Source organism: Scyliorhinus canicula, chromosome 18, assembly GCF_902713615.1.
Source record: "Scyliorhinus canicula chromosome 18, sScyCan1.1, whole genome shotgun sequence".
NCBI lineage: Eukaryota > Metazoa > Chordata > Chondrichthyes > Carcharhiniformes > Scyliorhinidae > Scyliorhinus > Scyliorhinus canicula.
In genome coordinates, this window is record NC_052163.1 from 42,630,988 (window position 1) to 43,157,733 (window position 526,746).

Genomic DNA, 526,746 nt, shown 5'->3' on the forward strand with positions numbered 1-526,746 from the left:
TATAAATATTTTCAGGTAAAGTGTTATTACTTAGCAAGGATTTCTACTGCACAGGGTGTGGGGCATTGCATGGCATGAATAGAAGAGCTGAAACAATGAATAATTACACCATTCACTTTCATGTGAATATAAATGAATCCATATTTGTAAAAAGCAGAAAATAAAGAGTATGATCAATGGTATGATCTAATTTTAGGACCACAAAGAGAGCTCTTGCAGTGTACAAAATCATCTGTAAACTTGGATTAGGTTACAGGTTTGTAATTACTCCCAGCCACTATTGTTCTCTGTATAAATCCTGCAAATGGCTAATTTAGTCATTCTTACTGGGATGGCATTTGCACAGATGCCATCAGATACCAATCAGTAATTAAATAGGATTACAGCTTCCAAATTGAAGTTTGAGCATTTCAAATAGATGGAAGATGACGAGTCCAATAGCAGTTACCATGAATGCCGGTCTGGTTTTGCAGTAGCAGATGCCTCCATCTCCTCCTCCTGATCCACAAACTGCATTGACTGCTAATTAGGTAATGATGTAAATTCTGAATTGGGGATGTTCCAGGTTAACAACCATTCAGCAATAGTGTAAATTGAAATGCAAACCTCCCTTCTCTACCCATCCATTATTGCTGTCAACAGTTTTAAATTGCAATTTAGCTAAAGATCGATACAAATTCATGTCATCAGTGTCAATAATGCCCTTGTTGATCTGTCTCCTATTATTACCTTGCCAGCCGCAAACTAAAAGGTTTAAGTGTAAAATGGGGGAGAAGTTTATTAAGCCCTGTTTACAGGCGAGCTGGCCACGATTCACAATCTGCTTTGTGCCCATCCCCCATTAAGGCAGCATCACACAAACTTAATGCCGCCCCTTCCTTGCCATGATTTCTGCGTGCAGACCACAGTGACCTGTGCTGCTGGCTGGCTGCAAGCTCAACAGGGTGCGAGATTGGTACATGTTATAATTAACCTCCAGCTCTTAAGTACAGTCTGTCGGTCTTAAAAGTAAACTGCACTGAATCAAAATAGGCTGGTGCTAACTGTAACTGCTGCAAATGGAGAAAATAGAAATGGAATACCAGAGTAGAGAGTAGGCACCACGATTCTGCAATCAGCACGAGAAAACTTAGTCATGGAGGTGAACAGGAAGAGACAGGCCATGTTTCCAAGGCACTCCAAGTGGCCCTCAAGGCCTGCCCGAGAGATGAGCTTGAACAGTCTGATTTAAAGGACCTGCCAGCATGCCGAAAGAAGTTCAATGATCTCACAACGCCGATCAAGGTCAATGAATGCAAGTTCATGAAACATGTCATACTCAAACACACCACCAACTTTTCATGCTGTTCAACGAACCATAGCCCACATCACTCACAAATTCAGTACTCCCTCACAATCAAGGCTCAGGCCTAACATTCAGATACTCCACTCACCCTCACATTTCTTCCAGTGTTGCCCACCCACACCAACCTCTCGCTGTCTCCAAATGCCTCCAGCTATTCAGCTACGGCAGGCACATCAGCAAAACGCAGTGCAACACACATTCCCTGTCATTTTGCTCTCTCTCTCTCTCGCGGAAAAAGAGCACAAAATACAACCAAGGAACAGAGAAGTAGCAGCGACCATGCAAGACTTTGTCCCCTGAGCTCAATGGAGGAGATGGTGTTCTGCATCATGAAGCTGGCTATGATAGAGCCTGTAGTATCCAGCATCACTGAGATCATTCGGGATGATGATATGTTCTCCCTATTATTCCTTTCTTCCTTGTGTTATTATGTAGCTTCTACTCAGCATCTGTGATACTTGCCTCAACTCCTGGTGTTAGTCAGTTCCACATTCTAACCACTCCCAATGCAAACAGGTTTCTCCTGAATTCCCTGTTGAATGTAATAGTGGCTGCCCTATTTGTGGCTTGTATTTCTCTCCAGTAGAGACATCTTCTTTACATCTACCCTAGAAAATCCTTTTGTAATCCTAAAGATCTCTATTAGGTCACATTTCAGTCATATATTTTCTGAAGAAGAATGCTGCAACCTGTTCAATCTGTCCTGACGTTGCCTGATGGAGCGTTTCAGCTATCAAGAGAGACTGGATAGGCTGGGGTTGTTTTCATTGGAACAGAGAAAGCTGAATAGGGACCAGATTGAGGTATACAAAATTATGAAGGGCCTAGATAGGGTGGATAAGAAGGAACTTTTCCCCTTAGCAGAGGGGTCAATAACCAGGGGGCATAGATTTAAGGTAAGAGGCAGGAGATTTAGAGGGGATTTGAGGAAACCTCTTTTCACCCAGAGGGTGGCACGAATCTTGTTTTACTTGTTCATGAGACTGGGCCAGCATTTATTGGCCATCCCTAATTGCCATTGCTGTGGGTCTGGAGTCACATGTAGGCCAGACCAGTTTAAGGACAGCAGATTTCCTTCCCTAAAGAACATTAGTGAACCAGGTGGGTTTTTACGACAACCGACAATGGTCGTCATTGGACTATTAATTCCAGATATTTTATTGAATTCAAATTCCACCATCTGCAGTGGTGGGATTTGAACCTGGTGCCGAGAGCATTATTCTGGGTCTCTAGATTACTAGTCCAGTGACAATACCATCGCCTCCCTGGAACCCACTGACTGAAAGGCTGGTCGAGGCGGGAACCCACACAACATTTAAGAAGCATTTAAATGAACAATTGAAATGCCGAAGCATACAAGGCCACGAGCCACAGTGCTAGAAAATGAGATTGGGATAAATAGCTTCATGATAGCTGGCAAAGACACGATGGGCCGAAGGGCCTCTTTCCTTGCTGTAAAAACTCTATGACTCTTTATGATAGGTATAACCTCCCAGATGTTTTGCAGCTTTTTCAGTGCTGGTATATTAATTTTAGGAAATGAAGAGCAGAACTGTTCACAACATTCCACGTGGTTTCTAACCAAAGTTTAATACAAGTTTAACACAATGGGAAGGGTTTCTGTCTTTCTCGACTTCCCGTTGATTCCACCCCCACCGCCAATATCTCTGCTTTCCTATTGTACCCCGCTTAAAATGTACTGTGTGTTTTGTTGCTTTTTAATGACCTTATTAACCTATATCACTTCCTTAAGTGATTTATGAATCTGTAACCCCAGATAGCTCTCTTTGTCTATCCCATTTGGGCACATGGGGTTGAATTTAACCAGCTCTCTGCAGACAGGCCAGGGAGGAGAGGCCTCATAAATGGTGGCAGACAGGGGTCAGATGGGAGTCTTCCTGCTGCCGAGGACTATTCTCATTTGTGGCAACATCAGTGGCATGGCTGCCCGTCGACCGAAGGCGGGCCAACAATTAAACCAATGAATTGGCCAATTAACGGCCGCTTCCTGACCCTGCCAGTCTGCAACGCTGCAAACCTGAAACGTCAACCATGACCCTCCCGCTGGCGGCACCTTCAGGTCCTCTCGAAGTTGACCGACGTGGTGGGTTCCCCAGCGGCAGATTGGGCGAGCCATACAGAAGCTGCGATGGGACTGGCACATCCAACCAGTGGCCAATGACTCACCATATCCACCTGTTACAGTCACACCACATAGTCTGTATTTGGTTTCTATTTTTAAATTATTTTTAGTATATATCTAGTTTTAGACTTAATACAATTACTTAAGGTCTAGATTTTATTTAATAGATGAATTTAGCTTGATTGCAGATTAATTTGCCCAGATAATTTAACTTCTAAACATACTTGTTTTATTATTTCCTGAAGTATAATTTAACAAAATTTGAAATCCTTAATGGGTATCTCCTATTTAGTTCACTTTAATTTCATCCCCTTAGATCTCATCCCTTAATTAGACACTTAACTTGATTATGTAATCAGTTAAACACTTGGCTTTCATTGCTCAACTTTCACTGTTCGTCTGATACTGCTTCTTCAGATTCAGATTTTGTCACAGAGAGGTTTGTGCTCACTGTTTCTCCCACACTTCATCACCTCGTGTCACAGCCTCTTCACCTCTGGTTTATAGCTGCTCCTCTCAGCTGTTACCCTTACATTTCATGGCCTCCTCTGCTGTTGATTGAGGGATAAATATTAAGCAGGGCATTGGGAAGAATTTCTCTGCCTTCTTCAGATAGTAAATTAGATCATTTAGCTTCACTGAGGAGGACAGATGTTGATCTTAGCTTAATAGGTCGTCTGAAAGAGGACACCTCTAACAATGCTGCACTCCCTCAGCTCTGCACTGGGTTTGTCAGCCTAGACTCTGTACTCAAATCGAACGAAAGAAAGGTTATGGTGCAGGAAGAAGCCAGTCAGCCCATCAGGCCTGAGTTGGCCAAAATAGAGAAAAAATAAACTAGCTGTCCATTTTAATCCCACTTTCCAGCACCTGGTCTGTAGCCTTGTAGGTTCCAGCACTTCAGATTCAGATCCAGATACCTTTGAAATGAGTTGAGTGTTTCAGCCTCAACCACCAACTTAGGCAGTGAATTCCAGATGCCCATCACCCTCTGGGTGAAAAAGATTTTTCTCATGTCCCCTCTAATCCTTCTACCAATCACCTTAAATTGGTGGCCCTTGGCAATTGATCCCTCAGCGAGGGGAAACAAGTCTTTCCTGTCTAGCCTGCCAATCTGTTTATTGGACGAAACCCACAACTTTCTGATTCAGAGGTTGGAGTCTTCATGTACTTAACGTGCTTTAGAACGTCCGGAGATCATGAAAGGCGTTATATAAATGGAAGTCTTTTTATTTCTCTTTCAAAATATGGCCTGCAATAAAATTTGTCAATATCTAGACTACCTACGCCTCTGCCAATTTTAGTGTAAATGTTAAATATTAGACAACAGAAGATTTAAGCAACCCACTATTATTACAGAATACAGAAGTGATACTGGACATGCCTTTGTGCCCATCTGACTCTATTAAGCTTCATATTCAACAGAGTTGAAGCCACTTAATGTATCTTTGCAGCTGGACCACAACGTGTTCCTTATCGCAAAATATACTGGACACGATACGTCCGGCTCTGGAAGCAATGCGGCTGGTAAACCTTGTGAGAGGCCTCTCACGAGATTTACCTGGCATGCTATGCCTCATGAGATTTAATGAGATCTCACGAGACGTCGCCTTCTGGATCCTGCCCACAATGGGCAGGACCTAAATCTCCATATTAAAGCATGCAGTAAAGCACACTTTAATATGCCTTTCCAGAGTCACCCAAGGCGTGGGATCTACCCCAGCGCCTTGGAAACCTCGAGCCAGCGCCGGTTAGCACTCTACCAATGTGGATGAGGTGTACTGACACTTGGGCTTCTCCCAGGCGGTCAGGGGCCCCTGGATGGTCGGGCTCTGAACAGGGTGGTAGGTACCCTGGCACCCTGGCAGTGCCACCTGATTGCCACTGTCAGGGTGCCCAGACATTACCAGGGTGCAGGCTGGCGTGCCTGGGTTGCATTTTACCCATGCCAGGAATTGGGCCCGGGGATGCTCTGTCCTTATGAGATGGGATCCGGGGGGCATAATGACCTCCTTATAGGGCAGCACGGTAGCATTGTGGATAGCACAAATGCTTCACAGCTCCAGGGTCCCAGGTTCGATTCCGGCTTCGGTCACTGTCTGTGCGGAGTCTGCACATCCTCCCCGTGTGTGCGTGGGTTTCCTCCGGCTGCTCCAGTTTCCTCCCACAGTCCAAAGATGTGCAGGTTAGGTGGATTGGCCATGATAAATTGCCCTCAGTGTGCAAAATTGCCCTTTGTGTTGGGTGGGGTTACTGGGTTATGGGCATAGGGTGGAGGTGTTGACCTTGGGTAGGGTGCTCTTTCCAAGAGCTGGTGCAGACTCGATGGGCCAAATGGCCTCCTTCTGCACTGTAAATTCTATGATCTATGAGTTGGGGTGTTGGGGAATCCAGAGGCCACCGTCGGAGGGTCTCGAGATCAGGGCCCCATTTTTAAATGGTGCCCTGATCTCTTCCTGCACTGGCAAACGGAGCTTGTTAGTGCAGGAAATGGGACTGAGTGCTTCCTCAGCCGGACATTCCTTGCCGAGGCCCCGAAATTGTCCTGTTTGATAGAAGGGCTGTTGGAAACATCCGGCTAAATGCACTCGACACAGGACTCTGTTTCATTTCCATTAAATCATGCCCATAGTACACAGTTGTGAGTTGCAGAGCTGCATAAATAAATCTGTTCATGGTGAAAATGATTAATTTTATGAGTGACAGTCAACGATTACCATTAACTGCATCTCCGTATACATTCTTCTTCTGTATGTCTACTTCTTGTTACTCGTCCCTGTCCTGCAATTGCACTTTCAGATCCAGGGAATATTGATCCCGCAAACCACAAAATACATTGCATCTTTCCATTCTAATTGCTTGCCTTAGTTATGTTCTGCCTCTATCATCAAATCAATCATGTTATTTTTCCGTCAGACTAGCGAATTTCCTGTGATGTCGTACACAAAGAGTCAAGAACAAATGAAATGAAATCGCCATGCTAAATTGCTAACTGGCTTATAAAGGGGCTCGTTTAGCACAGTGGGCTAAATAGCTGGCTTGTAATACAGAACAATGCCCGCAGAGCGGGTTCCATTCCCGTATCAGCCTCCACGAACAGGCTCTGGAATATGGCTACTGTGGGCTTTTCAGAATAACTTAATTGAAGCCTACTCGTGACAATAAGTGATTATTATTATTATAAATGTGATCAGAAGGCAGGGCATAAAAATATCAGCTAGGTATTGAAATGAAATGAAAATCGCTTATTGTCACGAGTAGGCTTCAATGAAGTTACTGTGAAAAACCCCTAGTCTCCACATTCCGGCGCCTGTCCGGGGAGGCTGGTACGGGAATCGAACCGTGCTGCTTGCCTGCTTGGTCTGCTTTAAAAGCCAGCGATTTAGCCCAGTGTGCTAAACCACCCCCTTTAGTGGAGGCAAGGAACTCCAGTGGGTATAAATGTACCTGTGCAGTTGAAACTTAAGGCCCAAATTTAATTTAATGCATCCTGTCCCAATTTTTTCTTTTTTCATGACAGCAGCATCTCCACTGGCAGCTACAGCATGATAAGTTCACATGTCAATTAATTATAAATATGGGCAAAGTTGACAGAATATGCGTACAGGTATATAATGTTGAATATTTTAGTGACATACTATCATTAGGGCCTCTAGGGTTTAAAAGAAAATCTATACTGTACCAAAACCAAAGTGCTGTGTGTGCTTTGCAGCTGGATTCAATGGGTTTCTAAGCTTTATAATGGTGAAGTGCCAATTTGACTGCTTTCAGAGTGTGAGATTAGGTTACTACAGATACATCATGAATAACCACTTCCCAGATACTCTTACTGATGAAATTGAGCATCACAAAGTAGCCTGCAGTTAATGCATCTCAGCTCTCACATCTGTTTGAGTTTAGGAAAAGGGTATCAACTCACTCTGCACACGACATCCACCTCCATTCATACCTTAAGTTTAAAAAAAATAATGGCATTCTGTCGTGTTACTTCATCATTTGTTAAGACACAACAGTGAAGTAGTGGTATTATTACTGGACTAGCAATCGAACAATCCAGGGAGCCAGGTTTGTATCCCACCAAAGGAAGATGGTGAAATTTGAATTCCATACAAATCTGGAATTTAGAAAGTCTGATTACGATGAAACCATTGTTGATTGTCATAAAAACCCACCTGGTCTACAAATGTCCTTTGGAGAAGGAAATCCGCCATCCTTACCTGGTCTAGCTTAGATGTGTCTCCAGACCCCACAGCAATGTGGCTGACTCTTAACTGCCCTCTGAAATGGCACTCATTTCAAGGGTAATTAGGGATGGGTAATAGATACTGGCCCAGCCAGAGATGTCCACATCTCATGAATGAATAAAACAACAAACTTGTTTTGTCATGTTTAATGTCAGGGAAAATTCTGGAATTTGCAGTTGCATTCCCAGTTTGATATCTCTCATGGTCTCTTGTAGGATTAGTCGAAGCCCCTGTTTATTATCAAGCCACTTTCAACTTTTTCAAGGCTGAAGTCATCTTTAATATTAGTGGCTGAATTCTCCGCTTCAGGACGCCGGGTAATCCAATAATTGAGGTTTGTGCACGGTGCCGATTCCGATGCCATGTTCCTGTTCCTGTGCAGCACTTGCATGCAGAATTGTCATTTGTTTGGATTTCAATATCATTCGCAGCCTGGACACAGTATGCTCCATCCTTCTGCGATGTTCCACCCCTCTTAGGCAGTTGTCTTGCCGCCGCATATTAGTGCAAGTATTGACAAGCGAGGCCTGGGTGCCATAGAATTTACAGTGCAGAAGGAGGCCATTTGGCCCATCGAGTCTGCACCGGCCCTTGGAAAGAACACCCTTCTTAAGCCCACACTTCCTCCTTATCCACGTAACCCAGTAACCCCACCTAACCTTTTTAGGCACTAAGGGCAATTTAGCATAGCCAATCCACCTAACCTGCACATCTTTGGACTGTGGGAGGAAACCGGAGCACCCGGAGAAAACCCGCGCAGACATGGGGAGAAAGTGCAGACTCCGCACAGACAGTGACCCAAGCTGGGAATCGAACCTGGACTCTGGAGCTGTGAAGAAACTGTGCTAGCCACTGTGATACCGTGCCGCCCTGACTGTGGAGGGGGAATGGGAGGCTTAAAAAGCACTGCAAAAGCCTCAGAAAACGCCGGACTTACTGGGGGGTTGGCTACCTGGGTTGGGACAGTAGTGAGGAGTGACTTGGTGCCAACTCCATAGACCCAGAGTGTCCCCTTGGGATCGGGGTAGCATGGCTCAGACCGCCTTTGCTGCAGTCTGTCTTTTAAACGCACCCCTTTGGTGCTCCTTACAGGCCCCTGGCTGTTCACGCTGCTGAGTGCTGCCTGCGTCCTTTGAATGGTCAGGGAGTCTCTGGTCATCTGGGAGCATGCCTTGGCCGCCCCTCTGGACACCCTCATACCCCACTTGTTTCCTCAAGGGGATGGGCATGGCCAATCTCAATCAGTGGCCACCAGGTTTTGGCACCTTTCAGAAGTGCTGCCCAACTGCACAGGAAGCAGGAGTTTAGCGAAGCTCACCCCAACCAAAGGACACCTGCACTGTGGTCTTTGGAATCCTTCCTGGTTCTCTGCCCCTCTCATGGCAGAGGCCTCATCAGTGACCCCCAGGAGTACCAGCTTTCTCCTCCTGGTGAGGTTGGCAGCACAGACTGTGTGTGCCACTACCTCCCAGGCAGTGTTCAGGAGGGCAGGCTTGTGTCTACGGCCCAGCCTGCGGAAGAGGGTATCCCTCCTCCACTCACTGGCATGGAGCTGTGGGTCCACCCAGGACCCCTGACCTTGGGGCGAAGGTCCTCTGTGAGCCATCTTCGCGGCTGCAGTGAGTGTGTGGTAAGTGGGGCACTTAAAAACGGTTCCAGGAGCCAGGCTCTTTAGCGCTAACATTGGCCCCAGCGGTTAGAACACCCGCTGGGCCGGAGCTTGCTCTCAGTTTACACCAGCAGAGTGCTGGCCCATTTTCATGTCCTGATTTGCTTTCCAAATAGCATCCCCAATGGGAACGCGAATCGTACGCAATTCAGTCCCAGTGGGAACAGTTAGGACGTGATCTTCCCAAAAGGGAACAAAGTCCCCTAGCGAGTGCTTTTAGCTGTGTGTTTCCCGGCACTCACAGTGGCACGAAACACAAGACTATTCAACTTGACTTATGTTAAATAAGGAGCCTGAACAGTGAACGCACGGCTAAGGCCGCATACAGCCCCGTTTTTTACAATGGGTGCTCCACTCGCCGGAACTCTACATCGTAGCGAGAGATCAGGATGCCAATCTCCAAGACCCCAAAAGAATCCCCAACCTCACCCCAGCCCGAACATAATATGGAAGGCCACCGCCCGCAACCCCCCAATGCCCACACCGAGCAACCCTGGCCCAATCACATATGCAGTAAAAATGCCAGCTCAGCACCTTGAAAATGCCAACCTAGCACCCTGGCAGTGCTCATGCCAGTGCCACCTGGGCACCTTGGCAGTGCCAATCTGGCACTTCCAGGGTACCCAGGTGGCACCAGCAGTGCCAGGGCACCAACCTGCTCAAAGGGCGTGCAGCTGGGAGCCTGCTATCGCCTTGGAGGTCCCCACGAGTGCCGTTCCATCTGGTCCCCGTTTGTGGGGACCAGTTTTTTTTTCAAAAAATATACTTTATTCATAAAATTTATAATAAACATTAAAGAACATTTCAAATTGTCTTGAATGTACATTTCCAAAGTTACACATTCACTTGTCTTTCTTCAATTCAATTGGGATGACATTACACAGCTATCCTACTTTAAGTTACAATTCGTTCTTAAATATTTACATTGTCATGCTTCTTTTTTACATTGGAGTATTGAAGACTCGGACCAGTACCAAACAGCTCTCGCCCGAGGTCTCTGTGGCGAAGGGGTTGAATCCCCTCGAGAATACCTCGGGAATCTGCACATTAGAGTGAGGCTTACTGCGTCACTCTAATATGCAGATTTGCCAAAAGGTGCCCATTGTGGGTGGGATTTACCTTGCAAATTCTTGTGAGATTGCGTTGAATCTCGTGAGGCGTTGCGAGCCGGGTAGATCGTGGGAGCAGGGTACCCCGCCTTTCACCGGCCACGCTGTGCTGTGGCGAGCTGCTTTTCCGATGCAGGGTGGCCGTAAGATCATGCTCTTAGGCTCCCAAACAGAGAATTCAGCCCAAGATTGGAAATAATCTTTAAAGAAGTGCACAAGATCTTTATCATTGAAACTTTAAGCATGCTGGGCAAGTTCTGTCTTGGCATTTTCCTACATTATTCATAACATATGCCATATCTCTTCTTCTCAGACTAAGGATCTGAATGGCAGTTCGTAGTGGAATTCAACTCCCTGAATCATAGCCTGGCCTCCATCAAATCCTGCTGTATTACTGAATAAAATTCTTCAATAAAAGTTTGCTGACATAGATTGTAAATAGCTGAGGTCCCAACCTCAATGCCTGTCAACTTGAAAATGCCTCATTAATTAATCCCTACTTTCTGCCTCCAAGATGACATGATGTGGTCCAGTTTGACCAAGATGAAATGCTGTGATTCATTCTGTCCCATTTATTTAACCCCCTGAAGGAAAACTGTTGCATAATTACTGTTCCTTAAAGGTGATCAGTAATACTCTAGATAAAAAGTCATTGTCATTATTAAACATCGGTTTGCTGCTCTTCAGACAAGAATCACTCTTTCTGACCCATTGCATTGAATAAAAGTATTTAATCTCAAGCTTGTTGCCAATAATTCCAATCCTATTCAGACATTAATTAGTTTCTTTTGGAAGAAATGAATCTTCTCAGTCTCCATGGCATTGCTTGGAGTCTACTCCAAATGGGATCTATTCTTTTGAAAGAGGTTTTCTTTCCAATTTCCTGTCAAGATTTGTCCTCCTGAAATCAGGCCATGAAGAGTTGGCAAGATTTGTGGGGAACTTGCAATCCAGCCATTTGTCATTGAGACAATCCAGGTTTGGTGCAGCAGGATAGACATGCACCAGCCTGATCTACTGCCTACTAATCCGAGCAAAGGTTTTAGGTATCAAATGCCCTTATCAAAAGGCAGTGATTAATTAGTGTTGCCAGAGCACAGTTAACTAGCATGTACGAGTCTGGATCTTGTTCCATATGACTGTCTGTAATACCTAAACAACTGCTGATAGAAAAGTGATAATTTCCAAATTTAAAAAGCAAATGTATTTTGAAATGTATTAAAAGATACAAAGGAGTAGGTGTAAGCAGCTACTTTAATAACTAGTTTGTAAATGAACTTGAATAATGCTAAAAAGAGAGACGTATTGCTGAAGCCTTTCATCTTGCACTGTTCAGGACAAACACAAGAATGCTAAATTTCAAACTTCACAACAATTTACACTGCAGGAGAAAACCCATCAACACCTTTTTCTCCAGTAGTATAACTTGTTGTAATAAAAGCAAAATGACTGTGGATGCTGGAATCTGAAACCAAAGAGAAAATGCTGAAAACTCTCAGCAGGTCTGGCAGCATCTGTAGGGAGAGAAATGAGCTTTGACAAAGGGTCATCTGGTCTTGAAACGTTAGCTCTTTTCTCTCCCTGCAGATGCTGCCAGACCTGCTGAGATTTTCCAGCATTTTCTCTTTGGTATAAATTGCTGTGTTTGTTTGAAATGTAGAATTCGAGATGAGTACAAGATGAAGAAATTCATCGACACCTCTCGCTTCAGCAGGATTCAAGTTGTGTATTGCTAAGCGGCTTTAGAAAATTCCGCAATATCAACAAAACGTTTCCGTACATCCCCATGTCTCAGCTTAGATAAAATAGAACATTGATTTGTTTCACGAGAGATGGGATGCAGAAACTGGTTAGAAAAGTAAAATAGTGCAGATGCTGAAAACTTGAAACAGAAACAGAGAATGTTGGAAATACTCAACATGCCAGGCAGCGTCTGTGCAGAGTAGGAGAGTAAATGTTTCACGTCAGTGATTCTTCATAGAAAGCCCCCACTCCCACCATCCACACTTACCATGGCAGTGAAGGCAGTGTTCCCTGCATGATTAACCCAGGCAGCTGTGGTCTTTTTCAAATTCATTTTTTTCACTTGCTCTTCAGAGGGCATCTCCATTGAGCGTCTCTCTCTCTGTCTCTCTCACTCTCTCTCTCACACAAAGTCAGCAAGAAATTTCAGATGCTCCCTCATACCTTACAGCCACCAACAGACAATGTACTGGGAACCAAAAACCACTAAAACACATCACTAAGGTCACATGTATTTGTCTAAACATATGGGCGTTACATTCTTATTAATGATTTTCAGACTAATCTGAGACTTCTACTGATTATCTTATCTGCAAACCATGATTAAGTCGGAATGAGATTTAATAATAATAATAACAATCACTTATTGTCACAAGTAGGCTTCAGTGAAGTTACTGTGAAAAGCCCCTAGTCGCCACATTCCGGCGCCTGTTCGGGGAGGCCGGTACGGGAATTGAACCCGCGCTGCTGGCATTGTCCTGCATTGCAAGCCAGCCCCTGAGAAACAAGCATATTAATAGATAAAAAGTAAAGTCACCATAGTCTCCGATGACCATAGGCTGCTTTCTCCATTGAGGGGGAGAGATGACTGGTGGTGATTTAACCTGAGCTTCACCACACCTCAGGCACAAGGCTGACAAGGCGGGGCCTTCATGAATAACCTCAGCTGTATGGGAATTGAACCCACGCTGTCAGCCTTGCATCACAAACCAGCTGTCCTGCCAACTGAGCTAAACTGGCCTGTGAGGTACTGTAAAAAGGAAGGGTTCAAAGAAAGAATCAATGTTGAATGCAACCCAGGGCAGCATGGTAGCGCAGCGGTAGCACTGCAGTCTCACGGCACCGAGGTCCCAGGTTCGATCCCGGCTCTGGGTCACTGTCCGTGTGGAGTTTGCACATTCTCCCCGTGTTTGTGTGGGTTTTGCTCCAACAACCCAAAGATGTTGGGTAGGTGGATTGAACACGCTAAATTGCCCCTTAATTGGAAAAAATGAATTGGGTACTCCAAATTTATATTTTAAAAAATCTTGAATGCATCCCATTGTTTCCTTGGGAACATGTTGCTGGTATGACTGATGGAAATTTAAAACGAGCCACAGCTTCTTGCACCTATTTGTAAATGGATGGGCTCCTATATAAGTGACATGTCAGGATCTTTCACTTCTCTGTACTTACAACATGACAACCCATAATTTACAGAATTTCTCACTACTACAATTCTCTTGATGGGTCTGACATGGTGCAGACAGTTCCAGTCAAATGCTTTTGAATATATATTTGATCTGTGAACTCCTCGGATGTAATAATCCATATTAAAATAATTCATTTGTGATGTTGAACTAAATATAATCTGATCTTTGCAATCAAATAAGACTAATTATATTGCTTAAAAATAGTTCTGTTACTTGACTAAGCACCCACACAACGATCCTGAGAATATTTACTGTTTTCAGCAAGTGTTTTGAGTTAACCCTGTTACATAAGCGCCATAATTTGCTATCAAAATAACAGTGAGGTTAATAGCGTCGCTGTTATTTATGTGAGAATGTGACAGGGACTTTAGACAAGGCCAGATACGTGGTTGAATCCAAGGCCTGAATTTTTGATCCGTTGGCCTCGCGCACTCGATTGGCCCTGGTACGTGATTTCACACTGGCTGGCCAATTAATGGGCAGCCAGCTTGAAGCCCACGCTGGGAAAGGCTCAGCTCGGCTGGGGAAGGCGGGAAGAGGGCAGACACCAGGAAAAGGGAGGGTGTGGGCTGGCGCTCGTACTGTGCGCGCTCAGCGGGCCAGCCGCTGCTAACCTCCATACCTGTGAAAAATAAATTGCGATGAATAAAATATGCAAAGCATGTCTAGGCACCTCATTTGTAAGGATCCTCCTGTTTAAACCATGTTTGTTCCTTGTTTTGCCCTTTCTTTTATTTTTTTTGCTATTACAATTTTGTCCATGGACTATAAATGGACCCGTGCCCTTAATGTGAGCCTGACCTTTAATTCAGGCAGGAGAGATCAGTGATGACTCAGTCTGATTGACTTGGTTGGCGGCCAATGGACAGGCTGGAAATGCTGAGCTTTGCTGATAGCCAGTGATGATTGGTTCCCGAATTTCACTGGGATAGCTCTCTCCCTAGTAAGGCTGGGTTGTTTAGTTTTACTTTTGATTCAAAAGCTGGAAGAAGCATTTTTGATTTTCTCTCCCAAAGATCTGTTGAATTATCTCAAAATAATCCAGTGTAAGAACTCCTTCCTTTCCCCAGTAAGGCTGGATGTCACTTAAATGATTTAGATTAAAATTTGGGCTGGAAGCAGGGTTTGATGCGAGATAAAGAGTCTTATGAGAGAAGTACTTTCAAAGGTGGACGTTTGATTTGAAGGCCCAATTTAATAAAGGCTAAAGTGTCTCTCCAGGAGAAACCCTAGTGCCTGTGAGTACTGAATGAATGTTATGCCGGAAGATCATCACCAATTGTACACTGGTGGCTTCAATAAATCAGCATGCTGGGAGGGCAGCCCTCTGCAAGGAATTCAACATCGAAAGCAAAGACTCATCCACTTTTACTTTAGTCCTTATTATATTTACCCCTTTTCCACCTCTCTGTGTTTGACTTTTGTATGTGTGGGTAGAGGGTGGGACAGTAAAAGGGGCATAGTAGGTTAGCTTGCTGTTATTATGTTCTAAACACTGCATATTTAAACTTTACTTCTGTTATAAATAAATAGTAATTGTGTTTCAACTTACAAACCTGGTGACCGTAAATTATTGGGCAGCCAAAGGCTTTGGGTATTTTGTACAAATTATTGGTTAATTCACTTGTGTTCGGATTCCGGGGCCTATAGGCGGGAATCGACCGCGCACTGGCCCAGGATTCATAACACATTCAAACACAAACCTCAGTCCCCAGACGCCTTTCTAATTTTCCTTTCAGCCCAGACAATTCATCCCAACCTGGATCGAGTTTGGTGCGAAAATGTAAAAGCCGCCTGGCCACTTGACCCACCCACTCACAGCGCGGCCGGATGGGCGCCGCCTCTCTCTATAAACGCACACAATGTTCATGGGGAACCTGGTGCTAAAATATTCGTAGACGACCTGATCAAAGTGTTGTTGCAATAGTAATCCTGCTCAGTATGAGAGGAACCGCAGGTTCAGACACTTGGTGTACCAACTCTAAAAGCAGGCAGGCCACGTAAAAGTGCATTCAAGTCACCCCTTAATGGTCTAAATTGCCTGCTTGATTGTCTGCGGGTATGCTACCAACTCATACCCGCCCGCCAACCGAAATATTGCGTGTGCGCACAACGACGTCAGCCAATGTTTTTCCGCGTGATTTCACGTGCTTCCATGTCGGATGCATTCCCGCCCAAGCAACGTAAAATTCTGCCCCCAAATGTTGCTGCCTGAGATCACTGCTTTGCTGTCGGCTTCTGATAGTCTGAACGTTAGGCTCACCATGAAAGTCATTGTAATTGTCAGGGCTGTGGTGATGCAAGATGTATATTTAATAAACCCTGGATTAGTTTTCAGACATTCTTTTAATAATGCACTAATTGTTATTTACTTCAAATTAACCTCTGCTGCATTGATGAATTAACTTTTGTGAAGGTTGATATTTGTTCCTTTAGCTTTAATTATTAGATATTTTTCAAATATGACATTTTCATTTTTAATTTATTTTTCCCAGTTGCCTCAATCCAATATTTTTTTCTTGCCATTATTACTATCTCTGTGGACGAGATGGTATTAAAAGGAGAGGGAGCCATTCACATCAGCTCACCTGAGGGTTAGGGAAGGAATTTGGGTCGGGGCTCGTAATCCAGAGGGCTCCTGTTGCCAGCCTGCCTAGAAAAGAAAGTACAATTCAGCTGGGTGAGGTATCTTCATCTAGAAGGCATAGCTGACAGGGAGAAGGAAGGTGAGGCAATCCTGTGCAGGGCGGTGACTGATGTGAGAAATGTATCAGTAATTAACAGATGAGTGAAGGGTGTGCTGTTTTTGAATGCTGACTGATTTTTGTGCTTGCTGTGAAGGTATAATCTGAACGTATGTGTGCGCAAATGAAAGATGGTGTAGTGGCAAGCTAAGATTGGAGGAGAAATTAGGCGGCACGGTGGCGCAGTGGCTAGCATTGCTGCCTCACGGTGCCGAGGACCCGTGTTCGATCTCGACTCTGGGTCACTGCCCGTGTGGAGTTTGCACATTCTCCCCGTGTCTGCCCCTTAATTGGAAAAAAATTCTAATTGGGAACTCTAAATGTTTAAAAAAAGATTGGAGGAGATGGCACGTGAAGTGGAGGAGAAGAGAGTTTGGCCCAACGAGACCCCCCACTGTCCTGGCCAAATCATCTAACCTCCTGTGGCATCGATCCCATGTCATAGAACATAGAACATAGAACAGTACAGCACAGAACAGGCCCTTCGGCCCTCAATGTTGTGCCAAGCAATGATCACCCTACTCAAACCCACGTATACACCCTATTCCCGTAACCCAACAACCCCCCCCTTAACCTTACTTTTTTAGGACACTACGGGCAATTTAGCATGGCCAATCCACCTAACCCGCACATCTTTGGACTGTGGGAGGAAACCGGAGCACCCGGAGGAAACCCACGCACACACGATGAGGACGTGCAGACTCCACACAGACAGTGACCCAGCCGGGAATCGAACCTGGGACCCTGGAGCTGTGAAGCATTTATGCTAACCACCATGCTACCGTGCTGCCCATGTCATTGGGATAATGACCTGGCCTTTTACTATTTCAACCACCTCCCCTCTCTGACTGCTGATTCTATTTGAAGGTCCTTGTGCCACCTGAGATGAACTAAGATCTGCCTGTTCCTCTAGAACTACCACCACTGTGGGTCTTTGTCACCCGCATCTACTGTCAATAAATCCCAACAAAAATCCCTGGTCTACTGCCCATGTAATCAGGCAAGCGGGCTACAGGCACCCCAAACCCGACACAAGTCAAAATGTACACCTTTCACATTGCAAGACTGTTTTATGATATATTCTCTATCAATATCCCCTTGATTTTTAGCTGTTGAAAGATCAATATCTTCTGTAATACAATAATTTTATACTTTTGGCTCTTATCTCATGATTTTTTAACCTAACTTTTGTTGTGCTTTATCGCCTTTAGCCATCCAGTTCACTTGTCATAGTGCAAATTCAAGAAGGTGTGTCGAAACAAATGAAGAAACAAGGATTGTGAAAGATGATGGTGGTTACCATTTGTGAACACCCAGTGTGAAAGTTGAACATCTCAATGTTCAACTCTTGTCTTCGTTAGTGATCACACGCTAACGAGTATGATTGTCCACCTAAGAAGCTGTGTTACAGGTCATGGGTTCACTGGGTCATTGCGTGGCTGATGAGCCCGATCCTTTGGCAGCATTTTCAACTGTGTACTTGGCAGGTGTTTCCAGGAGGTGGGATCAATCCTTGGACTCTAGATCGCTGGTATTCCTTTCTCAGGCTCCTTTTCTCAGCCTCCTCTTGCCATTGGGTATCCTCGAAGAATTGTGTCCCTTCAATCAGGTGTCAGGAGTGGGTTTCTCTGAGCAACAATCCCCCAAGCGTTGATTTCTATTTTACATTTCTTGAGGTAAGCCTTCAGGGTGTCTTTGAAACATTTCCTTTGTCCTCCCCTTGTTCAGGAGGCTTCCTTGAGCTGGACAAAGAAGATTTGCTTTGGCAGTTGGGACACTGACACCCTAAGTTCATGGCTGGCCCAGTGGAGTTGGTTTCAGATGATCTGGGCCTCAATGCTGGTGCTCTTGGCTCCTTTAAGGACTCAGATGTTAGTATGTCTGTCCTCCTAGCTGATGCAGAGAATCCATCTCAGAGAGCATTGATGGTACCATTCCAGGATCTTGAGGTGGTGTCTGTATATAGTGCAAGTTTCTGAGCCATATAGAAGAGTTGGGAGGCCGGCTGCCTTGTACACGAGGGTATTGGTGTCAGCATGGATGTCGCAGTCATCAAAGACTCTCATCCTTAGAAGTTCAAAGGAGGCGTCATGGATTGAATATGATGTTGCATCTATGCATCAATGTCAGCCTCAGATGAGAGGTGGCTCCCCAGGTAGGGTTTCTCTGTTGATTTCGATGGAGAGAGACCGGATCTTGCCCTGGGGAGGGTTGGTAAATGACTAGAGTCCTCTAGAGGTTGAGGCTATGACTGGTTCTTTGGTATGTTTTTGCGAAGGTGTCAAGCATGACTTGGAGATTCTCTTCCGAGACTGTGGAGATGGCAACGTCATCTGCACACTGAAGTTCCACAGGAGATGACAGTGCTGTTTTCTTCTTGAAAAGGTTTTCCATCCATTCTGTAAAGGGTGTCCACTCCATTGGGAAGCTTGTTCATGATAAGGTGAAGGATGATGGTGATGAAGATGGAGAAAAGGGTGGGGGTGATGACACATTCCTGCTTGACGCCAGTCTTGATCTTGAAGGTAAATCTTATATCCGCTGGTGAGGACTGTCGGCAACATCTTATGGAGGAGATGGAGGATGTTGATGAATTTCCCTACAGCTGGCCTTTGACAGAGCCTTCCATAGCACTTCCCGATTGACTGAGTCAAAAGCCTTGGTCAGATTGATGAAGGCCATGTAGAGAGGGAGATGTTGCTCCTGACATTCCTCTTGAAGTTGCCACACTGGATTTCTGGAAAAATTGTTTCAGAGACTGGGAGAAGCTGGCTAGCAATGATTAAGACACAGATCTTCCTGGGGATGGAGAGCAGGAAGATTCCTTGGTAGTTCTCAGAGTCCACTTTGTCGCCTTTCTTGAAGATGGTGCCGATGACCGTATCCCTGAGGTTGGCAGGAATTTCTTCTCTGTTCCAGATTTTCGGAAACAGCTGATGGAGATGATAGGTGATCTTTTCACCTCCAAGTTTGAACATCTCCGCTGGAATCCCGTCCACTCCTGCGGTTTTTCCATTCTTCATGAGTTTAACGGAAGCTTCAATATTGTCCACGCTTGATCGGAGTCCAAGATCTCGTTGATAAGGATGTGTTGGCGGAAATGCCCTAACTCCCCATCTATGATTGTATCATGGTTTAGGAGCTCTTTGAAGTGCTTTCTCCATCGAAGGCCGATGTTTTCTCAGTCTCTCAAGAGGGTTCTGTCCTTACTCCACACTGGTTTGAGGCCTAAGGTGTTGGTGGCACTAAAGAAGCCCCAGATGTCATGCTTGTCAGCAAGCAGTTGCAGTTTGCAGATCCTTAGCTTTCTCAGTCCACCATTTATTCATGATCTCCCTAGTTCTTCTTTGTACTGTGCCATGGCTGATTGATGAGCTTTACTCTTTCTTTGCCTTGTTAGTTATGTTGTTTTGCCAGCATAGAGAGCTTTCCTCTTCGTTTCAATGAGGTCTTGGATGATGTGATCATTCTCATTGAACCAGTCTTGGTGTTTCCTGGTCTTGTAGCTGGTCTTGTAGCTGGTGGTTTCTTCACAGCTTGAGATGATGGATACCTTCATTTCTTTCCAGTTTTCCTTCACTCTATTAGAATGGACACTTTGAAGAGGAAGCTCACTCAGCATGCCTGGCTCTTGAAGCCGCTCAACATTGTTCTTTTTTCTGAGCGGTTTCTTCATCTTCCACTGCTTCTGGTGGAGTTTGATGGACATAGAAGAGCGTATGAGCTGGTGGTCTGTCCAGCAGTCATCTTCAATGATCATCTCTTTAGTGATGAGGGCATCCTTTTGGACTTGGGATCAGACGATGATGAAGTCGACCATGTGCCAGTTCTTTGATCGTGATGTCTCCAAGAAGTCTTCAACTTGTCTTTTTGCAGACAGTGTATTAGTGATGACAAGCTTGTGTTCTGTACATTTGGTGAGCAGGAAAACCCCATTGGAGTTGCAAATGCCAACTCTTTCCTTTCTGATGGTTCCTTTCCAGAGTTGGGAATCCTTTCCAACCCTGGCATTGAAGCTCTCAAGGAAGGTGACCTTATCTTCCTTAGGAATGCTGGAGATTATGATGTCAAGGGTGGAGTAGAAGCCTTCTTTAGACTCATCATTGGTATCAAGGGGTGGGGTGTGGGCACTCACAACCGTTGCCTGCTGGGCCTTGGCAAGTTGTAGACAGCTCTGTGAGTCGGTTCACAAGTTTGTTCTTGATGGTGAATCCAATTCCATGTGACTTGGGCTGATCCTCGGGTTTTCCTCTCCAGAAGAAGATCTAACCACCCTCAGCTGCCCTTTGTTTGCTCTTCGGGTCTCATGTCGGGCAGCAATGTCAATGGTGAAGTGCCTGAGTTGACGGGTAACAAGGGCAGTTCTCTGTTCCAGTCGATTGTTTTTCTCATTATCCATTAGGGTTCCAGGTTCCAGGAACCTATTCCAGGTTCCGAGATTGAGTTTAACTTTGATCTTCTGACCGCAGGTAGGTGAGCTCGCTGGATGTGGTTATCCAACCAGGTTGGAGACGGGACAGACTATTTTTAGGATACCTTTTCTTGCCCTTTCGCAATGCACGATGAGCAGAGTGGATCCTGAAGTGGGCTCTTAGTCATGCAGAAAGCTGCTGAAACGCTCTCCTGTTCCTATTCCAAGAGTGAGACGACTGCATCAAACTCCACCACATATGTACCGGTCCGAAGCTGGGGATACCGTGGGTGGCACGGTAGCACAGTGGTTAGCACTGTCGCTTCACAGCTCCAGAGTCCAAGGTTTGATTCCCGGCTTGGGTCACTGTCTGTGTGGAGTCGGCACATTTTTCCCGTGTGTGCGTGGGTTTCCCCTGGGTCTCCGGTTTCCTCCCACAGCCCGAAGATGTGCAGGTCAGGTGGATTGGCCATGATAAATTGCCCAGAAGTGTCCAAAACTATTGGGTGGGGTAACTGGGTTGCGGGGGTGGGGTGGAGGTGTGGGCTTGGGTGGGGTTCTCTTTCTAAGGGCCGGTGCAGACTTGATGGGCCAAATGGCCTCCTTCTGCACTGTAAATTCTATGATTCTATGATTTCCTGATCTCATGGTCCTGCCCCCATCACTTCCTGCCAATCGCAGCAGGGCTTGTCTGTTTGTGTGTGTGTGTAGGGGGGGGGGGGGGGGGGGGGGGGGGGGGGTGTATTGGTTTCCTCTGTGTGGGAAACCTTTTAACGTGGATATGCCATAGCACATCAGTAGACACGGTCCTTGACAGAGGGTAGGTCCAGCTCCAATAGCAAGGGAACCTCGATAACTGGGGATCTCTTTACTGCTGCAGCCATCATCTGCCATCGTAGCTGTTGATACCATACAAGCATCTTCCATCTGATCCACCGTTGAGGACTTCATTTTGGATTGCGCATTATCTGGTTCCTCCCCTCCAGCCTTACTGTCATGGGAGACCCTGCCAGGAGTTTAAAACTCTCCAATGGCATTACTCTTGGGATAAATGGAACTTTCAAATCTCTTCGCCACATTAAGGTGGCAATCCACATAAAGGTCAACTCCTGTATTAATACACCCAATGCAAAGAATGTCATAGCTTTTCTCCCCAAATCCTTATTCCTAGTTTTTTCACACTTTGGCAACTCAAGTGTAGTTATTTATCTATCTTTGTGGCTTGAGTAAGTTTATTTCTGGAAGCAGGGGTAGATTGGACTGAAAATGCAACTTCAGAGCCCCTTTCCATATTGACGGCTGAAGAAAGTTTGCTGTGTGTGGCAGGCACGATCAAAAGAAGGACATTTATTATATTATAGCTCCATTGTTAGTGAACCTTTGCTGTTAAGCTGCAATGAATTCATAAAATGTCTTTAATATTTCTCCAATGAAACACTGGCATTGTTTCCACTGCATACAATTTCCCAACTGTGACTGTACACTTCTGCAATCATTTACCATACATTAGTTGAATAAGTATTCCAGTGGAATCCAAGTGAATTATTTTTGAATGGACAGCAATTTCTACCATATTTCTGTCACTTTCTGTCAATCTGACAAGGATGATGTTGTATCTCTATTCATTATTTGTCCCTCCTCCATAGCCAGATGATTTTCTTCCAGATTTTATGATTCCCCAGGACACATCATTCCCTTACTGAGATAAAATGCAAGCATGCAGATCTCCATGAATGTACCGTGACTTCATCCCAAGAGCAATGATCATTTCCATAGCCTCTGTTTACCATTGTGAGGTTTTCTCTCACACTTTATATAAAGAGGCACGATAATTAAAACAAAATATATTTATTAAGGCTTTTATATAAACAACAAACACACAAATAAGAGCAAGAACAAACTGGTACAAACGTAAATAATAAGCAACATCCAAGCCCCCTTGCCCTTCCCCTCCTCCTGTCCTGCTTCCCCATTTTAACCCCCTATTTCCCACCCCACCCCCCTACACCCCCCCCCCCCCCCCCCCCCCCCCCCCCCCCCCCCCCCCCCCCCCCCCCCCCCCACCACTCTGCTGACACCTCAACCCTCCTTAAAGAAGTCGGTGAATGACTTCCACCTCTCGGCAAGTCCATCAACCGACCCTCTCAATTTTAAAAATAATTTAGTGTACCCAATTCATTTTTTTCAATTACGGGGCAATTTAGCGTGGCCAATCCACCTATCCTGCAAATATTTGGGTTGTGGGCGCGAAACCCATGCAAACACGGGAGAATGTGCAAACTCCACACGGGCAATAACCCAGAGCTGGGATCGAACCTGGGACCTCGGTGCCGCGAGGCAGCAGTGCTAACCACTGCTCCACTGTGCTGTCCTGACCGACCCTCTGAAGATGAACTTAATCTTTTCCAACCTCAGGAATTCCGCCAGGTCGCTCACAACACCGGCGGTTTTGGTGTTTCCGAGCCACTTCACCCAAAGAAAATCCGTTTCAGGGAGGCAAAGGCCAAAACATCAGCCTCTCTCACCCCCTGGACTCCCGGGTCTTCCGATATCCCAAATTTTCCAACCCTGGGCTCGGGACCACCTTCATCCTCAGCACTTCAAACATTACGTCTGCAAATCCCTGCCAGAGCCCCTTTAGTTTCAGACATGCCCAGAACATGTGGGCATGGTTTGCAGGCCTAACTGTGCACCGCCCATACCTGTCCTCTACTACCTCAAAGAACCTACTCATCCTAGCCACCGTCATATGTGCCCTGTGAACTACTCCTCAGGGGCAGCACGGTAGCATTGTGGATAGCACAATTGCTTCACAGCCCCAGGGTCCCAGGTTCGATTCCCGGCTGGGTCACTGTCTGTGCGGAGTCTGCACATCCTCCCCATGTGTGCGTGGGTTTCCTCCGGGTGCTCCGGTTTCCTCCCACAGTCCAAAGCTGTGCAGGTTAGGTGGATTGGCCATGCTAAATTGCCCGTAGTGTCCAAAATTGCCCTTAGTGTTGGGTGGGGTTACTGGGTTATGGGGATAGGGTGGAGGTGTTGACCTCGGGTAGGGTGCTCTTTCCAAGAGCCGGTGCAGACTCGATGGGCCGAGTGGCCTCCTTCTGCACTGTAAATTCTATGATAATCTATGCTGGCCTTTGGAAGAGCTAACCAATTAATCTCCCTCCTCTATTCGGTCCCCATAGTGCAGTAAGTTTCCTCATTCAAGTTTTTAATCCAGTTCCTTTTTGAAAGTTATTATTGAATCTGCTTCCGCCATATGGAGGAAGTTGAAGGAAATCCCAGCAGGAATTTGTGTTATTTAATTTGTGCTAGACCATTATTTTGGGTCATTCAAGTTGAAAGGGATATCCGTGTGATCAGAGGACACCACAATCTGGGGTTTATTCTGGAAAATGTCACAGAATTCCGGGAAGTTTGTTATAAAAATAACTCCAGACATCTGAAATGGCAGCTTGCATTATTTATGCTTTGACTGCTGGCTTTAAAAAGAAGTGACGATTAATAAAGAGTTAAGTCAAAGAGATATAGGGCTGACTGTCAAAATGCTGAGTGTAGAGGGTCTCTAACATGAGATTGACAGGATGGCTGCATATTATTACTATTCAGCAGCAGGTATCTGACTGTGAGCTCAGTAGCATTGACACAATGACCCTGAGATCGAGTAATCTCCCAAACAGGAACCAGAAAATATTCTGACATTTAATAAAAGGTCGGAGAGGCCGATTGGTGCCTTTCCAATCTATCTTTGTCTATCCTTTTCATATGAGACAATTTAAATGCGGTAAGCACCCCATCCTCTCAATCAGGAATGAACATGCGATAATGGCACTCGATACAAATGTTTTGTTGTGTAATGGAATTGGTAGGGCAACAGACTGCAATTCCCAATACAAAAAAAATGCTGAAGTCCGAGAGGTTAATGAATCATGAACCCTATTCTGAAAGGCCTTTGTGTACTCATTGCCAATCAGTTCAAAAGTTATTGGCTGCAGGTCATACCCTACTCTCATTGATATAGGGATGGGTGATTATAATAAATGAAGCATTTTTTGAATGGAAGAAAGGAATGGTAACTTTGCTGTGGTTGAATTGGAAGAAAATATAATCATCATAACAACTATTGACGAGCAAGCCCTTGGATTTATTCATTAAAAATTTTTTTTTTTTTAAATTCTCCTCCTTTGTCACATTTCCTCCCAAATTTACACCCAACAATAAACAATAATCAGTAACAAATATAATGTCAATCCCCATATCAATAACAATGAACCCATCCTCCCACCAAACCCCAAACATTGGCCCGCATGTTAACATAAACAAATGACAAAAAGGAATCAGGAATCACCCATAATCACCATTAAAACATACAGTCCCCCTCCCCCCAACCCCCCCAGCCCCAACCCCCCCCCCCCCCCCCCCCCCCCCCCCCAATGGTCGATAGGGCTGTTTAGCACAGGGCTAAATCGCTGGCTTTGAAAGCTGACCAAGGCAGGCCAGCAGCACGGTTCGATTCCCGTACCAGCCTCCCCGAACAAACGCCGGAATGTGGCAACTAGGGGCTTTTCACAGTAACTTCATTTGAAGCATACTCGTGACAATAAGCGATTTTCATTTTCAAATGGCAATGCTCTGCAATCTTCTTGAGCTTTAGCATGAAGGCAGCAATGGTTTCTCCTGGGGATCTCCCAGTCAAATTAAACTTGCTGCACTATACAATTACGGGGGGTTTGGGGTGGTAATGCCCTTTTGAGTAACTCTACCATCTCTGCGAATGTTTTGGTATCGGGGACATCTGGGGACATTGAGCTGCAAATCAGATTGTATGCCTGTGCTCCACAGGCAGTTAACATAAATTATTCCCTGCTTCTCCTGCCCCTCTGTTTCATTCACACGGAAAATTAATTTGAAGTGTTTGTCATACTATATCCAATCGTCTGTCGCAGGATCGAACGGTTCTAGTTTTCCAAAAAGAGGCATTCCGATCGTTTTCTGCCCCGCAGGTTGGACGTGTTCTGTAACTCTTTGAAATCAACTTTTTTCCACAAATTCTTGCAATCTGAGTCGCTGGCCTGTACCTCATCGCCAATGTAATAACTTTAAAAATTGGCTCCCCAGTTAACTTATAAAACACAACGATTTATCATAACTCAAAACAACTATTAAAGCAGTCTTTACATACTCAGCTCGAAGGTCTAACTGCTGGGAAAAGTCTCAACACGTCCCAGTGAAATCCCAACTCTGCCCCTGATTGGACTCGCGGGTCATATGTCTCCTCCCTCAGAAACTATCCAATAAATGGGCTAGCCCCTTTCTACTACAGAAGGAAATAGGCAGATTTCTAGACTCTAAAGTCGTCAAAGGGTATGGGGAGAGTTCAAAGTATGGAATTGAGATAGAGGATCAGCCATGATCATACTGAATGGTTGTGGTAAACCACTGTTAGTATATTATAGGTATTGTGGTAAACTGTTACTGTATTACATGTATTGCGGTAAACCATTGCCTGATGGCTCCGCCTCCCCTCAGGCTCGCTATAAAGGTGGCCAACCTCTGGCCCTGCCCCAGTTCAGGACCAGAGGCCTGTTTAGCTTATTAAAGCCCCAGATTCGTTCACTATTCGTCTTGTGTTGATTGATGGCACATCAATGGTAGAGCAGGTTTGAAGGGTCGAATACCTACTCCTGCTCCTATGTTCTATGTTTCTATAATTTTTGATTTGTGCTGTTGCCTTCGTCCTTCTTGAGTGTCTTAAAGATTGAGTGATCTGGTGAATAAGCTACAGGCGAAAATGAAATGGCATCATGAAAGCATTTTGATGTTTGAGAATTGGTTAAAGAGGCGGTTCTTGTACAACAGAATCATCGGAAAGTTTTCAGAATCCATCATCTTAACAATAATAAGTGGGGCTGTTTAGAATTAAATTGCATCTTTATATGTGAAGTACTTATTGTTAAATGACACAATTTGTCACTCAGTTATATTGGCGTCTACTTTACACTAGAGTAGAGGCACTCGGAGAGGACAAATGTGTTTGTTTGTGTTGAAAACTATTGAGGGGCTGAGAGACGACAGAGGAAATAATTCTCCATCGTGTGGTCAATGTTGTGTCCTGGACTAGTTTTGATAGTGTTTCCCTTCTTTTATCTCCCCAAGAGCTTATATCAAACATGTCCCTTATCATTTCATAAAATATTTCTGCCATTCCTGTTGTGTAACAATCCATTAATGGTGCAAGATTATTAATGCTGCGATTATCTTCTCTATGATTTTGTTCCTCCCAGCATTCAGCTTTTGCTTCGTATCTCATAGCACAAGCAGAATTAAGGATTTACGTGACAAACTCAGCTTGCAATCCTGATTCTTACCAGTCTGTGGCCCAGAATATTGATCGGTCATCGTGCTGCCGAACAATGCCACCATTCAGAAAGCTCCTCCATGGTGAACTCTCTCAGCGTCTCACTGCTTTGAAAACTGCTGCATGTTTTTGCATGCATCAGTTCGCACGCGCGCACAGTTGTTTTTGAGCCATGGTTTACAACTTTGTTTTCTGACTGCCCTACTTTGTTCAAATTCTGTAGAGGTTCTCCGCAGCCAGACAGCAACTGACTGCTTTTCTGGCTGTCGGGATTGGATTAGTCACTCAGAACATAGGACTGTCTCCATCTCCGAAGCGACCTCTGAAGGTGTCCACAGAAGGCACACAGCCATCCACATGTGGAGATTGCTTTGTTTATTTTCTTAGTCTATCATTGAATGAAGGGCGGCATGGTGGCACAGTAGTTAGCACTGTTGCCTCACAACACCCGGGACCCGAGTTTGATTCCAGCCATGGATGACTGCGCAGAGTCTGCACGTTCTCCCCGTGTCTACATGTGTTTCATCCGCTTGCTCTGGTTTCTTCCTACTGTCCAAAGATATGCAGGTTAGGCAGATTGGCCGTGCTACATTACCCCTTAGTGCCCTAAGAAGTGCAGGTTAGGTGGGGTTACTGGGATAGGGTGAGATGTGGGCCTCGGTAGGGTCCTCTCTCAGAGGGTCGGTGCAAACTCGATGGGCTGAATGGCCTCCTCCTGCTTTGTAAGAATTCTATCCTATAAAGTTGGAGTAGTGCACAGTAGCCAGTGACAACCTGGGAAAGTAACAGTAGTTTCTTTAAAAATTAATTAATAGGTTTAAGGTCCATGGGACAAAGTTTAGAGGGGATGTGCGAGGCAGGTTTTTTACGCAGAGGGTGGTGAGTGCCTGGAACACGTTGCCAGGGGAGGTTGTGGAAGCAGATACATTAACAGTGTTCAAAAGGGATCTTGACAAACACATGGATAGAATGGGTATAGAGGACTTCCGGTGGCGGTCATGGAGGAGTAGGTCGCACAATTGATAGCTCCCGCCTGTGATGGACTTTTTGACCTTTTTCTCCTGATTTCTTCCGGATTTTGTTGGATCAATTGGTGAAGAGTGAGACAATGAGGAGAAATGCCCCTCCAGTGTATGGAGAATTGGACTAGAAGTGGCCGTGTGAGAAGACAAAGTCCTACAAGGAAGACGTGAGCAGAGCTGGCAACGCGGGAAAGCATGGCGGAGAAGCAGGGCCGCGGGGAGACGACGCGGCGGTCAACGGAACAGCTGGTGAAGTTTTTTGAGGATTGCTTCACCAAGCTTAAGAAGGACACACTGGACCCGATCAAGGCTGCGATTGATCAGGTGGTGCAAAATCAAGAAACCCATGGACGTGCAATCCAGGAGGTGTAGAAAAAGGTGTCCGAGCACGAGGAATACCTAACCGTGCTGGAGACCAAGGTGGAGATGATGAATGACCATCAGAAAAGAATGCAGGAGAAGCTGGAGGATCTGGAGAACAGGCCCAGGAGGCAGAATCTGAGAATCGTCGGCCTCCCTGAAGGCAGTGATCGGATGCGAGGGCCTATATGACGAACATGCTGGTGAAGTTGATGGGGGCTGAGAAATTCCCTCAGCCCCTGGAAGTGGATAGAGCGCACAGAGCCCTCGCGAAGAAGCTCCGAGCAAACAAGCCGTCGAGGGCGATGGTGGCACATTTGCACCGATTCCTGGACAAGGAACACGTTCTGTGGTGGGCCAAGAAAGAACGGAGCAGCAAGTGTGAGAATTGTGAGCTGTGCATTGATCAAGACCTGGGCACGAATTTAGGCAAGAGACGAGCTGGATTTAATCGGGCAGAAACGGCCCTCTTTAAGAAGGGGGTGAAGTTCGGGATGTTGTACCCAGCCCATCTTTGGGTCACATATGAGGAACGGGATTTTTACTTTGAAACCTAGACGATATATGGACTTTCATCAAGGAAAAAAAACTGGAGGTGAATTAAAGACACTGAATCCTTGGGGAGAGTATTGTAGTGGCGATTTGTTGAAAATCACTTTTGTGCTGGTTTAAATAAGCAGTGTTATGTGCAATAAGGGGCTGTTTCGATGGCTAAAGTTCACTTTGTTTTCATGGGAGCCGGTTCGAAGGGGGGTGGTTTCTGTGGCTGTTTTTTCACTGTTTTTTCTGATGTTTGTTTACTTGGGAATGTGACGCTTTGAATATGTTTGTCCAAGTGGGGGAGAGGGGAGAGAACAATGGGGAAACAGACTGCTTGGTGCCATGAGTGGGAGCTATCTAGTCAGCTTAGTCAGCTGACTCACGGAAGCACAGTGGGGACGAGCAGGTGTTAAGCTCAGTTTGAGATGGGGGGTTGGATTTCTAGTGCTGTTACTGGGGGGGGGGGGGGGGGGGAGAGGACAGGCTGGAGGGTGGGGGTGGGGAGCTGCTTTGCTGACAGGGGAGGTACTGTTACTAGGGGACAAATGGGAGGTCAGGGACATCCCCCGACCAGGCTGATTTAATGGAACGTCAGAGGGTTGAATGGGTCGGTCAAGAGGGCTCGCATGTTTGCATATTTGAGGGGGCTGAAGGCAGACGTGGCAATGTTATAAGAGACACACCTAAAGGCTATAGACCAGACTAGATTGAGAAAGGGATGGGTTGGCCAAGTATTCCACTCAGGGCTGGACTCAAAGACCAGGGGTGTAGCAATCTTGATGAATAAAAGAATGGCATTCGAGGCAGGGAGAATAGTGTCAGACAAGGGGGGGTAGTGAGTGGGAAGCTGGAGGGGGTGCGGTTTGTACTCGTGAACATAACTTGATCATTGGGGGAGATTTTAATACAGTCATTGATCCGGAATTAGACCGGTCAAAATCCAGGACAGGGAGGGTGCCAGCCGCGGCAAAGGAATTGAAGGGGTTTATGGAACAGATGAGGGGAGTAGACCCATGGAGGTTTCCACGGCCAAAGGCGAAGGAGTTTTCTTTTTTCTCCCATGTTCACAAGGTATACTCTCGCATCAATTTTTTTGTTCTGAGCAGGGCGTTAATACCGGGGGTGATGGATACTGTGTACTCGGCAATCGCAGTGTCAGATCATGCCCCACATTAGGACGATCTACAGGTTAGTTTGGAGAGAGGATAACGGCCACTTTGGAGGCTGGATGTGGGGTTGTTAGCGGACGAAGCGATCTGTGGGTGGGTGGAAAAGTCCATCCAGAACTACCTGGAAACAAATGATACGGGGGAGGTCTCTGCAGCGACGGTTTGGAAACTTTGAAGGCAGTGGTCAGAGGGGAATTAATCTCGATACGGGCCCACAGATTAAAGGCGGAATGGGCTGAGAGGGATAGGTTAGTCAAGGAAATACTCCTGGTGGACAGGAGATACTCGGAGACCCCGGACGCAGGGCTACTGAGAGAATGGCAGAGGTTCCAGGCGAAGTTTGGGCTTTTGACTACAGGGAAAGCGGTGGAACAGCTGAGGAAGGCAAGGGGGGCGATTTATGAGTACAGGGGAAAGGGCTAGCAGAATATTAGTGCACCAGCTCAGAAAAAGGGAGGCGGGCAGGGAGATAGGGAGAGTAAAGAGGAGAGGTGGGAATACGGTCCTGGACCCAGTGGGGGTGAATGAGATGTTTAAGGACTTTTACAGCAAATGATATGAGTCGGAACCCCCGGCGGGGGTGGAGGGGATGAGGCAGTTTTTGGGTCAGTTGAGGGTGGATGAGAATCTGGTAGAAGGGCTGGGAACTCCAATTGAAATTGAAGAAATAATTGAGGGGCTGGAGGGCATGCAGTTGGGCAAGGCCCCGGGGCCAGATGGCTACCCAGTGGAATTCTATAAAACATTTCAGAGTTATTGAGCCCACTGCTGGTGAGGACATTTAATGAAGCAAGAGAGAAGGGAGTCCTCGCCCAACAATGTTGCAGGCCTCGATTTCATTGATCCTGAAATGGGAGAAGGATCCGGAGCAATGTGGGTCGTACAGGCCAATTTCTCTACTGAATGTGGACGCCAAACTGCTGGCTAAGATACTGGCCACAAGGATAGAGGACTGTGTCTCGGGGGTATAGGGGAAGACCAGACGGGATTTGTAAAGGGCAGGCAACTTAAGGCCAATGTTAAAAGGCATTTAAATGTTATTATGATGCCCTCAGAAGGCGGGGAGATGGAGGTGGTGGTAGCAATGAAGCGAAGAAGGCTTTTGATCGGGTGGAGTGGGATTACCTGTGGTAAGCGCTGGGAAGGTTTGGGTTTGGTGAGGGCTTCGTTGACTGGGTGCGGGTGCTCCAACAGGCACCAGTAGCAAGTGTGCATACAAACCGGCTGCAGTCGGGGTATTTTAAACTACACCGAGGGACGAGGCAAAGGTGCCCCCTCTCCCTGTTACTGTTTGATCCGGCCATAGAGCCATTGGCCATGGCGTTAAGAGCCTCTAGGAACTGGCAAGGGCTGGTTTGCCGGGGTTGGGGGGGATGCTGGAGCACCAGGTCTCACTTTACGGAGATGACCTGTTCTTGTATATTTCAGTCCCGTTGGAAGGGATGGGGGAAGTTGTGCAGATCCTCGGGGAATTTGGTAATTTTTCGGGGTATAAATTGAACATAGGGAAAAGCGAGATGTTCGCGATCCAGGCAAGGGGGCAGGAGAGACTGGGAGAGCTGCTGGTTAGAATGGTAGGAAAGAGCTTTCGGTATCTGGGAATCCAGGTGGCCCAGGAATGTGAGGCACTGCACAAGTTAAACCTATCCCGGCTGGTAGAACAAATGAAAGAGGGCTTTAAGAGATGGGACATGCTCCCGCTGTCACTGGCGGGGAGGGTACAGACCGTGAAAATGACGTTCCTCCCCAGATTTCCGTTTGTCTTTCAGTGCCTCCCCATCTTCATCCCAAGGGCCTTTTTCAAGCGGGTGAATAAGGCTATTGCGGGCTTTGTGTGGGCAGGTAAAACCCCGCGAGTGAAGAAGGTGTTGCTGGAGTGCAGTCGGGGGAAGGGTGGATTAGCGCTGCCGAACTTCTGCAATTACTACTGGGCGGCTAATATAGCCAAAATTAGGAAGTGGGTAGTAGGGAAGGGTCGGTGTGGGAGCGGATGGAGGCGGCACCATGTAAAAACACAAGTTTGGGAGCACTGATATCGGCACCTTTTCCATTCTCGCCGGCCCGATACTCCACAAGTCCAGTGGTGGTGGTGGCTCTGAGGATCTGGGGGCAGTGGAGGAGATATAAGAGAGTGGAGGGAGCATCGATTTGGACCACGATTATAATAATCGTCGGTTAGTACCGGGTAGGCTGGATGGTGGGTTCCGGAGATGGAAAAGGGTAGGAATTAGGAGGATGGGGATCTATTTATAGATGGGAGCTTCCGCAGCTTGAAAGCCTTGGAGGATAAATTTGAATTGCCAGCAGGGAATGGGTTTAGGTATCTGCAGGTGCGAGACTTCTTGAGAAGGCAGGTTCCGGCCTTCCCGCGGCTGCCGACATGGGGGATACAGGCCAGAGTTGTCTCCAGTACATGGGTGGGAGAGGGGAAGGTATCAGATATCTACCAGGAACTTTTGGAATCGGAGGAAACCCCGGTGGAGGAGCTTAAAGGCAAGTGGACGAGCTAGGAGGAGAAATAGAGGCGCTCTGTGGGCAGAGGCCCTAAGCAGGGTTAACACATCCTCATCATGTGCCAGGCTTAGCCTGATACAATTCAAGGTAGTCCACTGGGCACACATGACGGTGGCCCGGATGAGCAAGTTTTTTTGGGTAGAGGACAGGTGTGAAAGGTGCGCGGGAAGCCCAGCAAATCATGTCCACAGATTTTGGGCATGCCCGAAGCTGAGAGGGTTTTGGCAGAGTTTCGCTAAGGCAATGTCCACGGAACTCAAAACATGGTTGGTGCCGAGTCCCGCGTGGCGATCTTTGGAGTGTTGGAAGAGCCGGGAGTGCAGGGGGTGAAAGAGGGCGGCGTCTTGGCCTTTGCCTCCCTGGTAGCCTGGAGACGGATCTTATTAATGTGGAGGGATGCGAGGCCCCCGAATGTAGAGACCTGGGTAAGTGATATGGCTGGGTTTCTCAGTCTTGAGAAAATAAAGTTCGCCTTAAGAGGGTCAATGTTAGGGTTCACCCGGAGGTGGCAGCTGTTCGACGACTTTCTTGGGGAAAATTAAAATGTCAGCAGAAGCAGAATTCCAAAAGTGGGGAGGGGTGGGGTGGGGGGTAAGGCTGGACTGTTGTTTTATGGTTGGGATGTGTGAAGATTGTGGAAATGTTTATTGTACCATGTTTATGTCGCTGTTACTGTTATTATTATAAAAACTTGCAAATACACTAATAAAAATATTTTTTTAAAAAAGAATGAGTATAGAGGGATATGGCACAAGGAAGTGCTGAGGGTTTTGGCAAGGGTTGGTATCATGACAGGTAAAGGCTTGGCGGGCCTAAGGGCCTGTTCCTGTGCTGTATTGTTCTTTGTTCTTGAGACATGAGCATTGCTGTTGTCCCGTTATTGCTGTTGAGAAGATGGTGGTGGGCCTTCTTTCTGAGCAACTGCAGTCTACAAGCTGAAGCTGCAAGGTGGAGAATGTGCTCTACAATAATTCCGTTCGATATTTTTTTTTCATTACCAAGTTTATTTGAGTTTAATTTTAAATGTGAAACGTTTGCTTATGATCAAAGAAATGAAACAAAATCTAATATTTTGCTTCCAGTTTTCGAAATGGAATACACCAGCTTAATAGATCCTGATTTATTATAGCTTTTCCTGCATCATCGGAAACTATCAGATATGAAGCTTTAGTTGGCACTTGCTCTGCTGCAGGCTCAGCATAAACTGCTTCAAGTAACATTTCTCTGCAGCAACCTTTAAGTCGAAATGTCATACAGTTAATGAATTTGTAAATTAAAGCGTTCTCTGAAGTAAACCGCATGAGACAAGTTTCATTTAACATGCCAGATACTTGTCTGTTAAACAAGTTATGCGTGAGCGAAACAGTCCAGAAATGGAGGTTACTAACGTGCAAATAAATTAACATCAAGAATGTTACAATATTCCCCACATTGCTTTCTGTGACTCTTTAGATTTTAATAAAGGAATCCCTGATTGCTGCAAAATTTCAGAATCAGTTCCTGTTGATGGGCTTTGAATGTAACAGCAGCATAATTCTATCAAAAAGCATAATTGCTAAAAGTCACACAATCAATTTTTTAAAGCATATCTACACACACACACACACACATAAACACATACACACACTGATTTTCCCTTTGGGGAAATTGTGGAAGGATTCCTGAGCTGATTATCAGCCTGTTGAACTGCACTGAACGCTCCTTCCATGGCCAAACAGTCTTGGCACTGAACTTGAACTCAGCGATTCTGCTCCAGAGATAAGGGGTGATGCCACTGCGCTAAAGGCCTTCTTACACAATCAATTAATTTGTACAAGCTGGTCTGGGGCTATTGGCAACTGCCTACTAAGTTTATCGAGATGTTTCCAAATTCCAGCATATGCCTTTCATTCTTCCAATTTGTCCTCCTTTCCATCCTTCTCTATATCTTCAGTAGCAGAGCCTTCACCTGTTAATTGCCTTTCATGTTGCAAATCCTTCCCTCTTGCTATCTTTCACTCCAGTGTTATCTTCTAAAACCTCCGTGCCATTTGCCAAGTGAGTCATTTTCGGCAGCTTTTTTACTGCTCAGTATAGTTTTCACTTCTGTGAAACACCTTGACGTGTTTTACTGTGTGCGATTTGAATAATAGTTATTGTTTTATTTACCATATCTAGTTAGATGGGAACTCAAATTTGCTCATCACGTTTGTGAGCAAAGCCTTTTTGTATCAATTCAGATCCATTTGATTCACTTCATGTAACTGCACTATGACAGCTTTTCTTTAATGCCTGGCTTCATCTAGTTGATGTCAAGGGAAAGAACGTTTATTAAAACATTTCCTTTGATTTCACAGAGATAACCTCTCACCTTCTCTTTCATCTCGTCTGCAGAACTGCTCTCTGTCATAATATACACCAGTATATCATGGTGCAGACACACACTGATAGACACAGACAGGGACCAATCAACATGTACAAACACCGCAGCCAATCACCAGTTAGAATACACACACTATAAAGACAGAGGGCACCACGGTTCCTGCTGCCTCTGAGTGTCACAAGAACTCATCCAGCCCATCACAGACTTACAACATGTGCTGAGAGAATCAACTGGTTCGGAAAAGGCTTAGGTCTCTAGTTTAAGTTAGCATTATTTAGACCCACAGTCATCGTGTGTTAGTTAGTTAGAAGTAGTTAATAAAATTGAGGTGAACCTTCATCAGTGTTGGAAGTGTCTGTTCATTTCTCAAGTCTACACTAGCCAACACTTCACAGATACTGAAGGCATGGACTCGAGACCCAAGTTTGTTATAGGTGAAAATTTAATAATTGCTCTACCCAGTAAATTTCACTATATGCCTGTTGAATAAGAGGCTGTTAAGGCGAAGGATGAAATTGATTCTTATTAGTGACAAAGATTTTATAAAATCTTTTGGAAAAGTTAATTTGAAACATAGAGTTTGTACAATGGTAGTCAATTGCAATGATATGAACTCAAATCACACCAGCCTCAGTCATTGAGTTTCAGTATGCAATGATCCTTGTGTGTGCTGAGCTCCAGTCACTGTCAACTCCATCTCTGAAGCACTCCTTCACCAAACACACTGAAGACAAAGGCTCGCTTCCAACCAGCTCCCACATACCTCCCCCCATTGATTCAGGACAATGGTGAAATCCTGGAAAATGTGAACCATTTTCTGTATCTTGGGAGCCTCCTCTCGACGAAGGCAGACATAGAACATAGAACAGTACAGCACAGAACAGGCCCTTCGGCCCTCGATGTTGTGCCGAGCAATGATCACCCTACTCAAACCCACGTATCCACCCTATACCCGTAACCCAACAACCCCCCACCCCTTAACCTTACTTTTTTTTAGGACACTACGGGCAATTTAGCATGGCCAATCCACCTAACCCGCACATCTTTGGACTGTAGAAGGAAACCGGAGCACCCGGAGGAAACCCACACACACACGGGGAGGACGTGCAGACTCCGCACAGACAGTGACCCAGCCGGGAATCGAACCTGGGACCCTGGAGCTGTGAAGCATTTATGCTAACCACCATGCTACCGTGCTGCCCCATAGCTGACAAAATTCATCATGATCAGTTGGCTCCTGTCTGCTTTATCCTGGGCAGTGTTGCTCACGAGTGCTTTTGGTGCTGCACCGATCTGGTCATGTTTTGGCTATTGATTAATGTGGCAGAGAGGCTTCAGGAAGACAAGAAGAGCTCCACTTGCCACAGAATAATCCATTTCCGACCTGTTCCATGTGCCATGGTTTTTATGTGGCTGATCAAGCTGAGAGTCTGGCCAATGGCGATCCTGCCCCCACAGCCAACCCCCCCCCCCCCCCCCCCCCCCCCCCCCCGCTCCCCCGCCCACCACCACCACCAACAACAACAACAGCAACAACCACTCTCAACCCAGCAAGCCGATGTTGGTGATTATCTGACACTTACATCATGTAAATTTAACCTGCTGCTCATCAGCCCAAAATAATAATAATAATAATCTTTATTAGTGTCAAAGTGGGCTTATATTAACACTGCAATGAAGTTAATGTGAAAAGCCCCTAGTCGCCACATTCCGGCACCTGTCTGGGTACATGGAGGGAGAATTCAGAATGGCCAAATCACCTAATAGCATGTCGTTCGAGACTTGTCGGAGGAAACCGGAGCACTCGGAGGAAACCCACACAGACACGGGGAGAATGTACAGACTCTGCACAGACAGTGACACAAGCAGGGAATCTAACCTGGGGTCCTGGCGCAGTGAAGCAACCGTTCTAACCACTGTGCTACTGTGACGCCCAAAGAGCCCAAACCTGGATGTTTCGCGGTATGAGTATTTACTGCTTCATTATCTGTGGAATTTCAACGTGAACCATAGGAAAGTTACAGCATAGAAAGAGACCATTAAGCCCATTGATCTGAACTCACTGAAAAAACTAGCCACCCATTCTAAACCCACCTTCCTGCTCCTAGCCGGTAGTCTTGTGGGTTACAACACATTAGGTGCAGATCCAGGTATCTATTAAATGTGTTGAGGGTTTCTGTCTCAACCATCAAACGAGGCTGTGAATTCCTGACACCCGCCACCCTCTGGGGTGAGCAAGCTTTTTCAAATATCTCCTCTAATCCTTTTACCAATACCTTAAATCTATGTCCCTTGGTAATTGCCATCTCTGCTCGAGGAAACAGGGGGGCGATTCTCCAAAATGGAGACTAAGTGTCCACATTTCCTGACGGCGCAAAACGGGCATGGGGACAGCCTCCCCTCCCGGTGCCAAATTGGCGCTGCACCAACCCGCACATGTGCAGTTGGGCCGCGCCAACCTTCAGTGTGCCGGTGGGTCCTGATCGCGGGTCAGACCCCATCGGAGCCACCCCCCCACCCCGGTGAAGGAGCGCTTTTCCCCACCCCACAGGCCCTTTGCGCAGCGTTCCCGCCAGCAGCGACCAGGGGTGAACAGTGCCGGTGGGATTCTGCTTTTCTGCGCGGTCGCTCGGCCCATCTAGGCTGGAGAATCGGCGGCCCCGCCGATTCCAGTGGCCCACGGCCGGCGCCGAGTCAAACGCGCGGTCAAACTGGAGTGTTGTGGCGTGGTTGCGGTGATTCTCCGGCCCGGCGCAGGGCTCGGAGAATCACACGCCAGGTCTTTCCTGCTGACTCTATTTAGGCCCCTCACAACACTGAACACCTCATAAGAACTAGGAGCAGGAGTAGGCCATATGGTCCCTTGAGCCTGCTCCGCCATTCAGTGAGATCATGGCTGATCTTTTGTGGACTCAGCTCCACTTTCTGGCCCGGACACCATAACCTTTTATTTCTTTATTCTTCAAAAAACTATCTATCTTTATCTTGAAAATATTTAATGAAGGAGTCTCAACTGCTTCACTGGACAGTGAATTCCATAGATTCACGACCCTTTGGGTGAAGAAGTTCCTCCTAAACTCAGTCCTAAATCTACTTTCCCTTATTTTGAGGCTATGCCCCCTAGTTCTGCTTTCACCCGCCAGTGGAAACAACCTGCCCGCATCTATCCTATCTATTCCCTTCATAATTTTATATGTTTCTATAAGATCCCCCCTCATCCTTCTAAATTCCAATGAGTACAGTCCCAGTCTACTCAACCTCTCCTCGTAATCCAACCCCTTCAACTCTGGGATTAACCTAGTGAATTTCCTCTGCACACCCTCCAGCACCAGTACGTCCTTTCTCAGGTAAGGAGATCAAAACTGAACATAATACTCCAGGTGTGGCCTCACTAACACCTTATACAGTTGCAGCACAAGTCCCTAGACTTAAACTCCATCCCTCTAGCAATGAAGGACAAAACTCCATTTGCCTTCTTAATCACCTGTTGCACCTGTAAACCAACTTTCTGTGACTCATTGGCTAGCACACCCAGGTCTCTCTGCACAGCAGCATGTTTTAATATTTTATCATTTAAATAATACTCCCTTTTGCTGTTATTCCTACCAAAATGGATAACCTCACATTTGTCAACATTGTATTCCATCTGCCAGACCCTAGCCCATTTACTTAACCTATCCAAATCCCTCTGCAGACTTCCAGTACCCTCTGCACTTTTTGCTTTACCACTCATCTTAGTGTCATCTGCAAACTTGGACACATTGCCCTTGGTCCCCAACTCCAAATCATCTATGTAAATTGTGAACAATTGTGGGCCCAACACTGCTCCCTGAGGGACACCATTAGCTACTGATTGCCAACCAGAGAAACACCCATTAATCCCTACTCTTTGCTTTCTATTAATTAACCAATCCTCTATCCATGCTACTACTTTACCCTTAACGCCATGCCTCTTCATCTTATGCAGCAACCTTTTGTGTGGCACCTTGTCAAAGGCTTTCTGGAAATCCAGATATACCACATCTATTGGCTCCCCATGTCTACCACACTGGTAATGTCCTCAAAAAATTCCACTAAATTAGTTAGGCACGACCTTCCCTTTATGAACCCATGCTGCATCTGTCCAATGGGACAATTTCCATCCAGATGCCTCGCTATTTCTTCCTTGATGATAGATTCCAGCATCTTCCCTACTACCAAAGTTAGGCTAACTGGCCTGTAATTACCCGCTTTCTGCCTACCTCCTTTTTTAAACAGTGGTGTCACGTTTGCTAATTTCCAATCCGCCGGGACCACCCCAGAGTCGAGTGAATTTTGGTAAATTATCACGAGTGAATTTGCATCCTTTAAAGGACCAATATTAGCCTTAGCCACTCTTTTTTGTTTTATATATTTGTAGAAACTTTTACTATTTGTTTTTGTATTCTGAGCAAGTTTACTCTCATAATCCATTTTACTCTTCTTTATAGCTTTTTTAGTAGCTTTCTGTTGCCCCGTAAAGGTTTCCCAATCCTCTAGTCTCCCACTAATCTTTGCCACTTTGTATGCTTTTTCCTTCAATTTGATACTCTCCCTTATTTCCTTAGATATCAACGGTCGATTTTCCATCTTTCTACAGTCCTTCCTTTCTGTCGGTATAAACATTTGCTGAGCACTGTGAAAAATCGTTTGGAAGGTTCTCCACTGTTCCTCAACTGTTTCACCATAAAGTCTTTGCTGCCAGTCTACTTTAGCCAGCTCTTCTCTCGTCCCATTGTAATCTCCTTTGTTTAAGCACAATCAAGTCACCCCTCAGCCTCCTCTGGTTGTCAGGAAAAGAACCCTAGCCTACCTAATCTTTCCTCATAGCTGCAGTTTTCAAGCCCTGGCAATATTCTTATAAATCTCCTCTGTACTCTCTCCAGAGCAATTATGTCCTTCCTGTAATGTGGTGACCAGAACTGTACACGAAATGGAGTTGCCCAAGCTTTGTTAAACAGATCCATTTATGACTTGCATGACGCTCTTTGATAATTTAATTAATTGAGCATTGGCTGTAATTTTAACCCTGACCTGCGCAGATAAACCATTGAGGCTTTCACCATAGATGGAAGCCAATTCAAAACCAGAAGGAGCTGCTTAAGGATGTACCTACACCTCAGGGACTACAACGGTTCAAGATGGCAACTCACCACCACCTTCTGAAGGGAAACTATGAATGGGCAATAAACACCAGCCTAGCCAGCGATGTCCACATCTCCTAAATTAATTTTAAAAAGTCAAGTGTTTATTGTCAGGCCAGGAGGAGCATTTGTGACATCATCTTTATTCCTGCTTCTTCCTGGGATTGAACCACAGTGTTATAACCTGCCTGCTTACCACTGCTGGGGACTAATGGCAATCCCACAATCCTTTGGGAGTATGAGCTTCCCCAATGAGGGGGGCGGAGACATCATTAGCACATTCCCTGCATAAATAAAGCTGACCGGTTTGGAACCGGCTAGAGGAGAGTGAGCAGCAAGGGCATATATATATATATATTATTGTAAATAAATGTTATTTCTTTCTATATCTCAACTCGTTCTGGATTCTTCGTGGCCCTCACAAAACACAGCAAAACAACACTTTCACTGAACTGCTTTATGATTTTTTAATGTTTGGAAGACAGCCGACATTCTCCAGACATTCCAAAATGATACAACAATATTTTTAGCTGGCTTTGGGGAAAAAATATGTTCCTTGACATTTTTCCAGCTTATTGTTAATTATTCTGATTATTTGAAGTAGAGAAAGCTGAAAGGGCGACACTACGTGCCTTATCCTTGAGTAAACAGACTGAATATTACAGCTGTTACCAACCTTTTCTTAAATAGTATTATTTAACATTTGCTGGTACTGGGCACATGTAATTCTGCTGTGGGTGGATTCTTCTTGCAGCTTAATAGATTCTAATGAAAAAAAAAACAAAATACCGCTGATGCTGGAAATCTGAAATATAAGCAGAAAATATCAGAAATACTCCAGAGGACTGGTTGCAGCCAGAGAGAAGTGTGTGGTTGACTCTTAAAGCTGGTGGTTTCGTAGGTGGCACTCAAGCTAGGAAGCAGCTGCTGTGAGGTAAGAGAGAGGGGGGAGGGGTGGTGGGGGGATGGGTAGGCAGAAGTGTGGGGGAGGCGGAGAACTCGCTCCAATTTGTTTAACAATTAAATGAAAAATGCATTTAGAAGCCAGGCCACCACTCTGGAGAGGGTTTCTGTAATATCCCGCAGGGGACGTACGGGGTGGGAGTGATTATCTTCACCGTGAATCTCAGGGATTGCGAGCTCTCCCGCTGAGAGGTGGGAGAACTACATTCGGCAATGTATAAGGTCGGTCAGTAAGGCACCACCGAGAAGAGACCCGGCAGGGATCTACCGGGGATTGTATATCATATAACTGTAAACAAACCAAAGTTTGTTGTTCTTACTCCCTGTGTCCTTATTAAAGTTTCCTTCCACCAGACAGTCTGTAGCTCCAGCTGTAGCCATGCAGACAAGGAAGGTGCAAATCCGGCCTGGAGTGTTGGTTCTCCGGCCTACTGTGAGGAGCCCACCTCCAGGCAGTAGGCTGCTAGCTCGCGACGCCATTAAGAGGTCAACCCCTTTAAATGGTTGCCTGGACCCCATTCCACCTCCAGGAAAATGGCGCAGGGACATGATGGTGCCAGCAAGCCAGCAGACACACTGCTGGCACAAATATCTGCACTCGTCTGTCTTCTTCAGACGTCGGGGGTTAAAAATCCGTCTCAGTCTTGAATCTCCGTCTTGAGGGCAGCACAGTAGCATTGTGGATAGCACAATTGCTTCACAGCTCCAGGGTCCCAGGTTCGATTCCGGCTTGGGTCACTGTCTGTGCGGAGTCTGTACATCCTCCCCGTGTGTGCGTGGGTTTCCTCCGGGTGCTCCCGTTTCCTCCCACAGTCCAAAGATGTGCAGGTTAGGTGGATTGGCCATGATAAATTGCCCTTAGTGTCCAAAATTGCCCTGAGTATTGGGTGGGGTTACTGGGTTATGGGGATAGGGTGGAGGTGTTGACCTTGGGTAGGGTGCTCTTCCCAGGAGCCGGTGCAGACTCGATGGGCCGAATGGCCTCCTTCTAAACTGTAAATTCTATGATAATCTATGATAATCAGTGTCTCAGGCCGATGACCTTTCATCAGATTCCAATGTCTTCAAGCTATTTATTGCTGTAAATGTGTACATTTCCCTTTTCCAATTTAACATGAAGTGCAAATGATAGCTGCTGGTGGCTTTTGCGATTGTTTGAACAAACATATGAATGATGAGCATTTAGAAATAAAATGGAAGGATTCTTAAGGCTGAATTATGCCACTTTCCCGCAAATCCCACCATCCGAGCTGAAAATGGGAAGTAATCTTGTTTTGTTGGGACCCTGGGTGAATATTACCTGCGGCCATCAGTTAAGCACAGCAACCCACCGCCACAAGAACTACTGGCCCAATCAAGAAGGCTGGTAGCTCAGAAACATCAACACAACCACCTCGAGTGTGACTATTGTTGAGGCTGCAGCTTTAGACAGAGGAGGCTTCAATGATGGGGCTGCACACAAAGTGATAAGGTTAGAGGTTGGTGATCAGAGGGTATGGGGGGATTTTGTGGAGCATTAGCATGTCCGTTCCTCTGAAGATAGCTGTCGTTGCTACGACATAATGGACCATTCAGAAGGAAGGACACCCTCATCGGAATCCACTGGGAGGCCATCTGCTCACCGGCCAGTCACCCCACACAGAGGCCAGGCTTCTTGACATGGAGAAAATACCCTCAGAGGCAGAAGGCGGCTCTTAATTGGCTGCCCAATGGGTGGCTGGGCCACCATGTTTCCCAACGCTGGCAATCTGGCATGGTGGCAGCAAGATGGCTGACTCCACTTCTGACACCTCCCCACTGCCAGGCTTCCTGCTTCCCAGCTCATCACCAATGATCTGTGAAAATCCAGCTCTTCCTTTCTACAGACTTTAGTATTTAATTAAATATGAATGAAATGAAAATCACTTATTGTCATAAGTAGGCTTCAATGAAGTTACTGTGAAAAGCCCCTAGTCGCCACATTCCGGCGCCTGTCCGGGGAGGCTGGTACGGGAATCGAACCGTGCTGCTGGCCTGCTTGGTCTGCCTTAAAAGCCAGCGATTTAGCTGAGTGAGCTATTACAGAAAGCTCTAAAATAAATTTAAATCGAAATATTATTACATTTTGTTTGCCATGTACAAGTACCAAAAATAACTGCATATACTAATGATAATTCAGTCTTAACAAAAAGGATGATATTTGGGATTTCCAAGATCAGATAGTTCCAGCTGATTAAATCCCCCAGGTTATTGTGTTCACCCATTCAGGAGCATTTGGATCTAGTGATTCTCTAATTTGGAGGGAACTACATACGAAAAAAACAGGCAGGGTAAAACCTAAGAAACCTATTTCCCAACCTAAACCCATCTCCAGCCCGCCCCTTTCTAGTATTAAGTGTGGCAGGAAGGTGAGAGAGTGACCAACACACTCTAGAGTCCTCCCTTTGGGATTCAGCATTTGGATCCACAGTGGCAAAACCGAAACAACACAAATGATGCTTGAACCAAAAATGAAGTGCAAAGTGTACTCATGTTTAAGAGCTTCTTTTGAATTTTTTTCTCTGGGTTTTGAAGTTATAAAATCCAATGCTAGTGCAAAAGCTGGAATATATTTTAACAACTGTGTCTGCATTCTGGAGCCTTAATGAATAGATGGTATGAAATATGCACCTATGTGGACAATTGATTGACACATTTACATCTGTATAAACTGTGTCTCTGTGGCTTCCTTTATTTAATGTCCTAACGTACAGCTGAGCGGGTGACTGTAGAATTTTTTATTTTTTATAAATTTAGATTACCCAATTATTTTTTCCAATTAAGGAGCAATTTAGTGTGACCAATCCACCTACTCTGCCCATTTTTGGGTTGTGGGGGCGAAACCCACGCAGACACGGAGAGAATGTGCAAACTCCACACGGACAGTGACCCAGAGCCGGGATCGAACCTGGGACCTCAGCGCCGTGAGGCAGCTGTGCTAACCACTAGGCCACCGTGCTGCCCTGGGTGACTGCAGAAATGATGGATTCTTTAGTTCAAATCCTCCAAGGCAAAGTACAGCCATGGTTCATACTAATATATTTTTAATTTAATTGTTTAATTAAACTGTTTTTAACAGTCCAGTAACGAATTAAGTAATGTTATTTGGCATAAACAGTCATTTTTTATTTTTATGGTTCTCAAAGACGGTTGCAGGTGCCTTATTAATATTCTGTATGGCTTAACATAGATGATTTGTAGTTTGTACAGCCATTAAACTTTAACAGCTTCTGAAATCCAATCAATTAGTTCTGATTCTTCAACTGTACATAAAACCAGAAAGCTGAATGAAGCAATAGCTTTTTAGAGCAACTTTCTTTGATACAAAATAATGAAACACTGTCATAGGTGGTACCCCAAATCCCCTAGGATATTATAAAGTGAATTTTATTATTCTTAATTACCGGTGCTATCCATAAAGATCATTTCAAAATCCTATCCCTTTTTTACTTAAAAAGTACTGTACCATTTTATTGAACACCCTATTTATGGGATTTTATTTCTTCCAATTTGTAGTTAACTTCTAGAACGTAAACGATTTGCTGTAACCTGCCTTCACATTAAAGCTAAATTTGAGATTTTTTTTTAATGCTTCAATGCTGATTTTCCCGAGGGCTACGGAAATAGATGAAGCATGTGGCACAAAGATAACACTTTGTCTGACATCATTGCTATGTGCATAGATTTTATTTTGGGCCTAATTAGCATTTTTTGCAGGCTACATGTATGGGTGCTAAGGCCTCCTCGTGGATGGAGTGATGATGATCCAGGATATAAAAGGTTTTAAGGATTGTGCATGTTTAAAGGGGCTGGGGGAACACCGGTGGACCAAACATTTAGATATTTTGCAAATTGGGTGGTAGGCCCTGGCACAGTGGTATTGTCACTGGACAAGTAATTCAGACACTCAGGTTAATGCTGTGGGGATCGTGGGTTCAAATCCCACCATGGCAGATCGTGCAATTTGAATTAAGTAAATACCTGGAATGATGACCATTGTTCAATTGTCATAAAAACCCATCTGGTTCACTCACATCCTTTGGAGAAGGAAATCCACCATTCTTACCTGGTCTGGCCTACTTGTGATCCAGATCCATAGCACTGTGATTGACTCTTAAATGCCCTTTGAAATGGCCTAGCAGGCCACTCAGCTCAAGGACAATCAGGGATGGGCAATAAATACTGGTCCAGCGATGTGAAGATCCCATTAACGAGTTAAAAATATATAATTTAAGCTAGAAAATTGTAAGACGACATTTTTGAGACCTTGAGTGAATGTATTTGTGTCAGCAGATAAGGATAGAGTGGGCAGTGCCAAGAAGCTAATTATGTGACACCAATGAAAACAAGAACTTCAAATCCTTCAGAATTTCAGTAATGTAGGTACGTTACAAAGGGATATTCTGCCTGGATGATGAGGCCATTTGAACAACAACGGGCATTTATAAAACCCTTCAGTAAAACTTCCCAACGCACAGCACAGAAGCATTATCAAACAAAATTTGATACGGAGCCACATAAGAGATATTAGAACTGATAACCAAAGCGTGGTCAAAGAGGTAGCTTTTAAAGTGCATCTTATAGCTGGAGGATGAGGTAAAGAGGTTGACAGTTTTAAGAATGGAATAGAGCTTTGGGATTATAGGCAGCCAAACGTATAGCACGAGGTGGATTGAGGAAAATTAGCAATGTTCAGAAGGCTAGAGCTGAGGATTGTGGGGCTGGAGGTGGTTACAGAGACAGGGAGGGCAAAGGCCAGGGAGGGATTTGAAAATAAGGACAGGCACCTTCTACCCAACATGGATCAAATTATATCTTTCGCCACACTGGAAGCAAAATCCTGAAGCCAGTAGCAAATTTGGATTTGGTACCCTTTTCTAAGGAAAGACATTCTGGCATTGGAGGCATCCCAGAGAAGGTTCACTCGGTTGATCCTGGGTATGGAGGGATTTTTATATGAGGAGGTGTCAGTAGGTATGTGGTAGTCACCACCGATGTATATATTGTAGATTGTGCGCTGGCACATGTACCTCGGGATAGGGCATCGGGGGGGCTCGTTGAGCTTACCGGCCAGACCTCAAACGATGCCTGGGGTTCTTCTCTTATTACGTCCGCCCACAGATCGGTGGGCCCCGATTGCGGGCCAGGCCACCGTGGGGACCCCACCGGGGACAGATCCCCCCACAATCCCCGAGGACCCCCCCCCCCCCCCCCCCCCCCCCACCGACTTACCTGCCAGGTCCCGTCGGTACGTGGGTTGAGTGATTCACGCCGGCAGGATTGGCCAAAAATGGATGGCCGCTCGGCCCATCGGGGCCCAGTGAATCGCCGAGGGGGCCGCTGTCAACGGCCTCCGACCGGTGTGGCAGCAATCCCCCACCCGAAAAACGGCACCGGAGAATATGGCAGCCGGCATCGGGCGGCAGGGCGGGATTCGCGCCTACCCCCGGGGGATTCTCCGACCCGGATCCATCCAGGATCTCCGAGATCTAACACAATCTTTCTTTTGTAAAATATTTTATTAAGGCATTTGTGATTTTGTAACAGTAACAGTAAACCATATATAAACAACTATAAACAACTATAAACATGCAAAGATGCCATTGACCCAGGGCTCTGATTTCGGGGGCTTCGAGTCCCTCCATGCTAACAGTATCCATCTCTGGACTACCAAGGAAGCAAAGGCCAAGACGTCAGCCTCTCTCACCCCCTGGACTCCCAGGTCCTCCGACACTCCGAAAATCGCCACCTCTGGACTCGGTGTCACCCTTGTTTTTAACACCGTGGATATGACATCTGCAAACCACTGCCAGAATCCCCTAAGCTTCGAACATTCCCAAAACATGTGGACATGGTTCACTGCCATGGGTCAACGTCCTCTGACCGGCGTGGCAGCGATCCTGCCCCCACCTGAAAAATGGCACTCCTGCGCACCTTGAACACCTGTCTTCTATCCCAAAAAACTTGCTCATCCGGGCCACCGTCATGTGTGCCCGGTGAATGATCTTAAATTGTATCAGGCTGAGCCTGGCGCATGATGTGGATATGTTGACCCTGCTTAGCGCCTCCGCCTAGAGACTTCCCTCTATCTCTCCCCCTAACACATTCTCCCATTTGTGTTTTAGCTCCTCTGTCTGCGTTTCCTCTGACTCCGTGAGTTATTTCTAGATATCTGAGACCTTCCCCTCACCCACTCATACTCTAGAAATTACCCTATCTTGTATCCCCCCGTGGGGGTAAGAGAGGAAGGTTGGAACCTGCCTTCGCAAGAAGCCCCGAATCTGCAGATACCTAAACCCATTCCCTCCCGTCAACTCAAACTTCTCCTCTAAGTCCCTCAAACCGGGGAAGCTCCCATCTATAAACAAATCTCCCATCCTCCGATCCCTGCTCTCTCTCGAAACCCTCCATCTAGTCTCCCTGGGGCAAACCGATGGTTGCTACAGATTGGAGCCCAAACCGATGCTGCCTCCGCTCTCATGTGTTTCCTCCACTGCCCCCAGACTCTCAGGGCTGCCACTACCACCGGGCTTGTGGAGTACCGGGCCAGCGAGAACGGCAGAGGTTCCATGATCAATGCCCTTAAACTTGTGTCCTTACAAGATGCTGCCTCTACCCGCTCCCCCACTACCCACTTCCTAATCATGGCTATATTTGCCGCCCGTAATAGTTGCTAAAGTTCGGCAGCGCCAGCACCCCCCCCCCCCCCCCCCCCCCCCCCCCCCCGACCATGCTTCAGCATCACTTTCTTCACTCGCGGGGTTTTACCCGTCCAAACAAAACCGGCGATCACTTTATTTACCCGCTTGAAAAAGGCCTTTGGGATAAAGATGGGGAGGCATGGAAAAACAAACAGGAATCTCGGGAGGACCGTAATTTTCACTGCCTGTGATAACGGGAGCATATCCCACCTTCGGAAGCCCTCTTTCATTTATTCCCCTAATCGGGTCAAGTTTAGTTTATATAACAGCCCCCAGTCTTGCGCCACCTGGATCCCTAAATAACGGAAGCTACTTCCCACCACTCTGAATGGCAGCTCTCCCAGTCTCCTCTCGATCGCAAACATCTCGCTTTTCCCCATGTTCAATATGTACCCCAAAAAATGGACAAATGTTCCTAAAATCCTCATGATCTCTCCCATCCCCTGTAACGGGTCGGAAACATACAGGAGCAGGTCATCGCTGTATAACGAGGCCTTGTGTTCCACCCTACCACGGACCAACCCCTTCCAGCCCCTGGATAGCCAGTGGCTCAATGGTCGTAGCGAACAGCAATGGAGAGAGTGGCCATCCCTGCCTAGTCTCCTGGTGCAGTCTAAAATAGCCCAACGTCAGACGGATCATTCGAACATTCGCTTCTGATGCCTGGTACAGCAGCCTGACCCAGTCGATGAAACCCCGACCAAAGCCAAACCGCCCCAACACCCCCCGCAGGTAGTTCCATTCCACCTGGTCAATGGCCTTCTCTGCGTCCATTGCGACCACTACCTCCACCTCTTTACCCTCTGGGGGCATCATGATTACATTCAAGATCCTTCTAACGTTGGCCGTTAGCTGCCTACCCTTAACAAACCCCGTCTGGTCTTCCCCTATCACCTACGTGACACAGTCTTCTATCCTTGAGGACAAGATTTTAGCTAACAGCTTGGCATCAACATTCAACAGGGAGATCGGCCTGTAAGACCAGCATAGCTCAGGGCCCTTCTCCCGCTTCAAGATCAGTGAGATCGAGGCCTGTGACATTGTCGAGGAAAGAACACCGCGCTCCCTTGCCTCGTTAAACATCCTCACCAACAGTGGGCCCAGTACAGATCATAGAATTTACAGTGCAGAAGGAGGCCATTCAGCCCATCGAGTCTGCACCGGCTCTTGGAAAGAGCACCCTACCCAAGGTCAACACCTCCACCCTATCCCCATAACCCAGTAACCCCACCCAACACTAAGGGCAATTTTGGACACTAAGGGCAATTTATCATGGCCAATCCATCTAACCTGCACATCTTTGGACTGTGGGAGGAAACCGGAGCACCCGGAGGAAACCCACGCACACACGGGGAGAATGTGCAGACTCCACACAGACAGTGACCCAAGCCGGAATCGAACCTGGGATCCTGGAGCTGTGAAGCATTTGTGCTATCCACAATGTTACCGTGCTGCATCTCAGAGAACTTTTTATAAAACTCCACTGGGTAACCATCTGGCCCCGGAGCTTTGCCTGACTGCATGGCCTCCAGCTCTCTGCTATTTCTTCAATCCCAGCCCTTCTACCAACCCTTCGTCCACGTTTGGGAACTCCAGCCCTCCCAGAAATTGCCTCATTCTTCCCACTCCAGCTGGGAGTTCTTACTCGTATAGGCTGCTGTAAAACTCATTAAACACCCCGTAGACTCCGGCTGGGTCCAAGATTGTGTTCCCTCCTCTGTCCTTCATTCTCCCTATCTACCTTGCTGCCTCCCTTTTCCTGAGCTAGTGCATTCTACTGGCCTTCTCTCCATACTCATATATCGCCTCCTCAACTGCTCCACCGCCTTCCCCGTAGATAACAAGCCAAATTCCAGCTGTAGCCTCTGTCATTCCTTCAGTAATCCCACCTCCGGGGCCTCCGTCTACCAGTCTACCTGAAGTATTTCCCCGACCAACCTATCCGCCTCTGCCCTCTCTTCCTTCTCCCTATGGGCCTGAATCAAGATCAGCTCCCCTCTGACCACTGCCTTCAGTGCATCCCACACCATTGCTGCTGAGACCTCTCTCGTATCGTTAATCTCCAGGTAGCTCTGGATGGATTCCCTCACCCGCCCGTACACCCCCTCATCCGCTAACAGTCCTACATCTAATCTACATTGTGGGTGCTGACCACCATCCTTGCTCACCTGTAGGTCCACCCAATTTGGGGCATGGTCCGAGACAGCAATCGCCGACTCCTCGGTGTCAACCACCCCCGCCAGTAAAGCATTGTTCAAAATAAAAAAGTCGATGCGGGAGTATCTTTATGTAGATGTGAGAAGAAGAACTCCTTCGATCTTGGCCTTCCAAACGTCCATGGGTCTGCCCCACCCATCTGCTCCATGAACCCCTTTAGTTCCTCCACCATTGCCGGCACCCTGCCTGTCCTTGAACTCGACCGGTCCAACCTTGGGTCAATGACCGTATTAAAGTCCGCCCTCCATGATCAGAATGCAGATCCAGGATCTTCCCTAACATTCGCCTTACATACTCGACATCATCCCAGTTTGGTCGTAGACATTCACAACCCTTCCAGCTTCCCGCTAACCATGATATATCTACCCCACACAACTGCAACTAATCTCTCCACCTCAAATAACACTCGCTTATTAATCAGGATCGCCACCCCTCTAGTCTTAGAGTCCAGCCCCGAGTGAAATACCTGCCCCACCCATCCCTTCCTCAGTCTGGTCTGATCAATTACCCTCACGTGTGTCTCCTGTAGCATTACCACGTCCGCCTTCAATCCCCTCAAGTGTGCGAACATGCGAGCCCTCTTAACCGGCCCATTCTGCCCTCTGACGTTCCACGTGATCAGCCTGGTCAGGAGGCTTCTCACCACCCCACACTGCCAATCAACCATCCTCCTACTTATGCCAGCCTCCACCTCGTACCCTGTGCTCCCTCGGCCCGCCCCCAGGTAGCCTCCGTCCCTGACCTCCCATTTATCTCCAAGCAACATTCCCTCCCCTGTCAGCAGAGCAATGCCCCCCCCCCCACCCCCAGTTACCAGCACACTAAATGCAACCCCCTTCAACAAACATAACATCTGCTCATCCCCCACTGCGTTTCCTCGAGCCAACCCGCCTAGCTGGCTTGGTGACTCCCCCGCCATGGCTCTAGACATCTTACATCCTATTGTTCCCTCTCCCTCCCCCTGCTCGGACATACCTATTCAAAAGACACATTTCCACCCAAACCTGCCCAAAGATAAACATCAATGATTCACCCAACCATCCCCCCACCCATATGAAGTTAACTCACAAAACTTTGCAACAGCCCAAAAAACGTTACAAAGGATTTCTCATGTAGTGCAAGAGTAATAACAATTTTGGCAGAGTCCCTACAGCAAAGATCAGTAACCTCAGTCTCTATCTAGACCTTTGCTTTTCACAAAGTCCATCCCTTCATCCGGCGACTCGAAATAAAATTGCCCCTCTTCATAGGTGACCCACAAAAAAGCTGAATAAAATAGACCAAACTTCACCTTCCTCTTGAAAAGGGTCGATTTCACTGGGTTGAATCCCGATCTTCTCTTGGGCAGGTCCGCACCCACACCCAGATCTTGGTAGATGCGCAGAATGGTATTCTCCCACTTACAGCTCCGTGTCCCCTTGGCCCAACGCAAATCTGATCCGTATCCAGGAATCTGTGCATTCGTACCACCATCGCTCTCAGTGGCTCATTCGCCCGTGGCAACCTCGTACACGCTCTGTGCGTTCTGTCCACTTCCAGGGGTCTAGAAAACGACCCATCGCCCATTTACTTCTCGAGCATATTCACCACATAAGCCCTTGCATCCGTTCCCTCACATCCCTCAGGGAGGCCAATGATCCTCAAGTTCTGCCGGCGGGACCTATTCTCTAGGTCCTCCACCTTGTCTTGCAGTCTTTTCTGTTGCTCTTTCATCAGCCCCACCTACGCCTCCAGCACAGTTAGGTGTTCCTCATGCTCAGCCACCGTTTCCTCCACCTTCTGGACCACCCAATCTTTGGCTTCCAGTCTCTGCTCCACCTGAGTGATTAACTCCTTGATCCGGTCCAGGCATTCCTTTTTTTGCTTGGCAAAGCCCTCCTGAATAAACCCCGTCAGCTGGTCCGGTGTCCACTGGTCCGCCGAGCCTGTACTCTATAGATCCGCCATGCATTCCTTTACTGCACAATCTACATGTGCCTGCTCGATTCGGTTCTTCCTTCCCATACGTCCACTTCTGTACTGTGTCTCCATATATTGGGTGGGATTCCTCCACACAGTCTCATCCACCACAGACCCCTCAAACAAATTCCAAAGAAAGTTGGCGGAAACAGGTCCAAAAAGTCCGTCACGAGCGGGAGCCACCATATGTTCGACCTACTCCCTCATGGCCGTCACCGGAACTCGATCTAACACGATCTTGCGAGACGTTCCAATCTGAATCCCGCCCATTGTGGATGGGATCACTATTTTGCAAATCTGCATATTAGAGCCAGACAGCTCAGTTTCACTCTAATGTGCTCTCACCTTCGGGGAGATTTCAGACCTCGGGTGAGCGCTGTTCAGTGATGGTCTCCACAAACGGAGGCCAGATGAAAGAGCACTCATGGCGATCTCCCAGGGAATCGGAGACACTCATAGGCTTGCCCCCTGGGCAGGGTGACACCCTGGCACTGCTGGTGCCAGTCCGACAGTGCTAAGGTGCCATAGTGCCAGGTTGCCAGTGGCAGGGATTGGGCCTGGGGAGCCTTGCCCTTAAGGTAGGCCTTGAAGACCCCATATAATAATAATAATCTTTGTCACAAATAGGCTTACATTAACACTGCAATGAAGTTACTGTGAAAAGCCCCTAGTCGCCACATTCCGGCGCCTGTTCGGGTACACTGAGGGAGAATTCAGAATGTCCAAATTACCTCATAGTACGTCTTTTGGGACTTGTGGGAGGAAACCGGAGCGCCCGGAGGTAAACCACACAGACACAGGGAGAACATGCAGACTCTACACAGACAGTGATCCAAGCCGGGAATCGAACCTGGGACCCTGGCGCTGTGAAGCCATAGTGCTAACCAGTGTGCTACCGTGCTGCCCAGTAAGTTTGGGTGCAGTGGGGATCTCCAGGGGCTAGGGTGTGGTGGCTGAAGGGGCTTTTCCTGTCAGTGCATGAAATTATGTAAATGCTGTCTCGGCGAGGCATTCTTTGCGGAGGCCAAAAGAGACGGCAAAATGCCAATACATAGCAGCGTCATAGCTGGCACTGCAGGTGCAGAGAAACACCCTACTCAACATGCCCAAAACAGGACTCTGTTTCCGTCCGTTAGATCACCCCCATTGGATTCTCAGAAAGCTGACAGGGTAGATATTGAGAAATTGTGGGAGAGTCTCAGAGTCAGGCATTGCTCATTTGAAAACAGAGATGAAGAGGAATTTCAGGGGATAGTGAATCTGTGGAATTCTTTACAGCAGAGAGAGCTGTACAGGCTGGGTCGTTAAGTATGCTCAAAGTTCAGACAGACAGATTTTTAATCAGTAAGGGAATCAAGGATTATGGGAATGAAGCACTATCAATTACGACGAGACGAGAGTAGAGAGTAATCGAGGCTTTATTGAGCAGAGATGTGTTGCCTCCTGCAGCTGCTACTAGAAATAGTAGCAGCTCGGTGTGCACACACATTTATACTCCGCCTACTGGGCGGAACCAGCAGGCAGGGATCTATCCCCGTACCTATAGTACAGGAGCCTTACCGTATTACCTCTAATCACGTATTATACAAACAGTGGTGACTACCACGGGGAATAAGGCGGGTAAGTGGAATTGAGGATTATATCAGATCAGATCAGTCACGATCTCATTGAATCGAGCAGACTCGATGGTCCGAATGGCCTGCATTTGCTCCGACATGGTTTGGTCTTATGGTCTAACAGAGCATGGAGGCTGAGGCCTTCGACAGCATCACCACTATGCAAAGGACATTGAAATAATGCCAGAAAATGTATAATTGCTCACCAGGAGGGAAAAAAGGTAAACATTACACAAAAGAAAAATTGTTTGCTTGTACCCTGTTTCCTGTCATTCGCGGTTCTTCAGTTAACGCGTTGTATGCGTGGTGCAGGTACTACTTCATACTGCCTTGAATAAAAGGAGCTACACCAGCTTTCTCCTCCTATTCTGGCACCATCGTTCTTCATAACCACACCTGTTTTCTTAATTCCTCCACTTGCTGCTTGGCACCGTGTTACCCACTCGTTTCCATGCTTGGCACAGTGTTACCCACTCGTTTCCATGCTTGGCACCGTGTTACCCACTCGTTTCCATGCTTGGCACCATGGTGCCATGCGTCACCAGTTCCTTCCAAGGCTGACTGAATGAAAACCCTGACCCCTGTTTGCCATGTTGCTGCCATCACTGACATGGCACAGCAACATGAGCTCAGTCACATGAAATCAAACTTTGAAAGAAAACAAAAAGACTGCATAGTCAAAGCTTCCAGGAGGCAGAAAGAAATTTAAACGCTCACTAGGGTTCATCAGAGGCTGTTGCAATTACAATCCTGCCTTGTTACCTACAAAATTCAAAGTGATCCTGATTTTTCCATGAGACTGGATTTTATTTGTCCCTTTAATAGCACTGCTGCATTTATGACTCAGGCAGCACCCACACAGCCTTTTCTTTCTATCCCGCATCTGACAGAAAGCTTCAACGTACCTAAAATCCTTCCCTTTCATGCTCATTAGGTTCCACAGGGAGATCATGCGCAGCAGAGAACACGCACTGAAATTAGTAACAGGGGAACAGGCCATTCGGTCCAACTGGTCTATGCTGCTTTTGATGCTCCACACGTATCTACTCCATCCAGTGTCGTTGGGTAGTGGCAGCAGAGGAATATTAACCCTCTGTTGCTTTCATTATTCAACAATGTTCCAATTGAAAGACTGATTGTGCCGCCGTGAAAAACTTTTCAAAAGCTTTCAGAGCCAAACTGAGTAGTCTCGGTGAGAATGAGAAACCGAGTGGTCTCGGTGAGAATGAGAAACTGAGTAGTCTCGGTGAGAATGAGAAACTGAGTAGTCTCGGTGAGAATGGGAAACTGAGTAGTCTCGGTGAGAATGAGAAACTGAGTAGTCTCGGTGAGAATGAGAAACTGAGTAGTCTCGGTGAGAATGAGAAACCGAGTAGTCTCGGTGAGAATGAGAAACCGAGTAGTCTCGGTGAGAATGAGAAACCGAGTAGTCTCGGTGAGAATGAGAAACCGAGTAGTCTCGGTGAGAATGAGAAACCGAGTAGTCTCGGTGAGAATGAGAAACCGAGTAGTCTCGGTGAGAATGAGAAACCGAGTAGTCTCGGTGAGAATGAGAAACCGAGTAGTCTCGGTGAGAATGAGAAATTGAGTAGTCTCGGTGAGAATGAGAAACCGAGTAGTCTCGGTGAGAATGAGAAACCGAGTAGTCTCGGTGAGAATGAGAAACCGAGTAGTCTCGGTGAGAATGAGAAACCGAGTAGTCTCGGTGAGAATGAGAAACCGAGTAGTCTCGGTGAGAATGAGAAACTGAGTAGTCTCGGTGAGAATGAGAAACTGAGTAGTCTCGGTGAGAATGAGAAACTGAGTAGTCTCGGTGAGAATGAGAAACCGAGTAGTCTCGGTGAGAATGAGAAACTGAGTAGTCTCGGTGAGAATGAGAAACTGAGTAGTCTCGGTGAGAATGAGAAACTGAGTAGTCTCGGTGAGAATGAGAAACCGAGTAGTCTCGGTGAGAATGAGAAAATGAGTAGTCTCGGTGAGAATGAGAAACCGAGTAGTCTCGGTGAGAATGAGAAACCGAGTAGTCTCGGTGAGAATGAGAAACTGAGTAGTCTCGGTGAGAATGAGAAACCGAGTAGTCTCGGTGAGAATGAGAAAATGAGTAGTCTCGGTGAGAATGAGAAACTGAGTAGTCTCGGTGAGAATGAGAAACCGAGTAGTCTCGGTGAGAATGAGAAACTGAGTAGTCTCGGTGAGAATGAGAAACCGAGTAGTCTCGGTGAGAATGAGAAACCGAGTAGTCTCGGTGAGAATGAGAAACTGAGTAGTCTCGGTGAGAATGAGAAACCGAGTAGTCTCGGTGAGAATGAGAAACCGAGTAGTCTCGGTGAGAATGAGAAACCGAGTAGTCTCGGTGAGAATGAGAAACCGAGTAGTCTCGGTGAGAATGAGAAACCGAGTAGTCTCGGTGAGAATGAGAAACTGAGTCGTCTCGGTGAGAATGAGAAACCGAGTAGTCTCGGTGAGAATGAGAAACTGAGTAGTCTCGGTGAGAATGAGAAACTGAGTAGTCTCGGTGAGAATGAGAAACTGAGTAGTCTCGGTGAGAATGAGAAACCGAGTAGTCTCGGTGAGAATGAGAAACCGAGTAGTCTCGGTGAGATGAGAACAAAGTCTCAGTGACTTCCTTAGAGGATTTTCCAAAAATGTCACTTCAGTTCCTTACAGTGTTTCTAATGGCTGAAGGGGAAGGAATAACGGAGCAACATAAATTGAGAGGTTTTGACTAAGTCTGTTTATCTGACTGGAATAATCCAAATTTGATATTGGTCTTGGGCAGGAGCTTCAACATTTTGCCACACGAAAATCATCAAAATCTGACATTTGACATCCATGACATCCATGGGACAGGCACTGAGGTAGGATTATTTTATAAACCTCCTCTGTGGGATAGTTTGAACCCCTGTGGATGCAGACATCAAAAATAATCCTTTATCCTGTCATAACAAAGGTAAACACACATACTTCATTGTGTCAAGTTATTTAATTTACATAAGAGCAGTTATACAGGCATAACTGCCTGTAAGAAATGAAAGATGATTTAAATAATTTTATACACAATAAAAACAAGGGGCGAAATTCTCCCAATGGGAGACAAAGTGCCGACGCCGGAGTGAAAACCAGAGTGTTTCACTCCGGCGTCAGAGACCGCTCCTCGCTCCCTATTCTCCCACCCCCAGGGGCTAGGAGTGGCGCCGCTTCAATTTCGCACGCCGGGCCTTGGCGCCGCATAAATGACGCGGCCGGCAGCACTTAAATGACGTCACTCGCGCATGCGCAGGTTGGCCGGCACCAACCCGTGCATTCACGGTTGCTGTCTGTGGTGAATGTATAATATAAATTCACACTGTGTATCACTGTGTCCCTGTGGGCTCCATCTGTGAGCCGTTGCGCGGCTCTGCCACAGGGGGAGGTGAGGAGCATGTACAGGGCTCCACCCTTGGCTCCGCCCATGGCTCCTCCCACAACCGGAAGTATAAAGTGCTGCGGTCTTGCGAGCCTGCCTTCAGTTCAGCTAGTCGCGGGCAGGTTCAGTTGTAAGTCGATTAAAGCCACAGTTTACTTCTACTCGTGTCCTTGAGTGAATTGATGGTCGCATCACCGTCCTCCCCGCGAGCGCCCCACAAGACATGTTGGAGTGATCTTGCGGGGCGGCGGAGGAAAAAGAGTGTGTCTTTTAGAGACGCCGGCCCGCCGATCGGTGGGCACCGATCGCGGACCAGACCCCTACTGAGCACTCCCCTGGTGCTCGATCCTCCCTCCCCCCCCCCACAGGCCGCACACGCAGCGTTCGCGCGCTGTTCACGCCAGCAGCGACCAGGTGTGGTTGGCGCCGGCGTGAACACGTCGGATTGGGCAGGCCGCTCGGCCCATCCGGGCCGGAGAATCGCCGCTTGACCATTAGAAACGGCAAGTGGCGATTCTCCGAGCGGCCTGTTGTAAAGCTCAGCACGCCGTTTTGGGAGGGGGGGGAGAATCGCGTGCGGGTGCCAGGGCGGCGTGGCGGGAATCGCCCGGCACTCCCGCGATTCTCCCACCCGGCGTGGGGGTCGGAGAATCGCGCCCAAGGTGTGTCTCTGGAATAATTAGCTCACGGTAAGAAGAATAGTACCTGCGGGATTAACTCTCAACTTGATTCCAACACCAATAACATCTTATAGTACCTTTAACACAATGAAATGTTCCAAAGTATTTCATAGGAGTGTTATAAAATAAAGGTTGGCCCTAAGCCAGTTGAGGAGAAATTAGATCAAATGACCAAAGATTTTAAGGAACCTCTGAAAATGGGAAAGAGAGGCGGAAAGATTTCGGGAGGGAATTCCAGAGCTTGGGAACTAGGCTACTGAAGGCACTGCTGCCACCATCTTCTGAAGGGCATCTAGGGATGCCGCAAGAACGCCACGGGCGAGCCGCGTACAATGGAGACCTCCATTGACCTCGGGTGGGATTCTCCTGTTGCGGGCGAACGCGGCCGGAGAATCCTGCCCAGTGTAAATCAGCGAACACAGGGGTGAAAGCGGATTGGGGCTTGCTGCAAGTTAAGACACGGGCAGCAGAGTTTTGGACGACACCAAATTTCCAGAGGATGGATCGTGGGAGACCAGCCAGCAGTGTGGTGGAATAATCGAGTCTGCAAAGAGATTCGCATAATCTCAGATTGTTGCCTCAGACATGGAGAGGGGGTGGAGTCGGTAGCTAGGGAATGACGTTTTGGAGCCAGGACCAAAAACAATGGTTTCAGCCTTCCTAATATTTAATTGGAAGAAACTTCTCATCCAGTACCAGATGTCAGATTAGCAGTGTGATCATTTAGCAAAAGTGGAGGTATCAAGAGATGTGGGTGCCATTGGGGTACACGTGAAAGCTAAAGTCGGGTTTTTGGACAATGTTGCCAAGGGGCAGCATGCAGCATTTATACATGTGATGTTGCGTTTGCTGCTAAATGAATGAAATACTTCATTCTACTTACTGGATATCCAGTGTAGTATTGAACTGTACAGAATTGAAAAGTCTGACGTTTGGATATATTTATGCTGATCTTAGCCAAGGCAGCAGATGGGGTGTTAAATCTGCCTTCAGCACTTCAGAGATGCAATCATCGCCCAACTAACACTACCAGGATTCAAACTAAATGTTTGTTTATCCCATTTATTGTTTTGAAATTGGTTACTAAGTGCGCATATGTGATAACACCTTCGCTGGGTCAGACCTATCCTCTTTTGGCAGAATAACTCAGAGGCTGTGGAACGTGCTAATGCTCTCAGCAGACACTCAATGCTGAGCCGGTGATGTCTGCGCTGGCTCGGTTTGGCCACCTTCACCAGTGATATACCATCAATTAGACACGATGAAGGTCCAAACTTAGGCTTTAATCAGCTAGACGTTAGCCCGGTGGTCGACTACAGTGAAAGGCCGACCGCCGGGAACTCTGGGTACCTATACCCCGCCTTGGAGGTGGGGTCTACTTGCCTCTCGACCAATTGGTGAGCAGTCACATAACTAGTCCCAGCCAATCAGACGAGAGGCACATGACCAGCTAGAGCCAATGGGAAACCAGTGCTCTGCACCAATGGCAGTGCTCCTATTCATACCACCACAACCAGTTGATTGACGGCCATGTACCTAAAGACCTTCTATGCGGTGAACTGGCCACTGGGCATCCATGCATTTCCTCTACAAGGACATCTGCAAGCGAGATATGAAGATGGCGGACATTGACTGACAGCTGGCAGATAGTTTCTGGCACTGTGACCTCTGTAGGCCGACTGTTTGGAGGGAAGAGGCGAGCAGAAATGAAAAGCACAGCTGGCCAAGAAGAGAGCCCAAAGAAAGCAGAGGACTGTCAATCGTGCACCTTCAGGGCACACTGTCTGAGGTAAAGACTGCCATGGCAGAGTGGGGCTCCTGAGACACAGCAGGTGATGCTCAGCACAGAGTCGGTCATCACAGCATAAACCATGGTCTGACAAGGCAAGCCACTGCCACCAATAACAATAACCGCATTTCAAACAATAATTCATTGGATGTGAAGCATTTTGGGTGAAGTAAATGTGATGAGACTCGCTATAGTTACACGATTCTTCCTGATTGTTATTCATGAGCCAGCAGTCAGATTGGTCTTGGCAGTGATGTTCCCCATGACTGAAAAATCGATCAACACTCACGAGACTCAGAACTAAATAATGGGCACTTGTCTGACAAATACTACATTGGGAATTCAGTAATAGCAAGAATAAAAATGTTCATTCTCCGATCCAGCAAACTGTGGTTTAAAAGCTGTACCAATAGCAAATTAAAATCTGTCATATTCTGCCAGCTGGATTCGGGCGGGATTTCCCAGCCTTTCCCACCAGTGTGATCGTCCGGTCCTCCCAAAGGTAACCTGCTCCCCCCCTCCTCCCCCACCCCCCAGTGGCAGGACGCCGATCCATGCAAAACCCCGTGGACATCGGCGGGGCTGGAAGACCCTGCCGGCCGGAAATCCTGCCCTTTGTTTAAACTGCGCTGCATATTTCCTTTGTGCATTAATCACATTTTGACCATTCATTGGACAACAGAATGAATAATATGAAAGCTTCGCAGGCTTACAGGGTGTGTGAGGCAGGTGTGAATCCCTGACACATGTAATCAGTGGTATCAAAATGGAACAAAACAGTTCCGGAAGTGACGCCATTACTGCCGATTCAATTCACCGCTTTCTCAGCTTGGCTTTATCTGAGGTGAATCAGATATTCCTGGAACCTGATCGGCAGTGGAATGCGTGTTGTTCGATTTTGTGTTTGGAGGTCTGCAACCTCATAGTTCCAAAACAATAAATACCCAAATTAATTTTGTAATTTGTTCGTACAAAGACAGGGAAGAAGTGTATAGCATGAGTAAAGCTTTCAATTAACTTATTTTATCTTCAGAAGTATGTAAGAATACAAGTCCTAATTGGTTCAATGCATAACATTAACATCAGAAGAGTCATGGACAAGATGAAGCTATTTGGTTTATTGAAGATTTAGCATCATAATCCTCCCCCATATCAGGGCAATTATGATACGGGTTAACCGTTTAGGTACGGTTTCAGCTATTTCTTTCTTTGCTCGATGTTAAACCACACCTGGTTAGTCTGTCTGGCTTGGCAGTGTATGGTTGTTGTTCCTCTTGATCATTCCTTGCGGCTTGTACGGATTTGTCGACTTGCCGGTGTTTTTTCTTCTTCCTTCTTCAGTTAAGCCATCTGAAAGCTCTGTGAGGTTGAGGAAGAGCGTCACCGTGTCAAAAAGTAGATTGAGTAGCATGCTCACTCCTGTTTTATGTTGCCATCTGGTTCCAGCATCCCTTGTGGTTCTGGCTGGAACTTGCAGCGTGTGCAGTGTGGTTGGTGTGTTTCTTTTATAAATGTTTTTTATTGGGTTTTTGAACAACGTATATTTACCGTTATGTACACGGAATAAGGTATATATATATATACACAGAAGAGACGGGCACACACAAACATAACAAAAACAAAAGCAATAATAAAAAATAAATAAAAAATAAAATATAGTCACTTGTAAGGTGTTATGCACCAGCTCAACAGCAGCAACTCTGTACAATTGGCAACATTATTTACAACACATAAGTAGATATCTGTTTGTGGGGGGTGGGAGGGGGGGCAGACTGGGGAGGTAGATATACACTTGGGTGCCGGAGAAACAATTACAGAGGGCAATACTAGAATGCGTCTGCTTCTCCCGGACGGGTTTCGCTGCCGTTGACATCTCGCGCTCACCTCCGCTTCAGCCGTTCATCGCCTGGATTCTCCTTGCTCTCTGTTCCAGTAGATGCCAAATTTGTTATCGTTTCCCGTGCCCTTCTTCCTGCTATCATTTCCCTACCTCCCCCCCACCTCCCTGGTTCTCCTCTATTGTTCCCTGTCTCTTCACTCTTCCCCCCTTCCCCCCCCCCCCCTCCCCCCACTTCTGCCCCTCCCCCCCTCCTGTGGTTCGCCTTTCTTTCCTCTTAGGTTTAGCAATCCCCCTCCCCCCTCTCCCGGTCTATCTCTCCCTCTCATGCCTTGGCTACTTTCCCCTGACTCTTGGCTACCTGGCTATTCTTCTGCTTGTCGGTTGGCCACAAACAGGTCCCGGAACAATTGGGTGAATGGCTCCCACGTTCTGTGGAAACCGTCGTCTGACCCTAGGATGGCGAATTTGATTTTCTCCATTTGGAGAGATTCCGAGAGGTTGGACAGCCAGTCTGCAGCTCTGGGTGGTGCTGCTGACCGCCAGCCAAACAGGATTCTATGGCGGGCGGTCAGGGAGTCAAAGGCAAGGGCGTCCACCCTCCTCCCCAGGAATAGATCTGGCTGGTCCGAGACCCTGAAAACCGCCACTTTTGTTCACCCTTATCCCCACCACTTTGGACATTGCCTCGAAGAAGGCTGTCCAGTACCCCGCAAGTCTGGGGCAAGACCAGAACATGTGGGCGTGTTTGGCCGGGGATCCTTGACACCGTTCACATCTATCCTCCACCTCCGGGAAGAACCTACTCATACGGGTTCTTGTCAAGTGGGCTCTATGTACCACTTTTAGCTGCGTCAGGCTGAGCCTTGTGCACGTGGAGGTGGAGTTGACCCTATGCAGTGCTTCGCTCCAGAGTCCCCACCCTATCTCAATCACCAGGTATTCCTCCCATTTCTTTCTTGTTGCGTCCAGTATGGTGTCGGCCCCTTCTACCAGTTGGTCATACATGTCACTACAGTTTCCTTTGTCTAGTATGCTTGCGTCCAGTAACTCTTCCAGTAATGTCTGTCGTGGCGTTTGTGGGTACGTCCTTGTCTCCTTTCGTAGGAAGTTTTTGAGTTGCAGGTACCTTAGCTCCCTCCCACTGACTAGCTGGAATTTCTCTGTCAGTTCGTCCAGTGTTGAGATCCTGCCGTCCGTGTACAGGTCCCTGACTGTCAGTGTCCCCTCATCCTGTCTCCACCTTTTGAAGGTGGTATCGGTCAGCGCAGGTGTGAACCTATGGTTGTTGTAGATGGGAGCCTTGTCCGACATTTTGGTCAGGCCAAATTGCTGCCGTAGTTGGTTCCAGGACTGGAGGGTGGCTATCACCACTGGGCTACTGGAGTGTTTTTTGGGCGGGGATGGGAGTGCCACCGGCCCGGAGGGAGGTCCCCATGCAGGAAGCCTCTTCTGTGCGCACCCACTCGGCTTCTGGCTCCTTGATCCATCCCCTTATTCGCTCGGCCGTCGCCACCCAGTGGCAGATTTGTAGGTTTGGGAGGGCTAGGCCCCCCCACTCCGGATTTTGTTTTTCGTAGGACCTTCTTTGGGATCCTAGCATTCTTCCCCCCTATACGAACGCCATGATTAGTTTGTCCAGTGCTTTGAAAAAGGCCTTGGGGATGTAGATCGGGATGGATTGAAACAGGAAGAGGTACCTGGGCAGTACGTTCATTTTGATCGTCTGGACTCTCCCCGCGAGGGAGAGTGGGAATGTGTTCCATCTTTGCAGGTCCTTTTTTACTTCCTCCGTCAGACTGGTGAGGTTCCATTTGTGGATCCCTTTCCAGTCATGGGCTATTTGGATCCCCAGGTAGTGGAATTTGTGTTGGGCTCGTTTAAATGGCAGACCCATTAGTGCTGCCCCCCCCCGCCTCCCTATTACTTGTGGGAGTACCGGGAAGATCTCGCTTTTGCTCATGTTGAGTTTGTAGCCCGAGAAGGCGCCAAACTCTTTCAGGAGCGCGATGATTCCGTCCATGCTGGGTTGGTGTGTTGACCTATTATACCACCATCGTAATTAGAGGTGGAGGTTCCTCAGACTGCTGGTGTGTCTCTGTCACCGATTCAATGGTGATCTTGTGTGCTGTAGGCTGGTCTGGCCATTGGGGACTTTCCAGGACTTGGAATGGTGATGGGTAAGGCTGCTCCCCCCCAAAAAAAAGAAAGATCACAAGTAAAGTCAGACTCTGAATGCTGTTTAGGGTTGAGGACTCAGGACCGTGCTGTTCTGTCCAGCTAACAACTCTGATGGCCTTGATATCTCCCGCTGGCTGGATAGGATCGCGGGCTACAAGGCATCTCTGCTCAGAAGAGAGAAGAGCTGATTGGGGATGACATAGATAAGCTCAAAGATTTGTTTGGCACCTTATCTCAGTGGTTCAAAGGCCATGCTGAGGACCATGAGTCAACTTCCTGTGATGGATGTAGGAATTTCAGATATTTTGTATTATATGTATTTGGCATAGTAAGGGTTAAAAGCCTGGGTTAGCGTGTGTATGGCTGCTGTAGTCATGTATTAAAATAGTCTTGGTTTGAAAGGTTGGGAGCCAAGGGGTGCAATTAAAGCATCATAAAAAGCTTAGGCTAATGGACTGTTGTTTGGAATAAGGAAATTCCCAGTGGAGTTAATGAGATTTCAACTCAACTTGGTAAGATGATGTGATTACAGGGTGGAGCTAATTAATCAGGCATTTTACAGCAAAAGCAGGTCAGTGAACTTCGAGCTGAAGCTGTGACCACAAGTCAATGAGTTTTCTCTCTGCAGTTCAGTTAAAAGATACGTCTGCAGACAGAAGAGCAGTGTTGTTGGAAAGATGAACAAACCAGCTGAAACAACTTCTGAAGAAATACAGCCAGAGTTTCTGCATGGATCTGACAGGAGTCAGATCTTTTCTTTAAAGCTGTGTCAGGAGTGTCAATGGTACTTTAGAGTGGATTGAGAACTGAGTTTTTTTTTCTTGTTGTTTGAATGGGAATAACGAATTAATATTCACTGTATTGAGTAGTATTGTTTAAGGGGAATTGTAAGTTATTTTTTGGTATGATGTTAAAGATATTTTAATACTGTTTTAGTAATAAAGTTTGTTACAATAATCTTTATTGTCACAAGTAGGCCTACATTAACACTGCAATGTAGTTACAGTGAAAAGGCCCTAGTCACCACGTTCCGGAGCCTGTTAGAGTACACAGAGGGAGAATTCAGAATGTCCAAATTACCTATTATACGTCTTTCGGGACTTTGTGGGAGGAAATCAGAACACCTGGAGGAAACCTACTCAGATACAGGGAGAATGTGCAGACTGCACAGACAGTGACCCAAGCCAGGAATCGAACCTGGGACCCTGGCGCTGTGAAGCAACAGTGCTACCACTATGCTACCATGCCGCCTAATATATCATATTCCTATTTCTTTGTGTAATCACTCCTGGAGCAAGGCATTTTGGGGTTTCTGTTCAGTCGGGGTCTGGTCTGGTATTGTAATACTCCCATTGCTCCATACTGTGAAGGGTCCACCATTTAAATCGAACAACCTTGGAGATATGAAAAATGAAAATGAAAATTGCTTATTGTCACGAGTAGGCTTCAATGAAGTTACTGTGAAAAGCCCCTAGTCGCCACATTATGGCGCCTGTCCGGGGAGGCTGGTACGGGAATCGAACCGTGCTGCTGGCCTGCTTATTCTGCTTTTAAAGCCAGCGATTTAGCCCAGTGAGCTAAACCAGCCCCGTGCTAAACCAGATATGGTTCCTCATTTGATAGCACTGTACTTCTGGCACCTGAATATAACTTAAAATGGGTAAGGTGACATTCACCAGGATATCAGCATTCCAAAATGAAGAACCAGGGGCAAGATTCTCCGATTGCCGACGCAAAATCGCGTTCGGTGATCAGCCGCAGTATCTGTTTTTATGCCGTAATCGGGGACAGCCGTTCCGCTAGCAGGGCGCGCGCTTCGCCTGGGCTGCGGGGACTGGTGGAGGCTGGTCTGGTGGTGGTGAAGGGGGTTACAAGGAAGCACTATCTGGTTGGTCGGGTCCGCAGGCGGCCGCCGCCATGTTGTACGGCGTGGCCACCACAGGCTGCCGCTGTGCGCATGCGCAGCCCTGGACCCAGACATTCTGCATCCATATCAGCAGGTAAAGCCAGGGGTTTACGTAGCGTGGCTGCTAGCCCCCCACCGGGAAGAACATCGGTGCGGGGGCGCCGCAGACTTTTTGACTTTTTGGTCGTAAGACCAGATGCTTCCTCCATACATAGCTGCAAAATCGGAGAATCCAACCCCACATTCCGTCATGTCCCCCAAGAAAATGGCTATGCATCTTCTGGGTCTTTGGTCTTGACCTCATGGGTGATCTTTGGGATGTCAGTGTTTGATGCTGGGGTTTCAACTCAGACAGTTTATCAAGGTGCCCCTGTCTGTCGCTGTGAAAGCTCTGCGCAGTACTTGTAGCACACTGATCTTTCCTGTGTGGACATTTTGAACTGCAATACTGGCAAGGTCGCTCTGCTGGATGGTTCAGGGGTTGCTTTCCCTGACTTGGGTGATCCCTGCATTTTGTATAACCTGACGTGGTGGACTGAAGATTGGTTTCTGCTCACAAAGTGTTCTCTATCCTTAGGATAGTCCTCTGTCGTTCACAAAAATCATTCAGTTCAACCAGCTAGATTGCCTTTTCAAGGGTAAAGTCATCTTCAGCTTCTGGAAGTCAGAAAGTGAATCGCCTGCAGTTTCCATCACCATTCTGTTTCAAATTAGCTCAGATTTAAACCGCCATAGTTTAAAAAAAATAATTTATGGGATTTGGGCGTTGCTGGTTAGGCCATCATTTATTGCCCATCCTTAGTTGCCCTTCAGAGGGTGCTGGTGACCTGCCTTCTTGGTACAGAGGTGTTGGTACAGCCACAGTGCTGTTAGGGAGGGAGTTCCAGGATTTTGCCCCAGTGACACTGAAGGAACGGCCGATATATTTCCAAGTCGAGGTGGTGACTGATTTGGGGAGGAACCTCCAGTTGTTGGGTTCTCATCCTCTGCCCTCTATAGCAATTGTTAATAAAGAAATCAACAAGTTCCCCAAGGACCCGGACTCTCTTATTAAATAGAGCTCTTTCCAGTATTTCAGTGTTCCAGTATATGGATCTCAAGTTGAAATAGACGTTGAAAGATTTCAAAATATCATCAGATTTGGCAGATACGTCAATGGCTTGACGTGCAATGAAGACATCTGCTATTGGCCCAATTGAGTGAAGAATGTATTGCCTTTTTCTGCCTCGGATTTTTTTATTGAAACCTGAAGCAATGCTGTATCTTTAAAATCTTCACCTCCAAAGACTCTAATTGTGTGTCTTGTCTGGACCATGGGTGGATCCCAGTGGAGCTGCAAAGTTGGATTAGCAATCCAGTTTTGAAGATGGCATTGCCAGTTACTGCAACAAAAGACCTTCGCACACTTACAGGTTTTTGGTGGGCTTTTCAAAACGTGATGGTATGCTTCTGCTTAAAGAGGAAGGCACCACAATTGTGATGGATGCCGACTGGCTACCGACTTAATTGATTCAACAATGTCATATTTCGAGTCGGGGCTCTTGGCAAAGATCCACGGGCTTGCTGTTTCCAAACCTGGATAGTTCATAGCATTTACAGTGCAGAAGGAGGCCATTCAGCCCATCGAGTCTGCACCATCCCTTGGAAAGAGCACCCTGCACCTCCAACTTATCCCCTTAACCCAGTAACCCCCAACTTACCTTTTTGGAAACTAAGGGGCAATTTATCATGGCCAATCCACCTAACCTGTATATCTCTGGACTGTGGGAGGAAACCAGAGCACCAGGAGGAAACCCACACAGACACGGGGAGAAAGTGCAAACTCCACACAGTCACCCGAGGCCGAATTGAACCTGGGACCCTGGAGCTGTGGGGCAACAGTGCTAACCACTCTGCCACCGTAACACCTAAAATTAATTATTAATCCTGACTTATTTTTCTCACTGTACGCGGGAACCATGCTGAAACTGGAGTCTGGAATCGGGTCGAGCGAAGAGTTGCTTTCAAATGGGGTTTCTGACTGACCAGCTTAAAGTGATCTTTTCAGGATCAGCTGGCCCGGAATTGTAAAAATGTGATCTCACCCATGCTGGTTGCGAGTGCTGCTTGCTGAAGCTGGGCTTCCAAGGGAGAGGAAATGGAGTCTTCTGCTTGAGTAAAATGTCTACCTTTTTTGTCTGCTTCCGGGGCTCTTGTGCCTCTGGGGTTTTTTCTTTCTGATGAGTTTTTCAGTGTGTGTAGCTTGAGTTAGGAGTTAGATTCAGTGTAGAATCTATTGACTGTATCATTTTTCTTAAGTTTCTCAGCATTTCTGTGAGGATCCTGGTTTCAATGCCGATGCTGACACCATGAAGAATCCTGCTTCGGACACCGTGAAGTCAGATTCCAGTCTGGGGTATGTGAACAGCAAGTCTTTACAGACAACTCATAGCTACGTAGATATTTACAGTAGAGGGTACAGGTATGGAGCTGACCCCATTCTAACCCCAACTGGGTCCATCTCCAGACCGACCCTGGCTCTGGGTCAGGTGTCTTCTTACTTCACTGTGTGGGTGGCACTGCATTAACCCTTTATGCACCAGGCTCTCCTACGACAGCTATGTGCCATAGTTTTGCCCATTAACTAATCTGTCGACGTCTCTGTAATATCCTGCTCTCTTCTATGCAGATTGCTGCACCTTCTAATTGCGGGGAAAGGAAGAAAGAAAAATATTTTAAAACTTTCTCGAACCTATAGCTCTGACACATCATGCCTTCTGCAACTGGGTTATTGTTTTGATTTGGTGACAGTTCGAATTTACCAAGTATTCTCCCCCCTTCATCAAAGAAGCTCAAAGTCTTCTCACTGTGATGTTTATATGTGAAGTGTCACATTTGTTGTAGATAGAATAATAAAAGACTCTCTTCAAATTACTGAGAGTTATGTCATCTTCAACAAAACGTTAATCAAATGCAGAAATCCCTCAGTTGAATGATATTATATATTTGGATGTTTGACACTGTTTTGAGTGCAAAGTGTTCTTTCCATGATTTAAATTCTGTGTAATACTTCCCAGAGAAATTATTCATCTTGTAAAATGAGGTGACGTTGTTTAAGGTACTTTTAACACCCAAGATTTGTATTTGTTCCCTTACTACAGTTTTTTGTTGTTGATAACGGTTAGAATAATCTGTATTCTGCCTGATATTTTGCAAGCTTGATCCGTGTGGGTATAATCACTCAATGCTCTCCAGCAGCATGACGCAAATCTATCGAGAATGAATAAAGCTGAGAAAATGTCTCAGCCCAGGGGGATTTGGTGATTCATTGACATCCTGCGTCATTTATTCTTGAACTGAATGAGCTGCTCCATTCCAAACAGCACAATGACAGGCTGAAATGTTCTCATGCCTTTGGAGTGCTTGATGAAATAAATTTCTGTGGAGTTATTGATGAGATAGCAGGGTACCATGTTCATGCTCCTGTTACTCAGTTCGGTCAATTTATTTTTCTGTAACATTTTGTCAGCATGACGGTTATGAAAAAAACATCTGCGGAAGCCGGAGATTTTCAGTTATACACGGATGGCAATCATAATTTACCTGACAGAATTTCGACAATGCAAACATGTCCAGATGATCTTTAGTAAAACACTGCCCCCTGTCATGACAGGGAGATATTAGGATCTTGGGTCTAGAAATAGGGTCTAAAATGTAGCAGGCAATTTAGGGGTTGAACAGACTGAGGGGAAAAGACTGCGAGCAGCAGACTCAGAGGAATACGCCTATAGCATGAGTTACCTATTCCCATTCAGAATTAACATAATTAGTGGAATACACAAGATGTCCCGGTTCAGACAGGATAACCCACTCAAGAGCCATTGTCATTTGGGACAACTGCTTTGACCAGCCACCAGCCCATCACAGAGTGTGTCTATTTGTCCATCAATGGAAGGTTAGTTGCATTTAAATGGCATGGCTCTGTTCTTTTGTATAAACAGGAGTGGGCAATCAGCCAAGATAATGATAAGAATGCACCGTTGGGAACTCGGCCCATCGTGAGCAGATCATCGCGGGTGGGCTGGCCGATGAGGCACCAATGGCATTGCGACTGCGTGCTGCATGCTGCGCGCGTCACGATGATGTTATTTCAGAGGGGGCGGCGCATGGCTGACTGGCGTCAAACTGGTGCCGGCCCTGATTCAATGTCAGCGCCCATTCTCCACCCGACCGCTGAATACGATTTCGGTGTCGGGCAATGGAGAACCCCGCCCGCAGTGTTGACGCCTGGACTTGATCAGTTGACTTCTCTGACATCTAAATTGGTGCTGGTCCCGGAGCAATTCATGATCCATTAATGGGCGAGCACAGTCGCCGCATGGAACTCGAGTAAATTCAATGAAAAACGGTGCCCAATTCAATGGGGTCAGGATTGCCACTCGAGAGGCTGATGAGCTCCAACCGCATATTAGCATTCCACTCCCCACACACACTCATCCCAACCAACAAGATGGCAGAATGAAGAGGATCACTCCGGTTCACGGACACAGAGCTCGATACCCTGCTGGACACTGTGGAGGAGAGTCGGTCCACCCTGTTCCCCGGGCTGGGAAGGAGGATGCTACCTGCCGCCGTATACTGGGCCTGGCCGCTGGGGCAGAGGCCATGATCGCTATGGGCAGTACCACCTGGACCGGACAGCAGTGCCGGAAGATGTTACACAACCTCCTCAGTATGGCAGGGTGAGTAGGCCGCACCATGTCACTGGCACCAACACCCATCCCACACATCCGTAAACTGCCCCCCCCACTCCACCTGGAGGGCGACCAAACCCCACCCGCCGGCAATGTGCACGCACCCCACCTGCGAGGCAGGTTTTTTTGCACAGAAGGTGGTGAGTGCCTGGAATGCGTTGCCAGGGGAGATTTTGGAATCAGATACATTAACGACGTTCAAAAGGCATCTTGACAAATACATGGATAGGATGGGTATAGAGGGATATGGCACAAGGAAGTGCTGAGGGTTTTGGCCAAACTTGGTATCATGACCGGTACAGGTTTGGAGGGCCGAAGGGCCTGTTCCAGTGCAGTATTGTTCTTTGTACTTTGTACCGCCTGCCATGGCTGGATGCCTTGGCCCCAAAGGCCATCAGCTTCCCTGATTCAGGCTTGAGATGGGTTTCCTATTTGTCCCAAGGTAAAAGCAAATTACTGTGGATGCTGGAATCTGAAACAAAAACAGAAAATGCCGGAATCTCAGCAGGTCTGACAGGGAAGGGAGCTAATGGGCAGGATCTACCGGTCGCATTTCTTCCGAAAAGCATGGCGCGGCACAATGCAATCGGTAGATGCCGTGAGATCCCACTTCCGGGATCCATCCGGCTTGCCATGCCTCACAAGATCTAATGTGATCGCGCGAAAAGTCGCAATGTGAACCCTGCAATGTGGACGGGATCACCTTCTGGCAAATCTGCATATTAGAGTTGAGACAGTTGATCTCACTCGAACGTGCATTCGCGAGATCTACCCAAAGCGTGGAATAGAACTCCCTCGCTTTGGAAACCTCGAGCGAATGCTATTCAGTGCTGGTCTCCACAAATGGAGATCAGATGGCCACTCATGGAGGTCTCCCAGGGGATTGGAAGCCCCAGGTGCTTACCCTCTGGGCAGGATTGCACCCTGGTAGTGCTGGTGTCACCTGGGCACCCTGGTACTGCTGCACTGGCACCTTGACAGTGCCACCTGGATGCCAGCTGGTGGGGCACTGCCAAGATGGCATTTTATACATGATTGGGCCCAGGTGTGCCCTGCAGGAGGGTGCGGAGAGCCTGAGGACCTCCTTATAGAGAGTTGGGGTTTGGCGGGGAGAATCGCGCCAGGGGATTGGGATGCCATTTAAAAATGGTGTCCCGAACGCTCGCTGCATTGAGGTGTTCTGGCGAACAGAGCGCCTCAGTGTGGAAAACAGGGCTAGTGCGGCCTCATTGGGGAGTTCCTCGCTGAGGCCCCCGATTGACCCGGATGGGCGATAGATAGTGGGGTATTTCTCGGCGTTCCGAGCGCTGAGAAACACCTGGCTAATCCCGCTCGCTAATGGTCATGTGACAAAGCAATTAGATATAAATCAGGGCAGATCCGGTGATCCTCAGAAGGTTGTAAGACGTACATGAGGACAGTCGTGCACAGGGTCGTTCCAGGGGAGTCTAAAGAAACTCCATGGATTGGTGTATGATCGTTACCATACCACCAGTGTGCTTTCATAAAGATCCTGGTTTGGACAAGTCACCAGCAGTTTGGTGGATTCCTTGTTAGATAACAAACACCAAACACAGCATGATACCAGAGTGCTGAAGATTTGAAGTTAGCAACGACAGTGCCAAAGTTGCAATTCAGCAGCAGGACTGACCTGGTGAGCTGTGACCATTGGTGACTCGGTGCAATAGAAGGATGAAGTTAGAGGTTCGGTTTAAAGGGACCTCACCAGCTTCAATTTGCGGGTAACGTAGAAAAAAATTGGCGTGCTTTTAAGCAGCAATCCGGATTCTATGTATCGGACCTAAGCCTGCAGGCACTGCCTGACGAAAGGCAAGTATCATTGCTGCTAACGGTGGCAGGTCCATCAGTATTTGAACTGTATAATACTTTTGGTTTTGACAATGAGGAGGATAGCAAGATATACAATGAAGTCATTGGGTATTTTGGACGATATTGCTCCCCCAAAAAGAATGAGACCTTCCTGCGATCTATGTTCCGTATGCGTAGCCAGAAACCTGGCTACTTGATCGACATTTTCATCGCTGACTTGAGGCCGAAGGCCCAGTCATGGAACTTCAGTAGCCTGAAATCTTCTCTGATCCGCGACCAAATTGTCTTTGGTGTATCAAATGATAAGCTAAGTGAGAGGTTGCTGCGGGAAGAAGATTTGGCATTGGAACAAGCAATAAAGATTTGTCAGGCGAGCGATGCAGCTGCACAGCAAATCAGCACACTCTGCTCGAGACAACACAGAGGAAGATGCCAGCGCCATTAGTGCTGTGAAGAAACATCATGAAGAAACGCGGTCTCAGTGCGGGCAGCCATTTTAAGCGGCCGACAGGAGCCTCCATCTTGTGCCAAAAGTGTGGCAATCGACATGGCCCATGACAATGTCCAGGAGCCTTTGGAAAAGTCTGTTACAGGTGTGGCCGTGTTGGGCATTTTGCAAAACACTGTTTTACGTGCCCTTCAATGGACCATATAAGATCTGTAAATGTGGGTGATGAGATACATACACACTAATAGTTCTTCATCGATCTCATTGCAACCAAGGACTAGAAGAGTCCGACCAAAAAAGATGAACACACAATTTCAAACAAGAACAAAGATCGTAAGAACTTGCTGGAAACCATCAAATCCAGATGGAAAGCGGTGATGTTCTTAAATCACTCATTATTACGATGTGACTTTGACATTAAAACGAGGGTCAACCACCCAGTCGGTCAGCCTTGCACAAGCTGAACACACAGCTGAAAGTTACTGACCGGCTGGGGCTCCCGCTATATTACGGTACAAATAAGGTGGAGACTTTTGGTGAATGTGAACTTGAGCTCTCTGTGGTTGAGATGACGTACATGTCACTGTTTATATTGTGGGCATGAAAATTGAGTCCACCATAGGAGCGGATGTATGTGAATCCCTGAACTTAGTTGAGCGACTGTATGTCCCAGAAGACGGGTGGCCAGCTGACTACCACAGATCCCTACAAGATATCACAATGTGCACATTTGATGAAGATTCAGAAGAAATCCAGGTGAAGGACGACAAATCAGACAAAGAGGCAGAAGGGTCAAAGAGCATTCTGCAATTAACAGTCTTCAAGAAGGTGTATGTGCTCAGTGGCATGATACAGAAGCATGACGAGTCCGTATTAATGCACCTACAAGATGTGAATGTTAAAAGTTCAGAGCAAGGGCAGCACGGTGGCCTAGTGGTTAGCACAACCGCCTCACGGCGCTGAGGTCCCAGGTTCGATCCCGGCTCTGGGTCACTGTCCGTGTGGAGTTTGCACATTCTTCCCGTGTCTGCGTGGGTTTCGCCCCCACAACCCAAAAATATGCAGAGTAGGTGGATTGGCCATGCTAAATTGCCCCTTAATTGGAAAAAATAATTGGGTAATCTAAATTTATAAAAAAAAAAGTTCAGAGCAAGAGAAGCCGAGGAGCTTCAATTTGGAGTTTAAGTTTGAGCCCAATAAGTATTTCACAAATGAGGTGATTATGAAAACATACCAGATGGATTCACGGCCTGACAAGCTTGAATCTTCATTCTTTGATGAACCAGAATTCATCGGATGCACAGGCTGTAAGATTGACTGGAGGGAGGGCAAAAATGTCACGTTGAAAACAATTAAAACTAAACCGAAGCACAAAGGTCAAAGCGCTCGCAGAACAGTTACGAAAGCTGTACCAAATTAATCATTCTTTCATTTCTTCAGTCCTCCTGCAGTTCCACAGCTTGGAATGTTAAGCAAAAATTCGGCAGCAAAACTGGATGTTGACTTTGAACTTGGCTGCCTCCTGCACGAACACATAATTCCGTGTGCAATGTTGTACTTTACAGGAGAAATTATTGCAAACGATGCTGCATCCGACGATGAGTACTACGAAGATATATCATAGATTATCATAGAATTTACAGTGCAGAAGGAAGCCATTCGGCCCATCGAGTCTGCACCGGCTCTTGGAAAGAGCACCCTACTCAAGGTCAACACCTCTACCTATCCCCATAACCCAGTAACCCCACCCAACACTAAGGGCAATTTTGGACACTAAGGGCAATTTATCATGGCCAATCCACCTAACCTGCACATCTTTGGAATGTGGGAGGAAACCGGAGCACCCGGAGGAAACCCACGCACACACGGGGAGGATGTGCAGACTCCGCACAGACAGTGACCCAGCCGGGAATCAAACCTGGAACCCTGGAGCTGTGAAGCAATTGTGCTATCCACAATATATATGATGACTTCATAGATGATACAGAGAGTAATAGCGTGGAAGGTGAGCCAGATGAAGATAAATATGAAATGCTCGTAAATCTCTTTCACAGGAGCAATGCCGGGCTTAATGAAAAGGCCCAGGAAGTGCTGCTCCAGTGGTTTGGAAAGAATGATGAAGTGGTCACAAGGGACACCCAGACTGCACTGGATACCGAGAAGGACGAGACATCTGAGATGGCGCACTCTAAAATAAAAAGTGAGATTGCAATGGCTGATAACTCGGAGGATCAGTTCCTGGACAAGCTAGTGACAGGCATCACCATACCAATCTTAGAGAAGCTTGCTCCAGAAGCACTTAGTGAATTGTTCCAGGTCTCTGAAGTGGCTCCGGTACCCGACTCCCTGATCCTTGAGGATATTGATGATGAGTGGGAAGATATTGATGAGTACAATGATATTAACTCTGATATTGAGGAAAATGACAACTGAGAGTGAAACAGCGCAGGAGCTGATGATCACACATATATTCTTGAAAAACAGCAGGATGACCCAAATCCTGGATCATCAGACACAGAGACTGCTTGCATCGTCATTTCTAGTGATGAGGAGCCATTGAGCGATGCTCCAGAGAGCCAAGAAGGGGCAGCACCTGTTGTCGTAGATCTAACCTCCACCTGGGTACCAGAAAGCGAGATGCTCCAACATTCAGTTGAGGTTGCAGAATTGGGCTTGGTCACAAAACCCAGTGATGATGCACCGGCGCCTCAGGCTCCACCTGAGCATCCGCAGACCTCCGAGTACAGGGTGCAGACCAGCACCGATCCAGGAGCTGCCTAGCCCAAACATAAAATGAAAAGAATTTGCAAACTAATTGTTGAAACAAGGAGGAAGAGGAAAAGACTGGGAGAGCTAGTTCATCCCACTGACAAAAGTAAAAATGAAGAGGGTGAAGTCATGATTGGCAAGCCAGAGAAAGAAAACATATAGAAAAGCAGCCAACCGCGTTGTGGCAGGAAATGGGAACAAAATAAGCTGGTGACGCACGGGTGGCAATCATGGGTGCATGCCTTCCAAAGGCACAGAGCAAAGAGGACACGAGGCAAGAGACCAGCACGTAACCAGTCTTCGATAAGGCTGGCAACAGCTCAAGTGATCACAGGGGTGATCCCATGAGGGAGGCACATTTGACCTGTGCAAAAGGGACAGATGCTACCAAGCATATCATGTTTATGGACACCCTAGTTAAACCTGTGAGAACGTTTATGCTTATTACTAATGTATGGAGTAATGGTAGTAATCATATTTGTAAACAAACATCAGTATCTCCTAAGGAAGGGGGATGTGATGATATGTCTGTAGACGGTGTTGTATACAGTTGGTGGTGAGACCTCCAACCAGCAGGTGGCAATACAGATCTACCATGCGGTCTTGAGACAGTGGTCATGTGACAAGGCACTCAGCTACAAGTCAGGGCAGATCAGGTGATCTTCAGAAGGTTGTAAGACGTACATGAGGACAGTCGTGCATCGTGGTAGTTCCAGGGGAGTATAAAGAAACTCCATGATAACTTGCTCTGTGTCTGATTGTTATCTTACCACCTGTGAGCTTGAACAAGGATTCTGGTTTGGACAAGTCACCAGCAGTTCTGTGGAGTTCATGCTCGACAACGAACACCGAACACAACATAGGCAAGGACCATACTCTGAGAGACGATGAGAGGAAGAAAATAAGATGGAAAAATAGATACCAACAAGATAAAAAAAATATCTCAATTGTCTCCTTTTTTACCCTCTCTCTTTATATATTGAAATCTGAGTGAAAGATATTTCATCTGGTATCTGAAATCAGTTAATCTTTGTAACCTCAGTTTATACTAATTTTAAGCATATAAATGAATTTAGCTGTGCAGCATTTGCCGACACTGTGTGGGATGTTAAAAAGTCAAACGACTGAAGGGCTATGACTCATACTTTTCTTGTGGGGTTTGTAATACAAAGTCTTAATGTATATTTAACTTCTTGTTCGTATATCAAAAGTTTAATTTTTTGCTTGGAATTGATTCCGGAGGAAAGAAAGACTTCAACAATTACAATGCCAGGGAGATTAATTATGGATTGAAATAATTCTCTCACTGTACCATTTAGTAACGCGTGAATGAAAATGTCGAAGGAAACAGTAAAATTCTGCATGATCAGAATTAGATTTCGGGTAGATCTATTCTTGTTTCAATTTAATGGAAAGAAGCATGCTGATTTTAATTTTAATTTGTAAGCTTCATTATCTATTCCTCCGCAGTGTGTACCTATAATTAATCATTCACCATTTGAACTCCTATCTTGGACAAGTTCCACCAATATCTGTCACTATCAGGCGGACAGCAAGTGCACTAATAAACCTCTTGCTGGGTGGAATTTTCCCATATCTGTTCAGAATGTCAGGCTCCGATTGAAAACGGTGTCTATCTCTCCAGAAGCACAGCAGAGTTTTCAGACCAGGGGTGGGATTCTCCGACCCCCGGCCGGGTCGGAGAATTGGCCGGGGCCGGCGTCAATCCCGCCCCGCCGTGTCCCGAGTCTCCGCCACCGGAGATTTGGCGGGGGCTGGGAATCGCGTTGCGCCGGTCGACGGGCCCCCCCGCGGCGACTCTCCGGCCGCGGATGGCCCGAAGTCCTGCCGCTCTCAAGACTCTCCCGCCAGCGGGAATCAAAACACCTACCTGACTGGTGGGATTGGCGCCGCGGGCGGGGGCCAGGGTCCTAGGGGGGGGGGGGCAGGGCGATCTGACCCCCGGGGGGTCGGGGCCCACCGATCGGCCGGCGGGCCTGTGCCGTGGGGGCCATTCTTTTCTTCCACCTTCGCCAAGGTCTTCACCATGCAGAGGCGGAAGAGACCCCCATCCCCTGCGGGCTGCGCCAGGTATGACGTCAGCAGGCCGGCTGACGCTCTGGCGACATGCACAGACTTACGCCGGCCGCGAAGTCCTTTTGGCCCCGGCTGGTCGTGGCGCCAAAGGCCGTTCAAATCAGCCAGCGGAGCGCCAACCACGCACTCCGGCGCGGGCCTAGCCCCTCAATGTGAGAGCTTGGCGCTTAAAGGGGCGGAGACATCTGTGACCCACCCCACCACCACCCCCCCCACCCCCCCCCCCCCCCAAGACCCGCCGGGTAGGGGAGAATCCCGGCCCAGATCTTGAACTACTCTGACAGAAACAAACCTGGCAGGCGTGGTAGTCACCACGTATATATTGTATATGGAGGATGTTGTTCTAGGTGCCTTACAGTAAGGCCCCTGTACTACAGGTACGGGGGTAGATCCCTGCCTGCTGACTCCGCCCAGTAGCCAGAGTATAAATATGTGTGCTCCCCATATAGCAGCCATTTCGCCAGCTGCTGTAGGAGGCCACACATCTCAGTGTAATAAAGCCTCGATTACATCCTACTCTCGCCTTTGCGTAATTGATAGTGCATCAATTTATTACATTGAGTTTTCAGAGATGGACCTCCGCATCAAGCTGGATTGCCTGCAGCTGCATCCTCAAGCAGACAACGCCAAAAAGGACTTTGTACATTGGCTAGCCTGTTTCGAAGCGTACATCGAGTCTGCGCCAGACGCAATTCCAGAAGCACAGAAGCTCCAGATCATTTACACGCGGCTGAGCTCCAACGTCTTTCCACTCGTCCAGGACGCGCTGACCTACGCAGAGGCCATGGCGCTACTGAAGGAAAACTATGCTCAGCGGACTAACAAAATCTACGCCAGCCACCTCCTCTCCATGCATGCCAGCTTCCCAGTGAGTCAATGGAAGATTTCTTGCGCGCCCTTCTCGCCCTAGTTAGAGACTGTGACTGTGAGGCCATTTCCGGCACGGAACACTCGAATTTGCTGATGAGAGACACATTTGTTACGGGCATAGGGTCTGACTACATCCGCCAGCGCCTCTTAGAAGGGGGTCACGCTCGACCTCGCGGCAACCAAAAAGCTAGCGTTCTCACTTACGGTCGCATCACGCAACATTCAGGCCTATGCCCCCGACCGCTCGCCCCACCCCTCCTGTGCATCGTGGACTCCGCAGACGGTCGCCCCATCGTGGACTCCATCAGCGACTGCCCTTAGCTATCCCCACACCTGTGCTGCGCGGCAGCCAACCAATCCCGGGGGGCCCAAATGCTACTTCTGTGGGCAATCAAAAAACCCTGACAGCGCTGCCCAGCGTGGAGCGCCCTCTGCAAGGCCTGTGGCAAGAAGGGACATTTCGCTGCAGTGTGCCAGGCCCTCTCAATCGCCGCTATTGTCCCAGCACCCCCCAGGCGCGGCCAGTGGGCGCCGCCATCTTCCCCTCCTCGGACCACGTGCGGCCAGTGGACACCGCCACCTTGCTCGACTCGCAACACGTGCGGCCCGTGGGTGCCGCCATCTTGTTCCTCCCAAGATCACCGGGCGGCGCCATCTTGTCTTCCTCACGACACGTGCAACCCCAGGGCGCCGCCATTTTGCCTTCCCCACGGCACGTGCGGCTCATGGGCGCCGCCATCTTGCCCGACTCGGGACCCCTGCTCGTTGGGCACCTCATCAGGCCGCTCATCACCTGCAACCACTGACGACCAGCCGCGTCTCGCCTTGGTCACGATTGACCAGTCTCGACCAGACAACCTCGCGACTGCTTCAACTAAAGTGAAGGTCAACGGACATGAGATCTCTTGCCTGCTGGACTCCGGGAGCACTGAAAGCTTCATTCACCCCGATACGGTAAGGCGCTGCTCCCTCGCAGTACACCCTGCCAATCAGAGAATCTCCCTGGCCTCCGGATCCCACACCCTGGCAATCCGGGGGTACTGCATCGCCACTCTCAACTGTTCAGGGCGTGGAGTTCAGCGGCTTCCGCCTCTACGTCCTCCCCAACCTCTGCGCTGCCTTGCTACTCGGCCTGCACTTCCAGTGCAAACTCCAGAGCCTAACTCTGAAATTCAGCGGGCCCCTACCACCCCTTACTGTGTGCGACCTCGCGACCCTCAAGGTTGACCCACCTTCCCGTTTTGCAAACCTAACCCCGGATTGCAAACCCGTCGCCACCAGGAGCAGACGGTACAGTGCCCAGGACGGGACCTTCATCAGGTCTGAAGCCCAGCGGTTGCTTCGGGAAGGCATCATCAATTCCAGCAACAGCCCCTGGAGAGCTCAAGTGGTAGTAGTCAAAACTGGGGAGAAAAATAGGATGGTCGTTGACTACAGTCAGACCATCAATCAGTACAGGCAGCTCGACGCGTACCCCCTCCCATGCATATCTGATATGGTCAATCAGATTGCACAGTACCGGGTCTTCTTGACCTGAAATCTGCCTACCACCAGCTCCCCATCCATAAGGCGGACCGCCCGTACACTGCGTTCAAAGCAGACGGCCGCCTTTACCACTTTCTTAGGGTCCCCTTCGGCGTCACCAATGGGGTATCGGTCTTCCAATGGGGGATGGACTGAATGGTTGACCAGTACGGACTGTGGGCCACCTACCCGTAACTGGACAACGTCACCATCTGCAGCCACGACCAGCAGGACCATGATGCCAAACTTGCCAAATTTCTCCACTCTCCTCAACCTCACGTATAACAAGGAGAAGTGTGTGTTCAGCACGAACAGCTTAGCCATCCTCGGCTATGTGGTCCAGAACGGAGTTCTGGGGCCCGACCCGGATCGCATGCGCCCCCTAATGGAACTCCCCCTCCCCCACTGCCCCAAGGCCCACAAACGGTGCCTGGGGTTCTTTTCGTATTATGCCCTGTGGGTCCCAAACTATGCGGACAAGGCCCGCCCACTCATCCAATCCTCCGTTTTCCCACTGACGGCCGAGGCTCACCAGGCCTTCAACCGTATCAAGGTCGACATTGCCAAGCACGCGGTCGTCGAGACATTACCATTCCAAGTGGAGAGCGATGCATCAGACGTCGCTCTGGCTGCCACCCTCAACCGTGGCCTTCTTTTCCTGCACCCTACATGCCTCCGAAATTCGGCACTCCTCTGTCGAAAAGGAGGCCCAAGCCATCATTGAAGCTGTGTGGCATTGGAGGCATTACCTGGCCGGCAGGAGATTCACTCTCCTCACTGACCAACGGTTGGTTGTCTTCATGTTTAACAACACACAGCGGGGCAAGATCAAAAATGATAAAATCCTGAGGTGGAGGATCGAGCTCTCCACCTGCAACTACGAGATTTTGTATTGCCCCGGTAAGCTCAATGAGCCCCCCAATGCCCTATCCCGAGGTACATCTGCCAACGCACAAGTGGACTGACTCCGCACCCTGCACGACAAACTCTGTCACCCAGGAGTCACCCATTTTTACCATTTCATCAAGGCCCGTAACCTGCCCTACTCCATCGAGGAAGTTAGGGCGATCACAAGAGACTGCCAGGTCTGTGCGGAGTGTAAACCGCACTTCTGCCGACAGACCGTGCGTGCCTGGTGAAGGCCTCCCGCCCCTTTGAACACCTCAGCGTGGACTTCAAAGGGCCCCTCCCCTCCTCCGACCGCAACACGTACTTTCTCAGTGTGGTCGATGAATATTTCCGATTCCCCTTTGCTGTCCCATGCCCCGACATAACGTCTGGCACTGTCATCAAAGCCCTCAACACCATCTTCGCTCTGTTTGGTTTCCCCGCCTACCTCCACAGCGACTGGGGATCTTCATTCATGAGCGATGAGCTGCGCCAGTACCTGCTCAACAGGGGCATTGCCTCGAGCAGGACTACCAGCTACAGCCCCAGGGGAAACGGGCAGGTAGAGAGGGAGAACGGGACGGTCTGGAGGGCCGTCCAGCTGGCCCTATGGTCCTGAAATCTCCCGGCCTCACGCTGGCAGGAGGTCCTCCCCGACGCACTTCACTCCATTCGGTCGCTCCTGTGCACCGCGACTAATGAAACCCCACATGAACATCTCTTTGCCTTCCCCAGGACGTCCACCTCCGGGGTATCGCTCCCAACATGGCTGGCAGCTCCAGGACCCATTCTCCTCCGTAGACACGTTCGACTCCACAAGGCGGACCCGTTGGTTGAGAGGGTACAGCTACTTCACGCCAACCCGCAGTACGCTTATGTAGCGTACCCCAATGGCTGCCAAGACACAATCTCCCTCAGGGACCTGGCACCAGCTGGTTCCCCACACAACCTCCCCCTCCGACCCGGCGCCACCCTCCCTTCCCCTGGTGCACCCCACCGCAGCCCCCGCTCCGGAACACTCCGCCCTCCCCTTGCCCACACTCGGGGATGAAGAGGATTTCGACACGCTCCCGGAGTCTCCGAAGACCAAGCCGCTGCCGGAGTCGCCAACAGCACTACGGTGCACTCCACACATGATCAAGGCACCAGACCGCCTGAATTTATAATTTTAACTGTACTTTTAAAACACAATTTCCTGTATATAGTTCTCCACCACCCCCGCCGGACTCATTTTTAACAGGGGGTGAATGTAGTAGTCACCACTGATGTATATATATTGTGTATAGAGGATGTTGTTCTAGGTGCTTTACGGTAAGGCCCCTGTACTACAGGTACGGGGCGTAGATCCCTGCCTGCTGGCTCCGCCCAGTAGGCGGAGTATAAATGTGTGTGCTCCCCGTACAGCAGCCATTTTGTCAGCTGCTGTAGGAGGCCACACATTTCAGTGTAATAAAGCCTCGATTACATCCTACTATTGTCTTTGCGTAATTGATAGTGCATCACCGGGGACATTTCCCTCTCCCCCCTGGGGGTTATACTTGGCACTCCAGGGGGGAAGTCTTCGACAGAGTCCTGCCTTTGTATACCTGTTGTACACCTCGCTGACGTGACATCACATTAGCAAGGCATGAATATTTAGCGAGGGGGATCGTGTGGCAGGGGGGCTCTTTAATCATATTAAAATGTATTTAAATGTTTTACAATGAGGTGCTTGCCCCTTGCAGGTGGGAACATCATTAAGTCAATGGCTAGGGGTTGAAAAACTGGGAAACACAATCTCGCCGGCGACAATCACGTTTCCTGACTCTGGCGATATTTTGCGGCCATGCCGCCGTTCTTGCTGAAGGCTGACACAGGTGCAAAATCACCACGATTGGACCATGAAAGGGAATTAGGCCACAAAATGGAGGATTTCTGTAAAAGAAGGTTATGGATGTCACTCACCCTGGTCTGCTGCAACTCTCCTCCAATATCATTGAAACAACACAACAATTCCTCTTCTGTACCACTAATTGCTGAACAAACTATGGTCATCATTCTCGTTCCTGATCACAATTCATCGAATCCTGCATGAGGAGTGGATGTGTTGACATTAGGTTTTTTTAAAATTTAGAGCACCCAATTTTCTTTCCCCAGTCAAGGGCCAATTTAGCCTGGCCAATCCACATACCCTGTACATCTTTGGGTTGAGGGAGTGAGACCCGCGCAGACACGGGGAGAATGTGCAAATTCCACACGGACAGTGACCCAGAGTCGGGATTGAACCTGGGACCTCGGCGCCGTGAGGTTGCAGTGCTAACCACTGCGTCCAAGTGATGACATTAGATGATGACAGATTCAGGTTTGGCTGCAAAAGGCCTGGAAGGTGAGTGTTCTATCGAAATATACTGTCTGGAGGTGTTCAACAGGAGCTTTTGGGTAAAGCCACATCACTGCCTTGAAGAGGAAAGAAAAATGAAGAAGGAAAATGCAAATATTTTAAGCACACTCTGCCTCGTTGCTATGGTGCTGCTGTGGCTCATGTTTTCACTTGTGAAAAATAGACGGGAAATCCACGAGATCTCTGATGTATAAGCTTCTCGATTCCCAGGCTAGCTGTGCAAATCTATAAGACTGTAAAACCCTCTCTTCAACTGTTTAGTTGGACTGTGTGGACAAATCATGTTGGGTAGTTGGGACTTTGGAAAAAAGGAAATGATGGAGGGAATCGAAATGAAAGAAACTAAAAATTGGTGAGAAAAAAAACCTTACAAAGGGAGCAAAGTAACATGCAGAAAGAGTGGAGCGAAGAGTTCTGTCAAAGCTAAATGTTAATTACAAATATAATGGCAAAACCTTAAATCAGAATTATTCCATTACTTCCGCTGAGTGGAGGGAAATTTGACCTTTGACCCCCACAGCGAGCGGCTCATTAGCAAGTTGTGGCGAACCCAAGATTTGCGATTCCCCAAACTCTATCGAGTTTTAATTCCACACTGTGCCAGTAACATGACTAATTGGTTTCCCCGCCCAAAGGTCCAGCCTGATTGGATCACGTCCCTGATGGTGACAGCTGCAAGTAGTCTGAACCAGGGAGGGTGTGGGTCAATCAGGTGTGGGGGGGGGGGGGGGGGGGGGGAGATGAGGAATGGAGAGGGTTTAATCTGAGTGGGAGAGACAGGGATCATTGAGAGGGGTTGTTGATCTGGCGGTGGTGTAGTTGGGGGGTGGGGGCAGATGTCGGGGACCTGAAAAGTGTTGTGGGGCAGCAGGTGGAGGGAGGGAGAATTGCAGGCCCGATGATGGGGGAGGGGGAGGAGGGGGGGGGGGGGGGGGGGGGGGGGGGAATTGGAGGTCTCCTGCTGGGAGCAATCGCAGGCCTGAGGGTAATCACAGGCCTGATGGGAGTAAATCAGAGGCAGTGTGATCATAATAATAGCTTATTGTCACAAGTAGGCTTCAATGAAGCTACTGTGAAAAGCCCCTAATCGCCACTTTCCGGCGCCTGTTCGGGGAGGCCGGTACAGGAATTGAACCCGCGCTGCTGGTCTTGTTCTGCATTACAAGCCAGCTGTTTAGCCCACTGTGCTAAACCAGCAGTGTGCAAAAACATTCATCTTCTGTATCCATCTAGCCCTTGCCGTGATCAATAACAATTTAATTTGCAAACCTGAATGGCAGTGAGGTACAGAACATCAATGTCATATTTAAAATACCAACTCACCCACCTCCCAGTCTCAGTTAGAGCTGGATTAGGAGGATTTGGAGATGAATTTGGTTCATCAAACTGATTTCTAAACTCCCACCTGATCCAGCCTTGCGGATGTTTCGAGGTTAAAATTCTCCCCCATTGTCCTGATGCATTTTCCACTTTGCAACCATTGGATCAGCAGTTAAACAGTGTTAAGAAAATGGTGGGAAAAACATAGAGCACGGTCTAACAGCCGTGTAACATCGGGTGTGAATATGCCCGAGTGGGTTACATCGAGGGAGGGGCTAAAATTGCCTACCGTGCCTGACGTCGATTGGTTTCTGATCTAACCGGCCCACCCCTGTTGGAGAGATCCAAATCCCGCCGTAATGTGGCAAGAAATCAATAATCACCGATTAAGGCCAATCTCCATCCCATTAACAGGAAGGGCCCCCTATCGAACAGCCTCCCTTGAACTAACTGGCTCCCTAATAAGTGGTCATGTGAGCACCCTTTAACACACTGCCATCGGTGGGGTGTCACCCCTGGGTTGGGGCGAGGGGCTCAACGCTTACGGCACCAACATGCCATTCCCCGGATCGTGTACACCAATGCCAGAGGCAGCTTCAGCCTGTCTGTCCTACTGAACACTAGGGCAGAGCCATGGCTGTGGTAATATGGGGCAGTTCAATTTAGCTCACACTGACCATGGCAGCCCAGTTAGGTCCTGGGATACAGCAGACCTCTGATTGCTGTCTCCTCTCGATCTTCTTGCCTCCACCTGATATGCAACAGCAACTGTGTGGTGCTCACCAGATTGTGCCCTAGAAGCCTGTCCACTACTTTTGCCCACGGCGATGTGTGTCTCTGCACTGGTGGAGGACGTGGATGACAGCTGTGGCGCCTCAATGATGGCATCCTCTGAGCTCGCCTCTGAGGTGTTCGCTTGGAAGACGGGGGGGTGGTCACCCCCCCCCCCCCCCCCCCCCCCCCCCGGTCACCCCCGGTCACCCCCGGTCACCCTGGATGGGCCAGCATCATGAGATGGCGATCCTGCAGGAGAATGGACATGTGGGCATGGAGAGGAAAGGATCATTATGTCTGGCATGAACACGACTCACGTGTGACAAGTAATTTGGGTGGAGGCCGGTGGATACTCACCTCTTCAGTGCAGACCAAGTTCAACGTCGGTGACCGCTCTGTCCTCGGCCATCCCCGTGACCGCCAGGGCCCATTCCTTGTAGGGTGTGAGGACTGTCCGGCATCCCGCCAGGCCCCTTTCCCGTCAGGAATGGGTCAACTTCAGCAGCGACAAAGAGGGGGCATTGTGAGCCGCACGCCTCATGCATCGTGCGAGGGGAGAATGGCAGGGTCTGGCATGGGCACCACTGCTGGGAATGGGTGGGGCGTGCTGGTGGGCGCCAGGGTGTGATGGGGCACAGGTGCGGTATTGTGCTAGGGAGGTGCAGCATCAACCTCAGGGTCATCGGGGCGGGGGGGGGGGGGGGGGGGCTGGGGGCAGCAGGTGGGATTGATGCCTGGGGGCCAATGCCAACTCACCTATGCAGCCTGGTGGAGGTCGTTTATCTTCTTGCGGCACTGGGTGCCGATCCTCCTTGTGACACTCCCCACGCTAATGGTCACTGCCATTGCCTCCCCGGCAGCCCTAATTGCCTTTCTCGCCGGGTCGGCCATCGGGGAGCACCCGGCAATTCTCGCTCGCTACCGCACTTCGAAACATTTTAGACCGCACCCATCCTATGGGAAATATGATCAAGGCATAATGTTAACGAGTATAATTTGAAATCAAAATCAATCTAGGTCTAAGAAAGTATAAAAAAGTTTATGTCAATTAGATTCCGTTGAAGCATCATTTGTTCAAGTTTTCTCTTGAACTGTGAGATAATTATATTGTTCTTAACATCAAGAAATGAATACTGCCACCTTCTGACTATAATGTGCAACTGGTAAACACAATTGGTAAAAATTTGGTAAGATTATGACATTCAATATTTATTGCTGGGAGTGCTGATAAAATGCAGTTTAGTGCAGTACCATCTGAAAAAGAAGGATTTTCCCTTTCCGATAAGTTTAACAGTTCCAGTTTATTATACCTTTAATGCTAGTTTGTTCTTAAGTTTTAATTCGAAAGAAAAGAGGGGAATCTGTCAATGTCTTATCCATTACATTGTTACGGTTAATGGCAATTACATTGTAAGAATGGGCATTTATATGGCCATAAACAGGGATAGCTGGGACATTGGTGGGTTGGAGTGGTGTTGACTGTAAACTAAGTCAATATCGTATCATTCTATTATGGAAAAATTGAACAAAGAAAAGTACAGCACAGGAACAGGCCCTTCCGCCTTCCAAGCCTGCGCTGACCATGCTGCCCGTCTGAACTAAAATCTTCTATACTTCCGGGTTCCGTATCCCTCTATTCCCATCCTATTCATGTACTTGTCAAGATGCCCCTTAAACGTCACTATCGTCCCTGCTTCCACCACCTCCTCCGGCAGCGAGTTCCAGGCACCCACTACCCTCTGAGTAAAAAACGTGCCTCGGCCATTTCCTCTAAACCTTGCCCCTCGCACCTTAAACCTATGCCCCCGAGTAATTGACCCCTCTACCCTGGGAAAAAGTCTCGGATAATCCACTCTGTCGATGCCCCTCGTAATTTTGTAGACCTCTATCAGGTCGACCCTCAACCTCCTTTGTTCCAGTGAGAACAAACCAATTGATTTCAAATGATTGAGGAAGTATTAAGGGTCCACTTCTATACTGGTTACAAAGTCATCAGAAAAGTAGGCATGATCTGCAGATTTTGCAATTTGAGGAAATTTCGGGCCAAGCAAGAAAATGGAGCAACTCCTTGAAGGGAACGTTAGATAATACACCAAAAGAGTTTTAAAAAAGTTAGCTTATTTGTTTTCTAATATCTTGATGTTGCTCCAAGAGAGTAAGAGTGTGTCTTCTGGCTTCACACCAAAACTGTGGGCAGTTGTTGACCAGTATATGCCCCCTCCCTCCCTCCCGCCTGCCCGCCCACCATGTTTGCTTCACCCGCTATTACTGGACTTACCCATATCCATGCCAGCCGGAATTGGGAAGGTCTGGATCAGTGAACTGCTTGGGAGGACCTTTATTATAAAGAGGTTACTGACCTAATTCATACTCTTTTTGGCTTCGGGGATCATTTATTGTTCAAAACCAGCCCAAAACCCACTTTTACCCAAGTGAATTTTACCAAAACGAATACTTTATTACGTTAACCACATTTAACTTTGTTTTTAACAATAGCTTTAAAATTTATGAACACACACAACAGCTTCTACATTTTGAACTTGAGATATCAACAAGTCCAGCAGAGGTCTCCATTGAACTATTATATTATATTTTACTGTTACTTTTTTTATAGTTCCTAGCTTTCATCATTGCTATCTTTCTCACCTTTGTTAATTATTACAAGGCATTCACTGACAGGTCTTCTCTCTCCAGAAAAATCTGAATATTTATTATGATCCCAATAGAGACGAATAACTTAAAGAAAAAGAGATATGTGCTTCCCGGCGATCAACAGGATGAAATGTACAACAAGATTTCACAAACAAACAAAAATTCATATCAACGAAACACTACTTGGTAGGCTACTAACACTATGTAGTCTAACTATGTGCGCCAGCGACTACTTGAGAAAGGGGCCCAGAACTTGGAGGACACGGTAGAGCTATCAACTACTATGGAGGTCGCGTTCCGCAGTCTAAACTCATTCCCCGCTGACCAAGCGACCGCATCGTGGACCCCCGACCAGCGACTGCCCCAGGCCTGCGCCACGCAGCCACCCACTCACTCTGGAGCGCCAGCGTGCCATTTTTGTGGCCAGCCCCAACACCCACAGCAGCACTGCCCGGCCCGCAACGCGACCTGCAGCAGCTGCAGTCGCAAAGGACATTATGCCAGAGTATGCCTGGCGAAATCGAAACCCTCTAACTCCCCCGCAGTCCAGAACAATCGCTCCCCCAATTCGCAGGCCCACAGACCCCATAATGTTGCAGCGTGTCTGCCGACTCCGCCTCCGCCCGACATGTGCGACTCATGGGGGCCGCTATTTTGGCAATCCTCCCCCACGCGGCTGGCCATGTGCGAGTCATGGGGGCCGCCATCTTAGACGCCATCTTCCTCGCCGCCCGCCACGTGTGATCAACGGGGGCAATCACCCAATGTTCACCTCGACGACTACGACCTCCGCGGACAGTCATCACGGGGCCACTCCAGCACTGCTGATCAAGCCGCCGACTACCCGCAACTCAACGCAGTCACGTTGGGCCTGTCACGTCCGAAGCACCTCCAGAGCTCAATGATGTCCGTTCAAGTCAACGGATCTTCGACTCCGGGAGCACCGAGAGCTTCGTACTTCCTGACCTGGTAAGATGCTGTTCGCTCCCTATCTTCCCTACACGGCAAACTATCTCCCTCGCCTCGGGCTCGCACTCGGTCCAAATACAAGGGCGCACTGTCGCGACCCTAACGATTCAGGGCGCCAGCTACTCTAATTTCCAGCTGTACATACTCCCCGACCTCTACGCTCCACTCTTACTCGGGCTCGATTTCCAATGTAACCTCAAGAGCCTCACATTCAGCTTTGGCGGACCCCTACCTCCTCTCACTATATGCAGCTTAGCGACTCTAAAAATCGACCCCCCTCCACTCTTTGCTAACCTAACAGCTAACTGTAAACCAATAGCCACCCGCAGCAGGTGGTACAGCCTGCAGGACAGAGTATTCATCCGAGCCGAAGTCCAGCGGCTCCTACGTGAGGAAGTCATAGAGGCCAGTAACAGCCCTTGGAGAGCTCAGGTGGTGGTCGTCAAGACCGGGGAAAAGTTCCGGATATTGGTTGATTACAGCCAGACCATTAACCGGTTCACGCACTTTGATACGTACCTACTTCCCAGAATTGCAGACATGGTCAATCAGATCGCCCAGTACCGCATATTCTCCACGGTGGATCTGAAGTCTGCTTACCACCAGCTCCCAATCCGCCCGGAGGACCGCCACTATACGGCGTTCGAGGCAGATGGCCGCCTCTTCCATTTCCTCCGGGTCTCCTTTGGCGTCACGAATGGGGTCTCGGTGTTCCAACGAGCAATAGACCGAATGGTGGACCAGTACGGGCTGCGGGCCATGTTTCCGTACTTGGACAATGTCACCATCTGCGGCCATGATCAGCAGGACCACGACGCCAACCTCCATCTATTTCTCCAAACCACCCAGAAACTCAATCTCACCTACAATAAGGAGAAATGCGTTTTCCGCACTACCAGACTAGCCATCCTCGGCTATGTCCTGGAAAACGGAGTCCTGGGCCCCAACCCGGACCGGACCTTACAACTCCCTCTCCCTCATTGTCCCAGGGCCCTCAAGAGGTGCCTGGGATTCTTCTCTTATTACGCCCGGTGGGTCCCTCAATATGCGGACAAAGCCCGCCCACTATTTAAGACCACACTCGTCCCACTGTCAGCAGAGGCCAGCCAGGCCTTCAACTGCATCAAGGAGGACATCGCCAAAGCCGCCATGCGGGCGGTGGATGAATCTGTCCCCTTTCAGGTGGAAAGCGACGCCTCAGAGGTCGCTCTCGCCGCCACCCTGAACCAGCCAGTGAGGCTAGTTGCCTTCTTCTCCCGAACCCTCTCCGCTTCGGAACTTCGACACGCCTCAGTCGAAAAGGAAGCTCAAGCCATTGTGGAAGCCGTACAGCACTGGAGGCACTACCTCGCAGGTAGGAGGTTTACCCTCATCACCGACCAAAGATCGACAACTCGCAAAGGGGCAAAATAAAAAACGATAAAATCTTGAGGTGGAGGATCGAACTCTCCACCTATAATTATGACATCATATATCGACTGGGGAAGCTCAACGAGCCCCCAGATGCCCTGTCCCGCGGCACATGCGCCAGCGCGCAAGACGACCGCCTAAAGGCTATTCACAATGACCTCTGCCACCCGAGGGTCACCCGGCTCGCCCACTATGTCAAAACCCGAAATCTGCCTTTCTCCACCGAGGAGGTAAAAGCCATCACCAGGGATTGCCCGATCTGCGTGGAGTGCAAACCGCACTTCTATAGACCAGACAAGGCCCACCTGGTAAAGGCTTCCCGGCCCTTTGAATGCCTGAGCATCGATTTCAAAGGGCCACTCCCCTCACCAATCGAAATGTGTTTTCGAAACAATTCCTCAACGTCATAGACGTATTCTCCCGCTTCCCCTTTGCCATCCCGTGCCCCGATATGACCTCCCACACAGTCATCAGAGCCCTGCACAGTGTCTTCACCCTGTTCGGTTTCCCCAGCTACGAACACAGCGACAGGGGTTCGTCCTTCATGAGCGATGAGCTGCGTCAGTACCTGCTCGACAAGGGCATCGCCTCGAGCAGGACTACCAGCTATAACCCCAGGGGTAACGGGCAGGTGGAGAGGGAGAACTCGACGGTCTGGAAGATTGTCCTACTGACCCTCCGGTCCAGGAAGATTGTCCTACTGACCCTCCGGTCCCAATCTCCCACTGGCAGGAGCTCCATGCAATTAGGTCCCTCCTGTGCACTGCCACTAACCAGACCCCTTACGAGCGACTATTTGTTTTCCCGAGGGGCACTACCACGGGGGCTTCTTGGTTGAGGACATCGGGCCTGGTTCTCCTCCGGAAGCACGTCTGTACACACAAAATGGACCCACTAGTAGAGAGGGTACTACTGCTTCACTCGAACCCCCACTATGCCTTTATTGAATACCCCGACGGCTGTCAGGACACCGTTTCCCTCCGGGACCTGGCGCCTGCAGGATCCACCACCACCACCACCACCGCCGAGGTACCCCTCACACTGCACCCCACCCAACCCTCCACGCCCTGCGCCCCCACGCCTATAGTTTTCCTGCGACCCCCTGCCCCCGTCACACCGGTCAGGAACGGAGCTCGGACCGAAACACCCCCAGAGTCCACCCCCATATCCACACCGACCGTCACCACCCAGCCACCCGAAGAGGCTGCAACCCCGGTGCTCCACCGATCCCAAAGGATGACTCGGCCACCGGACCGGCTCAACCTGTAGACCCGTCACCCCCGCCGGACTTGATTTTTTTACAGGGGGTGAATGTGGTGAATGTAATTAACACTGTGTTGGATTGTGTCCTTGTGGGCTCTGTATTCACACTGTATTGTCTTGTGTCCTTGTGGGCTCTGTCTGTGAGCCGTTGCGCGGCACTGCCTACAGGGGGAGATGAGGAGCTTGTACAGGGCTCCACCCTCGGCTCCGCCCATGGCTCCACCCATGGCCCCTCCCACTACCAGAAGTATAAAGTGCTGCAGCCGTGTGAGCCTGTCCTCAGTTCTTCTGGTCGCAGGCAGGCTCAGTTGTAAGTCTATTAAAACCACAGTTTACTTCCAATCGTGTTCCGAGTGAATTTATGGTCACATCACACTAAAAAGCAGAAAAGGTACTTAACCCATTAACCAATTAACACAGCCAAAAGTCCTATACCCTGTTTATGGGGCCAGTTTAGCTCAGTTGGTTGGGTGGCTGGTTTGTAATGCAGAGCAAGGCTAACAATATGAGTTCAATTTCCGTACTGGCTGAGGTAATTCTTGAAGCCCCCACATTCTCAACGTTGGTCCTTGCCTGAGGTGTGGTGGTCCTCTGGTTAAATCACCACCAGTCAGCTCTCCTCCTCTAAGGGGAAATCAGCCGATGGTCATCTGGGACTATGGCAACTTTAACCCTGTTTATACATTATGATGCACTCTCAGCAGGTATGTAACCTTGGACGAGTGTTCCAGAGACTTTTCAAATGTTCCTTCGCTCAACCTTTGAGTATATTCCAACTGACTTCCAGCATCAGGGCCCACTCTGGCAATTCCATCCATGGATTGTGAAGCACACAAGTGCAATGGTTATTGTAGTCAAGACAACATGGAGTCACAGATGTTTACAGCATGGAAACAGGCCCTTTGGCTCAGCTTGTCCATGCCGCCCAGTTCCTATCACTAAGCTAGTCCCACTTGCCCCCATTTGGCCCATATCCCTCTATGCTCACCCTGCCTCTGTAAGTGTCTAACTGTTTTTTCAAGGAAAAAATAGTACCCACCTCTACCACTGCCTCTGGCAGCTCATTCCAGATGCTCACCACTCTCTGTGTGAAGAAATTTCCCCTCTGGTCTCATTTGTATCTCTCCCCTCTCACCCTAAACCTATGCCCTCTAGTTCTAGACTCCTCGACCTTTGGGAAAAGATGTTGACTATCTACCTTATCTATGCCCCTCATTATTTTGTAGTAAGAAGTCTTACAACACCAGGTTAAAGTCCAACAGGTTTGATTCAAACACGAGCTTTCGGAGTGCAGCTCCTTCCTCAGGTGAATGGCTTGAGACAATTTACACCTCTTTAACTTGTGATTATCCCTCTCCCTGGATCTGTAATGATTTGATTACCTGCAAATGCCTGCATTCCAAGCATTGTCCAGCATCTCTGACTTTGTCTATATAAATGTTTCTGGAACATACCTCGCCGTCCAACGCCGGCATCTCCACATCATTATTTTATAGACCTCTATAAGATCACCCCTAACCCTCCTACGCTCCAGGGAAAACGTCCCAGCCTTTCCTTATAACTCAGACCATCAAGTCCTGGTAGTATCCTCGTAAATCTCTTCTGCACTCTTTCTAGTTTGACAATATCCTTCCTATAATAGGTTGACCAGAATTGAACACAGTGTTCCATGTGTGGTCTTACTAATGTCTTGCACAACTTCAACAAGACGTCCCAACTCCTGTATTAAATAGTCTGACCAATAAAACCTAGCATGCTGAATGCCTTCTTCACCACCCTGTCCATCTGTGATTCCACTCTCAAGGAGCTATGAACCTGTACCCCTAGATCTCTTTGTTCTGTAACTCTCCCCAACTCCCTACCATTAATTGAGTAAGTCCTGCCCTGATTTGATCTATCAAAATACTTCACCTCACATTTATCCAAATTAAACTCCATCTGCCATTCATTGGCCCACTGGCCCAATTGGTCAAGATCCTGTTGCAATCTTATATAACCTTCTTCACTATCCATAGGGGTAGCACAGTAGCACAAGTGGTTAGCACTGTGGCTTCACAGCGCCAGGGTCCCAGGTTCGATTCCCAGCTTGGGTCACTGTCTGTGCAGAATCTGCACGTTCTCCCCATGTCTGGGTGGGTTTCCTCCGGGTGCTCCGGTTTGCTCCCACAGTCCAAAGATGTCCAGGATAGGTGGATTGGCCATGCTAAATTGTCCTTAGTGTCCAAAAAGCTTAGGTGGGATTACTGGGTTATGGAGATAGGCTTAGGTAGGGTGCTCTATCCAAGGGCCAAAATGGCCTCCTTGTGTAAATTCTATAGTTCTATGATAAGAGTGGAGCCAGCACCAATCCCTGAGGCAGACCGCTGGTCACAGGCCTCCAGTTTGAAACACTACCCTCCACAACCACCCTTTGGCTTTGGTCGCCAAGTCAATTTTGTATCCAATTGGCTTACCTCACCCTGGATTCCGTGAGATTTAACCTTTTGCAACAACCTACCATGCAGTACCTTGTCAAAGGTGTTGCTAAAGTCCATGTAGACAACGTCAACTGCATTGCCCTCATCTACCTTCTTGGTTACCCTATCAAAAAACTCAATCAAATTGGTGAGACATGACTTCCCCCTTACAAAGCCATGTTGACTTTCCCTAATTAGCCCTTGCCTGTCTAAATGCTTGTAGATCCTGTCCCTCAGAATACCTTCGAACAATTTACCCACTACAGAAGTACGGCTAACCAGTCTGTTGTTCCCAGGCTTATCCCAACAGCCCTTCTTAAACAAGGACACAGCATTTGCTACCCTCCAATCTTCAGGAACCTCTCCTGTGGCTGTCGATGATTCAAATATCTCAGCTACGGGTCCAGCAATTTCCTCCCTAACCTCCCACAACGTCCTGGGATACATTTCATCAGGTCCCAGGGATTTATCTATCTTGATGCGCTTTAATACCTCCAGCACCTCCTTCACTGTAATATGTACACTCCTCAAGACATGACTTTTTATTTCCCCAATTTCCCTAACATTCTTTCTCAATAGTAAATGCTGACGAGAAATATTCATTTAGGACCTCTCCCATCCCTTGTGGATCCGTACATAGATGACCTTGTTTATCCTTAAGTGGCCCTACCCTCTCCCTAGTCACCATTTTACCCTTTATGTATCTGTAAAAGCTCTTTGGATTTTCCTTTGCCTTACCTGTCAAGACAATCTCATGTCACATTTTTGCCCTCCTGATTTCTCTCGTACCTCTACACCGACAAGCCCTATACTTTTCAAGGGATACATTTAATCCCAGTTGCCTATGCATGTCAACGTTATAGGCCTCCTTCTTCCTTTTGGCCATGGCCTCAATATCCGGAGTCATCCCGGGTTCCCTCATTCTACCAGCCTTACCTTCACTCTGAGAGGAATCTGTTCACCCTGAACCCTAGTTAACAGCCTTTTGAAAGTTCCCACTTACCAGCTGTCCCGTTGCCTGTAAACAGGCTCCCCCAATCAACTTTTGAAAGTTCCCGCCTTGAAATTACCCTTGAAATTGGCCTGGCCCTAATTTAAAATTTTAACTTTTGGGCCAGAACTATCATTCTCCGTCGCTATCTTAAAACTAATGGAATTATGGTCACTGGTCCCAAAGTGATCGCTCACTAACACTTCCGTCACCTGCCCTTCCTTATTCCCCAAGAGGAGGCCAAGTTTTGCCCCCTCTCTGGTCGAGCCATCCAGATATTGAATGAGGAATTCTTCCTGAATACACTCAACAGATTTCTCTCCATCCAAACCCTTAGAGCTATGACTGTCCCAGTTAATGTTGGGAAAGTTAAAGTCCCCAACTATTACCACCCTATTTTTCCGACAGCTATCTGTAATCTCTTTACATATTTTCTGCTCAATATCCTGCTGACTATTTGGGGGCCTATAGTACAGTCCTTTCAAAGTGATCTCACCCTTCTTATTTTTCAGTTCTACCCATGCCGACTCAGTGGGCGAACCCTCGGATTTATCCTCTCTCTGTACTGCCGTGATACTGTCCCCAATCAAAAACGCAACTCCCCTTCCTCTCTTACCTCCTGTTCTATCTTTCCTACAGCATCTATACCCCAGAACATTGAGTTGCCAGTCCTGCCCCTCCTATAGCCAAGTTTCAGTCATAGCTATAATATCCCAGTCCCATGTACCTATCAATGCCCTGAGTTTATCTCCCTTGCCCATGAGGCCTCGTGCATTGAAATAAACGCAGTTCAATCCGTTTCTCTGTCTTCCACTTTTCTCCTTGCTGACTTTTGTTTCTATCCTCTCTTTACTATCCTCCAACTTCCTGCATGGGTTCCCATCCCCCTGCCACTTAAGTTTAAACCCTCCCCAACAACGCTAACAAACACCCCCCTAGGACATTGGTTCCAGTTCTGCCCAGGTATAGACAGTCCGATTTGTAATGGTCCCACCTCCTCCAGAAGCGGTTCCAATGTCCCAAAAATCTGAATCCCTCCCTCCTGCACCATCTCTTAAGCCACCCATTCATCCTGTCTATCCTGTCATTCCTACTCTGACTAGCACGTGGCGCTGGTAGAACTCCCAAGATTACTACCTTTGAGGTCCTACTTTTTAGTTTATCTCCTAACTCCCAAAATTCAGCATGTAAGACCTCATCCTGTTTTTTACCTATATTGTTGGTGCCTATATGCACCATGACAGCTGGCTGTTCACCCTCCCCCTTTTAGAATATCCGGCAGCCGCTCTGAGACATCCAGGAACCTTGCACCTGGGAGGCCACGTACCTTCCATGAGTCTCGTTTGCGTCCGCAGAAATGCCTGTCTACTCCCCTTACAATTGAATCCCCTATCACTATAGCTCTAACACTCTTTTTCCTGCCCTCCTGTGCTGCAGTGCCAGCCACGGTGCCATGAATCTGGCTACTGCTGGCTTCCCCTGGTGAGCCATCTCCCTCAACAGTATCCAAAGCGGTATACCTGTTTTGGAAGGATATTACTGCAGGGAACCCCTGCACTGCTTTCCTACTCTTCTTCTGTTTCCTATCTCCCTCAGTATTCTTTATCTGCGGTGTGACCAATTCACTAAAAGTGTATCCACGAATTCCTCAGCATCATAGATGCTCCAAAGTGAGTCTATCCACAGCTCTAGCGCCGTCCAGCGGTCTAACAGGAGCTGGAGCTGGACACATTTTGTGCACGTGAAGGAGCCAGGTCAGTGGACGTGTCCCTGAACTCCCACATCGCACACGAGGAGCATGACACAGGTCTGGGATCTCCTGCCATGTCTTAAACTTTAGGTTAACTTATACAACGACAATAGCAACAATTACGATTGGAAGGGGTTGTGCTGCCTATGTAAATAAATGCTGTCTAAAAATAATTGTCTTTTATTATGAAAGTGTCCTAGTTATTGAACTCTGCCTTTCCTCTCTCATTCTCATTTGCTTATAAAAGCTTATATATTTGCTGACTTGCATCCTGGACGATAAAATTGCTTGATTCATGATTTGAAACTTGGGGCTGGATTTTACATGCCTCCAAAAGGCGTGCTTTCAGTGGCGGTGGGGAAGTTAAAATAGGGCGGATGCCAACCCTGTTTACTGGATCCACACTGGTTGGTGATGTTAAAAGTAAGGCACAGCAACTTTATTTGCTGGAGAAACTTTATTGACTTCGTTCATAGTCAACACCGCTCCTACCCACGAGTATCCCAGCTATCTCCATTTATAGATGTACAAATAACATCACCTGTTTAACAATGTAATTGCCATGAAACCTTAACATGTAATTATAAGACATTAACAGATCACTTATTTTCTTTAGAATTAAATCTTTTGAAAATTCAAGCACAAACTTTCAAACTAATCGGAAAGAAACACAATTATACGTATATTTTCAACTTCTATGTCTCACACTATGGGCGTGATCTTGAGGTCACACTTGCTATCCGTGGGATCGGCGGCGCCAGCGGACAATCTCGTGGGAATCGGGGCACGCGTTTCTTCCCTGACCCTCACCAGCGACGCTCCACAAAGGTGTAAATCTCATTTTAATACATTTGAATGGATTTAAATGTGATTTAAATCCCCCTCACTAAATATTCAAACCTCGCCCACGTGATGTAACATTGGTGAGGTTTAAAACAGGTTTGGCCGGATGTGAGACAGTCAAGGTGTCCCTCCAGGGGTGCAGAGGTAAGTATAGACCGCAGGGGGGAAGGGAGGGTAGAGGGGCATGCCCAAACAATGCCGTGGGACTGCCCTAGGCACAGGCTGGCAATGCCAGATTGGCACAGTGCTAGCCTGACAGTACCAAACTGACAGTGCCAGAGGTGGGGCTTAGTAGGTGCCCCATCGCTGGGCATTTATGTATGGTGCAGGGGGAGTATATATCTCCACGGTGTTGCCAGGGGAGATCAATACCGACGGTGGAGGTTGGGGGTGAAGCAGGGATTGGAGCGCAATCCAGGATTGTCGTGTGGGGTAGAAAGGGGGGAGCGAACAGAACGTCGTTGGTGATTATCGGGGGAGCCCCCAATACCTCCATGAGGGGGGCCATTAGGCTGCAGTGCTGATTGGGGCGCCATTTAAAGAGGACGCCCTGATATTTGTGGAGCAACCAATGAAATTGGTTATTGGTTCTGTGAGGCTCCGTCAGAGTGACGGCGTAAGCTATGCCCACTCATTTCTGTTCTGCTTAAGAGTCTCAAGATGTGGCAAGAAAACTAACCTGTGCAACTGGAGAGTTACTCGCCAGTATTCAGTGTGAGCCGGGCACTTTGCCAAATTCTATTAAGATTCCACCCAGTATTATAACCAATCCACATTCCCTTTACTTTAAACATTTTTTCTTCTTTATCATTTATAGATAATTACAAAGCAATCAAAGAAAATATTGGTGTTCCATATTCTTGTTATAACACAAGACAACCATGTTATAACACAAGACAACCAAGGGCAGCATGGTAGCATGGTGGTTAGCATCAATGCTTCACAGCTCCAGGGTCCCAGGTTTGATTCCCGGCTGGGTCACTGTCTGTGTGGAGTCTGCACGTCCTCCCCGTGTGTGCGTGGGTTTCCTCCGGGTGCTCCGGTTTCCTCCCACAGTCCAAAGATGTGCGGGTTAGGTGGATTGGCCATGCTAAATTGCCCGTAGTGTCCTAATAGTAAGGTTAAGGGGGGGGGGAGTTGTTGGGTTACGGGTATAGGGTGGATATGTGGATTTGAGTAGGGTGATCATTGTTCGGCACAACATCGAGGGCCGAAGGGCCTGTTCTGTGCTGTACTGTTCTATGTTCTAACCCTCTTCCAGTGCACCCAATAATTTCTTGGAGCAAACACCTGTCTTTGTCAAAGAGTCTGACAATTGGTGACTTGCTGCGTAGTTCTTTAAAATACAAAAATCTCAATAAATATACTTTAAAAGCAAAGAATACAATATACCCTGTTATACAAGTGTGGTGATCCACTGTGTAATTGTGTGTGTGCCTGTATTAGGGGATGTACAGCAGTACCTGTACTACAGGTTCGCCGGTAGTCCCTGCCGGCTAGCTCCGCCCACAAGGAGCCGTATAAATATGTATGAGTTCTCCTGAGCAGCCATTCTACCAGCTGCAGTCGGAGGATAAACATCTAACTGTAATAAAGCCTCTCTTGTACCCATTCGTGTCTTTAGTACAATTGATAGCGCATCAATTTATTACAGTTAGATTTTCCGCATCATGGACATCGGGATCAAACCAGATCGCTTGCAGCTGGATCCGCAATCGGCGAACACCAGAAAGGACTTTAATCACTGGCTGGCTTGCTTCGAGGCCTATATCAACTCAGCGACTCCCGAGCCAATGGAAGCTCAGAAAATCCAGGTTCTCTACTCAAGTTTGAGCTCCAGCGTGTTCCCGCTGATACAGGATGTGCCAATTTACGCAGGCGCCATGGAACTCCTTAAAGAAAACTACGTCTAGAAGACGAACACTCGAAACACTCTCCTCACTGTTACGTCGCTCCCAGCGAACCGTCAGACCATCGGACAGACTTAACCTCTGACAGGCACCGGGTTACAAGATGGACACATAATTTTTTTTTCTCCCCTCTGTAAATAATTCACAATTTTGTATATAGTTCCACACCACCCCCGCCGTACTCATTTTTAACAGGGAGTAAATGTGGGGATCCACTGTCTAATTGTGTGTGTGCCTGTATTTTTTTTAAAAATAATTTTTATTGAAAAATTTTGAATTTATACAACAACGAACCATAATAAAATACCAAAAGTAACAATAATATTAGCAACCATAAACATTCGGCCCACCTCCATGAACAACACAGCATTTTAACAACAACGCAAATTAACACAATATTAAGTTACATAACAGAAACTACAATAAGGAACACCCCCCCTTACCACCCCCCCCCCCTCCCCCCCCCCCCCCCCCCCCCCCGGGTTGCTGCTGCTATTGACCCAGTTACCTATCTTTGAGCCAGGAAGTCCAGAAAAGGCTGCCATCGTTTATAGAACCCTTCTATTGATCCTCTCAGGGCAAATTTGACCCTTTCCAATTTTATAAATCCCGCCATGTCACTGATCCAGGTCTCCACACTTGGGGGCCTCGCATCCTTCCACTGCAGCAAGATCCTTTGTCTACTAGGGACGCAAAGGCCAGGACACCGGCCTCTTTCACCTCCTGCACTCCCAGCTCTACCGCAACTCCAAAAATCGCGAGTCCCCACCCTGGTTTGACCCTGGATCCAACTACCCTCAACACCGACCCCGCCACCCCCTTCCAGAATTCTTCTAGTGCTGGGCATGCCCAGAACATATGGGCGTGGTTCGCTGGACCCCCTGAACATCTGGTGCACCTGTCCTCACCCCCAAAGAACCTACTCATCCTAGTCCCGGACATGTGGGCCCGGTGCAGCACCTTAAATTGGATGAGACTAAGCCTCGCACATGAGGAGGAAAAGTTGACTCTCTCCAAGGCATCCGCCCGAGTCCCGTCCTCTATCCGCTCCCCGAGTTCCTCCTCCCATTTAGCCTTCAGCTCCTCCACTGACAACTCCTCCACCTCCCGCATTACCTTATAAATGTCAGACACCTTCCCCTCTCCGACCCACACCCCGAAAGCACTCTGTCCATCGTCCCCCGCGAGGGCAGCAAAGGGAATCCCTCTACCTGTCGCCTAGCAAACGCCTTTACCTGCAAGTATCTGAACATGTTCCCTGGGGGAAGCCCAAATTTATCTTCCGGTTCCCCCAGGCCCGCAAACCTCCCGCCAATAAACAGGTCCCTCAATTTGCTGATGCCCGCCCTTTGCCACCCCCTGAATCCCCATCCGTGTTCCCCGGGATGAACCGATGGTTGCCACCCAGTGGAGCCTCCATCGAGCCCCCTGTTTCCCCCTGATGCCGTCTCCACTGTCCCCAGATTCTTAGGGTTGCCGCCACCACCGGGCTCATGGTAAACCTCTTACGGGAGAGCGGCAACGGCGCCGTTACCATGGCACCCAGGCTCGTACCTCTACATGACGCCATCTCCATTCTTTTCCACGCTGCTCCTCCCCCCTCCATCACCCATTTACGCACCATTGACACATTGGCCGCCCAATAGTACCCCAAAAGGTTGGGCAGCGCCAGCCTGCCTCCATCCCTCCCTCGCTCCAGGAACACCCTCTTCACTCTCGGAGTCCCATGTGCCCACACAAAGCTCAAAATACTGCTAGTCACTCTCCTAAAGAAGGCCCTGGGGATAAAGATGGGCAGGCACTGAAAGAGGAACAAGAACCTCGGAAGCACTGTCATTTTGACGGACTGCACCCTCCCCGCCAACGACAATGGCAGCATGTCCCACCTCTTGAACTCCTCCTCCATCTGATCTACAAGTCTGGTGAAACTATGTTTGTGAAGAGTCCCCCAGTCCCTGGCCACCTGCACCCCCAGGTACCTAAAGCTCTCCCCTGCCCGCCTAAGCGGGAGCCTACCAATTCCTTCCTCCTGGTCTCCAGGGTGCACCACAAACACCTCACTCTTGCCTAAGTTTATAACCTGAAAAGGTCCCAAACTCAGCTAACAGCTCCATCACCCCCGGCATCCCTCCCACCGGGTCCGCCACATACAGTAACAGGTCATCGGCATACAACGACACCCTGTGTTTCTCCCCACCTCGCACCAAACCTCTCCACCTCTCTGAATCCCTCAACGCCATCGCCAGCGGCTCGATTGCCAGTGCAAACAAAAAGGGGGACAGTTGGCAACCCTGCCTGGTCCCTCGGTAAAGCCAGAAGTACTCCGACCTCCTCTCATTCATGGCCACGCACGCCATCGGGGCCTCATATAGCAGCCTTACCCATCTAATAAACCCTTCACCAAATCCAAACCTCCCCAACACCTCCCATAAGTATCCCCACTCCACTCTATCGAAGGCCTTCTCCGCATCCAGCGCCACCACTATCTCTGCCTCCCCCTCAATCGCCGGCATCATGATGACATTCAACAATCTCCGCACATTCGTGTTCAGCTGCCTTCCCTTCACAAACCCTGTCTCGTCCTCGTGTACAACCCCTGGCACACAGTCCTCTATCCTGGTGGCCAGGATTTTTGCCAGCACCTTGGCATCCACGTTGAGGAGAGATATGGGCCTATATGAACCACAGTGCTGGGGGTCCTTGTCCCTCTTTAAAATTAACGAGATCAGCGCCCGTAACATCGTTGGGGGCAAAGTCCTCCCTTCCCACGCTTCATTGAGTGTCCGCACCAGCAAGGGGCCCACTAGGTCCACAAACCTTTTATAAAATTCCACCGGGAACCCATCCGGCCCCGGACCCTTCCCTGACTGCATCTGCCCGATCCCCTTAACTAGCTCCTCCAGCTCAATCGACGCACCCAACCCCTCCACCTTCTCCTCCTGCACCTTCGGGAAAGAAAGCCCATCGAGGAACCTCTCCATTCCCCTCCTTTCCCCCGTTGGCTCCGACTGGTACAGTTCCCCGTAAAAGTCCTTGAAGACCTCATTCACCTCTACCCCGTTCCGCACCACATTCCCACTCTTGTCTCTCACTCCAGCAATTTCCTTAGCCGCATCCCACTTGCGGAGCTGATGAGCCAGCATCCTACTCGCCTTTTCACCATGTTCGTACACTGCCCCTTGTGCCTTCCTCCACTGTGACTCCGCCTTTCTAGTGGTCAGCAAATCAAATTTAGCCTGCAGGCTGTGCCTCTCCCCCAACAGTCCCTCCTCTGGTGCCTCTGCATACCTCCTGTCTACCTCCAGCATCTTTCCCACCAGTCTATCCCTCTCACTCCTCTCGCTCCTCTCCCTATGTGCCCGGATGGATATCAGCTCCCCACGAATCACTGCCTTCAGGGCCTCCCAGACCATCCCCACCTGAACCTCCCCCGTATCATTCACCTCAAGGTACCCCTCAATACTTGCCCGGACCCTCCTACACACCTCCTCCTCCGCCAACAACCCCACATCCAACCGCCACAACGGGCGCTGGTCCCGCACCTCCCCCATCTCCAACTCCAACTCCCCCATCCAATGCGGAGCATGGTCGGAGATTGCAATGGCCGAATACTCGGCCTCCTCCACTCTCGGAATCAGTCCCCTACTCACCACAAAGAAGTCTATCCGAGAGTAGACCCTATGTACGTGGGAGAAGAAAGAGTACTCCCGTGTCCTCGGCCTCACAAACCTCCATGGATCCACCCCACCCATCTGGTCCATAAACCCTCTCAGTACCTTGGCTGCCGCCGGCCTCCTACCCGTCCTAGAGCTGGACCGATCCAGTGAAGGATCCAACACCGTATTGAAGTCCCCCCCCCCCCCCCCCATGATCAGACCTCCCGCCTCCAGATCCGGGACCCGTCCCAACATACGCCTCATAAAGCCCGCATTGTCCCAATTTGAGGCGTACACACTAGCAAGTACCACCTTCTCTCCTTGTAGCCTGCCCCTAACCATAACATACCTACCCCCCTTATCCGCCACCACCTCCGATGCCTCAAACAACACATTTTTCCCCACCAGAACCGCCACTCCCCGGTTCTTCACATCCAACCCAGAGTGGAAAACCTGCCCCACCCATCCCTTCCTCAGGCGGACCTGGTCCGCCACCTTCAGGTGGGTCTCCTGAAGCATTGCCACATCTGCCTTTAGCCCCTTCAGATGAGCAAGTACCCTCGACCGCTTCACCGGCCCATTCAATCCTCTCGCATTCCAGGTGACCAACCGAATCAGAGGGCGTCCCGCCCCCCTCCCCTGTCGACTAGCCATAGCCTGTCGACTGCCCGCCCCAGGCCAGCACCCCCGCCCGACCCAGTCCCCACAGCGACAACACCTCACCTCTCTCCCCCCCGGCCCCCACTAGCTCCTTCCTGACCCTTCCAGCAGCAACCCTTTCCCCCCCTCCCTTCCCCCTCAGGCTAGGAACCCTCCTCCATTGTACTTCCGTGGGTCAGCTAACTTCTGCTGACCCCGGAAACTCCCGCCAATAACCCGACCGCTCCCAAAGTGGGATCATCCCCCAATCTATCCCTCCTCCAGGCACCGCTCCAGCGCGGGGAAGAACCAGTTAAGGCCCCACCCGCCCCATCATCGTCTCCACCCCCCAACCCCGCAGCGCCGGAAACCAGAGGAAAGCCCGCGCTTTCGCAATGCCCCACCACACCCTTCTGACACAGCTCCCAAATACCAGCCCCACTCCATACCCCCAACCCGACATAGAATACAACAAACCCCTCCAACCCTCCCCGCAGGATACAAAACTCAAACAATGCCCCACAGCAAAAAAAACATAACAGAACAACACCCCCATAAATAACCATATCAAAATTGCAAAAGTACAAAAAAAGAGAACACAGCAACAGCAGAATCCAGCAATAAAGTATTACAACCGACCCCGCAACCCCTATCCCCTAGTTCAAGTCCAGTTTCTCCGTCCGCACGAAGGCCCACACCTCCTCCGGGGAATCGAAATAATAATGCCGGTCCGAATAAGTAAGGCTGCAACATTCCGAACTTTATCTTTTTCCTGTAAAGCACCTCTTTCATCCGATTAAACCCGGACCGCCGCTTAGCTACCTCTGCACTCCAATCCTGGTAGATCCGTACTACCCCATTCTCCCAATTGCTGCTCTTCACCTTCTTGGCCCAGCGCAGCACACACTCCCGATCACTGAACCGGTGGAACCTCACCAGAACCACACGCGGGGGTTCATTCTCCTTAGGCCTACTGGCCAGTACTCTGTGTGCTCCCTCCAGCTCCAAGGGTAGATGGAAAGACCCGGCCCCCACTAGTGAGTTCAGCATCGTAGCCACGTAGTTTGTCAGGTCCGACCCCTCCAGCCCCTCCGCAAGGCCCAAGATCCTTAGATTTTTCCGCCTCATGCGGTGATCAAGCTCCTCGAAGCGTTCCTGCCACTTCTTGTGGAGTGCCTCGTGTCCCTCCACCTTACTCACGAGGATCCCGGCCTCCTCCTCTCGTTCAGTGGCCTGCGTCTGCAACTCCTTGATGGCAGCACCCTGGGTCGTCTGAATCTCCGAGAGCCTTCTGTTTGTTTCCTGCAGAGAGCTCAGTACCTCAGCCTTGAAGTCTGCAAAACAGCGCAGGAGAGCAGCTTGTTGCTCCAGGGCCCACTGCTTCCACTCCTCTGGACCTCCGCCGGCCGCCATCTTGGATTCCTTCCCCCATTTTTTCTGGGGAGCTGCTGCCGTTTTTCCCCCCTTTCCACTCCGAGTTCGAGTCATGGACTGCGGGGAAAGTCGATCAGCACACCGTCTCCCACCGGGAGACATTGAAAAATTTCCGTTTTGGGCTCAAAAAAGAGCCGAAAAGTCCGTTTAAAACAGGAGCTCCCAAATGTGCGGCTTCCTACGTCATCGCCGCCACCGGAGGTCGTGTGTGTGCCTGTATTAGGGGATGTACAGCAGTACCTGTACTACAGGTTCGTCGGTATTCCCTGCCGCCTAGCTCCGCCCACAAGGAGCCGTATAAATATGTATGAGTTCTCCTGAGCAGCCATTCTACCAGCTGCAGTCGGAGGATAAACATCTAACTGTAATAAAGCCTCTCTTGTACCCATTCGTGTCTTTAGTACAATTGATAGCGCATCAACAAGAATATCACTCTGGAAGTGACATGTGAAGCATCGCGAAAAGTAACTAACCTCATATCATCTGGATAACCTCCGGCTGAAATTGAGTTTCTTCATAATAATAAACTTTATTGCCACCATGGGCTGACATTAACACTGCAACAAAGTGACTGTGAAAAGCCCCAAGTCGCCACATTCCAGCACCTGTTCGGGTACACAGATGGAGAATTCAGAATGTCCAAATTACCTAACAGCACGTCTTTCGGGACTTGTGGGAGGAAACCGGAGCACCCGGAGGAAACCCACGCAGTCACGGGGACAACGTGCAGACTCTGCACAGACAGTGACCCAAGCCGGGAATCGAACCTGGGACCCTGGCGCTGTGAAGCAAGAGTGCTAACAACTGTGCTACTGTGCCCATTTCTCCAAATTAAATTTCTCCAAATGTTTAATTTCTCTCAGAACTTCCTCAAGTGTAGCTTGTTTCATCACAGTATTCAGATCCAACATGTCATAACTGGCATCAGGTCTAGTCTGAGTGTACAACTATTTCAACTGTCCAGTCAAACTTCTCAATTGGCCTGTTTCTTACTTGGATGCAGGATTCTCCTTTTGTGACGATCTGGCCTGATTTATTGGGATATAATTAGGGCGCGATTCTCCGCTCCCCACGCCGGGTGAGAATCGTGGGAGGGCCCCCCGACTAATTTCACGACCCCCCTGGCGCCCGCCGCGATTCTCCCACCTGCTGCTCGGAAGAATCGCCGCTCGCCGTTCTTTACGGCGGCCGGCTATTCTCCGACCTGGATGGGCCCAGCGGCCTGCCGTTCGCAACTGTTTCACGACGGCAGCAACCACACCTGGTCGCTGCCGTCGTGAAATCGCTGTGAGATGCCCGTTTTGGGGCTTGTAGGGGGCCTGGTAGGGAATGAGCACCACGATTGTGCTCGGGAGGAGATAGGCCCGCGATCGGTGCCCACCGATCGTCGGGCCGGCGTCTCAATCGGACGCACTATTTCCCCTCCGCCGCCCCGCAAGATCAAGCCGCCATGCCTTGCGGGGCGGCTGAGGGGAAAGACAGCCACCGCGCATGCGTGTGTTCGAGCTTTCAGCCGGATTGGAGCTGGCCAACCTGTGCATGCGCGGCTGACATCACATAGGCGCCGCCATCGCGTCACTCTCGGCGCGCCACCCGGCGGCCAAGAGTTACGGAGCGCCGCTCCTAGCCCCGCCAGGAGGGGAGAATGGGGGTGAGGAGCGGCCTCCGAGGCCGTCGTGAAACTCGGCCGAGTTCACGACTTCCCTCCCGATTTTTCCCGGGAGCGGAGAATTCCGCCCTTAATGTTTTCTAAATAAGACTGTTGATTCAAGGTCGCTCCCAGCGTATTCTGCTTAATGGCTAACTCTATGGGCGTGAGTCTCTGGAAAGGTTTCTAAGCGTGGTAGCGAGCGTGAACTGCCGCAAGCTTCCCGGCACTCAGCCCAGCAAGGCCGGCAACGCTAATCAATATTAATTTGTCCACTTAACGAGACCCCACGGGCTTCTTGCCACAAATGAAGGCCCGCCAGCCGAATCGCCAGCACCACGCTCACCAACACCCTCAACAAGGTCGAGGAGCGCTTCCTCAGCCAGCCCCAGCCAGCTCGCAACAATGGAGTCCAGGCGACCGGCCCCAAGATTCGGGAATGCCGGTCTGGAGAGGCTCCTAGATGCAGCAGAGGCCATGAGAGTTGACCTGTTCCTCCGAGGGTCTTGGTGGGTCAGCCACAGGGCAGCCAGAGCTGCCTGTGATGACGTGACGGCAGCTGTGAGCTCCGGACGTGTGACCAGGGGTTCTGGACTCCAGTGTCAGAAAAGGTCAATGGCCTACACTGGGCAGCACGAGTAAGTAGACACCAACACCACCCACTGCCCCCCCCCACCCGCCCCCCACCGAGACCTTTCTGCCCCCACACGAGCATCCACCCTCTCAACTCTCCATGCAACCCCAACCCTCCCTTTACCAGGGTAAGGTAGTGACGATGGACCAGGCCACGTCCTAAGTGAATCGGGTGAGCATGAGGGCATCCCTGGCCTTTCGGGCTTGCTACCCACCAACTTCATCCCTTTCCTTACCAGCTGTCAAAGACTGAATAAAGCCGTTTACAATTTGGTTCCTATATGATACCTTGCTGAGTTTCCACCACCAGCTCTTACCCAGCAACAAGATCTCCCATTTCCACCTCGGTAATTTTTCATTTCCCAACCCCACCTCAGATCATCTAATGCTGAAGCCCTCATCCATCCTTTGTTCATCTTGACTCAGCTATTCCAACATGAATCCAGGCAGCCTCCAACTTCGCACTCTCATCCAAAACTCTGATGCCCACATCCCAACCCGCAATAAATCCCATTCATACACCACCCCAATGCTTGCTGACCTACATTGGATCCTAGTCTAGCAATGCCTCAATTTTAAAATTCTCATCTTTGTTTTCTAATCCTTCTTGTCCATTCTTAACTCTGTAATCTTCTCCAACCTGCCAACCCTCCGAGAGCTCAGCACTCCTGTGGTGCATCTTGGGACATTTTACTATATTAATGCAAGTTGTTGTTGCTTTCCTAACTGATCTCCCTGCCTGCACTTTCTATAAACTTCAGCTCATCCAAAACTCTGCTACCTGTATCCAAGTTCCAATCACCTATCAGTCGTATCCTTGCTAACCTACATTGGCTTCTGTTCCTTCAACGGCTCTGATTTAAAATTCCATTCTTCCTGTCCTCACCCATTGCAATCTCTGTAATCTTCTGTAACCCTGTAACCCTGGTGTAAAGATGCGCTATCACAGACTTCATTCGTGAACACAAAAGGTATTTATTGATATTAATTGTACATGTCTCATGGGTGTAGCTGGCTGCCAAAATATCCGTTTACCAAAGGGCCTCACGCACCATGGGGTCATTTCCCATTCTGATTCCTGATTGGTCTCCCAAGCCAGTTGACTCTTAATCTGCCATGTTACCCTTAAAGGGACAATCACCACCCCATGGCCATGTACAGGCGTAGCGGCTTAAAGGCATCGCAGCTTCCAGCTTCTTCCAAACTGTTCAGGTCCAGGATTCTCAATGGTGCCTCATCCACAGTGAGGCCTGTGCTATGAAGGAGCTCACTTATCTGGGTCATTGCAAGTTGTTCTATGTTTTCCTCATGTTTTTTTCCAATTCACTGGTGGCTTACTGCTGAACGTTTTGGCATGGCTAGACTCAGAGGGCGGAATTCTCCGCTCCCGTGGAAAATCGAGAAGGCCGTTCACCTTATTCACCCCCACCCCCACTAGGAGCGGCGCTCCGTTATTCTCGGCCGCCGGGCCTTGTCGCTGGCGTCAAGGCCCGATGCGCCGAGAATGACGAGGCCGGCGCGCCTAATGACGTCAGCCGTGCATGCGCAGGTTGGCCAGCGCCAACCCGCGCATGCGCGGTTGCCGTCTTCCCTTCCGCCGCCCCGCAAGACGTGGCGGCTTGATCTGGCGGGGCGGCGGAGGGGAAAGAGTGCATCCCTTTGAGACGCCGGCCCGACGATCGGTGGGCAGTCCCCTCCCGAACACGACCGTGGTGCTCACTCCCCTCTTCGCCCCCACAAGCGTCAAACCAGCGTTTGGCGCCATGTTCACGATGGCAGCGACCAGGTGTGGTTGCCGCCGTCGCGAACGGCAGGCCGCTCGGCCCATCCGGGTCGGAGAATCGCCGGTCGCCGTGAAAAACAGCGAGCGGCGATTCTTCCGAGCGGGGGGTGGGAGAATCGCGGGGGGCACCAGGGGGGCGTGTTGTGAGCCGTCTGGCCCTCCCACGATTCTCCCACCCGGCGTGGGGAGTGGAGAATCGCGCCCAGAGTGTTGTAAAGTTGTACAAGAGAAGATGTAAATGATTAACTAGCCAGGGTCAATGGTGTTTGATTTATCAGGTTGTGTACTCTCTTATTTTAGATTCTGTCCTGAGCTTTAGTGTTAGGCAGTCTAAAATCAAATCCATTGATTTGTCTGTTCACTACTTTGACGCGTACCCTTGTCTCTGAGCTATATTTAAACGCAGCCATTTCTATTTCAGAGTGTGCTTTTCAGGTTGTGATTTATGTTTCAGCTCCATCCATGGGATGAAGAGTGAATTGTGGAGCTCCGCACGGGCTATGATTTATTCTGAAGGTCGTGTGCCTTCATGGTCGGACTTGTGCTTCTCTCTATCATTTAGAGTTAGATGGAAAAATGTCTACTGCCAAAACATATGCGGCTTCTACTTGTTTGCTTATTTGCAACTCTTTTAACAAATTTGCTTGATGTTTGATTTGAAATTGTAAAGTTCCAGGCAGACGACCACACAGAAGCGATGGCTGTTGGAAAAACTCAATATTTATTTAACCTACTAGATACAATTTTGACTCCCCGAAGGGTCGCCCGCACTTGGGACGGGGTATTTATGTCCCGTTAAATCCTTGTTTAAGGGTGCAGTTCCGTCCCCTCACTTGGGAGATCATATTTAGGTGAGGACTCAGGGACTCTGATGTTGCAGACCCCGTGGACTCCAATCGGGGTTATTACAGAAATAACTTGGTCAGGGATGGCACGGTGGCACAGTGGTTAGCACTGCTGCCTTGCGGTGCTGAGGACCTGGGTTCGATCCCGGCTCTGGGTCACTGTCTGTGTGGAGTTGCACATTCTCCCCGTGTGTGCGTGGGTCTCACCCCCACAACCCAAACATGTGCAGAGTAGATGGATTGGCTACACTAAATTGCCCCTTTATTGTACAAAAAGAATTAACTTGGTCAAATAGTTTTCCAGCACTCACTGTCTAGACTAACAAATAAAGAATGGCTCCTTTGGTGATACATAACAGACATCAGTGAGATGGGAGGGTCATTGCTTTCAGCAGAGGTTGGAGAGAAAATTTGGGAAATATAAAAAAGGATATTTAATTCATCTGAATTGCCACACCACATCTCCAGGCATTGGTGCTCCCTGATTGCTCTCTTATCTCTGTGCTTAATGCACTGTGGGCTGGAAGCAGTCAGTCAGTGGGCACAGACCACTGGAAATATTTCTAATTTCACCGGCGAACAATTTCATGTCACAGTAGTGGAAGTTGTACATTAATATCTGCTCCAGTCTCTGACAAATCTGCTTCTGACAAAAGGCGGCAGAGAAATACGTGGAAGGACAGATGTTCCCCTTTCCGATTTACTGTGGATTTAGACCACGTGAACTACATTTGCGCTCACATATGTACATTTAGAGATTTAAAAAAATACGTGAAGCACTTAGGGAATGGATGGTTTTAAGCGGAAGAAACAAGGACTAGGGCTAAGGAATCAATCACCTTGTACAAGTAATTAAGCCATAAACCTATTGCCTGTTTGAACTACATCTGCTTTATGCCATTGTCAATTTAGAATGAATAATCCAAGCATTTGATAATGGCAAGGTCACAGTTTAATTATCTTTGGAAACAGTCCTTGTCCTGTTGCAATCATAAGGTCAGTTTCAGTCTGCCTGAAAACTCCAAAACGGAGAAATTCTGCTCCTCCAGCAAAACAAGAAAAATAAAATGGGATGTTTTGCTGCATTACTTTTAAGTTTCCATTTGGACATCGGCGCTCCTCAAATTCTGGCCTCTTGCGCAGCCCCAGTTTTAATTGCTCCACCATTGACAGCCATGCCTTCAGCCGCTGAGGCCCCAAGCTTTGGAATTCCAGCCTTAAACATCTTGGCCTCTCTACCTTGCTTTTAAGAGCTTACTTCTTTGACGAAGTAACATGTGCTGCGGATAAAGGGGGACCAGTGGATGTTTTGCACTTCAATTTTCAGAAGGCATTCAATGAGGTGCCACATGATAGGGTATTGTGGAAAATAAAAGCTCCTGGTGTAGGAGGAATATACTGACATGAATAGTAGATAGGCTAGCTCACAGGAAACAGAGATTAAGCATAAATGGGTAATTTTCTGGTTGGCAGGATGTGATGCGTGGTGTGCTACAGGGATCAGTGATGGGGCCTCAACTTTTTACAATTTATATAAATGACTTGGATGAAAAGACCGATGGTATGGTTGATAAATTTGCTGATGATACAAAGATAGGTAGGAACGTCAGTTATGAAGAGGGCATAAGGAGGATACAGAAGGATATAGATAGGCTAGGCGAGCGGGAAACAATCTGGCAAATGGAGTATAATGTGGGAGAATGTGAGGTTGTCCATTTTGACAGGACGGATGCAAAAGAAGCTTGTTATCTAAGCAGTGAGAGATTGCACGTGCTAATATGCAGAGGGATCTGCATGTCCTTGCGCATGAATTGCAAAAGGTTAGTAAGCAGGTACAGCAAGTAATTAGCAAAGCTAATTGATGCACAATCAATGGACACGAAACGTAGATAAAGTCCAAACGATAGGCTTTAATGCACAAGAAGTGTACCCCGGCAGTAGACGTACAGAAGAAAGGCCGACTGCCAGGAAGCACGGGTTCTTATAGGCGTAGGTGGAGCTACCTACCTCTCAGCCAATCGGCTGAGAGGCACATGACTTACCCGGGCCAATGGGCAGCGAGTCCTCTGCACCAATAGCAGCTCACTTCCAGGTACCTTAATACCCCTAGTCATTCTACCACACTAATACAACGTTATAGATTATTCCAAGGGGAATTGAATGAAAGAGGGAGGTTATGCTTAAGTTATACAGGGCAATGGTGAGATCACATCTAGAGTACAGTATACAATACGGATCTCCTCATTAAAGGAGAAATGCAAATTCATCAGAAGCAGTTCAGAGAAGGTTTACTAAATTAGTATCTGGACTAGGCAGGTTGTTTTACGAGGAAAGGTCAGACAGGACAGGTTTGTATGTACTGGAATTTAGAGAATAACTTGTAACTTGATTGAAACAGATAAGATCCTGAGAGGTCTTAACAGGGTGAATGTGGAGAGGATGCTTCCACTTGTGGGAGAATGTAGAGCTAGGGGTTATTGTTTAACAATAAAGGGTTTTCCAGAGACAGAGAAGAGGAAAACAATTTCATCTCAGAGGGTTGGCTTCCTCATAAGGTGGTTGAGTCAGATATTAAATGTCTTTAAGGCAGAGGTGGATGGATTCTTGATAAGCAAGGGAATCAAAATGCTATTGGAGGGTAGTCAGGAAGGTGAGATTTCTGGTCACCCATTTTGAGTTATGTAGGCCTCAGATGGAACAGTGTTCATTTGCTTCCACTCTGTGTTATGGAAGAAATGCAGAAGGTGTGAAAAATGGCCCTGGCATATCTTGCATGTCACCTTTTTTCTCCCAAACCCAGAACTCCTTTTAAAATACTTAGTGCCTCTGAGAAAGAATCTGACGAGCACATTCCAGTCTACAAATTTCCTGAGCGAAACAATGATAATTAATGACTTTTGTCTTTTTATGGTCTTAAGGGAATATGGCACCAGCTTACTGATGCACTATCAATTACGACGAGACGAAAGTAGAAAGTAATTGAAGCTTTATTACGCAGAGATGTGGAGCCTCCCGCAGCTGCTGCTGAAATGGCTGCAGCTCGGAGAGCCCACACATTTATACTCCACCTACTGGGCGGAGCCAGCAGGCAGGGATCTGCCCTCGTACCTGTAGTACAGGGGCCTTACCGTAATACCCTCGTATGCAGTATACACAATACAACAGTGGTGATTACCACATTCACCCCCTGTTAAAAAAGATGCCAGCAGAGGTGGTGGAAACTATTTACATACAGGTTGTTTAAAATTTAAGAAACAGGTTACAAATTTAGACGGTCGGGCGCCTTGATCCGTCGTGTGAGCGCCGCAGTTGTGGTGGCGATTCAGGCGTCGGTTCGGAGACTCCGGGAGCGTGTCGACCTCATCTTCATCCACGGGTGGGACCAAAGGGAGGGCGGATCATCCTCGAGCGGGGGCTGTGGTGGGGTGCGCTGGGGGAGGGAGGGTGGCGCCGGGGCAGAGGGGGGGTGTGTGGGGACCCAGCTGGTGCCAAGTCCCTGAGGGAGACTGTGTCTTGGCGGCCGTTGGGCTACGCCACGTAGGCGTACTGCGGGTTCCCGTAGAGTAGCTGTACCCTCTCAAACAATGGGTCCGCTTTATGGAACCGGACGTTCTTGCAGAGGAGAATGGGTCCTGTAGCTGCCAGCCATGTTGGGAGCGAAACCCGGAGGTGGACTTCCTGGGGAAGGCAAAGAGACGTTCATGACGTTCGTTAGTCGCAGTGCACAGGAGCGACCGAATAGATTGAAGGCCGTTGGGGAGGACACCCTGCCAGCGGGAGGCCAGGAGATTTCTGGACCATAGGGCCAGCTGGACGGTCTTCCAGACCGTCTCATTCTCCCGCTCCATTGCAGCTGGTCGTCCTGCTCGAGGCAATGCCCCTATTGAGCAGGTACTGGCACAGCTTATCGCTCATAAATGAGGATCCCCGGTCGCTGTGGACGTAGGCGGGGAAACCGAACAGAGCGAAGATGGTGTTAAGGTCTTTGATGATGGTGGCAGCTGTCATGTCGGGGCATGGGATGGCGAAGGGGAATCTCGAGTACTCGTCGACCATATTGAGAAAGTACGTGTTGCAGTCGGCGGAGGGGAGGGGCCCTTTGAAGTCCATGCTGAGGCATTCAAAGTGGCGGGAGGCCTTCACCAGACGCGCACAGTCTGGCCGGTAGAAGTGCGGTTTGCACTCCGCGCAGACCTGACAGTCTCTGGTGATAGCCCTGACTTCCTCGATGGAGTAGGGTAGATTGAAGGCCTTTCTGAAGTAATAAAAGCGGGTGACTCCTGAGTGACAGAGATCGTCATGCAGGGTGCGGAGTCAGTCCATTTGTGCGTTGGCACATGTACCTCGGGATAGGTTATCGGGGGGCTCGTTGAGCTTACCGGGGCAATACTTCGTAATTGTGATTGCCCCTTGTAATTGTAGGTGGAGAGCTCGATCCTCCACCTCAAGATTTTATCATTTTTGATCTTACCCCGCTGTGTGTTGTTAAACATGAAGGCAACCGATGCTGGTCAGTGAGGAGAGTGAATCTCCTGCCGGCCAGGTAATGCCTCCAATGCCGCACAGCTTCAACGATGGCTTGCGCCTCCTTTTCGACAGAGGAGTGCCGAGTTTCAGAGGCATGGAGGGTGCAGGAAAAGAATGCAACGTGCCTGCCTGCCTGGTTGAGGGTGGCAGCCAGGGGCAGGGGAAGTAGAGCAGGGGACAGAGGAGAATAGAGGGGCAGGGGGAGTAGAGGAGGGGCAGAAGAGGGTACAGGAGGTGCAGGGCAGAGTACAGGAGGGGCAGAGGGAGTAACTTGGAACATAGAAAAGGCAAATATTTACTATGGACAAAATGTACTGCATCAATCAAAATATTGAATTACAATGAATGACTATAATAGTTATGAATTGAAGTGATCTTTCATTTTTAGTTGCTGTTCACTTGGAAATGTTGTAAAATTAGGTAGTGCATAAAGGAGACATTCCTCCTGCCAGCAAATCCCGAAAGTATTGTGTGGATCGTTTTGTGGTCTGTTCAGTTCAAAAGTCATTGCGTTCAGTAGCAATTTTAATCACAGAAAATCAGTAAAGCATGGAGGAAAGAAAACACCTAGAGCTCTTGTGCACCCTGCTGTCAATTGAAGGAAATTATGGTGAAAGTAAACCCAAACTTGAACTGATTGGGTGGAATTTTCCCTAAATTTGGCAAAGGCTGACAGGGGGAGCAGGAAAAGTGGCATTGAAGCTACCGGTACCGTTCCTGACACAGAAAAAAAAAACCCTGCAAGGAGTGGGGGTCACACAATGTCCCGTTGGCAGGGCAGACTCTAATAGAGCCCGCGATTCAGGCATAGAGGTTTGATAATCATAGATCATAGAATTTACAGTGCAGAAGGAGGCCATTCGGCCCATCGAGTCTGCACCGGCTCCTGAAAAGAGCACCCTACCCAAGGTAAACACCTCCACCCTATCCCCATAACCCAGTAACCCCACCCAACACTAAGGGCAATTTTGGACACTAAGGGCAATTTAGCATGGCCAATCCACCTAACCTGCACATCTTTGGACTGTGGGAGGAAACCGGAGCATCCGGAGGAAACCCGCGCACACACGGGGAGAATGTGCAGACTCCACACAGACAGTGACCCAAGCCGGAATGGAGCCTGGGACCCTGGAGCTGTGAAGCAATTGTGCTATCCACAATGCTACCGTGCTGCCAATTATATGCTAACGTATGGAAAAAATAATGCCAAAGTTGAATTGTGGGGAAAGTGCTACATTACCGGCAGGGACAATTCGCGTTGCATGTTTATGTTGGCGCGAAACGCAATTTTCAACTCCCGTCGTTGAACCCACCCGAAAAAAACGGGAGCGGAAAATCCCGCCATTGTGCACGATGGTTGGAATAAAAACATGACATTACTGTGCTCAACCTTCCTCTCTTTTGTTCTTAAATTGTCAAAATATCTCACCAGAAAAACAGAAATGTATCACATTTGTTTTCATGAAGCAGAGTAAAGGAGAGGTTTCTGGGTGAAACACCTGTGACAGGTATCAGCTGTAGCTCATTTGGTCGCACTCTTGCTTCAGAGGTTTAATTCCCCATTCCGTGCTTCGGTAGATTGGTAGCATCTGTGTGAAGGGCGCAACACAGCACAAACGCACGGAAGGCCTTTGTCAATGTAGAGACATTCAAACTTGTACAGTTTGGGAAGAAGTATCACAGTTGTATCGAAGCACTTCAAAGTGCAACTTGATCGATGTAGACAACTTAAGTGCACTTTTTGTAATGACCATTTTAACATGTCTGCAATGTTGTTTTGAATGGATTGAAGTACCTCAGTGTGCAACATGATCTATCTAAAAAACATTTTTATAATTTTTCCAATTAAGGGGCAATTTAGCATGGTGCATGGCTCACTCGTGCCTGACACTGTGTCGTCCCTCTGGGGGACCCCTGGAATCTGGCACATCATAATTGAGGGTTCTTTTGTTTTTCTGCCTCCGTAGATAGTTCAGGTAATGTCCTATTGCCCCCCACTCCACCAACACCCGTCTTCCTCCCTCCCTCCCCACCACCCTCCTTTCCCCTCTCTCCCCACCACCCCCTTCCTTTCCCTTCTGTTGGTACAGAGGCGAAGGGTATCTGGTCTCTCCAGCGCAAAGTTTACTGCTTGCACCATTTATTTTTTTGTACAACTGTGTTGTGAACTGTTTAAATAATCAGAGTATCCGACCCCCACTCCCCGTATGTTGGTACTGAGGGGAGGGTATCCTGTTTCTCCAACACAAGATTAGTGTTTGTAACATTTGGCCTTGTATATATTTTTTACTGTTTTAATAAAAAGATATGGCCAATCTACCTAATGCGGAGGACCTCCACGTGAACCTGCTCCTGGGCCTGGCAAAGTGTGCCATTTATAGGAAGCGGGCGACCGAGGGGGTCATCCGGCCAGACTGTCTGCTTCTCTTCCGCGGCATTCGCGGCCGGGTATCCCTGGAAAGGGAGCATGCGGTGTCCACTGGCACTATCAAGGCCTTCCGTGCCCGGTGGGCACCGCAGGGGTTGGGGTGCTTTATTGAGCCCTTTAATTGCACTCTTATTTGATGTTTTTAAGTTTCCGTTGATCTTTGATATGTTCTGGCAGTGCCCTAACAGGAGCGGCCCTTTTTTGCTTTGTCCCTCAGTTTTTTTCCTTTCTTCTGTTTTTGTTGGTGGACCTCAAAAGAGTGGCCAATCTCCCTATCTGGCACGTCTTTCGGCTGAGACCCATGCAGCCATGGAACAAATGTGCAAACTCCACACAGACAGTGGCCCGGGGCCGGGATTGAACTCGGGTCCTTGGCGCTGTGAGGCAGCAGTGGTAACCACTGCCCCACCATGCCACCCATCTATCTGGAAAACGTGAATATCATTGCACTTTCTGTGCTGGCTACTTTGAAATATTTGCACTGTTCTTTCAGATATTTTACAAATAAAGTATTTTCCCAACACCCTGGGCTAGTGTGCGGTCAATTCCAGCCCCTCTTGACCCGGGGTCACAACACAAATGAAATTAGATGTTATTTTTAAAATCCTGAGGTCCTTGGCTGAGCCCAGTAAACTGCAGTCACCAGGGGCGGCATTCTCCCCTACCCGGCCAACCACTCAGGGGTTGGGCCTCCCCAAAGGTGGGAAATTCTCCCCACCTTTGGGGGCCAGCACCGCGCTGGAGCGGTTTGCACCAGAAGACTGGCGCAAAAAACCGGCGCCCCCAGCAGCGGGGCTGGCCAAAAGGCTTTCGCCGGTCGGCGCATGCGCCGACAGTGACGTCAGTGGCAGCTGGCTTCCGCTTCCGCCATGGCGGAGGCCGTGGTGGACGCGGAGGAAAATAGTGCACCCAGGGCACTGGCCCGGAGTCTGAGCGGGGAGCCCCGATCGCGGGCCAGGCCACCGTGGGGGCACCCCCCCCGGGGTTCGATCGCCCCCCACCTCCCCCCAGGACCCCGGGGCCCACTCGCACCGCTGATCCCGCCATTCCAGAGGTGGTTTAAACCTCGGCGGCGGGAGAGGCCTCCCAGCGGCAGGACTTCGGCCCATCCGGGCCGGAGAATCACCGCAGGGGCCTCTCCGATCGGAGTGGCGAGATTCCTGCCGCCGCCACTTCCCGGGTGGCGGAGAATCTCTGCCACGGCGGGGGTGGGATTTTCGGCGGCCCCAGGCAATTCTCCGACCCCGCTGGGGGTCGGAGAATTTGGCCCCAGGTTTGTCAATTTAACACACAAATAACCATTTAACAGTAATACTGTATAATTAAGCTGACAAAACTGTAACTGTACTTAATACCCTTTCCCATCCCCACTTTTGATCTACCCCCACTCCCTACACACACATACAAATGACACTGAGGGAAAATGGTGGTTCAGAGATAAAGAAAATATCAATATAAAATAGAAGGATATAGGATCTTTGATGCACTGGGGTGGCTTCCAGTTAATGTCTGCCTGAGGTTCAAGCTCTTGTTTCGGTACTTCTTTCTTCTAGGCTTGAGATGGTTTTAACAGGCATGGATGTTTACATTCTCTGTAGATTCAAGATCATTTCAAATTTATAGTGAAGATGTGCCAGGCACTCACTTGTTTTAAAAGAATGAAGCAGTTTTTTTTCAGAGAGAGTGTGCGCCTTCTCCTTCCAAGATCTAATCACTTCTGCCCAGCTCTCTCAAAAGCATCACACAGGGACCAATCACTGACTGTTGTCAGGCAGAACACTGTCCCTGGTCAACCCACAGATTGCTTGCCAGCCAATTGAACCAACTTCCTCCAAAGCTGGATCTTAAGATTCGCTCAGTGCCGACAAGTTTGTTTTCTCCCCACCGAAATACAAAACCTGCAACTTACTGTCCCAATAAGTAGGCTGCTTCCGCGTAAGTCCTCTGCTTGAAGGCATATTTCAATTATGGGGCCATAGACCAAAAATAATAAAAGAAAAGAAAATGGGAACAAAGGAAATAAATGGGAACAATTCTTACCGTATACCTTTGCAAAAAAAAAAAAGACCCATGCTTGAGAGCCTTGGCTGACAATACTGAGGGAGTGTTGTACATTGAACATGCTGTCTTTCAGACGAGACATTAAACTGAAGCTCCACTTACCTGCTTGTGTGGATGTAAAAGATTCCATCGGTGCTATTTCAAAGAAAAGCAAGACAGTTATCCCTGGAGGCCTGTTCAAACGTTTATTCCTCCATCAACATCACAAAAAATAGATTATTTAGTTCTTATCATATTGCTGTTTGTGGGAGTTGCTGTGTACATATTGGCTGCAATGTTTCTTACAGTACAATAGTGATTACACTTCAAAAAGTACTTCATTGGCGGTAAAGGCCAGCATAAACATCATATAAATGAACATTTTTTTTGACGGTGCATTTATAACTTCATATCCCAAATAGGATCTCAGTGACTTTTCTATGTAGCGTATCTTCACATCTACTCTGTTTTTTAACCCTTTGGGTAACAGTGTGTGTGTGTTTCAGGGGAGTGGGGGGGGGGGGGGGGGGGGTTCAGCCCGTGCAGCCCCACTTAACCCAAAGTCGCAACACAATTGAATTAGCCAATAATTCTTCGAAGAATACAAATCTTTGGCCCTTGGCTGCCCAATAATTACAGTCACCAGGCTGTAAATTTAAACATAATTACTTTTTACTTATAACAAGAACTATAATGAAATATGCAGCAAATACAACTGGTTAACTATTATTTAATTCCTAATTCCCCTCTGATGTATTGGGTAAGCTGGGTCTGCGAGGACTGCGTTTACTGTAGCAGTGAGAGAGACAGGCTTCCAACACTTGAAGAAATGCAACTCGATTTTATTGAACTCTTAACTATCATACATACTTTAACTGTGTGTTGACACTATGCTGAGTTGACTGGAGAGCCGAGGCTAACCTGACCAGACTATCTTACTGGCACATGGTGTAAGTTCTAGTTGTTTCTCATGGGCTCTGACTGTCTCAGAGGCTGGATCCCAAGAGAGCGGGAAAACTAGTGCCCTCTGGCTTTATAGTGTTCGTGTCCTGTCTGGTGATTGGCTGCTGTGTTTACTGGTCATCATGTGTGTCAATCACTGCCTGTCTGTGCACCATCATATACCTGTGTGTATATTATGACATCTCCCCCTTTTTAAAAAAACTTTTTTAAAAAAATGTTTGTAGGTCAATAAATAGTGAGTGTGTGTGTGTAGGAGCCTGACTATATACAAAGTATGTGAACGTATTTACATGGGAAGGTGTCTAGTGCAGATAGAGGGCAGATACCAAATTAGGAAGAAACAATATGTACAGATGTGTAAAAGGATCACAAGGTAAAGCAACATTCAGTCTATAAATTCAGGGCGAAATTCTCCGCCCCCCACGACGGGTGGGAGAATAGCGGGAGGGCCTTCCCGACATTTTTGCCGCCCTCCCGCTATTCTCCCACCCCCCCGCCGAAGTCCCGACCCGAATCGCTGCCGCCGTTTTTTTACGGCCGGCAGCGATTCTCAGCTGTTAGATGGGCCGAAGTCCCAGCCCTTTCCGCCGTTTTTACGAACGGCAAACACACCTGGTCTTGCCGTTCGTAAAAACGGCGTCACAAACTCGCTATTAATAACCATGGCACCGATTGGCACGGCCGTACCACGGCCGTGCCAAGGGTGCCATGGGCCCGCGATCGGTGGGCACCGATCGCGGGCAGCGGGCCCAATGCCCGCGCACTACTTGTCCTTCCGCCGCCCCGCAGTATCCATTCGCGGGGCGGCTGAGGGGCAACCCGGCCCGCGCATGCGCGGGTTTCGCGCAAAAACGCGATGACGTCACCCGCGCATGCGCGGGTTGGAGTCTTCCAAACTGCGCATGCGCGGCTGACGTCATATGACGCGTCAGCCGGCGCTAACTCCGGCAAGCGGGCTTAACGATTTTCGTTAAGCCCGTCTTGCCGGAGCCTACGGCGTCGGGCTGCTAGCCCCGACCCGGACCAGAATCGGTCCCCGGTCGGGAAGGGGCGCGCTGCCGTAAAACCCGCCCGGGTTTTACGGCAGCTTTACGATTTCTCCCGTTTTGGGAGAATCTCGCCCCCTGTCTCTGTGGTGGCCGACGAATTCTGGTTGACCGCCTCAAGGGTAGGTCAGGGGCCGCCTTCAGTGGAACGGGCGGAAGAACTGGCAGATCGGTGGCCTTGTGGAAGAGAGCGGGAAAACTAGTGCCCTCGGGCTTTATAGTGTTCGTGTCTTGTCTGGTGATTGGCTGATGTGTTCATTCGTCATCCTGTGTGTCAATCACTGCCTGTCTGTGCACCATCATGTACCTGTGTGTATATTATGACACCCTCCCCTCCCCATTTTAACTTGCCCCCATCCTCTGCGCACACACAGACACACACACAAGACAAACAGAGGGAAAGAGATGGGTGAATAAAAATATGTAAAAGGAAAATAAAAAGTCTGTATTTCAAATGGTTGTACTAAGCACACTGTCCTTCAAACCAGGCTTTCAGGTCGAGATTTTTGCTTTCCGGTCTGTAATGGTTTTCACTGTAGATTAATTCATTTCTCTGCAGTTTCAGAAATGGAATGGCTCACAGCATTTCTGCATAAAGCATGACGGAGGGAGAGCAGGTCCTTCCCCATGAGTGTCCAGGATTCAAACTGAGCACCATGGGTGTCTAAAAATCATTCCACTCGAATAGGATCCGATCACCGCCTGTTACCAGGCAGAATATAACCTTTTGGCCAATACATTGGCCACCAGCCAATAAATCAAACCAAATCCCACCCCATCTATCTGGTGCCGAGAAGTCCGGTTCTTGGTGTCCTAAGCTAGCAGTACCCTATACTATGTTCTTAAATTCCTCATTCTCTCTGCTGCTTGACTTCAAGATACATTTCCAGTAAGCATCCTTGGATCAAAATGCTGACAGCAAAAATAAAGAAAGGGGAAATAAGGGAATCAATAGGAAGGACCCTTACACAACTTTACGATGTGCCAAAAGCACTTTACGTCTAATTAAGTACCTTTTGAAGTGTATTCACTGTTGTGATGTGGAAGTCAATGTACACACAAGCAAAACTCTCACATACAGCATTGTGATGGTGATCAGATAATCTATTTTTGTGACGTTGATTCAAGGATAAATATTGATCAAGACACTGGGGAATAACTCCCCTGTTATTGGATCTTTTACATTAACCAGAAAGAGCAGACGGGATCTTGGTTAAATGCCTGATCTGAAATATGGCACCTCCAACACTGCAGCGCTCCCACAGCACTGCACTGGAGTGACAGTCTGGGACAGGGTAATGAGCTTAGGCCCAGGAGTGGCAGTTGAACCCACAACCTCTGCCCGAGGGATATTTACCCCCGAGCTTTCACAGGATAACTGAAGTATCAAGCCAGGCATCACCTTTCACTTCCTGAAGCCTCAAATAATGTGAGAAATTCTATTTTCCAAACAACACTGCCATTAATCTTTGTGTTAAGGAAAATGGCATATCTTAGTAAAAAATTTCACATAAATCAGCAACAACTTTTGGAGTTAGTCAGAGTGTGAAGCCAAGCAGCAGAAGAAAAATAAATAAATAAATGACCTCCGTGACATTTTAATGCAGACTGTCATTGTTCAATTCATAAAACACAGGGCAGAGAAAATCAAAGACGTTATATAAACATTCTGTGCATTTATAAGTAAAGTGTAATATGCAGATGAAGTCTGAAAGTGTGAAAGGTTTACAACTATACCATCACTGAAGAAATCTACTAAACAGGAGGGGCTCAGCAACTAGTTCAAACCTTCACCATTCATTGTGTCAATTTAGTAAATTAATAGGTGACAATATAACAAGCTAAAGATAAGATCCATTTTATGTGAATGAACAAATTGATTTTTTTGTACAGGATCTTAATAGAATTACATTTTTTCGATGAGAAAAGTTGTTAGAAGAACATTGTCACAGCTGGAGACACAGGAAGCCAAGATAGAAACTTGTTTGAACAATTAATGGCTAAACTATTTAGCAGGAAGACGAAAGCAAACAGTAAGACTTCTCACATGGAATATGCAGTGAATGTGGACATCCTTATGCTAAGGAGAAATATTTAACACATGAAAAAGCTGAGGATACTCCAGAACTGTACAAAATTAGAAGGTGCCTTCTCTTGTGGTTAGTGGTTAATTACATAATCTGGGACTGTGTCCTGACAGATTTCAGGTTTAATCCTTAGCTTGTACTGAGCCAACTGATTTGTTAAATTGATGGTGAGAGTGCTACAATTTACCTTAGCACTTCCAGGTTAAGGAAAGGGAAAAAAATAAACCATGGTTTCCAATCCTGCTCACTATTCAGTGTTACAGGTGGAAAATGTGTGCCTGTATGCGAGCTGACGTTGAGTGAGGACAGGACTGGGCGAAGTGATGCCCTCATGTTGAACAGAATGCTGATTTGTTTTGTTGCACGTCACAGATATTATTTCAGTAGAATAAATTAGACTGCTTCTAATCCATATAATTTCTACAGTGCAGGAGGAGGCCATTTGGCCCATCAAGTCTGCACCGAACCCCAAAAGAGCACTCTACCTAGGTCCCTGCCCCTGCCTTATCCCTGAAACCATACGCACATCGTGCAATCCACCTAACCTGCATATCTTTGGACACTAAAGGGCAATTTAGCATGGCCAATCCATCTGACCACCTGTGGGAGGAAACCGCAGCAGCCAGAGGAAACCCATGCAGACACGAGGAAAGGGTAAAAACTTCACATAGAGTTACCGAAGACCAGAATCAAACCGGGTCCCTGGCGCTGTGAGGCAGTAGTGTGAACCATTGTGTCACTGTGTGGCCTCTTGCACATGTGTAAGTGGGTGAGAGAGGATAGGGCAGAGTCTTAGTTGTGATGTTCCATGTTGGTAATACACGCAGTCCAGTTTCACACATGAAAGAACATTATGAATTACAGGAGACTGATTCATCTGCAGACTAGATTTTCCACCTTTTAAGGCATAAAATAATCTACCTCTTTACATATAAATTACAAAGTCATTGATATAATGATATTTGTGTTGCAAGTTATTTCGTGTTTTTTTCAATATAACAGATACAATGCTATAAACTTTTTACATCTAGCTGCATGAATGGGTTACTGAACTCTTTGCAAAATGTTGTAATTTGAGAAATATCTGGCTGGTCATAACATTAAAATATAAACAGCAATGCTAAACAGCAAGCTCATCAAAGTGTCCTGGTAAATATTCTGTGCTTTAAAGATTCAGCAGCACATAGGGAATTGACAAAAATGATTATCCAAAGTTCAAGAAGTGTTCAATACCAGCTTTGCTATCACTCCAACACCATCATTGATAAGCTACTCGAGTATATTAGTTGGGATATTTAAACCACTATAATTTCCATTCCATTTTGCCTCACATTTAGAAATACCATATATCACCAAGCATGTTGAATTATGGCAATTTTACAATCAATAATGTTATTTTGACCCTAAAATTGACCACGTGGTGGGAAGAATAAATGAATGGTTGACCTTGAATTGTTATAAAAGTTACGATATAATATTTATGGTAATTGGCAAAAGGTGAGAAGAAACGTTTACAAACAGCCGGTGGTTCAGATCTGGAATGCAGTGCCTGAGAGTGTGGTGCAGGCAGCTGGTTCAATGGTAGACTTCAAAAAGGAATTGGATTGTCATCTGAAAAAGAAGAATGTGCAGCAAGGGTTGTGGGGAGCAAGTGAGGATTGGTATTAGGGGCTGGTTTAGCACAGGGCTAAATCGCTGCCTTTGAAAGCAAATCAAGGAAGGCCAGCAGCACTGTTCAATTCCCGTACAGCCTCCCTGAACAGGTGGCGGAATGTGGCAACTAGGGGCTTTTAACTTCATTTTCAATTTTTCATATTAGGTGAATTCCCCAATTGGAGAGCCAGCCACCCTTCTGTCCTGTAACAATTCTGTGAATAGAATTTTTTTTTAACCACACCAGTACTTCAGCGAGCTTTTGTTTTAATACTGATCTTGGGTTTAACAATCTGACGCAATATTTCGTCTACTGGCCCTATGTGATATATGACTGTGAAAATGGAACTGCAGATCCCTCCAGAGGCTGATGTAATGGCCTGCGTGCGGTTTGAACCATGTCTCCACACACCTCATTTTGCCTTATATGGCCAATGAATGGCCTCTCACAACCTCCCAGTCCAAGTCAATGAAACCAGATGTTGGAAGTTAGTGATAAGGTGGAGGAGCGCCAATTAAAATAGCAGGACATTACTGGTGCATACAGCGAAATAACTTGATGAATGAGTCGGGAAGTTCTATTTTTGTCTGAAAACAAAAGTAAGAAAGCACGCCACACACAAATCCCCCACTTTATTCTGGTTTAAAAATTGGCCCTCGGATGCATTCGCTATATTAGAAAGACAGAATTATTCATACTTAATTAGTTGAAGATAATTCATTAAACAGTTGGGATATTTAGATGCAATGTTAATTTAATTGCCAATAAATCTTACAACGTGCTGGTATTTAGATTATGCCCATTGTTGCAAATTCCCACGGTGCAACTTGCACAGTAGGCGCCCATTCATTGAGTGACACAGGTTAGATGGTTTTTATTCCCCACACAACAGGAGTTGGGTTTCCTTCCCTGGTATTTCGCAGGTTTCGATGTGAAGCAGTCGTTTGAAGGATACAATAGCAGCTCAGAGCTGGTTTGTTTTGCAGCTTTCGACACTGGACGGCTCTGCAAATCCCGGCCTCGTTGCAAGTATCCCAACATGATGTCATCCCAAAGCTGGATATTGTTTCACAAATCCCCTTTCTCCCCAATCACAGGGACAACTGCTGCTGCTACTGCCTTGGATTGCTGGATTAGGAAATGGGCATTTTCCAAATTGTTTGAAGCAGAACACACAAAAAAGGATGGGGTATTCCTGATGTAGCCTAATAAACCACTAGTGTATATATCCTGGCATATCCTCAATCCCCCTCCTCTCCCTGTCTGGGGGTGTCTGAGCCTGGCCCATTCTCAATCCCCCTCCTCCCCCTGTCTGGGGGTGTCTGAGCCTGGCCCATTCTCAATCCCCCTCTCGGTCTGTCTGGGGGTGTCTGAGCCTGGCCTATCCTCAATCTCCCTCTCTGTCTGGGGGTGTCTGAGCCTGGCCCATTCTCAATCCCCCTCCTCCCCCTATCTGGGGGTGTCTGAGCCTGGCCCATTCTCAATCCCCCTCTCGGTCTGTCTGGGGGTGTCTGAGCCTGGCCCATTCTCAATCCCCCTCCTCCCCCTGTCTGGGGGTGTCTGAGCCTGGCCCATTCTCAATCCCCCTCTCGGTCTGTCTGGGGGTGCCTGAGCCCATCCTCAATCTCCTTTTCTATCTGGGGGTGTCTGAGCCTGGTCCATCCTCAATCTCCCTCTCTGTCTGGGGGTGCCTGAGCCTGGCCCATTCTCAATCCCCCTCCCCTCTCTCTTTCTTTCTTTCTGCCAGGCCCATCCTCCATACCCCTCCTCTTTCTCTCGGCCTGGTTTATTCTCAATCCCCTCCCTCCGCCTGGTCCAGCGGCGGAAATGTCTGGGAAGCTGCGGTGCACCAGGGAACGAGCCAATCTGAATTTCGACAGCGTCTTAAATCTCCCTGGAGATCGGATGATGGACAGCTCGGGGGGACCAATGGGAATTGGAGGCCGCCTCTGCGCGGAAGACCGCCCCCTCTCTCCCGCTGCTGATTGGCAGGCGGGTAGACCAATGGAAGACGGGGAAAGCTGGCGGGAGGCAGAGCCCTGATGAAGGAGGCTCCAATCAGCGCGGGGAAGGGGCGGGATAGGCGGCGGAGAGGTTGAGGTGGCTGCTCCTCCCCGCTTCATTAGAGAGTTTGTGCGTTCACAGCGAAGGTGGTGGGGGCAGAGAAGGGAAAAAAGGGGCATTGTTTGGACGGTGCTGAAGGTCGGAATTTTTCCTCCCCTCTCGCCCTCGGGAAGCTGCTCCCGCTTGCAGAGAGACACTTTGTTTCCAGCGAGAGGTAAGGGTGTTTTTTTGTGTGGGGGGCTCTTGCACACATTGTATCCGGGGCTGTCCCTTCCCAATGTCTCCAGCCGAAACGTGTAACATTGTTCCCGTTATCTGAGGAATTCCTGGCTTGGCTCAACCCGCCTCGGTGAGGTCGTTGAACTGTTTAGTTACTCCGCCGACCCGCTTATTTCTAGCAGTTTAGATGTAACTGATTTAATTTTTTGTCTGTGGGGGCGGCGAAGGGGGTAAAAAATACCCCTTTTATTTTGTCACATTCACAAATTTCATTCTTTTTCAGGGCTGGTTTGAGTACGCCGGGGATTGTTTTCTGTATTTTCAAACTTCGACTAATTTTTCAAAAATATTTTTCGCAACCTGTGTCGTTTTCTAAAAAAAAACTGCCAACTTGCACACATTAAGTTTTGTGCAGTGAGGTGGTGGATGGGTGGGAATGCCTCTCCTCCGGCCACAGTGAATGGTGACTGCAGCAGATCAGCCGCGTTTTTTTGGGGAGTGGGTGGGTCGGTGGTGGGAGTGGGTCGCTATCCGTCTGGTAGCAGCCCTGTGTCCAATTAGTCGCAATGACAGCATGCGGATTTTTAAAAATTATGGAACTATGTGCTTTGGAATCCAAGAGCGTCAGCTCTGAAGGTGCGGTGGTCATCCTTCCCATTTTAAACTCTGCCCAACTGTGGTTGAATGCGACTGCAAGGCCACGTTTTGCATAAGTCATTGTCCAATATATGTACATGACTTAACAGCTTGCCGTGTCCCTCTTTCTTCCCCGTCCTCTGCCATATAAAGGTGTCACACCAGATATGGTCACCGTTGACTTTGTGCACTTGGTCATTTTGTGCTCTTAGTCAAAATACCTTGTTGATCACTGTCAATTTATAATGGGTGCGTGGTATCAATCTGACTGACAAACAAACTGATCTGTACTTGTACGAATGAAGTGATCATCATAGCTATCATCTCTTCTCTCCCCCCCCGCCGAGCTTATGTATTTGTGAGCAGGCTGTAAAGAGCGTTGCACATCGCCGCTCCAAGCAGAGCTTTGAATTTTTGCATATATGATGCAAGTCTGCAAGTGTTGAGCACCACAGGAGTCCTTCATAAAGACCATTGTAATAGATCCTCCGTTTATAAAGATTATGTTCACATTTTTGCATATTTTGTTGGACTGATTTTGGTGAGTGTGTTGAATGGATGTTCCCACATGGTTTATGCTGTCTGGTTCGTGTACGCCCACAGTCTGGGGGTCAGGGGAGGATAAAAATGAATAATTCAGTTTCTAAGAAATTTTAAGGAGTTGTCTTAAAGGGGCCAAACCATGGGTTTATATTTTTTTCCTTTAAAAAAATATTAATCTGATTAAACGAGAGACATAAGTTAATTGTTTTTTTTTTGCTAATTAAAATGTATTGCTTGCCACTTCAGAGATGCAGAGAGATTTGGAATACTTTACAGCTTTCTTTACCCCTGCTTCTCCTTTGCTCGCATTCTGTTGTTTTCTCTTCACTCTTCAGCCTGGAATCACAAATCAAAATGTACAAAATCATCTATTATCTCTAGAGATTTAGAGGCATAAACTTCCCAGTGATCAAGGATCAAGCATGACAAATGTGATTTATGACACTTGCTGTAACAAATAAACTAAAATCAGCATTAACTAAACATTGCCTGGGCAACTACAGTAATACGCTAAACTATAGAAAAAGGAGTTTCCCATTAACCTCTTAACACAACAGAAACCTCTCTCATCACCTTTTATTCATTACATTTCTGCTGCGAGTGTGATGTATTATGTTTAAAGTCCAAACCCCTTCCAGCTTCAACAGGATCTCCTCTCCTGCCCCACCCAGGTGATTCTTCCAGTGACCTTTTTCACAAAGTCCCCTTCACTCAGTCTTTTGAACATAATCAAATGGTGTTTCAGTATGAAGGCACCTTCTGGCCACTCCTTGATCTTAACTCTCCAAGCTTCGTTTTTTCGAACTGAGAATCCATCCTCACCAACATTTAGTGGTTAACCCCAAAACAGTCCTTTTCTTCAGCTTGACATAGAAGCAGCTGTTGTGGATTGTATTCCTAAATCTCTCCGTCTAACTGATCTCTGGGCACAGCAAAACCAGTTTTAAAATAATTTCATGGGGTGCAGGCATTATTGGCTCAGGCAGCATTTATTACCCATCTTTAATTTCCCTTAAGACGCTGTGAGTCAGATGTTAAAACTTGCACCTTACTTTCAGTGAATATTTTTGATTTGAGCTTTTATCTCCATAACAACATGGGCTTGTCTCCTGCCAACTAGATTTCCTAGGAAGTCTCATCTCCTTACCAAGCTATTCCATTTTCTTTTGAATTAGAAGAGACAGTTTAAAACATAGCCACCTAAATATAAAGTCCAGCATTCGTAACGCCTCTCAATTTCGTTTCATTGATCCTGGATGCGATGGGACTTGAGCTTTATGGCCTTTTCTATCAAGTAAATGTTGTCGCATCTGTTCTGTGAAACTGGCTTCATATCCATCTTAGTTTATAGAGTTCTAATTTTTAGAGTTTATATTGAGCTCCCAATTCATTTATAAAGTCATTTAATAAAACGATTTCCCTGGTGTTTTTGTTCTTGTGTTAATTGGGCAGCACAAGTATTTGTGATAATTGAACGCTCTAGAAACTTGAATTGACTTTTTTGCTGTATTTTCCAAGTCTGAAATTTCAAACAGCCACATAACCATACCCAAGTATGCAACTTTGGGGTTGATGTTGAACTCTGCAACAACATCTGGGTGCATTAATGGACATCATTCAAAAACAGAGGACACTCTTTCTTTCTTAAGTGCAATAGCAACAAAGCAAAAATGCTTTGAAATGCTGAAATTTTAGGGAGAAAATATTTAAAGCTAGCACGACCATTAGACCCAAGTATAACGTTATATAGAAGTGAATCAATTAATAGATTGGAGATGCAAAGAGAACTGGAGGGTAACAGAATATATGAAACATAATGACAGATATTCTTTCAGTACTGTAACAATAATTGGAGTGGAAACTAAGGCCCTACTTAATTTTTTTATCCACACCAGGGAGGGCACAGTAATGCTTAGTTTTTTGTGTGCATACTTTAGGATATCAACAAATAAAACAAATGTTCTCGTTAATTTCACAAGAATGATCCCTGGAATGAAGAGCTTGTCATATGAGGAACGGTTGGACTCTGGGTCTATATTCGTTGGAGTTTAGAAGGATTATTATAATAATTTTTTATTATTATTCTCGTTGGAGTTTAGAAGGATGAGGGGGCATCTTATTGAAACTTACAGGATACTGCGAGGCCTGGGTAGAGTGGATGTGGAGAGGATGTTTCTACTAGTAGGAAAAACTAGAACCAGAGGGCACAATCTCAGACTAAAGGGACGATCCTTTAAATAAAACAGATGAGGAGGAATTTCTTCAGCCTGAGAGTGGTGAATCTGTGGAGGCCAAATCATTGAGTGTCTTTAAGACAGAGATAGATAGGTTCTTGATTAACAAGGGAATCAGGGGTTATGGGGAGAAGGCAGGAGATTGGGGATGAGAAAAATATCAGCCATGATTGAATGGCGGAGCAGATTCAATGGACTGAGTGGCCTAATTCTGCTCCTATGTCTTATGGTCTTAATTTGATGATGAGGGAGATTCGTAAGTACTATAACAAGTTGTCCTTAGTAATATTGTAATATTGTTTGATCAGTGGCTATTAAATATAACCTGTAGACATATATTAGTAGCTTGGTTAAGGGAAGGAAAGAGTTGGGTTGAAGCATTGGTCATGTGAAGTTGCCATGTGGTTTTGGCTAGTCGCTTCCCTATTCCCATTGATGATAATGTCCTCCATTTGCAACTTCACAAAAAGGTGAGAGTAGATGCCCTTGACATCAAAACAGCATTCACTTTAATTTTGTTGCAATTTCTTGGTGTCATGCTGAACTCATTGCAGGAAGGTCTGGAGTTCTGGTGAGCCATGTTGGTGGAGGAATGTGTCAAGGGGAAACTATCCAGCAATGTGTCTCATCACAAAGGCAAAGTGTGGCTGTTCACTGGCCGTTGCAGTGCTCAATGTCATTCACAGTTAATTTGACATCTGGATTAGGAGCAAGATAGGCCATTTGGTCCCTTGAGCCTGTTCTGCCATTCAGTAAGATTGTGGCTGATCTGATTATGGCATCAATGCCACTATCCTGCCTACCACCCTTATGCCTTTTAGCCAAGAATCTAGCTACCTCAGCTGTAAAAAGATTCAATGACCCTGTCTCTACCACTCTCTTGGGGAACAGTGTTCCACAGACTCATGGCCCTCCGAGAAATTATTCTCCTAATCTGTCTTAAATGAGACACTATGTCCTCAAACCCTAGTATCTTTCACAAGGAGAATGTTCCTTTCAGCACCTCCTCTGTCAAGTCCCCTCAGGATCTTGTATGTTTCAAAATGATTGCCCCTCATTATTCTAAACTCCAAAAGATACAGGTCCCACCTTTCCTTGTAAGATTTTCCCCCATTAATTTAGAGTATCCAAAGGGGCAATTTAGCTTGGCCAATCCACCTATCCTGCAAATGTTTGTGTTGTGGGGGTGAGACTCACACTGGGAGAATGCAGGTGGAGTTCGCAAGTGTCCCGGGGCCGAATCTACCTTCTACCTTGCTCGAGAGGAACTTATCCTACTCTGGTTTGTAGGTGGCCAGCACATCGGGTATATTCCAGCGGATGATGGGGGAGGGCACAGGCTCTGTTGAGGGGGTGAGAGCAAAGTGGATAGAGGAATTGGGTCTGTTGTTGGAGGAGGAGGTTTGGAGTGAGGCATTGAGGAGGGTGAACTCTACCTCATCCTTTGCAAGGCTGAGTCTCATCCAGCTGAAAGTAGTGTTCCGAGCACACCTTATGAAGGCTAGAATGAGTCATTTTTCTCTCGAAGCAGTGGATGATATACGAGCGGTGTCTCTCATGGGCCTGCCGCTGTTCTGGTTGTGCTGGTGGATTTCTGGAGTTCCTTTTTTCAGACTGTCGGCAATCCTAAACATTGGGTTGGAGCCTTGCTGATTGTTGGTAATTTTTTGGTTGTGTCGGAACTCCGGGTGGAGGCGTGTGGGAACAAGGGGGCGGGTAGGGGTAAGGGGAGGGAGGCGTGTGGGAACAAGGGTGGGGGAACCTAGTAACTAAGTTTAACTTTTGTAAGGGGTGGAGATGATTCTTACTGTAGTTTTAATCAAAATATTTTATATAAAATAGCCCCTTTTACCTCGGTGCTGAGTGAACCTTCTTGATTACATCTAATGTAATTGTGACCTTTTAGGTAAGCAGATCAAAACATAGTACTCTAGATGTGGTTTCATTAATGCCGTGTACAACAGTTGGTGAGCAGCACATAACTTGTACCACATGCCAGGTACACAAGGAAATCCAGCCATTTGTCCTTGATGTAAAATGCACCACCATCAATCAGTCTTTAGCCACAAGCACCTTGGTGACCACCATTGACTTGAAGTTTTACTTGATTAGCCAAAACAAACATCCTGTCTACAAGAATTTGGACAGAAGCTGGATATTCTGCAATGAGCTGCTCACCTCCTGATTCCTCAAAACAACTTCTCCATCTACAGGCTTAAAATCAGTTCTATAACGTAATACATGTTTGAGGCATACTATCAAACGTTCACCCAGATGCACCATAGAAAGCATCCTACCTGGCTGCGTCACAGCCTGGCATGGCAATTGTTTGGCCCACGACTGTAAGAAACTACAGAGTCGAACGCCACTCAGTCAATCATGCAAATCCATCTCTCATCCATTGACTCAAACTACACCTCCTGGTGCCTTAGGAAAGCGGGCAGCATAATCCAAGACTCCTCCCACCCGGCTTATTCACTCTTCCAACTTCTACCATCGGGCAGAAGATACAAAAGCTTGAGAACATGCACTAACAGATTCAAAAACAGCTTCTTCCCCACTGTTACCAGACTCCTGAATGACCCTCTTATGGACTGAACTGATTGATCTCTTCACACCTTCTCTACTGAGTAGTACTACACTGCTGTATGCTTCACCCGCTGCCTGTGTATTTTATATATTTTCTTTTCATGTATGGAAAGATCTGTCTGAAATGTATGCGGAGCGATACCTTTCACTGTACCTTGGTACATGTGACAAACAAATCCAAATCTAAACCAAGCCATATACTTGATTGGCCTCACAGTCACACTGCCCAGTATATAATTGGAATGGAGAGATTGCAAAACTCGGAGATACAGAGGAATCTGGGTGTCCTGGTATATAAATCACAGGTACAAGTGCTTAGGAAGGCAAATTAAACATTGCTCATTAATACGTACCCAGCGAAGGCTGGGTAATGTAGATTCTTGATTTGCAAGGGAATCTAAGGGGAGAGGGTGTGGACAGGAAAGTAGAGTTGAGGCCACCTTCAGATCAGCCATGTTCTTATCATATGGCTCAAGGGGCCAAACTCCTTGGAACAAAGTTAAGGTCATAGATGACACCAATCTGAAAAGATGCGTCCGCAAAGAGAACATGCTGAAGATGAATATGGGCAGTGCAAGATTAAAAATAGGAAGACCGTTATCTTCTGTGTATAACTGATGTTGTCAAAATGGACATTGAAAGAGACCCAGGAGGAGTGTTGAATGACTCATTGCACAATATCACAACAATGTGATATGTTTTTTAAAAGCTGCAGGATATTGCCACAAGTTATTAAATTAAAATTCTTGGAATTTTAGCTGAAGCTCCAGACAGGTTGTACCTTTAGTGGTGTAGTGTTAACATAATTGGCTGTTCCTCTGGAGCGCGGTGGTGTAGGAAGCCAGTTGAGCTCTTGGGGTAATGAAAAGGCAGTTCATTGAAAGGAATGAACACTTTAATTTTCTGAAAATAGCTGGAAACATGAAATTCATGTAACGGAATTGTGACATCAATTTAGCAAACATTGTACGCACTTGTATACTGAAGGCTTGTGCATGTAAAAATGGCTTATGTTAGCTATGCTTTGGTAGTAAATTGTGCTTGATCGTCCCAAGTAAAGACAACTGCAGATGCTATACAGAAATGTTTAACTCTATTTGTATTCAAGACCTCATTGAGACCCTGAGATGTAAAAAATCTTGAATTCAAATAGCATATTGCCATTGTCTATTCATTGACCTTTGTTAAGCTTTTGGTTATTAACATGTAATTAGCGCAGACCTAAAAATAATAGCAAACAACTCTCCTGAACTGAAGTACTTGCTTTGATTTTATGAAATGGCATGGATGTGTTAGTGAGAGAGCTATATGAACATCAGGATTTCACTTCTGCAGAAGTTCTGCCTCTATTCTACTTTGTTGTATTTCATAGCTGCTGAAAGCTTATAATACATTAAACTCTATTAATATTTTGTTTGCACATTACAGGAAACCTTGTGCTTAAAACTAATTCTGTTGGGTCGTCAGATTCTCAGACAATACTGACTCCAAAGTGCAGCTTTGTCAACTGACATTTTCTCTGGTTTCCTCTGAATATTTGCTTAATTAATGACTTCTAACTGCTTTTGAAATGTCCAAAGTAAACATTGAAATTCCTCTGAGATGTTTTCAAAAAGCGAAAACGTGGCATTCCTATTGTATTAATTCATTATGGCCACTTGGGGATTTGTAGATTTTCACAAGATGTGCAGAATACTGAGTCTTGCCAAGTTTCAAATGGAGAGTGACTCAAAGAAGATTCTCAAACTTTAAAAGGTGATTGCCTATGAAGTACCAGTGCATTAATTTGTAACTTGATACACATTTTGGAGCATTTAGTTCTTATTTTGATTTCCATGTCCATGTTTTTAATGGAAATTGTCTATTTAAATTTCTCATGCTTTAAACGCCCTTCTGATGCTATGATAGCACCTCCTCTGAGATGGGAGGGTGGATTTACAGTCTGACAAATATTGTATTGACACTTTCCTCTTGCGTCGGCATGGGAATTTGTAATTGAACAGTTTACAGGGAGTACTTAGATTTTTAATAGATTATCTGTAGCATCCCTTATTTGGTGATAATTGGTTAAGGAAGGAAGAAATGAAAATCGCTTATTGTCACAAGTAGGCTTCAAATGAAAAGCCTCTAGTCGCCACATTCCGGCGCCTGTTCGGGGAGGCTGGTACGGGAATTGAACTGTGCTGCTGGCCTGCCTTGGTCTGCTTTCAAAGTCAGCAATTTAGCCCTGTGCTAAACCAGCCGCAGCCCCAATGAAGCTTGGGGGTGGGGCAGGAAGGTGCGGACAGGGATGGAAGGTATAACTTGACATTGGGTGTCTTGTAAATGACTCGGCAGCTGAATTGGGGGTGCGCCATTGATGCATCCGAATTTGAAAAAATCAAGGTAATGCTCTGCCTCAGTCACGAGATTACTTCAGGGTGTCATGAGTAGGAGGATATTGTGGGGTGAACCTAGCAAGCAGATAATGATTTTTAGAAATCAATACAAAGAGTAAATTCTAAATTTGAGCCGGGTGAATTATACTATTTGAGGGAGCATTGAAATGGAGTCACCTATTCAAAACAATTGAAACCGCAAGATCGTGGGCGAGAGTAGATGTGGATAAGTGAGACAAGATTTATTTGTGGTGACAAGTAGTATAAGTATTGTAAAAATAATACTGCTATTGCCATCTTAATAAACTGTGGAGTACTGAAAAAGTGGTTAGTGCTGTTGCTTCACAGTGCCAGGGACCTGGGGTCGATTCCCGGCTTGGATCATGTCTATCCGGAGTCTCCCTGTGTCTGCGTGGGTTTCCTCCGTGCGCTCCAGTTTCCTCCCACAAGCCCTGAAAGACATGCTTGTTGGGTGAATTGGAAATTCTGAATTCTCCCTCAGTGTACCCAAACAGTTGCTGGAGTGTGATGACCTGGGGATTTTCACAGTAACTTCATTGCAGTGTTAATGTAAGCCTACTTGTGACAGCATTATAGTATAGAGTAATAAGTGGTCAGAAGTATGTGATCCGGAAGGATTGAGATTCAACTTCTCAGCATTTATTTTGCTGCACTAATAAGATGCAACTAATTTTGACATGGGTCACACTTAAATAAATAATCAAAATACAGTATAATTACACAGTACTTTAGTTTTTCAGCCCTTGTGCGCAGAGGAGGGAAAGATAAATGTCACAACTCAAGGATTTTTTTGGACATAATTATGGTTTACTATCAATTGATTTAGCATGTCAGCAGGATAACTAATTAATTGGTTTAAACATTGATGCTCTAATGAAGTAATACATTATGTGCCTCTCTGCATCATCTTTTTGTTTGGTCATCAAAACTTGTGATCAAGATATTAACGTGAGCTCCCCGTGTCTGCGTGGGTTTCGCCCCCACAACCCAAAAATGTGCAGAGTAGGTGGATTGGCCATGCTAAATTGCCCCTTAATTGGAAAACATAATCGGGTAATCTAAATTTATTTAAAAAAAGATATTACCTTGAGATGGGATAAAATTGCCAATTGCCTTTATCTTGAATGCTTCCTCTAGAAAGGTAGGTTTTTGGAACTAGGAATAAATCAGAGAATGTTTTGCTTAATAACTTGATGATTAGTGGGAGAGCAGCTTTGTGGAATTTTGTTCTGATGTCATCCTAATAATTTTAAACTCTCTAACATCTGTTGGATTCATTGCTGTGCATGTCAGTAGACACACTCTGAAATGAGCAGAGTCATTATGTATTTTGCTATTGAGAAAACATTAGGTGTTAAAAGATGGTACATTTTTTGACAATAAATCACTTTTTTTTTTAAAGTTAATTGAAGCTTTTAACACCAGCAGTTGGTTGAAACACTTCATGAAGGGTTATGGTTTTCAAGTAGATTAATGAAGGACAGGCCTGTGGGAGTTTAGACAATGTTAATATGTATTTATCACTTGAATAAAGAAAGCAGAGTCATCCTGGGAGTGGATTGTGGGATTGCAAGTGACCCAATTCTGGAACTGTTGGCATGCAGGGAAAATCAATAAATGTAGTTTGACCTGTATGGACAGGTCGGTGAACCAGCTGAGGCATTTAAGGGGGGGGGGGGTGTGTGTATGAATATGGGGTATAGGGAAAAGGCCAGTTGTCTTTGGCTCATCAACTAAGGTGACAGGAGGCCGTTCAGTGGTTCTCATCCCAGTGGCTGAGCCAGAACCTGAGATAATCGTGTCGCTGGATGCAGAAAAAGCATTGCTAGGGAGTGGAGGTACCTCTTTGTGGTCATGGAGAGGTTTGACTGGGCCCTGTGTTTGTCATGGGTGCAGTTATTGTACGAGGCTCCTTCCGCCAGCGTGCATACCAACACCGTGAGTTTGGGTCATATTGGCTGCACAGGACACCCCTGCCTCATCCCCCTATGTTCCCCTCTTGTTTGTGCTGGTGTTTGTGCCATTGGCTATTGCCCTGAGGCCCTCCTAATAAGTGGAGAGGAATTGTTAGTGATTGAACACTGTGTCCTTGACCATCTGCTATGCGTGAGGGACCTGGGGGCAGTTATGGGAGACACAATGCGTATATTGAAGAGCCTTGACTTGTTCATCACGGGATACAAGTTAAATTTAGGGATGAGTATTATTTTGGCCAACACTTTTGGGAGGGGAGCCAGTTTGGGTGAGGGTTGCTGCCTTTCACCTGGAGTGCACTAGCTCTCGGTCTTTGAGAGTTTAGCTGGCTCAGGATTGAGCGTGGCTCTGTAAATTGAATTATACCGGCCTAACGCGTGGGAACAAGGTGGACCTTCAAACGCCTTCCATTGTCCTTGGCGGGCCAGGTTCAATCCATCAAGATGAACATCTTGTTTTTATCTCCGTGTCTTCCGGTATTCCTTCCCAAGTCCGGGGATTGAATGCTTGTATCGGGTTTAGTATGGGCAGGGAAAACCTTCAGGATTCTGAGGGGGAGGTCCTGGTAAGGGGTAGACAATTGGGAGCGGGGGGGGGGGGGGGGGGGGGGGTGCTTAGGCTGCCAAATTTGATGTTTTACTACTGGGCTACCAATGCGGAGAAGGTGTTGTGGTGCTGTGGAGACCTGGGGCCTACCTAGGTGTGGATAGAGCCTAGGTCGTGCAGTTTGGGGGACGCTTGTGATGGAGTCTCTGCTTTTTGCTCTGGCAAGGTACTCTTTAAATGCAGTGGTTGTCTCCACTTTAAAAGCACGGAGACAATTCTGGCAGCATTTCAAGCTGGGGGTCAGCGTCAAGGTGCATTTGTATGCACCACTTGTTCGAACCGGCAAAGTTGGATGGCACATTTGGGGGGGGGGGGGGAGAATGAGTGAATTATTCCTGGAAGGGTGGTTTGTCTGCCTGGAGGAGCTGAACGGGAACGTTGGGCTCTTGAGCTCCGACACATTTAGCTACCTCTGGTATGAAATTTTGTTTGGATGTTCCCGACTTATCTGGTGGCACTGCCATCAACCTTTACTGGAGATTCTTTCCTGCTCTGTGTCAGAGGTAGATACTGTATCCATCATAAATGGGTGTATTTTGGGGGAGGATCTGGTCTCTGTGCAAGGGGTGAAGGCCAAATGGGAGGAGGTTGACTCCACCATCTGGGTGAACGCCACGTCATTCTGTGCGAGGCTGAGCCTGATCCAACTTGAGGTAGTGTTTAGGTCACACCTCCCAAGTCCAGAATGAGTCTTTTCTTAGGGTAGGGTTGAAGATGGTGCGAGTGCTGCACGCTACACACGCATGCTCTGGTCCTGTCCCAAGCTTGTGGATTTCTGGATTTTAAAAAACAATTGGGGCCATAGTGGCTATGTTTGGGTATCAGACCTGCCGGAGCTGTGGATGGGTGTGGGGGCAGATTTCTGGCATTCTCCTCGCTGGTTGTTGTTGGGAGGCAAATCCTCCTGAGTTGGAGACTAGTGACGCCACCTAGTGCCTCAGCGTGTCTAGGTGACTTAATGGAGTTTTTGCATCTCTAAGTCAAATATACAGTGAAGGGGTCAATTGAAGTGTTCTACTGTAGATAGCAACCGTTCATACTGTATTTTAAGGAATTGGTCGCTGTTAGGGGGGGGGGGCGGGGAGGCTGTTTTACTTGAGTATTGTTGTTATTTGGTTTAGTGCTTGTAATTTTTATGCTTTCTGTATTTTTTGGTATAAAACCCTAAGTTTAATAAATATTGAAAAAGAGCAGTGTGGAGCATTGAGGCGGCATCAGTGACTAACCCAGGTTTTCAATTTTTATTTCTTGACAAAGGGGTTAAAGAATCTATTAGCGATTACAAAATGATGTAGGTTGGGGAACATGAGCTAAGAATTTTCTGATGGTGCATTAACAGACTCATTTCAGAAGCGTTTTCTGCATTAGGATGCTAAACGTGGAAGTGTGAATGCACTGTAACTTGAATGCAAATGTGGGTTTGAGCAGTGCTCTGCCTTTTTGCTGGTATAATAAAAAATGTTAATGATTTTAAAAGGGAAGACTGGTTATTCTTTCTTGCATTATGCACTTGGGAGATAGGAAAATCAAGGCATGAATAACTTTCTAAATCTAACCTACAACGTACCCTTGAATAAAAATCAGATACATGAAATTAAAATTGCTTATTGTCACAAGTAGGCTTCAATGAAGTTACTGTGAAAAGCCCCCAGTCGCCACATTCCGGCGCCTGTTTGGGAAAGCTGGTACGGGAATTGAACCGTGCTGCTGGCCTGCCTTGGTCTGCTTTCAAAGCCAGCGATTTAGCCCTGTGCTAAACAAGAGTGTAATCACCTCAACATTTAAAAAGGATTAAAGTGCCGTAACTGTATTTTACAAATGGTTCCTCAGTTGCCTTCAAAAGCAATGTAGAAAATATTTATTAATTATTGGCATATTCATTCTGCTGTACACCATTTTGGAGCACCGGGTGAAAAGCTCATGGGTTCCTAATTGTTTTGATTATTGGCCCATATGTTTAATCTTTAATACAAGTTTGATATTGTTAACCATGCAGTATAATTGAGGATCTTTGATATAAAGGTACTCTTGGCCAAGTGAGAAATTCACATGGGATGCTGCAGGTGAAGCGTACCCCAGGGTAAAACAGAAATCGGTTCAATAAATTCCAGTTCTGAAGAAGAGTTTTAGTGGACTCCAATTGTTAACTGTTTCTCCCTCCACAGATGCTGCTAGACCTGTGAGTTTTTCCAGCACTGTTTTTATTTCGGGGCTCCAAGATTTGCCTCGAAATAAATTGCGGCTGAAATTCCTCGACAGCGAGACCAGTTTTAGTGAGCGTTTATTATAGCTCCATTTCACCTTGATATGCATTTTGTAAATGGATATTAATCAGGTTATTGATGTGAAGCTATCATGAAATCTAGAGGTGCATGCTTCAAATTAGATTTCAGATTCACGTTAGTCTATTAAGAGGAGGAAAACCATTGAAACAGTGTGATGGGAAAGTAGAGAGTGGCTTGAGGTCGAACAATCTTGCATGACACCGGTGGAATTCTGGGAAGCTGGCCATTTGTCCATTGGTGGTACCCAGTCTGAAGGAGATGGTGGTGGAGTTGGATGGTGACGGGGCCACTACTTTGTTTTAGGCAATAAAGTGGCACAAAACTGATATTCTAAAGGAAAAATCAACGCAACACCAATTTGTATCCTGCTATATTTTTAGTACCAGTTCAAAGTACCTACAAAGCATGTTGGAGGCCTGGAGCAGTGAGCAATTCTTGTGACAATTCTGTTCACTTGCCTAAATAGCAGAAATGGGAGGCCGTGATCACATTGTGACTCGTGTCTGCCATTATTGATCTGACCTAATTGTCTTTTTGTGTCGCATATGTTGCATATCAATTTCTGTGTGTTGAATTAATACATGAGTAGTCATCTAAATTATTCATCTATTTAATCAATTTCCCAGTTTTGGTGTGGGGGGGGGGGGGGGGGGGGAGGAAAGGAAAGAAAGCTGTCCTATGACATGGTATTAGTCACCTGAAAGTATTTGCCATTAACTTAATCTGTTGGCTGCTCTCGTCCTAAATAGTGGACTCATAGTGGAGTATGGTTTATAACTGTAATTTTAAGTTGAGTGATGCATTCTTTGGATTTAAATTAAAAACAGCATGTGACATATCATTAATTTGAGATTTCCAAAACAGTATCCCTGGTCCTTCTAATTTTAATCCAGAATGACTAAATCATAATTCAAAGGGACTGACTGGCAGTGTTTTTGTTTTATCTAGACCAGTTCCTCATTCCTTCTTTTTAAAAATAAAAATTCCAGGTTCAATAATCACTGGGTACTTCACTCCATTGTTTCGAAGTCGGAAAATATTTTGGCTTTTTCCATTTTCTGTTCATACAACCTTTCCACTTGAAAATCCTAATGCAAAGTATGCATTTAGCAGCCCAAATGCATTATAGAGTGGGCTGTTATCTACATTGTCAGAAAAATGTTTTCTTAATTTGCAATATTCTTGAGCTTGATAGTTTTGTGTCCAAAGTTAACATTTTTTCTCTCCCATTTTTCTTTCATTTTAATCCAGAAGAAAATAGTATGCAGATGTTTCAAATGAACTTATTCTCCCAAATTCCACCATGAAATCAAGGCATTTATGGTCCTTGTCTGTGTTTATTCTCTCTCTCTTTCCCCCCCCCCCCAAAAAAAAAACCTTGACTATTACAAAAGAATATTGCTGTGGGATTTATGGAAGCTAACTTTCATGTGTTTTCTATTTACTGCAGATAAAGTTGTGTACTTATACTTATGGCTCAGCGGAGTGGCCAAGAAGATCCGGAGAGATATCTCTTTGTGGACAGGGCTCTGGTTTACAACCCTGCTACTCAAGCTGACTGGACAGCTAAGAAACTGGTTTGGGTGCCATCGGATCGCCATGGCTTTGAGGCTGCCAGCATCCGAGAGGAGCGAGGTGACGAGGTTGTGGTGGAGCTGATGGAGAACGGCAAGAAGGCTCTAGTCAACAAGGATGACATTCAAAAGATGAATCCCCCCAAGTTCTCAAAGGTGGAAGACATGGCTGAGTTAACGTGCTTGAATGAGGCTTCGGTCTTACACAATTTGAAGGACAGATACTACTCTGGTTTGATTTATGTAAGTTTCAAATACTTAACATATTTGCACAAATTAAGTTTTAAAAGCTGTTTGGTGCTCCATAGACTAAGACTTGTGATCCTCCTGTTCCTTTTCTGAGGGAAGTTGTGGGAGGCAGATGTGCAATCTTCAAATTAAGAGAAGCCAGTTTCCCACCCCCCTCAAAAGTCCAATGTCAACCACTTGGCATCCCCCCTCATAGAACATAGAGTGCAGAAGAAGGCCATTCGGCCCATCGAGTCTGCACTGACCTACTTAAGCCCTCACTTCCACCCTATCCCCATAACCCAATAATCCCTCCTAATCTTTTTGGACACTTAATGGCAATTTATCATGGCCAATCCACCTAACCTGCACGTCTTTGGACTGTGGGAGGATACCGGAGCACCCGGAGGAAACCCACGCAGACAGGGGGAGAACGTGCAGACTCTGCACAGACAGTGACCCAGCGGGGAATTGAACCTGGGACCCTGGCGCTGTGAAGCCACAGTGCTATCCACTTATGCTACCGTGCTGCCCTCGAGTAGTGTATATTTGATGCATCATGCCTGTATGATTGGGAGGAATCAATTCATTAAGTTTATATTGTAAAATTATCATTAAAATTATTTACAATTCATCAGAAAGTATGGGTATACTTTATAAAAAAAAAAATAAAAAAAAATCTGTGTGTGTAATTTATCTTTGTGCACATGCTGTCAATTATTAAATTAAAGCAAAATACTGTGGATGCTGGAAACCTGAAACAAAAACAAACTCAGCAGGCCCGGCAGCATCTGTGAAGAGAGAAAACACCGTTAACGTTTCTGGTCTGAATCCTACAAACTCGATGAGAAACTCCGATGCTACCGGGGCAGCGTGGTGATGCAGTGGTTAGTACTGCTGCCTCATGGCATCGAGAACCAGGGTTCTATCCCTGTGTCCGGGTCGCTGTATGTGTGGAGTTTGCACATTCTCCCCCAAAAAGATATGCAGGGAAGGTGAATTGGCCACGTTAAATTGCCCCTTAATTGGGGGGAAAAAAGAAATGGGTACATTAAATTTAAAAAAAATTCAGATGCTGCCAGGCCTGCTGCCTTTTTCAAGCTGTCAATTATATTAAAGTAAATAAAAACAAAGACTGGATAAACTCAGGCAGACCTGACAGTATCTGTAGGCGATCAAGTTATATTTAACTTGATAGATGAGCTGAATTGTGCATTTCTGGCCTTTATTTAAGGCTTTCGATTTGGCAACACGCATTTATTGGTTCTCTAATTTGCATTCTTGTCAGTTACCCGTCCGATCACTGCTAGTGAAGTTGTGATTCATCTAGCAATTACTAGATCTGTTAAAGCGTTGCAGTACAAAGGTGTATTAGGAATTGTCTTTCTGCTGCTGATATATGGATTTGAGTTTAGTTCAGGTTAATGGGATAAAGTTCCCCTTGGGTGTAGGGTTTCACCTGAATTTTGGTGACTTAAACATTTGTCACTGTGAACCAAAATTGCCAGTCTTGTTTGAGCAAAAAGTTTGGAGATGGGAGAATAAGTGACGTCACGTGGGTGTATAGTAGTCTTAGTATTCTTATGCTAGAATAAGCATGTTTAGGACCGAGACCTGGAAGTTCATGACACTAGCTGAGAAAAGTAGCAATCCGGTTCCACTGTCTAGCACAGGGGTGGGCAAACTACGGCCCGCGGGCCGCATGCGGCCCGCCAAAGGTATTTCTGCGGCCCACCAAGTCATTAAAAAAAAAATGTTTTTTTTTTTAAATTTTTTTTTTTTTTTAATTTTTTTTTTTAAAGGTTAATGGGTGGGGGGGGGCTGTTGGGTTACTTACTGGTATAGGGTGGATACGTTGACTTGAGTAGGGTGATCATTGCTTGGCACAAAGTCGAGGGCCGAAGGGCCTGTTCTGTGCTGTACTGTTCTATGTTCTATATGAGGCGCCCAGAATCATAACCGGGTGAAGTAATTATTTTACTTAATATACTATGCGGCCCTTTGTGAATTGTGAATTTCTGAATGCGGCCCTTGCACGGAAAAGTTTGCCCACCCCTGGTCTAGCACTAGCATTGAGTGTAGAGAGAGCATAGAGACAAAATGCAGTGATGAATAAAGGAGGTTCAGTTGCATGTCTGGAGGTATGTGGGGTACATTTTAATCTTTTTTTGTTCTGTAATAAGTGATTTCTGACACAAATTGTGACCATTTTGAATTTTCCCCCCTGCTCATTTACATATTGACCATGATAGCGAGCACAAAGTTTGGCTGAAAAATTGATCTACACTAATTTTAAGTAGTTTTAAATTGGTGTCAATCCATCGCCTGTTGAGTGACCAATTTTTATATGACTGGGTATTACTTTAAAAAAAAAAAATATGTTTCTACTTTGTGATTGGGGAACAGTCACTTTAGTAAATTTTAAAGAAAACACTCAAAGCTTTTAATTACGAAACGGAAAATGCTGGAAAATCTCAGCAAGTCTGGCAGCATCTGTAAGGAGAGAAAAGAGCTAACGTTTCGAGTCCGATGACTCTTTGTCAAAGCTTTTGTTTCTACGTTTCAGCTTTGACAAAAAGTCATCGGACTCGAAACGTTAGCTCTTTTCTCTCCCTACAGATGCTGCCAGACTTGCTGAGATTTTCCAGCATTTTCCCTTTCGTTTCAGATTCCAGCAGCCGCAGTAATTTGCTTTTATCCAAAGCTTTTAATTGTTGGGGACCCTATGCCCAAAATATCCAGTTTAATTCTTGGAGCTTCATTGAAGGCTTGCAAATGAGCCCAATTATTGGAAACTAATTGAAGGAATCTCTGCACCTTCACTGTCACTGATGCTGAAATCCTATGAACTAATGAATGTGGAAAAAAGCACCCGCTGGTGGTTAATCCATGCTGGGGACATGTGGGTGGAGCCTGCTTCTATTCATGTCAAATGGGTGCAATGGATTGCAGAAACCAAAAATGTGCCGAATGCAATCTGCACTGGGAATCCTTTGCTCTACTTGCGCCAAAGAAAATGGTGCAAGTGAGTGGAAGCTCGTGGTCCTTGTGTTTTAACATCTTTTAGGAAAACAGCAATCACTTTTAAATGACTCTAATAAACTTAGGCATCCAAGATTGTGCTTGAATTGCACGGCATATCAATTTGAAGAGGACTCATTTGTGAATTTCTGAAAATAACATTGCCTGCGCCTCCTCAAAAGTCATGCAATGAATGTGATATGCTTGTGAACATACTCTGATCGTCAAAGGTATAATATAAATAACTAGTTAATTCTTGTTTGCTCTAGATGAGGAACAGGTTTGCAAATGTTTGGAATTGTTTACTTTGGTTTGACAAGTTTTTGTTCTGCCTCTGAAGTGTATTCCTTTTTAACAGCAAGCTGGTATAAAATATTAGTTGGAAATCCTTGTGCAAGATTCCGAGTTAGGAAGCGGTTAACTTTTATTTCTACATTTCAAAGGAACAATAAAAAAAGCTTTTAAATTACTATAAATCTCTCTGCTATCAAACAGATCAAAATAAATTAATAACTGAACAGTAGCAATGATTCATTTGGCAATAATAGTGCAGGAACCCTGACTGACTCTTATTGGGTTTTTTCCTCCTCACTTCACCATTCTTCTCCTCTTTTCTATTTCCTCCCCCCACCCCCAAACACCTAAATGTTTCTGAAGCACATCATGTGATAGCAATAACAGCAAATTAATGGCTTAAGTTTGAGTTTTCTGGCATTTGGGAATTGTAGGCCGTTTGTTACTCTGCCTTAAAATTAATTCATGGGTCAGTTATGAATGAAGGACTGTTGGGTCTAACGAAGGTTGGCCGTTTGCCATATTTAAACTGGCGGCACACAGCAGCTGAACTAGTGGAAACACTTGCTGAGTCATTCAGTACCACTTGTCACTATTTAGTGTAAGGATCGCAACTGATTTATGCATATAAATCGTAGTCTTAGTGTATCACAGTCTTCCAACATTTCAGTTTTCCTTCATCTTGCTGTAGGGTGTCTCCCACAATTTGGCACGTAAAATTGACTGTTTTCACCTGACGCAGATTATGGAAGGTTAGGAGTTTGATTGGCCGAAGTAATTTGGATAATGATTTGATTAGATGAGTGGAAATGCATTTTACTTGCCAAGGAGGTACCACTGCAAAAGACAGTTCAGCAAACTCAGTTTATGAATGGATTATTACACCGGAAAATTAATGATAAACTTGAACCCGTTTGGGAAATTTATTTCTAGTCATTCTCCCCTTATTGCTGGAGTCTTGTACCTTTCCCAAGTGGTAATTTCTCTGCATTTAGTTCAAAATGTTTTCCTGTAAACTGTTTGATTTGGGAGTGGGGGGGATCGGCATGTCCAATTGTATTCATGCCATAGACCATTGTCAGCTGAAGAACAATAGGTATTATGAATAGGAAGCCTGACATTTCACCACCTTCCAGCTGAGTGGTTTTAAGGTCAAATCTAGTGCCCTTGTTGCCATGTAAATTACCATGTGACTGATGGGAGAGCTGTAAATTAACCTGACCTCCTCAGGATAACAACAAAATAATTATCATAATCCTTGTTTGAGTTCCTTCATTAACTCCCTAGTCTAAAGTTTCTAACAGGGCCAGAAACAGAGTTCTGTTGTTACTTTCTCTATAAATACGGGGCCTCACGGTAGCATGGTGGTTAGCATCAATGCTTCACAGCTCCAGGGTCCCAGGTTCGATTCCCGGCTGGGTCACTGTCTGTGTGGAGTCTGCACGTCCTCCCCGTGTGTGCGTGGGTTTCCTCCGGGTGCTCCGGTTTCCTCCCACAGTCCAAAGATGTGCGGGTTAGGTGGATTGGCCATGCTAAATTGCCCGTAGTGTAAGGTTAATGGGGGGATTGTTGGGTTACGGGTATACCGGTTACGTGGGTTAAGTAGGGTGATCATTGCTCGGCACAACATCGAGGGCCGAAGGGCCTGTTCTGTGCTGTACTGTTCTATGTCTAAATGTAAATGTTTTTCAGGACGTCACTAAACTTAAACAAAATTTCCTTTGGGAAGCAACCTGGTAGCACTAGCTTGTTCGCTACTGAATATTCTTTATTGTCTAATCCTCTTTCTATCCTTCTCTTTACTCCTCCCCTCGCTTTTTTTTATAACTTGCCACAAGAAGGATCTTTCACGTTTGTCCGGATGGGTGTGGTACCATGGGCATTCACAGCTTGCTGATTCTTAACAATTGATGCAAGGCACCAAATATCAAGCCATTTGTGCCAGGTGATGTCAGCTTGCTCGTTGAGTAGCCTCCTGGGAAATCTTTGGTGCAGGCCAGGAATTGCACCTGGCCTCTGGCTTGCTGATGAATTGCTAATGGTGCTGTTGTTGCTTTCTACAAAACCCAAAAAGAATTGTAACTAAAACTATTGTTAGTCACGCTTGCTCTTGGAGGGATAAATATGAAACTGATATCTTGGAGGTACTGTGAGCTTATGCATCTCATTCAAAACGTTAATGATTTGTTTGATCGGACTTGAAGGAAAGAATGGGGATTGTCAGTCGGGTGTTTGTCGAAGTAATGTGGCCTTCCTTGCTTCAGATAATTAAACACAAGTTACTAATGAATCCAGTAAAGAATCTTACAGTCAGGAAGCTTTACTGGATTACCTACTGGACTGAAAAGGCTTGTTTCCTGACTGTAAGATTCTTGTACTTCCTTTAAAATTGTTTTTAATTGCAGGTGTTGAGGGGCCCTTGACAAGAGAATGCAGATTGGTGATACTGTCTGTAGAACTAGTTACTTATCACCAGTATTTCTAAGCAGTTTCCCATGGGAGTGGTTCAACAGTAGTTGATTGTTGCAGATTTGTGACTTCCCTGCAATATGAGAACATACTGTGCAGTTAATGTAAAATAATTGTGGTTCTTGCTGTGAGTTTAGGCCTGAGGGGAGGTCTTCTAAGGTCAGCCACCATACCTGCAGCTATATACAGAGCTGCAATTGGAAGATGGTATTTAAAAGGGAAAAAAAAAGATCACCCGCACTTGGCTTCCAGTTGGTGGTTATGACAGAACCTTGACTACAGGAAGGTTTCTGCACCTGCAAAATTCAGCATTTGATGGGTTGTACCAAAACCCCAATGCTGGCTCTTGCCATCTCAATTGGAGGGTAACCCACTGTCTGACTCCACCATCTCCAAGTCAGGAGTGAGATGGAATTCTTTCCACTTGCCTTGATGTCTGCAGCTCCAACAACACTTAAGCTTGACACCATCCAGGACAAAGCAACCCATGTGATTTGGTATCTTGAGCATTCACTATCTCCACCATAGGTGCACCATCTAAAACGGGCGCTATAGTAACTCTCAAAGGCTCCTTCGACACACAACCTCTACCACCCAAGAGGAATTAGGGCAGCAGGCAAATGCAAATACCACACACACTGAACATAAACTATCCTGATTTAGAACCATATCACTGTCCCTTTTCTGTGGCTGGACCAAAATCCTGGGGCACTCTCCCTAACAACACTACGGATGTAACAACAGCTTGTGGATCGCAACAGTTTAAAATGGCAGCTCACCACCACCCAATTAGGGATGGATGACCCAGCCAGTGATGTGTGCTTCCATAAATGCAAATCCTTTGAAAGTCTGTTGCAAGATGCGTGTCAAAGTTAAGACGAAAGATGTTTCTTCTATCAGTGAAAAATAAAAATTTTAATCACGCAATTGATTGGCAAACGTCACTTAAAGCCCAAGATCTCCAGTTATCCCATTTTAAAAACCAATAGTTGTTCATTGTGGTGCTCCTTGTAGCAGGTGAATTAATTCTTGGGTAGCTGCTTTTGTATGTTTTAACTGGGAAGGCAACTTCTACAAGTCGCACTTTGTGGAAATGATTGGCAAGTTTCCTTTTTTTAACTGAATTATTAATGAGCTAAGTTAGTTTTTGAATTCCTGTTAATAAAGACAAAAGCAGCCTGCTGATCAGCTGATTAGCCGGTTATACATTGTCCCTTGTAAACAGCAAGATTGTGACTGTCTGTGCTTTAGATAACAAAATGTAAATTGAATAAGATTAAAAATTATCTGCCAAACCTGACTCCCCTCTGGTTGTAGGAGCCTGATATCTGAGTTTAGTTTTAAGGTCCCTATATTCAATCTCTTTCTCTGATGATTTTTGTTCTGACCTGTGAATGCCTTTTTCGGCTTCCACTGTGGCAGTACTGTAACAGAATTCCTTTCATTTTTGTTGTTTGCTGATTGTATATTTTCGGAGTTATAACCGACGGCTGATGATGTCTTAGGTTTCCTTTAGTTTTCAGACCTAACTGTGTCCTGATGAGCAATCTGTCCTTTTTTTTTAAAATTTAGGAGTACCCAATTTTCTTTTCCAATTAAGGGGCAATTTAGCGTGGTCAATTTACCTACCCTGCATGTCTTTTTTGGGTTGTGGGGGTGAGACCCATCAGACAAGGGGAGAATATGCAAACTCCACATGGACAGTGACCGGTGGCTGGGATCGAACCTGGGTCCTCGGCGCCCTGAGGCAGCAGTGCTAACCACTGCGCCACCATGCTGCCCATGAGCAACCTGTCCTGACATACAAAGGACTTCCTTCCAACGCAGTAGGTTCAATTCTGGATTTGAATGGAGATCAGTAAAGTGACAAAATATACATTAAATCTAAACTCTTTCACGATTTGGAAGTTTTTCGATTTCACACTTGGTGCATTCTGCACATCTGCGTCATTGATGGTGAATGAGTCATTGCTGAAAAGATGGATTCAATGGTTGCAGGCTCTTTTAAATCATTTATTCTCTACATGTACTGACCCAAATAAAGGCCATAACTGGGTATAGCAAAACAGTGGTCAGGTACTGGCAACAATTACCTAAACTGTTTAATATAGGGAAGATCAATTGAATATTTATGCCGTGCTGCCATCTGTGCTTACATTAACATAAACTCCTTTATGCTATGTTAATGGTTTGATCGTAAGATAGTTATGCAATTCTTTTATAAACAGCATTATCATTGTTTAGTTTAACTTGAGTAATTAATCTCAATAGACTTGAAATTTCAAGTCTCTGGAGATGGCGTTTAATCTGAGCATCCAAATTGGCTGCAAACCAGAAACTGGCTGCATTCTGATAAGTGAGTGAGTAGCATATTAAAAACCTTTATACACAAATCTCAAGCATAGATGTCCACTAGTATTTTTGGTGTTTTATTTTCCTGCCTGACTGCCAATATTAATCTCTGGATGTCCAGTCCCCTCTAGTTTAAGGTACATGGTATACACTGAAAAATATTTTTGGGTGATGCTGTAGTGTAAACTTATTTAGCCATGGATGATGCACATGGACCTTCCCCACCAAGTTCCAGCAACATTGTTCACCAACTGCCCAGCAAAAGAAAAGGCAGTCCCCAATCAAATGTTGAAATCTGTAATGTACAGTTGTGTGTATTTAGTACGGATGTTAACTCTGGGTAGATGTTATATTTATGATCCAGTGGACCAGAGTGACCAGACGTCTTGCATTTTATGGGGCTGTCCCACATCCCGGGCTGCTTAATGTCAGATGCTGGTTTTTTGTTTCCAATCATCGTTTTGGTGATCAGCCTCCTGGTTTCTGGGCTTCGGTTTTCACCCATGTGCAATGTGCACCTATATCCTCACCTGTAACCCCCTCCGCAACTCTACTCTGCACAGCATCGCAACCACACTTTGGACTGCACCCCCAACACACTCTGAACTGCACTGTCCCCACCCTCTCACTCTGAACTGCACCGCCCCAGCTTGCTATAAAAACTGGAAACAAGCTAACATTTCAATCCATTATTCCTAAATCAAGATGTTGTAATTCGGCTGTTTCACTATAAAAGGAGACTTTGAGCTTTCCAAGGCTACCTGCAGAATGTGGACATAATATGGCATGAAGTATACAGTAACCTTGTAATGAGGCTTGGAGCATGAGTGGTGGTGGTAATTCCTAAAAGAGATTGAAAAAGCATTGTACATTGAGACGGAGGGGAAAAAGGTTATTTCTCTGCCTTAAGGCTGAGATCGGGTGTCATGCCAGTCTGGTTAGCTTGGATCTGATACGTCCCTTGTCTGGGGATCACACAGAATCACAGAATAATCCAGTGCAGAAGAGGCCCATCGAATTGGCCCTTGAATGTTATCAAGTGCTCATCCAGGTAGTTTTTAATGGGTATGGGGCAACCTGCCTCCCCTCCCAGGCAGTGCAATCCAAACTGAGCCACCCTGTGGGTAAAAACGATTTTCCTCCGATCCATCCCTAAACCACCTGCCCCTCACTTTGAAGTTGTTTCCCCATCAAAGCTGACCCTTCAACTAAGGGGAACAGCTGCTCCCTACCCAGCCTGACCATACCCCTCATAATCTTGTACATCTTGATCAGGTCGCCCCTCCGTCTTCTCTGCTCCAGCAAAAACAACCCAAGCCTATCCAACCTCCCTTCATAACTTAAATGTTCCATCCCAGGCAACATCCTGGTGAATCGCCTCTATATCCCCTTCAGTGCAAATTACATCCTTCCAATAATATGGCGACCAAAATTGAGCACAGTACTCCAGCTGTGGCTTCATCAAAATTCTATACAACTCCCAACATGTACAACTCCAACATGACCTCCTGCTTTTGTAATCTATGCCTCGAATGGTAAAGCAAGTGTTCCATGTGCCCTTTTCACCGCCCTTTAACCTGCACTTCTGCCTTCAGAGATCTATTGCCAAGGTCCCTTTATTCCAGACCATTGATTGAATACTACCTTGTCAGGGATAAATGCCAGCTGCCACTTTTCTGCCCATTTGACCATCCCATCTATATCCTGTTTTAACCCAAGGTACTCTGCTAATCACACGGCAAATTTTGTGTCATCTGCAAACGTACTGATCCTATTTCCCCCCCCCCCCCCCCCCCCCCCCCAGTCATCTGTTATTAAATATAAACGACAAAACAATAGGGGACCCAGCACAGATCCCTGGGGTACGCCACTGGACACTAGCTTCCAGTCACTAAAGCAGCCTTCTCACTATTTCCTACAGCTAAGCCAATTTTGAATCCACCATATCAAGTTGCCCTGTATCCCATGTGCATTTGCTGCCTTTATATGTCCTATGTGGGACCTTGTCAAAGGCTTTGCTGAAATCCATGGAAATGACATCAACTGCATGACCCTCATCTACATACCAGGTCACATGCTCAAAACTCAAATTTATTAAGCATGAGCTCCCTCTCCTCTGACAAAGCCAAGTGGACTATTCCTGATCAAACCTTGCCTCTCTAACTGGAGATGGATTCTCTCCTTCAGAATTTTCTCTGCTACTAACATGAGACTCTAGTCTGTAGTTCCCTAGCTTATCTCTACTTCCTAAATAGTGGGACCACATTAGCTGTTCTCCAGCCCTCTGACACTAAAACTTTGTGTAGGAACCCCTGCAATCTCCTCCCTCTCCTGCCACATTATCCCGGGACACAATTCATCCGGACCTAGAGATAAACCTGCCAACACTTCCAATGCCTTGTCACTCCCTTACGCCCTCTGACAATTGCTCAAGAACCTCGCAGTCTCTCTTCCTGAGTTCCATAAATACCACCTCATTCTTTTGGGTGAAGACAGATATGAAGTATTCGTTCAACACCCTATCAATGTCCTCTAGCTCCACCCCACAGATTTCACCTTGGCCCCTGATAAAAATCTTGATTCTCTTCCCTCTCTCCCCCCCCCCCCCCCCCCCCCCCCCCCCCCCCAGGAATCTGCCTCCAAAATAGAATATAGATTTGCAAGCAGGACCCCAGTGAACTCCTTAACCGACTGCCTGGTGGTCACCCATTCCCATCCTTCAAAGTCCCTACAGCTGTGGTGTGACCACCTCCCTAAACGTGCTATCCACAGGCTCTGACTCGTGGATGCTTCAGCCACCATTCCAGCTCTGAAACCTGAGCTTCCAGGAGCTGCAGCTGGGTGTGCTCCTGCACACGTGCTGGTCCCAGGCACTGGAAATGTTCCTGGTTTCCCAGATGGAACAAGAGGAGCTTTGAGCTCTTGCCATGACTAAGCCCTTTAAATTTAAAACTTTAGAAGATATATATGCTAGACCAGAAAAATACCCACGAGGACTTGCACACCAGTCATCTGCGCTCTTTGTACACTTGTGGCTCCCCTCGTGTTCTTTTGAGGGCAGGTAGTGTTGCTAGGTGTGCTTTTACTTAATTGCTCTGTTTTAATAACCTTTGCTCTAGAGTCGCCAGGTATTTTTCTGATACCACCACGAGGTTCAAAGCCAAGTGTTGATCAATAACTCAATACACCAGTTAGTAAGTTTCAAATCAAAACACATTTATTATACATGCAGTCAATCACTACTCATGCATAAAACTCTACTTACTAGACTATCACTACAACTAAAAGCCTATACTTAGCTTTCAAATGGCCCACCAGGTCAGAGTAACAATGGCCTTTGTCCGGTTCTGAATCTGCTGGCTTCAAGCTGGTACAGAATAGTAGCTCGGAGCGTCTATCTCGTAGTGTGCGTTGACTGGAGACCTACTTGGTTGGTGCAGCTGCTAGGCAGGTCTTTCCTCGCTGAGAGAAACGGTCAACAGTTATACATAGAATTTACAGTGCAGAAGTAGGCCATTTGGCCCATCGAGTCTGCACGGGCTCTTGGAAAGAGCATCCTTCCCAAGGTCAACACCTCCACCCTATCCCCGTAACCCAGTAACCCACCCAACACTAAGGGCAATTTTGGACACTAAGGGCAATTTAGCATGGCCAATCCACCTAACCTGCACATCTTTGGACTGTGGGAGGAAACCAGAGTACCCGGAGGAAACCCGTGCACACACTGGGAGGATGTGCAGACTCCGCACAGACAGTGACCCAAGCCGGAATCGAACCTGGAGCTGTGAAGCGATTGTGCTATCCACAATGCTACCGTGCTGCCTCACTCTCTTGGCAGTTCTTCGAGAGCTGCCAAGATGGTGAACTGAACTTGGGGACTCTACTGTATAGTCCCCAGGGGTTTCGTGCCCTTTGGGCGGACCCGGACTTGGTCCCAATCAATTGGACCATGTCCCAATCTTTTTTATCGATTTCCTCCAATACTGGAGTTGTTCCCTGATCGTTGGGCGGGCCCTATGTGTCTGTTGGCCTGCCTTTGTCCGAGCTCCCGCTGGCACCGGGGAGTCTGTCTTGGTCCCGATTGATTCAATGTTTCTAATTGTTCCTGGGGATTGCTCATTAGTATGTACATGGCTATTGGTTTCGGTTCTGTCTGGGTTCTGCAAGTCTTGATACACAGGGAACCTTGCACCTGCTTGTTTTTCCTGTGGCTGGCCAATTTTCCCTGTATTCTTTGCGGGCATCCATTTTGGAATCGAGAAGTGGCCACCCCAGGTGGCTACAGTAGGAAATGAAAGGAGCACCTCGTTCCCTCCTTGTCGAACTCTCTCTGTCAGAAAACCCGCACTTTAGCACTCCAATGCAGCGTGAAGTCAGCACTCCAGTGCAAACGAACCATAAACTTGGCGCAAGTAAGGAGATGAATTAAGGGCTTGCCCTATCTCCTGCAACTGCCTTTGTAATTCTGAGCAAGTATAAATTTTAAAATGCCACTTTAAAGTTGCTCATTTCCAGCAATCGAGTTTCACAATTCAGTGGCAATAAAGTTGGCTTGTGATGCATCAGCTTGCATTTCCTACAAATCAGATGGGGATTTATTTTTTGAATGGAAGGCAAAGTTGAATAAGGTGCATTACTATGGCAGTTAGCACAACCAGTTTGTTCACTGACTCAGAAGGATCACAAAATTCAAAGCTCGAGATGGGCTGGAATAAGCAAATAATTTGTTATGGCTGGCTTTTGGAAAGGCAGAGCAGGCAGGACTACTCTACAAGTTTAATAAAAGTTGCAAGGACATATGTCCTTATTCCATCTGTATCCAAAATCCCTATGCAGTTCCCAATTAAGGGATATACCAGATATTCAAAGACCTGCAATCATGAACAAATCCTGGTAGTTACTGTCAAGTTATGTATAATTATCCATTTTTATTGAGACATTTGGGTTCCAGAAATTGAAAGTAGTTTGGTACAAACGATTCTAAAACACAGGGGTTTAACCAGCACGGTAGCGCAAGTGGATAGCGCTGTGACTTCACAGCACCAGGGTCCCAGGTTCGATTCCCCGCTGGGTCACTGCCTGTGAGGAGTCTGCACGTTCTCCCCGTGTCTGCGTGGATTTCCTCCGGGTGCTCCGGTTTCCTCCCACAGTCCAAAGACGTGCAGGTTAGGTGGATTGGCCATGGTAAATAACCCTTAGTGTCCAAAAAAAAAGGTAAGGAGGGATTACTGGGTTACAGGGATAGGGTGGAAGTGAGGGCTTAATGTGGGTCAGTGCAGACTCCATGAGCCAAATGGCTGCCTCCTGCACTGTGTGTTTCATAGATTTCATAGAATTTACAGTGCAGAAGGAGGCCATTCGGCCCATCGAGCCCATGTTCTATGTTTTGATGTGGGGAAGGCTTCCTCAGTAATTGATTTTAAAAAAAAAGAAGCACTTTTTAGTTTTAAGAAAAAAAACTAGCCTTTTAAATATTTGTTTGACATTCCGACTGTAGAATTCTCTGGCTTTGCTGCAAACAGACTTGTCGCTGTAAAAATATAATTTGTTTCCCCCCCTCCCTCCCACATTCTTTCATGCTGTCTATTTCTCTTGTTTTAGACCTATTCTGGACTCTTCTGTGTGGTCATAAATCCATACAAGAATCTCCCCATTTATGCGGAACAAATTATTGAAATGTACAGGGGGAAAAAGCGACACGAGATGCCACCACACATCTACGCCATCTCTGAAAGTGCCTACAGGAGCATGTTGCAAGGTAAGATGCAAAATTGTTGTTTGAGGGGGGTGAAATCTGCATTTTCCAATTTATCTTGAGCATGTGGGGAACTTTTTTTCCCCCTCGTGTCCCCCTTCGATATTTTTTGATACATGCAGCAAACATTTTGTCTTCTAGTCGTTTGTGCTTTCAGACTGTATGAAAACTGGTCTCGAGTAGGAATATTAGTTATTAGAAGTTGAAACTGGGAAGAGGGATCTGTTGATTGTGGTGTTTATTTTTTTAAATTAATACCCCATTTGTACACTGGTCCTGTCGGGCATTTTGAAAAGGCTTGAGACATGGGTTAGGTGGAGTTACAGGGATAGGGCCGGGGAGTGGTGCCGGGTAGGGTGATCTTTCAAAGGGTTGGTGCAGACTCAATAGGCCAAATGGCCTCCTTCTGCATTGTACAGATTTGATGGATTAAAGACTGCAGATTAAAGGATTTTCGGGCCTCACGGTAGCATGGTGGTTAGCATCAATGCTTCACAGCTCCAGGGTCCCAGGTTCGATTCCCGGCTGGGTCACTGTCTGTCTGGAGTCTGCACGTCCTCCCCGTGTGTGCGTGGGTTTCCTCCGGGTGCTCCGGTTTCCTCCCACAGTCCAAAGATGTGCGGGTTAGGTGGATTGGCCATGCTAAATTGCCCGTAGTGTAAGGTTAATGGGGGGATTGTTGGGTTACGGGTATACGGGTTACGTGGGTTTAAGTGGGGTGATCATTGCTCGGCACAACATCGAGGGCTGAAGGGCCTGTTCTGTGCTGTACTGTTCTATGTTCTATGTTCTAAAGACAGCAAGAAGCTTCGACCTTGCTTAAAATAAGAAAAGATTTTTAAACTTTTAGAACGGAAAGGAAAGCAAATCGTTTGACTAAATTAACTTCCCTGTTTGGCTGTGTTGCTAGTTCAAGTGAGGGAAATTAATTATCTGTTGCAAATCCTGATTTGATTTGGTTATGGATCAATTCTGACTCAATTGTGTAGTGCCTTTTTATGGTGTAACTGCAGGTATTGAGATCCAGTTTTCCAGTGCATGCTGCATTTACAACCAATTTAGTGCTGAGTTTGTCAGATGTTCATTCAATTATCTAGAACAAGATGTAATTTTGTGTGTGCATTCCATTAGCATTGAATCCTGATGGATAGGAGAACAAACAACCAGAGTAAGAAGATATGCTTATACAAGAGTATTATTTGCTGTGGTAGTTAATAACTCAGCATTTTTGTTTTGGATTGAGAACAATTTTATTCATGGTTATTGATTCTGCTGCTTCATTTGCACCACTTCCAGACACATTCTGGTTCCTTACCTGGCACATTATCCTATCCTGCCTTGCATCATTGCCCTTTTGCTTCCACCCAAAATTAATTCTTTCTCCCTTTCTCTGGTTGTTGTCATTTGGACTAGCAGCTCCAGTGGATATGGAACTACTTGAAGCGAAGCAGTGGTGTATCCTGAACCACTAACAGCAGATTCTCTGGCTATCTGTTTCTGTGGCCTTGCACTGTGCTGGTTAACTGCTGCATTCAACTATTTGCAATGTAAACACCCAATTGTGGTGGTTAGGAAGCGTTACGTAGATTCAGGATTCATTCATTCTTTGGGATGGTGGCATAGTAGTAATATTACTGGATTAGTAATTCAGAGGCCCAGGCTAATACTCTTGAGAACACTCATGAGGACACTGGTTCAAATCCCTCATGGCAGCTGCTGGAATTTGCATTTAATTAATTACCAAGTGCAATTAATTTTAAAAATGACACAGGGTGGCAAGGCATCTTAGCACTGCTGCCTCAGTGCCAGGGCCCCGGGTTCAATTCCGGTGACTATCTGTGGAGTTTGTGCATTCTCCCCATGTCTGCATGTGTTTCCTCCCACAGTCCAAAGCGATGCAGGTTGGGTAGATTGGCCATGCTAAAAAATGCCCCTTTGTTCCCAAAGATGTGCAAGTTACGGTGATAGGGCGGGGCAGTGGGCCTAGGTAGGGTGCTGTTTCAGAGGGTTGGTGCAGACTCGATGGACTGGATGGGCTTCTGCACTGTGTTCTATGGTTCATGCACCCCTTTTTTCTTTCTAGCTCTCCACTTCTGCAAACCAAAAAAAAACATAAGCGGGTCTTGACTGTGCTTCTGTGAGCTATCTAGCCTGGTAACCCCTGCCAATGGCGCCAAGCATCCTAATCCCCCACACTGATCTCCTCTCCTCTCTCTCTTCTTCCCCCACGCCCTCCCCAAACATACATATGCAAAACATCACAATCCCCAACAAACACAAAGAAGACATCACAATGCTGAACAAACGAAGAAGAAAATTCCACCCTCCATCCCCCCATTAAGAACAAAGTTAGCCCTCAAACAAAACATAGCAACAGCCCCAAATGTTTGCACAATGCAAAACAATACATACAAAACCAAAGAAATTTAGCAGCATATAAAGAACACAATTACTCACTCCTAAGTTCAATGTGCTCCTCACCTGCCAGTCCCCTGTCCTTAACAAAGTTCATCACCTGATCTGGCGGTCCAAAATAACGTTCCTGGCCCTCATAAGTGACCCACAATTGCGTTGGGTACAGCATGCCAAACTTCACCCCCTTCTTAAAAAGAGCTGATTTCACCTTATTGAAACTCTCCCTTTTGGCCAGTTCCACACCTAAGTCCTGGTAAATACGCAGCTCAGAGCCTTCCCATATGCAGCTCCTCATCTTGCCTGGCCCATCTCAAGACCTGTTCCTTGTCCAGGAACCGGTGCATTCATACCGCCATCGTCCTCGGTGGTTCATTTCTCAGCGGCTTCCTCGTCAGCGCGCTGTCTGCCCTGTCCACCTCCAAGGGTCGAGTAAACACACCTACCCCCAGCAGTTTCTTGAACATGCAAACATATGCTCCTGAGCCCGATCATTCGCTGCCCTCCGGGAGGACAACAATCCTCAGGTTCTGCCTGCGTGATATGTTCTCCAAATCCTCCACTTTCTCTTACAACCTCTTCCCTGGTGGTCCTTTATCAGCCCCATCTCTGTTGCCATCGTGACTAGCTGGTCATCGTGCTCAGCCACCACCTCTTCCACCTTCTGGATCGCCTGGCACTGGGCTTCCAATCTCTGCTCCGTACGATCAATCCCCGTCTTAATCGGATCCAGGTATTCTTTTCTTTGCTGAGCAAAGCTCTTCTGGAGAAAGTCCACCAGCTGCTCCGTTGACCACTGACTGGCAATTTTAGTCCCTGACCCTCTGCCATATTCGCCTGTACTGCAGACTCCACTCCCTCCTTCGACCAACGATCTCTCCTTTTCAGACCACTTCTGGTCCGCAAATCACTCTCCTCTTCTTCACCAGTCTCTTGTTTTGTCGATCAAATCCACCATAAATCGGGAACAAGGGTCCCAATGGTCCACGACGAGCAGGAGGTACCAAATAAGCGACCACTCACTCCATGGCCGCACCGGAAGTCGAGCGGCTCCAGTATTTTGTTACCACCAGTGAAATCAGGGGGAGGAGAAGATGAGCAATCGGTCATTTTGTTAATGGTTTGCAGGCCCCAGACCTACAACTTCATTAGGAATTTATCACGCCCTGACACAGTTGGTGATGCTTGTGAAATAGCCCTTCAATCCCAGACCCCCTATGCTACAGCACCACATGTTTAACTCTGCTGTCTGGGTCGCAGGGGAGACCGTTTTGGTTTTTGTTGCCAAACTGTCAGTTGGCTAAACTCTGCAAATTCAGCACAGCATTGAGCAACTGTCTGGCATTGAGCAACCGTCTGGCCTGTAATCAACAACATTGATGTGCAATGGAAATTGTCTCCCGAAACGAAGATATCTCTGTACAAAGTGTGCATGAGGGCGAGGTAAACCAACTGTGGAGTGGAATGGCTCCAAGGTATGCACCCAGGTTGACTGACATCGAGGAGGTTCATACACAATTCCCGGAGCAGGATTGCAATCGGCGATCAGAAAGAAAAATGGGCTGTCAACCCAGGAATTATGACAATGTTACAGATGTGGGGGAAATGGCTTCCAAGAAATGTCACTGCAGAAATTTCATCTCTCTAGGTGCAACAGGGTGGGCCACATCGCAACACGTTGCCCATGCCAGGCAGCGCACAGCAAGTTTTTGAAAAGGACTCCGGTGAACACAGAAGAACTCTGAAGAGGAATCAGAAATTTACAGACTGAATATGATAAATGGCCCAAATAGAAATTGTTCTCGAGACCAAGGGTGAGCATTAAGCATGGGGGTCAACCATGGTGGTGGACGAACAAACTTTCAAATACCTTGGAATAGGAAGAGTCCCAAGTAGCACAACCGCCAAGTTGGTGATGTATACAAGGGAAACCGTGAAGATTTTGGATACAACAATGGCACTAGTATCAGCAACATGATGCCCATTTACCTATGATTGTTGTGTAAAGGACAGCAACCAAGCCTTGTCGGTTGAGATTGGTTAAATAAATCCAGGATATCAGATGGTGCTTCTCATTTGTGCAAGTATAAAGATTTGTTTTTCAGAACAAACTAGGCTCACTTATACAACAGTCTATTTAAGTCATGCTTATTTCCAATTGGAACTGGACGAGGATTCCCAGAAGTGTGCGACTATCAATACCCAAGGGTCTTTTCAATACACTAGGTTACTTTTGGTATCTCTTCTGTATGCAACATTTCCACGCGCAAGGGAAAATCTTCTCCAAGGCATCCCTACGGTTGTGGTGTACCTCAATGAAGTTAGTCACAGGAAGGTCTCATAAGGAGTATTTGGTCACGTTAGAATTTTTAAGAGGATTCCGAGACACTGGCATCAAATTGAAAAGGGAAATGTACATTCAAAGCCAGTGCGGTCACATATTTAGGATTTAAACTGGAATCAAAAGGCCTGCACCACCTTGAGGACAAGGTGAGGCCCATCAAAGAAGTCACAAAACTAATTCATTTTAGAGAGGTAAACTACTGCGGTGGATTCATCCCCAATCTGGCAACTATGTTGGTGCCACTGTGCCAGTGGCTGGATGTCCAGGAAATGTGCATCACCACCTTGGCTGCCACCATTGAGACACTGTTGCATCTTTGCCATCCATAGCCTTCCCCGAGTATTGGTATCCAACAGTGGCATGTCTTTCGTGGGGAAGGAACTTCAGCACTTCATCAAATGAATGGCATTCACTGCATCCTTGTCACCTGGTATCAAATGGATTAGCCCCCCCCCCCCCAAAACATCACCACTAGAGTAGCAGAGCCTAATGGGTTAATGCCTTTGTATTTCCCTAGACCTAGTTTTCCCCAATTTGGTGGAGAAGGTTGAGGTGTGGCAAGCCTTCCAAAAGAAACACCATGATTCAGTGAAAGGAAACCTAGTTTGAAACTGGTGACCTAGTCTTTGAATTCTGGATATATCGGATCAGGTCACTTAACCGGTCGGCTTGCAGAGTACACAAGTACGGAAACCATGTAAGGAGCAGAGAGGCCACAACCCCAATGTCTGAACAGGTACGACCAGCAGACGTCGCCAACTCCCCCACTGCAGAACCTGATCTGGGAGAAACTGGAAAGTTCCATAGAGGCCCCACTTAGAACCCCTGAGAGCTGGAGAGGGGGATGCCACCGAAGTACTGGCCGAGTCCTCCATGCAACCTCCTGCAAATGACGCTGCCTCACTGGTGGAGGAACCGGTCAGGGGGACGTGGGCAGTCTACTAGATCTAAGAAGTACCCTGACAGATTAACCCATATGTAGGACTGTTATGAACTTCCCTTTTTTCATGTCTCGACCTATGCTGCACATAGTTAACTAAATGACCTAAGATGCATGCATGTTATTGAAGGATTTAAAGGGGGAGGGATGTGGTAGTGTGGCCCAAGAGCTGATCCTGCATAGGCCACGTGACCAGATCTGGTCTATTATGTATAACCCTGAGCAATGGGGGAAAAAGCGCAAGGTACTGTGAGCAGGGGACTGGTCAATGTGGACCCATGATTCATAAGATGAGGACCTGTTTGAGAGACCTCTTGAGTGCCTGTATATGGTTAACTTTTCTGCTATTCTCAATAAACTCCTTTTTGTTGCACAAGAAGCCACCACAGTTGGCATTGCTAGCTAGATCAACATTTATTGCCACTCACGATTTGCCCTGAGAAGGTAATGGTGAGCTGCTACCTTGAACAATCAGTTTGTGCAGTGAAGGTGCATCCAAGGGAGTTCCAGGATATTGGTACAGCGATGGTTAAGGAATTGAGATCGACTTCCAAGTCAGGATGGTGTAGGATTTGATAGGGATTTTGCAGATGGTGCTGATCCCAGATACATGATTCCCTAACCCGTGTGGGAATTTTGTCAAAGACAAATTTGGCAAATTGCTGCCATTTCTTCCAAATGGTACATCACTGGTAGAATGGATACCATTGAGCTTGAGTGTTGGAATGGCACTCCTCTAGGCTAATGGTAGTATTACCTCACACCTTTTGAGTTGCACCTCATAGATGGTGAGGAATATGAGGAATGATTATGGAGAGTCGGGAGGTGAGCCACTGTCTGCAGAGTACCCAGCTCCTGCAGCCACAGTATTTGTCCAGTTAGGTTTCCAATCCGGCATCCTTAGGAAGGTTAAACCTCCTAGATAAAGAGGGTTATTGTATGGTATGAAAGATATTTGCCAATTATTAGCCAAAGCTTCGATGTTGCCCAGGTTCTGTTGCATGACGTGGACTGCTTCAGTATCTGAGGAATTCCCAATGAACGGAACACTGAAATCATCAACCACCATCACTTCTGACTTTCTGATGAGAGAAAATGAAAATCACTTTATTGTCACGAGTAGGCTTCAATGAAGTTACTGTGAAAAGCCCCTAGTCGCCACATTCCGGCGCCTGTCCGGGGAGGCTAGTACGGGAATCGAACCGTGCTGCTGGCCTGCTTGGTCTGCTTTAAAAGCCAGCGATTTAGCTGAGTGAGCTAAACCAGCCCCATGAACATTGAAGCAGCTGATGATGGTTGTGCCCAGGGCACAACTCTACGGAACTTTTGGGGTTGGAATGATTAGCCTCCAGCCACCTTTGATTTGTGCTATATATGACTCCTCCCTGACTCGCCCCCACAATCCCATCCACTTAGACATTTGCCTCAGTGGGACATTTTAAACTCACCTGCTTTACGACAGTTCTTTCCGTAAGAAAGGGAGAGTGTCCTCCTTTGCTTCCTCTGCTCCTTTTACACTTGCTGCTGGAGCTGGGGGTGCACTTCATTGCTCGAGTCTCACCTGAGCCAGGAAGATTGGGTGTGAATTTTAGCGGAGGTAAGTGGGTACAGAGTGCCAATCTGCCGCTGAGTGCCACTTCAAGGCAAATTATGGCCCAAGATACTTTGTGGGAACAAGAAAGAAAAGTTAAACCCCTTCAAAGGTATGTAGAGGACACATTGAAAAATTCTTTCTAAAATTCAATGAAGGGGTAAATGCGTGAATGCAAATTGGTTCAAAAGCAAAAGAAGCTGTGTTAGGAATGTTGTAAAGATTAAAATGTTGCATTTTTAGACATGAGCATTAAGAATTTTATACTTTGTTTGAAACTAGAGTTAGATTTTAAAAAAATTTTAAGTTGTCTTTTTCTGCCTGATCCCAAAGATTCCATAAGCATTGCTGCTCTGATCAAATTCCCACTGTCTGAAATCCATTTTAGTCCAGGGAAACGAGGGGGAAATGTAGAATCATTTTGAAATTTCAAGACCAGCATTGATAGATTTTTGATAGCGTTACCTATGTGGATAAATGGGGTTGACATAAAAATCAGCCATGATCTAATTAAATGGGATGATCTAACCGGAGGGTTGGAATGGCCAGCACTGGATCCTATCTTCTGAAAAATAGGTATACGAATAAAACTGAGCATGTTTTCCTGGACTATCGGTGAATTGGAATTGGAGCAGGAGGTATGGCTGCTTGGCCAAGCCCCACCAGCTGGGACTGACCAACATAAGTGGAGTTCTTAAACTGCTGGCTTAGGAATGACTGACCAACAAAAAACAGGCCATCGCTCTCTGATCAGTAATAATCTTTTCTTTCATAATGGTCTGCTGATTTTTGACCCGAGTGAATATGATGCAATCGGTAAATATTTGTCAACTGAAAGTGCATGTTCCAAAAGAAAGTTGCTGATAAAAACTGCACTTAAAATAGTACAAATCAACTGTAGGATTTGCAATGCTTGAATGTTCATACATCAGATGTTTGTAATTGCAGCTGCAATGCATCATATTGGGTCATCTTGGACAGGTTCCATATTAATGGCTGTTCATGTAGGTTTGAATTGAACTCTATATAATGACTGTTTTGTTTGGGGGTTATATCAGAGTGACTGAGAGCTGACATGATTACTGGAGTTCCTTTGTTCCCATATGTTTCTAGACACATTGTGCAGAGATAAGCCAGGTGGTCTGGTCAGTTACACTGGCATGAGCTAGGCAAAATGGACTTTTAACAGACAGCGACATAGTGGTTGCATTGTTCTTGTTTTATTGCAAGAGGCTAGCTGTTAAGTTTAGTTTGATCCGTTGTATGCAGTTGGGTGATTTTTTTTTTCTTTGCTGTCCTCTTTTATTGGTATGCAGCTGTGAAGTTATCTGCTTCAGAATGCGAGTAGTTGGTATGCTGCTGAATTACTGAGCAGTGTGTGCTCTTGCCCTTGTGCTCCCAATAAGGCCAGGGTTTAAGCAAAAGGTTGTTTATCTTTGGCACCTCCCAGATGTTTGGAAGATATGGGGAAGGAGCGGACAAATATCACTTCAGTTAAAAGCTTCCTGTTCACCACTTTTATGTAACCTCGTTTATGTAACCTCACTGATTTTAAATGGGAGAGTTTGTGTCTTATGGAATTCTCTCTCCACAAATTAAGACCATCAGAAACAGGAACAGGAGTAAGTCCGACAAGAGGCTACAAGAGCAGGTCAGGCTAGGAATCCTGCAGTGAGTAACTTGCGCCTCTATGATCTACAAGGCAGAAGCCAGGAGTGTGATGACATGCTCTTCAATTTGCTGGATGAGCGCAGCTACAACACTCTTGACAGCATCCAGGACAAAGCGTCCCACTTGATTGGTACCCCTTCCGCAACGACGACTCCTTCCAAGTCACTCCCCGTCCTCGTGTTGAAATATTTCACCATTCCTTCACTCAGTGTCAAAGGTCCTGGAATTAAGGGCGGCACAGTGGAGCAGTGATTTAGCACTGCTGCGTCACGGCGCCGAGGACCTGGGTTTGATCCTGGCCATGGGTCACTCTCCGCGTGGCGTTTGCACATCTCCCCATGTGTGTGTGGGTCTCGCCCCCGCAATACAAAGATGTGCAGGGTAGGTAGATTGGTCACACTAAATTGCCTCTTCATTGGAAAAAAAACCATCTGGCATTTTCTCCGTAACGGCATCTTGACTTTTTTTCTTGTTTGTATCCTAAATAAGGTATTAGCTAATGAACTCTGAAACTCACTGCCATTATAGGAGGTCAGAATTGTCATACTTGTCAACTGAAGTAAAATACATCTATAAGTTGTCCTATTTTTAAAAGGTGTTGGCTATTTGAATAGATTTTTAAAAATGGATTATTTCTTTGAATGCCAGGAGAAAGTGAGCATTGATCATAGCATTTTGTTTCCTTGCGGTTAACTTTTTTTTTCTTGAGGTCCAATAATAAGAATTACAAATTTGTGATGTGGCTGTTTTCCTATGCTTAAGATTGGTTGTGGACGGTATATTTGAGGTTCTTTATAAAAGAAAATCCTACTGGTGTGCCAGAAAATTGGCTTTGTGTTTCCTGTAATAAGTGGTGATAAATTATTAGGTTCTTTCCTGCTTGTCACAGAAAATACAGAAATACTTGTCACAGGGAACGGCCTGTTCTGTAAAAGAATGTAGGGTGTGTGCTTTATGCTCATGTCGAAGACATTTAATATGCATCGGTGGTGTGTTCATCCTAATCTTCATCCCAGAGTACTTAAGGAAATGGTCCTAGAAATAGAACCATTGGTGATAATTTTCCAAAATCTTGAGGAAATCCTCTGGAATGGTTCCTACTGATTGAGGATAGCTAATATAACCCCACATTCAAAAAGAGGGGTAGAGAAAAAACTGGGAACTATAGACCAGTGAATCTAACGTTGGTAGTGGGGAAGTTGCTAGAGTCCCATTATCAAGGATTTCCTAGCACAGCATTTGGAAAGTAATTGTGTAATCGGATAAAGTCAACATGGATTTATGAAAGGAAAATCCATACTTGGCAAATCCACTACAATTCTTTGAAGATGTAACCAGTAGAGTTCACCAGGGAGAAGTGGTGGATGTGGTTTATTTAGACTTCAGAAGGCGTTCGATAAGGTCTCGCGGCAGATTACTATGTAAAGTTGAAGCGCATGGGATTGTAGGTAGTGTCTTGAAATGGATAGAAAGCTGGTTTGCAAATAAAAAGCAAAATCGCTGGAATAAATGGGTCTTTTTCTGATTGGCAGGCTGTGACTAGTGGGGTACTGCAAAGATCTGTGCTAGTATCCTAACTGTTCACAATATATGTTAATGATTTGGATGAAGGAACTAAATGTATTGTCTCCAAATTTGCAGATGATACAAAGTTGGATGGGAGGGTGAGTTGTGAGGAGGATGCAGAGATGCTTCAGGATTTGGACAGGCTGAGTGAGTGGGTGTATGCATGGCAGATGGAGTATAATGTGGATAAATGTGAGGTTATTTGCTTCGGTAGCAAAAATAGGAAGGAGGATTATTGTTTGGGTGTAAATTGAAAGGGGTGGATACTCAGCAAGACCTTGGTGTCATTATCAGTCGCTGAAAGTAAGAGCACGGGTACAGCAGGCACTAAAGAAAGCAAATTCATAGCTAGTAGATTTGAGTATAGGAATAGAGATGTTTTATTGCAATTGTATAGGGCATTGCTGAGGCCACACATGGAGTATAATATGCAATTTTGGTGTCCTTATCTGAGGAAGGATGTTCTTGCTATGGAGGGAGTGCAGCAAAGGTTTACCAGGCTGATTCCTGGGATGGCAGGACTGTCGTATGAAGAGAGACAAAGTCAGGTAAGACTATATTCATTGGAGTTTAGAAGAGTGAGAGGGCATCTCCTAGAAACTTACAAAATTCTAACAGGATTAGACAGAGTAGATTCCGAAAGAATGTTCCTGATGGTGGGGGAGTCCAGAACTAGGTTAAAAGGTAAATCTTTCCTCATCTGAGGTGAGGAGAAATTTCTTCACTCGGAGAGTGGTGAATCTGTGGCATTTAATACCACCAAGTAGTTGAGACCAAAACGTTGTGTAATTTCAAGAAGGAATTGGATACAACTCTTGCGGCTAAAGGGATCAAGGGATTTTTTTTTTTTGTTTTGGGGCGGGGGGTGGGGGTGGGTGGTTGTGGCGGGGGAGGTAGGATCAGCCATAATCATAAATGGCTGAGCAGGCTCGCAGGGCCGAATGGCCTCCTATTTTCTATGCAAAATGTGGTTTAATTATGTGAATACAATTTGAACATTAGTCATTGAGATATTTAGCAATGTCACAACAGGCCAAACAGCTTTTATTGACCATTCAAATTGGCCAAACTAGTCAGTTGTGAATCCCTCTTTGGACATCAATGGTTGAATGACCTTTTATTTTGGTCTCTTTTCCAAAAAGTTTGTACTGAGTTGGCTTTCTCCATGAGCAGAGTTTCCGGGCTATTTGGACTCTGGAAGCATTTTATCAATAAAGTAAGATTTCTTGTGTCTCCAGACAACGTTACTTGGTTAAAAAACTCTGGTTTGTGTAGAACATGATGTTTTCCTGGCAAGTGGCAATATCCAAAACCCCCAAAATTAGAACCTGGGCTAAAGTGAAGCATTTCTTATCTTCCACATTTTAAAATTGTTGGGCAATAAGTGCAATAAATCCAGATCCAAAAGAGATGCAAAATACTGCAGCAACTGGAAATCTGAAAAAGAAAGGGAATTATCCAGGTCTGGCAGCATCTGTGGGAAGGGAGAAACCAGGTCATGTTTCAGGCCAGTGACCTATTATCAAAACTGTAACACGTTTGAGATGTAACTGGTTTTAAGCAAGAACTGAGGCAATCAAGGAGAAGGAAAGGTATGTGATGGGTTGAAAGTAGGATAGAAAAATGATGACAAATCCCAGCGTCTTTTGTCATTGTGACGAGATCAAACTGACGTAAATTTTCCATATTCCAGTTTGCCCAGTTGTGTAAAGAGTATGTAAGAAAATGAATGTACCCAGTGGCTGATTTGACGACGAGCCATTTGATTTTTTGGCTGTATCAGCTTACTGCCATCTGTACTATGCTTTAAAATAAGAATTACCAATGGAAATCGGAGGTATTTTTAAAAAGCTGCACTACTTGACTCTTGTCAGAAACAGTGCAGTGGGGTGAGAAATTAGAAGCCATGAGCTGAAGTAGTACTGGGGGCTGCATGGATATAATGTCATACGCTAATAAAATAATTCAAATTTATTTGGCTACCATTAAAAAAAAAAAGTCTATACTTATTTGTGGGATGTGAGCACCGCTGGCTAAGCCAACATTTTATTGTCCATCTGTAATTCTCTTGGAGAAGATGGTGATAAGCTGCCTTGAACCACTGCAGTCCATGTGTAGGTGCATGCACATGCGGTTAGAGTGGGAGTTCCAGGATTTTTTAATGGATATTTTTATTGAAGGTTTTCCGTTTATGTTTTAATCACAAGATGCAACAAATCCCCCAAAATTTAGTGAAGTACAGAGTGATCGTTATTCCACATTTAGCACAGTGGGCTAAACAGCTGGCTTGTAATGCAGAACAAGGCCAGCAACGCAGGTTCAATTCCCGTACCAGCCTCCCCGAACAGGCGTCGGAATGTGACGACTAGGGGCTTTTCACAGTAACTTCATTGAAGCCTACTTGTGACAGTAAATGATTATTATGTACATCCAAAGAAGACCAGCAAATGTTCATACAATTGGTTCTGATTATCAGTACTTGTGTCGATGTCTTCTTTTGTGCGGCTAAAGAAAGGATAGCGAAGGGGGTGGTATCTCAGAATTTCAGGATAAAGCCATGAGCACATGGCACTGTGGTGCATACCTTTTTCCACAGGGCAGCAAAGACAGAGCAACCAATATATGGGATTACTTATGGGGGGGTAAAATTAAACACATTGGGACCTAATTCAGCATCCCAAGACCTCCGAGCAATAAAAGGATATCCCATAAAAAAGGGAACAACAGGATACCACCATTGATACAAAGATGTGGCTTGGCAGTGTATACCCTCCTATACAGGAGCCAGTAAATCAAGGATTCGTCTCGCAACAGAACAGACCTCCCACCTCTCCAGCCAAACCAGAGGCACCATTCTGAACCCTCCTCCTCCTGACATGAGGGAAATCCTCAATGTAACAAATCAGAGCCTGTAGCAGCACTGCACCTGGCCAGATAAAGAAAGGAAACCCCAGAGGCACGTCAGGATTAGCTTACAGACATCAGACATGTACACTTTTCCTTTTGCAAATAGGACAGCAGGAACTGAGTGGCACAATCTCCTAAGCAGAATACTGCTTGACCATTCGGAGGCGGCTACCCTACTCCATCTAGCCTTATGGGGATCCCTTGGGGAGGATGGCCTACTCCACTGCCCAACGCACTTTGCACCTGACTTGGATAAAGAGTTGCTACTGCCCTAACCCCCTCAATCAAACTAAAATAGGACCAACAACACTCCTGGAATAGGGACTAACGGGCCAAGGATACTCCCATTACTCTTGTACATTGTCCAAAGCAAACAACCCCTAACTAGTACCCCAGTAGTGCCATCGACGGGATTGCACCCATTTCCCCTCCGCACCAGGTTAATATGCCCACCATACATTTCATGAGCCAAGTAATCAAATACCCACTATCCCTATCCATAGCCAAGTAAACATAGAAGAATAACCCAAGAAAGGCTAGATATCCAAGGATTAACTGATCACACCCAGGCATGCGCCAGTACATATTTCCCCAATACCTACAACACCAGAGGTGTCAACTACATGAAAAAGAACCCAGTCTTTTCTAGGATACATGATCTGTCTGTATCTTCATAGAGACTAGCAAGGATTCCTTAATCCCAAAATAACAAGTGCCAAAGAAAAACACAACACCAATATTTTCAATGGGGGAGGAAGAGACTAGTAAAACCATACCATCCATCCACCACTTTTGTAGTAAATGAAGGGCACCAAAAATATACGGTGTGGAAGCAAGGATTACAGCACATAAAAACCCAGGTAAATACGCACAACCCTTGTCATACAACCAACTCAGCACGATTTTCATAGGATAGCAAGTGGCAGATGCCTCTGTGCTATCATTGTACACCCATGTCAGGAGTAAAGGCAATAACATGAAATCAAAAGTATAATTACAAGGGAGTAAAGTTCAGGATTCATGATGAACTGCAGGATAATATAACCATCCACAGAGGTTGTGAAGGCCAAAGCCATGACAATCATCAAGCAACTTCCCGGATCCATCCAGCGTTCCACTGAAGCCTCTTGTCCCTCCGCTATGTCATTGTCTCAAAACCCTGTAAAGAGAAACCTAGGCCCTGGCAGGTGGAAGGCGGGTCTCATTGGACCGCCTCCAGCCCTTGTCCGCTGTGTTAGTCAAGACCAGTGGTCAGAGTCTTCAACCGGCCCAGCCCTCGAGTCCGGATACAATTTACGACATCCATCCTGAAACACCCAGCCTTCAAATTGAAATTGTAAAAGCATGGCAGGCGATTACATTCGACTGGGAATTCATCCCCATCTTCCCTTGGGAGACCAGACACACGCACGCCCCTATCTCCCCAGATCACTAGGATGTATGCCATACCATGCCACAGGATTTCCAAGGTCTGTAAGGTGAGCACCCACTGAGGAAATGGCCCTATTGACTGACTGGATTCTTTTCTCTGCTTCATCCATTCTTATCACGCAGCTCATCAATGTGAGCACCAATAATCTCTGTTGGTGAGCCAAGAACGTTGTCCACAACTTCACTCACCATGGCAACCATTACCTCTATGCCAATAGCATCACCAAAGTGCTTGCCTGCTTACCAGTGACTACAAACTGGGCCCTGCCCAGACCATCTCCGACTGTCTCAATCATCAAGGCTTTTCTTGATTTATGCTTCCCATCGCCAAAGTTTAGCCAGGATCTTCCAGGAACATAGCACGATTTATGCACGTCAGGATCAAATAATTGTGTTGTGTATCAAGATAAAAAAGGATTGCGAGTACTCCAAGTGCTCACAAACTTAGTAGTTGACCCAGCAACATTGAAGGAAGTCTGGATGGTGAGTGGGGAATGAAGAATCAAGCATCTCTTTCATTAAAACTTAATTTTCACATTAAACTGGGTGGGAGTTGTCAAGAGATTCAATTTCCAATATTTGCTGAGCTGCAGATTAATTTTATATGAAAGGGCATGCAATTCAGTGTACAAATTTAACACTCTTCTCTGATCTTGGGTAGTGTCCTATGCCCAATTGCCTTTAACTACTTCATCAATGACCGTCCCTCCATCATAAGATCAGAAATTGAGTTGTTGGGGGATGTTCAACAGCACAATGAAATGGTTACTGAAGCAGTCTGTGCCCATATGCAGCGAAGCCAGGGCAACATCCAGACTTGGGCTGATGAGTGGCAAGTAACATTCATGCCACAAGTGCCACACAAATACCAGATAATCTAACCATCTCTGCTTCACATTCTGTGGACTATCGTTGAATCTCCTATCAACATCCTGGGAGTTACAATGACCAGCAACTGTACCAAATAAATACTGTGGCTGCACTGAGAAGCTCGACACCATCCAGGACAAAGCAGCTCCCTTGCTAAGCAGAGATTTTCTTCCTCTGGCACACTGTGGCAGCAGTGTACCATATACAAGACTCACTGCTGCATCTCACCAAGGCTCCTCCAATGGTACCTTCCAAACCTCTGACCTTCCAAACCTCCGACCACTATCGCCTAATATAAGGGTGGCAGAGGCGAGCACCCCTCCCAAGCTACATGCCACCTTGACTTGGAACTATACAGTCTTGGGATCAAAGTCCTGGAAACCTCTTCCTAACAGCACTGGGGGTGTACCTACATCAGATGGACTGCAGCAGTTTAAGATGGTGACCCACCACCTTGAGGGCAGTTGGGAATGGACAACAAATGTTGGCTTTGCCAGCACTGCAGGTTTGAATTTTAAGTAGAACTAGATTTTGTGGAATAATATCAAATAATTGTCTACATCAGTGGGTTGGGTTGCTGGACTTGAAACCTCGTCACTTTATGGATTATGCTCTTGTGTCTGTCTTGTTTGAGAAACATTGCCGAAGTGCCCATAAAGTATTACACACCCGGTACTGGCAAACACACAAGATAATGGCTATGCAGTTCACATTTATTGCTGAGAGGTTCACTAATTTCCTCTTGCTCATGGAGAAAATAAACATTTTATCGATTGTGTTTTTGCAACTTGTATGAATGCACTTTATTTGGAACCCAATCCTTGAATCTCAGCTAGTCCCTGATCTGTAGCATGTTAGTTGATCTTGTATGGTGTCCTATTGGTAGAGAAGTGGAAATGTTTTTTCATAGTTGAATTTCCTACTATTGGTAGGTACCCCTGTATTGGGGAAGGAGGAAATAAATCAGCCTGATGACTCTTTCTCCTCTTTTATCTCTTTTCCCCCCACACATCATACTTGTCTGTCTCGTGGTCAAACTTTCTTTTTTTTTATAAATTTAGATTAGCCAATTATTTTTTCTAATTAAGGGGCAATTTAGCGTGGCCAATCCACCTACTCTGCACATTTTTGGGTTGTGGGGGCGAAACCCACGCAGACACGGGGAGAATGTGCAAACTCCACACGGACAGTGACCCAGAGCCGGGATCGAACCTGGGACCTCAGGGCCGTGAGGCGGTTGTGCTAACCACTAGGCCACCGTGCTGCCCTTCGTGGTCAAACTTGACTGTGACATGAGTACTATTCAATAGTCTATCAAATAGATTCACAGAAAATATAGTTGTGTGGATGAGGCACAAGAAATGTTCTCGGTCACGAATCATCATTCAACAAATTCCATGCCTTCTAACAAGGGAGAAAAAAACTAACATGAAAAATTGCAGTGGTAACAAATGTTGGTGAAACTTGTCAATGTATTAATCACTGTCCATTACCTGATGAAGGAGCTGTGCTCTGAAACCTAGTGACCCGTTGGACTTTAACCTGGTGTTGTAAGACTTCTTACAATTACCTTCAGAGAATTGCTAGCCAAACATGTGACATTGTCCTAGGAATGCAGACAGCTGGAACACTTTGAGATATTTTTGTGGGTTAGTAGCTATGAGGAAGTGTCTTGCAATAAACCAGCTTGAACCTAAAAGACCAGACTGGGTTGATTCTTCCACCATGGCCCTTGGTTATAAGTAACAAACTAAAGATGTAGTTTTTAACAGAATGGATTAAGACCATTTTTGCATGGAAGTTTGTGATAAATGCGTATCTATTCCTGGAGAATGATGTGGGAAGCATCCATTTGGAAGACTGTTCCACGCCACGTTACTCTGTAAATTAAACTATCTTGAGCTATAAAAGTTCAGTTTTCATTGTGCTCAGTGATGCAGCTGCTGCAAATCTATATCTAAATGTTTTCCATAGCATTATTCTACCGCTTTGTATTGGGTCAGCATTTGGAAGCATTTTCATCAGGAAATGCTAGTGCTGTTTCTAAATGGATCCAGCTGTCTTAAAACTTGGCTCAAAGTGGGTGAAACTTGTATAATAGTGCATATAAATTTGCAATTAAATGTTTTACTAACTGAGCTGGAAGGCAATGTTCCAAATAATAATGGCACAAAGATGAATGCGCTATAGCCCTGTCCTTGACCAATGACTTGTCCTTTTGGTTCCGGTGGTCATTAGCTGAAAGATCAGGCTGGTAAGTGCTGAAATTTGGGTGTTTTATATTGCGACAGTGCAATCTGATCCCACCTGAACCAAAATTGTTCAAGTTGTTTGTTCTTTGCAAACTGACCTTTTGAATTGATAAGAGAGATGCTGCTATTCACCAGATGTGGATGTCTCTAACTAGACCAGCATTTATTGTCCATCTCTAATTACCCTTGAGGGTTATGGTGAGCTGCCTACTTGAAACACTGCAGTCTACATGGTGTAGGTATGTTCACAAAGTTGTTAGGGGGGGATTAGTTCCAAGTTAGCATGGTATGTGACTTGGAAAGAATTTGCAGATGGTGGTGTTCGCATTTATCTACTGCCCTTGTCCTTTTAAATGGTGATGGTCATGGGTTTGGAAGATGCTGTCAAAGGAGCCTTGCTGAGTTGCTGCAGTGCATCTTGTAGATCAGTGTTTGTCAAACTTTTTCTTTTGTTCAGGGACCCATTTTTATCAACCGGCCCACCTTTGGGACCTGACCCGTGCCGTCCGACCTGCACGACCCACCTTTTCTCATGGAACATAGAAAATACAGCACAGAACAGTCCCTTCGGCCCACGATGTTGTGCTGAACTTTTGTCCTGGAATCCCAGGATTGGCTGATTTCCCACCACCCACACTGTGCCTTACAGAATCGCAGAATTGCCTTGATTTTGCACAAATGATGGCATGGTGCTGTTCTGGTATGTTTTATTCCATTAAAAGTCATAAACATCTGTAACTTGGCACCGGTGAAAGCTGTTCCATTGTCCAAAGCGGTATGGTATCCTGTGGATTGTGAAACACTGCTGCAGCTTCTCAACTGTGGCATAAGCAGCTGTGGATCTCATGTCAAATGCCTCCATCCACTTAGAATGGGCGTCCACTGACAACAAAATTATTGTGCCCAGAAAGAGTCCCACTAAGTCAATATGAGATCTAACCATCATCTGCCGGCCTTCCAATGGAGGTAATGTAGCTGCGGCAGGTAACGTTTGAAGTTTGGATATGAACTTGGCTGGGATTATGGTGTTGAAGGCAGAGTTGTAGTCAATGAACAGAAGTCCTTGTTGTGAAGTTGCCGCAGGGATAAATCATAGATTTATAGAATTTACAGTGCAGAAGGAGCCTATTCGGTCCACTGAGTCCGCACCGGCTCCTTGAAGGAGCACCCCACCCCAAGTCCACACCTCCACCCCATCCCCACAACCCAGTAACCTGACCTAACCTTTTGGACACTAAGGGGCAATCCAGCACGGCCAATCCACCCAACCTGCACAACCCTGGACAATGGGAGGAAACCGGAGCACCCAGGAGAAACCACAGACACGGGGAGAATGTGCAGACTCCACGCAGGCAGTCACCCGAGGCCGGAATTGAACCCTGGAGCTGTGAGGCAGCAATGCTAACCACTGTGCCACCATGCCACCCCGGTGTAGGGCCAGAGGGATAATGTCTGCCATGGACCGTGTTGTGGCGTTATGTGAATTGCAGTGGATCAAGGTAACCTGGAAGTTTGGACTGATGTGTCTCATGACTAACCTCTCGAAGTACTTCACAATGATGGATGTCAGGGTAACTGGACAGTAGTCATTGACACGCGTTGCATGGTTCTTCTTTGGCATTGGTATGATGGTGGTCTTCTAGAAGCCGGTGGGAACTTCCCAATGGAGTAAGGGGAGTTTGAGGATGTCTGCAAGCACACCTGTCAGTTGACCGCGCAGGATCTGAGTGCATGACCAGGGACTCTTGTCAGGAGCCATTGCTTTCCATGTGTTCATTTTCAAAAAGGCCAATCTGACTTCTGAGGTATTGACAGTGGGCGTGTCCGAGGCTGTTGGGGCAGTTGGCAATAGTTTGTTGTCTTTCTTCTCGAAACAGGTGCTGAATGCATTGCGTTCATCAGGGAATGGTGCTCTGTTGCCAGAGATCCTATTCAGCTTTGCTTTGTAGCCCGTTATATTGTTAAAGCCTTGCCATAACTGACTAGTCCATGTCATTAGTCTGTGATTCTAGTTTAGTCTGTCTGTATGGAGCTTGCATGTTCTTTTTGTGGCTGCGTGGGTTTCCTCGGAGTGCTCCGATTTCCTACAACCGCCCAAAGATGGACAGGCCGGGTGGACCGGCCACGCCGAACCGCCCCCCATTGTTCAAAGGTGTACAAGTTAGGTGGGGTTATAGGGATAGGGTGGGGGAGTGGCTTTAGGTAGGGCGCTCTGTGAGATGGTCGATGCAGACTCGATGGGCCGAACGGCCTCCCTCTGCACTCCAGGGATTCTGTAGATTCTATGAATTATAATTGAAATACACGTAGACTGGGTGGTTATGTGGAGGCTGTGATGACATGGCTGCTTAAGGGGTCACTTGTCATTAGTGCAGGAGGTCTCCCGGAGCGTGGGCTGAGATACGGCGTGTAAGAGTTGCTCATACATATGGCTTAACAATAAATTCCCTACCTCTGTATTCAATTGCCCTCACAATACACAATAACATTCTATTAACTTTCCTACTTGCTGTACTGACGTGCTAACCCTTTGCAGTTCATGCACTCAGATACCCAAGTCCCTCTGCATGACAGAGCTCTATTTTCTCATCATTTAGAAAGTAAGCTTCTTTTCTTTTTTTGTTCTGCCAAAATGGGCAATCTCACATTCTCCCACATTATACTCCATTTCCAGATTTGCCCACTCACCTGATCTATCTATATCCCTTTGCAGTTTCCTCATGTCCTCTTCACAACTTACTTTTCTATCTTGGCAGCAAATTTAGCAAGTATACCTTCTGTTCCTTCATCCAAGTCATTCATATAAAATGTAAAAGGTTGAGGCCCCAGCAACGATCCCTATGGCAGACTACTCATTATACCTTGCCAATAAAAAATAACAGTTTATTCCAACTCTCTTTCTCGCTGACTAGTCAATTGTAAAGGTTCTTCCTGTTTAGTCCTTTATTTCCCCTTTTATTTTGCTGTTTCTCATTTTTGATTCATTGAGGATTAATGAACTTGCATCTTAAATCAAACAGGATTAATGGATTTGTATCTTTAAGACAAGCATTCTGAGATTACCAGAGAGTATATTAGTTCCTGCTGCTTTCAACAGGAGGCTTCAGATTTGTTGGCACCAAAGAGAGAGAGATGGGGTGGGACTCAGTTTGATTGATTGGCTGGTGACCAATGAATGGGCCAAAACTGCTGTACCCTGCCCGGTAATAAGTTGTGATTGGATCTTATCCCAGTGGAATGATTTTCAGAGTCCCAAAGGATTTCTGTTTTAGTCCTAGCAACGTAGACAGAAGATTCTACTCTCCCATCCGTGTCACTCTCCAGAAAGCCTGAGAGTGCGGTGATTCTGAACCTGCAAAGTACCTGAATGAATCCATCCATGTAAAACCAGCAGAGACTGTAAACAAAGACCAGAAGCTACTAGCTTTCACTGGAAAGGCTGCGACTGCTGTACTTCTGAAGTTGCAGAGAACCTGGATGAATGAATCCACAGAGAAGACCATTGCAGGCTCTGAACAGAGACTTTTAATTTGCAAGCTTGCTGTGAAGGAAGATGTGCTAAAAACCATCATCCGAAACAAGGGTTCTTTCTGATTTTGCTTATTATTTTTACACCTCTGCACCCATCTGTATTTATCTGTCTTCTGTGTGTGTGCGCGCTTGTAGAGGGGGAGGGCAAGTTAAAGTGGGTAGTTAGGAATTAGTTAATAGTTACCCAGTTGAATTTGATGCATACTTCATGATGGTTCTTGTTATAAATAAACAGTAATTGAGTTTAAACTTACAAACCCGGTGACTCTAATTATTGGACAACTGTTATAACCTGCTCACTGCCTGCAGCCCGTATACGTTTGGAGTGATAAGGAGCCTTGCGTACCCAGCTGCGCCGGACACCAAGACGTTTGATGAACTTGTGACCTTAGTGGGGCAACAGTTTAACCCAACCCCGACCACGATAGTCCAGCGTTACTGGTTTAATACTGCGGAGAGGACCCCAGGAGAATCCCTTGCAGAGTTTCTATCCTGTCATTTGCTCGACCACCCTGCCCAGATTTAACTTATGGAGCTGACCCCAGTCCCTAGTCACCTGGATCCCATGGTATCTAAAACACTTTCCCACCACTTTAAACGGTAACTTCCTCAGTCTCCTCTCCTGTCCCCGTGTCTGGATCGCGAACACCTCGCTCTTACCCATCTTTATCTTGTAGCCTGAGAACCGACCAAATTCTTCCAATATCTCCATAATTCCCAGCATCCTCCCCTATGGGTCTGTTATGTAAAGGAGCAAATCGTCTGCGTAGAATGAGATCCTATGCTCCACCTCCCTCTCACTATCCCCCACCAGACATTCAATGACCTTATCCCCCTCCAGACATTCGATGACCTAAGGGCCATTGCCAAGGGCTCTATGGCCAAGGCAAACAGTAGTGGGGGGAGCGGACACCGCTGTCTTGTCCCCCTACACAAACTAAAATATTCTGACCGGACCCGGTTGGTCCTTTCATTCGCTACCGGTGCCTGGTATAGAAACCGGACCCATCCACAAATCCCTGCCCGAACCCAAATCTTCCCAAGATATCCCACAAGTACTTCCATTCTACCCGATCAAAGGCCTTTTCTGCATCCATGGTTACCACCACCTCTACCTCGCACCCCTCCGATGGCATCATTATAACATTTAGGAGCCGTCTAATGTTGGATGTCAAGTGCCGTCCCTTCACAAATCCCATCTGGTGGTCCTCTATTACCCCTGGGACACAGTCCTCTATACGTATGGCCAAGATCTTTGCCAGCAACTTCATATCTACATTCAAAAGGGAGATCGACCTATATGATCCTCAGCTCTCTGGATCCTTATCCCGCTTCAAAATAAGGGAAATCAAAGCCTATGATAGTGTGGGGGGGAGCACCTTCAGCTCCTCGGACTCGTTAAAAATCTTTACCAGGAGCGGCTCCAGCAACCCGGAGAACTTTTTTAAAAACTTGACCGGGTAACCATCAGGTCCCAGAGCCTTACCCGATTGCATCACTCCCAATCTGTCTATCACCTCCCCAAGCCCGATTGGGCTCCCAAGCCTTCCACCAGCTCCTCGTCTACCCTTGGGAACTCCAGCCCCACCTGGGAATCGCTTCATACCCTCCTCCCCGGATGCAGGTTCCAACTATAAAGTCGGCTATAAAATTCCCGAAACACATCATTCACCCCCTCCGGGTCCACAACCACCTTCCCCCTTATATCCTTTACTTAGCGAATTTCTCTCGCCACCTCCTGTTTAGCTGGACCTCCTTGATGGCACACTGTAAAGTGCTGCTATCAAGGGCAGTCACTCGCCCCCATCTTGTGAATTCCGCTCTTTTGGTCATGTTTGGACTAAGGCTATAAGATAGAGCTGAGCGGTCCTGACTGAATCCAAACTGAGCGTCCGTGAACACGTTATTATTGTGTAACTGCTACTTGATAACACTGTTGACTACACCTTCCATTGCTTTGCTGATGGGAGTGTAGACCAATAAGGTGGTAATTTGGCCAGGTTCAATTTATCTTTGTTTTGAGTGCAGGAGATTACAAGTGTGGAACATCATTCCTTCAATATTGGAGATTTTAAATGTTTCTATTTTGTCTTTCTCTTTATGTCTCGCTCTACCTTTTTTCTTCCCCTCTCTTTCTTTTATTTCCTTTTCTAGGTATGATTTGGTATTAAATCCACCCACTTTATTAACCTGTGTGCTGTTAATTTCACAATCTGGTCAGTTAAGGAGTTGGCTGATTTCCCTCGCTGCAATGTTATGCAATTTGTGAAATTTCCATACTAAATTAATTCGAACCTAGTAGTGCAAGGTGAAATCAAACTAACTGCAGATGCTGTTAGATGACCTGCTACAGCTCTCAAGCACAAACAAGAATTCACTTTTTGGAAAGAAATGCATTATTCAGGATTTTGGAAAAGATGTTAACTTGTAAACAATGTGATTGTGGGTGCTACGCCCCTAAACTGTTTTTGCAAACCTCCGGGTGTAAGAAATGAACACTGGAATTTGAAGCATTTACAGTATGAGCCAAGAATAATCATTTGCACTTGGAATGTATCCCTCCTGATACCGCTGCAATTGTCATGTATTTGGTCCTGGGTCTGACTGACCTCTCTCTCTTGGTTATCTTCTCTTCAGCTTGGAATGCTGCCTTAGTGCGCAGCCTTTTGCTTTCAAAGAGGTCATCGCTCTGAGGGCTATTCTCCAAAGGAATGTTTATCAGCGTGCACATTTTGCTCACAACGGTAATGGCGGCCCTCCCAGTTTCTGCATTCATTTACCGCAATGCAAAAGAGTAATAGTACTTTTTTGAGTGGCTCGGTGGTACAAACTTATTTTTGCAATGTTATTTCCTGAATATTACTCAAGGATGTGCTATCACACATTGCAGGGCTCTTCTCTGCAGTTAACTTGCATTTTACTGCCATGATATTCCGCCATCTGGTGTCTGTCAACAGCACATTTCACTGTTGTGACTGTTGAAGGCTGTGCTTTTTGTAGCATGGTATTTTATTTTGACTCATCATTGCAAGCTGAACTTTTAAGTGCACAAGGTACCCTGGAGTTGTGCCCTGTAGCTAATCTGGCCCTCATTTCCCTGTCAAAATAACAGTTTAGGGGCGTAGCACCCACAATCACATTGTTTATAAGTTAATATCTTTTCCAAAATCCTGAATAATGCATTTCTTTCCAAAAGTGAATTCTTGTTTGTACTTGAGAGCTGTAACTGGATATCTCAAGGGGTGCTGAATTAATTGCACACTGTACGATGCTCTTGAACCAAATTGCCTTTAAGTTACTAGATCCTAGTTTATTTTAAATTTAGTATTGGGGCAGGCAGTCTTGACAAGATTCAGCTGTATAGTTGGGCCGAAACCTTATTTGACTTGGAAAGTGAGTTGGGAAAGTCAACACTGTTTAGGTTTTGCTGTAGCTCTTCAACCTCGCACAAACCTACTGATTTAGGAGTAGAACATTCGGCCCCTCAATCCTCCGCCATTTGATAAGATCAAGGTACGTCTGATTGTAGCCTCAACGCCTCATCGCTGTCCATCCCCTTTCTAACCTTAGATCCTAATGAGCATGCCCCACATTGCTCTCTGGGAAGAGATCCACAGAAAAACTACCTCTGAGAAAATAATTCTCCTCCATCGCCATCTTAAATGGAAGACTCTTTTGTATATTAAAAAAAAATCTGTCCACTTGTTCTACTCTCTCCTACAAGAAGACTCATCCTTTCTGCATTCACCCTATCTGACCCCTTAGGATGCCTTGTGCTTCAACAAGATCACCCCTTCATCTTCTAAACTACAATGGATATAGACCCAACTAGCTCAGCTTTTCCTTTTAAGATGAGCTCTTCATCTGATCAGTTGAGTGAATCTTCTCTGAACTGCTTTTAGTGCAGTTATATTCTTTCTTAAATCACTGTACACCGGATGCCAGATGTGGGCTCATCTAAGCATTGTTTCACTGTCGCAAAACTTCCCTACTTGTATATTCCATTCCATTTGCCCTCCTAATTACTTGCTGTACCTGCATACTAACTTGATCCATGTACCAGGACACCAAGATCCCTCTGCATCATAATAGTGCTGCTATTAGTCTTTCTCTTAAAGTAATATATTGCCTTTCTTGTCTTCCTGTGGAGAAGTTGCATTTTCTCCCACAATGTTTCATCTGTCAATTTTTTGTCCGCTCACTTAACCATTCTATATGCCTTTGCAGACCCCTTTTATGTCCTCTTCACAACTTCCTCTCCGGTCTAGCGTGTCATCAGTAAAGTGAGCAAGCATGAATTCCATCCCTTTATCCAAGTCATTGAATTCCATCCCATCATCCAAGTCATTGATATACAAAGAACAAAGAAAAGTACAGCATAGGAATGGGCCCTTCGGCCCTCCAAGCCTGCGCCGACCACTAAAATTGTCTACACTTCTGGGGTCCGTATCCCTCTGTTCCCATCCTATTCATGTATTTGCTAAGATGCCCCTTAAACGTCACTATCATCCCTGCTTCCACTTCCAGCAGCCAGTTCCAGGCACCCACTACCCTCTGTGTTTAAAAAAAAAAAAAAACTTGCCTCGTACATCTCCTCTAAACCTTGCCCCTCACACCTTAGACCTGTGCCCCCTAGTAATTGACCCCTCTACCCTGGGGAAAAGCCTCTGACTATCCACTCTGTCTATGCCCCTCATAATTTTGGAGACCTCTATCAGGTCGCCCCTCAACCTCCGTCATTCCAGTGAGAACAAACCGAGTTTATTCGACCGCTCCTCGTAGCTAATGCCCTGCATACCAGGCAACATCCTGGTAAATCTCTTCTGCACTCTCTCTAAAGCCTCCACATCCTTCTGGTAGGGTGGCGACCAGAATTGAACACTATACTCCCAAGTGTGGCCTAACTAATGTTCTATACAGCTGCAACGTGACTTGCCAATTCTTATACTCTCTGCCCCGGCCAATGAAGGCAAGCATGCCGTATGCCTTCTTGACTACCTTCTCCACCTGTGTTGCCCGTTCAGTAACCTGTACACCTAGATATCTCTGACTTTCAATACTCTTGAGTGTTCTACCATTCACTGTATATTCCCTACCTGCATTAGACCTTCCAAAGACTCATGAGGGACCTTGTCAAAGACCTTACTGAAGTCCATATTGACAACATCCACTGCCCTACCTGCATCAATCATCTTTGTGACCTCCTCGAAAAACTCTTATCAAGTTAGTGAGACAAGACCTCCCCTTCACAAAACCGTGCTGCCTCTCGCTAATACGTCCACTTGCTTCCAAAATGGGAGTAGATCCTGTCTTGAAGAAGTCTCTCCAGTAATTTCCCTAACACTGACTTAAAGCTCACCGGCCTGTAGTTCCTTGGATATAGATTGTAAATAATTGGGGCCCAAGCACTAACCTCTGTAGCACTCCAGTGGTTACAGTTTGCCAATCTGAAAATTACCTATTTATTTCTACTCTAGTTTCCTGTTAACTACCCAATCCTCTATCTTGGGGGTTTTCCCTACACCATGAGCCCTTATTTTGTGTACTAGTCTTTGATGTGGCACTTTATCAGATGCTTTTTGGAAATCCAAGTGCACCACATCTACAGGTTCCTCTTTATCTACTTTGCTTAATACTTCCTCAGAAGTCTAATCAAACACTATTTCCCTTTCACAAAACCATGAGGACACTGCCTGATTTCAAGTGCTCTGCTAGAACCGTGATAACACAGCCATATAATTTTCCTAATGACTGATGTTAGGCTAATTGGCCTACAGCTTCCTGTTCTTGCATTGCAGCTTTAGCATCATTATAATGCCTCCAGGCACTTGCAAGATCTTTATCGGACAATATTTGACACCATGTAATGTAAGACATAGGACAGGTGACTAAAAACTTTCAAGGTATTATGTTTTAAAGAATAAGGTAGAGGTTTCAGGAGGAATTCCCAGAGCTTAGGACCTGCTGTAGTAAAATGCTAGAGACAAGGTGAGTAGAAGGTTGATAGCTGTGCTCTTTTATGTGATTTCCTGACTGAAGGCAAGTATGAGCCTGATCGAAGTTGCTTGGCACCAACAGTTCCTGTTGAGCTTAAGACTTGTTCATAACTATCACATTGTATTGAGTTGCTGCTCAAAACCAGGTTCATGGAATTTTAAATCTGGAACATTAAATAAAACGTGAAGTTTCTCACACTAGGGATGTAGCCACCAAGTTGGTTCTAGTATATAGAACACTACATTGCCTCTGGAACAAGAACATGTGGAGGAGCTATGTTCATATTGTGTTTGGTGAGAGGTCTCCGTGCAAGTGTTGCTGTGACTTTGTGTATTTCCAATTGCTAGTGAGCCAACCATAATGCATATATTGAGAGAAGAATCTTGGGGTTACTAACTAATTCAATTTTCAGTATGTGGAGGGTGATTATCATACCCATTTAATTGGTGCACGTTTGCAGTTCGGACATATTTTGAATCCAGATGCAATTTGATTTACTGGTGTTTACATGCTTGTACATGACCTTTTTTCTGTGTACAAATTGATTTCTTTAGTTAACGTTTGAATTATTTAATGTACCAAACACTTGCCCAAAAGAGCAAAACTGTTTTACCTCCATTGAACATGAATGTAATTTGTGTCTTGCAGTTTAATAGTTGTGCTGGTAATATTTTTAAGCACAAGACAAGATACGTTTTCCTTGAAATGTGGTTTCTGGAGTTTAATATGATGGATGGATAACTGGAGAAAATAAAAGTTGGCTCAAACAAAAGTCGCTAAATGCAAAATAAAGCTTTCCTCGTGGTCCAGCCACATCTCTTTGCTTCTAGCCTCGAGGAAGATCCTGCCATGCTGCTTGGAAACTTTCTCCATCTCTATAATTGCATTTGTATATGTGGAGGTGCATGGATTGTGAAAAGTTGTTTGCCTCCATGAAACCATAAATCAAGGTCACTAGTATGTGGAATTCTCTTCCTCAGAAAACCAGAGGCTGGGGCATTAAATTTATACACGGCAGATTTTTGACAGGCAAGGGAATGGGAGTGATGGGAGGCAAAATGGTGCTCGAGACTGAAAACACAACAACCATGATGGAGCAGGTTCGAAGGGCTGAATGGCCTACTCGGAAGTCCCATGATCCTATTTAAATTGGAAGGAAGAAATTGTAAAAGGAATGCTGCTTGAAAACATTTTTGCGATCCAATGTGATATGTTATTGGGTAGATATATAGCAGAAGAGGCTAGTGGGCGCAATAAGTCTATTTCTGCCATACTCCATGATGCACTGTAATAATTGAATGCAGTTGAACAAAGCTCCACGATATATATTTATCCACCCCAATTTTTGCCATGGGATAAGCCATCATATTAGTCTAGCTGTGTGAATGCTGGGGCATTTACTGTATTTTTCCACACCAGTCATAGAACTGCCACTTCTTGTGGCATTTACAAGATTGGTCATCAGTTTGAAACTTAAACCTGAGACCGAAGTACTGTTTCATACGCTCTTCATAGTAAATTCGTATTTAATGAAGCAGCATTCTCCAGATTTGAATTCGAGAAAGTCAAAAAAGGTTTGTATTGATTTGAGATTATTTTGTGCTATATTTTACAAGATTTTGGAAACTGAACTGCCACTGAATGACTAAATAAAACAATTGACAGTGATTTTCTAATGCTAAACAATTCACCTGTGGGCTTTCTTGATGTACAGACTGCAATCTTGAAATAGTACAACTTCATTTTTAAAAATATTTTTATTCTCCTTTTTCACATTTTCTCCCAAATTTACACCCAAAAATAAACAATAATCAGTAGCGAATGCAATGTCAATCCCCATATCAATAACAACAATCCCATTCTCTCTCCAAACCCCCAAACATTAACCTGTCTGTTAACATAAACAAATAGGAATCAGGAATCGCCCATAGTCACCATTAACACATACAGAAACCCCCCCCCCCCCCAATGATCGATGTAATCCAATTCTCGAAAGTGCATAATGAATAACACCCATGAATTGTAGAACCCCTCCATCCTTCCTCAGTTCAAATTTGACCATCTCAAGAGTCAAGAATTCCAGCAGGTCCCCACGCCAGGGCACAGGGTGGAGAGGTTGATCTCCAACCCAGCAGGATCCATCTCCCCCCCCCCCCCCCCCCCCCCCCCCCGGCAACGTTTACACACAACTTCGACCCCCTCATGTTTTTAATGTAGAAAGGAAGATCAGTTTCCTGAGTAGATTTCCTGTATAGTTTATACGCGAGTGCATCTTGAGAAAATTGAATGGAAGAGGTACGTGCACCAACCAAGTAAGTTTGGAATCCGTGTAAAACAACAAGAGGGACATATTTGTTTTAGGTTTGTCATGGAGAGCTATTCGAGTATTTAAAAAAAAATTAAACCCAAATTATTTTCACGCTTTTTAAATAGTGATCAAATGAAGTAGAATAACTAAATCTACATGGTGGGCAAGAATCTTAAATTTAATGTTTCAAACTTCTTTTGAAGTCCCAGTAGCTGAGGGTGTACGTTTTGCACCAATTGATTTAACTTGTTCACATCTCCATTCTTTTTACCCTCAACCTCAAAAGATCAGCATCAGCTACATTTACTGGTATCCAAATAATCAATAAAATAAACTTCCTTTGTTACTGAGGAGAACACGATTTGCTAATGTGATGAGGACATAGTTCAGGCAGCCCATTTTTCGATTGGCTTTCAGTCATTATGTCAGAGAAAGTGACAATTCTGCCCTAGTCTGTGCCGCATTTTGTCATTCTTTTGTCCGACCCAATGGCTGAAGAAAATCTGGAATCTGACTGCTTTGAACAGCCTGTTTTACTTTAATATATAATGGGGTGTTCAAAATGTCTCCAGTAAATTTACAACTAGCAAGTAGCAGTGTTTTGCTTTCAAAAAAAAACTAATGCGGCAGTTTGAGATTGAAGATCTCAATGTTCAAAAATTCTTGCCAAGAGTCTGGAATATTATTCTTGCTTGAATGAGGTCAATCATTTGTGTTGCTTAAAAGTACAAAAAGTTGTTTGTCGTTTCCTTTAGTTGATTCTCTCTCCTCCTCCCCCCCCCCCCCCCCCCCCCCCCCCCCCCCTTCCTTCCCCTGGTAACCCCTAGGCAGAGGCTATCATTGCTTTCCTGAATAGTTTTGTACGTGCAGAGCCCAGGGAAGAAGCATCAATTCAATAATGCTGTGATCTCATTTCTACACTTTATCGACCGATGCACCAAGTAAATGCCTAAATCTTCGGATTGGGTCTTGATTGTTTTTCAGGAGGCTCCTTACCTTTTTTGGGCAGGGTGCCATAAAATCATAGAATTCCTACAGTGAAGAAGGAGGCCATTGGGCCAACTTAAGTTTGCGCCGACCCTCTGAAGGAGTACCCTACCTAGGCCCATTACCTAGCCCTATATCCCATGACCCCACCTAACCATATCTTTGGACTGTGGGAGGAAAACGAGAACCTGGAAGAAACCAGTGTAAACTCTATAAACAGACAGGCCGGAATTGAACCCGGGTCCCAGGTGCTGTGAGGCAGCAGTGCTAATGACTGCTGTACTATAAAGGTACTTTGTATCTTTGAATCTTTTCTGGGAGGCACTATTCTGCTGCTTTCCTCTAATTCTCAGTTCATTAGATTAAGTCTTTGCTCCAGTATTTCATAGCTATTGTATTCTTGACATTCCAATGTCCTGCTCTGAATTATGCATTTTTTTTTTTGTATTTGCTTTGAAGACCAAGGTTCTGGAATTTTGAGTTTGTGTTGAACATTTTTGAGTTTTCTGCCGTTGTCCTAAATATTCAGACTCTGCACTTAATCCAAAGCAAAATCTGCCAACAGTTACTTTTGAAAGATGCCACACGAGTTGTAATAACGGACGTGAGATTTTCTGTAGAAAGTAGCCAATTTTATGTCCCCCTTTTTATGTCCCTTGGGTTTTTAAACCTATAACATTCCTTTGACAAGTAACTATACATAATACTATACTATGGCTTTTCCATGGGTACAGCTTCTGATCTAGCTTATTAAACAAAGCAAATATCGAACTGTTCTGCGATCCACCTCTGAGCCTGCAAAACCTGTTGTTTGCTTTGCTTTATTTGTGAAATTGGTAGATTGTGTTTTTTTTTTAGTATAGAATTGTAGTGAATCAATTTTTGTGAATGGGAATTGATGACATCCCAAGTGTCAAACAGAAAAATATCTTGATTGAAGAAGCACCCAAAAGAACTCTGGCAATCTTACGTTTTGCAAGTTGAACAGAATTTTTAAAGAGAACGTCCATCTCCTTACAGCATTCCAAAACCTTAAGTGGGAACTGAGCAATAGAATGTAGACTTGTGCAAAAATTTCTTTGATTTTATGATCATGTCAGTTGGGCTCATTTGGCCTGGCGGCAACTTTATAAGCCTAATTAACTGAATAAATATGATGTTTTTTTAACTGCATTAGTTGAAATCAAATTCTCTGTTCGTTTTATTGTGTTTCTGAGAACGTCAACCGTGATGTTGCTCCTTGGGAGATGGCATCAAATGCTTGGAGGCAGCTTTTACTAGAACCTCCAACGACAAATGGGAGTATTGCTGCTGAAGAGCAACCTTTGAACATTCCTATCAGCAGGTTCAGTCTGGTCAGCAATGCACGTGATCGCTTATTACTCTGAAATAATATTCTTTTTTAAAAAAATAATTTTTATTGAGATTTTCACAATATCAAAACCAGAAAATATCAACAAGAAAACAGTAACAACAAAAACGGGAAACCCCTGCTGCTGCCGGCCTATTTTCCTACCGTTCTGCCAGGAAGTCAAGGAAAGGCTGCCACCGTCTTTAAAAAACAACCCTGTACTGATCCCCTCAGGGCAAATTTCACCCTCTCCAATTTGATGAACCCCGCCATATCATTGATCCAGGCCTCCACGCTTGGGAGGGCCTCGCATCCTTCCACTGAAGCAAAATCCTCCGCCGGAAAGGCCAGAACACCTGCCTCTTTCGCCTCCTGCACTCCCGGCTCCACTGCTATCCCAAATATCGCGAGCCCCCAGCCTGGCTCGACTGAAATAATATTCTTGACCATTATGGGTCTGACCAGCAAAGAAATATTCACTTTCAAGCAACTGCATTTGGATAACTCGTGAATGTACATGTAGTTTACTCTGGATGATGAGACTGGCCCAAAAATTTAGATATTTTAATCTCTAATCACTGGCAGTCTTTGATTGGGAGGCAGATTCCTCTGTTTTTAGAATTACTTCACAAAAAGACATTATTTTCACTTGTGCCAATTCAGATGGTTTATACGTCCATGATTAAGGAAAATTAGGAAACTTTTCATGTGTTGGGATGTTTTATGTTGAAGGCACTCAGTAAATTCAAATTGTTCTGTTGTACTTTAGTTAATAGCATTTTCGATCATGTAATCGAAGTATTTTCTGGCAAGCAGTTTCAAGAATATGCATTTTTAGTCAGTTACTGTATGGGCACTCGTCTTTTCCTGTGTGTCTATGCTGCATGCAGCATCACTGGGTTTACTAGTTTGCAAAATGTTATTTGGGGCATGTGTACATTGCAGAGAATATTCACAAGTGGTCAACGCAATAATGTAACTGCTTTTGTGCCAGAATTTGGCCACATGCACTTGGTGTTGATTTTGGCGCATGCCACTTGACATTTTGACCTTTTGGTTAGACATACCTCACTGGCACTAGATATACTAGCCATATCTCCTCCTCCAATCAAAAAAATCTATCTTCAAAATTCGTGGTCTAATTTCTGGAACATGCACTCATTTTTTTATTCAATGCGCCCTTCAGAATATTGTCCACTTGAGTACAGTAAAGGCTATGCATTCTGTGGCGACACTGGATAATCTACTTAACAAACGCTACTTACGTATTTTAGAGTAAAAGCAGCAAGGAAGTGTAAGTTCAGCACCACTTCTTTTAAACTTCCTGTGGCTTTGCCAACTATTCTTCGATTGAAGATCTGCATTGCACGCCTTGGCTCTCATTTGAATGCCACCTTTATTAGTGAAGTAAGGATGCCATTCAACTTCATGTTCAGTATCTTGTGCTGGGTAATGGAAAATCAGAATCATTATTTTTCATTAAATATATCTACTCAATATGCACGTATAGAACTGCCCTACTGAGTGAATAGATGCTTATAACCTGCTTTCCTTTCTCGCTCTTACCTCGGTCATTCACTCCTCACCATGAATGAAATGCGTAATTAAATTCAATTCTACAGATTTTCAGGCACTATCTAGATTGGAATAACGATCTACAGTTGATTCTTTCCCAGTTTAACCATTTGAAAAAATCTAATCATCTTCTGGAAAGTTCTCCTTTTTAAAACAAAAAATTTGAAACAGCAAGAGCAACCGGGCCGTAATTTAATATCTATAGACAGATGACCCCACACTCTTGTCTCAGTGGACTTGTCACTTGAAGCCTTTATGCAGACAGCTGATTGGGAATCCGCACCCACTTGTCTTAATATCTTGTATGTAATCCAACAAAGTGGTGAGTGACAAAGCTGACAATCAAAATGAGGAAGGCTGAATCCGCAGCAAGTTAAATGGAAAGTACAACAAAAGGAAACTCTGAACTCTCCACAACACTATATAAAGAGGCTGAATTAATGTTTTGTGAACAGCCAAACCAGCTTTACATCTTTAGATTCCAAGATGAGAGATTTTGCAACACTGGAACAGGAATAGATCATTCAGCCTTTTGAATCTGCTTCATGCAATTAAATCCTGGCTGGTACCTACCTCGGGTGGCATTTCCTCCTCTATGAATCACTTTCTGACGTATTCCGTTAAAGATGCTTGCTTCATCCGTGAATGCCTTAAGTGGCTACAATTTTAAAAAATGTTAGGAGGGGTTACGGGGATAGGGTGGAAGTGAGGGTTTAAGTGGATCGGTGCAGACTCGATGGGCCGAATGACCTCCTTCTGCACTGTATGTTCTATGATCTATGGCTTAACCAGTGTTTTATACAGTTCCAGCATCACATTTATGCTTTTGTATTCAATATCTCACCCAATAAAGAAAAGTATTCCATATGCTCCCTTTACCACCTTGTCCACTTGTCCTGCCATCTTCAAGGGACTGTGGATATGCACTCCAAGGCGTCTAATTTCCTCTACCCCTCTCAGTAACCTCCCATTTATTACGTTTTCCATGGCTTTGTTTGCCTTCCCCAAATGCATTATGACACACAAAAATGGAAAATACTGGACGAAATCAGCAGGTCCGTTAGCAACTGTGGAGAGAGAAGGGAGCTAACGTTTTGAGTCTGGACTCAAAACATCAGCTTCCTTCTCTCTCCACAGATGTTGTCAGACCTGCTGAGATTGTCCAGTATTTCCTGTTTTGTCTCAGATTCCAGCATCCGCAGTAAATTTGCTTTTACTTAATCTGCACTGTCTCACACTTTTCCACTTTTCTGCTACTCAAACCCAACCATTAATATCATTCTGCAGTCCAGAGATATCCTCTTTGCTATCATCGACACGATCAATTATTGCGTTATCTGCAAATTTCCCAATCATGCCTCCTATATCAGGAGGATGCCATGTTTGAGACCTCGGCTAAATGGTATATATTCTGATTCGGGAAGGGAAAGAAGTGAAGTGATATCCGGTTTTATCACAGCATTGATCCATATTAGAAAGTATGAATTTTACACTTGTTCTGTTAAACCTCCCACAGTTCAACATTTTTACTGTTTCTCCTTAATAGCTATTTTGTCGGTTGGGTGAGGTTGCCATGGAATCACCAATGCCAGGTGATGGTAAGGGATTGAAAATTGCAACATGAATTTCCTTCCTTTTAAATGCTTGCATAGCTTTTTTTTGTATACTGTTGTGTTTAAATATCAGGATTGAAATAGTTACGGTCAGGAAGAGGAGGTAGTTGTAAGTAATCTATGTTTGGATGTTAAAAATAAGGTACAGATTCAAGTGAGTTTAATTTGTTTTCTGTTTTAAAAAAAGGATAACTTTTTAATTTGGAAACAAAGGTGTTTGCATGTATAGGGGGTATTTTTGGCTTAATTTCAAACTGTCTATTATGCTTTAGTGTTTACGACATTAAAGGTAAACTAGGTTATAGAAAGAATAAGATGAGCTGTTGCTTAGCAACCAGGGGTCACCTTTAGGGGATAAAACACCTTTGGCATTTAGTGTAACTGAACCCAATATAAAAGGAGCTTAACAGCTAGAGGAAACCGCTTTCCCAGCTCTGCCAGAAGCAGAAAAGCAATAGAATGGAGTAATGGGCAAGAAAGCAAGCTCCATCAACTAAAGCTAGTAATGGAACCTAGAGAATAAAAAGATGTTTCCAGGAAGATTGAAGAAAGAAGGGGAAACAGGAATTTGAGCATGGTACTGTTCACCTGAAGTACAGAACTGGAAAGTGCAGACTGGATGAAATTGGCTAGGGAAAAACCAAATATCTGAAGCAATGTTAAGGCTGGTGTCCTTGCTGCAGCCTCTGAAACAATAGCTGTCTATTGGGGGCTGAGTACGAGAGACTGTGAAAGCTTGAACCCCTGTGGCAATTCAGTACAAAGGAATACTGAAAGGAGAGTTGGAAATCCTGGCTGTGGATCCTTCTGGGAAACGGAGGAGAGGATTCTAAGTGGGAAAACTTGTGCGGAAGCTGAAGTCCAGCGATGTCAGTTGGCTCAGTATAATCATCTATGGGGATTTGTGGAGAATTCCAGACATTCAATTCGGTGGCATCTGTCACTTGGTTTCAGATTGGGGTGCATTTGAGCACAGTTAGCCTCTTGGATTGCAGGGACTGTGTTTTCACTGAACATTATAACATACACTTTGTGACCTGTGTTCTTAAAATCTGTGTACATTTGTGAAAATCTGTGTGAAGATAAGTGGAAGTGAAGGAGCCTTGTATTATAGTCAAACTTTTCATGTTTGAATAATTTGTGTTGTTAAAAGTTAATCGGTTGTACCGTGACTATTCAGCCACGTTTATGGTCTTTGAGCCAGGATTCCATTCTGCCCTTTCCATCCATTAGTAGCATCATTTGTACTGAAGGAGGAATGGCCTGGTTAAGTTACTCAATTTGCTGCAAGAGTGAATTTTGAAGTATGGTGCAGGTGGAGTCTGTTGTTTTCAACTTTACATTTTGGCAGGATTTTAAGAAAGCATTTCAAAACCAACTGTTGTTGCAGTCACCAGGAGCTCTCTATTTATGACCATTAAGCTATAATTAACAGAACGGTATGCCATTGTTTACTATGGTTGGTTTTCATGTGGAAGGAAGAGCTAATGATGGAACAGAATCCCACTGGCAGAATGGTGGGTCATTTGGTGTCCATGATGCAACATGTCCCTGATGCAAAATGAATAGTGAATGTAAGAGGACAACCTTGATAGTCTTGCGAGCAAGACCATTTGGATAGATGTCAGATCTTTGTACTTTTTGTCAAGAACTTAAAATCTGGTTTGTATGCTTACTGAAGAAAATCCGTGTTTGCTGCTACTTCAGCAGAGTACCTTTTTTATAACATTTTTTGGGAATGTTCAAGCACTAGTACAGAAAAATGAACCCAGTAAATAAGGAGGTTTTTACTGCTTAATCAAATGAATGTATTACTGGTGGTTCTCTTGGATATCAATATCTGTCCATCATACAGATTGGTTTGTTTCTGGTTTTAATAAATTGAACAATTTATCACCAATTTTGTCCTCCCTCTTTTGAATTGGCAAGAAAATACTGGAAGCACATTAATTAAAATTACTTTTTAAAATAAATATTGTCAGTAAAGCTGGCCTGGTAGATTTGCACTAAAATTTAGGGTGAATTAGGAAACATTCTTTGGTACAGAGGTCAGCAGAATACTGCAATAACATTTATAGCATCTTTTTAATGTGTACCATGGCAACTTTTGACATGTCCCTTCACGACAACTGCCAAACAATTTGACACTAAATCATAAAATGGGATCTTGCGGCAATTGACCAAAAGCTTGTCCATCAGCCAGGATTGGAGGAGCACCAATATCTTGAGGTTGCAGGGCTGCAGGAGATTAGAGGGGAGGGGGGGGGGGGGGTGCGCTATGATGCGCTTTTAAAACCATGGTGGCCATTTTAGAATTGAGGTATTGCACTGTCAGGAGTTTAGCGAGTACAGAAATGGTGGTGGAAGTTGGGACACGGGCAACATATTTGTGGATAAAACAAGTTTGGAAAATGTGAGGTCAGCCAGAAATGCATTGGCATAATCCAGCCTAAGGGTTGGGGATGGATGAGAGTTTTAACAGCAAAAGATTGAGGCAGGAGTGGAGTTGGGCGTGATGTTCAGAAGTGGATTTACTGATTGGTGGTTATATTGTCAAAATGACACTGATAAAGTAAGATTTAAATGGGACTTCCTGAGAGCTTGATCTCAAACTGGTACCAATACTCTTCCAAAGAAGTTCTGTCTGGTTTAATTTAAGAATTAATGTTCAGTAGGTATTTTTGATTAGTTAAAAATGTCAGCTGATGGCCAAATAAGCACCGTATTCATTCTAGCATGAACTTCTGTTCCAAGTTAATGATTTTCTTTTGAGTTTCACTTCTGGCGAGTAGGTGTAACTAACTAAAAGTGGATAAGTTAATGTTAATGTGGCTAAGTTAATGGCTAACTAAAAGTGGATAAGAGCTTTTCAATTCTAGTATTTGATGTAGGACTTAGTTACAAATCCTTTTTGAGCTTATTGAATAAATATTAGAAGATGCCAGAAATAATAATATCCAATAGATGTGCCCTGAACCGCAAAGTTTGAAAATAGCATTCTTTTAAAAATGCTGAAATGAATTAATGCCAGCTAAACATCAGTAACCTGCTTGAGCAAGAATTAGCATTTACACTGGACATCTGACGTACAACTGGGGACAAGATGTTTGTTTGGTTAGACCAGTTCCCTTAGTAACAGCACCCACCTGACAAGCGTGCCTGAATGGCACTGCCACTAAATCACACTTCCATTCCTTTTACTGACATTCCTGACTGATAAATAAAGCTCCTACCAGTTTCCCTTTATATGGCAAAGAAATTTCAGGATAATGTTGGGAATTGTTCAAAGGTTTGTCTGCTAGAGAGAAAAGACTTTAGTAATGGTCTGCATGACTGCCAGCTTCCGACCAGGTGGGTTAACGTTCGGGTCAATCTGCTGGAGTGTGAAGATTTAATCACTTACCATCATGGAATTGGGAGCTGTTGGGAAGTGATTTATTTTGATTTACAACTGGCAGCATTCCACATGGCAGGAATCCATCGAGGGAATGTATTCTATTTATTGTGATTTTAAAAAGCCGAGTTGTAAAACTTGGAAACGGGCAATCCTAGATTGACCTGGAAAGCTGACTTTAAATTTAAAAATAAATTAAATAATATGAAGTGCGCAAATCTAGTTTTGCACAATACAACAATACAGTACTTTGGTCTAAAGCAGCACTTGTTGTAGGGACTTGGGAGCAGGAGTAGGCCATTCTGCCCTTCAGACCTGCTCACCTCATTCCATAAGAACATTTATGAACTAGTCATTTCTCTCTGGAAATGTATTTAATTGCTTACTTGGTAGAATTATTCATCTGCAGTAACGCTTTATATAAAGTGAGTGATTAGCAATCTGACAGGTTATATTCATTTCCTATAGTAAGGTTGAATTCTGGACTTAGTTGCTCGCTGGGTGTATTTTTAGTTTGGTGCTAATTATTTACTGATTAAATATACTATAAAGCTTGGCAGGTGTCTCACAACTGCACCACTTTATTATTTCAAGTTAAGTGCTGCTAGTGGGTTACCAAAACAGTCTATACTCCATTATTCATAACTTGCTTTTTTGAGTTCCTTATGAAATGGAAACATCAACGCCTGAAAACATTTAATGCCCATCAGAGCCTTTGGTTGTAAACTTCCGTTCCCGCTAGTGGTGTGTTTTGGAGGCGGAGAGGGCCTTTAATTGTGTTGACTGGTGGAGAACTAGATCCTCTGTTCCCTTCCTGCCTCTGGTCTTCTATCTCCAGGACAAATGTTCCATGTCCTGTGACCAGGCCACAGGTGGGTAATGTGGGAGTTATTTGGGGGGGGGGGGGGGGGGGGGGGGGGGGGGGGGGGGGAGCTCACCTGTGGCCTGGGTTGCGGTGAGACTTCTGCCCAAGGGTCTTTGATTGGGTAAGTTCAGTCCCTGGCCCTACCACTACTGAGCAGATGTGGTTCAGTAAAGGCAGTAGTGCAGGTCTCTCGCTGCTTCTCCAGTTGGCAGGTTGAGACCTCCTGGCTCCCAACCTTGGGGTTGGATTAAAATGCTATCGAAAGTCTCTAATGTGGCAATCTAGCATTTGTGTTATATTGTGTCAACTGAGATCGTTTCTAAGCCAGTTTCTCTCCAAAGAGGATAGACACAAACTGCAGTAATCTGAGAAGCTCGGTAACTGTATACCAACAGACTCTCAGCATGGGGTAGTGGGGGTTGGAAAGAGGAGAAAAAAAGTGAAACTCTGAAGAATTTTGGTGAATGTACATTTCAAGATTTGCTATCAAGTTAAATTGAACACTAGGAACATTTGGGGAATGTGCTTCAGATACAGCCAAACCAACTGGAGAAGTGTCAGTTTCCTGCACCACATCAGCCTGAGATGCCATTCAGCCCATCGAGTCTTCACCAACCCATTTAAGACCTCACTTCCACCGTAACCCCAAATAACCCCTCCTAACCTTTTTGGACACTAAGGGCAATTTAGCATGGCCAATCCACCTAACCTGCATGTCTTTGGACTGGGGGAGGAAACCGGAGCACCTGGAGGAAACCCATGCAGACACGGGAAGAATGTGCAGACGCCACACAGACAGTGACCCAGCGGGGAATCCAACATGGGACTCTGGGCACCTGGACAGTGCTAGCCACTTGTGCTAGCATGCTGCCTTGTCTCGGTGAGTGCCAGAGTTAACATTTCAGGTTATGACAATTGTTAAAAAGGTAATTGACTTGAGGCACACTTTTCTCACCACCCCTGCCTGACCTGTGATTTAATTGAGTTAGACGGAAGGAAGCCTCCCTTAAGTTTACTGTCAGTTGGTTTCCGAATATGGATTCTGAAGTATCACCAATTTTTATGCCAGTTTCTCGAACAGCATTCATTAACATTTGATACAGCTTTAATAATGTGCCATTGGAATGAATACAGTTCTATTGGAAGGAGCATTATGAGGAAACGTTCTTGACTTCCAGCCGTTTACGTTGTTATGATCCCAGTGGAGATGCACCTTTTAGAGATTTTAGTTCCAAGGGACTGACCTGTCAAATCACATGACCAGATTACGAGCTTTTACTGTAACTAACAAAACTAAAAGCAGCATGGAATAATCATAATAATCTTATTATTGTCAAAAGTAGGCTTACATTAACACTGCAGTGAAGTTACTGTGAAAGCCCCTAGTCGCCATATTCCGGCGCCTGTTCGGGTACACAGGGAGAATTGAGAATTCTCAGCTGGTACAGGAATTAAACCCGCGCTGCTGGCCTTGTTTTGCATCACAAACCAACTGTAGTTCATTTAGACCTTGTCCACCGACTACACTAAACTACAGAAAGGACATTCATTATTGGTGTTTTAACATACTCTAGGAAGTCCCATGCTGAAATTATACATCGCAGCACATGTTTGCAGAAATGCACTTTTTTCCCCCTCTAAAACCAGTACCAAGTTATCCCCATGGCACTGCTCTGTCCTCGTTTTCAGGTAGAAGTCTTACAACACCAGGTTAAAGTCCAACAGGTTTATTTCAAATCACTAGCTTTCGGAGCACTGCTCCTTCCTCAGGTGAAGGAAGAGGTAGGTTCCAGAAACGGATATATAGACAAAGTCAAAGAAGCAAGACGATACTTTGAATGGCAGGTAATTAAGTCTTTACAGATCCAGAGATGGGGGTAATCCTAGGTTAAAGAGGTGTGAATTGTCTCAAACCAGAACAGTTGGTAGGATTTCACAAGCCCAGGCCAGATGGTGGTGGTGGGGAGAGGAGAAGAGAGAATGTAATGTGATATGAATCCAAGGTCCTGGTTGAGGCCTTACTCATGTCTGCAGAACTTGGCTGTAAGTTTCTGCTCGGCGATTCTGCGTTGATGTGCGTCCTGAAGGCTGCCTTGGAGAATGGTTACCCGAAGATCAGAGGCTGAATGCCCTTGACTGCTGAAGTGTTCCCCGACTGGAAGGGAACATTCCTGCCTGGTGATTGTCACGCAATGTCTGTTCATTTGTTGTCGCAGCATCTGCATGGTTTCGCCAATGTACCAGGCTTTGGGACATCCTTTCCTGCAGCGTATGAGATAGACAGCGTTGGCAGAGTCGCACGAGTATGTACCGCGTACCTGAAACATCATCCAAACACAGTGCAACACCATCCGAGCTCTAAAGACCAACTGCAACATCGTCATCAAACCAGCAGACCAAGGAGGGGTCACCATCATTCTGAACAGAACGGACTACTGCAAAGAGGTGTACCAGGAACACTACGGACAGTTACCTGCAGATCTGACCAAGGAACACACCCGCCAACTCAACAGACTGATCAAGACCTTGGATCCAGACCTTCAGAGCACCCGACGTGCTCGCATCCCACGTACTCTCCACATGGGAGATCTCTACTGCATCCCAAAAATACCGTCCTATTGTATCAAGCAATGGGATCCTGTGTGAGAACCTCTCTGGCTACATCGAGGGCATCTTGAAACCCATCGTACAAGGAACGCCCAGCTTCTGTCGTGATACGACTGACTTCTTGCAGAAACCCAGCACCCATGGACCAGTTGAACCAAGAACATTCCTCGTCACGATGGATGTCTCGGCACTCTACACCAGCATCCCCCATGACGACGGCATTGCTACAACAGCCTCAGTACTCGACACGGTACTGTCAATATCCAGACCCAATTCTGCAACTCACCTGTTTCATTCTGGGCCACTTCATTCTGGAAATGCAGTGTCTTCACCTTCGATCCAGACACACTGAACAGTCATGGGGACCAAATTTGCACCTCAATATGCCAACATCTACATCCATAAGTTTGAACAAGACCTCTTCCTGGACCTTCAACCGATGTTATACACCAGATACACCGAGGCATTTTTTTTCCTTTGGACCCATGGTGAAGAATGACTGAAACGACTGCATGATGACATTGGTAAGTTCCATCGGACTCGCCATGGACTACTCTCAAATTGGTTGCATTCTTGGACACACTCCTCTCCATCAATGACAGTCACCTCAGCACTTTGCTTTACCGCAAGCCCACAGATAACCTCACAATGCTCCACTTCTCCAGCTTCCACCCTAATCACATTAAAGAAGCCATTCCCTATGGACAAGCCCTCCGTATACACAGGATCTGCTCAGGCGAGGAGCAGCGTAAGAGACATCTGCAGATGCTGAAAGATGCCCTCGAACGAACGGGCTATGGCGCTCAACTCATCGATCACGCCACAGCAAAAAAACCACACCAGCCTCCTCAGAAGGCAAACGCGAGACACAACCAACAAGTACCCTTTGTCGTCCAGTACTTCCCCGGAGTGGAGAAACTACGGCATCTTCTTTGCAGCCTTCAACACGTCATCAATGAAGACTAACATCTTGCCAAGGTCAGCCCACACCCCCACTACTTACCTTCAAACAACTGTGCAACCTCAAACAAACCATTGTTCGTAGCAAACTACCCAGCCTTCAGAACAGTGACCACAACCACACAACCCTGCCATGGCAATCTCTGCAAGACGTGCCAGATCATCGACATGGGTATCACCATTACACGTGAGAACACCACCCACCAGGTACGCGGTACATACTCGTGCGACTCTGCCAATGTTGTCTACCTCATACGCTGCAGGGAAGGATGTCCCAAAGACTGGTACATTGGTGAGACCGTGCAAACGCTGCAACAAAGAATGAACGGACATCGCGTGGCAATCACCAGGCAGGAATGTTCCCTTCCAGTCGGGGAACACTTCAGCAGTCAAGGGCATTCAGCCTCTGATCTCCGGTTAAGCGTTCTCCAAGGCGGCCTTCAGGACGCGCGACAACGCAGAATCGCCGAGCAGAAACTTATAGCCAAGTTCCGCACACATGAGTGCGGCCTCAACTGGGACCTTGGATTCATGTCGCATTACATTCACCCCCCACCATCTGGCCTGGGCTTGCAAAATCCTACCAACTGTCCTGGCTTGAGACAATTCACACCTCTTTAACCTGGGGTTACCCCTATCTCTGGATCTATAAAGACTTAATTACCTGCAAATGCTCCCATTCTAAGCATTGTCTGGCATCTTTGAATTTGTGTGTGTATATATGTTTCTGGAAAATTCTTCTTCATTCACCTGAGGAAGGATCAGTGCTCCGAAAGCTAGTGTTTGAAACAAACCTGTTGGACTTTAACCTGGTGTTGTAAGACTTCTTACTGTGCTCACCCCAGTCCAACGCCGGCATCTCCACATCTTGTTTTCAGGTGTCAAACCATACACATTAACACTTGCCCCAAGACCCCATTTCTCGTGATAACCAGGTCACATCACCCTGAAGTCTAGTCAGAACTAGCAGAAGGTTATTTGCTCTCTGTTTCAACCTTGAATGATTTTTTGATGGTTTACAGTTGCTCTTGCCTCACGATGCCTTCCAGGGGAATGGGTTTGGTGGTTCGTATGATTCTGATACTGTAACTTCACAGGGATTTAATTATAAAACCACCAGTTAGGGACCAGTAGCAATGTTGTTAACGTAAGCAAAATTAGAAATCCCAATTACTTGAAGAGTAATGTCACAAGATTCCACAATTTAAATGAACAGAATTTTGGTGTAACTAGTGGGGTGCCACAGGGTTCGGCCCTTGGGGCCCCAGCTATTTACAGTCTATATACAAACTACCTGGATACAGGGATAAAAAGTTCTATAGCCAAATTTGCAGACGACAATATTTTAAGTTGCAATGGGGAACTAAGAACCTTACAAATGGACGTAGATAGATTAAGAGAGTGGGCCAAAATATGGCAGATGGAGTTTGGAGTTTAATGTGGATAAGTGTGAAGTCATGCATTTTGGTTGGAAGGCAACTTGTTATCTAAATGCGGAGAGTCTTTGGGGTGCCCTGTTGCAGAGGAATCTGGTGGTCGTCGTTAATGTGTCACAGAAAACTAGCATGCAGGTATAGCATGTAGTCAAGAAAGTGAAAGGAATGTTGACCTTTATGTTTAAAGGAATAGAGTATAACGATAAGGAAGTTTTGCTGCAACTATACATGGTATTGGTGAGACCACACCTGGAGTATTGTGTTTTGGTTCCCTTATTTGAGGAAAGATGTATTGGCATTTGAGGCGGTTAAGAGAAGGTTCACCTAGGTTGATTCAGAGATTGGGGGGAGGGGCACATTATGAAGAGAGATTGAACAGTTTAGGATTTCACTTGTGGAGCATTCCAGAACGAGAGGTCATATTCTTGAAATAAGAAGTAGCAAATTTAAAACCGAGTTGAGGAGAAGATACTTCTCCCAAAGGGTTGTGATTCCATGGAATTCGCTACCCCAGAGAGCAATGGACTCTGGGACAGAGTAAGTTTGAGGAGTTAGACAGATTTTTCATTTGGTAATGGGTTGAATGGTTATGGAGCACAGGCAGGATGGGGAGTTCATGGCAGAATTAGATCAGCAATGATTGAATGGTGGTGCAGATTCGATTGGCCGAATGGCCCAATTCCGTTCCTGTATCTTATGAACTTGTGTATCCTGCAGTCTAACATCTAAAATTAGCATTAGTTAAGCATGAATTAACTGGCAATTTGGGGTCAAATGTAAATTATAAACTGCTCCTTAAATGGCAAACCACTAGGACAAATCTTACAAATTGGTCAACAATCTACTCCGATTTTACTGATCCTTCAAACCCCGTCTTCCTCTCATTTGAGGATTTAGCCTCTGATTTTCCTTCAACAACAGCCTCAACTCGGGCTGGAGGCCCTTTCACTTTGGCGCCTGCAGTGAGTTGTCAGGTCCGTTCAGATTGTCCCAGTGGCTGCTAACATCCCAGCTGTTCATATCTCCTGGATGGTGTCCCATGGTATTTTCCAGGCTGCGGTCCAGAATCTATACTTGGGCACAGTCCCAGCTTGGCTGCTGCCAATGACTGCTGCTAACCACCACCTGCTTGGACTAATCCCCTCGGCTAGCTGCTCTTGCCCCCACCCGCCATCAGGTTTCATGGCTGGGTTTTCAATGTTGCACAATTGTTGCCGATCGGAATACTATCCCACTAGCGTCACCAATAATATTGCTCTTTAGAGTCACCAATATGATACTGATGTTCTTTTTATGATATGATGTTATGTCCCAACAACGTCGCCAATACTGTGGGTGTTTCTATTTCTCACTGAACCACGAGGCTTTCCTGTATATCGGTCAAATGACCACACAACCAGTTAGTCAGTTCAAGTTCAAAGATGGTTTATTTACACACGAGGGTTACTTCGACATGCAAACACAACATACTACAAGTTAAACTACACCTATCAACTACAATAACTTATACTTAACTTCAGGTGACCGGCGCAGTGCAAATGGATAAGGCCCTTATCTTGATCTCACGTGGCCGATTTGAAGTGGCGGCTCTGCCCCTGCTGGGCTCATCCGTCAGGTAGTGATCGTTGGTCTTGAACTTGGCTATCTGGTCGTTATGCTGCAGTTGAGCTGGCACAGGCCGGGTCCAAAAGAGACCGAACACATGGCTGTCATTTTATCCCTCTAGGGTTTCACGTTCTTTGGGGTGGTCCTTAATCTTGGACCCAATAATTCGACAGGCTTCGATCACTGCCTTGGATTTTGGCCAATAAAGGGGCGGGTGCCTTGGTGGCTGGATGGGTCCTTAGCGATCATTGACCTTGGCAGTTGGGCTCTCTGAGTAAAGGGAGTGGCGCCGATCAGTCTGTGGCTGTACCAGTTTCTTGATTGGAGTCCTATTGTTCTGGGGAACGGGCCATTAAAATGCAAACTAGCAGGGGTTTCAATCAGGTCAGGCTATCTGTGTTTCAAATACACAGAAGCTCTGCATATGTCTGAGTCCTGAGTTGGCCATAATTCCTATGGTCCTTGCAGGTGGCCATCTCAGATGGCTACACTATGGGCTCATTGCTGATCTGTGTCCCTTCACCTTCAATGATTCAGCCCTATCTTCAGTTGGGGTCTATCCTAAAACATGCATTTTCTATTTATCAATAAACATTTCCTCACTAGCTACAGGTAAGCTTTGATTGTAAGGTACATGGAGTACACTTGTGGGATCAGTAGTGCTGGATTGGGGAGATTACCCAGTGTAGGCCTAACATTGATAGCCACCAAGGGCGGTATTCCAATTCAGCTCAACATTGACAGTCCATGGTGTTGTATTAGGAATGCATCTTTGCCACTTCATTTGTAATCGGGGCCGGTCATGTTTTGGTGCACTTTAGTTCTATCTTATGCTTGTATAAAAGTTTCCAATTGGCAGCAACAATTGAGACTTGTATGAAGACTAATGGCCAAGATCAATTTTTGACGCTTAAATTAAATTGAACATGTTTGTACGAATCAAGCATTTTTGTAACACTGTGCCTACTCCAATCATTCAGTCTGTTTTTTGTTGACCATATTCAGGAAACAATCTTGAAATTCCTGAGCCGTATTTGGAATGTGTTGTGAGGATCAAGTATTTCACTCTGCAGCAAATTTAGAGCATTTCTTTTTGTGGGCACTTACTGAAATGCTATAGGAGCACATCCATTTTCTCTTTATTGAAGCCATGCACCTGTGCAGAAAGATGGGCATGTTTTGACTTGGTCAAGGGCTCTTGGGAGGGAGTGTGGGATACCAATAAAAAGATGTAGAACATTTCAACAATTGATTATCTCAATTCAGAGAACACAAAATCTGAGCACGAGTTAAGTTGAGCAGGGTATTTGCCCCTTTTATTTTTTTACCAAATGTTCCTGAATGGAGATGATAATTTAGTTTGTTCAGCTATGTGATGTTGATTGATGTGTCCAGAGCAGAAGTGATTAGAGACCGAACCAAGTGAGGTTTAAAAAATAAATAAATAAATTCCTGTGGTTTTTAATGAGGAGGATGCAGTATCATAAGATTCGGCTGCACAGAATTAATGTGGCAACCAGTCCAGAGTTTCACCGAAGCGAGGCATTGATTGTTGCAGTGATGTCATTCCAAGAGCTGGCTGCTGGTATCCCTGTGCTGATTGGTCCCCCTCCCCAATACAACCATTCTGGGGGTGGGGGGAGCTGTTGACTAATACTTTTCAATGTCTGGTAAATGCCAAATTGCAAAAGCAACAACTCTACATTGGGAAAATCATAAAATTGAGAAAATAAATAAAAATTGGTCCGTGTAGCCAATATAATGGCAATTAAAATGTAAATTAAACACCATTAAAGTTGTTGCTGAAGGTTTGGTAGCATGGGTACTGGGTATCTTGCTGTTAAAAGAATTGACCATTATTCATGACTGCACTTTGAAGGTATGACAGAATATGGCACCTCTGGGGGCGTCACCGCAAAACACCAGTCCTGTTCTTCACCAGCTTCCATGGATATACACTCTCTGGTACAGAATGACATCTTTCCAAAACAAGTTTAGTTTCCCCTCCTTTTTTTCCCCTATTCTGAGACCAATTGTCATATCACTATCATTACCTGGATTAACTGGTTTTGAATCTGGCTAATACAGAACAATTTAATTTCCTGGTGAATCAATGGCTATTTGGTGTTGTATTCCTTATGTACACCGACATTTTATTTCCCATTTGCAGTTCCTTTACAATTGTATGCAGCTACGCATTTCTGGCAACTGGTCGCTAGGCAAGATCTTTCTCGAGTGTTGCTCTGTAATCTTTTATCTGGACTATTTTTCATTTTCCTATTCTCATTAATTTACATTTGCTGATATTAAATTGTTTGCCACTCATATACTATCTTCTCAACTCCTCCAAATCCAATTATGTTTAGTTTAGCTATATCCAAATTGAAAACCTTCACCAATTCATTGCTATCTGCAAAAAAACAAAGCTTTTTGGTTGGGAATTTCTGGCCTTTCCTGCCAACGGGATCTTGTCCCGCCGAAGTTGAGGCCCGCCCCCCCCCCCCCCCCCCCACAGGTTCCCTGGTGGTGTGACGGGTGAGCCAGGGTCTTCAGGACCAGAGGAACCTACGGGCAACCAAGAGTGAGCTGCCTCGACTGGGGGGGGGGGGGGGGGGGGGGGGGGGGGGGGGTGCTGGAGATGGAAAATTACAAGTTTTATTTGCTCCTAGGTACAAATCACTTTATTGTAAGTAGCAACAATCCATTGCCACCTTAACCCAACTCCATTCACACTACTCTCTTCCTGACCTAGCTCGTTTTCAGCCCATTCCAAAAATTTGACCTAGTCCTTCCTTCCTTAATTAATACCTTTATGGATAAATAGAAAAATAGTTAGAAATCTGACTCGTGTCCAAATGCCCCTATTGCATTTGCTTCAGTCTCGCACTGTGTACGTAGTTGCCAGACTGCCTATTGGTGCGCTGGACTAATTTGTGTTTCTTTCATGTGGCCTTTTTCAAAATTTGATAGGAAATATATTCAAAGAAAGAAAAATGCGATGACCTCTTTGAAGCATGAGGGAGGGGGGAGGGGGGGGGGGGGGGGGGGGGAAGAGTTTATTGGGACCATTCAAGTGCTTTCCCAGTTCCCTCCATGCGGTTTTCTTTGTGCTGTCATAATCTTGCATGGAATTTACAGTTTGCATTTTGTTGTGTAAATGCACTATATTACAATTTCTTATAGAGCCCACCCATGTGGATACCTTTTTAAAAACAGCCAGGTCCTCGTGTTTTAGTTGTGAATTTGAATCCCAAATTAAAATTTTAATGTTGCCGTTTTCACACTTTATCGTTTGGTTAAAATGTTAATATTTCAGTCTTGTCTTGTGTGGATTTCCTGTCGTGGAAGAAAATGTTGTTGATTGCAGCATTAGTGTCCTGGTATTGTATAAATTTTTTTTTTTGGTGATCCAAATGTTTAATTACTTGAATTTCAGTTGCTGATCAGTCGAGTGAATCCTAAATAATCAGACCATTCGGTTGAGAATTGGCAGCAACTGTGGCAGTCAGCTTCTGATCTATTTGAGCCCTGATTGCAATTTGTGTCACCAATATGTGTCATCAGTACGTGCTTCATCTTGCCGTAGTTTCTATGGGGAATCATGCCTTTAATTCTGATCACGTTGTGTCAAAATAGGATTTCTGCCCCTTGTTCAAGGCTGTTTGAATAGTTGGACTGACTCAGCCAATATTTTGTAAAGGACTGAATCTCATTATAATTCAGATCACAGTATCATTAGTCTGCTCTTCAACGCACATTTTTAAACTTTGTTTGGAAGCTGTCTGATTTTGAAGTATGTGATAGGCAATTAGAAAGAAATTGACATAAAGTCATGAACTATGTGCCATCTTCAACTCTGAAAAACGGACAGAAACTTCAAATGGATTAATGTTTATTAAGCTTTTTGCGAGAAATTTACGAGCATAAAATGGTTTTGGCATGTACCCCTGCCCAATGATACAAAAGCAAAATATTGCGGATGCTGGAAATCTGAAATCAAAACAGGAAATGCTGGAAATAATCAACAGGTCAGATAGCATTGATGGAGAGAGGAAGAGTTGATGTTTCGGGTTGCGTACCATAGAAAACGTTAATTCTATTTCTCTCGCCACAGGTGCCGATTTGCCAAATGATTAGTTTCCAGAATTTTCTGTTTTTTTTTGGAGCAGAACAGTGCACATGAGCATAGAACAGCACAGTACAGGCCCTTCAGCCCATGATGTTGTGCCGACCATTTATCCTAATCTAAGATCGACCAGCATCTCCCACGGTGTTTCAAAATGACTTAAGATACAGGTTATCTATCCTGACCCAGCTTCCCCCCCTAATATCTATGAAAGTTGATGAATAACTGGGGGGGGGTGCATTGATTACTGAGTAACTTTATGGCTTTCCTTAGACTTTTTTATTTCTCCAAATCTTTTGTGAGAACCTGATGTGTAAAGCAAAAGGCTGCATCTACAACTGATCCGTTGCTTAACGGTGTAACACTCCTTGCATGCTGTTTTATTATCTTTTGCTTTAAACATTTGAAAAACCATATACTCTATAGTAACATCTTTTATGAACGCGAGAATATGGTTACGATTTTAGAATGAAAGCCTCAATATATATATAAAGTATTAATAATATAAAAGCACCAAGTGCACTCAAAAGGAATGGGTAAACAAGTTTTATGGGTTAATTTGTGAAGTGTAAACACATGTGAAAGTTTATGGATTGGAGACATCTGAGCTCTGTGCTCGGCTGAAAGCGAAACTAGACTGGTTTGCATGACAAACATTCTAGTGATATCATTCCTATCCCTTAAAGACATATTGCAACATCCCTCTTTCTTTTTTTTTGATACTTGGCCTTCCAAAGCAATAAAACTATTTACAATGCATGTTGTGTTTCTTTACCATTACACCAGTATATCAAACAGAGGCATCTGAATTCTCTGAAGAGTTCTGTAATCTGTTAATACACTCAGATTTTGTAATGGTAAACTTGTCGAGACATTTCTTTAATTGCTCAGTAATCTGTGGGATTGTTCAGAGTTGCATTTGGGATCTAGTCCTCTGCGCAACAGGACTGCACTGTAGTTGTGCTGGAATGGATCTGATTTGTCCTCTCTTACACCTCACCTCGTGTCTTTTATTTGTAATGAGTTCATAACACATTAATTTCGAACAATCCTGGTTACCTCGGCTGGTTGTCACATACCTTCTGTGGTATCTACTTTTTTTACATCCTGAAATGGCTTACCAATAAATTGCAGACCATTATCTGAAATGATCTCTACGTGCACCAAATAAACTTGGATGTACGCAACAGCTGTGTTTAATGTATTGTGCAATTGATGAAAAGGGGGCACTTGATAAAGTAGTGGTGGTGGTGACGAAATTAGTGCCATGGAGATGAGGTTGGATGTCATTTTGGACCAAGGCTGAGTAGGAACCTCATGTAGCATCAATATTTTCTTTTTGTGCAGCAGTCCTGGCATATGCTCTTGACTTGCCTCACTTGATTATGACTTCAATGTTATTGTTTATAACCAGCCAATAGACTCTGTCCTGTGAGACTTCTCATCTGATCCATGCACAAGTGTGAGTGATGAGATTGAATAATATCTGGTTGCACAGAAATGACTTCCTGGATGATGCCTAGCTCACCTTTGTAAATCCAAAATGGTCTTGCATGTTTGTGAATGTGCTGACTTGACTCTGTATCCTTCATTGATTTTCCACAGTTTATAGATTAGAATTTTTTGCTGTTTCTTGTTTAGCTGCTGGCATTTGCATTACGCAAAATGTACCAGATCAATTTATGAACTTGCATTGTCCTGCAAGTGTAATGATGTAGCTACGTTAATTGTCAATTTTTTGTAGCAACATTCTGGATATTTCGATGTTCAGTTGTGACCCGAGGGTATATAATAGTTTGAGGTTGATCTGCCATGAGGTAAGAACATAAGAACTAGGAGCAGGATTAGGCCATCTGGCCCCTCGAGCCTGCTCCGCCATTCAATGAGATCATGGCTGATCTTTTGTGGACTCGGCTCCACTTTCCGGCCCGAACACCATAACCCTTAATCCCTTTTTTCTTCAAAAAACTATCTATCTTTATCTTGAAAACATTTAATGAAGGAGTGTCAACTGCTTCACTGGACAGTGAATTCCATAGATTCACAACCCTTTGGGTGAAGAAGTTCCTCCTAAACTCAGTCCTAAATCTACTTCCCCTTATTTTGAGGCTATGTCCCCTAGTTCTGCTTTCACCCGCCAGTGGAAAAACCTGCCCGCATCTATCCTATTTATTCCCTTCATAATTTTAAATGTTTCTATAAGATCCCCCCCCCATCCTTCTAAATTCCAAAGAGTACAGTCCCAGTCTACTCAACCTCTCCTCATAATCCAACTCCTTCAGCTCTGGAATTAACCTAGTGAATCTCCTCTGCACACCCTCCAGTGCCAGTATGTCCTTTCTCAAGTAAGGAGACCAAAACTGAACACAATACTCCAGGTGTGGACTCACTAACACCGTATACAATTGCAACATAACCTCCCTAGTCTTAAACTCCATCCCTCTAGCAATGAAGGACAAAATTCCATTTGCCTTCTTAATCACCTGTAAACCAACTTCTGTGACTCATGCACTAGCACACCCAGGTCTCTCTGCACAGCGGCATGCTTTAATTAAAAAGATTAAATTATCGTGAGGTCACAACATGCTGGTAGACTTTAACCTCTGGGCCTCCGTTGTCATCATTTGGAATTTGCGTGACACCTAAGAGAAGAGAATTGGTTGTACTTGAATCTAGTACTATGGATCCTGCACATGGAATTAGTAAACTGCTGTATGCTGAAAGTTTTCAGAGCAGTAGGTTTCACCATGATCTTTCACGTCAGTAAATACATGAAGGTTTCATAGAATGTACAGTGCAGAAGGAGGCCACTCGGCCCATCGAGTCTGCACCGGCTCTTGGAAAGAGCACCCTACCCGAGGTCAACACCTCCTGCCTATCCCCATAACCCAGTAACCCCACCCAACACTAAGGGCAATTTAGCCTGACCAATCCACCTAACCTGCACATCTTTGGACTGTGGGAGAAAACCGGAGCACCCGGAGGAAACCCACGCACACACGGGGAGGATGTGCAGACTCCGCACAGACAGTGACCCAAGCCGGGAATCGAACCTGGGACCCTGGAGCTGTGAAGCAATTGTGCTATCCACAATGCTACCGTGCTGCCAATTATCCCTGTGATTCATCTCCTCTGCAATAATGCTACATCCCGAGAATGATATTTTGAGCAATGAAATGAAATGAAATGAAAATCGCTTATTGTCACGAGTAGGCTTCAAATGAAGTTACTGTGAAAAGCCCCGAGTCGCCACATTCCGGCGCCTGTCCGGGGAGGCTGGTACGGGAATCGAACCGTGCTGCTAGCCTGCTTGGTCTGTTTTCAAAGCCAGCGATTTAGCCCTGTGCTAAACAGCCCCAATGGAGGCTTTACCAGTAACCGCGTCACTGTAAATGTTGTGGTTCAGGCGTGACACACCAACTGAGCATTACTAAAGCAGTCTGCTAGGGTGAATGATATCAAGGGCTCAAATTTTACAGAGCTCGAGTGGGCGAGCATCGTAACACACAATATGTCTGTCGGCGGGCACGCGCAAGAGTCAGAAGCTCGCGTGTTGACAATTGACAGGATAATAAGGCTCTAATTGTACGTGGCCTGTGCTCTTTTACGTTCGGCACACGAGCCAATCGGCCGGACCGCATTCCCGTTTTTTCACTGTTCCCGATCCAGGGCTCGATAAAACGTCCGGGATGGAACAAAATAAAAGAAAACCTTTGCGGGTTAGGGAGTTGCGTGTTCTGCTGCCAGATGCCCGATTCCACACGGTAGAGAGAGATGGAGGCATTTTTTTTTTTTTTGTTGGCAAATGTCACTGGAGCTGCCAGCCGCCCAGGGAGTTTGCTGGAAACGCCTGCCTGCACCCATCGCTCCTCTCGGCGACCGCCCTCTTGCTGGTCTCCCCGGCAGCGCTCAGTCTTTCACTGCACGCATTTGCACCACAGCTGGCCGTTAGCTGGCCAGCCAGCGTGAAATTGCGTTCCAGGGCCAGTCGGGACCAAAAGCATGTTTTGCGCCCACCGAGTGCACACGCCTGACCGGAAAAGGCCATGGTCAGAAGGATGATGCGCGCCTGTAACCAAACAGCTTGATTGAAGCCACTGAGATTTGGGATCTCTGCAGTATTTTGAATGTCTCATTTGCTGGATAAGCTGGATATTTTTGCACATCAAAGCAAATTCGGGAAGATTTGCGGAGCTCCCAACTTCACGTTTCTGTATCAGAAAGTCTCGAAGTTTTCTCTTTAATTCATTCAGGAGAACGTGGGCGTCAGCATTTATTGCCCATCCCTAACTGCCCTTGAACTGGGTGCTGGGCCATTTCAGAGAGGGCATTTAAGACTCTACCACGCTGCTTTGGGTCTAGAGTCACATGTAGGCCAGACCATGTGAAAGAAAAGACCTTTTCTTTCCCGAAAGGACATTATGATGGGTTTTGTACCACAATCGACAATGACTTGTTTGCAGATTTTTTTGAAAATTGAATTCACGTGCCGTGGTGGGATTCGAACCCGGGTTCCCAGAGCATTACCCTGGTCTCTGGATTACCAGTGACAATACCACTACACCACCACTTCCCTCCTCCTTTTGGGCACTGAGCTGGTAATCTGATTGCAAGGAGGGAAATTAAGGTCAGTTCTATAACAGACAGGGCAATCCATTCTGCTTGATTACTATCAATGCGGCGAAGACAAAAATCCTCTCTGCTGTTTCGTACACTGGAATCTCTATCTCAACGCTTATCACCACGAAATGTGGGCTGCCGAATGACTTGATGTGAAGATGATATATCCAGACCAAAAGGACCCAGGTTCAATAACTTATCTGTGTCCTTACCTACACTCAGAAGAGCCAGGGGAAAGGCATTCCGGTTCTGGGAGGGAAAAACGTGACCAGAGTCCTTGCTGCTCATCATTACGCTGCAACTCTGTCTGAAATGAGCAGTTCTGCTAGATGAGGGCACGATCCAACACAGCCCAGACACCACCACAGCGGAACCACTGGGCAACACCAGCTGTTGTATGTTGGCACTTGGCCAATAACGAGTTACAATGTTCTTGGGCAAGATAATTTATTTTTGCACATAGATGGCATCTATGTTTTCCACATGATTGATGTTATGAAACATATGTTCACCGCTCTTCGTCTTGAGCACTGCATCAATTTTCTGGTTTGTCAATCCCCTCATATATATGTTTCTGACAGGGCGCAGGATGGCCATTCTTATTGCTTGAAGATACCCATTGTGTGCGGTCTGTTTGAATCAGTGCATGGCTCTTTGTAGCTGCATCAACCGTTGTTCCAGTCCACTGCCAATGGCCCTTTTTTGCCACATGCCTGGCAGAATTGATGGAAAGCCAGGCATGTCCTTGGTGCTTACAGAAGACCATACCTTCCACATGTCTTGTTGGGACTGGGAACTCTAGTGTGTGTCAACAGTTGGGTTTGTGCTGCAAGCTTTATCGACCAGTGTGGATCGCTTTGTACTTGAAGAATAGTTTTGCGACTCTATACATTTTGGATCTGTAGTAGGTCTTTATGAAATTCTTCTATCGGAACGGATGCGATTAACAACTCTCAATTCAGTCTGTTAGTTCTGCATCCAAAAAATCTGTATGTACCCTTTGCTGACCAAAGTATAAATTCTGTAGGGTGTTGTCAAACTGACATGAACAAACTTGGACAATGCTTTTTGTGGTTTACTCGTCTGGTTCAGATATATCTAAATCAAGAACCCAAAGCTCTTAATACTGTTGAAACATTTTGAATTCAGGTCAGCTGCACCCAATTCAAACGTGGGCATTTTGACAATGTCCCTATGAGCTTTGTTCTCCTGGAGAACTTGGGCTGAGTGTTGCTCTAGCCAGCCTTGCACACTTTTCTGAAGCTCTGCCCCTTAAATGCAACCTTCCCTGGCCCAGTTTGTTGTGATTATTAAACACTTATTTTATTTGACTCTCTCTCACTTTCTATTGATCCAGCCCACACTCTCTCTGATCACTCAACTTTCCCAATTGAGCTGGTGTGCACAACATGCTGTCCCACTAACTGAACTGCCAGGCTATGCCCTGCAATCTCACTGTGTGGGATTCATCTATTTCCCAGCTCTTTCTTTGGGCACTATCTGTGTGCAGTCACCATGCTGCAATTTGAATACTCTGAAATTGTGACTCCACTCTGGTCTACCAGAATGTCGAGCTCATGCCATGGTCAACATATCATACCTGTACTTAATATCGCTGCCAGGCTGAGCACCATATTGTTTAGAAGGAACCACTGCTGCACATGTTGTATTTGTTATATAAAAGCACCAATTGGGCAGAACATGTGGATTCATTCATTGAAGGAACATGTGAACAGATATGTCTGGATAGAAAGCTTGAAGACATTACAGCCGTGCGCTCTGGATCACATGAGACACATCCTTTCTAGTGATGTCATGCTCCTATCTCTTAAAGGCATATTACAACAAATATCCCCAAAGGGTCTGGTGACGTTCCCTTGGTGCTACTTCAACATTTAAGGGTGCTTTCCATCTCCGCGTTTATTCTGCACTAAATATATATTTTTTAAACCTGATTAACTTGCCACTCAGCTAATTGCCGTTTGGTAAACCCTGCAGTAAGTAAATGAACTACAAAATAGGCTTCTCAAAAAATAATGCATTGCTGGGAAGACATAAAAAAACACAGCAGGAGTATCTTTCTCACTGTCTAAGAATGTGACTAATGGTAATGCAATAATCCATCCAGTATAGAATGTTAACCCAGCAGACAAAAGAATCAAATTGCATTTTTGCAATAGTTTAGCCGATTGAACATACCATTCACCAGAGTAAAATGACTGACTTCCAACGTAATAGAAAACATGTCGAAACATTTTGCAAAGTCGGTCATCTGCTTTCAATGGGGGTTAAGTGTTGTGGCCGCTTTGATGGCTCACAAAAGGTATTGACAAATGTTACTATCTTGTACCTGTGGGCACAATGGTTTCAGCAAAACACAGAATTGTTTTTGAGGGAGATATTGATGGTGTACGGTGAAGCTGAGGCTTGTGTGGCGCACAGGCCTGGTGTGTTAAATGGACTAATTCAGAGCTGTAAAATCTTAAATAAATGTTAGTGTGAATGACTGACTTCTGGTGACGGGGATGTGGTGAGTGGACGCGCGAATGGTGGTCGTCCTCCTGGAAACTTGAAATTAGGCACTTTCAGCCCCAAAATAGGCTGCTCACCCCGGAGGGAAAAAACCCCACCCTCCTCCAACACCACAATGAACAAGACAGGCCAGGCTACAATTTGAGGAGTTGAAAGGATGGCAGAATCAGTAAAAGCCTAGAGAGGAAGAATGAGGTGATGACTAACACACTGGGCTACCGCACCTGAACGGGATGGGCTGCTAGAGCATATGTCGGGTTTACCCATCCGCTCAGTAAACAAATAGATGGATTTCTCAACTCCTGGAGCTCCAATACACTGATGCCATCAAATTAGAAATGATGGTGACGGTGAAGGTGTTGGAGGCACTGTTTTCCTTCCATGCAACACTGGAAAATGTGGAGTGGCAACTGGAGATGCCGGAGGTGACATTCGGGGAATTGGAGAAGGCTACGACCAACCACGACCAGATTACCTCACTGGAGACAGAGACAGCAAGGTTGGTCGTGACACAAGGGATGTTGAAGGGGAGGGTATTGTGGGCCTACCGGTGGGTACTGGGGACAGGAACCCTGGAATACTTGGCCCAGATGCTGGGCAAGCTGGTTGGAGGGGAAAGCCCCAAAAGTGAACAGAGCCCACAGGTCACTCTGGCCAAATCTGAGGAGCAGCCGCGGGTCATCACTGTGAAACTGCACAGGTACCAAGACCGGGAAAAGATCCTGAATTTGGCTAGACACAGGGCCCTGTAGGTGGGAGGGACACTTGACCCGTGTGTACCAGGTCATTGGGGCAGATCTGGCCATGTGCTGGGGTGAATTCAACGCAGCCAAGGCGGATCTATACAAAAGCCAGGTGCTGTTTGGAATGCTTTACCCTGCCAAACTTTAGGTAACTTTCCTGGGTAAGGAGTTCTACTTCACCACACTGGCAGAAGCAGACAACTTTGTGCACAAACAAAGGCTGGGAAGGCAGTGACACCAGCAGTGAACTCAAACTCTGGTTTCCTCTGCTTCACAAGAAGAGACTAATTTGGAAGAAATAGAATTCGCCATGTATGGGTTGGAAGAAGGCTTCCACAGGACGTGATAGTGGTTCACCAGCTTGTTTCACGACTTGTTCGTAGTCAGCAACCAGAAGGAGGAGGGAAGACACGACAAGCAGCGAGGCAGAGAAGAAAGGCACGCAACAAGAGAGTGAGAGACAAAGCCGCAGGGGAATGGTCAGAGGACAAGCGAAGGCCCAAACCAAACTGTAAATAGACAATTGTAAATGCGCACTTTGGCCATACTGGGGATTGCAAAATATGCATGCTAACTAGAGGGAGGGGGGAGGGTGGCAGGCAGGTCACAGGCACAGATGCAATGAAGACACTTGATTGTAAGTATGTGTTGGTTTTTTGGCCCAGTTTTGTAAATTGTAATTTCTGTATTGTTGGAGATAAAATATGAAAATTCCATTAAAAACATCTTCAAAAAAGTGTGAATGACTTAAAGTTTCACTGAAGTTATTTTATTGCCCATATCATAAAATGCACTTGTTTTTCCAATGTGCAAATTTGGTTTGATTGTCCTAATCTCTGACTTTGGATACATGCTGCAAATCAGCATTAAAGGATTGAGACTTTTTAAACCGAAGACATGTAAACACTGGATAAATATAACAGCTGCCTGTGGTGTTGAGTCATAAGGACTAGAATGTCCAAGATTTTTCCTTGTCGCCTGTGCTGAATTATCTGAGGGCGCACAAGTTTATGATTATTCTTGAGTTTTATCTTTTTTTTTAAGCTGTTAGTCAGCTCTAGCTAGATATTTAGGTTAGCGAAATAGTATGGTGTTTCAAACTGCTCCTCTTGGGGCATATATTTGTAAAGTGTAAATCTTGAAGCAATCCAGATTTGTTCTGAAACAGAATAACATTTCTCGCTATTTTCTGCTTAAATGCAGTGCTTTCAATTTTAATTGCTTTTACTTTCCATTTTGAACATCCATTACTATGCACCAGTGTTATGCAGCTGAAAATGTGGGTATTTAGTTGAAGTGTTTTTTTTGTGTTTTCAATGAATTCTAACTGCTACTAAATTCTAGTCATGAGCATTTGGTATCCGCAGCTATAATAGAAGAAAACACATGATATTATTGTGTATTTAGCAGCTGAAGACTACTAAAGGTGTCATGCTTCCTTGGAAATCTATTTAAAAATCACAATTTTGAAAGAGTATGCTTGAGAATAACGAGCAGCAAATCAAGACAGTTAATGTAACACAACACGCCAAATTGTGCCGAATGTTGGCTTATTCACTTTATTATTTTCTTTATCTCTTTCCAGATCGTGAGGATCAATCAATCCTTTGCACGTAAGTACATTTTTTATTTGGTTTATGAATTTATTTACTGGTGAGGAGAGGGGGAAATGAAATTAATTTTGAATGCTTATGTTTGCAATGGTGAATACTGTGGTAATCATGAAGTTCGTATTGTTCGGTATTCGCCTAGTTTCTTTTAATTGAAATAATATGCAGATTAGAATTTGTTTTTTAGATTTAAGCTTTCTGTTAGCTGTTTACGACAGTCTTTAATTGTCTCGGTGACCTATTAGGTATACTAAAGAAGGTAACTATTGTCTATTTCTGAAGTGTGTAATTGTGCAACGAGGTCTGCTTACCAACTCCAAATGGGAAAGGATGCGAATCATTGGTAGAACTGTGCTACACACTTTACAAAGCAGGAAGCTGGCAGTGACCAGAATCTTTACTAACTATACATCTTACTGTGTATCTTATTCTCCTGAATAGGCTCAACGTAACTGTCCATGTAGAGAAGAAATCTTTCAGTCCACATGAGTTTATTTTCTGGTAGCCTCTGAAATCATCCCTCCTCCTCAATAATCTTTCTCTGCACCTAGAATGAGCAAAGTTGAGGCTTGATATATTTTAAATGATTGCTTCCTCATTCTGTTACTAGAGCTCTCCACTACCTGATATAAACTGGGGGAAAAAAAAGCAATGTCTTTGTCTCAAGTCATCAGGTTGAGCTGACTAGCTTGCACTTATTGTCCTTTTGTGAAAATGCTGTTTATTAGGAAGATTCTCACTGATCATTCTAACAATGTGTATATGATCGTACATGTGATTCAAGGACTTAAAATTAGGCCTGCACATTGTTATTAATCTAATTCCCAATGATTAGTTATTTCTTTGTCCTATTTTAAACACACAATATTGCTGTAAAGCTAAGCTAAATTATTCATGTAACATTGTGCAAATGGTAAACCCTGTTTCTTGTGAACAAAGTTCATCGTCTTGGAAAAGCAAGAATACACTTGGACAAGTCGGCAGAATTTTGCAAACTCAACTAGATTTCACAGACAACTCCTGTTTGATTTAGTATGTTTCAAGTTTAGTTTTACCTGATTAGATTTGTTAATTCTGTTCCTCATAAATTAAATAACTGAATTCATTAACTGCAAAATATTTACACTTGTATAAAACAAACTCGCAACCAGCTAAACAGCACTAGGCTGCAATGGTTGTCCAGTCAACGCAACAGCAATTAAAATCCTTCCGCTGTCACTAATCTGTTCGCTGTTGCTCACGGACCATATACTTTGCATCTTGTGGCTTCCATGCCTGATTGTGGTTTGATGCTTTTAAAATCAGTGTTCATATTTTATCAAAATATCTCTAACCTTAGCATTGCATAAATGTTGCGTGTCTTCGTAATTGTATGAAGCGTATAGTGTTTTATTTGTGCTAATAGCTCATGTCGGCATGCTGCATAAAGCTTTTAAGGTTTGTTCTGTAGCCCAGTTGTAAATTGATGACAAATCATCCAGCATTCAAACTTCAACCGTTTTGGCCAGATTATAAAGGTATGCATGTTGCATTTTTAAAATTTATTAATTTCCAAACTTCAAGTGAGCAAAGTACTACAGCGCTCCTGCCAAAGAATGCCAATGCAATTTGTAAATGGTCTTAGTTTTGATTTGGGAGAAGAGGGCTATTTAAAAATTTATTACCTTACAAGGACATGATGACCTAAACTAACTTCAGTAAATTGAAATCCGAAGTTGTGGTTTTGAATACCAACCACAATGGATAGCATACACTTTTGTAACCTTAATTCTGATCAGATGCCAGGCTCATGCAATGTAGATATCTGCAGGAAATTATTGCTTTCCAAATCACCTTAATGAAAATAATGTGACATGGAGTTCAGTCATATGCCTAACAGCAAAACTGAAAGGCAACTTAGGTAACTAGTTATCTGTTAATTGGCTCGACCAAGCTGATGAATAAATGACAATTCATGACAACTGACATGGTTATCTATTAGTCATGGCTTCTTCCTACCTCCTACCAAACCTTAGCAACCTGACCAAGTCTTTCTTTCAAATTGCAATGCAGAATGGCCATAACTGGTGGCCTGTATCTTGTACCCTCAATGACTTTTTCCTATTGGCAGTTGGTGAGTTATAGTGAGTGGAAACATATCAATTATATTATTCACTAACGTTTCTGGAATTTATCATGAGTTAAAATAGTGATGAGATATTTGAAGTTGACCCGTATTCTAATGGAGCATCTGCTTTACTTCAGCCTGGTTTATAATGTATAGCTTGAAATTCATCTGTCAGTTAATTTTCTGTTTGTAGGGGAAAAGAATGCCAGGAGCTTGTTCAGCCACTGGCTCTTATGCCAATGTTTGATTCCAACTCGCTCGACAAAGATGCATTCTTATCCCAGCGAAGTTGGCTTTCTTGCAATTAATTATCCCTACTTTGGATTTTTTGTCCTTTTCCATAGCCAATTTAAACCTTATGATACAATGGTCTTTATCCCATAAATACTCTCCCCATTGATGCTTGGTCCACTTGGGCCAACTCATTCCCCAGATCCTAATTCCAACTGTGCCTGCCCTCTTGTTGGACCGGGAACATACTGCTGCAGAAAGTTATCTTGAAAGAACTCTTCCCCCACTTGCCTCTTTGTCCTATTCCCATCCCAGTCTATATTTGGATACTTTAAGTCCCTGGTTATAATCACTCTATAATTCTTGCACCTCTTTGTTTCTCTACATCCCTTCCATTAGTTGCTGATCTACATGCCATACTGATAAATGTTCTTGCACCTTTTTCATTCCTTACCTCGAGCCAGAGCGATTCTGTCCTTGATTCCACTGGATCATCTCTCTCCAGACTGTTAATGTCATTATTAATCAATATTGCCACTCCCTGCTCTTCCCCCACACCGCTTTCTTCCTTTTACTGTCTCTTCTCAATGTCTTGTTCCTGGGAATATTTAAAACCTAATCCTGCCCTTCTTTGAGCCAAGTATTTGTTATAGCAACAATATTAGTATTCTATTTGTCAATGTGTCCAGTTTTATTACCCATACTGTGTAGTCACATACATGCACATTAACCCTGATTTAGGCATTTTTACTTCCCTCCTTATCTGACCCTTCTAATACCTGTTACTATATCATAGTGTAGGGCAACACAGTGGCACAACTGTTAGCATTACTGACTCTCAGCGCCTGGAACCCAGGTTCAATTCCGGCCTTGGCTAACTGACTGTGTGTGGAGTTTGCATTTTCTCCCCATGTCAGCGTGGGTTTCCTCCGGTGTTCCTGTTTCCATCACGGTCCAAAGATGTGCAGGTTCGGTGGGGATAGGGCAGGGGAGTGGGTCTAGGTAGAGTGCTCTTTCGGGGGGTTGGTGCAGACTCGATGGGCTGAATGGCTTACTTCTGCACTATGGATTCTGTGGACCTCTAATTTAATCAAACTCTTCCAAGTATTCTATTTACCTTGATTCTACTCTTTTTGGGATATCCTCCATATCACTTAATACTTCTCTACTTCCCACAGCTGCTTTTCTTCTTCTACTTCATTCTGCATAGCGCCTCTGGTTCGCATCCTTCTCAACAGCACAGTCTTTTTGTACAGGCCCCAGCTGACCCAGAACTGGCAAAGCTAAAGCCATCCTCACTCTATTTCTCCAGCCATGTGTTCAATGGTTCAATCTTCCGATTCTTATGGCACTAGCACGAGAAGTAATCCTAAGATTACTGTTCTTTAGGTTCTGCTTTTAATTCGCTTCGCTCCCTAAATTTTGCTTCCAGGGTCTCGTCTCTTTTCCTACCCATGTCATTGATCCCAATGTGGGCAACAGCCTAATGGGTATTCACGCCCCCCCCCCCCAAATGATCAGCTGTTCTGTGACATTCTTGACCCTGGCAACATGCCATCCTAGAGTTACATCTCGAGCTGTACTAATACCTCTAATTATGGAATTCCCTCCCCTACAGCACTGCCACTCATCCTCCTCTGCAGCTGAGCCACCCATGGTGCCATAGACCTGGCTCTTGCCCTCTGAGGAACTATCCAGTATCCAGAATGGAAAAGCCGAGGGTGGCTGGGCTATCAGTCTGTTTCTGTTAGATACTCAGGCTGTCACCCATTCCCCCTCTGCCTTAGCTGTGGTGTGACCATCTCTCTAAATGTGCTAAATCCACAAAATACTCAGCCTTGTGGGTGCACCACAGTGATTCGAGCCGCTCACTTAAGTTCTGAATCCGGACCACAGTTTCTGCAGCTGTTAACAGTTCCTGCAGACAGATGATCTGAGGGTATTTTGTGCCTGCGGTGAATTCCCACATCCCACAGGATGCACATTTCCATGTGGTTAAGCTACACTTACATACTTTAAACTTTTAAAACATAAAAGTGCTTACTATGTATGGTATAACTCGCCTGTTACTCGCCCATCATCTCCTCTGTCTGAGTCCAGAAAGAGAAAAGGAGCTACTGGGAACTTGAATTGTAATAGGCCTGCTGAAATGCTCACTGCTCAATGATGGTTCATTGTCCAGTGTGCTGAGCTGCTGCTGTTAGTCATTGCCCATTAGGACTAAACTGCAATTGAGTGTTGGTGGGAAGGGTAGCAATCTGTCATCTTCCCAGCTCTCAAGCATCAATAATGAATAGTGTACTAAATGCTGAGGTGACCAATTCGATACAAGACTCTTTATTTCAAGCACACGCCAGTATTAATATATTTCAGTACTTATCAGAAATTTTCAGATGATACAATATTACTCTGCTCTTCTAGGTGGCGCACATAATCCAGCTGCCCCTCTTGATAGATTCTTTATCTATGATATACACTCGAACCATCCAATCTCTTTTGTCTCCCCCTTATCATTGTGTGCGCGTGGTTGTCTGTTTAATTTCTTCATCAAGTTAACCCTGCTTTTTCTAAATAAACAGAAGAAAAACAATGACCATCTCGCTCCCAGCTGAGATGTTTACTGTGATTAGGGGTTGTCTGTGGGTAATGCCAAATATTGATTACTTGATGTGAAAGCTCCAGTGTTCTTTGCTGTCTGTTAATGCTTTGTGATTGGCATTTGGTTTTCAACTCTGTTTATTTGACCATGCAAACCATGATGGTTAAAGTAGACTGCAAAAGTCAATTTCTATTTCCTTGCACTAAAGCAGGAGCTGGTGAAAACTTTAGGCGAGGCGGCGATTTGAAATTTTGTGGTTAGTACCTGTCGTAGAAGAAGCCAAAAGAAACAAATTGTGTTCACCCATAATTAACCTCTTCCCTGAATCTTTTTCCAATACAGAGGAGAATCTGGTGCTGGCAAAACCGAAAACACTAAGAAAGTTATTCAATATTTGGCCCATGTTGCTTCCTCTCACAAAGGCCGAAAGGACCATAATATTCCAGTAAGTTACTTATTGCGGCATTCATCCCAGTTTATTGTATAATACAGGTACATTTGTTTTAAAATTTCTTGATGCAATACATTTAATGCTGATGTGTGGCTTATGAAATGTGCATAATACAACTAATTCATTGCTGTAAGGCGCTACCGTATAGTCAATGCAGACATCTTGGTCTTTGTAGCATGGCATATGAATACCTATCATGCTTACAGCTGAAAAATAGACGTAATGTAACTTGCCATTAACTTTATGATGGAATAAGCTGTACTGTGAAATAATTTAGTGTGCTATGCTGAAATGAGTATGTTTTGCCTCATGGAATTTAATTAGATTTTTTCAGATACTCAACATATTCTTTGTATTGAGATAACCAGTATGAAAATATTTTAAATCCAGGAATCTACTGTAACCATTTTCTGCACCAAAAACTCTTGTCGCTTAAATGGCTCTAGCGAAACTGCTCTACCGTTCTGAAGTGGAAAACCATTTATAGTTGTGAAAACTGAAAGAGGAGCTCTGTGACCAACCTTTGTGTTTGTATTCCATCTCTCAAGTACCAGGACTGTTATGGTGACCCCCCCCCCCCCCCCCCCCCCCCCCCCCTCCCGTACATTTCAATCGCTGCATGTGTCCCAGCAGACATTCCAAGGATAATGGCAGCAAATGTTTGAAATTACTGTTGTAACAAAAAAAAACCTCATAAAGCTGCCCCAGAGAATTCCAATGATTTAAGACATTCTTTGCTGCCTTTGCCAGGCTTCTGCAGACCATCTATCTGTAATATATTAAATCGGCATGTGCCTTATGGTAACTCATTTTTTCTATTCTAAATTTCTGTCCACTTTTTTCATAATGCAAATACCTCATTGTGCGTTACACCTTCTGATAAAACGGTGGATCAAACCCCTCCCAGCTCGCTGACCTGTTCTGCAGAGAAACCACCTGTGTTCCAACCGGCTGTGTTTTTCTGCTTCTCGAATTGGAATGACCGTTGCTATTTAACTATAATGAAAGGATTTTATCCTGCCCTATCGTTGGAATATTAAATACACAAACTGCCTACAAATTTTGGTGCTCTACCAAAAAAATCCCTTTCCTAACTTAGTATCTGGGGTGAATACAACTTTAAACTCAAACATTTTTGAGACTGCTTTCACTGCAGCATGTAAAACTGTTGAGGTAAAATGTATCCCACTTTTTAGCTTGCAAGATGGTTTTTCGCTGTTCTTCACTGACCCACAGGACTGGTTATTTACATCACATCTATCCAGTTAACACTCCCAAAACTTCAACTACATTAAATATTTTTGGAACATTTCTGAGACATGACAACCTGTCATAAATGCAGTCTATTTTTTGTTCAAGGGCTAATGTTATTTGAGAATCAGTAGGGATTTGTCCTTCTACGTTCTTCGTGCTTTTGCAGTGCAAAGTCAGACAGTTGTGTTCGGGTGGTATGGTCTCTTGCTGTGTCAACTCTGGCTAGCAATACATGAAGAGAACACCAGTGTTGTAACTAGTAATTCAGCCCTTGAAACAGTACAGTTTTAAAAAGGCATGATTAAAAGCAGTATTTCACCGTGGGTAAATACTTCAGTTCACCAAAATCTTTGTTTAATTCCATGAGCAAAAACTAATACTTTTGTGCTTCAGTGGAATGCATGGCTCTGCAAAACTTGGGGAAATGTGCCTCGCTGTGTTTATGCATATTTGAAATGAATGTGTATTTCCTAACGGTGCTATTTATTTGTTTGCAAAAAGCAGCCCATATCGCCTAAACCAGTGAAACATCAGGCAAGTGTTGATGCTGTTCAGTTTAACTCTTTGCAGCATGTGATGACACCACTCTTCCAGTTTATTGATTACTTTAGTTATTTTTGAATTTTCTTTTCACCTGTCCCCTCCTTTTATAATTGCTTTGTGAGATCTTAAAGGAATCGTTAGGTGACTTTTCACAATAGCGTACGAACACCTTCCTTTTCTGGTCTTTTTTTCTATAATGTACATTTCTAAAGGAAAATTAGCACTTCCACACTCACTTTGCTTAATTGAACACTAGCTTTTCCGATGCACTATATTTTCAAAAGCGGCACTTTGAAGCGTATTCATTCTAAACATTGCGACTTTTGAGCACTTGCCCTAAACTGAATTGGCGTATCTTTTAACCTGATGTTTCCTTATTTGATGTAGTGATTTTTGAATCCGATTTCCTGCAGGAAACGGCACAAGATAATAATTGATCTCTCTGGCCATATAATTTCGAGGCTGTTGCTTGAATTTTGGCCGTTGTGTCATTGCACCAAAAGCAAATGGTACATAAGAAATTAACTACTATCCTTTTTTAAAAAAGGATGCCTTTAAAATGGAAGCTATTGGCTGGAATGCATATGTGAAATCATTCTTGAATATATTGCCTTTTCTCTAGCCTTTTATATCTTGTTTCTCTAGGCATCACCGTTTCCTGTTGGAACTTAGCCTGTATTAAGCTCTGCAATCCATTTCCTATATTAAAAAATAAATATGACGGGGTGGCACACTTAATCAATTTCCCTTCCCCACCTAAACTTGCCTACATAATTTAATTTGCAATAACTCCAACCTCTTCAGTGGGGAAAAATGGTTAACATGACGCTCCTATTTCCACTGTGGGTAGTCATAAGTTACTAATTAGCGTATTTTATGTTCCTTGGTGCGTCACCTCATCAGGATAATTCGGATTCAGACCACTGACTTTATTTTGGAGTGTAAGAGCTGCTGAATCTCTCATCCATATTTTTGTTATCTTCTGACTCTGTCTTCACTGGACAGACCAGTGACCTACCACACCATACCACCCCACCCCGTTCATCCAAAACTTGTCTGCTGCCTTATTTCCAACCAGCATGGAGTTCTGTTCACCAATCGCCCTCTTCCTGCTGATTTAACTTGGCTCCTGGCCCACCCAACATCTTGATATTAAAACTCTCATACTAACATTCAAATCCCTGCTCATCTGCCCTATCTCTAACTTCCTCTATTCCCATAGCCCTCAGACACGCTGCATTCCCCCAACTCTGGCCCCTTGCCTTCATTCCCCACCCACCCAAATTCCTTTCAATCCACCTTTGACCCATGTTTCAGCCATATGGACCCTAAATTCCCCAAGACCGTCCATATCTCTTTTTTTTAAAGAATGTCCTTAAAACCTCTCTCTGTTCAAGCTTTTGGTCTACTTTGGATCAGCAATGATTTTTCTCGGCTTGCAACTTTGGATGCCAATTGCGTTATTTAAATTCAAGTTGTTGCTCTTGGGAATGTAGGGACCCAAATTCTGTGTTTAAACATTAGACCCATTATAAAGGAATAAGACCAGCAAGTTAGTTGGAGGAGGGGAGGATTCTTAAAGAAAAAAAAGCTATAGTTCGGACCAAACCTTTTGTTTTTTTTCTTCTGGGAGGGGGATGAGGGGGAGTGGAGATTTAATTAGTCTAATGAAGAGATGATTACAAATGGTTTATGCATATAATTTTGGAATTGTGGGACATTGCTCCATTTGTCTAAAGCTCGTTATTATCCATAACCCATCAGTGATATGTTTCAGTTTTTAACTTCGCAATGTGTTAAATATTGACCTCCCTGAAGGTTGGTCAGATTCATTTTTGGACTTGTTTTAATCTCTGTCCAATTGAATTGTAGAAAGCAAAGTTATTTTTTTTAAAAAGAAATGAAAAGCTTTTGTCAAGATATTGAAATTATATCTAACTTTTCATTTTTATTAAATCCTGTGAACATCTCATCTTTTCACCTCCAATGTTAATGGACTTCCAATTTCTCATGCAGATTGGAAGTAATTTAAGTAAACTGTGTGTTGCTGTGTCACTAACATTTTATTTTGGTATGCTGTTTGTTTCTGTCCATTGACTACAGAGTGGAACTTCACTTTTATATGTGAGTAGCATGTTGTTTTAAGTCCCTGCTGTTCGAGCTCTGGTAACAATTTCATGGTGTATCTCACATTGGGCACATGGAACAGGATGCTATTGTTCTTGTATGCAACAGGCAGGAAATTTTCTCGCACTAAGTTAAACTTGCAGCAAACAATAGCATCAATTCTTAATTATGCCTTTCCTGTTTTGCATTGCGTTGCATGATTTAATCGCTTATCTGCTAAAACCAAAGCAATCTTTTGTTACAGAATTGCTGGTCTGTACGCCAGAAGGCATTTTCAACATATTTGCATCAAGTGAATCTTGTACTCTTTCCCCAATCATTACAGTTTATCCTGTTTATGTAATGTCAAATTATTGGAAGAGATGTAGACGTAGATGGTTGTAAAACTGTCCTTTTTAGATTTGAGGCACAGCACTTGAGACTTTAACATTTCTAAGCGATGGTACTCTTCCTAATCAAGTTTACTTAGGGTTGATCAGCACCAGCTGCCATTCTTTGAATCTGCACCAGTGTGCTCGATGACTGAACCATGGTGCATTACATTGTCCGAGCAATTGCTTTTGCTTGATGGAAAACTGCGCAATTATTTTGAAAATGGGTTTTTTTTTTTCATTTATTGTACCAAATCTAAGCAGCTTCATTGGAAAAGAAAATTCTTAATCTGAAGAGTTTTATTGAAGGATTCGGTGAAAGTCTGAGACTATAATTGTAAAATAACTTGAACCTTTCCCACAGTGCATCTTTCCATTGCTGTTGTGGGGTGGGTGGGTGGGTGGTTGCAGGCCCATTCGGTTGGGGGAAGTTTTGCAGGAGCCACTGGTGCAATATGTCAGGAATTTGCTGGTTCTATCTAATTTTTGTAACATACTTCTCTATATTCTCCAATCTTGTATGTTTGTTGCAGGAGCCTCTCTGCAGAGTGAGTACTGGACTATTTTATCTGTCATTCAGAAATGCAAATCTGGAATGTGTTAAAAGTGCGAAAGCAGGCTGAAATTTTACAGTGAATTATGTATTTATTTTTCTGCAATTTGTTCTAAATATTTATTTGGAAATTCCTCATCTACATTTCAGAAACTGATTTTAAGTTTCAGATATCATGTCCATAATCTGCTTCTGTACAACTCGAGATAGAGTCTTGTTCTAAAAGCAACAGTAAAATAGAAGAGAAAGTTGCTGCGCTCTGCCTCATCTATTTGATCTAAGACTAATTTGTAATGTAATTTTTTTCCCTCTTCCCAGCTTAGTAAATAACTCTCTCTATCTGCCCATTGAGAATGAGGAATATGCACAGTTTATGCTTGGATATTGTCCAATTCACATTGTTGATCTATTGGCTCCAGTGCTAGGAAAGCAACAACCTGGACATATTTGTCCAATAAATATAACATCACAGCCCAAGTATCCAGTCTGCAATAATGGGTTTTGTTTTTCATCACCTTATTTGAAATGTATAAATTTCCTTGATATTTTGGATGTACATCTCAGCATGCAAATTACTAAAATCTGTACATTTAGAAGTTTAAAAAAAAACTTCCAAAAATGTTATGAACTTTTATATTTGCTTCAATATATGATAGCACAGTGAAGATAAATCATCATATGCAACATTGCAAACAAAGCAAAAATAGGATTTGCATGCAGCAGTATGCTCCAAATCTAGATAGAAGTTGATAGTGGGTCAACAATTGTAGATGAAGGTTTTTGTTCACCAACTCCAATGATGGGACTCCCAAATATTGGAGTTGGACTTTTTTCTCCCTTTTCAGACCCGCAGATGAGTGAGAACTGTCATGAACATGAAGTATTATCAATTAAGCCGATTGCAACTTGACTGCAACTAAAATCTGAGGAGATCAACCACCATGACAGATGAATATAAAGGTGCACATCCCTGAAGCCTGTGGTGTGACACTAATGTAGACAAATGTAGGTGGCCTGTCTCAAACACTGAAGACATCTGTTGGCCACTGCTTAAATACTCCAAAAGGGTGTAATCTAGCCTGATTCAAATGGGGAAAAATATGTGCTTTGAGCTGTTTTCAGAAGCGCACATTTAAACCAGCTGTGTATATCAGGCAGCTTATTAGTGTGTAACTGATTGTAGTTGACTTGATAGCAATCAGGAGTGCAAATAATAGTGAGCCTTCCCTTATCCAGCAGATCCTGAGACCAGTTGTGATGTGGATCTATCACTGCCTTGGTTGGGATCAGCAAACGCTGCACAGGTCTGGGAATCCACCCACGAGAGCCTCCTAGTTTATACACTCTGCCACACTGCACTAATAGCCCAAACCACTGGGAAACACTTACACTTCAGAAAACTTTTAACACAGGCATTTGTAGCACTGTGCTTGTGTTCATGTAAAAAGAAAATGCTGATATAATTCTGTGCGTAATTTTACCTAGTTGCATTAAACTTGCTCCATGGCGTTGGATTGAATTGAAATCTGAAATGATCCTTACAAATGTACAGGAGTTGCTAATTTTTCGCCATAAAATAGCCCCCCTGAGCAAACTTGGCTGGAGGTAACCTCTTGAGCACAGATTTTTCAGAACAAACCAAACTCTGCTACTCTGTGGAAAAATTTAACCTGAAAGTTGCTAGATTGATAGAAAAAAATAAGTCAAAGCGTACATTAAATTGGTAAGAAGTGAATTGCTTCAACATTTTTAGACGTTGCATAGGTTTCATGTCATTTCTTGTTCCTGTTTGAACTCTTCATCTCCGTTGGTTAGAGTTTTGACCCATTCTTTTAAACTGGATAGCGAATATCATGTGGTATGACAGAGCGACATAGCTTGGGCCACTTGAACAAATGGCTTGTTGACCAGCTGTAGTGTGAAATTATTGACTGTGCAGAAGCCCATGACTTTTACTATTCCTTTATTTTAGTTGATAAGATTTGGCAGACGTCATGTTTGAGAACCAAATGTTGAGGTTTGCTTTTTTTGTGCGAAACGTTAAGTCCTATACTCCACCTCAGACTAACCAATGGATTTAAATTGCTTTTGTAAATGACCTGACCGTGTCAAGCTAATTGCCCCAACTGCTAACTGTCCATAAACACAAACAATTTCTCACATTGGCGCTCATACTTATCTGCTGTATATACTAAATGCATAAATATCTGCTATGCATGTAGTAAAAGCTGTGGAAATTAAGCGCATTTGTGCAACATACTTGAACCTACTAGACTTTTTGTGTTGCCCTAAACAAGTCCTGAACTGTGCATCTTCGCTGTTCCTTCATTGGCGGCATTCCCTTAAATGATATACTGGATACTGCACACTACAATTAACCTTTTTGAATGTTTTAACTTTAGCCCTTTAGAAATGCCTTTGAACTCTAATGATGATTATATGAAAAATCGGTAAATTTCTGTCTCTTTAGAAGAGTGGGTACAACAAATTAATTTTGGAAAACCCCTTGTAATTCTAAAGTAATGTCCAATTTTAAATAAAATATCTGACTTCAGTTTTAAATTTTTAAATGACATGATGAGTTTATCTGCTTAATTTTGGAATTGTCAAATGACGGCATGAATGTGGCAGAACAGGCTGTGGTCAGTTGGAGATAATGACTCTAAACGTGAGTACAGGACTGGTTCTGAAGGTAAACTATCGTTATTTCCATGATGGAAGTTATTTTTTCAGTCTGATGTGCTGGAAATGGAATTCCACCTGGGAAATGCCACAGGGCAGAAAAGAATATCAGGGAAAATATGATCAAAAATATCCCCCCCTTTTTTGTGCTTGCGTTATCGCTTGTAACTGACCTTTAACTTTCATGTAAATGCTGTTCAAATATTATTTGCTAAAGACTTTCAATTCTGGTTTGTATCATGTGTATATATTGGTGTACATTCATGAGCTTGTCTAAGAATATCTTTGCAACAAGTCAAAGATCAAGTGATTCACATCATTTCCACTCTTTTTTTTAGGTGGGGGTAGATAGGGTATTATTACGGAGATCTGTTCATGTAAAGTCTTTGACAGCTATGAGTATATTTCAAGTGTTTGGTTATGGAATGAACTTTCTCTCAACCGATTAGCCCTGGAAGCCAAAAATACAATTGGAGAAGGGTTTTTGAGGGGGGGGGGGGGGGGGGAGGGGGGGGGGGGGGGGAGAAGAGACCAAGGGTTTAGGGGGGGGGGAGGAGAAGAGAAGGGTGGGGGGGAAGAAAGTTAATTTGGTCCTCCCATTAATCTGTCCTATAAAATATTGCGTAGTTGTTAAGAGAATACACAACAGACATTAATGAAGATGTTGTGGAATCAAATGAGGGACGACAAAGGCAACAAAACCTACTGATAGAAAATATAGCCATGGCAAGTGTCCAAATCAATGTGGGAGTCTTAAAAAATACTTTCCTAGAATTATCCTCATTAGCTTATATTCAAAAACCAGTTTCTTGATTTTTGCATTACCTGCAACAATGGTCAATTTGGGATCCATTCTAAAAATTTAAATTCTGACAGATCAATATTACGGCTCATTTGTTTCTAGGTAACACTGGAGTCTTCTCCTTTGCCCTTGCAGTTTGGACATATGTCACACTGGTGTAGCTTGGTCAGAGGTAAATCCAAAAAGGTTGGATCTATTTTGGTACATGGCAGTAAATCTGCCATCTTTTGCCTTTAGTCTTACCAGCTATTTGAAGAAGAAAAATTTCCACCAATTGGGACCAGTGGCAACACTTGCTGTGTGAATTCACAAGGATTAAATGATTCTGACCCAATGCAAGCTGCAGGTTGTGGTCATTGCATGGTTTGCCGTAATTGTGCAACGAGTGCAAAGTATAATATTTGAAGAGTTAACTTAATCTAGCTTGTCTTCCTCTTGGCATTCAAATATGACTGGAATTTGGATGTTGGCAAACAGACATGGTCCGAATGTAACTTTCCATGGTCAGACAGCAGTTGGCACACATAGCATAACTCGTGTTCCATGTTTCCATTAGGTGCAGGTTTCAAAACTTCTTGTACAACCTCACTAATCAAAAGCTCTGCAAATTTTACAAAACACCCAAAGCACTCAGTTGGCATTCGTCCAGTGTAGATGGGCAGTAATTTGGGGTGACAGTGGTTAACACTGCTACCTTGGTGCCAGGGACCCGGGTTCGATCCCCGGGTTAAATTGTGACCTTGGGTGACTCTGTGGAATTTGCATGTTCTCCCTGTGTCTACAGGAGTTTCCTCCCACAGTCCAAAGATGTGCAAGTTAGGTGGATTGGCCAGGTCAAATTGCCCCTGGGTGTCCAAAGATGTGCAAGTTAGAGGGCATAGGGTGGGAGAGTGGGCCTAAATAGGATGCTCTTTCAGAGGGCAGTGCAGTCTAAATGAGCCAAATGGCGTCCTGCATTGTCGTGATTGGGTTTAAAAAACTTTTTTCTTCATTAATCTAATGAGTTCTTTCTTCATTTTTTAAGGGTGAACTGGAACGGCAACTTCTGCAGGCAAACCCTATATTGGAATCATTTGGCAATGCCAAAACTGTGAAAAATGACAACTCTTCACGTTTTGTAAGTGAACCACAATACATTTTGAAGGTGACAAACTTGTCAGTTCTTTCTAATATTTTGAACTTGCATTTTATTGGATTGAGTCCTATTCCATTAGATAATAATTGCTACGTAAACGAAGTGGAAAATGAGTACTTTCCTGGCTTGGCTGGAATGGCTATTTAAATCTTGAACCTTCACTGCTCTCTTTCCAACACTGAGCTGTACCCCAGGAGGCCTCCCATAGCCACCCTTGCACACCTCCTTTAAATATCTTTGATCTCTTGCATCTTCTATTCAGTTGTCCTGGGCACTTCTGGGAACTTAACATTTCCAAAATATAATCTATCTTGTTCACCTTAATGCCTCCACTCTTGGGTCAAATAAAATGTAATAACCTTTACAAAGTTGTAAAATCTCTTGCTCCCCCATTAAAATTTAACAGCTGAAAATTTAAACCCTTATTTATCCCCTAATGCACATTTCTACCTACTGTTCGTTTACCTATTGAAACATCATCTGACCATACCTACTTCAACTGCATGTCTTTAACACCAGTACTCCTTTCATGTCTCAAACCCTACCAGACAATCAGTCCCCAGTTTAATTAACTTACTTCCTCATGCACATCCACAAGCCTACCTCACAGAATAAGATCTGGAAGCATGTTGTGGGAGCGAGCTGTCATTACATTCATTTATCAATCAATGTCATGAAAGAAGATGATCTGATCATTCATTGTTCTCGTGTACGCCCTTGCGCACACATGGCTGCCATGTTCACCTGCAAAGTATAAAGCACTTGGGTCATGAAACACTTTGAAATGTTTTGAAAATGTGGATGATATAAAAACACAAGTCTGTCTGGTTGTGACAGGAGATGGAAGACTTTGGGAAGATTTTATTTGCCCAATACTCAACTATCAAATTAAGCATGAAGGCTAATTGTTGTGTATTGTGGCTGAGCATGATTAATCTGTGAATTTCCAACAAAATGTTTGGCCAACATTCAGAGCGTGTATTGGGTTAATGGCCGTATGTACTTAACACCTCTCACAGTCAAATATGGTCCTTGTTTATACCTTTTGGGCTATCCTGCTGTGATATCAAATGGGCGTCCAATTACCTTTGGGGGCTACAATCTTTCTTGGTGTTTTGAGGGAAAACTAAAACTATAATTGAGCAAATTATCACATGGCTAATCTCAAATTTATGTTCCTTGGAATAATTAAAGCTGCACTTTTTGGAAATACTCGGGCTTTACTTACCCACTTAGCTTTTCACAGGCTACATGACCCGGAGAACAGTTTGATTTACTGTACGTAAGCTAACGTTTCTGGCACAATCTGTTAAATTATCACTACAGCTGGTCACCCACATTTTACCCGCCATAAACTTGAGGTCATCCAATACTCATTGCCCATGTTTTAACTCACTGCAAGTCCTGTTCAAAAATCACACTGCTCGCTAACCTACATTGGCCCCTGGTCAGGTTCTCATTCTTGTTTTCAAATCCTCCGTAGCTTCCCATCTGTGAACTCCGCCAATCCCTCGGAGATATCTGCACTCCTGTAATTCTAGCCTCTTTACCATTCTCTGTTCAAATCACTCCACCATTGGTGGCCAGGCCTTCGGTTGCCTAGTTCCCAAGTGATTAGTTTAGAGCAGCATGTTGGGAACCTTGGAGCAGGTGGCCTACCCTGTTGGGCAGGTTGCCTGCCCGGTTAGGAGTTTGAGTGCCTCTTTCTGAAGGATTCCTGCACTGCCCAACTCTTTCCTTAATAGTATGCCACATAACAGTACCTGGACTATGAGTATCAAAATAGTTATGTAAACTATTTTGGATGACATCCTGCTACTAATGATGTGTTGCTAATTGTGTTCTCTCTTTAATTGGCTCTGTTTATGGCGGTTAATATGGTAGCCTTCCTTAATTCTAATTACGTTTGCTCAAGAGTCGCCAGGTATCTTTCGATATCGCCACAAGGTTCAAAACCGAATACTGATCAAAGACCCGATACACCAGTTAGTAAGTTCGAAATCAATGCTCATTTATTTACACAGTCAAATATACTCATGCACAAAACTCTACCAACTAAACTATCACTACTACTAAAGCCTATACTTAGCTTTGGACGCCCACTCAATCAGAGGAACAATGGCCGCTGTCCGGTTCTGAGGCTTCTGGGGTTGAGCTGGTACGGAATAGCAACTAAGAGCGTCTGTCTCGTAATGTGCATTGACTTTGGACTTGCCTGTTCTGGTGCAGCTGCTAGGCAGGTCTCTCCTCGCTGAGAGCCAAGGCCAAGAGAGCGATTCTCTCTTGGGGATCCTTCTTATACCCAAAAGGGGCTTCGCGCGCTTTTGGGCGGGCCTTGAACTTGCTTCCAATTAATTGGACCGTTTCTCGATCGTTCCTAACGATTTCCTCCAATAAAGGGGTGGGTGCCCTGATTGCTGGGCGTGTTCTAGGTGGCCATTGGCATGCTTTGTTTTAGTCTCCTCTGGCGCCGGGGTGTCTGCCTTGGTATTGTTTACTTAAATGTTACCCTTTTGTTCCCGGAAATGGCTCATTAGTAATGGCTTTGCAGTATCGGTCTTGTCTGGGAGCTACAGCTCCAATCTACAGGCAAACCGTGCACCTGCTTGCTTTCTCAGTATTGTCCATATTCCCTGCATTCTTTGCAAAGTGTCCATTTTGTAATCGGGACGTGGCCATCTCAGATGGCTACAGATGCCAGTCGAGTCCTTTGTAAACTAAGGCCTTGCAACCCCCATGTAGGGGAGATCCAAAGAAACTCTGCAGGATGCACTATTTAACCTTGTTGCGGGCAGCAATTTTTTAAGTAACTTCCCTGTTTTCTATGAGTTTGCATGCTTCTACCCTTATTTAGTCTCGAGCAGAAAAACCGTTCTGACCTGGGTACCTCCCTGGGCCTAACTAAAAGACCCAAACCTTTGCTTGGGAATGAGTTGATCCCAAATCAATTTGACTGCATTCCCCTTGAGGTCCACTTGCCAGTGGCAGCAGCAGCTCTACTTTGGTTTGGTACCATGTACCATTTGCATCCTAACTTCTGGATCAATTTTGACAGGAAAAAAAAAATACATATTTTATTTGGAACATTATAATCTGGATTGCAGGGGGCAAATTTTAATATATTCTATCTTTGCCATATTTGGAGTTTTGGCTTACAGAAGGATTTTTGTTTGCTAAAAAAATAGTTTGAGGCTAAGATGGTTCCAAAATAATTGAAGGAATAGTTTTAGAAGTGTGAAATGTTGAGGGAAAGTTGTAGCCAACTCTTTTTTTTTTAAAGTTCTTGGTCTGAAGCAGTACATCTGCAAGTTAATGTTTTCAAACTGTTGTGGTCTAATCCCCATGGCATTTTTATTCTGTAACCTGATATAAATTGTAGAAGCTTTAAAAGTGGAAGTGTCTACTGTGCCAGCTACAATTCCTTAGATTTTAACTTTTCTATCATCCTATAAATCAAACATTTGAACATTGTGCAGAGTTTGTGAGATGAACTGGTACATAAATTTTCACAAAGCAAATTATGGTGTTGAGGAGGAGAAGCTGGGGAAAGATGGAATGAGCAGTAAAGCTCATTTATTGATAGGTACACACTTAAAAATACAGAATTTAAATGCTAACACCACTGCAGCTTTTGGATGAATGTAAAACATTTTAAATATCGATGGGATGAGCAGAATGTTAAATGTTACACAGTAGTTGTGGCTGTCCTCTTCTCTTGTCCCCATCCTGTCATTCCTATTCCAGACCTCTAACGCACTCAATTTTCATGGAATTGTTAATGCTTTTCCAAATTCTGTTTCTTTCAATGTTAACTGCCTTCTGTTCTGCCCCTGCGTGTCAATTTCTTGGCAAAATTGTCCTCACTAGACTGTAGACTCTTGTTGCAATCAGTTTACACAAATGGAAAAATTGAATCCAAATCTTTCTCTAGCTGAGTCCGTTCAGTGATGCGGAGCTGCATGTGATAGGAATCTGTATATTTGGGAAGAGGGTACGGGTTGGAGGAGCAGCACCCGTAAAACTGTGCTCCAACTTTCTTTCTCCAGATGACATCGTATATTCTCCTAGTAACTTTTTATGAGAAGATTTCAAATATTTTGGGGGGTATGATCATCACTCCATGAATGTTTCACTCTTCCATTCTTGCCTTTTGCAATGTCCCACATCCTTATCTATTTCTGTTCATGATAGGTTGATGCAAAACGCTTGCTGCAGTTTACTTTACTGTGAGTATCTGCCATGAAACAGATCATGGAAATGCCCCACTGCGCTTGGAGCCAGGTTCGATTCCGGCCTCGGGTGACTGGAGTTTTCGCGTTCTCCCTGTGTCAGCGTGGGATTCCTCCCACTGACCATGCTAAAATTTTTCCTTCGTGTCCAAAAGTTAGGTGGGGTTAAAGGGATAGGACGGGTAAATGCGACTAGTTAGGGTGCTCTTTCAGGGGGTCAGTGCAGACTTCTTGGGCTGAATGGCTCCTTCTGCACTGTAGTTATTCTATTTTTGAAGTTCCAGAATAAGTTGATTGCAGTGAATGGCAGATATAGTTTTCCGTGGCTTAAGACACTTCAGCAAAATAGTTTTTCACCAGCTGAGCTTCACTCTCCAATGGTACAACTGTTTACCAATTTTGATATGGAACTTTGTTTTAAAACATGAAAGATAACCTGAACAGACAATGCCAGAAACACTTCGGGTCATATGTAGAGAAATGTCAAATCTCTTCAAATCAATATCTCTGGTACTTGATCCTTGGGAACTGTTGACAATATAGCCGAAGATTGCATTTAGTGCGAAGGCAGGGAATAAATTCAAGTGCTGGGAATGAACGTCTGTAAAATCAGCTGAGATGTTCCACAGTGAAATGATTCTTGGTTTAACCACAGTCATGGCAAACTCTTGAATTCAATAAGACAGACTGGGTTCTGTGGTTTGTCACCTAGAAGATCACAGTTGGCCCACATATGGCTTTTAAGAATGAAACACAGATTGCTTCCATTGTCATTTAACTAAAACATCCCTGAAATTTCCCCTTGCTGGCATTTATTCTACAGCTGAGACAGTCTCCATCTCACTGACATTTGAATAAACATATTCTCATAGTTTAACTATTTGCAAGAAGCAACTTGAGCTGTATGGATTCTCAAAGTGGTTTCTGACTCGATCATGGTTATGGTTAAAATTGTGACTCCTTGAAGCCTGCCCACCATCTGTAAGGCACAAGTCGGGAGTGTGACTAAATGCTCTCGTCTGGATGAGTGTGGGTCCAACAACTCAAAAACTGGCCACCATCCCAGGACACGAGCAGACATGGTTTGGCACCCCATTTACCACTTTAAAACGTTCATTCCTTTTGCTGGTGGTAAACATTGTACCAACTAGAAGATGCACAGCAGGAACCTGCTGAGCTACCTCCAGCACCTTCCAAACCCATAACCCTTTACTGCCTACAAGGACAGCAGACACATGGGAAAACCACCACCTGAAAGCTCTCCTTCAGTCGCACATCATCTTAGCTTGGAAACATATCCGTGTTCCATCACTGTCGCTGGGTCAAAATGTACCTTACAGCACTGTGGGTGCACATGCAGTTGGCTTGTCAATCCCATTCTTGACCAGTATATGAGCATCGTCAGTTGAAATTTCAGCACTACTTTGGTCTTGAGGGCAAAACAAAATACATAGGCCTGTAACATCCAAGCTGTGGAACGCCGTAACTGGGACTGGGCAACCAAAAAGGGTTGGGGAGCCCCTTCCCAGAAATCCCCAGGTAAGAATTGCAGGGCTCTGGCTGGGAAGTGTAAACATCTGCTGGGCAATTGACCTACGACAGGAACCTGCAAGTAGATTTTAAATGTCAAACTGGCAATGGTTCTGACTGTCTTCCAGCAATAGTTACCCAGAAAAAGTTAGACTACAGACCCCTTCATGAGACTCTGGCCTCACGTGACCCCCCCCCCCCCCCCACCCCGGGTTCAAAGGAACAGGAGTGGAGTGGCAGTCCGACATTGATTGCCACTCCATGGAGGTTACCAGCCGTATTCTTCCACAAATCCTCCATCTACTCCTCCATGGTAACAACCAATGCAGTAGAAAAGAGAGTTGGGCTTGTGAAAGAGTTCAACTTCAAAGATCACTGTGCACTTTATATTAAATTTAATTGTGCTGCTGTTGTCATAAATTTTAAATTATGTACTGAAACCATCCCTAATCTTTATTCAGCCAAATAATGAGATGGTGTATGGATTGCACAGAACACTTAGTTTGTGGGTAGGCTATTATAGATTAACTGCCTTAGCTTTCCTCAACCTCTGATATTTAATTGTGAAAAGGAAAGTTTAGATACTTGAGCAGCACAGTATAATTCATTGCCACAATGTACTGTAATAACTTGCTGAAGTGGGTATTGGCCAGGAGTGGGACTCCCATGAATAGACGGCTCTGCTTGTTTACTATGATACATTTGTATCTACACCGCCAATCTTGTGTGATCTAGAACAGGAATAGGATTGAATTGGAAACCTCTGTGTGCACTCCTAGGCATATGTCGTTGCTCCTACTGCTGTTCAGAAGGTACCCTTCGTGAAAGAATGAGTTCAGATGTGCCTTGCATGGCTAATCTTTTTTATATTGTGTATATTTGAGACTGGTCTATACTACTGAGTCTGTTTGCAAAATCAATGATGCTAGGAAGAGGGGTTGTCTGTTTATCTCCTGTCTGTGGAATGGAACAAAATGTTTCCAACATTTTGTGACAAATTGCATTCCAAATAACTTGAAGAAATGTTTTCCCAGTGAGCAAATTTCATTCTTTGTAGAATTATTATTTAGTGCTTATAAGCAATTAAAATAAAAATGTGTGCTCAATCAAAACTTGCTGAAAATGGCATTGAAATTATCAGGAGGGTTTTGTGCCATGTTGGAGCCTCATTCTGTCTTTACTCTCCTTCAGCTTTTGCATTGGTTCAGTTTTGCATTGGTTCTCATTGTTTTTCCCTCTCTCTTTGTTATCTGGTTTCCTTTCTCTCTCTTTAAGCACTCCTCCCTCCCTCTTTAAGTTGAGTATTTTTTTTATATGTTCAGCAAAGTGTATTGCTTCAGCCAGAAGTCCTCTGGGAGCTTGACAGAATTGCTTTTGATTTATGTTGTTTCAAATAAAAACAATCCATTTACAGTGCAGAAATACGATTGCAATCCTCCAAAGATTTGAAGTTGGTAACAGATAAGAGGTTGTTCATATGTTGTACTGACATAGTGTTGGCAATATTTTGTGGAAGGTTTTTGCAATGATTTGGTTCTCGATGGGGAATTTAAACTAGTAGAGGGCCACATTTGAGCATTTTTAAAGAAAATAAATAAATCACAGGGCCAAGTCAATAGTGAGTTTTGGCGGCCTGTGATTTCGATGATAAGAATCTGCATCTCATAACTTCAGTTACTTGAGCTTACAGAATACCTTCAGTGCAGAAAGAAATTGTGATCATGATAATGTGGTAAGCTTAAACAATTCCTCCAATTTGAAAATCAGCGTCAAATGTTAAACACAAGTTTGATGGGTATAGAATCATTTAGTTCTCTCTATCTTCCCTCTTCCTCTGAAGGATATAACGATGAAATTGTCTGTATAATTATAGGCAGGATTTGTTCCTCTTTGGTGACTTCACCTGGGAATCCTATTTAGATGTCTAGAGGCCATTTAATTTTGAAATATTTGGAGATGTTAAACATTACGAAGAGTGTCATGTGATAACTAAAATATAATACAAGTTCTGTACATTTAACTTTATGACGATTGGAAGGTTTTGGGAAAATTGGGTTACCAACGCATTGGGCAATTTGAGGGTTGAAAGCCTGGGGTTGGAATGGTCATCATCTTCTTCTTTAAAAAGGCGAGTCCTGTTCTGCAGGGCTTGGGTAGTTTGAGCATCCAGCACGTGAAATTGACCGAGGAATGTGTTTTTCCGTCTGGGCTAATGCTTTATGGTTTGCCTGCGGTCTACAGGGAGAGGTTTTGTTTCGCTTGGAGATGAGGCTGTTGCTCGGTGGAGCCAAGGAATGCAGAGAGACATTTTAGGAAGCTGTGGAGGGAGGCAATGTTGGAGAAAGCTGTGGAATGAGAGGGCTTTTGAGGAAAGGCATTTTAGAAGTAAAAAGTCTGATCTGGCAACCTTTTTTTTTAGACCACAGATAAAGGCTAATTTCTTTCCCAATAGGAGAGGGGGAAAATAAATAATAGTTTAAAAGCAGAGCATTCTTGTCTGAAGACAAGGAGGAGGCTGAAACAACAGTTGAAGTAGGGGCTGGTTTAGCACAGTGGGCTAAACAGCTGACTTGTAATGCAAGAGCAAGGCCAGCAGCGCGGATTCAATTCCCGTACCGGCCTCCCTGAACAGGCGCTGGAATGTGGAAACTAGGGGCTTTTCACAGTAACTTCATTGAAGCCTACTTGTGACTATAAGTGATTGTTATTATGAAGCAGCTATTTGAAGATATTCAGCCAGAGTCTGAAGGGGTTCTGACAAGATCCAGAATCTTTCTGTACTGCAAGTATTACTCTATGCCCTGCTAATTTTAAGATGGATTAAGAGCTGTATGTTTATTGTTGTTAAGGATAATTAGAAGTTCTTTTTCAGGTTTGAAGCTAAAAGTTTACCATTGCATGTCTTTTTGTTTTTAAAATAACCACGCCCTATTTCTTCACGCCCAATCATTCTTTAATACGGTCTTTCAAATAAACTAAAATATTGGGGTGTCGGTCCAGTATCCTAGCTACTGTTGGATAAGTCTGTTCTGGGATCGTTTCGACTGCAGATGATGATGCTGAGCAAGCCGGCTCTCAGATTGAAATTCATCTCGTTCGGTTGTAATTTTTTTTGGATTGCCGAAACAAGAAGGACTCCAGTGATGACTAAAAATTTGAATTAAAATATTTATTGAGAGGAAAAAAGATAAAACCTAAATGCACCACATATAAGTAGTCAGACCGTACAAAACAATCCCCAAAATGCCTAATCAAAGGTAAATAAAACTATATATTTTTGGCAACAGTCCTTGTAGATCCTTAACCATCCAGGGGATATTATCGAAGCAGAGAAGTTGCTTTAAAATTAACGCCTTCCCAGAACAACTCCATGCTGATATGGTTTTTCCAGAGGGAGATAGAAAGTGAACTGTTTCGCAGAACACCAAAACATCTGCTGGTCCAAAACAGTTGTCGTTCCAATTAAGCGATTTTCACAGCTTCCTCAACACACTCCAAATACACTGGAGGTAGCTTTCAGCGGGACTCTGTCCCCCATTCACGACAGCTGAAATCTGTTTACATAAATACTTTTCAGCCCTTTCACCTTTGCTCTCAATTTGTCTTCAAATATCCCTTTGAAAACTCTGGTTCCCAAATATTGAAACCCATGCTCCTATTTTACCTCTGTTTTGGGTCAATAAAGAAGTCCCTGGTCATGTTTAGTCACCAGTCTCCTGTAAATGCAAATTTCAAGACTTGTTTGAAATGAACCAGCTGCACATCAATGCCAACCCGTATCCCCAAATGCAAATTTTAAATCTACTCTTTACATACGACCCACCATAAGGCCTCATTGCAAAATGCAGATAACCTTTCATCTTTCATCCCTTAGATAACACAAACAATCTGGCTCCAGAACCCCCCTCCTTTGATTAACCCTGGACGCACGCAGACACAGATGTATCCTTACCTGCACAGAATATATACTAAACAGAAGCATAAGATGTACATGTCATCACATTTATATTTACAGATGTACAATGTCTGAACTAGTGCTTTAACAGTTTTTTTTTCCTTCCTCATGCAGGGAAAATTCATCCGAATCAACTTTGATGTCACCGGCTACATTGTGGGAGCCAACATTGAAACCTGTATCCTGATCACTTTTGCCTTTGAGCGGGAGGGGTGTGGGTACAGAATGCAGGCTATAAAAATTACCTGGGTAGTTTGTTGATGTAGGTTATATGCAATTTTTACTTTTTTTGATTGATTTTGGTGAAAAACACTCTATGCTTGTGAAGGTGATTGGGAATAGTACAAGAAGGATGGGGTGGAAGGTCAACCAATTTTTAATAATTTTTTTCCAATTAAGGGGTAATTTAGCGTGGCCTATCTACCTACCCTGTACATCTTTGGGTTGTGGGGGTGAGGCCCACGTAGACAGGGGTGTAAAGCCGCACACTGACCGGGGGCCGGGATCGAACCTGGATCCTCGCTGACGGTGGGTGCTGTGATGCAGCAGTGCTAACCACTGTGCCACGTGCTGCCCTGTGGAAGGTCAACTGTGACCCTATTGGCTGCAGCAGATTCGAATGGCCGACACTGCCTCCCATTTCTTGTGTTCTGGAACCAGGTCCAGACAGCTGGATTCTGTTATTAATCTAGTGCTTTCAGTCAGCCCAGTTTTATTTGAAAACGAAACAACTTGAAATGCGAAAGAAGATGGAAAGAGATGTGCCACAAGTTGAGAAATCTGTTTAAAAAGGCAGTGTGGGTTCTTCATTTTAAGTATAGAAGCAAGGGAGTTATGCTGAACCTTTATTAAACACTGGTAAGGGCCCAGATGGAGTACTGTGGTCAGTTCTCGGCAGCCCACTTCGTGAAGGATGTCGATGCTGTCGAGAATGTATTCACTGGGTTGGCACCAGGGATGAGAGACTTCAGTTACCCGGGGAGGTTAAAAATTGGCATTTTTCTTGAAACCGATATGGTTAAGAAGAGATTTTGGTAAAGGTGTGCAAAATTGAATGATTATGATTAGATTAGGAGAAACAATTTATGGTGGCAGACGGGTGGGCTACTGGGAATCATAGATTTACGGTGATTGACAAAAGAACATGAGGTGACAAGTGGAAAGAAAAAAAGTTCTGATGAGAGTGCTGTCTGAAAGGATGGTTGAGGTAGACTCACTGATGAGGTTAAGAAAGTGAAATGCAAAGTTAAAATTAGCTGTCTAGTATCCCGTTCTATCTCGAGGTGCTCTTTTTTTTTTCAAGATTGGGAGGAATAGGCTATTTTGCTCTTTTTTTTTTTTTAGTTTAATTGGTGTTTTTACCGAAGCTTTTTTAAGATGGTTTTCAGTGGTATTTAACTGAGATGGTTTGTGTTCTGTGACGATCTGTACAAACCACTGTTTTGTGTTGTTTGGCAGTTCACAGTTTGTAATGGAGAAATAATTCGGGTAGAAATACGGTGACTAGAAACCATTTGGGCTCAGGAGACAGAGTAGCCTAATCTCATTTACTAGGTAAAGTGAGCAGTAAATCTGGCACTGTTTGTGTGAGCATTACGCATGCTGTGATATTTACACCAGTCTGTTATCGTCAGGTGATGAAATTTGCAATTGCAGAAAGTTTTTTTTCACATGGTACGAGAATATTTATAATAATTTCAGCTGGGCACAGCTTGCATTATTTTTTTTGTTAATATTTCTGAAATTGTGATGTCATGCTATTCCCCTTCTCCCTCTCCCGAGTTACCCAAATCTTACTGAACCCACAAACCCGATCCTTTGAGTTTGGTTTCGCAACTGCTTTTTTTTTTGATAAATTTTCAAAACGCCTCTGGTACACAGCACTATGCAAGACAAAGTTTTTATAGAAGCAATCAGGCAGCACGGTAGCATTGTGGATAGCACAATTGCTCCACAGCTCCAGGGTCCTAGGTTTGATTCCGGCTTGGGTCACTGTCTGTGCGGAGTCTGCTCATCCTCCCCGTGTGTGTGTGGGTTTCCTCCCACAGTCCAAAGATGTGCAAGTTAGGTGGATTGACCATGATAAATTGCCCTTAGTGTTGGGTGGGGTTACTGGGTTATGGGGATAGGGTGGAGGTGTTGACCTTGGGTAGGGTGCTCTTTCCAAGAGCCGGTGCAGACTCGATGGGCCGAATGGCCTCCTTCTGCACTGTAAATTCTATGACCTGTGTTAATTGCAACAAAAGTCTATGCATTTGACAGTACTGTAGGCCATTAAATGATGAAATGTTTCAAAAAGATTAACCTTGACTTTGAAAAGATCTCCTGGAAAAATCGCGAGCGATCCGCCAGGCCAAGGAAGAAAGAACATTCCACATTTTCTATCAGATGCTTTGTGGAGCAGGCGAACATCTTAAATGTAAATCAGTTCTGGAATGAATGAAGTTGAGAGAAGTATTCTTGTGCTCCCAGTCCCGTAGCAAAACTAGTCAAATATTAAAAGAAACTAGGCTGGGTACAACAGTGTGGTGAATGCTATCTTTCCTCCCCCTGTATGATGTTGGACTGGAAAGTTCAGGCATGGTTCAGGAAGTGTATAAGGCAGCATTTCTTTCCAAACTTCATTGGAAATGAGACATCTGGGATTGATTTTGACTTCAGTTAAGGTTCAAGTCTCTGAAGTGGTTGCAAAATACGCAAGTTGGAATTTTTAAAATTTATGTTAAAATCAAGTTGATATTATCCATTGTTGACTTGCACATAATTTGCTCAAATAATATGGAAAACATCAACACTGCTTAATTTTTAGATTGCATGTATTTTGGCATTCAGACGAGAACTGGAACAGTTTAGTTTTGATCCATTGTTTAATTTCCAACTGAGTTCATAGTTTTGGCAAAGCTTTCTTCGTATTTCTATAATCATATTCTATCAGAATTCATGGGTGGGACAGAATGACTTTTGCATTATGTTTGATTTAGTAAACTATTTTGGCTAATTGGTTATCGGATAGAAGCATTGGCCAATACTCCAGCAGGTTATACAGGCCAGAAGAGAGGGGTTTTAATTCCACCAATTAATCTCTGCAATCTAGAACTAGAAAAGAAGAAACAGTAGCCAAAGTTCCTTCTCCTGATCACAATCTAGTGATCTTTGGAAAGTATTTGAGAACACCACAGGATTGAGATATGATGGCCTCTGTGGCCAAATAAGTTGTTAATGCTCACTTCGATGGGAAGCTGCTTGATTAAGGTATTGTCGAGTTTGGCTGCATTTGTGCAATCAGTCAGCAAGACGACCCAGCAGGAATCATCAGCTTGGATCTAGTATGTTTCTTTTTTGGGGACCATGAATTGGATTCCGTTTGAATTGGGTTTTGGAGCAAGGAGATGGATCAAGGGCTTTCACTGTCCACTGTGCATTGGCTTTGTAACTCCTGAGAAAGGAATGTGTTTTAAAATTTCTGGAGTGGAGGTTGAAAAAAGAGGGGCCGAGGAGAGCTGGGCGAATTTGTTTGTGGGGGTTGGAATGGAAGATACAATTTTGAGATTGCCCTTCATTATCAAACTTTGAGTCCATTTTGCGCAACTCATTCATTTTTTGGAATCTTTGTTTTGATGCTTCTAACCCTCCCTTGGTATACCAGTGGATTTCACTAGCGCATTTTATTTAGTAGGATCCTGGACGTTGCTTTCTATGGTGTAATTTTGTTGTCTGTAAGAAAATCTGTTTCCAGTATGAAAACAATGATGGAACCTCGTAAATAAATTAATTTCTTTTTAAACATGCAGCTGATTTGTTGCTCGAAGGATTTAATAATTACCGTTTCCTGTCCAATGGCTACGTCCCTATCCCTGGACAGCAGGAAAAAGATAACTTTCAAGAAACCATGGAGGCAATGCACATCATGGGTTTCTCCCATGAGGAAATTTTGTGTAAGTTGTTATGTTTGCTGCATTATATATAACCAACTCATAAGGTTTCTGGTGAGATTTTATTCTCTGAAAGGTGAGAAAACCTAAACCGTGAGTTATTAACTGCAATTATGAAAGTGGGAAGGTGAAAAAAAAAAGGGTCAGTATTGCAGGGTGAATAGTTCACAAATGCAGAAAGCATCCAAAGAAAACATGCTCATTTTCAGCCCGTTTCAGAAATGACTGGGGCTCTGATTTGGCAATAGTAATGGTGAAAATATCAGCATTCATAGTTTCAGAAATAAGCACGCGTGCAGTTAAGTGCAGAATTTGCTGCCAATGATTCATTGCTTCCACACAGAATGCAGAGTGCAATCAAACAGAAATCACTGAGCTGACCAGAATTCCATTTTTGGTCTATGCAAGGGTTGAAAAAGGTGGATCTTGCTGAACAAAGTATAACTGGCTTTTAAGGGATGTTGGTAGTTTAATGCTGAGAGGTAGCTGGCCCTCCAATTAATTTGAGTGTCCAATTTCCCCACTATGGTAACTCCACATTTTTAATTTCAAGTTTAATATTTATGCTCATAGTTGAATAGCCCCCTCCAATCTGACCTTTTTGCTCTCTGTAAAAATGATATTTAAAAAGGTGAGAATAGTTGGTACATTTTACTTCCTGGCCTGAGAATTCTTCAATCTGATTTACTGCGCTCTGATAACATTACTGCTCCTGACACCTGGGGATCCCCTTAACTTGGCACCAGATTCAAACTAATATCAGGAGACTGGAAAGCCACACCATAGAGAAATCACGTTCTTTGTAGTCGGCCTTCTTCAAGGTCTAACACTGGCTGTGAAACCTGAGCCAGATGTGGCAGCATCTTGCTGCTGAAACCTCATAAATAAGATGATGTCGATTGACGTTTGTGATTTGTAATTTTTTGTTTCAATGTAATGCATTGTTGATTTTATTCAGTTTTTCTTTAAACTTATTTTTTAAGTCTTTCCCAGTTTGATGTAAATTTACCCAACCAATGAAAAATGCAGTGCCAATTTTTAACACCATATACTGTTCCTGTCAATCTTTCCATTTTCTAAGATCAAACTTGATTAAATTAAACAAGTAAACCAAAGTATGAATGTGAGACCGTACGAGCGGATTCTCTGCCCACGTTCGCCCGGAGACCAGAGAATCCCACTCTAGGTCAATGGAGTTCTCCATTGTCCGCCTCTCGCCCGTGGCGGTCATGCGGCGGGCAGGGCGGGAAAATCCAGCCCTACATCTTCCTTGTTCAGAAACTCATCCAGAAAAGTTTTGGAAGAAAAAAACACTATCAAAATCAGAATTAATTTCTACCATTTCTGCGCCTGATTCTCACCATATATTGACCATCACTAATGCTTGTTGAATTAGATGGATTTTGAGAAGCAATTAACATGTAAACATATTTCTGGTGGTCATAACCACTTCTGAGCACACTTGAAATGAAAATGAAATGAAAATCACTTGTCATGAGTAGGCTTCAATGAAGTTACTGTGAAAAGCCCCTAGTTGCCACATTCCGGCGCCTGTTCGGGGAGGCTGTTACAGGAATCGAAACGTGCTGCTGGTCTGCTTTCAAAGCCAGCGATTTAGCCCAGTGTGCTAAACAGCCCCTACTGGAGAATTTGCCTCCACCTACACTGTCTAAATCGCAGAACCTGAAAATTGACCGTCAGAAGGTCCATTGTTGTAGGAAAATAATGTCAATTTTTCATTAGCAAAGCTTACGTTGTACTGTAGCACAATGGTTAGCACGTTTGCTTCGCAGCTCCAGGGTCCCAGGTTCGATTCCCGACTTGGGTCACTGTGCGGAGTTTGCACTTTCTCCCCGTGTCTGCGTGGATTTCCTTCGGGTACTCCGGTTTCCTCCCACAGACCAAAGATGGGCAGGTTAGGTGGATTGGCCACGCTAAATTTCCCTGTAGTGTCCAAATGTTAGGTAGGTGGGGTTACTGGGTTTCGAGGATATGGTGGCGGTGTGGGCTTAAGTAGGGTGCTCTTTCCAAGGGCCGGTGCAGACTAGACGGGCCGAATGGCCTCCTTCCATACCGTAAATTCTATGAAAAACCTCATCCAACTGAAAATGACATTCTGTACCTTAATCTTAAAATTAAAAGGACTCAGATTAAAGGCATCATCAGCACGCCGAAACAGTGCTTCCACTTGAATCTGATTTTGACTAAGAATGAACCCATGACATGATTAAATTCATCCAGAAGCTATTTTTCACATTACAGTTTAATGTTCTGCTGATTTCACTTTATAAACGCCAAACCTACAATGAAATATTGCTGTCACATAAAATGTGCAAGAAGTGTTGCATTATCTTTGCAAATGATTAACAATTTGTCTGTAGCTGTTGAGGATTGAAATGTTGAGTGGCACTGCAATAGTTGCTTCTGCTAAGTTGTGCCCCAATGCAGACGTTGTGATGGTCTGAAATATTGTCAACTTTTGAGGGGGTTTAGAAAGGGCTTTTTATTTCTAAATTGCATCGTTTCTTTCCAGTTTTGTCCTGTTCAGTTAAAGGTGTCTTCATAGTATAACTATGGCATCAATGTAACATTGTTTTGTATCATTGCAATTAGTGTAACTGTAATCTGACTTGACTTCCAAGCAAGGAGCAGGCAGTCTTGCTCCACTTCATTTCAGAGAAAGGTTTGGCCTTGGGCACCCAATTTGCACACTCTAGTCTCTGTGCAAATAGGATACTGCTCTGCCCAAGTTGTCATCTTGCACTGCAAGCTTCAGTTATGTCACAACTAGTTTATTGGTCAAAGCAGACATAATTGGTTTGTGAAGATAGATCCAAGAAATTTAGGGGAAAGATTTTAAGACCAAATAATGGCACTCCATTCCATCTTTACCACAAAAAACTAGCGTGATATTTTGATAGATATTAGAGAAATTCTTTCCTCTGTTAATGTTCTGATTCTGTTAATCTCTAGCAATGCTGAAAGTGGCTTCATCAGTACTACAGTTTGGTAATATAATCTTTAAGAAGGAGAGAAATACAGACCAAGCATCTATGCCAGACAACACGGGTAAGGTGTTTAATTAATTTATCGTTTATTTTTAAGTCATTATGCCAAAAGTCAGCATTATGTCATTTTCCATTGTGTTTAATGGTCAAAATTTCTCATTCAGGTGGGTCTAAGTAATACATTAGCAGGAAGCATAAAATTATTGTGGCTAGCCTGTGCACTGTTGAAGGTGGACACTATTTAATAGAAATTATACCGTCCGCATCGAGCGCATAAAACCGGTTGTTTCCTGGCTCCAGCTGCACCGAGAATGACCCCACTATCAAACAGGACTCTGCTTGATTTCCTGCACTGACGGGCTCTGCTTGCCAGTGCAGGAAGAGATTGGCCCCCCGTTCTTGAGGACCCTCTCCCCACACACAGCACGGCTGTTCGTCCAATTATTTAATCTCTTCACACATCAATCTAAGCTAACTTCTGGCCTAGCTGCTGAGGTTAATTGCAGTTCTCAATGTTGTTCTGGCTGAATTAAATAAACCAAATAAACTATCCCAGTTTAGGGATTAAACCAGTGAACTAGCTTCTTCGTCTTATAAGGGAACTTTAGAATATAAAAGTTTATTGGCTTTTACTTGAAATCTGAATAGCGATGCAGTCAATTTGTGGGGGGGTGGAAATCTCTCTCAGAACTTCCTAGGTCAGGCACGCTAACTTGCCCATGACAATTGTGCTGGACTGGGAACCATCTTACAAACGATTTGAATTGCTAATGTCAGATGGTTCTGCCAGTTTTGCACTCGCCCGTGAACTCTGAAAAGAGTTTTTAACCCAGAACCATCCCTGCACGATTTCCCCCACCCCAATATGCCATTCACTTACCTTCAAAACTTCTTGTCTTCCTTTTAATGGAACCTTCAAACTCAGTTGGTTTACAGTTGTTAGTACAGTAAAAGGAGGCGTGACCTCCTTCACTTCACCCCGCTCCTTTTGCAGCTGGCTGCTGAAACCGGGGGCGCCTTCTGCTTCTTTGGTCTCACTCGGCCTAAGTCAGGACGGTCCGGCGAGGAGAGCGCTTTACAATTCAAGCGCAGGTAAGTCGCTACATGTGACAATTTACCACTGCCACTGAGGATGTTGTGGGCCACAGATTTATTCATCCAGTGATCAATTGCAAAACCATGCAGCACAGTAGGGTATGTGAATTCTGTATAAAACTGTGGGTGGCATATTTTTACTGCATGTCTGTTTGAAAAGGGAGTTATATTTTGAACTTACATGAAATGTAATGCAGCCACTTGTTAAAATTCATTAATCTATAATGTTCTCTAAAGCGGCTCAGAAACTCTGTCACCTGCTGGGAATGAATGTAATGGAGTTTACTCGTGCTATACTCACACCACGCATCAAAGTTGGTCGAGACTATGTTCAAAAAGCACAGACCAAAGAGCAGGTATGTGGCTGACAGAAATCTAAATGAATTGAAGCTGCTTCTTCACTGCCATATTATAAAATTAATGTTTTTGTCCCCAGGCTGACTTTGCAATCGAAGCCTTAGCGAAGGCTACTTATGAACGTCTCTTCCGTTGGCTTGTTCACCGTATCAACAAAGCTTTGGATAGGACAAAACGACAGGGAGCTTCTTTCATTGGCATTTTGGATATTGCTGGTTTTGAAATATTTGAAGTAAGTCCATCATTATCTCGTAAAATCCTGTCTGCGTTACCTTGCATGCTTCACAGTGGAGGCACCATATGGTCACCAGGGGCAGAAAACCTATTTTTCGGATGGGGTCGTAGATGGAGATCTGTTTGACCTAACTGAGCTCAAATGGGACTTGTAGCAATGGTTATTTGGGCCTAGGCCGGCTGAGAGCAATGTTTCCTGTAAGCTGTGTACACCCATGGCCATCGCAACTCTGAAAGTATAGTGCTGGCAGCTCCTAATTTGTCCCGTTTAACATTACCACATGTGCAAAGCTAGGCAAATAGTCCACAGAGAAAAGTATTTGAAAGGGACATTGTATGAGATTAAGATTGATGTCCAGCGCCCAGGAGAAAGCAGACTAAAAACAATCAATAGAATAAACTTACGTGGCCAAAACTCAATAGGTTTTGTGGAATCCACATAATTTAGCTTCTGCTTGCCAGCGTGCAAAGCTATATGAATAACATGGTCCAGTAAGTCTAATCTGTGATATTTCTGTCTATGTTCTTTTTAGTACAACTCTTTTTCCCATTTTAACAACAAGTTTGTTTTTAAGCACTGCTTCTGATTACATGCGCGAGAACATTTCATGTTATTGTGTGGGTCCCACAGTCTGTTCAAGTAATGACTTGTGTTTCTGCCATTGCAGCTAAACTCATTTGAGCAGCTGTGCATCAACTACACCAATGAAAAGTTGCAGCAACTCTTTAACCACACCATGTTTATCCTGGAGCAAGAGGAATACCAGCGAGAAGGCATTGAGTGGAATTTCATTGACTTTGGCCTGGATCTGCAGCCTTGCATTGACCTCATTGAGAGACCTGTAAGAACAAAAAGGGTTCTGTGTTTTGATTGGGTGGTCAAAGTATAAGCAACATGCTGGATACAGCGACTTGCATTTAAACTAGCCTTCAATAAAACACGGCAGTTTGCTTCACATGAAAATAACCGGGCCGAACAATTTCAGACCTGGGAGAGAGGTCTAAAAACTTGGGTAGAAGGAGATTATGAAGAGCATTTTAACAGCTGGGAGAAAAATAGTAAAATAAGGAGGTATAGGGAAGGGTTTCCAAACAATAAGACCCAGGCAGGCGATGGGCAAGAAGCCCGAGTCAGAGGTGCATAATTTGGGAGCCCCCCATTTTGAAAACTAGCATGTGAATAATGCTTCCATATGGCATTCCTTGTTCCGAACTGATTTCTAGCTATTACATCTCTCTCTCTCTAGCTAAACAAGACTTGTCCTGAATTTCCTTTCATTTATTGAGGTGCAATTCATTTATTGAAATTGAAAGCTCAGGTTTTGACATTGCATCTATCCTAGAATGTTCCCAGGATGTCGCACTGCATTTTCTAAAAAGCAATAGCTGTGAGTTTGTTTCCAATTCTACAGTAAATTTTGGAGAAATATACAGACTAGAAAGTTCAAAGTACTTAAAAAATGTAAGCATCCACCAAGTCTATGGAAAGCCGTGTTTGGCATACGTTGAAGTATTAACACTAATCAATTGAGGCATTTGGACATAAAACGCACTTCAATCCATGAACTTCTTGTTGTGCCAGGCAAACCCTCCAGGCGTGCTAGCTTTGTTGGATGAAGAATGTTGGTTTCCTAAGGCTACTGACAAGACTTTTGTGGAGAAACTGAGCCAAGAACAGGGTACGCACTCGAAATTCCAAAAACCAAGGCAGCTCAAAGATAAGGCCGACTTCTGTATTATTCACTATGCTGGCAAGGTACGTCTAAGTATTTGGAACAGACTGCATAACTTGTCTTTGTTTCACCACTTTTCAAAACTTTTAAACCATATTGGTTTACATGGGCAGCTTTAAGCCACTTTATAGGGCACTTTTTAAGGGCAGCATTGTGGATAGCACAATTGCTTCACAGCCCCAGGGTCCCAGGTTCAATTCCGGCTTGGGTCACTGTCTGTGCGGAGTCTGCACATCCTCCCCGTGTGTGCGTGGGTTTCCTCCGGGTGTTCCGGTTTCCTCCCACAGTCCAAAGATATGCAGGTTAGGTGGATTGGCCATGATAAATTGCCCTTGGTGTCCAAAATTGCCCGTAGTGTTGGGTGGGGTTACTGAGTTATGGGGATACGGTGGAGGTGTTGACCTTGGGTAAGGTGCTCTTTACAGGAGCCGGTGCAGACTCGATGGGCCAAATGGCCTCCTTCTGCACTGTAAATTCTATGATGATCTATGATTATGTAATTATATATTTAAGTTGATGGCTTCTTCCAATTGTCGAAGGTTCTTTGACTTGACAGCAACTCGGTCGCAAATAATCTTAAGTTCAACTGAGTTTTGGTACATTCTGTCTTGAACAATTGTTATACAGAGAAATAAACAGTATTATTCACTTTTGCTCGGGGTCGAAAATATTAATTTTTATCTATTATTTGGTTCTCGTCTGCCTCTGTCTGGTAGTGAAGGAAATTTTAAGTTCTTCGTAGGGCTCTAGTCAGACGGTCATTGTTTGCCAGGAGCTGCTTTATAATTTCCTCACTGATCTGTAGATCATTGTTTTGTTTATCATACGCCAAGTATCAAGAGCCTTGGCTTTTCACAATCTGCATGAGTGACTGGAATGAATCGGCTAACTGTATCAAAGATTGATGACGACACAAAGCTGGTGTGAAAGTAAAGCTGTGAGGAAGGGGGCACTAAATGGATATACACTGGTTAAATGAATGGACAAGAACATGGCTGAATAAATTCTGTAGCCTGCTGATGCTTGTTGAATATGTTCGAGACCGAGACCAATACATATTTGGAAACTTGAGGAATCTCGGGGAAAGCGGAGTTTAAATAGATGTTCTTTGCTTTAAATGAATGGGGACTAAGCTCGCAGGTGTGAATAGCCACCCCTGCTCCTGTTTCCTATGGTCTGTACGGTACAGTTTTACCGTGGAAACCTTGACCCATTTAATCAGCAATCCTTCCGCAAAGAAGACGTTTTTGGCAAAATTTACCCTGAACACTTTTGGGTAGAAGGTAGCAACACGGTAGCACAGTGGTTAGCATAGTTGCTTCACAGCTCCAGGGTCCCAGGTTCGATTCCGGCTTGGGTCACTGTCTGTGCGGAGTTTGCACGTTCTCCCGGTGCCTGCGTGAGTTTCCTCCGGGTGCTCCGGTTTCATCCCTCAGACCAAAGATGTGCAGGTTAGGTGGATTGGCCGTGATAAATTGTCCTTGGTGTGCAAAAAAGGTTAGGTGAGGTTACTCTGTTACGGGGATGGGTTGCAGGTGTGGGCTTGGATGGTGTGCTCTTTCCAAAGGCCGGTGCAAACTTGATGGGCTGAATGGCCTCCTTCTGCACTGTAAATTCTGATTCCGTGAAGCCTTATTACGCAATGTTAGAAACAATTGACGGGGCTGTGGCAGAGCCACTGGAAATCTGCTATTAAGTCGCCTATTTGCATGCAGTTGGATTTGGCCATGTTGAATGGGATACACATTATTAAATTTCATTGTTTCAATCTGTCAAATTACGCAAGATGTATCCATTATGTGTCTGTGGAGTTCCACATTGCTACTTTGTGAACACCTCTTGGTAATGGAGGTCTCGGAATACAATTTCCATTTAATATCTGTTGCCTTAATCGGTCCAACTGTGAACACTGTAAAACAAGTGGGATACTTGCTTTATGAACCATTGATGTGCAGCTTGCTATCGTTAGTTTGAGGACAAACGGTCAAAGGATTTTGTGTTCAGAATGGAAACATGATTTGGAAGTTAATGGTCCACTTAACCTAACCTTTTCATATGGAGTGTGTAGTAAAATATTGCTGAGCATTATGGAATCCTTTATGTGTACCTGAGAAGGCAGGCAGGGCCTCAACATTTAACCTGAAAGAAGGCACTCTGACAATGCGGCACGCCCTTCCGTGCTGCACTGAAAATTCTGTGCAAATTCTGGATTGGTACTTGGACCCACAGTCTTTCTGATGAGTGCCACAAACTGAGCTGTGGCCGACACCATGCAAACCTTTCAAAGTCTCGGATTGGCAGAATGTTTCAAATGAGAAGTGTTCCTCCAGTAGATTCCTTTCTAATGAATTACGTAAAAGTTGTGGGAAAGACCGGCCGATTCGGTTCCGCTGTCTGCTTTCCCAAGGCAGTGAGAGGTGTAGACAGTTAATGGATGGGAGGTGGTTTGTGTGATGAATTGGGCTGTGTTCACGACTCTCTGTAATTTCTTACGGTCTTGGGCCGAGCAGTTGCCATACCAGGCTGTGACAGAGCCCAACAGGATGCTTTCTATGGTTCACCTGTGAAAGTTGGTAAGAGTCAATGTGGACATGTTGAATTTCCTTAGTTTCCTGAGGAAGTATAGGTGCTGTTGTGCTTTCTTGGTGGGAGCGTCAACGTGGTGGACCAGGACAGATGCTTGGTGATGTGCACATCTATTTGAAGCTGTCAACTACCTAAACTCGGCCCTGTTGATGCAGACAGTGGGCGTGTCCAATACTTTGCTTCCTGAAGTCAATGACGAGCTGTTTTGTTGACATTGAGAGAGAGATAATTGCCGTTTCACCACTCCACTAGATTCTCCTCTCCCTCCTATATTCTGACTCACCGTTGTTCAAGATCTGACCCACAACTGACATGTCATCGGCAAACATGTAGATGGAGTTGGAGCCAAATTTTGCCCCACAGTTGTGTGTAGATAAGGAGTAGAGTAGGGGCTAAGTACGCAGCATTGAGGGGCCCCGGTATTGAGGACTATCATGGAGGAGGTGTTGTTTATCCTTACTAATTGTAGTCTATGGGCCAGAAAGTCGAGGATCAGGTGTCACTGGTTAGCATTGCTACCTACAGCGTTGAGGATCTGGTTTTGATCCAGGCTCCGGGTCACTGTCTGTGTGGAGTTTGCACATTCTCCCCGTGTCTGCATGGGTTTCGCCCCCACAACCCAAAGATGTGCAGGTTAGGTGAATTGGCCACACTAAATTGCCCCTTAATTGGGAAAAAAAAATAATTGGGTACTCTTATTTTTAAAAAGTCGAAGATCTACTTGCAGAGTGAGGAGCCATGGCCTAGATTTGACATGAGCTTGGCTGGGATTATAATGTTGAAGGCTGAGCTGTAGTCAATAAATCGGAGCCTGATTTAGGAGTTCTTGTTGCCCAGATGCTCTAGGGATGAGCGTAGGATCAGGGAGATGATGTCTGCTGTGGACTGGCTGTGTTGGTATGCGAATTGCAGTGGATCTAGGCATTCTGGGAGTATGGAGTTGATGTGCCTCATGACCAGCCGCTCGAAGCACTTCATTGCGATTGATGTCCAGGATGCTTCTGATCGGGGCACCCTGATCACACTGGCGATGGGCTTGCTGGCTTTATCAGGCCCTGCCCTGCCAGGCTGACTGCGTAGACCATGACCAAACTCTCAGATTTGTGTTTCAGTGGCTCCAAATCTGGGCTGAAAACTTGGGCAGTGCATCTGGAGATCAGAGCCTGACACTCAAATTATCGAAAAATTCTGCCCAAATTCTTAGTTAATCAGGCTACTCAGTTATTTCCACCTGTGGTTCCTGAGCAGAATGGTTGATGTAGTTCATGAATAGAATAAAATTGAATTACAGATGAAAGTGAGTACTTTCTGATGTATGGTTGCATTATGCATTGCTGCAGAAATGTACGTTTTTTTGTGTTTGTAAACATGCTGCAAGGACTTCTAGGTAACTTTTTAAACCTCTATGATATTAGGTGGATTACAAGGCTGATGAATGGCTTCTGAAAAACATGGACCCGCTCAATGACAATGTTGCAACGCTTCTGCATCAATCATTGGACAAATTTGTGGCAGAGTTGTGGAAAGATGGTTTGTAAATTGCATTTATTGATACTGCATTTCACTTGCTCAGTGGCAGTGAAGAGCTGTTGAAACATTCACCCACTGTGTCTTTATTTTCAGCAGTATTGATATCGATAGTTTCAGGGCCCCAAGTTTGAAATCACTTTGCATAACTTTTAGAAAGACGTTTTGAAAGTTCCTTTCACATTATCCCCTAATTTCCAGTTGCGCTCTTTAGATTTTAGCAATATTTTTATTGAGAGCATTTTTCATATATGCAAAAATATGAGTCAAACCTTGGCAACAGGTGACAAAACTAACAGCCGCTCACATCTCCCTCCAACCCTCTGCCACCCCAAACCCTAACTTTTTTCCAGGTGCAAAAATTCTGCCAGGTTGCTCACCAGGTTTGGCAGGCCCGAGTACCGCCAACTTAAAATCCACCTCTGCACTTTCGGGGAGGCAAAGGCCAAGAGATTGCCACCTCTCCCCACCTTGAATCCTGGATTTTCCTACACTCTGAATATCGCCAACCCTACACTCAAAATATCGGACATTATGCCCGAAAACCCTCAATCCCTCAGATATGCCCAGAACATATGCACATGGTCCGCTGGCCGCCCTGCACACCAGCCGCACCTATTCTCCACCCCCGAAAAGAACCGGCTCATCTCGAGACCGTCATACGGGCTCTGTGTGAACCACTTTAAATTGGATGAGGCTTAACCTCACACACGACAAGGAAGTATTGACCCTCCAAGGGCTTCCATCCACATCCCCAACTCCTCCCCAAATCTTCCTCCCACTTGCTCCTGACCTCCTATTGGGAGCGCCCTCCCTATCCATGCGCTCTCGTGCAAATCTGCCACACATGTCTCCTTCCCACTCCCCTCCCCAATGTCATCCTCTGACAACTTGTTTTGTAGCACCGGAGATGGCAGCTCCGGAAAGGACAGTACCTCTTTCCTAACGAGATCCCTCATCTGCAGGTACCTGAACCTGTTTCCCATGAGCAGCTGATGCGACTTCTCAAGCTCTCCCAGGCCTGCAAACATTCTGCCCATAAACAAGTCACTAAAGTACTCTATCTCACCTGCCGCCACCCTGGAACCTCATGTCCAGCCCGACTGGCACAAGCCAATGGTTGTCTAACGTTGCCGCCCACAGAGACGTCCCTTCCAATCTGAAATGTTGCCTCCTGGTTCTAAACCTTCAATGCTGATACCATCACTGGCTCACGGAAAATCGGATTGGCGAGAAGGGGCGCCTAAAACAGTACCCTCAAACTTGTCCCCCAACAAGATGGCGCCTCCACCTGCCCATATTCCGACCCCTCCTCCACCATCCATTTCCTAACCATTGCGATGTTTGCTGCCCAGTAGTAATTCAATAGGTTTGGCAAAGCCAAACACCCCCCCCCCCCAGTATTTCCAGAAATACTGTCCTCACCCGTGTGGTGTGGCCTTCCTCGCCCACGTAAACCTCAACCATCCCATTCACCTGTCTAAAAAAGGACTTGGGAACAAAGTTGGGGAGATTTTGAAATACGAACAGTAACTTGCGCAGCACCATCATTTTCACCATCTGTACACATTCTGCAAAAAACAGGGCAACACATCCCACCTCTTGAAGTCCCACCAACTGCTCCAAGTTCAACTTATGCAGCTGGGTCCAACTCGGTGCCACCTGAATCCCAAGGTAGTGGAAACTCAACCCTACCACCCGGAACGGCAACTTCCCCAGCCTCCTCTCCTGTCCCTTGGTATTTATCGGGAACATCTCGCTTTTTCCCACATTCAATTTATATCTTGAGAACTGGCCAAATTCCTTCAGCAGATCATCTGCACACAGAGACCCTGTGCTGGATACCCTAAGCGTCATTGTCAAGGGCTCGATCACCAGAGCAAAAAGCAGCAGGGGGAGTGGGCACCCCTGCCTTGTCCAGCGGTGTAGCTCAAAATACTTCGAACTAATCCTATTTGTCTGGCCTTGTACGGTGCCTTGTACCTGAACCCAAATTGACCCAACACCACCTCCAAAAATGCCCATTCAACTCTGTCAAATGCCTTCTGTGTCCATTGCCACCACCACTTCCTGCCCCTCCAAGGCATCATAATGACATTGTGCAGCCTGTGTAGATTTGCTGACATTTATCACCCCTTCACTAATCCCGTCTGGTCCTCTGCTATCACACCTGTCATACATCCCTCTATTGTGGTGCCAACAACTTTGCATACATTCAACAGTAAAATGGGCCGGTATGATCCACACTGCTCCAGGTCTTTGTCCTTATTTAAAATCTGTGATATGGCGCCTGCGATAACGTCTGGGAGTGGGGGGAGATCTCTCTCACTTGCGCGCTCTCTCTCTCACTTGCGCGCGCTCTCTCTCACTTGCGCTCTCTCTCTCTCACTTGCGCTCTCTCTCTCTCACTTGCGCGCTCTCTCTCACTTGCGCGCTCTCTCTCACTTGCGCGCTCTCTCTCACTTGCGCGCTCTCTTTCTCTCCCCCCCCCCCCCCCCCCCCCCCCCAAATCGAATCATTATACATCCCAACAAGCAGAGGCTCCAATTTAGACTCGAACTTGACTGGAACCCATCTGGACCCGGTGCTTTCGCCACCTCAAACCTGCACTGTCCATAACCTCACTCAGCCCAATCAGGGCCCCCAATCCCTGCACCTTCTCCTCCACTTGCACCTGTCCAAGAACCACCTGATACCCTGGTCCGAGGCTCTGATTTATGCAGCCTTTGACAGAAGGCCTCAAAGACCCCATTCACTCCCTCTGGCTCCGACACCACCATGCCTCTCTCATCCCTCTCCCTTCCAACATCTTTCCTGCCTCCTCAACTGATGTGCCAACATCCTGCCTGCTTTTCCCCCCATACTCAGGCTGCCCCTCCGCAGCTGCCTTCCCCAGCCCAAACTCCATTTGAAGCCTCTGTCTCGCCTTTAGCAACGCCTCCTCTGGTACCACCGAATATCCTTCAGGATGTCCTCAACTAACCTCTGCTTCTCCTCCCATTCCACACACTCCCTATGTTCCCGAATAGAAATAAATTCTTCCCTTACCACTGCCTTCAATTCCCCCCACAGCGTGGAGGCCACGACCTCCCCTGTATTATTCAGCTCCACATAATTTCGAATGGCTGCCCTCACCCTCTCACAGATTCCCTTGACCACCAGAAATCCCACATTCAGCCTCCACTGCAGCTGCAGAACCTCCCCCTGCACCACCCGCAGATCCACCCAGTGCAGCATGTGTTCAGAAATCATGATTGCCGAATACTCCGAACCAACCACCCCTGGAACAGCACCTTGTCCAAGAGTTAACTCGGTCCACATGTGAAAAATATGAAACCCTCTTTGCCCTCGGCCTCACAAACTGCCATAGGTCTGACCCTCCCATACCTTCCATAAATGCCATCAACTCTTTCGCCACAGCTGAAACCTTCAGGGATCAAGGGCGTGACCGGTCTAACCTAGAATCCAGGATCGTATTGAAATCTCTCCCCATAATCAACCGTGCGTGCCAGGTCTGGAATCTTCCCTAAAACCTGACCCACGTCAGCCGGGTGGCACAATGGTGCATTGGTTAGCGCTGCTGCATACGGCGCTGAGGACCCGGGTTCAATCCTGGCCCTGGGTCACTGTCTGTGTGGAGTTTGCACATTTTCCCCATGTCTGCGTGGGTTTCACCCCCACAACCCAAAGATGTGCAGGCTAGGTGGATTGGCCATGCTTAATTGCCCCTTTGGAAAAAAATCAGAATTGGGGACTCTAAATTTAAAAAAAGAAAATCCACATCAGCCCAGTTTGGGGCATAAACATTCGCTAGCACCACAGGCATTCTCTTCAACTTCCTGCTAACCCCATCCACGCCTTCCTCCGCCTCGTCTGAACCCCAGCTTCAGATATGTCTCCTTAAGAAGCACTACGACTGCCTTCAAACTCATTGTGTGTGGAAAATATGTGACCATTGGCCCGTTCAGCCCCCACATATTCCATGTAATCAACCAGATCGGGGAGCTCCCCTGCCTACCCCCCCACTCCCCCTTGCCAGTCAGCTAATCCTTTCTTTACCCAGCTCCTTTGCCATGTATGTCCATGCCCCACTCCTCTGGGCCCTTCCCAAGATGTCTGCCAACGTCCCTCGTTACCCAACTGTGCCACACCAATATTTCCCATGTCAACATCCACCCCCCCCCCCACAAAAGAAACGCTCCCGTTGACCCTTCTTCTCTTCTTCCCCCCCCCCCCCCCCCCCTCACACACACACACACACACACACCAATCCCGCTAATTGGCCAGCCAGCTAGCATAATGGCCCCCATCCAGGGCATCCACCTTTTTTTGGTTGCTACCCCAATCGCCGCACCCCCCCCCCCCCCCCCCCCCCCGGTGCACACCCCAAAGCCCCAACATATAAAAGACAGGCAACTCCACTCCCATGCTCGTTAAATTCACCAATCCACCCCTCATTCCCCACCTTTAACATCTCCGCAGTTCAGGGTCCTCGCACTCCTCCCAGTCCGTGGTCTCTCTTAATCTCCTTCCTCGGCTGCTGGAACTTTGTCAAAAGGTTCGCAAGTTGCTCTTTGCACCACTGGGTGAGCAATGATGCCACAGAGCCTTCCACCATCTTTTTTGGTATTGCACCTCTATTTTTCTTGCTGTCAAGCTGCTGTCTCTTCTTTATTACACTCTTGTCCAATAAGCCACGGACCAGCCCCGCCAGAAGAATATTGCAATCCTTCAGTGCTTGTACACCATTCACCAGCAAACAGCTCTCAAATCCGGTGGGAAAGGACCCGAAAATTCCACCTCCAGCAGGAGTCACTAAATGTGTGACCACTCGCTCCATGGCTGCCACCAGAAGTCACCCTTTAGATTTTAAATGCTGAGCATGTTTAAGAAACTACCTCTACCTCATTCATGTGTGCACCAAGTGTATCTGTTACTTATTTTGTATCTTTGGACAGACCCTTTTTTGAGATTACAGCAGCTTTGTTTCATGATGTGGCAGAGCTGTCTTGTGTGCGTCAAAATATGACAAGTTGCTACATTTTACTTTAGGTTAGCGCTGCAGCTTGTTTAACTTTGATTGCAAAATCAATATCTTTGTTTCTGCAATTCACGCATCTGAATTACACAAGTTAAGGTGCTTTTCAAATGTAACATTACTTTTTTGGTCGCTACCACAGAAAGCAGTTGAGGCCAAAATGTTGTGATTTCAAAAAGGAATTAGCTGTTGGAGCTGATGGGATCAAGGGATATGGGGAGACGGCTGGATCAGAGTATTGATCTTGATGATCAGCCATGATAATGAATGGTGGAGCAGGCTCGAAGGGCCGAATGGCCACCTTCTGCTTCTATTTTCTATGAATGTATATTTCGATATCGTATTGTGGGTGCTTTTCAAATGTAATGTTTTTTGTTTGCAGTTGATCGTATTGTGGGATTGGACCAAGTTGCTGGCATGAATGAGACTGCCTTTGGCTCCTCTTACAAAACAAAGAAGGGCATGTTCCGGACAGTAGGGCAACTGTACAAAGAGTCTTTGGCCAAATTAATGGCAACCCTCCGCAACACCAACCCAAATTTTGTCCGGTGCATTATTCCGAACCACGAGAAAAGGGTAAGTATGTTTCCACAAAATGGAAATGACCGCTTTTACTGTACTGCTAATGCAAGATTGAGTAAAAGTTCATTATGGGGTTACGTAGCTTTTGTGACTTTAAATGTTTGCACATTCTTCAGAAATAAATTATCACCTTGTAATACTGTACTAATATGTTCAATCTTCAGCTGGATGTTCAAGTCTGTTGTTTATACTAAACCACAAAATGGCAATTTTACAAGGATTTTGCATAGCTCCCTTCCGAACTAAAGAAGGCAGCTATGTATATGACTTAATTGAATTTCAGGAGTGGGTGGAGCAGGAGCTGTTTGGGTATGCTTAATTTTGTCTTGTTTTGCATGAAATTGCACTGGGTATATGACGCTAGATCACAAGGATGACAGTAAGCATGAATAATTTGGCTTAAAATATTTGTAGCATCAGGTTGTGGGGCGTTTTTGAAGCCTACAAATTACATCTCTTCTATCTCATTTCACTGCCTTTGACTTCACTGGCAAAGATAAATTATTCATTTGTGGTACTATTTTGACCTTGGTGCTACTTTCATGAGTGAGTCTTTGAGGTCATCATTGTAGGGAGTTGAGCCTTTAATACGTTAGTAAAGTTGCTGAAAGATTCCATACAAAGATGCCACGTTGTTTGGCCATGGTGTGGAAATAAAATGTGGCATTTTAGTTCAGTTCAAAGACTTGGAAACGTAGACGGTTCATTGCAATAATTAGCAGGAACATTCGAGGCTCGACTGAGAATTTTCATTTTGTTAAGTATGATGAATCATGTCTAATTTTGAGATGCGAAGAATAGTTTTGAAATTAGTAACATATCAAAGAAATCAGCTTGGCAGCTGCTAAGGTACCTGAATTTGCTTTCTTTTTAAATCTTGGAACTGCCAGCAAATCTAAAGGACCCTGATCCAAGTTTTTAAAGCTTTGAGCTCCCATACTGAATTTGAAGCAAACCTTGTTAAGGTTACGCAGATTTTTAATTTTTTGCAGTTTTCATTTTAGTGCGATTTAAGTTGGTCAAAGATTTATTTTAACTTAAAAAATGCTTGCCCTGACCAATATTTTTAATTCATCACTTTATCTGTTTAAAAAAAAATCTAATGTTTGTACACTGTTTTTCCTTTTTTTTTATAAAGGTAAAGAATAATCTTGAACATTACCAGGGTTCTGTCGCCGCCCAGTGCAGAAAAAATGACTTGCATTTGGAATTAACTCATTCCAAAATAGCAGTTAAGGTTAACATGATCATGTCCCTAGATTTTGTCATTGACTGTTTATGCAATACTTTGGCATCAAATACATCAGTAATATCTGATAACTGTGCAGGTGTCAGGATTAAAAGTGCAAGTTTCTGTGGCTGGCGCAGTAAAACATAGAAACACAGAAAATAGTTGCAGGAGTAGGCCATTCGGCCCTTCGGGGCTGCACCACCATTCAATATGATCACGGCTGATCATGCATATTCAGTATCCTACTCCCGCTTTATCTCCATACTCCTTGATCCCTTTAGCTGCAAGGGCCACGTCCAGCTCCCTCCTTGAATATATCCAGCTATGTCAGGTGAAAAGACTGAATTTTGGAGGCTGATTGCATTACATGGCTCCAAACATAAGCACACGCTGTGTTTACTCACTTAACCTAGCTTAAATGATGGGGGGCAGGTTGAAAGGTAATTCGACCAAAGTCATTTCAAATGATCAGTTGCCTATTTACTGAAATGATGTGTCCTCATTTTGCAGGCTGGAAAACTTGATCCTCACTTGGTACTTGACCAGTTGCGTTGTAATGGGGTATTGGAGGGTATTCGAATTTGTCGTCAAGGTTTTCCCAATAGGATTGTCTTCCAGGAGTTCAGACAGAGGTAGTGTAAAAGCTTTTGTTGACATGAAGATATTTGGGTGGCATGGTGACGCAGTGGTTAGCGCCTTTGCTTCATGGCGTCGAGGACCTGGTTTCATTTCTGGCCCCGGGTCACTGTAAAGGTATGAGAAAATGATTGGTAAAGGTATATTGTTGTACCTGCTGGTTGAAGTATGAATGGGGTTCTTCAGCTTGGCATAAATTTGGAATCTGATGCATCCTGTTCTTCTTAAATCGGTCGAAGACCAATACTATGTAAATTAGAAAAAGCCCATTTCTAGCTCCTGTAGGGATCATGGAATTTATTTACTGTCTTTATGCAGTAGAAAGTATTTATACAAAATAAGATGTGAAATACAGCAGCCCCTAGTTTGTTTTTCATGAGAAATGTAATTCTTCTGAAAGTCTAAATTTTGCATAAATCCTTCTGAGCTTTAGAAGTTCATTGCAGCCAACATGTATAAATTAGTTGTGAATGCAAAGGTTATTCTGATTAAACACGAGTTGTTCAGGTTAAAGCAACAGCCTGAGTTCTACAAATGGCATGTTGGAAGGGTTCTGTACCCAGGCTCTATGGCAATTGATGAGGCTGGATCAGGCTGTGTGCAACCTTGGTGACATTTTTGATTGCAGATGAGTCACCAATCGCAAATGTGTGCCATCATTAGACTGCCTACTTTCAGTTTGTCTGCTGCTGAAACCCTCACCTGGTTCTTTGTTACCTCTGAACTTACCTATTCCAACATGTACTGAACTTGCCCATCCATCTCCCCCCCCCCCCCCCCCCCCCCCCCCCCCCAACGCCCATTCTCTTACACGCGCATAAAAGATCACACTGAACTTTCCTATTCCCACGCACACATTCTCGCTGTACCGGCTTCCCGTGCTCTAGCCTCTGAACCCAAGGTCATTGAAAACTGTACATGGCCCTAACTCGTACCGTGTCTCATTCATCCATCAACCCTGTGCTCACTGACTTACCGGTTGAACAGCGCCTCAGTTTAAACTACTTTTGTCCTTGTTTTCAGTCCCTCCATGGACTTTCCTGTCCTTATCTCTGTCATCTCTGCCCTCACATCCTCCAGGATTTCTGCGCACCACTGTTTCTGGCCTCCTGAACATCCCGATTTTAATAACTGCCCTACTGTTGGCAGTGTCTTCAGTTGCTATGGCCCAAATGGCTGGAAATCCTGCCCTTGACTTCCCTGCCTCCTTTGTAAGAAGCTTCTTAAAATCTAGCCGAGCAAGTTTTTCCCTGATGTCCCCTTGCGTGACTTTGGTATCAAGGGAAATTTTAATTATGTTTAAGGTGCAAAACAAAATGTCGCTGAAGTGAAGAAAATAGTTTGAAATGGTTATTAAATATGAACGTATTGAAAGGTATCCAAAGGCCTATTCTGGAAGTTAAATGTAATTTTGTAAATTAATAGATGCCTGAACGTGTACTGTTTCCACACCTCTAGGTACGAGATCCTAACCCCTAATTCAATTCCAAAAGGTTTCATGGACGGCAAGCAAGCCTGTGAACGAATGGTGACTCTTATTTTTCTCTTTTAAAAATTGTCTTATTTGTATATGCTTTTAGTGCAAGTGTATATTTTTAAAATTTCAACACCAAAAGCATTAGAAATTGCAACACCTGTATCTGCATTTTTTTTGTTGAATCAATTTTTGAAAAATAAACTATGCCTGACCAGAATGAATTGCAATTTAGTTTAAATTCCACTTTATGGAGCAACTTTTGAGAACCCCTGGGCGGGATTCTCCGGTTGCCAACGGCGAAATCGCTTTCGGTGATCGGCCGGAGAATCCCCATTTGCGACAAAATCGGCGGTGGTGCCGCTTTCGCGATGCTCCGTCCTCTCCAAAGCAGCGTACTCTAGGAGTACGTCGCACGCCATATCAATGGCCTCGGCACGTTATGAGGCTGTCTCTGTCCAGCACCGCCACAGTTGGGCGGGGAGTGGGGAGAGCCGATCCGCGGGCCGGGGCGGGACTTTGGCAGGGACTGGGAGCACTGTTTTGGGGGGGGGGGGGGGAGCACTATTTGGCATGCCAGTTCCGGACTGCCAGCACCATGTTGCACAGCGCGACCGCGGACCCGGCAAATCGCCGGGCGTCAGCAGCTAGAGCCGAGTGCTCTACCCTGCCTGTCTGCTAGCGCCCCACCAAATGAAGAATCGGTGGCCATAATGCGGTGAATTTTTCGATCGTAAAATGCCACCGTTCCCACACCGGCCTGAAAATCGGTAAATCCAGCTCCCTGTGTTTGCAGATATTTGGGTATGAGCAGACATGTCCAGATAACACTCTTTGAAAATGGACATTCATTTTCCTCATGCCTTTCTTCTCTCCCCTCTTGCAATCAGATTCATGCTTTGGAACTGGACCCTAATTTATTCCGTATTGGCCAGAGCAAAATCTTCTTTCGTGCTGGGGTTTTAGCCCACTTGGAGGAAGAACGGGACCTGAAGATCACGGATATCATCATCCTCTTCCAAGCTATCTGTCGTGGATACCTGGCTAGGAAGTAAGTACAAAAGTTGTATAGTTTTCCTTGCAGTTTTTCAGATGCAATACAATGGAATTTCTAAATAATAGGTGGACTTTACATAAGCTGCTTCCTCAGCATTGCCAGGAATTTACCTTTTCAAAAATGTAGAACTTTTTAGTACCTAATAAAGAATATTTATTTGACTATCACTCACACTACGCCCTTTTAACCATGCTGTCATGAATCAATCTTCCCTTTCAGTTAGGGAAAACCCTAAGCATAGTAAAACTTCTACTTGCGTAAAATGATCTGCTCATTTTCCCTGATGAATAACTTATTAGTGCGTCTAGCCCACTAAAACTTGATTGATGGTATTGGCTACAAGGCAAAGTGTACAAGGTCACAGAAGAAGAGTAAGGTTTGTTGCTAAAAATAACTTGGCCCTTGTGCAATTCAATACTACGGCTGAGCTCAGAGTGGGAGATTCTTTAAACTGTGAATTATATTCACTGCTATTTAAATTGAGCTACAGTCCACTGCAATAATGTCAGTTGTTTTCATCATGAGCAATGGCGTGCAGGTTTTATGAACTGATTGTTCGGCATCGTGCTTTGTTTTTCAAAATCTAGGTGCAAACTGATTTGAAACTTAGATCAGTCCCATTCTGCAGCTTTCTTAGGAAATAGAGGCTGGCCATTCGGCCCATCGAGCTTGCTACACTATTCAAACCAATCTTGACTGATCATCTACTCTTCGTGTGGTATGCATGTGGAATAGGTTTTATGGTAGTAGGACATGGATGGGGGATAGTAAATCTGAAAAATATATTGCCTTTAAGCTACTTTAAATTGCTCTAGGAATACAACCTTTTATTTCCATAAACACACAGCTAAAAGATATTGGCTCAGAGTTTGCAGGGAAAAATAACAACCCATTCATTGTGCATGGCATCAGTAAGGATTTTTTTAAATTGTGAAGAGCAGATATGCAATGAATTGAAAACTTTTGCATGATTTGTGTTTATCACTCTACCATCAGCTTTCCAAACTGAGCTCACCAATTTTCTCCTTAAACAAGCATTAAACTCCTCTGTTCACTCTGATCTTTTCTCTCTGCTTCCTGTTTGTTTCTTTATCCTTTAATTAAAGAGGATAGATTCCAGCAACGTGTGACACAAACTTTTCAAACTGATGGGTTGAAGTTTCATGATGTAACACTAGGTATACTGCCAGCTGTCTCACGCTTGGAAAATCTGGCCCATGCAGATCTTTATTCCTGAAGAATATATCTCCTCTTCCTGCCCCCGCTCCCGAAACATAGGTTCAACTCTATTGAGCACTCTAATATTTTATTAACTTTCATTCTTCTCTTTCTTTCCCTCCTGAAACATTGGTGTTCAGGTATAAGCAAACCTCAAGTTCGCGCTTCATCACATTCATTTGTGTACGTAGCTGTCTCTAGCAATGTCAACATTTATTACTCAACTCTAATTACCCTTGAGGAGGTGGTGAACTGTCGTCTTGCATCACTGCTCTCTATGTGGTGAAGGTACTGTTAAGGAGGGGAGAAGTTCCTGAATTCTGACCCATTTCTTGACCTACATTTCCTCCACACTAGTAGAGTGTGTTCCATCAAGCTTATGGGTTGTAGTCAATTAGAAGACTGACCAGGGCAAAGGTAAGTCACTTATCACAGAATTCCCAACTTCCTGACCTACTTTTGTAGCCACAGTGTTTATGTGGCTTGTTAAATTTAAGTTTGAAGTTAATTGAGGGAAGTTGGTGGTGGGTGCGGGCTTTGGTGATGGTCAGTCATCCCATTGAATGTTGAGGCTCGGTAAGTAGACTCTTGGTTTGGAGATGGGCATTGACCGGCACTTGTGTGGTACAAATTATCTGCCACTTAGATCAAGCTTGAAAGCTTGTCCAGGTTTTGCTGCATATGGGCATGAACTGCTTCGCTATTTGAAGAATTTGGAGTGAAAATTAACATGCAATCATCAATAAGTATCCTGCTTCTGACCTTTTGATGGTGGTCATGGAAGCAGCTGAAGATGGTTGCATCCAAGGACGCTACCCTGAGGAACTCTATCTATAATGCCCGTGGGCTGGGATAAGTGGCCTTTAACAACCACACCCATACACGTGTGTGTGCTGGGGTATGTCGCCAACCAGTGGATAGATTTCCCTGATTCCAAATGACTTCCAGTTTACTCGGACTGCTTGATGCTGCATTTGGTCGAATACTGCCTTATCAAGAACAGTCACTGTCGCTTCATATCTGGAGATCAGATCATTTTGTCCATGTTTGGACCAAGGCTGTAATAAGATCTGGGGCCAAATGCCCCTGACTGAACCCAAATTGAGAGTCGGTGAGTAGGTTATTGGTATGTTGGGTGTCTGATAGCACTGTCAACAAACACCCTCCATTGCTTTAATTCAAAGAACCTGGTAGAGCAGAAATTTGACGGATTGGGTTTGTGCTGCATTTTGTAGACAGGGCATACCTGAACAAATTTTAATTTTGTTTGGTAGATGCCCATGTTGCAATGTGCTGCATTAGCTTGACTAGAGATGTAGCTGGTTCTGGCGCATATACATATTCAGCACGAGTTGTCCGGATCCCTATGCGTTGCAGAATGCAGGTGCTTAACTGCTTCTGGAACTGATTTAGCTGAAAGCTGACTTTGTTGATAATGGGACTTCAAAAGGAGGCTGCAATGGATCGCTTTTGGCTGGAGATGGTTGCAAACACTTGAGCCTTTTCTTTGCAATAGCGATGGAGCCCAATCATCATTGAAGATGGGGATGCTCATGGAACCTCCTGTTCTCCCTGCGACTTCTGTGTTCTCCATCATTTAAACTGGGTGTGGCAGAACTGCAGAGCTTTGACCTGATCCCTTGATGGCTTGTGGAATCACTTGGCTTAGTCTAGCAAGTTGCTTCCTCTGTTCAGCATGCAGGTAATCCTTTCACCAGTTTGAGTATACCTGGCACTGCTTCTGACATATTGAGTCTGTACGCTTGCAATTAACCCTCAAAAGTAACTCGGTGAACTGTAGAATGATTGGGATACAAATGTTTTAAGACCCAGTAATAATATATATAACGTGGTATAAAAGAACATTCTTGGCTAAATGATTTCTAAATTGATGTCTCTATTTTGTTTCTCAGAGCTTTTTCGAGAAAACAACAGCAGTTGAGTGCTCTGAAGGTTCTGCAGAGGAACTGTGCTGCTTACCTGAAGCTCCGACATTGGCAGTGGTGGCGGCTCTTCACCAAGGTTGGACTTGTTTCCTTCCCATTGCATTTTCACTGAAAAGACCCAAAACCGAGTCGAAATTGGGAGGGTTTATTTTTACAAGATTGTTATGCAGATGTGTGGATGTTTGCAGTTCGCTAGACTTTTTTTCTGATTTTGTATTTCTTGACTACCATTTTTAAATCCATTCTGAATATCTGGCAAAGATAGTTTTTCCATTTTAAATGATGATTTTTGTTTTCCTTTGAAAAATAATAGAACCGTGGGCAGCACGGTAGCCTTGTGGATAGCACAATTGCTTCACAGCTCCAGGGTCCCAGGTTCAATTCCGGCTTGGGTCACTGTGTCGAGTCTGCACATCCTCCCCGTGTGTGCGTGGGTTTCCTCCGGGTGCTCCGGTTTCCTCCCACAGTCCAAAGATGTGCAGGTTAGGTGGATTGGCCATGATAAATTGCCCTTAGTGTCCAAAATTGCCCTTAGTGTTGGGTGGGGTTACTGGGTTATGGGGATACGGTGGAGGTGTTGACCTTGGGTAGGGTGCTCGTTCCAAGAGCTGGTGCAGACTCGATGGGCCGAATGGCCTCCTTCTGCACTGTAAATTCTATGATATCTATAACATTGGCAATGATTCTATGAAAGGAGATGCACGTGAGTGAGCCACCTTTTGCCATTTTTTCAAAATTCCCTTGCCTTTTTAGGTTAAACCATTGCTGCAGGTGACCCGTCAGGAGGAGGAGTTGCTATCTAAAGAGGATGAGCTGACTAAAGTGAAAGAGAAGCATGTAAAGGTAGAGGCGGACCTAACAGCTATGGCGAGAAAACATCAGCAGGTTCGTGGAGCCTTGAACTTTGATCTCTAATTTTCATGGCTAATGTTCGTAAGATGGAATATGATAGTTAGTTGCACATGAGTTTGTAACTCGATAGGTTCCGTAGGGAGATATTGAGGAAATGATTATGAAGTGGGAGGTGAAATGAAGTGTGTACATTAATGGGGATCAAAATGAATGATTGTACATGCTCATTTTCCCTTTTGTTTGGATTTAGACGAGCCACAGTGGCTTTATTTACATTCTCCCAATTCACGGCCAGTATAAAGCTGTTTGAGCACCTAGTTTTAGCCCCAATAATAATTAATGCTGATTAAGCATTAATGTTTTAAGAGCCATTTTGTTACAAATGCTGCCTGCAGCTGTGCCACATTTTCAATTTAAGTTGCCATTTTGGGTGGCACAGTGGTTGGCACTGATGTCTCACAGCGCCAGGAACCCAGGTTTGATTCCAACCTCGGGTGGCTGCATGGAGTTTACACTTTCTCCCCATGTCTGCGTGGGTTTCCTCCAGATGCTCTAGTTTCCTCCCAGAGTCCAAAGATGTGCAGGTTAGGTGGATTGGCCATTCTAGATTGCCCCTTAGTGTAACTGTTAGGTGGGGTTACGGGATAGGGCAGGGTGCTGGATAGTGTGCTCTTTCAGAGGGCCAGTGCAGGCTTGATGCGGCAAATGGCCTCCTACACTGTGAATTCCATGATTTTGTGACGCGATACGGGTTTTATTTTTTAACATATAATGGAGTGTGATGGAATGCCCTTGTGCAGATAGTTGAAGAGAAGAATATTCTGGCTGAGCAGCTCCAAGCTGAGACTGAGCTCTTCGCAGAAGCTGAGGAAATGCGAGCGCGCTTGGCCAATAAGAAGCAAGAGCTAGAAGAAATCTTGCACGATTTGGAAGCAAGAGTGGAGGAAGAGGAGGAAAGGAACCAGCAGATGCAGAATGAAAAGAAGAAAATGCAACAACACGTTCAGGTGCATGCATTGACGTGATAAAATGACAATTTGGGGACCGCGAGGTGCAGTGTTGGATGTTTCAGTGCTGGAATCTAGGTTCCTCTTGTCTGTGAGGCTGTATGTAATAATTATTCCAGTCCAACATGGAGACGTCTAATTATGACAGTAAAATGGTCATTGCCATGTAACCCATTGCCATGTTTCTAAGCTTTGAGGGGAAAGTTACTGAATTTTTATTCCCACTGAGTTTTCAAAATTAGATTAGCATGATTCAAATGGGAATTAACATTGTACCTTGAAGCTGTTTCGAGGTTGTCCTTGCTTGCTTTTCCCCCTTCGGATTCCCACCATCCAGTTTGTTTCTTCCTCCCTCCCCAGCCCCTACTTCTAATCTATCCATTAGAAATGTTTTCTAATGCCAAAATTCTTCATGAATATGTTCCTTCAGGGTAATTTTCAAACACATCCAATTCTGGAGGAATATCGATGAATGTAAAGACTTTAGACTGGGAATCCTAAACCAACATAGTGTTTGTTGCTAGCCTGTGGTCGAGGTTGAGTTACCAATTCTAATCTAGAACTCAAGTCAAGGACATGAACCTGTAATCATTAGTTGACTGGTGTTTCTACATTATTACCAGGATCTAGAAGAACAGCTTGATGAAGAGGAAGGAGCTCGACAGAAACTCCAACTTGAGAAAGTAACGGCTGAAGCTAAAATTAAGAAAATGGAAGAGGATGTCTTGCTGCTAGAGGACCAGAATTCAAAGTTGTCCAAAGTGAGTTGCAGTATATGATGTAGAGTTGCAAAATTGGGTGATGCAGTGGTTAGCACTGTTGCCTACGGCGCTGAGGACCTGGGTTCGATCCCAGCTCTGGGTCACTGTCTGTGTGGAGTTCTCCCAGTGTCTGCGTGGGTGTCACCCACACAACCCAAAGATGTGCAGATTAGGTGGATTAGCCACACTAAATTGCACCTTAATTTGAAAAAAAATAATTGGGTACTCTAAATTTTACAAAAAAGTATTGCAAAATTTTGTTTTCCAAAATTTGTAGCAGCTTCTAACAATCCATTGTAAGATTAACTGAAGAAAATGGTTCAAGATGATTCAATTCATGGACAATTAGGGATGGGCAAGAAACGCTGGCCTTGTGGTGACACCATGTCCCATGAATTTTTTTTTTAAAAGAAGAAAAAAGTTTTTTTTTTATTCATTCAGGAATATGGAAATCGCACTTGCAGAATTCGCTTCATTCAAAATATTGTTTTTCTAAAATAGGAAAAAAAACTGTTTGAAGACCGGATTTCTGAATTTACCTCTCATCTGGCGGAGGAGGAGGAAAAGGCAAAGAATTTGAGTAAAGTCAAAAACAAGCAGGAAATGATGATTACAGATTTAGAAGGTGAGGGGGCCTCGGTGGAAAATTGTCCCAGCGTGATGATAGAAGAAGCAAAATTTCACCGTTTTGAGTGGAACAGAATCGGTGCAGCTATGAACTTGAACAATTCATCCTAGGAATGTGCTAGACTTGAATTAGCTGCAGCTGATGATGTAGTACTTAAAAAGTAAACTTTTGAACTGTGATAACCAGAAATATAAACAGAAAATGCAGCCAAGTTAAATGCCTCACAAAGGAAAGGTATTAATATTTTCACTAAATCATCAGGACTGATTTTCAGCAATGTCGGTTTCCTCAAATGCAATTGGCAGTAGTGATTGAGCTGGGACTCGGAATATTAAATCAATCCTCCATGAGTTTCAGATGGAATTGGCTTGTAGGGCATAATGGTCTTCTGTTACTGTGAGCTATGTCTTTTATCCTTCAGTGATGCCTTTTAAATTTTCTCTCTTGTATTCCCGTTCTGTTGTAACGTTGTTGGATTATACTTGGCAATACAGTCCCTGGGATGATATTGAACCTTTTTTGCTTTGTGCAAATGGCCATATCTTCTGTGTGAATGTAGTTGGTTTATTTGACTGGGGCACCTTTCTCAAATATATATTTTTGTCCTCATGCAAGCGTTCAAACATGCCCCTTTCATCAAAGCTCATCATATAGTAGTCGGGATGAAAATTCTGCTTTCTTGTTTAGAATTTATTTTTCCCCCCTTGTTTCCCCCCCCCCCCCCCCCATATTAGATCATATTTGCGGAGACATGCCCTCTTATTTCTTGCGTCATTAAAGCAGCTTGTTATTTAGAAAGCTTAAGTTGCCCATCTTAAATGGGTCTTGTTTATAGCTTGCGCTTTGTCGATAGCAAGCGAGGTTTAAACTTAAATTATATATAGCTCACATTCTAGCAAGCGCAGGAGAATAGAATGGAAAATGTATGGATATTTTTTCCAGTCACTTATATTATTATCTCGCGCAGAACGTTTGAAGAAGGAAGAAAAAACTCGACAAGAGCTGGAAAAGTCGAAGAGGAAGTTGGATGGTGAGACAACTGATCTGCAAGATCAAATTGCTGAGCTCCAGCAGCAGATTGAAGAACTAAAGATTCAACTGGCAAAGAAGGAAGAGGAACTGCAAGCTGCACTTGCCAGGTCTGAGACCTTAAAGTCAATCTCCTACTGACAGGCCCCAGAATTGGACCACGAGTGAAGTGTAGCATAGATTTATCATACAAGCTGGCGACATGGTGACTCGGTGGTTAGCACTGCTGCATCACGGCTCTAAGGACCCAGGTTCAATCCCGTCTCCGGGTCACTGTCCGTGTGAAGTTGCATTCGAATTGTTGATTGTCACGTGTACCGAGGTACGGTGAAAACTTTTTCTGCCAGCAGCTCAAACAGACCATTAATTACAGGAAAAGAAAAAGAAAATGCATAATAGGGCAACACAAGGTATACAATGTAAATACATAGACACCGGTATCGGGTGAAACATACAGGAGTGTAGTATTAATCATGTCAGTCCATAAGCGGGTTGTTTAGGAGTCTGGTAACAGCGGGGAAGAAGCTGTTTTTGAATCTGAGAAACTGTTTTTGAATGAGTTTATAATGAAATGAATGAAAATCGCTTATTGTCACAAGTAGGCTTCAAATTAAGTTACTGTGAAAAGCCCCTAGTCACCACATTCCGGCGCCTGTTCAGGGAGGCTGTTACAGGAATCGAACCGTGCTGCTGGCCTGACTTGGTCTGCTTTCAAAGCCAGAGATTTAGCCCTGTGCTAAACAGCCCCAATTCTCCCAGTGTTTGCGTGGGGCTCACCTCCACAACCCAAAGATGTGCACGCTAGGTGAATTGGCCCCTCTAAAGTCCCCTTAATTGGAAAATATAATTGGGTACTCTAAATTTATATTTAAAAAAAAAAAAAGATTTACCAGAATGAAAGCTGGACCTTGAGCGTTAAATTAGGAGCAAAATGATACACAAGCTAGGCTACGGTCATATCTCCTGGGATTTAGAAGGCGAAGGGATAACTTGCAAGATATTAAATGAAACTGATGAAGTAGCTTAGTAGCTGAACTTACTTTGATGGTTGGAAAATCCTGGAAAAGGGGACATGGTCTAAAAGTTTGGCCTTTCAAGAGTGAAGTTAGGGAATACTTATTGCTACTTTCACGCAAAGTGATAGATGTTTGGAGCTCTCTTCCACAAGCAGCAGTTAGTGATCTAAGATGGGTGGATTTTTGTTAGCCAGATATATTAGAACATAGAACATACAATGCAGAAGGAGGCCATTCGGCCCATTGAGTCTGCACTGACCCACTTAAGCCCTTACTTCCACCCTATTCCCGTAAGCCAATAACCCCTCCTAACCTTTTTTGGACACTTGAGGACAATTTAGCATGGCCAATCCACTTGACCTGCATGTCTTTAGACTGTGGGAGGAAACCGGAGCACCCAGAGGAAACCCCCACAGACACTGGGAGAACGTGCAGACTCCGCACAGACAGTGACCCAGCAGGAATCCAACCTAGGATCCTGGCGTTGTGAAGCCACAGTGCTAAGCACTTGTGCTATCATGCTGCCCTATTGCAGGATATGCAGAAAAAAATAAGTCACCGGTCAGTTCTGTATAGGTTGAAGGGGCTGGCCATCTCCTGATTTGGTGTTCCTATAAAGGCACCACCAGATGTCTTTTTCAAGTTTCCATTGCAGTGTTTTTAAATAATGCTTTTTATTTTTAACTGCAAATGAGGATATAATCCATAGATTGAAAATGTCCTGCTCAACTTTGCCTCTCATGTCTAATGACTGAGTTCGTATGATAGTTGTGGCTGGGAATTAAACTCTGCCAATTTGTGTATCTTTGGTGTGTGGACAGTTCAAGAACTAATGAAGTTGTGATTGGAGAACTTTGGGTGGCATGGAGGGGGAAAGGGAAGGTAAAGCTGGCAACACAACTGCCAAGATCAATATCCTCCCACAAATGTTTACCATATAGCCAATTGCTTTCCCAAAGATCAAGTTTGTTTGTAGCATCTTAGAGACATACAATACTAAAGAGGCCCTTTGTCCCATTGTGTCTGCGCTCGAGCACCATCTATTTTGATCCAGTTTTCAAGCACTTGATCCATAGCCTTGTGTGCTGTGGCGTTCCAAGTGCTCATCTAAATGTTTCTTCAATGTTAAGTGTTCCTGCCTCTACCACCCTTTCAGGCAGTGGATTTCTGATTCTGACCACCCTCTGTGGAAAAAGCTTTTCCTCAAATCCCCTCTAAATCTCTTGCTCCTTATAAATCCATCTCCCCCCCCCCCCCCCGTTATTGACTTCTCTACTAAGGGAAAAAGCTCCTACCCATCTACCCTATCTGTCCTTCAAAACTTTGTACACCTTGATCAGGTCCACTCTCTGCCTTCTTTGCTGTCAGGAAAACAATCTCGGCCTCTCTTCATAGCTGTAAATCCATAATTCCAAATGCTGTAATAAAATGAAATCATCCCGAACGTTACAACACTGAATTTACAACTTCAAAATTGATGTGTTTTCTTTGTGTGGAGCGGTATTGCAAAAATTCTCTGAACGATAGTTGTGCTTGTTGCTTTAATAAATTCTTATTCACTTCTGCATTTTAGAGAGGTAGCAAAGAGTCTGTGCAGACTATTTCATCTAATGTTAGAATTTACTAGTCTTTAAAATAATGTTCACTCAACGTTTTCATATTTTGGTCAGTTTTGCCAGAATCCGGTTTGTCCAGTGAATCATTTTGTTTTTAAACTGTGATCCTCCGCTACATGATTATCAAGCCTCCAATACAATATTGTCAATTCTGTTGAAATGGTGGCTTGCAAATGGCAGTACTTGAGCTTGACCTGGAATATTTACTCTTGTGAACTCTGGTGTAATCATGGGCTCACAAATCAATGCTGTGTTTGGTGCTTACTTACAGAGGAGATGATGAAGGTGTTCAGAAGAATAATGCTCTAAAGCTAATCCGTGAGCTGCAGGTCCAGATTTCTGAGTTGCAGGAAGATCTGGAATCCGAGAAGGGCGCCCGCAACAAAGCTGACAAGCAGAAGAGAGATCTGAGTGAAGAGCTGGAGGCTTTGAAAACCGAACTAGAGGATACTTTGGATACCACAGCAGCCCAACAGGAACTGAGGTGAAGACTTTTATTTAACTTGAAAGTGGCTGACTTGAAGCTTGGTTAGTTGTGCAAAATTTGATTTATGCCATGTCTTGTGAAATGGCTTATTTTTACTATCAGACTTGTTCCAGTCTCAGCAGTTACTTAAAAATACTTGTAAACTTCGAACAGACTGTTTTACAGATGGACCTTTAAACAATAGTTTACTTTAGAATTGAAATTTGTGAATGAAATGCATGCAAGATGTCAAGAACTCAAATGCATTTAGCAAAATGTAACCGGTATATTACACTAGAAAACAATTTCCTCTTGGAACATGCCATCAGCTGTTCAATAATATACGCAGTGCAAAGAGAGATGAAATTTAAACATGCATGTATTTAAAAACTCCTAAATTTAAGTACAGTGCAGGAACGGGAAAGTTACAGAAGTTAATAGGTAAGTTCTTCTAATCGCTGTTACTTGTGCTGTACATGAGGATAGATTTTTTGAATACTGACCAGTCAGTGACACTGAATCCTGACTTAATACTAAAGTGTTTTAGAAAGTATTAGACAATCTGCACTGGTGACAGGAAGGACCTTGAATCATACTCCTTGTTTTTGCATAAAACCATTAATTATTTAGTGTGATATTCAAAAAATATTAACCTCATACCTTTTATTGACTGAATTGGAATAGCTGTCAGCCGAGTCTTGCATATGGGCGGCACGGTGGCACAGCGGTTAGCTCTGCTGCCTCACAGCTCCAGTGCCCCAGGTTCGATTCCTGGCTTGGGTCATTGTGCAAACTACATTCTCCCTGTGTCTGCGTGGGTTTCCTCAGGGTGCTCCGGTTTCCTTCCACTGTTCAAAGATGTGCAGTTAAGGTGGATTGGCCATGCTAAATTGCCCCTTAGTGTCCAAAATATTAGGTGGTGTTACTGGGTTACGGGATAGGGTGGAGGCATGGGCTTCAGTGGGGTGCTCTTTCCAAGGGCTGGTGTATACACGATGGGCTGAATGGCTTCCTTCTGCACTGTAAATTCTATGACTTCTATGAAATGCTGTTATGCCATAACATTTTGTAATTATGTGATGTGATCAAGCAGATTTTTCTTTATTTTGACTAATTATTTTGGCTAATTAAGTCTGGCCAAATGGAAATCGCTGTATTATTATAATTATTATTATGCAATGACATGGGAATTATCACAGCTAATTCTGATAACCTTTAAACCTGGAACCTTCACTTTTATGCGAGCCCAGCTTAACATTAGATTTTGACTTGGGGAGTGATGAAATTAAAATGAAATGAGATTAAATGAAAATTGCTTATTATCACAAGTAGGCTTCAAATGAAGTCACTGTGAAAAGCCCCTAGTCGCCACATTCCGGCGCCTGTCCAGGGAGGCTGGTACGGGAACTGAACCGCGCTGCTGGCCTGCCTTGGTCTGCTTTAAAAGCCAGCTATTTAGCCCTGTGCTAAACCAGCCCCTGATGGTTATGTGCTTTGAAATAGCTAACTTTGAGTAAAGGCAGTCGATATGTCAGGATGTGGAGATGCTGGGGTGGGCACAGTAAGAAGCCCTACAACACCAGGTTAAAGTCCAACAGGTTTGTTTGGAATCACTAGCTTTCGGAGCACAGCTCCTTCATCAGGTGAGTAATATTTCAGGAATAATGGAATCACTGAAATGCCCTCCTTGAAATTCATTACAGGAACAAACGCGAGCAGGAGGTAGCTGAGCTGAAGAAGGCTATTGAAGAAGAGAGCAAGGCCCATGAGGTTCAGATCCAGGATATCCGCCAGAGACATAGCACTGCCCTGGAGGAGGTCGCCGAGCAACTCGAACAAGCCAAGAGGGTCAGTAGCAGGAGACTTTTTCGTTCAAAAAATTGCTTTTTGAATTTGAATCCTGCAGCATTGAAACAAGCCAGTTGACCCATTTAAACAAAGATGATTTTTGCACAGTCCGTGCATGCAACTAAACATTTGGCTTGCATTAAAACTGGCAGCAGTTCGAGATGAGAGAAAAACAGCGATTATTAAATTTGCAAAGTGTTTCCATATCAGTCACTAATTGTGCCAATAATTTTAAAACCACTTCAGGCTGAGGAAAAGTATGGCATAAAATGGTTTTGGGAGGTGCCCAGTATTACTTCTGCATAAACCTATTCTTTCCTGCAGTGAGTTGCATCATTTAACCTTAGCCATTAATAGTTCCTGTAAACACTTAAAAACCTGAGTGCATATTCACACGAGTAGTCAAGTATGATTTTTTAAAAAATATATAATATACCCATTCTGCACCTTGTAAACAGCACAAAGCCAACCTGGAGAAGAGCAAACAGAGTTTGGAAAATGATAACAAAGAATTGGCCAGTGAGGTGAAGAGCTTGCAGCACACTAAGTCTGAATCTGAGCATAAAAGGAAGAAGCTTGAATCTCACCTACAGGAGTTTCAGGTCAAGTTTGCAGAAAGTGAAAAGGCAAAGTCTGAGCTTGCTGATAAAACTCACAAGCTTCAGGTAAGAGAAAAGTAGCTTTTTTAAACGTTACTCGTTTGTCCTTGTTCATCTACAACGATGAGAGATTATTTTCTGCACTTGGAGCATGTTAGGTTCATGTTATCTAGAACCACAAGTAGTTATCTGTACATTCAATAGAAGCCCTTGTGAAAGGGTTTGCTTGCGATTTTTACTTTTGATTAACTCTGGTACTTGAATATTAATAGTTTTGGGAGGCGTTGGTGCAGTGGTATTGTCACCTGGGCTAGTAATCCAGAGACTCTGGTAATGCACTGGGGCCCCAGATTCGAATATGCAGTTCTATATCGGTAAATATCTGGGATTAAAAGCCTAATGATCACCACAAAACTGATGCTGATTGTTGAAAAAGCCGACCTGATGTCCTTTAGAGAATGAAGTCTGGCCTACATGTGACTCCAGATCCACTGCAATGTGGTTGACTCTTCAATGCTGCCTTGGAAAGGCCACTTAGTTCAAGGGTAAATAGGGATGGGCAATAAATGCTGGCCCAGCCAGTGATCTCCACTCCCCGTGAATGAATAAAAAAAAATTAATGACTGCAAAACTGAATTTTCAGTTGGCCGTTTTGCATCAAGTTGCGAGACCTTTTTTACTGGTGCTCTAGCACATGGGCGCTATGCTAAAAATGATAGGCATATTTGACCGACAGAAGGACGTTCAACAAAGAAAAACAATCCAAAGCATTTATGAATTTTGGAGAATGACTGATCATTTATTAATTTTAGTTCATCTCTGACAATCTTGATTAGTTATAGAAGATACTAAAGAAATGCAATTGCTCTTGGAAATAGAAAACTTCCATCTGTTTTACTGTTTTGGGGTGGGGGGAGGGACATTGAAACTCAAGATAGCAGTAATAAGTACCTATTGACTATTCATCAGTATTGACATGCCTTTAACCTTGTTTAAAATATAGAAGGATTGAATAGATTTACATCTTAAAGATCTGGAGCGGGATTCTCCCCTACCCGGCGGGGCGGGGAGTCCCGGCGTAGCGGAGTGGCGCCAACCACTCGGGCGTCGGGCCTCCCCGAAGGTGCGGAATTCTCCGCACCTTTAGGGGCCAAGCCCTCACATTGAGGGGCTAGGCCCGCGCCGGAGCAGTTGGCACCACGCCGACTGTCGCCAAAACCGGCAACAATGGCCTTTGACGCCCGGCGCTGGGGCTGGCCGAAAGGGCTTCGCCGGTTTGCGCATGCGCCGGTGCGTCAGCTGTCGCTGATGTCACCACTGGCGCATGCGCGCTGGGGAATTCTCTTCCGCCTCCACCATGGTGGAGGCCATGGCAGCGGCGGAAGCAAAAGAGTACCTCCACGGCACTGGCCCGCCGGCCGATTGGTGGGCCCCGATCGCGGGCCTGGCCATCATGGGGGCACCCCCCCCCCCCCCCCCCGGGGGTTCGATCGGCCCGCGCTCCCCCCAGGACCCTGGGGGCCCGCTCGCGCCGCCGATCCCGGCGCCATCAGAGGTGGTTCAAACCACGGTGGTGGGAGAGGCCTCTCAACGGCGGGACTTCGGCCCATCGCGGGCCGGAGAATCGGCGCAGGGGCCTCGCCAATTGGCGGGGCGTGATTCCCGCCCCCGCCAATTCCCGGGTGGTGGAGAATTCTGGCCATGGCTGGGGCGGGATTTACTCCGGCCCCGGGCAATTCTCCGACCCTGCGGGGGGTCGGAGAATTTCGCCTCTGATGTGAGATTTGTTTTGCAAAGAGGTGCACAGTGTGAATTTAACTCTTTCCATTCTTAGAATGAATTGGACAATGTCTCTGGGCTTCTAGAAGAAGCTGAGAAGAAAGCAATTAAACTAACCAAAGATACAGCCAGTTTGGAATCTGCACTCCAAGATACACAGGTATGTGAATGATCGCCATTTAATGTGAAGATTTTTAACAAAGCTCAGTATTTTTATTCTCCGGTTCAATTAATAATCTGAGTGGGGACTAAATGGATCAATTCATTTAGGAAATTGCTAATGTCTGAGGGGAGGGATGCTTGAGCTAAATGTTCAAATGTTTCCCTTTTTCTTTGCAAAAGAGTGGGTGAGTTTCACTTGAGCACTATAATCACAAAGCCCAATTCTGAATGTCATATCCTGCATAAAGTAAAATTTTGAATTTTATTGGTGCGCGATCGTGTCTTGGCTAGTTTTGGGCTGAGAAAATTACAGACTTGCCCCACTGTCGGAATAAACTTCATTTATTTTCCTATTAAAGCTGCTGCTTGCAGCCTTGGGGATGTCTACATGCTAACTTAAAAAATTGATAGCTTTATGAAGTATAGGTGGGGTGGGATTGCGAAGAGACAAGGAGGGAGATGTTATGAAACAGTATATGAACTTCACTGATGTTTTGACATGTTAACTGAACTAGACCACTTAACAAGGCCACTTTATGGCAGTGGTTTCTTTGCGGTAAACAAATGCCTCGATTGTGATTTATTAGTCCCTGAAGATCACTCTTTAGTTTAGCAATGCAAAGCCCAAGTATATTTAAATATATATCTATTTGTCTATAGGAACTGCTCCAGGAGGAGACACGGCAGAAATTGAATCTCAGCAGTCGTATCCGACAGTTGGAAGAAGAAAAGAACAATCTCCAAGAACAACAAGAGGAAGAGGAAGAAGCAAAGAAGAACCTTGAGAAACAGCTAGCCGCACTCCATATACAGGTTTGTGGTTAGACCACGCAAACTGCTCGGCTGTAGTTATTGGGCCTGAATATTACTTTTCATGTGGAATGACCAAATGTCTGTTGTGGAATTACACTGGAACACAAAAATTAGGAGCAAAGATTGGGCCATTCGGCCCCTCCAGCGTCCCCTGCCATTCAATAAGATCATGGTTGATCGGAGTGTGACCTGTCTGTCCCCCATTAACCTGGACTCCCTTGACTTTTTAAGGCCCATTACATGGCAAGTTCAGGTCAATATATTAAAAATACTTTAATGCCAAATTAGAGTAGATTGCCACAGAAAGGCATGGTATTGGTCAACTTTCTTTTTGCCATGTATACTGACTGTACATAGCAACAGACTGGTTTCTGCCAAGCAAATTAGTCCAAAAACCATTATTGTGACAGTTTAATATTATTTAATAATGCATCACATTAGGAAAATGTACTAGATTCACCAAGAAGTAGCAAAAATATAATATACAATTTGCCGGTGTTATGACCACAGCAGTTGTTTATTACAACCCAAATCCCAGAGGGAAATATGGTTTATGGGCCAGACCCTTTTTTTGTATTCTGAAAATGAGAAAAGTACTAAAAGTAAAAGGTTTATGAACTGGAAGAAAAGACCACTTCAGCACAGAAGATTACAGTTACACAGTTAAAATTAGTCTTACAAACATTCCCCTAGATGACTCCCTACTTGGTCAGACCCACAAATAAAAATACAGTAATATTACCCAAGGCCAAAACTGCTGTTGCTTTAGTGTACCACACAACCCCTCAAACTCTCTGCCACTCTGCTGTGGAAATCCAAGAACATCATAGCAAGACTTCTCTTTGCAACCAAAGACTTTACTGGCTTGACTAGATGGTTGAATCAAACTATACCTCTCATCTCTTTGAAACTCAAATCCTTCCAAGCATAAAATCTTTCATGTTTCTATTTTGCCTCTGCTTTTGGGTAAATAAAATGTAAAATACCCCCTCTGTTTGCCCGTGGAACTTCTGTAAGATGCAGAATATCTCTTGTCACCACTGACTTCCCGTTGATATTTAAGCAAACTCTCCACTTTCCTAAAAATACGAATGTCGATCCAACCTGTTGAGGGCTGGTTTAGCTCAGTGGGCTAGATAGCTGGTTTGTGATGCAGACCAAGGCCAGCAGGGCGGGTTCAATTCCTGTACCAGCTTACCTGAACAGGCGCCGGAATGTTGCGACTCGGGGCTTTTCACAGTAACTTCATACTTGTGACAATAAAAGGTTGTTATTATTATTATTATTTAGTTACCTGTATCTTTTTATGACTTAACTCTACCATACCATTTCCCAGCTTCATTAAATCATTTAGCATGTGCGCACACTATTTTCCCAAAATATTGAAAATAATAGCATACGTTTCTCACACCTGGTTAACTATTTCATATTTAGAATTTTATTCATATGCTGGTGTAAGCCAATGGCGTAACAAGTTTGTGTAGAATTCTGAAATGAAAGTGAAGTGCAAAACATAATCTGATATTGTAATTTAGTTGGTTGATGCAAAGAAGAAAGTGGATGAGGATGTGGGGACCATCGATGGTTTGGAAGAGGCTAAAAGAAAACTTCAGAAGGACGTAGAGGCTCTCAATCAGCGCTTTGAAGAGAAGGCAGTGGCTTACGATAAAATGGAGAAAACCAAGAACCGTCTTCAACAGGAGCTGGATGATCTCCTGGTAGATCTTGACCATCAGCGCCAAATAGTTTCCAACCTTGAGAAAAAACAGAAGAAATTTGATCAGGTACATGCCTTTTTTAACATGGCTTACTCGGGTGAATTGCCACCAAATTAGTTTTTAAAAACTGCAAAATTATTGCAGATATCAACAGCTTAATGGATTCTGCAGACTGCTTCTTAAGATTTGTTTATGTTAAATGTGCACCTCCATTGGTACATGAGGGGACTGTCATTTGGCGGCTTTCCATTGTTTGAGAAGAGGTTACTAAATTGGATTATTTTAATGCCTTTTTGATTGTCAAATTGAAATATTGCTCAAGGGATTTTGAATTGACTTTTAACTAGCTTTCGTATATTGATGTGGATATGGTGTAGATGGATATTGTTCTGCAATTTGGGAATTTGTATGATGTTTACGGTACAGGAGGTGGCCATCGGTCCTGCCCTGCCTGGGCCAGCTTGTTCTCCACTAGAAATTAACTCTGCCATGTTTGTCAGATGCTGGCTGAGGAAAAGAACATTTCTGCTCGATATGCCGAGGAGAGGGACCGGGCCGAGGCTGAAGCCAGAGAAAAGGAGACAAAGACTCTGTCATTAACCCGAGCTCTGGATGAAGCTCTTGAAGCTAAAGAAGAGCTGGAAAGGCAAAACAAGCAACTCCGAGCTGAAATGGAGGACCTAATGAGCTCCAAGGATGATGTAGGCAAGAATGTAAGTTGATTTTAAAATACTGTATTCAATAATGCACAATGCTCAGCTTATCTTTACATCCTTGTTTCACCCTTTTGTATTTCTTGACCGTTTGCAATTCTCCGGCTCTCCGGCGCCACCTCTGAGCCTTGTGAAGTCTGAAAGATTATGGCCAGTGCCTCCACACAATTTTCACTCTTTCTTTCTCTCTCTCTCGCCTCAGTATCTTGGATGTATCTCATCCAGTCCCGATAAAGACAGCCTATCCAATACTTGCTCCTTTTAAATTTTAAACCCATCTAGTGTCTGAATTACCTTTTTTCACCATTCCCCCCGCCCCCAAATGTTCTTTATCCAGCCTGGTTCTCAGTTGTATTTTCTACCCAACATCTGCCATACGCAGACCTTTTCTTTGTCTTAACTTCTATCTTTTCGTCATCCAGGGAGCTCTGTATTTGTTTGCCTTACCTTTCCCTAGCGAGGGAATATTCTTTGGCTATGCCTGATTTATTTCTTCCTAAACATTAGCCCATTGTTCAGCTAGTTTTTCTTGCCACCCATCAACTCCCAATTTATTCAGCCCAGATCCGTTCCAGCCCCATTGCAGTTGGCTTTCCCCAGTTAATTATTCTTACTGTGGTTCATTGTCCATTTCCATAGCCATCCTAAACCATAAGATGCAATGTACACTACCTCCTAAATTAATTCCCTGAGCACTGTGTCCAGAAATATTTAGCACCCTGCCCTTTGAGCCAGGTCTGTTATAATCACATCATATTTTCACGTGGCAATCTGTGCCAGCAACTCTCTAATCTTGTTTACCACACTTCGTGCATTCACCTAATACACCCCGATTTAGATTTCACCACTTTCCCCCTAGCTCTGCCCCACCTATTAACTTACTGTTCCCTGTCCTAGTGCTATTTATTTCTTCCAGTATTCTGAATACCTTGGAACATCGGCACAGGAGCTCATTAAGCTTGCTCTGCCATTTAATTTGATCATGGCCGGTTGTCTATCTCAATGCCACTTCCCACATTCACCACCCTCAGTGAAGAAATACCTTTTCATCTCGGTCTCAAATTGCCTACCTTTTGTCCCCTGGTTTTGACTCATCAGCCAGGGGAAAATCTTGGGCTGGATTCTCCGCTATCGGGATTCTCTGTTGCACCGGCAGCCCGGGGATTTCCCCAACAGCGTGGGGCTGCCCTCAATGGGAAACCCCATTGGCCAGCTGGCGCGATGGAGAATCCTGGGGGTGCGCTGCAATAGAAATTTGGTGTGGCGGGACTGAGAATCCCGCCCAATATCTTTCATGGTGGCACAGTTGTAGACACAGTTGCTTCACAACACCATGGATCCAAGTTCGATTTGCAGCTTGGGTATTTGCCTGTGTGGAGTCTGCGTGTCTCCCCGTGTCTGCATGGGTTTCCTCCTGGCACTCCAGTTTCCTCCCGCAAGTGCCGAAAGACATGCTTGTTAGATGAATTGGACATTCTGAATTTTCACTCCATGTACCCGAGCAGACAACGAGGGGATTTTCACAGTAACTTCATTGCAGTGTTCAATGTCAGCCTACTTGTGACACTAATAAAGATTATTATCTCCCCAGTCACGCCCTGTAACAATTTTGTTCATCATTCTTTCAAGCTCTACTAAATACAGACTCAATCTCCTTGATCTATCTTTATCAGACATTCTTGCCATCCCAGGGATGAAACTGTGGAACCTCCATTTCACTCCTTCCACGGTAAGTGTAGCCCACTTGGGAAAGGGGGTCAAAACTGTGCCACATAGTTCAGGTGAGGTCTCACCAAGGCTCTATATAACTGCAGCAAGACATCTTCACTGCTGGACTCAAATCCCCTCATGTTGAAGGTCGACATATAATTTGCCTTCCTAATTGCTTGCTACACCAGTATACTCGCTTTTAGTGACTCCTGAGCAAGGATATCCAGGTCCCTTTGGACACCTACAATTCCTGCCACACACACACGCACACGCACACACACGCAAAATTTTAAAAATATTTTCCTACCAAAAAAAGCAACTTTACATTTTTTTGCATTGTATCCCATTGCCATTCGCTTAGCCTCTTTGCATCCTCCTCACAATTTGTTTTTCCACCCAGTCGGAGTATCATCAGCAAATTTAGAAATATTACAATTCGTCCCTACACCAAATCATTTAAATAGATTTTGAACAGGCATGGGCCAAGCACTGATCCTTGCTGTACCCTGTCAGCAACAGCCTGCCACCCTGAGAATGACCTGTTTACTTCTGCTCTCTCTTTTCTGTTAATCAGTTCTCAATCCAAACTAATATATTTCCCCTCCCCAATGCCTTGTGCACTAAGTTTAATTGCTCACCTGGTATTCCTCTCTGTCTCCTGGTTCCCACATCTCTGCCAGGTTATTTAAACACTTTGCCCCAACAGCAAAACCCTCCACTAGGAAATCAGCCCTGGCTCTGTTTTGGTGCAACCTGTCCGGCCTGTACAGCTCCATCCCTCCCAGAACCCAATATCCCAATAATCTGAAGTCATTGCTCTAGCACCACCTGCTTTATCCTGCTATTCTGTGCTCGGTATTGGATTGGATTTGTTTATTGTCACGTATACCGAGGTACAGTGAAAAGTATTTTTCTACGAGCAGCTCAACAGATCATTAAGTACATGGGAAGAAAAGAAAATGCATAATAGGGCAACACAAGGTATGCAATGTAACTACGTAAGCACCAGCATCGGATGAAGAATATAGGGGTGTAGTGTTAATGAGGTCAGTCCATAAGAGGGTCATTTAGGAGGAAGAAGTTGTTTTTGAGTCTGTTCGTATGTGTTCTCAGACTTCTGTATCTCCTGCCCGATGGAAGAAGTTGGCAGAATGAGTACTGGGAGTAATCCAGTGATTACTACTTTGAGGTGGTACTCCTGGCTAATTTCTTACCTGACTGCCTAAATACTGACAGCAGGACAACATCCTCTTTCTACTTATGTAATTTGTACGAAAGTGGGCCCGTAATGCTGGGTGTTTATACCCCTCAGCCCTCTGCAGTTACTCAGTGACATAAACTTGTAGGTGTTTGCATTAATGTGGGAGATCTTTATTTTGATGGGCAAGTCTTGCCTCTTCTGTTTTTGGTGAAAGTGACCATCCAAGCTGTGATTATTGCAATGTCAGCAATAGCAGTATCTGATTGCTGTTGTCTCTCATGGTAGGTGCACGAACTGGAAAAGTCAAAGCGAGCCCTGGAGCAGCAGGTGGAGGAGATGAGGACTCAGCTGGAGGAACTGGAGGATGAGCTGCAGGCCACTGAAGATGCTAAGCTTCGTTTGGAAGTCAACATGCAGGCCATGAAGGCCCAGTTTGAGCGAGACCTACAGGCCAGGGATGAGCAGAATGAAGAAAAGAAGAGAATGTTGGTTAAACAGGTAAATAGTTGCACCCTATTTTTTTTTTCTTGGAATGAAAGGTGCCTAATTCTTTAAGGACAATTTAGCATGGCCAATCCACCCTGCACATCTTTGGGGTCTGAGGGTGAGACTCACTGTTGCTCTTTTACCTGAACCACAAGACAAGAGTACGTTGCTTGCATTGGACAAATGGCCACACAACCAATATGTTAGTTATACTATAATTTATTAAACACGGGCTTGGTTCTATGCATAATAATCTACACGTGGCTACTAATTAAACTACACCTAACAACTAACTTCCAAGTGACCGGCTCTGCGCAGGTCAGATAAGGCCTTTATCTGGATCCTCATGTATGTTGGCTGGAAGTCTTCAGGTTTGTCTCTGCTGCGGCTCGTCCTTCAGGTAGCTATCGCAGGTCCTTGAACATGGCTGGTGGATATGCTGCAGTTGGTCGGAGCAGAGGCCGGTCCCAAAAGAGACCGAATACTGGTTCTTATTCACCGATCTTTCTTGCTCTTTTGGGTGGTCCCAACTCTGGATCCAATAGATCGAGAGAGTTTTGATTACCCTAATTGATTCTGGCCAATTAGGGGCGGGTACCTCGATGGCTTGGGCGGGTCCTAGCTGCCATTGTCCAAGGCATGTATGCCCTCCCATCCAAGGTAAATAGGCGCTCCCGAGTCTGCTACTGTTGCTACGTTTCGATCTGTGTCCCATTGTCCTGGGGAAATCAGTGATTGACCTTTCAGCAGGTGTGAGTTTCAGTTAGGTCTGGTTTCCCTTTGCACAATACACGGGCTGTGAACCGTCCGTGTCCCAACCTGACCATAATTCCCATTATCCTTCGGGTGGCCATTTTAGATGGCCACACCCCGCAGACACTGGGAGAATGTGCAAACTCCACACGGTCAGTGACCCGGGGTCGGGATTGAACCTGGGACCTCAGCTCCGTGAGGCAGCAGTGCCAACCACTGTACTGTCCCCTGAAGATTATTTGCATGTTTTTAAACTTAATCATTTTGTGAACATCCCCACGCAATGAACCTTGTCCAGAGATAAAATCCTGGAACCAGCTGTAGAATATTTCTGTGAACTTGACTACCGATGAGCCACAAGCCCAACTGCCCTCTTCTAGCTTGACATTTCAAATATTGTTTGGGATATTACTGCAAGGTAGCTTGGATTAATAGCTGTCATAACCACTTCAAAATTCAAGACCAGAGTTGTAGACCATCTACAGCGTTTCTGATCGATTCCCATCACCAATTCAACAAGAGTTAACTAGAAAGGCTGCAAGCAAACTTAACTGTAGATCATGCACCAGGTTCCAGGCTTGCCCTCCTGTTTCCTGAACTGGCTAATTTCTACGAGGCTACTGCACAAAGTCACAATCATCGTCGGATTCAGGATAGTGCAGATTGACGGATTCAGGATAGCGCACATTGACGGTAAATGTGGGACTTGCCTCTTGGCCTGGACTTCCATTGGTCCATAGATCAAATGTTGAGTAGACTGGGACTGTACTCGTTGGAATTTAGAAGGATGAGGGGGGATCTTATAGAAACATTTAAAATTATGAAGGGAATAGATAGGATAGATGCGGGCAGGTTGTTTCCACTGGCGGGTGACAGCAGAACTAGGGGGCATAGCCTCAAAATAAGGGGAAGTAGATTTAGGACTGAGTTTAGGAGGAACTTCTTCACCCAAAGGATTGTGAATCTATGGAATTCCTTGCCCAGTGAAGCAGTTGAGGCTCCTTCATTACATGTTTTTAAGGTAAAGATAGATAGTTTTTTGAAGAATAAAGGGATTAAGGGTTATGGTGTTCGGGCCGGAAAGTGGAGCTGAGTCCTCAAAAGATCAGCCATGATCTAATTGAATGGCGGAGCAGGCTCGAGGGGCCAGATGGCCTACTCCTGCTCCTAGTTCTTATGTTCTTATGTTAAATCATCTTGTTTTACGCAAGTAACTCCTATGGGTGGCACTGATTTCTTCCTGCTGCATCGTTGGGGGAGTGGGGAAGCAGTGAGGGAGACAGCATGTCATTTCCATCAATCTTTGGGCACTCTCAATTTCCTAGAGGCCCTCTTCGATCCTGAAAACATCAGAAGGTCAGCAGCAGAAGCTGCGGGTGGACAATCTTTGGCTGCAGCATCGAGATCTGCTGCCCTTCCTCAACCCCCACCTCCCAAGAGATTTTTTCTGATCATCTTCACTGCGTTTCAGTTCTTAACCAAATCAGTTAGATCGATAATCAAACGTCATTTGAGATTAAGACTTGGGAATCGAGCCCGATTATTTTGTTGACTCCAAATATGGGGCGCAATTGATAGTGTCTCTCCTGACCTCAGGATGTCCCAAAACACTTTACCTCTTGGAAGTACTTTTGAACTGTGGTCACTGTTGTAATATAGGGAATTCTGACTGTGTTAATTCACTCCATAGGTTCGTGAACTCGAGGCAGAGCTAGAAGATGAACGGAAACAGCGAGCACAAGCAATTGCTGCAAGGAAGAAACTAGAGATGGACCTGAAAGATTTGGAGGCCCAGATTGAAGCAGCTAACAAGAGCCGGGATGAGGCAATCAAGCAGCTTCGCAGACTTCAGGTAACTCATTGTTTTTAGAAGATTTTACTATTATTTAATTTGCCTCTACAAACAAAAATATCTTGGCTTCTAACAAAGGTAAGCATTTCATTACTATATTAATAAACTGCATGTTGCAGTAATTTACTTACCTTGCGAAGTAGAGTCACCATTGTGTAGCTAGAAGCAACTGTAAGATCCCCCAAGACAATTAGCCACAGATCTTTACAGCACAAAAAGAGGCCCTTTGGCCCATTGTGTCTGCGCTGGCCATCAAGCACCTATCCTTGTGTGGCACTTGGTCTGTAGCCTTGTATGCTATGGCGTTTCAAGTGCTTCTCTAAATGCTGCTTAGATGATGTAAGGATTCCCATCTCTACGATCCTTTCAGGCAGTGAGTTCCAGATTCCCACAACCCTCTGGGTGAAACCTTTTTTCCTCAAATCCTCTTTAAATCTCCTGCTCCCTGCCTTAAATCTATGTGCCCTAGTTATTGACCCCCCTCGCTAAGGGACAATATTCCTTCCTCCCTGCGTCCCTCAAAGTGAACAAATAATTGTGATGCTTGAGAGGAGCATTACGCAGGTCACCAGGAAAACTTCCTTCCCCTCTCCAAGTAGTGAATGGGCTTTTATAATGCTTCATGTGAAAGGAAGCATTTTCTGAATGCAGCAGCCCTATGGAACTGTACAGAATTGTCAGTCTAGCTTGCATCTCCAGTCCATAAAGACAACCAATTGCTCCCTTCTGCACTTGCACTAACTTGTACATGAGTGGGATGTAGTTTTATCATTGTGTATTTTATTTTAGTGACTCTAAAAGCACAGATGGATTTGGTGGAATCTTAATTTCCCCTGTAATGTCACTGGAAAAAAATAACAAAACCACAGACTGACTTGTAGGGAAGATTCAAGGCACGTTTTGAAGGGTAGTGCCAAAAAATGTTAGTAATTGATAGTTATTCTCTTCAGCTATGATGGCTGTTCAAGATATGCACTCTCTGGATAACGCGCTCCCTTAAATCCTTTTCAGGCGCAGATGAAAGATTATCAACGTGAGCTGGAAGAGGCTCGGGTTTCAAGAGATGAGATCTTCACTCAATCAAAAGAAAATGAAAAGAAACTGAAAAGTCTGGAGGCAGAAATTCTCCAACTTCATGAGGTTCGTCATATTGGAAATAAACCTCTCATTCATTGATGGTATTGGGATGTTGTCCAAACAGATGGTGTTTCTAGGAGCATTAATGCAGATGTAAAGCTCTAATGTTAACCTGAACCATTCCAATTAAATTATGAGCATCAAATTGTGCGTAGAAATTAGATAGCTCTACAAAATGAGCTTGGGTCCTGATAATCCAGGTCACAGGCAAGCTTTTAATTCGCTCTAATCAACAGAAATATTTGGGACTGACGTGCAACATTTCTGCGAGGCCAGTGTTGGGGCAGGTTTCGTTGATTTGGGGGGTGGGGGGGGGGGTGTAAATGCAAAGAATGGGAACAAAACTCTGCCTGTGTCAGGTCGAGCTTCCAAATATAACAAACTATTGTGAGCTCCCTTGGCTGCTGAAGTAATACTTTTATGGACAGAAATTTCCTGTCTGCATCTAATACACCAGCATAGTTGGCAATCCTCTCCCTTCAGAGGATTTTTGAGTGTTTAAAAATTCACTGTTAATGAGCAGTGTATCCAAGCTTGCCGAAAACAAAATAATAGCATTGTAGATGGGGCCATAACAGGTCAAAGACGTTGAGTAAATGAAACTCTGACAGATGGATTTCAAGGCAGATAAGTGTGAGGTCGCCTGTTTTGAACTTAAAAATGGTTATATCAATGGTTATAGCCAAGAATTAAATTGGTGAAAAACCAAGAATAATTGAAGGTCCAGGGATTTGGGGCTGAAAGTAAATGTACAAAAAATAATCAGAAAGGTAATGCAGTGTCAGCCTTTGTAACTAGAAGCTAAAATGGAATGATGAGAATATTTTGCCGCACCCGGAGCACTGTGTCGGCCAGGATGTTGAACCTTAAAGTGCCCTGCACACTTAACATATTAGCAGAGCTGAGGTTAGATTACAGGAAGTGATTACATAAAACTAGTCTTGTATTCCCTGCCTAGAATATATTGTTTAAGGAGTGAATTGTTTGCAGTTTTTAGGACTTTGTGTGGTATTAATAAGCTTGGTAGCAAGACATTTTTGCTGCTGATTGAGGAATCTAGGATAAGAGGTGATAACCTTAAAATCAGAGCCAGGCCATTTAGGGGAGAAGTTTTCAGGCGTCGTGACACTTTAAGGATCGATTGGGAAATAAATTTGGGAGTGATTAAAATATCTGTTCAATAAGGTATTTAGGATGATGAAGCCCAGGTGGTTGGTTTTGTATAGCGATCATTAATCTTTTTGAATGATGGAACACACACAAGAGGTGAATAGTCGTCTCCGATTACTATGACCCTATGTTTCTAAATCAAAAATAAGAAGGATAAAACTTGGAGCACTACTTGTCATTAGTAGTGGATTGACCAAAGCATTATATTGCTCTCTTTATGAGGAACTGTTGGCCATCTTTTTAGGAATGTAGAATTCGGGAGGAGGCCATTCAGCCCTTCGAACCTGCTGTGCTATTTGTTAAGATCATGTCTGATCTGATGGTGTATCAACTCACTTTTGTGCCTGCCCCTCCCCTATAGCCTCAACACCCTTGTTCACCAAGCAGTTGTCCGACTCTGCCTTGAACTAATACAATGACCCAAACTCCCCTATCTTCCACACTCGCAGCCCTTTCGAGAGAAAAAGATTCTCCTCTTTCCCTCTTAAAGAAAGTTAGACCTTTATTTTTAAACTGTGTCCTCTAGTTTGAGTCTTCCCCACAAGAGGAAACATCCTCCCAGTATCCACCCTGCCAAGTCGCCTCAGAACCTTCTATGTTTGAATAAGGTCACCACTCATCCTTCTAAACTTCAATGAGTAAAGGTCCAACCTGTTCAAAATTTCCTCAGAAGATAAACCTCTCGTTCCTGGAAAGAATTGAGTGAACCTTCTGTGAACTGCTTTAATAGATCATGTGACTAATAAATTCGGAACTAAGGGATAGCTGGTTTGCACCAATAAGTTTTGCGTTATAGTGAACCTCTTTAATTTTGAAGGAACTAGCTGCTTCGGAGCGAGCACGTCGACATGCAGAGCAGGAACGGGATGAGCTGGCAGATGAAATCGCAAACAGCACATCTGGAAAGTAAGGAAACATGACACGGGCCCATAGCTCTACTACTTTATACCGAGATGTTTATTTAAAGCTCTTATCAAATTAAATCCCAAGTTTAAATCTAAATGAAATCAGTGTTTTGCCAGAAGCAATACAGACTGGATTTGATTCTTATCTTGAGAGTTCACAACTGGCTGAACTTATCAGCCACCTGTAAGATGTTTATAAAGTACTAAGCATTTTGAGGTTTGTAATTTTCTTAAGCACATGCATGTTTGTATCTAATATTTAGTTTCAAGTTTATTTTTAAATGTAAAAGATTTCTGCTTCACCAATTTGACATCTGAAATGGTCTGATGTTCCCTGTGTGGACTGTCACCTCGATACAAAGGTGGCAGCACGGTAGCACAGTGGTTAGCACAGTTGCTTCACAGCTCCAGGTTCGATTCCGGGCTTGGGTCACTGTCTGTGTGGAGTCTGCACATTCTCCCTGTGTCTACAGTCCAAAGATGTGCGGGTTAGGTGGATTGGCCATGCTAAATTGCCCTTGGTGTCCAAAAAGATTAGGTGGGGTTACAGGGATAGGGTGGAGAGTGCTCTTTCCAAGGGCCGGTGCAGACTCGATGGGCTGAATGGCCTCTTGCACTGTATTCTATGATATGTAACAGTACCTTCCAAGTAACTTTCAGTTACTGCCTGAAATTTATCCATCATCACATTTCGCTCCCAAGATCAATCTTTCCTGTTCTGCGATGCTTTTCCCACCAGTACCAGTACTGCTCCTGCCCCAAGTGGACATAACCTTTTTGTTTTTGTCCTCCCCTGGTTTAGCTCACAAGGCTAAATCGCTGGCTTATCAAGCAGGCCAGCAGCACGGTTCGATTCCCGTACCAGCCTCCCCAGACAGGCGCCGGAATGTGGCGACTAGGGGCTTTTCACAGTAACTTCATTGAAGCCTACTCGTGACAATAAGCGATTTTCATTTCATTTCATTGTGTAGGTAAAGTCTGAGTTCCAGCAGCCTATTTGACTTTGCGTTGCTGCAAAGTTTGATTTGTTTCTTGATCCATGTTTATACACAAGCAAAGTCAAGGTCATGAAACTTTTAATCAGCAATAAAAATCCAGTACACAGAAATCTATTGTATAAATCGCACGCAAATGTAACTCTTGGGAGAGAGGGAAACATTCTCCACACAACGTTGGCATGTGCCTGAGTTTAATGGTTCTGGCAAAACAATGTGCTTGGGAATGACCTAAGCAGTGGTGCAGAGTTTCCTACTCTCCAGCTGTATAAGCTTTGCACCCTGCTTTGCTGTCACTTTGTTCTTTGGAGATGCTGGAGGCTAGTTTCACTGAAGTTGTATAATAGCACCAGCAACCAATGCTATGCTAAACGGTAAAATAAGCAGGCAGGAACCAACAGGTGAAAGGCACAAACTGAAAGTGGAATGACTTGGCTACTTAGGGTGGCTTTTTCTCTGCAGGTTGGCAGCAGAGAAAGTGGGTCAAAGGAGCTTTCCACCTATTTCAAAGTTACCTCCTGTGCATTTCTCAATCAGACTGCACAATGGCTAATGTAGGGCTCCCACAAGGGCAAGTGTTTACATATAAAATATTTCTATCAGGAGTTAGCTGTACCTCACACACCAGTTCTATGATTGGTCGTGACATTTTCGTCGATAGTGAAAGCGGTACACAAGTACAAGATGTTAGGTTGCAATTTGTGGAGTAAGCTCTAGTGTCATGCCGTTCATGGAATACCTCCTTGTCAAATTACTCCATCCAAAGTGTGTCACCACACACTTTTCTAATTTTTATTTGCTTTGGTGAACTCTGAAATTGGAAGAACGCAGAATGAATAAGATTGATAACCTGCCATTGAATCCTTATTCCTGTTCAATATATCACACTCGGGGAACAGAAGCAGTGCTGTCCAAATATTGCTATAAAGGCCTTGGGTAGGTGATGGGTCAATGTGATGGGTAGCTAAGGCAGGAGTAACATGGGTAAGCTGCTAAATAGTTGATTGGCTTAAAATCCGAATAAACTGGCACCTGCCGCTGTGGCTCTGAAGGAGAGAATCCATCTCCACTTGGAGAAGTAAGATTTGATCAGGAATAGTCAGCGCTGCTTTGTCAGAGGGAGTTCATGCCTAACAAATGTTGATTTAAAAAAAAAAAAAAAATTTGTGACGGTGACCAGATGTGTAGATGAGGGTAGTGCAGTTGATGTAATTTAAATGTATTTCAGCAAAACCTTTGACAAGGTCTCACATGGGAGACGTATAAAGAAAGTAAATGCACAAGGCACACCGGGTAATTTGATAAGGTGGATTGTAGGAGACCGAGGGTGATGACAGAAGGCTGCTTTAATGACTGGAAGCCAGTGTCCACTGGCGTGCCAGAATCTGTGCTGGGTACCCCATTATTCATCATTTATATAAATTATATAGACAACTATGGTGGGGGGGGGGGGGGGGGGTTTATGATCAGTAAATTCTTGGGTGACACAAAGATTGGCCGGGTGGTTAACATTGAGGTTGAATGTCTGGTTACAGGAAGATATAGATGGTATGGTCAAATAGGCAGGTAAATGCAGCTGGAATTTAACCCTGAAAAGTGTGTGGTGATGCACTTTGGATGGAGTAATTTGACAAGGAGGTATTCAATGAATGGCATGACACTAGGCGGGCCTGAGGGACAAAGGGACCCTGGTGTGTTTGTCCATAGATCTCTGAAGGCAGATGGGGAGGTTAATAGACTGGCAAAGGTGTATGGGGCATGGATTATAAAAGCAGGGAGGTCATGTTGGAGTTGTATCGAACATTGGTGATGCCGCAGTACTGTGTGCAATTCTGGTCGTCCCATTATAGGAAGCATATGTTTGCACTGGAGCGGGTGCAGAGGAGATTCACCAGGATGTTGCCTGAGATTAAGTTATGAAGAGAGGATTGATAGACTTGAGTTGTTTTCACTGGAGCAGAGAAGACTGAGGGGCGCCCTGATTGAGGTGTACAAGATTATGGGGAGCATAGACTAGATGGATAGGCATGATGTGGAGATGCCGGCGTTGGACTAGGGTGAGCACAGTAAGAAGTCTTACAACACCAGGTTAAAGTCCAACAGGTTTGTTTCAAACACGAGCTTTCAGAGCGCAGCTCCTTCTTCAGGTGGGGGCAGCTGTTCCTCTTAGTTGAAGAGTCAGTTACGGGGCGACACAAGTTCAAGGTGAGGGGCAGGAGGTTTCATGGTGGGGCGGGGGGGGGGGGAAATGTGAGGGGAAACATTTTTTACCCAGAGGGTGGTGACCGTCTGGAATGCACTGCCTTGGAGGGTGGCAGAGGCAGGTTGCCTCGCATCCTATAAAAAGTATGTGGATGAGCACGTGGCACGTCCATGGAATTCAAGGCTGTGGGCCAAGTGCTGGTGAATGGAATTACATAGGTTGGCCAGGTGTGTTACATGTGTCAGTGCAGACTCAATGGGCCGAAGGGCCTCTTATGCACTGCGATTTGGATGTCAGTAGAACATCATGTTGTACCAAACAATTTTTTAAAGCACGTTTTGGAACATGTACTAACTCGCCTTCCAAACAATGCCTCCTCCCCCCCCCCCCCCCAAAATAGTTTTTCTTGTGCATGGCCTGTTCATTCCAACGCACAGTACCTATAAATCTTTTCATTCGCATGTGTTAAAGGGACAACTTGAGAGTGGCTTGCATGGTACTTTCTAGGCTGCAGATCCACCCAGGCACAGGTTAGAAGGAACATTTGAGTTTGAGACTAGAATTTGAGGTTTGTAAGCAATCTGATCTATTTGGTTTCAGTGAATGTTGGAGTTTGTAGTAATTCTGAATTTCCCCTTTAATACGCCTTGATTCCTCAGATCTGCTTTACTGGATGAGAAACGGCGCCTGGACGCTCGCATTGCCCAATTAGAGGAAGAACTTGAAGAAGAACAGAGCAACATGGAACTCCTCAATGACCGATTCCGGAAGACAACCATGCAGGTTCGATTTTTCACAGTTTGGAGTTACCCTTATTGTGCCAGTCTTGACTGTTGCAGCACCTACCCATTGGACACGAGGTTAATGCAATTCCTCTCCTAGTTTTGTGTATGTCGATATGGGCGTCTTGTTTTTTCATTATTTTTGTCTTTTGTGCTAAGTCTGTATAATATACAAGAAGCTTGCATATCATCAGTTATAAACCAGCAATTATTTAACTGGCATTTCGTATATGACCAGTGTTTACATCAGTGAAGTAGCTGCAATTTCTCAACAATAGCACAGTTTGTTAGACTGTTCATTTCTAATGGTGAACGCTGGAAGCCAGTTTATCTCTCTCTGCGAAACTGTCCACATCACATCTTGCTGCCGCTACAATCCTGGATAAGATTAGGTGATAAATAAAAAATTCTTTGTAGTATTGCACTGAAGTGCAGTAAAGACACTAATGCACAAACCTCCTCTTAAGTAGCTGCGTCATATCCGGTTCAGTGGGACACTGGCTGCTGACCTCCACAGCTTGGGACAGTTTAAACACCTAACTTCAAGATTGTTCACTTTTTTTTGTTTATGGGGGTGGGGGATGCATGGAATCTTCCTTTTCAAATCCGTGCATAATTCAGTGTTCGAATTGTGATTTGAGCGGTCAGATGCATCAATGAAGCTCGGGCTTTAGTAATGACTTGCAGGAGTACAGCAGTGATGATGCAACCCCAAGTATTGTTGTGGTCTTTCATTTCCTCGAGGTCTTCAACAGGCTAACCAATCACACAATTCACTATTCCGGCCCCATCCGATCCTCACTCACACCATCAAACTTTCAGCCACTCTTCCGTTGGTGAGATTATTATTCTATATACTAAAACGAACACCAAAGAAAATTAGAAGCAGTCACCCTTGCTCAGAAGCTAGAATTTCAGGTATCACGACCGAGTTCCCAAGGGTTTTGATGTTTGGTGTAAAGCTGGAGTTTTAGTATTTTATAAAGGCAAGATAAGTCTTTCCAGAACTTTTCCTCCATTAATCAATCGGGACGATGGTGCTTCGTTTTGGTTTTCAAAAATGTTTTTATTGGCATTTTCCAATTTTTTACAGTAGAACAATTTAACATATATAATGCACCTGATATTTACATGGTATAATTCTTATGTACAAATTTTACACACACTCGTCCCCCCCCCCCCCCCCCCCCCCCCCGATAGTCTGACTCCTTCCTGGCATCCCCTTTTACCCTGGGTATCGCTGTACTTCACTCTTCTCATGCGGGTGGGGTGGCGGCTGGGCTGCCCTCCCCTTCCCTCCCTTCACTTCCCCTTCTCCCGGCTGCCCTCCCCTCCCCTCCCTTCACTTCCCCTGCTCCCGGCTGTCCTCCTTGGTCCAACCCTCACTCCTTACTTCCTAATCACTGTTGGCCTCGGCCGGCCCTTGGACGGACGGACGGACGGACCGGCCCTTGGACGGACCAGTAATTGGCCTTCCGGCCAGTCTGCAGCTCTGGGTGGTGCTGCTGATCACCAGCCGAGCAGGATTCTCCGGTGTGTGATTAAGGAAGCAAAAGCCAGGTATCAGCCCTCTTCCCCATATGTATTTCTGTCTGGTCCGAAACCCCAAAGAACTGTCACTCTCGGGCACGGCTCCATGCTCAGCCCCACAACTTTAGACTGCCTCAAAGAAGGTTGTCCAGAACCAGACAAGTCTGGGGCATGGCCAGTGGATGTGGTTGGGCGGGCCTCCCTGGCACGATTCACATTTATTCTCCAAGTGGAGTGTCTCATTTAAGCATTCAGCTCACTGGGCTGCATTTGCCTTCGCTCATTATACGTTTTTCACCGATTTCAGCTATGCAGTTAGTTTGATGCTGCGGTCAAAGCTTCACTTTGGTGCGTATGGTTGAACAAGGTATTACACAGCTAAAAATTTAAATAGGAAATTTAAAAAGCTGTATGTAGACACTTGGTTGATCAGAATGTGGTTGAACACGGTAACGTTTTCCTCTGTAGCGGTTGGCATTCTCAAATGTGTTTCATTTGGGTTTTCATATCAATTTATACAATCATCAGTCGCTGATGTTGAAAGGGATGGAATACTGCTTTGTTCCATAAGCTGCTTTTTAAAACTTGAAAATTTTGGGGAAACTTGTAAAAGGTCAGTAAAAATGGGTAGTTCTCCTCCAAGGATCACCTCAACGCAAAGCAATAGGCACTTTCATCATTTGTCAGCTGAGTGGTTTAATATTAAACCTGCTGTTGCAAAGTTGCAGCCCTATGAAATAGGGGCAGAATTAAGCCATTCGGCCCTCAAGCCTGCTGAGCCACATGCTATTCATGGCTGATCTGTTCGTGTTTCAAGTACTACATGCCCATCTATCCTGATAATCTTTGATTCCCTTGTATAACAAGACTCTCTATCTCCCTCTGCCTTAAAAATATTCAATGACTCCACTTCCATTGCCTTCTCTCAACCCTCTGAGAAAAAAATTCTCCTCATCTCGGTCCTGAAAGGGCCCTCCCTAATTTTAAAACTGTATGGGCAGTATTCTCCACCGGCCCCAAAAATCGCGGAGGCCGTCGTGAACTCGGCCGAGGTTAACGACGGTCTCGGGGCCCGCTCCCCAAACCTAATTCACCCCCACCCGGGGGGCTAGGAGTGGGCCCCCGGCCGCGACCTCAGCCGCCGGAAATGACGCCCGAACGGCGCTTCGCGGATGACACTGCGCGCAGGCGACGCAAACCCACGCATGCACGGTGCCGTCTTTCTCCACCGCCGCCCGGCAAGACGTGGCGGCTTGATCTTGCCAGGCGGCGGAGGGGAAAGAGTGCGTCCGTTTTGGACGCTGGCTCGACGATCGGTGGGCACCAATCGCGGGCCTGTCCCCTCCGGAGCACAGTCGCGGTGTTCCCGTCCCAATCGGGCCCCTGGATGCCCCAAACGGGCATCCGCCGCCCGTTTCACGAATGCAGCGACCAGGTGTGGTTGCTGCCGTGGTGAAACGGGCGTGAAGGGCCGGCTGCTCGGCCCATCGGGCTCGGAGAATCGCCATTCGTCGTGAAAAATGGCGAGCGGCGATTTTTCCGAGAGGGGGCGGAGAATCGCTGGAGGCGCCAGGGGGGCATAAAAAATGTCGGGAGGCTCTCCCACGCCACGTGGGGAGCGGAGAATTCCGCCCTGTACCTTTAGTTTTGGACTCACCCAGTCGAGGAAACACCTATCCCTTCCAACTGGTGAAGACTATTCAGGATCTTGTATGCTTCAATTAAGTCTTCTAAACACCAGTGTAAGTCAAGCCCAGCCTTTGATACCTGGAATGAGTGGGTTGTCCTATGAGGATAGGTTGCAATTGAGTAAATTCACTAAATACTTGATCTCTTTGATTTATGAACTGTTGTGTGTATTTTTTTTAATTTGGACCACGGGCGTAGTCCCTAATTACACTGGAGGTCATTGGTTAAAGCCAAAATATTAGAGAAAGTGGATTTATGATTCTAAACCTATTGATTCTGCTTCAACTTCTTGCCAGGTGGAAACTCTGAATTCGGAGCTCGCTAGCGAACGCAGCGCTGGGCAGAAGAGTGAAAATGCACGGCAGCAACTTGAACGACAGAATAAGGAACTCAAAGCCAAACTCCAGGAGCTGGAGGGTTCCGTCAAGTCCAAATTTAAGTCGACAATTTCTGCGATGGAGGCCAAGATAGCACAACTGGAGGAACAGCTTGAACAGGAAGCAAAGTAAGGCCACTATGTATTAAATGTATATGAAGCAAGTTTATGCTTGGTTCCTGCCAGTTTTGTTTTAATTATTCTGGTACAGCAAGCAATTTGGCCTCCCCAACTTCAGAAAATTGTGTGTTTCTTGAATCCTGTAACTGAAGTGAGTTGCAAAGATCCCTCAAGGGATTTTTCCCCAATGGCCTGCATGTATTTTATAAAATGTATTCCAGTTACTTCCAAGTTTATTTTTGTATTCTGATCTATTCACTGGTGGCCTTGTTACTCAGGCCCAGTTCACAGTTTGTGAAAAAGGAAAACTCGGCATGGGGAAAGTAACTTTTTTTTTTTTTGGCTCTTCAGTAATAAATGCTGGTAGGATGATGGAATGCGGTTAATGCCGATTAAAATTTTAAGCCAAAATTAAACTATAGTTAAAATGGTTGAAGTAGTGTTCATGATTACTTGTAATCATGACTGAGATTTTGGTAGCTAATTGGGATTTAATTTAAATGCAACTTTGCCATCCGAACTGCATGTGACAAGTGAATATTGCCTTTATTGAATGAAGTCTCGTGTGCAATTAGTGCTAGAATTGCCACGAATATGGCATCACATCAGTGTATTTTTCAACGCATCGTAACTGTGGAGATTTTACACATGCAGCTGTAACAGAGAATGGATGATTTATCAATCAAACCTACTCCACTTTACACTGTCTATTTCACATTTCGCAAGTTTACAAAATTGTTTTTGGTGGCCACATTTATACTAGTTAGTATTGCCTATCCTGGCGCAGTGGTTAGCACTGCTGCCTTACGACGCCGAGGTCTTGGGTTCAATTCCGGTCGCGGGTCACTGTCCGTGTGAAGTTTGCACATTCTCCCTGTCAGTGTGGGTTTCACCTCCACAAAACCAAAGATATATGTGCGAGGTAGGTGGATTGGCCATGCTAAATTGCCCCTTAATTGAATTTTAAAATAAATAAACGAAAGGGAGTGCAGAGAGGTATCACTGTTAAATGTTTTAGCATTTCACATTTGCTTTCAAATTATTGAGCAGAAATCTTCCCAATTGAATTGAAATGTTATCTGAAAAGGATTTTTTTTGATCAAGCCCAGTTTACTGTTAATAATTGCCCCCTAGTGGAAATATGGCAGTACAGCAAATCGTTGAATATTTCCTTCATCCATAATCTGTGCAGGTTAGGTGGATTGGCCATGATAAATTGCCCTTGGTGTCCAAAAAGGTTAGATGGGGTTATTGGGTTACCGGGATGGATAAGGTGGAAGTGAGGGCTTAAGTGGGTTGGTGCAGACTCGATGGGCCGAAAGGCCTCCTGCACTGTATGTTCTATAACGTGGTGAGTCTGGTAACGTAAATATGTACCAGCACTTAAATCAGGCATGGTGCTTAATGCAAATGTTTGCATAAATTTGATAGTTCTCTGGACAAATGCCTAAATTTTGGCTCGCAATTCTCGCTTTCATTGCTTATACACTAATAACCTTGTTATTACAGAGAACGAGCAGCCGCCAACAAGCTGGTGCGTCGCACAGAAAAGAAGCTCAAGGAGGTCTACATGCAGGTTGAAGATGAACGCAGGCATGCAGATCAGTACAAAGAACAGGTAGCTTCTCATTTTACACCCATCATCAAATTAACATGACCTTCACTTAGCCCTGCAAGAAAGTGGGCGAAATGGCCCAGTCCAAAGTTTGGTTGCCTCCACAACAAAGAAACTTGGGGAGAAAGATCTCTGAGAAACCAGCAGTGGCCTCCATTGAGGGCTGCTTGACAGCAGGATACAAGCAAACAGCACACAATGTACCTCCAATAACATTGTGAATGGAGTCATAACTGTGTCACCGGAACCTGATTTGTAAATTGTCTCCTACCGACAGGCACCTCTCTATGTGCTTTTGGCTGGAGGATTGGTAACTTTACAAACTCCATTTTGAGTCTGTCATTGTCCATTAATGCTGGATTCAGCTTAAAACTGCCACTGTGAAGTTCACATCCTTCTGCTTTTCGCACATGGAAACGTGAAGAGCATTTGGAGTTTACGGAGGGCTGTTTAAACAACCTCTGCAATAGAAAAATGCTACTGAAATGTTTATTTTTGAAGTCCATTCCATGATTCGATTTTATTTTTTAAAAAGCATTAGTTGAGATACAAATAATTTCTCCAGGTCGAGAAGTCAAACTCTCGCATGAAACAACTCAAACGGCAGTTGGAGGAGGCAGAGGAAGAGGCAACAAGGGCTAACGCAGCCCGCCGGAAACTTCAGCGGGAATTGGATGACACCACCGAGACCGCTGAGGCCATGAATCGCGAGGTCAACACTTTGAAGAGCCGGCTGAGGTAGTGTGGCTTCTATTCGGAGTTTGATATTCGAAAAGAGAACCTTTTTATATTATTTTTAAAAGAACTAGGTGAGTTTCATGTGAAGTTAGGATCACACACTGCTCTTGACCGAATTGTTCTTCATGTTGAGCCTGGGGCCTGTGGTTTGGGGGTCACATCGAGTCAATGCGACTGGCCAAATATCTTTTTTTTTTTAACCTAGTATGCCAGTCCGGCAGGGTCTTCAATAAACTATTATAACTATTATAAATGCAAACTAGATTTTTTTACTACAGGTAACTTGTATTTCAAATCCATCTGGAGTGACTCACTTGGCAAGTAGGGCCAGATACTCGGATACCTTCAACGGTACTATCATATCCCCAGTCAGCGAGTGGCACTGCCTACACCTGTGGTGAATGTGATTCACACTATATATAGTTGCCAATATCACTCCATGTATATATGTTCGTTATCTACCCGTTGTAAGATCAATGCTGTATATAGTTGCCAATATAACTCCGTGTATATATGTTCACTATCCACCATTGTAAGTGCAGTTGCACTATCCCACCACCAGGGAGAGTCGCTCTGGGAGTACGCGAGAGTTTGTACTGGGCTCCTCCCTTGGCTCCGCCCAGGACTCCTCCCCCCTGGGACCGATGTATAAAGATCAGTGCCTTAGAGCCAGCCTGCCAGTTCATCTGAAGTTCAACGACGAACAGGCTGGCTCTGTTGTAAGTGTATTAAAGCCTCTGTTCAGATCCAACTACACGTGTTCGCTGAATTGATGGTTCCATCAACACCCAGCATGATTTTATATATTCGGTTTGTTTTTTTTGCTGCCCCTCCCCTGCCAGTTTTTGGTGCCGTGAGGCAAATGTATACAAGGACCTATTGAACTACTTTAATTAATTGTGGTCAAGGTGTAAAACAATCGGGGACAAAAAAAAACAAGCGGTTTCTTTAACTTGGGGCAAACGTAGCATTTCCATTTCCCACATCAGTCGTTTTGCTATATTCAGATGAGGTTGCCAATTTGGTGTCAGATATTTGATGAATTTTCTGCTGTGAATCCCATGGCCACTGGAATTAGCTGCACCCTCTTCAGAAAATGCTTTGCAAACAATGAGACGGGGCCTCCATCCCATTGGTATAAGATGGTGTCTTACCCAGCTTCCACTAAATCCCAACAGCCGCTATTAACAACAAGCCTGGTTGTTATTTGACTTTCTTAAAAAGCCAGATTTCCTCAGCCAGACTTTATTTTGTTTTTGCCGCTGGTTTCTGATGTTGCACGTCGGATTGGTGAATACAGAGCTCTGGCCAGCTCCTGTTGCAGTCAGTCTCTTGGTGCCAGTACAGTTAGCCGAATGCCTGGCTCATGGTCTGGTCCAAGAGAAAACTGATGCTGTAATCGTGCACTGTTGTAATATATTGCACTGTAATTACAACTTCTGTTCTATTCCTCTAGGAGAGGAGGTAGCGGCCTGACATTTACAACTAGTCGAACAGGAAGGCGTGCGCTGCAGCTGGAGGGCACTGCACTTGAACTCTCGGATGATGATGTTGACAATAAAGGGGGTGATATCAATGAAACGCAGACCAGCCAGGGGGAATAGAGCCATTTCATAGTCAGCACAACTCTTGTCAGATTTAAGATAGCCGCTGGGCATAAGAAGTGGTTTCAGAACTGCTGACTTCTGATTCTCTCTGCCTTTTTAAACTTTTTTTTTAAACTGGCAAGTTATAAATCATATAAGCCGTTGTCCTCCTGCATCTTAATTTTCTGTTGTCTCAACATACTGCACCTTTGCATATTGTATTCACAAAATTGCTTTCCCTCAATTGTTTTTGATAATCAAGTACTAATTTGAGCACATATTGACTGTGGAGGCAACATCCGAATTTCATTTTCTTTGGGAACCCGATTTGAATTCCATACATCACTAAAGTGGGATTGGGAAGAGTCTAGTGTATTACTATGCATGCTACATGTACAAATAAACATGTATTTCCATATATAATTTTGTGGAACATTAATCAAGTTTCTTAGTCTGCAGCTGACTGCTGCATGAAGACCAAACTGTGACCATTGCTGGATCTGTGTAAGCAAGTTGAGGAAGGAAACTGAAATAAGTCTGTTAAGATTGCAATAACTGGTTGGCTGGAGTATGTTACAAATGCAAGGACTGACCCAGACTGTTAGTGCCAATGTATTTTGAGTAATCTGTGATTACAGATCATGTATAGGGTAGTAAATAACCCACATTTAGCTGCACTTGACCTTGAAATGCAGTCCGTCACAAGATGCAATTTCACTTATATGCATGATGATTTATAATATGCATTCACTCGTGTCGCCCAATAAACTTGTTAGGAACTTAAAACCATTTTTTCTTCAAATTGCTCGAGGGGATTTATAGGTAGGAATGGCCGTTGGTGTTCAGATAATTTGCACAAATCATTTTGAAGTAAGTACGACTTTTTAAAGTGTTCAATAGCCATACTGCAAATGGAAATGTTGTAACAAGTGTGTTAGTGTTTGAAGTATTTTTGTGTCTCATTTTCTCTTGGCTCCTTGCATTGCCTCACACGGTGGAAATCAGTATTGCAGACACTTCTTCTCGGGCGATATTAAATCCCTTTAGTAACTATTTTCTATCCTTTAAATGTGGATGAAGACTGACTTTTATAGGACGGACCCAGCTGTAGAATGATCATTGTCTTTTTTTTTAAACTTGTACCACTGCGCACTAATGAACAGTATTCAGCAATGTTCTGGTTAACCACAACCCCATAATCTGATCTTGCATTCCAAATTTCCGCACTCCAAAAGGCTCTGTTTAGATATGAGGTGATATACACTTGGTCTTTGGAAATCTATACAATAAACATTTGCAACAGACTGCACGAGCTACCAGATACTGTATGATTCAAAATGTGCAAATAAATTCATATTGATCTTTGTTCTAACCAGAGTTGCATCTGGAGTCCTGTAAACAGAGATTTCAGAAAGTGCCTTAGACATGGCTTATAATTTGATTACAAGAGCAAATATCACAGTTGAAAGCTATATAGTACAAAATGGTGAGTGAGTAACCATTAAAATGGTTTTGTATTTTACATGCATCTGTGCTTCACGCCTTGTGCAACCCTTGTCATCAGAATATTCCACAGGGGTTTAACTCCGTGTTATTGAATATGTACCTTGAGCCTTCTGTAACAAGCAGGAATTTCTCAATTTCTTCTGGTTTAAAGCTTTAACATCTGTTTGAAGTCTTTTTACTGTACTGGCTGTTGACCACCAGGCCCTGTCGTTCTCATACCTTTGTATACCTGTGTTTCTAGACAGTTATACCATTCAATAAAAATTCCTTTGGAAACAATTTTTTTAATAAAACCAATAAACTTATTAAATGCATATATTGTTCTGTGTTCTACTTTTAGATCTGTTAAATTCATTTTTAACTATACATTCCTTAAATCATACATTCAAATATTTTAATGCAAATTATCTCTACTACAAAATGTTCTCAATGATTGCCAGGTTGTAGGAAAGACTGCTTCATTTCTCTATAAGGATAGATACGAAGAGGAGAAATGTAATCTCCATATTAAAAACATGCATAATCCTGGCTCGGTGTAAAGTTACCTGATTTTATCCAGAATGGTGGGGGTGGGTAAAACCTGGAATTCAGTGTTCCCAGATTGAGAGTTCCTGTGCTCTCCTCACAATTCTCTACTGACGTATGTAGGTGTGTGGGTATTGGCAAAGGGCAAAGTCAGACACTCTGTTTTAACTGTCCCCATTTATGTATGAATAGCCAGCCACTGTGCTGGCCAGTACATGAAGAATGGTTGCTTACGCAAGGTTAAATGGCAGCTGCCTACGTCACTGCAATTGTGTCCTTGCATGAATTGCTGCCTTCAGGAAAGAAATAATAGTTTCAACAAAATATTTCTGGGAGCCTCTGTGCATGTTACAAGGGAAGCTCGCTGGAGGTTGAAGCTTCTGTGCTGCATAGATGCAAGACAATTTTCTTCCTTGAGGAAAGCTGTGTGAAATAGAAATTTACTAAAAAGTTGATATGGTTTATATTCTCTGGACCTCCAGTTAATCCCACATTTTTTTATTTTAAACGCATTTTATTCAAACTTGTATCAAAGTAGGTTACAGCAAATAAACACACCGGGGAAGCATTCTTCCCAAAATCAACTATACAGTTTGTACAGATTTTTCTCCTTTTTCACTCTTTCTCCCTCCCCCTGGTGACTAAAAGCTCCTCAAATATGGTCACAGGCGTCCCCCACCTTTTCTCAAACTCCCCTGCTGAGCCCTTAACTCGTACTTTATCTTCTCTAACCGCAGGAAGTCGTACGGGTCACCTAACCATGCTGCTACCCCCGGTGGCGATGCCGACCGCCAATCCAGCAAAATTTGTCGCAGTTCAATCATTGAGGCGAAGGCCAAGACATTGGCCTTCCTCCTCTCCACGAGCTCCGGCTTCTCTGAAACCCCAAATATCACCACCAAAGAGTCTAGGTCCCCTCCCTCCTCCACTATCCTGGCTAAGACCACGAACACTCCCGCCCAAAATCTTCCCAATTTTTCACAACGCCAAAACATGTGCACATCATTTGCTGGCCCCTGCCAACACCCCTCACACTCATCTGCTACCCCCTGAAAGAACCCACTCATTCCCACCTGAGTCATAGGCACCCTCTGCACCACCTTAAACTGTATCAGGTTCATCCTTGCACAAAAGGAGGTCCTGTTTACCCTTCGCAGTACCTCACTCGATACTCCCTAATTGATCTCCATTCCCAACTCCGCTTCCCATTTCTCCTTGATCTTCACCACCCGCTCGCCTCCCTGCTCCCCCAGCCACATCCGGAAGCAGCAGTTGCTTGAAGTTAAAACTCGCCACTATTCTTAGAATTCCCCCTATACCAAAAAAAAGGTTGATATTCTAAATGGTGAACAGGGATTCTCACTCCCTGACTCCAGTGCAGGCTTCTGTGGGTGCTATTCAGGTCAAACTATCTTTTCAAGTTATCCCCCGGTATAACCCATACCTTCACCGAAGAATTTTACCTACTTACCCCTTAATAGCATCGATGTCCTGGGTCCTGCGTTATTAAGGAAGTGAAGTAAGCTAATAACCACTTTTTCAGGTTAAGTTATTTTTATTATATTTTTTCTTTTAAAAGCTGCAAACACTTTCTTTACAGAAAGGAAAAAAGATCTTGCTTCTGGCTGCTTCAGGCCCACCTTGGCAATCGATCTTCTTAAAATCTGGTCTTCTTGAGTTGTATTCGCTGGTGAACTCGGTTGCTGTGTCCTGTTCTTCCCATGCACCGAGCTGTGAGAGCTGGCTCTGCTAGCTATCTCTAAGCTGACTCTGACTTCTGTTTAAATTCTAGTCTTCCTTAGATGTATAACTGTTTAAACTCGGCTGCTTGCCTTGTCTTTCCCATGACCGAGCTCTCTCTCTCTCTCTCTCTCTCTGAGTTCTCCTCCCCTTCTCTCCTGTTGCTGGTGCTCTCTGTCCTGTCCTCTGTGCTCTGTGTCTGTTGCTGCTGCTCCCTGGGTTTATATTCTCTTTCTGAGAGTTATAAAGTTTTAACGACTTTATTGTAAATGGGCTTGTTTCACTTTGATAGTTTAAAAGTATCTTTGATGTAAACATCTTACTACAACTAATTATTCATTTTGGGCATATCGTCTCCTCTCAGATCTGATTAAACAATGCTTTGGTTTCAATAGGTGTTACTTTTAATTCTGTGATTTCAAATCGTTTAATTTTCCAATTGTCCCCAGCTCATAACTTTGCCTTTGATTTTGACTTACATGATGTTTCTCATAGACAGGTCGTCTCCAATTTTCTTTTAATTGTTTGATGTTCATAGAATTTTACACTTTAATTTTGACACCAAATTTGACTGGGCGTCTTCCATCCTTTCCAGCTGTTTACTAAGAGAGTTTATTTCAATTAAGGTGTGAAATTTTGCTTTTAGCTGCATGCTAAAATTTAACTTGGTTATGACTTGAAAGACTTGCCTGTTTTAAACATTCGTCACTTAATGCAATTGAAACTCTCATCCATGCTTTTTCAGATGCTTCCTGAGATAGTTACATTCCATGAAGGTGTGAGCCATTGTTTTAGCTTACCACATGAAGCCTGTGTGTTTGCTAAGCTTTTTTTGTGAGCAAGAATCTGCATTTTATAACCCTGCTCTTTGCAGCTGCTATGAAACTTTTGTGGGATATTTTTCTGTATTTTCAAGAACATGCTCCAGCAGGGTGTATCCTGGCAATCTAGGGAACCCCTTCCAGACCTTTTGTGCAAAGTCCCTAACCTGTAGATAGCTGAACTCACTACCCCTCGGCAGCTCTACCCTCTCCCTTAGCTCCTCCAGCCTGGTGAACCCTTCCTCCAAATACAAATCCCTCGCCTTGACCAGCCCCACTTCCTGCCACCTTCTGTATACACTATCCATCCCCCTGGCTCAAACCCACGATTCTCGCACAGCAGCGTTAGCACCGACATCCCTTCCACCCCAAGTTGATTCCATATCTTCACCGTGGACTGCACCACTGGGCTCCCTGAATACCTACTCGGAGCCATTAGCAATGCTGCCGTCACTATGTAAATCACTTATTGTCACAAGTTGGCTTCAAATGAAGTTACTGTGAAAAGCCTCTAGTCGCCACATTCCAGTGCCTATTTGGGGAGGGTGGTACAGGAATTGAACCATGCTGCTGGCCTGCTTTCAAAGCCAGTGATTTAGCCCTGTGCTAAACCAGCCCCAGTCACCATAGCCCTCAAAGTAGACCCCTTACAAGATTTGTCCATACTAACCCACTCTACCCCTTGTTAATCCCACAATTGCTCACATTCTGACGTTTAATTGAGCCTTGTACTCCAAGCATTTTGGTCTTCTCTACAGTTTTGGGTTTTATTTACAGGGTCCTCCTACAGTTTGAATATTGTGGAGTCAAGCATGAGAAAAGGCTGTTCCCAGAAATGCTTACCCTTTACTGGATAATTCTAAATCTGGATACTTGGATCAATCTCTCAAATTGGGAGAATATCTATTTAAAACATGAGCCCAATGTGAGTGGGACACCTCTGCTGAATGCATTTTAGTTCAGGCCGTACAACAAACACTATTGGTTCCTGAAAAATTTTCTCAAGTTGGAACCATCTTTTTCGATGAATCTGGGATTGGTTCCTGAGCCAAGGCCTGATGCCCTATTTTCACCAAAATAATCCAGAATTTTGTAATCAATTATAAAAAGTAATACAGCAATAAATTAATATAAAATATAAAGTTTGAAACACACCAAGTTGCTATGTTGGAACAGCAACTGAGCACCTTGAGTCAGGGTGGTGGACAGTGCAGGATGTTGATGGGCACTTATGTTTGAACTCACCTGCTGGCGTGGCCTCATAAAGCCAAAATGGTATCAATTTATAAACTACCCTGTTTGTCATAACATTGTAAATTCTAGGGCTGCAGGTATTGTGAGAGTTCCAATGTTTCCCTAACCTCACTAACTGTAAAGCTCGAGTTTGTGGTATGCAGGCTGTCGGCGCCATGAGCATTTTCAGCATCAGAATAACGAGGAGAGGAGAGCAGGGCGGCATCTGAACAGGACTAGGCCATTCAGCCCATCAAGCCTGTTGTACCATGTAATTCGATCATGGCTGATTATCCACCTCACATTAATTTCCATATCCTGTGCTCATTGGAGTTTAGAAGAATGAGAGGTGACTTTATTGAGACGTATATGATTCGCGGGGGGGGGGGGGGGGGCGACCGGGTAGACACTAAGGTTATTTCCCCTTGTGGGAGAGTCTAGGACCAGAGGGCATAATCTCTGAGATCGCCCATTTAAGACAGAAATTAGGAGGAATTTCTTCTGAGGTAATGATCTGTGGAATTCTGCACCGTGGAGGCTGGGTCGTTAAGTGCGTTCAACGCTGAGGGAATCTAGGGTTATAGGGATCAGGCAGGAAAGTGAAGTTGAGGATTGTTACCAGGGGCGGCATTCTCCCCTACCTGGCGTGACGGAGGGTCCCGGCGTAGGGGAGTGGCGCCAACCACTCAGGGGTTGGGCCTCCCCAAAGGTGGGGAATTCTCCCCACCTTTGGGGTCCAGCCCTGCGCCGGAGCGGTTGGCACTAGAAGACTGGCGCAAAAAAACCGGCGCCCCCGGCAGCGGGGCTGGTCGAAAGGCTTTTGCCGGTCGGCGCATGCGCTGGCAGTGACGTCAGCGGCCAGCTGCCGCTGATGTCACCACCGGCGCATGTGCGATGTGGGTTTCTCTTCCGCTTCCGCCATGACTGAGGCCATGGCGGCCGCGGAAGGAGAAAGAGTGCACTCAGGGCACTGGCCCGGAGTCTGAGTGGGGGCCCCGATCGCGGGCCAGGCCACCGTGGGGCACCCCCCCCGAGGTTCGATCGCCCCCCGGGGCCCACTCGCGCCGCTGATCCCGCCGTTACAGAGGTGGTTCAAACCTCGGTGGCGGGAGAGGCCTCCCAGCGGCGGGACTTCGGCCCATCCGGGCCGGAGGATCACCGCAGGGGCCTCACCGATCGGAGTGGTGGGATTCCCGCCACCGCCACATCCCGGGTGACGGAGAATCTCTGCCGCGGCGGGGACGGGATTTTCGGCGGCCCCAGGCGATTCTCCAACCCTGCTGGGGGTCGGAGAATTTTGCCCCAGATCAGTCATTATCTCATTGACTTGTGGTTCAGACCCAATGGGCCAAATGGCCTATTTCTGCTCCTTTGTCTTGAGGTCTTACCCCTTGATCTCATTAGTCTCAACAGCTGTGCACCTAGCACTGATCCTTGTGGTACCCCACCAGTAGCAGCCTGCCATCCTGAGAAATACCCCATCCTGAGAATTATCCATTTCTTTTTACTCTCTGCTTACTGCCTGTTAATCAATTCTCAGTCCATACCAGTATTTATTCCTCCCCAATCCCATACACTTTTTAAAAAACTAACCTTTGTGGAGCCTTATCAAAGGTCTTCTGAAAATACAAATGCACCACATCCATTGATTCTCCTTTATCACTACTACAAGTAACAGCCTCAAAGAAAACTCCAAAGTTTGTTAAAACGTGATTACCCTTTCATAAATCCATATTGACTTATTATATTTTTGTTCCCGCAATGATATTATAGAATTTACTGTGCAGAAGGAGGCTGTTTGGCCCATCCAGTCTGCACCGGCTCTTGGAAAGAGCACCCTACTTAAGACCACACCTCCACTCTCTCCCTGTAACCCAGTAACACCACCTATCCTTTTTGGACACAAAGGGCAGTTTATCATGGTCAATCCACCTAACCTGCATATCATGTGGGAGGAACCCCACACAGACACGGGGAGAACGTGCCGACTCCACACAGACAGCGACCTAAGCCGGGAATCGAACCTGGGACCCTGGTGCTGTGAAGTGACTGTACTGACCACAGTGCTATCGTGCTGCCCACACTTTGGTTTCTTGAAAAACACAATGAGAGGTTTATTAGGCTCATGCAATCCAAGATGGTAATTCTCACTCCCCCGCCCCCCAACACCCAAGCAAGCACTGCTGATGTCACTGCACATCACGTGACGCAGAACCCGCAGGAATGTATTCCCAGATACATAAGATTGACTCTGCCCAATTTTGACCATTCTTTTCTACATGTCCAGTTAACACATCCTGACATTTTCCCTGTTACTGATGTCAAACTAACAGGCCTGCATTTTTCCATTCTGGTAATATATGCTACTTTCCAGTCCACTGAAGCCTTTCCAGAATCTGCAGAATTATGAACGGTAACCACCAATACATCCACTATGTCTCTTTAGCACTCTGGGATGAAGCTCACCTCATTCAGGGTCAATATCAACTTTCAATCCAGTTAACTTTTAAAGTGTTACCTCTATAACTAATACTTTTTTCGTTCCCCAGTGTTAAGCAATAGAGTAAATTATATATGCATTGTGTTGGAATATGCTATAGCTTTAAGTTTAGTTTATATTTTGTATTTATGCATTAAGAAAAGGGGAGTGATGTTTGTATACCTGCATTTTAATGAGATTTGATGATTCTTGAGATATGTTATCAAGTAGGATAGTGGTCTAGGGAGGTTAAAACAAAGAAGAAGAAAAACTAGACAGTTACCTAGCGACAGGGAAACAGAAAGCAGGTTTAGTTTAGTTGGAAGCAGGTACCAGGAGGAACTGGACACAGGAGAGGGAACTGTAGAAGGCAGATTTCACAAAAATAGTGGAGTCGCGGACACCAGGAAGTAGGACAAATGGGCCCAGGAAGACACCGAACTCGAGGAACAAGGACAGGAATCTAAACAAGGTCCTGTTCGGTGAAGTTAAAGTAAGGAGTGGAGGAAAAGACCCAAATTGAAGAAGGAAAGCTGCGGGAAGCCAATTTGAGACAAAACTTGTAAGAGGTCAGAAGATCATAGCAGACAGCAACTCCTTACAATGGGCCTGTGAAGCAGTGGTGTTCTATGGTACAGCTGAGTATCAGAGAGTGTGTGTGGAAGGTGAAATTTGAATGTACATAATGATCAAAGGGAGAAGAACAGCGGAAGGAGAAATCAAAACGCTGGAGGTGGATCGTTGATGAAGACATCCAAAAGACTGGTTTGGGAGAAGGTTCCAAAGTGAGTTCAAGCGTTGAGATTGCAAACCCTCAGGAAAAAGACATCTTTCAGTGAAACCCAAACTGGTTGGCGTGCTCACAGACTGGTTGGCGTGCTCAATGTGCTATGCCTTCTGTTGGGGGGTGGGGGGGGGGGGGGTGCAGGCAATGGTGATGATGAGTTGATGAGGCATCTCTCACTTAGTTTTAGAGTGGGATGTGTTTGACTACAGGTCACCGATTAGTTTGCATTAACTTTGTACTTACTGTGAACTTTAAAATCAGTTCTGTAATTTGTTATCCTTACAAATCTCTATATCCATAAGGGAATATATAGTTGGGGTAAAAGAGTATTGTAATATAGTGCATCTTTTAAAAATATTTTTTGTGTTAAAAGTTTGTCAGCAGACTCTTGTGATTCTGTTCAATAGCCACCGTCCACACTACTAAACAAAAAGAGTAAGTTAGGTTCCACACAATGATATGATTTGTCCAGTAGGAACATCAGCTGGGATCACAACACTCAGTTTCATAAGTCCCTTGGTCGCCCTGGGAGATTACAGATGAATTCACCTGCTTAACCAACTGGCTGAAATGAAAAGAGGAATGGGTTAAGGATAAGTGAAGAGGTTTACAAAGGAAAGAGGGAGATATAGTTCAAAACTTGCATATTCTTCCTTTCTCTAATTATTAAGTCACTTCGGTAATGGAATGCAATCTCAGGAAGAAATAATAAAATATTTTGCAAATATAGGGTGGCACAGTTAGTACTATTGCTTCACTGCGGCAGGGTTTGATTCCCAACTTAGGTCACTGTGCGGAGTCTGCACATTCTCTCCATGTCTGCGTGGGATTCCTCCGAGTGCTCCAGTTTCCTCCTACAAGTCATAAAGATGTGCTTGTTAGGTGAATTGGGCATTCTGAATTCTCCCTCCGTGTACCCGAAGAAGTGTGGCGACTAGGGGATTTTCACAGTAACTTCATTGCAGTGTTAATGTAAGCTTACTCGTGACACTAATAAAGATTATTAATATAAATGCATCTGCAAACAGTTTCTGCTTTGGATGCAATGTGGGTCCGAGTCACCAGTGACATAGTGGTTAGCACTGATGCCTCACAGTGCCAGGGACCTGGGGTTAATTCCAGCCTTGGGTTACTGCTCCCCGTGCTTGTGTGTGCTCTGGTTTCCTCCCACAGTCCAAAGATGTACAGGTTAGGTAGATTGGCTATGCTAAATTGCCCCTTAGTGGCCAAAGTTGCGCAAGTTAAGAAGATAGGGGGCAAGTATGAAGTTAAATATGTTCAAGTCTGAAGTAGACAGATTTGCTTGAAGTTGCACTAGTTTTCAGAATTGATTTTAGAAACGGAATTGTACAATTGCAGACACAAAATCTTCCATGAGTCAGTGCAATCTGACACCGAACGTGCTTCGACAGCAGCTGTTTGTTTTCCTGCTTGTATTAAAAATGTCCTTTGTTTTTATTTACATGGTAACCTGATGTGGTTTTATTAATACCGCTGAAATTAGGGTAATCACAAACATTCTTGCGTGTCCAGTCCACCATATGTGAGTAACCTGATTTTAAATCACTAAAAACAACTTGAACTGCATAGAACTATCTGCAACTTTTATTGATGTGCAGTCAGTTTCTTTAATTGAATTTTAAAAAAATATTTGAAAAATAATAAAAATCTGCTTATAGTGAGTGCCCTTGTGCCTGAAATACTTTGCATTTGCCAGGTTTGAAGTTAATTGATTTTGTTGGTGCAGTTTCATATTTGGTCTGTCTCTCTCTCGCCAGATTATGAATTCTCATTACTCCCCTCATGGTTTTGTTGTCTGCTTGGAATTGCTCACTGCATCCATGTCTTTACTGATTGGCCCCTCAAGCACTAATCCCTGCAGTAAAACCAGAAAGTGCTGAAAAAACTCAGCAGTGCCTGTGGAGAGAGAGAAACAAGAGTTAATGTTTCGGGTCCACATGACTCCTCTTCAGAGTTCTGAAGGAACGCTTTGACTTTTGTTTAGGCTCCATCATCATAACCAGTAATTAAACTCAAAAACTTTGATTATAAATCACAAATACTCTGCTCAGAATTGATCAGCTGCAATGTTTTGTAGATATTTATTTCCTAAAGTTAAATACTCCATGTTTGTGTGTTCATGTGGAGCTCAGTAATGCTGTTTTAGTTTGTGGTTGGATGGTATATGTAGTCACAACAAAAATACTAATTGTACATGATTTGTTGTTCAGTTCAATCTGTTACTATGCTTTGTTCATTCTATGGTTCCTTGCAAAATGTTTGATGCTTTTGGCTGTGTGACTAATAAACATTCGATCTCATCTGCCATTACTTAGTCAAGGAAGTTCAAGGCAACCAAATACTTGATGGAAGCACATTTAGTATTTTCGTGTTTGGTTTCCAAATGATGTTTGATTAGATCGGCAGAAGAATCCAAATATTAGGGTGCCTACACATTTTAGTGGTTGTTACAGCACATTACCTGAAGCCAGGTTGACATCTACTGGCGCTAGGGCAGAGGGAGGACAAAAAAACTATCAAGAATGGGCGGCACAGTAGCATAGTGGTTAGCACTGTTGCTTCACCGCCAGGGGCCCAGGTTCAATTCCCGGCTTGGGTCACTGTCTGTGCAGAGTCTGCACGTTTTCCTGTGTCTCTGTGGGTTTGCTCCGGGTGCTCCGGTTTCCTCCCACAAGTCCCTAAAGGCGTGCTGTTAAGTGAATTGGACATTCTGAATTCTCCCTCTGTTAATGTAAGCCTACTTATGACAATAATAAAGATTATTAAAGAAGACAAGATAACATCATATCGACATTGTTAATGCTGGAAAGTATCAACAATTTACCTAGTTCAATTCTGAGGCCATTAACGTTAATCATGCAGATCTTGTGGTATGTGGGAACTCCAGGCTGCTTCCCGTGTCCTAGATCACCATTTGTGCAGGAAATGTCATCAGTTACAGCAGCTTCAGCTCCAGAACTTGAGCATCAGCTGGTGTCACTGTAGTGAATCCGTGCGGTTGACAGCTGCATGGATCTCATATTCATAGATATGGTCACCCTGCAGTTTAGGTGTTTTCAAGGACATAGAAAATAGATGACCACCAGACAATCAAGTGGCAACAGGCAAATAGAGCAAGAGGGGTACGAGGAAGACTGGAATAGCAATAGTGGTAGGTAATTCAGTAGTTACGGGAACAGATAGGTGTTTGTCCAGCCACAGATGTGAATCCAGGATGGCGTGTTGCCTCCCTGGTGCCAGGGGCAAGGGTGTAATTGAATAGCTGCAGAACACTTTCAGTGGAAGGATGAACAGCCGACAGACATTGCCCACATTAGTACCATTGGCATAGTAAGAAAGATGGATGTAATCTTGCACTTGAGGAAACTAGCAACAGGACTCCCACAGCCCCGTGTAAGTGAGTATAAAAATAGAAGCATAAAGCAGATGAATGCTTGGCTGGAAAGATGGTGCAGGATGGAGAGCTTTAGATTCTTGGGATGTTGCGACCAGCTCTGGGGTAGATGGGACCTGTACAGGCTGGAGGGGTTGCACCTAAATCAAGCTGGCTTTGTGTTGGGTATTTTGCTAGTGCTGTTGGGGAGGGTTTAAACTAACTTTTTGGGAGATAATGTCAGTGAGGAATACCAAGGTGCACAGAATACTGGGAGAGATGGATAGCACTAGAATAGGAATAGATAATATGTGGGGAGGTCAGAGTAAGGAAGAAAGTAATGAGATCAAAATCAGGATTACTGTGCATGTGTGAATGCACAGAGTGTGGTAAATAAGATTAATTGAGTTGAAGATGCATATTTAATTTACTAGCTTCTGATAAAAAGCCTCAAATACCCCATTCAATCCCCCTCCCTCCCGACTCCATAACCATCACACCCGCACTGTCCTTCACTGCCCAATCTCCCTTGCCACCGCCTGCCTCTTCAACATGATGCTGACTTTTTCCCCATAATTATACGTCAGCCCCCTGGCCCTGCACAATTGTCCCACCACCTTCGCTGTAGACATAAACCCAAACTCCATTTGGAGCCTCTGCCTTTCCTTTAACAGCACCTCCTCCGGTACGGCGGAGTACTTCTGGTCCACCACCTGGATGGCCACCATCAACCTCTGTCTCTCCAACTTCTCCACCCTCTCCTTGTGCACCTGAATCAAAATAATCTCCCCCTAGTCACCGTCTTCTGTGCCTCCCACAACGTGGAGGCAGAGACCTCTCCTGTCATGTTATGCTCCACATAAACCCAGATAGCCAATAACCCCACATCTAATCTCCACTGCAGCCATTGGGAGCCCTCTTTCCACCCGCAAGTCCACCCTGTGTGGCATGTGATCAGACACGATGATCGCCGAATATTCTGACCCAACCACCCCCGCTAACAACGTCTTGTCCAGTACAAAAAAAAAATCAATCCGGGAATACATCCGGTGGACATGCAAAAAGAATGAAAATTTCTTTGCCCCCCCAGCTCCTCAAACCTCCATGGGTCCACCGCACCCATCTGCTCCATAGGCCCCCTCAACTCCCTCGCCATTACTGACACCTTCAAAGACCTGACACGGCCAGTCTAGCCTAGGATCAAACACTGTATTAAAGTCGTTCCCGCCACCCCACCACCCCCCATAATCATCCGGTGTGTGTCTAAGTCCGGAACCTTTGCCAAGTCCCGCTTCATGAATTGTACATCATCCAAATTTGGGGCATATATTTTCACCAACACTACTGGCGCCCCCACCAGCCTCCCGCTTACCATTACAAACCTGCCTGGAGGGTCTGCCACTATAATCCCCACTGTACACCCACCCTCTTTATTAACCAATACCACCACACCCAACTCGTCTTCATCTCCAACTCCGAGTGGAAAACCTGCCACAGCCAGCCCTTCCTCAGCCCCATCTGATCCGCTACATTCAAATGAGTCTCTTGTGGAAAAGCAATGTCCGCTTTCAAACTCCTCAAAGGCACGTGATCTCTTAATCGCCCTATTTAATCCCCGAATATTCCAAGAGGTCAGCCGATTCGGGGCGGGGAGGACTCCAAGCCCCTCCGCTCTGACCAACCATATCCCCCCTTTAATGGGTTCCGCTAAGCTTGCATCTCACTCACACCCAGGACCCTCCCCCAAGATGGTCTCTGCCATCTCTCCTTGACCAACTGCACCACAACTCCACCCACATCAGCAAATCTCCCTCCCCCCACCCCACACCCTACCCTCCTAATCCTCCCCCATCCATAAACAAAGAAAACCATCTCCACCCAACTCCCCTCCCCTTTCCCTCCACACATCTACCCCCCAACTTCACTCCCATTAACTAGCCTAACAGCTAGCATAATGCCCCCCCCCCCCCACCCGAATGCCTTCCCCTCCCATAACATCCTTTTGCACCCCTCCCCCGCCCCATATCCAATCTCCTGCCCTCTCTGGCTCCCCCGTCCCATCCTCTCCCTCACCTTCCGCATCCAGTGCCCATCCCCCCACCACAAACATACTGATCGTAAATCCCAACTGTGGGCAGGTATAACAGAGACGACACAGCATAATCAATTTACCACATACACCAATAATCAATTCAACATGGTGGGAAAAACAGTAATAACAATCAAACAACCCCACATAAACGCAACTCCTTCCCTCACAGGGATCTCCCAAGCCCAATGTACTCACAAGTTCCCCCAGTCCATGGTCTCTCATAAACGTACTCCCCTCCGGTGTATCGAAATAGAATTCCTGATTCCAGAACGTGACTCACAAACGAGCAGGAGACAGAACACCAAACTTACATCTCTCCTGAATAGGGTCACTTTGACCCTATTAATCCCAACCTAGAACTTGGCCAACTCCGCTCCCAAGTCCTGATAAATACGCACTGCGTGGCCTTAGTGCACTCTTTCATTTCCTTCGCCTACCGCAGGATCTTCTCTTTGTCCAAATAACGATGAACCACGATCACCCTCGGCAGCTCAGCTGCTTTCAGCTTCCTCTTCAGTGATCTGTTCACTCAATCCACCTCAGGAGGTTGGTCAAAGACCCCTCTCCCACCATCCTCGAGATCATCTTCGCCACATATTCCCTCAATCCCTTCAGGCAGACCCACAATCTAAAGATTTTGCCTCCTCGAGCGATTCTCCAAGTTTTAAAAAAATTTGGTCATGGGACGTGGGTGTCGCAGGCAGTGTCAGCATTTATTGCCCATCTTTAATTGCTCTTGAGGGGGCCATTAAGTGTCAACCACATTGCTGTGGGTCTGGAGTCACATGTAGGCCAGATCAGGTAAGGATGGCAGATTCCCTGTCACAGTTCGAGAGATCTCCTGGTCTGACTGTTGCCCCTTACTTGTTGCCCTCTTCAATTTACAAGCCCCAAACATGCCCTCCCAAAGGAGAATGCTTAGTCCCTTATACTTAAAACACTTTCCACCTGCATAATTCCTGGAATGGGCGAAAAGACCCAAAACAATTCAACTTTGAGCAGGAGCCATCTAATGTCCACTCACACCGTGGCCACCATCTTGTAAGTCACAAGGCTACAACTGACTTGAATTTATATTAAATCCCAAAGTTCTTCATGACTAATGAAATCCTGTGTTGTGGTTATTGCAGGCGCAAAGTAAGCTCACCCATTCTCACCTCTGAAACATCACTCAACTTCACCCCCCCCTCCAGTTTCAGCTTAACTGCTACTAAACCTTCATTCCTACTTCCGTTATCTCTATATTCAACTATTCCAATGCATTCCTGACTGAAATCCCCCCCTTCCCCTTTTCATCTCTGTAAACTCAAAGTCATCTAAAACTCTGCTTCCCCGTGTCTTAACTTGCAGCAATTCTCATCCCCTCCATCACCCCCGTGCTTCCTGACAGACATTGGCTCCCAGTTAAGCAATGGCTCAATTTCTTTTTTTAAATCCCTCCATATTTTAAACTGAGTCTCCTTATTCTATTACAGACTATTGGCATTTTCCCATATATTGATCCAAGTCTCCTGATCAATATTCACTGCAGTCTTTTTCCCAGGACTACAATGGTCTGGCATATTCACACAGGATCTGAAACATAGCATCATAAAACTTGCTGATTAATTGCTTAGGTTCCGTGGTTATGGGAAGAAGGCAGGCAAATGTGGATGAAAAACGTATCAGCCATGATTGAATTGCGGAGCAGACTCGATGGGCCAAATGGCCTAATTCTGCTCCTACGAGGAGGATGAGAGGCGACTTAATAGAGGTTTATAAGATGATGAGGGGATAGATAGAGTGGACGTTCAGAGACTATTTCCTCGGGTGGATGTAGCTGTTACAAGGGGGCATAACTATAAGGTTCAGGGTGGGAGATATCGGAGGGATGTCCGAGTTGGGTTCTTTACTCAGTGGTTAGGGTGGGGAATGGACTGCCTGCTGTGATAGCGGAGTCAGACACTTTAGGAACTTTCAAGCGGTTATTGGATAGGCACATGGAGCACACCAGAATGACAGGGAGTGGGATAGCTTGATCTTGGTTTCGGACAATGCTCAGCACAACATCGAGGGCCGAAGGGCCTGTTCTGAGCTGTACTGTTCTATGTCTTATGGCCTTATGTTTGCTGGTCCATATCTCGGTTATCTCCTCCAGCCCCACAACCCCCTCCAGATCTCCGAGGTCCTCTAATTCTGGACTCTTGTGCATCACCAGTTCTACTTGTTTCACCATTGTGGCCATGCCCAAGATCCATGCCCACCATGAATGTAATGAGAGTCCCCTTTTGCACTGTTATTTGGAGGCTCACAATTTTCAAATAAAATCTTTTTTGCACCCAGACAATGGGGTTCTCTTTCTGACTACAAAGGTCTCAACAAAATTACTGGCAAGCTATAGTTAAATAGATAACTGATAATACAATAAATTAAAACACCATAATTTCAAGAATTGTTTAAGCTGCAATAACTGGTTCAAAGATTTGAGTGTAAGTATGAAGTCCTTTAACTCTATGGACATTATCCCTTACAATGTTAATTCTTAGTGACACAATATTGAAATGTAGACAGGAGCACATATGTGTGAGCTTGTGCAAGGATGAGAAATCCTTCATGATGTGACTGATGGAATCTTGACTATTTATTGTTTATCTGGAGCACATCACAACAAATACTGTTTAAGCGACAACCCTGTATAGTTATAAAGTAGATAATTCCACAAATAAAGATTGCTTCACAACAGTTTTTATTGTGCTATTTACTCGACATTTCAACCGATATAATTGCAAAACATGAACAAGGATCATTTACTACTGTAGACAACTTCGCTTTATAAATAATAGCACTTCTAAAAGCACTATTTAAACAAATATTTGGGTTGGAAGAGAATTTCTGTGACAGCATTTCCCTATTTTATTAGGCAACTTTAGTAATGTGTCTTGCATAAAAATCCCACGCCCAAATGTTTGTTATTCTTTTCAATCTGAGCATTCTCTAGTGTAAGGCATGTAGCAATGGTTCCAATCAAAAAATGCTAAGGTTGCATTTTCTATTTCTATTTTATTGAACTTTCATAATTTTATGCAGCCTGTCATCTGTAAAGATTAACAGAATGAGTACCTTCAAAAGACAGCTAGCTTCCTGGTAAACCTGCTCCAAAGTATATTTTTCCTTTAAACCAAGCTTTATGAATTTACTTTTCCAAAAATCTCCATTTCAAAAAGTGTTGACGAGGGTCCACAAATAATACTGCAAAAGAGCGGAATTATCGCAGGGGGTGCTAGCAGCCCAGCTGCTTCTTGTTACTTTGTTCATTTCCTGTTCTTCAGTTATCACAAGATAATTGTGCATATGTATTGCCTTTCTATTTTTACATCCAAAGAAAAGCAATCAGAGATGGTGTCTACTGTTTTTGATCTTGTGATGTGCTTTTGTTTCCAGCACAGAATATTGAACAGCGTGCTCCAACTTTAGTGTGCCATGAAAATTAAGTTGCAATATTAGTACACAACCATGCTGGGGAGCATGTTAAACATGCCTAACACAAACCAGCTTATGATAATGGGCCCTTCCTGGATGAGTAATGTCTGAATGTATGCTCACCATTCACAAATGCAAGTTGTTTAAAAATCTGAAAATGATTCATAATCCATTTCACAGACATACAAATTCATATTTGTGGTATCACCGTTCAGCGTGGGCAATGATTTTTTTTTTTACATGTCAGTGAGTGCTATCTAATTACACTAAGCTCACAGCATTATTTTGACAGGTCCATATTGGTCCAAATTTAGATTCTTAAGAATGTCTATTATAAAGTCATTCAGTACAGAAGCCCTTCGAATCTGCACCGACAAAACTGCACTAAACCTACGCTACTCCCACTTTCCAGCACTTGGCATTTCAAGTGCTCATCCATGTACTTTATAAAAAGGTTGCCCAGTTTCCCACCTCTTCCCCCCCCCCCCCCCCCCCCCCCCCCCCCCCCCCAGGCAGTGCATTCCAGACTCCCACCACCCTCTGGGTGAAAAGAATGTTTCCTTAAATCCCCTCTAAACCTCCTGCCCCTCACTTTAAAATTATGGCCCTGGTTACGGACTCTTCTTGGAATCTCTGCACGTGACCATGAGTGAGTGAAGGTGCTCTGGCTGCATCTGGGAAGGTATGAGTGAAACTGTGCCAGGGCAAGCCCAAGAAGCTGAATGACAAGGACAGGTGTTGGAAGAGGACGGTGTGGGTCACTGCTTTAAGGACTATAGAGGGGTCAAGGAAGGATGAAGCACCACAGAATATTAGCTCCTTTGTGAGACAGGTAGAAACTGAAGAGATTAAAACAATTATGGGCAAGCGGGACAGAGTTGGGAGATAATATATGGAAGGAGCTTAAGAATGAAGCCAGCTGTTGAATGTAGCACAATAATTGGTAAGGATGAAAGCATTACGGGCATTTTTGTGGATGGAAGGTGACACTTAAAGCAGTGTTGGTGACATAAGAACAGAAGACATCAACTACTTCAGCAGGAAGAAGAAATACACCGGCTCCTTGCATTTGTGCTTGAGGAAAAAAGAAAGGCGGGGAGAAGATTTTTTAGGGGAAAAATGAGCTTGGGGTTACCCCTGCTACCCAGGATAAGCTTAGCTGATTTTAGCCAAGGATGATAAGGGATAATAGCACTTGCAATGGCCACTCAAGGTCTGGTAATGATTGGCTAGGTCAATGGGGCCTCAAGTATATTCAGATTTAAGTGAGAAAACACAGAGACCTTGAAAATATTGCCAGAAATTGGGCATGGAAATCTCTCATTTCAGATATTTGTAGGTCCTCAAGATGCCATGCAGCAACCAAAAATTTTAATTAAAAAATTAAGTTCCCATAAGCATACGGGTTTACAATCCAGAAAACAGACTTCAGTCTTCAACAGATGTCTATCCAAGGGATTAATTTTTTTAAAATCTGTATTCAAATGTTAACAATTAAACACATTAAATATATAATATTTACAAACTAAAATCAACCCAAGACAATCCCCCAATATCACTGTTCAGAGTTAACAGCAATACCATGCATCATAGGCTGTGAAATTACACCACCAATTTGGAGCAAAGCAAGAACAGGAGTTCTTGTTTTAAGTAGTTACACCGCCATCCACTGGACAAACAGGAATAGCAGGATTTTACCATTACTCATCCATTTCAGTAAACTGGTGCCATACATTGTGACAAATCAAAAGTAAACAATGTTTTCATATAGAACAGCACAGCTCAGAACAGGCCCTTCGGCCCTCGATGTTGCGCCGAGCAATGATCACCCTACTCAAACCCACGTATCCACCCTATACCCGTAACCCAAACCCACCCCCCCCCCCTTAACCTTACTTTTTAAGGACACTACGGGCAACTTAGCATGGCCAATCCACCTAACCCGCACATCTTTGGACTGTGGGAGGAAACCGGAGCACCCGGAGTAAACCCACGCACACACAGGGAGGACGTGCAGACTCCGCACAGACAGTGACCCAGCCGGGAATCGAACCCGAGACCCTGGAGCTGTGAATCATTTATGCTAACCACCATGCTACCGTGCTGCCCGAGATGTTACTTCTATCCACCACACTGAAGACAGAGGCAAAGTATCTGTCCAATTCCACCGCCATTTCCTTATTTCCCAGTATTAATTCCCCAGGCTCATATAGACAGTAATGGATATCCCTCACGTTGTCTAGCGCAAGTTGGAGGATAGGCTGGATAGGAAGTGGATATGACAGAAAAGCAGAGAGGAAAAAGATTAAGTGTTACAATAATCTTAATAGATGCATACATAGATACGGTTAAGTAGCGCTGAGATATGTACAAAAGATCCGAAGGGGTTAAACTGGGTTCAAATTGGGGGGAAAATAGGCACGGGTCAAAAAACGGGGAATGAAGAATAAGAGCTATAACGGGACAGGGGAATGGCCATCAGTTGGGGCAGCAAATGGAAAAGACAGACTAAGAGCAAGTTACACTGCCAATCCATAGATAGCAAAGAGCCAAAAGTGGAGAGGTTGTAACGACGGAAAAATAAAAAGATGAATTGAGAGTTGGGTATCTCAGTTTGTCGCTGTTTCATAGCTGTAAGTATAACATGTTTTCTATCCATAAAATAAAGATAATTAAAACTTGTTTTCTTTCAAAATGGAAGTAATTTCTTTATAGGCAGCATTTTAAGTGATTTGTGAGGCAAACTCTCACTTGATGACACCATAAAAAAGCATTAACAATCCCAATTATCAACTGTTCTTCAACATTGGTATTCCCATGTCATGTCAGCGTCACAACTTGTTCCATACACAGGTCTCGCATCTCCGATGATCTGCAGTGTACTTTGATCTGCACAATATCTAGGTAAATGATAGCGAGACTAAGAGGTCACACCAGAGAGCCCATACTTTTGTTATATGACCTACTGGAACAGATCAGATATTTCCGAGTTATTAATCTCTATTGGAAAACTGACTGAATACAAATGCTACCAACAACTTGCACCCAGATAGTGCCCTTAATATGGATAACAAAATATCTGTCACTTCAGAGACATAAGGAAAAAGAGGATGTCAAGCCAAAGGAGGTGATATTGGGAAGGCTAACCAAAGGCTTGGGAGAAGAAGTGAATCGAAAGGAGAACAGGTTTAGGGTGGCTGGGAGAGGTTATACAGATGGAAAGGATCACGGCCATGAATATACTTTAAACACTAGGACAAAGTTAAATTTGTTACATCGGAAGACTAGGAATGAACATCGGCCAGTGAGGACAGGAGGGATGGATGGCTGGAAAAGGATGCAAGCAGCCCCATGGGGCAGTTTACTACTTTAAAGACACCATAAATGCAAGTTGTTGCTGTTTGTCAATGTGAAATCTGTGCTTATTTAATCCAATTAACACCAAATGCTATTATGTTTCCACCATCAGTTCACACTGTGTGGGTATTGCAGCCTGTCTACCACCTGAGCTTGCAGTTTCCCCCTTTGAAAACGTTGTCACCATTACGTTTCCCATCTTTTCTCCCATATTGCTGGAATCAGAAATTTAAATATTCATAAGCCAAAAATTAATTTTTCAATGTAGTCTATGATTAGAGTGTTACCCAGTAGTGTGGCAGACTTAATGTTGACATTGCACCATAAAAATGCCAAAATCCTCATTCAGTGAGATATCATCCTAAACCCAACATGGGAAAAGGCACTGCGGAAATGAACAAAACTTCTCCATGTCCTTCTTTCGATATTTATGCTTCACACAAACTGGTAAACATCATGCAATTAGTGCGATATTTACAAAAGCTCAGTAAGATGTAATTGCTAAAATATAATGAATAACGTAGTGATACACTTTTCACAAAGTCTTTCCAAGGGCTACTCCGGTTAACAATTGTTAAGGCGCCCTTGTTAGGGCAGCACAGTGGCTAGCACTGCTGCCTCACAGCGCCAGGGATCTGGGTTCAATTCCGGCCACGGATGTCTGTGTGGAGTTTTCACATTCTCTCCGTGTCTGCGTGTTTCCTCCGGGTGCTCCGGTTTCCTCCCACAGTCCAAAGATGCGCAAGTTAGGTGGCTCGGTCATGCTAAATTGCCCCTTAGTGTCCAAAAGGTTGGTGGGGTTACTAAATTATGTGGAAAAGGTCGGGCCATAGCTTAGGTAGGGTACTCTTCAAGGGTCGGTGCAGAGTCAATGGGCTGAATGGCCTCCATCTACACTGTAGAGATTCTATGATTTTCTTTTCTATAATAGACTATGCACACTGCGCCTGTTTAAAGAACAAATTTATTTCTGGAAGATTAGGCAGCAGGTTCTACATAATGATATCATATGATTTGTTACAACTGTGTATGGTAAACTTACTCATTTATTAAACATGCCATATAGAATCTGAATAAATAATGCTACAAAGCCCAAGCTATGTACAAATATCTTGGGCAAAGTTATGTTTGCAAACTTATATACAGGAACAAGAAACAAACAGCCAACGTAATTATCTGAATTGTGGAACAAAATAAAATGTGAAAGTGATTGAATTGATGCTGTAAATAGTTAATAAAATTAAAGTGTGTAAGTCTGTAATACAACTTTTTTTAAAAAAAACAAACCAATTTACACTTAAACAAACAATGTTTAAATATATCCTAATAAATCTGACAGTAAAAACCAAGCAGAAATTGTACAGTACAACATAAAAATTACAGGAATTGGTGTTTTAAAATACCACCAAATCCAGGCACATAACCGAGAAACCCAGACCAACATTCTGGAGAGTCACACATTGTACAAGTGGCTTGAACAAATACCATATACATCATCGTGAGCTTTAAATATGTAGACTTTTCCAACACTGCTTAGGATTTCAATTTTTAAACTCTCAATATACAAATCTGTTGTTGTTGTAATGTATAACCGAAAAAGCATTAAAACTCTCATGAATGGTAAAGTAATGGGACATTAACTCCACTGCCATGACAGTATACCAGAGATTAAGAGGCAGACTGTTTAATAATCTGAAAATTTAATGCAGAACGAGCAAGATAAAAATTCAGAAATTCCTCCAAACCGCAGTGTAGTCAGGGTAGAATAGGTATTCTGTTATTTGAAGTAGGGTGTTTAAAAATAAAATATGCAGTATAGCTGTTCAGACACTGAGTGGCAGCATGCCTGGTGGTGAAGCAGGCGGTGCTGATCCAATTCCAGCAGATCCTTGTTCTAGACCATTTACTACCCTAAATTTAATAGAAAACAGGATTACATTCAAATATTGGATGCAAGGTGCAACAACAGCAGGTAATTTAGAGATATCGTACAAGTCTGACAACATTCATGACAGAAACATTAATTATCAGATTGAGAAACACTTAAAGAGAATTATCAAGTCCATTCTTAGCTCTGGGTTCAGGATAACATTTAAATTATATAGTCTAATCAGTTCACTTGCTTGGGTTTCTTGCTGGGTCTATTTCTGAAGATTTTACTTCATTCAATACTGTTTCTGCTTCCTGTAGCAATACCTGGCCTTAAAACTTAAATATCTGCATTAGCTACTCTGCCACAATATAATAATAATCTTTATTATTGTCACAAGTAGGCTTACATTATCACTGCAATGAAGTTACTGTGAAAATCCCCTAGTCGCCACACCCCGGCGCCTGTTCAGGTACACAGAGGGAGAATTCAGAATGCCCCATTCACCTAACTTCGTGTCTTTCGGAACTTGCGGGAGGATACCGGAGCACCCGGAGGAAACCCACGCACACATGGGGAGAACGTGCAGCCTATGCACAGACAGTGACCCAAGCGAGAATCGAAATCTGGGACCCTGACGCTATGAAGCAACAGTGCAAACCACTGTGCTACCGTGCCGCCCAAAACAGACATGGCACAATTGAGAACATTTTTTTGCGTTATATAGTTTCAATTACAATGGAGATCAACATTTAGATGTACGTAATTACTGTGTAAAACATATTATGATTTGTCTCAATGCCATAAAGTGCAATTTGAAATTATTTCTAATAAGAATGGGAGCAATTGCCCCCATGTACAATTACAAAACCCACTACACATTAGTTACTTCTAGGCATAATGGCATTCAATATTTTCCTTTTTCAAAAAGTTAATATGTGCAGTGCAGAAGACTTTAGTAGCAAATGCATATCTTGATGTATTTTTCATGTGCACTTGTTAGTATTGGTTTTAAGTACAGCCATGCCTCAGCTTTTAATGTACAAGAGACAAAACACAACCAGTAAATGGTCTTACTTTTGAAACATTGTGCCCGAAGATTCATTTTTAAGTTCACTGTTGTATCTCGAGTTTAAATGGTCTTTATTTAAAGATCATTCAATCTTATTCAGATCTAATGTAAAATTTGCACTTTGTTCAAGTGTTTTAGACTTGAGCCCAGTGCACAAGGTTTTGGCTGGAGTATTTCAACTTACATCTTAGGGAAAATGTAATCTTCATTTTATTATTCAATTTAACATTGAGCCAAACAGGCCATGCGTCAGAATACAGTGTGTCGGACTTCCGGTTGCGGCTATGACTAGCTAAGCCGCACATTTGGAAGCTCCTGCAACAAAGGTGTTTTTGGGCCAATTGGAGGGCCCCAACGGCGCTGAAAAAACGAATCCCGGTGGGGGAAGGTCCCCTGAGGAGAACTAGACCGATTTTATGGTCGGTACCCGGAGTGGAGCGGCAAGAAAAACGGCAGCAGCTCCCCAAAAAAAGCGGGGGAAGAAAATCAAAATGGCGGCCGGCGGTGCACCGGAGGAGTGGAAGAAATGGGCGGAGGAGCAGCAGGCCGCTCTCCTCCGTTTTTTCACGGAGATGAAAGTGGAACTCTTAGAGTCCATGAACGCGACGGCCACCAGGTTGGTGGGAGCCCAGGCGATCCAAGAGGCGTCGATTAAAGATCTGCAGCAGGAGATGACCGCGAGGGAGGAGGAGGCCACAGTCATCGGGGCAAAGGTGGAGGTGCACGAGGCACTCCACATGAAGTGGCAGAGTCGCTTCGAGGAGCTGGACACTCGGATGAGGAGGAAAAATTTGAGGATCCTGGGCCTGGAAGAAGGCCTGGAGGGGTCGGATCTCCCGGGATATGTGGCGGAGATGTTGAGCTCCCTGATGGGGGAAGGGGCCGGTCCGGCGCCCCTGGAATTGGAAGAGGCATACCGGGTCATGGCCAGGAGGCCTAGGGTAAACGAGCCCCCGAGGGCGGTGCTGGTGCGGTTCCAGCGGCTAAGTGATCGAGAGAAAGTCCTGAGGTGGGCTAAAAGGGAGAAAAGCAGCAAGTGGCAGAACTCGACGGTAAGGGTGTACCAGGACTGGAGTGCGGAGGTGGCAAAGCGGCGGGCCCGGTACAACCGGACAAAGGCGGTGCTACACGCGAAAAAGATCAAATTTGGAATGTTGCAACCGGCGCGCTTGTGGGTCACCTACAAGGACCAACATCATTATTTCGAGTCCCCAGAGGAGGCCTGGACCTTTGTACAAGAGGAAAAGTTGGACACGAACTAAAACCTGGGAGCACCGGCGGTCGTAGCCGCCGGGGGACTCTTGATTGAGCAAGTGGCCCTTTTCTTTTTCAGGCCAGGTCGGAACTGGGTAACAGTTTCGTGGAGTGTTTGGGGTGTTTTTTCTCGAACGGTTGACTTTTCTGAATATTTTGAAGGTTTCGAGTTGTTGGGTGTTTCTGTATATTTGTACTGTTGAAATCTCTATTGTGGGTCGTTGGCTTCTTATGGGGCGTTTTTTCCCGTTTCCAATTTCCCTTAGTTATTTACCCCTCTTACCCTTTTTCTTTGGGTGCTTGGGGGGGTTTTTTGTTCTTTTTTTCTTTTCGGGTTATGGTTATCTGCGGTTATTTATACTGTTTGATGGAGGGTGATGGTTGGGCACACTGTTAGTTGATAGTTAGTTAATTATTTTGTTATTTAAGGATTTAGTTAAGTATTTATGCATTTAGTTGCCATTGGGTATTTGTATTTATATCGTTAAGTTGGGGAGACGGGACGGGGGGGAGCGGGTTGATTATGCGGGTCTTTCTCGGGGGTTTTAAGGGGATCTTTCACGGGCGCAGATGGGGTGAACCGGGAGGAGTCGGAATGTGGCAGGAGCAGCCGGGTCAGCGGAGACCAGCTGACTCTCGGGAGTACGATGTGGGGTACATCGCGGCTAGGAGGGGTCCTAGCCAGGGGGGGGGGGGGGGGGGGAAGGGGGGGGGGACTGGGGGGGGACACCGGGTTGCTGCTAGAAAGACCAGGGACGAGAAGGGGAGAGCCGGGGGGGTGGGGGTGGGGGGGCCATCGCTATGGGAAGCGGGTCAGAAAAGAAGGGATGACCCGGGGCGAGCAAGGGACAAGACATGGCTAATCGACAGGGAGTAGGGACGGGTCGCTCTGCGACCCGATTGATCACGTGGAACGTAAGGGGGCTGAATGGGCCGGTCAAAAGATCAAGGGTCTTCTCACACCTGAAGGGACTGAAGGCTGATGTAGCAATGCTGCAGGAGACTCATTTGAGGGTAGCAGATCAGGTCCGCCTGAGAAGGGGGTGGGTGGGACAGGTGTTCCACTCAGGCTTGGATATCAAGAACCGGGGGGTGGCGATTTTGGTGGGAAAGAGAGTGTCGTTTGTGGCGGCAGAGGTGGTGGCAGACAAGGAGGGCAGGTACGTGATGGTGAGGGGTAGGCTGCAGGGGGAGAATGTGGTACTGGTAAATGTGTATGCCCCGAACTGGGACGACGCGGGTTTTATGAGGCGCCTGCTGGGCCTCATCCCGGGACTGGAGGCAGGGGGCCTGATCATGGGAGGGGACTTTAATACGGTGTTAGACCCTGGGCTGGATAGATCGAGTTCCAGGACGAATAGGAGGCCGGCAGCGGCAGAGGTGTTAAGGGGGTTCATGGAGCAGATGGGAGGGGTAGACCCATGGAGATTTGGTAGGCCTAGGGCGAGGGAGTATTCTTTTTTCTCCCACGTCCACAGAGTGTACTCTAGGATCGATTTTTTCGTATTGAACAGGGGGCTGATACCGAGAGTGCAGGACACGGAGTACTCGGCCATTGCGATATCGGACCATGCACCACATTGGGTGGACGTGGACATGGGGGAGGCGCGGGACCAACGCCCGTTGTGGCGCCTGGATGTAGGGCTGTTGGCGGACGAAGAGGTGTGCAGAAGGGTGAGAACGGGCATTGAGAACTATCTGGGTACGAATGACACAGGTGAGGTGCAGGTGGGGACGGTCTGGGAGGCCTTGAAAGCAGTGATTAGAGGAGAGCTGATCTCCATAAGGGCACACAGAGAGAGGAAGGAGAGGCAGGAAAGGGAGAGGCTGGTGGGGGAGCTCCTAGAAGTAGATAGGAAATATGCGGCGGCGCCAGAGGAGGGGCTATTAAGGGAGCGGCGTAGCTTGCAGGCCAGGTTCGACCTACTGACCACTAGGAAGGCGGAAATGCAGTGGAGAAGGGCGCAGGGTGCGGCGTATGAGTACGGGGAAAAGGCGAGCAGGATGCTGGCACACCAGCTTCGTAAGCGAGATGCAGCCAGAGAGATTGGGGGAGTGAGAGAGAGGGGTGGGGATGTAGTGCAGAAGGGGCAAGAGGTGAATAGGGTCTTTAGGGACTTCTATAGGGAATTGTATAGGTCTGAACCGCCGAAGAGGAGAGGGGGAATGAAGAACTTTCTCGACAAATTGGGGTTCCCAAAGGTACAGGAGGAGCTGGTGGAAGGGTTGGGGGCGCCGATAGAGCTGCAGGAGCTAATTAAAGGGATAGGCCAGATGCAGGCGGGGAAGGCGCCGGGGCCGGATGGGTTCCCGGTGGAGTTTTACAGGAAATTTGTGGACTTGGTGGGTCCAGTGCTGGTGCGAGCCTTCAATGAGGCGCGCGAGGGGGGGGTTCTGCCTCCAACAATGTCGCAGGCCCTGATCTCCTTGATTTTGAAGCGGGACAAGGACCCGGTCCAGTGCGGGTCCTACAGGCCTATCTCCCTCTTAAATGTAGATGCCAAGCTGTTAGCAAAGGTCCTGGCAACCAGGATAGAGGACTGTGTGCCAGGGGTAGTCCATGAAGACCAGACGGGGTTCGTGAAGGGACGCCAACTTAACACAAATGTCCGGAGATTGTTAAATGTGATTATGATGCCAGCAGTGGAAGGGGAGGCGGAGATAGTGGTAGCGCTGGACGCGGAGAAGGCATTTGACAGGGTGGAGTGGGAATACTTGTGGGAGACGTTGGAAAGGTTTGGGTTTGGGGAGGGATTTATCAAGTGGGTAAAACTGCTCTATTCAGCTCCGATGGCAAGTGTGGTAACAAACGGGAGGAGGTCAGAATATTTTGGGCTCCATCGAGGTACTAGGCAGGGATGTCCCCTATCTCCCTTACTCTTTGCATTAGCGATCGAGCCGTTGGCGATGGCACTGAGGGGTTCAGGGGGGTGGAGAGGACTGACAAGGGGAGGGGAGGAACATCGGGTCTCGCTCTATGCGGATGATTTGTTGTTGTATGTGGCAGACCCGGAGGGGGGAATGCCGGAGGTAATGGGGATACTAGCGGAGTTCGGGGACTTTTCGGGATATAAATTAAATCTGGGGAAAAGTGAGGTCTTTGTAATACACCTGGGAGACCAAGGGGAGGGAATTGGGAGGCTCCCCTTCAAAAGAGCAGTTAAAAGTTTTAGGTATTTGGGGGTGCAGGTGGCAAAGAACTGGGGGACCCTCCACAAGTTGAACTTTTCCAGACTGGTGGAACAGATGGAGGAGGAGTTTAAGAGGTGGGACATGGTGCCGCTGTCGCTGGCAGGGAGGGTGCAGTCAGTTAAAATGACGGTCCTCCCGAGGTTCTTGTTTTTGTTCCAGTGTCTGCCCATCTTCCTCCCCAGGGCCTTTTTCAAGAAGGTAACGAGTAGTATCATGGGGTATGTGTGGGCACATGGCACCCCGAGAGTTAGAAGGGTCTTTTTGGAGCGGAGTAGGGATAGTGGAGGGCTGGCGTTACCCAACCTTTCAGGATATTACTGGGCGGCAAATACATCGATGGTACGAAAGTGGATGATGGAAGGGGAGGGGGCAGCCTGGAAGCGCATGGAGAGGGCGTCCTGCGGCAACATAAGCTTAGGGGCACTGGTAACGGCACCATGGCCGCTCCCTCCCACGAGGTATACCACGAGCCCGGTGGTGGCGGCCACCCTCAAGATCTGGGGGCAGTGGAGGCGACACAGGGGGGAAGTGGGAGGTCTGATAGGGGCACCACTAAGAGGGAACCACAGATTTGCGCCGGGAAACACAGGAGGGGGATTCCAGAGCTGGCAGAGGGCGGGTATTAGACAACTGAGGGACTTGTTTATAGAGGGGAGGTTTGCGAGCCTGGGAGAGCTGGAGGAGAAATTTGGGCTCCCCCCGGGGAACACGTTCAGGTACCTCCAAGTGAAGGCATTTGCCAGACGACAGGTAGCGGGGTTCCCCGCGCTCCCCGACAGGGGGGTGAGTGATAGGGTGCTATCAGGGGTCTGGGTCGGGGAGGGGAAGATCTCGGACATCTATAAGATTATGCAGGAGGTGGAGGAGGTACCAGTAGAGGAGCTGAAAGATAAGTGGGAGTTAGAGCTGGGGGAACAGATAGAGGACGGGACATGGGCAGACGCCCTGGAGAGGGTCAACTCGTCGTCGTCATGTGCGAGACTAAGTCTCATTCAATTTAAGGTACTGCATAGAGCCCACATGACGGGGACAAGGATGAGTCGGTTTTTCGGGGGTGAAGACAGGTGTATTAGATGTTCGGGAAGCCCTGCGAATCATGCACATATGTTTTGGGCATGTCCGGCACTGGAGGAGTTCTGGAAGGGGGTGGCAGGGACGGTGTCGAGAGTGGTGGGGTCCAGGGTCAAGCCAGGATGGGGACTTGCGATCTTCGGGGTTGGGGTGGAACCGGGGGTACAGGAGGCGAGGGAGGCTGGAATATTAGCCTTTGCGTCCTTGGTGGCTCGGAGGAGGATCCTGATTCAGTGGAGGGACGAAAGGCCTCCGAGTGTTAACACCTGGTTAAACGACATGGCAAACTTCATCCAATTGGAAAGGATCAAATTCGCCCTGAGAGGGTCGGTGCAGGGGTTTTCCAGGCGATGGCAACCCTTCCTAGACCTCTTGGATCAGAGATAGAAACTGAGGCCATGACAGCAGCAACCCGGGAGGGGAGGGGAGGGCGGGGGGGGGGGGAGGGGGGGGGGGGGGGGGGGGGGACAACGACGAAGGAAGTACGGTAGCGGCGGTGGCACGGGCAAGGCCTGCCCGAGGACGCTGCTAGAAATGATAAGTTGGTCTGACTGTCGGTTCGCCGGCGGGGGGGGGGGGGGGGGGACGCGCGGGTAGGGGGGGGGGGGGGGGGGTTTTTTTCTTTTTCTTGTTAAGTAGGGGGGTTTGACTTTGTTTTGTTATAATTTAAATGTAAAGGTAGGGGGGGTTAAAATGTTTGTATTTTGAAAAATTCAATAAAAATTATTTTAAAAAAAAAAGAATACAGTGTGTCATGCAGATGAGAAAAAATAATTTGGAAAGAAATCCTACTCAATCTAAATATGTTTCGGCACATTTGTCCCTGCCTTCCTTGAAAAGGAACTCTCAGAGTAAATGCAAACACTTGGAAAATGGTGTCACCTGTGTGGAACTTGTGGTTGAAAAAAAATATTAAATGATCATAACGGAGTCAGAATTTGGGCAATGTGGGACGTCCAAAATACGGAATCCTAAAATACAACTCAGGCACAGGCACATTATGGTGCCTCATTTTATTTATGAAAAGGTGCAATACTTAATGCAGTTTTGTACTATACAAATGGTATTTTAAATGGTTGATCTGCAATAGCAAAAATGACACTGTCACCCAAGGGGAAAATTTTATCTTAGCAGAAAATTAACTTTCCACAGACAATGGGATACATTGATTATGAAATTGTAGAGTAAATTTTTAGAAGAGACACCAGTAGCTGTATTTTGAGCAACTATACTATAGATTCTTACAATTTGACACAAAACACCAAAATCCCCGTGCAGTTAGTAAAATTTCAGCCTAAATCTAGCTGTTAATCCTACTTTGATTTACATCACCATTTGCGCTTGCATGCAGGTGATTATTTCAAAGGAATACAATAAAATGAATTACCCATGATATACTCGGTGAAAAAGACTCTCTCTTTTCTGATAAAAGAAAACACATACTTAATCAAACTTAAAACCATAAAACCATATGACATAGGAGCAGATATGTTTCTCATCCCCATTCTCCTGCCTTCTTCCCATTACCCTGATCCCCTTATTAATCAAGAACCTATCTATCTCGGTCTTAAAGACACGCAGTGATTTAGCATCCACATCATTCTGCAGCAATGAGTTCCACAGATTCATCACCCTCTGGTTGAAAAAATTCCTCCTCATCTCTATTTTAAAGAATCGCCCCTTCAGTCTGAGGTTGTGACCTCGGGTTCTAGTTTCTCCTCCCAGTGGAAACATTCTATCCACGTCCACTCTATCTAGGCCTCTTTAGCATTCTGTAAGTTTCAATGTGATCCTCCTTCATCCTTCTAAACTTCATCGAGAACCGACCCATCTAGGCCTCTTTAGTATTCAGTAATTTTCAAAGAAACTTTGAAACTTTATCCTTCTAAACTTCATAGAGTACCAACCCAGAGTACTCAACCGCTCCTCATATGACAAGTCCTTCATTCCGGGCATCATTCTTGTGAACCTCCTCTGGACCCTCTCCAAGGCCAGCACGTCCTTCCTTAGATCCAGGACCCAAAACTACTCACAAGGTCCAAATGGGGTCAGTCACATGTTGAAACCTAAACCAGTTTAAGGTGGTTGAAATACTTAAATCGTAACTTGTAGCTAAAATTAAATTCTTTTGGCTCAATTGACACCAACTAAGTTTTTATGATCAGTTCTGGGACATGTTGAAAATTATCATCAAGGAACTTGGAGCAATCCAAAATGCTGTATTAACCGTGTTTCAACACTATAGGAAACTGCTTTTGTGTCAGAAATGTAATACAGCAAATAAATAGTTAAAGAACGTCAGTGCACCAAAATTGCAGCATGGTAGGAATTAATACTAGTTGACTAACTTTTCTTTCAAAACCTAAACCTTGATTTTATCTCTGTACTGGGAACCTCGAGTTGCTCTTTTGCAGTTTTCTCCCTCTTAAAGACTTTGGTTGAAATAAAGTTTCACACGAATTGACAGCTTGCCAGTACCTATCTAAAAGATTGATTTTGTTTGAGCCCAGATGCCAAGTATGGACTGGATATTTGCTCATGCAGCGTACATACCAAACTAAGTTGCTACCCATCACATCTACACATTGAATTCAAGCACGAATCATTAGATAGGAATCAGGAGTGGAATACTAGGAGCTTTTTCACTTCCTAGCTCAGGAACATTACAAACAATTTTAAAAGCCCCACACAGATCAACTCACAACACACAAATGGAGAATTAAAACCTCGGACTTTCCTGTCCAAATAGCACAGGAACATAGGAAGAGGAGGCTACTTGGTTCGTCAAGCCTGCGCCACTCTATGCCATTTTCCCCACCAACCCCACATCCCAGCATAGCATTACATTTGGGCATGCCATATCCAGAGTCATTAGGAAGTGCTAAATAAACTTTAACAAAACTTAATATAAATATTTTGTTACGAGGTGGCGGTGCTACATAATATGGCAAATTAGAAATTAGCTAAGGATAAATGAATTTTAAACACAAACCATAGAATTGATATTTAAATCAATTGGTAGTCAAGTAATATACAGCTGGTTATTCAACTGTACTTCCACAACAAATTTTCAATTTGCAATAGTTTTCCCTCTGATTTGCTTAAATTATTAAACCTTTTGTTTAGCCGATCAAAAACCAGTACCCACCGCAGTTAAATTAGCAGGTGTAAATACGCTAAAATTAAATTGGCCACCAGAAGCAGCACAAAGCAAAGTGAGTGGCCTTCAGGGCCGGGATTCTCCCCTACCCAGCGGGGCAGGGGGTGCCGGCATAGCGGAGGGGCACCAACCACTCCGGCGTTGGGCCTCCCCAAAGGTGCGGAATTCTATAATGCTTCTCGCATATAAAAAGGCAAAGGGAAAGGGGGTTGTAAGGGAGCTTTGGAATTCTCCACACCTTTAGGGGCTAAGCCCGTGCCGGAGTGGTTGGCGTCACGCCGACTGGCGGCAAAACCGGCGCCAACGGCCTTTGACGCCCGCCGCCCGGGCTGGCCGAAAGGCCTTCGCCGGTTCGCGCATGTGCCGGTGTGGCGGCAGCAGCCGCTGACGTCACCACTGGCGCATGCGCGGTAGGGGGGTTCTCTTCCGCCTCCACCATGGTGGAGGCCGTAGCGGCTGGAAGATCGCGGGCCAGGCCACCGTGGGGGCAACCCCCGGGGTCCGATCACCCCGCGTCCCCCCATGACCCCGGGGGCCCGCTCGCGCCGCCAATCCGCCGCCATCAGAGGTGGTTGAAACCACATTGGTGGGATTGGCCTCTCAGCGGCGGGACTTCGGCCCATCACGGGCCGGAGTATCGCCACGGGGGGCCCGCCGATCGGCGTGGGGGGCATGCCGATTGACGCGGGGGGTCGGAGAATTCCACCCCAGATGTCCAGGCATCTTGCCATCGGAAACAAAGGCAACCATAAAAAGGGGAAGTTCCGGCAGGTTGAGCAAAATAGTGGTCGTTTGCAACCTTAAAATTACTTTGTTTCAGAATAGATTTCCTGTTAGACAAACCATTCTACAAATACAAGGATTGATTTTGTGAAATGGGGGTGCCAGTAAATACTGGGGAACAACCTCACAAAGCAATTCTCGAACTACGTTATGCTCTAAAACAAATTGGCAAAGGTGTAGCACATGAATCTGCAGCACATTAATCTGCAGAACAACATTTCAGCAATCACCCATTATTTCATATCTAAGCCTTCAAGGAGTAATGGTAGCTCCATGTTCAATTCGACAGCACCTTCCAAACTCATGACCTCTAGAGGGACAAGAGCAGCAGGTGCATAGGGACACCACCACCAAGTTCACCTCCAAGTTGCACACTACCTTGACTGGGAACTATATTGCCATTCATTCACTGTCGCTGGGTCAAAATACAAAACCCTGGAATGCCATACCTAACATCACTGTGCCATTGTGCTGTAGACCTACAAGAATACATTTCAGAAAGGAATCGGAAAGGGGTAAAAATGAAAAGGACAAGGGATTAGGGAAAGATCCAAATCCAGAAGAGAGGAATCCACAAGGTATACAGCACCCAAGAGGCTATTCAGCTCTGTCTCTCATAGCAGCTCTTTGAAACAGCAATTTAACTAATTCCACTCCCTGCTCCTTTGCCACAGTCCAATAGTGTGATGCAAACCTCTATGACTCCATACTAGTAAATTTATCGAAGGGTGTCCCAGTTCATGAAAAGTTTAAGTAACAGCAAATTTTTCCAAGAACGATTGACTTTTTTTGTTAGCGTATTAAATACTTACCCTTTGTCAAAATATGTTGTAAGACCTGAATTAGAAAACTTTGAGCTGTTGACCATAGCAGAGGTGCCATTGCCATTCCCTGAACTGTAACTTTTTCGTGATGCTTGATCCTTTGCAAAATTTCTGCATGCTGCTAACTTTGATTCTAAGGCCTGAAAAAATTCAAGTGTTAGCAGGAAATAATTAACTCCAAAAATTCTGCACAACAGTTTGACACACTACATAAAGGAATTCTTATTCTCCATTATACTGTTCAAACAAAGGGAACTCGTAACCTTTTCCCTCCCACTCCATCAAAAAAGCATTGATATTTTTGAATGAGTAAACAATTTCAAACTTACAAACAAAACAAAAGCTAGTAAAAGATGCAATGCCTGATCTGTAAGGGTTTAGTCTTCAAATCAAAGCATTTGACAGATATGCAAAAATCAGCCTAAATCGCAACTGTAAGAGGAGGAAGAGCATACGATTGTGCCATTTAGTTCTTTGAGCCTATTCTGCCATTCAATAAGGTCAAGGTTAATCTACAACCTAACTCCATATACCCCCCTGTGCGCCTCATCACTTAATACCTTTGACTACAAGGAATCTATTAACCTCAAATTTAAATTAACAATTGTCCCAGCATCGATTGCCATTTAGAAATACATATATTTTCCAATTTGTGGATTTACCTCCCTAAGCTTCTATCTTGGAAGAACTGGCTCTACATTCTTGAATCTGTCCCTGGACCTGGAGTCCGAGGTGACACCTAATCCTGGTTACTGCAGTGCTCTCCCCAATCGAAATATATACATTCCTAAACACTGAAGTCTTTTTTTTAAATGAAAAATGCATATAATATTTCACATGGTCGGTAAGCCATGGTTTCAACAAGAAAAAATGTTTGTGTTTGTACAGCACTTTACCAAGCAGCTAAAAATCTTTAAAATAATTAACTAGATAGAGCTCTTTACGAGCATATATAATATGTATAAATAAATAAACACTTTCAGAATCGGAGGACAATTTGCCCTATAGGCAATCAATTTGAAGTTTAATCATTTCTTATTGATATTTCTTATTGTGTTTTTCAAAGGGCAGCACGGTAGCATGGTGGTTAGCATAAATGCTTCACAGCTCCAGGGTCCCAGGTTCGATTCCCGGCTGGGTCACTGTCTGTGCGGAGTCTGTACGTCCTCCCAGTGTGTGCGTGGGTTTCCTCCGGGTGCTCCGGTTTCCTCCCACAGTCCAAAGATGTGCGGGTTAGGTGGATTGGCCATGCTAAATTGCCTGTAGTGTCCTAAAAAGTAAGGTTAAGGGGGGGTTGATGGGTTACGGGTATAGGGTGGATACGTGGGTTTGAGTGGGGTGGTCTTTGCTCGGCACAACATCGAGGGCCGAAGGGCCTGTTCTGTGCTGTACTGTTCTATGTTCTATCACTGCTGTGACACAAAAAAGCACTGCCACTAATTAGTGAACAGCAATATGATGAAAACAGCAATAAAATGAATGCCTAATTAATCTGCTTTGAGTGATGTTGGTTGAGGGATAAATATTGGTCATCTGACATGGGTTGCCTCTGGAATGAGGACTGAACCTGTGGCTGCGAGAGCCCAAGGCAGGAGGCTATGATCAAGGCATGGCCGACACCTAACAGTATAGGGAATGTTGTGTAGATAAATGGAGCAGTGACATTCCACCAGTATCATCCCAAAACAGATGATGATGTAGCCAGTTTGGGTATTAGTTGAGGAAGGAATGTTTTCTGGAACATCTTCCTTAAATACTGGTGGGGATGTTTCTTGAACAGGTATTATTCCAAGGTCAAATTTCAGCAAATAACTAATATCAGTGAAATGTTAAATAGAATTTACAGAAATAGGCTTCTGGCTCCCGCTGGTCTGCGATTTGTCGGACTTTTTCGGGGGTTTCCCCGTGGTTCTTTCTTCCCACGAAAGGGGATTTCTTCAGCCTTTGGGGCCTGAGGGACGGGCGTCGGGTCGGTTTGGAGCCGGTGAAGAGCCCCGCGGGAGTGTCCAGCGGCCGGAGCAGGAGGCATCGACCCAGAGGTCAGATGTGTAGGCGGAGCTTGACACGAGGCGAGACAATCGAGGTGGCAGGCCTGAGTCCAGAACGCGATGTAGAGGGGGACTAGAGCACACTGGGTGGCTCCCACTGAAAATGGACCTTTGAGGAGTTTGAAGTCCGGTCCCCAGAGGAAGAAATTTCCTGACTTTGGAATTTTTGGGGGGAAAATTTGTGAAAATAATTACTTAGTTATTTTCAGATTGAAGAAAGAATGAAGAAATAAGAAGTCGTTAGAGGATGCGAAAAGCAGCTGGGAAGAAGGAAGAAAACCCGGGTTCGCCGTTGAATGAGAAGGCCAGCAAAAGCATGGACAAAATGGCGGATGCCGGACCGCATGGTGGAGCCGCACTACTTATGGTGGAGAAGATGACTGAGATGATGCGGTGGAGCTGGAAAAGCAGTTTGCAAGGCATATGGAGGCTTTGAGGAAGGAGACGGCGGTCGCATTGAAATTGTTGGTGGAGGAGGCAATCGCCGGTGAGGGTAGCTGTGGCAAAGACATTGGCCGAGGTGAGAGAGCAGGGCGAGAAGATGAAGGAGGTGGAAGAAGCCGTGTCGCAGCACAGCGACCAGCTCACCTCAATGGGGGACGAGCTGCGGAGAGCAGTGGAGGTCTATAGAGGAATTCGAGCAAAGCTCGAGGACTTGGAGAACCGCTCGAGACGGCACAATCTGAGAATTGTGGGCTTGTCCGAAGGGACAGAGGGCCCAAGGCCAACAGAGTACTTCGCTAAGAAGTTGGCGGAGCTGATGGGGGGGCATGGTGAGAACTGCCCCCAATACGAGCTGGACCGAGCTCATCGATCTTAGCGGGAGGAGCCGATGTAGTAATGCTGCAGGAGACTCACTTGAAGATGAAGGACCAGGTGAGACTTGAGAAGGGCTGGGTTAGTCAAGTGTTTCTCTGGATTTGATGGAAGGGCTCGAGGGGTAGCGGTGCTGGTCAGCAAAAGGGTACGCTTCCAGATGGAGAAGGTGGTGGCAGATCAGTGGGGTAGATATGTGATTGTGACAGGGGCGCTGGAGGGGAGATTAGTGGCGCTGTTAAGTGTATACGGTCCCAATTAGGATGATGTGGGATTCGCAAAGGTGTTTGGGGCCATCCCCAACTTGGACACACACAAACTGATTGTGGGGAGAGACTGGAACTTGGTGCAGGAGCCAAGGTTGGACAGATCACGGCTACGCTCGCTGGTCCCATCAGGGGGGAAGAAGGCGCTGGCTGGGCTAATGGTGGAAATGGGTGGGGTGGATCCTTGGAGGTTCCTGCACCCAAGGGAACGGGAGTACGCGTTTTTCTCAGCAGTCCATAAGGTATACTCGCGGATCGAATTCTTTGTGGTGGGGAAGGCTTTGCTAGTTGGGTTTATGGGGTCGGAATACTCGGCAATTGCAGTGTCAGATCATGCTCTGCATTGGGTGGATATGGTACTGGAAAAGGGGGTTGCAGAGGCCAGGGTGGAAGCTGGATGTGGGGAACTAAGTATTCTGTGAGAAAATTGAAAAGGAAACTAAGGAATATGTAGGTTTCAACTGTACGGGTGAGGTGTCGAAGGCAGTGGTCTGGGAGGCTCCAAAGGCGGTGGTGAGGGGGGAGGTAATTTTGATTAAGGCCAGGGTGGACAAAGAGGAGAGGTTGGAGCGGCAGAGGGTAATAGACGAGATGTTGGAGGTAGATACGGGTTACGCGGAGGATGGGGGGGGGGGGGGGGGGGACAGGGCGACATTAGAAGGAGCAATAGTGGAGCAGGAGATAAAGGATGTGATTGGGAGGATGCAGTCGGGGAAGGTGGCAGGGTCGGATGGGTTTCCGGTGGAATATTATAAAAAATTCAAGGATAAGCTGGCACCCCTGATGGTGGGGATGTTTGAAGAGGCGATAGGGAAGGGGGTGTTGCCACAAACCTTGGGGCAGACATCGATTTCACTGTTGCTAAAAAATGATAAGGATCCGACAGAGTGTTGGTCGTATAAGCCCATATTACTTCTGAATGTGGACGCAAAAGTATTGACGAAGGTACTGGCGGGTAGGCTGGAAGAGTGCTTTCCGAAGGCGATAGGCGAGGATCAGACGGGGCTCGTGAGAGGGAGGCAGCTTTTTTCGAACATTAGGAGGGTTTTGAGCATAGTTATGGCTCGGCGGAAGGGAAGGAAACAGAGGTGGTTGTGGCATTGGACCGGGTAGAGTGGGGGTACTTGATGGCGGTGCTGGAGCAGTTTGGGATTGGACCAAGATTTATGAATTGGGTAAAGCTATTATACAAGGAGCCGAAGGCAAGTGTCGGCACAAACAACATCAACCCGAGATACTTTTCTCTCCACCGTGGGACGAGGCAGGGATGTCCGATGTCCCCCCTGCTGTTTGCACTTGCAATTGAGCCATTGGCCATCGCATTAAGAAGTTCAGGAGAATGAAAAGGAATAGTGCTGGGGGGGGGGGAATAGAGCATAGGGTGTCCTTATATGCCGACGACTTGCTGCTGTATGTGTCGGAGCAGAGTGGGTGGATAGGGGGAATGTTGGAGCTACTGCGAGTATTTGGGTTGTTCTTGGGGTACAAGCTGAACCTGGACAAGAGTGAGTATTTTGTGGTGTCTCGGACAGGGGTGGGGGGGGCAGGGATTCACTTTAGGTATCTGGGGGTGCAGGTTGCCCGGGAGTGGGGGAGGCTTCACAGGTACAACATCACTAGTTTAGTGGGGAGAGTGAAAGACGATCTGGCAAGGTGGGATGGTCTCCCTCTGTCATTGGCGGGTCGGGTACAGGTGGTTAAAATGAATGTGTTGCCGCGATTTCTGTTTATTTTTCAATGCCTACCGATTTTCTTGCCAAAAGGCTTTTTTCAGCGAGATTGAGGGAAGGATTACCTCGTTCATATGGGGAGGGAAGGTCGACAGAGTGAGAAAGGTGCTGCTACAGAGGGGAAGGCAGGCAGGGGGTTTGGGTCTCCCAAACCTGATGTACTACTACTGGGCGGCGAATGTGGAGAAGGTACAGAGCTGGGTCAGAGGGGTTGATTCCCAGTGGATCAGAATGGAGGAGAGTTTGTGCAGGGGGTCGGGACTGAAAGTACTAGCAACAGCACCGCTCCAGATAGCTCCGGGGAAATATTCAGGGAGTCCGGTAATAACAGCTTCATTGAAAATTTGGAGGCAGTTTCGCCAACACTTCACGTTGAGGGCAGGGTCACGGAAAATGCCGATTCGGGGGAACCACAGATTTGAGCCAGGGAGGTGGGATGGAAGTTTTTGGAAATGGGAAGAGATGGGGATTAAGACGTTAAAAGATTTGTTTCTTAGGGGTCGGTTTGCAGGATTGAGGGAGCTGGAAGCGAAGTATGGGCTGGAGCAGAGAGAAATGTTTAGATACATGCAGGTTCGAGATTTTGCTAGGAAGGAAATACAGAGCTTACCGCAGGAACCAGCCTCCACATTGCTGGAGGAGGTGCTGACGACAAGGGGGCTGGAGAAGGGGGTGGTGTCAGTGGGGGCGAACGGAGTTATTTTGGACGAGGATAAGGCACCACTGGAAGGGATCAAAGCAAAGTGGGAGGAAGAGTTGGGAGAGGTTGTAGAGGAGGGGGTGTGGTGTGAGGGATCTAGAGAGTAAATGCCTCCACCTCATGTGCGAGGTTGGGGCTGATACAGCTGAAGGTGGTATATAGAGCACACCTCGCGAGGATGAGCCGATTCTTTGAAGGAGATGTGTGTGAGCGTTTCTGGGGGGGGGGGGGGGGGGGGGTTCCTGCTAATCACGTTCATATGTTTTGGTCCTGTCCAAAGCTAGAGGATTACTCGAAGGAGGTTTTTAAGGGTAATTTCCAAGGTGGTGCACATGGAATTGGACCCGGGTCCCCTGGAGGCCATATTCGTGGTGTCGGACCAGCCAAGGTTGGAAACGGGTGCGGAGGCAGATATCGTAGCCTTCGCCTCGTTGATTGCCCGAAGACGAATCCTGCTGGGATGGAGAGCAGCCTCTCCACCCTGTGTTCTGGCGTGGCTGGGGAACCTGTTGGAATACTTGACCCTTGAGAAGTTTAAGTTTGAACTGAGGAGAAGGACGGAGGGGTTCTACAAGTCACGGGCATTATTCATTATGCACTTTCAAGAACTGGATAACATCGAACATTAGTTGGGGGGCTGTGTGTATTAAGGGTGACTATGGGTAATCCCGGATTCCTTTATGTCATCTGTTTATGTAAATATGCGGGCTAATGTTTGGGGGTTAGCATTTAAAGGCATGTTAATTAGAGCTGACTTACCCCTACTTTTCTTAAAAGATCACCAACGATATTTAGTGCAGATATTCTTGCTGATGGAGTTAATGGTGTAGTTCCATAGCCATTTGGTATAGCTGCAAAACAATAAGAATTACAGTTTTCACACACAAGTTTTTATATGATCACATACAAGTACACATACTTGCATACCCACACATAAATGGCTAATTTTGATAGCCCCGAAACTGCACAAGTAATTAATTAACTTACATTAAATGACTATAATGCAGAAACCATGTGAACTTTGAAATGCCTGCTGTTTCAAATTATTTTATTTACCAGTGCCAACCATGCTACTGAGCATGGAGCAAATATCATGAATGTCTGGCATCACTTAAAGTTAGCCAGCACCTCCTAAAGGGCATTGAGTTTGGAGCAGGCATTGGCAGTCATATGGGAGCTGCATCTGACCTAGGAAACACAGACATAAAGCACAATTCGAGAGAGAGTGGTCTCAAAGATTTTCCAGACACGGCATTCCCTGGTAGAGCAGGCGCATAGTAGGAGATGTCCTACATCCGCCGTGAACTAAATCAAGCGGGTTTTTCATTCTTATTGGATCTTGCACCATCTGCTGAAAGAGAGCATCATCTACGGTGTTGAGCTTCAAAATGGCACCACTGCTTTGCCCTCACCAACATGGTTCCTAAAAGCTGCGTGGATGTGACGCAGACACCATTCTGGACACTCGGTGCCCATTACAAATATTGCATTAGCACACTCCAATACAAGGTGTTTTACAATGTCAATTTTCAAAAGCAAGATAACGAAGAAATAAAGTTTACACAAAAATACTCCAGACTTCACATGACTAGTGCTATATCTGATCTTGTGGGAGATGGTTCTGACCCTCATTTCTAACTCTGATCCTAAGTTATGACTCACTCCCAGTGTTCAAACAGGCTGAAGCCTTTTTTGAAATGGATTATTATATGTCCATGCCCTCACTCCTCAGTGATCTCACAGAAAATTAAAGTACATCAACACAAGATGTTTAGATGTTGATACGAATTATATGCACCATGTAATCTATTTGGGCACAAGGTTCGAATTTTGGCTGCCAAAGCTATTTGAGTTATGGATGGCTTTCCTTCATCTAGAGCGGTCAGTGCTGACAGACACTTTAAACGGCTGAGCAAATGCTTTCCTCCTCCTTTCCCTCCAGTTCCAGATTGAAACAGAACAAAAGGCTATTCAGCACCAAATGGATGTCATCAACAGAGCAGTATTTTTGCACAACTAACATTCGAGATGTATTTTATTGGAACTTTTCCCCCTTGATGCATACTGAAGACAACCTGCTACTTTTTCATTCTTTGCTTTTCAGAGGACCCGCTTGCCTCTTTCCACTAATCAGTGATTCATTCAAATCTTAAAACCTTGGCTCCCAGTTTTCATTTGTTCATCTTAGACCCAGAATTGCAATGTACTGAAAATGTCTTAGAAATAGAAGAGTAATCTACAATTATAATTATTGGAGAGTCCATTTCTACACAATGTTTCAGCTTTGGATCTTTAACTCAATTTCAATGTGATTACCCTACTATGGCATTTTATAAATGTTTTGCTTCCATACCTTTTATTTGAGGGAGGGACTATTACATAATATATTAAAATACCAAATGTCCATATATGTATCGAAGGAACTTGGTACTAAGCAGACGCTCCCACCAATTGTGACAGTAAGAGGTCTCGGTTTCATATCTCCTAGATCCTCAATACATACAGCAGAAAATAAATCCTATGTTCCAACCAAATCTGTTGGTCAGTCTTTCAAATTGTTCCATGTTTTGCTATTGAACAATAATACGTCAAAGTGTTATCTAAAATAACAATGAGGTCTAAAGTTTCCACTTGGTTGTGCTGTTTACCTAATACAATTTTAATATCTTGAATAAATATTAAATGCTTATCTAACCATCACTTTTTGCTACTTCTGATTACTAAACACTGAGTACATATTTTGGACTCTCACAATGTTAATGTTATGGATTTGCACTAAATGAGTTGCTACTTGAACACAGTTAAGGCACTAAATTTGTACTTTTAACATTGCCAAATTCAAGAGATCCATTTAAAATGTGGTGCTGTGTGTCTGTCAAACTATTCAATTATAATCAAAATTAGTTTAACCTCTATTACTGTCAGGTGGATTAAAATATATTTGGCCAAGTGAAGCAAGATGCACATAATAAACATTCTGGTTTCTTAGAAAATTCTGAAAAGCATGGAGGACACAGAGTCCTAGCTGCATTTATATTCTCTCTCCGTGTATCCGAACAGGCGCCAGAATGTGGTGACTGGAGCTTTTCACAGTAACTTCACTGCAGTGTTAATGTAAACCAACTTGTGACAACAAAGATTATTATTATTATACTTACCTGTGCACAATGGCAAACTTCAAGATTAAAATGAAATGAAAGTACGAGCACTTGGTTTGTGGAACCCAGCCAAATAATTTAACAAATCTCATTAATGCACACATTTGACCTTTAACATAGCCACCTGACAGCCAGGTAAGCAGGTTAGACGGATTGACCATAATCAATGCACAGGGTTAAGGGGACAGGGTGGGGGAGTGGACCTAGGTAGACTGCTCTTTTGGAGGGTCAGTGGCGACTTGATGGGCCAAAAAGCTTCCTTCTGCACTGTAGGGTTTCCACAGACTTCAACAGTCAAACTTGGAAGGGTTTTATGTTCTGTACCAACTGGATGGCTGACTGGATTTTTCCAAACTCTGACTGAATCAAGGTGGTAGCCATTGCAGTTAATATGCCAGCTTACTGGAAATAAATGCAGTCCATACATTACATGAACAAAGTCTGAATCAATGTTATGGCAGTGCTCGGAAAACCTACACCACATACCTTTGGGTGAAGCAAACCCATTGCCTGCAGTTCGTCCTACAGGTGTGGCTGGTAGAGAAAAGGATGTTTGAACAGCTGAATCCATCTTCTCACACTCCAGCGTTGGTGAACTCGGGGCAGACTTTCTTGTTACTTCCTGTCTTTCCCTTACTGCTAACTCTTGGCGGAGATCTGCAAAAATATTCACAAGATTGCGACTGAACAAGACTTCAGTGCTGTGCTACAGAATGAAGGTTACGGATTTAAATTTTTTATATATCAATTTAGTAGCTATGTACACTGCTGATAATAATGTTACAAGAAGGCTACAAGAACCTAATAATCAACTCATCTGCACTACTGCCAGTGAAACTCCCAAATGGCCTGCACATAATGAGACCTCTAATCTCAAAAAGCTGTAAATCTAAATATTGCCATATAATGCCAGAAATATACTATTCAGTGATCGAGTGCAGGTAGTAATGATGCCTTATATGCACTATTGCTAAGCGTGCAGAGAATCCTGGGGGAAGCACACTTATTTGCTTTTGGTTTGGTCCCACTAACCTATCTTTCCTGGACTCTTCAACCATATGTTTCATTTCTGACTTGCCATGTGCTGGTGTTTCACAATGTTAGTGCATAGACATCAAATTTACCCCAAGTCGCTACAGCTCCTAGAGTGAGAAATTTGATTTTAACATGGGTACTCATTAACTGTGTTGGCAAGTAACTCGAGGAACAATACAGCAGCCAGGAAACAAAGGTACATTTGCTTTTAATGTGTGCCTCATCACATTACTGATAGAAGTAATTATGCAGAATTATTCCTGAAATCACTATATTGAGTGAAAAATCAATATGTTGAACTACAGAAAAAAGACTGGAATTTATAATAGAGCTGACCACAGGACCCCTTGAAGCATCTTGCGCAGCCAATAAAAGTGTAGCCATTGTTGTAACATAAGACAGTGGTGACAAAAAAAAAGCAATTTTGCAAAGGCGGTATGTAAAAAGTAGGAAACTACAACATTGGAATAGCAATGTAATTCAGATAATGTACATAACCCCACCCCTTTGCAAGACCACCAATAGTGGGAAAGGCTTGCTGACCATGAGCTTATCAGTTCTATTATTTAAAGTTTGTATGCATCCAAATTGTACTACTGCAATGTTGTCCTTAAAAAGAAACTCTCAAATTAAACGCACCTCGAGCTTCATCTTTTAACCGCTGAGCAGAAACAAGGAGCGATTCCTTCTCATCAAGTTCACTTTCTAAAAAGGCATTTCTTTCAATTGCTTGATTCAGCCGTTGTTCGAAGTCTTCTAGTGATACAATAGTAGCCCTAAATAGATATTAAAGAAGGACTTGTTGAACTAACACATGACTACGCGGTGATTATTTCCTTAAAAAAATAGTGTGTTCAACATTAGTAATAGTAATGGGAGGTACAAGTTACTAGAACCAATCACTTGAAAACTAAAAGCATATCTGGGCGATATATTAACCTTGTATTTAACAAAGAGTAAATTATGAAGCTTAATTTCAAGCACCTCTTAATTTAGTCAATTTTGCTTTAATACAATGATCAAATTGTAGCTAATTTTAATAATTTAATTTAATTTTCAACTAGATTTAACAAAAGTTTAGTTTATCACAGTTTGCATTGCAGTAGCATCTATAATGTGGGAAATTGTTTCAAGGCACTTAACAGGAACACAATAAGTCAAAAGTTGACACCGAGACAATGGAGAGACATTAGGGAGGGTTCAAGAGTCAGCTTTTAAAGGAGTGGAGAAAGATAAAAATAGCAATGCTTAGAGTGTGAATTCCGGAGCTTAGGGCTGAGGTAGTCAAGACATGACCCAAATGACGCAGAAAAGGGTGTGGGGAAATGAATAAGGCCCGAATTGAGAGTGAGAGACTTTTGAGGGTTGTCAGGCTGGATGAGATCAAAGAGATAGCGAGGAGTTAGGTCATGGAGGGCTTTGAACACAACAATGAGAATGTTATAAAGAAGCCATGGTGAATTGGGAATTCCTGTAGGTCAACGGACAGAGCAATGATGTGAGAGTTTGTCTTGGTGTAAGTTAGGATACAGGCAAACAGAGCTTTGGACGAATCCAAGTTTATGAAGTGTGGAAGATGGGAGGCTGGCTAAGAAAGCATTCGAATAAATAGTCACGCCTGCAATTTGCATGCAATCTGAAGGACAAAGAAAAAGTCCAACACTGCAGCAAGATGAGGTCTAATATCTTTTAATGTAATCAAATAAAAGGCAATAATATAAAAGCAAATTACTGCAGATGCTGGAATTTGAAACCAAAACAGAAATTACTGGACAATCTCTGCAGGTCTGACAGCATCTGTGGGGAGAGAAGGGAGCTCACGTTGATTATGGATGAGTCTGTGAAAGCTAGAGAGAATTGGAAATAGGGTCAGATTTATACTGTTGTGGGTGTGTGTGTGTGGGGGGTGGGGGCGTGGAGCGGTGGGGCTGGTTAGGGAGGCAGTGATAGGTGGAGATTGACAAAAATTTAGTGGACAGAAAGACAAAACGAATGTAAATGGGCAAAGAAGGGCGCTGATGGTGGCATATAAAGAGACTAGCTTGGCAGAACAAAGGTGAGCAGTGTGTCAAAGGGCAACTGGAAACGGGAAATAGATGGCCCAAGTGGGGTGGGGAACAATGATGAGGGAGAAACAGATCAATGGAACAAATGAAAGTAAATTGATTGAAATAAAAATGGGGTGAAGGTGCAGGAGAGTTCACAGTCTGAAGCTGTTGAATTCAATGTTAAGTCCAGAGGCTGTGGCGTGCTTAATCAGATGATGAGATGCTGTTCCTCCAGTTTGCGCTGGGCTTCACTGGAATGTTGCAGCAGGCCAAGGACAGACATGTGGACTTGAGAGCATGACGGTGAGCTGAAATGGCAAGCGCCAGGAAGGTCTGGGTCCTGCTCGCGGACGGATCAAAGGTGTTCTGCAAAGCAGTCACCTTGTATACGTTTAGTCTCTCCAATGTAGAGTAGATCACATTGGCAGCAGCAATTTGTAGACCAGATTGAAGGAGGTGCATGTGAAGCACTGCCTGACCTGAAAAGTGGGTTTAGGCCCTGGGATGGCGAGCAGGGAGGAGGTAAAGTGGCAGATGTTATATAAAAGGCAATGTTTGGCATCAGTTCCAGAACGTAACACAACAATGTTCCTCTAATCCTCAAAAAAGGTTCCCCTGGTGCAGATCCAGAATCATAGATTTGAATGTATTACTGGACATTCATGGAGTTCAATAGTATGGGGGCATGGTAGCACAGTTGCTTCACAGGTCCAGGGTCCCAGGTTTGATTCTCGGCTTGGGTCACTGTCTGTGTGGAGTTTGCACATTCTTCCCGTGTCTGAGTGAGTTTCCTCCGGGTGCTCCAGCTTTTCTCAGTCCAAAGATGTGCAGGTTAGGCGTATTGGCCAAGCTAAATTGCCCTTAGTGTCCAAAAATAAAAGTTAAGTGGGGTTACTGGGTTAAGGGGGTAGGGTGGAGGTGTAGGCTTAGGTCGCGTGCTCTTTCCAAGGGCCCGTGCAGACTTGATGGGCAAATGGCCTCCTTCTGCATTGCAAATTCTATGATTCTACGTACCATAATCCAATTATCGAAAATAAACAAATATGCGTTTCATATGCAGTTATTTTACAGAAAGGAATCTAAATTCTTACCTTTTAGCTCTTTCTAAATCATCGTTTGCCTGCTCCAATTCTCTTACGTATTTGTGCAGTTGATCTTTGATACCTCTGGTTTGACCCAAGTCATCTTCTAGCATAGATATCTGTTTATAACTCTGTGCATATTGTTGTTCGAGTTTGTCCTGAAAGTAAATAGTAAAGAAGAAAATCCCAAGATTTGATTTATTGCGATTTTGCATTTTAACCCCACAATGTGCGATTTCCATGAGAATATTGTACTATCTCCCCATATCACGTCTGTGTAAAACAATTTAAATTAAGTCCTGTTTGTGCATCAGTAATTGAATTTCATTAGATTACAGCATTCACAATTAAATAATCAACAAGGTCTTAAACCTATCTAAACCATGAAATTGGGATTCCAAATCGTGGCTTACTGGAAATTGCTGGAAATATCTCCAAAACCTTGGTCACCGTGCAAGCAAGTTCAAATTCTAAATAATTGAATAACTTAGGATAGAATCCCTACAGTTCTGAGGGGTCTTTACCAACACCCTTGGAAAGAGGATCCTAACCAAGGCCCATGCCTCTATTATGTCCCCTTAACCCCATCTAACCTTTTGGACACTAAGGGGCAATTTAGCATTGCCAATCCACCTAACCTGCATGTCTTTGGACTGTGGGAGGAAACCGGAGCACCTGGCGGAAACCGACACGGACATGGGGAGAAAGCGTGAACTCCACACAGACACCCAAGGTCAGCATTGAACCCAGGTATCTGACACTGTGAGGTGGCAGTGCTCACCAATTATTGTAATGGTCAGCTAATCTTCACCCAAAGGTTGTGAATCTATGGAACTCCCTGCCCAGTGAAGCAGTTGAGGCTCCTTCATTAAATGTTTTCAAGATAACGATAGATAGTTTTTTCAAGAATAAAGGAATAAAGTGTTATGGTGTTCGGGCAGGAAAGTGGAGCTGAGTCCACAAAAGATCAGCCATGATCTCATTGAATGGCGGAGCAGGCTCGAAGGGCCAGATGGCCTACTCGTTCTTATGTTCCTAGTTCTTATGAGACAGATAATAACAGAGCTTGGGGGGGGGGGGGGGGGGGGGGGGGGGGGGCACACACAGACTGGTGAAATCAACAAACACATTGCACATGAGGTTTGGCTGTGTTGGACTTAGGACTTTGTTCGGCATTTCATGGTGAATATTGCAACTTTATAAAATTCAATTCATGACGTATAGTCAGTACTTAATTTAAATTGTCTTGCATAGAACAGATGCAGGGAGATAAAGTAACATTCTTGTGTTAAGTGTGGAAAAACTCCAGAGGCCTAACACTTTAAAAAAGATGTCAAGGCCTTGGAGATGGTGAAGAGATTTACTAGACTGGGAGCATGGTTGAGGAACTTCAGCTACTTGGAGAGGCTGGAAAATCTGGGGTTATTCGCCTTAGAGCAGAGAAGGCCAAGAGATGGTGTGTCTGAGATGTTCATAATCATAATAGTTCTGATGGAGAAAATAAAGAGAACCTGTTTTATTCATCACATTGCTGTTGAAAACTGTTACATCTGCTTGTAGATGCAACTGTTTAATGGGGTGTCTCTAACAGCATTGCGAGAGCAGGAAAGTTTAAATTTTCACTAATTTCAATGATTTCCGACTCTGGGGCAGTCAGTTTCAGAGGTAGTGGTGCCCTGAAAATCTAACCCATCATGAAACGAGATTTCTTAATTATTTTGACCTGTGATTGTGCATTTCAAAATGTAACTCAAAGGCTTGAATTGTGGCTTCAGGCAGTTATTAGAAAATATGTTACAGAAAATAAATTTTTAGTCTAGTATTGTCCACTCAGAAGAACACACGAAGTTGCTTTCCAAGCATGCGAAACACATACCTACATGAATTTTAATATGAGACATTTCATTAGAACATTCCAAACTGTTTGCACATTTTAGTACAATAAACTTAAATCGAGTAAGCTACAATTTTCAAAATTATCATAATTTTGATTTTCAGTAGTTGCAAGTATAATCCTGATGGAGAGCTGCCAATGTTTGCCGTCACCGCCTCTCTGAAACTGACTACCCCAGAGACGGAAATCATTGAAACGAGTGAGAACTTCAACTTTCCTGCCCAGCATTGCTGTTAAGAGACACCCCACTAATTTAGTAATCTTTATTGTCATAAGTATGCTTACATTAACACTGCAATGAGGTTACCGTGAAAAGCCCCTAGTCACCACATTCCGGTGCCTATTCGGGTACACTCGGGGAGAATTTAGAATTACCTAACAGCATATCTTTTGGGATATGTGGGAGGAAACTGAAGCATCCGGAGGGGACCCACGCAGACACAGGGAGAACATGCAGACTCCGCACAGACTGTGGCCCAAGCCAGGAATCGAACTGGGTACCCTGGCGCTGTGAAGCAACACTGCTAACCATTGTGCTACCATGCCGCCCACTAGACAGTTGCATCTTCTTCCAGCAGATGCAACTATTTTCAACAGCAATGTAATTAATAACATTTAATGAACAAGCCACTGGTCCTAAAAAAATACAGGAAGTGTGGCGAGAGGACAAAGTTTTTCAGGAGTTAGCTTGCCTACACAGAGAACAAGTTGCTCTTTCTTTTACAATCCGATTATCTGTGGTGTAGCTCTTTCTTTTATACCCTCCAGCTTTGGACAAACTATCAATAGCGTGGTCTGCAGTGGGCTTTGCTGACTCCACAGCTTCAACAGGACCACATTTTTCACAAAGGTATGGAGTGGGAAGTGATTTTAATAAGGAGTGTGATCGAGCAAGCGGCATGACTGGATAAGAAGCTGAAAGGAATCACAGCTCAAGTGCCATCATATGTTCAGACAAAGTTTGGTAGAACCACAAAAAACAGAAGAGGTGAACAAAAGGTGAAAGGAAATCGCTCAAAAAATATATTTTTTGGTGAGGAGAGAATCAGTCTACCCGATGGTGTTGAGAGCAGAAAATAATAAAAGGAAAGACTGAAAAACAAGCAAGTAATTTTGTGCATCATGTCACAGGGAGATCAAGTACAATGCTTTGCACAACACTGACTGGGGACACTTGGTTCTTATGCTCAAAAGCCGACCCAAAAAAGTATTTATGGTGTTTTATAATCACTCTATGGAATTGCAAATATTACAACCTAGCTTCATTTTAAATGTTTGTACAAGTGATAATCTAGAGGCCATCCTAACATTAAGCTGTTGAAAAAAAAATCAGATATTCAGTAATCGTGTACCTTTAATAACTCCAAATCCAATTTTAGTCTTTGGTTGTCAGATACTAAATCTCTGTTTCGATGTTCTGCCTGCTCCAACTGTGCTTCCAACTCGGCTTCAAGCTCCCTGCTTCCCTCCTGGAATTCTTCCAGCTCTTCACGGGTTTCCTGAAAGCTGAATAAAAGGTTCAAACAGGTCACAAAAGAGTTCCTGCTGTTTCATTTTCATCAGCATAGATTAAAAACATTTTCGAATGCAATATTGTGCCAGTCAATTAATACAGAAATGGCAGCAGACTGGACAAGTTAACTTCTGACGGGTACCTAGGCACTGTCATCTAGTCATAAAACAATAACATTTAGATGTAATTCCCAGCAGTGTCCAAGCTGAGTGATGTGAAGAAGGGTATTACTTATTTTACAAGATGCACTGCAGCAACGTGACAGGACTTCTTCAAACCCGCAGCTTCCATCGCCCACAAGAACAAAGGCAGCAGGCGAACACGAGCACCAATGCCTGCAAGTTCACCTTCAATTCACACACAACCCTGACTTGAAACTATATCGCCGTTCCTTCTCTGTAACTGGGACAAATCCTGGCTCTTCCCAAGAGAACTGTGGGTGTACCTACGTCACACAGACTGCTCCCAGTGTAAACACATCAGCGGTGTCAGCATGTCTTACAAGCAGACAGCTGGAATATCAACAATTAAGTGACCTAGAAACAGCATTCTACAAATAACTGCCTGTTTTGCAACCTTATGTGGCTAAGCTTTTAGATATCTAATGATCAAATTATGCCTGCTGGTTTCTCACTGATATCTTGAGGGAAGTGAAAGCCAGTAGCCAGCATTAATCTGCTACTGTAGATCTTTCTACCGGAGCTCTAGATCACCTTGCCATACACTGGAATCATCCATCCGGTCATTAAATAAAAGTCTGGCAAACTTTTATTGTCCATATGTGATGTCAAGGGGTACGGGGAGAGCACTGTTGTATGGTGTTGAATGGTAGAGCAGGCTCGAAGGGACGATTGGCCCACTTTAGTTCCTATTTTCTATGTTACACACAAAAACAGTTCAGTTTGAAAATGAAAGGAGGCATTGCTAGCCAATAACTCTTGAATCTCTGAATCGGAAATGGGTAGGGAGGAGGGGGGGGGGGCATGGAAACGGTTGGAGGAGGCGTCTTTCAGGGATACTAGCCTGAGGCACTGATAACGGCACCACTGCCGCTGCCACTAACATGGTACACGAGCCCAGTGGTGATGGCGACATTGAGGATCTGGGGTCAGTGGAGACGGCATAGGGGAGAGGTAGGGGCCTCAGTCTGGACCCCGATAAATGGAATGGCAAATCAACACCATTATTCTGGCAGTAAATGACACCATTGGTTTTAACGCCGTCAAACAGCTAGTTAATCATGCACACCAAGAAAAATGCATCTTTTGGTGATATTCAAACAAAAATAGATTTGAAAATAGGGGGGGGAAATTGGCATCCATTAATTAACATTTCAAACTTGGAAGGTTAATTTTTTTTAAAATTAGTTTTAATTAAAAATTTTTACAAAACAAAAAACATAATAATAATAATAATAATAATAAAAGAAAAGCGAATTAATAACTTAAAGGAAGGTGGGGTATCTGCCCTTTACAAGTAAAATCTATCCACCACCCATACCGCCTCCCCCCCCACCCACCCCTCTGGTTTGCTGGTGCTGTTGACCTCACTTAACGTTCCGCGAGAAAGTCAAGGAACGGTTGCCACCGCCTGGAGAATCCCTGCAAGGACCCTCTCAAGGCAAACTTTATCCTTTCCAAACTTAGAAACCCCGCCATGTCACTGGCCCAAGTCTCCAGGGGTTTCGCGTCCCTCCACATTAACAAGAGCCGTCTCCGGGCTACCAAGGAGGCAAAGGTCAAGACTCCGGCCTCTTTCGGCTCCTGCACTCCTGGATCTTCTGAAACCCCAAATATCGCTATCCCCCAGCTCGGCTTTACCCGGGTGTCCAAAACGTTGGACAGAGCCTTTGCAAAGCCTCTCCAAAATTATGTAAGTGCCGGGCATACCCAAAACTTATGGACATGGTTTGCTGGGCTCCCTGAACACCTCACATACCTGTCCTCCATCCCCAAAGAACTTGCTCATTCTTGCCGCTGTCATATGCGCCCGGTGCACCACCTTAAAGTGAACCAGCCTGGCACAAGTTGAGCAGGAATTGACCCTGGCCAGGGAGTCTGCCCACAGGCCCACATCCAGCTTCTCACCCAGCTCCTTCTCCGACTTGCCCTTCAGCTCTTCCACCAAGGCCTCCTCCGCCTCCTGCAGCTCCTGGTAAATGTGCGATACCTTTCCGTCCCCTACCCACACGCCCGAGACCACCCTGTCCTGTATCCTCCGGGCCAGTAGCAGTGGAAATTCCTCTACCTGATCCTCACGAAAGCCCGGACCTGCAGGTACCTAAAAGGTATTCCCTGGGGGCAACCTCAGGCTAGCAAAAGTCCCGTCAATAAACAAGTCCCCTATCCTTTTAATACCCGCTCTGTGCCAGCTTAGGAACCCACCGTCTATTCTACCTGGAACAAACCTGTGATTGTTCCGTATCGTGGTCCAGACTGAGGCCCCTCCCTCCCCACTATGCCGTCTCCACTGACCCCAGATCCTCAATGTCACCATCACCACCGGGCTCGTGGTGTACCGTGTCGGTGGGAGCTGCAGCGGTGCCGTTATCAATGCCCCAGGCTAGTATCCCTGCAAGACGCCTCCTCCAACCGTTCTCCCCTCCCCCCCCCCCCCCGCCTCCTCCAACCGTTCTCCCCCCCCCCCCCCCCCCCCCCCCCCAACCCATTTCCGAATCATGGATATATTCGCTGCCCGGTAATAGCTGCAGAAGTTCGGCAGCGCCTGCCAGCCCCCCCCCCCCCCCCCCAAACTGCGCTCTAAGAACAGTCTCTTAACACGCAGGGTCTTATTTGCCCACACAAATCAGGTGATAATCCTGTTCACCCGCCTGAAGAAGGACTTGGGGATGAGGATGGGAAGGCACTGGAAGAAGAACAAGAACCTGGGGAGGACCGTCATCTTCACAGTCTGCACCTTGCCTGCCAAGGAAAGCGGGAGCATGTCCCACCTCTTAAAGTCCTCCTCCATCTGATCCACCAGCCACGCTAGATTGAGCTTGTGCAGGGCATCCCAATTCTTAGCCACCTGTATGCCCAAATAGCGAAAGCTCCTCTCTTAAGCGGTAGCGCTCTCAGTCTCTTTTTCTGGCCCCTTGCATGTATGACAAAAAGCTCGCTTTTCCCGACATTCAACTTATACCCCGAAAAGTCCCCAAAATCTTTAAGGATCTGCATGACCTCCCCCATCCCCTCCACCGGATCCGAAATGTACAGGAGCAGGTCATCCGCATACAGTGAAACCCGATGCACACCCCCCCCCCCCCCCCCCCCCCACGAAACCAGCTCCCTTCAGTTTCTAGACTCCCTCAGCGCCATGGCCAGCGGCTCAATTGCCAGGGCAAACAGCAGGGGGGACAGGGGGCACCCCTGCCTTGTTCCTCGATGTAGCCTAAAATACTCCAACCGCAACCGGTTCGTCGACACACTCGCTACAGGGGCCTGATACAGCAATTTAACCCACCCTATGAATTCCTCTCCAAATCTGCCTAACATTCCCACAGGTACTCCCACTCCACCCAATCGAAGGCTTTTTCCACATCCATTGCCGCCACCACTTCTGCATCCCCTCCTTCCGAGGGCATCATGATCACAATCAGGAGCCTCCGCACATTCTTGTTCAGCTGCCTGCCCTTCACAAACCCCGTCTGATCCTCATTGATCACTCCCGGGACAGTCCTCAATTCTGGTGGCCAGGATCTTGGCCAAGTTTGGCATCTACATTAAGGAGCGATATTGGCCTGTAGGAGCCACATTGCAATGGGTCCTTATCTCGTTCAAGGATGAACGAGATCAGAGCCTGTGACATCGTCGGGGGAAGGGTTCCCTTTTACTTAGCGTCATTCAAGGTTCTCAACAATAACGGGCCCAACAGCTCTGAAAATTTCCTGTAAAATTCTACAGGACATCCATCCGTGGAAGGTTAATTCTGAACCATGTTCTCTTGGCTGGCACTCCCCTCATTTTCATCCAATATACCATTCTGAAAAAGATTTGGTAACCAGTCAACCAATTTCCAGATCTAAAAACGTACATATGTGCAAACATTCTGCACCAAACTCTGAAACCATAGCAATAATCTATTCATATACGATCTTCGCTGAAGCAAAACATCATACGCGGCTTAACAAGAGCAATATTAATAAAGATATATTTGACACTAAGCAGAATCTTTCCATATTTGAGAACTAGCTTCTAGCTCTCCAGCTGCACAGACCAGTTTTCGCTCCAGATCTTGAGCCTCTTTAAACAAAAAAATATCGCTGACGATCTCCCCCACCGCAACCCCTTCCCCCTACTGTACTTACAGGCTCTCCACCCCCCCTTCCTCCTACTGTACCTACAGGCTCCACCCCCCCCCCCCCCCCCCCCCACTGTACCTACAGGCTCTCCCCCTCCCCCCCCCAAATAGGGCTCCCACAAAGCTTGCTCCTGAAACTGTGCCAACATGGCAGTGCCAACCTGTGCCAAGGGGCTGCTGCAGGGGAAGTGCCATACAGCACTGCCCGGGCATGTCTCTCCCCCCAGTGGGCTATACTTTCCTTTGTGCCACCAGAGGGATCTCCTTGACTGAATCACGTTTTAACAAGCGGTTGTAAACTTCAATGCGACATCACGTTGAGAGGTTTGAATTTTCAGTGAGGGGAGATCATGTGGTTGGGGAGGTGGGGGGGTAGGTAATGAGCAATTCAGAATTAAACTTTGTTTGCCACAGGCTGTGTAGTTGCATCAGAGCCAAGTAATCATCATATGTAGTTTTCTGAAATTCTGCAATTTGGAGCATAAAAGCTCATTATACACAGTAGAAGTGGGAAAGAAAAACTCCTGTCATTAGTGCTTAAACTGAACTTCGCTGTGTTAGCTAGCTGAGATCAGTTAAACAAAATGTTACCCAAGTTGATTGCATAAATGATGCATGTTATCACATGGTTCATGTGACTACATTAGAGCTAAAGCCACAGAAATGTATCACTTCAAGCAATTTGAACAAAAAGAGGATAGAAAATAAGGAACTGCGCCTTATGCTAATTTAAAATGTAAAAATATATTCAAAATGAGCAGTAAAGACAACAGACTAAGTTATGAAATATAGTAGTCCAGATAATGTTTAACAGCAATTGACCCATAATATAAATTTTCCAACTGGAATTTGCTTGATGGTAATTTGAGGTGAAAACATGGCCTTCAGCTGAAGCATTGTACAACTTTGCAGGAATAGATTTTAAGTTAAAATTAAAATGAGGCGGCATCGGTCTCAAAAATGCAAATCCTTGGACCAATTTCATTGGTTGAATAAATTAGCACTCAAAAGGTTCCATGGATTGCCATTTAATGTTCAAAAATATTACAGGGGACAAAGTTAAAGGAAAAGAGGTCTACTATTTAAGATGGAGGAGATTCTTTTTCTCAAAGGGTCGCTAGTACGTGGAATTCTCTTCCACAGAAAGCAGTGGAGGCAGTTAGACAGATGTTTGATAGGCAAGAGAGCCCAGGGGTGGTTTGGGGGGGGGGGGGGGGGGGTGGGGGGGGGGGGAGTAGACAGCAAAATGGAGCGGAGGCACAGCCAGATCAACATTGATCTTATTTACTGGTGGAGTAGGCTCGAAGAGCTGAATGTCTTTCTCCTTCTCTTAAACCAGGGGTGGGCAAACTTTTCCGTGCAAGGGCCACATTCAGAAATTCACAATTTTAAAGGGCCGCATAGTATATTAAGTAAAATAATTACTTCACCCGGTTATGATTCTGGGCGCCTCATATAGAACAGTACAGCACAGAACAGGCCCTTCGGCCCTCGACGTTGTGCCGAGCAATGATCACCCTACTCAAGTCAACGTATCCACCCTATACCAGTAAGTAACCCAACAGCCTCCCCCCATTAACCTTAAAAAAAAAAATAATAAAATTTTTTAAAAAATTTTTTTTATTATAAAACAAAAATTTTTTTTTTTTTTTAAATGACTTGGTGGGCCGCATAAAGACCTTTGGCGGGCCGCATGCGGCCCGCGGGCCATAGTTTGCCCACCCCTGACTTAAACGCTATGTTCCTAAAAGAGGGTATGATGTCAAGCAGCATCAGAAGCTACAAGAAAAATGACTGTAAGCAAAGTTAAAAGATTTGGAGTAAAGTTTTAAAAACAGGTAGTGAGGCGATTAGATTTAAGAGAAGAGTTTTGTAAATTATGGCTGAAGGATCTTCCACCAATACAGCAGCTGCAGTAGGCAGTTTGACACAGGCGCTGCAGAGGTAGAGTGGGAGCTGGGCCATGAGACAAACTGCTTAATTAGACAATAATGTTAACTGTCAATTTTTAGAAAATAAACCAACTTAATTAGCAATTATGTGACAACTTTGCAGGCAGAACCAGGATGTTTTTCATACAACACTGAAGTGGAATATTTTGACCTGATAGTGTAAGCCCTATGATTGTGTCACACACCCACCCCTTCAAATGCAACAATTAGTTACATGGATCACTTTTGCAGCCACTAATAAAGCAGCCAGATCTATAAACAAAGAGTAAGAGCTACATAGAAAGATCTAATTGTTTACCTCACAAATGGCTTCTTACATTGAACACTACAAAGTTCTTAGGGACAAGTTATGCTATCTTTCAGTTTGTGTTGACTTGAAGAGAACACACAATAGAATCACTTATGACCCACGTCTACAAAAATGCTTCAGCAACACAGTGGATCTCTAGTATTATTGCAGACCAGCTGGATTGAGTTCGCACAGAACATGGGCTCCATGAATCAAATGACGCTTTTGGTGCTGTAACCATTTTATGGCTGTTTAATTTGAACGTCTGTGGGACTCATTTCGAGGCTGTCGGTCTATTGTATCTGAAGAAACAGCAATAGGGTAAAAATAGATCTTTCTGGAACCTGGTCTTAAGGGTACAACAACTTCACACTGCCTAAAACTGGGCTGACAGCTCCAAGTTTCAGATTTTAGAGGCATTAACTAGGTCTCTCAGTGTAAAATTAGCTTGATATCAATTACAACGGCAGCAAGACCCTGGTCACCATTTCAGCAACAAATTAATTGAGTTCTTTCAAAATAAAAGGAAGCCACAAAATGGGTCAAAGCCCGGATGATGTGGAAACATTCACAATTTAACAAACCATACTTAGCAACAGTCGAGCTTCTGGCACTCTTACTTAAAAATAGGATACTCTAGGAAGCAAATTGTGTTGTATCACAATTTTGTCAGTTTAATAGCAAACATCTTACATTCAGAAAAAGCAGCATTAGAATTTTGAACATTTTTTCTAAATGCACTTTGGTTCAATACTGACAAAATACAGCATTTCCACATAACGTGCAGTAAAATAAAATCTGATATAGTTCCTATCCAAATCATGTGATTTGATCACAGCGGGTTCCATGCGCCAGTAAGCAGAACAAAGAACAGTCACCTTTCCAGAAATAGAATCAAAAGCCAAACTCCGCCAGTACTTATTCTGTGGAACAATGCAGGTTGGTATGGTTCACAGATAAAATAAATACTGAGACAAGGATATTAGGCAAACTAAAGTTATCACATTTGTGTCTTGCAAATATACTCAAAAATGTCAACCTAGAAAACTCAACAGTTGACACATCTTCAATAAAAATCTGACGAATCAAAAAAAAATTCAGTAGTGCATTGTCAAATAAAAACGATAAGACACTGAAGATTTTTGCCTTGAACTCAACAGGACAATCGGAAGAATGCCAAATTTCAAACTATCAACAAGAGAAAAGTGTGCTGGTAGATTGGCAAGTCAATTTTGATTGGCCGAGACTATTTTTAACCCAGAGGGTGGGAATATTTAAGAAATACTTAGATGAACACTTGAAATGCCATTGCATACAAGGCTATGGACCAAGTGCTGGAAAATGGAATTAGAGTAAATAGGTGCTTGATGGCCGGACAGACATGATGGGCCTCTTTCAGTACTGTAAAAACATCTCTCCACGACATTGCCATGGAGAAAGCAACAGGGGACTATGGGCTCCCCAAGGTCCTGGCTAATTTGCACAGGGTTTGAACATATTCCTATTGTTTGCAGAGTACAGGTCTCTGCGTATGATGTATGTCACTTCCAGCAAGTGTAATGATCCACATTATGAGTTCGACTGATTATACCGGGTGCTGTGGCGCGCGCCTGTAATCCCGCTGCTGGGAGGTTGAGGTTGCTGGATTGCTTGAGGTCGGGAGTTCTGGACTGGTGTCCTCTATGCCGATCGGGTGCCCACGCTAAGATCAGTGTCCACATGGTGTTCCTCGGGGAACCTGGGGACACCAGGTGTGTTAAAGAGGGGTGAACCGGCCCAGGTCGCAAACGGAGCAGGTCAAAGCCTCCGTGCTGTTCAGTAGTGGGATAGCACCTGTGAATAGATGCAGCAGTGCAATACAGCGAGACGCATCCTTTGTGGGCCTCACGGTAGCATGGTGGTTAGCATCAATGCTTCACAGCTCCAGGGTCCCAGGTTCGATTCCCGACTGGGTCACTGTCTGTGTGGAGTCTGCACGTCCTCCCCGTGTGTGCGTGGGTTTCCTCCGGGTGCTCCGGTTTCCTCCCACAGTCCAAAGATGTGCGGGTTAGGTGGATTGGCCATGCTAAATTGCCCGTAGTGTAAGGTTAATGGGGGGATTGTTGGGTTACGGGGTTACGTGGGTTTAAGTGGGGTGATCATGGCTCGGCACAACATTGAGGGCCGAAGGGCCTGTTCTGTGCTGTACTGTTCTATGTTCTATACTGAATTGGTTGTCAGTGTAGTTATTAGTGCATTGAGGATTGTTCAGCAAGTATTGCCCAATCATTAAATCACATCTCATGGTAGATGTTCTGGTTTGGGTTTTGCAAGCGTGGACTGCTAGTGTAAATTCCTATTTTGAACTATCAAAGGAATATGCTGTTTGATTCAATCAACAAATAACTGGGACACACGGCCTACACACCTGGCATTGTATCGGCACCAAAATTCATACACAACGTTGCTCAATTGTGTGAACATAGTTTTGGACTGATGCATCATCCTGTTAATAGAACATACCACTTAAGTAGGCGCTGCACAGTAGCAGCATAAAATGGCAGCCTTGACCTCCATTTAAAGTTTTGAGGTACTTTGTCTTTCCAGAGTAATTTGTGGTCGACTGAGTATTTATCAGGTCCAAAAGTGGCAGCCTATGGCCTATTCGTGAGTTAGTGCTTTCCTTCTATGCGCAGTGAGCAAACGGCTAGAGTTCAGTTTTAATGATACGATGGCATGTCCAAACGGATGGTGTAATCGCAGGATCCCCTCTAGATCCAGCATTTGCTAACATCTGTGTCAGTTTCTGTGAGAAACACGTTTTTGATGGAATGAGTCCCAACCTTCTACCCCATGCACATTTCAAATACTTAGAGAATACATACATGCTCAAATTCACTTTTGAAATGAGCAGATTTATGCATCCCCTGAGAAATCCACTAATGGGTTTTCCACTAGTCTGCTGAAAGTCTACTGTAACTGGGTAATTTACACATTGAGATTCATATGTTTCCATGCACTATATATGGACTTATGAACTGGAAGCAGGCGTAGGCCACTTGCCCTTCAAGCCTGCTACGCCATTCAATATCAAGGCTGATCTAATTTTAACCTCAAATTGACATTCCTGCCTACCCCTGATAATCTTTTACCCTTTTGCTTATTAAGAATCTATCTACTTCTGCCTTAAAGATATTCAAAGACCCCTTTTAAGGAAAGGAATTTCCAGTGTCTCAACCCTCAGAAATTATTTTTCCTCATTTGCCTTAAACGGGCGATCCTTTATATTTTAACAGTGGTCCCTAGTTTTAGATTCTCCCACAAGAGGAAACATTTCCACATCCATCTTGTCAAGTCCCCTCAGGATCTTGGATGCTTGAATCAAGTCACCTCGTATTGTTCTAAACTCCAGCAGATACAAGCCTAACCTGTCCAGCCTTTCTTCATAAAATAACCCACCCATTCCAGATACTAATCTAGTAAATCTTCTGTAAACTGCTTCCAATGCATTTATAGCTTCCCTTAAATAAAGAGACCAATACTATACACAGTGCTCCAGATGGGGTCTCACCAATGCCCTGTCTATCTGAAGCATAACCTCACTACTTCTGTATTTAATTCCACTTTCAATCTATGATAATATTCTATTAGCTTTGCTAGTTATTTACTGCACTTGCAGACTAATGTTTTGCCATTTATCCACAAGGACACCTAGATCCCTCTGCATCTCAGAGCTCTGCAATCCCTCACCATTTAGATAATATGTTTTTTTTTATTCGTCCTCTCAAAATGGACAACCTCACATTTTCCCCACATTACACTCCCATTTGCCAGATCTTTTCCCATTCACCTGATCTATCCATATCCTTTTGTAGCCTCATGTCCTCCTCACAACTTACTTTCCGACCTACCTTTGTGTCATATCAGCAATCTTGTAAATCAATCCCAGCCATTTGCTCAACTTGCAAGCTTGAGGCAGGGATAGAGACCAAAGTCAAGTTGTGGGGCAGTGGCTATCCTGATCAGGGGCGGGATTCTCCCCTACCCGGCAGGGCGGGGGGTCCCAGCGTAGGGGAGTGGCGCCAACCACTCCGGCGTCAGGCCTCCCCAAAGGTGCGGAATTCTCCGCACCTTTAGGAGCTAAGCCCTCACATTGAGGGGCTAGGCCCGCGCCGGAGTGGTTGGCGCCACGCCGACTGGGGCCAAAATCGGCACCAACGGCCTTTGACGGCCGCCGGCCAGCATCGGGGCTGACCGAAAGGCCTTCACCGGATCTCGCATGCGCCGGTGCGTCAGCTGGCGGCGCATTTGCGGTAGGGTGGTTGTCTTCCGCCTCTGCCATGGTGGAGGCCGTGGTGGCGGCGGAAGAAAAAGAGTGCCCCCACAACACTGGCCCGCCCAGCCGATCGGTGGGTCCCGATCGCGGGCCTGGCCACCGTGGGGACACCGCCGCCCCCCCCCCCCCCCCCCCCCCCCCCCAGGGACCCGCTCGCACCGCCAAACCCGCCGCCACCAGAGATGGCAGCGGGAGAGGCCTCTCAGTGGCCGGACTTCGGCTCATCGTGGGTCGGAGAATCGCCGCAGGGGGCACGCCGATCGGCGGGGCGTGATTCCCGCCCCCGCCAATTCCCAGGTGGCGGCCACGTCACTGTCTGCTGTGTATCACACAAACTCAAAAATGGGCCCAAGGTTGATACATGGGCCTGGAATGTGTCCGGTCTATCTCAAATTACACTGGAAAGGAAAGGCATCTGAAAAATTTGAAGATTAAACAAGTCATTTCACACTGCGACTATGCAGTGCCTACTCAAGTGGTACATTCCACAAATAGGTGCTGTCATTAGTCCAAAAATATGTTCTGCTTACCACACAATTGAACATGAATTTCAGTGCCAGTGTGATGTCAGGTAAATAGGCGTATGTCCCAATGACTGATCAAATCAAACAGCATGTTTCTTCGGTTGCAATAGACTGTACTCAACCAGCCTGTGCTTACAAAAGCCAAAATAAAACACCTACTGTTAGATGGGATTCTGCAACTGGGCAGTACTTGAACAATCTGGAGGGCGTTAATAGCTACACTAACAACCAGTTTAAGATAATTAATCAAGTTTGTCACATTGCTCATTTAGGCTTGCCGAAATGACATCCATTCATAAGCAGGGATCTGTTCTCTACAAGGAAAAGGAATATGTTCAAGCCTTGCATCTTTTTGAATAGCAAATAGCTTGGGAACCCATAGTCCCCTAATGTTTACTCCATGGCAACTCCTCAACCAGAGTCAGCGCGCCAACCACCAGCGCCCTTTTCCTCTGTACCATAAATTGTTGTGTTTGTTTTAAATGACAGTCTTGCGTTTGTCCTGATGAGTGCAAGATGATACTTTTCAGCGATACTCAGGTTCTGTACTGCTAAGTCACTGAACGTACTATAGAGCCCACTTAACTGCAACCACTTGGGGCAAATTCACAAATTGCGATCACTTGGGAATTTCTAAAAAGTAGAAGGAGCAAAAGTCAAAGTAGACCTGATGTTTAGCAACCTTTATTTGCCTACATTTCATAGCACATCTTACACTATCAGGTGGAAAACAAATCAAACTGGTACTTAAGACACAGTGACCACTAAACCAATTGGATTAAGAGATGAAATCCTCAGGCTCAACAGTGACACTGCGAATTTAAGCAAGACTTCTACAAGCCACACAAGCAGGAATTTCAGTAAAATTCTTTTCCCCATGATTAAAAGTATTGGGAGAGAGAGGCAGTACAGTAGCTAGCACTGTAACCACACGGTGCCAAGCACCCGGGTTAGGTCCCGGGTCACTGGCCGTGTGGAGTTAGGAACAAAGGAAATAGGAGCAGAAGTAGGCAATTCAACCCTTTGAGCCTGCTCCCCATTCAGTCAGATCATGGCTGATCTCTTCCTGGTCTCAAAGCCACCTCCCACCCTGTTCCCCATATCCCTTCAACCTGTTTTTTTAAATCAGAAATATATCTATCTCTCTCTTAAAACCATTTGATGATTCAGACTCCACCGTACTATGGGGAGCGAGTTCCACAAATTTACCACCCTCTGAGAAGTAGTGCCTCCCCATCTCAGTATTAAATCTACCGCCTCTCAATCTATATCTGTGACACCTTGTGGATTGCCCCACAAGGGGGAACATTTAATCTATATTTACTTTATCAATCCTATTTAGTATTTTATACACCTCGATCAGATCCCCTCTCACCCCCACAACTCAAAACGATTTGCAGGGTGGGTGAATTGGCTACGCTAAATTGCCCCTTAATTGGGAAAAAAAGAATTGGTATTCTAAATTTTAAAAAAACATAGGGGGCGCTTCTCTGAGCCCCGTGCCAGAGAATCAGAGCAGCCAGACCCCATCGGAGCCCCCCCCCCCCCCCCCCCACCCCGGGTGAAGGAGCCCCCCTATTCTCCCCCCCCCCCCCAACCCCGGGTGAAGGAGCCCCCCTGTTCTCTTCCCCCCCCCCCCCCCCCCCCCAAACAGACCGCCCCCCGACCATTCGCGCAGAGTTCCCGCCGGCAGTAACCAGGGGTAAACGGCGCCGGTGGGACTCTATCGTATCGGTGCGGCCACTCGACCCATCCGGGCCGGAGAATTGGCGGCATCGCCAATTCCAGTGGCCGGCGCCGTGCCAAACACACCAGCGCAAATGGTGCCGATTCTCCGCACCTCGGAGAATCGCGCACCAGCGTCGGGGCAAGATTGAGGCGATTCTCCGGCCCGGCGTGTGGCTTGGAGAATTGCCCCCAATATACTGAGTAAACCAGATACAAAAATTCAACTTTCACCTTCAGATGTCACAGGCAACAATGCACCTACTGATGAAACATGCTGGGAAGTGACCGTACACCTAATCCCCAAGTAAAGATTGCAAAGACTGCTGCTCATTCTACCTACTTACTCTGCAGGACTCGAGTCTCAGAAGTAAGGTTCCAACTCTTCCAGTCTGCAATTTCAATGGAGATCCTGCGCACTTTTTTACCATTTTTCTCATGAATATAATAATTTCAAACACATGCCTGCTCTTCACTTAAACGTGCAACTCCAGGTCTCCCAATTGGTATCCCAACTCTTTTCCTTCAACCTTGATTACTATCTAGTTTTCAGTCCTAGGCCAAATCATGCCACACTCTGTAAATCAGCCAACCAGATTTGAACCATCCCTAAAAGTGTTTTCCACCTACCCAAACAAACTGCACAGATGTGGCTCAAAGCTGATGTCTGCTGCAAATGTGGTTTAACAATGGACTACTGTAGACACGGAAATTAGAAACCTATAAATTATATTACATTTTGATATTTATTTTCCCTGGGATATGGAGACTTTAGGAAAATCATAAACCAGATACACACTTAGGAATACACATGCATACCAAAGTATGGAATCACCCATTTATGCCTTCAGTATCTCCACACAGATACACTAAGCATATGCATAAACCTGAATGAACACACACACACGTTTAGAAGGATGGGGGGGGGGGAATATCTTATTGAAACTTACAGGATACTGCGGGGCCAGGATAGAGTGGACATGGAGAGAATGTTTCCACTTGTAGGAAAAACTAGAAGCAGAGGACACAATGTCAGACTAAAGGGACGATCCTTTAAAACAGAGATGAGGATGAATTTCTTCAGCCAGAGGGTGGTGAATCTGTGGAACTCTTTGCCGCAGAAGGTTGTGGAGGCCAATTCACCGAGTATCTTTAAGACTGAGATAGATAGGTCCTTGAGTAATAAGGGGATCAGGGGTTATAGGGAGAAGGCAGAATGGGGATGAGAAAAATATCAGCCATGATTGAATGGCGGAGCAGACTCGATGGGCCAAGTGGCCCAATTCTGTTCCTATGTCTTATGGTCTTACATGTGCAAACACTTTCCTTCCTTGATTCAATATCAACTGTTAGTGGTGAATGTGGGGGAATAATAAAACAGTAGGCAATCATACAATAGAAGTAGGGCATTCGGCCCCTGGAGCCTTCTCCACCATTCAATAAGATCATGGCTGATCTGTTAGTGTTGAGTTCCATATTCCCATCTGTCCATGTGAATCTTTGATTTTCATGCTCAACAAGAATCTTTCCACCTTTATTGCGCAGTGATCTCACTTCCACCACCTTCTGAGACAAGAGTTCCAACGTTGCACAACCCTCAGACAAAAGATTCCTTTCATCTGTCTAATAAGGGCAACGTCTAATGTTAAAACAGTTCCCCCCATTCATGATTAATCCACAAGAGGAAACACCCTTTCACTGTCCTCTTGCCAAAACCATTCAGGATCTCATATACTTCAATCAAGTCACCCCTCATTTTTCTAAACTCTAGTGGAAATAAGTCCAGCCTTTCCAACCTATCCTCATAAGACAACCTGCTCCATCCAGGATCAATTTAGTGAACCTCCACTGAACCCCCAATGTAGAGTGTCAAAATGATGGTCAGAAAAATATCTAGATATTAAAAGAAAACACCAAACCAAAGTCAACAAATTTCCTTTCTCAAAAACAGGCTGATGAGCATAATTAACCTAGAGGCAATATAATACTAAATTCAGTAAAAATGGACCACTGTCTCCATATAACACTTTCACTAATAGCAATCAATTGTTTTGGTCACAGAGCCTATAAAGTTCTTTTCCTCAGTAATTGTTGCTAAAGTACTGAATGAGACATTTTAAGTCTCTGGAACAGTTAAGAGAGTCCTGAAAACAGCCAATTCTGCACAAAAGATGCACCACTGCTTACCTATTGTGCACTTGAGAAGTTACAAGCCAGGCAAGAAGCATCATTTCACTGTACAGTGCAACAATCAAGGCAGATATAAAATTAGATGAAATCTAATACATGCAAACAGCACCAACCTTTTCTTATATTTCAGAGCCAGTTCTTTCCAATACACAACTTTTTCTTCTGCAACTGCTGGTTCTGGGCTTTCCTCACTATCCATGATGAAATGGACCTAAAAAGGGCAAGATGACATAATTATTAATAACAGCTTAAGTAGTTTCTAGTGCAAAGATTAAGAGAGCAACAGCTCACACGGCATTAACCAGAAAAAGCTAACAATAAAGTCAAACTCAAGGAAAGATTTTATTCTCAAGATTCGGAAATCTTTAACAATAATAGACATCACTACATTCAGCAGTTAGCATATAGAGCAATGCCGTATCCACCTTTAGTGGACGGAACCTTGGCTCTTGCAAAAACACTTAAAATTTAAAATAAAATTTTGCCTTCCTTTGGGGTATTATTAACTCAGGTATTTTCCTAGGTCATTTTTGCTGCTGCAATATTGCTTACCATGCATTAATACTTAAAAATCAAAACTGTATCGGTTCAGTTTGACACCACACTTCTAAGAACACATCCTTTGCTTCACCAAAGTCGACACGCTCACATCAGCATAAGTTGCCAGGTAATGTTATTCAATGTAGTAGCGCTGATCAAATATGAAACTGACATTGTGTCACGGGTTTGATTCCACTGGCAGATTTAAAATATTTTTATATTTTCAAAAGTGGAACTTAAATGACTTTATTACTTTTGAGAACGGTCACATTCCCACCCCGACCCCCTGAAAAATGGTTCCACTTCCAAAGGTGCTTGAACCCAGGCAGGCACACAAGATCCTAGCATCAGATTGGATAAAACTAGTTTTGGAAGGAATATAATTTTGTAAATGCACAAGTTAACTTGAAAATTACACAAATAAAATCCAGTATTATCAATTGGTTTCAAACCAGTAGGATTTTGGAACACTATTTATGCAGCAACACATTTCAATTAGCCAATGACTTACAGCGGATCATGAAACAAAGACAAAAGAGTTTGTATATGCTGCAAGATAGGGATCTGAATAAAAGTTCAAGTTGTTACACATGGACAAGTTGCACATGGAAAAGCCCAGACTCTCAAAATGCAGCAAGAACCTCCTTTGTATATTCAACTGCTCTTCAAAAGGTTACAAAATCAAATCAAGTCACCAAGCTTGGATAAATCAGTCTTTTAATGAGGACTGTATGCTGCTTCCCCGTTTTGAGAGAGCGCTGATTGGTGCCAATTTAACTTGAGGGGCAAGGTTGAGAAGGCGGGCCTTCATAAATAACCTCAGCTGGTACAAAAATTGAACCCACGCTGTTGGCGTTGCTCTGCATCACAAACCAGCTGTACAACCAACTGAGCTAACCAACCCCTCCCCCGCCATTAATGTGGCATACTGTGGTTTTAGATCAGCTTTTTCACAGTGATAAAAACTAAGTAATGCACAAAAGGGTGGAAGAAATGCTGTGTGAGACTTCATTTTTAATTGGAGTAACATCGTTTTCCTAATAAATTTAAATAGTCACTGTTTAACATTCCTACCTTATATCTTGATTCCCCAGCTTTAATGACAAATTCTGACCAAATTTCAGTGTCTTTGTTAACTCCATTCCCCAAATGCTGCTGAACAAAGGTGAAAATGTCACTCCAAGTTGGTAATATATTACCACGTTCATAAAGTGAGAAAGTTCAGAAAACCCTGCAATTTAAGACTCACATTCATATGGCATCTTTCATGATCAAAGCACCTTACAGCCAAAACATATTGAAAGTGTAGTAGTCATTGTTGTAATGTAGGCAATGTGGCAGCCAATTTGTGCACTGTAAACTCCCAGAAACTGCAATGTGATAGTGCCCTGATAAACCATTTTTGTGATGTCAGAGAATGTAAAGTAGAATAGACTGAAGGTTTTTTATAAGCATGCCAATGTGGGTCTAATTCATATGTCCAAGTTCTGGAGACGGGTTTGAAACTACAAATATTGTATCAGAGGAGAGAATATTGCCAAGACGACATTAGCAGTTTAACCAAAAATAAACCAAATGCCATAAATGATCTTATTCCAAAAACTTGATACATTAGGTACATCATGTAGTCCAATATCGGACAAAAGTTAATTTCAGCAATTGAACTTCTAATTCAGCTTGATTCTAACTGGCGAATAAACATCGAACAGGGCAGAAGTTGTCACTTTCTAGAACAACCATTTAGTACAGCAATAACATCTCTTCATGTCTCCCACAGAATCAATAGTAACCCACACAATCTCCCTAGACTCTATGAACCTTCTCCTCCAAATGCAGCAATTTGGTCATGGGGGCAGCTACCATATGCAAACTGATGATACCCAACTCATCACTATTTCTCTTAGCCACACCAGCACACCTGTGGTGTGAGACTACTTCTATGACATCCAAAATGCCGAGGAGCCAGAATTTCCTGCAACTAAGCACAATGGTGATACGGTCTTCATTCCAGCCTCTCCCCAGGACAAGAGTAGGCTATTCGGCCCATCAATCCTGTTCCACCATTTAATTCAATCATGGCTGATCAACTACCTCAATGCCACTTTCCCACACAATCTGCATATCCCTTGATGCCATTCGTCTTCAGAAATTATTGATTTCTTTCTTGAACACACTCAATGGTTGAGCTTCCACAGCCATTTTGGGTGGAGAATTCCAAACCTTCACCACATTCTGAGTGAAGAAGTTCTGCCTCACCCGAGTCTTAAATGGACTACTCCTCCTGAGATTAGACCACCTTGTTTTAGACTCAGCAGCCAGGGGAAACATCTGATATAAATCTATCCTATCACGCTCTGTGAGAATTTTTAAAGTTTCAATGAGGTCATCCCTCATTCTTCTAAACCCTGGGGAATAGAGACCCAGTCTCCTCAATCTCTCCTCATAAGACAATCCTCCCATCCCATTGATAAATCTAGTGAACACCTGTTGCACTCCTTCTATGGCAAGTATATCCATCCTTGGATAAGGGGACAAAACTGTGCACAGTACTCCAAGGCTCTATATAACTGCAGTAAGATATCCTCACTCCTGGACACAAACCCCCTCACAATGAAGGTCAACATACTATTTGCCTTCCTAATTGCTTGCTGTACCTGTATGCTCGCGTTCAGTGACTTATGAACAAGGACACCCACATTCCTTTGGACATCCGCACTTCCCAACCTCTCACTTGAGAAATACTCTGCCTTGTTTATTCTAACAAAGTGAATAACTTTCTACCATGTTCCAGCCCATTCACTTCACTTGTCCAAGTCCTCTTGAAACTTCCTTGCATCCGACTCAATTTATTTTTCCATCCAGTTTGTCATCAGCAAATTTGGAAATTTTACAACTGGTCCCCACATCCAAATCATTTGTATAGATTGTTAACAGCTGTAGACCCAGCCTGATCCCAACGGTATCCCATTCGTAACAGTCTGCCATGCTGTGAATTTTAAAAATTCATTCATATGATGTGGGCATTGCTGGCTATGCCAGCATTTATTGCCCATCCCTAATTCAACGAGGATGTGGTGGTGAGCTGCCTTCTTGAACCGCTGCAATCGACGTGGTGTAGGTACACTCACAGTGCTGTTCGGGTGCTCAAGGATATTGGCCCAGCAACAGAGAAGGAACGGCAGTATATTTCCAAGTTGTGATGGTGAGTGACTTGGAGGGGAACCTCCAGGTGGCCTTCTCCTTCTAGAGAGTAGTGGTCATCTGTTTGGAAGGTGCTGCCTAAAGATCCGTTTATTTCTACTTTTGGCTTTGTCAGATAACTAATTCTCAATCCATATTAGCACGTTTCCCCATGTGCTCTAATGTTATTCACTAATCGCCTGTGTGAAACCTTATCAAAAGCCTTCTGAAAATCCAAATGGTTTTCCTTCATCGATGATACAAGTAACATCCTCAAAAAACTCCCAGCAAGTTTGTCAAACATAATTTACGTTTCATAAATCCATGTCAACTCTGCCCCATTTTACCTTTCCTTTCTAAATGTCTAGTTATCACATCCTTTATAGTAGATTCTAACATTTTCCTTACTATTGATGTCAAACTAACAGGTTTTTAGCTCTCCATTCTCCATCTTCCCCTCTTCTTAAATAGTGGGGTAAGATTTGCTACTTTCCATTCCACAGGTGCCTTCCCACACCGTGTTGTAATGCTTTAAATAGAATAGAATCACTTCAGTGCAGTAGGCCATTTGGCCAATCACATCTGCACTGTCCCCCCGAAAGAGCACCCTACCGAGGCCTATGCCCCCACCCTAACCCAGTACAGTATTCACATCTAATCTTTTGCACACTAAAGGGCAATCTAGAATGGCTAATCCACCCAACCTGCACATCTTTGGGATGAAACTGGAGCACCCGGATAAACCCACGCATACACAGGGAGAATGTGCAACTCCAATCACCCACGGTGGGAATCAAACCTGGTCCCTGGCACTGTGAGGTAGAAGTGCTGGCCACTGTGCCTCCGTACCATCCCTAGCCATTATCTGGTTACCGTCAAATCTTTTAGCGTATTTTCCCAATCCACCATAGTCAAACCTTCACAATTTCCTTTCTTCAGATTTAAGACTCTAGTTTCAGAATGGACTAGATCACATCCAAAGTTAACAGGAAATTCTGTCATATTATGGTAACTATTTCCCAAAGGCTTATTTACAGCAAGGTTAGTAATGAGCTTTTCTCATTTCACAACATTAAATCCAAAATATCCCAATTCCTAGTTGGCTCAGAATACCACTCCAGAAGCCCATCTCATATATACTTCAGGAATTAATGCTGATTTGGTTAACCCAGTCTGTGTGTAAATTGAAGTCACCCATTATTATGGTATTACCATGCTACATGCATATCTAATTTTCCAATTTAAAGCACGCTTATTATCACTGCAGTTTGATGGCCGATAAAGAACTCCCACCAATGTTTGTTCTCCTTGTTGTTTCTCAGCTCCACCCAAACTGATTCGACAAGTTGATCATTCAATTGAACATCGTCACTTACCAATGTACTGATCTCGCCTTTCAAGAGTGCTACCCCACCTCCTTTTCTCTTATCATTCTCAAATGCTGCATATCCTTGGATATTAATCTCCCAATCTTGGTCACCTTGCAGCCAAATCCCCGTAAAGGCAATTAAATCATACCCATTTACCTCAATTTTTCCATTCAAATCATCAACATTTTTACAAATGCTATGTGCATCCAGATGGAGTGCCTTTAATTCTGTTTTAACTTTATTCTCTATTCTGATCCTATCTAGTACTTAGTATTTAGTATATAACACCAATTTATCATTAAATTGGCAGGAAGAGGTTTTTGGTGAGTGGCAGCTGTTATTAACTATTCTTAAAAGTCACAAACAGAAGCAACTAAGAACATGCCACGGTATAAAAGCAGATTGCACAATAAACTGAAAAATGTAACATGATAAGAGTTGACAAAACTGCATTGAAGGACGCTGGTCATTGTTTTTGCTTCTGTGCTCGCCAGCCAGCAAGTGCTGTGGGATTCATTACTGTGAATAGGCTGAGAATTGGAGACAGAGAAGGGGAACGCCCATGCCATTATTTATAGTTTTTAATTACTGCCAGCATGAGTTAGAAGTTAAAAAGAGTAAATTCATATGTTCCATTGCTGTGCCACCACAAACCCTACCCTCCACTCAGAGAAAAATAAAAAAAGGAGGGAAAACGTGCCTCATGGGAAAGTGCATTCCGAATTATTATATACTAACTAGGGATTTGGTGTTTTCAAGCTTCATATACTTCAACATTTGTACATGATTTGTTGATGTATTTATTGAGGGTTTCAGTGCTGTGGAGGATAAATTAGAAGGTCAGGTGATGAGATCTTGGCTGTTGATGTCATCATTCTATGTCTGGTAGAGAGAAGTACACATCATCTGACCATCTGGATTGACGCCAAGGGAGGAAAGTCTGTGATGCTGCATCTTCTTTCTTCACCATCATTTTGTTAAATAAATTCACAACGTCAGCTTTCCAAGCTGTGCAACATTCTTGTCAAGTCAGATTTTATCAGGCTGCGCCATCTCATTGTCATCGTTTGCTCGCATGTAATGCATTCACAATTTGCTCACATAATTTGCCTGGTTTCACTCTATACAACAAACTCTTTTTAGCAGTTTAACTGAAATTGTAATGAGAGCATGCTCGATTGCTATGCATTTATCCTATCCTACAGTTCTAATCCTCAGGTGCAATACATTGAACAATTCAAGTGACTTGCTCAATTCGTAATCCGTGTTTAATGTAAATAAAATCATAACCAATATGAAATTGTATACCCTCATTCTAGTGCAACCAACTTAACGGTTATGTCAAAACCCTCTATACTTAAACTATAATTGAACGGATTACAACAGAGTAAAGCTTGTACAGGCAGGGTGCTGATTGCCCTAATTCACACTTGTTAAAATGGACATGAAAGATTAAATGTCTAGTTCATTGCAATTACGTATGAAATCATCAAGATGATTTTCTCATTGCTGGATCCAAAAGAACCACAGCTTTCATTTCAAGCTAACAATATTAGCATCATGGTTAACATTTCAGGTCAATGACCCTTCATCAAAACTGGGGAAAGTTAGAGATGTACTGTGCCCAATTACTTTCCCCAGTTCTGATGAACGGTCATTGTCCCAAAACTAGAACTCTGTTTCTCTCACCACAGTTACTGCCAGATCTCCTGAGTATTTCCAGCATTTTCTGTTTTTAGTTCAGATATCCAGCATCAGCAGTATGCTACTTTTATAATGCAAATGGTTTTAATTAGTTCTTTGATGACCCTTTGGGGGGGGGGTCACCATCAGCAGAGCCTTAACTTGACCAGCCACATAAATACTGTGGCTACAATGGCAGGTAAGAGGTCGATGACTACCTCACTTCCTGACTCCCCAATGCCTTTCCACTATCTACAAGGCACAAGGCAGGAACACTCTCCACTTGCCTGGACCAATATATGAGATTTCAACACCATCCACGACAAAAGTTCCCACTTGATATGCACCGCACCCACCACCTTAAATATTTCACACTCTCTGCCCTGGTGCACTGTAAAGCAGAGGTTGGGAATGTCACCTAACGTCCTGCCAAGTAACGCCCCATCCTAATTTGAATATATATTGAACAGCTCCACCAAAGAGTCAACAGGCTAGATGGGCTAAATGGAGTTCTGTTCTGTATAATTTGAGATTCTATAAAAAGTACAATACTGTGAGTTACATTATAAACTTTCAATAATAGTAAAAGTAAATCTTGATATGTACAGTAAAGTTTTAATACAACACCATTAAAGTCTTATGTTCAGTAAAACAGGACAGTGTGTTTTAGGCTATTGCTCAGTAAGAACTGATTGCTAAATATGTATGAAATGACTGTCATAAGAACATAAGTAGATCCTTCAACTCCTTAACTCTCAAACACCATCCAGTGAGATCGTGCTTTCCCCCCCAAAAAAAAATTTTGAGTTCCCAATTCTTCGAGTGCCCACTTAAGTCCTCACTTCTACCCTATCCCCCGAACTCAATAACTCCATCTAACCTTTTTGGACACGAAGGGCAATTTAGCATGGTCAATCCACCTAACCTGCAAGTCTTTGGACTGGGGAGGAAACCGAAGCATCCGGAGAATGTGCAGACCCCGCACAGACAGTGACCCAGCGGGGAATCGAACCGGGGACCCTGGCGCTAACCACTGTGCCACCCAGTGAGATCGTGGTTGATCTATGATCAAACTCCATAGATCTGTTTTTTTGCCCCGTATCCCTTAATACTATTGGTGAACAAAAATCTATCAATCTTGGATTTAATATCAGCAACTTGCCATGTATGGATTGCCATTTGGAGCAGAGTTGCAATCTCTTCCACTGTATTTGTGTGCATGCACATGTATTTTCTAACATTACTCCTTAATGCTGTGCCTTCTAGTACAAGATTCCCAACTAGAGTGAGTTTCTACTGACTCTATCTCTGCTCCATACCATCTTAAAAACTTTGATCAAACCATCCCTTACTCTTCCAAATCCCAGGGAATACAACTCAATGTAATCTCTCCTTGGTGTCCAGGTTTCATTCTGCTAAATTGGTTCACGTTCAATTTGTTAAAATGGAAAATATTATCAAGAATGATCAGTTTACCGTCCTCACATAATTAAACAAAATATACATTGACACCATCATCCGTTAATCCCTTTGGTTGGAAAGAGGGCATAGGAGGATTGACAAAGTACGATCTTGGCTCTATGTCATACATTCTCGTTTCGGTCAGAAAGACAAAGCCTACTGCAGAGAGAGTGGCTACGATTCTCTGCTCCAGCGACAGAGTGCAGGCGCCGGCGGGAAAACGTGCGGGTTTTACCTCGCTGCTGGCGCCCGTTCCAAGACGGCATTCTCCGTCCGACAAGGGGGCTAGTAGAGGCGTGGCGGGAAGCACGGCCTCGGAGATCCGGCACCACATAAACGACGCGGCGCAGCGCAGTTGGGCCGCCGCCAACTAGCGCATGCGCATTGGCTGTCATCCCCGTGCCTGCCCCAACGCCAAATGGCGCAGGGATACAGGGGCCCGCGCAGCAGAAAAGAGGTCCGCAACCAGAGAGGCTGGCTTGCCGATTGGTGGGCCCCGATCGCAGGCCAAGACACTACAGAGGGCCTCCCCGGAATTGGATCCCTCAACCCCTCCCCCCCCCCCCCCCCCCCCTCCTCCCACAGGCCGCCCCCGAACCCTTCAACCCCAAGGTCCCACCGGCCCAGAGCATGTTAGAATGGCACTGGTGGTACTTGGATTTTTTCGGACGGCGGCTCGGCCCATTCAGGCCGGAGAATCGCCGATACGGCCTTTTGCAGCAATTCTCCATACGCCATTCGTGCGCGGCCGTTTTCACAGGGGTGGGAGGATCGTGTCCCCGACGTCGCAGCGACGTGGCGCAATTCGCACGGCGCCGCAGCAATTCTCCCACCCGGCAGGGGGTCGGAGAATCCCACCCCGTAACATAATCGAGTCTGATACTCGAGAATGATCACATGGCACTAACTGAAGATGGGCAGGGAGCTTTCCAAGTTTCTCGGCCAATATTTGTCCTTCGATTCACTGCTGTTCGAAGGACTTTAAGCAATTTAGCTGCAGTGTTTACTTATATTACAGCGCGACATTTCAAACATACTTTGTTGTCTTAAAAACTCTTGGGATATCCTGAGGATATGAAAGGCATTATGTAACTACAAGCACTTGCTTCAATAGAAGAAAAAGAAATCAGAAGACTACCTCCAATTATACCATTTAATTTTTCTCGCCAGCTCTGCTAACGGTATTGTGATCAGGTAAAAGCAAACTGCCAAATATAATGCATCTATGGGAGATACATTTTGCTCTGAATTTGTAGATTTATATAAGTCTTAGTTGGTCATGCTTTATTTAAAGGATCGACCATACATAAATCACTTCTAAACTAACTTATTAATTTACCACAAGTAGGGTACTTCGACACCAGCAACCTCTGGACCGAGTTGCTGCCGGTTTTCCAATCGGGCATTTCAGGTTGGGTGTAGTGAGCTCATTGTTTTACCCTATCTTCAGGTGCTACCAGATCACTGAGAATGCCCGTGTTCACTCCAGGTTCTTGCTGCTAATTTTACTATAACATACCTTTGGCAGGATAGCAGTGAGAAACTCCAAATGGTATCCTGGTTTTAATGGAGTGGGGAGCTTCTGAATTGCAGACAGTCAAAACAAGTGTTTGGAGGCCAGTCTTTCACTTTTTTTGATAGTTAGGTTTGTTGATGGAGTTTGGATATTATACTGGCAGGATGGGTTAGGTCACGTGGCCCAGGCCGGATCAGGCGGATCTGGGTGGGGTCAAGGATTATTCAGACTATTTGGAGGGTGAGAAAGGACTGACAGTGAAGCTGATAACTAGTCTGCACCAATGAAGCACTTGGCCAACAAGCTGGCACGGTATTTTACCCAGTTAACAATTAAAATTTCTGCATAGCAGCTTATAAAAATGTCCAGTTTTCAGATAGCCGCATTTGAAACATTGCACTTTTATTAACACAACATACTGTAAAGGACGCATTGTCAAACTCAGGGGCGCGACCCACGGTAGGATTGCGGGCGGGAGGGTCGTGGAGCCGTCCGTCGCAACAGACGGCTTTTAATTATGCCGGCTGCAAACTGCCTGCAAAAAGGCCATGACCACATTAAAAAAATTTGGCCGCACTTTTTTTTTATACGATCGCAGCCGTTTATTTTTACAAGTTTGGGGGAGAAAAGGGACCATTGGGGCTAAAAGGACCCAAAACCATTTCCTCCATTTTTGTCCACAACAAACAAGGTAAGGGAAAATGGTGGGACACGCAGGTTGGCCGGCCTGGGTCACAAAGGTCGGCGGGCTGGCAAAAATGGGTCCCTGGAAAAAAGTTTGAAAAACACTGCTGTAAAGGAAGAAAACAAAATGTTTATTTCAAATAGGTCATCGATTAATGCTTTTTAATCTACACTCTATATTAATCTTCACAGTGCCATGTCCAATCAGCTTCAAGATTTTTGCAGTTGTCTATTCAATATAAACGACTGAAATCATCTTGAGCAGCTGTGCTCCTTTCGTCCATACTCTGCAGCTGTGACAAATAATCAAGTGACACTAAAGTAAATAGAAAATAGTGATCAATTGTTCTCACCTGCTTCAATAAAGCACTACAGAAGCACACATTACAATGAAATACAAGACCATCTCTGATCACTTCCTACGCAAATTCCCATTCTCTCTTTCTCACCGCCCCCCCCCCCCCTCCCCCACTACCTCCCTCTGTGTCCATCCTGCCAAGATGATCCAATTCGCTCAATTACATTTCCAAAATGCCCACTAATTAGCCTCCAGCCCAGTTTGCCATGGCATTTTTGCAGCTGCTGATTTGCTCAACCACACCCTCACCTTTGATTTGCTAATCTCCAATAAAACAATTACTCACTCTCTAACCCTAGCCTTTCCCCCAGTATTGTCCTCATCTGTGCTTCCTTAAGTACAAGAGACACAGAAGTTAAAGGATATGGTGGACAACTGGTTTATCCACTTACTAGCAAATCAAGCTATGCATCACAACGTACTATATGATGCCTGTAAAATGCAAAGAAAATCTCAACTTCTTTTCTCTACTGCAAACTGTCTTTAGCCCCACCTCCTGTCCCTCCACTACAAGTACGAGTTCACGAGGGTTTGTCACTAAGATTGAGACAATCCGACCAGTTCTCTCTGCTATTTCCCTCCCTTCTACGAGCTCTCTGGGCCAAACTTCTGCTAAAGATCTGATCTGCCCTAGCCCCGAGATCACATCTTTAGTTTCACTGTTACTTCCCTCTTCATGCTGACCATGTCCATATTGACCCTATTGCCACTAAACTGCTGACCACACAATTTCCCTTCCTGACTCCCATGTTAGCTCATATCGGTAACAGTTTTCCCTCTTCAGGTACTGTCCCTCGTATCCTTTAAATCGGCCATCATCACCCCCTCCTCAAAAAGAACACAATCCATTTCCTGCTAACTGCCCAAGATTAAAGCAGATCGTACAAAACTTTGATGAAAAATTTATTTTCAAAGTGAGCTTCTGGCCATATATCCGTATCATCTCCAAGACAAATTATTTTCACCTCCGTAACATCACGATCATTTGTGGTGTCAGTTTGTCTCCTCCTGACTCTCATCCGAACCTTTTGTTACCTCCAGACTTGACTATCCACAACACATTTCTGGCTGGCCTCGCATATTTACCCTCCTTAAACTTGACATTATCAAAAACTCTCCTACCTGCAACCTTCCTCACTCTAAATCTGTTCACCAATCATTCCTGTGTTCACTGACCTTCGCTGGTTTAATTAAAAAATTTCGCTCTCGTTTTCAAATCTCTCCTCAGTCTCATGTCTTCCTAACTCTGCAATCTCAAGCCCCAGATATTGGTGTGCATCTTATTCTGGTCTCCTGAGCATCCCCACTTTTTATTGCTACACTACTGATGGCTGTGCCTGTAGCTGCCAACATCCTAAGCTCCAGAATTCCCTCCCTGAACCTTTTTCCCTCTCTCCTGTTTTTCCCTGTAAGATGTGCCATAAGTACAAGCTTTTGAACATGAGCTCATATATCACCATATGTGGCTTGGTGTCAAATTTTGTTTTATAATGCTTCTGAATCACATTGAGATGCTTTACTACAATAGGACCGCAATATAAATACAGGCTATTGCTGTTAATTACAACAAACTGAAAAATGAAACCTATCGAAAACAAAATTACGTCCACAAACAATAAACTAAATAAGATTCACTGAAAATATATTATTTAGAATCTTTTCAATTCTCAGTGCTCATACAGTATTTATTTCATATTATTTTTAGTAAGTTCATAAAGTGACGGTTAGCTCAGTTGGCTGGGCGGTTTGTTCGTGATATGGAGCAACGCCAACAGCGAGGGTTCAATTCCCTGAGGTACAGCCTGACATTAGGTCGGCCTGAGATTATTCAAGAAGGCCTGTCTTCTATAACTTTGTCCCTTGTCTAAGGTGTAGTTGACCCTCAGGTTAAATCACCACCAGTCAGCTCTCAACCAGGAGAGCAGCCTATGGTCGTCTACGGCTGTAGCAATGTACATTTACATTGTACTTGGATATGATTGCATAATGTTGGGATACAGCTTTTACCTTAAACTTGCAAATAATATCCCACATAAAATCATCGAAGCCTGGGACTGGAGTTCCAAAATTGGAAAAATGTTCAATTCTTCATCTTCATAATGTAAAAAAAAACCTGAAAGTTTTCCAAATTTGTTTTGGAACATCAAGACAGCTCTGGAGCAGGAGGGTAACTGCTGTACTCAGCTCTCAATCATAAAAAAAGGTGCAGATCGAATGGAAGATACATTAGGTGAAGTGTTCTTTCTGGATCACAACTGAACACCTACAGAACCCAGTCAAAGGATCGACATGCTGCTGACTCAGTATTGTTGTTAACAACAGAATGGAGGGTATTAACAACGTTCGTTACTAACAGAAAAAAACCCAAGGCACTCAGTTTCTTCAATCGGAGGCAGTTTGCTTTCCTAATAGAAAATTGATGCTTCTACTTAAAATACCAATGATATCGCAACATGCTTCATATGATGTGTCATTTTATAAGTACAACCTTGCACAGGTATGACATGACACAAGTATGACAAATATCTCAACGCCAGGTCCAATTTCACTGCATTTCAACAGAAGTATGTTTAGGACAGCTGCTGGGAAATCCCAATTCCAGCTTCAAACAGAAAGACAAATTAAATACATTGTTCACACTTCATTTATTTGCCTTTCCAAGAACCATCAGAACTTTTACAGAATAAAGTCTGGTGTGAGGAACCACCCCAACACACCATATCGGTGCTTTACTTACTGGTGCTGCATTTTGCATTAATTAATAAAGCAGCATGTTTATTCGTGTATATCAAGCAGTTGATACAGGAACAGATTTAGAAAATTGAAATGGAGACACAATCTGCTGCTTTCCAAATATAATATGAACAGTGAATGAACTAGAAACAAATTCCAAGTCATTCATGGAAAAGCCCTGAAGTAAAGTCAAAAAAGTATCCAACTCTCCTGCACGGTACAAAAAAACTCAAATTTAAATACAATAGAAAACATCTGTATTCATTGAATAGAATCACAGAATGGTTAGGGAGGCCATTCAGTCAATTGATTGCCAGTCTCAGTTAGTTCCACTCTAACTTTTCCCTTTAGCCCAGCAAATCCCCTCTGTTCAGACACTTAACCAATTCCCTTTTTAAAACCACAATTGAATCTGCCTCCACTTCCCACTCAAGACAGTTCTTTCCAGATCTTCATCACTTGCTGCATAATTTAGCTTCCTCGTGATACCATTGTTCCTTTTGTCATTAACCTTATATCAGAGTCCCTCTGGATCTTGACCCTGCTACCTATAGGAACAGTTTCCCTTCATCTAATCTGCCCTCCGTCAACCTCCTCAAGGGGTGGCACAGTGGTTAGCACTGCTGCCTCAGTGCCAGGGACTCGGGTTCAATTCCAGCCTTGGGTCACTGTCTGTGTGGAGTTTGCACGTTCTCCCCGTATCTGCATCAGTTTCCTCCGGGTGCTCCAGTTTCCTCCCACAGCCCAAGGATGTGCAGGGTAGTCACAGGGTGGATAGGGAAGTGGGCTTGGGTGGCGTGCTCATTAAAAGGTTTGGTGCAGACTCGATGGGTTGAATAACCTCCTTCTGCACTGCAAGGATTCAAACCCTCATTTCTTCAAGGAAAACAGTCCCAGCAAATCCAAGTAACCAAAGTTCCTCATTCCTGCTACCATTCTCAATAATGTTTTCTGCACCCTCAAAACCCTTCACATTCCTTTTGTGGTGTCCAGAATTACACACAATACCCAAGGAGGTTGCACCAATGTTTTGTACATGTTTACCATAACCTCCTTTCTTTTCTCCTCTGTGTCGCTATTTATATTATTTATAAAGCTCAGGATCCCATATGCCTTTAACCGCTTTCTCAACCTGTCCTGCCATCTTCAATGATTTATGCAAATATATCCCCAAAAACACTCGCCTCTCATTTTCAATCACTTTTAGTCTCTTTTGTCACTTTCTCTTTAGTCACTTACACTTCTCTGCATTTTAAAAAAATAAACATTTCATTGACGTATTTTTGGTTTTACAACAACGGCAAAATAAACAACATACATAATCTATGATCATAATGCAAAACCCATACTCTAAACTAAACTAACCCCCCCCACCCTTCTGCTGACGTTTAACTTTCTGCAAAGAAGTCGATGAACGGCTGCCACCTCCGGGCGAACCCTAACATTGACCCTCTCAAGGCGAACTTGATTTTCTCCAAACAGAGAAACCTCGCCATGTCAGATAGCCAGGCCTCCGACTTCAGGGGCTTTGAGTGCCTCCAAGCTAATAGTATCCGACTCTGGGTTACCAGGGAAGCAAAGGCCAGAACGTCTGCCTCTTTCTCCTCCTGGATTCCCGGATCTTCCGACACCCCGAAAATCGCCAACTCCAGACTCAGTGCCACCTTTGCTTTTAAATACCGTGGGCATGAGGTCTGCAAACCTCTGCCAGAATCCCCTGAGCTTTGGGCATGTCCAAAACATGTGGACATGGTTCGCTGACCCCCTCGCACACCAACCCCAAAAGAACCTGCTCATCCGGGCCACTGTCATGTGAGCCCGGTGAACAACCTTAAACTGTATCAGGCTGAACCTGGCGCATGTTCTGGATGCGTTGACTACTCAACGCCTCTGCCCAGAGACCATCCTCCATCTCTCCTCCTAACTCCTCCTCCCATTTGCGCTTCAGCTCCTCAGTCTGCGTGTCCTCTGACCCCATGAGCTCCTTATAGATGTCGGAGACCTTTCCTTCTCCCACCCACACTCTGGAAACTACCAAATCCTGAATCTCCCTTGGTGGTAGGAGCGGGAAGGTTGAGACCTGTCTACGTAGGAAGTCCCGTACCTGCAGACACCTAAATTTGTTTTACCTCGCCAATCCAAATTTCTCCTCCAGCTCCCTCATGCTAGGAAAGCTCCCTTCTATTAACATATTTCCCATCCTCTCAATTCCTGCCTTCTGCCATCTCCGAAACCCCCTCGTCCATCCTTCCTGGGGAAAACCGGTGATTATTACAGATTGGAGACCAGACTGATGCTCCCTCTGCCCCAGACACTCAGGGCTGCCACCACCTGGCTGGTGGAGTACTGTGCCGGCGGGAACAGCAGAGGCGCCATTATCAACGCCCCGAAACTGGTGCCCTTACATGAGGCCGCCTCCATATGCTCCCATGCCGACCATCCCCCCCACCACCCACTTCCTGATCATGGCTGTATTTGCCGCCCAATAATAGTTACTGATGTTAGACAGTGCCAGCCTGCCCTCTCCCCAGCTCCGCTCAATCATCCCCTTTTTTACTCGCGGGGTCTTGCCCGCCCATACAAAGCCCGTGATAATTTTGTTAAACTGTTTAAAAAAGGTCCGTGGAATAAAGATGAGGAGACACTGGAACACAAACAGGAATCTCAGAAGGACCGCTATCTTCACCTTCTGGACCCACCCACCAAGTGACAACGGGAGCACGTCCCACCTCCAAAAATAGTCCTTCATTTGGTCCACCAGACAGGCCAGATTAAGTTTGTGCAACCGTTCCCATTCCCGCGCCACTTGGATGTCTAGATACCCAAAACTTCCACCTGGATTGCAAACATCTCACTTTTCTCCCTATTTAGTTTGTATGCCGAAAACCAGCCAAATTCCCCCAGAATCCTCATGATTTCTTCCATCCCCTCCACTGGATCCGATACATACAGGAGCAGGTCGTCTGCGTAAAATGAGACTCTACTCCCACCCCGGATCACCCCTTGAGGCTCTCAGCACAATTGCCAGCGGCTCTGTAGCCAGCGCGAATAGTGGGGAGAGGGGGACACCCCTGTCTCGTTCTCCGGTGTAGCCTAAAATAGTCACAATGTCATCCTATTCGTCCGTGTGGTCGCCACAGGAGCCTGATACAGCAACCTGACCCAGTCAATAAAGCCCCACCAAAATCCGAACCGTCCCAGTACCTCCCACAGATATTCCCATTCTACTCGATCAAAAGTCTTCTCTGCGTCCATTGCGACCATGACCTCCACCCCCCTACCTTCTGGGGGTATCATGATCGCATTTAGCAAACTTCTTACATCAGACACCAACCGCCTTCCCTTAACGAACACCGTCTGGTCCTCCCCAATCACGTCCGGAACATAGTCTTCAATCCTAGAGGACAAAATTTTGGCCAAGTTTGCCGTCCATATTCAATAGGGATATCAGCCCACACAGCTCCGGATCCTTATCCCGCTTCAGAATCAGCGAGATCCTGGCCTGTGACATAGTCAGGGGAAGCACCCTTCTCTCCCTTGCCTCATTGAATGTCCTCATCAACAGCGGCCCCAATATCCCAGCGAACGTTTTATAGAACGCCGCTGGGTACCCATCCGGCACCAGGGCTTTACCCAACTGCATGGTCTTCAGCCCCTCCCCTATCTCTTCGATCCTGATCGGGGCCCCAGCCCTTCTACCAGCTTCCCATCCACCTTCGGGAAGTGCCTCATCCCCTCTGGTCCCAGTGGGGGTTCCGACCCGTACAGCCGACTATAAAACTCCTTAAACGCCTTATTCACCCCTGCTAGTCTCCCACCAGGTTCCCATCTCCGTCATTTACTTTCCCTATCTCCCTGGCTGCCTCCCTCTTTCTAAGCTGCTATGCAAGCATTCTGCTGACCTTCTCTCCATGCTCATAAATCGCCCCCCTTGCCTTTCTCAGCTGCTCTACTGCCCTCCCTGTGGTTAACAAGCCAAACTCCGCCTGCAGTCTCCGCCGTTCCCTTAAAAGCCCTGCCTCTGGGGTCTCCGCATACCTCCTGTCAACCTGTAGTATCTCCTTTACCAGTCGGTCTGTCTCTGTCCTGTCTACCTTCTCCCTGTGGGCCCGTATCGAGATCAGCTCCCCTCTAACCACTGCCTTCAATGCCTCCCAGGCCACCGCTGCCTAAATTCCCCCCCCCCCCCCCCCGTGTCATTAAACTCCAGGTAATTCGGAATACATTTCCTCAAACGTCCACACGGCCTCGTCCGCTAAAAGCGCCACGTCTAACCTCCAGTGCCGGCGCCGATTACTGCCTTTACTAACCTGTCGGTCAACCCAGTGCGGGGCACGGTCTGAGATTGTGATCGCCGAGTACCCCGTGTCAATAGAGCCATGCTCAGAATAAAGAAATCGATCCGGGAGTACACTTTATGCACGCGAGTAGAAAGAGAACTCCTTTACTCTTGGTTGCCCAAATCTCAATGGGTCCACCCCACGCATCTGCTCCATGAACCCTTTTAGTTCCTTAGCCATTGCTAGCACCCTGCCCGTTTTTGAGCTTGACCAGTCTAAACCAGGGTCAATAACTGTGTTGAAGTACCTTCCCATGACCAGTTTATGCAAATCCAGGTCCGGTATCTTCCCCAGCATCCTCTTTATAAACTCCACATCGTCCCAGTTTGACACGTATACATTTACTAGTACTACCTGCACTCCCTCCAATTTCCCACTGACCATAATGTACCGGCCTCCTACATCCAAAACTATTCTTCCCGCCTCAAACTCCACTCGCTTTGTTGATCAGGGTCACGACCTCCACCCCCGGTCTTCGAGTCCAGTCCCGAGTGAAAAACCTGTCCGGCCAAACCTTTCCTTAACCTAATCTGGTCAGCTACTCTAAGGTGGGTCTCTTGCAGCATTACCATGTCCGCCTTTAGTCCTCTCAAATGTGCGAACACGCGTGCCCTTACACTTCTCTGCATTAAAGTTAATCTGTCATGTACCTGCCCATTCCATAAGCCTGACTGTATTCTCTGAAATCTATCACTATCCTGCTTACTGTTCATAATATTTCAAAGTCTCGTGTCATCTTCGTGCCCTGTACAGCAAAGTCTAGGTCACTAACATATATCAAGAAAAGCAGTGCTCCTCATAGGAGCCCTGGATAACTCCCACTACATAGAACATACAGTACAGGAGGCCATTCGGCCCATCGAGTCTACACCGACCCACTTAAGCCCTCACCTCCACCCTAACCCCGTAACCCCTAACCATTTTGGTCACCAAGGGCAATTTATCATGGTCATCCACCTAACCTGCACGTCTTTGGACTGTGGGAGGAAACCCACGCAGACACGGGGAGAAAGTCTGTGTACCTTTCTGTAATACTTGTGCTTCTGTTCATTTAACCGCATACAGCAAAGGCTCAAGAACAAACCATCAATGAAAAACAACCAACAGAAAAACTGGCCACATGTGATGGGCGTCAACAGGAAATTATTTTGTGCATTGGAATTTATGTTCCAATATTTTGGTCACCGACAAATTGGAGCTATAACATGACAAACATCTGTTTGTGGTGGTTTCCAATGGAGTTACGTAATGCTCGAGAATAAGTTCCTATAGCCAACTTCAGGAAGTTCATGACAACTCAACGCTATCAAATATCAATATAACTTTCCATACTCCTACTGCTCTATAAATCACACTAAAAGCCAAACGACCCAGGAAAGAGGATACTCCGACTGGAAATAGATCAACGCACGAGTGCTTCCGACAAAAATAAGCCAGCAAGTAGCAGTGTTTACACCTTTATTTGCAAAGTTCATACAGTACCTAATGGTCATGACAAGCATTAGTGCAGCTGACACTCAGTGGGAACAGAATTTTCTCCAACCTAGGCTGACTAAATGCTGCATTCCCCCTGGGTTAGTCCCCACCCAGGGGTTGACTGTCTGCCTCCACCGCCCTGGGTCTGTCCTCACCAAGGCGCTAATCGTCTGTCCCATTTCAAAACATCTTTACAATGCAGAAGGAGGCCATTCAGCCTATCAAGTCTGCACTGGCTTGTTGAAAGAGCATTCTATATAATCCCCCTCCCCTGCCTTATCACTGTGAATTTGCACATTCTTTACAAATACCAATCCAACTCCCCTTTGAATACATCAATCAAACTTGCCTCCACCACTCTCTCAGGAAGTTTGTTCCAGACTCCAACCATCCTCTGGGTGAAATTTCTTTTCCTCATAACTTTTGGTAATTATTTTGAATCTGTACCCTGTTCATGACGCTCTTGAGTGGGAACAGTTTTTCACTATTTACCCTGTTCATGCCCCTCATGATCGTGAATACCTCTATCAAGGCTCCTCAGCTTTCTTTTCTCCAAGAAAAACAGTCCCAGGCTCTCCTCACAACTACAGTTCTTTATTCCCGGAATCATTCTTGTCAATCTCCTCTGTACTCTCTCCGTTGCCTTCACATTCCTCCTCAAGTATGGCACTCAGAACTGTACGCTGTCTCCAGACGAGGTCTAGGAAGGGAGCCGGATTAAATTCTTGCCTTGGGTGACTGTCTGTGTGGAGTTTGCATGTTCTCCCAGTGTCTGCGTTGGTTTCCTCCGGGTGCTCCAGTTCTCCCCCAACCCCCCTCCAAACAGTCCAATAATGTGGTTAGGTGGATTGGCCATGCTAAATTGCCCCTTAGTGACCAAAGATGTGCAGGTTAGATGGGGTTATGGCGGTAGGGGGAGAAGTGGTACTAAGAAGGCCCTCTTTTAGAGGGCCTGTGCAGACTCAATGGGCTGAATGACCTGCTTCTGCACTGTAAAGATTCTATGATCTCCTTACTCTCGTACACAATAGGAACATATGCACCTCATGCCTGCTCTGTCATTCAATAAGATCATAGCTCTCTATGGAATACACCTGCCTCCATTAACCTTCTTTGTCCCATATCCCCAATACCTTTGCTCAACAAAAAATTATCTATCTCAGATTTAAATTAACTGACATCAATTGCCATTTCCAAACCTCTACTACCCGTTGTGTGCAGAAGTGCTTCAGTGATTATTGAACTACACAATGACTAATTCTTTACTTTAAAAAAACGACATTATGCTATTTTCTTTCAGAACTGAAATAAAACATTTTAGATTCTTAATGGAATAATACACCTATTAATCAAGCCAATGATACTATAGGCTTCATTAACTGCTTTCAACATGCTGTGCCTCTTCAATCACTTGTGTACATATAAACCTGTACCTGTGTTCCTACTTTTATTATGTACTGTCTTTCCATAATGCCTGCCAAAACAAATCACCTCATACTTCCTGGTACTGCCACCACCAAAATGGGACAGCTCCTGGTCCCGTTCCCTCAGGAGCTGTCTGTCCTATTTTCCCTGGGTCTGTCCCATACAGGGTTGTCAAATTCCCCTGGGCCTGACCTCGCCCAGTAGCTGTCTGTCTTTTCCATTCCCTCTGGGTCTGTCCCCACACAGGAGCTGTCTGTCTGTCCCATTCCCCCATGGGTCAGTTCTTACCTAGGACCTGTCTGTCTGTCCTATTCTCCCTGGGTCTGTCCGACACAGGGTTGGATGGCTGTCCCATTCTCCCTGGGACTGTCCCCACACAGGGCTGTCAAATTCCTCAGGGCTTGTCCTCGCCCAGTAGCCGTCTGTCTGTCCCATTCCCCTTGGGTGTGTCACCACCCAGGTCTGCCTCTCCGTCCCATTCCCCCTGGGTCTATGATAAACCCACTGCCGATGACAGTTGGAAAGGCCAGCCCTGCGGCGGGATTCGCTGCCCGCCGCGCCACATATCTGCCTCACCCCGCCCGCGGGATGCTCCGTTACACCGGCCGGTCAATGGGGCTTCCCATTGTGTGGGGGTTCTACGCCGCCGGGAAACCCCCCGCCGGGCTGCCGGCAAAACGGAGCATCCGCCGGCGGCAATCAAGCCCCAGAGCTCCATCCTCCCCAGTTCCCAGCTGCCGGAGGGCTCCAGGGCCCCGGGTGAAGGCCGGGAGTCGAGGACAAGGTGCCAGCGGCTGACAGCGCGCGGACGTGGCAGCTCCGGGCAGCGAAAGCAACTCCGGGTTCAATCAGAGACAGCGAGGGCAGGGGTAGTGAACCAGCTCCTACCTACACATTGCCGACCGGAAACCGTTCCTGTGGCTGTTAGCCGCTCCTCACCGACACCATCATCCTCACTGCCCCCTCAAGCCGGCTCAGCCCAGCAAACATCACCACTTCCGGCCCGCGCCTCACTTCCGCTCTCCCTCCATTGGCCTGCAGAGGGAACTGCGCATGCCCGGGAACCCTCTGACATCGCCGCTCATCTGCGTCATCCGCCCCACCCCCTTACTGTGTGAACGGGGGCCCGCCCCTCTGTGTCACCTGTCTCCGTCGTCACCGTCTGTCACGTGTCACCGTCCCGTGCCGCCCCCTTGCTGAGTCACCGCCCCTTTGTCGCCTCGCCCCCTACGTCACCGGCACCGCCCCTCGCAGGCCCCACCTATTGTGTCATCCGTATCCCGCCCCTTGTACATGTCACCAGTTCCGCCGCCTCCACGGCCCCGCCCTCAGTCTTTAATAATTAATCAATAATTAATCACTAATCGTTAATAGATAATTACTCTGATGTTGCTGGAGCTTTTGCATTTTCTCACCCTGAATCCTCATAACCATCTTGCTCTTTCACATCATCCTTATATAACTGTTCAAGGATAATAAAGAATTAAATTTATATATCGTCCCCCGACCACCCACCCTCAGGAGTGCGAACGTGTTTCACAGTCAATTAAATCCTGTTGACATGTTGGAAACACAGAACCAATTTATACACAGCAGGATCCCGTAGCAGCAAGGAGATATGGACCAGGCACCTTTTAGTGGCAAGGACAGGGGACGCTGGGAAAGCTCTGCGGCTCTGCTGTCAGGAGAGAAACAGAAAGATTCAAGTCATAGACCCTTGGTCAGAACTGAAAGGAGGGAGAAAGTAGAACCTACACCAAAAAGTAGCAACGTGTAAGAACCTGCAAGATTCACAGCTTGGAGAGAGCTAAGTGAGACTCAGCCAGAGTGGGTGTGTGAATTTGGGGAATTTGGAGCACAGTGGGAAATCAGTGCAAAGGGGAAAGAGGTGCTTTTGTCCTTTCACAGAAGGGTCTTGCCTTACTGCAAGTGGGAGAGCTCATTGGTGAGCAGTGGGTACGTTGTTTTTTTAAATCAAATTTAAAGCTTTATTAATAAAAGTTAAGAGTTCTAGCCTTAAAAAAAGACACCTTTAAATAATGTTACATAAGACCATAAGAACTAGGAGCAGGAGTATGCCATCTGGCCCCTCGAGCCTTCTCCGCCAATCAATGAGATCATGGCTGATCTTTTGTGGACTCAGCTCCACTTTCCGGCCCGAACACCATAACCCTTAACCCCTTTATTCTTCAAAAAACTATCTATCTTTATCTTAAAAACATTTAATGAAGGAGCCTCAACTGCTTCACTGGGTGATGTGACCATCAATTCACAAGACACGTGATTGGAAGTGAACACTGGTTTTAATAATCTTACAACAGAGCCTGCCTGCGCCAAGATGAACTGGCAGCAGGCTCACAATTGCAGAGCTTTGTACTTCCGGTTAGTGGGAGGAGCCATGGGCGGAGCCAAGGGTGGAGCCCAGTACAAACTCCTCATCTCCCCCTATGGGCAGAGCCGCGCAACGGCTCGTATACAGAGCCCACAAGGACACAATACATATAATAGAACACAGTGTGAATTACTAGGTTTATAATTCACCACACTGGGCAAGGAATTCCATAGATTCACAACCCTTTGGGTGAAGAAGTACCTCCTAAACTCAGTCCTAAATCTACTTCCCCTTATTTCCCCTAGTTCTGCTTTCACCCACCAGTGGAAACAACCTGCCCACATCTATCCTATCTATTCCCTTCATAATTGTATATGTTTCTATAAGATCCCTCCCTCATCCTTCTAAATTCCAATGAGTACAGTCCCAGTCTACTCAACCTCTCCTCGTAATCCAACCCCTTCAACTCTGGGATTAACCTAGTGAATCTCCTCTGCACACCCTCCAGCGCCAGTACGTCCTTTCTCAGGTAAGGAGACCAAAACTGAACACAATACTCCAGGTGTGGACTCACTAAGACCTTATACAATGCAGCATAACCTCCCTAGTCTTAAACTCTATCCCTCTAGCAATGAAGGATAAAATTCCATTTGCGTTCTTAATCACCTGTTGCACCTGTAAACCAACTTTTTGCGACTCATGCACTAACACACCCAGGTCTCTCTGCACAGCGGCATGTTTTAATATTTTATCATTTAAATAATAATCCCTTTTGCTGTTATTCCTACCAAAATGGATAACCTCACATTTGTCAACATTGTATTCCATCTGCCAGACCCTAGCCCATTCACCTAACCTTTCCAAATCCCTCTGCAGACTTCCAGTATCCTCTAATTGGCATAAATGTAACCTAAGTGTTTTTTAACTAAAAGTATGACTGTGGAGCTCAGTCCCGTGGTTTTGCACAGCCTGCAATATGTTGGAATTTCTAGATCAGGGGTGGTCAAACTTTTCCGTGCAAGGGCCACATTCAGAAATTCACAATTTTAAAGGGCCGCATAGTATATTAAGTAAAATAATTAATATTTTAAATAGCCAAAATAAAAGGACTTTAAAGAAAAAAAAGCACATTTATTTGAAAAACAAAGTAACTCAGTAAGTAACAGAACAATGTCAATGAGAATGATGCATCTGACTGCAGTCATTTACCAGTTTGTTGAAATCAGGTGTCAAGTTGCTTGTGCTGATCCTTAACACTGACAGAAGCACAGCCTGGCCGAGTCAACGATAAAAACGCGCGTAGTGGGGTGGATGAGTGGGGCTGCCTTATTGGTCGGTTTAGTTGGGTGTGCGACAAATAGGAGTCCAGTTTACAAACAATAATAAGGCTTATTGTTTGTAACCTGGACTCCTATTGGTCGCAAACCCAACTAAACCGACCAATGAGACAGCCCCACTCATCCACCCCACTACGTGCGTTTTTATACGGCCCGCCAATGAGGTGCCTGGAATCATAACCGGCATTTTTGAAAAGCCGCCGGGGAAAAGCCGCTGAAGTAAATGCGCTTATTCAATAAGCGCATTTACTTCAGCGGCTTTTCCCCGGCGGCTTTTCAAAAATGCCGGTTATGATTCCGGGCACCTCATTGGCGGGCCGCATAAAAACCTTTGTCGGGCCGCATGCGGCCCACGGGCCATAGTTTGCCCACCCCTGTTCTAGATGGTCTACGCAGCCTGAATGACCACATTTGTAGGAAATGCCACCTGTTCGATCAGTTTGAGGGTTGGGTTTCGGAGCTTAAACGTCGGCTAGTGACCCAGCAGTGCATGCTCAAGGGTGAGAGGTTTGTTGATAGCATGTTTTAGAAGTGATCACCCACAGGTTAAGGAAGTGCAGTCAGAGAGGGAATGGGTGACCACCAATCAGAAGAAGAGGGGCAGGCAAGTAGTCAGGAAGGCATCTCACTCAAGAATCGTTTTTTCATGTTGGAAAATGATGAGAGTGATGGATCCTCCGGAGAGTGCAGCCCAAGCCAAGTTCACAGCACTGTAGGTGGCTCAGCTGCACGGTGGGGGTGGGGGTTGGGGGGCATTAAGATGGAAGAGCAAAGGTGGTAGGAGACTCAATAGTGATGGATGCAGACAGGCATTTCACATTTCTGGTGTGTTGCTCTCTGAATGGCTGAAGGGCATTCTGAAGGCAAAGGTGATCAGTCAGAGATCGCGATTCACATTGGTACTAACACATGGGAGTACGATATTATTGCTATCAGAGAGACATGGTGGAGGGAGGGGCAGGAGTGGCAGCTCAATATTCCATGATGGAGAACGGGGCGGGGGGGTGGGGGGTGGGGGGTGGGTAAGAGAGGAAATGGTGTTGCAATATAGACCAAGGAGGCAATTACTGAGGAGGGATAATATCTCAGCAAGCTCCTCAATCGGGGCCATGTGAATATAATTTAAAAACAAAAAGGAGGCATTGGCATTGCTGGGAGTGTACTATAGGCCCCAAACAATGGGGAAGTGTAAAAATAATAGGGTAATAATAGAAGGAGATTTCAACTTCCCGAATATTAATTGGGATAGACAAAGGATTAGAGGAGGTGGATCCTGAAGAGCTTTTTGAGCCAGCAGGTAGAAAGTCCTACAAGAGAGGGGGTGGTACTTGACCTAATTTTAGAGAATAATGACAGGTTAGAGGTGTCAGTAGAGGAGCATTTCGGTGATAGTGACCATAACTCAGTAAGATTTAAGGTAGTTATGGAAAAGAAAAAAGATGAACTGGAAATAAGGTTTCTGAATTGGGAGAAGGCCAATTTTAATAGGATAAGACAGGATCTAGCCAATGTGAACTGGGAACAGTTACTTTTAGGAAGATCCACATTAGAGCAGTGGGAGTAATTCAAAAAAGAAATGGAGAGAGCACAATGCCAACATTTCCCGTAAAGGGTGAAACAAACAAGTCCCAAGAATCCTTGATGTCAAGGGATATACAGCATTGGATAAGGGAAAAAAGGGAGTCTTACGGTAGATTCAGAGGACTCAAAATAATGGATGCTGTAGAGAAATGCAAAGGCATGAGAAATTAGGAGTGCAAAGTGGGGCATGAGAAAACACTGGCGAGCAAAGTAAAGGAAAATACCAAGGAGTATTATATGTATATTAAGGGCAAGAGGGTAACCAGGGAAAGGGTATGGTCCATTAGGGACCAAAGCAGCAACCTGTGTGTAGAGCTGAAAGACGTACGTGAGGTATTAAATGAGTATTTTGCATCTGTGTTTACTATGGAGAAGGATGGTGTAGGTATAGAAAGCAGGGAGGGGAACCATGATAAAACTCAACAGATTAACGTTGAGAAGGAGGGCGGCACGTGGCACAGTGGTTAGCACTGGGACCACGGCGCTGAGGACCCGGGTCGAATCACAGCCCTGGGTCACTGTTCGTGTGGAGTTTGCACATTCTCCCCATGTCTGCGTGGGTTTCACCCCCACAACCCAAAAGATCATAGAATCATAGAATTTATAGTGCAGAAGGAGGCTATTCGGCCCATTGAGTCTGCAACTGCCCTTAGAAAGGGCACCCTACCTGAGCCCACTCCTCCATCCTATCCCCGAAACCCAGTAACTCCATCTAACCTTTTTGGACACTAAGGGCAATTTAACATGGCCAATCCACCTAACCTGCACATCTTTGGACTGTGGAAGGAAACCGGAGCACCCGGTGGAAACCCACATTGATATGGGGAGAACATGCAGACTCCGCACAGACAGCAACCCAAGCCGGGAATCGAACCTGGGACCCTGGAGTTGTGAAGCAACTAACTGTGCTAACCACTGTGGTACTGTGCCGCCCATTTTTGAAAAATGTGATCCTGGCAAAAGGGCCTCTGTGGGGATCCAAGGAGGTGAGTAGCCATCTTTGATCACAGGAAAAGAGTTCGGGGGTACTGGGATTGCCACCCCAGTGCTCAAGGGGTGGAGGGAACCATCCGCAGGGGTGGGCCGCCATGGGGAGTGGGGTGGAGGCACTGGGGGGGGGGCAATCTCACCAGCATGCCAACCCTTGGAGCGTGTGTACCCATTTCGGGGGCAACCCTTGTCCTGCCTGTCTGCTCCATCCACCCATAACTCCTATCAACTGCCAAGGCCTCTGGCTGCGTGGCTGAAAGCGATAGCTAATAGGGAATTGGCAATTGTGGTTAAGTGAGCACTTGACACATGCCAAGTGGATTCCCATGGGTGGGTGGGCCATCTAACATATAGGAGTCATTGCCTAGCATCCCAATCACACCTTGATGCCTGGACATTACTTGAACACTGCGGGAGGCAAAACCACACACGCAGCAGCCAACATCCGAGCCCCCAAGGGATGGGACACAGCTCCGGGGACTTCTCCGCGGCCAGAGGGTAGGTGATCGCCATGGGAGCAGGTTGCCTGGATGGGCAAAGGGTCTGGGGGTCAGGCCCCACTGCGGAAGAAAGTGACAGTCATCATAATGGTTGTGCATAAAGGTGTTTAATGTGCTGCGTAATACCTCACCCCCTCCCACCTACGCTATTGCCCTCAGTGATCCTCAACTTGCCTGGCCCTCCTGGCTCTACCACTACGTCTTGGTGTGTCCCCAGAGTGCACATTAGAACTGGAGTCAGCCAGCTGCTTACCTCGACCCATTGTCTCCGATGCTCCTGGCGGGTGTCCTCTGCGAGCTCTGGGGTCGGCGGGCTCTGGCTCACCCTCCCCTTCTCCGGTCTGTGCCCATAGGGCCCTGGAGTTCACCTTGGGACGGAGGAGCAGCTGGTTCGAGCCCCGGCTGCCCCTGCATCATCTGGCTCTGCCAGCCCGGCAGGTCACCGTGATCTGCATCATTGTGTCAATGCCCTCAAAGATGCCCTCCTCAGTGACTGGGACATGATCTGCAGTGCATCGGCAATGCCCACCTGCGACTGAAACAAGCTCTGCAGAGCCTCGACTATGCCCACCTGAGAGTGGGACATATCCCGCAAAACCTCATCAAAGTTAGCCTGGTGCTGGGTGACATCCCCCAGTGAGGCAGACATTCTGCTGAGACCCTCAGCCATGAGCATCACCAACTGCGCGACTCTTTGGACACAATCACTCATGGTGCCGACGTCGTGCACCAGGCCCTCCACTGCAGTGTTGGCCTTGATGCCACTCATTGCCGTGCCAATCTCCTGCCCCCGCAACCTCTGGGACTCCTCCTAGCGACAATAATCTGCTGGAGTGATGCTGACATCTCCCTCTGAACATCCCGGCCACTCTCTACCTTCTCCATCTGCTCCAGGTAGCCTACTTCCAAAAGCTCAGCATCAGGCTGCGATTCAGCTGGGTTTAAGGATCCAGCAACCCTCCAATAACTGTCTCGCCTGAGGGGGTCCTGCCTCCACCTGATATACATCATCAGCAGTGTGGTGCTCACAAATTGTACCCCAGAGACATTCCCACCGAGGTGTATGTATCTACGCTGGTGGGGGGTGGGGATGACCGTTGTGCGCGACCATGTGGCATCCTCGGAGCTCTCCTGAGAGGTTCGCCCCGGAGCCAGGAAAGGAGCCACTCAGGATTGGCCGACGCCGTCGGCTGGAGGACCTGCAGGAGAATGGACATGATATCAATGGGAGGGATGGGCCATTCTATAAGGCAATCACAACTCATGTTTGACAGGACCCCGGGGTGGAGCCCGGTGTTTCCTCACTTCTGCGGCATCCACCAGGCTCTGCGTGGGTGACCGATATGTTCTCGGCCACCCCAGTCACCTCCGGGGCCTGAGAAATCTCCAAAGACTTCAACACAGAATCCATGATGACCTAAAAAGAATCCCCACTATCCAATTTGAAAAGAATAGACAATTCTGAAGACAAAGTCCTATTTAAGTTACATTAAATGGATAATCTATGGGAAGTAGTAATTTAGGTTGATTATCATTAAGCATGTAATGCCTCTCATAACAGGGTTCTGAGACCCACTGGTCTGGTCTTGCATCCTTCATTTTCTTTTCATGTCTTTTGAAAGTCAACACTCTCATTGGTTTTGAAGTTTGAAGAGCCAACAGTCCATCAGTTGTTGCAGCGCACACTGACGATAAGAGTTACTTGATTGCTGGCTGGTTGCACTGCACCAAGCTGTCTCCCTAAGTAGTTTCCCAGTCTCTGTATGAAAGTTTCACACCGAGAAAATTTAGATTCTGTCTCCCCCTTTTCGCCTTGCAAGTTTATCCTTTTGGTACAAGATATTGCAGCCCTCATTTTGCCCCAGTTAAAGACAATCCCTGATCTATGCACCGCCCCCCACATGATTTTGCAGAGGAACACAAGGACAAGAAAGACTAAGGGCGGGATTCTCTGTAGCAGAGAATGGCACCCGATGCCAAAATTGGGGCAGGCGCTGGTTTGACGCCAGTCTGCTATGCTCTGCCCCTCCAAATCGACATCGTCGGGACGTATGCCGCTCACAGTCGCAATCCAGTTGGTGCTACATCAGATGCCTTATACTTATAACTGTAGCTCCCTCTCGTGGCTACTCTAGACACTTCATTAACCCTTGCAGTTCTTACAGTTATATTACCACAATGCCCCCTTTTTACAGCACTAGCTTCCACATGGCAAGTTCAAGAATGTTAGTGAATGGATGAGTGGGTGAGCGAGTGAATGTGTGGGTGGATGGTTGAGGCGCGTAAGGTAGGTAAGTTGGGTAAGATGGGTGATGTAGGTTAAGAGGGTGAAGTGGGTAGGAGGGTGAGGTATGGTCGGTGGGTGAAATGGTGGACCATTCGGTGGTGGTTTATTCTGGTCTGGGGGAGGTAGTCAGGTGGTCATGGGTAGTCAGGTCGTGTCAGGAGGTTAATTGGTTTGAAGAGGGTGATTGGAGGATCATCTGTTTAGTTAATCAGATGTTCGACTAGATTTAGTTCTGTCTAACATTTCCTGGGTTACTATCCAGGTTAGCAGCATGGAACAGTCTAAAGTCTCTGACTCTCGGTCAGAGTTGGAGACATTCACGGAAGGCCCTATGAAGCAGGAGAATTACTCATCAAAGTTGAAACCTCCTGAGCAATTCCAATGTAGGTTCTCACGTCAGGAGAATCCCGATGCGCAACTTCAGTCATAAGTCTCGTCTCTGACCACCTAGAGACCGGAAAGATTTGATCCAATATGTAGCTTATTGAATATATTTAACATTTAATTACATTACTCCATAAACGTTGAAACACAAGCAAATGCAGCAGTGGTATTGCAAGTTTCCTTATAATTGAACCCTTTAAGACTTGATAAATCTGTGTTGTACCCACTTCAAGGCCAATGCATCATTTCTCATGCATGGTGCCCAAAATTGAATGTGGCCTTTTGTTACCTTACTGTAGTGTGTTTGGTAGCACTACTGTACGTAACATGTGTTACTCAACCCAGTTGCTGAAGAGGCTTTCTGAACCTTGATGAAGAAGTCTCAAAGTCGTCCAGAGGTATTGAAAGGTTTATTAAGTAACAGAATTAACAACTGCGTGAGTTCTTACTTTAAGATCAATACCAGTAGAAAGGTTACAAAGTCTATATACAGTAGCTATGTCTGACCACACTAGTCGCCCTGAGCTAGATCTATGCTCCTGCTCTCGTTACAGTCTAATCACAAAGAGAGGGAGAGAGCTGCTTGCATCTGGCTTTTATACATGCCAGTGCTGCCCTCGAGTGATCTTCCGATTTCCCATTAACCCCTTATGTACGTACCCATATAAAGATCACAACATCTCCCTCTTTTTTTGATACATAGTTTCAGTGTATTAATAAAATGGACCAAACATAGTTGGTGTTGAGTGCAAATGTATTACAGAAATCAATGAATGCATCAGTCCAAAGTTCACAGGTTCAGGCGGTTGGGTTTGCATCTGATTTGAGTTGATCTCCTGAGTGGCCATGGAGGCACTGAAGTTTTAATGTCTGTCTGTTCACCGGCTGATGGTGTCCGGTGTTGTCGAGTGAGTGAGTCATGTAGATTTAATGTCAGAAAGACAAGTTCAGGAAGTCGAACCTTTCGCAGGTCTCGTCGATTGCGTCTGAACAGCACACCTTCATCGGACTTTACAATGCTGCTTGTCGTATCACTGCCGCGTTGGACCATCCTCCACCTGGGTGTCGCAGTCGAACCATGTCATTGACCGCTAATGGTTGCAGCGGTTTTGCATGCTGATCATAATGCTGCTTTTGATTGTGACGTTGGTGTCATATCTTGTCAAGCACTTGTGAGTGATCCGGATTGCTGAATTGTAACGCTGGTAATGTTGTTCTCACATCTCGATTGGAGAGCATTTGAGCTGGTGATAGCCCTGAGCTTAACCGTGAAGATCTGTATGATTATAGAGCCAAGTGTATGTCGGAATTCGAGTCAGTGGCCTTGCTTATGGGATGTTTGATAATGTGTACACCTTTCTCTACTTTGCCATTGGTTTGGGGAAAGTGTGGACTCGATGTCACGTGGTTAAAGTTGTATTTCCTGGAGAATTCAGTCCACTCCCAGCTTGCAAAGCAAGGACCATTATCGGACATGGCTGTCTGTGGAATACCATGCCTCGAGAATGTTTCCTTGCAGGCTTTGATAACTGATGCAGAAGTGAGATCTGGGAGTTTCATTACTTCCGGAAAGTTGGAAAATAGTCAGTGATAAGAGCATAGTTTCGACCCATGGAATGAAACAAATCTATGCCAACTTTGTTCCACGGTGACGTAGCCATCTCATGCTGCTGGAGTGGCTCCTTGCATTGTGCCGGTTGATGTTTTCGACATGTGTCACATGTGAGTATCATGTTTGTAATTTCCTCATTGATCCCAGGACAGTACACGGATTGCCTTGATCTTCTTTTGCATTTTTCAATTCCGAGATATCCCTCGTGAATCCTGCGGAGCATATCTGACCTGAGCGTTAGTGGACGATTCTGTCATTTCTCAGTATTAGTCCATCCACTACTGACAGTTCAGTTTGGATATTTTGGAACTGCGGGCACCGGCTTTTTGGCCAGCCATGCTGACGTTTATGCATGTGTCGTCAGATAAATTTGCTGCAGTTTCTCGTCAGATGCCAGGAGGGTCTCTCGGCACAACTGTACTTGAGCTTCTACATCGTCAATGGACACATGAGCTGAGCTGTCAGTGTCAATGGCTTGGGACAGTGTGTTGGCTCTGATGAGGTCCTTCCCAGGAGTGTAGACCAGTGTGAAGTCATACCTCCTCAGCTTCACCATCATGCATTGTAGGCGCGGCGTCATATCATTGAGATTTTTTCAATTATGTTGACCAGTGGTCTGCGATCAGTCTCAATGAGGAATATGGAAAGCCCATACACATAGTGGTGAAATGTTGTTATACCTGTGATCAGCCCTAGGCACTCCTCTATCTGTGCATACCTGCACTTTGTGGCGGTCATCTCTCTAGACCGGTATGCAACTGGGACCCAGTCTGATTGGTCATCCTGTTGGAGGAGTATCGCACCAATTCCACCTTGACTGACGTCGGTGGAGACCTTTGTGGGTTTTGTTGGGTCGAAGAACGTCAGAGTTGGAGCTGTCATCAATTGGTGCTGAAGATCCACCCACTCTTCTTGGTGGTGTGGAGTCCAGTCAAACTTTGTGTCCTTCCTTATCACGTTTCGTGATGCTGACGTCCTTGTTGATAAGTTTGGTGTAAACTTGCCGAGGAAGTTAACGAATCCAAGAAATCTGAGCACAGCTTTCTTGTCTCTTGGCTGCTGCATGTTCTGGATTGCCGCGATCTTTTCATGATCCGGCCTCAACCCTTGCGCTGATATAGTGTCACCCAGGAAGGTCAGAGATGAGCGTGCGAAGGTGCGCTTGGATTAGTTGAGTTTCAACCCAAATTGGTGAATTCTTTTGAAGACTTGTCTTAGTTGAGCAATGTGGTCTTCTTCTGTCATTGACTACATGATAATGTCATCGACATATACTCTAACACCTTCAATGCCCTCCATCATCTGCTCCATGACTCTGTGAAAGATTTCAAATGCGCAGATGATCCTGAAAGACATGCAGTTATAGCAGTATCGTCCAAACAGCGTGTTGAACGGAAACAGCAGTCTGCTGGAATCCACAAGCTGCATCTGCCAGAAGCCTTGGGAAGCATCAAGCTTAGTAAAGATGCGAGTGTTTGCCATTTCACACGTTATCTCCTCTCGTTTGAGGATGGAGTAGTGTTCCCTGCGAATGTTTTTGTTCAGATCTTTGGGATCTAAACAGAGTCTGAGGTCACCTGATGGCTACTTGACACACACCAACGAGCTGACCCAGTCAGTCAGCTGTGTGACCTTTGATATTATGCCTTGAGATTGTAGGCATAGGAGCTCTGTTTTAGCCTTTCCCGCAAGGGAGCTGGTACCCTCCTACGTGGATGCATCTTCCTTGAGCAGGATTTTGTATATGTAAGGTAGCGTACCAATGCCATGAAAGAGGTCAGGATACTCGCTGAGCAGCAGCTGGATGTCATCGTCTAGTCGTGATGTGTCATTCATGTGCATGAAAATTCTCTGGACCAGCCGCAAGTCCTTGCAGGCTTGAGCACCCAACACCGATGTCTTTTTGTCATCCACGATCTTGAACCGTAGTCCTTTCGTGACCCTCTTATTGACTACTCGTAGATGGCATGATCCTCTTGAGATGATCTGGTTGCCATTGTAGTCTTTTAACTTACATGCAGCAGGTATCATCTCATGTCTCCCTGGGATGGATGCGAGATCTTTGCTTGTCATAAAGTTTGCGGACGCTCCCGTGTCAAACTTGAACATAATTGGGAAGTTGCTCACTTGCATGGTGGCGTTCCGTTCGCTGCTGGAGTCAATGGCATTAAAGTGTTGAGGATTCGTGGTCGGCGCTTGAAGTTCCTCTGCCGAATCTATTATTCCAACGAAGTATGTATTCTCCCAGGAGTGGCAATTTTCGTGGTCGGAAAAATTTTCTTCGGGTGTTTGGATTTCCATTGTGTCCACTGTGGTACCTTGAAGTTTGCATATTTCTGTGTTGATTTGCACTGGGAGGCGAAATGATTCAGTTTGGCACACTTTAAACATCTTTTCCCTTGTGGAGGACATTTCCCTTTTAAGTGGGCGTTGCCACAGTGGTAGCACATCATGACGTTCATGACGTCATGTGTAGGCAGCGAATGCGTATGCACAAATCACTCCCCTGGCTGAGTCCGGTATTTTGCGAAGTGTGCATGTGCAGCTTCTTGCTCATGCGCAGAACGGGATTTCGCCGCGTCACGTCTCTCTTGACTGTGCGCATGCGCGTACATATTTGAGCTGGAGCCGGCACCGGGAAGAGCCTGCGAGGAGAGGACACCATTTTAACTTCTTCCACCTCGTGGAGGAATTTCTCCCCGTTTTTTTCTGAAGGAACTCAAGGTACTGCTGTTTCTTTTGTTCTTGTGCTGTGCACTTTGCTATGGTGGTTTTTAGAGTTAAATCATTTTGTTGAATTAGTGAGTCCCCGAAGTGTTCATCGGAGAGTCCGTAGATTAATTGATCTCTGATAATAGAGTCTGTTAAGTCAGCATAGTTACAGACTTGTGCTTTTAGTCTGAGATCTGTAACAAAATTAGAGATTGTCTCGCCGTTTTTCTGGAATCTGTTGAGTAGGTTAAACCTTTACAGGATAGGGCAGCACGGTGGCCTAGTGGTTAGCACAACCGCCTCACAGCGCTGAGGTCCCAGGCTCGATCCCGGCTCTGGGTCACTGTCCGTGTGGAGTTTGCACATTCTCCCTGTGTCTGCGTGGGTTTCACCCCCACAACCCAAAAATGTGCAGAGTAGGTGGATTGGCCACGCTAAATTGCCCCTTAATTGGAAAAAATAATTGGGTAATCTAAATTTATTTTAAAAAACCTTTCCAGGATTTCATTATACTGTATTTTACAGTGTTCTTCAAATTTTGCGAGTATCATTTTAAATTTAGTTTTGTCTTCATTTTCAATGTAATTGAAAGAGTTATACATGTCTATAGCTTGCTGACCTGCCGTTGCTAGTAGCAGCACAGTCTTTCTCTCGTCGGAGGCTGTGTTTAAGTCAGTAGATGCCATGTATATTTGGAACTGTTGTTTAAATATTATCCAGTTACTATTTAAATTACCGGTAGTTTTCAGCTGGCGTGGAGCTTGAAAGTGTTCCATCGAGTCGGTTGATTGTTGAGGATCCAAACGTTGCGAAGTCTTCCACAGCCGAGTACTTTAGTTTCTGGGAATTTTTTTTCGAACCTAAATCTAGCTAGTATTGTTCGTTTAAAGCCAGCTTGATACCATCTTTTGTTACCTTACTGTAGTGTGTTTGGTAGCACTACTGTGCGTAACATGCGTTACTCAATCCAGTTGTTGAAGAGGCTTTCTGTACCTTGATGAAGAAGTCTCAAAGTCGTCCAGAGGTATTGAGGTATTAGTTCTGTCTAACATTTCCTGGGTTACTATCCAGGTTAGCAGCATGGAACAGTCTAAAGTCTCTGACTCTCGGTCAGAGTTGGAGACATTCACGGAAGGCCCTATGAAGCAGGAGAATTACTCATCAAAATTGAAACCTCCTGAGCAATTCCAATGTAGGTTCTCACGTCAGGAGAATCCCGATGTGCAACTTCAGTCGTAAGTCTCGTCTCTGACCACCTAGAGACCGGAAAGATTTGATCCAATATGTAGCTTATTGAATATATTTAACATTTAATTACATTACTCCATAAACGTTGAAACACAAGCAAATGCAGCAGTGGTATTGCAAGTTTCCTTATAATTGAACCCTTTAAGACTTGATAAATCTGTGTTGTACCCACTTCAAGGCCAATGCATCATTTCTCATGCATGGTGCCCAAAATTGAATGTGGCCTTTTGTTACCTTACTGTAGTGTGTTTGGTAGCACTACTGTACGTAACATGTGTTACTCAACCCAGTTGCTGAAGAGGCTTTCTGTACCTTGATGAAGAAGTCTCAAAGTCGTCCAGAGGTATTGAAAGGTTTATTGAGTAACAGAATTAACAACTGCGTGCGTTCTTACTTTAAGATCAATACCAGTAGAAAGGTTACAAAGTTTATATACAGTAGCTATGTCTGACCACACTAGTCGCCCTGAGCTAGATCTATGCTCCTGCTCTCGTCACAGTCTAATCACTACAAGGGATAGAGCTGCTTGTGTCTGGCTTTTATACCCGCCAGTGCTGCCCTCGAGTGATCTTCGGATTTCCCATTAACCTCTTCTGTAAATACCCATATAAAGATCACTACATGTGGCTCTTCAGATTGGGCCTGACCAAGTCTCCAGAAAACTGAAGCATAACTTCCTCCCCATCGGGTTCCAACCTGGTTGAGATAAAGACCAGCATCCCATTGGTTATGATAACATTCTGACATGTGTGCTAATTTTTTAGGCGATTATAGTGTTTCTGTGGACCAAAATCACTTTGTTCCCTGTATATCCTGGTCTCTTGCATTAAGAAAAGATTCCAATTTGACCTTCTTCAATCAAGAACATTTTTACAAAAGGCTCCTGATTCAGGCATAGGGCCTTTATTAACATAATTAAATGCTTCCAGCTTTATTTTCTTCTACCTCAGAGATGCTGAGTGAAGTCAGGCCCTCACAGAACAGGATGTTGAGCGTAATTCTGACATGGGTGCTCTTGCTGCAGGATTGAACATTATTGTACCAGATTTGGAACCAGGAAGCCTCATACCAATTTCAACTCAAATAAATACCCTGTTGCGTAAATAAACTGTTTTTTAGCAATGTATTTTAAAAAAACTTCGAGTATCCAATAATTTTTTTTACAATTAAGGGGCAATTTAGCATGGTCAATCCACCTACCCTGCACATCTTTTCGGTTGTGGGGGTGAGACCCACGCAAACATGGCTAGAAGGTGCAAACTCCACACAGACAGTGACCTAGGGCCAGGATCGAACTTGGGACCTCGACACTGGGGGGGGGGGGGGGGGGGGGGGGAAGCAGTGCTAACCACTGCACCACCGTGCCACCAGTGGTCATTAAGAAAGTTATTGGTTTATCAGAGATGTGCATCAAAATATTGGAGTTGAATTTACGCGCACTTGGGAACATATGAGATGTTTCACACCAGCTACATTTCCGATTCAGTTTGATTAACAGTGGAAATAGAAGTTGTCAGGTAAAATGATTAAACAAATCAGTAACGATGTTGACTTCACAGCTGCAATCCTGTTAATAGGCATGAATAAAAAGGAAGTTTAATTTATGATTTCTATTCAATTAGTGTCAATATTTTCAGGTAGAAACAACTTTTATGAAATACAAAATTGTATTTTAATGCAAAATTACAATTAACCGATTATTTTAAAAAGTATTTACATTTGGCAACAATAATTAAAAATGCAACCATCTGTAATAAGCCATTTCTGTTCTAACCTGTTTTACCTGCAGATGGCAAACATGTACCACATTCTAATGGTTGCTGTTTCATATTAAGTTCATTACTGTAGAAGTGTAGCAAATTATTTTTAAAATCTGGCTACAGTCCTAAATGGTAAAAGTTATTACTTTGGTGCCTGGACCTCCTAATACTGGTCTTCACTTTGTGTTCTCTGTAACCATAGAAGCTTCATGAGCTGGAGACATAAAGCAGACATCTAATCACTTACACGATACAGCATGTGTCATATCTAATTGAGTTCTATTTCCAACATGTGCTGAGTGAAAACACTACTTGTATTTCAAAGAATTTCAAGTAAAGGTGGTATTTTTGTAAATCAGATCCATCGTCTCCAAGTAGAAAGTGCTGACAATGTTGCCATTGCTCTAAATGAACTAAGATACCTCTCCTAGTGTGGGACCACGGTATGACATCTGAATTCCTGGATTCACTGCGGGCACATTCAATTCTGGGCAATAAGTTTAAATGAGTGATGACGATTTGGCAGCAGGATTTACATTGCTCCATATATTTATTTCCATCGAACACTGATTTGCTATTGGATATTTTACACCACCACAAAAAGCCAAAATCTACCCCATTTCATTCAAAAAAGCTCCAAATATGAGCAACATTTTACAAAAAAATCTTGTGTGAAAGGTTTTGAAAGCAAACGTGTTGGAAAAGATGTCAAAGGCATTAAAACAGCAAGTGAAGTGAATGAACACATGTAAGTAAATGGGATTGAAAATAACTAAAAGAATCTTTGCTTGAACAGTGATATTAAGGTTTAGCATACAATCCTGTGTGCTATTTTGGTGTTTATATGTAAGGTTTAAAATATGTATTTGGACTCTGTTCAGCACTTGGCTACTTTTCACATGTCAGAAACATAGCTTAATGTTTGTGGGATCAGTTGGAATTATATGTAGCAATAAAGAGAAGATTCTGCCACATTCTTTTTATTACCATTTCTGGTATTTAATAAAATGCAAACGTTGATTTATTCAAAATCTGGCTAAATTGCTTAATTTAAGGTATCCAGCCATGGTGGATGCTTTGGCTTGTTCCCTAACCAAATTGCACCTCACCTAAATCAAATGAGTTCAGTAATTGTTAGAGGCGATATTGTTTTGCCAATGAATGAACAGGCACGGCATTTCAGTCAAGACAGATGCTGGGGTCAGAGACCTGAGTTTCCATCTTCATGTTGCAAAGAGAAACTTCCTTGCGAGCAACTTTTATTAGAATGTTATGATCACGCCTCTCTCAATTTTGTACCCATTCGATTCAACAATCAATAAATTGGGTGATCAAGTTTTCAATATGTGGACCTGTAAACTACCCTGTGAGATGTTGTGAGGTATGTCGGAAATGAACCATCCACAGTCAATCAAGAAGCAGAGTTTTTGGCTGGTGTTGCATGCACTGGAGGTCCTGAATTGCAATCTCAATGAATCCCAATGAATGGAACGCTATCTCTTGGATACATTGCATAATATCAATCTTCTGACACCATGGGTGAACTCAAAATGGGTGGCATGGTGGCACAGTGGTTAGTACTGTTGCCTCACAGTGCCAGGGACCCGGGGTCAATTCCGACTTGGGTGTCTGGCCTATGCGGAGTTTGCACTTTCTCCCACTGTCTGCGTGGGTTTCCTCCGCGTGGGTACTCTAGTTTTGTCCCACAGTCCAAAGATGTGCAGGTTAGGTGGATTGGCCACGATCAATAGACCTTGCTGTCCAAAACGTTAGCTGGGGTTACAGTCATAGGTGGGGGCACGGTAGGGTGCTCTTTCAGAGGGTTGGTAAAGACTCGATAGGCCGAATGGCCTCTTTCTGCCCTGTTGGAATTCTATGAGATTCTAGGAGACTTCTAAAACCTCCAACTAAAAGTATAAAGAAAATAATTTGGAGCCAAACCGATCTCTGCCCATCACACCCCATGTGCAAAGCTTCTGATCTCATTTGGATCATCAACAAATGCTCGGGATTGAACTGCCTTGGCGATTTTCTACAAACATGTATATTAGGTTTTGTCCTTGCCTGAGAACCTTCCACAGCACAAGCTTAAAATAGAAAGGGGAGGAGAAGGTACTGAAAATTACACACTGAACATGTCTGCAGGTTGATTATTTCATGGTTATCTTGGGAGAGTATTCTCTGTGTTTAACAAATTCAAAAATCCATGTCACGTAAAAGGCAAGAGAGACAACAAATCAATGGTTGCTAAAATGTCAGAACAGCCAAAAATAATACAGAATGATGGGATAAAAGTTTACTTTTGCTGACATTTTTAAAGGTTCCAGCCCTATTATGTCTGAAATTGGAGAAGCAAAGTGTTCTATTTCTGTCACTATTACATTAAAATGGCTGGCATATGAATTCACTTAGGGCAGAAGGAGCAGCTTTTCCGAGCACAGAGTTATGGCACATTGGTGGAATTGAGTATAATATGCTTTATTCAGTATCTGGCCCTGATTATACTTCATCCTGTTCTTTGCTTTCCACTTGCACTGATGTCGGTTGGACATCTTAGACCACTGGCCAGTTACTGTCTTTGTCAAATGGGCAGCTCTTAGCACAGGCTGCAAGCCTCAAATCAGAGATGACTGCAAAGTGGCTGACAGCTTCTATGCCGTAAACGATTGGGTCAAGGCATTCAGTCACAAATGTGACCACAAGATCTGGATGCGTCACCGTGTGACTACCACTAGATTACATTCAATGGCAGACAATGTAGCCAATAATTTCCACATTTGAATAGTTGAAGTCATGGATAACTCAACCTTTTTTAAATTATTCATTCATGGGATCTGGGTATCGCTGGCTAGGCCAGCATATATTGTCCACCCTAATTGCCCTTGAGAAGATAGTGGCGACCTGCCTTCTTGAACTGCTGCAGTCTGTGTGGTTTAGATACACTACATGCTGTGAGGGAGGAAATTCCAGGATTTTGATCCAGCAACGGTGAAAGAACGGTGATATATTTCTAAGTCAGGATGGTGAATAACTTGGAGAGGACCCTGCAGGTGGTGATGTTCGCATGCATCTGCTGTCCTTATTCTTCTCGATGGTGGCATCCTGGGATTGGAAGGTGCTACCGAAGAAGCTTGGATGAGTTCCTGCAATGCATCTTGTAGATGGTACACACTGCTGCTACTGTGCATCGGTGGTAGAGGAGAGAAAGTTTGTGGAAGGGGTTGTATTGTCCTGGATGGTTAGGGTTGAGCTTCTTGAGTGTTGTTGGAGCTGCACTCATCCAATTAAGTAGAGAGTATTCCATCACCCTCCTGATTTGTGCCTTGTAGATGGTGGACAGGCTTTGGGGAGTCAGGTGGTGAGTTACTCTCCACAGGATTCCTAGCCTCTGGCCTGTTCTTGTAGCCACAGTATTTATGTGGCTAGTCCAGTTCGGATTCTGGTCAATGGTAACCCCCAGGATGTTGACTGCTTGTGCCTTATTTAATAAACAGAACCCAGTTAATGGGAGAACAAATGGAAAAAGAACATCAACAGAGCGGCATAGGAAAGAGGCAAGGAAAGGACCAACCAGCCCACCTGCCCCATCACAGCAGGTGCAACTTCCTGACCATCACAGCAAAGAAGCTGAACTATTGCAGTCAGCACTAATATCCCTGTGTGAATGAATACAAAATGACACCCGTACCTGCTCATCAAGAGATCGGATTGGACTTGGCTGGATATGGCTGAAACATTTTGGTCAGTTAATAATAGCAGCGAAGATAGATTATGCAACCCTAAAGTTGTTGCAGTTGAAAGTTTCAATGGTGATTGAGGTAAAATAATTAATTTATTCTCTGGTTCTAATGATTGTGGTCCTATAAATGTTAAAGATTAAGGCTGCGATTCAGCTGATTCAAGTTAAAGACCGGTGAATGACATGTTTAGCGAGGTGTTCCTTGGAGGCTGCAGTGCTGACAAACACCCCGCTATCCACTGCCACTTTGTTTGACCTTGGGCAGTTTCTACCCACCGAGGCCGCATTTAGAGGGATTTCCTGCTGCGAAGGCTCATTTAAATATTCAAATCTGGTTCTTGCCAGAGCAACTTGGCTGACACGTGATCAGCCCAGCGCGGAGCCCAATTTGGACCTCGTGCCTGATGGTGAACAACAATAATATTTGTTGCACCCGGATCTGCAAGGGTCTCTGTAATGGGGGCTTCCAAGCAGGGGCTTCTCTTAAAGGGGGGCTTTGAGGCATGTGTTTTCCTTATGGGGGTGTCTCTTATGGGGATGTCTCTTGTAGGGGTCTCTGTAATGGGGCCCTCTGGTGGGGGGAGGTGCGGGTTTCTGGTGGGGGTGGGGAAGCAAGGTCTGCATTGTGGGGGAGGCTGGCCTTCCAATGGACTTTGAGGCAGCTCCCTAAAACAGTTATCCCTTCGCCCACCGCGAGGCCCACTGTGTCAGGGCCAATGCTGGGAAATGTGTGCTCTAATTCTCGCCCACGTGAATCCTGGCCTGGAGGGCTTGGAGCATCCGGTGCCCAGGCTGTTATAAGATACGAATGGGTCAATTTGATCCCCTTGCATCCTCCTGCGAGCTTAGGACACAAACCTACTTTAAAGAATTCCAAATGATCTTTACTTAACTACCTTTGGAAATCCAGTACCTGTTACCACACAGTGCAGTTATGTCTCTTTGGAGTTGCTTCAGAGGTAAACCAGCAGCTTGTTTTTCAATCAGGCTTTCTTCACAGACATTGCTTGTTGGGAGTTAAATAACTTTTCCTGCTGTTGGCTGAGATCTACAAAACAGCTCTCTACACATGTTTCAATATCTTCTTAAATGTGTTTTTCCCTGTTGATCCTTCTGTTATCTGACTTAACTTATTTCAAACTGCAGTCCATCAGATTGAATGACCATAATCACTTGATTTTGGTTTTTAGAATTTAGAAGCAAAATAAACTCACTTTATGAACTTTTCTATGACCCCTCTTCTGCATCTTGTATCTCTTCATTTGAATCCTTCGCAACATATTCAAACCATTTCCCCATTGTGACTAACTTGCCTTAGGTAAACATCTGTTTGCAGTGTTGCTAAACTCATCAACATATCAAATGCATTAGTCACTCTGTCCCTGCCTTAGGTATCTCACATAATCCCACAGTTTAAAGCATACAACTAGAACACTACCACAAAAAAATATTCACATTTCTTGTATTTCCCTGATATTTGAATGATACCAATATTTTCCTGACACCCACTCTCATTGAATGATTGTTGTTATGATCAAAGATGGGGATGAAGGCTCCAGGGTTTGCTGTCCTGCTCAAATCCTTGGCTTTGTTACAGCAAGAATTGGAAGTGCATTATTGTTGGAGCTACCAGGCTGCTCAGCATGGAAAATAGGAATTATTTAAAAAATAAATTAGTTTCTTCAAACATTTTTTTCCAATTGAAGGATAATTTAGTGTGTCCAATCCATCTACCCTGCGCATCATTGGGTTGTGGGGGTGAGACCCACTCAGACGCAGGGAGAATGTGCAAACTCCACATGGACTCTGCGGTAACCACAGATTCCCGCCAGCCATGCTAGACACAACCTTTAAACAATGGAGACAGGACGAGGGAACGCTGACAGTTAGGAACTTTTACATAGGGAACAGACTCGCCACACTGAATGACCTGACGGAGGAATGGGAATTGCCGACAGGACAGGAAATGAGACACCTGCGAATAAAACACTTCCTGCGCAAAGAGACAGTAGGATGTCCCTAGGCCCCGGCGATCACACTATTAGAGGACCTGATGAACACGGGCAGTAAAGAAGGGGGACTCTGTGGGAAAATATATGGACAGCTACTGGACAGAGCCCGAACACCACTGGACGAGACCAGACGGAAACAGAAGGATGAACTGGGGAAAGAAGTGGGGTGGAGATTCTGGAGCGAAGCACTGAGCAGGGCCAACTCCACCTCCTCCTGCGCAAGGCTCAGCCTCATGCAGTTCAAAGTGGTGCATGGAGCATACCTGATTAGAACCCGAATGAGCAGGTTCTTCCTGGAGATAGAGGGCAAATGTGAACAGTGCCGGAGGGGCCCGACCAACCCATTCCCACATGTTCTGGGCATGTCCCAAACTTGCTGGGGTCTGGACAGCCTTCTCCGGGGCATCCCCAAGGTTGTGGGGGTGAGGGTGAAGCCATACCCAATAGTGGCAATCTTCGGGGTATCAGAGCAGCCAGAACTACACATGGGGAAGGGGGCCAACGCCCTTGCTTTCGCTTCCCTAATTGCATGCCAGAGATTCCTGCTTGGCTGGCGATCGGCAGGGCCACCTACAGCTGCAGACTGGCGAGCTAACCTTTCGGAATTTCTCCATTGGAGAAGATCAAATATGCCATCTGAGGGTCGGAGGAAGGCTTCCTAACTGCATGGGGGCAATTTCCAAAACCTCTTCGAAGCCAACCACAGCCAATAGAGAGGGAAACTGGAAGGAGTAGAAAGGGAAAGGAAAAGAAGATAAGGAGGAATGTCAGAGCCTCAGAACCGGGTGGGGGGGGGGGGGGGGGGGGGGGGGGGGGGAGAGAAGTCTGAGAGCCTGAGAGGGACAAAGAGAAACGGCAATGTACATAACTTTGAAAATGGCAATAAAAGATTTTTTTTTAAAAACTCCACATGGACAGTGACCCGGGGCCGGGATCCAACCTGGGTCCTCGGAGGCGGGAGGCAGCAGATCGGAATTTTAGTTCCGAATTAAGTTCAATTATTGCCGTTGGACTTGAAACAGATGTTAATTATGAGTAATTGGAGAAAACTTTAAAGAGTAGTCTTCACTCCAACCATACCTCTCTTGGCAAGCGCACGTACGGTTTGAAGAAGAGAAAATATGTGAAACGCCAGACCAGGCAGAGGTAAACATTTGATGTCAGGAATATTATGGACTCAGGTATTTTTCCACATAGTGGGTAAGATTCTCCGGACCCAATGTCAGCGAGAACGGAAAATTTGGCTTTCCAGCCAAAACCCCATTCGCTCTCAGAGGCCCCGGAAAATCCCAGCGGCGAATGAGGGCAGAGGATTTTGGCCATTGAGCCGCACATGTGGCTCTACCAACCAGAAAAGAACAAATAAACATTAAACAAGAATGAAAATAATAAATTGGATAAGCAAGTGTGCATACTGCAACGTTACTTAATCGGCACAATATTACCTTCATTTATAAATGATTAATTGAGTCTGTAATCACAGCCATCACGGCCGGACCCTCACTGCTGATATCCCCAATTTGCTGAGAAAGCTTGCCCCTGAGAGAGTAGACCTCCTGTGAAGGTCGTTGCCCTCTCCCCTCTTCCTGCTCACAGAGTTTACCAGGGTTCGCCTGTTCTTACTGTTGAGATTGCTTGCCAGCTCAATCTCAGCACACCAGTTTCTTGGCCTCTCTCTTTTGGATTGTTTATGGCTTTTCCTCCCAGTCTCGCAATTGTTTGCCAACCTCCACTCCCAGCTATCATACTTTCCCTGCATTTACCCATCCGTGCCCTCTCACTTTTCATCCCATCTCCTTTTTCCTCTCTCCTCTTTCAGTTTCTCCCCTTCTTTCCTATATCCTTCTGCACTCCTATTCCTTTCCTCTCTCCTTCCTTCCCCCTTTCCCAGCCTTCACCTAATTCTCTCATGCCCTTCAGTGCTGCTTGACCTGAATACTGCACCTGCCCTGTCTTGCCATGTGCAGCGATACGGGAGATTGACTCGTTAAAGATACGCTTTGAACAACCTCTACTTAGCATTTCAAAATATTTGTGTAATTTCCAATATTTTCCAACTGACATGCTTCCTATTAATTTAATCTCCAAATCAAAACAATTTTCAATGAAAGTCTTTTCAGTTGCAATTGAGAAGCTATTTAAAAGTTTGGGCAGACTGTTAGGAAAAATGTTTGTTTTCACTGTGTAATAACCTGCTAAATGAGAAGTAAAATATTCAATGAATATCCAGAAAAGAGAGAAATTTAAAACATGGAGAAATCCTGAGGTTTTGTATAATTCTGGGAAGCAAAAAGTGCAGCAAAACACCCTTTCCACAGGAGTAAACATTACTCTTCAGAGCTGGTAAAAATGAGTTTGTGACAGGATCAAAACTGTATCCAGTGTAAACTGTGTATTGTTGAACTTCGACAAAGATCCTGGGTGGGATTCTCCGTTGTACAACGCCAATATCGTAATCAGCGATCGGCGTAGAATCCCTGTTTACGACCGAATCGGGGACGGTGCCTGTTTTTGGATGCTCTGCCCCCTCTAAAACAGCATCATCAAGGAGTATGCCGCACGCCGTTGGGACAGCCTCAGGATGTTACCTGAAGGCCCTTCCCTGATGCTCGGCCCCCAATGGGCCGGGTTCACGACGGCGCGATTCATTTTTGCTCTCAGTTTTTGTGAACCCGGCGTGGCGGCTGCGGACTGTGGCCAGCACCGCCACAGCTGGGGAGGACGCTGTGCCGCTGGCCGGAGGGGCTGGGGGGACTGGTGGAGGGTGGTCCGGGGGTAGCGAGGGGGAGTCGAGGGGGGCACTATCTGACAGGTCGGGTCCGTGCCCGGCCGGCGCCATGTTGTACGGTGCGACCGCTGCAGGTCGTCGCCGTGCACTTGCGCAGCCACGGACCCGGCAATTCTCCAGCTGTTTGTTTCACGAAGGTCGTGTATTTTACGTGGCTCGGCTGCTAGCCCCTCACAGGTCGAAGGGTCGGTGCTAGGGCCTCACTGAATTGTTCTGTCGCAGGACTAGACACTTCCTCCAGACATCGGAGAATCAAAATCGGGGAATCCAGCCCACTTTCTATATCTAAAACCACAAAAAAAAAGACTTAGTTAATATATTTATTTTTCAGTGCTACTACCATTAACAAGCAATATTTGACAATAGTGCTTTGCAGATAATAACTGATGCTTTGTCTCCTGAAATTTTGAGGTTGACGTGAGGGACTAGTTCACTCACACTCCTGTGGTGCCAGATCAGCTATTAAATATTGTCATACACAGTGCCAGATAGAACATAGAACAGTACAGCACAGAACAGGCCCTTCGGCCCTCAATGTTGTGCCGAGCCATGATCACCCTACTCAAACCCACGTATCCACCCTATACCCGTAACCCAACAACCCCCCCTTAACCTTACTTTTATTAGGACACTACGGGCAATTTAGCATGGCCAATCCACCTAACCCGCACATCTTTGGACTGTGGGAGGAAACCGGAGCACCCGGAGGAAACCCACGCACACAGGGGGAGGACGTGCAGACTCCACACAGACAGTGACCCAGCCGGGAATCGAACCTGGGACCCTGGAGCTGTGAAGCATTTATGCTAACCACCATGCTACCCTGCTGCCCTGATTGTAGGCAGGTTGAGTACTCAGTATGTTGCACAGACAGTGCGGCTCTCTCAATGATCTATATGGACCTTATGCAGCCATTGGAGTAACATTCCCTATTTATTAAGGCTCGGGGAGTCCAAAGTAAATAAAAGTAAACAACATTTATTTTACGACAATTATATACATGAGTACCAGCAGAACCTCACCAGATACTCTCTCTCCTGTCGGTCGGTTCCAGATTGGCCGACCTTTTATACAAATATGGGTAAGCGACCCCGCCCCTAGTGAGGGAGCTCGTATTCTTCAAGGAGCATGGGCAAAGCAGTCATCTCCACACCATATATCCCATGCAGGTTATTACACCCTATTTGAAGAAGCAGCAACTATCGAGACACCAGTCCAAACATCAAAAACATGTGTCCTGCTCTATTCCACTATCGATGTCTTGCTCGTGCAGCCGTGCTGCACCACAGGATTAATAACATTTGAAGCCTGGTGTGGCCAGGGGCTGAAAGTAAGCCTTAAAACACGTTTGTGATGATATACATAAGGCAAGTTTGTACAAAACGTTATGCACGACCTCTGACCACTAGGTGGCAGTGTAAACCCATCACGTGACCCTGTGGTCTGGGAGTTGGGAGTAGGTCGTGTTGGAGGATAGGTGTATTTTTCAATAGTTCCACAATAGTTGATTAGCGTTAGTAATTTATTATTTTATTCATCCTAGTTATCTTATCACGCAGTTGTTTTACAATAAATTATCTAAACTAAATGTTCTGTAGTTCATCATTTACTTCGGCCAGTCTACAGATCATGACAGCGTTGACAAGCCTTTTCTCTCACTGTAAGTATAATCATAGAATAATAGAATTTACAGTGCAGAAGGAGACCATTCGGCCCAGCGAGTCTGCACCGGGCCTTGGAAATAGCACCCCACTTAAGCCCACGCCTCCATCCTATCCCCGTAACGCCGTAACTCAGTAACCCTGAGGTTTGGCGACAATGGTGATGTGAGAGCTGTACAACATAGCACAGATAAAGCATAAGCTTCCATCTGGTTACTGACAGGATGGCTGAAGAGTTCAACCAAAAACTCAGAACTTTTATTTACCAGAGACCACGAGGTGACAATCTGCTCCTAATGAAATAAATGTTGAAATCCCATTGGAGGTGACTAAACAGTACAAAGTTGGGTGTTGGGATGTCGAAAAAGTCTCGTCCAAGCCAAGCTGTCTCTCGTTTAGTTAACATTTTTTTTCCTTGAAATTAAAATATTACTGGAATTCTTTCTAATTAATCTTAGAACATAGAACATCACAGCGCAGTACAGGCCCTTCGGCTCTCGATGTTGCGCCATCCTGTGAAACCCCTCTAAAGTCCCTCTACACTATTCCCTTATCGTCCATATGCCTATCCAATGACCATTTGAATGCCCTTAGTGTTGGCGGGTCCACTACTGTTGCAGGCAGGACATTCCACACCCTTACTACTCTCTGAGTAAAGTTACTCAGTTAAAATCTTGATTGTATTATTGTTTTGAAATTGTACATGAATGAGGAAGAATATTTGATCTGCTTTGAATAATTTCCATGAACTCTAATTCTATTTTTTCCTTTACTGTAGCAGCCGCATGTTTAACTTTGTGATGTCCCTGGGGTGCACATCATTGAATCAGGGGTGCAAGTGTAGAATAATACACGTAACATGACGAGTTTAGCTTTTTGGAACAAAATGTTAGTGCAATGGTAGTCAGCAGGGAAACAAATGATGAAAAAAAGCCATGAGGGACAATTCTAACCCTCTCATGCCTGGTGTATGCAGGTTGTAAAGTCACAAAAATCACTTTGACTCCCATTGCCCCATTTACCCTGGCGGTGTGGTCAGCATGGTAGCACAGTGGATAGCACTGTTGCTTCACAGCTCCAGGGTCACAGGTTCGATTCCCGGCATAGGTCACTGTGCGGAATCTGCCCGTTCACCCTGTGTCTGCGTGGGTTTCCTACGGGTGCTCTGTTTTCCTCTCAAAAGACGTGCTGTTAGGTGAATTGGACATTCTGAATTTTCCCTCAATGTACCTGATGCACAATCAATGGACACGAAACTTAGGTGAAGTCCGAAACGAAAGGCTTTAATCAGCAAGAAGTGAGCCCGGCAGCAGACGTACAGAAATGGCCTGGCTGCTGGGGAACACGGGTTCTTATACCCCGCCTCATAGGCGGAGCTACCTTCCTCTTGGCCAATAAGAATACAGAGAACACGATACTTGAGCCAATGGGCAGCGAGCCCTCTGCACCAATGGCAGCTCACACTCCCAGGTACCGTAATACCCCTAGTCATACTACCACAGTACCCGAACAGGCAGCGGAGTGTGGTGACTAGGGGCTTTTCACAGTAACTTTATTGCAGTAAGCCTACTTTGTGACAATAAAGATTATTAATTAAAATTAAAATATCTCTCTCTGCGCTAGAGTCCTGAGATGGAAATTTGGATGGTGGTTTCTTTCCGTTGGGATCCCACTTGTAATGTGAAAATCGGAATGCTATGTCAGGACTTCCACTGCCATTGTGAGTCACAAATGTATGGAGTGTGTGTGTTGTGCACAGTCCACCCATTTGTACCAGGCCCAGCCAGGTTTGTACCTCCTGTACCCACAAATACAATCTATTGGTCCCACTGTGAACCCGGCCATGGTCCCTCTGCACTCACTGGAATCATTCACCTCCGACTGCCGAGCAGCTCAGCGAGAGAGCCAGATGATTTCTCATTTCCTCCCACAACTGGGAGACTGCAGACTGCATTCCTCAGTGTACCACTCCCTGTTCATGAGTGGTGTGAAAATGAGGCCGAGGCCTCAAAATAACTCAACTCAGAACCTGGAAAAGCAAGCAAACTGGGCACAAGCCACCTCTCCATCCATTTTCTCTATATTGACCCCAAGATGTTCAAATCTGCTGTCAAATGTTTTTTTGTTCTACCTCAGTGTTACATCTTTTGATGTGACCAGAGGCAAAATATCATGTGTACTGTTCCATATTTAATGCAATTGCTGTCATTCCTAACCCGAAGGTGCAAGGCCGACACAATAAATAATCTAAGTTGGTTCTCCTGGACAAATTTGACCAGTGTAGTTCAGCAGTGTGAAAACATTCTGGGACCTGGCTACCTCTGAGAACAGTTTGAAACATGCCTCTTCTGAAATATTGTGATTTTAAAAACAAGTAAGTCGAAACAGGAAGAAGAATCTCATTCCCAACACTTGCTGAAAATGGTGGTGAAGCGAAACTGGTTTAGTTGCTTTTTCTATTTCAGAGTAAGTATCCTTTTCATTATGCGTTTTTAGGTTACATTCTGCTGCTTTGAATAAGCTCCATGAAGACGACATGTTTTAACCACCGCATTGTGAACAATTTTGGAAACTTGACTTAATGGTCTATAAACAGCCCAGATCTTTTGATCCTAATTACAGACGTTTTTGACGATGTGCCAACAAATGCATGTTTTTGTTTGATATATTCATCCACTCAAATAAATAATTCACACACACTGAAGTATTCTCTGTAATTAAAAATACTTGGAGTCTTTAGCTTGTCTGGGGAGCAGAAAAACCTATTTACACGGATCAAGAAATGTATTTCTAGTTATTAAAGTGTTTAATTTTAGTAACTTCAAAATGTACTATTGGATTGGTCAGCATTCCCTAGCAGTCTGTTAAAGGCAGTGAATTGGTAAAGGAAGGTCGTGCAATGCTGGTCCGAGGCACCAGAAGAGCACCTACATGACTGCTTGGGGTCAGTGGACTGGTTCATATTTAAGAACTCAGCGACCAACCTAGACGGGTATGCCACCACCATCACAGACTTCACCAATAAGTTTGTTGAAGATTGTGTGCCAAAGAAGATAGTACGTGCGGTCCCCAACTCAACCATGGTTTAACCAGCAGATCCACTACCCACTGAAGTCCAAGTGTGAGGCGTTCAAGACAGGTGACACTGATCTATACAAGAAATCTAGGTACGACCTCCGCAAAGCCATCAGGGATGCCAAGAGTCAATACCAGACTAAGCTAGAGTCACAGGCTAATGACACGAACTCTCATCGGTTGTGACAAGGCTCAAACAATATATTGGGCTACAAGTCAAGGCCAAGTAGAATCTCAGTCAACAGAGCACCCCTCCCCGATGATCTCAATGCATTCTATGCTTGTTTAGAGCAGGAAGCCAACAAACCATTCCCAACTACCCCAATAGCCTCAGACACACCCATAACTATCTTCACAACCTCAGAAATCAGATTGGCCTTCTTGAAAGTAAACCCACGGAAAGCAACGGGTCCTGACGGAGTCCCTGGTTGTGCACTCAGATCCTGCGCTGACCAACTGGCGGGTGTGTTTGCAGACATCTTCAGCCTCTCCCTAATCTATTTTGAGGTTCGCATATAGACATTGGGTAAAGCATATGGAGTAACATAGTGAAGATGCATAGAGATCAATTCGGTCCATAGGAGGGCCATTCAGGAGTCTGGTAGCAGTGGAAAAGAAGCTGTTTTTGAATCTGTTAGTGCTTGTTCTCATACTTTTGTTTCTTCTGCCTAACAGAAGATGTTTAAAGAGAGAATAATCCAGGTGGGAGGGTTCTTTGATTATGCTGCCCGCTTTCCCAAGGCAGTGGGAGAAGTAGACAGAGTCAGTGGATGGGAGGTAGGATATCATCAGGATGGGCAGGCGTCCCATGCTCATAGAAGCTCTACAAAGGCACACAACACATTCCTTTCTAAAGGCAGCAGTTCAAGTTGACAAGACTGTAAAGAAGGCATGTGGATTTTTCAAAATTAATTTACGGGATGTGGGTGCCTCTGGTTAGGCCAGCATTTGTTGGCCACCCTCGTTGCCCTTCAGAAGGTGGTGGTGAGTTGCCTTCTTGAACCACTGCAGTCCTTGAGGCGTAGGTCCACCCACAGTGCTATTAGGGTGGGGATTCCAGGATTTTGCCCAAGCAACAGTGAAGGAGCGGCAATATATCTCCGAGTCAGAGTTGTCATGGGAGAGTACCTTTAAGAAATGAGTGTTTATAAATGGGTATGTATATAAATATCTGTAGTGAGAGTACCTTTAAAAATGGGTGTTTATTACTGCATTGATGTCAGAGAGTGGGTGGAGCTGGGCTGCCTGTCAGCTTTTTACTTTCATTTTAGGCTGTTTGCTGCAGGGTGCATTTTAGTTTTGTTTTCAGAGCTGGAAAGCTGCAGTCACGGCCAGAAGGTGTATTAGTCTCTCTCTCTGTAATCTTAGCCGAAAGGCCAAGAAACGAAAGAGATTTTTCTCGGTCTGCGTCTGGGTATAATGAATATCAGAAATCAGATGGGTCCATAAGATTATCTGTAAAATAAATCCACCCCATTTTCTTCCTTAGGCTTTACTGTGTGCTGAATACACTTGTGAGATTCCTCGGTAATCACCTTTGAATACAAACTTGAATTAGGAAAATGGTACTGAATTCATTACCATAAAACAGATTAATGTTAATCTGTCACTTATCTTTTGAAAGAGTAGATTAACCAATTTGATTAAAGTACATTAAATATTTATACTATAATATCAAACAGTGTTATTTCCAAGCTGGCACCTTTTCCATCAAGATTAACAATCAAACCTGAGCAAAAGTGGAATGAATGGGAATCAGGGGGAAAACTCTCCATTGGTTGAACCTAGCACAAAGGAAGATGGTTGTGGTTGTGGGTGGACCATCATCTCAGTCCTGGGGCATTACTGCAGGAGTTCCTTAGGATAGTGTCCTCGGCCTAACCATCTTCAGCTGCTTCATCAGTGACCTTACTTCCAACATAAAGTCGGAAGTGGGGATGTTTGTTGATAATTCTACAGTGTTTAGAATCATTGGCGACTCTGCAGATACTGATGCAGTCCGTGTCCATATGCAGCAAGATAATATCCAGGCTTGGGCTGTGTAATGACTTAGGCTAGGCCTTTGAGATTGGCCAATTAGAATATGAGTTCCCTGGGCCGGAATTCTTTGACCCCCCGGAGGGTCGGATAATCGCCCGGGGCCGGCTTAAATCCCGTCCCCGCTTTGGCCGGAATTCTCCGCCACCCGGGAATCGGCGGGAGCGGTAATCACGCACCGCTGACGCACCGGCACATGCGCGGACCGGTGAAGGCCTTTCGGCCAGCCCCGACACTGGGCGGCGGGCACCAAAGGCCGTTGGCGCCGGTTTTCGCGCCATCGGCGGAGCGGAAACCACTCCGGCGTGGCCCTAGCCCCGAAAGGTGTGGAGAATTCCACACCTTTGGGGAGGCCCAAAGCCGGAATGGTTGGCGCCACTCCGCTACGCCAGGACCCCCCGCCCGGCCGGGTAGGGGATAATCACAGCCCTGATTAGTGGCCCAATCAGGGAACCTCATTCTCTGTATATAACAGGGAGTGTCAGATCCTCTGCACTCCCGGTGTAGTCAGCAAGCTGAATGCACCTGGTTATTCGGCTGTTGGTTTTGTAAATAAAAGGGATTCTGGTGAAGGGACTTCTGCCTCCGTGAACTTAATACAGACTGACAAGAGGCAAATAGCATACATGCAGCATGGTAGCATTGTGGATAGCACAATCGCTTCACAGCTCCAGGGTCCCAAGGTTTGATTCCGGCTTGGGTCACTGTCTGTGCGGAGTCTGCACATCCTCCCCGTGTGTGCGTGGGTTTCCTCCGGGTGCTCCGGTTTCCTCCCATAGTCACAAAGATGTGCAGGTTAGGTGGATTGGCCATGATAAATTGCCCTTAGTGTCCAAAATTGCCCTTAGTGTTGGGTGGGGTTAGTGGGTAATGGGGATAGGGTGGAGGTGTTGACCTTGGGTGGGGTGCTCTTTCCAAGAGCCGGTGCAGATTCGATGGGCCGAATGGTCTCCTTCTGCTCTGTAAATTCTATGATTCTATGCCACTCAAGTGCCGGGCAATAATCATCCACAAGAAAGGATCTAACCATAGTCCCTTGATAATCAATGGCATTATAATCACTGACTCCTCCACTCGCAACATCATAGGAGTGCCCAGAAACGGAACTGGACTAGCCATATAAATACTGTAGCTCCAAGAGCAGGCCAGAAGTTGCAAGTTCTGTGATGAGTATCTCACCTCCTGACTCCCCAAAGCCTACAAACAATCTACAAGACACAAGTCAGGTTTTGATGGAATACTCTCCACTTGCCTGGATGAGTGCAGCTCAAACACAACTTAAAAAGCTCAACATCGCCCAGGACAAAGCACCCAACTTGATTGACATCCCTTTCACAAACATTCACTCCCTCCACCAGCGATGCTCAGTAGCAGCAGTGTGTACCATCTACAAGATGCACTGCCGCAACTCACCAAGGCGCTTTGATAGAGCCTTCCAAACTCATAGCCTCTACCACCTCGATGGTCAAGGGCAGCCGATGTATGCGGAGGACCATCACATACAAGCTCCCCTCCAAATCATGCACCATCCTGACTTGCAACTATATCGTCATTCCTTCACTTGCTGGGTCAAAATCTGGAACTTCCTTCCGACCAGCACTGTGTGTGAACCTACACTAGATAAATTGCAGCGGTTCAAGAAGGTAGCTCACCACCTCCTTCTCAAGGGTAATTAGAGATGGGAAATAAATTCTGGCCTAACCAGAAATGCCCACATCGCATGAACACATTAAAAAAAAACAACCCGTCATTAGCAATTCTGACTAGTGTGTGCTTTTGCAGAACTATTCAATATATACACTCTGAACACCATTTATACCAAAGTCTGGTTCTGTGTCTCGATGGATAACAATATTGAAGCATTATCAAAGTTGCTGATTAATTTCACTAGCTCTTTTTCTGAGGAGCAAAGCTGTTAACATAATTATAACCGATAAAGTGGTTGATCTTAACCTGGCCAAATTGCTGCTGATTACTTAAAATGAGATCCCTCTGCAAACTTTGCCCTCTTCATACTTCCCAGGGAGCTACGTTTGTGCATTCAATGTACCAACTTTAATATGCAACTCATGGTTCTCAGATGTACCTAGGACTATGATTAGTACTTCAAGACAGATCTGGTCAGAGCTTGTGCCATGTACTCTCCAGGTGATTCCACTGGAATGAGGACTGAAGAGGTTTGGAAAGGTAACTGTTTCTCTGGGCCAAGACATTCCATTCTTTTATCCATGCCATATATTATTAAAAGACGCAGTTCAAATGCTTCAATAGATGAGTTGGAGCAAAACTGCTTCAATTGGAAGACAACATAGAAACAAATATTTCTAATGTTCATTTCATAAAGTCAGCCAGTGAAGAATTTCAACCTGGATGAGAGAAATGTTATGGAATAGCAGGATTAAACCAATCCCCCCTTGGTAGGGCGACAGACACAGTACAAACAAGGTTAACCTATTCCAGTTGGAGCAAGGTGCATTGAACAGTCATTACAGTCTGGCAGATAGTAACACTGAGGCATGGGACACAGACATCGTTCAGCAGATGTATAAGTGTGGTTTGTTTGGTGCATTTTTAATTGGCTAGCAATTGATAGGTAATTCAAAGCATTTAGCACGAGTCAAGTCATTCATTTAATTGAACAGAGGAACGTAGAAGCATGGGTACTGGAGTAGGCCATTCTGCCCATCAAGCCTGCTCTGCCATTCAATACGATCATGGCTGATCAATGCCTTTTTTTTCTCACACTATCCCCATATCCATCCATACAATTGACATTTAGGAATCTGTCAACCTGTACTTTAACCATACTCAAGCACTGAGCTTCCACAGCCCTCTGGGGTAGAGAATTCCAAAGATTCACAACTCTCTGAGTAAAATAAAATCTCCTCATCTCAAATAAATTGAAATTTGAAATTGAGTCCCCTGGTTCTAGACTCCCCAACCAGGCTAAACCCTGTCCATCCCTTTAAGTATTTTGCAGAATTCAATGAAATCACCTCTTAGTCTTCGAAACTCTAGTGTACTGGCCTACTTTCATCAATCTTTATTCACATGACAGTCCCACCATCCCTGGAACAAGTCTGGTTAACCTTTGCTACACTTCCACTATGACAATAATATCCTTCCTGAGTTAAGGGGACCAAAACTGCACGCAGTACTCCAGGTGCGGTTTAACCAAGGTTCTATATAATTAAAGCAAGACTTTGCTACTCCTGTACTAAAATCCTCTTGCAATAAAGATTAATATTCCATTAGCCTTCCTAATTGCTTGCCACACCTGCATGTTAACCTTCAGTGACTTATTGATGAGGGCACCCAGGTCCATTTACACATCTACATGTTGTAATCTCTTACCATTTAAAAAAAACACTCTACACATCTGTTCCTTCTCCCAAAGTGAATTACCTCACATTTTTCCACATTATATGCCATCTGCTATGTTCTCGCCCAATAACTTTACCTGACTGGGGTGGGTATGTGTCTGGCCCAAAAGTGCTATAAACCCGGTGACAATATGTCGGTCAGGTATCCCGGCATCATCACGCATGTGCGTGATTTCAAGGTAAGTGGGTGCGTGCGTGAATCAGATGCGCACTCACCGACAATTAAAGGGCCAATTAAGGCCATTAACAAGCAAAAGAACAGCAATTTTATGCTGCCTGTGCAATTCTCAGCTCATTCACAAGTAAAATGGGTGGACGCTCATCAGGCTTTTTGCATTTCCTCATCCAAGGGTGGAAATAATGGTTCCCTGGATCAGTAGCAGTTTCTCTGTGGTAAGGTTCGTAGCTGTGTGAGTATAAAGTTCAGCTTGAGTTCCCCAGTTATTGTTTAGCATGTGAAGTGTGACTTTCAGCATTTCAAGACTTCCCTGGATGGTTTTCCTGGGGTTTGGAGCACAGTGTTCCATCATGTTCAAGGACACTGGTCTTCTGCATGTGCTGCAAACGGGATAGTCTATTCTGCTGATGGGACCCCCTGCTCTGAAGATGAGAGGGACAAGAAGGAGTGGAGGCTGGGTGGGAGTGCAGGCAGCATCCCTGATGCACTATCAATTGACCACAGAAGCGAAGTTGTAGTCCGAAACTGAAGGCTTCAATAGACAAGCAGTTCAGGTACAGAAAGGAAGCTGTGGGGAACACACGGGCTCTTATACCCCGCCTTACAGGGCGGAGCTACCTTACAGCTCTAACCAATGGGTGACTAGTGTTACATACCATTGGGCCAATGAGCAGCGAGCCTTCTCCACCAATGGTGTCTCGGCATTGCTAGTTACCTGTAGTCATACCTGTAATACCTGTAGTCATACTAACACAATCCCAGTTAGAGATCTGTAAGAGGATAGGCAGGAGCTCAGTTGGTGCAGGGCCATCAGGGAGGCAAAGGTGGGAGGGAATGCTGAAGACACTGTGGTGAATGTGATTCACACTATATATATATAGTTGCCAATATCACTCCATGCATATATGTTCGTTATCTACCCATTGTAAGTGCAGTTGCACTATCCGACCACCAGGTGGAGTCGCTCTGGGAGCACGTGAGAGTTTGTACTGGGCTCCTCCCTTGGCTCCGCCCAGGACTCCTCCCCCTGGGACCGATGTATAAAGATCAGTGCCTTAGAGCCAGCCTGCCAGTTCGCCTGAAGTTCAACGACGAATAGGCTGGCTCTATTGTAAGTGTATTAAAGCCTCTGTTCAGATCCAACTACACGTGTTCGCTGAATTGATGGTTCCATCAGACACCACTACCCAATGGCTAGAGTATAAAAGCAGCACACCAGACGCCTCCATCGTCTGCATTCCAGTGCCGCAATAGGCTGTATCCTCTCCAGGGACACAGTGACATTAACTTGCGACATAATAGATATTGAAATTGCCTCCAACTGTATGTCACACCATACCAGTGGTGTTGAAGGTAACTCTGCTTCTACAGATACAATTCATTTCAGGTCTCAGTGAGGAATCTGTGCAGCATCTTTTAATCGGCTGTACACTGTTGTGGCAAGCCAGTCACCAATGCCATTTTCAGACATGCTCACACTAATGGACAAATGAGGACAGCCAAGCAGAGAGAGCACCAGGTTTTGTGGTGACAACAAGGTTTCTCTGCATCCAAGGTGCTATAGACTGCACACATGTGGCCATCAGGGCCTAGCAATAGAGCCAGGAACTTTCATCAACAGGAAGCGATACCACTCAATGAAAGTTCAGATTGTCTGTGACCACAGATCCTCCAAGTCTGTTACTGTTCCCATTATTCAGGGAGTTCATACAATTCTTCTATATTGCGGCACTGTCAAGTACAATAAGGCAAAGGTAAAGTCGCCATAATCTCAGATGACAGATACCGTGGGGCAGCACAGTAGCATGGTGGTTAGCATAAATGCGTCACAGCTCCAGGGTCCCAGGTTCGGTTCCTGGCTGGGTCACTGTCTGTGCGGAGTCTGCACGTCCTCCCCGTGTGTGCGTGGGTTTCCTCCGGGTGCTCCGGTTTCCTCCCACAGTCCAAAGATGTGCGGGTTAGGTGGATTGGCCATGCTAAATTGCCCGTAGTGTCCTAAAAAGTAAGGTTAAGGAGGGGAGGGGAGGGGAGGGGTTGGGTTACGGGTATAGGGTAGATACATGGGTTTGAGTAGGGTGATCATTGCTCGGCACAACATTGAGGGCCGAAGGGCCTGTTCTGTGCTGTACTGTTCTATGTTCTATGTTCTATGACCACAGGCTGTTTTCCCCTTTGAGGGTGGTGATTTAACCTGAGGATCACCCCACCTCAGGTGAGGGGCCAGGTTGAAAAGGAGGGGCCTTCATGAAAACCGTCAGCTGGTACAGGAATTGAATCTGTGCTGCTGGCCTTGCTCTGCATCACGATCCATTTGTCTAGCCAAGTGAGCTAAACATACTACCATTAACAAGCAGACATTGACAATAGTGCTTTGTGGAAAATAACTGATGCTTCGCCTTATGAGGTGCTGAGGTTGACTTACAAAAAACAACAAAAAGCACAGCACAGGAACAAGCCCTTCGGCCCTCCAAGCCGACCATTCTGTCCGTCTAACTTAAAACCTTCTACACTTCCGGGGTCCATATCCCTCTCTTTCCATCCTATTCATGTATATGTCAAGATGTCCCTTAAACATCACTATCGTACGTGCATCCACCACTCCTCTGGCAGCGAGTTCCAGGCACCCATTACCTGCTGTGTAAAAAGCTTCCCTCACACATCTCCTCTAAACTTTTCCCCTCGTACCTTAAACCTATGTCCCCTTGTAATTTACTCTTCCACCCTGGGAAAAAGCTTCTGACTATCCACTCTGTCCATGCCCCTCATAATTTTGTAGACTTCTATCAGGTTGTCCCTCAACCTCCGTCGTTGCGGTGAGAACAAACCAAGTTTATCCAACCTCCCTTCATAGCTAATGTCCTCCATACCAGGCAACATTTTGATAAACCTCTTCTGCACCCTCTCCAAAGCCTCAACATTATTCTGATAGTGTGGCGACCATAATCGAACACTATACTCTAAGTGTGGCCTAGTAGTTCTATACAGTTGCAACATGACTTGCCAATTTTTATACTCAATGCCCCGGCCAATGAAGGCAAGCATGCTGTATGCCTTCTTGACTACCTTTTCCACCTGCATTGCCATTTCAGTCACCTGTGGACCTGTACACCCAGACCTCTCTGCCTGTCAATACTCTGAAGAGTTCTGCCATTTACTGTATATTTTCCACCAAAATACATTACCTCACATTTGTCCAGATTAAATTCCATCTGTTATCTCTCCGCCCAAGTTTCCAACCGACCTATATCCTCTGACAGTCCTCATCACTATCCGTAATTCCATCAACCTTTGTGTCATCCGCAAACTTACTAATCAGACCAGTTACGTCTTCCTCCAAATCATTTATATATACTACGAACAGCAAAGGTTCCAGCACGGATCCCTGCAAAACACCACCAGTCAGAGCCCTCCATTCAGAAAAGTGCCTTTCCACTGCTACCCTCTGTCTTCTATGACCAAGCCAGTTCTGTATCCATCTTGCTAGCTCACCTCTGATCCCATGTGACTTCACCTTCTGTCCCTGTCTGCCATGAGCGACCTTGCGAAAGGCCTTACTGAAGTCCATGTAGACAGCATCCACTGCCCTACCTTCACTAATTATCTTTGTCACTTCCTCGAAAGACTTGATCAAGTTAATGAGACACGACCTCCCCTTCACAAAACCGTGCTGCCTCTCTAATACGACTATTTGCTTCCAAATGGGAGTAAATCCTGTCTCGAAGAATCCTCTTCAATAATTTCCCGAACACTGATGGAAGGTTCACCAGCCTGTAATTTCCTGGATTATCCTTCCTACCTTTCTTAAACATTAGCTACTCTCCAGTCCTCTGGGACCTCACCTGTAGCCAGTGAGGATACAAAGATTTCTGTCAAGGCCCCAGAAATTTCCATCCTTGCCTCCCTCAGTATTCTGGGGTCGATCCCATCAGGCCCTGGGGACTTATCTACCTTAATGTTTTTCAAGACGCCTAACACCTCCTCCTTTTTGCTCTACACACTATCGACACACCCTTCCCCAGACTCATCATCCACCAAGTTCTTCTATTTGAGGAATACTGATGCAAAGTGCACATTCAGTACCTCAGCCATTTCCTCTGCTTCCACGCATAGATTCCTCCCCTGATCATCAGAGGTGTGGTAGGGCAAACAATTGGTGATGAGCTCCTGTTACTCAACATAACTTGGGCAGGCCTCCGCAAATGACAGTGATGTACTGTGCTTGCACAACATGGTAGGAATGAGGAATGGTGGTCCAGGGAAAGTGAAGCATTCTGCCTCTTGGGAGGAAGAGCAGAAGATGGAGGATTGGGAATAGCAGAAAGAGGAAGAGGAACGTGATGTGGAAAGGGCACCAATAGCCGCAATTATAACTGCCCAGAACGTCTGGGGTGGCCTAATGCTCCGATGATTTACCTAGATTGAAACAATGAAGCCGCCTGCCTTACTCTTTCTAAACCCAATTGAACCTTCCCAAACCTCATACAAAAATCCCTCCCTTTCACACACATTCTTAACACCTGTCATATCATTCTTCACAAGGCTAAAGATCACTGCCCAGCGGCAGGGCAATATCAGGCAGTGTTGGAAAATGAAACAAGCAAATATATATGTTAGGTGCAGTAAATGCCACCAGAAATGTGGGAATCCTATGTGCATAACCTTGCACAAATACAAATCTATACGCTCTGGCATGGTGCTGCCCCTGTGGCTTTAGCAGAGATAGATGCAGACTGCTCGGATTCCTGCTCCGATTGCCCAGATATTCCTGGCCATCATTCTCTGGGTTTTGGAGTCTATGAGGGCCCCGTTGCAGACATGTGATCAGCTTTGCTTCATGCAGGTGACACTTTGCTGTGTTCAGATACTGTTAATCATAGAATTTACAGGGCAGAAGGAGGCCATTCAGCCCATTAGGTCTGCACCGGCCCTTGGAAAAAGCACCCTACTTAAGCCCACACCTCCATCCTATCTCTGTAACCCAGTAACCTCACCAAACCTTTTTGTTTAGACACTAAAGGCAATTTAGCATGGACAATCCACCTAACCTGCACATCTTTGGACTGTGGGAGGAAATCTGAGCACCCGGAGGAAACCCATGCAGACATGGGGAGAACATGCAGACTCCGCACAGACAGTGACCCTAGCCAGGAATCGAACCTGGGACCCTGGAGCAGTGAAGCAACAATTATAACCACTGTGCTACCATGCTCTCTGCTCTCATAGTTTTGATTGTCTAAATTCAAGAGTATCATACTATCTTATAACGGATTTCAAACTATGTGCAACCTGTAGCTGTTATTAACATTCCAGCAATGTAATTTCTATGCAACTGAATTATTTTGCTGTAGTGATATGCCTGTGAATAACATTGTATACACTTAGCAATGCGACCTCCAACCAGCTGGTGCCGTCAGAAATCAGTCATGTGACATCCGGCTCTCGCCAGAACGTTGTTGTCATAATATACATATATATATATGAGTGCAGACAGGCAGTGATTAACACACAGGATGACCAGTAAGCACACAAAACAGAGCGCCCAATCACCAGACAGGACACCACCACTATAAAGCCAGAGGGCACTAGGTTTCCCGCTCTCTCGGGACCCAGCCACTGAGACAGTCAAAGCTCGTGAGCTAGTCAGTGCAAACACCATGCGGTAGCTAGTAAGTCTGGTCAGGCTCGTACTAGGTCTCCAGTCCAGTCAGTATAGTGTCAACCCACAGTTGAACATGTATATTAGTTAAGAAGTTAAATAAAATCGTGTTGCATCTTATCCAGTGTTAGAGGTCTGTCTCTCGCTACACTGCATCAAGGGCAGTCCACATCGACCCAGCCTGCCCAACACATCAGTTGTAAGGTGTGTCATAGTTTTGATTGTCTAAATTCAAGAGTATCATACTATCTTATATGTATAAGATATAAGTCGCACATAAGGTTAGTTCCAGGACAGTCTATGTAATTCAAATAGTAACTTAATCTGTATAGCATTCAGACTGTTACCTTACCACATGCCAATCAATAAACCATCATTCTGGTTAAGTCACCAGCAGTTCTGTATGAATCACTGCAAAGACAAGGTCACAGAACACAACATTCGTTACCAAAAGCAACCGGCTGATAAAACATTATAGAACCAACCCTGCATTGTTTGTTGTATCTCGCAACATTCCCAAACATGGTGATCCACATTAAAGGGAAACCGTCAATGAGTAAATTTAGTTTGAAATACATCAGTAAAATCAATGGATCAATGAAATTCCGGCACTAAAATGGTAAACAGAACAAAGGGGTGATGCACCATCGATTGCACGCGAGGCGAGTGATTTACCAATGTCAGGCTTGATGCGGAACTCCATCTTCAAAGTTGTAGTTAATTAAATTAACTAGAACACAGCCTGGCGATCGTCTACAGTGGAAAGGCCGATCGTCAGGCTTCTGAGCATTTATACCTCGTTGATAGAGGCGTGGTTAACTCAGCCTCTCGGCCAATCGGTCGAGAGGCACATGACCGACCAGGGCCAATGGTAAGCCGACGTTCTGGCCCAATGGCAGACGAGTATGCAGATCATATCATCACAAGGGACATCAAAATGTCTCTAAACTACAAGAACAAAATTATCAACTGAATGGAATGGATGATTAAAACCTTTTAATAACTTGTCTTTTTTTTTATTATTTTGTGCTTATATAATCCCCATATTGTAATAATAATAATCTTTATTGTCACAAGTAGGTTTACTTTAACACTCCATTGACGTTACTGTGAAAAGCCCCTAGTCGCCACATTCCGACGCCTGTGCGGGTACACAGAGGGAGAATTCAGAATGTCCAAATTACCTAACAGCGCGTCTTTCAGGGCTTGTGGGAGGAAACCGGAACACCCGGAGGAAGCCCATGAAGACACGGGGAGAACGTGCAGACTCTGCACAGACAGTGACCCAAGCCGGGAATCAAACCTGGGACCCTGGCACTGTGAAGCCATAGTGCTAACCACTATGCTACCGTGCCAACAGGATTCAATTCACAGGGAACGAATGAACACGCTCAACTCATGATGCTCCTCTATTCTTGATTCGCTCCTTTATGCTCCTGTCAAACTCCACTCCACCAAGAGTGGAGTCTATCCATTTTGGGGCTCATACACACGCAACCTCTGATTTTTCTCAAAGGAAAAATGTCAAACTGCTGCATTCCAAAAGATGTCCAAGGTAGCCCAACTGGGAATGCAACATTGTGGGGCTGATTGCCCGGCTCATGATCCCGACGAGTGTTGCCTTTATAGAGAGTGAAATACTAATCATTGAAAGTATCTGATCTTCACAAATGAGGGGTATTTTTGCAAGTATGGATGATAGCTGTAACCACAGATTTATTCATTTATTATATACAGATCTCTGTGCTCTTCCAATTCTTGTCTCTTGAGCATTCCTGTTTTAAATCACCCCTCTACTGACAGCTGTGCCTTCAACTGCTAAGCACCTAAACTCTGGAATTCCCTCCCTTAATCTTTCTTTCCCGCCTCTCTTTTCTCCTGCAAGGTGCTCCTTAAAACCTACCTCTATGACCACTTAGGCTGGTCACTTTTGAAAGAGAATAAATCCTCAGTCCAAGCCAGTTTTGGCAGCTAAATAAACCTCATTACCTGTGGTTAGTAGAAAGATGGTATGACTTGTAAAAGAAATAAAAAGTAAGTGCATTTATATCGCACCTTATATGATTTCAGGATGTGCCAAAATACATAGCTAATAAAGTACTTTTGAAGTCACTCTTATAATGTAAGGAAACTTGGCCAACAATCTGTACACAGCAAGAGCTCACAAACAATAATGAAATAATGACTTGACACATGGTCATTTTGGCGGTGTGGGTGGAGGGATAAATATTGATGCAAGGAGATTGCCCTTGATCTTCTTTAGTGTCATGAGATTTATACATTTAGAGGGTTTATCAAGTCAACATGTCATCCAGAAGTCAGCATTTCTAACAGTGCAGCATTGCCTTGACACAGCACTGAAGAATAAGTGCTCCAGTCTCTAGATTGGGGTTTGAATGCATGACCTTTTGGCTCCAAGGCTATCACTGAGCCAAGGCCGGCACAAAGCACAAAAGCCGAGATTATTCATGCTGCAGTCTAATAACTATTGAGTTTCACAGAAAACATCACATATACGGGGGTTTGCTTTCAATTAGGACATTGAACTCCCTCCACCACCCCCCTGGCCGCCTCTCCCCCAAAAGAAAAGGTTTCCAATCGAGAATTGCCGAGAACGTGCTGCAGCTGGAGCCAGAATGGGGCTTGCCCACAGTCTAAGACAGTCAGGAGAAGAATACGATTACAATTTTTCCATTTGTGCTGCTTTTCTGGCAAAAGTTGTGAATTTGATGGTGTGCATGTAAATTGGCCTGTAGAAAAGAACAACATTATGATGTGATGAATGCAGCATTCAATTGTGGCCAAAAAGAGGGAGCACATTGTGTAAGCTGGAGCTCATATCCAAAAAAAAACAATTATTTGACCCCCCCGAATGAACACTCGATATGATCAAATTTCAGAAATAAGCTCTTTCGATAGAAACTGAAGTGCAGATGCCTGGGATCTGCTGAAATGCAAAAAAAAAGTTGAAAAAATCCAGGGCTCAGCAAAAGGCTGAATTATCATCTGAACCGTGAACTAAGTGAAATATTGATGGCAGGGAACCAACACACACATTTTTGAAAGCTCATGTTAATGGAAGAGGCAAATGCCCCTTCTTTCAAAAGCATAAATTGCTCCATCCTTCAATGATCTTTTTGCCCACAGATCACTAATTGATGTTAGGTATTGCGTGTGCAAGTGAGGGAAGTTAAGGCTATGGAGAGATAATAAGATTTTATCCAGCATTTTTGCAATCCATGGACAATCAATTTTGTTGAAATAAATTGCACCCATCCAACATTGGTTAATTTTTCTCAATTCTATGATCAAATTGAAATGCTCCTTGAAAGTTATTAAGATAAGTTGGGAGACCTGTTCATTGACGGGAGGTTTGCAAGCCTGGGTGAGCTGGAGGAGAAGTTTGAGCTCCCCCCGGGGAATATGTTCAGGTACCTTCAGGTCAAGGCGTTTGCTAGGCGGCAGGTGGAGGGGTTCCCTTTGCTGCCCCCACGGGGGGGTAAGGGATAGGGTGCTTTCGGGGGTGTGGGTCGGGGATGGGAAGGTGTCTGACATCTACCAGGTGATGCAGGAGGTGGAGGAGGCGGCGGTAGAGGAGCTGAAGGCTAAGTGGGAAGTGGAGCTGGGGGAGCAGATTGAGGAGGGGACATGGGCGAATGCCCTGGAGAGGGTGAACTCCTCCTCTTCATGTGCGAGGCTTAGCCTCATCCAGTTCAAGGCATTGCACAGGGCTCATATGTCCGGGACGAGGATGAGCAGGTTTTTTGGGGGTGAGGACAGGTGCATTAGGTGTTCGGGGAGCCCAGCGAACCAGGCCCATATGTTTTGAGCATGCCCGGCACTGGGGGAATTCTGGCAGGGGGTGGCGAGGACGGTGTCGAAGGTGGTAGGGTCCAGGGTCAAGCCAGGCTGGGGACTCGCGATATTTGGGGTTGGGGTGGAGCCGGGAGTGCAGGAGGCGAAAGAGGCCGGTGTTTTGGCCTTTGCGTCCCTAGTAGCCCGGCGGAGGATCTTGTTGCAATGGAAAGATGCGAGACCCCCAAGCGTAGAGACCTGGATCAATGACATAGCGGGATTCATTACGCTGGAGAAGGTCAAATTCGCCCTGAGGGGGTCGGTGCAAGAGTTCTTTAGGCGGTGGCAGCCTTTCGACTTTCTGGCTCAACGATAGGGAACTAGGTCAGCAGCAGCGGCAACCTGGGGGGGAGGGGGGAGGGGGGGTTTCAGGGGGGTATTGTTTATATTAATTTAATTTATTTTAAATTTATTTTGTTGTTCATCGGGTTGGGGGGGCTCATTATATGCATTGTTACGGGTCCGGGGGGTGTTTATTATTGTTATTATTATTGTTTTATTGTTATACATTTTTCAAAAATTTCAATAAAAATTATTTAAAAAAAAAAGAAAGTTATTAAGATTATTGATACTTATTTTCTTTTGAGCATGAGCTGCTTATATCTACAGATGGATTAGACTGGAACAGTGCAGAGCACAGAACTATTCAAGAATGCAAATACCAGTTGGGATACTATTGTCTATCTGAGGAGATACTACAGTCTGCTACCATTCAGTGCGGCACCTTCATCAAAACAACCTGAATTATTCCGCCCTTCTACAGAATGAACAAACCTTTCGATATTCCCATTGAGTTTTGACTTGCACTTGCAAACATTTAAGTAGAAGAAGTTTTGTGACAAAGATCTACTCCCTTAAAAATAATAATTGAAGGATAGCCAGTACTTTTCCTCAGTTGTGAAAGGTGGGGGAAACATCAAACTAAGCAAAATCAGTTGGAATTGTACCATAATAATCGCCTGGAATAAACACAACAACCTCCTCATCTGATCTGATTACAATGGGAAAAACTAAACTGCAGGGACCCAATTACCACCACCCGTGTAGTTGGGCAAAAGTAATGTCTTCACTTCTATTAGCCTTTTTGACTGTAAACAATATATCTTAAAAATGAATGGATGGATTTCAACAAACTTAGCGCACAGATAGGATGTAGCCCAAGGAAGAATTGATTAGTTTGTGGCAGAGATGTGGATCCGGACCCAGACCATAATCCTAGAATATTTTTAAAGGATCCAGTAACATTTGAAGATAAGGCACGTAGACCTTTTAAAATAATGTGTGGGCTATTTTATTTGGAATATTGTTGATTATTTAAGAATTTTGCGCATTGTCTCAGCTGCTGTGGCAGAACTTGTCACAGCTGTCAAAGTTTAAGCAGAGTTTTCAGAGCTGGTAGTTTGATGTGGATTGGCCTGAAACTTCCTCCGTGAGATGGAAGCTCCGAATAAAAAGGTTTATTTTTTCAACTTTGTAGTTACAGAGCATCAATAAAGCAGGAAAAACCTCAAGGAAGAGCTGCATAGTTGTAATAATGTTGAGATACACCGCGTGGCGGAGGCATGTGCTCTAATAAGTGCCCTCTTAATTTGTTTCAGTTGTTTCTATACCTTGTGTGTTCAATTGTCTTCAGGAAAGAAATGGCTAGTGATTTTGTGGCTACAATGGAACTTCCTCCAGTTCTTAAAAAATATATACCCCCTTTCCTCCCCTTTGCAGGCCATGTTGCTCATTATGCTTTCTCTTTAATTGCTCTGTTTTAATAACCTTTGCTCTAGAGTCGCCGGGTATCTTTCTGATACCACCACGAGGTTCAAAGCCAAGTGCTGATCAATAACTCAATACACCAGTTAGTAAGTTTCAAATCAAAACACATTTATTATACACGCAGTCAATCACGACTCATGCACAAATTCTACTTACTAAACTATCACTGCTACTAAAGGCCTATACTTAGCTTTCGAATGGCCCACCAGGTCAGAGGAACAATGGCCTTTGTCCGGTTCTGAATCTGCTGGCTTCAAGCTGGTATGGAATAGTAGCTAGGAGCGTCTATCTTGTAGCGAGTGTTGACTGGAGACTTACTTGGTTGGTGCAGCTGCTAGGCAGGTCTCTCTTTGCTGAGAGTCACGGTCAAGAGTTCTTTGAGAGCTGCCAAGAGAACAAACTGAACTTGGGGACTCTACTTTATAGTCCCCAGAGGTTTTGCGCACTTTTTAGCGGACCCCGGACTTGGTCCCAATCGATTGGACCATGTCCCAATCGTTTTTATCGATTTCCTCCAATACTGGAGTTGTTCCCTGATCGTTGGGCGGGCCCTATGTGTCCGTTGTCCTGCTTTTGTCCGAGCTCCCGCTGGCACCGGGGAGTCTGGTTTGGTCCCGATTGATTCAATGTTTCTAATTGTTCCTGGGGATCGCTCATTAGTATGTAGATGGCTATTGGTTTCGGTTCTGTCTGGATTCTGCAAATCTTAATACACAGGAAACTTTGCACCTGCTTGTTTTCCTTGTAGCTGGCCAATTTTCCCTGTATTCTTTGCGGGCATCCATTTTGGAATCGGGACGTGGCCACCCCAGGTACAAATTTTTAAAATTCCATTCTCACTCCATCCACACCAATATCAGCTTTGAACACTTGTTTTGAACACGTATTTGGTTTGCCTATCAGTTTCATTTAACTCATGCTACTTACTTGTCTAAATTGCTATTACAGAGGCAGACATGTGAAGCATAGAGAGGTTGATTAATTTACAAGCTGTTCAGACACAAAATTCACCTGCCAAGCTCACCACCCCTGATTTAATATCTACTTTATTTTAATGCATAGTATAGTTCCTTGATATTGTGCATTACATTTTCTCTTATCTGAAAGATTTTATGTTGTAAACCAGGCAATCAGCCTGTTTTTAATACAGGATGGGTTTTATTTTTCTGATTTACATGCATGTTTTATGGTAATGAGGTATTAGTATTTAAGTTAGAGATATGAGTCAAATTTGGAAATGAGGTGACGATTCTGGGGGTAGGAATATATAGACATGCCCCAGAGCATCTCAATAAACTGAATTTTATGATCAGTATTTAAAATTCTGATTAGGCACATTGGTCTCGAAAGAAGGCTTTATTCCTCTGACCTCTCTTACTCCATCATAATTTGTGTTTCTCCTTTTTAATTAGTACAAAGATCTTCAATTACAAATTATTTTTCTTCTTTCCTTCCTACTACAGGCAGTCCAACCAGTTATAATCATAGAACTAAAGGATCCCTACAGTGCCATTTGGCCCATTGAGTCTGTACTGACCCTCTGAAGAGTACCCTACCTATGCCCATTCCCCGACCCATCCCCGTAACCCCACTGCCGTCTGTAAAATTTCAGACACTTCGATCAGTGTATTAATCAAACATTTTACCCATGCCTTATTTGCGAGATGAACAAAGTACAAATACAAGTTTTTATTCAACCAAATTCAGCAATAATCCCAAGATTTTTAATACTACCCATGCCGATGTACTCATTCGAGCTGCGGTCCAAATCTCTGAGTCTCGGTTGTCTCAGGGCCTCCATCCATAAAGAGGGATCTCGCACACTGGTTCCTTCTGTGGTCCACCATCGAATCTTCTATGTTGCCTCTCCGTCGAGTCTTCACTGAGGAGGGTCCAGGTGTTTGATTATTATTCTCCTGTTTGCGCTTTCTAGAAAGTTCTCTGGCCCTCAGCCAATGAGGCCTCGGGGCGGGGGTCGCAACACACAACGGAGTTGCCGATTGCAAATCTGCAGGACTCCCGAACCCACCCTGAGGGGTCCATCTCCAGGTATTCTCCACACGTAACCTTACTCCATGGAGGTATTGATAGCGGGGGGGAATGGAGAGGGGGGTGGTGTTGGCGATTTATGGGATGATTCTGGGGGAGGACAAGGTATCATTGGAGGGGATTAAAGCGAGGTGGGAGGCAGAGTTGGGGGAGGGTATGGAGGAAGGGCTGTGGTATGAGGTACTTCGGAGGGTGACTACCTCAACCTCGTGCGTGAGGCTGGGGCTGATACAGTTGAAGGTAATATATAGGGGCAACTCACAAGGGCGCTTTGAGGGGGTGGAGGATGTGTGTGAGCGCTGTGGGAGGAGACCCACAAACCACATTTGCATGCTTTGGTCCTGTCCGAAACTGGAGGGGTATTGGAGGGAAGTCTTTAAGGTCACCTTGGGGGTGGTGCATGTGAGGTTCGAACCAGGGCCCCTAGAAGCCATATTCGGGGTGTTGTACCAGCCTGGGCTGCAGGCGGGTTCGGGAGCCTTCGCCATGATGATTGCTCGAAGGCCAGTCCTGTTGGGATGGAGGTCAGCTTCTCTACCCTGTGTCTCGGCATGGCGGGGGACCTGCTGGAATTTGTGACACTTGAGAAGGTGATATTTGAGCTGAGGGGGAAGATGGAAGGGTGCTACAATTCATGGGCATTGTTTTTCCTGCACTTTCAAGAATTGGATGCCATTGAACATTGTGTGTGGGGGGGGGGGGGGGGGGGGGGAGCATTGTGGGGGGTGGCTGGGAGTGGGGGGGGGGGGTGGGGTGTGTTGAGTGTATGGTTTATTGTTTACCACATATGGGATGACTGTGGAGTCTCTTTATCTTTCTTGTTCTGTATTTGGGATGGAAGGGGGAGATGTGGGTCTGTATGATGAAGGGAATGTTGGTTGGTTGCTATTATATTTGTTATTGTTGGTTATCTTTTGTTGGGTGTATATTTGATGAAAATGTGGAAAATTAGGAGAATAAAAATATTTTTTTTTAAATGTAACCTTACTCCATATATGGTAACGGCGGGAAATCTGGGTGCCAGAAAATCTAGCTTTATCTGGGCAATCAACAACAATCGATCCATTTGAATGGGACCAATTATTTTCTGATGTCCTGTTTACTGGGCAGGCCCAGACTTGCCCCGACTATCTGTTTCTGCTCAGTATATGTGAACTTGGCTGTTCGAACTCCCATTATGCCTTTGGGCTGACTGTGGCTGTGATTTATAATGCCCAATTCTTAATTCAATGTGTTGAGCCTGAAATACAGGCCACTGCCCATTTTACCACAACACCCAACCCACACATCTTTTGGACACTAAGGAGCAATGTTAGCATATTGTAAGGATCCTCCTGTTTAAACCCTGTTTTTCCAATGCATACCCTTTATTTTCTGTTATTTTGGCTTTTATAATTTTTGCACCTGGGCAATAGGATCTATGCCTTTAAGATGGACTTCACCGTTAATTTATAAAAAATGGAATCCAACAGGATGTGCTGGTATTGGTGATGATTCAACCTGATGGACTTGGCTGTTGACCAATGATCTGTTAACTTGACGGGATCATAGATGATAGTCTATGCTGATTGGTGTTGACCATTCCAGAGTGTCCTGCCAGGAGGAGGAAGGATTCATCTGGTTTTTAGTTTCAGTTTGATCAAGAAGCTGGAGAGTCACAGCCCTGACCTCTCTCTCTTACCAGATTGATTCTATCTAAAATTTCAACGGGGCTGGTTTAGCACAGGGCTAAATCGCTGGCTTTGAAAGCAGATCAAGGCAGGCCAGCAGTACCGTTCAATTCACGTACCAGCCTCCCCAAACAGGTGCCGGAATGTGGCGACTAGGGGCTTTTCACAGTAACTTAATTTGAGGCCTACTTATGACAATAAGCGATTTTCATTTCATTTCATTTTCGAAGTAAAGACCTTTATCTCTCTACAGTCAGATTGAACTTCAAGGAAGTTCACTACAGGATCAGCTGCAGGCATAGTCAGTTTTTTAAAGAACCCTCTTTAAAATCTTGTGAGGGAAGGAACTCTGTTTTTCCTCAGTAAAGCTAGGGGACATTCTGGTGGAGTTGGAATAAGAATTACACAGACCTGAGGCAGATTTTCTGGGTGAAGGTCCAGATTAATAAAAGTGACAGTGACTCCGCAGAGGGGAACCCACAGTCTGGGGATTCGGACTGAATGTTTCAGCCAGAAGATCCTTGTTGCCATCCAACCAGGGGTCCTCAATCACTCCGCATCCTGGAACTCAGTCAGGTGAAAAAGCAACTTCAACATCCAAAGCCAAGGCGCTCATCTTCCATCTAACATTCATCCTCTTTTATTTTCCCCTTCCCCTCTATGTGTGTGTATGTTTTGTGTGTGTTTAGATAGAGGGTGGGACGTTATAATGGGGTGGAGTAGTAGATTAGCTGGCCAATATTATAACATAATTATTACATGCCTTATTTCTATTGTTGTTATAAATAAACAGTTGTTATGTTTCACTCACAAATCTGGTGCCTGTAAGTCATAGGAGCAGTCAAGGGCCAAAGATCTCGGAAACCTTTTAGGAATTGTTGGTTAATTCACTTCTGTTGGGACTCTGAGGCCTGTGGGCCTGGAATTGACCATGCACTAGCCCAGGGTGTTGTAATAATAACCAATCCACCTAACCTGCACATCTTTGGATTGTGGGAGGAAATCGGAGCACCCGGAGGAAATGCATACAGACATGGGCCTCACGGTAGCATGGTGGTTAGCATCAATGCTTCACAGCTCCAGGTTCCCAGGTTCAATTCCCGGCTGGGTCACTGTCTGTGTGGAGTCTGCACGTCCTCCCCGTGTGTGCGTGGGTTTCCTCCCGGTGCTCCGGTTTCCTCCCACAGTCCAAAGATGTGCGGGTTAGGTGGATTGGCCATGTTAAATTGCCAGTAGTGTAAGGTTAATGGGGGGATTGTTGGGTTACGGGTATACGGGTTACGTGGGTTTAAGTAGGGTGATCATTGCTCGGCACAACATCGAGGGCCGAAGGGCCTGTTCTGTGCTGTACTGTTCTATGTTCTATGGGGAGAACATGCAACCTTCACTCAGACAGGCACCCAAGGCTGAAATTCAACCCGGGTCCCTAGTGCTGTGAGGCAGCAGTGTTAACCACTGGGCCACCGTGCTGCTCCACAGTTGAGAAGACATTCCAATATATACACGACAGATTCGGAGTGATGCCCCTCCAACTCTACAAATGCATCTGGTTTCTGCTGCATAGCTCTCAATGAGGATTCACTGAGAACAGAAATCCGTGTCATTCTTGTTGCCAAGTTGCTGAAAGTGTGAGGTGCTAATGGCTCATTGAGGGAAATCAGGGATCTGACTGAACTGGGTGACCAACTGGGTGTCTCCTTAACCAATCAGTCTGAGGGACTGCAACGATAAGGCAGCACGGTAGCATAGTAGTTAGCACAATTGCTTTACTGCTCCAGGTCCCAGGTTCGATTCCCAGTTTGGGTCACTGTCTGTGCGGAGTCTGCACGTTCTCCCCGTGTGTGCATGGGTTTCCTCCAGGTGCTCCGGTTTTCTCCCACAGTCCAAAGATGTGCAGGTTAGGTGGATTGTCCATGCTAAATTGCCCTTAGTGTCCAAAATTGCCCTTAGTGTTGGGTGGGGTTACTGGGTGATGGGGATAGAGTGGAGGTGTGGGCTTGGGTAGGGTGTTCTTTCAAAGAGCCGGTGTAGACTCGATGGGCTGAATGGCCTCCTTCTGCACTGTAAATTCTATGCATAATGTAAGGACCAAGAAGATGTCACTTGAGTTTGTAAATATGATATCAAATTAGGTATAGAGATTGGATTAAGAAAGAAAAATAGACAGAAAGGAAAAACAAATGTTAATTTTAAATCCAGCATTCTTAAACCCCCTGACACTTTTAAAACCTAAAGAAGTGATACTCAACACTTATAACAGTTAATTTTCAGAACTAGAGAAGTTGATTAGCAGTAATTAGCACGGATCACATCATTAAAAAGGTTCTTAGGTTGGGAAGAACAAGATTTGTTGGTTAGCACTATTGTTCCACAGCGCCAGGTTCCCAGGTTCGATTCCCACTTGGGTCGCTGTCTGTGTCCGGAGTCTGAATGTTCTCCCCGTGTCGGCGTAGGTTTCCTCCGGGTGCTCCGGTTTCCTCCCACAAGTCCTGAAAGACGTGCTTGTTAGGTGAATTGGACATTCTGAATTTTCCCCCTATGCACCCGAACAGACGTCGGAGTTCGGCGACTAGGGGATTTTCACAGTAACTTAATTACTAATGTAAACCTACTTGTGACACTGTTAAAGATTATTATTAACTTTCTGTGGTAGTTCAGTTTATATCTCCCATGCAAACACAGTAATTTCACACCATTCACTGTGTTTCAGTGATGAGGCAGGCAATGAGATGCCATTATCATGAAGCTAACAGCTGGGGGGGGGGGGGGGGGGGGGGGGATACGTGGGATATTTGAGCTTATCCCTGTACCTGCCCCTTGTCTGAAATTACTGTATCCTGTGTACATAAACTCCATCATACACATCCTTCAAATTTCTAAATCTGTATAAACAATTCACAAGCCGTGTTTAGGTTGGATATTATGAAACTGTGCTCTTAGTGCAGGGCTTGGAGCATTGAGTAGAGGATATTGAGGATTTTGGTTCAGAGGTCAGCGGGCTCCAGTTGATCTTTTATAAACAAATTTGATAAATCCAGCCCTTTAACTGAAGTAAAATAAGTAAAATATAATAACAACTATGCAGGTGTGATTTACACATAGAATGTTATGGCAGTATTTAAGTTTGAACATTGATCCATAGAATCCCTGCAGTGAAGGAGACCATTCGGCCCATCAAGTCTGCATCGACCCACTGAAAGAGCACCACACACACAGGCTCAATCCCCTATCCTATGCCCATAACCGTACCTAACCTAGACATTTTTGGACATGAAGGGGCAACTTAACATGGCCAATTCACCTAACCTGCACATCTTTGGACTGTGGGAGGAAACCGGAGCACCCGGAGAAAACCCACGCGGAGAGAACATGCAAACTCCACACAGTCACCTAGGCCGAATTGAACACGGGTCCCTGGTGCTGGAAGGCAGCATGCTAACCACTGTGGCAACGTGCGCCCAGACTCCATCATATTAAATGAATTGCTTAGCGATGCAGTTCCACAGAGTTTGAAGGAGTCGAGTGATTATGCTTTCAAGCCAGAAAGGATTCTTTCTAACTCATAAAGTTTACCCATTTTTATTGTCCAATTGCAGTCATATTCTGAACGAGACAAGAATTATTGTGCAGTAGGTTGGCTGTTCCTTTTGCCAATGCTTTGCATTCCAGCAGAACTCTTTGGGAGCAACATCAGTCAGCAAGATGGCATTACTCCCAGTTAGACTCCTGTACTCTTGGAATTCAATTTTGTATGTCAGACTAGCATGTCTTATAAAAAGATCTGTGCCACATCTTATTTTGCGTCTGAGCCCTTTCAGTTTAGGACTATTAGATTTTCTTTGCCACACCCTAGAACAAACCATTGCATTCTCTGAAGGAAGGGTAGATTTTGCCATTTTGAAACAGATAAAGGCACGAGGCTATAGAAATGACCCACAGGGCAGTGAGAATAGTTTCAGATTACACTAACAGAGCCAGCAGACTCAATGGGACACAGTTTCTCTCTGTGCTATAAATTTCCATAATTCTAACACCTTCGAGTTGGGGCAAATTTACGGAAGCAGAATCATTTTAAAGTATGTTGAAACTATCAGAACCAACACTCCAGATGGTGCGATTACACTCCACTCCGAATCGTTCAAAAATCAGACAGTTCAATAACACAAAATTAATAGAACAGCTCAGTTCTTTTTCTGAAGGTCCAAAATCGAATTGACACATTTTTATTCCTGCTTATGTGTGAGCAAGAAAGCAGTTATTGCCCATCCCAAGTTGTCCTGGGAGTGTTCAGAGTCAATAACATACTGCAGAACGGGGGTCAAGTCTCAGTTGGAGTCGGTCCCCTTTCTAAACAGCATTAGATGACCAGCTAAATTCATCCAACGGTCTGGTTACATTTAACTAGCGCCAAGCCACAGATGAGCAGAATTCAGTGTCACAATTCACTCAAAGGTTTTTGCATCATTTATTGGTGACATTTGAACGCACACCCTCTGGGCTAGTGAGACAGAACAATATCAGCCACTGTACCCTCTCGTCGTTCAAATGAAACCATGTGAATTAATAGCAGACTGCGTGCTACGTACTTTGGGTGGCAGTTTAAACTTTGCCCTCTGTCACTGAAAGAGCAGAGTTGCAGCCAAACTGGCGTCAGTTGCTGGTGTCTTAAGATTTCAAAATGTTGGGAGTTTAGAACTTTTTTTTTTTCAAAAGTTCCGCCTTTTCTAAAATTTCTTCAAAAGAAAATTAACAAGAAGTCGACCGGTTGAAATGCCAGTTAGAGATTGTGCTGCCTGCGTGTCTGTGTTGAAGGAGGGGGTTTTACATTGCCGGCTAGAAACTGGTGTAAAACGGTCAGTAAATCAGTGCTCACTTCACTTGTTGCCACCGCAGTGAACTGGAGCGCCCAGTGTTCCCATAACGTTGCAAAGGGGAGATACATCTCCGCTGTCAGTTTCCTGAGCGAGTGAGAGAGAGACAAATGTTGCTCCCATGTAATTTCTCCCCCCCAGCTACATTGGATAAGAAAAATCACAAATGTTGGAGACAGCCACTCAAGTGCGCGCCTGATGTGGAGAGAAAATCCCAATATCCCGCATTTCGAGCGGAGAGCTCGCTTTCTCGCACACCCCGCGTTGGAACGGGAGGTCGGTCAGATTCCGATTTGGGGTCATTCTGAGGTGGCTCCGACCAACCAAGGCGGGGCGGGTCCAGATCTGTGAGCAGGAGTTGGGGGAATTCGCCTCTTCTGAGTTTTTTTTAAAGCAGCTCGGGCTCCACACAATACGGTATGTGATAGATTCCAGGGCACTTCCTCAAAAGCCTTCGCTCTCAAGCGGGAGCTGCAACATGGGCTGGCTGCTGAACAAGTTCGACAAGGCTGGAGCTCTGACCAGCTGCCAGCGGCCCTGCCGAGCTCAGCGAGGGCAATGTGCAGCCCGCATTGGGAGAGGCAGCAATACATCAGCACTGGAGTTCTGACAGAAGCTCTCAACATCTGCAAAAATCAGCACTGGAGTTCTGACAGAGGCTCTCAACATCTGCAAAAATCAGCACTGGAGTTCTGACAGAGGCTCTCAACATCTGCAAAAATCAGCACTGGAGCTCTGACAGAGGCTCTCAACATCTGCAAAAATCAGCACTGGAGTTCTGACAGAGGCTCTCAACATCTGCAAAAATCAGCACTGGAGTTCTGACAGAGGCTCTCAACATCTGCAAAAATCAGCACTGGAGTTCTGACAGAGGCTCTCAACATCTGCAAAAATCAGCACTGGAGCTCTGACAGAGGTTCTCAACATCTGCAAAAATCAGCACTGGAGTTCTGACAGAGGCTCTCAACATCTGCAAAAATCAGCACTGGAGTTCTGACAGAGGCTCTCAACATCTGCAAAAATCAGCACTGGAGTTCTGACAGAGGCTCTCAACATCTGCAAAAATCAGCACTGGAGTTCTGACAGAGGCTCTCAACATCTGCAAAAATCAGCACTGGAGTTCTGACAGAGGCTCTCAACATCTGCACAGCGGCACCAAAGCAAGGCTTCCCGGCTCATCTCTTGGAGTCTTTTTAAAACTCCCCCTCTGCCCTCCGCTGGGATTTTGGACAGATTTCTGGGTGGGAAGGGGGAAGGCTGGAGTGGAGAAAGATGTCCGAGGAGGGAGGCTGTGAGTGTCCCGTTTGTTACGAGAAGGTATCTCGCCAGAACCAGTCGCTGAGGACTCTCGCCTGTAACCACATCTTCTGCCACGACTGCCTGGTCAAGACGGTGATTATCCAGGAGAGTCAACCCAAGAAGGTGATCTGCCCCGTCTGCAGGCACCTCACCTTCCTGAGCAAGAAGAGCGTGCGCTGGATCGCCAGGGGCAAAGAGGGCAAGCAGACGCTGGAGATCCCTCTTTCCCCGGCCACCCTGGAGTTGTCCTCGGTGCCAGTGGAGCCGCTGGGGGCGCCCCCTCCGCCGCTGCAGCGCCCCTTCCTGCGCCGACTGCTGGGGAGCTGCTCCCGGACTTTCGCCTCCCCCCGGGAGCCCGCACTGGGCACCCGGCAGATTTTCGTGATCAGCGGCAGGGGGAGGCCCATGAGTGAGGAAGAAGTGAGGGCCGGAGCCGGAGATGGGGTGATCTTGGAGCACAGGCGCTGCAGATTGCGCTGGGTGCTGATTCTGCTCTGCTTTATAATCATTGGGGCAGTGGTGGCTGCAATCCTGCCCTGGGTCACCTCCTTCAAATGACTGCACTTGGGAATAAAGTCATTGAACAGCTTTTGGGGGGCGACAGACACTTTCTTTTAGTGGGGGGCAGCAAACCAACATCACAAGAGACACATTTACAAACAGAAAAAGAATTTATTTGGACCTTCCACCTGCTACATTTTTGTTTAATTCTCCAGGAATGTACCTTGGCAACTCCCAATGGGGATGGGCCAGTTGGAGAAAGTACAAATTGCACTTGTACAGAATTCCTTTTGGCAGTTCTTTTTTTAAAGTTGTAAATATTAAAATTGTGATCAGCTGTCAACTCTTCAAGACCAGCAACTAATCTCATTGGCAAGTTATTAGTTCTAAATATTTTGGAAATGTTGTAGCACTGTATGAAAAGTTGTTGCTCAATGCGCCACTGGCCTCTTAGACAAGTTGTGCTGAGCAGATTTATCAAATTGTCATTTAACACTGGTAAATTAATCAAAACTGCATTCCTGGTTTCTGCAGTAGTTGTTATGATGTTCGCACACCACCCAGAATAATTCTTTAAACATTATAAGTTCTATGTTTAGTCGCAGAATCCATTGGTTGCGTGGACCAGCCAATGGCATTTCCACCTTTGATTCAGAAAACTAGGCTTGAGCATTATTTCAGGACCTGAGCTCATCGTCTAGACACCTACTGTGTGGCATTGCAACAAGAACGCTGCATAAGTCAATGGCTCCCCTTGTTTGGCTGAGAGCCAGAGTCCTGTATGTCTGCTCCCATCATTCAGATGTCAGATATTATATGATGATATTTGAAGAAGAGTTGGGGGGGGGGGAGGGGGGGGGGTGCTGGGGTTCTCATTTTTTTCGGCTAACATTCTTCACTCAAATGACACTACCCAAAAGTTGTAGATTGCGAGGTTTTTCTTCCGCTGTTTGTGGGAGAGCATTGCTGCAGATTGGATACCACAGTTGGTCGCCTAAAACATTTGCTGCATTTCAAAGTAATTCATTGTATTTTACCGTCTCTGAGAGATTTGATTAAGTGCTTTATAAAGAAATGGAAGCATTGTATCAGACACAAAGGTCGGAAAATTGTAGCAATATATTGAAGTATTGTGGCATCCAGCAAAGGGAACATTCTGATCCTGATTATAAGGATGATGATCTCAAAATTTAAAACAAAATCATTCAGCTGCTGCCGCAGGGCGCCGAGGACCCGGGTTCGAATTCGGTCCCGGGTTACTGTCCGTGTGGAGTTTGCACATTCTCCCCGTGTCTGCGTGAGTCTCACCCCCGTAACCCAAAGATGTGCAGGGTAGGCAGATTGGCCATGCTAAATTGCCCCTTAATTGGAAAAAAAAAGAATTAGGTGCTCTAAATTTTTTAAAAAATCATTCACAGCATGCAGTGTTTGTAAGGTTGGCATTTATTACGCATTCCTAGTTGTCGTTGAGAAGATGGTGGTGAGTTGCCTCCTAGAACTGCTGCAGTTAAGGTGCCTCCATAATGTTGCTCAATAGGGAGTTCCAGAGTTTTGACCCAGTGACCATGAAGGAATGGTGCTATATGTCCAAGTTGGGATAGTGTGACTCGGAGGAGGACTTGGTGTCATAGTGTTCTGATGCCACCTTTTGCTGTTATCCTTTGGCTGAGGTTGTGGGCTTGGGCGGCGCAATCAAACAACCCTCAGCAATTTGCTGCAGTGACCTGTAGATAATTCACAATACAGCCGGTGTTCACCAGTAGTGGGGAGACTGGATGTTTTAGATAGTAGCTGGGGTGCAAATACTTTGTCCGGGATGGTGTAGAGTTTCTTGAACTTTGTTGCAATTGCATTCATCCGGGTAAGTGAGGTGTACTCCATCATGCCCCTGACTTGCGTCTCGTAGGTGGTGGAGAGGTTTCAGAGAGTCAGGGTGGAACTAATCACCGTGGAAAACACGGAATCTGACCTGCTCTAAAAAGCTTATGTGACTGGTCCAGTTGATTTTCTGTCAGTGGTGGTTGCCAAGAGGTTGGTGGTCAGGGATTCAGCAATGATGGTGCCATTCAATGTCAAAGGAAGGTGATTAGATTATCCCGTGAGAGATGGCTATTGCCTGGCAGTTGTCTGGTGTGACTGTTACTTGTTACTTATCAGTCCAAGGCTGGATGTTGTCCAGTTCTTGCTGTATATGGACACGGACAACTTTATTATCTAAGCAGTTGTAAATGGAACTGAATCATGTGCCGTCAGGCGTGTATAACTTCAATTCTGACCTTATGATAGAAGACGGTCATTGATGAAACAGCTGAAAATTGTTGGGCCTCGGACCTACACTCCTAACTCCTACTCCAGAGATTTTCCTAGGCTGGAATGGTTGACCGACAACAACCTTTCTTTTTGCTAGGTTTCCCCACCCCCAATGATTCCCATTGCTGGCAATTTTAATTAGACTCCCTATAATTAGGCATTCTGTCAGCTATTGCCTTGATAACAAGAGCGGTCACTCCCAGCTCAACCCTAGAATTGAGGCCCTTTCTCCATTGCTGAAAAAGAGACATGCTGTTGAAGCTTTTCATCTTGCGCTCATCAGGACAAGAATACCAAATTTCAATGGGAACAATAATTTATGCTACATGCATAAAAGGGTGCTGGATGGTTGGCAAGTGGACTCTGATTGGTAGAGGTGTTACCAAGGAGAATGGGCCAGGGAACAGTTATCTCCAAATTTTCATTTAAATTCAAATCAGGCAAATCGACTCTGATTGGTCGAGGCATTGTCATGGGATATGCATTAGTGAACAGCTGTCCCTCAAGCTTCTGTTTAGTTGCCTGGACATATTCTTTCTGTTTGCAAAGTACAGGGTCCTGCATATGAATACACTAATGTACATGTCGGGATTCCGACAGCTCCACACACTATAGGTTTGGCCTTTTGGGCAACCTCACAAACAAGGCCCAAGTAATTTACCCAGTCTACCTCAGATCACCCTGAATGATAAGTTGTCTCAAAAAATTGAGCTCCTATGCAGTAGCAACATGTGGGATATTCTCTACAACAGGATGCTGCTGTCAAGCCAAAAGGATGTTCTGCCTGCCAAACAAATACACAATGGGGTATATGAATTTCAATGGTGATGTGACGCCAGGTATTTAGGCCATATGTCCCAGTGCCTGGTGGTTTTGTACCAAACAGCATATCCCTCTGACTCTTATCAGTCAGGGAGAGCACTGACCGTACTGAACCAGCCCATACTTGCAAAGGTTAAACAAAGCGGCAACATTAGAAGTGATTTTGTGATTGGACAACACTTACTAAACAATCTGGTTGTGCTTAGAATTACTCTGAAAACCAATTTAAGATTAACAGTCGGGCTCACAATGCGGCTCACTCATACATGCTAGAAACCATATATATTCATACGCAGGGTCCTGGCCTTTGAAAACAGAAATAATTAGTCCAGGCATTGCACCTTTTTCAACTAAACAAAAGCTTGGGGGCAATTGCCCCCAGGTGCATTTCCCATGGCAATGCCCTGATCACTTAAAGTTGACTTGCTTAGCTTGAATTTAAGCTTGGCAGTTAACTGTTCCCTGTTGTATTCTCCATGCAATGCCTCTACCTAGCAGAGCCTTCTTGACAACCAGTCAGCACCCTTTTTGATTGCAGTATACATTATTGCTTTGTTTGAGATGGTATCTTTGTGATTTTGCCCTAATGTGTGATGAAAAGGTTCTTCAGCATGTCTGATCTCAGCAGTAGTGAGGTCCTGTGCTGCCAAGCCACTATTTTTTTGTCCATGTTTAGAACAGGGTTTAATGAGATCCGGTGTTGTGTGTTTCAACCCAAATCGAGTATTGCTGAGCAAGTTAATTTTGAGCAAATGCCACTTGACACCACTGTTGATGACTTCCTCCATCACTTTGCTGATGATTGAGAGCAGCCTGAAAAGATGATAATTGGATGGGTGGGTTTGACCTATTTATTGTGGAAATGACATACATGGACTATTTTCCACATTGGTGTCCAATGTCATACTGCATTGAAAATGGTTGGTTAGCGACACAGCTAGTTGTGGAACGTTTATCATTGCAGCTGGAATGTTGTCAGGCCAGTAACTTCTGGATCCAAGAAACTTGAGCATTTCCTGATATTAGGTGGAGTGAAATGAATTTGCTAAAGACTGGTGGCCGTGTTGGGAATCACAAGAGGAAACCAAGGAGGATTATCCACTTAGCCCTTCTGCCTGAAGAATGTTGTGAATGGTTTTTCACTCTCATGCTGGACTCTGTCATCACTGAGGATGAGGCATTTCATAGGAAGTCCCCTTCCAATTAGTTGCTCACTTGTCCACTACAATGTGTCTAATGGAAGACCTGGTACCAGGGCACTGATTAGGAAACTATTTGTTTACACAGAAACATGTTAGAATTTTGCGTTTATCATTCCACTGCTAAGAAGCAGGAGTTTCTGGAATTTGCATTGATGTTCACAGAATTAGCAGTGATAAGCATACCTGATTAATATAAATGTTTTAAAAATAGGAGACTTCTACCCTTGATTTCCAGTCGTTATAAATGCACTGGCTGGGAGGGGAGTGTTGTGTGTTTGTATGAGCAAGTCCCTCCTGATTTGAAGTCCACTAGATTCTAAGAAATCCAAACCAGGAACTGCCTGGAATGGTGCAGCTTCAGGCTGGTAGCTGCAAAATGAATGAACTATTCAAATGGAATTGAAACAATATCACCTGCGGCTATTGGAGATTGGCAGTAGAATCTTTGCAAAAACAGAGAGTCATTTCCCAACCTTTTATAAAACCATAGAATTTACACTGCAGAAGGAAGCCATTCGGCCCATCGTGTCTGCACCGGCCCCTGGAAAGAGCACCGTACCCAAGCCCACACCTTCACCCTGTCCGCGTAACCCAGTAACCCCACCTAACCTTTTTTTGGACACTAAGGGCAATTTAACATGGCCAATCCACCTAACCTGCACACCTTTGGATTGTGGGAGGAAACCGGAGCACGCCGGAGGCAACCCATGCAGACAAGGGGAGAACGTGCAGACTCCGCACAGACAGTGGCCCAAGCCGGGAATTGAACCTGGGACCCTGGAGCTGTGAAACAACTGTGCTAACCACTATGCTACCTTGCTTCTAAAAAAAAAGAATTCTGATCAACTTCTAGCAATCCTTTGATTTTTCTTTGTGGAGTATTTAAACAGCGACTGCTCATTGCATCGTTAGGAGGAACTGAAACGTAGATGGGAAGATGCACCCTCATTTAATGTAGGGGCATTGTAGCCAACCGTCACTGATGGCATGGGTGAAAAGCTATAATTAGCCTTAATGCCCCCAAGAATAAAGAGAGAGAAAAAAAAGCTAGGATTCTGAGTCCAGAGGAAGCGTCGGTGATATCAACTGGAATTTTTGCATGTAAAGGTGCCAAAGAGAACAGGATTAGACTGAACTGTATTGCCATCCATGGTAAAACTATGTCCACTTACGACTTACAGTTGACGAATTGCTATTTGACTCAGGTACCAGAAGGTGAACAATGATGCGATTATATCTGGCCACTGAAGAAGAAGGAAGAAATTGTAGGGGTCAGGTGGAGGACAACAAAGATCCTTTCAACCAGCAGAGAAATGTTCTTATGATAACCAAACTCTAATGGGACCAACTGACAAAAGGAGAGTTTTATTGAGAAATAATGTACAAAACCTTTTGTGAATGCCATTGTACCATTGATTACAAGCTTGGAATGCTTGTTGACTTCATTTAGATCTAAGCTTCTTTTCTATATTTTTAAATAAATTTAGAGTATCCAATTATTTTTTTTCCAAATAAGGGGCCAATCCACCTACCCTGTATATCTTTGGATTGTGGGAGGGGGTGAGACCCACACAGAGACGGGGAGAATGTACAAACTCCACAGGGACAGTGACCCGGATCGAACCTGGGTCCTCGGTACATGAGGCAACAGTGCTAACCACTGCGCCACTGTGCCGCCCCACAGACTAAGCTAACAGTTCATACCTGAAGTGTCAGAATTCTACCTTTTTGAAGTGCTGTTATGAATAGCTTTTAGCTATTTGTTGGTGGAGCATTATGTGCAGGAGGTAGCATTGTAGAGGATGCTCAAGGACAATAAGAATTTCTGTAGGAGTTGGCGTTTGGGCTTGTGATTGACTAATGACGTTTAACTTAGGTCAGTGCAGTTTTATGCATGTGGGCTGGTAATATGAGTAATATATATACATTCTTCAAGGAAAAGAGCCAAAGCTAGTGTAGAAAAAAATAAATATTGACATTTTGATCTTTAAAGGTTTGCGACCAATGTCATGCAGTTTAAGTGCTAGTCTATTTTCAGAACACTGCATTATAAATCAAAGCACACCATTTGAATATGGTATGGTGGCCTTGGTTATAATACTGTGTTCAATTTTAGTCTTCTCATATATGAGCATAAGTAATAGGATGAGTAGCCAATATGTCCCTTTGATTCTGCTCCACCATACAATAAAATCAGCACTGATCTCCTACCTTAACTATACTTTCCTGTCCCATCCCCATATCCTTTAATTCCGTGAGTATCCAATATTCTGTCCATTGCTGCCTTGAATATACACAATGATTGAGCATGCACAGATCCGTGGGGTAGAGAATTCAAAAGCTTCACAAACATTCTTCTCATCTCAATCCTAAATGCTTAACCCCTTATTCTGAGACTGGGATTCCTGGATCAAAATCAAACATAATAATAATCTTTATTAGTGTCACAAGTCATCTTAACACTGCAGTGAAGTGAATGTGAAAATCCCCGAGTTGTCACCCTACGGGTGCCTGTTCGGGTACACTGGGGGAGAATTCAGAATTCACCTAACAGCACATCTTTCGGGGCTTGTGGGAGGACGCCGGAGCACCCAGAGAAAACCCACATAAGCACGGGGACAACATGCAGACTCCGCACAGACAGTGACCCAAGCCGGGAATCAAACTCGGGTCCCTAGTGCTGGGAAGCATCCCAAAATCTACATGTCAAACCCTTTTTTAAAAAATGATGGTCTGGATTCTTCTCATCATGATGCCGGGAACATGAATCACAATCAGGTGGAGAATTGGGTGTCATACGCAAATTGAGGTTTGTGTCATGCAGCGCCGTGCTCCGCTCCCTCCCTGGTGGCGAAAATTGGGTTTATGCCCTGCGTCGGTGGGGCATGCAAAAACAATATTTGCATTTATCACGCTGGAACAAATTACTGAAAGTATTTACAAACAGGTCATCTGGTGAAGCTCAAGTGCTGGTTGTCCAACAGGCCAAGGAGGAGGTGTGAAGGAGGCGCTGCATCAGGCCACATGTATACCATCAACACCTGTCCTTTGACGAACTGCCAGACCACCTGTGTCTCGAAGAATTTGGTTAACCAGGGAGACCATGCACCATGTGTGCCAGATGGTGGCGCACCTGGCACCATGGGGGTGTGGAGGAGGACACCCACTACCGGTGGCCATCAAGGTAATGGTCGCCCTGAACCTTTATGCCTTTGGGCCTTTCCAGGGGAAGAGCGGGATCTGGCTGGGGTCTGCACTGTTGCAGATGCCCAATGTGCCCGGGCAACGAACTATATAAACTTCAATCTAGACCAGGAATACTGGGATGTTCGGGCAGCAAGATTCGCTGCCATCGCTGGCATGCCCCAAATCCAGTGGGTGATCAATGACACGTATGCCCCCCACCGGGAACACTTTGCTTTTCCCTACATTTAACATATGTCCCGAGAACATCCAAAACTTCCCCAACAGGCCCCCCAGAGGCCCGTGATCTTCTACGTGCTTTCCAGCGGGTCTGAAACATACAACAGTAGGTTGTCAGTATATAGCGACACCCGATGCTCCCTACGTCCCCACGTAATCCCTTGCCAATCTGCCGACCCCCGAACAGCCATTGGCAGAGGCTCTATAGCCAGTGCAAACACCAGCGCCGACAGTGGGCACCCCTGCCTTGTTCCCCTGTGTAGTTCAAAGTTCCGTGAACCCATGTCATTCGTCCGCACACTCGCCCTCGGTGCCACATATAACAGGTGCAACCATGCCACAACCTTCAGCCCAAACCCAAACCTTCCCAGGACGACAAACAGGTACCTACACTCCACCCAGTCAAATGCCTTCTCCGCGTCCATGGACACCACTACTCCAGTATCTGAGCTCCTGACAGGAGTCATAATCACATTTAACAGCCTCCTTATGTTACTTGAGAGCTGCCTGCCCTTTACGAAGCCTGTTTGGCCATCCACAACCTTCCATCCTTCCCGCCATCAACTTAACTATCACTTTCACATGTGCTTATAACAGTGCTATGGGCCTATACAACCCACATTTCAACGGGTCTTTCCCCTTTTTTGGTATTAACGTGGTCATTGCTTGCGTCATCGTGTCTGGCAGCTCCCCCTTCTCCAAAGCCTCATTAAATGCCCCCAAGAGAGGTGGTGCCAGGTCCATCTCAAACTCCTTATAAAATTCTGCCAGGTAGCCTTCGGGCCCAAGGGCCTTCCCCGACTTCATACCCTTTATACTGTACAAGCCCCTCAGTCACCGGGGCTCCCCCAGTGCCTGCCTCATCTCTTTCTCCAGCTGTAGAAACTCCAGCTCATCTAATAACCGTCTCATGTCCCCCTCTTCATCCCCAGGTCTGCCCTGGACAGATGCTTGTAATAATTCCTAAATGGCTCATTTATCTTCTGCGGCTCCGACACCACATCCACTGCCCCAATCTGTATCTTCAGCATTTCCCTGGATGTGGCCGGCCTCCGCAGCTGATGCGCTAACATTTGACTTGCCTTCTCTCTGTATTTGTACTCCACCCCTCTTGCCCTATGCAGCTGTCCTACCACCCTCCCCGTTGTCAGTCTATCAAATTGCCCCTGCAATTTTTTCCTCCTCACCAATCCCTCCATGATGGGCACCCTTGAGTAATGCCTATCTACCTCCACTATCTTATTCATTGGCCATTCATAGTTCTCCCTCCTTTTCCTATCCGGATGAACCTTGAACGATATAATCTCCCTTTGGACCTGTGGTGTTCTTTGTGTTGCTTATTTCAGGATGGTTGGCGTAGAGTTCACAAAGACCACAAAATAGCTTTAACTTAAACAAAGTTATATATTTATCAATACTACTAACTTGGATTCAACACGTACTCCTAAAGAATGCACAGTTGATCAATAACATTTGAACAACAGTCATCTACCGCTAATCTCACTACTGATATAAACTATGATCTGCATTCACTTACACTATCTGTACTTCTGACTCTCTCTAGGTAATTCCTGCACACACTCTCCAACAAGGCTTAGCAGGGCTAAATCACTGGCTTTAAGAGCAGACCAAGCAGGCCAGCAGCATGGTTCAATTCCCGTAACAGCCTCCCCGAATAGGCGCCAGAATGTGGCGACTAGGGGCTTTTCACAGTAACTTCATTTGAAGCCTGCTCGTGACAATAAGCGATTTTCATTTCATTTCATTTAATTTCATTTCATCACTGCCGTATATATTTTTCACTGTAGCTCCCTCTAGTGGTCATGCTAGACATTTCATTAACCCCTGCAGTTCTTACCGTTATGATAATACACATCCCCCTTTCTTTGTAAAAGAAAATTATTATGACATTGGTTGTGATATTTTCTTTTACCATTATATTTCAGGTGTGAATCTGACTATTAGCTACTATTTATCATAAACTCACAATAATCCTGTACATTCATTTATAAATAACTGTTACATCACTTAGATTATCAAATGATTCATTATATAGAGCCATCACAAATGAAGTCTTTCGGGCGGTCTCCTTCTTGTAGATCTTCTTAATGGCATGCTCCGTGTCAAGTAAGGATTTGGGAAGGCAATGTCCTTGAATATGTTATCAGGTGTGATAACATTGTGAAGCTAGGGTTGAACTTTATGCTTGACACGTAGCAATGCTCGTCTGTTTCTCCTGAACAGCGATTCCTATTCTGTTTTGACTAAGTATGACCTTGGTGCTACTTGTTTCAGAACTTTTGCAATGTGGTGCCATCGTCCTTCTGGATTCTGAATTTGTACGAAGTCACCTTCTCGAAGTTCAGACAGAGATTTGGTTTGTTTATCATAGTACTCTTTTTGCTTCTTTTTCGTTGCTGTAATACGTTCATGTATCTCTCTACTATCTATATCAGGAATGGTGATCTCAGATAATGTGGAGCAAAATATTCTACCCATTAACTTCTGAACAGGTGATAATCCAGTTGACAGTGGTGTCGCTCTGCACGCTAACAAAGCCAGCGATATACCTTGCCTATCATCACTCGCTTTGCGCAATCATTTCTTTATTATCCCTACTCCTTTCTCTGCTTTTCCATTTGACTGAGGGTAACATGAGCTGGAAGTAATATGATTGAAGTTGTATTCCTCGGCAAACTGTGTCCACTCCCAACTCGAGAAACACGGACTATTGTCAGAGACAACGTTGAGAGGTATCCCATGGCGTGCAAAAATTGGAAAGTTAGAGTAATAGTCTATGACCATTAGATAGTCATGACCCTGGAAATAGAATAAATCCATGCCCACTTTGCTTTGCTCCATGGACTGGTAACAATTTCCATCTGTTGCATGCTTTCCTTGCTCTGTGCTGGTTGATACATCTAGCAGATTGTGCATGCTTGCACATATTGGTCAATATCTCTGTTTATTCCTGACCAATATACTGACAGTCTGGCTCTCCTATGACACGTTTCTATGCCTTGATGAGCCTCGTAAACCTGCTGCAGAATCCCAAATGTAAACTGGCAGGAATCACAATCCTATCTCCCTTGAGCAGGAAACCATCTTTTGTAGGCCATCCTTCTTTTAGGTACTTCTTCACCTTCTAGAGCATCAAATCCTTTTCAGTTTCAGGGTTTGATTATTTGTAGTTTGCGGTCAGACACTGGTAGTATCTCGGTAAAGAAATAGGCTTGAGATTCCACTATTTGGGCTATCTTGGGTTCTGATGTTTCAGCACAGTGGTTGTCTTGGATTCTAATATGTCAGCATCAGTTGTAGCTTTGGAGAGGTTGTCCACAACTCCTAAGTCTTTCCTTGACTCTTCATCTCGGTCACCTGAAGTACTGGTTGAGTGAACCTTTCAACGAGCTGTAATCTTTCACAAGCATCCACCCCAATTAATGATAATTTCTCACCCTCTACCACCTCAAAGTTAATTGGTATCTCTATGTTCCCATTCTTTACAACAAGACAGCAGGACCCTCTTGTGACTATCATGTTATTGTTGTAATCTGTGAGCCCACAACTGGATTGCATTCTCAGTGGTTTCTTAGATGCTTATTTCAAAGATCGTTCTGTGATAGTATTTGCATGTGCTCCTGTGTCAATCTTAAATGGTATGTGTTTGCCATTTATTGATAATGAGACGGTCCACTCCTTAATTATCTTTGAGAGCTCTTTTACTAGTCTCTCATTGCGAGCCAGTAAATTAGTCCTAGTGAATATGGTGAGCAATCCTCACCATCCGCTACAATGTTGGATTTTTTTCTCTTCACTCTTAATCCGTCTGCAATCACTGTAGAACTTTTTTAATTTGGTTACTGGAGAAGTTGCTGATATATGTCACTATGCTGCAAAGTGGTTCAACTTACTGTAGGCGTGGCCACAGCATGTGCATGTCATCACGTTTGTAATGTCACTCTCAAAATGGCCGCCGGCCGTTGTACGCAGTTTTATTTGCTGTGACACAGCATCAATGGCGTTAGCTACGTTTCCCGATTTTACGCTCTTTTCTTTTGCTATGAACTCTGCACATTCAGGAGTTAGGCCATCTTAGTATTTTCTCGCGCAAATATTAAATCATTTATCCCGACCACACCTTGAACACGCAGCATAGAATTGGAGGCTGAGCAAATATTCAGCACTGTGCTCGCAATTTTAAAGCTGTTATGAAGGAATCTACTGAATCCCCGCTTAACTGCAGCCATTTTCTGAACAAGTAGCGCTCGTAGGTTTCATTCACCTGCTTCTTACAGTGTGTAGCAAAGTTTTGTAGCGCCTTGTTGTGTTTAGTTTTATCCTCATCAGCACAAAATTGAAAGAAATTAAAAAGTTCTAATGCTTGCGGTCCAGCCAAATTTAATAAGAGCACTATTTTCCTTTGGTCTGAGGCATTATCAAGTGCGGAGGTAGAAAGGAAAACTTAAAACTGCTGTTTAAAGAAAGCCCAGTTCTGGCATAGTGAAATGAAATGATAATCGCTTATTGTTACGAGTGGGCTTCAATGAAGTTACTGTGAAAAGCCCCTAGTCACCACGTTCCGGCGCCTGTTCGGGGAGGCTGATACAGGAATTGAACCGTGCTGCTGCCCTGCCTTGGTCTGCTTTAAAAGCCAGCAATTTAGCCCAGTGTGCTAAACCAGCTCTCTGTGACTTGAATTGGTCAGGCATTTTGAGACCCTCCATCTTCATAGATTTTCTGAGTTCTGTGGCTTCTGGATTGCTTCTTCAATCTCCTAATGCTATTTTGTACCTAATATAACTGTTGACTACTAATGGAAATATACTCCTGGTACCATGTGGTGTTTTTGTGTTGCTTATTTTAGGATGGTTGGCGTTGCTTGAACTTAAACAAAGCTGTAAATTTATTAACACTACTAACTTGGATTTGACACGCACTCCTAACGAATACACAGTTAATTAATAAAATTTAAACTACACTCATCTACAGCTAATCTCACTACTGATATAAACTATAATCTGCACTCACTCACATTATCTGTGAGGGAAAGGCAGTAGATGTTGTATACATGGACTTCAGTAAAGCCTTTGACAAAGTACCTCATGGTAGACTGGTGCAAAAGGTAAAGTCACAAGGGATCAGAGGAGAGCTGGCAAGTTGGGTATAGAACTGGCTTAGGCACAGAAGACAGAGGGTAACAGTAGAAGGGTGCTTTTCTGAAAGGAAGGCTGTTACTAGCGGCATTCCACAGGGATCAGTTCTGGGGCCTTTGTTGTTTGTGGTGTATATAAATGATTTGGAAGAAAATGTAGCTGGTCTGATTAGTAAGTTCGCAGACGATGCAAAAACTGGTGGAGTTGCGGATAGTGAAGAGGATTGTCAGAGTATACAGCAGGATATACCCTGGTTGGAGTCCTGGGTTGGGTGGAGAAATGGCAGATGGAGTTTAATCCAGACAAGTGTGAGGTAATGCACTTTGGAAGGTCCAATGCATGTAGGAATTACATAATAAATGGTAGAACTCTTGCGAGTACTGACTGGCAGAGAGATCTGGGCATGCATGTCCACCGATCACTGAAAGTGGCACCGCATTAGGATAAGGTGGTCAAGAAGGCATACAGCATTCTGGCCTTCATCGGTCAAGGCATTGAATATAAAAATTGGCCAGTCATGTTGCAGCTGTACAGGACCTTAGTTAGGCCGCATTTGGAATACTGTGTAGAATTCTGGTCGCCACAATTCCAGAAGGATGCGGATCCTTTGGAAGAGTACAGAAGCAGTTTACTGGGATGTTGCCTGGTATGGAAGGCATTAGCCATGAGGTGAGGTTAGATAAACTTGGTCTGTTCTCACTGGAACAACAGAGGTTGAGAAGCGGCCTGATAGAGGTCTACAAGATTATAAGTGGCATTGACAGAGTGGATAGTCAGAATCTCTTTCCTAGGGTATGAGAGTCAAGTACTAGGGGACATAGGTTTAAAGTGTGCGGAGAAAAGTTTAGAACAGATGTACGAAGCAAGTTTTTTGCACAGAAGGTGGTAAATGTATGGAAAGCACTGCCTGGGGAGGTGGTGGGAGCAGGTACAATAGCGGCATTTAAGGTGCATCAAGCCAAATATATGAATAGGGTGGGAATGGAAGGATTCGGACTCTGTAGGTGCATACATTTTAGTTTAGGCAGGTACCATTGTTGGCGCGGTCTTGGAGGTCCGAAGGGCCTGTTCCTGTGCTGTATTGTTCTTTGTTCTTTATTCTGACTCTCTCTAACTAATTCCTGCACACACTCTCCACAAGACCTAGCATCACTGCCTAATATAGTTGTAACTGTAGTTCCCTCTAATGGGTACCTAGACACTTCATTAACCCTTGCAGTTCTTACAGTTATTATAAAACCACAGGACCACCGCTTTTAGCGCTTCTCAAAAAGTGGCCGCCGACATCTCGTTTTGGTTCAATTCTACATAATCTTTAATCACAGCCCGTAATTTGTCATAAAACCCGCTATCTGCCAACAACCCCGAATCAAGCCTCTACCTCGGCCTCTGCTCCCGTTCTGATCTCAGAATCTCCAGCCAATGTGGCGCATAGTCCGAGATTACTATCCCCGCGTACTCTGCGCCCTCCACCCTGACCAGAATCTCCCGGCTCACCACAAAATGGGCAGCACGGTAGCACAAGTGGTTAGCACTGTGGCTTCACAGCGCCAGGGTGCCAGGTTCGATTCCCCGCTGGGTCACTGTCTGCGTGGAGTCTGCACGTTCTCCCCGTGGCTGCATGGGTTTCCTCCGGGTGCTCCGGTTTCCTCCCACAATCCAAAGATGTGCAGGCTAGGTGGATTGGCCCTGATAAATTGCCCTTGGTGACCAAAAAAGGTTAGGAGGGGTTAATGGGTTACGAGGTTGGGTTACGAGGATAGGGTGGAAGTGAGGGCTTAAGTGGTTCGGTGCAGACTTGATGGGCCAAATGGCCTCCTTCTGCACTGTATGTTCTATCTTCTGAAAAAGTAAGTTCTGGAATATTCCCTGTACACGTGCGAAAAAAAGGAATACTCCCCTCTGGGTTCTTGAACTGCCACGGGTGCACCATACCTATCCTTTCCATAAACTCACCCAGTTCCTTTGCCATTCGTATCTTACCCATTAACCCTGGGGCTCGATCTATCTAACCTCGGCTCTAGGACACAATTAAATTCCCCTCCCATAATCAACTGGTGCGTGGCCAAGTCCAGGATTACCCCCTCATGAAACCTATATCATCCCAATTCGGTGCATACACATTCACCACCACCACTGGCGTCCCTTCTACTACCCCACTCACAATCACATATCTCCTACCTGGGCCCCTCACTTCCTTTGCGCTCCCAAACCCCATTTTCTTACTCATCAAAATTGCCTCTCCCTGCGACTTTGAATCAAACCCCGAGTGGAAAACCTGGCCCACCTATCTCTTCCTTTGTCTAACCTGATCCTTCCCATGAAGGTGTGTCTCCTGCAGAAAGAAAACCTCCGCTTTCAAGTTCCTAAGGTGTGCAAAGACTTCAGATCTTTTGACCGGTCCATTGAGCCGACGCACGTTCCACGTTATCAGCCTTACTGGGGGCTTACACCTCCATTCCCCTTTAACGCCCGCCATCATCCCCTTTTGGCTCTCCCCCTGTTCATTTCACGCTATTCCTGGCCCATCCAAGATGGCCCCATTCTCCGCCCCGACCATGGATCTTCTCCAGCCTCGCCTCGTCGTGTCACTCTCCCTTCCCTCCCCCCACACTCCCACTTTACCTGCCCCATCCCCCTTATGACCACTTCACTTCAGTTCACCAACATTATCTGCCAGTGTGGTAACTCCTACACAAAGGCTCCTCCAGCTGACCCCCCACCCCTCCCCCACCTCTCTGTTCTGTGAAGAAGGCTCCCCGTTGTCCTCCCCCTCCCCTCCCCCATCCAAACAAAGACTCATTTTGAACCACAGATCACCTTCCCCAAGAATAAACCAAAAGAAAAAACAGAGTCCCAGGCAGCAGGAGGGGGGATGGGGACAGCCGTCCCCTTAAAATGTTTCACCACTGCTACCCTTTGTCAACCCAACAGTAAAAAGAATTTTAAAAACCTCTCCACATCGCAGGGAAAGAAAACCCCCCACTCCCTCCAACCCCCACCCTAACCGTATTCCCAATTCCCAATTACTTCAAAGGGCCAGCACCTCAGTCTCCCAGAATTGTTCAGTTTAGTTCTTCCCCAGTTTATGCTCCTTGATAAAGTCATTGGCCGCTTCTGGGGTCCCGAAATTGTGTTCCCGGCCTTCATACATCACCCAAAGCGTTGCCAGGTAGAGCATCCCAAACCTGATCTGCCGCGAATATAACACCGTCGAACCCCACACACCGTTTTCCCAGCTCAGCTCCAATGGCCTGGTATGTCGGATCTTGTTCCCCTCCCATTCACAGTTGCGCTTCCCGCTGGCCCACTGCAGAATCTTCTCCTTCTCCACAAACTTGTGGAGCCTCACGATCACCACCCGCTGCGGCTCCCCCGCTTCAGGCGTCTGCCTTGGAGACATATGAACTCTGTCCACTTCAGGGGCCTTATCCATCACCCCCTCTGCCACCAACCCTGCCAACATCCTCGAAACGTACCTTGTGGCACTCACATCTTCCACTCCTTCAGGCAAGCCTACTATCTGCAGATCTACCTTCTCGATCTATTTTCTTGCTCCTCCACCTTTACTCTTAATGTCTTGCAAATGTCTCCTAAGAGCTCCACCTCCTTCTCCGATGCCACCACCCGATCGCTGTGGTCTGACATCACCCTCTCAATCTCAGATCTGCGAGTCCTGCACCTCCAAACATTTCTCCCCATCTCCCCAACGAGCCCTTCAGGGGTGCCACAGTCCCTTCAATGGCCTTTGAGCGATCCTCCTGCATCGCCTTCCTCTGGTGGTGGAACACTTCCTTGATGAAGGCCATCAACTGTTCCATCTGGGGCTTTCCAACTTGAACCAGCCCTTCCACCGCCGCCATCCTTCCACTGGCTGCTGCGCCTCACGTCTCTTCCAACTCCTTGGCCAGACCTTTCACCTTCTTCTGTCGGGTTTGGTAACCAGCAGACATACCACACCTGGGAGGAACTTCTCCTCCGACCTTCAGCTACACTTTTCTGTTGAAGTTGCACCCAATTTTGGGTAAAAATAACTCTTTTCTACACCTTCAAGCCGGAGCTACCCTCTGTGCGACCACTCACACCATGGCCGCCACCAGACGTCTGACTTTAGAGACTTGTACATATGCCGAGCATTGGATATTCCAAAATAAGTCCAAAAATGGAAACAAGACAACAGGATCTGAAGCCTAAAGGCTTGGATGCATGGAACAAATAGTGTGCTACTTATCAGGTTGCACCTGTGTTGATCCGCATCTTGACAGGTTGCTCAGCAGTGTCACAAGATTTTAGAATCATCAGCAATGGTTGAAAACAGAGTAAGTGTATTCAGGGTGGAGATATTAAGTATCAAAACGAGAGGTTGTACCTGTTTAAGCATTTGTCAAGCTGCATCTTTCACAGGAGTTTCACAGGAAAGGAGTTAGTCATTGTTTATGGAGGTCAGGCAGAATTAGGTGCAGTCACTGGAAGCTAAAATTAGTAAAATATTATGCCACAGGAATTGCAAAAATGCCTTAAATGTCCGAGAGACAGATTGAATGTCTAATAAAAAAGGAATGTGGTGGAGAGGCTAAATGATAACGGGGAGGGGGAGCAGTTCTGTCATCCAGTTGAATTTATTGAACTCGAGGATTAATGTTTAACATTTAACCGTTTAAAATAACCTTTGTAATTAAATACTTCAACCATTTTCCTTTGACCTTTGAAAAGATGTTAAACTGAGTAGACCTAGTGGACTCTCATTAAAGCAATAAGTTGCTTTGGCCTTGTGTCCTTTTTGACCTCAAAAGCAGAGGCCATGACCTCAAAAGCAAAGGTCAAAACTGTTAATTTATGACAGTGTGAAGAAGTCAGAAGTATGAGATTATGGTTGACGTTAAAGGATCAATGCACCGTAGTAGTGTTATTAATAGAATAACTAATAATCAATGCCTACAATTACGGGTGATATTCATCCATTTTATAGGATGTGAGTGAGAATTTGTTGATCAGCTGGTGAGCAGTTTTAAAACCGCCACAGAGGCCATCAGAAAGTAGGAGGAAGGCCCACATCCATGTTTCATTGGGCTACAATGTTGCACTCTGTTGCATTTACTATACCAAAATGCTTAAGAATTTTTTGGGGTGCTGGAAAAAATGTTAGGATCTTTATAGAAAATGACATAAAAACTACCCAGTTACTGCACAGTTTAGTGGCCTAATTGGTGAAACCCCAATGTTTGTAAACGTTGGCCACATCAAAGAGAGGTAAGTGCAGTGAAATCACAGGCTGGAGTGATTGGAATTCATTTAGTGCTTGGAATGCACTTCCCTCTCTTTGATGCCATGCTGGTGGAGACCACAAGTGATCTGCGCCCATGTGATTCCCAACCGCAGGGATCTGAGGATCATAAAAGGTTAGAGCATAGGTCACCGGGCCCGCTAAATAGATGTAAATGGGTCATTTAGATGAATTTGCATTTAATCACATGCTCCATTGGCATGCGGCATGGACGTTGATCCCGCCACCAGCGGAGGGACAGAGCATCGTGATCAGGTCAGCGCCCGGCGTCAATCCCAATTTTGCCCTGCACCCGATTTTCCGTCCCATTGGGGAACGTGATCCGGGCATCCTGGGATGGAGAATCCCACTCCTTGTTTCTGGTGAGCTGGTTCCAGATTGAAAACATTTGATTCATTTGATTCTGCTTTTCAGTGTGAGCCTCTTGTTGCTAAGCAACAGCTTTGATTTTTTTAACCCCTATAATTGCTTTTACGTTTTAAACCCCTAATTACAATGCAAAGTTTAAAGTCAAGTTAAAACCAATAAACATCCAAGCACCTTTGTTAAACATGAAGCTAACTGAGGTTTCCGCCCTTTCATAGCACACAAACACAGATATAAATTAAGCTTAAATTTATATCTTATTCCTGATATCAAAAAATTAAAATATAAATTGTTTCAACTAGCACTATTTCCTAACAATATGCATTTCCTAGGCATTAGGTTCTGCACTGAGAAAATTGAAGGCATAAATGTATCCTGTTGGATTTCATCATCATGATCAGATGCAAAACTATTTAAGTGATAACTTGGACAATTTTGTAGCTTTTACACTTGTTTGTTATTGATTCCTTCCCTGCCCATTTGGAATGTGAGCAAAGGTGATTGAAGAAACAATGCCTTGGGCATTGTATGTTTTTATATTGTTTGCAATGTTTACATTACTTTTTAATACCTTTAAGTTTTCTGAACTGTATATCATGTATCTTCAGGCCTATTTATTCGCTAATTTACAATGGAAACAATATACACATCAAGACGGGTGGGACGGTAGCATATTGGTTAGCACTGTTGCTTCACAGTGCCAGGATCCCAGGTTCGATTCCTGGCTTGGGTCACAGTCTGTGCGGAGTCTACATGTCCTCCCGTGTCTGCATGGGTCTCCTCCGGGTGTTCCAGTTTCCTCCCACATGTCCCAAAGACGTGCTTGTTAGGTGAATTGGACATTCTGAATTCTCCCTCAGTGTACCCGAACAGGCACCGGAATGTGGCGACTAGGGTATTTTCACAGTAACTGCATTGCAGTGTTAATGCAAGCCTACTTGTGGCAATAATAAAGATTATACAATAAAGATTATAAATATAGTATTTCATGGTTGACCTGCTGCAAGATAAGAGAAGGCACTCCATTGACTGAGAAATGAAAATGTTCCTGATCACCACTGAACAACTTGGAGAGCAAGGACACTGAAAACATTTCTTCATACATGCAGCATTGAAAGTAGTTCGCAAAGTTAGAGACACCATCATTTGGCCGATATCTAGCCCATGTTGAATATCAGCTAATGTGCTATCTGTGCGTGTAACTGATGCACCTTATAATTCATTTTGCATTGACTGCCATGACTTAGCTGCACAAAATTACCACCATGATGCCTTTCCCAAAGGGCGGGTGGTTCATTGATGGCAACCATGGACACAAGCTGAAACTGATCCCAAATGTTTGTGAATGACCATGCTTGCGTTATGACGGTTTGATGTATGAAGCCCTTGGACGTTGTGAATATCTTTCAAATAAATCTTTCATCTTGTCTAGTTATCCACTGAGATATGGATTTGAATGAGAGCTAGCTGTGAGGTTGCATGAGGGGCATGGCATATAAAGTAAATGTGAATCACATTGTAGTGTTAAACCACGTATCAGATATTTGAGTTGATTAGTCCTACATTGTTACGGTCCCTGGAATATGACAACCAGATGTTTTTTCAAGTTTTTCAGGTATTCCAGTGAACTTGGCCGATACCTTCTCCCAGCCATGGTGCACTGTTGTTATTAGGGGTGATTGTCCTAACAGGGAAACTTTCTTTGTACCAAATGGTACAAAGCCAAACGGCAACATGTCCCCTTCAACAGCCATCAAACTTAGCTTCCCATGACAGTAAAGTGCAAGGTATACATATGGAGGATATACATTCCCAGCGGTTTTTAATATTAGCGCAGTTGAACCCCTATGGCTAATCTTTTTTTTCACTGGGCAACAGATGTATATGGCATTAGAAAAATCGCGACTTTATTTATTTTAGTAATCTAATTATCATATCTTATGTTATCTAACTTGGCAAAATTTCACATTTTTAAGTCTTTGATAAACATCAATCAATAATTTAATAAGACTTGGAAAAGAAACAGCAAGTGTCTGCCAAGTTTGATTTATATGAGGTTAGCTAAGATTCAATCGTGTTTTTTGAAGCACTGAAGAGATCCTGAAGAGACATTTCAAAGAAGGTTTGGGTTGAAAGCAAAGATCTTTCCAAATTTATATTTAATGATTTTAAATTTTTGTTTTACTGACATATGGGCTGTATGTGATAAGCTTTAATTTTCAACATTTTAACATACAAAGTGTAAAGTGAAAGCCAGGAATATGAATTGACTGCTTCTTGATTTCCAGTACATTGCAAGTCTTTCTTTATATTTTATATTTGGATTTTTTTGTATTTGTTTTAATGACCTTTATTATTATCCCAAATAGGCTTATATTAACACTGCAATGAAGTTACTGTGAAAAGTCCCGAGTCACCACACTACGGCGCCTGTTTGGGTATACTGAGGGAGAATTCAGAATGTACAATTCACCCAACAAACACGTCTTTCGAGACTTGTGGGAGGAAATCGGAGCATCCAGAGTAAATCCACGCAGACACGGGGAAAACGTGCAGACTCCGCCCAGACAGTGGCTCAAGCCGGCAATGGAACCTGGGACCCTGCCGCTGTGAAGCAACAGTGCTAACTACTATGCTACCATGCCGGTAGTCAGTTAAGTGACTAGAATCAGAATTGATTAGTACAAACAAGCTGGTCATCCGAGATAGTTTTCTCATTGTATTGAAATTCTGGAATCATTCTTAACTTCAAAACTTCTTCATGAACAATGGGTTGCTGTTTTACCAAAATTTTCCTTTCCCCGAACATGTCAGTATCTTAACAAAGAAATTTTGACGGTATGAAACATTTTCAGCTGGCAGTCAATAATATTTTTGTACTTTGATGTAACAATTTAAGAGTCAATACTAATAGCACTGCAATATCTGGTAATCTGCGTGTGATTATTCAATACCTTAGTGTACCTCATAATTCACATAGGAAAATAGAATAGGGACATTGTAATTGTTTCTGTTTCCATCACTTCCCCCCTGGAATAAAATCTTTGGACAAAAATATTATTGATCAAGAAAAGAATATCTTGTGTCAAAATCGAGTCTAAAAGTGAGTTCTGAAACAACAGCAGGAAGGACTTTTTTTCACACTAAGTGGTTAAGATCTGGAATGCACTACCTGAGAGTGTGGTGGAGGCAGGCTCACTCAAGGCATTCATGAGGGAATTGGATTATTATCTGAAAAGGAGGAATGTGCAGGGTGATGGGAAGAATACTGAGGAATGGCACTAGATGAATTGCTCATTTAATAAAAGTAAGTAGGCTTACATTAACACTGCAATGAAGTTACTGTGAAAATTACTAGTTGCCACACTACGGCACCTGTTCAGGTACAATGAGGGAGAATTCAGAATGTCCAATCCACCTACCAAGCACTTCTTGTGAGAGGACACTTGCACTCGGAGGAAACCCACGTAGACACGGGGAGAACGTGCAGACTCCGCACAGCCAATAACGCAAGCCAGGAATCGAACCCAATTCCCTGGCGCTATGAAGCAACACTGCTAACTACTGTGCTACTGTGCTGCCCCATTTGGAGAGCTGGTGCAAACATGATGGGCTGAATGGCCTCCTTTGTGCTGTAACCATACATGAATTCTGTAAAAAAAAACATTTACAGACCAAGTCAAGCTTCTTTATATAGTAATGAGCACAGGAAAAGAACATCACTAATATAAAGTCTGGGAAATATTTGAAAAGTGCAAAGTTTAATGTAACTTTTCTGTTTGTTTGAATGGAGAATTTGTCCCCAACAAAGTCATTACTTTGAGTTTCAAAAGCGCAGGGAACCTGGATGGGTTAAATGTTACAGTTGTTCATAGCGGGGCAAAGATCAAATATAATTTTGTTCAACTGCCTTTCAGCTATTCGTTTTTTTCATTTTCCCATTTTTGGGGAATTTTTGGATTTTTGGCCTTCCAGATGCTTACCTGAAGACATTGATCTGTGGATCAATGAACAAATAGCGATGTATAGATATGATGACATTGATATCTCTATCAATGGAGTTAAATAGATGCATCGATGAATAGACATTGATATCTATGTCAATGAATGCACAGAGATAAATAGATGTACAGACATTGATATCTGTAACCATGAATACGCACCGATGTATAGATAGACATTGATATTTGCATCAATGAATACACAGAGATTTACAGTTATGTAGACATTTATATCTGTATCAATGAATATACACAAATGTAGTGATATATAGACATTGATCGATACCTCTATCAATGAATATGCATAGTTGTATAGATATATATTGATATCTGTATCAATTAGTATACAGAGATGTATAGTTATATGGACATTGATATCTGTAACAATGAATATGCATAGATGTATATATATATAGACATGGATATCTGTATCAATGAATACATAGAGACATATAGATGCATTGACATTGATATTTGTTTCAATGAATATACAGAGATGAACATTTCTCTCCTTGCAATCAGAGAGCTATTTCCATTTACTGGGAAGCAGCATGTGAGCATCGATTCTGACTTCTCAAGCCCAGTATTTTCAGGTTAAATTAGGCACTGTGAATTGGAGTGTGTGTTAAACAGGCTCCTCCCAAGATTTGTTTCATGCTTGTGTTACTAGCAGGATGATCTTGAAGTGGATGCATGGTCAAGTTCATCATCTGATTCCCATATCTACAAGTGTTGTCTATCTCTTTAGTGGGAAGAACCATTTTCAATGTATCCGAATGTGTACCGTATAGTGTACTGTACACTGTATTGTGTGCTGTTCAATGGGCTGTATACTGTACAGTGTGCTGTATGTGAAGGAAATGTTATTATTTTAATATTTTGGGGTTTATTATGTTATTTTGTTAAGCAGCCTTGCGAGGGCTGTGTCTGCATCTGTGATTAATTTAATTAAACTGAAGAAAGTTAGGCTGAAAGTTTTAGAACATCAAAGGGTCTAGGTATGAAAAGCATGAAATTTTGGTCGTAAAATGCCACCAGTCCCATGCTGGCGTGGGGACGTAGCCTCAGAATCGGAGAATCAAGCCCACTCTATTGGTAAATACTCTGCCAATACTCACCTGAGAGAGTCCCCAGAGAATTGGTGATGCTGTTGGTCTCCAGCAGTCCAACCAAGGGGAGAAAATGGGAAGAGGGTGTGGGGACAACATGAGTAAAATAAAACTAATCTGGCACATTCCAAAACCCAGGATTATGGGCTGAGGGATGCACTAAAGCTTGGGGCAGCCGCTGCAGAGGACCAATGGGGAAAGGTCGCTATCTAAGACTTTTCAGCTCGAGTGAACTGAGGGGAAGGGAATTGAATGTACACAGTGAATATTACATGCATCACAATCATATTGAAGCACCTCAGGGTGCAATTTGATCTATGTCGACAATTTAAATACCTTTGCACCATTTCTAATGATAATTTTGAAATGTCTGTAATGTTTCTTTGACTGCCTTGAAGCACCTCAGAGTAAAAACATGATGGACGTAGAGAACCTGAATATTATTGAACTTTGTGTGATGGCCAAATTGAAATGTTTGTAATGTTTTTTCAGACGTTTTACGAATAAAGTATGTATTTGCACAAAACAAATCTGTGCCAAAAACGTAACATTTTGTGTGAAAGTATAAATACTATATATGAGGTTTCCCTTTAATCAACACAACTTGACAGTCTAGAGTGGCGAGCCTTGTTTGCCACAGGCATAGTTGCCGGGTAACCAAGTCAAACATTGTCAACCATGGAGTCGAAAGGCAAGCGGCGGATACGAAGTTTCCGGGTTGAAACAGGCGATATGACATATGAGGCGCGAGTCTCTCTATTAATGCTCCTGCAAGCGAAGCAGAGAGAAAAGAGAAAGGTTTGTCAGTTTGTCTTTTCACTGTCACGCACAAATCCACACATTTTGCCGCATCAAACATGCCCTGCGATCTGTTTCCAATCACAAAATGTTTCTTTCACTAATTGCGAAATGATCAGGCCCGTTTAATTACTGCATTGAGCCACTTTCACCTCGAATGCAACATCGAAATCAATCTGTTTATATGAAGTGGCCGCCCTATTACCCAGGGTGACCCCACTGGCTCCATCTCTCCTGAAACTGAGGGGATTTTGTTGCCTGAAACATACACATATTCAGACTGGAGTGGCTTTTGCAAGAGCTGTGACTAAACGACGCTAATATTTACAATTGAACAAAACGCAAACTCTCCAATTGTACGCGACATTCAAGAAGAAAAAAACCCCAGCAACGCCAGCCCACGTGAATGCCAAGGTGAAATTCGAAGTTGCAACTGCTGTGAAGGAGGAGCCATCAGTCTCACATCATTGTCTAGACCAAAGATAAACAGTTTAGACTGTGCCATTAAGAAGCCTCCTGAGCACTGACTCGGAGACCTTTCTGATTCAATCCTTCCCCTCTAGTTTCCTCCAGAAAGAAACGTGAATTTCTTGCACCGCCCTCTCCTGTGAATATTGCCATCTCTGAACCAAATGCTGTTTCCCTATCTTTATTTTGAAACGGGGAACACTTTATTGACTTCAGAATCTCTCGGCTTATCTTCTCACAACATAAATTTGAGACAAAAAAAACATTTCCTGAACTCCTCGAAATTGAAATTATAAAACGTACAGTTTGAGCAGTCATCCAAAAACAATCTGACACCTAGCCTGATTACAGGGATCAGTTGACTGGGGATGGGGTTGACTCTGAGTGGGGGAGTGAAATGAAAACAAAAAATGAAAATGAAATGAAAATCACTTATTGTCACAAGTAGGATTCAAATGAAGTTACTGTGCGATTTAGCCCTGTGCTAAACCAGTCCCTGAATGAGAGAAAGCGAGTGAGTAAGGGAGGGTGTGAATTAGTTGGGTTGGGAGGTAATGAGTGGGGTTAGGAGTGAGGGAATGAGTGAGAGAGTGAGCGAGGGAGGGAGTAAATGAGTGGGGTGGGAGGGAATGAGTGGGATTGGGAGTTAGGGAGGGAGGGAGCGAGGGAGTGAATGAGTGAGTGAGAGAGGGAGGGTGAGAGAGGGAAGGAGGGGATGGGAGAGAGGGAGGGAATGAATGAGTGGGGTGGGAGGGAATGAGTGAGGGAGGGAGAGAGTGAATGAGTGGGGGTGGGAGGGAGTGAGAGAGAGGGAGGGTGAGAGGGGGAGGGTGAGAGAGGGAAGGGGAGGGTGACAGAGGGAAGGGGTGGCAGAGAGGGAAGGGAAGGGAGGGGTGGCAGAGAGGGAGTGAGGAGGGAGGGGGTGGGAGTGAGTAAATGGGTGGGAGGGAGTGAGTGAGGAAGGGCGAGGGGGCATCTTGGACAGAATAATCGCAGAGAGTGATTTCCGACGCCCGGGGATCGGAATCCAAGTGTTCCGTTCAGATTGACACACGCCTTCCCGCTAGTGAAGGGGAGTGGGTGGGTGTGTGCGTGTGTGGGGTGGGGGGCTTTCTGCCCATAGCCAAATGGTTAAACTACAAGGGGGGAGGTTGATGAAATGTAATAAGATGCCTTTAATCCGTCGCCTAAGCAACTGTCTACTTCGCCAAAACTATCAACAGAAAATTCAGAATGCCAAGAGAGAGAGAGAAAATAAAGACCTGTTGACAAGTGAATGAATGAAAGGGGACAGAAAGACAGAAGGCAGACTCTGGGTTTACGCTGCCTGGACTACCAGCTCTCTGTGTAAACAAAAACAAGTTTTTGTGTTTCACTTCTCCGGGTTGAGGCAGCCCAGTTTGGGAGCCGGCCTTTTTATATCAGGGACTGAGATTTCAGTTCCCGGCCACGGGCTTGTGTGTTTAGGGGGAGAAAGGGGGGTACACGAGTTACTGATCTGTGTGGAGAGTTTTAACCCAGAAAGGGACAAGTCGAGTGGAAGTGACTTCAACAGGGGAAAGTGGTGGAAAAAAAACAAGCAAACGCTCCAAGGGTTTGCTGGGGGCCGGGATGAGCAGTATGTTTCATCACCTCCTGGAGAGGAGAATGGGCCCAAATCCCAAAGAGGAAACGGTTAGTTTACCCACGCTGCTGGACGAGTAGGCGTTGTAAAACAAAAATGTTGACAGTAACTAATTTGCCATTTCTGCCGCCCTTTAGAAATCACTTCTCCACAGACTAATCTTCCTGGCTAGAGTAACCCCGGAGCTGGTTAACAAAAGGGATCCGGGAGGTAAGAGTCACTTTAACTTAAAAGAGGAAATAACGTAAGGAATGGTTGTGAGTGAGGAGACTGTCACTGAAAAAAATAGATAAGTATAGAAGTACAATGTGACCTGAAATGTAACTCCGAGGAAATGGGGACGATATCAGCAGCAATAAAACAGCCACAGAGAGTAAAGAGCACAACACAATGGCCTTGGAAGGCCTAGGAGATTGTTCCACGAACGAGTGTTTCCCAAGCGCCAACATTTTTGTATTTTCTCTTGTTTTATAATACATTCTAATTAAACACGCGGGAAGGCGTGCGTGATTGCAGCCTGTACAATCAGCAAGAGTAGGCAATGATGTAAATTAATCACTCTTATGTACACTCAGTTTACAACTGTATAAGTGGGTGATTAATGTCTCCCCCCCCCCCCCCCCCTTTGTAGCAGACCAGGATTGTGATTGGACTTCATAGAATTTACAGTGCAGAAGGAGGCCATTCAGCCCATCGAGTCTGCACCAGCTCTTGGAAAGAGCACCCTACCCAAGGTCAACACCTCCACCCTATCCCCATAACCCAGTAACCCCACCCAACACTAAGGGCAATTTTGGACACTAAGGGCAATTTATCATGGTCAATCCACCTAATCTGCACATCTTTAGACTGTGGGAGGACCCGGAGGAAACCCACGCACACACGGGGAGGATGTGCAGACTCCGCACAGACAGTGACCCAAGCCGGAATCGAACCTGGTACCCCGGAGCTGTGAAGCAATTGTGCTATCCACAATGCTACCGTGCTGTCCAGCGCAAATCTGGGAAAATTCCAATTCTGGGAATTCGACCAACATTATCCACAGCAAGTCTGGAGGATGGGGGCGGAAGCCAAGGCTACTTCCTGCTGGTGGGGCCTGATGGAGTGTAATTGGATTTACAAATACCAGCTACACTGCACATACCCCAACTGACCCGGGTTGTGATCCAGTATATTTTAAATGGGAATTGAGACATTTTTCCCATTCTGTGACACCAACTAATCTTCTCACTGCACATATTGCAGTCAGTGGCAGAGAGCAATGGCATTTGTTCCTGACCTCGCATAAAGCTGCCCATATCTCAGATGTGGATTTGAGTTTTCCCAATATCAAGGGGTGTCCAGACATTTAGCATCTGTGAACAGCTCATCACTGTTGAAGTATTTTCCCCCCAATTCTTACCTGGGATATGTGCATCACTGGGCCAGAACTGGACGAGTCCCTACTTTCCCTTGAACATGAGCGGCTTGTTGGACCATTAGGGCAACTAAGAGTCAACCACATTGATGTGTGCCAGGCCAGGTAGGATGGCCGATCTCTATAGGGGCATCAATGAAGCAGTAAAAACTATTAACATTAGACATTGTTTTAGTGAATTAATTCAAATTTCACCATCTGCCAGAGCATTATCCTGGGTCTCTGGATTACGAGTTCAGTGATAACGCCTCTACACCACCACCTTCCCTGCCTATCACACCGACAGCAATCCAGGAAGTAAAATGCATTGAATCTTTCACTTCTAATTACAATTTTACACAGTGCAAAATAAATGATTGGCACTCACACATGGGATTCAGTTAAATTGTTGTAATTAAACAATGACATTTTTAACATAATAGAGAAATTTGACACTCTCAAAATATATAATTAGTTTTTCAGGCTAGTAAGGTTGTACAGCAATAATTATGGTGCTGTTGAATAAACCATGACTTTTTGGTTTTTTACTGTGAGACTAATAGCATAAAAGAGCAAGTTTTCATCAGTGCAGTGATTTCTACTTGTTTCACGTCTGAAGGTCTTCAACAGTGGATCTATGGGGCGGCATGGTAGCAGAGTGGTTAGCACTGTTGCTTCACAACGCCAGGGTCCCAGGTTTGATTCCAGCAGTTCGCTGTCTGTGTGGGCGGTCTGCACGTTCTCCCTGGGTCTGTGTGGTTTTCTCCAGGTGCTCTGGTTTCCTCCCAAAAGACGTGCTGTTAGGTGAATTGGACATTCTGAATTCTCCCTCTGTACCTGAACAGGTGCTGGAGTGGGCCACTAGGGGATTTTTACAGTAATTTCATTGCAGTGTTAATGTAAACCTACTTGTGACAATAATAAAGATTATATTCATAGCGTCACTGACAGCAACTTTTGGATTTTTGCATTTGCCTGTGCAAGCGCAAACTCCAGAAGTTGCAGTCAGTTTCAGAGAAGTAATGTTGGCGAACACTGAGAGTTTCACTCTTGCTACCACTCCAAAATACAGGCCAATGAAAATTGTAATATGGGATATTTAAACAGAATATCTATTGTTGCTAGGAAAATTGATTGTTTGATTGATAGCCCAAATGCGTACTGATCTTCTGACTTGTTTTATATGTATGCAATTCTAAAGTGCTACTTTATACCATGCCACACTAAGTAGCATTGGAATCTCTTGTGTCAGAGAACCTGAGAGTCTACCAGGGATTATGGAATGAATAGAATAGCCTCAACGGTAGCCTCAATGAAGACCGACCGGTGGCCCTGACGTCTGTTATCATGAAATGCTTCGAGCGGCTAGTCATGAGACAGATCACTGCCAGCCTCCCAGACGGTCTCGATCCACTGCAATTTGCCTATCACCCAACTAGTCCACAGCAGATGCTATCTCCCGGGCTCTACAATCAACACTCGAATACCTCAACAACAAGGACACCTATATAAGACTGTTGTTCATCGACTACAGCTCCGCCTTCAACACCATTATCCCGACAAGACTAATAACCAAACTCTGCAGCCTTGGACTAACCCCTCCCTGTGCAGCTGGATACTTGACTTCCTCATCAACAGATCACAATCTGTCAGGATAGGCAACAGCACCTCCTCCACAATAGTCCTCAACACCGGAGCCCCGCAAGGATGTGTGCTCGGTCCTCTACTGTACTCCCTATACACATATGACTGTGTGGCAAGATTTAACTCCAACTCAATCTGTAAGTTTGCGGATGATACGACTGTGATGGGACGTATCTCAAACAACAACGAATCAGACTACAGGAGGGAGATAAATCACTTGGTCGCATGGTGCACCGAAAACAACCTCTCTCTAAATGTTAGAAAGACCAAGGAACTGATCATCGACTTCAGGAAGCGTAGCATGACGCACACTCCTGTCTTCTTCAATGGCTCTGAAGTGGAGATGGTCTATAGCTTTAGGTTCCTGGGGGTCACCATCACCAACAGTCTGTCCTGGACCACTCACATTGATGCAACAGTCAAGAAAGCCCAACAACGCCTCTACTTCCTATGGAAGCTAAAGAAATTTGACATGTCTGCATCGACTCTCACAAACTTCTACAGATGTGCGATAGAGAGCATCCTATCCGGCTGCATCACAGCTTGGTATGGCAACTGCTCGGTCCAAAAAAACTCTGCAAAAATCTCCTCAACTCTCCCGTTAGCCTTCTACGACTGACCCCTTTACTAATTGAAAATGTACCTTCCTACCCCCCCCCCCCCCCCCCCCGCCTCCCACTATCTATGCCATTCATAATCTTAGACATCTCTTTTTTTTTAATAAACAATTTTATTGAGGTAGTTTTTGGCTTTATAAACAGTTACAGACATCATCAGAAAGAAAGCAAAAAAGGCAAAAATGTGCAAACATCCACGTACTTTAAATACTTCCATCGTAACATATTGCACAAGCCCGCTCCCCTCCCACCGGTACTACCCGCCATATTTTCCCTCCTACTCTACTCTACCCCCCCCCCCTCCCCCCCACCCCCCTGCTGACGCTCACTCTCCCGCAAAGAAGTCAATAAATGGTTGCCACCTCCGTGTGAACCCCTGCACAGAGCCCCTCAAGGCGAACTTAATTTTTTCAATCCCCAGGAAACTCGACATGTCCACAAGCCACCACTCAGTCTTCGGGGGCTTTGAGTCCCTCCACGCCAATAATATTCGTCGCCGGGCTATCAGGGAAGCAAAGGCCAAAACATCGGCCTCTTTCTCCCCCTGGACACCCGGGTCTTCCGAAACCCCAAAAATTGCCACCCCTGGACTCATCACCACCCTTGTTTTTAGCACCTGGGACATGACCCCCGCAAATCCCTCCCAGTACCCCCTCAGCTTAGGGCATGCCCAAAACATGTGAACATGGTTCGCTGGTCCTCCCGCGCATCTAGCGCATTTGTCCTCTATCCCGAAAAATTTGCTCATCCGAGCCACCGTCATATGGGCCCGGTGAACGACCTTAAATTGGATCAGCCCGAGTCTAGCACATGTCGCGGTCAAATTTACCCTACTCAGGACCTCTGCCCACAGCCCATCCTCCATTTCCCCGCCTAGCTCCTCCTCCCATTTAAGTTTCAGTTCCTCTGTCTGGGACCCTTCCTCCCTCATGAGCACCTTATATATACCCGAGACTCTGCCCTCCCTTTCTTCCCTCCTAGAGACTATTCTGTCGAGGATCCCCATTGGCGGGAGGCGTGGGAAAGATGGGACCTGTCTACGAACAAAGTCCCGCAACTGTAGGTATCTAAAATCATTTCCCCTTACCAACCCAAATTTCTCCTCTAAGCTCCTCAAACTCGCGAAGCTCCCTTCCAGGAATATATCACCCACCCTTCCCGCCCCTGCTCGCCGCCATACTCTGAACCCCCCATCCATACTGCCGGGGGCAAACCGATGGTTGTCGCAGATTGGCGCCCCCCATCTCCCCCACATGCCTCCTCCACTGGCCCCATATCCGCAGGGTCGCCACCACTACCGGGCTGGTGGTGTACTTGGCCGGCGGCAGCGGTAGAGGAGCATGACCAGGCCTTCCAAGCTGGAGCCCCTGCACGAAGCCGCCTCCACCCGCTCCCAAATAGACCCCGTACCCACCATCCACTTCCTTATCACAGCGATGTTGGCCGCCCAGTAATAATTGATCAGACTCGGCAAAGCCAGCCCTCCCTCGCTGCGGTTCCTCTCCAACATCGCCTTCTTCACCCGCGGGGATTTTCCCGCCCAGACAAAGCTCATGATCAGCCCGTTAACTCTTTTGAAGAAGGACTGTGGGATAAAGATCGGGAGGCACTGAAAAATAAACAAAAATCGAGGGAGGATTGTCATCTTTACAGTCTGCACTCTCCCTGCCAGCGACAGCGGGAGTGCATCCCATCTCCGAAACTCTCCCTTCATTTGCTCCACCACCCTGGCCAAATTTAACTTATGCAGCCTGTCCCAGTCTCGTGCCACCTGGATTCCCAAATACCGGAAATTTTCCTCAACCAGCCTAAACGGTAGCCCTCTCAATCTGTTCTCCTGGCCCCTTGCCTGGACCACAAACATTTCACTCTTGACCGTATTTAATTTGTATCCTGAGAACTGGCCGAACTTCCTCAGCATTCCCAGTATAGTTCCCATCCCGGCCACTGGGTCCGACACGTACAGGAGCAGGTCGTCTGCATAAAGAGAAACCCTGTGTTCAACCCCGCCCCTCACCATCCCCTTCCAACCCTCTGCGGCTCTCAGTGCAATCGCCAGCGGCTCTATGGCCAGCGCAAACAGCAGCGGGGAGAGCGGGCAGCCCTGTCTGGTCCCTCGGTACAACCTAAAGTACTCCGACACTTCTCTGTTGGTCCTGACGCTGGCCCTCGGGGCCTGATATAATAATTTGATCCAATCCACCTGTCCCTCCCCGAACCCAAACCGTCCGAGCACCTCCCATAGATAGTCCCACTCCACCCAGTCAAAGGCCTTCTCGGCGTCCATTGCCACCACTACCTCCACCTCCCTACCCGCCGGGGGCAATCTTAGACATCTCTAACAGGTCCCCTCTCAACGCTTGCTGTTGCAAGGAAAACATCCCCAGCCTATCGAACCGCTCCTCATAGGTCAGATGCTCCAACCCATGCAGGACTCAGATAAATCTCCTCTGCACCCTCTTCAGTGTAGTGACCAGAACTGCACGCAGTACTCCAGTTGTGGCCCAACCAGCATTTTATACAGATGTTCTCACGGGTTTGAAAGACCTATTCACCTGTAATGTGTAGTTGTTGTGCCTTCAACCTCTGGTTGAAGAAAGGTAAGAAGAGATTTGATAAAGGCGTTCAAAATCATGAGGGGCTGGACAGAGTCGACTGGGGACTGTTCCCCTGCATAAAAGGATTGATAACGAGAGAGCACGGGTAAAAAGTTATTTGTAACAAAAGCAAATTTGATGTGAGAGAAAAACCTTTTCACAAAAGTAGGTTCTGGTCTGGAATGCAATGCCTGGAAGCGTGGTGGAGGCAGGTTCAATCGAGGCATTCAGGACAACACAAGATGATTTTTTGAACAGAAACAATGTGCAGGGGTACAGGGATAAGGCAGGAGAATGGCATTAAGTCATTCGGTCATTCTTGTTCGGAGAGCTGGTGCAGACACGATGGGCCAAACGGCCTCCTTCTGCACCGTAACAATTCTGTGATTCTGTGAAGGGGAGAGATAATAGGCATCTTTGTTTTATTAAAAATTTTGTACATCTCCGTAACTCTGAAAAGACGTGGGGCGGGATTCTCAGTTCCTGAGACTAAGTGTTGAAGCGGCACAGGATTCATGGACAACAGCAAACCTGGGGCCGCTCATGGGCTGATTCAGCAACTGTTGAGGGGCTAGCATTGGCGCCACAGACTATCGATTCCAATGAGAAATGGTGCGGGATTCCCGGATTCACGATTGACACTCAGGAGGCTGACAAGCTGAAGTCAAACAGACAAACTTCACTCCCCACACACACCATCCCAGCCAATAAGATGCAGCAAGGCGTGTGGCTCCACGGTTTACAGATGCCGAGCTGGAGACCCTGCTGGATGCGGCGGAGGAGAGACAGGCGACTCTGTATGCTAGGGTGGGAAAGAAGCTGCCAGCCGCCACTATTCGCCGTGCCTGGGCACAGGTGGCAGACGCAGTCAGCACTACCAGCAATACCATCCGGACCGGCCAGCAGTGACGTAAAAATACTGCACAACCTCTTCAGGGCAGCCAGGGTGAGTAGGCAACAGTGCCCCTAGCATTAACCCCCATCCCACACACCCATAACTGTAACCCCCCTTCCCCCACCTGGAGGGGCCCAAACCCCCAACCTGCACCACATTCTGGCACCCATACCGGCCGCCACGTCCAGGTGCCGTGGCCACTGAACCCTGGGCTGCATGCATAGGACTGTGTTGCCTACTTACCCTGGCCGCCCTGAGGAGGTTGTGCAGTTTTTTACGGTACTGCTGGCCGGTCCGGACAGTCAGACTGTCTAACACTGTTGCTTTCTGTTTCCCCCCCACCCCCCAGAGAAGGCCACACAAAACCACCGGAAGGGGGAGAAAACTGGAGGAGAACCGCCGGACCTGTGGTCATGTCCATGGCAGAGCAGAGGGCCCTGGATGTGGTCGGTGGCCCAGAGGAAAGGGCGGTCACCACGGTGGAGATTGGCTGCGGGCAAGGAAGTGAGATCCTGCTGAATTGAGGTGCCCTGTGACACGTGTGTCAACCCTGTTCCTCCGGGGCAGGCTGCCCTGTTGCATGCTCTGCGACTGCAGCTTCCTCGGGCAGTACCAGCTCGTACACCCACAGAGCATTCCTGCGACGACTAGCAGGAAGGCCACCATTGCTGGTTGAATTCCAATATCCAATATCTGCAGGCGGTGAAAGACCGACATGTTAGCATGGTGCATAACTCCGTGCCCAACCAGGTCCATCGGGCTACATGGTGGCCCTGATTGGCACTGGGGCTCTGCCCTCCCAATTTCCAACCCCTGGCCCCATTGGTGCCTGGAACTGTGGAGGCATCTGGCCTTGCCGCCCATCCCTGCTGCCAGGGGTACCTTTGGCTCCCGTTGCCCTTCCAGCGGTGCACACCGCAGTTCCCGCCAGGTGCCCCCTCTTGTCTACAGAGGGCGATGCCCTGGATGGGCTGTGATGCCCTGCTGGCAGATGGCAGCCGGTTGGGTGGTGGGGGGTATGGTGGAGGGTGGGGTTGAGGGCACCCATACGGCTGATGTCACTCTGCAGAACCAGGGGCCAAGGTAGGTTGTCAGTGGGGTGCATAGTAAGATGGCTGCATTCCAGGCCATAGCTATGGCACCAGTCCAGTGGGGGTCACCCTGGCCCCATGGCCGTTCTACCCCTATAACCACCCCTGCTGCTCTGGCAGGGCCCCCCCCACCCCAGCCAGTCCGGCCTGTGTCCAGCCCAGCAGCCCACCGTCGCACCTCTCTGTGTCCTACCTCCTCTCTCTTCTTCATCCGCCTTGACGCCAGTTTCAAGACTTTTAAAGGCAGAATGGAACCATGTGGCCGGGAATTTGGCCCATTGGAGACAGATAATCGCGGAGGCCCCGGAGAAAACTGGGCCGGGCCTGCTAAATGTATGCAAACGGCGTTTACTGTACGTGCGTTCCAGAATGAATTGACGCTGCTGGCGAGGCAATGGAGAATTGAGATTTGGCGTCAAATCAGTGGCTGTTATGATTTCGGCAAAACCGATTCTCCGCCCTATTGCGTTTCCGATTTCAGAGGCAGCCGACAGAGAATCCCGACCGTGGATTTTCTTTGTCATTAGTCTTACAAATGTAATGAGGAAATTAAGCGTGCAGCTATACTGGCTTTTAAATGAAATGCAAGGAGTAGCCCGCTTGCTCAGCTAGTTATCTATAAGCTGTAGCATTATTTAAGTGCCGCACTGAGGGAGTGTTGGTGGTGCCCACTTTTGAATGAGATGTTATCTAAGACCCTGTCTGCCTTTTAGGTGGATTCTATGTCACATTTAGAACTGACAACTAACATCACTAAAAATAGATTATCTGGTCATTATTACAATACTGTTTATGGGACCTTGCTGTGTAGAATGTGGCTGCTGCCTTTTCTACCTTACAACATCAAAAGCATTTGGGATATCCTGAGGCCATGAAAGGTACTATACAAATGCAGGTATTTTATTTCTTTACTCAATTCTCTTGGTGACCTGACCAACATTCCTCTATCATTCACCACCAATAAGAATATTTATTCAATTGATAAGATTATAAAAAGTAGGAGCAGAAGTAGGTCATTCGACCCTTCGAGTCTGCTCTGCCATTCAATAAGATCATGACTGATCTGATGTGATGTGATAATCCTCAACTCCACTTTCGTGCTTCATCCCTATAACCCTTGATTCCCTTAAAAAAAATCTATCTATCTCACCTTGAACATGCTTAATGACCCATCCTCTACAGCTCTCTGCAGTAAAGAATTCCACAGATTCATTACCTTCTGAGAGAAACAATTCCTCTTCATCTCTGTTTTAAACGGGTGATGTCTTACTCTGAGATTATGCCCTCTGGTCCTAGATATACTCTCCCACAAGGGGAAAATACCTCTCAGCACCTACCCTGTCAAGCCCCCTGAAAATCCTATATGCCTCAATAAGGTCGCTTCTCATTCTTCTAAACACCAATGCATAAAGACACAATGCATATTGACCCAATATATTCAACCTCCCCTCTTAAGATGTTCAGTGGAATTTACTGAGCACAAATTGGTTGCTGTATTTGGCTCTATACAGCAATAGCCACACCTCAAAAAGTAATCAATTGATTTGAACACAATTTGGACCCAAGGATGTGATTAGGGGCCGTGTAAATATGAATTCTCTCTTTATCGTCATAGTAGCAATTGCAACTAGCTTTATGTGAATGACCCAGGCTGGGGCTTCCTTAGCACTTCATTTTTTTAAATAAATTTTTATTCAAGTTTTCAAAAGTCTTTAACCAACAAGAACGGAAGAAAAAAAAATAAGAACAGTAACCCTCCCCCTATACACAGTCAATAAATTAACAGAAATAATTAACATGAGAACAAATATACATGCCCAATAAAGAAACCCCCCCCCCCCCCGGGTTGCTGCTGTAACTGACCATCATCTAACGCTCTGCCCGCCCTTACCTGCATGTATCTGAAGGTGTTCCCTGGGGGGGGGGGGGGGGGGGGGGGGGGAGGCCAAACCTCCCCTCCAACTCCCCAGGGTCACAAACTTCCCATCAACAAATAGGTCCCCCATCCGCCTGATACCTGCCCTGTGCCAGCTCGGATACCCTCCGTCAATCCTCCCTGGGGCAAACCAGTGGTTCGCCCGTATCGGGGACCAGACTGAAGCGCTCACCTCCCCTCTATGCCGCCTCCATTGCCCCCAAATTTTGAGGGTAGCCGCACTTCTAAGATACCGTATTACTACTGGAGGTAAAGAGTCCTTTCTTCATCCAGCTCCACTCTGAACTGTGTCACCTGGCAATGAATTCAGCACAAAACTTAATTCAAAAAATTTGTTGCTTGGTCCTTGGTTCAATTTTCAATAGATCAAGTTTGAAAAGACCCAATAAGTAGAATGGGAGTGCAGAATGATGGAATTAAACTACCAACTAAATGACAATTAAAGTGATGGGTGTGGAGAATGGAAATATCACATGAGTGTGATTGGATACTGGCTTGAAGTTGGATTTGAATTATGCAAGACAGTTTTATGCTACATCCAAATTGATTCATGCTGAAGGTGACAAGGCGTCAACTGTAAAAAGAGGAAAATGCTTTGTCTGTAAACCCTGCACCCGAAATAAAGTTTACCATTTTACTTTTGAAACTGTTGAACATCTGGCTCTATTACTCTATAATGACAGAAGATCTGCCTCTTTTTCATGTATTTTGTGAAAGTTTATTTTAAATGTCCCTGTGCCTCTTTAAGAATGAGAGATTAAAAAGGAAGTGAACATTGCTGTAAGGACACTTATGTATTATCCAATCTAAAGACAGAGGAATGGTTACTTGCTCATCTCTGGTATGGCAACCCCTCTCAAGTTTCAACATTATCTACTATAACTGCCACCAGATGAAAATCAAACTCAAAAATAATTTGGGCCATCAACATTTGTTTGATAGATGACCACAGATATATTCTACTTTCCAAATTGGGATGTCCAGACGAAAGGAGTCCACATCAAATAGAGAATGTGGGAGTAGGGAAACCAAGACGTTCAACCACTAAGTGTCATTCTATTGAACAGATCCGTCCTCCACAAAATGCTGTGGCTATTGAAAATGAACTGCAGACAGAGAGCTTTGAAATTAATACTCACCACGTCAGGCAACATTCTGAGGAGAAAGAAACAGTTACTGTTTCAGGCCTGTGACCTTTGGGCAGAACTGTCCTTTTTCCAAGCAACAATTGAAAATGCTGGAAAAGCTTAGCAGATCTGGCAGCATCTGGAGAGTGAATGTTAATGTGTCCTTTTTCTACTTTGTGGGATTAAAATAAGGAAAGTAATAAATATGTTCCCAACAATACGGTTTACTTCTGGTCATGGGCCCCAAACCTCCAACTACATCTCTGACCACCCCAGTATCTCATTGTCGACCACTCTGTGCCCTCACCCCCTTAAATCCACCCTACCCCCTGACTCACCTGCCTGCCATTCCATTATATTTCCAGCGTTTTCCAGTTTTATTTCAGACTTTCATTGGGTGTTTGAGGTTTTAGAATAATTTCAGAGTCAGGTTCAATATGACCTCCAATATGGTGGTGGATGGGGGTACAGTCAGGGGGGGGGGGTTGGAGGCTGAGACACCTTGTAATAGGCAGACACAAAGTGCTTCAGTTTGGCACTGCCTGCGTTATAACTCCCATGCAGTCATACAATGTTTAAACAGTGATTAGGGATCGTTACCCCGTCTAGACATCTTCTCACCTTACACAGAGTTATTTAAAATGCTTTAAGAAAGTTGCAACATAGGAACCATACTGATAGTTAAGGTATAAAAACATATTTACATCTTTGACATTTATATAGATCACTATTTATTGTGTTGCATGGGAGCAGGCATCGGGGGTGGTGGAAATTGATCCCTGAAACGACATCAAGGCAACATTTTCATCCAGTGCAAGTGTGGACAATTCAATTTTGACTCTTCCCCTCACTTCAGAGTTTGTCAAAAGTGTAGTTTCTTCTTTCAGGTACAAACTGTCAAACCCATGGAACTAATATTTCATGAATACTATTTAAAATAGCTGCCCTTTTCTAGCCCTTAGGTTCCCCCTCCTGATCCTTTGGTTTTATTCCTTTCCATCACTTTCCAGTTGCTGAAACAAATCATCGTGACTGGAGACATGCAAATTCCCAGGATCGGAGAGCCTAAGGGGAGGGGTGTTGGGTTCTGAAGGGCAGCCAGGAAGGAGCAAAGCAGGGGGGAGGGTTGACATCTTGGGTGGGTGTCCCCAGTGCACCCACAGATTGTTGAGCCCTGTCTTCTATCTTACCTTTTCAAAGACATTAGGTGGGATTCTCCAATTGGTCCTGCTGGCGGGATCTTCTGCTCCTGCTGATGGTGACTCCCTGCTGTGGATTTCCCTGCAGTGGAAGTTGAGAAACCCCGTTGACAGCGGTGGGACCAGGTGATCCTGCTCCCGGCCAATGGAGGACCACCACAAATCATGCCAGGAGCATGCAGAAAATTCCGCCCATTGTTTCAAAAATCTGGCCTGCCTGGCACTGCACAATGATTTATTGGCACTGGAGGTTTAACTGAGGCCCCTAATTGCCACTTTTTTGTGCTGTTAGGAGCCTCAACAGGCCTGAAGACAGGCATCCTCGTGGGCTCCTTACCCACCCCCCACACATTATTGGGAACAAGCCAGGTGAAGGCAGGAAGGAGGCGTGCTGGACATCCGACATATTCAATATGATCCCCCCACCCCTCCACCCCATCCTTCCCAACCTCCCAACCCCCACCCCCACCAAAAAACCTGTTGGGGTGCAATAAAATGCAGCCTTATGATTCCTACGCATTGTGTTCTTATATTGTGCCTGAGGCTGGAAAGAAATGGAGACAAAAGACAGGAAGTTGTTTCACCCAGGTTGCTTTCTGTCGTCTGTGTGGAAACAAATAGTTCTAGTTTAGTTATCAGCTACTGTCGTAAGTATTTGAGCACAGTTACCAATTTTGCTGCTTTTTCTCCTTATGAACAAATAAGAAATTTTCCATAAGGTTCAGACCTCTCGCTTAAGCACTTTTCTATTAATTACTTTCTGCACTCTCTTTGTTTCTTATTGTATTTTTTGTGACATTTTCTTATTGTGTTGCATTATACTTTCTTACCCTTTTTAGCAGTTTGGTCTTATTATTTCCACCCCCTCTTGATCTTGTTCCTTAGTTGACTTATTTCTGTTCCCTGGTCTGGGGTACCATTGTCTTTTTGGCCAGTCTAAACTCAAAATAATGAGGGGCTACTAGAAAATATTGCATTGTTATAATATAACGTCTTCTTGATTTTCTTCATGGAAAAGCTTGAGAAGCCCTCTCTTATTTCCTTGCCGATACATTTTGCAATAATCTACAGAAAAGCGTGTAATTGTGTCGGTTGTACACTGTGACAGTAGCAAAAGGAACACAATTTATTTTCCTTCCGAACAGTTAAGGGTTTGCCAAACACTTTATTTTCCCATGAAGGCAAACACTTTGCGTCACTTTGGCCCATATGAGCATTGTTCAAGCAGGTCACCTACACCTTGGCACACAAGCAACTTTAGCTGTTCAATGGCACAATTACATTGAAAAGTGTATGCCAAGCTGCGGCTAATAGGCTTAGTTGGAGCTGAAGAAGTTAGATTCCTCATCATCCGCCTGAACTAGGACTTTACAAGGAGGGTCGCAATCTTCCAAATTAATGCTTTTTCCTCACCACCTGATAGTTCATTGTTTACAAAGAAGTCGATTCCTGCAGTCAGACCTCTGAAATGAAACAAAAACTCACATAAGGATGAAATGTGAAATTAATAGATCCCCTGCTGACAAACATTACTGCAATCTTTTTGTTTGAAAGGGATAGGGTCAGAGACCAGTTTTTTAAAAATCCCTAGAGTTTTCCAGTTTACTCCATGATGGAACCATCAATTCACCAGACACGTGTTTCCGATGTGAATCTAGGCTTTAATCGACTTACTTCAGAGCCAGCCTGTTACCTGTCGATGAACTCCTAGTGACCCAGGCTGACTCTGGACACGGGTATTTATACAGCTGCACTAGGGGGAGGAGTCGTGGGCGGAGCCAAGGGTGGAGCCCAGTACAAGTTCCTGAGTGCTCCCAGCGCTACTCCCCCTAATGGTAGGATAGCGCTACTGTGCTTACAAAGACAGTGTGAATTAACATATATACATCTATATTACATTCACCACACTCCACATTCGAGCTTTACCCTCACTCTACCTGCACTCTCACACATTTAAGGCATAAATAAGCAGTAAAGGGTTCACGATATCAAAATGTAGACATTTTTTGTACCATGCTCTTATGTGGCATTTGTTTCTAAATAATTCCTAAATGTCATTGGCTTTGATTGAATTATATGAATAGATACAATTTACAACAACAATCTGCATTTTTATAGCACCTCTAAAATCCCAAGCACTTCACAGGAGAGGAATCAGACAACAAGTGCACTGAACTGAAGAAGGATAGCTTGGTTAAAGAGAAAGACGTTAAAAGACCATTTTAAAGAGGAGAGAAGAGGAGATTGTTCGGGAGTGAATTGCTGAGCTTACGATCTAGTTAGTTGAAGCCAGGGTCACCAGGAGAGACCGAAAGAAAGTTGGGGAAGCTTGAGCACCGGAGTTTGAGGAACTCAGAATTCCCAAAAGGTTGTAGGGTAAGTGGAAATTACAGGGATAGGGCAATGATACGGAGGGATTTGTAAACAAAGGTGGGAATTTTAAAATGAAATAAAGGAAGCTCTGGAATTCCCTTCCTACCTCTACCTCTTTGCCAACAAGTTGTTCCTTAAAACAAATCTGTCCTAAAATTTCCTTATGTGGCCTGGTGTCAAATTTTGTTTAAGGATCACTCATGTGAAACACTTTGGCATAATTCAGTTTGTCAAAGGAGCTACATAAAGGCAAGTTATTGAACAGCTGATATTGGAAATGTCGATTCAGTCATTTTTCAAAGTAACGTGGTTTCCTTTCAGCCCATAAATCTCGTAATTCGGTAATAAGTTACTTTTGGTATTGGATGATAATAAAATATCACCAGCCTCAGCAAAGGGCAGCATGGTAGCATAGTGGTTAGCACAGTTGCGTCACAGCTCCAGGGTCCCAGGTTCGATTCCCGGGTTAGGTCACTGTCTGTGCTGAGTCTGCACGTTCTCCCCATGTCTGCGTGGGTTTCCTCCGGGTGCTCCGGTTTCCTCCCACAGTCCAAAGATGTGTGGGTTAGGTGGATTGGCCATGCTAAATTGCCCTTAGTGTCCAAAAAGGTTAATTGGGGGTTACGGCGATAGGGTAGCTACGTGGGCTTGAGTAGGGTGCTCTTTGTAAGGGCTGGTGCAGACTCGATGGGCCGAATGGCCTCCTTCTGCACTGTAAATTCTATGTATCTGTAGAAACAAGTAGATTTTTAAAACACATAGTAGCTGAACCAATGCTGGAGCAAATATTTCATGAAATAAATAGTTATGTCAGATTAGTTAGGTATTGGTATGTATTGCATTTCTTGGTTCTTTAATAGGTGATTTTACAAGGCTGTTGCATCATAAATCGATGTCTATAATTTAGTTTAAATGAGAGGAAATCTACAAATGGAAAAGAAAAGCACTTGACATTGATTAGGAAATGAATAACTTCATTGTGTTGTATTGCAGGATACTATGAAAACTTCTTGCAGAAACTGCAACGTTGTCATCAAGAAGGGATCACAGGACTCCTGCTGCTGTATCCAAACTATGTTATTCATGTACTAGAGGTAAGACTTTGTCAAATGTGGGGAAAAAAGTATCTTATATTGAATACTTGAGCAGCAGGTTGTGAAAAGTTAGAATCCAAAAAGTGCAGGAGGAGGCCATTTGGCCCATTGAGTCTGCCCCGACCCTCTGAATAGAGCATTATACCAAGGCCCACTCCCCCACCCTATCCCCAGCAACCCCACCTAACCTCTACATGATTGGACACTAAGGGCAATTTTAGCACGGCCAATCCACCTAACCTGCATATCTTTGGACTGTGGGAGGAAACTAGAGCACCCGGAGGAAACCTACACAGACACGGGGAGAACGTGTGGACTCGGCACAGACAGTGACCCAAGGCCGGAATTGAACCAGGGTCCCTGGCGCTGTGAGCAGCAGTGCCAACCACTGTGCCACCCTTATATTTGATGTTGGTATAACAATAATAATCTTTATAATAATAATCTGTAGGCTAATATGCCATTAAAGCAGATAAATCTTTGGGGTGGACACATTGAAATCACTTAAATATGAGAACATGGTGCTCTCGCAGCTCATACCACCTTTATTCATTGACACTAAATGTGTCTATTTACACAAGTGACCTACAAGAAAGGAGCACAGATTGTTCTCCATTAACCAAGTTACTGTACCTGAAAAGAGAATAAAACCTGTTTGTTCTTGCTATCGAGCTTTGCTTAATTAAAGCAAAACAAGAAACGTATATGGTACGAGCGTGAATAAGTTCATTTGATTATATTGGTTATCGGAGTTAACTTGAAATTCATGGAGTTCTGATAAAAGAGGCAAAATCTTAAAGTAGAAAGAAAAGTGAAAATATTGAAAAGCATAAATCGATAATCATGCTCGAGTGGCTAAAAGTGTTGGAGAAAGGTCAAATAAAATCACACTGGAGTAGTAAGGAATGAAAACGAGTCACGGTCGAATTGAACAGATCAATGGGAATTTGTCCCTGGGCAGGAACCACCCCCCCCCAACCACCACCACCACCATCACCGCGGTGTGTTTTCTGATGGGGAGGTGCTCGCCATTGGTCGCCAACAGGATCTTCCAGTTCCACCGCTGTCTACAGCATTTTTCTTGGCTCACCCTTCCCACAGCCTTCGATGCGACTGGAAAATCCCACCCTCTGTTTTCCTGGTAAAGTCTGATGTCAATTACAGGTAACAAAGTAAAAATGACTTGTTTCCCACAGTCGTGGGAAATATTTGGGAGATGACAAAGCGAAGCAAGGCGAAAAATAATGGCCAGGTATAATAAATTATAACCTGCAATGGGGGTTGGAAACAAGCTGGTTCACCATGGAATGGAATGCTGCTTTTCTTTAGTCTGAATATATTTTGACTAGAAACCCCACATGTCTTCCTCTCATTTTATCTCCCCATATTGAAGGTCCTGCACAGCAGCAATGTTACTGCTGTCCTGGCCAGTTTTTGTGGGTGCTTAGAATTCTGGCTAGCTCCCATGTATCTACTTGGCTGCAGTGGCATCCGATGTTCTGTCTCCCGCCTGTCTTAAGTTTTACGGAATTGACTCACACTGTCCTTTATCTACTTGTACAACAGCATAATCCAGCATAGGAACAATAAAACCCTTTATGATCTGAACTGAATTTCCATTTTGGACCTTTGCAAAAGTGGATCGGGTTCACATTTGATAGTGTGAAATTTGGTTTGAATTGTAAATGGTGTCACTCTAGTCCAGGGTACATTTACAGTCGATATGAACAGACTCACTTAGTTCAACTTAGGTTTGTGCAACGATATGAAAAGAACATCTCAAAGTTCTCCCTCAATCGGATGGACCATCGCACCAAACCTAAGTGACATGATCACTCTTGCACCCAACAGGCCAAAGATAGGTTAAAATTTCTGCCTATTCTGTACTATCTCCTGCATCAAAGCACACCCTGGTTCCAGAAGCAGGTTTTCCATTACTAACACCAGCTAACCTTTTGTACTGAGTGAGATTTTATCAGTATGCTGCCAATCCTTTTCAGTTCTTTCTACTGTAATCGGTTAAGCTTGGTTGCCAAATCATAGAACAAAACAGTACAAGGCAATCTGTGCAGGTGATAAATAATTTCATAAGCTGACATTTTGAAATGTGTCACGACGGAAATGACTCAGAAGCTGGTAAATGTTCTTAGGTTTGACTTGCTTTAACCCAACTTACCTTTGAATGGAAAGCACACATCAAAAAGATTGGCCTGCAAGATTGGTGTTTATTCATGAATATTCCAACAATGTAGCTGAATGTATTTAATATGTCACACAGCGGTTATTGTAACACTGCTGAAATGTAATGGACTGTTTCTGCACAGTGAAAATTGTACTTTGTGCGGACTTGGGTCCATCTGGTGACAGATGTTGTGTTTGGCCGAACCATGTCAAATTCAATTTCTATTTCAAGAACAGAGGGTGCTGGAAAAACTAAACAGGTCTGGCCGCATCTGTAAGGAGAGAAAGCAGCGTTAGCATTTCAAGTCCTTTTGACTCTTCATCAGCCAGAAGGGACAGCACGGTAGCATTGTGGTTAGCACAATTGCTTCACAGCTCCAGGGTCCCAGGTTTGATTCCAGCTTGGGTCACTGTCTGTGCGGAGTCTGCACATCCTCCCTGTGTGTGCGTGGGTTTCCTCCAGGTGCTCCGGTTTCCTCCCACAGTCCAAAGATGTGCAGGTTAGGTGGATTGGTCATGATAAATTACCCTTAGTGTTGGGTGGGGTTACTGGGTTATGGGGATAGGGTGGAGGTCTTGACCTTGGGTAGGGTGCTCTTTCCAAGAGCCGGTGCAGACTTGATAGGCAGAATGGCCTCCTTCTGCACTGTAAATTCTATAACTGAAAGGAGAGGGAACGCGTTAGATATTGAAGTGTAGCTGATTGCAACAAAATGTAGCAACTTTAGGAACAGAAGACTGATGGCCTGGTGTGAAAGGGAGAGTAGGGGTTTGCATTGAGGAAATACATGTATGGGATGTATTTTTAAAATGTGTTGAAGATGGAGGAGAAAGGTTACACTCTAAAGCTGCCGATCTCAATGTTGAGTGCCCAACCAGAAGATGAGATGCTGCTTCTCCAGCTTGCATCAGCTCCAGATTGAATAGAACTATAGAATCCCTACAGTGCAGAAGGAGTGAATTCGCCCCATTGAATCTGCACCGACCTTCTGAAAGGGCACCTTACCTAGGCCTAATCCCCCTCCCTTCTTATCTCCATAACCCTACCTAACCTAAACATCCCTGGACACTAAGGGGCAATTTTATGATGGCCAATCCACTAAAGCTGCACACCTTTGGACTATGGGAAGAAACCAGAGCACCCGGAATAAACCTACACAGACACTGGAAGAAAGTGCAAACCCCACACAGACAGTAACCCAAGGCAGGAATTGAACCCGAGTCCCTGGTTCTGTGAGGCAGCAGTGCCAACCGCTGTGCTACCATGCCGCAAATATTTGGTATAAAGAGCATCTAATCCCACACTTAACATGTAAAAATGTTAAAGGCACAACATAAATGAAGTTGTTGTTGAAGTGGATGGTCCATTGACATATTGAAAGCAGCGAGTAAGAATAAATGGTTCCCTATCTGATTGGCAAGATGGTGTTCATCAGGGATCTGTCTGAGTCCCTCTTACTCGTTATGTATATAAATGATTTGGATTGAGACATAGAGGGACTAATAACAAAAGTTACTGATGGCTCCAAATTCTAGGCCAGGTGATTGTGAGGAAGATAGCAGGAGATTATATAAAGCGTAGTCGGGAATAATGAGATATAGGGCAAATGCAGATTAATTCTTTTACTAAGTATTTAACAAATTGTATGGGAGCAATAACATTCTGAATGGAGTGGAGAATATAAATGTGCAGCGGTAAAGGTATGCAAGATATTTAAAAGCTGGGTTAGAAAAATGCATAAAAAGGACAAATGGAATTTTGGGTTTTGTATGTAAGATATTGAACGCACACGCAAAGAGATGATGAGAAATTTCCATAAGACATTGATCAGGTTACAGTTAGATTACTATGTCCAGTTTTCCACAGGGCAAAACCATGTTGGAAACAAGGAAAAGATGTACCATAGAATTGCTAGAATAATACAAGGAATGAAACAATATCAGTATAAACTACAGGGTGGAGTTTCTACTTTGGATGCAATCTATGATCAGACATAAACAGCACTCATGTTTGCGTTGGTTTTCAGAAGTATTCTTTTCCCCCTCAAAGTTTTTTTTCTATAAATTTAGAGTACCCAATTATTTTTATTCCAATTAAGGGGCAATTTAGCATGGCCAAACCACCTAACCTGCACATCTTTAGGTTGTGAGAGTGAAACCCACGCAGACACGAGGAAAATGTGCAAACTCCACACGAACAGTGACCCGGGAGCGGGATTCGAACCTGGGTCCTCAGTGCTGTAAGCAGCAGTGCTAACCACTGTGCCACGTCTTACCGGGGCGATTCTCCGAGCCATGCGCCGGGCTGGAGAATCACCGCAACCGCGCCATGATGCCCCGCGCCGGCGTGCGATTCTCCAAGGTGAGGAGAATCGGCGCCATTTGCGCCAGCGCGTTTCAGTGGGGCTGCCATTCTCCGGCCCGGATGGGCCGAGCGGCCGCATGGACACGACAGAGTCCCGCCGACGATGTTCACCCCTGGTCGCTGCTGGCGGGAACTCTGCGCGAACGGTCGGGGGGGGGGGGGGGCGGTCGGGGGGGGGGGGGGGGTAAAGGGTGGCTTCGTCCCCGGGGGGGGGGCCTTCGATGGGGGCCTCCGATGGGGTCTGGCCCACGATCGGGGCCCACCGATCGGCGGGCCGGCCTCTCCCCCCCCCGGGCCTACTTTTCGGCATGGCCGGCCCCTGAACACCGATGCTATGTTGAGTCAGGGCCAGCGCACTAAAGAAGTCCCCCGCGTGGCGTGAACCGCTCCAACGCTGTTCTGGCCCCCTGTGGGGGACAGAATCGCTCATCCCCGGGCCCGTTTCGCGCCATCGTGAAACGCGTCGGAGTTCACAATGGCACGAACACTTGGGAGAATCGCCCCCAAGGTCACCAAACACAAAATCTGCCATGAACCAATGGTATTGGGCAGCGCTTTAGAAAATATTTATTTAAAAATCTATTTGCTTTAAAAAGTATTCCAAGATATACTTGGAACTGGTAACTTGATGCAGTTTGATTAATTTGATTGTATATGAGTTTATTACAAAAAAACCTTAAATCGGTAAGTTTAGTCTACCAGCTCTGATTATAAATAACTAAAAATTACTTTAAAAAGAGACAGAAGCATTTCCTACTTATGTGTGTACACCAGTCAGTTTCTTAGTAAATCAAAAAAGATTAGATTCAAAACTGTTTAAAGCATGCTTTCTACCCCGCCGCAATCCAAGGTTTAATTTCAAGAACCGCCTCAAAGGCCCACAGCCCGCAAGTTGTAGAAACTTGCAATCATTTGGAATCCAGTCTCAGTATCTGAACAATTTGAGGATGGGGTTATAGCTTCCAGCACAATGTTTTTTTAAACCAGCACAAAGGATAGTGGAACTCGGTGTCTGTTGAATGCGATTTACCTTTTTTTTGCCATGGTCTTTTGCGGGGGCTTGACCAATTTCGAACAAATTGTGCTGGAAATAACAGCTCTGCCCAGCAGAAATTCGACCCCAAGAGATCCCTTTCTATTTCTGCCATTGTGCCAATTTGTGAAGATGAAAGACTCACCCATCCCTTGGTCGCTGACTCACACGAGCAGCAGACTGAAGAAAAGCATTCATAGAATCATAGAATTTACAGTGCAGAAGGAGGCCATTCAGCCCATCGAGTCTGCACTGGCCCTTGGAAAGAGCACCCTACCTCCACACCTATCCCCGTAACCCAGTAACCCCACCTATCTTTTTTGGACACTAAGGGCAATTTAGCAAGGTCAATCCACCTTTGGACTGTGGGAGGAAACCGGGGGAAACCCAGGCAGACACGGGGAGAATGTGCAAACTCCACACAGACAGTCACCCGAGGCCGCGATTGAGCCCACGTCCTTGGAGCTGTGAGGCAACAGTGCGAACCACTGTGCCACGCTTTTCTTTTCTTGTGGGTGGCCAAGCGAGACAGGGGGAAAAATCATGAAAATAAGTTGGGCAAAGTGGCGCACTGAAAATAAATGATCATTTTGCATCATAAATTTGAGGCCTTTACCACCCAGACTGGCACAGGGAACATCATGGTTCCCTATCAGGACAGTACTTGTTATTACTGCGGGTCAGAGTGAAGCCAAGCTCCATTTGCATTTAATCAGCAGCTGTTCGGCTGGAGATGAGTGAGCCACTTCTTTTTGGATGAACTGGACTGTTTTCCAATGACAACCTGTTGAGCCAGGGACTGCCATCCTGGCAAAGCTGACCTTGTTTCTAGAATGGCAGATTAGGTCATTTCTTGGGGTAAATTGAATTACAAAGAACTATTCTCTATGATCCACATTACATGCTTTGGTGGAAATGAAATCGGCACCTGGAATGCAAAATCCATTTTGTTGACCATTTCCCTTTTCCCCACAGTCTTCCAGTGATGTGCTGTATTCAGTGATCCAGGACCTAAGAGACATGCAGCAACAACAAGAAAAGTAAACCTCCAACTATTACTTGTATCACTATGGAAAAAATTTAGATGTCTGAGGTTTGAGTCACATCTTTCCCTCCCCTCTCTGCTTCCTGAAGGGATTGTTTCCTCTCTGACAACTTGCTTCATTTCTTCACCATCTCCCCCACTTCCTCCGCTTCCCTATGCAACATCTGACCAGTTACCTATTCCCATACCATTATCCAGAGCCTCAATTTTTTTTTCCAATTGGCTCAGTAATTTATGTGGACTTTACCCAACCTAATTTACTGCATTCGCTACTCATGATCCCATCTCGAAACTGGAAGACCAAATGCAGATTAGGGGCCAGATCAACAGCTTTGTCACGCCTGACCCAGGATGCGACGAGGCTGTTTAATCTCACAAGACACCTCTCGTGAGATTTGCGATACTCACGACGCCTCTTGTGATCTAACGAGATCTTGCGAGACATTGCAATCTGGAACTCGACCTCACTGGGTGGGATGCAGATTTACATATTTAAGTGAGCAGTTAGATTCACTTAACTATGGCGGTGTGGGATTCACCCAAGGTCCAGGATCGAACGAGGCGCCCGTGCCTGGGAGACCTCGCCATGGCGCCTTTTAACACTGGCCCACACAAATGTGGACCAGGTGTAATGGCACCTGAGGGGGTCTCCCAGACCATCAGAGACCCCCGAGAGGTCAGACTCTGGGCAGGGAGGTATCCTGGCACTCCCGCTGCCACCCAGTCACTGCCAGGCTGGCAATGCCTGGGAGGCAGGTTGGCACTGCCAGGGATCGGGCCCAGTGGTACCCTGCCATTTTGAGGCGGAGTGGGGGTGCTTGAGAACCTAACAGGTACATTTGGGTTGTTGAGGGGGACGTTTGGATGCTGGACAGGGGGTTCCGGAGAGTGGGGCAGCATATAAAATTGGTGTAGCTTGTCAGTGCAGAAAATGAAGGTAAACAACTTCATTTAGTAAACAACTAAACAACTAGTAAACAACTAGGCATTCCTCGCCGTGGTCTTAAAAAACCCCACAGAATGAGTGATAGGTCGTTTTCGGTTCTGCACCCACTACACAAGCCCAAAACGAGACACTTTTTTTCCTGTTAAATTGCGCTCTAGATGGCTGCTTTGCTGAACTACTTGTTAAGGTCCGACGTGAAGCAAATCCCAGTTTCTCTGTAGTGGGATGTAGCTGGGAGAGATAGATGGAGTGCCAGCAGCTGGGGTGGGGTAGTACTTGGATTGTTTCACGCAGCGACCGGTTGAAGTTTGGATTGTGCTGCCTGAGAGTGCATTGGCGGCAGATTCAATCGAAGCATTCAAGAGGGGATTTGATTTTTATCTGCAAAGGAAAAATGTGCAGGGTTACGAGAAGAAGGCGGGGAATGGTTGGAGGTGAACTGTTCCTTCAGAGAAACAACACAGAAATGACAGGCCAAATGACCTCAACCTGTGCTGTAACCATTCTGTGGTTCTGTGATTGTTTTGCTGTGCTGGCTTAAAACTCACATTTTTACTTTCTTCAGATCCTGCTTTGATAGTTTTGCATGCTTCCACCTATTTTATCCCCCATTTCCTAATTTACACAGTTCTGTGTTTCAAAAATTGTTTTAATTTCTCTCATTTTACTGTCTCCTTTATATTCATGCTGATGAATATAATTTCTGCTATTTAATAATCTCCTGTAATCCACATTCACACTTTACAATTTCTTTTGACATGTCTATGAATTTTGCCCTCCTGTTTGTTATAGTCAGAATAGTTGATTGGGGAAGGATAGCACTGGAGACAATCTTTTACTCAGTCTCAGCTTTAAACATCACCAGCATACACCCTCTCACTCAAACACACAACCGTTTCAATTATCCTCTTTTGGAAATCAATAAAAATAAACTAATTAACAAGAGGTAAAAGGGCCCTGTAACAAAAAACAAAACTATTAAAGAAACTTAACTAATTAAGTTGGAATGTCGTTCCCAGGGCTGACGATGCACACCAGTCGTGGAAGGCCAAAGTGCTTCTTTATATGTGAAACCCAAGTTAGTGCCCTGCATACAATTAACAAAATTAATATACAATTAGCACATTTTCCCTTTCAGCTGGACCTTTTCAAATATCTAGGAAAAATTACTGCAGGTTCATCCTGCTGTTCTTTGTGTTTTCAATCAGCTTGGTTCAAATTACTTGAGAGAGAAACAATATTTGAATAGTTCACGTGGTAGCCCTCCATCTTGTAAGATGATGGTTTGTGCCACTGTGGTGAACTCTGTGTTAATCATTGCCTGGCGTGGCTCCAGCATGGCAGTCTCTGCTGCATATCCTCCAGAAGAAGACAGTGTGCTGCGAAGGTGCATGAGTTGCATGGCCTCTGTCTTCTCTGGGCCTCATCTCAGCCAGCTCGGCTGAGCTCTGTATTTCCACTTGCCTCTTCCAATGCCCATCCAGCAGTACAGCCTCCAGAGGGCACAGCGTCTGCAACTATCCCCTAGTTGTCAGTGTCAATGTCCAACATCTTCATAGCTTGTAGTGGAGGTATAATAATAATAATCTTTATTAATGGCACCACTAGACTTACTTTAACATTGCAATGAAGATACCTAGGAGGGCGTGACCTATTGGCCATTCACTGTACAGGAGTAGTTCAAGATAAAAGCCACATTCAGAAGTTGCTGATAATTTCAGAATTCAAAGCGTGCATTGCTGTTTTGGTTCACGAAAAGAGAGTAATTTTGTGCTGGACTCTCCATTGAGAATCTGCCCTGCTACCGCTGCTAGTCAGGATGGAGCATTTGGCCGTGCCGTTCACTGGCGGTGGGATTTTCTACTCCCATCACTTCCCATTGAAGGAGGGGGGGGGGGGGGGGGGATGCTGCCGGCGGGACCAGAGAACCCCGCCATGAGCCAACAGTCTTATATTAAAGGAGATTGAGATGACGGGCGGGATTCTCCAGCCGCATGTTTCACGGCAGCACGCCATCCGCTGGCGGTGGGATTGTAGACTCCCGCCGCTTGTTAATGGGGTTTCCCGTTGAAGCCACCGCACGCCCGTTGGGAAACCTACGGGCGGAGGCGTACTGTTGTCGGGATGAGAGAATCCTAACGATCGGAGAATTCCGACCAATACCTCTCCATGGAAATTATCCCAAAGGTGAATTTGTTATTTAGTCTTCATAGGTGGATATTTTACAGACAGGAAAGGCAGGTTTGGGTGCGTGTAGGGACTTAAACGTGACAGTAAATTAGGATCCGGACACCATTCCGTGCTTTTCCAGGTTTCCATGGGTTTGAAGCAATGTGGGCTCCGAGTGTACAGCTGCCAGATAAGGCATTTAAATATTCAAATAGTTCACCTGTTCTGTCTTAGCCAAGTATTCTGGATTTACCTGCCAATGGATGTATTTCCCAAGCTGTCAGGAACTCACCAGTTCACTGAGGCAACGGCACATTAGAGAATGCTTCTTCAATGAAACTGGCAGGCTGGGAAGCCTGTAATCAGTGAAGCTGAAGAGCTGCAGTCATGACCAGATGAGAGGCTGCTGCTAACAACATTCCTTCTCAGAGAGTGCCTTCACTGCTTAATGTGCGACTGACAACTTCTTACAAGTCATTCACCGGTCTAGAACTTTGCTCACCTCCAGCTGCATTTCCCTGTCTTCACCAGGATGCTTATGGAGCTGTACCTTGCATCTCTGATGAAGAGCAAAATGAGCAGCAATACCAGCCGCACCAGTAGCCATAGGAGCAACACCAGCAGCAGCACCAGCTTCCCTGCCCTCAGCCACATCCACCCCACACAGCAGAGAAGACGGAAAAATATCCAGCTCCAAGAAGACAAGATCCAAGTACAAGGGGCCACCGCCGGGTGATGAGAGCCTTCAACATGGCTGAGCACCAGTGCCTCAGGAAGCCTGGGCTCTCATGGCCGGTCCCTGCCAATATCTGCTGGAGCAAGTGTGAATGGGTAAGGTTGGTGCTGCGTGGCTGGCACGGTGCCTGTCGCTGGAGATCCACCACCTTCACCCCTGCCTCTGCCTCTCCCCTCGGTAATGTCCCCTCTTTTACCGTATGGAGAGAAAACAACGATTTATAAGTGAGTAACGGTTGTGTGGGTTGCAGGGATGGACATCATTTTGTTGAGGGTGACTGTGGAGCACGGGTATGAGTGGGCATGGTTACCTTTCCAAAATCACTAGATACAGGCTCTGGGTATTTCTGCTAGATCACCATGACATGAATATCCTGTATAAATGTATTGGCAAGATTTCAGCTATTAGTATGCATCCTTCTCTCTCTCTTGCGTGCACACACAAACGTCCATCAGAACGAAATGCTGTTGAAGATTAATTCTGTGACAGATTTCCTATTTATCTGCCATAACCTAGTTCAGTAAGAAGTCTTACAACACCAGGTTAAAGTCCAACAGGTGAATGAGGTAGGAGCTGCGCTCTGAAAGCTAGTGATTTGAAACAAACCTGTTGGACTTTAACCTGGTGTTGTAAGACTTCTTACTGTCCCCACCCAAGTGGAACGCCGACATCTCCACATCATAACCTAGTTCCGCTGAGAAACAGGCAGTTGGGGAATCGGAGAATCCAGCCCATAGGCCGAAGTTTTCCGGTCGGTCCCACCTGCGGGATCTTCTGGTCCCGACACCGAAAGTCCTGCCATGGGTTTCCCGGCAGCAGAGGGTGCGAACAATGGAAAGCCCGTTGACAGCAGCGGGACCAGAGATCCCGCCACTGGCCAATGGCGGGCTGCCGCAAAACACATCTGGGAGGTGAGGTGGGGGGGTGGGGTGAAGAAGGCAGAAAATCCCACCATAGTGTGAAAATACAGATAGTGAAGAGATTCTACAGTTACTGATGGTATTTCTATCATGTTACCCCCTTGAATAATTATGCTGTACATGTTGCACCGAAATGGAGTAGTTTATTAATTAGGAGGAATTCACACACAAACGTCAGTGGAGACCGCTGAATAATTATACAAAAGTTAATTTAAGGTCAAATCTGAAGATAGGGGGCAGCACGGTGGCCTAGTGGTTAGCACAACCGCCTCACGGCGCTGAGGTCCCAGGTTCGATCCCGGCTCTGGGTCACTGTCCGTGTGGAGTTTGCACATTCTCCCCGTGTCTGCGTGGGTTTCGCCCCCACAACCCAAAAATGTGCAGAGTAGGTGGATTGGCCACGCTAAATTGCCCCTTAATTGGAAAAAATAATTGGCTAATCTAAAATTTATAAAAAAAAAAAAAAAAAAAAATCTGAAGATAGAAACAGGTTCAGAAGAACATTTTTAAGAAGATGAGCGTATTAAGGTGGCAGCTTAGAATGTTTCTGATTATTACCATTTCCTTAATGAGGTCTGGCACATTCCATATGATCGCTACCAATTGCCCATCGTAACTGATGTGTAACTGGTGTGACTCTTTTCGAGTGACGCAAATACATCTCTATGTTGCTTTTATGTTGTAATGTTGTCCAAGAGTTTTTGGTGAAGTTATGTCTGGAGAGTGGAAGAGGAAGAGCGACAATCTCTCTTCAGATTCAGGGCCTTGATTTTTTAAATACTTGTCTGATTCAAAACTGTTGAATTTTTGTTAAAATTCCAGAAATGTCCTGTTGAACTTTGTTTCAGAACTTTACTTCTGGAGCCCAAAATTCTGGTGGTGTCTCACAATATTCCCAGCAGACTGTTCCAGAACTGGGAATATGCCCTCCTGAATATCACTGCAAAACGACTGGATGATACTTTAAAGGGGGAACCAATAGAGAAGATCATCAGTGAATGCCTCACTGTGCTACTTAAACTGGGAGCGCATATTCAAAAAGCTTACAAGGTAGCCAGCGATTCTCTAACAAAATTTATTTTTGTCAAGTTACGATCCATTTGCAGCAGTTTTTCTACTTCCTTTTTTTAACCTCCTTGTGTTGCATGTTATTCTCAGCTGGGGGGGTGGGGGTGGGGCAGCTTGTTGCTTCACCATCTCCTATTGCTAGTCCTGCATCATTTGCAGCCTTCACAAGGCTCAAAGATAATATGGGATTAGTGTTCCTCCGGACGGCATGTGATTGTCATAATCTTCTAGACCAGGGCCACATTCAGAAATTCACAATTCACAAAGGGCCGCATAGTATATTAAGTAAAATAATTACTTCACCCGGTTATGATTCTGGGCGCCTCATATAGAACATAGAACAGTACAGCACAGAACAGGCCCTTCGGCCCTCGACGTTGTGCCGAGCAATGATCATCCTACTCAAGTCAACGTATCCACCCTATATCAGTAAGTAACCCAACAGCCCCCCCCATTAACCTTAAAAAAAATTAAAAAAAAAAAAAAAAAAAAATTTTTAATTTTTTTTTTTTTTTTAATGACTTGGAGGGCCGCAGAAATACCTTTGGCGGGCCGCATGCGGCCCGCGGGCCGTAGTTTGCCCACCCCTGTTCTAGACAGTGTGCACGGACTGACTTTCGCAGTATAGCTTAAACTCCGACTGGCACAGCAAGCTACCCGTTATTCTGCCATTTACCTTTTTTTTAACAAAATGAAATTAGTTGACAATTCATGCCACAGCACATTTTACTATCTTATATAATAATACGTCATTTAATTTATTAATTTAGCAAAGGAAGAAAATGATACTTATGTGCTAACTTGATTCAGCGGTGATATTCTTAATTCTAAGTAAGAAGATTGTGGGTTCTGTCCCCAATGCAGGATTGATTCCTGTGACATGGTTTGACACTTTTCATCAATTTCTTTCATGGGACATGGCCATCATTGGCTTGGTCAACATTTACTTCCCATCCCAAATAACCCTTGGGAAAGGTGATGGTGAGCCGCTTTGTTGAACAGTAGCAGTCTATACAGGGTAGGTACACCCACAGTGCTCCTAGCATTGAATGTAGTGTTAAAGGAGTTCTTCCATTTTGGAGGTGCCATGTTTGGATTAAAGGCTAAACCATGACCGTATTCCATCTTTAGGTGAATATAAAGGAACTATGGAACTATTTAAAGAGTAGGGGGGGGCACGTCTCCTAATGTGCCATCGAGCATTTCCCTCAACCAATGTTACCAAAACAAATCTATTGGTCTTTGTCTCATCATTGTTTGTGGCATCTTGCAGTACATAAATTAGTTGCTTAATTTTCAATAGTGAAGTGGTTTGGCCATGAGGATGAGAAACATGTTACCTAAAGGCAAGCTTTCCTTTTGAGCATATAGAATGGTTGCAAAGACAAAATACAATCCAGGCACCAATGGACATTTAGTCTCCATGTTGAACGCTAAGCATTATATGTGTGTTATGGTGACCACCAAGGACATGGGGGATCATCAAAAGCTCTCCCCGTGGGCTTCGTGGAGTATGAAGTTCCCAACTGAGTGGGCAGGAACTCGCTCAATGGGAAATGAGCAGTGGGAGTTTCAAATCTGCTGGGCCAGCATTCTGTAGGATTTGTGCGCTGTGAACTGCAGCTGCAGCCTTATCAGTTATGTATATTAAAGGATATGATATTGGAAGGCTGGACTTGGTGAGATTATTGCAATGTGCAAGATCTTTAAAAGGGAAAGGAGGAACATGGGCTGTTTGCTTCCAATCAGAGCTGGCCAGCTCTCTGACAGAGAAAAAGCTAATCAACCCACGCTGATCCAGATCTTCATGTAGAGTAAAAAAGTCAAGAGGAGTATGAATACAAAGGTGTACATTCCTAACCTAAATATTGCACTCACACATACAAAAAAGGTTTTGTACAGAAGGGGAAAAAAATGGAGAATTAAAAATAAAAGCAAATTACTGCCAATGTTGGAATCAGAAACAAAAACTGAAAATACTGGACAATCTCAGCAGGTCTGACAGCATCTGTGGAGAGAGGAGGGAGCTAACGTTTCGAGTCTGGATGGCTCTTTGTCAAGGCTAGAGAGAACTGGAAATAGGGTCAGATTTATACTGTAATGGGTGGGTTGGGGGGAGGCGGTGTGTGGAGCAGTGGGACTGCATAGAGGGCCAGCAATAGATGGAGATTGACAAAGATGTTGTGGACAGAGAGAAAAAGGGAATGTGAATTGGCATGATCAAGGCTAGGAAGGGTGCTGATATTGGCACAGTAAGAGATTAGAATGTGTTAATGGCAGAACAAAGGTAAGTAGTGTATCAAAAGACAACTTGGAACAGGAAGAGATGGCCCAAGTAGGGTGGGGTGGAGGGGGGCAATGGTGAGGGAAAAACAGATTGATGTAAGAAATGAAAATAAATTGATAGAAATAAAAAGGGGTGAAGGTGGAGGAGAGAGTTACAGTCTGAAGTTGTTGAGAATGTTTTGCAACCACCAGCTCTAAATGGTCGAATAAAACCAGGTCTATTTAACTACCTAGTAGGAACACATTCAAGGGTTTAGACTCCTGCTGCAATTAAACAAATCAAAAAGAGACAGACACACATCAGAATGAATGACTCAGGCATAAATATTGTTGACCTAAAATGTTGCAGGGGGCAATTTAACTGAACTCATTTGGTCAGTACCCACAGGATAAGGTGAGATGAAAATTTCTTAACTCACCCAATAATACTCACTGACTTTAATGGACAGTAAAATTGAGGAGCGTGTAAAACCAGCATTGTGCCTAATGCCTTCAATTTCTTGACCGTCAGAATTGGTTAAAATTGCCCTCAATGAAAGGAGCATAAAACAAGCGGTACACCTGATTTTGTAGTGCCAAGTTGTTCTCTGAACTGAAGTTTTCACATCTGCATTTTGACAATCTTTTTAAGATAAGCGTAGAAATACTTGATGACATGGGCGATTGAGCTGAAATTAACAAAGTAAAAATCAGGAGATGTGTAAAACAGGTTGCTGACTCGCTATTATCCATCTTACAGTATGGAACAAAGTCCAAATTTACCCCTGATGAGTTTACATTAGGCAGCAAAGAATGGATTTAGACAAATATTGCTTCAGCTCTGCAGTAATGGCTCTGAACCTATGCACGGAGATTCTAATTACAGATGATTAACAAACATGTTTTGTCTGAAATTACATTTATTTTAAGTGGGTTAATGCCTCGTATAAAATTAATAGGGAGGAATTGCAAACAAAGAACACTCAGCTTTTGTTTCTGAGTAAATAACGGTGCAAGTTATTTTTCTACCTCTGTATAGCACCTTCAGAAGTTTTTGTATGTCAGAGATGCTACATAAAAGCAAGCTATTGTTGTCTAATAGCTCTTATTAGCAGCTCACGTATTAAATGATTTACGTCTCAACGCCCCCTTATTTTAGTGAAAACCTTTTACTAATCATTCTGACCATAGAATCGGTGCAAAACAGCTTGGTTCACAATAATGTTTATTCGTGTCACAAGTAGGCTTACATTAACACTGCAACAATGTTACTGTGAAAATCCCCTAGTCATCACACTCCGGCACCCGTTTGGGTACACAGAGGGACCCACCGACCCCCCCCCCCCCCCCCCCCCCCCCCCCAATCCCTACGATTCCCACTGTCTGCTGGTGGGAGTGCAAAATTCAGGTTTCAGTAGCTGTTATCGGAGTGAAGCTGAACTGAATCAGTTTAATGCCAAATCATGTTATGGGTGGCTGAAGAGGACAAAATGTTCAATTTTCTCAAAGTTGGGGAAGAACAAAAAGGGAAAGGAAGGGAAAGAGAGTCTAGATTCCACAGGGAACCAGCTCCATTTTATTTGGTTTGATTTACAAATCAACAATGTATGCAATCTTTTCCAGAATGTTTCTTGTTTACTTACTTATTTGAGTAAAAGTGCTTTTGAGAACAATTGTTTTTAAAAGGAATCATTTTATAGCTAATGGTCCATTTTAAAGAGTGGTACAGTATCAGTAGCAACAATGTAGCTTAAAATGTAAGGCAAGATTGGGCTGGATTCTCCACTGTCGGGATTCTCTGTTGCACAGGCAGTGCACCCACGCCCAGGGATTTCCTGATGGTGCGGTGCTGCCCACAATGGGAAATCTCAGAAAACTGGCGTGGCAGGACGGAGAATCCAGCCCAAAGCTACACACTCTGTGGTGGGATTTTCCGGCCCTTCCCACCAGCTGAATCTTCCGGTCCCGGCGAAGACAACCCCCTATGGCAGACCCCCCCCGGCGGTGGGAAAATGCCATAGAAATCGATGGGCCTGGACAATCCGGCCAGCAGCCAATGGCGAGATGCCTTTGCTGCCGGAGGACAAGTGCGGGGTGGGGGGAGGGGGGGGGGGGTGTAAAATCCCACCCGCCCTACTTGGTTGCTACATTACCAACCTTTACTTGCTCTGAACTATGTGGCATTTAGTCTTCGCCTTGTTGACATTACGTGTCCCTTTCCATAGGAATTACCAAACAAACAAGCCAATCCTGTGCTCGACCATGTGCCGGAACTGATTGTTCCCCAGGATTTGATTCAGCGGCTCCTGAAATCGAAGGAACTGTTAACTCCTGCCCAATTCCTCTGCATTTACAATGCTTCACTAAGCATAATTCTGGATTCAGGTAGGTTAGGATGATTCCCTAAGGAAAGTGAACAACACGGAGAAACACACAAAATAATGAAACATGTCATAAATTTGAATGATGAAGAAAAATGATCTTCTATGAAAAATTGGTCTTTGGTTCAACTTCTGAATGCTACTTTATTATTTTACAAGAGTCATTCCTACATTAATCGTTCTACGAACTGGGTTTGGTCAGATCTTTTGTAGATTGTCCCCAGCGGTTGGTTAGATTTTTAAACTTTCATTTTTAGAACATAGAACATACAGTGTAGAAGGAGGCCATTCGGCCCATCAAGTCTGCACCGACCCACTTAAGCCCCCACTTCCACCCTATCTCCGTAACCCAATAACCCCTCCTAACCTTTTTGGTCACTGAGGGCAATTTATCATGGCCAATCCACCTAATCGGCACATCTTTGGACTGTGGGAGGAAACCGGAGCACCTGGAGGAAACCCACGCAGACACGGGGAGAATATGCAGACTCCGCACAGACAGTGACCCAGCGGGGAATTGAACCTGGAACCCATGCGCTGTCAAGCCACGGTGCAATCCACTTGTGCTACCATGCTGCCCTTTGGGATCAACAGTAAGAAGTCTTAGAACACCAGGTTAAAGTCCAACAGGTTTGTTACAAACACTAGCTTTTGGAGCACTGCTCCTTCCTCAGCAGAATGAAGAGGTATGTTCCAGAAACATATATGTAGACAAATTCAAAGATGCAAGACAATGCTTAGAATGCGAGCATTTGCAGGTAATCAAGTCTTTACAGATCCAGAGATAGGGATAACCCCAGGTTAAAGAGGTGTGAATTGTCTCAAGCCAGGACAGTTGGTAGGATTTCGCAAGCCCAGGCCAGATGGTGGGGGGATGAATGTAATGCGACATGAATCCCAGGTCCTGGTTGAGGCCGCACTCATGTGTGCGGAACTTGGCTATACGTTTCTGCTCGGTGATTCTGCACTGTATGTTCTATGTTCTATTATACCCAGTTTCTATGGTCACCGTCACTAAATTTTAGGTAGACAATCAATTGGCAACTGGATCTTCTGTGGCAGAGTTAAGTGGCCTGGCAGGAGGTAGACCGCAATGTTTCATATCAAGGCAGACTCCGCACAGACAGTGACCCAGCAGGGAATCGGACCTGGGACCCTGGCGCTGTGAAGCCACAGTGCTATCCACTTGTGTTACCGTGCTGCCCATAAAGCCACTGTTTGTGTATAAAATTAATCATTTTTATGTTTACCAAAGTACAGGTGGGAGTTGGGTGAGGGGCGGGAGAGTGCTTCTGCAGAGGGATAAATGGGCGGTTTTATCCTGTGACTCCATCTTTGTCCCCTCATTGAATTTTCCTTGTTTTAAACAAAAACAGACACAAAATTGTAAATGTTAAATAAATTGGGGATACTTTCCTAGAATTCCACATCAATGACATTTATAGCAAATGATCAGATCCCAATACTGCTTCTGAGGACAAGAAGTTGTCTGACCAAAGAATGATTTGTAATGGGGATAAGAGCAAGTGGACCAAGATTCCTTTTCAAAAGAAAGAAACGTACTGACTCAATAAGGAAATCAGACTTGTTATTGGAGCGAATACGATTTTTAAAAATTAAACTAAATGTGATAACAGTTTAAATAAAGAAATAAATCCATCAAACTGTCTCAACACTTGTAGCTGTCAGAATGTCCGACAGTTTATACAGAAGTCACAAAGAACACTTTAAGATTTGGATTTTAACTATTTAATTCGTAGTGCAAAATGTAAACCTTAGCATGATGAATCCATTGGATTAATTCCATTGATTCCTACATTATCAGCAAGATACACAGGTTTGGGCAATTGGAACTACAATAGGATGTGTTTTCCTTCCCCTCCAAATCGTGTTCTGCAATGGCGGAGAGCAGCTCGCTAGTGGCCGGCAGCGGGCTCCTCTGGTCCAGCCATTGTCAACGGGGTTCCCCGTTGAGTGCACCCTCTCTGCTGCAAAACCCACTTAAGGTCCTGCCAGCGTGACCAGCCAGAAAATCCCACCCCAAACTTTCACCCTGTCCCTTAGAGCACAGTGCTGGGGGACCTCCACTGAAGAATTAATCCTTGAATTTCTCTGACCGCCTTCTGTTCACAGGAATCCATTTCCTTAATTTAACTGTGATTTTTTGGAACCATTGATGGTGAAGCATCAAGAAAATCGAGGGCAGGATTCTCCCACGGTACTACCGGCAGGTTAATTGAGGGGCGTGAGGCGGGGGTGGAGGGAAATTTGGCGGGAATGCAAAATTCATTTTTAATTCGGCATGGCGGATCGGGAAACCCACTGGTAGTCAGTCAGAAACTGGTCTGCATCCCGCCAATGGGTTGCAGTTGAAGGCCTGACCGGAATCTTTCCCTCACACCCAGTTCTCCATGACTCCAGTGGGAAAATACACCAGTCCAGAACATGTCTGGAACAGTATAGCGTGCAGAGATTGGGATCACCTGAACATTGTCTGGGTTGCCTCTGGAGTTCAGGATGGAGGCAGCCGATAGCTCTGCACTCTGAAACACCACAGCAGTGGGTGGAAGGAGCATCTATAGGCGGATGTTCCGATTTGGTGTGATCGAGGGGGTCTATCTATCAACCATAGAATGTTCCTGGACATTCATCTTCTTTCTCAGGTGGTCCATCTTTTTTCAATAGTGGGTCAGTGATGTTGGGTGCTTTTTCAATATGGTGCTCGGGTACAACGGCGGATTATGTGCCATTATGGCTGCCTCACCACGAAACAACTCCCAGTTGCATAATTAATGAGGCCAGGGCCAAAAGATATGTTGTGGTTTCCGGCCAGCCTCTGCAGCAGAAACATTCCATGTTCCCGTCTTTGCCACAGCACTTAGTCCCAAATGCGAAATTCCACCCCTAGTCTTCTCTCCAATTTGATCCTCAAACCATCGTTTATTAATTGATAGTTGTGGTTCATTGGAAAGTTCAAATTCTCATAATGTCTCAAAGATCATAAGATTTCTGTTAGGTTCCTGATTGCAGCTTAATGGATCTTGATTTTCTGAATCCATTCTAAGGTTTAAATTATTGTTCCCACATTCTAACCATTAAAAAAAAACTTCCCTGTAATTTCCCTCAATTATATTATCTAGGAAACACTATCTGCTTCTTCGGAAATCCAGGGAAACCTCAATGAAAGAGGACTGACGCTGTTCCGGTGAACATGGATTCTGTTTATTTCAGTGCATTTTGTCCTTAATGATTAAAACCCTGCATTCTAAATTGATATATTCAAATGGTTTTAGTATAAACGGACTACACACAAAACATCCAATATTTCTGGAAGATTGAATCATGCTTAGGAATTTTGAACTAGCACAACACTTTGGAAACTATTGATTAATCCACTTTTGGCTTGGGTAGTGTTTTCAGATTTGACATCGGATGGTTCCCGCTTAGTTGAATTGATCAACATTTTCTAACTTGCTTTCATTTACTGTGATGTTGCAAATTAAAATCTCCTTTTTCTTTGTCACCACCATGATGGATGTTTTCTTGCAGTTGAGTGTAAACCCGGATCTACCATTTCCCCTCACGACTGTGTCAATTATTTTTCTTAAACTTAGATGAGTCAAGACCTCATGCAATTTTTTAAAATTATAAATTTAGAGTACCCAATTATTTTTTCCAATTAAGGGGCAATTTAGCGTGGCCAATCCAACTATCCTGAACATCTTTGGGTTGTGGGGGTGAAACCCACGCAGACACGGGGAGAATGGATCTCATGCAATTTTAATCAGCAAAACTGAAGTTATCCCTCTTCCGTTCTTCTTGATACCTCTGATTTTCTGGCTTGAAATGCAGTGATCTCCTCAGCAGCCATCCCAGACTGATTCCAAAGTTGCTCAGTACTGAGCTCCACTTCTCCCTGCAATGTCCATTCCAGTTTGCTTTCTTTCACCTGTAAAAAAATTAAAGCCCACTTGTACCCATCTTTCCTCCTTTGATGCCAATCGCTTGTTTACATTTTATCCTCGAGGCTCAGTATGGTGAATGCTGTCTTTCGCGGTTGTCCCCTTTCCACCATCCATAAACCACAAATCAGCTGGAACATCAAGGTTCACGTCTTTTTCCCAAGCGACATTACGTCCAGTTTTACTGAGCTCTGCTGCACACTGTGTCCTGGAGAATTTACTTTTCGGTGTATGCACTTATCTTCAAATTTGTGACCTCCGCACATTTAAGTCTTCTCCTTGGCTTTGACCCTCCCGAGCTTTGCAATCTCCTCCAGCCACATATTTCTTTTTGTGCATTCTCCAACCCCCTACTTCCCATTTCTTGGTCTCGCATTGGTGGTTGTTCCTTCAGCCCTGAGCCCCTAAGCTCCAGAAGTCTCTCCCTGCTTTCTTAGCCTCCTGTTATCTTCAACCAATGCTTTTGTCCCCTCTTCACCTCAAAATTACCTTTCCCCCTCTTGTTAAGTTTCCAAATGTTACCACCAAACAAATGTATTTGTATAAAAAGTCCTACAGAAATGCAGATTGTTGAGAATCAATCTGCAGAGACCAGTCAATTTTCTTTAATTTAAAAAACCTGTCCTGTAACCAGCACTAAGCTTCATGGCTCAGCCAACATATTGATTGGTAGTCAGTCTGAAATATGTATTGTTGCGTGTGGTAGTCACCACTGATGTATATACTGTATATATATATATGTGTGTTTTGCGGTAAGGCCCCTGTAGTACAGGTACAGGGGTAGATCCCTGCCTGCTGGCTCCGCCCAGTAGGTGGAGTATAAATATGTGTGCTCCCTGTACAACAGCCATTTCGTTAGCTGCTGTAGGAGGCCACATACCTCTGTGTAATAAAGCCTCGATTACATTTGACTCTCGTCTCGTCGTAATTGATAGTGCATCATTGCGCTATTAAGTTATGCAAACATGCTTTAATATGCTTTATTACATGCTTGCTTTTTTATATTGGTTAAAGGACATGTTTTTGGAAGCACCAACATAACAACTGTTTAGAGTGTTCTCTGATAGAAGGTATGGTACGGTCAGACATCATTATTGCACACACAGCCCATCCATACAATTTAAAATTACTAGTGCTTTTATTAACTTACTTCATTACTATTGTACCTTAATGTGCATGAAACATGTTACATATTAACTGCATGCTAGTCTTCACCTTTGAGTAATCTCTTGAATGCATCATTAAGTAGGTAATGTAGTCTAGGCTGCCTATTTTGGTGTGCTGATACAGTATCGATGTTTATTCATATTCACTGCATCCTCTAACTTCCAGTAAGAGTTTAATAACTTGGGCTTCAATGATAAGTATTTTGATTCCATACGTCTGCTAGAAATTCAAACAATTCATGAAGCGTTCATTTTTGCTTATTGAAGTCTATTAAAGAGAATAATCAGGTTTAACAAAAATACCAAGCAGAAAAAAACGAGAGTTCAACAATCGATTTATTGAGAGGATTGTGTCCAATCTAAACTAAATATGAGTTACATATGTAACTAGATTTATATATCGCTAGATTTTCACTGGATTTTCACAATCACACACCCAGTTCAAGTAACTTTCAGGGCTGCGTAGTGAGCTTTGCTACTCTGTTAAATGTTTTGTTAGTTCTTGGAGAAAGATCTTGACATGATGGAATACCCCACAGATTGGCAAGGAAAGAAAATGGGCAAAAAGCCCCAACACATGCAGCTGCTGTGCCTCCATCTGCAGAGAGACTCCACTATTGATTGCAGCCAAGGTATAATCAACAGCCCAGACTGCCCCAGCAGGAAGGGGCAGAGCGAGTGGAAGGCAGCAATGAAACAAGGATAATAGTGATTTGCTTTAAAGGTTTAATAGAAGATTCACGGTTGCCTCCTTGCCAGGCAGCTGCCACAAGCCAGAGGCCTCTCATTTAGAGCATTACAATTCAAGAACACCAATGCTTAGCTATAATAATATGAGTGCTCATTGAATGCTAGTGATTACAGACTAGAAGAGAGTATTCTTTATTCACTGCCTTGGGGTGTCCTTTCAGAATTTGCTTTTTCAAATGGCTGCTTTCTTGCAGAGCTGAGACCTTATTGTGGGGCACAGCTGACATTTACTGATTGTGATCACGTATTCCACTCATTTCAGCTGCACCATATTTTTTGAGAATTTTTTCCTCTGTTAAAAGGGACAACTTTTGTGACAATTTTCTGGAGCAGCCAATCAAAACACTGCCGTGTATAAAATTAATTTTTATCTAGTGGGAACATTTGCAAAAAAAAAAATCAATGTTATTACTTTTACATTTTAAAACTGGATTGGAGCTCGATGATATATCAGCAAAGCGGATAACGTAAAATCAGTTCTCCCTGGTGTTTAGATAATTGGAAATTACCGGAAGGCTATTGAAATACATTCAATTATTATCCCCAAAAGTTTTAATCATTTAGATCACAAAAATTAATAGTAAATTATAGAAATTGCGCCAGAAGATTTTATTTTAAGAGCGTCGCTGTAAATAATGCACATTATAAAACATAGCACAAATGAAGTGAGTATTCTATTGATTTAAAATGCATTAAATATACAATTTGCCGCATTGGAGTGGTTTCTGAAGCTAAAGGCACACCATCTGTTTCCAAACTTTCAATGCAATCTTAAAAGTCACAATCAACAATTGCACAGGCTAATTCACCTCCAGTTTTCTCTTTCCTGCTAGGATATGGCATGCAGCCACATGGCACTGATTTTTGTCTCTATCCTTCCCCCCTACCAAGTCTTGGAACTTAGCAGCAGAACTTGAGAATCATATTTAGAAACTGGGATTGGGCTGGGTGAGTGGTAGATGCCATTACTTTAAATTGATCCAATTCTTGGCAACAAGACTGTTGGCTCCTGGCCTGGCAGTAATCAATGTGGTTACGTTTGTAGGAGCGAGTGAGAGGTGCTTTATTAATTGAAAAGAAGAGGAGCCGGAAGATCCAAATCCCGCCTCCCGAGAGGCACATCAATCAGGTGTAGACAACAAAGTCTGCAGCCCAGTCTATCTAATTCTCCAGCTGAAGGAAACCTTTTAAACTCTTGCCACGTTAACTTTTGTTATCCTGTGTGTGTAGTGCTCCATGTCAAATTCATGAAACATCTAGTAGGATGTGTCAGAATAGACATTGTTTCACAATCTTAGTCGTATGATGTGTGTTGTGGATGGTTACTAATATAAATATGCTCTTTTACAGAACTTGTATGGCCTATGCCGGAACATTTACTGCCCGAGAGCAGAAAATAACAGTGCTTGTTAAACACGGTCACATTTGTATATGAACAGAGAACTCATCAGTGAAGAAGTTTGTATAGTTTGCGTCCGAATTAATAGTGCCGTGGTTACCAAGAATTATTAATGGAAAAACTGGAATGTGTAAAGTTTGAATTGAACACAATCTTAAACAGAAAAATAAATGAATGGTGCTGTCAAATGTATTTATCTGCTTTTTGCTGTTATGGCAACTTATTTGTCTCGTGCCAAATATCACCAATTCCTCAAAAGGTTACATTTTCTGGTAAATAAGTTGCCTGTTCACGAAATAAGTTTTAGTCAGAAAACACATTGGATTTTCAAACAAAACCAGAATTTGCAGTGAGCGAAATGATGAATCCAGCCCTTTCACTTTTATATCTAGCTTCAAATCCAACCCAGGCTTATAGGATGAATTCTGGTTGTGGAAGTCCACAATGAGTTACGTCCAGTGATCTTGTTTCCTGTAAGCTGTGCATGCACACGGCCACTCAGTAACTTGGAAGGCACCATGTTGGCCACTTGCAACTTTTCTTATTTAAGATAACGCGCATGTGAGCCCAGGCAAAAAATTTAATAAAAGTAATGCAGTCTACGCACAAAGTAAAATTTCGATGGGACATTGATCTCAACCTATTTCCTAATAAACTTGCATTTCCAGTCTGATACTGACCCAACATGTGCATTAAGTTGGAAACCTCACTTAGAGACCACAAGGATGACTGACGTGGAATTAGAATTCAAGGGCATAGCATGAAGGTAAAGTTGAAAACAGTTGGTCACACATTTTATTTTTAAAATTTTCTCCTCCACCCAGAGAGCCAGAGTTGAATTTTCTCAACTTAGTCCCTGGGCAAACAATGGGACCAGTTGTGGCTCCGGGATGTGAATGGTGAAGGAACAGACATTGCAGAGCCTCTTTAATTTGACCAGGGCTTTAATATCCCACCTTGGTGTTCCCCAGCTGATCGGGGAGGCTGGGTGGAATGATATGCTGGATGTGTTAAAGGAAGGATTTCTAATTCAAGGGACTGTGACACATAGAACATACAGTGCAGAAGGAGGCCATTCAACCCATCGAGTCTGCACTGACCCACTTAAGCCCTTCCACCCTATCCCCGTAACCCAATAACCCCTCCTAACCTTTTTGGTCACTAGGGGCAATTTATCATGGCCAATCTGTGGGAGGAAATCGGAGCACCCGGAGGAAACTCACGCACACACAGGGAGAACGCACAAACCCTGCACAGACAGTGACCCAACGGGGAATCGAATCTGGGACCCTGGCGCTGTGAAGCCACAGTGCTATCCACTTGTGCTACCGTGCTGCCCACATGGGTTACAGGAACTCATCACTACTTGGATTGCAAAGGCTGCAGAAACCACAGAAATGAAGAGGGGACCTGGGAGGACTCATTGAATCCTCGTGATTTTAGACTGCCCAGGTCTCGCTCCCTTACCTGGAGGCCCAGCTGGGGGATCTTAAGGGCTGCAGTGAGGTGAACTTTCCCAAGGATGGAAAGAGGAGGGCAACATCTCCAAACAAGCCAGGTGTAGATGGAAGTGGCTGAGAACGTTTACAGCCGGAGTGTGCACCCTCCAACTTGGAGTCAGTGCACCAGAAGGATCCAGGGTCTCAGGACAGATGATAGGTGAGCAGTGGAAAGCTTTCAAGTATCAGGACACTCACTCTGACTTTCCCAACCTTCTCCTGTAATGGCACTCCTCAGAGCAACACACCCGACAGCTCCACCCATTCCTCACTCCCAGGTATCTTACATTCACATCTGAACAGCCAACACTCTCATTCTCCCTCAGCCATTGCCCGGTTGTACCTCTGAATCCCACACACCTTTCACAAATGTTGTCCTCGCTCCTATCCACGCTCACTCACACCTCCCTGTTTTCTCCCCTTGCAGTAGAAAGCACATGGGCTTGGCGTGACGCAGAGATCTGGGGAGAAGGGAGCCGGGGTTGAGGGGGGAGAAGGGCCCTCCAGGGACAGGCACCTTATCGGCCGCTGGCTACCTGTTCTATTGAGAAGGAAGCCTTGCCCAGGAGGCTGCAGATGTCAGCAGTGAGAGTCTGAGCCTCCCGAGGCACAGGTTTTCGGACATATTGTGAGGCCTGATCCTCTGCCAGTTGTGGGTTTTGCCTCCTTCCAGATAGATATCCAATACCTCTGCTTTTGAAATATATTTGATTCCAACACGCTAAATCACATCAACTTTACACAAAATAAATATAATACATTCAGTTTTTTCAATTTTCCCCCCTTTTAATCCCCAAACACACCCATCCTCCTCCTTCCACTCCGTGATAAACAATTCCTAAAATGGCCTCCACCACACATAAAATCTCCCCTCTGACCTTCTAAGGACGCACTTTACCTTCTCCAGCCTGACAAGTTCATGCAAATCCCCCAGCCAGGCCGCAACCCGCGGCAACGTGGTTCAATAGTATGTGTCACCGGGCAATCAGAGAGGCAAAGGCCACAACATGGGCCGCTTGCCCCTCACCCTTTGCCTTTTGGAGAGGTATATGATCGAGGAGCAGGCTGCTGTTGTTCCCTCTTCACCTGGTGATGTTGGTCATGGTGCTGCTCCTCCTTATCAAAGGTGTAAGGTGGGGCTGCCTACATTCTTCCCATGCAGCTGAAGGTGAGTGAAATGTTTGACAAGTGATTGACTCCCAAGAGGCTGACAATCACCTATCGTGCACAAAAAGCATCCTCTGAGAGAAGGAGTGCTGTGACCAGCAGCCTCTGACCTAGCCATGGTTACAGCTCTTCAGTTTCACGAATCAAATACTTCCCCATCTGTCAGTTTCACTGAAGAAGCAAGCACCCTCTGTGCACTTGCTTCAGTGATCCTGGGAAAGCAGCCAGGTTCAGAAACAGGTGTGCTGCCCATTAAATCCAGCACTAGGGGTGGTTTAGCACAGGGCTAAATCACTGGCTTTTAAAGCAGACCAAGGCAGACCAGCAGCACGGTTCAATTCCCGTACCAGCCTCCCCAAACAGACACCGGAATGTGGTGACTAGGGGCTTTTCACAGTAACTTCATTTGAAGCCTACTTGTGACACTAAGCGATTTTCTTTTTTTTACACTTGGAGTCAAAACCTAATGACTTGTTTGGTATTTTAACTTATTCACTTGACAGCGTCACAGGGATTTCCCATTCACTTTCAATCCTGTCAGGGTGACACTTGGAAGAGGGCAGGATGATGTTGGGATGCTTTTAGGGAATTTCACTCTGTATCAGTGCCCATATCTGCCTCTCCTTGCCTGGGAAAGTTTCCATCCATTCACTTTTTCTCTCCCCACAGATGCTGCCAGGCTGGCTGAATCTTTGCAACATTTTCTGTTTTTATTTCAGTTTTCTAACATCTACAGGATTTTTCTTTTGCTTCAGTTTACCACCTTGATATACCCTCAATTATGACACGAGAGGGCAGCACGGTGGCTCAGTGGGTTAGCACTGCAGTCTCACGGCTCTGAGGTCCCAGGTTCGATCCCGGCTCTGGGTCACTGTCCGTGTGGAGTTTGCACATTCTCCCCGTGTTTGCGTGGGTTTCACCCCCACAACCCAAAGATGTGCAAGGTAGGTGGACTGAACACGCTAAATTGCCCCTTAATTGGAAAAAATTAATTGGGTACTCTAAATTTATTTTAAAAAAAAGAAATTATGACACGAGAGTGTACTTGTAAAACGAAGGCTTTAATGTGCCTTCAAGACCATGCATGTAATGTCCCTTTAAGACCGGGTTTGGAACCCTAGGGGACTCCGCCTCCAGCTCCACCTCCCATATAAGGTGATGTCCTGTGGGCGGCGCTCAGTGAGCACTCATCTCCCCGGCTGGCAAAGTTCTCTGTTTATTAAATTGATATCCCCTCAGTTATGACACGAGAGAGTGTACTTGTAAAAATGAAGGCTTTAATAAACAGAGAACTTTGCCAGCCGGGGAGATGACATTGTCATGTCACCGCTACCTATGCAGTTAATGTGCATTGACTTGGTGAGCTGGCGGGTAGATGGATGAACAACATTGTTGAGTTCATTATCCCATTCACTTGCCCCTTTGTCAGTCCTCTCTCTGGATACACGCAACACTGTGGACCCTTTGCCACGCCCCTCACATTTGCACAGTGTAATGGTGTAACAGTCTGAATAAGATGGTGTAAACCAGCAGGGCTGTCTGTTGCCATCGAGCGCAGCATGTCACCTTGGAGTGACAGCCGCAACATAGACAGCATCAAGCGTACCTTCAGAAACCTTCTCTCAACCACATCATGAACAGTATTGATAGATCAGATGATGTAAATGGTTATTACATCTAAGCACACAAAAGTGAATTAAAGCAATGTATTCTGAGTTGCTATGATTTTTCCCACCTTCCAGGTTAATTAATAGATTGTTTTATGTGAAGGGAAGGGACCAGCTGCCCCATGCTTTTCCAACCGGGACCTGGAGGTCCTGATCAAGGAGGTACAAAGAGGAAGAGACATCAACTCCCCAGCTCAACCTGAAACTTCCCTGGCAATGGTTTTGCATCATGTTGAGGTATGATGTCCGTATGATGTACACCCTCCCCATAAGGTTAGAACCTGGGTGGGGCGTCAATCCCCCCCCCCCCCGCTGTGTCCCAAATTCTCCCCCACCAGAGATTCGGCGGGGGCGGCAATTGCGCCGCGCCGGTCGGCGGGCCCCCCCGTGATGATTCTTCGGCCCGCGATGGGCTGAAGTCCCGCCACTGTCAAGCCTCTCCCGCCGGCGGGAATCAAAACACCTACCTAACCGGCGGGATTGGCGGCGCAGGCGGGCGCCAGGGTCCTGGGGGGGGGGCGATCTGACCCCGGGGGGCGCCCACCGATCGGCGGGCGGGCCTGTGCCGTGGGGGCATTCTTTTTCTTCTGCCTTCACCATGGTCTTCACCATGGCGGAGGCGGAAGAGACCCTGTCCCCTGCGCATGCGCTGGTATGACGTCAGCAGCGTCTGATGCTCCGGCGCATGCGTGGACTTACGCCGGCCGGCGAAGTCCTTTCGGCCCCGGCTGGCATGGCGCCAAAGGCCGTTCATGCCAGCCGGAGGAGCGGGGACCACTCCGGTACAGGCCTAGCCCCTCAATGTGTACGTTCAGAAACCTTCTCTCAACCACATCATGAATAGTATTGATAGATGAGATGATGTAAATGGTTATTACATCTAAGCACACAAAAGTGAATTAAAGCAATGTATTCTGAGTTGCTATGATTTTTCCCACCTTCCAGGTTAATTAATAGATTGTTTTATGTGAAGGGAAGGGACCAGCTGCCCCATGCTTTTCCAACCGGGACCTGCAGGTCCTGATCGAGGAGGTACAAAGAAGAAGAGACATCAACTCCCCAGCTCAACCTGAAACTTCCCTGGCAATGGTTTTGCATCATGTTGAGGTATGATGTCCGGATGATGTACACCCTCCCCATAAGGATTACTTTGGGGCGGCCCGACGCCGGAGTGGTTCACGCCACTCCAACACGCCGGGACCCCGTGCCCCGCCGGGTAGGGGAGGATCCTGGCCCTGGTCATGTTTCCTCTCTCCCTCCTTCGTCCTGCTGCTTGTACCACAGCCTCTTCCTGGGTTTTGACCCTCCCTCTGTTTATTTTGCCTGGCTTCTACTGCCTCTATGTGAGAGTCATCTCAGCTCCCCCAGAAGAATTCTGTGCTCTTCTGAAGTACTAATTTCTTCCTTACACCTGGGCACAACAGACAGAGGTGGCAATGAAACATTGCCTGGCAGACCAGCAGCCCCACCCTCCCACTCCTTTGGGTCATGAGAGGACAGTGGAGGAGCGTGGGTAGCTTTACCAAAATACTGAACAGGCATGAAGAGCCAGGCTGGTCTGGCCTGATGCTCTCCCTCTGCATTCTATGTATGATCAGTCCAACAAAGGCAAACACACTGAGATAAAACACAATGATTCCACAAAGCTTACACTGGATCTTGCGGCAAAGCTTACAAATATTGCATGGAACCTTTTGAAATGGTTCCGCATGGGACAGCCAGTTGTGTTGAATGAATGAATTTCAGATATGTATCGTATTATATGTATTTGGTGCAGTAAGGGTTAAAAGTCTGGGCTAATGTATGACTGCAACAGTAATTTTTTTTACAATTCTGGTCTGGAATGGATAATTAAAGCATTGTAAAAGTAAGGGCAAAAAGACTTTTGTTCATATAAAGAGGGTTTCCTGGGGAGTAGATAATTAGAGACATTAGCCGGGATTCCCCCTTCTACATCCCCATGCCGGAAGGAGAACCGGCACCAACCACTCCGGCGTCAACAACCCCCAAAGGTGCGGAATTCTCCGCACTTTCGGAGGCTAGGTGGATGCGGGAGTGGTTGGCGCCGCTCACTCTGGCAGCGAAGGGACGGCGTGAGTTATTGCATGCGCCAAAGGACCGGCGTGATCTCACGCATGTGTGGCACGTCGCCATGGTTCCGCGCATGCGCAGACCGGCTGATGTATTTTGCTGCATGTGCGGGGGTTCTCTTTTTCGCACCAACCATGGCGGAGCCCTACAGGGGCCAGCGTGGAATGAAGACATGCCCCCACGGGACAGGCCCACCTGCAGATCGATGGGCCCCGATCGCGGGCCAGGCCACCATGGCTCCCCCCCCCCGGGGTCGGATCCCCCCACACTCCCCCGAGTTTCTAAAAAGACTGGCAGGTTAAACAGTAATCTGACACAGACATGACGCTGCAGGCTAATTACTGACCAGTTTTTTTTATCTCTCGCTAATCAGTCGTTTAAAAGGAACTCTATTTAAGTGTAGCCCTGTGTTTGCTAACTGTATTTAAAAGTGGATTTTGACCCAAGATGAGTTTTGCTTGAGTGGAGATAAAAGATAGCAGTCAGGAGTTAGTGTTTCATTTTTATTGTTAAGCATTGTTTACCTGGGAATTATAAGCAAATTTCTTTATGATGTTAAAGTTATTTTAATCTTGTATTAGTAATAAAGTTTCTTTGAATATATCATATCCCTATTTGTGTGTGGAGTCACTCCTGGATCAAAGTATCCTTTCCTCACAGTCTTACAAATTCATTAAAATATTTGGAGTTTCTGTCCAGTATCCCAGCCACTGTTGGGATCTGGTCTGGGATCGTAAGAAGTATACAGATGCTTTACTGCCTTCTCTGAAAAGCAGCACTGCTGGCAAAGCAACTGCTACATAAACTATGGGCAGATTATGGGCGCGATTCTCCAAAATGGAGATAAAGTGTTCGCGCCGTCGTGAATGCCGTGGTGTTTCACGATGGCGCGAAACGGGCGTGGGGCCTACCGATTCTGGCCCCCATAGGGGGTCAGCACAGTGCTGGAGCGGTTCACGCTGCTCCGGCCGCCCTTCCCGGCGCCAAATGGTTGCCGCGCCAACCCGCTCATGCGCAGTTGGGCCGCGCCAACCCACGCAAGCGCGGGGGACTTCTTCAATGCTCTGGCCCCGACGCAACATGACGTGGGGGTTCTGGGGCCGGAAGCGGAACAAAGTAGGCCTGGGTAGAGGGGAGAGGCCAGCCCACCAATCGGTGAGCCCCGATCGCGGGCCAGACACCATCGGAGGCCCCCCCCCCCGGTGAAGGAGCGCTTTTCCCTGCTCCACAGGCTGCCCCCCGGCCCTTCGCGCAGAGTTCCCGCCGACAGCGACCGGGGTGAACGGCGCCGGCGGGACTCTGCTGTTTCCACGTGGCCGCTCGGCCCATCCGGGCTGGAGAATCGGCGGCCCAGCCGCGGACAGCGGCCTGCGACCGGCGCACCGCCAATTGCGCCGGGGCAAATGCCGCCGATTCTCCGCACCTTGAAGAATCGCACGCCGGCATCGGGGTGGCGTTGCGTGGTTGCGGCAATTCTCCGGCCCGGCGCAGGGCTCGGAGAATCGCGCCCTATATACTCTGAAACCTTCAACTGGCTTTGAGCATGCAAACACCTGGTTTAGAGCTAGTTTATTATCAAGCCAAACAGAAGCTGAATTACTAGTCCTTTCAGCTGGGAAAGTAGATATATTTTGCGAGATTTGCAGCGAATGACTTATAGCTTGTTGAGATGCTAAATGTAGTCTCACATTAGGACCATCTCTCTGTAGAAAATGCAACAAACATGTGTTAAGGGCGGAACGAGAGAGAAATTCCAATCCCTTTCCCGCCTGTCCGTAATGAGTGAATTTTTGAGTGAAAGATGTGTACAGTTTATTAACCTCTGTTTTATTTGAATAGCCAGCAGCTGGCTTTTTGGGGGTTTAAACAAAGAAAGATAATTGTTTATTAGGTGAGTAATAGGCACCCACTCACACAATGATACAGTGCACATGAATTCTCAGACGATACTTTAACATTTTGAACAAAAACTCAAATTACGCAATTCTCTGTTCCATATTCTAAGTGTTCGCGCCAGTGGAGAATTGGAACATTTTTGCATTGTTTCTAGGTGAGTCGGAGAGGTGCGATTCATGGTATAGGAATAAGCCTGCACACTGCCCACATGCCTCCTGCCCGTGTCCCAAATGCTCAGAGGTATGATTCACTGGGGTCGGGAATCCCATTGTGAAGCTGACAAGCTAGAGCAGCTTAAAAGCACTCAGGCACTGGACACATGAACGTCCCACATGCATACATACCCCATCACCAAAAGGTTACAGGTCATGTTAGCCACAGTGTGAGACAGATTAGTATGACAGCATCTGCAGTGAATGAGCCCAAACCATCTCCCCCTGACACCCCCACCCCCAAAATAATGTGTCCCATGAAAAGGAGTCCCCTTTGCACAACCAAGATCAACCGGACAGGAGTCAGACTTTGTAACACAATGAGGAGCACTAGGGCTCATCTCACAGCGAGTTGTCATCATCCTCCATCCCGTGGACAAGTTCCGCTGATACTGTCAACCCAGGCCCAACACCCTGTGGTGATGCTGAGATGACCTTCGGAGAGAGAAGGGAGAGCTGTGCTAAAGATAAGGTGGGGTGAAAGGCTAAGGGTCAGTATGAGTGAAATGTTATGGGGAAGTATAAGTGAATGGCTGACAGGTGGGTGGGGGGTGTGTGGAAAGAGGGCGGAGGAGCTGCCGTTATTCTGGTCTCCTCGTCACAAATTGGGCGGTGACCAGATTGTCCTTGGTATAACGGCTCTGAAGGACTCGTTCCGCTACTTGTCAAGCCAACTCCGGGTGCTCACCTGGCTATCCTGGGTACCATCCAAATCCGACGAGGCCTGCCAATCTTCCCCCCTCCTCCAGCACGTCGCACCGCTGCTACGAGGTGTTGTGCAGGACGCAATATCACCCCCTGTTTACAAGACCTTCACTTCAACTAAAAGTATCAATTATTTAAGAAACTACAGGCCTGCCATGAAAAATAGATTGAAACAATTATACTTTGTAATGTATTGTATTTTGTCTTCATATATAACTAATAAATAGGGAATGTGAGGTGAGTGAGTGATTACATGTTCAAATCTCTGGAGTAAATGTGGGACAATAAGTAAGCTTCTTTATTTTTAAACCCACAAAATTGTTTGCAGCTTTTTCTTTGCCGTGGTATTGTCACTGGACTGATATTCCAGAGACCCAGAGCAAGATCGAGGAACCTGGGTTCAAATCCTGCCACGACAGATGGTGAAATTTGAATTCAATAAAACTCTGCAATTAAAAGTCTATTGATGACCATGACGCCATTGTCCATTGTCATAAAAACCCATCTGGTTCACTAATGTCCTTTAGGTAAGGAAATCTGCCACCCTTACCTGGTCTGACCTACATGTGACCCAAGATCCACGGCAATGTGGTTGCCTCTCAAATGTCCTCTGAAATGGAGGGAAGTTAGGGATGGACAATCAATGCTGGCCCAGCCAGCAATACTGATGTCTGTAAAATGAATTTGAAAAAGCTAGAATTATTCAAATTGGGACATCCACTCTGAGGGTAACAATACGTGCTCCCTGCACATCCAAAACACTTTGATCATGGACAGTAGAAAAACACAAATTCTGTCACTCACACACACACACACACACCCACGCCAACACATACACACACTTGTACTCACACACACACACTTGTCCTCACACATACACTCACCCTCACACTCACAGCCCCCTCACATACACTCCCCCTCACACACTTCCACTCACACACATCCATGTGTCCTCACACTCACTCACCCTCACATACAGTCCCCCTCACATACACTCCCCCACACATGCTCCCCCTACACATTCACACCCTCACACATACCGACTCCCCCTCACACACACACACACAGACACACACACTTACAGGGACTGGTTTAGCACAGGGCAAAATAGCTAGCTTCTAAAGCAGACCAAGGCAGGCCAGCAGCGCGGGTTCAATTCCCATACCAGCCTCCCCGAACAGGTGCCGGAATGTGGCGACTAGGGGCTTTTCACTGTAACTTCATTTGAAGCCTACTTGTGACAATAAGCTATTTTCATTTCATTTCATTTTACACACACACTCCCCTCACACACACACAGACACACACACACACACTCTTCCCCTTGCACACACACTCCCCTCTCCCACACACAGTCCCCCCTCACACACACATACACTCCCCCTCACACATAGAATCCCTCTCACACACACTCCCCCGCACACACACACTCCCCTCACACACACAAACATATGCACACTCATTCCCCTCAGACATACACATACTCCCCTCACTCACCCCCCCCCCCCTCACACACACACAAGCATGCAAACTCCCCTTCACATGCACAATCCTCTTCACATGCACACTCCCCCTTTCACACACACACACTCTCCCCCCCCCCCCCCCCCCACACACACACATTAAAGACGGATGGAGAGAATAGTGCATTTTACAAATTATGGAACAAAAGGAATAGTTTGGGTTTCATTTGGTTGTCTTGTTCTGGAAGAGGCATGTTGCAGATTTGATGGAAAGTCTTCTTCACACTTCAAGCAAAGCTTATGTAAGGTTTGTGAGGGATTTCCTACAGAATAAAGTGCTTTCCAATCACCTCCCTTCAAATTTGAGTGATTTTTGAAGTAGTCAGTTGGAAATTGACAGCACTTAACTCTGTTTGAAGTGGTCCAGAAGCTGTCAATTAAAGTTTGATGTTTTTAAGCATTTCGATTAGAGCACATGAGAGTTACTCAATCATGAAGGAAGAGGAATGGAGAAATGCTGACAGGTGTGTGTGTGTGTGTGTGTGGAAGCTGCATGGGATTGGGGGAAATGTATTAAGGTGGATAGAAAACTGGTTGGCAGAGAGGAAACAAAGAGTAGGGATTAATGGTCCTTTTCAAATTGGCAGGCAGTAACCAGTGAGGTACCACAGGGATCGTTGCTGGGACCCCAGCTATTCACAATATATATTAATGATTTGGATGAGGGAACAAAATGTAACATCTCAAAGTTTGCAGATGATACCAAATTAGGTGGGAGGGTGAATTGTGACGAGGATGCAGGGATCCTCCA

At 45.1% G+C, this 526,746-nt stretch overlaps 4 protein-coding genes across 20 annotated transcripts; 3 read left to right on the forward strand and 1 right to left on the reverse strand.

Moving 5' to 3' along the window:
- The first annotated feature begins 127,018 nt into the window (after positions 1–127,018).
- LOC119953638 (myosin-10) lies at positions 127,019–305,884 on the forward strand. 9 transcript variants are annotated; one of them, XM_038778104.1, is made up of 44 exons: positions 127,019–127,178; positions 141,900–142,266; positions 155,989–156,145; positions 215,962–215,989; positions 221,266–221,368; positions 223,130–223,162; positions 225,275–225,295; positions 226,203–226,217; positions 230,731–230,823; positions 240,670–240,733; positions 242,876–242,974; positions 244,347–244,490; positions 247,461–247,556; positions 248,828–248,946; positions 249,027–249,179; positions 249,850–250,023; positions 250,764–250,937; positions 254,916–255,030; positions 260,448–260,641; positions 262,389–262,510; positions 263,973–264,042; positions 264,879–265,039; positions 268,177–268,285; positions 268,963–269,094; positions 269,862–270,068; positions 270,692–270,829; positions 271,331–271,454; positions 272,425–272,596; positions 275,390–275,602; positions 277,288–277,432; positions 277,891–278,097; positions 279,866–279,970; positions 280,633–280,785; positions 282,321–282,569; positions 283,004–283,216; positions 286,413–286,625; positions 289,057–289,218; positions 290,230–290,358; positions 292,343–292,431; positions 296,288–296,411; positions 299,926–300,134; positions 301,635–301,743; positions 302,306–302,478; positions 303,935–305,884. In XM_038778104.1, exons 2-44 carry the CDS (start codon positions 141,922–141,924, stop codon positions 304,080–304,082), a joined length of 6,003 nt encoding a protein of 2,000 aa, XP_038634032.1. In that variant the 5' UTR covers positions 127,019–127,178; positions 141,900–141,921; the 3' UTR covers positions 304,083–305,884. The 9 variants fall into 9 exon arrangements, with proteins under 9 accessions (XP_038634032.1, XP_038634033.1, XP_038634034.1 ...); XM_038778105.1 differs by having other exon boundaries at positions 223,133–223,162; XM_038778106.1 differs by lacking the exon at positions 226,203–226,217.
- Positions 305,885–326,403: 20,519 nt separating this feature from the next.
- LOC119953122 (nuclear distribution protein nudE-like 1) lies at positions 326,404–392,079 on the reverse strand. Of its 6 annotated transcripts, none has more exons than XM_038777000.1 (10): positions 391,922–392,079; positions 370,381–370,478; positions 354,813–354,966; positions 351,576–351,724; positions 349,076–349,212; positions 347,888–348,058; positions 345,003–345,094; positions 338,672–338,823; positions 335,304–335,338; positions 326,404–327,368 (listed from the first exon to the last, which is right to left on the reverse strand). In XM_038777000.1, exons 2-10 carry the CDS (start codon positions 370,464–370,466, stop codon positions 327,364–327,366), a joined length of 981 nt encoding a protein of 326 aa, XP_038632928.1. In that variant the 5' UTR covers positions 370,467–370,478; positions 391,922–392,079; the 3' UTR covers positions 326,404–327,363. The 6 variants fall into 6 exon arrangements, with proteins under 6 accessions (XP_038632928.1, XP_038632925.1, XP_038632926.1 ...); XM_038776997.1 differs by lacking the exon at positions 335,304–335,338 and adding an exon at positions 371,882–371,959 and having other exon boundaries at positions 391,922–392,071; XM_038776998.1 differs by lacking the exon at positions 335,304–335,338 and adding an exon at positions 371,882–371,962 and having other exon boundaries at positions 391,922–392,071.
- A 55,363-nt stretch (positions 392,080–447,442) lies between these two features.
- Positions 447,443–448,835, forward strand: LOC119953614 (RING finger protein 222). Its single transcript, XM_038778058.1, has one exon. It carries the CDS (start codon positions 447,790–447,792, stop codon positions 448,372–448,374), a length of 585 nt encoding a protein of 194 aa, XP_038633986.1. The 5' UTR covers positions 447,443–447,789; the 3' UTR covers positions 448,375–448,835.
- Positions 448,836–472,659: 23,824 nt separating this feature from the next.
- On the forward strand, positions 472,660–515,600 carry LOC119953613 (testis-expressed protein 47-like). Of its 4 annotated transcripts, XM_038778055.1 has the most exons (8): positions 472,660–472,788; positions 475,018–475,090; positions 490,749–490,849; positions 497,404–497,468; positions 503,093–503,294; positions 507,803–507,962; positions 512,935–512,990; positions 515,187–515,600. In XM_038778055.1, exons 1-7 carry the CDS (start codon positions 472,669–472,671, stop codon positions 512,970–512,972), a joined length of 759 nt encoding a protein of 252 aa, XP_038633983.1. In that variant the 5' UTR covers positions 472,660–472,668; the 3' UTR covers positions 512,973–512,990; positions 515,187–515,600. The 4 variants fall into 4 exon arrangements, with proteins under 4 accessions (XP_038633983.1, XP_038633982.1, XP_038633985.1 ...); XM_038778054.1 differs by lacking the exon at positions 512,935–512,990; XM_038778056.1 differs by lacking the exons at positions 472,660–472,788; positions 512,935–512,990 and adding an exon at positions 474,652–474,930.
- The last annotated feature ends 11,146 nt before the right edge of the window (positions 515,601–526,746 follow it).

Excerpts from the sequence above, each read along its gene's own strand:
- LOC119953638 (XM_038778104.1), top strand. The coding sequence starts at position 141,922 with ATGGCTCAGCGGAGTGGCCAAGAAGATCCGGAGAGATATCTCTTTGTG. Across the intron at positions 240,734-242,875 it reads GGGAGCCAACATTGAAACCT|ATCTCCTGGAAAAATCGCGA; the intron begins GTATCCTGATCA and ends GACTTTGAAAAG. Across the intron at positions 300,135-301,634 it reads CAGCTTGAACAGGAAGCAAA|AGAACGAGCAGCCGCCAACA; the intron begins GTAAGGCCACTA and ends TTGTTATTACAG.
- LOC119953122 (XM_038776995.1), bottom strand. The coding sequence starts at position 370,466 with ATGGATAGTGAGGAAAGCCCAGAACCAGCAGTTGCAGAAGAAAAAGTT. Across the intron at positions 349,213-351,575 it reads GATTTAGAAAGAGCTAAAAG|GGCTACTATTGTATCACTAG; the intron begins GTAAGAATTTAG and ends ATATCTATTTAG. Across the intron at positions 345,095-347,887 it reads TGGGTTTGCTTCACCCAAAG|CTATACCAAATGGCTATGGA; the intron begins GTATGTGGTGTA and ends ATTGTTTTGCAG.
- LOC119953613 (XM_038778054.1), top strand. The coding sequence starts at position 472,669 with ATGGAGTCGAAAGGCAAGCGGCGGATACGAAGTTTCCGGGTTGAAACA. Across the intron at positions 490,850-497,403 it reads ATGTTATTCATGTACTAGAG|TCTTCCAGTGATGTGCTGTA; the intron begins GTAAGACTTTGT and ends TTTTCCCCACAG. Across the intron at positions 497,469-503,092 it reads ATGCAGCAACAACAAGAAAA|AACTTTACTTCTGGAGCCCA; the intron begins GTAAACCTCCAA and ends ACTTTGTTTCAG.
- LOC119953614 (XM_038778058.1), top strand. The coding sequence starts at position 447,790 with ATGTCCGAGGAGGGAGGCTGTGAGTGTCCCGTTTGTTACGAGAAGGTA.